The 576,716-nt window shown below is 33.2% G+C and overlaps 3 protein-coding genes across 4 annotated transcripts in view; 2 read left to right on the top strand and 1 right to left on the bottom strand.

The window, feature by feature from the left end:
- Positions 1 to 8,242, top strand: part of LOC146996259 (uncharacterized) — a 14,692-nt gene extending 6,450 nt beyond the window's left edge. Inside the window, exons 3-5 of the mRNA XM_085820570.1 lie at positions 359 to 436; positions 674 to 739; positions 8,068 to 8,242. Coding sequence (XP_085676696.1) covers positions 359 to 436; positions 674 to 739; positions 8,068 to 8,071 — 148 coding nt within the window. The 3' untranslated portion in view covers positions 8,072 to 8,242. The remainder of the gene's footprint in view (positions 1 to 358; positions 437 to 673; positions 740 to 8,067) is intronic.
- A 123,377-nt stretch (positions 8,243 to 131,619) lies between these two features.
- Positions 131,620 to 181,497, top strand: LOC146996258 (ubiquitin-conjugating enzyme E2 W). The gene is made up of 6 exons (XM_085820569.1): positions 131,620 to 131,832; positions 138,829 to 138,920; positions 140,850 to 140,952; positions 167,659 to 167,814; positions 168,307 to 168,382; positions 177,585 to 181,497. The coding sequence occupies exons 1-6, from the start codon at positions 131,818 to 131,820 to the stop codon at positions 177,596 to 177,598; spliced, it is 456 nt and encodes a 151-aa protein (XP_085676695.1). The 5' UTR covers positions 131,620 to 131,817; the 3' UTR covers positions 177,599 to 181,497.
- Positions 181,498 to 205,222: 23,725 nt separating this feature from the next.
- On the bottom strand, positions 205,223 to 575,644 carry LOC118193217 (potassium voltage-gated channel protein Shab-like). Of its 2 annotated transcripts, none has more exons than XM_085820568.1 (7): positions 575,457 to 575,644; positions 405,723 to 406,312; positions 394,147 to 394,483; positions 278,131 to 278,991; positions 275,610 to 275,843; positions 243,326 to 244,084; positions 205,223 to 212,827 (listed from the first exon to the last, which is right to left on the bottom strand). In XM_085820568.1, exons 2-6 carry the CDS (start codon positions 406,106 to 406,108, stop codon positions 243,839 to 243,841), a joined length of 2,064 nt encoding a protein of 687 aa, XP_085676694.1. In that variant the 5' UTR covers positions 406,109 to 406,312; positions 575,457 to 575,644; the 3' UTR covers positions 205,223 to 212,827; positions 243,326 to 243,838. The 2 variants fall into 2 exon arrangements, with proteins under 2 accessions (XP_085676694.1, XP_035220168.1); XM_035364277.2 differs by lacking the exon at positions 205,223 to 212,827 and adding an exon at positions 250,986 to 251,042 and having other exon boundaries at positions 243,946 to 244,084.
- Positions 575,645 to 576,716: the final 1,072 nt, after the last annotated feature.

Here is a 576,716-nt window from a genome sequence, read left to right as displayed (position 1 = left end):
CATTTCTGCATTTGCAATTCCTGCATTTTCTTTATTCCTACATTTTTTAATTGGAAGGAATTTTATTCGCAGAGCCCTCTAATTTATTCTTACAAATCATGTAGTAATGTACCATTTTAGATAGATATAAATAACACATTTTGTAATTTTTCTAAACTGTGGTTATACAGCATGATATAATAGCTACACAGGGTATGGCGAAACAGTATACAGCAATATCTGTCGCACTGTCTGAGATGGGTGGTAGGCATACATAGCTTAATGCTTAAATTTGTTATGTGTTATTTATTTATTCATGTTTTTTTTTTTTTTTTTTTTTTTTAATTATGTTATAGCAGTTTATTTCTTTCATTCTTAGGTCCGGAAGTGAAAAATTTGACTTTTCTACGCCAGAAGTTACAGCTAATGTTCCTAAGACAAACCAGGCTTTCCTGAGGTAAGTTGGTTTATTTTTAAAATAGATATTAGCTGTGCATGATATTACAGTTACTTAATTATGGTTAACTAATTATGTATTAATTTAGAAGTCAAGCAACCAAAATCAGCGTTATATTTTCAAATAGTGAATATTTCAAAATATGATGCTGATTTTTGTTGCTTGACTCTCAAATTAATACTTGGTCGGTGTGTTATTGTATCTTAATTAAACTAATTATGGTTCTTTTCTTCTCAGTTCTGATCTGGACATTTCAGTTATTGACTCTGACGTAGAAGGTAGAAATACAAGCTCTCTTTTGGGGTAAATATGTATTTCTCTATGCCAAAATTAAAATGTCATCATTTATGTTTTTCTTTTATGGTGTTACATTATGTTGTTTACATACTGATAGCTATTAAAACTGTTAAATATAATATTGTAGCTATCAAAAAGAGGGGGATGAATTTGATTTGTACCAAATTTGGACGTTTTGCATGAAAGAACTTGAAAATAAAAGATTTTTTTAAAAATATATTCATTGAAATCAGTGAAATTTTCAGTCGGGACACTGAAGCAAATGAAAATATTTTGGGGTTTGATTCTTTTGATGGGAGCCTCATCAATAAGCCTACTATCTTTTTTAAATATTGCTTCTTTTTCATTGTTTTCATGATGTTTTATGTTCCCTTCATGAAAGAGATTTTTAATAATTTAAATTTTGTTAATAAAATATAACAAAATGAAATCTATGATTATGTGGCTGTTATTTTTTCCATATATATTTATTTGAGGAAAACCACAAATTTTATTATTTTACAGAATTTTTAAGAAAAATATAAGGATAAAATTTTTTAAATAATTCTGATTACTACCTTTGCTTTCCTCTCATAATGTGCCTCAAATTAGAGCAATTAGACAACAAATTTAAGTCGTGATTTTTTTTTCCAAGTTTTTTTTTTTAGGCTTAGGAGTATAAATTGCTTATCCCCACAAGACAGTGCATCTTCTTAGTATGCAATCCTAAGGCTCCGTTCACATGATGGTATAAATGTCATAGACGCATAATCATAAGGCACAAAATGTGGGAGTTCCATTCACACCTGCGAGAGAGGGTCTAAGCCATAGCCAATTAGAGAAGCTAAATTTGTGCATGCATGTATGTGTCTACAGCTTTCTCTCTCAATAGGTTTTATGTATATGCTCTGATTGGCCGACTCTTATATCAAGTCGGCACAAAGTTGAAAACTTCAAGCTTAATGCCCAAACTAGTTTTTGTGACATAGCAAGGTCTGACTACAAAGCGTTGTTAGTTGGGAATTATGACATTTATACAACAGCTTGAATAGAGCCTTAGAAAGCCATTTGGTAACTGAGTTATCCACCATGAAAGAGTTATTCTTGCCCCTCTGAATTCAGTGTTTACTGGAACACGAACATTTTATACTCAGGTGTAGAGGCCCTTCATGTGAAACCTCCGGCACACAAAGTAGTGACTAATATTGCACGAGCAAATGACACTGCGAGCATGGAAGCAGCAGTTGTGAAGATGACTCATCTTCTTGTAGTAATATACTGGTAATCCAGTGTATTATTATTGTTAATTTATTTGCTATCTGTTGCCTAAATTTCCTAAACCTAATTGCGAATGGGCTGCCTGCATGGGCGTTTTCATGGTTTTCCCCGTGTATATGAGCCATTTCCCTTAGTCCTCCATGAAAGCATTCCTCCTCTTAGGAAGATCAAGTGCTTTGCTGTCATCAAATAAGCCAAATTTAAACCTAATTTGTAATATTTATATATATTAATTATATATATGTATATATATTGTATATATATATATTTTAGCTTGGAGTCTGAGCCTCTTCAGGAGAACCTTAATGATGAATTTCTGTGTCCTGATTCACCTTTAATTATCGAAAGGGAAGATCGACGAAAGGCAAATCCATTACCATCTGGCAGAACAATTTGCAATATGTCTTTTGTAATAGTGCAGGCTAGGACATTAGAGCAACATTCCCTAAATTGTAAATTTGGAGGATCATTTATTTTTAACAAAGTGATTCGACGTGGTCTTGTCACTACATATAACTATGTATGTGATAAAATTTTATGTGGGGAAATGGCAACAATTTGTTCTGATATGGAGAAAAGCAGCCTAAATCAGCTTGCAGTATTAGGTGCGTTATCTACTGGCAGTGGATTTTCACAAGAGGAGGAAAAGTTTAGCATCATGGAAATTCCGTATATGAGCAACTCGACCTTTGCTTCTTGTGAGCGAACTACTGGCAAAATAATACAGGGATGTGCACAGGAAACTATGTGTGCTGCTATAGAAGAGGAGAAAAGGCAGGCAGAACTTCGCAATGATAAAGATAATGATGGTTATCACTGTATAACTGTCATTGTTGATGGAGGTTGGTGTAAAAGAAGCTATGGGCATGGTTACAATGCTTCAAGTGGCATATCTGTTATTATAGGCATGGTCACCCAGAAATTTTTGTTTGTTGGAATTCGCAACAAAGTGTGCCTTATATGCAGTGCTATTGAAGATGGCAAGATGCCAAATAAAGTGCACCTTTGTTGGCGAAATTGGAATGGGCCTTCTACAGGTATGGAAAGCAGTGCCATTGTGGAAGGTCTGAATTATCTCCAGTGTGTTCACAAAATACGTTGTACTCGACTTGTTGGAGATGGAGATGCTAACACAATGGCCAAAGTGAAAGAAAGCGTTTCATATGGAGGACGGGTGATCAAAGTAGAATGTGCTAACCATGCTGTTCGAAGATATCGCAGAGCTCTTGAGAAACTTCAGCAAAATACTGCACGCTTCCCAGGGGCTAAAGGAATTGCTGCCCGTAAATTGCTGAAAATTAAAATGCCACTGTTAGTCAGAGGTGCTAGAGTAGCTATAAAAGCTCATGCTTTACCTAGCCATTATCAGCACACACAAGAAGCTATTGATGCATTAGTATCTGACTTGAGAAATGGGCCACATCATATATTTGGCAAGCATGATGCTTGTAGTGCTTTTTGTGCAAAGAAAGGTGCAGAGTTGGACAGCACATACAATGAAATTTTTTCCTCGGGTATGTTGCAAGCTATTGAAGCAGAAGTGGGAAGAGTACTGATATCGTGTATGCCATATGGTTTTATTGAATTTTTTACTGATTTCTGCATTATTAATGAGCAATTTTTTCCAGTTTATTGTTTCTGAGATCACAAACTTGGAATATATATTCAAAAGTAGTGGTTCCTCTCACTGCTGCTGAAGAATGTGACCTTGATTTCTTCAAACACCTTAAAATGCTTGCTCATAACGATTTCCTGCAGAAGCAAAAATGAGCATCCAGAGATGAAAGTTTCCAAACTCTTCAAAGCAAGCGGATAGCATTGAACAGCAACCTGGGGATGATGAAAGTCATAAAATCTGGTGACCCGACAGGCAAGAAAATTTAAATGATGATAGCTGCTATAAGTCGATCGGCGGAAGTTCAGATTCCGGCAATGAGCCAAGAAGAAATAAAACTATTTGTCACCAGCCAGAAAGAGTAAGGAAAGTGTCTGCTAACATGAGAATGAAGGTTTTTGATGCTGCAAAAAAGCTGATGGAAATAGAAATGCCAATACCCAGCCTGACATTCCCCCCCCCCCCCCGGGGGTTGACGTAGAGAACTCTGCGAAGCTACTGGCTAGGATCTGTATCTAGGCAGTCTCGGATTCTGCTACACCAAACAAGTGGCTTGCATTAATCCTATCACAATTCAGGACTCCTGATTCAGCTGGAAGGACATCCATACAATGATATTTGAGAAGAAGACATACAAAATTGAGTATTGTGGAAAGATGATTGCTTATATCTTGAACGTGGATGATCCACTTGTCTACAAAACTCATAACCATTCTAAAAAATAAGGACATCAAATTTCAGTGCATCCTGCTCTCACAAGAGAGAAAGGTGATCATTAGAAGCCTTCCCAGCTCCACATGTTAATGCTGCCTCATGTTGCATAATATAATAATACACACACTGGCCAATCAATAAGAAACCTTTCAGATTTTCATCTGAATGCATGCTAGGGATGAAATATCCAAATTTTTTCTATGATGTGGATTATACTTGGTTAAAATGCCAGTATAAGTAAGGTGTAAGAGTGCTTTTCATGATGAATGAAGTAAAATGGGGAAAAAAGGCGGCAGATCGTTCACCATTTGAAAAAGGGGCTTATTGTTGGTGCACATTTAGTGGGGGCATCGATTTCGAATCCTTCTCTAAAAAATGTAACTGCAGTTCGAGCATAGTTTTCAAAGACAGTGATCGGCGGTATCTCCGATGAATTGTATGGCAGAACACGGATTCAACTATCACAAATCGTCAACCAAGGCTCTTCCCAACAAATTTCAGCTAGAACTATGCGCAGCGAATTGCAGAGGGATAGGAATGCATAGTTTTGGTGCCTGTAAGAAAATCACTCAGTTCTGCCGACATGCAAGACTTCATTTTCAGTGGTGTCGAGAAAAGACACTGGACATCTGAGGATTGGAAATGGGTAATGTGGTGGGATATTACATTATGTATTACATATTAAACATAAGTTATGGGTTACCTCATAACTACAGAAGGTTCCTGTTCGCTGCCAGAAAAGGTTGAAGTAATCTGCAATGTAAATTACCGACAATACATGAGCTTTGTTCATTTATGGGCATGATAAAATTTTATCGATGCTTTTTGAAAAATGCTGCAGAAACTCAAGGAGTCATACACGAAATGTTAAAGGGTGATAAAAAAAGATCATTGTAAAGTTCCATGCACAGATGAAGGTGTTTAGTGTATTTAATTATGGCAAAGCACACTAGGGCTATCTGCCTAAGAGAAGGGATGCCTTCGTGGAGGACTTTCTAAGGGAAACTGGCTCATATACACGTTACACATGGGGAAAACCACGAAAACGCCCATGCAGCCAGTACGTTCGCGGGATTCGAACCTCGGACCGAACTACCAGTGTTCAGCGATTTTACCGCTCTGCCGCTGGTAGGCCTGCACAGATGAAGGAATTCACCAGTTTGAGAAGTGCAAATCTGATTTAGTCAATGGTGCCCTTTTGTGTTTCCCAATGGATTACCCTTTGTGTGCAGATACATCAGACTTTCCTATAGGATCAGTATTGCAGCAATTGGAAGAACAAGAACAAGACTGAAAACCTATTGTGTTCTACTCTAAAACATTAAATAATGCACAGAAGGTTTATAGTACCTATGACACAGAATTCTTAAGAATATATTTTTCTGTCAAGCATTTTAAACATGTATCGGAAGGACGCAAATTCATCATACTTACTGATCACAAGCCACTGTCATATGCATAGAAGCAAAAGAATGGGAAGGCATAACCCAGACAACAACACCAACTTCAGTATATATCGGAATTTTCAACTGATATTCAGCATATTGATGCCAAAGAAAATTTAGCTGCAGTTGAAGTAGTCTCAGTTACTGGCTATGAAGCAGTAGCAGATGCTCAAGAATATAATGAAGAATTGCAACATTTAATGACAGGTAGTGCTTCACTGAAATTTAAATCATCTACATTAGCATTTTGGAAAACATTAAGATGTGACAGCTCAACAACCAGTATCAGGCCTTTTATTTCAAAGCAATTTAGACAACAAATGTTTCATCAAATTCATAATTTTGCTCCTCTGGTATCAGGACAACTGTCAACGAGATGACTGAAAAATTTATCTTTCCAAATATAAAGAAAGAAATTCACGAATAGACTTAAAGTCCTGTTAATTGTCAAAGGAGCAAAGTCAACAGGCATACAAAATCTAAAATAGCCGAGTTCCAAGCACCTCATGCTAGATTAAGTATTGTGCAAGTTGACCTGATTGGGCCATTACCACCATCTGCTGGTAGGACGTATTATCTGACATTTATTGACCATTTTTCCTGTTAGGGAGAAGTAGTTTCTTTACCAGATATCACAAGAGAAATGGTTGTCAAAGCATTTTACAATCATTGGATTAGCAGATTTGTTGTGCCTAGTTCCATAATCTCAGATCAAGGAAGACAGTTTGAGTCGCAGCCTTTCAAGAGCCTTGCAAAAGTATGTGGTGCTAAAGTTTTACGTTCCACTCCATACCACCCACATTGCAGTGGGAAAATTGAGCAGTTTCTCAGAACTTAAAAAAATGCAATAAAGGCTCACAGCAACATCAGATGGACAGAAATCCTTCTAGGATTCAGAGTTGCAATATGTCCTGATACTAATCACTCTGTAGCTCAAATGGTATATTTTATGCAAATAAGGTTACCATGTGAGTTTTTCGACTACCTACCACTAAAACTAAACCTGAACCATTTGTAACAAATTTACTGTCTTTTATGGATCAGCACCAGTTTATCAACTGCTAACAAACATAAAATATTTATGCATAAAGACTTGAGATCATGTTCTCATGTGTTTGTGAGAACTGATCGTGTGAAAAAGGCACTTGAATTTGCTTATTGAGGGACCATTTTTTTGTGGTGAAAAAATATGATAAATATTTCCGAGTCTTAATTAAGGACAGACAAGTTAACATTTCATTGACAGACTGAAACCAGCTTATTTGTTACTTTCGAACAAATTACTAGAAACAGTGACTAAAAATAAAAAACCATTTCACATTTCATGTACCCAAAATTCTGATATTGTACCTAACGTCAAATCTATTATTCTAGATGGTATGAAAATCAGAAAATGTGTTGGATTTAAGGACTAATGTTTTGTATATTTTGCTATACTTCATCATCTTCTAAATATTAGTAAATATATATCTGCATTAGTGATAATCAGCTGTGAGCACATAGTGCACCATCTGCAACTCATTTGGGTATAAACTATGCTAGTGATTATAATGTCCTTGCTTTTTCCCATATGCCATATGTTGCATGAAATTTTGTTATATGAATCTAGCTTCCTGTGAGGAATTTCTGTGATCTTTCTAGTATGTATGGTCAAGAATTAGGCTTGTGATATACTGTCATGATTTTGCCCACATGTTCCCTGAATATACTACCATTTCCTTAGGAAGACTTCCAAGAAGAATACTGTTGTGAGTTCTAAGCCTAACTATGGTTTGGAACTGTTTATAATGAATTATTGGGATTCTGCACATGTAATGTGGATGCAATTCTATTTCCATTTAGAAGATTTTCTGCAAAGGCAATGCTTTAGCTCTGAGATAATTCTGTTTTGGAAATAAAACTGATATTTATTTAGATTTGTGGTATTTATAAGGCAGTTTATCAATAGCAGGTAGCATCTTGCCTCTTTGCTTTGATCAGGGCCTGTGCAACCAGTGGTAGTCAAAATTTTATAATTTAGCAGAGGGCACTGAGCAGCAAAATTTAGAGGCAAAAAAATGTTCAGAACTTACGAAGACATCAGCCAGCAGAATTTAGGATATGCAAAGATTGCACTGAGTGGCAATAGTGCCATATGTTACATTTGCTATCTGCATTATTAATTTGTGAAACAATTTCAGCTGCTTGAAAATGCATTTTTCTGTTAGAAATTTGTATTTCTTGCAATTTCTTTTTTTTTTGGGGGGGGTCGAGAATATGGTGTTAAAAATATTTTATCATTTTCTTTTTTTTTTTCTTTTCAGGTGAAAATTTTGTGCATGATTTGGCTTTCATTGAGACGTCTCTGGGTCAGGAGTTACTAAGGAAGAGAAACTTACATGCAGGTTGAAGGATGCAGTGTCAAATGTATAAGGAATATAAAAGATGCTGTATATTAGTATAAGTTTGAATAACCATAATAAAAAAATTTCTTGAAAATTGTGTTTTTTCTGCGAGTTATTAAAATTGGAAATAATTAATTACAATATTTATGAAAATTTTCGAAAATAAAAATACAAGTAGTATTTAAAAAGTACTGCAAAACTCATTTTTAAGTAGAAAAATTATTCTCAGATGAAATTCTTTATGCAAAAGGATTCGATTATGCAAAAGGACTTTTTTAGTATTTGAAAGGTTCATTTGAACCCAACAACTGAAACTAACGTATCCCCAGTTTATTGATACCAACCATTTTGTTGGTATCAATGAACCCACTACTTTCTAAAAGCATTTCTGTCAATTACTAAGGGCTAATGAACAAGTGTTGAATTCTCAAGATGAATGTTGCCGAAACAGAAAAAAGTGTACTTCAGAACATTCTGCAGTAACTCAAACAAAGTCACGGACCTCATCTATACTGTAGTCAGAGAGAAATTATTCCCCTTCCTTTTCTTTCAAAAGCTGAGTTTCCAAACGCACAACGGGAGGCCGTTGCTAAAAGCTGTGGAACCAGTTTTATAGCTATTTTTAGCAACTTGTGAGCTGTTTTTCAGATAACACAGTAAATCTCGGGGAGGGGGAATTTGAAATCATGATCACTGCCGGTACGGCAGAATTTACGTACAGCAAAATTGTAAAATTCAGCGAAGCATCAAGCAATAAAATTTTAGAATTTTGTGGGAAGGGCACTTGACAACAGAATTTATTGCGTACAAAGTCAGCAAAATGCATAGCGCCGTACCTGATTCATGATACAGCAGTATTCATTACCAATAGCAAACTTGTTTGAGGATAAATTCGAAAAAATGTTTTCTAGTTGTTACCTAAAATCGGTAAACAATAATCTTTGAAAGATTATTCGATTATATCGTTACTAATATGGTAAAAATTTGAAAAGCAATCAGAAGCCGTATCTCTAGGGTCTTCAAGTCACGATTTGTTTTTATTTGTTCGAATATGATATTTATATCTCTCTTCCTACAAGTATGTATCTTCGTACGTATAAAGTATCAAAAATAATAAAAGTAATTAATAAATTTTCTCTAGTTGCCCTGAAAACCACATCTGAATATAAAGATAAGAAAGACATCAGTAAATTGCTGTTGTTATTTGCTGATCATAATGGTAATCAACCGAACATGATCACATATACCGTCTTCAAAACTTTGATTTTTATCAAGCTTCATATAAATACTAGGTTTTTGTTAGTCACGTAATTTGACATCCTAAATTTAAGATGACAGATGAAATAATGACTAGTTCTGAATTAGCTCACTCAGGAAGTAAAATTTTCTCCTTCCCGTCAATATAGCATATTTATAGCTCCCAATGATGGCGATCACTAACTAAATATGTTATGGATTAGAACCCTGTTGCACTCCATAAGTTTTCTTTATTCGCTTTATGTGCATGCATGCATGCTTGGTTGTGGAAGAAATTAAAAAGCCCCCCCCCTTTTTTTTTTTACTTAGGTTATTCGAATGTATACGCCAGACATTTATTTGTTGAACTGTAGTTATAATTTGGAACGTGGTGCTAGAGCCGTTGGAGCCGAACCGAACGTCAGTTTGTTTAGAATTATAGAGTTTGATTACGCCAAAGCAGGTGAATTTGGAAAACACCAAAATCGGTCATGCATCCAACTCGTTATCGAGGCTTGAACTCCGGATGAACTACCAGTGTTCGGCGGCTCGCTTGCTAGAACTGCGTTAGGCTCTTTGAATGTAGCAAAGCCACGAGGGTTACCTTCTTAAGATGGCAGGCCTTCGTGGAGTCATTTTCTGAAGGCTTAGATTAGGTTATTATGGCAAAGCACAATAGGATGCCTTCATGTTGAACTTTCTTAGAGAAATTGACAACCCATACACGTTACACATACAGAAAATTATGAAAACGTCCATGCAGCCGGCCCGTTAGCCTTTATTCGAATCCAGGTCGAAACTACCAGTGTTCAGCGATTTAATTCCTCTACCGCGGGAGGGCCTAATTGCTGAAGGGAACTGGCTTGTATTCATGTTACACACGGTGAAAACAAACAATGCAACCAGCTGATTCGTCTGGCATCGAACCCAAACCAGTTCGAACTTCCAGTATTCAGTAGTTTTAACCACTCGGCCACTGGTGGCGTGTGGTAGGAGCCACAGATAATGTACTGAGTAGCAAAAATCCCTAATAGTGGCCCTGGTTACTAGTAGGATTGTAAGTATATTGGTAATCATCCAATCTACAGCAAGGAAATTTCGGAGCTTAATTGTAAAGTCAAATGCGACACTCCGATAAACGTGGTATATGTAGAGATGGAAAAATTTATTATTTAAAATACTTGTATTTATTAGTAAACATTTTATAAAATTTATTCTTAATTTAGCGTTTAAGAATTCTAAGAGAGTTATCTGAGTATTTTTTCCTCCTTTGGTAATCCAATAAAATTGAGTAAATTTATGTTCTGTAATATCTTTGCGTGTTATATACATAGTTTTTTTTTTTTTTTTTCTTTCAAAGTTAGACAAGTTTACACAAACAATATAGGTCGAAAAGGGAGCTGGTCTGCGCCCGGTGAGCCTGTCGGCAGCGTCGCAAAGCGTAATTTGACTAACGAAAAGATCATGCTTTGGATCTGGTGATCTGGATAGTCACTTGTGTTGAAAAATAAATTTATTTCAACAACATAGGCCAAAAATTTAGTTGATCTGCGCCCGTGAGTCCGTCGGCAGCATCGTAAAGCGTAATTTGACTAACAAAAAGATCATTCTTTTGTATTTGGTGGGATTGCCGTGGTATTAATCACAAATAGTATATGGAAAAAGGTAAAACCCTTGACAGTAAAGGATACAACGAGATGCTAGTGCATGTTGACGCTGCTATCAAGGAAAAGAGTCGAATTGAGTTCCGGCGCAGAAAGGTAACGTTCCATCAAGATAATACCATACGTGTCTGCATTCACCGGCTAGCCTCTGTACGGACTCGAAAGGGATCTTTCACCACATCCACCATATAACCCCGACATCGCACGTTCGGACTTTCAGCTACATCTTGCTGGTCCTATCTTCACTTCTGCACAAGACGTCCGAAATGAGGTTGACCTGTGTTTGGACTCGGGCCACCAAGTTTCCGAGCCGAAGGTTTTGAAAAACTACCAAAAAATTGGCAGAAAAGCATAGATTTTTGGTAGTGATTACTATCCGCACTAAAGGTACTGACTGCTTTTTTTTCATAACTTTATGAAGAACGTTCGTGCTTAAAATTTTCGTTACAACCATTAAATTCTGTAATTTATGAATTCCTTCCCACTTCTCATGTATTTATCAACTGTTCTTTATGAACCTGATATTCCTACAATTATCAGCTGTACTTTATAAATCTGATATGTAGAAACGCAATTTGATTTTATGCATTTCAGTATCAAGTGAAATCTTTAAACTAATCGTTCATTATAACACTTTATGTTGTTTTCATTCAAAGCTGAACTCAGATAATGTGCCGAGGTTGAACTACCAGTAATAGGCGACTTTAGCGCTCGCCCGCTAGAATTTAGAGAGGAACTGAGTGCTAGAATTGGGTTAGGCTCTTTGAATATAGCAAACCCACGAGGTGGCAGATAGCAGATGCTTTCGTGGAGGAAGTTTCTGAAGGCTTAGTTTAGTTTATAGCAAAGCTCCCCATACACGTTACACACGGGGAAGATTATGAAAACGCCCATGTAGCCAGCCCGTTCGCCTTGATTCGAACCCAGGTCGGAACTACCAGTGTTCAGCGATTTAACCGCTCGGCCGCGGGTGAGCCTAATTGCTGAAGGAAACTGGGTCGTATTCATGTTGCACAACAGGAAAACAAACCATGCAGCCAGCTGGTTCGCCTGGGATCGAACCGAAACCAGGTCGAACTTCCAGTAATCAATATTCTTAATCACTCAGCCACTGGCGGCGCGTGGCAGAAGTAAGAGCCACAGATATTGTAGTGAGCAGCAAAAACCTCTAATACTGGCTCTAGTTACTAGTAGAATTATATATTGGTAATAATCCAATCTACAGCAATGAAATTTCGGAGCATAATTGTGAAGTTAAATACGACACTCCGATAAACGTGATAAAGATGAAAAATTTTTTAAAAAAGGAAACTTACTATGCAAATACATGTATTCATTAGTAAACATTTTATAAAATTTATTCTTAATTTAGCGTTTATGAATTCTCAGAGAATTATCTCATCGAATTATTTTTTTCTCCTCTGGTAATCCAATATAATTGATTAAATTTATGTGCTGTTAATATCTTTGCCTGTTATGTACATAGTTTTTTTTTTTTTTTTTCGTTCAAAGTTAGATAAAACTGAACGTACGTTACACTGAAATTACTTTGTCTAGAAAGTAAGCGCTTGAGTAGAAACAGATGTTGGGTTTTATTTTTAGAAGACATGAGATCGCTTTCTGTAAAGTAATGTTATAAAATTTTGAATTTGAAATAATCGTACTTCGTTTTTAGTAGCGCAGAATGATAAAGATTTAATGAGAATATAGCAAAGCATCTTTTTAGAGACGCTGTTATAATTTTGCTATTTTATTTTTTTATGGTAGGTCAAGGAAAAAGGCAGGCTGCTAAATACGGTAACAGCACATTACTCTGTTTCATATATAGCGAATCCGCTCTGAAATGAGGCACGAAGCGGTAAAGTAGCTGAACACCAGTATTTCGTTCCGAGTTTCGAATCCCGCGAAGGGACTGGTTGCGCTTTCGTGGTTTTACCCTGTGTAACGTGTCTAGGAGCCAATTTCTCTTAGAAAGTCTTCCACGAAGGCATCCTTTCCCTTAGGCAGATAGATCGTACCGGTGTTTATTTTATCAACAGTACTGGTTATTTTTAAAAATGATCATCCTAGAAAGGTGATTGCCAAAAAGTATTCACTTCGCATATTTATACGTTATGCATGAATATACTCTTTTTAGTCAATCTAATATATATAAATTACTAATGCTTTAAAAAAATTCAATTTTCAATATTCTGTTTCCTATTTGTTCCTGTTCAATGAAACAGATTCATACACAGCAAATCCAAATGCATCGCTACAGGAAGATGATAAACCAGCACAGTACGTAATTACAGTTACATCCGGAAAAGAGTAGATATACATATAAATACATAATATATATATACGGTATACAATGATATACAATATATATATATATTATCGTTTTTTAGGATGTATCTATAATATGTATCATTTTACTTTATTAAAATATAATATTCAATTTTGTAATTTAGGAATTTCTTCTCCCTTATCATGTATTATCAGCTTGTACTTTATAAACCTGATACCCCTTCAATTATCAGCTGTATTTTATAAACCTGAAACATAGAAACGCAATTTGATTTTATGCATTTCAGTATCAAGTGAAATATTAAAACTGATTGTTCATTATAACACTTTATGTATTCATTCAAAGCGGATCTCAGATAATGTGCCGCAAATTATTTCCACACTAAGTTTTTTGTGCAAATAATACGTCCTGCTAGTGTTTTTGTAATAAAATGCATGTTATTAATTGATTTCGAATTTTCGTTGCATCTTGATATTGCTGCCAAAAGATATTCAATCAACAATAGTATCTTTTACTACGTTTATGTGTGTGGATACATAGACCATTTCTCCGTGTACTAGAAAAATTTGATAATGATTTATCCACTTTTGAAGTAAAAAAATAATAGTTAGGAGTATTATACGATTTTATAATACAAGTAAAAAATATATATAAAGCTCTGGAAAGTGCTAACACATATTTATGGAATATTATGGATGGTAATTTATGAAATATTATGGATGGATGAGTAAATGGAATATTATGTGCGTGCTATATATGTATACACATATCATCAAGTATAAAATCATTTATATATAATTTTTATGTCGCGATGAAATTTGTTTTCTTCCGCAAAATAACGGCAAATTATGAAACATTACGCAACATTGAAAAGCGTGATGAACAAATTTTGCGAAAAGAAATAGCGACTGCTGCACGTATCTCACAGATATCTTTCATTCAACACAAAGGTGAAAAAGTTCTATTCCTGTTCAAAACATACCCTGCAGTCTGAGTCACAGACGGAAGAAATGACAGCAGGTCTTTTGTTCAACTGAGGGGATGTGTTTTATGGCTTACTCACTTTCCCGCCAAACAGGTACAGAGGAAGGAAGCGTCGTTGCCATAGTAACCAGGCTGTAGGTAGTCTTACAGATTTGAGTCTTTATCGCTCAACGTTCGTAGCGCCATCTGTTATTAAAAATCGACATGAGAAAGGGGTATTAAACGCTCTTAAAAACATGAATTTCCTATTCAAAGTTGAAATGATTTTCCAAAAGCATGATACTTTAAAAAAAAAACATGTGTGTTTGTGTAGGTGTGGTGGGACGGTTAGATTTCTTCTCTTACGAGATAGTCATTTCCACGAGATGTGTTTTGGATATCTTCACCTTCTCGTGGTCGCTGAAATCTCGTGATGGCTCAAGTGAAAAGGGGTCGTTTATTTTGACTCACAACCATGTTATATTTTTTTGGATATCTCCTCCAACGACTCGTGGAACTCTTTTCCCTGAAAACAGGTATGTTTAGCAAGCCCTCTGAAGTGAAGCTCGGAATACTTTGACAAATCCCGTCGAGTGGATTCTGAAACCATTTTTAAAGAATCTCAGAGAAACATCCATGAAGACAATAGCAATGTGTCGTTTTTTCGGAAAGGATGAAGCAGGCTCATGCTGAGAGAAGTTGCTGTTTTTTTCTTAGAAATTTGAAAAAAATAGAGAGTAGTAAGACACAGTCTCTTTTTTCGAAACTGAGTAGGAGGGTCATTTTGAGATGAGCTGGAAAATATTTTCTGAGAGATTTGAAAAAAAGTTTTAAAAATAAAAAAATATATATATTATATAATATATATTATAAATACTTTTTGTTCATTTTTATCATGTCTTCAGACATGATAAAAATGAACGACATATTATATCATATATATATTATATAATATATATTATAAATACTTTTTGTTCATTTTTGTCATGTCTCCAGACATGATAAAAATGAACGATATCTCTCTTTTTTTCTTTGAAACCTCTCTCAACCTATCTCGTCCTCTTTCTCAAGTAACATTCCTTTCCTGAAAAGCTAATTTCTTTAGAAACCTAAGACAACTCCTTTCCTGAAAAGCTAATTTCTTTAGACACCTAAGACAACAGGTAGAGACATCCTTCGAACCAAAAAGAGAGTAGAGATCCTTTTGAATAATGTCGAATAGACAAAACATGAGTAGCCATTTCCGTTCTATGCTTTTTCCTAGGGACTATCCACGAAGGGTCCTGTTTTGTTCACGACCCGTGGTTTACCCGTGAAGTAAACACGTAGGCTCGAAACTTTCTAACATTTCAACCTCCACGGTGCAGTTTGAAAGGAAGGTGTCCCACCCATCATCCCAGCTATGAAATGAAACGTCAAAACAGTGCGAGAATAAGAACCTTTGTAGCCATTTGGGGGGCTCTACAGCACAGACTCAACAGAAACAAAACGATAAAAACTTTCATAGATCACAGAGAGTGGATGCTTAAAAATAAGGTGATGTCTCGTCGATCAAATCAGCTGGAAATAAATGTCTAAGAGCTGTGAAGAATGGATGGCCTACCTTCACAAAAGCTCTTTCTAGGAGGGAAAAACATGCATCCAAGCAGAATACACAGCACAGACTGATGTTAAGTCGAAACTCGAGTGATTTCAATACACAAGTATGAATTCGTTCTACTAACCCTTTAGATAGGTCTCATTTGACTCATCGAGTCGAGGGGAAAAGTATTTCTATGACGTGTTGCCTTTTCAACAGCCTACACTGTTCTGAACTGAAACGTAGAATGCTTTTATAGAAAAGAGAATAATTGAAAGTGAAAGTAAAAAAACAAAATCGGATCGGCTGGGAAAATTTCTGAGCGGAGAAAAAATTCTGAGTCAGAAAAAAAAAAAAATAATAATAATAATAATAATAATAATAATAATAACGCTTCCCTTTTTTCTTTTTTAATTTGATGTCTTCACATTTTGACTTTCTACAATGTCAAAAGAGTGACAACATCAAATTAATAAAGAAAAAGGGAAGAGTTTTTTTTTTTTTTTTTTTTTTTTTTTTTTTTTTCCAATCTCATAATTTTTCCTGAGCTCTGAAATTTTTTTCCCAGCTGATCCCATTTCGTTTTTTGACATTTACTTTCAATTTTTCTCTTTTCTATAAAAGTATTCCGTGTTTCTGTTCAAAACTGCGTGGGCTGTTGAAAAGACAACACGTCTCCCTCTCTCTGCCCAAATCTGGAACCCATAATGTTCTTAAGAAGAATTTTTTGAAAATCTCTTACGATTTCTGAACTTTAGACAAATATAATGTTTCTTTTCGTATTTAGAAGCTCAAAATGTTGTTTTTAAACTCTTTTTAGTGAAACAGTGTATCATTTTCTGTTTGTCATAAATTTTTTTTAAAAAATGTCAATGCCCAATTTTTATGACTATGGATCCGACATGATTCCTATGTTTACTTAGTCTTTTAAACATGAATTTCGTATGATTAAGAGTTGAAATGATTTTCCCAGAGGCATGATCCTTTTTAAAACATGCGTGTGTATGTGTTGTAGGGTTAGTTTTGTCTCTTACGAGTTAGTCTGGATGTTCTCTACGGGTTGTATTTTGGATATCTTCTCCACACTCTCGTGGTCGTTGAAATCTCGTGATAGTTCAAGCGAAAAGGGTTCATTTATTCATTTGGATTCAAGTGATTTCCGTTCGGAAAATCTAGATTTCCTCCGTTGAGAGCGACGAGTCCAAATCATTTCAAAGCTGTTTGGAAAACCCATTCACTTCTACAGCTACGAGGAAATTGGACAATGCTGATCTGAAAAGCAGAATGTCTGTATGCGTATCACGTTGAGAGACTCCTTTCTAAAGGATCTCAGAGAAAAATGGGACACATTCTTGAAAAACAAAATTGAAAAAAACGTGTCGTCTTTCACAAAGGATGAAGCAGGCTCATGTTGTGAGATGTTGCTGGAAAATATTGTTTTTTCTTAGAAAGTTGAAAAAATTGAAAATAGTAAGACACAGTATCTTGTTTCGAAATTGAGTAGAAGGGCCATTTTGAGATGAGCTGGAAAATATTTTCTGAGAGATTTGAAAAAAAAATTTTAAAAAAATGTATATATTATATAATATATATTATAAATACTTTTTGTTCATTTTTATCATGTCTTCAGACATGATAAAAATGAACGACATCTCCCTTTTTTCTTTGACACCTCTCTCAACCTATCTTGTCCTGATTCTCAAATATAGAACATTCCTTTCTTGAAAATTTAATTTCTTTAGAAACCTAAGACAACAGGTTGAGACATCCTTCGAACCAAAAGGAGAGTAGAGTTTATTTTTTTATAATGTCTAATAAAAACAAAACACGGGAAGCGATCAACACGGGTTCACCACTTTTTCCTAAAGTCGAACACCGGGTCTCCATTGTGCTGAGTGGCGACCCATTGTTCACCCGTAGACCAACACGGATGCTGTAAACTTTCTCCCATCAATCGTTACAGCTATGAAATGAAACGTCAAAACAGTAGACGCTTTCCAGAGTAAGGACAATTTGTTCAGAATCTACAGTCAACGGACTGAACGGAAACGAAACGGGAAAGACTTTCATAGATCACAGAGAGTTTATTCTTAAAAATAGGGTGAAATCTCGTCGATCGAGTCAGTTGGAAAAAAAAATGTCTAAGAGCTGTGAGAAAAAGGTTGACCTACCTTCACAGAAGCTCTTTCTAGGAGGGAAAAGTATGTATCCAAGTAGAATACACAGTTCAGAACAGACTGATGTCAAGTCGAAACTGGAGTGATTTCAATATACAAGTATGAATTTGTTGTAGTAACTCTTTAAATAGGTCTCATTTGACTCATCGAATCGAAGGGAGAAAAATTCTCAGAGCTCAGGATAAATTTCTATGTTTAAGAGAGAGACGTGTTGCCTTTTCAACAGCACTCACAGTTCTGAACAAAAACGTGGAAAAACTTTTATAGAAAACAGAAGAACTGAAAGTGAAAGTGAAAAAACAAAATCGGATCGGCTGGGAAAATTTCTGAGCCGAGAAAAAGTTCTGAGTCAGAAAAAAAAAAAAAAAATAATAATAATAATAATAATAACCCTTCCTTTTTTCTTTTTTAATTTGATGTCGTCACTCTTTTGACCTTGTAGAAAGCCAAAAAGTGAAGACATCAAATTAATAAAGAAAAAGCAATAGTTTTTTTTTTTTTTTTCAATCTCAGAATTTTTCCTGAGTTCTGAAAAATTTTTTCCCAGCCAATCCCATTTCGTTTTTTGACTTTCACTTTCAACTCTTCTCTTTTCTATAAAAGTATTCCACGTTTTTGTTCAGAACAGTGTGGGCTGTTGAAAAGGTAACATGTCTCCCTCTCTCTCTACCCAAATCTGGAACCCATGATGATCTTAAGAAGAATTCTTTAAGAATCTCTTACGATTTCTGAACTTTAGACAAGTTGGATGTTTCTTTTCGTATTTCGAAGCTATGGATGGATCAAAGAAGGCGATTCCAATGGAATGACTTGCGAATTTGGAACATGTTACCTGTTGAAAACATTTGGGGGGAAAGTATATCCTTTGAGGCTATACTAAACATGAGTTTTCTGTAGAGAATTGAAATACGTTTCCCAAAAGGCAGGATGATTTAAAAAAAAAATGGGCGTGTGTATATATATGTGTGGGATGGTCAGCTTTCTCTCTTACAAGAGAAACTTCTTCTATTCTTTTTCTCCACGTGATGTTTTATGGATATCTTCTCCAACATCTCGTGGTAACTGAAATGATCTCTAGCGAAAGGATTTGATTTTGTCTCAAGGGATTTTTGTACTGCTGATCCAGGTGTCCCCCGCTTCACGCTATCCATCTTCGCCCATTTCTAAAGAATCTCAGAGAAAACTAAAAGCGAGATCGCAAAAAAGAAATAGCCTCCAGTGAACACAATTCCAACGACAGTGGATAGCTTTTTGGGGTCCTTCCAGATATATTACCGGTGACCGACAGGTTGTTCAGGGTCTACAGCACAGACTCAATGTACCCCCTTTTGTCTGAGAATGTAGTCTCACCGTTTCTAAAAATAGACCAGAACACATTCTTTTCTTGGAATTCTATTCTTTAGAAAGGATGAGTCATGGTCTATTTTTAGAAACGGTGAGACAACATTCCTAGACAAAAGGGGATGACATGATAAAAATTAACAAAAAGTATTTATAATATATATTATATAATATATATATTATATATTTTTTCTTTTTTTTTCTGACTCAGAATTTTTTTCACGGCTCTCAGAAATTTTTCCCAGCCGATCCCATTTTGCTTTTTGACTTTCACTTTCAATTCTTCTCTTTTCTATAAAAGTATTCCACGTTTTTGTTCAGAACAGTGTGGGCATTTGAAAAGGTAACATGTCTCCCTCTCTCTTTACCCAAATCTGGAACCCATGATGATCTTAAGAAGAATTCTTTAAGAATCTCTTACGATTCCTGAACCTTAGACAAGCTGAATGTTTCTTTTTCGTATTTCGAAGCTATTGATGGATCAAAGAAGAAGATTTCAATGGAATGACTTCATCGTTCTAGGATAGAATATTTTTCGAAATCTCTTCCTACTTTCGTCTACACAGAAATGCTTTTCACGAAAGTTAGGTCCTCTTTTACATTTCCTTTTTAAATAGTTGTTCAAAGGGATTTTCGTTCTGCTGATTCAGGTTTCCCGCGCTTCACGCTACCCATCCTCACCCATTCCTAAAGAATCTCAGAGAAAATTGAAAGGGAGATCGCGAAAAAGAAATACCCTCCAGTGAACACAGCTCCAACGACAGTGGATAGATTTTTTCGGTCCTTCTAGAGATATCACCGGTGACCGATAGGTTGTTCAGCCACACGGGTGTCACGAAAAGGCACACCATGCCTGTTTCCCTCCCTAAAATGTTTCTTCGGAAAAGGGAAAGTTTTTTTCCCTCCCCTTTGGAGATTCCTTTTCCGAATCGATACCCAAACCCATCGGCCAGAAAAATAAATTTTTTGAAGAACCTTTCTACTCTTGAAACCCAATATAAGATAAGTATTCATTGTAATATTTTTAATAAATTATGCATACATGTATTTTAGGATTTTATTTATTGTCTTACAATGCTTCGTGAATCTTCCGTAAAGTAGCTTGGAAGAACCGTATTATTATTTCTTTCTTCTAACCTCTTACAACTATATTGTTTAAGTCTAAGGAGTTTCTAATACATTATGTATTTAGCTAAAGCCTGTGACAAGATGAGTTTAACTCCCCAAAACAATTTATAGGCAGTTTGAGTTAGCCGGATCCGTGGAAATAATTAGATAATATTTATGTCACGTAAATATTTGCTAACATGTATTTCGTTTCCTTCTTATCATGCTATTTCAAACATTTTGTTTAGCTATGATCCATCTCAAATAAAAAGGATTTGACGAGACACAAATAGTACTTAAGAGATTGATGAAATAACACTAAAATCTCATGATGATGGAATCACTTAAGAAATTTAGAGTTTACAGACTAGTTCATCCAATTTGTTAACAATATTAGAATGAATACGTATGTTTGTAATATATTTCAGAAACGGCAAGTTCTTAAAAAATTATTTTTCTGGCCGATGGGTTTAGGTATCGATTCGAAAAAGGAATCTCCAAAGGGGTGGGAAAAAAAACTTTCCCTTTTCCGAAGAAACATTTTAGCGAGGGAAACAGGCATCGTGTGCCTTTTCGTGACACCCATGTGGCTGAACAACCTATCGGTCACCGGGGATATCTCTGGAAGGACCGAAAAAATCTATCCACTGTCGTTGGAACTGTGTTCACTGGAGGGTATTTCTTTTTCGCGATCTCCCTTTCAATTTTCTCTGAGATCCTTTAGGAATGGGTGAGGATGGGTAGCGTGAAGCGCGGGAAACCTGAATCAGTAGAACGAAAATCCCTTTGAACAACTATTTAAAAAGGAAATGTAAAAGAGGACCTAACTTTCGTTGAAAGCATTTCTGTGTAGACGAAAGTAGGAAGAGATTTCGAAAAATATTCTATCCTAGAACGATGAAGTCATTCCATTGAAATCTTCTTCTTTGATCCATCAATAATGTTACTTTTCAACAGCCCACACTGTTCTGAACAAAAACGTGGAATACTTTTATAGAAAAGAGAAGAATTGAAAGTGAAAGTCAAAAAGCAAAATGGGGTCGGCTGGGAAAAATTTTTCAGAGCTCAGGAAAAATTATGAGATTTTTAAAAAAAAAAAAAAAAAAAAAAAAAAAAAACCCTCTTTCTTTTTCTTTGTTAATTTGATGTCTTCACTCTTTTGACCTTGTAGAAAGTCAAAAAGTGAAGACATCAAATTAAAAAAGAAAAAAGGAAGGGTTTTTTTTTTTTTCAATCTCAGAATTTTTTCCGGCTCAGAAATTTTCCAAGCTGATCCGATTTCGTTTTTTTTACTTTCACTTTCAATTCTTCTCTTATCTATAAAAGCATTCTACGTTTCAGTTCAGAACAGTGTGGGCTGTTGGAAAGGCAACACGTCATAGAAATATTTTTCCCCTCGACTCGATGAGTCAAATGAGACCTATCTAAAGGGTTATTAGAACGAATTCATACTTGTGTATTGAAATCACTCGAGTTTCGACTTAACATCAGTCTGTGCTGTGTATTCTGCTTGGATACATACTTTTCCCTCCTAGAAAGAGCTTTTGTGAAGGTAGGCCATCCATTCTTCACAGCTCTTAGACATTTATTTCCAGCTGATTTGATCGACGAGACATCACCTTATTTTTAAGCATCCACTCTCTGGGATCTATGAAAGTTTTTATGGTTTTATTTCTGTTGAGTCTGTGCTGTAGAGCCCCCAAATGTCTACAAGGGTTCTTATTCTAGAACGTGTGCACTGTTTTGACATTTCATTTCATAGCTGGGGTGATGGGTGGGTCACCTTCCTTTCAAACTGCACCGTGGAGGTAGAGATGTTAGAAAGTTTCGAACCTAGGTGTTTAATTCATGGGTGAACCACGGGTCGTGAACAAAACAGGAACCTTCGTGGATCGTCCCTAGGAAAAAGCACAGAACTGAAATGGCTACTCGTGTTTTGTCTATTCGACATTATTCAAAAGGATCTCTACTCTCTTTTTGGTTCGAAGTATGTCTCTACTTGTTGTCTTAGGTGTCTAAAGAAATTAGCTTTTCAGGAAAGGAGTTGTCTTAGGTGTCTAAAGAAATTAGCTTTTCAGGAAAGGCATGTTACTTCAGAAACAGGACGAGATAGGTTGAGAGAGGTTTCAAAGAAAAAAAGAGAGATGTCGTTCATTTTTATCATGTCTGAAGACATGATAAAAATGAACAAAAAGTATTTATAATATATATTATATAATATATATATTATATAATATATATATTTTTTATTTTTAAAATTTTTTTTCAAATCTCTCAGAAAATATTTTCCAGCTCATCTCAAATTGACCCTCCTACTCAGTTTCGAAAAAAAGAGACTGTGTCTTACTACTCTTCATTTTTTTCAACTTTCTAAGAAAAAAAACTATTTTACCACCTCATCTCTCACCATGAGCCACCTTCATGCTTTCTGAAAAACGACACGTTGGTATCGTCTTCATGGGTGTTTCTCTGAGATCCTTTAAAAATGGTTTCAGAATCCACTCGACAGGATTTGTCAAAGTATTCCGAGCTTCACTTCAGAGGGCGTGCGCTGCTAAACATACCTCATTTCAGGGAAAAGAGTTCCACGAGTCGTTGGAGGAGATATCCAAAAAAATATAACGTGGTTGTGAGTCAAAATAAACGAACCCTTTTCACTTGAGCCATCACGAGATTTCAGTGACCACGAGAGGGTGGAGAAGATATCCAAAACACATCTCGTGGAAATGACTATCTCGTAAGAAAGAAAGCTAACCGTCCCACCACACCTACACAAACACACATGTTTTTTTTAAAAGGATCATGCTTTTGGAAAATCATTTCAACTTTGAATAGGAAAATCATGTTTTTAAGAGAGGGTCTTATCTAAAACGTAGAGTAAAACATATGAATCATGTTGGGTATAGGTAGCCCTAAAATTAGGCATTGAAATTTTTTAATAGATTCATGATCAACAGAAAATAATACAACGTCTTACTTGCAACTATTTAAAAGAATCCTTTGAACCTATACTTGAAAAAGAAATGAAGAAATATCCAGCTAGCTCGTTTAAAGTTCAGAAAGGTTAAGAGATTCTCAAAGAATTCTTCTTTAGAACATCTTGGAATCCCAATTAATGTAGAGAGGGAGACGTGTTGCCTTTTCAACAGCCCACAGTGTTCTGAACAGAAACTCGAAATACTTTTATAGAAAAGAGAAGAGTTGAAAGTGAAAGTCGAAAAACGAAATGAGATCGGCTGGGAAAATATTTTCAGAGCTCAGAAAAAAATTCTGAGATGTAAAAAAAAAAAAAAAAAAAAAAGCAATCTGTTTGTTAATTTTTATCATGTCTTCTAGACATGATAAAAATTAACTCACCCCCCCCCTTTTGTATGGGAATGTTGCCTCCCACTTTCTAAAAATAGACCATGGCTCATCCAATCTTTTCTTGGAATTCTATTCTTTAGAAAGAATGAGTCATTGTCTATTTTTAGAAAGTGGGAGACAACATTCCCAGACAAAAAGAGAAGGGAGTTAATTTTTATCATGTCTAGAAGACATGATAAAAATTAACAAAAAGATTTTTATTTTTTTTTATTTTTTTTTTTTTTTTTTTTTTTTTTTACATCTCAGAATTTTTTTTCTGAGCTCTGAGAAATTTTTCCTAGCCGATCCCATTTCGTTTTTCGACTTTCACTTTCAACTCTTCACTTTTCTATAAAAGCATTCCACGTTTCTGTTCAGAACAGTGCGCGCTGTTGATGAGGCAACATGTCTCTCTCTACCCAAATCTGGAACCCTAGTCACGAGAGAATATGAGACTAGAAAAATAGTTTAGCTTATTGATTTAAAAAATGTCCCATGCTAGAACTCAGAATTATAATCAGAGCGGGGCTTTCCAGTAGCCACTTCCAAGATTTTAGATTTGCCATGGGTGACATGTTCCCAAATTCATAAATTCTTCAATTATAGTCCCCTTCTTTGACAAATGGCTAAGAAATTCTTAAAGAATATCATGAGATTGGGTAAAGAGAGAGACGTGTTGCCTCTTCCACAGCCCACACGGATCTGAAGTGAAACGCGGAATGCTTTTATAGATAACTGGGGAATTGAAACAAAGTCAAAACCCAATCGAAAGTAAAATCCCAACAGAATTCCACAAGAATGAGTCATAGTCTATTTTTAGAAAGAGTGAGACAACATTCCCAGACAAAAAGAGAAGGGAGTTAATTTTTATCATGTCTAGAAGACATGATAAAAATTAACAAAAAGATTTTTTTTTTTTTTTTTACATCTCAGAATTTTTTTCTGAGCTCTGAGAATTTTTTTTCTCAGTCGGCTTGATTCACAAAACCAGATATATTCAAATTATTTCTATAGAGGGTTCTCATCTATTTAAACCACTCGCGTTTCAGCTTTAAATCAGTCTGTGCTGTGCACTGGAGCTGAATACACGCTTCTTCCTCCTGGAAAGAGGTTTTGTGAAGGTGTGTGGAGATATTATTTTCAGCTGTCAGACATTTTTTTCCAACAGCCGACTCGATCTTTCAAATGACACCGTGGAAGTTGGAGAGAGGTCAAGTCGATTCGGAGGACGGTAAAGCATTTGAGGGCTATTTGCCTTAAGAAATGCTTTCGTGGAGGACTTTGGAAGGGAAACTGGCTCGTATTCACGTTACACATGGGGAAAAACCACGAAAAAAAACACCCATGCAGCCAGCTTGAAAGTCAGTCGTTCACGTTTAACAAAATATGAAATGGATTTTATAAAAACATATTGGGATCGTATTCAAAATTGGATCATTCTGTTGTTTTATCAGAATATACCAGTATACGATTGAACAATTCTATTGAATCACATGATCTTGCCTTCTTGAAAGTCATTTGTTAACGTTTCACAAAATATATATCAGTATAAGATGGAACCATCGTGATCCGTTATCCTGACTGATGGAGTCAGCTGTGGATCACAAGACCTTGCCTTTTTTGAAAAGGATTTGTTAAAGTTTCACAAAATATATTAGTATACAATGGAACTATCGTGATCCGTTAATTCTGACGGGTCTAGTCAGCTGTGGATCACGAGATCTTGCCTTCTTGAAAGTCATTTGTTAAAGAAGTTTCACAAAATATATCAGTATACAATGGAACAATCGTGATCCGTTAATTCTGACAAGTCTAGTCAGCTGTGGATCACGAGATCTTGCCTTCTTGAAAATCATTTGTTAAAGAAGTTTCACAAAATATATCAGTATACAATAGAACAATCGTCATCCGTTAATCCTGACTGATTGAGTCAGTTCTGGATCACGAGATGTTGCCTTCTTGAAAGTCATTCGTTAAAATTTCACAAAATATATCAGTATACGAGGGAACAGTCGTGATCCGATTATACTGACTGCTCTAGCCAGCTGTGGATCACGAGATCTTGCCTTCTTGAAAAGGATTTGTTAAAGAAGTTTCACAAAATATATCAGTATACGATTGATAAAATCGTGATCCGTTAATCCTGACTAGTCTAGCCAGCTGTGGATCACGAGATCTTGCCTTGTTAATGTTTCACAAAATATATCAGTATACGATGGAACAATCGTGATCCATTGATCCTGACTGCTCTAGCCAGCTATGGATCACGAGATCTTGCCCTGTTGAAAGGGATTTGTTAAAGTTTCACAAAATATATCAGTATACGATTGATAAAATCGTGATCCGTTTTTCCTGACTAATGGAGTCAGCTGTGGATCACGAGATCTTGGCTTCTTGAAAGGAATTTGTTAAAGTTTCACAAAATATATCAGTATATGATGGAACAATCGTGATCCGATTACACTGACGGGTCTAGCCAGCTGTGGATCACATGATCTTGCTTTGTTGAAAAGGATTTGTTAAAGTTTCACAAAATATATCAGTATACGAAATAATAGCATGTTTTCTATAAAAACAGCTATTGAGTAAAACATTTCTAGCCTTGAAAAGCAAAAACAGTAGCACGGGGAAAAATATTAACCTACCTCAAAGTATTGAAAGGAAATAAGAATACATTTCTAGAAAATGGGTGACTCAATAAATATTTGTAGTCTATGAAATACAAAAGAGTAAGAAAAAAATGTTCACATACCTTCACAGAAGCTCTTCCCAGGAGAGTGAGAAGCGTGTATCCACGTTGAGTGCACAGCACAGACTGATCTGAAACTGAAACGCAAGTGGTTTAAATACATTAACGAGTTGCTTCTAGAAACCGACTGGGAAAAATTCTCAGAGCTCTGGAAAAATTTTAACACATTAAAAAAAAAAAAAAAAAAAAAAAAAAAACCCTTCCTTTTTCTTTTTTAATTTGATGTCTTCACTTTTTTTTTTTCTACAAGGTCAAAAAAATGAAGACATCAAATTAAGAAAGAAAAAGGAAGTTTTTTTTTTTTTTTTTTTTTTAAATCTTTTTTCAGCTTTGAAAATTTTCTTCCCAGTCGTTAATATTTCGTTTTTGGACTTTCAGTTTCAATTCTTGGACCCATGATGTTCTTTTATTGATGTTCTTGTAGTATATTTCTATACAAATTCACTCCTTTTTCCCCAAAAAGATATCTTTTTTTTAATTTTTTTTAACTTCCAATTTGTATAGCTATATACTGAAAACAGGCATCAAAGTCAGTTTTTAGTATATTCTTATACAAATTCACTTAATTTCCCACAAAAAGATATTTTTTTGATTTTTTACCTTCCAATTTGTATAGCTATATGCTGAAAACAGGCTTTAAAGTCCGTTTGTAGTATATTCCTATACAAATTCACTGCCTTCCCCCCCGAAAAAAAAAAGATGTCTTTTTTTTATTTTTTTTACCTTCCAATTTGTATAGCTATATGCTGAAAACAGGCTTTAAAGTTCGTTTGTAGTATATTCCTATACAAATTCACTGCCTTCCCCCCCGAAAAAAAAAAAGATGTCTTTTTTTATTTTTTTTTACCTTCCAATTTGTATAGCTATATACTGAAAACAGGCCTTAAATTCCGTTTGTAGTATATTCCTATACAAATTTACTCCCTTTTCCCCAAAAAGATGTCTTTTTTTTAATTTTACCTTCAAATTTGTATAGCTACATACTGAGAACACGCGTTCAAGTCCGTTTGTAGTATATTGGTATACATGGTCTATTTTTAGAAAGGGTGAGACAACATTCCCAGACAAAAGGGGGGTAGGGTTAATTTTTATCATGTCTAGAAGACATGATAAAAATTAAAATTTTTTTTTTTTTTTTACATTTCAAAATTTTTTTCTGAGCTTTGAAAAATTTTTCCCAGTCGGCAACCAAGTGAAAATTCTCCAGCCAAGACTTTTACTTTCACTTTCAACACTTTTCTATAAAAGTATTCTACGTTTTCTGTTCAGAACTGTGCGGGCTGTCCAAGGTGCAACATGCTTTTTCTCTCTCTACCTCATCTGGACCCAGGACCACTCTTCTAGAAAGAGCTTCTGTGAACACAAGCTTTTTTCCAATTTTTGACGTCTCACAGAATAGAAAACATTCCTCCGTTTAGGGGAAAATGTTTCCCATTTGAAACGCTAGGACCCCTCGTTTGGATTTCATCAGCAGCCGTTTATCAGGGTCTACCGAAACTGGATGATCCATCCATGGATTAGAATTTCCCATCCGTGGTTTTTATGCATCAAGGTTTCAACATAGTTTAAGAAAAATCCTTCAATCCTATTTGAAAGGAGATGACATGATATTGAAAGACATTTTCCCATGACGAAATCTCTCTATCCCGCACCTTCTTCTAAAGTGAAGTTAAAGAGATTTTTCATACCGGGTTTTCAATTTTCATCTCAAATCATACCGGGTTTTCAATTTTCATCTCAAATCATACCGTTGACGACGTGTGACACACAAACCATGACATAAATTTCAGTTTCCATGACAGCTAAGTGTCTTGAGGTTTAAATAAATGTATGAAAGAATTTATTTTTTAACCGTTTCAGAGATTGAGTGGGCTGGAAAAAAAGGCTCTTTCCATGACAGTTAACACGCTTGAGCTTTAAATATGTATGAAAGAAATTATTTTTAATCGATTTCAGCGATTGAGTGGGCTGGGGGAAAAAAAGGCCCTTTCCATGACAGCTAACACGCTTGAGCTTTAAAAATGTATGAAAGAATTTGTTTTTAATCGATTTCAGCGATTGAGTGGGGTGTGAAAAGAAAAAAGCTCTTTCCATGACACCTAACACTCTTGAGCTTTAAAAATGTATGAAAGAATTTATTTTTAATCGATTTCAGTGATTGAGTGGGCTGTGAAAAGAAAAAGCTCTTTCCATGACACCTAACACGCTTGAGCTTTAAAAATGTATGAAAGAATTAATTTTAATCCATTTCAGCGATTGAGGGTGCTGGGAAACATTTTCTTAGAGCTCAGGGGGAAATAAAGGCCCTTTCCATGATACCTAACACGCTTGAGCTTTAAAAATGTATGAAACAATTTATTTTTAATCCATTTCAGCGATTGAGGGGGCTCGGAACATTTTCTTAGAGCTCAGGGAATGTGTCTCCAGGTTGAATGCATGAAAGCCAAAAGAATTCCTCATGAAAGAACATCTTTTTTTTCCTGGTTGTGGGATGGAGTAGAGTTGCTGCATCTTGAACAACCCACACTGATCTGAACAGAAATATGAAATGTTTTTATAGATATAAGAAATGAACTGAAAGTGAAAGTAAAAATGAAATTGTATTGGCTGGAAATATTTCTTGGCTGTTGAATGGGAAAAATATTTCCAGAGCTGAAAAAAAAAATGAAATGTTTTTATAGATATAAGAAATGAACTGAAAGTGAAAGTAAAAATGAAATTGTATTGGCTGGAAATATTTCTTGGCTGTTGAATGGGAAAAATATTTCCAGAGCTGAAAAAAAAAAACTCTTCCTTTTTTTCTATTAAATTGATGTCTTCACTTAGTTTACTTTGGAATGGAGAAACCCAAAGACTATGACTCATCCTTTCTAAAACATATAATTCCTAGAAGGAGTTATGGTCTATTTTTAGAAACAGGGAGACAACATTCTCACACAAAAGGGGGGTAGGGTTAATTTTTATCATGTCTAGAAGACATGATAAAAATTAACAAAAAGTTTTTTTTTTTTTTTTTTTTTTTTTTTTTTTCATCTCAGAATTTTTTTTTTCTGAGCTCTGAAAATTTTTTCCCAGTCGGCAACCAAGTGAAATTTTTCAGCCAAGACGATTTGGCTTTTACTTTCAATTTCATCGCTTTTCTATAAAAGTATTCCACGTTTTCTATTCAGAACCGTGCTGGCTATCCAAGGGGCAGCATGCTTTTTCTCTTTCTCTATCTCATCTGGACCCAGGAACATTCTTCTAGAAAGAGCTTCTGTGAACACAAGTTTCTTTCCACTTTTTAATGTCTCACAGAATAGAAATCATTCTTCTGTTTAGGGGAAAATGTTTCCCTTTTGAAAAGCTAGGACCCCTCGTTTGGATTTCATCAGCGACCGTTTATCAGGTTCTACCGAAATTGGATGATCCATTCATGAATCAGAATTTCCCATCCGTGGTTTGGATGCAACAATATTTCAACATAGTTTAAGAAAAATCCTTCAATCCTATTTGAAAGGAGATGTCATGATATTGAAAGACACCTCAAACCATACCGTTGACGACGTGTGAGACACAAACCATGACATAAATTTCAGTTTCTATGACAGCTAACACGCTTGAGCTTTAAAAATATATGAAGAAATTTGTTTTTAATCGATTTCAGCGATTGAGTGGACTGGGAAAGATTTTCTTAGAGCTCAGGGATAAAAAAGGCTCTTTCCATGAGAACTAACACTCTTGAGGTTTAAAAATGTATGAAAGAATTTGTTTTTAATTCATTTCAGCTATTGAGTGGGCTGGGGAAAAAAAAGGCCCTTTTCATGAGAGCTAACATGCTTCAGCTTTAAAAATATAGGAACGAATTTATTTTTAATCCATTTCAGCGATTGAGTGGGCTGGGAAACATTTTCTCAGAGCTCAGGGAATGTGTGTCTAGGTTGAATGCACAGCACACACGGATGGGAAGTCGAAACTCGAGTGGGTTAAAAAATAAATATACGAAATTTGGTTCATCGAGCTGACTAGGAAAAATTCTCAGAGTTCTGGAAATAATTCTGAGTTCAATCATGGGACATGAAAACACAATCATCACGTATTACAATCATCATGTCATCATTGTTTTCGAAAGCCAAAAAAATTCCTCATGAAAGAACATCTTTTCTTCGTGGTTGTGGGATGGAGTAGACATGTTGCATCTTGAACAACCCACACTGATCTGAACAGAAACATGAAATGTTTTTATAGATATAAGAAATGAATTGAAAGTGAAAGTAAAAATGAAATTGTATTGGCTGGAAATATTTCTTGGCTGTTGAATGGAAAAAATATTTCCAAAGCTGAAAAAAAAAAAAAAAAAAACTCTTCCTTTTTTCTATTAATTTGATGTCTTCACTTGGTTTACTTTGGAATGGAGAAACCCAAAGACTATGACTCATCCTTTCTAAAACATATAATTCCTAGAATGAGTCATGGTCTATTTTTAGAAACAGTGAGACAACATTCCCACACAAAAGGGGGGTAGGGTTAATTTTTATCATGTCTAGAAAACATGATAAAAATTAACAAAAAGTTTTTTTTTTTTTTTCATCTCAGAATTTTTTTCTGAGCTCTGAAAATTTTTCCCAGTCGGCAACCAAGTGAAAAATTTCCAATCGGCTTTTACTTTCACTTTCAACTCTTTTCTATAAAAGCATTCCACGTTTTCTGTTCAGAACCGTGCGGGCTCTCCATGGTGCAACATGCTTTTTCTCTCTCTACCTCATCTGCAGCTCTATGACAGCTAACACGCTTGAGCTTTAAAAATGTATGAAAGAAGTTATTTTTAATCCATTTTAGCGATTGAGTGGGCTGGGGAAAAAAAAGCCCCTTTCCATGACAGCTAACACTCTTGAGGTTTAAAAATGTATGAAAGAATTTATTTTTAATCCATTTCAAATATTGAGTGTGCTGGGAAACATTTTCTTAGAGCTCTGGGGAAAAAAGGCTCTTTCCATGACAGCTAACACTCTTGAGGTTTAAAAATGTATGAAAGAATTTTTTTTAATCCATTTCAGCGATTGAGTGGGCTGGGAAACATTTTCTTAGAGCTCAGGGAATGTGTGTCTAGGTTGAATGCACAGCACACACGGATGGGAAGTCGAAACTCGAGTGGGTTAAAAAATAAATATACGAAATTTGGTTCATCGAGCTGACTAGGAAAAATTCTCGGAGTTCTGGAAATAATTCTGAGTTCAATCATGGGACATGAGAACACAATCATCATGTATTACAATCATCATGTCATCATTGTTTTCGAAAGCCAAAAAAATTCCTCATGAACGAACATCTTTTCTTCGTGGTTGTGGGAGGGAGTAGAGATGTTGCATCTTGAACAACCCACACTGATCTGAACAGAAACATGAAATGTTTTTATAGATATAAGAAATGAATTGAAAGTGAAAGTAAAAATGAAATTGTATTGGCTGGAAATATTTCTTGGCTGTTGAATGGAAAAAATATTTCCAAAGCTGAAAGAAAAAAAAAAAAAAAAAAAAAAAAAAAACTCTTCCTTTTTTCTATTAATTTGATGTCTTCACTTGGTTTCCTTTGGAATGGAGAAACCCAAAGACTATGACTCATCCTTTCTAAAACATATAATTCCTAGAATGAGTCATGGTCTATTTTTAGAAACAGTGAGACAACATTCCCACACAAAAGGGGGGTAGGGTTAATTTTTATCATGTCTAGAAAACATGATAAAAATTAACAAAAAGTTTTTTTTTTTTTTTTCATCTCAGAATTTTTTTCTGAGCTCTGAAAATTTTTCCCAGTCGGCAACCAAGTGAAAAATTTCCAATCGGCTTTTACTTTCACTTTCAACTCTTTTCTATAAAAGCATTCCACGTTTTCTGTTCAGAACCGTGCGGGCTCTCCATGGTGCAACATGCTTTTTCTCTCTCTACCTCATCTGCAGCTCTATGACAGCTAACACGCTTGAGCTTTAAAAATGTATGAAAGAAGTTATTTTTAATCCATTTTAGCGATTGAGTGGGCTGGGGAAAAAAAAGGCCCTTTCCATGACAGCTAACACTCTTGAGGTTTAAAAATGTATGAAAGAATTTATTTTTAATCCATTTCAACGATTGAGTGTGCTGGGAAACATTTTCTTAGAGCTCAGGGGAAAAAAGGCTCTTTCCATGACAGCTAACACTCTTGAGGTTTAAAAATGTATGAAAGAATTTTTTTTAATCCATTTCAGCGATTGAGTGGGCTGGGAAACATTTTCTTAGAGCTCAGGGAATGTGTGTCTAGGTTGAATGCACAGCACACACGGATGGGAAGTCGAAACTCGAGTGGGTTAAAAAATAAATATACGAAATTTGGTTCATCGAGCTGACTAGGAAAAATTCTCAGAGTTCTGGAAATAATTCTGAGTTCAATCATGGGACATGAGAACACAATCATCATGTATTACAATCATCATGTCATCATTGTTTTCGAAAGCCAAAAAATTCCTCATGAACGAACATCTTTTCTTCGTGGTTGTGGGAGGGAGTAGAGATGTTGCATCTTGAACAACCCACACTGATCTGAACAGAAACATGAAATGTTTTTATAGATATAAGAAATGAATTGAAAGTGAAAGTAAAAATGAAATTGTATTGGCTGGAAATATTTCTTGGCTGTTGAATGGAAAAAATATTTCCAAAGCTGAAAGAAAAAAAAAAAAAAAAAAACTCTTCCTTTTTTCTATTAATTTGATGTCTTCACTTGGTTCACTTTGGAATGGAGAAACCCAAAGACTATGACTCATCCTTTCTAAAACATATAATTCCTAGAATGAGTCATGGTCTATTTTTAGAAACAGTGAGACAACATTCCCACACAAAAGGGGGGTAGGGTTAATTTTTATCATGTCTAGAAAACATGATAAAAATTAACAAAAAGTTTTTTTTTTTTTTTTTTTTCATCTCAGAATTTTTTTCTGAGCTCTGAAAATTTTTCCCAGTCGGCAACCAAGTGAAAAATTTCCAATTGGCTTTTACTTTCACTTTCAACTCTTTTCTATAAAAGCATTCCACGTTTTCTGTTCAGAACCGTGCGGGCTCTCCATGGTGCAACATGCTTTTTCTCTCTCTACCTCATCTGCAGCTCTATGACAGCTAACACGCTTGAGCTTTAAAAATGTATGAAAGAAGTTATTTTTAATCCATTTCAGCGATTGAGTGGGCTGGGGAAAAAAAAGGCCCTTTCCATGACAGCTAACACTCTTGAGGTTTAAAAATGTATGAAAGAATTTATTTTTAATCCATTTCAACGATTGAGTGTGCTGGGAAACATTTTCTTAGAGATCAGGGGAAAAAAGGCTCTTTCCATGACAGCTAACACTCTTGAGGTTTAAAAATGTATGAAAGAATTTATTTTTAATCCATTTCAGCGATTGAGTCTGCTGGGAAATATTTTCTCAGAGCTCAGGGAAAAAAAAGGCTCTTTCCATGACAGCTAACACTCTTGAGCTTTAAAAATGTATGAAAGAATTTATTTTTAATCCATTTCAGCGATTGAGTCTGCTGGGAAACATTTTCTTAGAGCTCAGGGGAAAAAAGGCTCTTTCCATGACACCTAACACGCTTGAGCTTTAAAAATGTATGAAAGAATTTATATTTAATCCATTTCAGCGATTGAGTGGGCTGGGAAACATTTTCTTAGAGCTCAGGGAATGTGTCTCCAGGTTGAATGCACAGTACACACGGATGGGAAGTCGAAACTCGAGTGGGTTAAAAAATAAATATACGAAAGTTGGGTCATCGAGGTGACTAGGAAAAATTTTCAGAGTTCTGGAAATAATTCTGAGTTCAAGCATGGGACAAGAGAACAGAAATGTATTACAATCATCATGTCATCATTGTTTTCGAAAGCCAAAAGAACATCTCATGAAAGAACATCTTTTTTTACCTGGTTGTGGGATGGAGTAGAGTTGCTGCATCTTGAACAACCCACACTGATCTGAACAGAAAAATGAAATGTTCTTATAGATATAAGAAATGAATTGAAAGTGAAAGTAAAAATGAAATTGTATTGGCTGGAAATATTTCTTGGCTGTTGAATTGGAAAAACATTTCCAGAGCTAAAAAAAAAAAAAACTCTTTCTTTTTTTTCTATTAATTTGATGTCTTCACTTTGTTTACTTTGGAATGGAGAAACCCAAAGACTTTTTAAAACATATCCTTTTTAAAAACTTATCTTATCTTATAAACTTTAAACTCATCCTTTTTAAAACATATAATTCCTAGAATGAGTCATGGTCTATTTTTAGAAACAGTGAGACAATATTCCCACACAAAAGGGGGGTAGGGTTAATTTTTATCATGTCTAGAAGACATGATAAAAATTAACAAATTTTTTTTTTTTTTTTTTTTTTTTTTTTTTTTTTTTTTTTTTTTTGAGCTCTGAAAATTTTTTCCCAGTCGGTAACCAATTGAAAAATTTCCAATCGGCTTTTACTTTCACTTTCAACTCTTTTCTATAAAAGCATTCCACGTTTTCTGTTCAGAACCGTGCGGGCTCTCCATAGTGCAACATGCTTTTTCTCTCTCTACCTCATCTGCATCTAGGATGTTTTTCCTTCTTCAAGAAGTGGAATTTTTTGGGAATACCTTACAATTTCACGAGCTAGCTGTTTCTTATATTTCGAGGAGATTTCAATGAAATTGGTTATAGATGTCACCTATTGCAGATGGGGAAAAGTCTATACTAGATCGCTGGAGACATCTCATCCAGATAGGTCACGTTATATTTTTTCCCACACCTAAATAAGTTGGACATGAGCCATCCTTTTCTTTTCTCATCCAACAAAGATAGACACTACAGACCGTTTTGGGTTTTCACTCTTCGCGAACCGAGATGAGCCGCAGCGACACTTTGCGTTTTCTCTGAGCGCAATAATGGATCACGTGAGCAGCCATTTTGTTTCCCATCTCACCCAGATAGGTCATGTTGTATTTTGTTTCATGCACCTAGCCAATTTTGGACATGAGCCATCCTTTTGTTTTTTTTTTCTATCGAACCAAGATGGACTCTGGAGACAATTTTGTTTCTCAACGGAAAAGTAAATTTTCTGAATGGGTACCGGTGTTCGAATACTTTTGTGACCGACTGTACATGCCAGGAGGCATAACGCTTGTAAATATGCCAGGTGGCATACGACTTGTAAATAAATTGTAAATAAATGTACAGTAAAATATCTTGGTGCAATAGATCAAGGAACAGGTATCAACAACCTTTTGATCATTTGGATACGTACATTTTTTTTTTTTTTTTTTTTTTTTTTTTTTTTTGGTGACACCGGACTTGATTTGTGGAGATGAAGAATGGACGACGAAAAGTAGTGAGTTCATGACTGAAAAGCCAGGATTTAACGCGAAGAAATTCGAGGTAGGCCCTTTTTCTTTTTTCCAGTTTTGAATAGAATTGTTGAATAAAAGTCTTGGTGATTATTATAGTTGATAGAATCTAATGGTAAAATGGAGGCTATGAATAAGGCAAAGAAGTTGCGTACGGTGACGCGTAGCTAACTACTAAGTTGATGAGTAAAATAGATTCTGCATTGTTAGAAGAGGGTGAAACCGCGGATGAGAAATTAAAAGAATTACTCGAAATGTTACTTGAAAAATCGCAGTTGTTGAAACAATACGATTCTGAGATTGAAAAACTTATAATTACGGAACAGGAGTTAGAAACAGAAGTAATTTCCGCGCGGGAATATAAGGAAAGAATTATAAGTTTTAAATGTAAAATTCAGGAAAAATTAAGAAAAAACGCGTGTAAAGTTGAATCTAGAAATTCTAGCGAGGAAACTGTATCTCCGAAGTTGAAAACTTGTGAAGTTAATATTTTAAAATTGCCAAAATTAACGATTACAAAATATTACGGTGATCCTTGTTCTTGACTTGAATTCTGGAATCAGTTTAGTAATTCCATTCACCAAAATGAAAGTCTCAGTTCGGTTGACAAGTTTTGTTATTTAAAATCGCTTTTGGGAGGTTTAGCTTTAAATGCTATTAGTGGACTAACATTTACTAGTGAAAACTATACGGTGGCTGTTGATATAAAAAACCGTTTCGGCAGAGATTACCTGCTAATTAATGCGCATATGAATAAATTGTTGAGTTTAGAACCTGTAAAATATTCCGGAAATACGGCTTCTTTGAGAAAGCTTTATGATGATATAGAAATACAAATAAGGAATTTAAATTCTTTAAATGTTACTAGTGGTTCTTATGGACATTTATTATCCCCTATTTTGTTAAAGTTAAAACCCGAGAATTTAACTCTAGAATTCACTAGGAAAAGAAGTGATAAACAAAATTTCGATGTTAATGAACTACTAACGTTCTTGAAAACGGAAGTGGAATGTAGGGAAACATCAATGATGTTAGCGCGTTCTAAGAATTTTGATGTAAATGAAACATCAATACGAAACAAAAGTTCCCATCAAGGTTATCAAAATAAACCTTACATGCATTCTAAAAGAAAGGATTACAGTACAGTCGGTCACAAAAGTATTCGAACACCGGCACCCATTCAGAAAATTTACTTTTCCGTTGAGAAGCAAAATTGTCTCCAGAGTTTATCTTGGCTCAATGGAAAAAAAAACAAAAGGATGGCTCAAGTCAAATTTGGCTAGGTGTAGGAAAAACAGTAGAGAACATGATACTTTTCCGTTGAAAAACAAAAGGGTCTCCAGAGTCCATCGTGGTTCGATGGAAAAAGAAAACAAAAGGATGGCTCATGTCCAAATTTGGCTAGGTGTATGAAAAAAAAAATACAACATGACAAGTAAAGCGTCGCTGCGGCTCGTCTCGGTTCGCGAAGAGTGAAAACCCAAAACGGTCTGCAGTGTCTATCTTTGTTGGATGAGAAAACAAAAGGATGGCTCATGTCCAGTTTATTTAGGTGTGGGAAAAAAATATAAAGTGACCTATCTGGGTGAGATGTCTCCAGCTATCAAGTATAGACTTTTTTCCCATCTGCAATAGGTGACATCTATAAACAATTCCATTGAAATCTCCTCGAAATATAAGAAACAGCTAGCTCGTAAAATTGTAAGGTATTCCCAAAGAATTCCACTTCTTAAGAAAGAAATAAACATCCTAGGTCTAGAGGAGGTAGAGAGAGAGAAAAAGCATGCTGCACCTTGGATAGCCCGCAAAGTTCTGAACAGAAAACGTGGAATGCTTTTATAGAAAAGAGTTGAAAGTGAAAGTAAAAACCAAATCGTCTTGGGTGGAAAGTTTTCTCTTGGCTGTCGACTGGGAAAAATTTTTCAAACCTCAGAAAAAAATTCTGAGATGGAAAAAAAAAAAAAAAATCTTTTTGTTCATTTTTATCATGTCTTCTAGACATGATAAAAATTAACCCTACCCCATTTTGTCTGTGAATGTTGTCTCAATGTTTCTAAAAATAGACCATGACTCATTCTTGGAATTATATGTTTTAGAAAGGATGAGTCATGGTCTTTGGGTTTCTCCATTCCAAAGTAAACAAAGTGAAGACATCAATTTAATAGAAAAAAAAGGAGTTTTTTTTTCCAGCTCTGGAAATATTTTCCCCATTCAACAGCCAAGAAATATTTCCAGCCAATACAATTTCCTTTTTACTTTCACTTTCAATTCATTTCTTATATCTATAAAAACATTTCATGTTTCTGTTCAGATCAGTGTGGGTTGTTCAAGATGCAACATCTCTACTCCATCCCACAACCACGAAGAAAAGATGTTCTTTTATGAGGAATTCTTTTGGCTTTCGAAAACAATGATGACATGATGATTGTAATACATTTCTGTTCTCATGTCCCATGCTTGAACTCAGAATTATTTCCAGAACTCTGAGAATTTTTCCTAGTCAGCTCGATGACCCAAATTTCATATATTTATTTTTTAAGCCACTCGAGTTTCGACTTCCCATCCGTGTGTGCTGTGCATTCAACCTGGAGGCACATTCCCTGAGCACTAAGAAAATGTTTCCCAGCCCACTCAATCGCTGAAATGGATTAAAAATAAATTCTTTCATACATTTTTAAAGCTCAAGCGTGTTAGGTGTGATGGAAAGAACCTTTTTTCCCCTGAGCTCTAAGAAAATGTTTCCCAGCCCACTCAATCGCTGAAATGGATTAAAAATAAATTCGTTCCTACATTTTTAAAGCTTAAGCATGTTAGCTCTCATGAAAAGGGCCTTTTTTTTCCCCAGCCCACTCAATAGCTGAAATGAATTAAAAACAAATTCTTTCATACATTTTTAAACCTCAAGAGTGTTAGCTGTCATGGAAAGAGCCTTTTTTCCCCTGAGCTCTAAGAAAATGTTTTCCAGCCCACTCAATCGCTGAAATGGATTAAAAACAAATTCTTTCATACATTTTTAAAGCTCAAGCGTGTTAGCTGTCATGGAAAGGGCCTTTTTTTTTCCCAGCCCACTCAATCGCTGAAATGGATTAAAAACAAATTCTTTCATACATTTTTAAAGCTCAAGCATGTTAGCTGTCATGGAAAGGGCCTTTTTTTCCCAGCCCACTCAATCGCTGAAATGGATTAAAAATAACTTCTTTCATATATTTTTAAAGCTCAAGCGTGTTAGCTGTCATAGAAACTGAAATTTATGTCATGGTTTGTGTCTCACACGTCGTCAACGGTATGGTTTGAGGTGTCTTTCAATATAATGACATTTCCTTTCAAATAGGATTGAAGGATTTTTCTTAAACTATGTTGAAATCTTGTTGCATCCAAACCACGGATGGGAAATTCTGATTCATGGATGGATCATCCAATTTCGATAGAACCTGATAAACGGTTGCTGATGAAATCCAAACGAGGGGCCCTAGCTTTTCAAAAGGGAAACATTTTCCCCTAAACAGAAGAATGATTTCTATTCTGTGAGACATTAAATAGTGGAAAGAAACTTGTGTTCACAGAAGCTCTTTCTAGAAGCGTGGTCCTGGGTCCAGATGAGATAGAGAAAGAGAAAAAGCATGTTGCACCTTGGATAGCCCGCACGGTTCTGAATAGAAAACATGGAATATTTTTATAGAAAAGCGTTGAAAGTGAAAGTAAAAGCCAAATCGTCTTGGCTGGAAAATTTTCACTTGGTTGCCGACTGGGAAAAAATTTTCAGAGCTCAGAAAAAAATTCTGAGATGTAAAAAAAAAAAAAAAAAAAAAAAAAAAAAAAAAAAATTATCATGTCTTCTAGACATGATAAAAATTAACCCTACCCCCTTATGTCTAGGAATGTTGTCTCACTGTTTCTAAAAATAGACCATGACTCATTCTAGGAATTCTATGTTTTAGAAAGGATGAGTCATGGTCTTTAGGTTTCTCCATTCCAAAGTAAACAAAGTGAAGACATCAATTTAATAGAAAAAAAGGAGTTCTTTTTTTTTACAGCTCTGGAAATATTTTTCCCATTCAACAGCCAAGAAATATTTCCAGCCAATACAATTTCATTTCTACTTTCACTTTCAATTCATTTCTTATATCTATAAAAACATTTCATGTTTCTGTTCAGATCAGTGTGGGTTGTTCAAGATGCAACATCTCTACTCCATCCCACAACCACGAAGAAAAGACGTTCTTTCATGAGGAATTCTTTTGGCTTTCGAAAACAACGATGACATGATGATTGTAATATATTTCTGTTCTCATGTCCGATGCTTGAACTCAGAATTATTTCGAGAGCTGTGAGAATTTTTCCTAGTCCACTCGGTGACCCAAATTTCGTATATTTATTTAAGCCACTCGAGTATCGACTTCCAATCCGTGTCTGCTATGCATTCAACCTGGACACACATTCCCTGAGCTCTAAGAAAATTTTCTGAGGCCACTCAATCGCTGAAATGGATTAAAAATAAAATCTTTCGTACATTTTTAAAGCTCAAGCGTGTTAGGTGGTATGGAAAGAGCCTTTTTTCCCCCTGAGCTCTAAGAAAATGTTTCCCAGCCCCCCTCAATCGCTGAAATGGATTAAAAATAAATTCTTTCATACATTTTTAAAGCTCAAGCGTGTTAGGTGTCATGGAAAGAGCCTTTTTTCCCCCTGAGCTCTAAGAAAATGTTTCCCAGCCCACTCAATCGCTGAAATGGATTAAAAATAAATTCGTTCCTACATTTTTAAAGCTCAAGCATGTTAGCTCTCATGAAAAGGGCCTTTTTTTCCCCCAGCCCACTCAATAGCTGAAATGAATTAAAAACAAATTCTTTCATACATTTTTAAACCTCAAGAGTGTTAGCTGTCATGGAAAGAGCCTTTTTTCCCCTGAGCTCTAAGAAAATGTTTCCCAGCCCACTCAATCGCTGAAACGGATTAAAAACAAATTCTTTCATACATTTTTAAAGCTCAAGCGTGTTAGCTGTCATGGAAAGGGCCTCTTCTTCCCAGCCCACTCAATCGCTGAAACGGATCAAAAATAAATTCTTTCATATATTTGTTTAAACCTCAAGACAGTTAGATGTCATGCAAACTGAAATTTATGTCACGGTTTGTATGTCACACGTCGTCAACGGTATGATTTGAGGTGAAAATTGAAAACCCGGTATGAAAAATCTCTTTAACTTCACTTTAGAAGAAGGTGTGGGATAGAGAAATTTCGTCATGCGAAAATGTCTTTCAATGTCCGTCAGGGGAAAATGTCTTTCAATATCATGTCATCTCCTTTCAAATAGGATTGAAGGATTTCTCTTTAAGTATGTTGAAGTCTTGATGCTTAAAAACTACGGATGGGAAATTCTGATCCATGGATGGATCATCCAATTTCGATAGACCCTGATAAACGGTTGCTGATGAAATCCAAACGAGGGGCCCTAGCTTTTCAAATGGGAAACATTTTCCCCTAAACGGAGGAATGATTTCTATTCTGTGAGACGTCAAAAATTGGAAAAAAGCTTGCGTTCACAGAAGCTCTTTCTAGAAGGGTGGTCCTGGGTCCAGATGAGGTAGAGAGACAAAAAGCATGCTGCACCTTGGACAGCCCGCACAGTTCTGAACAGAAAACGTAGAATACTTTTATAGAAAAGAGTTGAAAGTGAAAGTAAAAGGCCAATCGTCTTGGCTGGAGAATTTTCACTTGGTTGCCGACTGGGAAAAAATTTTCAGAGCTCAGAAAAAAATTTTGAGATGTTAAAAAAAAAAGAAAAGATAAAACACATTTTTGTTAATTTTTATCATGTCTTCTAGACATGATAAAAATTAACCCTACTCCCTTTTGTCTCGGAATGTTGTCTCACTGTTTCTAAAAATAGACCATGACTCATTCTAGGAATTATATGTTTTAGAAAGGATGAGTCATGGTCTTTGGGTTTCTCCATTCCAAAGTAAACAAAGTGAAGACATCAAATTAATAGAAAAAAGGAAGAGTTTTTTTTTTTTCAAAATTTTTTTTTTTCAGCTCTGGAAATATTTTTCCCATTCAACAGCCAAAGAAATATTTCCAGCCAATACAATTTCATTTTTACTTTCACTTTCAGTTAATTTCTTATATCTATAAAAACATTCCACATTTCTGTTCAGATCAGTGTGGGTTGTTGACGATGCAACATCTCTACCTCATCCCACAACCAGGAAGAAAAGATGTTGTTTCATGAGGAATTGTTTTGGCTTTCAAAAACCACGATGGCGTGATGATTGTAATATATTTCTGTTCTAATCCGTGGGGTTTGTGGAAAATACATTCTCGGTACGCAATCCCGCACCCAGGAAGAACAGAAAATGTTTTAAAAGGAATACATTGGCCTGACTTTTGAAAAAAAAAAAACAATGATGACAGGGCTGTTGGGATAAGATTGAGAACCCATGATGACGTTGTGCGATGGGGCTAATCTTTTTTACTTAAACGCATCTTCTTCTAAACATCCAAGGTATGATTGTTTCCCTAGATGAAAGAAAACAATACCTTTTTTTCTTTTTTACAAGAAAAGTATCCTCAATAATGTTGCTGAAAAGATTAAAGCGATATTTTCTCATGGAACTATTGGACCGCTCGTCTATGGTGTTATCGGAAGGGATATCTTATTCAATCCTTTTTTACCGACTCACAAATCACAAAAGGAGTTGCCTTACAGCATCCAGTGCACCCAGCTTCCCTTATAGAGTTCCGTGAAGGAAGCTCGTGGGTATTGAATTCTATTTCTGTGTGTTGTTTCTCAAAGACCCACAGGATGAAATCCATCTTCCTCGCTCGCGATTGACTAAAAGAATTCCTCTTCTTGAGAAAGAACATCCTAGGTCCAGAGGAGGTAGAGAGAGAGAAAAAGCATGTTGTACCTTGGACAGACTGCACGGTTCTGAACAGAAAACGTGGAATACTTATATAGAAAAGAATTGAAAGTGAAAGTAAATCGCGTTGGCTGGAAAAATTTCTGTTGGCTGTCGACTGGGAAAAAAATTCTCAGAGCTCAGAAAAAAATTCTGAGTCGTGGAGAAAAAAAAAAAGAAAAAAAAAATATATATTATATAATATATATTATAAATACTTTTTGTTAATTTTTATCATGTCTTCTAGACATGTTAAAAATTAACTCTACCCCCTTTTGTCTAGGAATGTTGTCTCACCCTTTCTAAAAATAGACCATGTATACTAATATACTACAAACGGACTTGAACGCCTGTTTTGAGTATGTAGCTATACAAATTTGAAGTAAAATAAAATAAAAAAAGACATCTTTTTGGAGGGAAAGGGAGTGAATTTGTATAGGAATATACTACAAACGGAATTTAAGGCCTGTTTTCAGTATATAGCTATACAAATTGGAAGGTAAAAAGAATAAAAAAAGACATCTTTTTTTTCGGGGGGGAAGGCAGTGAATTTGTATACGAATATACTACAAACGGACTTTAAAGCCTGTTTTCAGCATATAGCTATACAAATTTGAAGGTAAAAAATCAAAAAAATATCTTTTTGTGGGAAATTAAGTGAATTTGTATAAGAATATACTAAAAACTGACTTTGATGCCTGTTTTCAGTATATAGCTATACAAATTGGAAGTTAAAAAAAATTAAAAAAAAAAGATATCTTTTTGGGGAAAAGGAGTGAATTTGTATAGGAATATACTACAAGAACATCAAGAAAAGAAGATCATGGGTCCAAGAATTGAAACTTGAAACTGAAAGTCCAAAAACAATATGTTAAAGACTGGGAAAAAATGTTCAGAGCTCAGGAAAATTTCTCGAGTTAGAAAAAAAAAAAAAAAAAAAAAAAAAAAAAAAAAAAAAAAAAAAAAAATCTTCTTTTTTTTCTATTAAATTGATGTTTTCATTCTTTTGACCTTGTCGAAAGTAAAAAAGTGAAGACATCAAATTAAGAAAGAAACAAGGAAGCTTTTTTTTTTTTTTTTTTTTTTTTTTTTTTCCGATGTGGAAAATTCTTCCAGAGCTCTGAGAATTTTTCCCAGTCGGTTTCTAGAAGCAACTCGCTCATGTATTTAAACCACTCGCGTTTCAGCTTCAGATCAGTCTGTGCTGTGCACTCAACGTGGATACACGCTTCTCACTCTCCTGGGAAGAGCTTCTGTGAAGGTATGTGAACATTTTTTCCTTACTCTTTTGTATTTCATAGACAAGAAATAATTATTGAGTCATCCATTTCATAGAAATGTAGTCTTATTTCCTTTCAATACTTTGACGTAGGGTAATATTTTTCACCCCTGCTACTGTTTTTGCTTTTCAAGGCTAGAAATGTTTTACTCAATAGCCGTTTTCATAGAAAACATGCTTTTCTTTCGTATACTGATATATTTTGTGAAATTTTAACAAATGACTTTCAACAAGGCAAGATCATGTGACCCACAATTGACTCCATCAGTCAGGATCAACGGGTCACGATTGTTCCATCGTGTACTGATATATTTTGTGAAACTTTAACAAATCCTTTTCAACAAGGCAAGATCATGTGATCCACGGCTGGCTAGACCCGTCAGTATAATTGGATCACGGTTGTTCCATCATATACTGATATATTGTGTGAAACGTTAACAAATTCCTTTCAAGAAGCCAAGATCTTGTGATCCACAGCTGACTCCATTAGTCAGGAAAAACGGATCACGATTTTATAAACCGTATACTAATATATTTTGTAAAACTTTAACAAATCCCTTTCAACAGGGCAAGATCTCGTGATCCATAGCTGGCTAGAGCAGTCAGGATCAACGGATCACGATGGTTCCATCGTATACTGATATAATTTGTGAATCTTTAACAAGGCAAGATCTCGTGATCCACAGCTGACTAGACCCGTCAGGATTAACGGATCACGATAGTTCCATTGTATACTGATATATTTTGCGGAACTTCAACAAATCGTTTTCAACAAGGCAAGATCCCATGATCCATAGCTGACTCCATCAGTCAGGATAACGGATCACGATGGTTCCATCGTACACTGATATATATTTTGTGAAATGTTAACAAATGACTTTCAAGAAGGCAAAATCATGTTATTCAATAGAATTATTCAATCGTATACTGGTATATTCTGATAAAACAACAGAATGATCCAATTTTGAATACGATCCCAATATGTTTTTATAAAATCCATTTCATATTTTGTAAAACGTGAACGAATGACTTTCAAGCTGGCTGCATGGGTGTTTTTTTCGTGGTTTTTCCCCATGTGTAACGTGAATACGAGCCAGTTTCCTTTCCAAAGTCCTCCACGAAGGCATTTCTCAAGGCAAATAGCTCTCAAATCCGAATCGACTTGACCTTTCTCCAACTTCCACGGTGTCATTTGAAATCCATTGAACCAACCCATCAAGACCAGTATGAAACGAAACACACACAAAAATCTGTGGCCACTTTCCCGAATAACGAAACGCGGGGAGTCCACAGCCCAGACTGAACCGAAGCGAAACAAGAAATGCTTCCAAAGAAAGTTCAGTCTGAAAAAAAAAAAAATAAAAGGGTGTCTCATCGATCGAGTCGGCTGTTGGAAAGAAAATGTCTGACAGCTGAAAACAATCTCCACACACCTTCACAAAACCTCTTTCCAGGAGGAAGAAGCGTGTATTCAGCTCCAGTGCACACCACAGACTGATTTAAAGCCGAAACTCGAGTGGTTTAAATAGATGAGAACCCTCTATAAAAATAATTTGAATATATCTGGTTTTCTGAATCAAACCGACTGGGAAAAAATTCTCAGAAATCAGAAAAAAATTCTGAATTGTGAAGAAAAAACAAAAAAACTTTTGGTTAATTTTTATCATGTCTTCTAGACATGATAAAAATTAACTCCCTTTCCTTTTTGTCTGGGAATGTTGTCTCACTCTTTCTAAAATAGACTATGACTCATTCTTGTGGAATTCTGTTAGGCTTTTACTTTCGATTGGGTTTTGACTTTGTTTCAATTCCCCAGTTAACTATAAATGCATTCCGCGTTTCACTTCAGATCCGTGTGGGCTGTGGAAGAGCCAACACGTCTCTCTCTTTACCCAATCCCATGATATTCTTTAAGAATTTCTTACCCATTTGTCAAAGAAGGGCATTATAATTTAAGAATTTATGAATTTGGAACATGTCACCCATGGCAAATCTAAAATCTTGGAAGTGGATACTGGAAAGCCCCGCTCTGAAAGTAATTCTGAGTTCTAGCATGGGACATTTTTTAGATCAATAAGTTAAACTATTTTTCTAGTCTCATATTCTCTTGTGACTAGGGTTGCAGATTTGGGTAGAGAGAGACATGTTGCCTCAACAACAGCCCGCACTGTTCTGAACAGAAACGTGGAATGCTTTTATAGAAAAGTGAAGAGTTGGAAGTGAAAGTCGAAAAACGAAATGGAATCGGCTGGGAAAAATTTCTCAGAGCTCAGAAAAAAATTCTGAGTCGTGGAGAAAAAAAAAAAGAAAAAAAATATAATATATATATTATATAATATATATTATAAATACTTTTTGTTAATTTTTATCATGTCTTTGGGAATGGTGTCTCCCACTTTCTAAAAATAGACCATGACTCACCCTTTCTAAAGAATAGAATTCCAAGAAAAGACTGGGTTCTGGTCTATTTTTAGAAACGGTGAGATAACATTCCCAGATAAAAGGGGGATGAGTTAATTTTTATCATGTCTAGAAGACATGATAAAAATTAACAAAAAAGTTTTTTTTTTTTTTTTTTTTTTTCCACATCTCAGAATTTTTTTCTGAGCTCTGAAAATATTTTCCCAGCCGATCTCATTTCGTTTTTCGACTTTCAACTTTTCTCTTTTCTATAAAAGTATTTCGAGTTTCTGTTCAGAACACTGTGGGCTGTTGAAAAGGCAACACGCCTCCCTCTCTACCCTAATCGGGAATCCAAGGTGTTCTTAAGAAGAATTCTTTGAGAATCTCTTAACCTTTCTGAACTTTAGACGAGCTAGCTGGATGTTTCTTCATTTCTTATTCAAGTATGGGTTCAAAGGATTCTTTTAAATAGTTGCAAGTAAAACGTTGTATCATTTTCTGTTGATCATGAATCTATTAAAAAATTTCAATGCCTAGTTTTAGGGCTACCTATACCCAACATGATTTATATGTTTTACTCTACGTTTCAGATGAGACCCTCTCTTAAAAACATGAATTTCCTATTCAAAGTTGAAATGATTTTCCAAAAGCATGATCCTTTAAAAAAAAAAAAAAACATGTGTGTTTGTGTAGGTGTGGTGGGACGGTTAGATTTCTTCTCTTACGAGATAGTCATCTCCACGAGATGTGTTTTGGATATCTTTTCCACCTTCTCGTGGTCGCTGAAATCTCGTGAAGGCTCAAGTGAAAAGGGGTCGTTTATTTTGACTCACAACCATGTTATATTTTTTTGGATATCTCCTCCAACGACTCGTGGAACTCTTTTCCCTGAAATCAGGTATGTTTAGCAAGCCCTCTGAAGTGAAGCTCGGAATACTTTGACAAATCCCGTCGAGTGGATTCTGAAACCATTTTTAAAGGATCTCAGAGAAACACCCATGAAGACAATAGCAAAGTGTCGTTTTTTCGGAAAGGATGAAGCAGGCTGATGGTGAGAGAAGTTGCTGTAAAATGTTTTTTTCTTAGAAATTTGAAAAAAAAAAATAGAGAGTAGTAAGACACAGCCTCTTTTTTCGAAACTGAGTAGGAGGGTCATTTTGAGATGTGCTGGAAAATATTTTCTGAGAGATTTGAAAAAAATTTTTTAAAATAAAAAAATATATATATTATATAATATATATTATAAATACTTTTTGTTCATTTTTATCATGTCTTCAGACATGATAAAAATGAACGACATCTCTCTTTTTTCTTTGAAACCTCTCTCAACCTATCTCGTCCTGTTTCTCAAGTAACATTCCTTTCCTGAAAAGCTAATTTCTTTAGACACCTAAGACAACAGGTAGAGACATCCTTCGAACCAAAAAGAGAGTAGAGATCCTTTTGAATAATGTCGAATAGACAAAACATGAGTAGCCATTTCCGTTCTATGCTTTTTCCTAGGGACTATCCACGAAGGGTCCTGTTTTGTTCACGACCCGTGGTTTACCCGTGAAGTAAACACGTAGGCTCGAAACTTTCTAACATTTCAACCTCCACGGTGCAGTTTGAAAGGAAGGTGTCCCACCCATCATCCCAGCTATGAAATGAAACGTCAAAACAGTGCACACGTTCGAGAATAAGAACCTTTGTAGCTATTTGGGGGTCTCTACAGCACAGACTCAACAGAAACAAAACGATAAAAACTTTCATAGATCACAGAGAGTGGATGCTTAAAAATAAGGTGATGTCTCATCGATCAAATCAGCTGGAAATAAATGTCTAAGAGCTGTGAAGAATGGATGGCCTACCTTCACAAAAGCCCTTTCTAGGAGGGAAAAACATATATCCAAGCAGAATACACAGCACAGACTGATGTTAAGTCGAAACTCGAGTGATTTCAATACACAAGTATGAATTCGTTCTACTAACCCTTTAGATAGGTCTCATTTGACTCATCGAGTCGAGGGGAAAAATATTTCTATGACGTGTTGGCTTTTCAACAGCCTACACTGTTCTGAACTGAAACGTAGAATGCTTTTATAGAAAAGAGAATAATTGAAAGTGAAAGTAAAAAAACGAAATCGGATCGGCTGGGAAAATTTCTGAGCCGAGAAAAAATTCTGAGTCAGACAAATAATAATAATAATAATAATAACCCTTCCTTTTTTCTTTTTTAATTTGATGTCTTCACTTTTTGAATTTCTACAAAGTTAAAAGAGTGAAGACATCAAATTAATAAAGAAAAAGGAAGAGTTTTTTTTTTTTTTTTTTTTTTCAATCTCATAATTTTTCCTGAGCTCTGAAATTTTTTTCCCAGCTGATCCCATTTCGTTTTTTGACATTTACTTTCAATTTTTCTCTTTTCTATAAAAGTATTCCGTGTTTCTGTTCAAAACTGCGTGGGCTGTTGAAAAGACAACACGTCTCCCTCTCTCTGCCCAAATCTGGAACCCATAATGTTCTTAAGAAGAATTTTTTGAAAATCTCTTACGATTTCTGAACTTTAGACAAATATAATGTTTCTTTTCGTATTTAGAAGCTCAAAGTGTTGTTTTTAAACACTTTTTAGTGAAACAGTGTATCATTTTCTGTTTGTCATAAATTTATTAAAATAATGTCAATGCCCAATTTTTATGGCTATGGATCCGACATGATTCCTATGTTTACTTAGTATACGTTTTAGAGGAGATCCTCTTTTAAACATGAATTTCGTATGATTAAGAGTTGAAATGATTTTCCCAGAGGCATGATCCTTTTTAAAACATGCGTGTGTATGTGTTGTAGGGTTAGTTTTGTCTCTTACGAGTTAGTCTGGCTGTTCTCCACGGGATGTATTTTGGATATCTTCTCCACACTCTCGTGGTCGTTGAAATCTCGTGATCGTTCAAGCGAAAAGGGTTCATTTATTCATTTGGATTCAAGTGATTTCCGTTCGGAAAATCTAGATTTCCTCCGTTGAGAGCGACGAGTCCAAATCATTTCAAAGCTGTTTGGAAAACCCATTCACTTCTACAGCTACGAGGAAATTGGACAATGCTGATCTGAAAAGCAGAATGTCTGTATACGTATCACGTTGAGAGACTCCTTTCTAAAGGATCTCAGAGAAAAATGGGACACATTCTTGAAAAACAAAATTGAAAAAACATGTCGTCTTTCGCAAAGGATGAAGCAGGCTCATGTTGTGAGATGTTGCTGGAAAATATTGTTTTTTCTTAGAAAGTTGAAAAAATTGAAAATAGTGAGACACAGTGTCTTGTCGGACACGAAATCGGATCGGCTGGGAAAATTTCTGAGCCGAGAAAAAGTTCTGAGTCAGAAAATAATAATAATAATAATTATTATTATTATTATAATAACCCTTCCTTTTTTCTTTTTAATTTGATGTCTTCACTTTTTGACTTTCTACAAGGTCAAAAGAGTGACGACATGAAATTTATAAAAAAAAAGAAATAGTTTTTTTTTTTTTTTTTTTTTTTTTTTTTTCAATCTCAGAATTTTTCCTAAGCTCTGAAAAATTTTTTCCCAGCCGATTCCATTTCGCTTTTTGACTTTCACTTTCAACTCTTCTCTTTTCTATAAAAGTATTCCACGTTTTTGTTCAGAACAGTGTGGGCTGTTGAAAAGGTAACATGGGTCCCTCTCTCTCTACTCAAATCTGGAACCCATGATGATCTTAAGTAGAATTCTTTAAAAATCTCTTACGATTTCTGAACTTTAGACAAGTTGGATGTTTCTTTTCGTATTTCGAAGCTATGGATGGATCAAAGAAGGCGATTCCAATGGAATGACTTGCGAATTTGGAACATGTTACTGTTGAAAACATTTGGGGGGAAAGTATATCCTTTGAGGCTGTACTAAACATGAGTTTTCTGTAGAGAATTGAAATACGTTTCCCAAAAGGCAGGATGATTTTAAAAAAAAAAATGGGCGTGTGTATATATATGTGTGGGATGCTCAGCTTTCTCTCTTACAAGAGAAACTTCCTCTATTCCTTTTCTCCACGTGATGTTTTATGGATATCTTCTCCAACATCTCGTGGTTACTGAAATGGGTCTCTAGCGAAAGGGTTTGATTTTGTCTCAAGGAATTTTTGTACTGCTGATCCAGGTGTCCCCCGCTTCACGCTATCCATCTTCGCCCATTTCTAAAGAATCTCAGAGAAAACTAAAAGCGAGATCGCAAAAAAGAAATAGCCTCCAGTGAACACAATTCCAACAACAGTGGATAGCTTTTTGGGGTCCTTCCAGATATATTACCGGTGACCGACAGGTTGTTCAGGGTCTACAGCACAGACTCAATGTACCCCCTTTTGTCTGAGAATGTTGTCTCACCGTTTCTAAAAATAGACCAGAACCCATTCTTTTCTTGGAATTCTATTCTTTAGAAAGGATGAGTCATGGTCTATTTTTAGAAACGGTGAGACAACATTCCTAGACAAAAGGGAATAGTTAATTTTTATCATGTCTAGAAGACATGATAAAAATTAACAAAAAGTATTTATAATATATATTTATATAATATATATTATATAATATATATATTATATATTTTTTCTTTTTTTTTCTGACTCAGAATTTTTTTCTCGGCTCTCAGAAATTTTTCCCAGCCGATCCCATTTTGCTTTTTGACTTTCACTTTCAATTCTTCTCTTTTCTATAAAAGTATTCCACGTTTTTGTTCAGAACAGTGTGGGCTGTTGAAAATGTAACATGTCTCCCTCTCTCTTTACCCAAATCTGGAACCCATGATGATCTTAAGAAGAATTCTTTAAGAATCTCTTACGATTCCTGAACCTTAGACAAGCTGAATGTTTCTTTTTCGTATTTCGAAGCTATTGATGGATCAAAGAAGAAGATTTCAATGGAATGACTTCATCGTTCTAGAATAGAATATTTTTTGAAATCTCTTCCTACTTTCGTCTACACAGAAATGCTTTTCACGAAAGTTAGGTCCTCTTTTACATTTTCTTTTTAAATAGTTGTTCAAAGGGATTTTCGTTCTGCTGATTCAGGTTTCCCGCGCTTCACGCTACCCATCCTCACCATTCCTAAAGGATCTCAGAGAAAATTGAAAGGGAGATCGCGAAAAAGAAATACCCTCCAGTAAACACAGCTCCAACGACAGTGGATAGATTTTTTCGGTCCTTCTAGATATATCACCGGTGACCGATAGGTTGTTCAGCCACATGGGTGTCACGAAAAGGCACACGATGCCTGTTTCCCTCGCTAAAATGTTTCTTCGGAAAAGGGAAAGTTTTTTTCCCACCCCTTTGGAGATTCCTTTTCCGAATCGATACCTAAACCCATCGGCCAGAAAAATAAATTTTTTAAGAACTTGCCGTTTCTGAAATATATTACAAACATACGTATTCATTCTAATATTGTTAACAAATTGGATGAACTAGTCTGTAAACTCTAAATTTCTTAAGTGATTCCATCATCATGAGATTTTAGTGTTATTTCATCAATCTTTTAAGTACTATTTGTGTCTCGTCAAATCCTTTTTATTTGAGATGGATCATAGCTAAACAAAATGTTTGAAATAGCATGATAAGAAGGAAACGAAACACATGTTAGCAAATATTTACGTGACATAAATATTATCTAATTATTTCCACGAATCCAGCTAACTCAAACTGCCTATAAATTGTTTTGGGGAGTTAAACTCATCTTGTCACAGGCTTTAGCTAAATACATAATGTATTAGAAACTCCTTAGACTTAAACAATATAGTTGTAAGAGGTTAGAAGAAAGAAATAATAATACGGTTCTTCCAAGCTACTTTACGGAAGATTCACGAAGCATTGTAAGACAATAAATAAAATCCTAAAATACATGTATGCATAATTTATTAAAAATATTACAATGAATACTTATCTTATATTGGGTTTCAAGAGTAGAAAGGTTCTTCAAAAAATTTATTTTTCTGGCCGATGGGTTTGGGTATCGATTCGGAAAAGGAATCTCCAAAGGGGAGGGAAAAAAACTTTCCCTTTTCCGAAGAAACATTTTAGGGAGGGAAACAGGCATGGTGTGCCTTTTCGTGACACCCGTGTGGCTGAACAACCTATCGGTCACCGGTGATATCTCTAGAAGGACCGAAAAAATCTATCCACTGTCGTTGGAGCTGTGTTCACTGGAGGGTATTTCTTTTTCGCGATCTCCCTTTCAATTTTCTCTGAGATTCTTTAGGAATGGGTGAGGATGGGTAGCGTGAAGCGCGGGAAACCTGAATCAGCAGAACGAAAATCCCTTTGAACAACTATTTAAAAAGGAAATGTAAAAGAGGACCTAACTTTCGTGAAAAGCATTTCTGTGTAGACGAAAGTAGGAAGAGATTTCGAAAAATATTCTATCCTAGAACGATGAAGTCATTCCATTGAAATCTTCTTCTTTGATCCATCAATAGCTTCGAAATACGAAAAAGAAACATTCAGCTTGTCTAAGGTTCAGGAATCGTAAGAGATTCTTAAAGAATTCTTCTTAAGATCATCATGGGTTCCAGATTTGGGTAAAGAGAGAGGGAGACATGTTACCTTTTCAAATGCCCACACTGTTCTGAACAAAAACGTGGAATACTTTTATAGAAAAGAGAAGAATTGAAAGTGAAAGTCAAAAAGCAAAATGGGATCGGCTAGGAAAAATTTCTGAGAGCCGTGAAAAAAATTCTGAGTCAGAAAAAAAAAGAAAAAATATATAATATATATATTATATAATATATATTATAAATACTTTTTGTTAATTTTTATCATGTCATCCCCTTTTGTCTAGGAATGTTGTCTCACCGTTTCTAAAAATAGACCATGACTCATCCTTTCTAAAGAATAGAATTCCAAGAAAAGAATGTGTTCTGGTCTATTTTTAGAAACGGTGAGACTACATTCTCAGACAAAAGGGGGTACATTGAGTCTATGCTGTAGACCCTGAACAACCTGTCGGTCACCGGTAATATATCTGGAAGGACCCCAAAAAGCTATCCACTGTCGTTGGAATTGTGTTCACTGGAGGCTATTTCTTTTTTGCGATCTCGCTTTTAGTTTTCTCTGAGATTCTTTAGAAATGGGCGAAGATGGATAGCGTGAAGCGGGGGACACCTGGATCAGCAGTACAAAAATCCCTTGAGACAAAATCAAATCCTTTCGCTAGAGATCATTTCAGTTACCACGAGATGTTGGAGAAGATATCCATAAAACATCACGTGGAGAAAAAGAATAGAAGAAGTTTCTCTTGTAAGAGAGAAAGCTGACCATCCCACACATATATATACACACGCCCATTTTTTTTTTTTTTTTTAAATCATCCTGCCTTTTGGGAAACGTATTTCAATTCTCTACAGAAAACTCATGTTTAGTATAGCCTCAAAGGATATACTTTCCCCCCAAATGTTTTCAACAGGTAACATGTTCCAAATTCGCAAGTCATTCCATTGGAATCGCCTTCTTTGATCCATCCATAGCTTCGAAATACGAAAAGAAACATCCAACTTGTCTAAAGTTCAGAAATCGTAAGAGATTCTTAAAGAATTCTTCTTAAGATCATCATGGGTTCCAGATTTGGGTAGAGAGAGAGGGAGACATGTTACCTTTTCAACAGCCCACACTGTTCTGAACAAAAACGTGGAATACTTTTATAGAAAAGAGAAGAGTTGAAAGTGAAAGTCAAAAAACGAAATGGGATTGGCTGGGAAAAAATTTTTCAGAACTCAGGAAAAATTCTGAGATTGAAAAAAAAAAAAAAAAAAAAACTATTGCTTTTTCTTTATTAATTTGATGTCTTCACTTTTTGGCTTTCTACAAGGTCAAAAGAGTGACGACATCAAATTAAAAAAGAAAAAAGGAAGGGTTATTATTATTATTATTATTTTTTTTTTTTTTTCTGACTCAGAACTTTTTCTCGGCTCAGAAATTTTCTCAGCCGATCCGATTTCGTTTTTTCACTTTCACTTTCAGTTCTTCTGTTTTCTATAAAAGTTTTTCCACGTTTTTGTTCAGAACTGTGAGTGCTGTTGAAAAGGCAACACGTCTCTCTCTTAAACATAGAAATTTATCCTGAGCTCTGAGAATTTTTCTCCCTTCGATTCGATGAGTCAAATGAGACCTATTTAAAGAGTTACTACAACAAATTCATACTTGTATATTGAAATCACTCCAGTTTCGACTTGACATCAGTCTGTTCTGAACTGTGTATTCTACTTGGATACATACTTTTCCCTCCTAGAAAGAGCTTCTGTGAAGGTAGGTCAACCTTTTTCTCACAGCTCTTAGACATTTTTTTTTTCCAACTGACTCGATCGACGAGATTTCACCCTATTTTTAAGAATAAACTCTCTGTGATCTATGAAAGTCTTTCCCGTTTCGTTTCCGTTCAGTCCGTTGACTGTAGATTCTGAACAAATTGTCCTTACTCTGGAAAGCGTCTACTGTTTTGACGTTTCATTTCATAGCTGTAACGATTGATGGGAGAAAGTTTACAGCATCCGTGTTGGTCTACGGGTGAACAATGGGTCGCCACTCAGCACAATGGAGACCCGGTGTTCGACTTTAGGAAAAAGTGGTGAACCCGTGTTGATCGCTTCCCGTGTTTTGTTTTTATTAGACATTATAAAAAAATAAACTCTACTCTCCTTTTGGTTCGAAGGATGTCTCAACCTGTTGTCTTAGGTTTCTAAAGAAATTAAATTTTCAAGAAAGGAATGTTCTATATTTGAGAATCAGGACAAGATAGGTTGAGAGAGGTGTCAAAGAAAAAAGGGAGATGTCGTTCATTTTTATCATGTCTGAAGACATGATAAAAATGAACAAAAAGTATTTATAATATATATTATATAATATATACATTTTTTTAAAATTTTTTTTTCAAATCTCTCAGAAAATATTTTCCAGCTGATCTCAAAATGGCCCTTCTACTCAATTTCGAAACAAGACACTGTGTCTTACTATTTTCAATTTTTTCAACTTTCTAAGAAAAAACAATATTTTCCAGCAACATCTCACAACATGAGCCTGCTTCATCCTTTGTGAAAGACGACACGTTTTTTTCAATTTTGTTTTTCAAGAATGTGTCCCATTTTTCTCTGAGATCCTTTAGAAAGGAGTCTCTCAACGTGATACGCATACAGACATTCTGCTTTTCAGATCAGCATTGTCCAATTTCCTCGTAGCTGTAGAAGTGAATGGGTTTTCCAAACAGCTTTGAAATGATTTGGACTCGTCGCTCTCAACGGAGGAAATCTAGATTTTCCGAACGGAAATCACTTGAATCCAAATGAATAAATGAACCCTTTTCGCTTGAACTATCACGAGATTTCAACGACCACGAGAGTGTGGAGAAGATATCCAAAATACAACCCGTAGAGAACATCCAGACTAACTCGTAAGAGACAAAACTAACCCTACAACACATACACACGCATGTTTTAAAAAGGATCATGCCTCTGGGAAAATCATTTCAACTCTTAATCATACGAAATTCATGTTTAAAAGACTAAGTAAACATAGGAATCATGTCGGATCCATAGTCATAAAAATTGGGCATTGACATTTTTTAAAAAAAATTTATGACAAACAGAAAATGATACACTGTTTCACTAAAAAGAGTTTAAAAACAACATTTTGAGCTTCTAAATACGAAAAGAAACATTATATTTGTCTAAAGTTCAGAAATCGTAAGAGATTTTCAAAAAATTCTTCTTAAGAACATTATGGGTTCCAGATTTGGGCAGAGAGAGGGAGACGTGTTGTCTTTTCAACAGCCCACGCACTTTTGAACAGAAACACGGAATACTTTTATAGAAAAGAGAAAAATTGAAAGTAAATGTCAAAAAACGAAATGGGATCAGCTGGGAAAAAAATTTCAGAGCTCAGGAAAAATTATGAGATTGGAAAAAAAAAAAAAAAAAAAAAACTCTTCCTTTTTCTTTATTAATTTGATGTCTTCACTCTTTTAACTTTGTAGAAATTCAAAAAGTGAAGACATCAAATTAAAAAAGAAAAAAGGAAGGGTTATTATTATTATTATTATTATTTGTCTGACTCAGAATTTTTTCTCGGCTCAGAAATTTTCCCAGCCGATCCGATTTCGTTTTTTTACTTTCACTTTCAATTATTCTCTTTTCTATAAAAGCATTCTACGTTTCAGTTCAGAACAGTGTAGGCTGTTGAAAAGGCAACACGTCATAGAAATATTTTTCCCCTCGACTCGATGAGTCAAATGAGACCTATCTAAAGGGTTAGTAGAACGAATTCATACTTGTGTATTGAAATCACTCGAGTTTCGACTTAACATCAGTCTGTGCTGTGTATTCTGCTTGGATATATGTTTTTCCCTCCTAGAAAGAGCTTTTGTGAAGGTAGGCCATCCATTCTTCACAGCTCTTAGACATTTATTTCCAGCTGATTTGATCGATGAGACATCACCTTATTTTTAAGCATCCACTCTCTGTGATCTATGAAAGTTTTTATCGTTTTGTTTCTGTTGAGTCTGTGCTGTAGAGACCCCCAAATAGCTACAAAGGTTCTTATTCTCGAACGTGTGCACTGTTTTGACGTTTCATTTCATAGCTGGGATGATGGGTGGGACACCTTCCTTTCAAACTGCACCGTGGAGGTTGAAATGTTAGAAAGTTTCGAGCCTACGTGTTTACTTCACGGGTAAACCACGGGTCGTGAACAAAACAGGACCCTTCGTGGATAGTCCCTAGGAAAAAGCATAGAACGGAAATGGCTACTCATGTTTTGTCTATTCGACATTATTCAAAAGGATCTCTACTCTCTTTTTGGTTCGAAGGATGTCTCTACCTGTTGTCTTAGGTGTCTAAAGAAATTAGCTTTTCAGGAAAGGAGTTGTCTTAGGTTTCTAAAGTAATTAGCTTTTCAGGAAAGGAATGTTACTTGAGAAACAGGACGAGATAGGTTGAGAGAGGTTTCAAAGAAAAAAAGAGAGATGTCGTTCATTTTTATCATGTCTGAAGACATGACAAAAATGAACAAAAAGTATTTATAATATATATTATATAATATATATATTATATAATATGTCGTTCATTTTTATCATGTCTGAAGACATGATAAAAATGAACAAAAAGTATTTATAATATATATTATATAATATATATATTTTTTTATTTTTAAAACTTTTTTTCAAATCTCTCAGAAAATATTTTCCAGCTCATCTCAAAATGACCCTCCTACTCAGTTTCGAAAAAAGAGACTGTGTCTTACTACTCTCTATTTTTTTCAAATTTCTAAGAAAAAAACAGCAACTTCTCTCAGCATGAGCCTGCTTCATCCTTTCCGAAAAAACGACACATTGCTATTGTCTTCATGGATGTTTCTCTGAGATTCTTTAAAAATGGTTTCAGAATCCACTCGACGGGATTTGTCAAAGTATTCCGAGCTTCACTTCAGAGGGCTTGCTAAACATACCTGATTTCAGGGAAAAGAGTTCCACGAGTCGTTGGAGGAGATATCCAAAAAAATATAACATGGTTGTGAGTCAAAATAAACGACCCCTTTTCACTTGAGCCATCACGAGATTTCAGCGACCACGAGAAGGTGAAGATATCCAAAACACATCTCGTGGAAATGACTATCTCGTAAGAGAAGAAATCTAACCGTCCCACCACACCTACACAAACACACGTTTTTTTTTTTTAAAGTATCATGCTTTTGGAAAATCATTTCAACTTTGAATAGGAAATTCATGTTTTTAAGAGAGGGTCTCATCTAAAACGTAGAGTAAAACATATGAATCGTGTTGGGTATAGGTAGCCCTAAAACTAGGCATTGAAATATTTTAATAGATTCATGATCAACGGAAAATGATACAGCGTTTTACTTGCAACTATTTAAAAGAATCCTTTGAACCCATACTTGAATAAGAAATGAAGAAACATCCAGCTAGCTCGTCTGAAGTTCAGAAAGGTTAAGAGATTCTCAAAGAATTCTTCTTAAGAACATCTTGGATTCCCGATTAGGGTAGAGAGGGAGGCGTGTTGCCTTTTCAACAGCCCACAGTGTTCTGAACAGAAACTCGAAATACTTTTATAGAAAAGAGAAAAGTTGAAAGTGAAAGTCGAAAAACGAAATGAGATCGGCTGGGAAAATATTTTCAGAGCTCAGAAAAAAATTCTGAGATGTGAAGAAAAAAAAAAAAAACTTTTTTGTTAATTTGTATCATGTCTTCTAGACATGATAAAAATTAACTCATCCCCCTTTTATCTGGGAATGTTGTCTCACCGTTTCTAAAAATAGACCAGAACCCAGTCTTTTCTTGGAATTCTATTCTTTAGAAAGGATGAGTCATGGTCTATTGTTAGAAAGTGGGAGACATCATTCCCAGACAAAAAGTGGGTTAATTTTTATCATGTCTAGAAGACATGATGTACGTATCCAAATGATCAGAAGGTTGTTGATGCTGGTTCCTTGATCTATTGCACCAAGATATTTTACTGTACATTTATTTACAATTTATTTACAAGCGTTACGCCTCCTGCCATGTACATGATAGACATATTCTGCCACCTGACAGATACGATGCAGTTACCTCAATTAGCGGTAATACGCCCGACATTTTGGCGTGTCCGCTTCCCTTACGTTCTGTAACGCAACTAACTTTTTGTGCGGTGCGCCCTCTGGGCACAAATCACCGCAATCACCGAGGAGGCCAAAACATCTCCCCCCCCCGATGAATTACTTTCATCTTAATACAATCTTCAATATATGCAAACAAGTAAATGAAAAATATAGAATCTGAAAACATACAAAAACCTTCAAAAAGTATAAAATTACATGTTACACTTACCAATCTTATAGCAAAACATCTTATGTCTTACTATATTGAAACGTTAACTATGAGGGTTAAACTAGAACAAACAAATAAAATTATTAGTACAATAGGAAATGAAAATAATAATAAAACATATTCAATATGAAACAAACACTTAAGGGGTCACACGACCCTTGAATGAATCGAAAGATGAATTTTTTTACCTTTTTTCAATTTTGTGCAACTTTTTTAATTCTTATCAAAAATACTCAATATTTTGTTCATTATTAATTTAATGTCTATTCTTTAATTAAATGTACTTGAAATTTGAAAATTATAATAAAAATTGTAAAAACAAATGTTAAATTTTAAGACATTTTTCACATCTAATTAATCTGTACGCACACTGCGTGCACATGTACAAGAAATGTTTTGTACCAAAATGTTTAATTTTTCTTTTTTTATGCAGAAGAATGTTTGAGAATATAACTGAACTAAAAATATTACACAATTCATGCATTTTTAATTTTTTTATGATATATATATTAAATATAATTTTTTTGTTATATTTTGATTTTTACATACCTTATAAAATTGAAACATTTCATTAAAATACCAAAATTTTAGTTTAATTAATTTAGTGTAACATGATAATACTATGGTACAAATTTCAGAAAGATACATTAAAAAGTTTTTGAAATATCATGCGCGACGCATTAAAAAAATACGTTTTGAGATAAAGACCTGTAAAGTTTGCATCGCTATAAAAATGAGTAACATTGTGACTTAATGAGTCTTAACTCGTACTATTTGGTATCTAATTTGTATTTTATGCTTTTTGTTTGTGTTTTGAATACAGTTAATGACAGAATGTATATTTATAATAAGGAAACTGCATCTGAAAAACAATTAACAATGCATTGTTTAAGGAAAGTGATGACACAGTCAACCGTTATCAAGGATACACTATTGCAGATAAAGATATATTTTTCATATACATGAAAGAGAATGCAATGTGCAAACTGTGTTATAAACCTATAAATATTTCTGAGAATAAAAATATATTAATAATCAGTTTCTTGAACAAGATGTTTAAATTTTTGTCGACACACATAACTTATCACAAAATACTGTTACTATTTATAATATTTATATACACAAATTAAAAACCTCCAGGTTCATACATTATTCCTTCTTGATCAATTTTCTGATGTTCTAAACTTGTTTTGGATCTTTTCCTTGCTTTTCGTGCTTCTATAGTGTTTTGCATTGCTCTCTTCTTAGCAGTATTTACACGTTTCATATCACTGCGAAGTTGAGATTTTATTGCATTTATTAGTACAATAGGAAATGAAAATAATAATAAAACATATTCAATATGAAACAAACACTTAAGGGGTCACACGACCCTTGAATGAATCGAATGGATACCCATTTGCCTCATGACAGATAGCCTACCCTTTTTGCCCATGTTAAATAAAATTGCTGCTTCATATACAGCAATTTCTGCAATTCGTTTCCCAGATCCAGAAGTTTTCGGACACATCTGCCATATGAGGGAATTAAAAGATTCATTTGGATTCTGAGTGAAGCTATCAAGGCATCGTTTCAAAAGATCTGGACTTGATAAAGCTTTAAAAACAGGTTTTATAACATCCATGACTGAAGATGGCAAAGTCACTTTATAATGAAATTTACCCACTGAGCCATTTGAAACTGCTTGTTGATATTTACACCATGAGTCTGCACCAGCAGGACAAAATGTATGTAACGGTTCAGCATCAGTTTATCTCGTATGAAAATAAACTGCCCAAATACCCTTACGCATTTCATCAACTGACAAAGCATTTGAGCGAATTGCATTTCCATAATACTGAGTCAGCCTATTTATCATGGTGTCTGTCAGTCGTCCTTTGCCTGATAAAGTTTTACCGTCCTCCAACTTTTTACATCTATAGTCTTGTTTTAGCTTTCTCAGTCGAGTTCCCATTCTTTTTTGTACGTGACCAACACATTCTAGTTTTGAAACAGTTTTATCATCATATGGTTTGCTGTCACGTATAGCAGGGAATGTTCTAGAATCACCATCACCAATATAATTAATATATTTGAGACCTCTTTCAGCTTTATTTTTAAAATTTTTATCATACCATCGACTTCCATTTTTCCTGAAGAACCGATATGATTTTTCTGACAATTTGGCAAATGTTTCATTTGCCACTCTTCGAATGCTTTCCCAGATTTTTTTGCTTTCCATAGATCACATCCTTTACAAGTGGACGAGAGAACTTCAACATCTAAAACCTTCCCTGTTTCAGCACCTATTACAGAACATACTCCAATATTTGAAGTATGTCCTCTCATTTTCCATGTTCCATCACCACTTACGGTGACAGAATTTGATGCAGTTTTGCATACCTCTTCTTCTGCAGCAATTTTCGTACTTTGAATGGCGACAGTTTTTGAAGCTGTATTTATATGTTTGCAGATTTTGTCATAAGCATTCTGTGTCACAGGTTTACCTAGATCCATTACACCACAAAATGTTTCCAGAGGTTCCATACCTTGACCAATGCATCGCATAGCATAAACAATTCGTCTGTTTAATTCAGGAACATTTTTGTGTTCACCAATCAACTTTGAATTATTGAATTCTGTTTTAAAACTACACTTTTCACATTTCACAGAAATTGTTGAAAATAATCCAAAGGGTTTTCTCTCAGAAATATTGACAGAATTACACCACAATTTGCACAGTACATTCTCTTTCAAAAATGTAAACAATATGTCTTTATCCATAATTATATAGCCATGAAAACGATTCACAATGTCAGTATCACTTTCATTAAATAATGCATTGTTAAGCTTTTTCTCGGATGCACTTTTTACATGTTCAATTTGAGTATTATGGTCATCACCTGATGAAACCAAGCTTTTATCAGAAAGTTCCGATCTGATATTCGTGTAGCGGTTGCCGTGGAAGCGACGTTTTTTAGCTCGCTTCCCAGAAGTTCTTTTATTATTTGCCATCACAAATATAATATATAAATATACTTATTATTGCAGCAAAAAGACTAACGCATCAAAAATTCAATATACACCAAATAAATGCTGCAAACGTCAATACAACTTTGCAGAATCAAACAACGTAGTAATAGCTTACGGAAACACGATGTAAACATTCAGAATAAGTATTAAGTTGAGTAGAATCATTGCTACTGATTGCTGACGAAATAAAAATAAGACTTGTAGGCTAGAATGTAGCAACACTCAGTTATATAACGGCTATGACAGCTGTGAGCAAATGACGTGTCCCTTTAAATGTTTATTTACATACGTGATGAAGGTTTCTCGTGTCAGTGACCTTTACGTTTTTAATGATATCTCCTAAACTACACGGAATATTTTAACACGGTTTTTTTTTAAAGTGCGCAGAAATGTTCAAACTAAAACATATATGTTTTTCAAAAAATCGATATTTTTGAAGATTTAAAGGTCGTGAGACCCCTAAGTTAATGTTCTTCAACTGGTAAAAGACACAGTTTTGTAATAGGACGTTTAATGTCCCCGTGCACAGTTTTTAGTCTAACCACTCGGACATTATTGTCTCTTCCAGGAAACACTTCTATTACTCGCCCGAGTTTCCAACGTAATGAAGGCATATTATCTTCTTTAATGATAATTAAGTCATTTAGACGAATATTTCTGCTAGGCTGTCTCCATTTGCTACGCTGCTGTAGTTGGCACAGGTACTCTTTAGACCACCGCTTCCAAAACCCTTGGAACATCTGCTGTGTTAGTTGCCATCTTTGCAATGGAGACACTCGTACTTCGGTTAAATCTTGTTCCGGAACAGCTGTTAAAGAAGTCCCTATAATAAAGTGTCCAGGAGTCAAAGCTGTCAAATCATTGGGATCACTGGAGACCGGTGTTTTTGGCCTCGAATTTAAGCATGCTTCAGTTTGTGCAATTAGAGTTAGAAACTCTTTATAAGTCAAAATTTGAGTTCCAACACATTTCTTTAGATGCAGCTTCATAGATCTAACAGCTGCCTCCCATATACCACCATGATGTAAGCAGCTGGCGGGTTGAATATCCACCTTATGTTTTCATTTGCTAACCACCTTTGAAATTCTGAGGTTGACTGGACAGATGAAACTGCTTCCTTGAGGATTTTATTTGAACCTATAAAATTAGTTCCACAATCACTTCTTATTTCTTGAGGTTTTCCTCTCCTCAAAGCAAATCGTTTTAGAGCAGCTAGGAATGCTTCACTTGATAAGTCGCTAGCAATCTCTAAATGGATAGCCTTTGTAGCTAAACAAACGAAAATACCGATATAACATTTAATTGGTCTTATACCTCTTCCCCTTTTCATTTTCACAGAAAATGGGCCGGCATAATCAACGCCAACCTTTGAAAAGGTTCTACTTGGAATCACTCTACTTGCAGGTAGTTCTTCCATTAATTGAATAGATGTTACTGCTCGTACTCTGCAACATTTTATGCATTTCCAAATGCATTTTTTAGTTTCATTCTTTGCACTTATTATCCAGTATTTCTGTCTTATTGCGGATAACATTAAATGCAACCCTCCGTGTAAATGTTTTTCGTGATAATGCCGTATCATTAATTTTGTGAAGTGATTATTATTTGGCAATATAATGGGATGTTTACTTTCTCTGGTAATTTCTGCGTTTCTTAATCTACCTCCTACTCTTAAAATTTCGTTTTCATCTAGAAATGGATTAAGTGAAATGATTTTGCTTTTAGTTTTAATCGGTTGTTCTGTCTTTAAAGCCTTAACTTCTTCTGAAAATTCATTAAGTTGAACATTTCTTATAATAAATTCTGAAGCCTTCCGTAACTCATAGGCGGTAAGCACACCAGATTGCTTTTCACGAGCGGATTTACAGTTGTTCACGAAGCGCAGAACATAAGCCATTATTCCCAGTACTTTGTTTAAATTTCCGTACAGTTCAAGATTTAGTAACGGTTCTGTAGATTCCACAAGTGTTTTCAAAGTAACACATTTTCGTTCTTCACTAACGTTTTGCAAGTCAGCTTCGGTATTCATTTCGCTCGTAAGTTTATCAGCAGGGTTAGTCTTGCCACTGCAAAAGTACCAGTTGTTTAAAATTGTTTTCTCCTTGATTTCTACCACACGATTTCTAACAAATTGTTTCCACTCGTTGGCAGATCCCTTGATCCAGTGAATGCAAATTTGGGAATCAGTCCAGTAAAATATATTTCCCTTATCCAACTGCGGAAATATCGATTGCAAATACGAACCTAATCTTGCAGAAATTAATGTTCCCAAAAGTTCAAGCCTAGGGAGTGTTACCCTTTTTAATGGAGCCAAACGGGATTTCGACATTATGAAACTTGTTTTACATTTATTTTTCTTCTTAAATCTAAAATATGCTACGGCACCATAACACTTGGGACTGGCATCAGAAAATATGTGAACTTCTATAAACTTCCAACACATATCACTGAAGTACTGTCTGGGAATTTCGAAAAACTTTATTTTTTCAACTTCTTTTAACCATTCCTGAAATATGAATTCTGTATCAAGGGGAACACTTTCGTCCCATTGAATACCCTTTTCCCACATAGTTTGCTTTAAGAGTTTAATTCGAACAGTAAATGGATTCATAATTCCTAAGGGATCAAAGAGCATACCACATGCTGCTAAAATGATGCGTTTAGTTACTTTGAGATTTTGTAACTTCTCAAACTGAGATACATCTATTTTCAAATTACCATTGACATTGTCCCAGATAAGACCTAAAATTTTCAACGGTACCAAAGAGTCTTCAGATGTTTCACGAGAGTCAATTCCATTAAGTTTCTATAGTTCATTCAGCTCAGGTGAGTTTGAAACCCATCTACGTAAATTCATACTGGTCTCGCTAAGAATGAAAATCATGTCCTTGCTTAAATGTAAGGCCTTTGCTACATTAACTGTCCCAGAAATTAAATCATCTACGTAAAGCTCTTTTAACATACTGCATGCCTCTTCGTAGGCATCTTCATACTTTTTTAAATGCAGTCTTATTGTAGCTGTTAATAAATAAGGTGAGCACTTAACCCCGAAAGGAACTCGATTGTGTTGGAGTTGGAGAACTTGTAAGTTGGGATTACTGTGATCGAGATTTGACCCTTCCTCACTTATCCACAAAAAATTAAAAAAAATCCCTGTCTTCTTTAGCTAAGCCTACCTCTAAAAATGCACGCTGAATGTCGGCACAAAACGCAATTGAATGTACCCTGAATTTAATGATAATCTTTAGCAAATCAGGATTTAAATTAGGTCCGCTTTCCAAACAATCATTAAGTGATAAATTTCCCTTACTTTTAGAAGAAGCGTCAAAAACTATTCGAACCTTTGTAGAATCCTTCTGCTCGCGCACTACCGCGTGATGAGGCATGTAATACCCCGTTTTCAAACTACTATTTAAATACGTATCTACCCGTTCCACTATACCATCTCTCAAGTGTTCATTAATTATCTCATTATATTTTAAATATAGCTCGCTATTTTTCTGAAACTTATTATTTAAAAATTGTAAACGCTGTTTCGCGATTTCATAATTGTTATTTAAACCTTCAACACCCTCTTTCCACAATAATCGAGTTTCATACCTTTTATTCTTGTAAGCTGTATTTCGTTCAAATGACTCTAAAATTTCTTTATCTGATAGAGATATTTCTTTATCCGAACTTATTCCAATTGCTTCTAATTCCCATAATTTTTTAACTCTTTCATAATCTAAGTCCTCATTTACAACGGTTATATGATTAACTCTTGCGTCCTTACACTTTGATCCTTCGTCCTTGCCTTGAATCACAAAACCGAAAGTGCTTTCTGTTGCGACTAATTTTTTACAAATCTTCACGTTTCGTTCTCCTAAAATTTCCCAAATATAATCCGAACCTATTAATACTTGAATTTCGTCACTCGTACCAGCATCTGCTAATTCTATTCCCTTCTCAAACGCCATCTTTCGTATCCACCGAGAAGGAACTTTTACTTGCCCTAGTGTTATAGAATCAATGACTATTGCGTTAATTTTTATCTTTTTACTGGGATGGCTTACATTTTGCAATACGATTTCTACGATATCATACAAGCGCTCTTTTGCATCTTTGCATCCAAATGTGAAAATAATAAGAGCTTCTTTATTAATAATTTTCAACCCCAGTGAATCAACCACTTCTCGTAAGATGAATGACTTTGTTGACCCTGAATCTAGCATACAACGTAATACCTTTTCGTTTCCCCCTTTACACCTAACTGTTGCTGAAAACGTCTGTAAAAGAACGGAAGTCGGTGGTTTAATTTTGTTATTATTTTCATTACATAAGAGCGAAAGAGAAGGTTCAGGGATTCGCGTTTGTTTTGTCTGATTGGAAGTATCCGTCTTTAAATCTTTCGATGCGGCGTCACATATTAACGAATTATGTAAACCTTGGACCTTGCATAGTCTGCATTTTTCATCTTTATGAGCACAGAAACGCCTTGGATGCCCTTTCGAAAAGCAAATAAAACATAAACCTCGATCCATTAATGCCTTTCGGCGAGCCTTTAAATCAAGTGCGCAATCATGATTCATATGACAAGCAGATAAACAAAATATGCAGACATTTTGATTCTCTTTCTTAGGCGGGGTAGAGAACTTTCAATTTGGATTAAAATGTGATTTTTGAAAGTGTTTAGAGGGAGTTTCGCTTTGACTAGTTAATACTGAAGCACCTTGCTTATTCGTACTGTAAATATTTCTTTTACAATGCATGTAAGATTTATTTTGATAACCTTGATGGGAACTTTTGTTTCGTATTGATGTTTCATTTACATCAAAATTCTTAGAACTCGCTAACATCATTGATGTTTCCCTACATTTCACTTCCGTTTTCAAGAACGTTAGTAGTTCATTAACATCGAAATTTTGTTTATCACTTCTTTTCCTAGTGAATTCTAGAGTTAAATTCTCGGGTATTAACTTTAACAAAATAGGGGATAATAAATGTCCATAAGAACCACTAGTAACATTTAAAGAATTTAAATTCCTTATTTGTATTTTTATATCGTCATAAAGCTTCCTCAAAGAAGCCGTATTTCCGGAATATTTTACTGGTTCTAAACTCAACAATTTATTCATATGCGCATTAATTAGCAGGTCATCTCTGCCGAAACGGTTTTTTAGTATATCAACAGCCACCGTATAGTTTTCACTAGTAAATGTTAATCCACTAATTAAGTTAGTTAAAGCTAAACCTCCCAAAAGCGATTTTAAATAACAAAACTTGTCAACCGAACTGAGACTTTCGTTTTGGTGAATGGAATTACTAAACTGATTCCAGAATTCAAGCCAAGAACAAGGATCACCGTAATATTTTGTAATCGTTAGTTTTGGCAATTTTAAGGTATTAACTTAACAAGTTTTCAACTTCGGGGATATAGTTTCCTCACTAGAATTTCTAGATTCAACTTTACACGCGTTTTTTCTTAATTTTTCCTGAATTTTACATTTAAAACTTATAATTCTTTCCTGATATTCCTGCGCGGAAATTACTTCTGTTTCCAACTCCTGTTCCGTAATTATAAGTTTTTCAATCTCAGAATCGTATTGTTTCAACAACTGCGATTTTTCAAGTAACATTTCGAGTAATTCTTTTAATTCCTCATCTGCGGTTTCACCCTCTTCTAACAATGCAGAATCTATTTTACTCATCAACTTAGTAGTTAGCTACGCGTCACCGTACGCAACTTCTTTGCCTTATTCATAGCCTCCATTTTACCATTAGATTCTATCAACTATAATAATCACCAAGACTTTTATTCAACAATTCTATTCAAAACTGGAAAAAAGAAAAAGGGCCTACCTCGAATTTCTTCGCGTTAAATCCTGGCTTTTCAGTCATGAACTCACTAATTTTCTTCGTCCATTCTTCATCTCCACAAATCAAGTCCGGTGTCACCAAAAAAAAAAAGAAATGTACGTATCCAAATGATCAGAAGGTTGTTGATGCTTGTTACTTGATCTATTGCACCAAGATATTTTACTGTACATTTATTTACAATTTATTTACAAGTCGTATGCCACCTGGCATGTTTACAAGCGTTATGCCTCCTGGCATGTACATGATAGACATATTCTGCCACCTGGCATGTGAATTGATACATCATACTAGTTTTCTGCCACCTGACAGATACGATGCAATTACCTCAATTAGCGATAATACGCCCGACATTTTGGCGTGCCCGCTTCCCTTACGTTCTGTAACGCAACTAACTTTTTGTGCGGTGCGCCCTCTGGGCACAAATCACCGCAATCACCGAGGAGGCCGAAAGACATGATAAAAATTAACAAAAAGTATTTATAATATATATTATATAATATATATTTATATTATATAATATTATCTAATTTTTTTTCTTTTTTTGTTCTCCACGACTCAGAATTTTTTCTGAGCTCTGTGAAATTTTTCCCAGCCGATTCCATTTCCTTTTTCAACTTTCACTTCCAACTCTTCACTTTTCTATAAAAGCATTCCACATTTCTGTTCAGAATTGTGCGGGCTGTTGTTGAGGCAACATGTCTCTCTCTACCCAAATCTGGAACCCTAGTCACAAGAGAATATGAGACTAGAAAAATAGTTTAGCTTATTGATCTAAAAAATGTCCCATGCTAGAACTCAGAATTACTTTCAGAGCGGGGCTTTCCAGTATCCACTTCCAAGATTTTAGATTTGCCATGGGTGACATGTTCCAAATTCATAAATTCTTCAATTATAATCCCCTTCTTTGACAAATGGCTAAGAAATTCTTAAAGAATATCATGGGATTGGGTAAAGAGAGAGACGTGTTGCCTCTTCCACAGCCCACACGGATCTGAAGTGAAACGCGGAATGCTTTTATAGATAACTGGGAATTGAAACAAAGTCAAAACCCAATCGAAAGTAAAAGCCTAACAGAATTCCACAAGAATGAGTCATAGTCTATTTTAGAAAGAGTGAGACTACATTCCCAGACAAAAAGGGAAGGGAGTTAATTTTTATCATGTCTAGAAGACATGATAAAAATTAACTAAAAGTTTTTTTTTTTCACAATTCAGAATTTTTTTCTGAGCTCTGAGAATTTTTTCCCAGTCGGCTTGATTCACAAAACCAGATATATTCAAATTATTTTTATAGAGGGTTCTCATCTATTTAAACCACTCGAGTTTCGGCTTTAAATCAGTCTGTGGTGTGCACTGCAGCTGAATACACGCTTCTTCCTCCTGGAAAGAGGTTTTGTGAAGGTGTGTGAAGATTGTTTTCAGCTGTCAGACATTTTCTTTCCAACAGCCGACTCGATCGATGAGACACCCTTTTATTTATTTTTTTTTTCAGACTGAACTTTCTTTGGAAGCATTTCTTGTTTCGCTTCGGTTCAGTCTGGGCTGTGGACTCCCCACGTTTCGTTATTCGGGAAAGTGGCCACAGATTTTTGTGTGTGTTTCGTTTCATACTGGTCTTGATGGGTTGGTTCAATGGATTTTAAATGACACCGTGGAAGTTGGAGAAAGGTCAAGTCGATTCGGATTTGAGAGCTATTTGCCTTGAGAAATGCCTTCGCGGAGGACTTTGGAAAGGAAACTGGCTCGTATTCACGTTACACATGGGGAAAAACCACGAAAAAAACACCCATGCAGCCAGCTTGAAAGTCATTCGTTCACGTTTTACAAAATATGAAATGGATTTTATAAAAGCATATTGGGATCGTATTCAAAATTGGATCATTCTGTTGTTTTATCAGAATATACCAGTATACGATTGAACAATTCTATTGAATAACATGATTTTGCCTTCTTGAAAGTCATTTGTTAACATTTCACAAAATATATATCAGTATACGATGGAAACATCGTGATCCGCTATCCTGACTGATGGAGTCAGCTATGGATCATGGGATCTTGCCTTGTTGAAAACGATTTGTTAAAGTTCCACAAAATATATCAGTATACAATGGAACTATCGTGATCCGTTAATCCTGACTGATTGAGTCAGCTCTGGATGAGATCTTGCTTTCTTGAAAGTCATTTGTTAAAATTTCACAAAATATATCAGTATACGAGGAAACAGTCGTGATCCGATTATACTGACGGCTCTAGCCAGCTGTGGATCACGAGATCATGCCTTGTCGAAAAGGATTTGTTAAAGTTTCACAAAATATATCAGTATACGATTGATAAAATCGTGATCCGTTAATCCTGTCTAGTCTAGCCAGCTGTGGATCACGAGATCTTGCCTTGTTAAAGTTTCACAAAATATATCAGTATACGATGGAACCATCGTGATCCGTTGATCCTAACTGCTCTAGCTAGCTATTGATCACGAGATCTTGCCCTGTTGAAAGGGATTTGTTAAAATTTTACAAAATATATTAGTATACGATTGATAAAATCGTGATCCGTTTTTCCTGACTAACGGAGTCAGCTGTGGATCACAAGATCTTGGCTTCTTGAAAGGAATTTGGTAATGTTTCACAAAATATATCAGTATATGATGGAACAATCGTGATCCAATTATACTGACGGGTCTAGCCAGCCGTGGATCACATGATCTTGCCTTGTTGAAAAGGATTTGTTAAAGTTTCACAAAATATATCAGTACACGATGGAACAATCGTGACCCGTTGATCCTGACTGATGGAGTCAATTGTGGGTCACATGATCTTGCCTTGTTGAAAGTCATTTGTTAAAATTTCACAAAATATATCAGTATACGAAATAATAGCATGTTTTCTATGAAAACAGCTATTGAGTAAAACATTTCTAGCCTTGAAAAGCAAAAACAGTAGCAGGGGTGAAATATATTACCCTACGTCAAAGTATTGAAAGGAAATAAGAATACATTTCTATGAAATGGATGACTCAATAATTATTTCTTGTCTATGAAATACAAAAGAGTAAGAAAAAAATGTTCACATACCTTCACAGAAGCTCTTCCCAGGAGAGTGAGAAGCGTGTATCCACGTTGAGTGCACAGCACAGACTGATCTGAAGCTGAAACGCGAGTGGTTTAAATACATGAGCGAGTTGCTTCTAGAAACCGACTGTGAAAAATTCTCAGAGCTCTGGAAGAATTTTCCACATCGGAAAAAAAAAAAAAAAAAGCTTCCTTGTTTCTTTCTTAATTTGATGTCTTCACTTTTTTACTTTCGACAAGGTCAAAAGAATGAAAACATCAATTTAATAGAAAAAAAAGAAGAGTTTTTTTTTTTTTTTTTTTTTTTTTTAACTTAAAAAATTTTCCTGAGCTCTGAACATTTTTTCCCAGTCTTTAACATTTTGTTTTTGGACTTTCAGTTTCAATTCTTGGACCCATGATCTTCTTTTCTTGATGTTCTTGTAGTATATTCCTAGAAAAATCACCCCTTTTCCCCCAAAAAGATATCTTTTTTTTTATTTTTTTAACCTTCCAATTTGTATAGCTATATACTTAAAACAGGCATCAAAGTCAGTTTTTAGTATATTCTTATACAAATTCACTTAATTTCATAGCAAAAAGATGTCTTTTTGATTTTTTACCTTCCAATTTGTATAGCTATATTCTGAAAACAGGCTTTAAAGTCCGTTTGTAGTATATTCGTATACAAATTCACTGCCTTCCCCCCCCGAAAAAAAAGATGTCTTTTTTTATTCTTTTTACCTTCCAATTTGTATAGCTATATACTGAAAACAGGCCTTAAATTCCGTTTGTAGTATATTCCTATACAAATTCACTCCCTTTCCCTCCAAAAAGATGTCTTTTTTATTTTATTTTACTTCAAATTTGTATAGCTACATACTCAAAACAGGCGTTCAAGTCCGTTTGTAGTATATTAGTATACATGGTCTATTTTTAGAAAGGGTGAGACAACATTCCCAGACAAAAGGGGGTAGAGTTAATTCTTATCATGTCTAGAAGACATGATAAAAATGTATTTATAATATATATTTATAATATTTAATATTTATAATATGTTAAAATGTATTTATAATATATATTTATAATATGTAAAAATGTATTTATAATATATAATTTTTTTTTCTTTTTTTTTTTTTTTTCTCCACGACTCAGAATTTTTTTCTGAGCTCTGAGAATTTTTTTCCCAGTCGACAGCCAACAGAAATGTTTCCAGCCAACGCGATTTACTTTCACTTTCAATTCTTTTCTATATAAGTATTCCACGTTTTCTGTTCAGAACCGTGCGGGCTGTCCAAGGTGCAACATGGTTTTTCTCTCTCTCTACCTCCTCTGGACCTAGGATGTTCTTTCTCAAGAAGAGGAATTCTTTTAGTCAATCGCGAGCGAGGAAGATAGATTTCATCCTGTGGGTCTTTGAGAAACAACACACAGAAATAGAATTCAATACCCACGAGCCTCCTTCACGGAACTCTGTAAGGGAAGCTGGGCGCACTGGATGCTGTAAGGCAACTCCTTTTGTGATTTGTGAGTCGGTAAAAAAGGATTGAATAAGATATCCCTTCCGATAACACCATAGACGAGCGGTCCAATAGTTCCATGAGAAAATATCGCTTTAATCTTTTCAGCAACATTATTGAGGATACTTTTCTTGTAAAAAAGAAAAAAAGGTATTGTTTTCTTTCATCTAGGGAAACAATCATACCTTGGATGTTTAGAAGAAGATCCGTTTAAGTAAAAAAGATTAGCCCCATCGCACAACGTCATCAGGGGTTCTCAATCTTATCCCAACAGCCCTGTCATCATTGTTTTTTTTTTTTCAAAAGTCAGGCCAAAGTATTCCTTTTAAAACATTTTCTGTTCTTCCTGGGTGTGGGATTGCGTACCGAGAATGTATTTTCCACAAACCCCACGGATTAGAACAGAAATATATTACAATCATCACGCCATCGTGGTTTTCGAAAGCCAAAACAATTCCTCATGAAACAACATCTTTTCTTCCTGGTTGTGGGATGAGGTAGAGATGTTGCATCGTCAACAACCCACACTGATCTGAACAGAAATGTGGAATGTTTTTATAGATATAAGAAATTAACTGAAAGTGAAAGTAAAAATGAAATCGTATTGGCTGGAAATATTTCTTTGGCTGTTGAATGGGAAAAATATTTCCAGAGCTGAAAAAAAAAATTTTGAAAAAAAAAAATCTCTTCCTTTTTTTCTATTAATTTGATGTCTTCACTTTGTTTACTTTGGAATGGAGAAACCCAAAGACCATGACTCATCCTTTCTAAAACATATAATTCCTAGAATGAGTCATGGTCTATTTTTAGAAACATTGAGACAACATTCCCACACAAAAGAGGGTAGGGTTAATTTTTATCATGTCTAGAAGACATGATAAATATTAACAAAAAGGGTTTTTTTTCACATCTTAAAATTTTTTTCTGAGCTCTGAAAATTTTTTCCCAGTCGGCAACCAAGTGAAAATTCTCCAGCCAAGACGATTGGCCTTTTACTTTCACTTTCAACTCTTTTCTATAAAAGTATTCTACGTTTTCTGTTCAGAACTGTGCGGGCTGTCCAAGGTGCAGCATGCTTTTTCTCTCTCTATCTCATCTGGACCCAGGACCACTCTTCTAGAAATAGCTTCTGTGAACACAAGCTTTTTTCCAATTTTTGACGTCTCACAGAATAGAAATCATTCCTCCGTTTAGGGGAAAATGTTTTCCATTTGAAAAGCTAGGGCCCCTCGTTTGGATTTCATCAGCAACCGTTTATCAGGGTCTTGCGAAATTGGATGATCCATCCATGGATCAGAATTTCCCATCCGTGGTTTTTATGCATCAAGATTTCAACATAGTTTAAGAAAAATCCTTCAATCCTATTTGGAAGGAGATGACATGATATTGAAAGACATTTTCCCATGACGGACATTGAAACACATTTTCCCATGACGAAATCTCTCTATCCCACACCTTCTTCTAAAGTGAAGTTAAAGAGATTTTTCATACCGGGTTTTCAATTTTCACCTCAAATCATACCGTTGACGACGTGTGACATACAAACCGTGACATAAATTTCAGTTTGCATGACAGCTAACAGTCTTGAGGTTTAAACAAATATATGAAAGAATTTATTTTTGATCCGTTTCAGCGATTGAGTGGGCTGGGAAAAAAAGGCTCTTTCCATGACAGCTAACACGTGTGAGCTTTAAACATGTATGAAAGAATTTATTTTTAATCCATTTCAGCGATTGAGTAGGTTGGGGGAAAAAAAGGCCCTTTCCATGACAGCTAACACGCTTGAGCTTTAAAAATGTATGAAAGAATTTGTTTTTAATCGATTTCAGTGATTGAATGGGCTGTGAAAAGAAAAAGCTCTTTCCATGATACCTAACACTCTTGAGCTTTAAAAATGTATGAAAGAATTTATTTTTAATCCATTTCAGCGATTGAGGGGGCTGGGAAACATTTTCTTAGAGCTCAGGTGAAAAAAAGGCTCTTTCCATGACACCTAACACGCTTGAGCTTTAAAAATGTATGAAAGATTTTATTTTTAATCCATTTCAGCGATTGAGTGGGCTGGGAAACATTTCCTTAGAGCTCACGGAATGTGTCTCCAGGTTGAGTGCACAACACACACGGATGGGAAGTCGAAACTCGAGTGGCTTAAAAAATAAATATATGAAATTTGGGTCATCGAGCTGACTAGGAAAAATTCTCAGAGTTCTGGAAATAATTCTGAGTTCAAGCATGGGACATGAAAACAGAAATGTAATACAATGATCATGTCATCATTGTTTTCGAAAGCCAAAAGAATTCCTCATGAAAGAACATCTTTTCTTCGTGGTTGTGGGATGGAGTAGAGATGTTGCATCTTGAACAACCCACACTGATCTGAACAGAAACATGAAATGTTTTTATAGATATTAGAAATGAATTGAAAGTGAAAGTAAAAATGAAATTGTATTGGATGGAAATATTTCTTGGCTGTTGAATGGGAAAAATATTTCCAGAGCTGAAAAAAAAAACTCTTCCTTTTTTTCTATTAAATTGATGTCTTCACTTAGTTTACTTTGGAATGGAGAAACCCAAAGACCATGACTCATCCTTTCTGAAACATATAATTCCAAGAATGAGTCATGGTCTATTTTTAGAAACAGTGAGACAACATTCACAGACAAAAGGGGGTAGGGTTAATTTTTATCATGTCTAGAAGACATGATAAAAATTAACAAAAAGGTTTTTTTTTTCTCCACGACTCAGAATTTTTTTCTGAGCTCTGAGAATTTTTGTCCCAGTCGACAGCCAACAGAAATGTTTCCAGCCAACGCGATTTACTTTCACTTTCAATTCTTTTCTATATAAGCATTCCACGTTTTCTGTTCAGAACTGTGCGGGCTATCCAAGGTGCAGCATGCTATTTCTCTCTCTCTACCTCCTTTAGACCTAGGATGTTTATTTCTTTCTTAAGAACTGGAATTCTTTGGGAATACCTTACAATTTCACGAGCTAGCTGTTTCTTATATTTCGAGGAGATTTCAATGGAATTGTTTATAGATGTCATCTATTGCAGATGGAGAAAACGTCTATACTTGATAGCTGGAGACATCTCACCCAGATAGGTCACGTTATATTTTTTCCCACACCTAAATAAACTGGACATGAGCCATCCTTTTGTTTTCTCATCCAAGAAAGATAGACACTGCAGACCGTTTTGGGTTTTCACTCTTCGCGAACCGAGACGAGCCGCAGCGACACTTTACGTGTCATGTATTTTTTTTTCATACACCTAGCCAAATTTGGACATGAGCCATCCTTTTGTTTTCTTTTTCCATCGAACCACGATGGACTCTGGAGACCCTTTTGTTTTTCAACGGAAAAGTATCATGTTCTCTACTGTTTTTCCTACACCTAGCCAAATTTGACATGAGCCATCCTTTTGTTTTTTTTTTCCATTGAGCCAAGATAGACTCTGGAGACAATTTTGCTTCTCAACGGAAAAGTAAATTTTTTGAATGGGTGCCGGTATTCGAATACTTTTGTGACCGACTGTACGAATAAGCAAGGTGCTTCGGTATTAACTAGTCAAAGCGAAACTCCCTCTAAATACTTTCAAAAATCACATTTTAATCCAAATTGAAAGTTCTCTACCCCGCCTAAGAAAGAGAATCAAAATGTCTGCATATTTTGTTTATCTGCTTGTCATATGAATCATGATTGCGCACTTGATTTAAAGGCTCGCCGAAAGGCATTAATGGATCGAGGTTTATGTTTTATTTGCTTTTCGAAAGGGCATCCAAGGCGTTTCTGTGCTCATAAAGATGAAAAATGCAGACTGGGCAATGTCCAAGGTTTACATAATTCGTTAATATGTGACGCCGCATCGAAAGGTTTAGAGACGCATACTTCCAATCAGACAAAACAAACGCCAGTCCCAGAAGCTTCTCTTTCGCTCTTATGTAATGAAAATAATAATAAAATTATACTACCGACTTCCGTTCTTTTACAGACGTTTTCGGCAACAGTTAGGTGTAAAGGGGGGAACGAAAAGGTATTACGTTGTATGCTAGATTCAGGGTCAACAAAGTCATTCATCTTATGAGAAGTGGTTGATTCACTGGGGTTGAAAATTATTAATAAAGAAGCGCTTATTATTTTCACATTTGTATGCAAAGATGCAAAAGAGCGCTTGTATAAGAGCGATGCAAAAGAGCACTAAAAACTGTGCACGGGGACATTAAACGTCCTATTACCAAACTGTGTCTTTTACCAGTTGAAGAACATTAACTTAAGTGTTTGTTTCATATTGAATATGTTTTATTATTATTTTCATTTCTTATTGTACTAATAATTTTATTTGTTTGTTCTAGTTTAACCCTCATAGTTAACGTTTCAATATAGTAAGATATAAGATGTTTTGCTAGAAGATTGGTAAGTGTAACATGTAATTTTATACTTTTTGAAGGTTTTTGTATGTTTTCAGTTTCTATATTTTTCATTTACTTGTTTGCATATATTGAAGATTGTATTAAGATGAATGTAATTCATCGGGGGGGGGGAGGATGTTTTGGCCTCCTCGGTGATTGCGGTGATTTGTGCCCAGAGGGCGCACCGCACAAAAAGTTATTTGCGTTACAGAACGTAAGGGAAGCGGACACGCCAAAATGTCGGGCGTATTACCGCTAATTGAGGTAATTGCATCGTATCTGTCAGGTGGCAGAAAACTAGTATGATGTATTAATTCACATGCCAGGTGGCAGAATATGTCTATCATGTACATGCCAGGAGGCATAACGCTTGTAAACATGCCAGGTGGCATACGACTTGTAAATAAATTGTAAATAAATGTACAGTAAAATATCTTGGTGCAATAGATCAAGGAACAAGCATCAACAACCTTCTGATCATTTGGATACGTACACTATCAAACTCATCAATGATTTCAGTACGTTATTCGAAGATGTGTTTTTCACAGCATGCAATCGAACGAATCTCGTCATATTATCAATGACGACTAATAGTTCCTTGTTTTTTTAGAACTTGTGATGAAAGGTCCAAGATGATCAATGTGTATTGTTGCAAAAGGTCTGCGGCCTGGGGGTATAGGATGCAAAAGACCTTGTCTTTTTCCACCGGAAACTTTGTTGATGAGGCATTCGAAACACATTGATATAATATGTCGAAGAACATATCTCTTCATAGCAGGAAACCAGTACAATTCTTTGATTTTTGAGACAGTCCTATCAACAGCAAAATGTCCCATAAGGTCATGAAACTTCACAGCTATGCTTTTTCTCATGCTTTTAGGTATGGCGTATAATAACTTCTTCTTTTCTCCATCCTACACAACGCGGAACAATCTATTCCTTTTCAAAATATAATTCTACATATTTTGATTTTCTTCTTTGGTTCTTTCATTGGGTCTTTCTTCAAAATTGTTATTAATTCTCTTAACTTTTCATCTGCATACTGTATCATAAGAATTTGTTCGTCTAAATTTAAGGTCAGACAAACTTCTAAATTATCTTTTATCAAAGAATGCATGGTGTCTGATGACTTAATAACAGGAGCTCTGCTGATTGCATCGATATGAGACATTTTAATTCCTGGTTTGTGGCGTATTTTAAAATTATATTTTTGAATAAGGATACTCCAATGAGCAGTTTGGGGATTGCTAGATTTCTTTGCACTCATGTAAACTAATGCTTGACAGTCGGTAACTACTGTAAATTCAATTCCGAGTAAGAATTGTCGAAGTCTATCTAGAGTTCAGACAATTGCCATTAGCTCAAGTTTACTCGAGTGATAATTCTTTTCAGATTCCGTTGTCTTTTTGCTCACGCAGTAGACAAGATGCCATTTGCCGTCACTTCCGAGTTGAAGTAACATGCCAGCAATACCCTCTGAGCATGCATCAGTATGGACTTCTGTTTGAGCTTTAGGGTTGTACAAAGCTAAAATTGGTTGATTCGTCAGTTCATTTTTCAGCATTGTAAAAGAATTCCGCTGACTTTCTTCCCATCTGAATGTTTTATTTTTCTTAGTTAGTTGAGTCAATGGTCCAGCTTTAATGGCATAATTTGGAATAAACCTTCTAAAAAAACTTGTTAAACCAAGAAATCGTCGAACTTCATGAAGGTTTTTAGGTTTTGGGAATTTTGATATTACTTCAACTCTTCTTGATATCGGCTTTATTCCGTTTTTATTGATGATAAAGCCTAAATATTCTATTTCTTGTTTGGCAAATACACATTTCGGTAACTTCAGGGTTAGCTTAGCTGCACGTAGTGCTTCGAAAACTTTAATTAATTTCTGAATCATTTCTTCCCAAGTCCTTGCTGGAACAAGTATATCAGCACAATACTTCTTTATTACATAATGAGGATAATGCATGATACATCAATCGTTGAAATTCCGCAGGAGCGTTAGTCAAGCCAAAAATCATTCTTTCAAATTGTCCACTTTCATCCGGTGTTACGAAAGCAGTTTTCAATTTTGCACTTTCAGTTAATGGAATATGTAAATATCCGTGTGCTAAATCTAGCGTTGTAAGCAGACTACACTCATGCAATTGTTCTAATAAATCATCTATTTTAGGCAGGGGAAATTTGTCCTTTATAGTTTGACTATTGAGACGTCTGTAATCAACAACTAATCTGTATTCACCGGTCTTTTTCTTTACTAGTATGATAGGACTAGCATATGGGGATCGCGTTTCTGTTACAATTCCATTTTCTTTCCATTCTTGAACTATTTCTTTGATCGCTGCTCTTTCAGAGGCATTTGTTCTATAAGGCTTCATACATACTGGCTTTGAACCTTCGATTTCTTTAATGTCCATTTTTAGGAGATCTGTGCACCCTAGTTCTGAAATATTTAGTGCAAAGCAATCTCTATATTCATTCAGAAGACACAATAACTCTTGTTGGTGATCAACGTCGAGATCCGAGCCAATTTTAACTTGGATTAAACTTATAGGAGCTTTTATGTTGTTAATATTTTCCGTTTTTGCTAAGTTCGAGTTCAATTCAGAAATTTCAGTATTTAAACATAGTGTTGCATAATCGAGAAAATATTGTTAAGAATTTTATTATTACTATTTTTATTATTATTGTCTATTTTTCAAAAGTGTGTTTTTGTTTTATTATTGTGTGAAGTTGTAACTATATGTCTTTTCTTGTGTGGCAACAACGCTTCTGTAATTCTTCAATTTGAACTTTTGGATGTGTGCCAAATTCGATGGCGTAATGCTCTGGTGAGAGCGTCGATTGATTGTGTAGATGAAACATGTTGTTTCAGAACGTTATTTCTTTAAAATATGTAAAATAAATGTTTTGTTTTCTGAACTCGGATTATGCAAACGTTATTTAGTTTCAACATAAAAGTTTGGCGTCCGTTTGACAGGACGTTTGTGTGATTTCGAGTAGTTTTGATTTAGGCGTTTTGTTAAAATGGAGTTGTTAAAAGCAAAACGTAAAAGTGAACGTACTTCGTTTACGTTAACTACGAAGATTGTGGAAGAAGAATTGCCTACTTGTACGGATCCTGAGAGATTGCAAATGTTGTTGGGGCAACTAATTGACAAATTTGAACGCTTGGACAGTACTCAAAGCAGTGTTTTAGAACAAACCAAGGAAGCGGATTTCGAGAATGAATTTAATACGGCTGAAGGATACAGAGATTCCTTTATAGCTTTAAAGGTGAAACTTCAGAATAAAATTGGACAATTGAATTCGATGAATGTTACTACAGATATTGCTTCACTTTCGATTTCGGATCCTAAAGAAAATAAAAACAGGAAGTTCAAACTTCCTAAACTTGAACTGAAAAAATTTTCTGGAGATGCAAGAGAATTTTTAGGCTTTTGGAGCCAATTCTCCAAAATTCATGAAGATGCGGATATTGTGCCGGAAGATAAATTTTTGTACTTAGTGCAAAGTGCAGTACCTGGCTCAAAGGCAGCTCAACTTTTGAACAGTTTTCCTGTTACCGCCGCGAATTATCCTAAAGCTATCGAGCAGCTGAAAGAAAGATTTGGTAGAGAAGACCTTCTGGTGCAAATCTATGTAAGAGATTTGCTTGGGCTTGTTACAAAGAATGCTACAACAGGCAGAACGGCGTCGGACTTAGGAGTAATTTATGATAGTATAGAAAGTAAATTACGAGCGCTGGAAAGCTTAGGACGCACCAAGGAAAAGTTTGCTGATTTCTTAGGACCTTTAGTGGAGTCGTGCCTACCTGAGAATATTCTACGTGCCTGGGAGCGGAGTCGAACTTCTGAACAGGGACAGGAAAAGGGTTCTGAAAGAACGCTTGAAAAACTAATGTGTTTTTTAAGGCATGAAGTAGAATCGGAAGAAATGATTAGATTAGCACAATCAGGATTTACTCATTCTGTTAAGCGTCTTAATAAAAGTGTTATTTCAGGTAATTCAGATTTAGCAACAGCTGCCGCGCTGGTAAGTACAAATGAAACCAGTAAAGGTAAGCAAAATGTTTGTATATTTTGTGGTAAGCCTCATATGAGTGCTAAGTGTTTTAAAGCTGAAAATATGAGCTTGAATGAAAAGAGGCAACTTGTACAAAAGAAAGGTGTTTGTTTTTCATGTTTAAGAATTGGCCATTTAAAAAACCAATGTAAAGCCAATATTAAATGTCCCATTTGCAGTTGTGATCATATAAAATTTATGTGTCCTCAGAATGTTAGTTCTGTAAAACAAAATGACTCTAAGTTGGATGTTTCCCTTTCTAATAATAGTAAGAGCGAGAAAGTTTATTTGCAAACTTTATGTGTTCTAATTAAAGTTAAAGATCGAGAGAGAAAAATTAGGATTCTCTTGGATTCGGGATCCCAACGATCATACGTTGGGGAGAAAATTATGAAGCGAATGAAGGCTGATCCTATTCGACAGGAGAAAGTAATTCGTGGTTTGTTTGGGGGGGAGGGAAACTGCGCCTGTAACCCATTCTGTTTTTGCTATTGACATAAGCAGTTTAGATAACACTTTTAGGTGTTGTTTTGAAGCTTTTTCTGAAAAAAGATATGTGGATTTGTTCCAACAATCAAGAATGCTCAGATTATAGAGGAATTGAAAAGCAGGAAAATTGAGGTCAGTGACACATTTTGCGAGGAAAGTGAAATTGATTTATTGATAGGTGCAGATGTCATTGGTAAACTGTTAACTGACGAATACCTAGAATTACCCTCTGGTTTAACTGCAGTCAAAACAAAACTGGGTTGGACGGTTATGGGTAAAGAAAATGATACTGTCAGGGATAATGCCCTAATAAGTCTTTCCTTACATGTAAATAATGCTTCTTTGAAATCTTTATGGGAGCTTGAAGTTTTGGGTAATTCCGACCCGACGGAAAATAGTAAAACGAAAAATCTTCATTGCGACTATGAGATTGATTTTCAGAATAAATTATCTATTCGGCCCGATGGTAGATATGAATTAGAATTACCCTGGAAATGCGAATCTACCAATTTATCAGATAATAAAAGCATTGCTTTGACACGTCATCAAAAAATGATAAAGAGGGAAAAAGAAAATAATTCTTTGAAGGAATATCAAGAAGTGTTTAGAGAGTGGGAAAATTTAAATATTATAGAAAAGGTTCCGGAAAAGGAATTAAACAATAAATGCCACTTTTTACCACACAGACCGGTTATTAAGATGAATAGTGAAAGCACTAAGGTAAGACCTGTTTTTGATGCTTCATCTTGTGAAAAGGGAAAACCATCTTTGAATCAGTGTTTATTGAAAGGACCTAATTTAATAGAATTAGTCCCTGATATTTTAGACAGAATGAGATATTTTCCTATTGGTCTGAGTGCAGACATAGAGAAAGCATTCTTGCAGTTAGGAATTTCTCCGAAGGATAGAGATTACTTGCGGTTTTTCTATCCAAATGATGAGAGAGAAATAGTGTATAGGCACTGCAGAGTAGTTTTTGGGGTTTCCTGCAGCCCTTATCTACTAGGTGCGTCTATTAATTATCTCTTGAATAATTGTCCATCTGACTTTTTAGATGTGGCTGACAAATTAAAAAATTCGTTCTATGTGGATAATTGTATTACGGGTGTTTACAATATTGAGGAACAAGAGGATTTAATTCAAAAGGCCAAAAGTCTTATGTCGAGAGGCAGATTTAATTTAAGGGGATGGGAGAGCAATGTTGCTTCCAAATATACTACAAAACATTCTGGGGACACACCTCTTTTAGGAATATTGTGGAATTTAGACAATGATACTTTAAGGTGTAATATAAATGTAAATATGATAACTTGTGATACTAAGGTAACTAAGAGACTGATTCTGTCTATTGTACAATCAATTTTTGATCCAATTGGAATACTTGCACCAATAACTTTGCTTCCAAAACTTTTGTTACAAGAAACATGGAAGTTGAAATTTTCTTGGGACGAGGTATTGCCTCATGATTTTGTAAGTAAAATTTTTGTATGGTTATCTGATATACTTTTGTTGAAAAATGTGGCAATACCCCGATTCATTGGAACCTTTGCAACAGTTGAATTGCATGTATTTGTCGATGCCTGCAAATATGCTTATGCAGGATGTATTTTCGCGAGAAGTGTTGATTCATGCAGTGTAAAAATTACTCTCTTAAGAGCAAAATCTAGAGTAGCTCCTATTAAGAATTTGACGATTCCTAGATTGGAATTAATGTCCTGTTGCATTGGATCCCAATTATTATATTCTGTTTGTAAAGCTCTTAATGATTTTGATATAAATGTAACTTTGTGGTGTCATTCCACAGTCGCATTATGGTGGATCAGAAATCCTGGTAACTGGTCAAACTTTGTAAGCAATCGTGTTAAAGAAATTACTAAGTTGACAAAACCTGAATCATGGAGGCATGTGCCTGGTAATATGAACCCAGCAGATGTGTTATCTCGAGGTTGCTCTGCTAAACAAATGATTAACTCGGAGTGGTTTAAGGGACCTCTCTGGCTAAGAGAAAGCCCTGAATTTTGGCCTACCAATATTGTTTGTCAGCCGAGCGAAGCTGACTTGGAAAAGAGGAAGGTAAAACTTATTAATGTTAACTTTTCAGAGGATACCACTCCTTGGTATGCAGAAAGAGTTTCTGATTATGAGAAAATTATTCGTGTAACCGGTTGGGTGTTACGTTTTATTTCTAACTGTAGGAAGAAGTCAAATTTGTGTAAAGAATCTAAACTAACTGTTGCTGAAATCATAAATTCCGAAAAAGTTTTGATTCGGTTGGTTCAAAGCTCAAACTTCCCTGACATTGGAGCTCTTAATCCACTTGATGTATTCATTGATAATGAAAATATTATAAGAGTTAAAACTAGAATATTGGAACGTAAAGACAATTCTGAATTTTTAACACCAATTTTGTTACCGAGTAAATGTATCTTTACTACATTGTTAATTGAGTCAGTTCATAAGAAACATTGTCATGCTGGAACTCAAATGCTTCAATCTATTTTAAGAGAAAGATTCTGGATACTAAAACAACGTAAAACTGTGCGTAATGTGTTAAAAGGGTGTGTAATATGTCAACGATATAAAGCGAAACCGATGTCTTGCGAAGTGACTCCTCTTCCTGAAGATCGCGTAGCAGATTATAGGGCTTTTGAAATTTTGGGAGTAGATTTAGCTGGCCCATTGTTTTTGAAAGACGGTAAGAAGGTTTGGATGGCACTCTTCACATGCGCTGTGTACAGGACAATCCATCTAGAACTGGTGACTTCGTTATCAACAGAATCTTTTCTTTTGGCTTTAAGACGATTCATAGCCAGACGTGGCAGACCACGAACCATTTATTCTGACAATGGGACTAACTTCCGAGGAACGTATAACGAAATGTCTAAACTTAACTGGGACATAATAGAGAATGAGGCAAAAATAAAGAGAATAGTATGGAAATTCAATCCACCAACAGCCTCCTGGTGGGGAGGTTGGTGGGAACGGCTAGTTCGCATCGTTAAAGAACTTTTAAGACGTTCTTTGAGAAAATCGGTTTTATCTTATGAAGAACTGGAAACCTTAATTTGCGACTGTGAGTCGGTAATTAATTCTCGACCTTTAACATGTATTTCGGAGAACTCTGAAGATGCTATCCCTTTAACTCCGTCAATGTTTTTAATTGAAAATTGTACTTCGAATGTAGCAGATATAGATAAAATTGACTCTCAGCATTTTTTGAGAAGAATTAAATACCGCACAAAACTTCTTAAAGATTTAAGGAACCGTTTCCGAAAAGAATATTTGGGGCAATTAATAATGAAACAATCACAAAATAAAGTAACCCGGTTGCCTAAAATTGGGGAGATAGTCTTAATAGGCGATGATTTCAAAAAACGCTTGTATTGGCCTTTGGGTAGAATTATAGAGAAAATTCCTGGTCGGGATGGCAAAGTTCGAACAGTTAAACTAAAAACTCAGAATGGGATTTTCATAAGGCCCGTTCAGCGTATTTATCCACTAGAGATACAACTAGATGAAAATTATTTATTGAGGAGCCTAACGTTAACGACGATAAGAAAAACGATCAGACTGACGTACAGCATATAAAACAGAAATTTACATCGTCAGGACGGCTTGTTAAGAAGCCTAATGTACTAGACCTTTTTAATAGGATAACATATGTTTTTGAGTCGTTTGCCACTGACTCAAAAAGGGGGGAGGATGTTGCATAATCGAGAAAATATTGTTAAGAATTTTATTATTACTATTTTTATTATTATTGTCTATTTTTCAAAAGTGTGTTTTTGTTTTATTATTGTGTGAAGTTGTAACTATATGTCTTTTCTTGTGTGGCAACAACGCTTCTGTAATTCTTCAATTTGAACTTTTGGATGTGTGCCAAGTTCGATGGCGTAATGCTCTGGTGAGAGCGTCGATTGATTGTGTAGATGAAACATGTTGTTTCAGAACGTTATTTCTTTAAAATATCTAAAATATATGTTTTGTTTTCTGAACTCGGATTATGCAAACGTTATTTAGTTTCAACACATAGTTCAACTTCTTCTGCTCTCCCAAAGCATCGATCTTTTTGGAGCTTAACACTTCTATCACCAACGTTAATCACTGGTATACAAGTTTCGCCATTTTTAATTTCTAATAAATAGCTTATACCTTCGGAAGGATTTTCTATCATAATTAATCCATTATCTACAGAATCTGTTTGAGAATTGACAAGACTGATCGTATTTTGCTCTAATTCATTTTCCTCAAGAGCTTTAAGGCAGACTCGATTTATTTTTTCATCAATTTGGAGGTTACTAAATAGTTCATCTTCCCTATACCCGAAGCGAAATCTTTTTCCTATTCTGACATAAGCGATGTGAGGTAGATCAAGCCATATCCGTCCGATGATTAGATCAACTGGCTGTGCATTCTCAGGTACAAGGTATATATTTATGCCTTGGCCTTTTACATTATCAACTTCAATATCGGCTTTAATCATTCCTATAGAGGTCACTGCAGGCACCCTTTGATTTCCAAAACCATACAATTCATTCATTGCAGGTTCGGGTTTCACTTTAAGTTTCTGAGCAACTGAAGTCCTTAAGAGACAATAAGAACTCCCCTTATCAATTAAAGCCTGTACTTCTTCAGAATTATTCAGTTTTGCTTTCTTCAAATATGAATTGCTCTCTTCTGAATTTTCGCGAACTTGCTCAAAAGAATAATTTTTATCATTTGAATGATTATTTTCAGCTTTAGTAACACAATTTTTAGCTTTATGACCTGGGCATGTTACTACTGGTTTGGGCAGCGGACAGTCCCTTGAGATGTGTCCAAAATTATTACAGCTGAAGCATTTTGGTTCACCTTTTTCATTATGTGTGACACCGTAGAGCTTTTTCTTTTCGTTGATTGTAGTAACTGGACCATCTTTAAAGGAGTTTCGTTCGTCGTAAGACCATTCTTTACGCGGTTGTTTATTGTTGAAAGTTGACTTCAAGGTATCATAATCATCTAGTTTTTAAACTAAATCAATTGGTGAAATCAACTCAGATCAGACGTCAATAAAATGATCTTTTACTTCTGGAGACACTTTACGTTTTATCTGATCCAATAAGATCGCTAAGTTTGTCAAAAGTATCTACCTACTGTCAACAAGCTTTGTCTGAAAGAGTTAGCAGCCTGTAATATAAATATTCTGGATGATTGTCAAAATCCTATTGAGATTCTTATTGGGGCTAATATAGCTGGAAAACTCATGACAGGTGGTCGTCGTGAGTTGCCTTGTGGTCTCGTAGCTATTGAGACCAAATTTGGATGGTCAGTTATGGGACGAATGTCGAATACTTCGAAAAGTGAGTTTTCATCATCGTTCTTAGTTACATCCTTGTTATCTACTGTGGAGACCATAACAGATCTATGGACTTTGGACACACTTGGGATCACTGACCCATCAGTCAAGAAAAACCAGACTGAACTACAAGAAGCTGCTCGGTTACATTAGTTCGTATAGTCGATGATCGTTTCGAGGTTGATTTGCCCTGGCTGGAATATCATCCACCACTAACAGACTATTTTGACTTAGCCGAGAGAAGACTGAACAAAACTGTTAAACGTCTTAAAATCGAGTCCAATTAAGGAGCTTATGGAGATGTTTTCAAGGAATGGCTAGAAGAGGGAGTAATTGAAGAGGCTGATAAAAATTATCAAGGGCAAGTTCTTTACCTTCCTCATCGAGAAGTTATCAAAAAGAATAGCACTACAAAACTCCGACCGGTATTTGATGCTTCGGCCAAAGTAAAGGGATTTCCTAGTCTTAATGACTGCTTAGAAAAAGGCCCAAATCTAATAGAACAGCCTCCGAGTATTTTAACACGCTTTCGAAAAGAAGAGATTGGTGTTATTGCTGATACACGAAGAGCCTTTCTTCAAATAAGTGTTTCACCTACTGATAGAGACTTTTTGCGGTTCTTATGGCTTGATAGTGAAGGTCAACTGAAAGTGTACAGGCACTGCCGTGTAGTTTTTGGTGTAGCAAGTAGCCCTTTTCTTCTAAACTCTACTATTCAGCTTCACCTACAAACTGTTTTAGAGAAAATAGAAACCGGTGAATCCTTATATACGAAAGGTGTCATTCAAAAACTTATGCATAGTTTTTATGTTGACAATTGTGTCAGTTGTGTTAAAAATGAAGAAGAACTCAGTCATTTTATTAGTGTATCAACTGAGGTAATGGCTGAGCGAAAATTTGAGCTTAGAGTGTGGGAGTTCAATGATATTAATGCTGATGCTTCTGCTGATACAAATGTGCTCGGTTTAATATGGAATAAAAAATCTGACACTCTAAGAATAAATACTGGTAGTATAAAAGAGTTATGTTTTGAAAAAGTGACTAAGCGCTTAATCTTATCTGCAGCTCATAGATTGATCCTCTTGGTATATATTGTCCTGTTATCCTTATCCCTAAGTTATTACTTCAAGAAACTTGGAAGCAGAAGATAACATGGGATGAAGAAGTTGATACCTGTACGAGAACTACATTTTTAAAATGGTTGAAAGATATTGACTATCTGGAAAAGATCCATTTTCCAAGATATTTTGGTTCAAGGAGTACGAGTGAAAATACTTCAGTACATATTTTCTGTGATGTCAGTAAGCATGCTTATGCCGTGGCTGCTTTCATTCGTATAAAAACTTTTGATTCTACTAAAGTACAACTGATACAAGCCAGGAGTAGAGTTACACCAACTGGAAAAGAAGAAACTACTATCGCGAGATTGGAATTACTTGCAGCTACTATAGCGTCTCGCTTTTCGTCCTCAATTTTGTCTGAGATACAGAGTGAAGAAGTTTACTTCTGGACTGATTCTTCTACTGTTTTAGCATGGATAACGAGAGAAGAAGCCTGGAGTGTATTTGTCCAGAATAGGGTGAAGGAAATAAGAAGACTAACAAACAAAGATTCTTGGAGACATATTCCTGGTTGCATGAATCCAGCTAATCTTCCGAGTAGAGGTTGTTCAGCTCTCTCCTTATTGAAATCTCAGTGGTGGTTAGGTCCACACCCACACACAGATCGTATTTTATTCTCGAATGTCAAAATGTAGAAACATCTTTTTACTCGACTTCTGATAAAGATCGGGAGGGGGAGAAAGAGAAGGGTGAAAGGAGTGTGGGAGGCGGATGAAAGAGAATGAGGTCCGTACTAGCGGCGGCGAAAAAAGGGGGGTGTCAAGTTCAGTGTCGTTATAAGATGAAGCCGCGGGTGGTAAAACCGCAGAGTCAGTTTTGCGTGAATGAGTCAATTAAGGTTGTGAATCTTATGTGGGGAGGATATCACAAGGGTAGCGATGTTTTTCTCTGGGACGCGGGTAGTGTCTGAGAGTGCTAATAAGGCTATTACTGTGGGTTTGTACTGAATAAAAGAAGTTGACCGCTAATCGTTTAATATACTCTTGAATAAGTTCTATTCGAAGGTCTCTGTGGATATAGATGTTGGGAATATACCAAGGAGCATTGATAATTTCTCGTAAAATTTTATTTTGTAGAATTTGTAATTGTTTAATATTGGTTTTAGCTGCATGTCCCCAGATCGGTGCTGCATAAAGAAGAGCTGGGCGCAGTATGGAGCGATATAGAATTAATTTGTTTGTAGTAGATAAGTTGTTTTTTCTACCAAGAAGAGGTCGCATAGTAGCTGTGATTTTAAATTTTTGTACTACGGACCGGAAATGGGTTCTGAAGGTAAGTTTTTGGTCAAGGGTGACTCCAAGGTATTTGGTTTCATTAATCCAGTCTATTTCTTCGTTAAATATTTCAGGGGGTGGAGGATAGTATTTCATGTTTCCTTTACGGAAAATTATTGCCTTAGTTTTATCAGTGTTAATTTTAATCCTCCAAAGGGTAAGCCATTTTTCCAGTTTTATGAGATAGCTTTGGAGTTGGTTTCTTACGGCAATAACAGTGCAGGCTTTAGTAAGTATGGCGGTGTCATCGGCAAAGAGTGCAAGATGAACAGAAGGGTCTTTAGGGATATCTTGTGTATAAATATTAAAAAGGTACGGCGAAAGTGCCGACCTCTGTGGGACACCAACATTGATTACTCTGGTCGTAGAGTAAGCAGTACCGATTTTGATTCTGAATGTTCTGTTGCTGAGAAAAGAGGCTATTAAGCGAATAAAATGATCTGGAAAATTGAGAGTGATTAGTTTGTAAATAAGTCTTCGATGCCATACCCTGTCAAAAGCTTTCGCGATATCGAGAAATATAGCACCGGTCGGAAGCTTGCAATTGTAGCCTTCAGTGATAATGTTGATAACTCTAAGAAGTTGGCGGCTAGTGCTATGATGATTACGAAAACCGAATTGTTCTTCTGGAAGAAAATTCATGGAAGGATGAATTTTTTGGATGTGGAAAAATAGGATTTTCTCAGTAGCATTAGACAGGTGGCTAAGTAAACTGATAAGGCGATAGTTCTGTGGGAGAGTTGGATTTTGTTGCGGTTTAGCAAAAACAATTATTATAGCTTTCTTCCATGAGTTAGGAAAATGAGCGAATTTGATAATGTTGTTGATTATTTTAGTTAGGCAGGTAAGAGCGTTGATCGGAAGATGCTTCAGTGCTTTGGTCGAGATGCGATCGTGCCCTGGGGCTTTCTTTGTTTGTAAGGCGCTGATGGTGTTGGGGTAGTCAGGAAAGTGAAGTTGTACGGAGCAGGGGTGTTTAGGAAGTTATTGACCACCTGGTTGACCCGTTCAATATGGTTATTGTCGTACGGAGTGGGATTAAGAGTGAATGTATCTTCCATATAGTCCGCAAAAGATTTAGCTTTATCTTCTTCTGTATATGAAGTTCCACTAGGTCCATGGATAGGTTAGGTCCAAGTTGGCTTTACTTGCCTGAAGAAGATTGGCCTAAAGGTGACTTAAATTTAGATGAGACTGAGATTGTTAGAGAAAAGAAAAAGAGCATAGATTCTTTTGTAACTAAATGTTTAGTTTCTGCATGCTTGGTTACCAAGAGAGACTGGTATTACAGATATTTTTCTCAATACAAAAGGATAGTTAATCTAATTGCCTGGATCCTAAGATTCACCTCCAATTATCGAACTGAAAAAAAAAAAACAGTGAGAAAGCATGGAAACCTTGATTCTGAGGAAATTTTTGAGGCTGAGATATTATTGATCAAAATGGTTCAAGAAGATTGTTTTGTGAATGAAAAGGATGAGAAATTAAGAACTTTAGGAGTACTCAAGGATCAAAGTGGAATCCTCAGACTAAAAACTAAACTTACCTTTCGTGAGGATACAGAAGACTTTAAAACGCCAGCTTTTCTTCCATCCAATCATGAGGTTGTCAAGAGACTAGTGCGATACTATCATGAGAAAAATGCACATGCTAGTACTCAAATTTTAATAAATATTCTACGAGAGAGATTTTGGATTCTGAATGCTCGTAAAACTGTAAGATCTATAATCAATCAATGCACAGTGTGTAGAAGATTTTCTGCAAAGAACCTAGAAACATGTACTGGGGCTCCTTCAGAAGATAGATTACGAGAAGCAGCTGTATTTGAAATCTGTGGAGTTGATCTTGCGGGACCAGTAATCCTGAAAGGCAACAAGAAATCTTGGATTTGTTTATTCACCTGCGCCATTTATAGGGCAGTCCATTTAGAGTTGGTTGAATCGATGTCTACTGAGAGTTTTCTACTAGCTCTTAGAAGATTTATAGCTGGTAGAGGACGGAGCAGAATCATATACTGTGACAACGGAACCAATTTTGTTGGTGCTTCAAATGTACTTCAAGACTTAAACTGGAAGCAAATCACTGAAGACACATCTATACCACCAATTCAGTGGAAGTTCAACCCACCAACTGCCTCCTGGTGGGGAGGCTGGTGGGAGAGATTGATAGGAATTCTTAAGAAATTGCTGAGACGAGTATTAGGAAGAGCTTCGCTAACTTCTGAAGAAATTAACACGACTCTCTGTGACTGTGAAGCAGTAATTAATTCCCGTCCATTGACATATGTAACTGAAAGTGATGCTACTTTAATGCCTTTAAGTCCATCTCTATTTCTGCAAGGTAATCAAATAAGTGGTGTTCCAGATCTTGATGATATTGGGCATAAAAGTCTTAATAAGCGAGTCAAATATAGAGAAAACTTGAAAAAGGATTTGAGAAACAGGTTTAGGTCTGAATATTTAGGAGCACTTATTCAAAAAGCAGGAAACAAAAAATCTGTGAAAGTGAATATTGGTGATATTGTATTGATAGGAAGTGATAACACCAAGCGAATCAATTCGCCATTAGGTAAAATAATTCAAATTCTTCCAGGAAAAGATGGAATTACAAGACTTGCCAAGCTTAAAACAGCTAATGGACACTTGCTAAGACCAATTCAAAGATTGTATCCACTTGAAGTTTCCAACGATGATCCCATTATTGAGAAATTTTCAACCGCGAAGGTGGGAGGTGAAACCTGTACCAATTCTTCCTTTGATAACGTGTGTGGACTTGAACCTCAGATTCAAAGGTCTAGCTAGAGCAGGTCGTACAATCAAAGTACCTAAGAGACTGGACTTATGAACTACTTATAATTTTCTTTTTGTAACTTATAAAATATTCACAATTTTCTTTTGTAAGTTAAATTTTTGAGGTAAAAATATTAACTTAGGTGGGAGGATGTGAAGTTGAACCTCTACCTGATTATTATCTTTATTTTGATGTAATTTAGTAAATCGCGATTGGCAACAGTTGAGTTTTTACATCTACATTTTCGAGTTTGTTCTATTGTTTACTTTCGTTTTAAGTAATGAGAATAATGACTTTTTGAGATGTTTTTCATGAGTATTTAAAAACTGATGAGTAATATTTTATGCCAATTATGTTCTGAGTATTGCTTTGAAATGTCAAAGCTAAAACTAACACTTAATTAGACTTGTACATAGAATTGTAATATTAAACTGTTTCTGTAGTGACGAGATGTCTTTCATTGGATAATTGATTGTATACTCATTTTCCATCATAATTCTTCTGATATCGAAAGTAAAACTGGATGAGAACAGTAAATATAAATAGTTGTCAATGTTCTGCACAGTTCAAAATTGATGTATAATTTTATACAACCTAAAATTCAATTTTTAGCAACTGACTATTATCCTATTGATAGTATAAACTGCAAATTAACACATTTTGTGTACTATAATATAAATGTCAAAAAGAAAAATAGAGAGATTTGTGCAACTGAGCTCACTGCATGTTGGAAGAAATAACCTCTGTAACGGTAAGAAAATTATTAGACATTCCTCCTTTTTTTACCGACAATAAACTAATTGCTGTCATTTTAGCTCTAGTGTACGAAGCGTTCTTATTTACTTATTTTAAAGTATTTAATTTAAGTAATATTTTAATTCTTTTAAACGTTGGTATGATGGTTTTTAATTCGATATTCAATATACGTAATATTTTAATCCAATTAAACGTTGGCGAAATGTTTTTATAGTGGTATTTTTATTCTATTTCTATGCTATATGAAAGTAATAATTTAAACTTTCTTTAGTATTTTATACTCGTAGTAAATGTATTTATTCTATATAATATATATATATATATATTATATTATATATAACGTATTTTAAAGTATTTAAATTTAATAATATTCTAATTCTTTTAAATGTTGGATGATGTTTTTTATTTCGATATTCAATTTCAGTAATATTTTAATCTAATTAAACGTTGGCACAATATTTTTATAGCGGTGCTTTTATTCTCTTCTTTGCTATATGAGAGTAATAATAACCTTACTTTAGTATTTTATACTCATAGTAAATGTATTTATTTACACTTGCCAGCCATCTTAAAAAACGACATTTTCAACAAAAAAATTAATCCATTATTTCTAACGATATTTATTTTTTTTAAGTTTCGAATACTTTACTATGCGTAAAAACAGCGTTTTTCATGATGGCTGACGTTTGTAGAAATCGCGCCAACAATTGCGCCAACGTAAATCGATAAAAATCCGTGCAACCGTCTACCAAAGTAGCACCAAATCTTTGATTAGGAAAGCCAGGCTGGCGAAAATAATGTCTCAAAGGACAATTTTTTTATTCCGAAACCAAAAATTCTTGGTACTTATCAAAAACAACATTCATCTTTGAAGGAGACATTTTTGAAGGAATTCGAAGATATGAATTAAATTTTAAAATGGCGCGGTAATGCACAAATTTTCAGCAACCTCTCAGAGAGCTGATTACAGCTCATTAATGCACAAATATTCTATAACCAATCGGAGAGCTGATTACATCACGCCTAGAATTAAAATTATTTAAATAATCATACATAATAAAATCATTTTGAAAAAGAAATGCAAAATTAAATTGTATTTTAATATTTAACAGCCATAAATAATGTTTAAAACATTAGATTAAATTTGTAGATATTAAAACCAATTACTTTTAAAGTAAGGTGACGTCACTGATTACATCATCCACAGCATAAAATTTCATAAAATATGATAAAGAATAAAATTTTTATTTCAAATAAAAATTCAAAATTAAATTGATTTTTAATATTTAGAAGCCATAAGTAATATTTAAAACACGGAATTTATGCATAATAACACGCATTATTTTTAAAATAAAATGTCAACAAAGTATCGGTTACCATAAATAACTTATCCAGCAATGGGTTTACCATAAGTCGTATTACTCGCCAAAAGAAAACTTGCCAAAATCCGTGCAACCGTCTACCAAAGTAGCACTTATGTCTTGGAGCAAAAACAATTTTACTTTACACCTGACTGCCACTGGCTCCGACATAGCAATATGAATACTCTACATCTAAAATTTTAAACACCATTCCAGAATTTTAAAATGTTTATTTAATAGAATTCTATTCATATATTTGCAAGTTATACACTATAAACACAATAACAAAATTTGAACTTATCTGCACCAGCGTGAATAAGCCTGGCATAATATTTTGAACTCGACGCAACTTTAGGAGGAAAATTACCGCAAATTCAAACACAAGGTGGTGCTACTTTGGTAGACGGTTGCACGGATTTTTGGCGATTTACTTTGGCGCAATTGTTGGCGCCATTTCTACAAACGTCAGCCATCTTGAAAAACGCTGTTTTTACGCATAGTAAAGTATTCAAAACTTTAAAAAAAATAAATATCGTTAGAAATAATGGATTAATTTTTTTGTTGAAAATGTCGTTTTTTAAGATGGCAGGCAAGTGTAAATAAATATATTTACTATGAGTATAAAATACTAAAGTAAGGTTATTATTACTCTCATATAGCAAAGAAGAGAATAAAAGCACAGCTATAAAAACATTGTGCCAACGTTTAATTAGATTAAAATATTACTGAAATTGAATATCGAAATAAAAAACATCATCCAACATTTAAAAGAATTAGAATATTATTAAATTTAAATACTTTAAAATACGTTATATATAATATAATATATATATATATTATATAGAATAAATACATTTACTACGAGTATAAAATACTAAAGAAAGGTTAAATTATTACTTTCATATAGCATAGAAATAGAATAAAAATACCACTATAAAAACATTTCGCCAACGTTTAATTGGATTAAAATATTACGTATATTGAATATCGAATTAAAAACCATCATACCAACGTTTAAAAGAATTAAAATATTACTTAAATTAAATACTTTAAAATAAGTAAATAAGAACGCTTCGTACACTAGAGCTAAAATGACAGCAATTAGTTTATTGTCGGTAAGAAAGGAGGAATGTCTAATAATTTTCTTACCGTTACAGCGGTTATTTCTTCCAACATGACCACAATATCATATACGGCTGTCTCAGAATCGGCTCTTCTAACGATCTTCATCTGTGATCTACATTTTCGCACTTCATTGAAGAAGCAATTAGCGACATTTCCTCCAAAAATTTAAAATAAATTTCCTCTGACCTTTGTAAGAATTTATAAATAAATCTTTGATTAGGAAAGCCAGGCTGGCGAAAATAAGGTCTCAAAGGACAATTTTTTTATTCCGAAACCAAAAATTCTTGGTGCTTATCAAAAACATTAATCTTTGAAGGAATTCGAAGATATTAATTAAATTTTAAAATGGCGCGGTAATGCACAAATTTTCACTAACCTATCAGGGAGCTGATTACAGCTCATTAATGCACAAATATTCTATAACCAATCAGAGAGCTTATTATATCACGCCTAGAATTAAAATTATTTAAATAATCATACATAATAAAATCATTTTAAAAAAGAAATGCAAAATTAAATTGTATTTTAATATTTAACAGCCATAAATAATGTTTAAAACATTAGCTTAAATTTATAAATATTAAAAGCAATTACTTTTAAAGTAAGGTGACGTCACTGATTACATCATCCACAGCATAAAATTTCATAAAATATGATAAAGAATAAAATTTTTATTTCAAATAAAAATGCAAAATTAAATTGAATTTTAATATTTAGAAGCCATAAATAATATTTAAAACACGGAATTTATGCATAATAACACGCATTATTTTAAAAATAAAATGTCAACAAAGTATCGGTTACCATAAATAACTTATCCAGCAATGGGTTTACCATAAGTCGTATTACTCGCGAAAAGAAAAATTGCCAAAAACTCGCCAAAATCCGTTCAACCGTCTACCAAAGTAGCACATACAAGGTTTTATCCTTTCCAACGCAGCTAATTTTCTAAATATATTTTACTAATATCTGCAGCGGGACAGAGGATTCATTTCATTCACCCAAAACTCAAATGTGGTGACGCAATAGTATCGCAAAGGAAATATCGACTCAAAATCAAAATATTAAAATCTGTAGAATATCATCCGCTGTTGCCATTCCAGCACTGCCAAGTTTTTCTTCCTGCAGCTGTTGCCAGACTTATCCTCGCTGAATGATGAGAGGTACAACATCCTCCCACCCTGATTTTCTCAAAATCAGACATTGCACAAAATTTTCTAACATTACGAATAAAACAAAACAGTATTATGTATTAGTTTAGAAAACACATAAAAGAAACTCGGTTAACATATAATATATATGACAGATCATACTAAAATGAGATCAATAAAGAATAAACTTCTAATTAAAGTCCTTGCTAAAGAAAAGAGGATATAAGTCCAAAACGTCTATATTGTACATTATGTCTAAGAGCATGTCCTTGGTTTTAAGAGTCTACCGTATCTAGATCTGTTTTCAGTTGCCAGAGTTAGCACAGGATCACTGGTAGTGGAAACTTCTAGTGGATAGAGTTTTTTGATTGGTCTTATCAAATATCCACTGCTTGTTTTTACCTGTACCACTCTGGTAGCCCCATCTCTACTACTGAATATTTTTACAATTTTGCCCATTGACCAAATTACACGTTTTTTATTGTCTAGTTCTATGAGGACTACGTCCCCCATCTTTAGGTTTTGACATGAAGCGCTTGCCTTCTGCACTAGTTGAGCCAGATATTCCTTGCGGAAGCGTCTTCTCAGTTCTTGTCTCAACGTATTACAGTAATTTACAAGCACATTCAGTTTCTGGGAATCGATGTAATCCAGATCTGGTACCCCCCTTGTTTTATGTCTTGCAAAAACAGGGAAGGTGTCAGAGGGACGAGGTCTTCCGAATCATCATAGATGTACGTTAAAGGACGGTTGTTTAATGTGGACTCAACATCACACAGGACGGTCAGTAACTCCTCGAAATTCACCGACGATCTCCCTAAAATTCGCACGAGAAGAGTCTTGGTGGAAAGAACTAAGCGCTCCCACCATCCCTCCCCACCACGCAGCCGTAGGGAGGGGTGAATTCCCATTTTATTGGAAAACACTCGTTTTCTGTGATTTTTCTCCAAATCCAGGCATCTCAGAGCATTGTCTGCTCCGGTAAAATTGGTTTCGTTATCTGAATACACTGTCGCAGGACGGCCTCGTCTGGCAATGAACCGTCTCAGAGCCTGTAGAAACGTTTCGGTACTCAGACAGGTGATAGGCTCCAGGTGAATTGCCCGGTATACGGCGCAGCTGAACAAGACGATCCAAGCTTTACTCTTTGGTCTCAGAAGTGAAGGTCCACAAAGATAGACTCCAGTTATTTCAAAGACTGCCGAATCTCTTATTCTGTCAAGGGGTAACTGGATCGGAGGGGTAGATAAAGCCTTAGCGGTAAATCTCCTACATACTACACATCGACTTACGCAAGATCTTATATTACATTTCTACGAAATGATCCAGTCTCGCTCTCTTAACTCAGCAGCTAATATCTGCACTTCCGCATGACAGTTCTTTTCATGATACTCTCTTATGAGGCATTCAGTTAAATAATGCTTGGACGGAAGCAACAGGGGATAAAGGAAGCAGAAGTCATCATCACGTTTAATGATTTTAGTTTTAACTCTGAGGACTCCGTCGTTGTCTCTCACTACCAAAAATCCATGGACGGAATCTCCTTTCTCTTGAAAGTGCTTTCTTTGCTCTAAACGCCACAAAAATGTTTCGGCGTTAGTTTTTTCTTCTACTGTTAAGGTATCCGAAGAATACGAGGGCTTCTTTAGGAGTTTATTAGTAAAGCGTAGAACCCAGCAGAATACTCGAACTATTTTAGAAAAACTCGAAAAACGTTTGTAAGACTCAGAATCTTTTAATTTTATACTCAAATTGACAATTACTCCCTTCTTAATTTCTGCTGTAACAAAATTTTCGTCTGGAGTAAACTCAAAGTCTGGCCATTCTTTCGGAGAGCTTTTCAGAAATTCGGGGCCCTCCCACCAATTGCATTGCCGCAAATGTTCAGGCGTACAGCCACGAGATGCCACATCTGCCGGATTCAATTTCCCAGGGATATGTCTCCAACATTCCTGCTTCGAGAGTTTCCGAATCTCTTTTACTCTATTATTCACAAATACTCCCCAGTTTTCCTTTCGTTGTATCCAGCTAAGAGCCACAGTAGCGTCTGTCCAGTAATAACATCGACTAAGCACAGGGTTTCGACAGTATACCTTGCCAAGCGTGCACCTAGAACACAGGCTAGCAACTCCAAACGCGGAATAGTTATTTTCTTTAAGGGGGATACCCGTGATTTTGCTATGACGAATTTCACGAAAACTTTGTCTTCTTCCTTACTTCGTAAGTAAATGACAGTTGCATAAGCAGCTTGACTGGCATCGCAAAAGACGTGTAGAGTCCATGAATCCTTAATTCCATGACCCATGCGACAAGGTAATTTAAGGCTGGAAAGACTAGACAACCTTTCGTACCATCTCTCAAATCTTGTTTGAAGTTCATCTGGTAATGGCTTATCCCAGGTCGATTTTGTTGCCCAAGCCTCTTGAAGAATTAATTTCGCAGGTAATACGACGGGCAAAAGAAACCTAGCGGGTCAAAAACAGCATGGACTAGCGACAATAGTCTTCTTTTTGATAAGTCTCTTTTAACGATTTCTCTTTGGACGGATATTGTAAGGCTGTAATCTCGTCGGTCCCACTGCAAGCCTAGAACTGCGGAGACTGGATCACTATCTTCAGCTGCTAGCTCTTGATCACCATATTGATTAAAAGTCCACATTCGAAGATCCATTTTGGCTTCTGCCATAATAGTAATCGACTGGCTCATAAAAACCTTTAGCTCTTCGTTATCATCGACTGACGTGACACAATTGTCAACATAAAATGATTTGGCAAGTTTATTCGCAACAGCTTTGAATTCAGGTGAAACGTGGACAAATGAAATGAAATCACAGCTGCCAATAAATAGGGGCTACTAGTTAACCCAAAAACAACCCTCTTGTGACGAAACACTTCAATTCTATTATTATTCAAAAACTTTAAGTAAATTTGATCCTCACGCTCTACCTCAATCTGTAAAAATCTGACCGTAGTGTCAATACGAGTTATAACACGGATAGTAGCATAAGTGCTTCTAATGAAAAACGGTACAAGTTGCCGAAAATTCAAATTAAAAAATTAAAATCTGTAGAATATCATCCGCTGTTGCCATTCCAGCACTGCCAAGTTTTTCTTCCTGCAGCTGTTGCCAGACTTATCCTCGCTGTATGATGAGAGGTACAACAACTAGTTTTAGGAATGAACATTCTGCAGAAGAAATAGTACTGACCACTGAAGCATATCCAATGATTGACAAAAAAAAGCTTGAAACTGAGCTAAAACTATTCTCTTGTAGGTCTGATATCCATGAATACTGCAAATTAATTGAGCTACTGAAATTTATCATAGAAAATAATCTAGATGCTCTTAGTGAAATTACGAAACTGATAAAAATTCTTTTGAGAGTTCCCATGACTACATCAGAGGAAGAACGCTGCTTTTCAACATTGAAAAGAATGAAAACTTTTCTAAGAAGTACTAGGAATTTGGAAAGACTAAATGCGTTTGCATAGCTTTCAATAAAGAAAAATTTCCTCAGTTGTCATCCAGAGATAAAGGAGAAAATTATTGATCTTTTCGCGCAAATTAAAACAAGAAGAATGGATTTCATTTTTAAATGAATAAACAAGCATTTAACTGTAACAATTTTGGTTAAAGTAATTAAGAAATGTTTAATTTTTTCCTTGTAAGATTTCATGAAGTTTCAAAATAAATTTTCTTTTTATAAATGTTTCTTTCCTTTTAGACAATTTTAAAACGAGGGTTAAATTTTTTTGGAACAGCACCCCCACTAATTTTAGCCACGAGCCGCCACTGGAAAACATTTTCAATACTGGTAAGCATCATGCATAAGAAAATAAGTACCGTGCTATCCGGTATTACTTTGAAACAAATATTGTTCACATGTTTTCCCTTGAATAAAAAAAGACTCTTCTTGTTGACATCAAGGAAAGAGAAATTATTTCCAAGAGTATTTTTTTAATTTCACGCAATAACCATAAATGTTTAAATTCGAAAAATCAATTATTTTCAGCGAAATGTTTTCCATCGACTGCATTGTAAACATGCGAATGTTGTTGTTCTTAAACCACGTGACCACATTTTTCCTCTTCATCTCTTGCTGAATGTATCTCTTTAAGAATAACGTTTGGTAATGTAACAATATCCAGAATGTTCGGTTATATTGCAAGAAATGTTTGCATTTCAAACATTTACCCACAGTATCGTAACAAAGATTACGATTTCTATCATAACAGATTCGGAGATAATAAAAGAAAATTTGACACATATAAACAGCCGGAAAACTGGACCGGCCACTTTAGATATCGCCATATTAACCGCATCCTGTTGGCTGACATCAAATCCAAATTACACTTTCTTATAGATACTGAGGTCAATGTTTTAGGGGTCTAGTCTGGACACCGGTCGAGATCGATATCGGAAAACCAGTCGGTATTCTCTTTCCACTCGACAGCAGAAGGGAGAGCGAGTCTGGCCTTTTCAAATTCCGTCGGCGGAAAATGAAGTGGAAATTCCGTGCGGAAGTGACGTTTATTGCATAGCAACCGGTCTATCTCACCTCTACATTGCTCGAGGCTGAGAGGAAGGGGGTAGTTTGTTGTCAAAGGGGCTGTTTCGCACGTGTTTATTACTGAGGATGGCGGTAGGGGGAAAAAAGCAACGAGTTCCAGTAAATGGTGAAATTTTCCAAAAAAATCCGCTGCTGTTAAGCTGCTGGATAGCAGATTTAGTAAAGAGTATGGAAAAAAGAAATGGTGAATGTTAATGGATATTTTAAACGCAGAAAGAAATTGTTTTTCAAAACTTCAGGTATGTGAAGAAACGTAAACATAATTTTACTTATGATATTTTGCAAAATGGAAATTTTCTAAAAGGTTACATGTTTGTAAACTATTTGTTAACAGGAATTTTATGATTGAAATACATTATTTTGTCTGAAAAGGTATGCAACAATGTCATAAGTCAAATCATTGAAATATAGCATCGCGTACGCGTGTTTAATATTCCTAATGAAAATAATAATTTTTAATTTATTCAATAATAATTCAAAAAAATTTTAATTTTTAGCAATCCATGAATATATCAATAATTTTATTTATTCAGGAATTATAGTTATTACGTAGCTATATTATTAGTATGTATCGTACATACTAATAAACAGAAAACTTTGATTGATGCATTAAAAGACGATTTACTAGTGAGAAAAAATATAACAAATTTTTAACAAAAGTAATAGGAAGGAAAATAAAAAAAATTAAATAAGTATAGGTTAAATCATAAAACATATCATCTTGCACATACACAAACATATATATATATATATATATATGTTCATATATATATATATATGTTCATACATTCAATACATTAACATATGCAGTGAAAGGAAATTGTAGTACATATTCCTATTTATGCTCTTTTTAACCCTCCGAAGGTTCTGACCCTCTGGACGTATTGTTTCGTAAAGCGTTAGCAACTTTGTCACCAAAGCTTTTGAAATTGTTAGACCTGTCTTTCACAGAACTCACCAAAAGCGTTAAGCAGTTTTCTCAACCCTCCCCCCCCCTCAGAAACACACACCTGCAGAGAATGATCAGATATACTGATTAGTTTCCGCCGTAAAAAGTATCAATCACTGTCAGAACTTTACCCTTAAGGAGTTTTGAAGTGTTTGGAAAGCGATCCGACTTGTAGCAGTAATTGTTCGCTTTAGTTACGGACTATGTTACCAAATGAAAATTTTGTGGAAACCTGAATTCAAGACATTAAATGAAAAGAATTATAACTGTTTAATTTTCTTTTCCTGTTTATAAACCTGGATTTTTATGTATGTATGTAGATGTGCGTGCGTGTTTATATATATATGTATTTAAATTTTTATGGACAATTTATGTGCATACGCCCGTAATATCAAGATATTCTTGCGTTTCTAATACCCTTCACTTTTAGTTATTTATTAATTTACCGCTTATATACGATTGATTGCCTATGACAGAAGGAATATTTTCTCACTGAAACAAAATTGTTTTCGATATGTTATATGTTTTCCCTTTTTTAAAAGTAAATTATCTTGGACACTTCGAAAATTTCTTATTTTATTTGCAACTTTGGGTGTTTTTTCAGAGTTTATCTGAAATTGTGAATGTAAATAATATTTCTCAATTTACGTGATATAATGACCGAACTAATTAACTGAATATGAAGTATAAAAACTTGTTTATTTCCTAATCATAATCACAAACGTCTATGGTTTTGGTCACTCAGTTTTCCGCTTTTGTGTATAGCGGTAAGTAAGTAAAGCAGCGGGTTTATTAAGTATGCCATAACGATATTGTTTTCTTTAAAATTTAAGAAAATATCAGTATGTTTTACAATTTTACTACTTATTATTTTGGGTGTGGGAGGGGGCTAAGAGCAAATATAAACAGTTGCTCTTAGAAATCTTGGGGTTGAAAAATTATAACAGCGTTAATGAAAAAAAAAAAAATCGAATTTTGATGGATTGATTCTTATGTTTTTATGGCCTAGACTCGCAGTCCCGGTTCTTTAAATTCAATAACTGAAATAATAACAATTAAAAAAAATTACCAAATTTCTCTCATACGTCCTTTCGGTGTAATACCGAAAGTCTCATACGTTCCGCCTGTAAGTAGCAACTAGAGAGTCTCTGATTCGATTCTCAGAGAGCACACGAATTTAATTTCCAAATTTCTTCCCTCTACAAAATTAATATTTCTAAATTGGAAAATACAGAAGCAATAATCTAATGCTTTTAATGCTTATTTTTTATAATTTTATTTAATTTAGTTCAAATCACTCGAGGGCTAGCTGAAGTGAACAGATGCCTTCAAGGAGGACTTTCTAAGCAAAACTGGATCAGACACAAATTATATATGAGAAAACAGCGAAATTGCTCATGCAGCCAACCCTTTCATCGCGTTTCGAACCGTATCGAACTACCAGTGCTCAGTCACTTTACCGCTGAACCGCTGGTGTGCCAGCTCTCTTGATATGCTTTATGGAACATTTGGCTTATGTGGTTATGGCAAAGCCTCGAGAATTATCTGCCTAAGGGAAGGGATGCCTTCGTGGAGGACTTTCTAAGGGGAACTGGCTTATTTACACGTTACACACGGGGAAAACGACGAAAACGCTCATCCAGCCAGCCCCGTTCGTGGGATTCGAACCTCTAAACGAATTACTAATGTTCAGCGACTTTACCGCTCGGTCGCTGATGGGCCTCTTTATGGAATGTGAGTTTTGTGTTTTGAATCGGAAAGTTGAAAATATTTTTCAAATTATTCAAAATATTATATATAAGTAGAGGTAATATATATTTTTGCTGAATATTGTCTTTCAGTTTTACTTTCAGCGTAGTTACCTAAGGCAGAAACGTAAAACCTTTTAAATATTTATACAGATAACTTGGCTTTTAATATTCAATAAAATGCAATATTTTTTAATTAGAAAAATAGAATTTATTTCGACTTATTTCCATATGCATTTATTAGTTTTATACTTCATTGAAGTAAGATTATTTCCCAGAATTCATTACATTCTTAAATTTAATTTTTCAGTACAATAATGTGGAATTATCTTGAAGGGTACGAATGGTGAAAGTTTTAAAATATGAAGAGAAAAAAATTATGTTTGCATTAAAATTTTGCAAATGATAACGAATGTTTTAACAAAATTGGGTATAACAGTTTACGATTAGATCCACCTTCATTCAGTTATGTGTTATTTTTATTTATGTGTCAATATAAATGTGAATATTAGAAATTATATAAAACATCCCTTGAACTAGAAATAAGCTTTTCAACAGAACTTCGAATACCCGAAATAATGGGAACATAATCTATCTGAACATCCTGGGCAACAGGTTTGCTTCCTAATCTTTTTGTTTCTAGAATGTTTTTCTCAATTACGGTTTTACACCTAAGAAAATTAAATATTTTAACTTCCATAAAATAAAATACTAATCAGGCATTCTATGGAAATCTGAAATGTAAAACCACTTTTATTCATCAAAACTCGCAACCTACTTCAACTAAAAGAAGGAAAATTAATTTTTGTTCATATGGCTGGCTGAGTTAGGAATAAAGAAATAATCTCCCTCCCCCTCCCAAGAACTAAAATTTAACAGGCTCCTTTCTTTGCACATAAAAAAAAGCATAATTTATGTCTGTTAAACTAAAAACAGACTATTTGAAGAAGCATAGCACACGAAGGACGCCTTCGTGAAGAGCTTTCGAAGGAAAATTGGCTCATATCCCCTTTGCACAGGGAAGAAAGCTGTCTAAACACCTGTGATACAGCCATCCCGTTCACTTGGGTTCGAACCTTAATCAACCTATCAGTATTTAGTAGTCTTTATCTTTCGGTTACTTGCGGGTTTCAATTATTCGTTAAACAGAGGCAATAATTCTATTGATATATAGTACTCATTTTAAGAACAAAATACAAAGTTTGCTACAATTGTATATTATGTATTTCATTCCTTATATTATTTATATCAAAGAAAAAATGACAAACATATGAATGAGTTAATAAGTTTAATTTTTGATATTAGGCTAGAAAGAAGATCAAACATTTCGGATAATTGCAGTTTTCAATATTTGGCAGTAAGATAATTAGAGTCTTATTATATTTCTTGCTCTCTCCAGTTTGTTAATTGTAGTGCGAAACGCAGATGATTTCGATGCTGGAAATGTAAATGATACTTGAATTTTTCTTTCCCATCATTCTATTTCTTTATAATATTAATATTAAAATGATCTGAATTACGTCTTCTTGGCTCATTAGAACACTTCTGTTAATAATGCATTGTTAACAATACACAAGTAATGAAAACATTGGAAAAGTAAAAGTTCAAAATACGAAACGATCAATTTGGTTACAACTAAAGCGGTCTAATCTCTGCAATTAAAACTGAGGCACTCTAGAAGGTAAAACTATATGCACGTGAGCATTTAAGATCCAGATGCCAAATGAATTTCCGAGCAAATGTATCGGTATAGATGAATGTATTACAGAACTAGCCGCTTGCGCGACCAGACTCCTGAAATGGTAATTGTAAAAAAAGAAAAAAGTATATACGATTTTAATAAATCTAGCTAATGCAATTTCTTGGCTCCAGCTAATGATTAATAATAATTGAAACGAATATGCTTTATTGCTTTTCAATTGCTTAGTCTGCTAATTAAAAACAAGAACAAATTTGGAAAAACAAAATTAAAAACTATCTTACGCTTTGCTGAATGGCAATACACTGCCGTGTGGAAGATAAAAATATTTTAATTCGGACAGTGGCAATACATTTATTTTAGATCGTTGAGTTTGTTGATTACATTCGAAATTTTGGAATTTTGCCGAGTGGCATCCCGCTCCTTTTTTATCGCTGACTTTTCTGAAATTTGAAATATATGCGTTTAAAAAATCTTACGTTTTGTTCACTGACAAAACAAAGATTTTAACTGCTTAATTTTTTATTAAAATCCTTAAATTCACACGAAATAATAAATAAATAAAAATAAAATCGAAATTCAAAATTTCGGCTTCGAGCTGAGGATGTTCGAGCACAGCACTATGTGTGTCTAATAAAATCTGATGATTCTAGGTGCCGCTGTGTTCCCGCAATGCGGTTAAATCTGAAAGATAAATACTATATTGCGATTTTGCAAATTGGCAACAGACTTCTTTTATACCACTGAATTATCTGTTTAAATTTGAATTATCTGAACAAAGTTCCGCTTTCTGAGCAAATTTAAAGCATTAAATTTAAATCACTGAGTTCCTATTCAAAAGCTCCTTAAATTCCAATAAATTATGAATAAATTAAAAAATAAATAAAAAAACAAGTTCGAAATTCAAAAGTCGGATTTCGAGGCGCACATGTTCGGGTGGAGACGTTCAAAATTTAATGGCTCTATCAAGTTCAAAAAGGATTGTAAGTATTTCCGCTTTTCCACGATGCGAAAGAAATATGCATACATATATACTGTAGTATCTGATTGTTAGTCGCTTATGATGCGTTTTAAGTAAGGTTCATCGTATTCTTCATAAAGGTACATACATATTCGTTATATAATAGTAGAGATATAACCGTAGATATTAGTCTGGTATTACAGAGGGTATATACTACATAAAAGTTTTACTCATGTTTCTCTAAATAAAAATACTGCTGTCAGTACTATTATCGTTTCTAATTATCAATACTAAAATCCTTAACCTCCCCCCAAAAAACCTAATAATTGTGGAATTACACAGTCGGATTAACTGAAAAGTAATGTTTCAAATGAATGTATGTAATATGGAACATAATTGCCGAATTTCGGCCGTTTCTCAAAAATCCTTTGATTACTATAAAGTCTTAGATACTGTGTAGGTGCTAGAAAGGCTACTTGTTTTTTTGCCTCACGAATCTAAGGCATAATGAGATCTTATTTTTAAACTAGGGGAAAATTTCAATGTGTTTAATGTAATCTTACGCCAGGATAAGAATATATCGGATCCCTAGTATTCCGCATAGTCTGAGATGTTTTAATCCATAAAAATTTCGATCAAATATAGCAGCAATTATTTTGTAACTTTTATTTATTTATTTAATAATGTTTCTTAAGAGCAACGTTATTAAATAAGAACAACATCAGCAGGGAAGAAAGAATCAGGTTAAGAAGGAATTTAATTTTGATGCCTACATTATAAATTTAAAAAAAAATTCATTTTCAGCGCTCATAATTATTATTACATTTCTTTAGTTGATTTTGCTTTTAGAATATAATATATAATAAATAGAACTGGCCTTAATTGTATCAAACCGTTATTATAAGATTATCGAGTTTTATTTAACGTTCATTTAGTGATTATGATGCAAATTTGCATAACCAACGCCATATTAATTTTTCAGTTTGAATATCTTGTATTAATTTGCCAGTCTTATGCCAAAAAAAATAATTCATTTTTATTTTTACAGTATGACTTTAGTGTGGAGAAATCAAAAAGGAATTTTATAAAGGCGCTTTGTAAAAAATTCATAAAAATATTAACGCCCTAAAAGGAGAAAAGTAGTTTATTAAATAGTTCATAAGGTATTTTCTCCTTCCCTTCGGCATGCCTTCGTAGTATAATTGGGAGCACGCTCGACACGTATGCGGGAGGGCAGGAGTTCGAATCCGCACGAGGGCATTTAGAATTCCTTCAAGCTCCTCGCTTCGAAAAGTTCAAGAACACTCTCAAGAACAAGCGATTTTAGAGTTCTCTATACAAAATTCATCTACAATTATAACTCACGAATAATAAAAGCATGGGACGCCCATGGTAAATTTATAAAGTTCTGATAGTTCTGATTATGCAATTCGATTTCATTGTGTAGGCAGGCACCCACGCTTTTGTTGTTCGCGATATAAAATCGCAGATGAATTTTGTAAGGAAAATTAGTTAATCTGTCTTTCCCGTTAACCATATAATAAAATATATTTTGCTTTTAGTTCATTAATTATTTTATGAGTTTCAAATCAAAGAAAATTTTTTAAGAGCTCTCTCTCTTTTTAAATTTTTATCTTTTTATTCTCAATGACAAGTTTTCAATTAAATTATTCAACTGGAAAACCATTTTTTTTAAATTAATAATTATTCTTTTGTTTCGAAAAATTCCGTTGCTTCAGATGGTAAAAAAATTCAACGATTTTATCAAAAAATTAGAAAATATCTTAAAATCTTATATAAATTTCAATTAAAAGATTTTTCCGCTCTATCCGATTGTACCAACAGTAAAATTATGAGTTTTAATTTTTTTGTTAAACGAAGATATGTGCGAAAAATCATTTACAAATTAAATTAAAAAAATCTGAGTCAAATTTTTAAGAAACCGCTTCATCGTAATGTATTGTCATGTATAAAAAGGATGCAAACAAGATATGAATTTGGATAGCTTATCAGGAAATATCGTTGACAAAGTTTTGACCATCGCAATAAATACCAAGAGTGAGCTAAATAAAAGTTTATGAAAAGAAAAGTATGCAACGGAGGAAAAAAATGGGGAATTCAGACGTTCTGTCTCATAAACATCAACTAGTTTTTATACATTGTAATAATAATTTAGAAAAACTAAGATTTTTCTCAAAAGAAACAAAGTGCTTCCTTCTATACAAATCTGTGCATATTTAACTATAGCATATTTTTTCTTACGAAAATCCACTTTCGAAAAATATTGAGAATTTCATAGATATGGATACTTATTATAGATTCTAAGGTACACTCTAGAATTGAAATTAATTGTATGACCACGGTTTATGAAGCATAATTAACCCTTTGTTTTCTTCAATTTTGTTAACATACTTACTTGGTAGTATACTTGGATATGTAGCCTTTTTTTTTAATATAACCTTCTTTTTTCCCGTTTAATTATTATTCGCAGTCTTCAGCGTTAATTACATCCATCTCAAGAGAACTTAGTATAAAATTATTTTACACTGTAAGAAATACAAAACATTTCTTACACATATATATGTGAACTCGTAACTATTATGAAAGCGTATTCCTATCAGAATTAGGGAAGGTCTTATATGCGAATATATGCAGCCTTGATAATTTCTTAAAAATATTTCAGCTAGCAGATAGATAGCTAGGTGATGAATTAATTAACGATACTGCACTTATTTCGAAACATTTCCGTTTATGAATGTAACTGTATTGGAATTAATTTCCAAAGTTAGGTTTTTACATACTAATTTATTTATGATTTTAATTTAAAGATTTTCCACTCTCCACGGTTAATGAAGCAGTTTTCAAAATTATTCAAGTAATTGATTAAGGAAAGGAAACTTAAAGCAAAATTGCTTTAAATAAAATTTTCAAATTTTCTCACCCTGTAAACAACAAATTTTGGAATGCATATCATTTTCTTAAACGATCTTCTAAATCATACAAAATAATTATTGCAGCTGTTACTTTATCTCTTTTTAGTTAGACTGGAAGAAATAGATTTTCCCAATGAAGATTTTTCGTTTGTTAAATTTTCTTGTGCTTATATTCAACAAAGAAAAATGAATAACATCATTTACTTAGAGGGAAGGAAAGAAAAACCTTTTTTTCTTACTATTATTAAGCAAAAAGACATACATGAAACAAACTTAGGAAGGAATAGTTTGAAAAACAAATGGAAAACTACAAAATGGGCTTCCGTTTCTATACATCCGAAAGGTTTCGCACTAGTTTATTTTAATTTAACTTAATTTTGTTAAATATGTATTGAAAACCCCCTTTAGTGAATATGTCAGAACTATGCCTGCTCGAATACGAAAATGTTTAAAATAATTTTAAAAATCACTAATTAATCTGTGAAACAAACATAAAAATTACACTTGAAAGCAGATTCTAATTGATAATTAAATAGGATCACTGCAGAAGATAATGTAAATTTGCAGCTTTACTTTATGACACTCAGCAACGAAGATAGTTAATACACATAATTTAAAAATTTAGGAGACAGAACTGTAATAAAGTCAACCATTCGAATATTTTTTCTTTGAAGCACAGTATTATTAAGTTTATAAATATGAAATTTATACGCAACAGGAAGCAAACATATATGAGCTGTGAAAAAAATATTTATGCGAAATTCACATATAAATTAAACTTGGAACCAAATAGTAAAAAAAAAATTTAATTTTTAATTTCTGGCACCTTTGTTAGTAAAAATTCGAAATTTCTCTTTTTTTTTTTTCAAAGGTTTAATTCAACAAATAAAAATGACCAGCTCATTTAAGTAAAAGAAATAAATATATAATAAGAAATAAGTATAAAGAAATAAGTATAATGTAAGAACATTTACACATAAAATATAGTTTCATTCAAATAATTTAAAGATAATTCTTTTAAGAAAATAATCAAAATTTAAATCATTACCAAATACCTCAGAAAAAATTGCTATTCAAAATAAAAAGGTTATTATACTGAAATTAATTGCAATATATAATGCTTCGAAAATAAAATCAGCATAAATTATTAAAAGCAATGTTATTCTTATTAATAATAATTATCAGTTCATCTTCAAATAAATAAATATAAAGACACAGTTTTTATAGAAAATATTGTTACGAATTTGGTATTTAAAAAGCTAATGATAGTTCAATTATAAATTAAATGGTTTTATTTCTCGCGCAGTGCAGCGCGTGACGAATATTAAAAGAAAGCTAAGCCGGAAAAATTGAAAATACAAGAGCGCGTGCATTAAATAAATAAATATCTCTTTTTGATTTCGAGAAAGTACTGGAAAATTCTAGCGCGTGATTTTAAAATCTTATAAAAGGAGGAAAACATCTCAGTTTGTAGTAGTTGCTTAGTTTGTTGTTGTTTAGAAAACTACTGTTGTTGATTGTAGCGAATTCGCGGATTAGCGTTCTTTAGCTGTTTTGAATTGCGTTCTATTGGATATTTGAGTAGTTAAAAGATAACTACTGTGAGATATTGTAATACTGCATGATAATTTGAGAAAATTTAAGCATTTTTGTTGTGATAATAATAAATTTTTGTTCCTTTTTCATCGGACTTGTGCATTCATTTCATAGCGAACCCGTACGCACGCAACAATTTTTGGTGTCAGAAGTGGGGTTTGAATGCCAATCACAAGAGCGATGGAAGAGCAATTAAGACAGCTGATATCAGCGTTTGCCTCGTTTAAAGAAGAAATGAAAGCAGAGATGAAATGTAATCAGGAAAATATTGAAGCAGGACAGGAAAAGATTGAAGCAAGACAAGAAGAGATGAAAAGAGAAATTACCAGCGTAATAGAAAACAAATTCGAGGTTATGGAAGGCAGAATTGACGCAGTTGAGAATAAAGTTGGAAACCTTGAAGAAAAAGTTTCTTCGGTAAAAGAAGAAATAGAAGAGAGAGTTTCTGCCGTGGAACAACAAATTAATGATAGAGTTTCTGCGGTCACCAAAGAAGTTGATGATTTAAAGAAATTCGTAGCGACGGCAGGTAGCAATCCGGAAGGTTTCAAATTTTTATCGATGCCTGCTCGTTCCGTTCTGAAACTATCTACATATGATGGGAAGACCTCCTGGCAGGTGTATAGGACAAAATTTTCTATCGTTGCGGATGCGAATGGATGGGATTCCCAAGCTAAGGCCTGTCATCTCGCCGCTTCTCTTAGAGCAGAAGCAGCGGATATCCTGCAGACGCTTCCCGAAAATCAAAGGCTAGATTTCGAAGCTCTATCCGGCGCTTTGGAGCTGCGCTTCGGCGAGAAATGTTTAAAAGACTACAGCAGGCTCCAATTAAAATCTCGTCAACAGAAGCCTACCGAAACACTTCAGGAGCTCGCCGCGGATGTTGAAAGGCTGTCCCATCTCGCCTTTTCGGAATGCCCGACAGAAACGAGGGAAATCCTGTCCCTGCAATATTTCATCGATGGCATCCGGGACCCTGAAATACAGAAAGCACTGCGAATGGCGGATGTTAAAGATCTGAAAAGCGCTTTAGTGTATGCCATGAAATTTGAGGCAGCCCAGCAAGCAACTCTTAGGGATAGCTACCCAGTCAGAGCTGTGCGAGTCCACGACCCAGGGGACCAATTGATGGCTCGTTTAGATGATTTATCCAGACAAGTCGATGCTTTGATACGGAGTAGCAGTGAGAACAAAGTGGCTGTAAGATGTTGGAGATGTGGTTCTGAAGGCCACCTACGACGGCATTGCAGAACACCCCAGGGCACGGATAATAAAACGGATGAGTTGACAAGACCAGTGAATGCTTTAAGACGGAATAGTGGTGAAACAAAACCGACCCTAAAGTGCTGGAATTGCGGTGTTGAAGGCCACCTACGAAGGAACTGCAGAACTCTCCAGAGCACGGAAAATAAGGCATACGATTTAAACAGACAATTAAATGCCACGGCAAGGAAAAGGACTGACAAGAAACCAAAGTGCTGGAACTGTGGAGCTGAAGGCCACGTACGAAAGAATTGCAGAACACCCCAGGGTACGAAAATTGAGACAATTTCTGAGCAACGACGCAGGAAACAAATTAATGACCATATCAAGGAACGGAGGTTGCCAGATAATGAAAAACCCTGTTTTAAAGCGCTTAAGATCTCTATAGTGAGTGGCAACAATAACGGACTGTCCATCAATGGGAATATCGATGGAGTTCCTTGCAATATGATCATTGACACAGGAGCTAATGTTACCATCATTAGGAAAGATTTAGCTGAACAGTTTAAAGATAAACTTATTTGGACGCCATCCTGTGTTACCCTTCAGACTGCGTCTGGTGACAAGATCGACATAACTGGGAAGTTAAACGTAAACATCACGTTTGGAAGTGCCGCCTACCATCACACGGCATATGTGGCGGATATTACAGATCCATGCATACTCGGATTGGACTTTTTAAGGAAATACAATTTTTCCTTAGATTTCAAAAACAATAAGCTGCTTTCAGCATCTGATGGCATGACTATCCATCCTCAAAAGGGATCCTCGCCTGGAAATGTCGACGCCTTGTCCGAAAGATCGAGCTCGGGAAGCTGCCGAAATCATACCAGGGTCGAAAAGAAACGCAAGACTACCAGCTATTCTCCATCCCAGAAGCTCTTCGGGCGAGACCTTCGTCTGCCTTGTGACCGCCTGTTTAGTCGCCCTACGGATGCGCCTTCATCGCCTGAGGAACACATCCAAGATGCCCAGGCCCGGTTTGAGGGGATGCACCGTTCTGCACGAAAGCGAGTCAACTTGGCGACGGAGAAAATGAAGATCAGATGCGACACAAGAACTACTAGACAGAGATCCAACAAAGGAGACAAGGTATGGTTGTGGAACCCAATTCAACGAAAAGGACTGAGTCCTAAATTACAGTCACCTTCGGATGGTCCATATACAGTGCTGAACACGAATGACGTCGTGGTTCGGATCCGTGAGTCTTCGAACTCTTACGACAGGTTAGCTTATTACTATGGCCATAGTACGTAATGTAAATAATTGTAAATAGTATCAGACCATGGTCCTTTTTGTTTATAAATGTGTATTTGATTTGATTTGTATTTAGTATTTGATTTGCATTTAGTATTTGATAGCATTTGATTTGTTTAAGTTAGTTATTGCATTTATTGTTTATATTGTTTGATATTGTAATGTAATGTTTATGCCTCAGTTGCATTTATGCCACAGTTGTAAGTTTAGCTTCCTGTCCAGGGACTGTACTGCCCGGGACGTGCAGTCCTTGGGAAGGGGGCAGTGTTACGAATTTGGTATTTAAAAAGCTAATGTTAGTTCAATTATAAATTAAATGGTTTTATTTCTCGCGCAGTGCAGCGCGTGACGAATATTAAAAGAAAGCTAAGCCGGAGAAATTGAAAATACAAGAGCGCGTGCATTAAATAAATAAATATCTCTTTTTGATTTCGAGAAAGTACTGGAAAATTCTAGCGCGTGATTTTAAAATCTTATAAAAGGAGGAAAACATCTCAGTTTGTAGTAGTTGCTTAGTTTGTTGTTGTTTAGAAAACTACTGTTGTTGATTGTAGCGAATTCGCGGATTAGCGTTCTTTAGCTGTTTTGAATTGCGTTCTATTGGATATTTGAGTAGTTAAAAGATAACTACTGTGAGATATTGTAATACTGCATGATAATTTGAGAAAATTTAAGCATTTTTGTTGTGATAATAATAAATTTTTGTTCCTTTTTCATCGGACTTGTGCATTCATTTCATAGCGAACCCGTACGCACGCAACAATATTAAATCTAGCTTTCATGTACCTAATTAAAATTTAGCATAAAACCGAACAGACTTTTAAAAGTAGGGTATGAGACAAAAGAAATTAATGTTTACTAAAATTCAACGGAATTTGAGAAAAAATAATGGATACAGATATATATACACACATACATATATATATTAAATTTAATGTCCATATGGAAGTTTTACACATGAAATAAACACAAATTTAGAACGTACACTAATTGTATTCCAAAAAAGAATAAAAGCAAGTTGATTTCCGAAATACATAATCAAGACAAAACTAGAGATGTCAGTATTTTCCCATACATAATAATAATTTTAGTATTATATTTATAAATAAAACTTAGAAATAAACAAAGCATGCAATTACTGAAAGTAAGGCAAAGAACAAGAAGATAAACTCTAGAAATTTGACATTTTCAAAATCCATGGGAAAAAATAAAATATAAAGGCAAAATATAGTCAATTTTTGACGGAATGTATCATATTGCCAAATAATAAGAATGTGCTACTTCAATCATTTCACCAAAAGTTTAGAAACATGGTTCGCTTCATTAGAAAGGATGATGAAAGTGTAATTTTTTATAATATAACAAAGACTAAGTATAAAATTCTGTGCAATTTCTCTTATAGACAGAGTCGTAGCTAAGGTTTTCAACGCCCAGGGACAACTGAAGATTTCGCGCCCCCTACTGCTTGCCAAGGATGGAAAACATTTAATTCTAAAATGTCGTAACATCAGTTCGGCGCCCCTTGGATTCTACGCCCGGGGACAGATGCCCCCCTTGCCCCCCTCTAGCTACGCCCCTGCTTATAGAAAAAATGTACGGAATGCGTAAAGCGAATATTTCTGAAGGTCTCGAGCCCCCGAACACTTATTTAGTGCCATTTAACTCCTATCCAGTTCTTACAGTTATAAACTGAAAAATGTTTAAAATTAAAAAATGCTATTTCTATGTTACAGGAGTTATTAAAAGAAATAGCTTTAAGAGCTATTTTCTAAATTACAGGAACTGTATGGTATATTTTAAAGCAAGGTGCTGCACAGAGTCCAACGTCACATTCCTCACACTGCAATCGCGTTTCGCGACGAATCCTTTTACCATTAGGATTTGCTTTTTGGGTACAAATAGCACATTTCCTGGAACGACGAGTGTTTTTGATCATAACACAATCTGAAACATACGAAGGCGTATTACATTCTCAGACGATTTTGTTCTCGTATGATTTGTATTGTCCATAGAAATCCCACTATCTTCGATCAAACGCTCGATCAATTTTAATCTAAATTCAACATGCGTTAAAGATCCTCCTGATTTTTTATAAATCACAAATGCGTTTCACACAGTCTGATTTAGTAAGTGACGAAATTTTTTTGTAGTATTTCCTTTGCTGGTTCCTCGAAATATTATAATACGATAAACACTGATCAGATTTATCAACACCTCTCATATTTATATTATAGTCTACGACAACTTGGGGTTTTTTCGCTACGTTTGTTCTTTTTGTTACAACTTCCATTGTGCCACGTACTCAGCCTACAGATCTCTTTTTTGTCCTTCCATTTTAGCACACAAATTTTTCCTTTTTCGAATGGTTTTAGTTCCCCTTTCTTAATTTTTTCATTTTTAAAAGATGACGGTAAACCTTTCCTGCTGCTTTTCATAGTCCCACATAAATCGGTTTTCTTTTGAATAAGAATTTCTGCTAATTCGGGAGAGGTATAGAATTTGTCTGTTGTAATTGAATACCCTAGTCCTAGCAAATCGTGTGCTAAAGACAAAACACTTTTTGTAGCTAGCACGTACTGTTCAAACTCTTCTCTAAATACCGTATTTTTCCTCGTATATATTATCGAATTCCATATATAACCGCTTGCTGCTTCACAGAGTTGAAAAAGTTTAATTCCAAAACGATTTCGTTTTGAAGGAATGTACTGTTTCCATCCAAGCAATCCCTTATATGCAATAATTGATTCGTCCTCTGTAATGTTCCTTTCGGGAACATAAACACTCTTAAATTTTTCAGTCAATTTTTTATGAATTTCATAAATTTTTTTCAGTTTGGGTTGCGGATGACTGCTGCTATTAAATTCTTCATTGTTTGCAAAATGCAAAAATTTCATTAATAAGCTAAATCTTTGTTCAGTCATCACTTTTCCCACATAGGGGGTGCTTATAACTGGTCTCTGTGACCAAAACCACTTTTCTGTTGGTTTTTGAATTATTCCTTGTAGTAATAAAAGTGCAAAAAAGTTTTCCATTTCATTTCTATTTGTTTCATTCCATTTGAGAGCCCGTGATGAAGGTGTCAGTTCAGCTTCCTCAAAAAATTGAGAGGCATATCTGTTTGTTTCATCTACTACGGAAGAGATAATAGCCTCATCAAAGTATAATTAAAAATAACTCAGAGAATCACATGAATCATCCACCTGGGAGCTGAATCCTGGATGGCCGGTGAAGGGAAAATTTGGGGGTGCAGGGCTCGGTGTAGCAGTATTAACAGCACACCAGTCTCTTGCATCTGCAATAGAATCGTCTGTTTCACTTTCAGATGAAATTGATTCATCATCTGAACTTTCAAAAACACTTTCAGTTTCTGAATCACTTTCCATTTAAGAAATAAGCTGCTGCTCAGTACAATTTCGACCTTTTCAGCGCAGTTTCAGATTGGAATGACCTTAGTATACAAATAAAATCAAATTGTGGCCATGGGCTCGGGATCCGTGGACAGCAGAAAAGAAGTCATTTTCATCAAAGGTACCATATAATGGAATGACCATGCGCATTGCCTTCCATTGTTATCCTTCGTCTTCTAATTTCGGAAGCAATTCCTGTTCTTTTTTCATTTCCCTTTATATTACCGCTTCTTTTCAACGTGCACCCTATTTGAAAATACTTGATTGGTTTTTAGAAATAGAGGCAGAACATTTCTCAGTACTGTCAGAAGAAGACGATCAGTAGAATGTAAGAACGCACATCTGTAAGTTAAATTCTATGGGGAAAATCCTTTTCAACAAAATGAACTCAATTTTATGATACATATATAAGCATAATTTTAAATGTAATCTAAGTATGAATTTTATAATTTTAAATACATGCATCTGAGAATACCATAGCCTTTATCGAAGTCGTTTTTTTTTAACACTAAACCCAAGTTTTGCCTAACTTTGCAACCAAATGGTTTACACTCACATCAATGTGTTATTTTTTTATAAAATGTTTAAGAAAGAATTTAAAATAATTGGAGTATATAAGGTTAAAGACAATTCTTAAGTGTTATAAGAGAAACTAAATTAAGGAGGGAAAAAAAGGTTTCGCCATCTATGTTTTTAAAATAATCTAATTAGCGTTTTATAAACAAGTGCTATTATTTCTCTCTTTTACGACAGTATTAGAAAAATAAGGGAAATAAAGATGTTTAGAAACTGTTTAAAGTCCAATTATATATTTTTATGAAAATAAATTTCATAATTCTTAATGTGTGAGTTTCGCATACTTCAAAAAATGCATGTGCATATTTATGTTCTACAAAATAATTTTTTAAAACTCTACAGGATATTTGAGTGGGTTTCAAATACTCATGTTTCATAAAGTAAGAAGCAAACATTTATATTATATACAGCATGCAACGATAAATGCAAATGATATAAATATTCTGTTTTTCGAGCTTTTGTAAAAGGAGAGTTATATACTCCATTTAATAAGCATAAAACGTTTTTTCCTCTTTTGTCACTTGCAGCTGAATTATGATTAATGTATTATAAGGTTGTGCTGCCATTTCCTAGTCCGAATTACCAGCGTTCAGAGACTTCATTGCTCGTCCGCTGATGGATCAATGCTCTTTATGCATTTTATGGAACATGAGTTTGGTATGTGCAGTCGGAAAATTGAAAATATTTTTTCAAAATATTTAAACAAATTCAAATTTAATTTTTAACAAAGACGTATAAAAGTAAAAAAGCAAATTTAAATCCTAAAAAAAGCTAAAATAATTTAAAAAAAATTTTTTTTTAAATGTGCAAGCATATAAAAGATTTAATTCTCGAACTAATCTACAATATCATTTAAATTCAGAAGCATAAGCAAATCAAGTGCAAAATCAATCCATGAAAATAAATTCACTAATTTAGCAAATTAAAATTAAACTAATTTTTTTAAAAATGCATAAGGGAATGACCGTTGAGTAGGCAGGAGACAGACTTATCAAGGAGAAGTTGCCTCCAAAAATAACTCTCCAATCATTCAATTCGTGTTTCGTCATTCATGCAGGCAAGGGTAAAAGTCAAAACCAAAAGTAATACCAATAAAGTGGTACCCTTAGAAGTTAACATTTAAGAATTAAATTTAAGAATAAAGCTCTAAAAGGAAAATACTAATGAAGTCTTTTGAGAAACTAGCAAGTAAAGTCAAGAATTAATAGTTAAAAAGAGCTAATGCACAGTGTTTCTAAACATTTTCTATCAGTGTTACTTTCACTGTAGTTACCTAATACAGAAACATAAAGTTTTATAAATATTTATATTTATAATTTGGTTTTCGATATAATGAATTAAGATTTCCCAGAATTCAATACATTCTTAAATTTCATTTTTCAGTATAATAATATGCAGTTATTTTTAAAGGGTGTAAATGGTGAAAGTTTTGAAATATGAAAAGAAAAATATTATGTTTGCGCTCAAAAAAATGCAAATGATAACGAATTTTAAAATAAAATTGTGTAGATCTGATCATGATTAGATTCATCTTCTTTCAGTTAGGTTATTCTCAAGAATATTGATGTGTTCAAAAATACACATGATCAAAGTGCAAATATTAGAAATTATATAAAACATTCACTGAAGTAAGCAATAGAAATTCAACTAATTTCAACGAATACTCGGGATAATATGATCACAATCTATCTGAATATTTAAGAAAGTCTTGGCAACAGATTTTCTTTCTATAGGCTCATATTTATTTATTATTACGTACATGTGTGACTGTTATTTTTTATACAGAGAATGTTATTACCTCTAGGGTTTGCAACAAAAAAATTAAAGATTTTAATTTCCGTAAAACAAAATACAAAACAGACATTTTAAGGTAAAACTGAAGTGTAAAACCCTTTTTATTCACCAAAATGCGCAATATATATCTACTTCAACTAAAAGAAGTAAAATTAAGTTATGTTCATATGGCTGACTGGCTCAGTTAGAAATAAATATATAATCTTTTATGCCTTCTTTTCTCTAAGAAAATAAAATTCAACAAGATACTTTTTTTTTACAAAACAAAAACGCGTAATTTATTCATTTTCAATAAAAAATAATTTATACTATTTGGATATTGCAGAACATAGGACAGCTATTTATTGCAAACATACCAGGGCTGCCATCGTGAAGGGCTTTCTAAGGGAAGCTGACTTTGCACGAAACACTTATGATGCAGTCATCCCATTCACCTATGTTCGAACCTAAATCAAACTATCGGCGTTTTATCATTCGGCTATTAGCAAAGTTCAACTAGACGAAACCAACTCAAAACTTTTATTCGCATACAGTACTAAACTCGACATTCGCAATAAGAGAATTCTAGTTTTACTATATTTCTTGTGCTCTGTAGTTAGCTAATTTTAATGCAATTAGCAGGTAATATCGATATTAGAAACTTTTAAAGTAAATTGCACTTTCGAATTTTCTTTCGCATCATTCTAAATTTTACAGTGGGAGCCCAGTTATGCGAACAGAAACAGATAATAGTTATATAGGTTTAGGGGGTACTAACTCGTGGATAGCGGGAAAGAAGTCTTTTTCATCAAAGGTACCATACATAATACGTGGATGACCATGCACATTGCCTTTCATTCTTATCGTCACTCCTCTAATTTTCAGCGCATATCCTGTTCTTTCTTCTAGTCGTTTTACATTACCGCTTCTTTTCAACATGCATCATTTTTGAAAATATTTGATCTGTTTTTAGAAATAGAGCTAAACTTTTCTCAGTATCGTAAGAGAAAGACGTTCAACCGAATGTAAGAACGTATTTCTGTGAGTACAATTTTGTAGGAAAATCTCCTGCAAAATGCTTCAATTTTATAATGAATATGTGCATAATATATGCAAAATTTAAGAATTTTTATAATCATATATATATTTAAAAATTCGTTTTTCAAAATCGTATTTTTTTTTTTTTTTTTTTTTTTTTTTTTTCCAAAGGGGCGCTAGGACAGATGGGCTACTAGTCTCAAAACGGCATTTTATAGCGTTTCACTATAAACGGCGAATCAACTTTTAAATTGTTGCCACCAAATATTATATTTAAAGAATGTATATTTAAATGTATATTTAAAGAAATTAAATCATTAAGAATCTTCATGAATATATATATTGCATTATTAAAAATACCGTACCTAGAGCCATCAAATTAAGAATAACGTAATCCTTCACTCGAATATGCACACTGGAAACTGGAATTTTTAAGTTCGAATTTGTTTTATTATCTCTTTCATATTTTGTAAAACTTTGACGAATTTTTGATTAATAAATCAACAGTTTCAAAACGAGCAGTGGTAACACTAATGAATAAAATATTTTTTATCTCCAGCGTGCGAGACTGTTTATCGGAAATTCTAAAGATATGCTGTTTTTAAATATTTTATGATATTGCTGTTGAATTGGAATTTATGTGCTTTAATTGCAAAGAACTTGGTATTTAATAAATAAAGGTAACACACAAAGCGTGAAAAAAGTCCTTTTGGGCGTAATATAAAATCTGAAAGCTTCTGGATTTTATTTTAATGTTTTTAATTTTATAATTCCTTTTTAAAATCCAAATGAGTGTTAGTACAGAAGGGCTATTAGTTTCAAAACGGCATTTTGCGTCGAATCACTTTAAATGCCCGAATCACTTTTCAAACTGTTGCCACCAAATATTATCGCCCTGTATTTATTTAAAGAAACTAAATAATGAGAATCTACATGAACGTATGTATTTTTTTCGCATTGCGGAAAAACAACGTTATCTAGAGTCATCACATTTTGGATTACATAGTCCTCCACCCGAACAAGGACTCTTAGAAGGCCGAATTTAGAATCTGGAATATGTTTTTATTGTCTATTTCATATTCTGTAAAACTTTACCGGAATTTTTATTAAAAAATCTCAACAGTTTCAAAGCGAGCAATGGCAACACTGTAAGGAATAAAACATTTCTGTCTACAGCCTGCGAGCCTGTGTACCGGAAATTCTAATGATACGCTGTTTCTAAATATTTTTAGCCAAAAGTGGCGTTAACCCAAATGCTCTCGAAAAATGGATGTGTCTGTAAATGAAAAAAAAAAAAAAAAAAAAAAAAAAAAAAAATGGCCCGTTTGGACCTAATATAAAATCTGTTTTCATTTTTTGTTTATTGTTTTGGGTACTGAATCCAGTTTTACATAACTTTTCAACCAAATATTTTGCGCTAGTATTATTTTCTTATTTTTTTATAAAATGTTTTAGAAAAGTATTTAAAATAAATGGATCTTATATCAACAAGTTAAAGAAAGTGCGTAACTGTCATAAGAAAAACTGAAGCAAGGAGGATAAAAAGTTTCGCAGGTCGTATTTTTAAACTAATCTAATTAGCTTATTATAAGGAAAAGACTGTTATTATTTTTTCAATGATAATAATAGAAAAATAATGAGAATAAGGATGCCTGCAGATTTCTTTATGTAGAGTAATATATTTATATTAAAATTTATTTCATAATCGTTAATTTTAATAAAACAGAATTCTATTTGCATGAGGTTTGCATATTTCATAAAAAGCATGTGCATATTTGTATCCTATAAAATAATTTGTTAAAATTCTACAGGGTATTTGAATGGGCTCCAGACTTGCTTGTTTGGGGGCTTGCTTGTTATTTCATAAAATAACAAGGAAATATTTATATCATATACAACAATGCCTTTAATACGTCAATTCACCAAATGCGCATGATATATATATATATTCTCTTTTTCGAGCTTTTATGAAAGGATAGATATATAAACCATTTAGCAGGAATGAAACTTTTACAGCTCTCAGCTGATATTATGATGATGCATTATAATGTTGTGCTGCCGTTATTTACTTTCTTATACAACTGAATGAATTTTTAAATATTTATTCATCTTCTTGAATTTATTTCATAGCTCTAAAATTATTTTCGATTATATTTTGGCGAAATAAATAGTTTGTTTTGAGAAGGAAAAATTATATCTCAAATGGTTTTATCATTTCTATTTTACAGTAATGCCTATTTATCTGGGAACATCTTAAAAAGAGAACAAGAGGTTATGATTTTAATGTAAGAAATTAAATGAATAAAATTAGTCTTTCAGTTATGGACTATTTCGTCTATGAATCCATGAGAGACTTGTGAAATTTAAGTGTCTGCAAAGCGATTGTGCGAAAAAAGTGCCATTGAATGTGTTGTTCCTTACCTTGCTAAAGAAAATTTAGAGAAATAAGATGGTTCCTAGCACTTATAAAAGATGCTGAAATTGATCGAAAACTGCGTTTAAAAACTTAAAAATGCAACTTCTGTGTAGTTAGTGCTTGAAAGTAATATTTGAAATCTCTCCTGCAAAATTTTGATTAAAAATATATATCAGTTAATTTGCGTTAGACGAATATGGATTTCTTATTCTAATAGCACACTGAAAAACATATTATTCATTGACATATTTATTTCTTTTGCAGAACGAAAAGAAATTTGCTTCATACATTTGTAATAAAATGAGTCAAAAAACTGTCGCTGTGCTGAAGCCTATTTTATTTTATTTATTTATTTGAAATTGGAACCATGGTTCTGCTCAGAAAGGTGAAAAAATTGTTTAGTCGTCCAATCTTTTTGAAGCATGTGTACATTACAACTCTCAGGAATCTACTACCAAAATGCACTTTAATTAACGATAATTGCACATTGATTTAGTGAATACTGTATCTTTTTGTTACTCTATAATATCAAGAATACATTTTTAGAACTGGAAAAGAAAATTATATTTAGAATTGAAAGAAAATATGAATTTCACCAATTTTTTGCATTTTACAAAATATTTAAGAATTAATAAAGCAATACTGAAATAAAATAGGAAAAGATATTAAAACACAAAGTAAATGGTAACAAATGACCCAGATATAAAAGAATTTTGCTTTTTTATAATACTTATTTCATCAATTCTTTTTTATTTGTCCCCAAATTGATTTCTTTCTGAATGTATTTTTGCTCCGAAAGTGAATACCAAATCGTACGATTGGTATCATTGACAGTGACAAGAATAATATTACCACATTTGTATTAATTACGGAAATATGAGCCAGTTCTGCTTAAAAAGTCCTCAGTTGAAGCTTTACTGCTCTTAGGCACAGAGCTAAGAGTATTAATTACGAGATTAACATCACTGGAAATGTAAATCACAATAGTAAGCATTGATTGTTATTGATGCCTATTAAAACATATACTGCCAACGACCAAGCAGTAAAATTGCTGAACACGGGTAGTTCGGTTCGAATCCGAGCGAACGGGCTGGCTGCATGGACGTTTTCGTGATTTTTCCTTTGCGTAACATGTATAGAAGCCATTTTCTCTTAGACAGTTCTCCATGAAGGCTTCCCTCCTTTGGCAGATAGCCTTCGAGCGCTTTTCAAGTAAACCAAACCAAAGAGAAATATTTCAAACGAAGCATAGATATTAAATTTTAAATAATTCTATTTTGTTCTTAAGGTGTGGAATTATTTGAGTGTACGTGAAGGAAGGATGCCATAAAAACTGCACATAAAATGTTAAAAAGATGTAAAAAACTGATTTCAAGAAATACATGCATATAATTGGCTGTTTAGTAAAAGAATCATAAGTATTAACTAATGAATTTAAAAATAAGTGTAATCAGTACCTAATTTAACATAGCTCATCAGTCCTTAGTCATAAATAACGTCCACTAGCAGCCGAGCAATAACGTCACTGAACACTAGTAGTTTAATCTGGAATTGAGTTTTCCCACTTGTAACGTGAATACGAGCCAGTTTTCTTTAAAAGTATTCCAAGAAGGCATCCCTTACCATACAGAGACAGCCCTCCTTTGTTTTAATTAACCATAGTCGTAAAAACAAATTGTTTTCCCATCCACCAAAGTCCTCCATGAAAGTTAAAGATGTCTATCTTTACCTGAGCGTCATTTCAAATCTTGATATAGACAAATAATCGGAAATTCTTATTTCCTTTTTCGAAATTTTTTGCATCATCCTGATCACTATCATATTTTTTCCACCTTCGTATAATGTTTGCGACGATTTTATAAAAAGCTATTTACATGTCTTTTCCACTAACAACTATTTTCATAATTATTTACTCTTACCTGCTGAGAATTTTATGTCCCGACCGTTTCGAAATTTGGAAATAAACACATCTTCATAACAGTAAAATATTCATAGTCAAATATCGTCCGGACCCTTTTATTCGACAACACTTTCAGTAAAACGGAAGTAATTTGCTTAGGATAGAAAATGCATCATACAATTTCATGTACTTTCACTACTTTATTTTATCAACGCCAAAAAGCGATCTAATCAAATACGATATTATTTGCGAATGATTTTCATATCATGCCAAGGAAGTTTCTCAGTAGTTCGTTTTAAACGAGAAATCAGAAGAGTCAAACGAATTTTTCTTTAAGGAAATGCACCTTGTCCACATGTTTCAATAATAAAATGTCCATACTTCGCATTCACACAACTAAATGAATTTCGATACAAATATATAAATGACATATTAGTTTGAAACGGAATTACAATATTTGAACTCTTTCAAAAATCTCATTTTTATTTCAGAGCAATTATTCAAAATATATATTGAAGTAACTCTATTTGTGAACTGTTATAATAGTTTTAAAAAATACAATATTTTTAATCAATGCGCACAGCTAAAACAAAAATTATATCAAATTTCTCGGTTTTTAGTCATTGTTAGATACCTGTTTAAGTATTTATTCTATGCTAAAAGAAATTATTTGTAAATTATATGATGCTGAATTCTTTAAAAGTTATTCATGGATTCCGTGCAAATTACATTTACTTTTGCAGAAGAAATTTTGCTTCGCAAATTTTTCACATACATAAAAAGGTTTGCGTTGAAGGCTTTTCAGTATTTTTCAGTTTCGGCACGAAAATCGTCCTCAGGTCGGCAGATGGTACGGCTGGATTTGATGTTTTTATTTATGACCCTCCCATTTTAACATCTTTCTCTAAAGATCGCTGTTTCCCCACTGCCAATTAAGCGCGACAGGAGGTCGGAGGGAACAACAGTACAGAATATTCCGTCCTCAACGATTTCGAGACGGAAAATGTAAGGCAGGAAAAATCGTTTGAAACGCTTTCGGATTCATCAAAAACTGACAAAATAATCCGTGTGGGACGCTTTGCAAAGCCATCTTTCAATATGGAAAAATCCGTTCGTAAAGCTGAGAGGGTTAAGTCGATCCCACTAGTGGCCGAGCGGTAAAATCTCCGAATACTGGTAGTGCGGTCCGAGGCTCAAATCCCGGGAACGGGCTGGACTCATGGGCATCATTACCAATGTATCTGTCATTACCAATATACCATTGGTAACTTCTAGAAGCATAGAAGTTTAAGGCACACAAAATCTGTTTTAAATAAATAAATAAATAAATAAATATAACTGTATTATAAATATATTAACTGATGCAGTGTAAGAAATTGCAGCACATATTCCTATTTATACCCTTTTTAAATCGATCCCACCAGCCGCCGAGCGGTAAAATCGCTGATCACTGGAAGTTCGGTCCAAGGTTGGAATCCTTGGCGAACGAGCTGGCTACATGGACGTTTTGTGGTTTTCTCCGTGTGTTACGTGTATACGAGCTAGTTTGCCTTAGAATGTCCTCCATGAAGGCAACCCTCACTTAAGGCAGATAGCCCTCGAGGCTTTGCCGTAATTACATAAAACCCAAACCAAGCACAGTTTTGATCTGAATAAATATAGAGAAAACTGATGTAATATCTAAAAGTAGACCACATTGAAAAATCTGATAACTGATTTTAAATCATGCATTATATTATTTACAAGAATTTAGTTTAACCGAAAATTATATAGGAATTTAACTTGTTTTATACAGGAGATTCTAAAAAAACTACTTAAATAAATTTTTTTAACTCAAATTTTTTAACTCAAAATTTAATGTAAATGTTGAATTTAGGATGTGCATAGTTTGAATTATATACTGCAGATTCTCTAATTCTAATGTATTAAATTTTTATACACTAAAAATTAAAATAAAAGTAGAGGGTAATACATTATAATTTAAAACATAAAATTTCAAAATTTACAAATTAATTATCAAAACCTGAAATTAAGTACATTGATATATACATTAGTTTACATTGATATATACAATTTTAGTACATTGATATATACAATTTTAAATTAAAAGTATGCACACCTTCTTTATATGTGAAATAGGAAAACATCAAATATATTATTTTCACTAAAATTTAATTAAGGCATTGGTAAAGTAGAATAAATAAATAATGTAGAATCGTCAGCATCAAATGCGTTATTTCTATTGCGAAATACTCGAGTTTTTCACAAATCTTAAGAAATTAATGGGTCTAGTCTGGACACCGATCGAGATCAATATCTGAAAACCAGTCGGGATTCACTTTCCACTCTACAGCAGAAGGGAGAGCGAGACTGGCCCCTTCAAATTCCGTCGGCGGAAAGTGAAGTGGAAATTCCGTGCGGAAGTGACGTTTATTGCATAGCAACCAGTCTATCTCACCTTTACATTGCTCCAGGCTCAGGTAAAGGGGATAGTTTGTTGTCAAAGGGCCTGTTTCGCACGTGCTTATTACTGAGGGTGGCGGTAGAAAAAAAATCGAGTTCGAGTAAATGGTGAAATTTTCGAAAAAATACGCTGCTGGATTTAGTAAAGAGTATGGAAAAAAGAAATGGGGAACGTTAATGGATATTTCAAACGCAGAAAAAAATGGCCTTTAAAAAACTTCAGGTATAGGAAGAAACGGAAACATAATTTTAAGTATGATCTTTTGCAAAATGGAAATTTTCTAACAGGTTACATGTTTGTAAACTATTTGTTAACAGGAATTTTATGATTACAATACATTATTTTGTCTGAAAAGGTTATGCAACAACGTCATAAGTCAAATCATTGAAATACAGCATCGCGTACGTGTTTAATATTCCTAATGAATTTGAAACAAAAAAAATTTTAATTTTAGCAAACCATGATTATATCAATAATTTTATTTATTCAGGAATTATACCTATCACGTAGCTACAAATATACTATGTATCGTAGATACCAATAAGCAGTGAGTAAAAATAAAATATAACACACTTTTAACAAAAGTAATAGGAAGAAAAATAAAAAAAAATTAAATAACTATAGGTTAAATCTTAAAACATATTATCTTGCACACACACACATACACACACACACACATATATATATATATATTAACATATGCAGTGAAAGGAAATTGAAATACATATTCCTATTTATACCCTTTTTAAATCGATCCCGCCAGTGACCGTGTGGTAAAATCGTTGAACACTGGTAGTTCGGTCCGAGGTCCAAATACTGCGAACGGGGTTGTTGCATTACCAACATATCTCTGATAACCAATATATCTGTCATTACCAACATATTTCTCGTAATTTCCAAAAGCATAAAAATTAAAGCATACGAAACCTGTTTTAAATAAATAACCATACGTATATATAAATGTATTATAAATATATTAATATATGCAGTGAAAGGAAATTGCAGTACATATTCCTATTTATGCCCTTTTTAAGTCGATCCCACTAGTGGCCGAGCGGTAAAATCTCCGAACACTGGTAGTGCGGTCCGAGGTTCGAATTCCGCGAACGGGCTGGACGCATGGGCGTCATTACCAATGTATCGGTCCAATTACCAATGTATACCAATGTATGAATATATCATTGGTAATGACAGATGTATCATTGGTAATGACAGACATATCATTGGTAGCTTCCAGAAGCATATAAGTTTAAGGCACAGAAAATCTGTTTTAAATATATATATATATATATATATATATATAACTGTAGAAATATATTAACAGATGCAGTGAAAGAAATTGTAGTACATATATATTTATACCCTTTTTAAATCAATCTCACCAGCGGCTGGTAAAATCGCTGAACACTAGAAGTTCGGTCCAAGGTTGGAATCCCACGAACGGGCTGGTTGCATGGACGTTTTCGTATTTTTCCCCATGTGTTACGTGTATACGAGCTAGTTTTCCTTAGAATGTCCTCCACGAAGGCAATCCTCACTTTAGGCAGATAGCCCTCAAGGCTTTGCCGTAATTACATAAAACCAAAACTAAGCACTTTTCTGATCTGAATAAATATACACAAAACTGATGTAATATCTAAAAGGAGACCACATTAAAAAATCTGATAGCTAATTATAAATCTTGCATTATAATATTGACAAGAATTTAACCTAAAATTATACAGGAATTTAACTTGTTTTATACAGGAGATTCTAGAAACTATTGAAAATTGACATTGATATCGATATAGTTAAAACTACTTAAATGAATTTTTTAACTCAAAGCAATTTAATGTAAATGTTGAATTTAGGATAGTTGAATTATGTACTGCATATTCTTTAATGCATGTCTAATGTATTACATTTTTATACAATACAAATTCAAATAAAAGTAGAGGGAAATACATTATAATTTAAAATATAAAATTTCAAAATTTATAAATTACTCATCAAAATATGAAATTAAGTACATTGATATATACATTAGTTTAAAAATTGCAATTTTAAATTAAAAGTATGCACCCCTTCTTTATATGTGAAATAGAAAAACACCAAATATATTATTTTCACTAAAATTTAATTAAGGCATTGGTAATGTAAAATAAATAAATAATGTAGAATCGTCAGCATCAAATGCGTTATTTCTATAGCGAAATACTCGAGTTTTTCACAAATCTTAAGAAATTAAAATATCTATTACGTACACTTTCAAAAAGAATCCGCGACCTCCGCCGTCCCCAGTTTAGCTCCAAAACGACAGTCAGAAATTTAAACGGCAGCTGTCCAGCTGACGGAAAAATATCGACGCGCAGGGGCGTAGCTAGAGGGGGGCAAGAGGGGGCATCTATTCCCCGGGAGAGAATCCAAGGGGCGCCAAACTGATGTTACGAAATTTTAGAATTAAATGTTTTCCTTCCTTGGCATGCAGTAGGGGGCGCGAAATCTTTAGTTGTCCCTGGGCGCTGAAAACCCTAGCTACGACTCTGCCGACGCGTCGATCTCTGTAATGATGGAGACGATAACACCAGACTCGCTCTCTGTCGAGTAGATCGCAAAAAACGACTCGTTCTTTTATCTCGACGGTGTCCAGACTAGGGCCCCAGGTCCTTCCTAGATGGCACGTCCTTCACTGGATAAAGTCATCCAAACTAGTTTTGTATGCTGCAATTGGTAGCCGAATTTCTATCTCTGGTAATAAGCGCCTCACTTTCGATTTTCAGTTAAGACGCTTTTTCACTTCGGATTTCATAGTGGTTTAGTTGAAGCAACCAAGCGCCGGAACAGACTTTCTAAAGCACTTTAATGTAGTAACTAATACTATTGCTTAGTTGACCGAAAAAAATCCAACGAGCTTTTGTTGTAGAACTTCTGATCATAACCAAATGTCATCTAAATTAACTATTCTTCTTCAGGACTCAAAATTTTCTCAGACAATCAGTATCCGCAGTTGGTCAACCCTTCGCAGCCCAATAGAGACCCTGGACCGTCTGTAGTTTATCATTTTATGGAGACTAAAGAACAACTGGTTTCTGCTAAGCCGCGGCTTTTGTCAGCTGATATGCTCCAAGGGGCTCGATAGGAATTCAAATCCCTTATATCTCAGGGTGTTATTCGGTCATCCAATAGTCCATGGAGCACCCTCTTTATACAGCCAAAAAGACCAATGTTGAGTGGCGGTGCTGTGATGATTACAGTCACCTGAATGCATTCATTGAACCTCACCTAAGGCTCCTATTTCTATTATATTATATTTCATATATATGTTACAAATATATTCTACGTGTAACATATGCATATTCTAATCCATGTTCTATATATGTACTATACGCGGGGAAAACCCCGAACCGCATGGGAAGCATCGACAGCAGTGAGGCCTTACCCTCGCTGCTATTCGATGCTCTACATCCAAGATTGTACGTAGTTTTTTAAGTAGAAAACGCTTTTCCACTCTTACTTCTCCAGCCATCGGTCCACCGGCTTCAAGTACAACAACCAATCTTCCACGTTCATATTGCACATTCGTCTGACTCTAAGCCAGTTTAATTCCCGAGCAACACTACAGCACGAATAGTCACCGGCTCGGGACGGAGGGTTCGGTTCAATCCTCAGTATCTCTATATCTTAGCTCTTTTTGTGCTTATTGGTTGCAGTACTGTAGGGTATCGTTTATCTTATCCCCCACTAGAAGGTAGTGCTTGCCTAAGGTTTGATTTGATTCGCAATCGCAAAAGTACATTCTGAGATTAGAGAACGTTCTACTTGGGCAATGTTATGTAGACAACATGTTATTTAGTTACTGTAGAGACAACAAAATCAAAAATCAGTTAAAAATTTTGTAGTTGTTGGTGAATTATTCTTTGTAATGTTAGCATCTTTTCTTCCGCACACAAGAACCTCACGCAACCGATCCGAATATAAAAAAATGAGGATATTTAATTGACCACTGTTTTTCCAGTATCATCCAGATGTCTTTTTTTTTTGTATCAGGGAGATATATTCTTATACAGCTTATATTCTCAGTTTAAATATCAACAGTTTATTGAAGCGCTGAAGAATTAATATGATAAGAGAAGATACAGTTTGATTAATTATGAGCAAAAAATATAGAACTATTTATTTTCTACAGTATTCGCGTAGTCTTTGAAATGTCTAAAAACTATTAGAAACCTCTAAAAATGTCAAAAATGCTCTAAAACTCTATTTTCGTCTGTCTAAAGTCAGACCAGACTGCCGTTCATTATCCTGCGGATTTCGCTTTGAAATCTCCACCTACAGGTGAATTAATTCGCGTTGAAAGTTCGTTCCGGTTCAGTATTTATACTTTTATTTGCTTTAAGGTTTGGCAACAGTTCTGTCAGAAAACTAAATCTTGTTTTCGTAATTAATGTCGTAGTTTGGTTATTGGTGTATTCCTTTTTAAATAACTGAGATGTTAAAATTTTCAAGTAGCTCGAATGCACTTGACAAATCTAAGTGGTTCAGAGATATCAGATTAGTTATAGTTTAAGACAGTCAGTCATTCAAGAAAGAAGATGGCGTCAATGCATGTAAGGAAAATATTATTTCTTGTATAAAATATCAAATTATAAATTTGCAGCTGTGAAAATAATAACCATAATTTAATACATCGTAATATTTTTCTAAAATGCTAAATAATTAAAGTGTATAAAAAATTAGTGTTTGATTAGAAAAACATGTGACTGACCGTAAATATTTACATATTTGAATGCATAATAGGAATTTGACTGTTTGATATTTATTTAGTATTACGTGTAATACATTTATTCAGTATAAAAATATTCTCACTGTAGAAGTACGCAGTATTTTAGCACGTAAATAAATAAAAAAAGTTCAGTCTGCTCAATACAGTCTCAATTTAAGAGTAGCTTTGGACTTAATGATAATATTTTCGTCGGTAAATATTTGACTACTTTATTTAAGAAAGTAAATTGTTTTTTAAGACTGAGGCTAAAGCTGGTGCAGCAATACTGGACAGCAGATTTTAGGAGATGCAAAATTTTTAGAATTTAAAGAAGCACTGAGCAACAAAATTTAGGGATGACAAACTCTTTAGAATTTAGGGAAGGCACTGAGACTCATAATTTTTGGAATTTAGAGAGGTGTTTGGTAGCAGAGTTTAAAATCCATAGAGCCAACATTATCCATATATAGGCATAAGTATGATAAATAAGTAAACTGATATAATTAAGATTAACTTCATCAGTGTGCAATAGAAGCAGGACAAAATTTAGTGGAACAACATTTCTTAGTCGCCAGTCTCATGATACACTGTCAGTATTGCCTCAAAGGCACCTGCTAAACTTTAGGCTGATAACCATGAATATGAAGATTGTCACATATTGCATACAAAAAGCAAAACTTCCTAATTAATGGAATTATTGAAGAAATACGAAAAAGTCGTAATGAATAAAGGTGCTACTTTGGTAGACGGTTGCACGGATTTTGGCGAGTAATACAACTTATGGTAAACCTATTGCTGGATAAGTTATTTATGGTAACCGATACTTTGTTGTCATTTTATTTAAAAAATAATGTTGGAAATAAAGATATATAACAATTGTTTTTTATTACAGTGACAATGCCCCAATTATTGGTCAGATGGCAAAATTTGTAATAAGATTCTAAATCGGAAAATATCGCTACCGATAGTGAAGAAAGTGACAGAGAAATGAAAGAATGAAAAAATTTTAATTGACAATTTAATAGGAATTCTCAGCATAGCAATTACAGGACTTGGGCAATGAAACATTCTAACTGAACAAGAAATTATATCTTTATATAGAATTAAAGAGAGAGTATTAGCACAAAAAGATGAAACTGTCATACTGAAAAGGCCTGGATTTGAATCCTGGGGAAGGCATGTATGTTTGTTAATATATAGTGCCTGTGTGAAATGGAGGCACTCTAAATGTGTGGCGAATTGAAAGTCATGTGAAGAGGTTAGTGCCAGGATAAGAGGGCTGGGAGACCCTTTGGACCTGTGTCCTCCAGGGTGCGCACTCGCCCAAAATTGGGGGCAGAAATTAGCTGAAGTCGGATTGTCGCCTCTATGGAGCTCAAGGCTCTTGCCAACGACAGGTGCATTTGGCTGGATGCCATGAGGAAGGTCATGGACTTATGCTGGCCATTGTTGGAGAAGTGAGTTTGGTAACAACAAAAGAATTTGGACCGAAAAAATTTTCATTCAAGCAAACAAATAAGTCTTAAGTTTTTTTTTTTATATATATATAAATTCAGATTAAGGTCATAAATGCACCATTATTTCATATTTTTTTTTTAAATTTCTACATGTCATTTTAATAGATTTAAACTGATAGTCTGATATATGTATGTAAAATATAAAAAAATATGATGGCTTTGCTTTTCGCTAACACACAACCTTTAATTAACTTTCTGCAATTCAGGAGCTTCCCCCTAGACCAGTACCTTCTAGAATTTGCTAGCTTATTACGTAACCGCTACTATAAATCATGAATGTGTGCCATTTTGCGTCAGAAGCTCGCCTCTCCTTCTGTGCTATACATCTCGCTGCTGCTTGATTTATCTTTCCTTTGTTAGAAATATTAATGACGCATAAAATTTAACTTTAGTTGTACTTGGTTTACACTACTATTCAATAGTGATTTAGAGAATTTCATATGAAGTAAAGCATGATGTACGGTAAAAATTGAATTAAAGCTATGGAATAAAGATGTACCATTAAAAGCTGAATCAACTTGCCTCTTCAGTTGATCATTGGATTATGGTAACTTGGCTAATTTTTGGCGACCAACTAATGCTAGAAATTTTATGTAACAAAACTGCTTAATCAAGACAGATATTAACTGCAAAATTGGGAAAAAGTGCACAATCGCAAACTCCTTGCGCGTTTTTCAAAATAGCACATACATATAAACCATTTACACGTCAACTTATTTTTACTTAAAAAAATCCCAGAATTGCACAAAAATGGCATTGCACACACTCTTAACTTTATCCATCTACACTGCTATTTTCTCATAAATTACAAAAATTTGCACGAAAATGCAAAAAAATTCTGTGAATCTTTAAACTCGGTAAAAAGCACATATATGAAATTACCTGATCGCGAAAAAGTATATACCCTTTCCAAGGATGAACATTTCCTCGTATAAAATAAATAAAATATCCAAAAACTTTTACCTCTAAATTATCTATTATATTATAAATGTCACCAACGAATTCATACCGCAAACATTACAAATGGTTACAAATACTTAGTGTCAAATATTTAAATTACTTCCATGCACATTTACTTCAACTGAAACGTATACCAAATTCCTACAAACATAAAATTCACAAAATAACTATCATTTAATTAAAATATCACTAAACCATGTACACGTCGACTTATTTTTACTTAAAAAAACATCCCAGAATTGCTTAAAAATGGCATTGCACACACTCTTCACTATATCCATGTACACTGCTTTTTTCTCATAAATTAGAAAAATTTCATGAAAATGCATGAAAATACTCAACACATTCTACTTAAACGTATTCCAAAATACTACAAACATATAACTCACAAAATCACGATAATTAAATTAAAATATAATTAAATTAAAAAACACTACTTAAAATATAAATAAGCCCATACATTAAATTAATAAAAATTAGATTACAATCCTAATTACTTTAAACTAAATCATTGCTAATAACAATTTTCCAATAATATCATATTAATTTATTTACTCCTTACATTTAGAACAATGCATAAAAATAATATCCTCAAATGATTAAAAATACTAACTTACCTAATCTTCAGAATCTTCATTACGTGGCACACACACTTCTACTATTTCACACAACACACAATGAAGCTTAATACAAAATAATATAGTACTACAGTTTTCCAAATTCCCCCCTTTTCCGATTAAAGAACTGTAATTTGTCCATTAATGTCACATGACATATCTCATGATCTCTCATTTCCCTCACACAAAATAATGCGTAATCGGAAGAGTACTTCTCACATTATTACCAAAGTCCTAGGTAGTAACCTTTATCGCCTCCAAAATGTCGCCAAACTACCAGTTACCATATTCCAAAGATCAGCCGCCTCTTCATTTGATTTAGCCTTACCACTCTGCAATAACCATGCCTGAACTTTGATGCCAAAATATGACATATATATATATAAAATCCAGAATCATCAAAGCTGCAATGAATCGATATTTTGGACTTTGTACTGTGCTCATGTTCTCCTCAAAAATCATTTGCATATGATTTTCCTTGTATTATTTTGCTAAGGCAATGTAATGCATTTGTGGTGTGTGCATATAAAATATATTTTTGATTTCAGAAGGTACAAAGGTCAATGTTCCTAAACTTATGCATATACAAAAACACAGAAATTTATTAGCAAAAGCAGGCCTGTGTGGGAATTGATTTAGACAAATTTATAATGCTCATTTCAAACATATGTCAATGTTGTCAAAAGTTGTACAAAAATTGACTAAAGTATTCTTTTTCATTTGAAAAGTACAAATGATGTGTTTTTATATCAAAATGTTTGGGTAGAATAGACTTTAAAGTACCCCTTTTATTATGGCAAAGTTGAGTTAATCTTTGGATTATGGTAACTTGGCGATTTTTTGGCGAAAATTTGGCGACCAACCCTGCTACAGCAACCTGCTAGTTTTTGTTTGGACGCCATTTTGTTTTCACAAAGTAAAGGCGTTTTTTTTTTTTACTCAACATTTTTTTCCAACAATCTGCTAGCCGAATTACACTTATGTTAGAACTTTTATGGAACAAAAGTGCTTAATCATGACAAAGATTAGGTGCGAAATTGGGACAAAGTGCAGAATCACCCATTGCTTGCCTCGCTTTTACGAATTGCACATACACAGTATCATCCATGTACATGTCGACCTATTTTCACTTAAAAAAAATCCCAGAATTGCCCAAAAATGCCATTGCATACACTCTTGACTATATCCATGTACTATATCCATGTTACAAAGTTCTAGCTAGTAACCTTTATCGCATTACCAAAATGTCGCCAAACTGCCTGTTACCATATTCCAAAGATTAGCCCAAACTTGTTTGATTTATCGCCAAGTTGTTGTTTCATTTATAGTAGTAGTTGAAAGTTATGGAAACCCTATTGTGACGTAATCGGGTGCATGATTCTGGGAAATTTTGAATCATGGGATGTTTTGTAAGCATTTTTGTGGTGTGTGTTAAAACCGTTTAGATGGGTTTGAATGGGTTTGTAGGAAGAAAGGTTCAGATGGTCACTATGTGAAGCGTTCGATCAGAAAAAGTACCTGGTTTGAAAAAAGTCATTTGAGTATGATTGATATTTTAATTTTTACATGGCTCTGTGTGTACGAAGCGAAATCGAAAATCATGGTAAGTGAATACAGTCAAAAGTCGTTAATCCGGACTCGTCGGGACTTCGGCGATTCCGGATTATCGATTTTTCCGGATTATAGATCATCAGTTTAAATCTCGTAAGATGGCAAGCAGAAATTCTAAAATTAAAAATATGAAACCGTAATTTATGAAATAAAGAACAATTATGATCTAAAGGGTATCAAAATTTTTTTTTTTTAAAAAAAGCTTAATATTTATTTGTTTAGTTTATTAAACATTTATTTCAATGTAAGTTGTTTAAGTTGCTTCGTTTTATGTGATAATACTTTCTCTTTAATTCTATAAACAGACATAATTTCTTGTTCAGTTACAAAGTTCCGCTGTTCAAGTCCCGTTAATTGCTGTGCCGAGAATACCGACTAACTTGTCAATCGAAATTTTTTCGTTTTCACTAACCTCTCTGTCACATTCTTCATGTCTTTATCCATTTTTTGCAGCAATTCCACTTTTTGTTTGTTGGACATCGAAACATACTTTCGTTTTGTAGATCCTTTGGAAGTTCCAGCATCAGAAATTCTATTTGACATAATCGAAAGTTCAAGTTTACTTTTATAAAATTGCTCTTACAGTCTGCAAAAAATAATAAGCGGGATCCAATTCGAAGATTAAGGAACAATGCAATCTGCAACATTAACTGAATTAGATAATTTTAGCTTAGTTTATACCGTCCGTTATACATTAAATGCGCATACGTAAACGTTTTATGCTCACGCGCACACGCATATTTGCAGCCGTAAAGGTCTTACGTGCACACGTAAACGCCTGTGCGCATGCGTCAAAGAGACGCATGTGCAGAAAGTTTGTAGTTTTGAGGTCCGGATTATGGGTGTCCAAATTAACGACTTTTGACTGTATAATTAAAAGAGTTATTCCCTTTACATTTTATAATAACTCAGTTACAAGTTTTAAATAATATTTTAAAAAATTCTTTTTTTTTTTTATTCCCTTTCAGAAACATTCAGAGAAAGTTAAGTACTATTTAATGTATTTTGCTATTAAAATGAAAGGTGCTCTAATTCAAAATGGACCGAATAGAGCATTAAATATAAATTGACTTAGAAAATTTTCAATTTAAATGATGCCTGAAGCTAAAAAATCATGTCATATTTGAGAAAGTATTTTAGGAAGAAGCTTTATATATAGAAAAGAAATAATATATAATTTTAATGATAATACAGTAAACGTTTTGTAATCCTTAACTGAATAAAATCAAATTACCTTAAAATTTTTTTCTCATGTAATTAACGAAAACTTGTAAAAATATTTCATTCAAATTAAACCGTTCTGAGCAAACTATTCTGTGAAAAGTATAGTATTTAATTCCTTTTAAAATTGAAATGTTGTTTAAACATGTATTATTTTTATATACTTAGGACTCTGAAATATTGTAGAAAAAGAAAATATATGCATTTATATGTATATTTATGACGCAATTACAAAATATTTACAGCCGATCATGTCAAAAATGACCCAGTGTTGGTCACCATGAGGGAACCGCCAGTGCTTCAAAGCAGTGTATGGGGGGAAATCGGTCTGATTGTCAGAATGACTTGTAGAAGTTAAAATGAATTTATTTATCAGATAATATCAGAACTTGAACTTCTGTTTAAGTGTTTTATGTCTTATATGCTTAATTTGATTATCTAGCTAAATATAAAGAGACCTGTAATTATCTAAGTAAATAAAAAAACAATTTGTTCCTTCAAATATCTACTGCAATGATTGGTGTAAATTAAGAGTACTATCTGCAAAATTTCACATTCGCTGGAAAAGGACATAAGTATTCCTTTTCAATAATAAATTTGCATTAATTATTCTATTTTATTGTTTTTTAAATAAAAAAAATCATATTAAAAATAAAGTTAGTGCTTTAAATTCAAATTTGAATATTATTAATGAAATGAGGCTTACAGTAGCTTTGCTGTACGATAAAAGTTATTCTTATGAAACACACCAGTCATTCGCAGTGCTCAGCTAAGTGTATTTGGAATAAGAATTTGAAAAACAGAATATTCCACATGTGCACTTTTTATAGACAGTGTAACTTTTTGTATATTTATATATAAAATACAGATTAACTTATTAGATTTAAAATAAATATTTTTATTTTCTTCTTATAGAAAAGGCTTCAGAAGGAATTGTTAGCTATTCAGAAAGAACCACCACCTGGAGTTAGTGTAAATCCAGAAAATATAGGAGCAAGTTTAACCCAGTATGTTTAAAATCCTGCTCTCATTTTACATATGGAATATTTAAATATTGTCATGTTATTACATGTATATAGAACATGAAAACTGACTGTAATTAAATCAATAATTTGTTTTATATAATTAAAATATTATTAAATCAGTAATTTGCAATATTTTACTGTAATTAAATCAATAAAAGTAGTAAACATCCTTTATTGATTTAAATATTATCTTTTGATTCTTTAATTAATTTGCTGCATACTGCATAATTTTAATAATTAATAACCTTAATTTTCATATGCACACATATTTGAGTTCTGATTTATTTAAATTTAAAATAATAATAATTTAACTTGAAAAAGGTAGATGTCACTTTACCTTTTAGATTTCATCTCAATTTGTTTTTTGAATTCAGTACCAAGTTTAAGTTAAATTTTATAAGTATTTAATTATGATATTCTATCATCTTTAAAAATATAACATGATAAAACTTTTTTATAATTTAAAATATTTTTGTGTGTGTTTATTTTTCATAATTTATGCTCTTTGTTAATCTGCATTAAATTATTTCTTATTTGTTCTAAAAATATGATAAATCAATAATTTGTTTCGACAAGATTGTTTGTCACTGATAATTTTAGTTTGTCACTGAAAATTTGAAATAAAGCCATTGTTTTCTGATATTGTTTGTCAAAATTATTGTACATTTTAGCCTAAAAGAAAAAACTTTTTATATAAGATGATATTACATTTTTGAGAGTGTTTTACAAGAAATGTTGTGTACATGAGATGAGCTTGTATTATACTCATATATATGCCTTGCATATTGATGGTGTTTTATTGGAAAAACAAAGTGATCTAAATTTTATATGTCAATGTAGTGAATATTTTCTTTGGTAAAAGTATATTTACGGGTACCCCTTGGCCATTTTTGACACCTAGTTTGTGCAATTCTTTGACTTGTTATTTTGGCTTTTTGTGCCAAAAATTGCCGCTACGCAAAGCCAAAATAACAAGGCAAAGAATTGCACACACTCGGTGTCCATGCACAGAATGACCTATTTTCACTTCAAAAAATATCAGAGAATTGCACAAACTTGGCATTGTGCACTTCCTTGACTTTGTCCATGTACACATCGAACTATATTTACTTAAAAAGTCAAAGGAGCAGTCAAAAAAAAAAAAAAAAAAAAAAGTAATCTCAATAAACTACACTTTAAATCAAACAATGAAATAGCATAAAAAAGGAAATTTATCTTTGCGCTACACGAAGGAAATATTTACTTACCTTATTTACGAATTAAAACATCTTCAGTCAAGCGAAATTCTTTAACAGCATCCAAAAACTTCCTGAAATTATCTGAACTAGAATCTGTATACTGGCATTGCCACATAAATTCACAAAAATGAGTCAAAATTATCCTCCATAGTGCCGACATAGTTCTACCATACATGTTTCCTTCCTACAAACAGAGCACTTAATAATGGCTACTAAGTAAACCTTCATTTACGCACCAATCAATTAATGCTTTTTTTCCCTTTCGTTCTAAATTATATAGAACTTCAAATTAATCTTACCACATTCAACCATTTTACCATGTAAACCGCAAAATAACAACATACTTATTGAAAATCCAACGTACACTTTCCATATCTTTTCCCATTATTCAAATTGACCGCAATGATACAACAAATTATGTCATAATAGGGTTTCCATAACATTCAACTACTCAGGTTACCATAAATAAACCAACACTTAGCGATAAATGAAACAACAACTTTGAAGAAAGGTGTTGTTTTAAAAAATATATTTTAAGATAATTTTTTTTAAAAATCTTTTAAGTAATATTTTGCGTATATAGAGAGAGGGATAGAAATGTTTAAAATTTTTATTTTTGAAAATTTGAATAAAAAAATTGAAAATACTTAAAATTCTCTTTTTATTCTCACAGATGGATTGTAGATATGGAAGGTGCAGTTGGCACATTATATGAAGGAGAGAAGTTCCAATTGCTCTTCAAATTCACATCCAAATATCCTTTTGATTCACCAGAGGTTAGTATGCTTTATAAGATATTTAATAAACTGGAGGAAAAAAAAGAAAATATGTTAATTTTATTCTTGTGTCTATTAGTTTTATTCATTTCTACATTTTAAGCAAGACCTTGTTCACGTAAGCTAGGGGTCACAACCTTGTGGCTCACGAGCTGCATGCGGCTGAATAGAATCATACTTGTGGTTCTTGAGTAGTTTAATATAATAGTATTGAAGAATTAGCTATAATATTGCAATTGCGAAACAAATTTTAATAATCCCATGCATAGTCAAAATGCACAGCACATCCCATATGTATAAACCTAGCTTTAGTTAACCTTGCTTTCCAATCCCACCAATACTGCACTCAGAACTGATGGCTTTGCTTAAATGAATTTGACATATTGGCGACTGATCACTAGATCTAACCAGTCGTTACTGCAGTAATTGCGAGTTAAGTTTTTGTGTGTGACAATGGCTATAAATGCCAGAAACAGAAGTGACAAATTTGGTGATGTGTTATCGACTGTTTTAAGGTTTTTTAAGTTTAATAAAATACTGAAGAAACATTAAATGATTGGAAAATAATACATTTTAATATGTAATAAAATAATGAAAAATGATTTTGAAAAACACAACTAGCCCTGCGTATAGTACTCTTATACGAATGATTAATAATCCATTTTTTCAGTCACACTTGAGACAGTTATATTTCTTTAAAAAAAAAGTAAAAGCAACTGCACATCAGTGGTTTGAAAATTCAGTGGTAATCCAAGTTTCGAATACAGTCAAAAGTCTTTAATCCGGACTCGTCAGGCAATTCCGGATTATCGGTTTTTCTGGATTATAGATCATCAGCTTAAATCTGGTAAGATGGCATGCAGAAATTATAAAATGAAAAATATGAAACCATAATTTATGAAATAAAGAGCAATTATTATCCATAGGGTATCAAAATTTACAAAAAAAAAAAAGCTTAATATTTATTTGTTTACTTTAGTAAACATTTCTTTCAACGCACGCATGCGTAAAGCATGCATTACGCATAGTCGAAATTAGAAAATTGCAACCAGAAAACTATTTGATGTGTATTTGTGATATTTATAATGATGAGGAATTTGATTTAAATCATATCAAAGACGGAGTACATCGAGATGAAATACTACATTTAGTAAGGAATTATAAGCCGAATAAAATAAAAACATCTGCCCTGAAGATAAGGATAGTGCTGACAGATCAACTTCCAGTTCATTGCGCGCCGCGACGTCCCCTCCCCGCAGAGCAGCGTGAAATTGATAAACAGATTTCGGAATGGTTAGAGAAACAAAGGATATGCCTTTATCCATTTTTTGCAGCAATTCCACTTTTTGTTTGATGGACATCGAAACATGCTTTTGTTTTGTAGATCCTTTAGCAGCTCCAGAATCGGAAATTCTTTTTGACATAATCGAAAGTTCAAGCTTACTTTTATAAAATTGCTCTAACAGTCTGCAAAAAATAATAAGCCGGATCCAATTAGAAGATTAAGGAACAATGTAATCTGCAACATTAACTGAAATAGATAATTAGATAATTTTAGCTTAGCTTATATAATCCGTTATACATTATATGTGCATGCGTAAAAGTATTATGCGCAAATGTATTATGCGTTTACGCATGCGCAGAAAGATTGAAGCTTTGAGGTTTGGATTATAGATCATTCCGGATTATGGACGTCCGGATTAAAGACTTTTGACTGTATATGGTGGTTCAGCAAAACATATCACATCAAATATGAATAAATCAATAATCACCAATCAATAAAATATAAATTGATTTAATGGAGTATAATAATATCACAATCTCAAAATCTCACATCATCACTGTGTAATACCTTCCATCAACTGAACACACTCATTGGCGCTCTCAGTGCCCTCTAGCGTTATGCACTTATTTATTACTCTTCTAACTCGATCTTGACCAGGCGGTATCCAATATAACTGTCTTATTAAGGCTAATGTAGTCTGTCAGAATGCAAGGATTTTCTATGATAACATTCAATAACTAAATTTGTGAAAGGATGAGCTTTTGGCAAGAGTATATGATGTTTCTGAAATTCAGAAAACTTAGAATACTCCAGTCTTCCTCCTACACTCAGTACCTCATTTTTTTCAAGAAATACGTTCAGAGATGATATTTTACTATTTTTTTGGAATAGACTGTCCATTTTTCAAGCACTTTATTTCCTTTTGAAATTCAATTGACTGTACGAGTTTTACTAAAACTTCAGTAGCATGTCTTAATTCAGAAGCACATATGAAGTCTGTTTTTAATTCTGGGTTCACTTTACAGTTATTTATAAATCTCAAACATAAAGCAGTTATCCTAATTAATTTACTGAATGAAGAGTATCTTGTAATCAAATCGTCTTCAGTTTGGCTGTTTTCAACAGTTGCATTTACAATAACTGACTTCTTAAACTCTAACTTATCGACATCTATTTCAGTTTCTTCCATTGGTTCTAAGGAGGATGGCCATGCTGTATTATTCATTGTCAACCAACAGGGTCCGTGCCACCAGAGGTGATTATTCTTGAGCTTGCTTAAGGATAAACCCCTAGAAATCAAATCAGTGGGATTATTCTTTCCTATACAATGATGCCATTCTTCTGGATTGCTGTTATTTTTGTATTTCTTTTATTCTATTCTTCACGAACACCTTATGTCTATTTGTATCACCTTTGATCTAGTAATAAGCTATTGAGTAACTGGAAAACTTAGCGCAGTTACGATTTTATTGCTCAATCTTGAAGACAAAAGTGCACCCATGAGTTCCAATCTGGGAATTGAAAGGGTTTTTAATTCAGCTACCTTGCCCTTTGATGCTACAAACCTAGAAATGATATTTCTACCCTTTAATTCTATGCGTAAGTACGCAACAGTACCATAAGCTTTCTTAGATGTATCTGAAAAACAGTGTAATTGAATTGTGATTTCATGACTGGGCAAAGAATTTTGAAAATAATGTCGGAGAATAACTATTTTCTTTACATCTTGGATCTCATCGCACCATTTATTCCCAGAAATTTCTAACTGTTTGGGCAATTTTTCATCCCAGTCTAATCCTAAACACTAAATTTCTTGCATCAAGTACTTAGCTCTAATAGTATATGGTCGAATAAAACGTAATGGATCGAAAAGTCGACCTACCGCTTGTAGTAAATGTCTTTTTGTTATAGTTCTTTTTAAAAGAAATGTTTCCAGATTTCTGGTATCGAAATAAAATGTGTCAGTTTGTTCATCCGAACCAATCCCAATACTTTTGAAGCTATCAGTTTTGTATCTCAAGACTCTTCACCCTGATCTACATTGAAGTTTAAATTCTTTAATTCTTTACTTAGCTCATGAGAATTAGTTCTCCACTTTCGAAAGTCCATGCGTGCCTCTCTTAGAATGTCTACACTTTCTTCACAAGTCTTTAGAGCCTGTTGAACAGTGACTTGCCCACAAATTAAATCGTCGATATACAATGATTCATTGAGATGTTTAAAAGTTAGAGCAAATATATCTATGTACCTTTTCAAGTGATGTTTGATTGTGGCTGCAAGGAGGAACAGGCTAGATCTCACCCCAATTAACACCCTTGTCATCCGAAAAATTTCCAATTTCCTGTTTTCATCATCAGTTCCTGGATCTTCTTCCCAGAAGAATCTGGTGTAGTTTCGTTCACTTTCATCTATTTCAATCTGGAGAAAGGCCATCTTAATATCTGCAACAAATGCTATCGGATTCGTTCTAAATCTGATCAAAAGAAGAAATAGGTTAGGCATAAAATTATGTCCTGTGTATAAGCAATCATTCAAAGATAATTGACTTTTTGCATGCGCCGAAGCATCAAACACAATGCGTAATTTGCTTGTAGTCTTATCCGTACATATTACAGCTCAATGAGGTAGATAAAATATATTTTGGTGTAAATTTACTTCATCAACTGGGACAGGTTCAATAATATTCTCCGAAAGATAGTTCTTTAGAACAGTGTTATATTCACAAAATAAGGAAGTGTCATTTTTAAAAGATGATTTTAATCTCAAAAATCTTTTCATTGCTATCTGCTTGTTATTTTCTAATAATGTCTTCATATTTGGTTTCCAGGGCAATTTCACTTTGTATGGCTTATTTTGATATGTAATTCCAGATTCAAATTCACTCATTATATCTTTCACAGTGGGTTCTATGTCAGCTACTTCAGCCTCGATACCCAAACTCTGTAAATCCCAAAATTCCTTGAGTTGATCGGAAATATTGGATTCGTTATGGTAAATAACGCTCATTGCAAATGTTTCAATTTAAGTTCGTGTTTCGGCCTTGCAAACACCACAGAAATGTTGTTTCAACTGCAACGAGGGTTTTGCTTAGGCATGTAATTCGACCAGTGACAATATCATAATAGTAATCTGCACCTATTAGTATTGATATTTCTTTATTGTTAAATTGATAACAGTCCGCTAGTTGTACATTTTTTAAACGTCTAAATTGTTTCTCAATATTTTTATCGTGAGTCAGTAAATGTGTGCCTGAAATATGTTCTGTCTCCAGTGCTTCAATTTCTATGCATAAATTTGCATCATCTCTATTCTTTAAGTTTAACTACATTAACTGATTTTGTTTCTGTTTCCTTAGCACCAAATGTGCAAATGGGAAAGGCTTTCCTTTCTAACAACTGGAAAGTTAAACCCTTTGGAAATAGCTGATAAAACAAATTAGTGGTGGGAACCATTGTCCAGGAAAATTCTAACAATTTCCTGCTGTTTTCCACTATCAATTAAGGTTGAACATGTTTGTAACATAGTACAGTCAAAAGTCGTTAATTTGAACACCGATAATCCGGACCTCAAAGCTACAAACTTTCTGCGCATGCGTCGTATTGACGCATAGGCATTTACGCGTGTGCGTAAGACCTTTACGGCTGCGAATATGCGTGTGTATAACAGACGGTATACACACACATATTCACGGTGTTAATGTATAACAGACAGTATAAGCTAAGCTAAAATTATCTAATTCAGTTAATGTTGCAGATTGCATTGTTCCTTAATCTTCGAAATGGATCCGGCTTATTATTTTTTGCAGACTGTTAGAGCAATTTTATAAAAGTAAGCTTGAACTTTCGATTATGTCAAAAAGAATTTCCGATTCTGGAGCTGCTAAAGGATCTACAAAACAAAAGCATGTTTCGATGTCCATCAAACAAAAAGTGGAATTGCTGCAAAAAATGGATAAAGGCATATCCTTTGTTTCTCTAACCATTCCGAAATCTGTTTATCAATTTCACGCTGCTCTGCGGGGAGGGGACGTCGCAGCGCGCAATGAACTGGAAGTTGATCTGTCAGCACTATCCTTATCTTCAGGGCAGATGTTTTTATTTTATTCGGCTTATAATTCCTTACTAAATGTAGTATTTCATCTCGATGTACTCCGTCTTTGATATGATTTAAATCAAATTCCTCATCATTATAAATATCACAAATACACATCAAATAGTTTTCTGGTTGCAATTTTCTAATTTCGACTATGCGTAATGCATGCTTTACGCATGCGTGCATTGAAAGAAATGTTTACTAAAGTAAACAAATAAATATTAAGCTTTTTTTTTTTTTTTTTTGTAAATTTTGATACCTTATGGATAATAATTGCTCTTTATTTCATAAATTACGGTTTCATATTTTTCATTTTATAATTTCTGCATGCCATCTTACCAGATTTAAACTGATGACCTATAATCCAGAAAAACCGATAATTCGGAATCGCCGAAGTCCCGACGAGTCCGGATTAAAGACTTTTGACCTTCCTAATACAGGGTTGCCACTCAAGCAGGAGAATGAAATTCCCTGACCTTTCCAGGTATGTTTCGAGAAAATTCCAGTCTATCCACGTGATATACGTTGGCTGTGCTAAGAGGTAAATTAATTATGGTATTACTTGTACTGTGTAGCAAATTCACTTAATTATTCAATAAATCCCAGAGGACATTTATTCTTAATTATTCTTGATACACTTTGTTTGATAATTTTGTTTACTTTTCCGCTTAAAAAACTTAATAAAATTTAAGATATATACATTGGATAACCAACTGTAAGTTTTATTTAATTATTACTCATGATCATCCCCAGTTCAACACGAGGCTAATCTGGTTCTTATAAATCACAACACAATGCTAAAAGTTAGGTTAGATTTTAGGTAAATTTAATTTGTGTGAGGTGTATTCTTAAAAGGCACCTTAACACTTGAAAACACAAATATAATTATAATAGGAGCAGTTTTCTCCACTGAAGATTGAGATTAGAATCTGCCCAATCTGGAATAAAATAAGGCTTTTTTTGCAGACATTCTGCAGCTAAATGAAAGAAAGAAATCTATTTAATGATATTTTTTACTAAATTGAGGTATTTTATATTTATTTCGCAGTATACATAAGGAAAAAATATGTGCATTAAATTTCGTGATGTCATCATACTGCTAGAATTAATTTCAGGATTATGCCAGAGAAAATTTCCTGAAATTTGGAAATATTATTTACTAATGATAAATAAATTTAGAGGGAAGAAGCAACATTAAATGATATGAATAACATAAAAATAAAGATAGTTACTTAAAAATTTAATTAGAATAATCAACGATATTTTAGCGAATATAGTTATATTACTTGGTTATCCTAGATGATTGATTACTATTTTTTTATTTTACTGCAAAATGACAAGGTATTTATTAAAAAGAAAAAAAAGATTTTGCGGTAAAATCCTAGTATATGATACGGCCTTCGCATGATTTTGAAAATTGTCATCAAGAACAAAATGACCCGTTTACTGCTTGCTCATCATCATGTCGCCAAATCCCACTGTACCATACATGGAGATTATTCTCACCAAAGAACGTCTTTTTAAAAAGCGGAGGGAAAATTTGCCAAGGGGTTTGACGACGGAATGGCCAGAATTTCCCTTTTCGCGATGTGTACAGGAAATTGAGAAACACGTGTTAAGAAGAAACGTTCTTTGACAAAAAAGAAAACTACGAAAATCTGTTTTTAAATTATTGTGAAAAATCCAAGAAGAAACGTTTTATCAAAGAACGTTTTTTCTTGGATTTTTCGCAATCATTTTAAAAACGGATTTTCGTAGATTTCCCCCCTCCTCAAAATAACTAATCCATGAATTAATTTACTTGCGCCAAAAAATATTTTCTTTTCCTTTAAAGACATTTTAAACGATATTCATTTTATGAACTCTTGATAACGTGACTTTCGAACTTCGACACCGGTTTGGAGCTTTGGCGACAGATATATTGCGCATGCACAGCTGTTTCCCGCAATGATGGAACCAAGCCACGTCTGTTGCAGAGAGGTTTTCCTTCTTTATAATACATATTTTTTTAATTCTAACCTTCATGGTACCGTATACTAGGATTAAACCCATTTTGTTTTATACGAGAACAGGTACTTTCTTTAGTTCATGCACTGCACATGCGATTCTCGATGTTACTGGAAACCAAAAGTTGCAGGAAACTTGCTTTGCCTTTCTAAACAGACAATCAAATTGGAGCTGCGAAAATTAACTCTATACCAGCTGCCCGAATGACACTCACGTGATACACAATTCGCCAAAAAAGTGATCTCTTCTGACGTCGGCACAAAACTCTCCTTTTTTGGCGGGATCGTTGTATGAAATTTCCCTGACTTTTCCAGATTTTGACTAAAACATTTAAATTCCCTGACTTTTCCCTGAATTTTTTGGTCAATTTCCGAATTCCCTGACTTTTTCCGGTTTTCCAGGTAGCGTGGCAACCCTGCTAATAACATATATGTTTATTTTTTTTTAATATCTAAATGATAATTTAAAATGCATTATATTTACAAACTCTAGTTGATAATTTTATGAACATGTCGCATTACTGTGATTAATAAAAGATGTTTCTAATGTAGAATCATTTAGTATACAACTGCTGATACTTTATTTTATCCAATTTGTGTTTATAACCATTCATTATCTTAATTCTTTTTCACCATCATTTTATTTTAAACATTTTTTATTTTAAACCTTTGTTACAAAATAAAGACATTACATTTTTGTCTGACGCCAGGAATTCATGTGTGTGTGGGAAGGGAAAAGAATGCTCCCTCTTATGCGGAGGTCTTGAAGAGTTATGTCTAACAGAAGTAGAATACAGTCAAAAGTCGTTAATTCGGACACCCATGAGCCGGAATGATCTATAATCCGGACCTCATAGCAAAAAACTTTCTGCTCATGTGCATAGGCATTTACGCGTGCGCGTAAGACCTTTACGACTGTGCATTTGCTTGTGCGCAAGCGCATAATACGTTTTCGCGTGCGTGTTTAATGTATAACGGAAGGTATAAGCTAAAATTATCTACTTCAGTTAATGTTGATGATTGCGTTGTTCCTTAATCTTCGAATTGGATGCGGCTTATTATTTTTTGCAGACTGTTAGAGCAATTTTATAAAAGTAAGCTTGAACTTTCGATTATGTCAAAAAGAATTTCCGATTCTGGAGCTGCCAAAGGATCTACAAAACGAAAGTATGTTTCAATGTCCATCAAACAAAAAGTGGAATTGCTGCAAAAAATGGATAAAGATATGAAGTAAGTGACAGAGAGGTTAGTGAAAACGAAAAAATTTCGTTTGACAAGTTAGTCAGTATTTTCGGCACAGCAATTACGGGACTTGAACAGCGGAACTTGTAACTGAACAAGAAATTATGTCTGTTTATAGAATTAAAGAGAAAGTATTATCACATAAAACGAAGCAACTTAAACAACTTACATTGAAAGAAATATTTAATAAAGTAAACAAATAAATATTAAACTTTTTTTTTGTAAATTTTGATATCCTTTAGATCATAATTGTTCTTTATTACATAAATTATGGTTTCATATTTTTAATTTTAGAATTTCTTCATGCCATCTTACTAGATTTAAACTGATGATCTATAATCCGGAAGAGCCGAAGTCCCGACGAGTCCGGATTAATGACTTTTGACTGTATTTATTTTTTATTTTCTCTTACGTTTAAAGTAAGTGCACTCGCTGATTCCATAATTTATAATTATTTATTGGAAAGGATCTCTCGCGGCTTTGAATTTCTTTATTAATGAATTGCAAAAGAGTTTTTAAGTCAAATTCTTTGTCGCCTTGAATGCGATTAAATTTTGAAACGAATTCTGAAGTAATTAATTTCATTAAAATTGGTGTCAATAGATTTGAATATGATTCACCTGTAATTCTTAAAGAATCTAAGCTTCTGATCTGCATTTCCGCATTATCATATAAATTTCATAAACTTATAACATCGTTAGGATTTTTAACCAGAGTTAAATTCGGCAAAATACTCAAATGAGTGTTAATCAAAATGTTTTTTTTCCGAACCTTTCTTTCAATAAATCAAGTGCTTTATCATAATTTTCATCACTTAAAGCAAATCCAGTAATACATGCTGCCGCGATACCACTGACATAGGATTTCAAATAATTAAATTTGTCAACTTTGCTTAATTTAGGATTATTATAAACAGAGCTTTCAAATATATTGTAAAAGTGTAACTAACCAGAATAATTATCATAATATTTACTGAAATGTAGTTTAGGCAATTTTATATTTATATTTTCAGTTTCATTATTAATCAACTGAATGTTTTGTGAAACTGTATCAACTTGGATAGAATCAGAATTCATTTTCTTTATTTTAGCATGAAGTTTCGATTTCCAAAAAATTATTTTTTCTTTTGATTTCTTCTGAATCTTCTATATCTTCAGATATTGTCTCGGTGCTCAAAAGATTTTCAATTTCATTATTTAAAGAATTTTAAGTCAGTTTCTTTTCTGACTAATTGTTCCAAAAATGCTTCTAACTGATCAACTGTTTCGTTTTCATTGTTGATAGCAACTTCTATTTTGTTAATTAATTTCGTCAACATCGAACGCACGGAAGTGCGTTTCTTTTTCAACTTTGACAGATTTTCAGCCATGTTTAATTTCTATAAAGGTAATAATTCAGTTTCAATAATTATATAAAGATTCTCTTCCTGGTTTTCTAATGGCCGATGTACACAAAATGCGCATCAGTGGTTTGAAAATTCAGTGGTAATCCAAGTTTCGAATATATGGTGAGTTAGCAGAACGTAATATCACATTAAATATGAATAAATCAAAAATCTATAATCACCAATCAATAAAATATAAATTGATTTAATGGAGTATAATAATATCACAATCTTACATCATCACTGCGTCACACCTTCCATCAACTGAACACACTCAATGACGCTCTCAGCGCCCTCTAGCATTACACGGGTCTTACCAGCAACATAAAATTCAAGATGTACACAGGGAATTTAAAAGTGAATCGATGAAAAGCTATGCATTTATACAAAATACTCTGGATCTTTCAGCATGCCTAATCTGCTATTAATCATTATTATTAAAAATTATCAAATATTGTCAAATATTGAGCATAATTTTTTTTAACAAAACATAAATTTCTTGCTAAAAAATATCCTCTTTGAGAGGAAGGAAAGGAAGGTGAGATTACGTCATAGAATTAAAAATCGACATCATTATTTAGCAGCTGGATGAACTCTTTTACTAATATTACCGCAGCCGGTTTTGCTGGAAAACCCTTCACTGATGAAGAATATGTTAAAAAGTGCATTTTAAATATGGCTGATCACCTTCAAGATTTTAAAAATAAGAATGACAATGAAGAAAAGTAATGGTCACTCCATTGTCAGCAAAGACCACAAGAGAACTGTTCAGGCGGAGAAAAATGTAACAAGTCAACAAACTGAAGACTTGAAAGTATTGTCTGCATTTTCTATTGCATGTGATGAGTCATGATGTAAAAGATGTAGCATAAGTTACACTAGTAGTGTGGTATGTGTCCGAACCAGGTCTTCATGAAGACTTACTAGCACCACCGCCCCTTAAGGATCAAACTCTCGGTGAAGATACAGGTACTGCTATTCTGAAATACTTGAGGACAAATGAAATCAACCTAAATAAATTGGTTTCCATTGCTACAGATGAAGCACCAAGTATGATGAGTAAAATCAGAGGCTTTGTTTCACTCTTCAAAGAAAAGTGCATGTATGACATGCTTTTGTTTTACTGCATGAGTCATCAGGAATCACTTTGTGCACAGACGTTTCCAAAAGATAATGTATTTATGATGGATTTAGTCACAACTCGGATAATGGCAAAAAAACTTTCTCGCACATAGTTTTCTGGGTTATTAGAGGAAGTAAATAACCATCTGATCTTTTGTAAAACAATTTGCGTTGCTGTCCACAGTCTCAATACTGAAACATTTTGCTTCATTCCTTGAACATTTCGAGACATTCCTGCCTTAAAAAGGAATTGAGTATCCTGAGTTAAGTAATGATGAATGGCTATAAAATTTTTATTTTTCCATTATTATGACATTGCATATAAACAACTTGAATAAAAATCTACAAGCGAGAGGTAATATTTCACACACTCTTTTAGAAGCTATACTTTTGTTTGAACAACAATTAACATTATTTATTCGACATGGAGAAGGACACTTACTACATTTTGAATCTTTAACAGATTACAGAAACAATTCAGGTTGTAATATTAACAGTGCATTTTTTGTCACAGCTATTGTAAAAAATACAAGAGTCTTTTAAGACTCGTTTTAAAGATTTTAGATCTGAAAAGCCTACTCTGTCATTTTTAACAAAGCTGCTAGTGACAAAGGTGCGAGATTTGAATTTTACACCATTTCCAACCATTGATAGAGCTGAGTTACAGTTGTTAGATTTGAAAAACAAAGATCTATGGACAGAAAAGTTCATAAATTTGCACTCATAACTAGAAAACTTAACTAGAGAGTAAAGGAAATTGACTGCCAGATACCAGTGAATGGATCTTTCAAAATGTAGAGAGAAGGAAGAAATTACATTTGAAACTTGGAACTGTCTTCGTGATTTTTATGACCAAGTGAAAACATATGCATTTGACATCTTGACAATTTTTGGATCTACATACTTCTGTGAAAAATTATTTTCAGATATGATCATTATTAGAAACAAATTAAGAAATATGCTTAACGACGAAAGTCTCGAAATTTGCACGAAGTTAAAAACTTCTGAATATTTATCAAAGTTGGAATAACTTTGTGCCTCTACTCAATCCCAGCAATCTCGCTGATATTGCATATTTTTGTTTCTATGATTTTTTAAGTAATTTTTATTTTAAGCAAAGCTTTATAATCTATTGAAATTGCATTTATTTTAATTAGTTATAAAAAAAGTTTATCCATTTTTTTTCATTATGTTGGATTGTATGTTTTGTTACTACGTAAAATAAAATGTTTGGTTTCGCAATAAATACATGTTTCACAGCAGAACATTTAATTTATATTTTAAATTATACTAAAAATGTAATTTAAAAATGAGTTACATTTTGAAAGTAGATTCATATTAATAAGTTATGTATGGGTTGATGGTATAAATTTATGCTGCTATATTTCTAGGCTGTATTTTTAAGGGTAGCAATTGTGGTGCATATGGACAATTGTATATCAAAATGTAATTAGCAATTGAGTATTCTGTAATGTTGAATTTTATTTTTATGACAAATGACCCCCCTTAAGTATCGAATGCAAGCAGAAAATGGGTTTCATTTTTCACATTTTGTATATGAAAGATTCTTAGACTGGTAAATTTATAACTCAGTGACACTAGTATTCATGTTCTGTAACACTATATAAATCAGATATAGGTTGCGCTGCTGATTTCATGATAAGTGAGCATAGAGTTATTTTTATATGGAAGTTTATTAATTCTTATTGTCCTTGGACTATGTGGCATTCATTACTGTAGTTTATCTACCTTTCCCACATATTGGAGGCATGTCACATGTGTCATGCCTCCAACATGTGGGAAATCACTGTGTATTTTCTTCTTAATTTTTCTCATTATTTCATTGAATGATCCTTTTATTCTCTTCATTATTTCTTGAAAGTTTTGCAAAGATCCTTATGGACTATATTATTTAATGGTTCTTTATGAAATGTGTTAATCATCTGGAAAGCATAGAGAGTTTTTTAGTAATAGTGTATTATGTGATCTACCACTTTTAGTGATTTGCTTCCACATTATCTAACAGAAGCATGGGGAAGATCCATTAATAAAAGTGATGAGTATTTTTCGGCATGCTGTGCGGCATTTGGAATGCATGTGGCTGAATGACTCATAAAAATGACCGTTTTAAGGGCTCCCTTCTTTATCTTGCTGTTTTCTGAAGTTGGAAAAAATTTTAATTCATGGAATTAAAATCTTAATATGTTAACTATTAAACTGATTAATGGAATCATTTTCATTTGTGTAGTGTTAAGTATTTGTTTTTATATTCAAGAATAATGCTTTAGTGTCCTTTTCTAAGAAAAAAATAACTACATAGAAGAGATAAATCGAACACTACATACATCATTACCAGTTTTTTTTGGTACTGCACCCTTGCAGAAAATTGACCAAAAAGCAAAGCAGTATGTCACCAAAATAGTTAAGTGTAACTATTTTGGTGACATGATGTTACTAAAAGGTACAGTACAAAGTCCGTAATCTGGACTCTTTGGGACTTTGGCGATTCCGGATATCGGGATTCCTTTATACTAATACCAGTATTGCTTTTGCTAGTCCCATGTCAGCCGAAATAGAATCAGATCATAGTAGTCAGATCTTCTTATGAATTACACCAAAGGCTCATTGTCGAAAGAAGGATAATGCCCACAATGCCGAGCGAAAATTAGGTTTGTGTGAATGATGAAAAATAAGTGCAGGTTTCTTGTGTCACCCCCCCCCCCCAAAAAAAAAAGTCGCAGTAGATTTTAAAAAAAAAGTATATTCGTACCATCAATCGAAGGTAGGAAAAAGCAAGGCCCGAACCCACAATACAAGCCTCTAGTAAAAGCTGAATTTTTTTATTTGAGCGTGTTACTTCTGCGCTAAGGTACCTTGTGGGCAAGCATCGTTTTTCACGCTTCACCTTCAGGAAACTGAAGAAGCATCTGAGCTACTCTGAAACTAGCCATAATATTTTCTGTATTTTTTTAAAAATACCAATTCCATTACACCACCACTGGTGATGCTTGAATCCAAAATCTTTAACTCAAGAAGCCAACGTTTTAGCAACTAGGCAACAAGAGCTAACCTAAACTGATGTAGATATATTTTAAGAAAAATTCAGAATCTGGGATTTCAAAATCCATCCCTATTTTTTTGCAACAATCTATTGCTTTACATTATTCTGTAAAAATTATCAACCACGTATCATTTATGGTTGATTATTAAGGTTTATTACTATTAATGAACTTCAGAATTTTCCTTTAAATAATTTATAAAGCTATTTATTCTATTAGTGTATGCATTTTTTTTTATTAATCTGAAATTTTACTAAGATTAGACCATTTGGCTTTTTTTTTATCAAGAAGAATTTTTGAAAGTGCAATCATTTAAAAACCATGGTATGAACTGGACGTTTGAAACAAGATGCGTGAAACTGACATGTCAAGCATAAAAAAGTTGAACGTAAGTCAACTCGCGCAGTCTCTGGCCATCCGACAAATGTCGCCTCTGTCTTCTGATTGGTTAACGCTTTACGCACGAACGCAGCTTTACATACTAACGCAACTACCTTAGTAGAAGTTGCTAAATTTTCAGAATGTGCCAATGTTTGGCAACCATGTGCGTAACTATTTTTCTGGAAATCATGCTCATAACAAACCTTCAGTCAAACAATGCTACCATTTATGTTTGTATTTTTCATTTTATTCCAAATTTAAATGGTATTTTATAAATAAATCGCTCTTTTTTTTTTTTTTTTTTTTTTTTTTTTTTTGCCGTAAACTTAGTTTTAAAATATAAGCTTGTGTAATTTGAGCAATGGAAGAAACTGTAGTGAAATTTCTGCAAGAATACAGAATTTTGCTGGAAATTTTCTAAAGGGAGTAATGGTGAAATACATTTCCTGGATAGCTGCTGTTACCAAACGTTTTAGCACAAAGCTGAGTCTGTGCAATTCTCTGATTTTTTTTAAGCGAAAACAGAACGTCATGTACTTCAGGAGAATAATTACACAAAACAGTTACAGAAATATTTGAAGAAGTGTGTTGTTTTTAAGTGTTTTTGCAAGTACTTTATTTTTTAATCCATCATGCTTTATTTAATTATTCAAATTTGTGTTTTAAATTGCTAAAGTGTGGTTTCTTTTTGTATGCTGATAATGTTTACTGACTTGCGATAAATATCGATGGTTTGGGAATCTTTTTTTAAAAAAGGTGCGAAAACCACCAACTTGCACCCAATAAGTAGCTTTCACCTTTTCATCTGTAAAAAAATCACCAAATTGCACCAAGGTAGTTGCGTTAATACATAAGTACTCCTGGGAGCAGTAGCATTCTCATAATTCAGGTTATTAAAATATTTCATATTTTTAATTGTATAATTTCTGCATGCCATCCTATCAGATTTAAATTGATGATCCATAATCGAGAAAAATCTGGAATCCGGAATCGCCGAAGTCCCGACGAGTCCAGATTACAGACTTTTTACTGTATTGTATAGTTTATTTTTACATTCGTGCGTCATAAACTTGGTGAAATTATAGCTAAGATCTAAAATCACCAAATGTGGTTGGGGTCTGCTATAACAAGGAAGTAGTGTGTTCCGATTTTATGGATATGCAGTGAAGTCCGAATGATGCATAAGGTTTACTTGGGTTATTTTATTCTTCTTGTTTGTTAACACTTTTTTAATAGTCTAAGGCAGGAGCTGAATATGTGGTGCATGTTGGCACTAAGATAGCAGAACACTTCATTTAAGTGTAGTTATGCACACACTTCTTGACAAGAATATTGCATTATTTAAATATACATGTGTTGCACAGTATTTGGAACTTCATCCATAAATATTCCTTTAATAAAACAAAAGACATTTTAAAATTATGTTCATACCTTTGCTTGAAAGCATCATAGACCATTATAAATCACAATTCATTGTTTTCACTTGAATACTTTTCAGATTGCACAAACTGATTTACACTTAACTGAAGCACACAATTTATTCCTCTCGCATTTGTTCATACTTCACCGTGTAACAGTAGGAGCTTTGTAAAATAAATACAAATAAAAAAAATCAGACTTCATATACAGTACAAAGTCCGCAATCCGGACTCATCGGGACTTTCCGGATTATAGATCATCAATTTAAATCTGGTAAGATGGCATGCAGAAATTATACAATTAAAAATATGAAACCATAATTTATGAAATAAAGAGCAATTATAATCTAAAGGGTATCAAAATTTACACACACACACACACAAAAAAAAGAGCTCAATATTTATTTGTTTACTTTATTAAACATTTTTTTCAATGTAAGTTGTTTAAGTTGCTTCATTTTTTTGTGCTAATACTTTCTCTTTAATTCTTTCTTCTATAAAAAGTCTCTCTCTATAAACAGTATCTCTTCTCTTTACGCGCATGAGTAGCGGACCCGCGCATTAAGCGCACATGCATAAACATATTATGCACGTGCGTAAACTTTATGCATTAACATGCGCATAAAGTTTGTAGCTTTAAGGTCCGGATTATGGACATACGGATTAAAGAATACATACTGTGTATATATATATATAATTTAAAGTAAAGTAGAAAGAACAAACGATAAAAGACGGTTAAACAACGATAAAACAACGATCAAACGATAAAAACGATAAAATGTGGTCAAAAATTTTGCGCATTGTGCTGCAAAATTAAAGAAATTAAAAGATAAATTCTAGTACGAATGCTAAAAAGCTGCTTAAATACTGTGGTTCCGTGAACACTTTAACATAAGCAAAATAAGTTGCAATGAAATGTGTTAAAGGAGAAAAATATAACATTTGATTATTTACATGTAAAAATCAACAATAATAGTAAGCTATATGCTAAACTAATTAAGGTATATATTTAAAACATAGTAAAAGTATTAACTAAGTAATCGAGTTAAAAATAAATTAAGAAGCAGTAAATGGTCGATTAGCCCAATTCGAAGTTCACTATGGCACGTCGGGGGAAAATTTTTAATGAATTTCGAACTAAGCTAACTCCATCACATGTTTCGCCAAAATTTTGGATATTAGAACAGCAAACATTCATAATTGTAATGAAAAATTTTAGTAAAAGTTCCTATTTTATTCTTGTGATTTTTAAGATTGTAAGAATTGTACAATTAAACTTGTGACAAAGCTTGAATCTTAATTGCATCTAGATAATGACTAAATGAATCAATTTTCGACTGCTTAAAAACATCTGACCATGTACAATGTACTATTTTCTATCTGCATTATCCGCAGTCACAGCAATTATATATAGTTATATATAAACTTGTCATATTGGGAATTTACATTTCGAGTAAGCAGAGTATGCAAAGGTATGGGTAACATTGCTTTTGTAGTGGTTGGTACTAAGAAAATAATTTCATTTTATCTGATTATTGTGTGGCAGCAACTTATTTTATTGCACAAAAACAGTTTTGCAGTCTTCTTGCATAGCTAGCAACAGTTATGAACAACATGCTATAGCAATATTTATTCATAAACATTTTCACATTAGCAAAACAAATTGTTAGAATATGATAATCTGCATAAATTTACTTTTTTTGAAATAATTATAGATTAATTATTATATTTATTTTTATTATTGTAACCATGATGCCCATGAGTTTGTTAGCTTTTGATCCAAGGCTTTGAAATGCAAAAAAGTGCTAAATTCAATTATGAAATGATATAAATGCTTAAAAGTTTTATCACTTGTATTGAAACTTGTCCTAGTTACAGTACAGTAGATAAATTAATTACAAATGCATTGATAAAAATTTCTAATTTATGCACTTAAATATGCTTTTTAATATAGTATTGATAACAGTGGCTTAACACAGAAGATGCTTAAACTGTATGATAAAAAATTTAAAATGCATTGATAAAAATTTTTAATTCATGCATTTAAATATGCTTTTTAATATACTGTTGATGACAAGCTGTAAGATGCGTATACTGTATTTAATAAATTTCCCCCCCCTTTAAAGCTATATTTACTGAATTGTTTTTCTTTTCATTTCAAAATGTATTCTAAAATATTTTTTCCCTGTAATGCGGGCACTTAGCTGACTTAGGCTAGGCTACTACTAAGGCCAGAAGTGGTAGCCATTTTATTGTGTAGGCACCTAATTCAAAGCCACCGTTACCTTCTATGAAGGGATGGACAGTTTACAACCATGCCTTCTCTAGAATTCGAACCCGGACCCTTTGGTAACGCAGTAGGCTTCCCTAACCACTATACCGTCTGGGCATCCCATATTCTAAAATATATACATATATATATTGACATACATATTTGTTATACTTGTTTTGTTTGGTTTTTAATTTGTCTGCTATGCAGACAGGCTGTGATGTAATTGCTAAAAATGTAGTATTTTGTTTATAATTAGATTCAGTTAAAGTAATAAAACTTACATAGATTTTTGCATAAAATAACTCTTTAGCACACTGCGTACTTTTTTTTTTTATCAAAATAGGTTAAAAAATTGCATATTTTTTTTATTACATATTTCAAATCTACATATATTTTAGAGTTAAAATATACAAAAATTTTTTGTAAAAGAATTTTTTTTAATATAGAATTAGATCATAGAAAAAGGTTGTCAGAATACTAAAATTGAAAAATAATTATATAAAAGGAAAATTTTGAAAATTAATATTGGTTAAATTATGATTTATTTTATAAAATAAAAAGGTAAAACATATATATTATATATATCATATATATCAATTTTTTTCAATCAATCAAAACATATACAGTACAAAGTCCATAATCCGGACTCGTCAGGACTTCGGCAATTTCAGATTAAGGGTTTTTCCGGATTATAGATCATCAATTTAGATCTGGTAAGATAGCGAAACCGTAATTTATGAAATAAAGAGCAATTATGATCTAAAGGGTATCAAAATTTACAAAAAAAAGCTTAATGTTTATTTGTTGACTTTATTAAACATTTCTTTCAATGTAAGTTGTTTAAGTTGCTTGGTTTTTTTTGTTAATATTTTCTCTTTAATTCTATAAACAAACATAATTTCTTGTTCAGTTCCACTGTTCAAGTCCTGCAATTGCTGTGTCGAAAATACCGCTAACTTGCCAATCGAAATTTTTTCGTTTTCAGTAACCTCTCAGTCACTTTCTTCACTATCGGAAGCGGTATATCAAAACATGCTTTCGCTTTGTGATCCTTTGGCAGATCCAGAATTGGAAAGTTTTTTTGACATAATCGAAAGTTCAAGCTTAATTTTTATGAGATTGCTCTAACAGTCTGCAAAAAATAATAAGCCAGATACAATTAGAAGATTAAGGAACAGCACAATCTGCAAAATTAACTGAAATGCCCTAAAATCAGTAAAGATAATTTTCGCCTAGCTTATACCGTACGTTGTACATAAAATGTGCATGCGTAAACGCATTATGCGCATGCATAAAGCATACCAAAAAAAGTTTGTGTCTTTGAGGTCTGTATTATGGATCATTCTGGATAATGGACATCCGGATTATGGACTTTGTACTGTATATGAATTTTGCACCACTGTCGAACGTTTTCAATAGAAATTGAATTTTCAGATTCATCACTATCTGCAGAGGATTCCGAGAAATTCTCATCAGTTTTGCTATAACTATCTTCAATATACAGTAAACTCTCGCTACAACGATACCCGATACAACAATAACTCCCTCTACTACGATAATGTTTTGTGGTCCCAGTGATTTTGCATATAAACTAATGTTAATCTCCCCTCAATATTGCTATATTCTCTAGAACGATAAACCTCTGTAAAACGATTTTTTCAATCTAAATTTCAGTATTATTTTCTCCCTTTATAATAATATTTTGATTTTCAAATACTTTTTTTTTTTTTTTTTGTTTTGTTTTGTTAATTTTTCCGTCTATTAAGACTCATTGTGGATATTCAACTTATCCCTGAATAAATAGCTATTGTTCAGATTTCAAAACAGATGAAGACCACCCTTTTGGGAATTGGAGTGGGTGAGGGGGGTGAAGTGTAAATGTATGCCTAGTCTCATTTCCCAGTAAGCTTTGGAATTCTGATAAGGTTTAAGGACATCTAGACCTGTCTGGTCACCTTGTCACAGAACAAGTGCCCTTTGTTAGAGGAACAGGGGGAGACGGAGGCGGGATGTTGTTAAGTGACGTACTGAAAAGTGAGTTCAAAGGTTGTTTTATAGTCTTTAACGATTTTGAGTTCTACGCGAAACATTTGGTTTAAACTTTTCTTTCTTTCACGCGATATTGTTCCCTAAGATCGCAGGGTGAAAGCAACCATCTTTTCGAGATAAACTGAACGTTATCAATGATATTGATGAGGAAATGAAGCAGATTGATGCGGCTAAGAAACATGGATTATCGCAATCGACAGTTGCAACGTTCCTAAAGAAGAGAAAGCAAATCGAAGATGCTGTAACTTCAAATGAAATTAACCCAGAGCGAAAACGACTGAAAGTTGCGACAAATGAAAACATTGATGCTTCTGTTTTAAAATGGTTTCAAGAGATGAGAGCAACAAATGTCCCAATAAATGAACCTTTATTATGTGCAAAAGCACGGAAATTTGCAGCAATGCTAGGGAACGAAACTTTCAAAGCTAGCAATGGTTGGTTAATGTGTTTTCGAGATCGTCATGGAATAACTTTCCAAGAAGTTCACGGAGAGAAAAAGTCAGCCCCGATAAACGACGCAAATGAATGGCGGCAAAACAAGATGAAAGAAATCTTAGAAAAGTATGCTCCAGAAGACATTTATAATGCAGATGAAGCTGGGCTGTTTTTCCACCTCCTACCCGATCGAACATTGGCATTCAAGGGTGAAAAGTGTTATGGAGGGAAGAAATCAAAGCAGAGACTGACTGTTCTTCTGTGTACAAATAGCACAGGAACGCATAGAATACAACCGCTCGTCATTGGTAAATCATTGAAGCCAAGGTGCTTTAAGAACGTGAAAAGTCTTCCCGTGGAGTATAAAGCAAATAAGAAGGCTTGGATGACATCTAAATTTTTTTCCGAATGGTTACAGAAGTTGACAATGAAATGAAGAAGAGAAAGAAAAAAAATCGTTTTGTTGATAGATAACTGCGGTGCTCACACGTCATTTCCAAAGCTACAAAATATCGAAATCGCTTTTTTCCCTGCCAATTGCACTTCAATTTTACAGCCTCTTGATATGGGCATAATTAAGTGCTTCAAAGGATATTACAGAAAACGGTTGGTGGACTCCATACTTGTAAACTTTGAAAATAAAGTAGAAGACCCTTTCAAAGCTGTAAATGTCAAGGAAGCGTGTGACAATATTGCTGGAAGTTGGTGGGAAGTAACAGAAAAAACCATTCGGAATTGCTGGAAAAAGGCCGGTCTTTGTGTTATGGAAGATAAGAAATCTGATAATGATGAAAATTCCATAGACAATGATCTCTCAGATGATCAAGAATGTGTTTTGCACATCAAAAAATCCGTATCCCAACTTGAGGAAACAAGCGGTAAAAAGTTTGGAATTGTATAGAAGACTATTTAACAGCAGATGGTTTTCGCAGGAGTTACTGATGAAGATATTCTCTCTGAAATTACTGATGAGATAGGAAACAATGATGAAGATGATGATGATATTGATGATGATGATAATACAGGTCCATCGCAGTCCTTATTGTCATCCCAGGAAGCTCTTCAATCTGTGAATTCTCTACGGACATTTTTTTCAAGCCTTCCGTCGACAAATGAAGAACATTTTCGTGCTCTAGACTCAATGCATACAGTATTGATGAACTTAACAGTTAAAAAAATCAATAAACAAACAAAAATATTGGATTATTTTCAATAAAAAGTGTTTTCAGGTATGTGAATATTTCTGTGCTTATTTTCTGAATTTATCTTATTTATTTATTTTTTTAATATTTAAACCACTATTATTAGTATTTTACAAATTAATTTCTTCTAAATATAGACTTAAAAGTAGTATGTTATGCACCTTAAACTAATAATAATAATAAAAAAAAACTCTTATTAAATGCTCAAAATATGTGGGTTGTTCCTCGATATAACAATATGCTTCTCTACAACAATATATTTATTTGGTCTCTAAAATATTGTTGTAACAAGGTTTCACTGTACTTGAAATCAGAGTCAGAACTACTATCAGTGTCGGAAATATTGTCAGGAACATAGGTTATATCACTCGCAAAATGCTTCCTGCCAGACATCTTTGAGCTTTGAAAAGCGCGCACAAAATGCTACATTACATATTCTTATATATTTGGCAGAAATGTGGACAACTAACGACATCTGTTAGCCCACATCTAAATAAACAATTAAACATCGCAGAAAAGCTGAAAGGAAACATTGAACGGGGAAAGAGAGGCTGCACAGTTAAATAGATGGCAAAAATTCATACCAGCGGCAATCCCGTGTTGCGCAAATTTTGCTACTTTTATGTTGTGTTGAAAATATGACCTATTGTAACCGTTTTTCTGCATCATCTCACCTCCTTGAAATAGTTCTAACTTTTACATAAGGTTTAGTTCTTATTCTAAAGGGATATAGCAATTACTTCTACTTTGTTTTTCACTGCCACTGTTTGTATTAAGAACGGACTGTTCCAGCCTCATTAAGATGCAAAAACGAAACTTGATGTTACGTCATCTGGAAAGCCGAGTCGTGCCGATAGCTGATTAGTTGCTGTGAGATGACGTCATGTCTCCTTCAGGTATAAGTATCTCACATCGCTCTTCTGGTTCCTGTTTCATTGCTCTTTGGTGTGCCATTACAGTGCCCATTGGAAGATGATATTGCGATGTGTGCCATCCAGCGATAAGTACCGTGGTTCCAGTCTATGATGATTTTTCCTGGATTCTGCAAAGTGGCTACAATGTGAGCAACTGCCTTGGGCGGCATCCTGTTTCCAAAGTTAAGCAATGTCAAATTCCAAACTGTGATTTCCGTTGAGCAACTGCCATGGGCGGCATCTTCAATACAAGTGTTTTTCCAGGACTAGTGGCGATGTTTTCCAAGCTGTGATTTCTCGTGTGTAACAACAGTGAGCGGCTTTTGCCAGTTCAAGTGCACTCAAGGTTTAGTTTAAGTTTTCAAGTGCCTTTTTGGTCAAAAAGCTTGGACCTATTTATAGTGAAGTGAAATTCATATTACCACGTAGTTTTTGTTCTGTTATGTGTTTTTCGCGTATTGAATGCCAGTATTCAAAGATCAAGTAATATATTTGCTGTATCATTAATAGTGTAATATTCTTTAAAGAAAAAACCCTTGGGGTTAATGAATAGTCAACTAAATGTAATTTTTGATAATGTTACACTCTTTAAGTTTCTGGTGTTTATTAAATTTATTTATTGTATTTTTTATTTCTATATATATTGTTAATAAATTAGTTAAGTTTAAAACTTTTGTCTTCTATATCTGCAAAATATATAATCTTAGGGAGCTTCTATTGCTTGTTGCCCGTGGAAATCACGGGATGCGCAGCAAGAGAGTTAATATCATAATGAGAACTTTTTAAAGAATGTGTATACAGTACTATAATCTGTATTCCATAGATAAATGAAAGTTAGATGCTTTACCAGATTTCATGTTGCAGAGGAACATTTCAGGAGGTGTAAATCAATTCATCCTTTCTTTAAATGTATAGAAAAGGGTAATGTTGTTTACAGAGTTGCCAACTCCCGATTTAGGCAGGAGACTCCCGATTTTTGACCGCTCTCCCGCCAATCTGATTTACAATATCTTTCTCCCGACTTTTTCTTATTCTTAAAATTTCTCATGATTTTTACTGAACTTGTCTTAATACTTCGTTATATGAACAACAAGGAAGTGATTTTGGACGTCTGAAAGCAACTGAATTTTCTCTAGATTATATCTGAAACAAAACCTTGTGAATCAGATGAGAATTTCTGCTTTGTGAGTGAGAGCGTACGTATCCAGAAACATCGTTCTCCAGTTCTCCAATGGGCATCAAGCTCCACTGCGTGTCATCTGGCATATATTAGCCAATGAGCATAAAGCAAGCTCAAGGCTGTTATTTGGAAGTTCTTTAGTTATTTTGTTCATCTTGTCTTGAGTAGTGTGAGTACACATGCCTTCGGGAAAGAGTTTTAGAAATTATCATGTTTTGTTATGTCTGCGAGAAAGGTGATATACTCCTGTACGTTTCAAAAATCGTACACAGTTGACTTACCTTCCATTATTTCCTCAAGGAAATGTAATAAATTTGCGATGTGTACTGTCTGTCGTTGCGATTTTTCAATTTCGCAGGGTAGAAGGGCGGATTTTCTCAAACATGTGCGTACACAAAAACACAAGGACAACATGAGTTGTTTTGAAAAAAACTGAAAAATTAATTTTTCTTCGGAAACCAAGGGCCTAAAAGTTATTATTGCAGAAAGTCTGTTCTCTGCCTTTTTACTGGAGTACAACCTGCCACTGAGTGCATCGGATCACGCCGCAGCTTTATTTAGAAAAATGTTTCCCAATAGTGAAATCGCTAAGAAATACTCAAGTGCAAGGATCAAAACAGGTGCAATTGTTAAAGAAATGGGTTTGAAAAATAAACCTTCAGTTATTGATTACATTAAAACAGCTTCGTTCTACCTCTCTACGGATGGAAGCAATAATACCGATTCAAAACTGTATCCAATTGTTATTTCTTTTTTAATCCATGGTCTTCAGAAATTAAGTGCAGTTTATTTTCTGTCCCTACTTTAGGAGGACATTCGACAGGCTTTAATATAGAACAGCTAATTATTAAAACTTTAAAAGAAAATGCAGTCCCTCTTGATAATTGCTTAGCACTTGGTGCTGATAATGCACCAGTAATGGTAGGCTTGAAGTCTGGTGTTGCACGCCTCTTAAGAAAGGAAAATTCAGATTTGCAAATTTTGAGGTGCACCTGTCAACTCTTAAATTTAGCAGCTGAAAAAGGGACAGCTTCTTTACTAATAAATGTGGATGAACACATTGTTGATAGATATTGTTATCTTGAAAGGAGTTCTAAAAGGAAGAAAAAATTGAAATAGTTCCAACAGCTGCATAATACTGAAATGAGAAAAATTTTGAAACGTGTGTGCACGCTGGCTGTCTTTAAAGAAATGCTTTGGAGAATGCAAAAGTAGTGGAAGAACTTTCAGAAGAGAAAAATAAGTTTTATCTTTATGTTAGAAGTTACTTTTGACGAGTATGTGATTACATGCTACATAAATTTCCAGTCAACGATGAAGTGATTTTGCATGCTAAAGTTGCTGATGTTTCTGCCCTAGCAAATGCATCTTTTTCTCATATAAGGTACTTTTTGGACAGATTTCCTGTGTTACTTCATTTAGTCATGAAAGATGATGATATTGATGTTGTCACTGATAAATATTGCAGTCGCAACTTTGCAGTTTACAATTAGAAAGCTTGGATGAAGTTATAAAATCAGCTAGGATTGACACCGAGTGGAGTTTAATTGGAAAACTGAATGGTGCTGATGGAATTTTAAAATATAGTAAACTGTCTAGAATTATGTTGGCCATCTTGACAGTTCCCCATAGTAATGCAGAGTGTGAGAGGATTTTCAGTGTTGCTGTGGAAACAGGGACTAAATTTAGATTTAATATTAGTGATGACACATTAAAAAAACTTTTATTAGCAAAAGCAGGCCTATGTGGCAATTGCTATGAACAAAATTATGAAGTTTCTTTCTTAATGAAAGCAAAATTTGCTACTGTTCATAACATTTGTATGAAAACTGATTAAAGTGTGTCTTTTTTTTTTCTTTCTTAAACGATGCAAGTAATAAAAATGTTTTTTATGTGTAAGATATTTTTGCATTGCTTGCATTTAAGAATTAGTAACTATTTAAAGTTAATTCATTATTAAAAATTATATTTTTATCATTTAAAAAGTCTTTTCAACATTGTGAGAAATCTCCCGATTTCATAAAAAAATCTTCTGATTTTTGAGTGTCCTAGGTTGGCAAGTATGTGTTTAGAATGATTAGCATGGGATTTTTAAAAAAGAAAACATTTGCATATAATTTCACATTTGATTTTTTTTTAACTGATGCAGGGCTAATTCATAGATTAGGTAATTGGGACTTCTTTATAGTTTGCTTTCAAGCTTCTTCCTGATGGTCGAAGTGACTAGTACTGCATTTTTTTATTATAAATGATAATTTCCAATGCATAATATAAATATGAGTTCTGTTTCCTGTAGTATATCCTGTACAAATGATTTTCATATCTTGGACCAGTAGGATACAATCCAAATTGTATTTAAACACTAACAGGAGAGAACTAATGAACTACTGATAATTTTTCTAGATTTGTACATTAACACTAATAGATGTATTATTAATTTAAATGTTAGCTTTTCTGTTATTTTAGTTTTTAATATCATGATAGAATAATGCATTTTATCTTGGCAAGTCACCATAAATAAATCGTTATTGCTGCCTTGTACCTATGCTTATTTTATGTAAAAGAGGGGGAACTGTTCTTATATAAATTTAATAAAAAGTAACAAGCAGAATTCATGTTTGCATCATTAGAATGCTTTATTTTATTTATAATTTTTTTGCTTTAGGTGACATTCATTGGCCCAAACATTCCTGTGCATCCTCATGTATATAGCAATGGACACATATGCTTATCCATTTTAACAGAAGACTGGTCTCCTGCCCTGTCTGTTCAGTCTGTGTGCCTCAGTATAGTTTCCATGCTTTCTAGCTGTAAAGAAAAAGTAAGTAATTTGAGCTGTTAATTTTTTGTGCATCAGATAATGCTATTTTTTGCACCGTTTCTCTTAATTATCAGCAGCATTTCACTCTAAAAATTAAGGCAGTTAAATTTTATAGTTTATGCTGTTTTTAGGAATAAATTCTTTAGTGGGGTTCACTAAAGAATTGCTACTAAAGTTAGGAACACTTTAGTGGTATTCAGGTTAATTATTAAAAATATTTATAATAAATGTGATACTAGTTTTTGTTGATTATGTTTAGTAATGTTTATTTTTTATTTGTAGATTTTTTATAATAATTTAAGCAGATTTTATTGATATGTCATTTCATTGTGTAATTTCTCATAACTAATATATCAAATTTTGAGGAAATTTTTCTGAAATTTCTAAATTTTAAAATTTATGTCAATATAATCAGTTAATATCTTATTTGCATTGAGATGCATGCAGTTTCATTTTTCAATGTATAATATTCATATTTTTTTATTTTTCCAGAAACGACCTCCAGATAATACATTGTATGTAAAAACGTGTAGTAAAAACCCAAAAAAGACCAGATGGTGGTATCATGGTATGTTAGTTTATATTAGCTTTTTTTCTATTTTTATGCCTCTTGTAGTAATGATCTGTTTTGTTTTTATAATCTGGCTTTTTTAAAGTATACATATCTCTTGGTTAATGTGATTAAATAAACTCAGAATGCTACTGTATTTGCTAAAACCACTTTAATGGTGTTTAGGTTAATTATTTAAAATATTTATAATAAATGTTATACTAGTTCTCGTTGATTATGTTTAGTAATGTTTATTTTTTATTTGTATATTTTTTATAATAATTTGAGCAATTTTTATTGGTATGTCATTAGTCTCATTTCAAACAGTTTCTTTTTAGCTCTACTGATTCACTACTTTGTATGCATTTATATGTAGTTATTTATTTTCAAACGGTTTTAGGTGTTATTGGTATCTAAAAGCTTATGAATACTTTTATCATCACTAAATTTTTTAAACCACAAAAAACACATTTGTTAATAATGGCTTCTATTTTGCTTTCTGCAGTGTGCAAAAGCTACATAAACATATGCTTGCCAAATTACTAACTACTGGGAGCTTTGAGTGGCATGAAATGGTGACTTGCTTGTAGTCTGCCTTTCTCTTGAAATCATATTATTGCGTTTATTGTATTTTGAGCATATGTTTAAAATAAAATGATGGTGGAAAAGAATTAAGATAATGAATGGTTATAAACACGAATTGGATAAAATAAAGTATCAGCAGTTGTATACTAAATGATTCTACATTAGAAACATCTTTTATTAATCACAGTAATGTGACATGTTCATAAAATTATCAACTAGAGTTTGTAAATATAATGCATTTTAAATTATCATTTAGATATTAAAAAAAAATAAACATATATGTTATTAGCAAGGTTGCCACGCTACCTGGAAAACCGTAAAAAGTCAAGGAATTCGGAAATTGACCAAAAAATTCAGGGAAAAGTCAGGGAATTTAAGTGTTTTAGTCAAAATCTGGAAAAGTCAGGGAATTTCATACAACGATCCCGCCAAAAAAGGCGAGTTTTGCGCCGACGTCAGAAGAGATCACTTTTTTGACGAATTGTGTATCACGTGAGTGTCATTCGGGCAGCTGGCATAGAGCCAATTTTCGCAGCTCCGATTTGATTGTCTTTTTAGAAAGGCAAAGCAAGTTTCCTGCAACTTTTGGTTTCCAGTAACCTCGAGAATCACATGTGCAGTGCATGAACTAAAGAAAGTACCTGTTCTCGTATGAAACAAAATGGGTTTAATCCTAGTATACGGTACCATAAAGGTTAGAATTAAAAAAATATGTATTATAAAGAAGGAAAACCTCTCTGCAACAGACGTGGCTTGGTTCCATCATTGCGGGAAACAGCTGTGCATGTGCGATATATCTGTCGCCAAAGCTCGAAACCGGTGTCGAAGTTCGAAAGTCACATTAACAAGAGTTCATAAAATGAATATCATTTAAAATGTCTTTAAACTCTAAAGGAAAAGAAAATATTTTTTGGCGCAAGTAAATTAATTCATGGATTAGTTATTTTGTGTGTGGGGGGGGGGAAATCTACGAAAATCCGTTTTTAAAATGATTGCGAAAAATCCAAGAAAAAACGTTCTTTGATAAAACGTTTCTTCTTGGATTTTTCGCAATAATTTAAAAATGGATTTTCGTAGTTTTCTTTTTTGTCAAAGAACGTTTCTTCTTAACACGTGTTTCTCAATTTCCTGTACACATCGCGGAGAGGGAAATTCTGGCCGTTCCGTGGTCAAATCCCTTGGCAAATTTTCCCTCCGCTTTTTACAAAGACGTTCTTTGGTGAGAATAATCTCCATGTATGGTACAGTGGGATTTGGCGACATCATGATGAGCAAGCAGTAAACGGGTCATTTTGTTCTTGATGACAATTTGCAAAACCATGCGAAGGCTGTATCATATACTAGGATTTTACCGCAAAATCTTTTTTTTTCTTTTCTTTTTAATAAATACCTTGTCATTTTGCAGTAAAATAAAAAAATAGTAATCAATCATCTAGGATAACCATGTAATATAACTATATTCGCTAAAATATCGTTCATTATTCTAATTAAATTTTTAAGTAATTATCTTTATTTTTATGTTGTTCATATCATTTAATGTTGCTTCTTCCCTCTAAATTTATTTATCATTAGTAAATAATATTTCCAAATTTCAGGAAATTTTCTCTGGCATAATCCTGAAATTAATTCTAGCAGTATGATGACATCACGAAATTTAATGCACATATTTTTCCTTATGTATGCTGCGAAATAAATATAAAATACCTCAATTTAGTAAAAAAATATCATTAAATAGATTTCTTTCTTTCCTTTAGCTGCAGAATGTCTGCAAAAAAAGCCTTATTTTATTCCAGATTGGGCAGATTCTAATCTCAATCTTCAGTGGAGAAAACAGCTCCTATTATAATTATATTTGTGTTTTCAACTGTTAAGGTGCCTTTTAAGAATACACCTCACACAAATTAAATTTACCTAAAATCTAACCTAACTTTTAGCATTGTGTTGTGATTTCTAAGAACCGGATTAGCCTCGTGTTGAACTGGGGATGAACATGAGTAATAATTAAATAAAACGTACAGTTGGTTATCCAATGTATATATCTTAAATTTTATTAAGTTTTTAAGCGGAAAAGTAAACAAAATTATCAAACAAAGTGTACCAAGAATAAATAAGAATAAATGTCCTCTGGGAAATTTATCGAATAATTAAGTGAATTTGCTACACAGTACAAGTAATACCATAATTAATTTACCTCTTAGCACAGCCAACGTACGTTACGCGGATAGACTGGAATTTTCTCGAAACATACCTGGAAAACCTGGAAAAGTCAGGGAATTTCATTCTCCTGTTTGAGTGGCAACCCTGTATTAGGAAAGTCAAAAGTCTTTAATCCGGACTCATGGGGACTTCGGCGATTCCGAATTATCGGTTTTTCTGGATTATAGGTCATCAGTTTAAATCTGGTAAGATGGCATGCAGAAATTATAAAATGAAAAATATGAAACCGTAATTTATGAAATAAAGAGCAATTATTATCCATAAGGTATCAAAATTTACAAAAAAAAAAAAAAAAAAAGCTTAACATTTATTTGTTTACTTTAGTAAACATTTCTTTCAACGCACGCATGTGTAAAGCATGCATTATGCATAGTCGAAATTAGAAAATTGCAACCAGAAAACTATTTGATGTGTATTTGTGATATTTATAATGATGAGGAATTTGATTTAAATCATATCAAAGACGGAGTACATCGAGATGAAATACTACATTTAGTAAGGAATTATAAGCCGAATAAAATAAAAACATCTGCCCTGAAGATAAGGATAGTGCTGATAGATCAACATCCAGTTCATTGCGTGCCGCGCTGTCCCCTCCCCGCAGAGCAGCGTGAAATTGATAAACAGATTTCGGAATGGTTAGAGAAACGAAGGATATGCCTTTATCCATTTTTTGCAGCATTTCCACTTTTTGTTTGATGGACATCGAAGCATGCTTTTGTTTTGTAGATCCTTTAGCAGCTCCAGAATCGGAAATTCTTTTTGACATAATCGAAAGTTCAAGCTTCCTTTTATAAAATTGCTCTAACAGTCTGCAAAAAATAATAAGCCGGATCCAATTAGAAGATTAAGGAACAATGCAATCTGCAACATTAACTGAAATAGATAATTGGATAATTTTAGCTTAGCTTATACCGTCCGTTATACATTAAACGTGCATGCGTAAAAGTATTATGCGCAAATGTATTATGCGTTTACGCATGCGCAGAAAGATTGAAGCTTTGAGGTTTGGATTATAGATCATTCCGGATTATGGACGTCCAGATTAAAGACTTTTGACTGTGCTTTTATTTATTTTAAAAAGGGCCAGTTTGTGAAAAAATTGATGAATAACTTGTTCAATATGGCCAGTAATGTTGGCTGATCTCTGTATACCTGCGACTTCAAGCAGATGATGTAAGATCTTGGCAACCCTTAATATGGGCTTGATTTGGTTTAGTTTATATGATTATGACAAAGGACACTAGGGCTATCTTCCTAAGGGCATTAATGATTTAATAGTAATTTTCTGTGGCAAATGAGCTTGTATACTTTACTGACGTGGAGAAATCCACAAAAATGTTGATGCGACTAGCCTGTTCAAATAGAATTAAACTCGAATCAAACACCACTCACCATTTGTTGGCAAAGAGCAAATAAGGAGTGCACTCACTCTCAAGTGTTGATGAGGTTTAGCAAAACTTGTATAAAGGCACTTCATCCTCCATGAATGTTAATTTGTATAGAGCACAGGCCTTTTTATTTCCTTGTGCGAAGTAAAGGAAGTATTGTAATTGCGAAAAATCTCAGGTATCATATTTGAATGAAAATACCCATTTTGACAACTTTCAAATCCTTGAATGTTTTTTTTTTGTTGATAGTTATTCTATTAATTAAGAAAAGATAACACGCCGAACAAATACTTATTCAAAAGTCAAACAACAAAAATCAACGTTTTATTTTCAAATTTTAACAGGACTAGTTTCGATGGTTTTACCAAACCACCAAGGTCAGCTGCAAAAGCACAAATGAACGAGATAGGATATAATGATCAGATAAGATAGGAAAGCCTGGACAGAAAATAAGCTAGTGGCGCCATCTGTTGGTGAAACCAGAACTAAAGCATAATTTCTTTAAAGGCTGAAGGCAAAGAAGGATTGGAATTAGGATTGTTAACTAGAACAGAAAGATTTTTTTGAATGTGAAACGCCTCTAGAAAATCCAGTTATGCAATGGAAGATGTTTTTTGAATAATTTTGGCAGCAGAAAAATTGAAAGTGTGATTTTCAGACCAACAATGTTGGGCAACGGAAGACTTTTGTGTTTCCTTTTTTCTAACATATACCTCATGTTCCGTGAGCTTAGCGAAATTTTAAGGCTCTCTTAGTTTGGCTAATGTAAATTAAACCACACTGGCAAGGAATCCTATAAATACCCCAGGAATTCATAACCGGAATGGGGTCCTTGAGTATGGAACTCAGAATTTTATTGATGGGAGAATAAATGACTCGAAAGTTAAATTTCTGCAAAATATGTGCAACTTTATAGCTGATTGATGGAAAGAAGGAAATGACAACAGAATTTTTATAATCTGTGAAAACAAGAGTGTACCTTTTAGTGTGTTGAGATGAGAATTTTTTAACTGCTTGATTAATAATGTTGGGTGAAAAGCCCCTGTCAACAGCTATTGCTTTTAAATAATTTAATTCTTTATCAAGGAATAGTTTGGAGGAGCAAACTTGAAGAGTACGGAAAACATAGGAATAAAACAAAGCTAACTTTTGTTTAGTCGGATGACATGATTTGAAGGGTTTGCCCAACATTGTTGGTCCGAAAATCACACTTTCAATTTTTCTGCTGCCAAAATTATTCAAAAAACGTCTTCCATTGGATAACTGGATTTTCTAGAGGCGTTTCACATTCAAAAAAATCTTTCTGTTCTAGTTAACGATCCTAATTCCAATCCTTCTTTGCCTTCGGCCTTTAAAGAAATTATGCTTTAGTTCTGGTTTCACCAACAGATGGCGCCACTAGCTTATTTTCTCTCCAAGCTTTCCTATCTTATCTGATCATTATATCCTATCTCGTTCATTTGCGCTTTTGAAGCTGACATTGGTGGTTCGGTAAAACCATCGAAACTAGTCCTGTGAAAATTTGAAAATATAATGCTGATTTTTGTAGTTTGACTTTTGAATTAGTTATTGTATTATTAACAATTAAAAAATGCAAGTGGTGCTAGGCCTAATGAGGCTGTCATTTGCTTGCATTTAATATTCTTTGTAGAATAGTGAATTAAGTCAGTCGATGCACCAATTTCAGTGTCTTTATGCTCAGTAGGACCAAAGTTAACTTTCAGTTTTGTTCACGAACAATTTGCTCTTCCTGCCTGTTGACCAAATTGCTTTTTTTTTTTTTTTTTTTTTTGGCATAGAAACTGTAATTTTAATTGTAAAAAAAAATTTTTTTTAAATTGTTTTTAACTGTATTTGGTGTTTTAGGTTTTCTGTTAACTGTATTTGGTGTTTTAGGTTTTTGGTATTTGGTATTTTACAGTTTTTACTGAAAATGTTTTGAGTTTGTATTTTTATCTTGTTGTGAAGTAAGAATTGAATGAGAAATAGATCTCTAATGAAGTTTGAGGAAATAAGTGTAAAATGAAGTGCAGCAAAAAATGTGTTGGCTGTATAAGGAATTAAATTCATGTTGTATATTTTTTTAAGGAGGGAATGAAACTGTGTCTTGAAAGTGCTGCAGAGTACTTATTTGTAATAGAGCCAGTTTGAAATATACCACTATGGATTTCCTCAAAGAAAATTCGGTCTTTGATAAATGATGCAGTGAATAGGCACTACTGTATCATCATTGGAGGAGGAGTTTCTACAATTATGTGAGAGTTCTGTTTTGCAAGCAGTTGTATGCTTTTGTACATCTATTAAGTAAAAGATGTGGCTCATCAGTCCATAGGATTAACCATTCTGTATTGTTTTCCATCTGTTGCGAAGCCCAATTTGTAGATTCATAATATTTCTTGAAATTAGTTCGTTTCAATTCCTATACATGTTGAGTTTTTGTAAGGATAAATCTTGAGTATGATCTGAGTGGCCATTGCACAGTCCCAAATAAAATGCGAGCTCCGTGGGACTGTTACAGTGCAACCTGTCGGTAAAAAATGTAACTGTTCTGGCAATAAAATTTTTCATTCTTAAAAAAAAAAAAAAAAAAAAAACTCTGTGTATTTCTGAGGAAACCACATTGTCTTACTGTTTATACTTTGCAAATTATGGAACTTTTACTTTCTTTTTGTTTTGTTTCTTAAGGATTGTCCAGTTAATTAATCTTAACTGAATCATATTCTGTCTAATGGGAAGTTCTGTCCCTTTTCAGAATAAAATAAAAATTTTTCTTACTGTCAATAAACTTTATTAAGTATTATACTTTTCTTATTAAGAATGTTCTTACCGTCAATAAACTTTATTAAGTAAGTGCCATTATTATTAATGACGTCTTGCTAGCATGAGGGCAATTTGTATATCCCATTTTTTAAAAATGTATCTTTGGCTGCAAAAAATTGAAACAGTGCTTGTTTGATATCTTCTTTATTTTTGACTTTTTTGCCCTTCAAAAAATTTTGTAAGTACCAAAATAAGTGTTAGTCGGAGGGTGCTAAGTCCGAGGAATATGGTGGATGTGACAGAATTTCCCGCCTAGTTTTGCAGTTTTGGATGAGTCCCCAAAGCAGCATGTGGCCTGGCATTATCATGATACAGTATGATATCCTAGCTATTGAACATTGCCAGCCTCTTGTCTTGGACTGCTGTCTTTAAATTCAGTACTTCTCCAAATTGGTCTTTTCATTTGGTTTTAAAAGTTCATAATGTATTGGTCCTTGAATGCCCGACCATACACACAACATTCTCTTATTCAGAATCAAATTTGGTTTAGAGGTGGAAGGGCTAGGTTTTCCTTGTTATCACAATATGCCCTTTTTATCTTACGATGTTTTTGTAGGTAATCCACTTTTCATTCCCAGTTGTCATCCAGTTCAAGAAGGGCTTGATTTTGTTCCAAGCTATCAGAGATGTGCATATGACAACTCGATCATCCAAATTCCCTGACTTAATCCATGTTGCATCCATCTTGAATATTTCCACACCAATCCTATCTTCCGAAATCGTCGTCGATCAAAGATGATCGCCCAGGATCAGAAAAGTCGAAATCACCTGTTTCAAATTTTTCAAACTATCTTCTGCATATCCTATGTACTGTACCTTCACCAAACACTTTCAGTAAATTTCTACATGCTTCTGTAGCATTTCTTTCTTGTTGAAATTCGTATAAAATACACTGGCATATATAAACTTTATCAGTAGCCATTGGTGCACTATTGCTTCACACGTAAGACTAACGTGAATCAACTTTGTTTTAGTTAATTTGCTACATCAGTATGTATACATTAAGCAATAAAAATAGAGAGCCAAATAAACATGCTTATGTGTTGCAAATTGTTGTCATAGAAATGGACAGAACTTTCCTGTAGACCGAATATTAAATTATCACTTAAATCCCTGCATGAATTTGGATGAGTGTACTTGGTGATTACACCTAGCATTTAGAAGCAGAAATAATTGCTGCTTGACGAAAAGCATTTTGGGAGATAATTAGCTTTGAAATATGTTAAATTTGAATTAGGCTTCAAACATGGATTACATGGAAAGAATTCTTAGAGATTATTTATGCATTCTTTTAAGCTGTTGCGTTTTCTGTATCTAATAAATAACTAATGGATTTACACTAGTACCAAAACCAAGTCTCTTAATATTTCTTCCAAATGAAAGCATTATATACTGACACTTTTTATCATAGTTCTAGATTTTTTTAAAACAAAAATCATTTTTATCCATGTTGAATATATGGGCTTTTCTGCTTCTATTATCATAATTCATTCTTGATCTAGTTTTTAAAATTTTCATAGTTTGAAATTTATACATTGTGGCAATCTTCTGCCAAACATCCTTTCTTTTCAACAATAATTAGATTTTGTTTTCTTATGTACACATGTATGCCTTATGTATTGTAAGATGTTAATGCAATTTTATCACAGTACTCATTTGTTGTACCTGTTGTAATTGATTTTATTGATAATTTAATCCTGTTTTCTCATGTTAAATTTTCTTTCACTCTATTTAAGTCTGTTAAATTACTTAGTCTGAACTGCAAATTCTTCCTGATCTTTGTAGCTTATATTTAATAGTTTATACTTATTTTTAGTTTATAATTTAATTTATACTTATATAATAATACTATTTATCATAGGCACAATGGCAGAGGGTAAGTATATTTAATAATTAAAGAAAACATTACTTGTAACACAAGCAATGCATTAATTTTTGATAGTAACTATATGTGAGCAAATTTTATTATAAACGGATAAGTAGCATAGTGTCTAAATTTTAAATAAATTTATTCATCTTAATGAAAATTGCTTTATTTGAAGGTTAACTATACCTCTGTACATAATTATAATTGTTCTTAAGTGCCAAAAGACTTTAAATTACAATAAATACATAAATAAAATATCTGTTGGATTGATATTTTAAATGAAATGCATAAAATTGTAAAGAAATTTTAAAGCACTCTATAACACTTCCTTCTCTTCTAGATGATTCTGTCTGACAGCTTGCTAATCCTAAAGACAATATTTTGAAATTTGACATGCTTATAAAACTACCGAATATCAAGAGATAAAAAGTTCATCCTATTTATACTCGCACTTATTTTCTGCTATGGAAGAAGGCATGAGAGTGCAAGTCATGTTAAATATGCAGTTTTCACAATATAAAATTTTTACATCTGGGTAAAAAATCTGTGTCCTGAATTATGCAATAGTAAAAAGCTCTTTCTTATTCGTGTTATGTCTTGTTATAATTCTTTTCCTTAAGTTTTTACAAATTATTTTAATTGAGTATTTTTTATCATGCAAATTTTCTGTTTAGCTGTTATTTATAGCTTATAATTTAATCATTTGCTGAATATGTGCTTTTAGCAGTTTTAAATTTGTAACACTGAGTTGTAGATTAATATCATTTGGAATAAAAACGCAGCTACCTCTTATACTTTTAAACAGCATCACCTGAAGTTGAGATTGGCTGAGTGAGCCTCTGCATGTTGTAAACCTTTATATAACATTGTTTAAAGTGTAAATTTTCTCTTGAGAGGAAATTTAAAATTTGCATTGAAGTAGATGAATTCTTATATTTTGAAATGATTTATAGTCATTCTTTAAAGAAAGCACAATTTGTGTTAGTTTTCTGAGGAAAACATGTTTTATTGGTAGTTCTACTAGTGAAAATGATGCAAATTTTAAATAATGGTGGTTTCAAGACCTTTCCTTATATGGAAGGACATGCGTTAGGCATTAATTTTTTAAACGAAATGTATCACAAGAGAGAATCTGCTTATAAGGAATAACACAAATTTTAGTACACTTCTTTTAGTCATAACAAGTTTTAAAAGAATGTTAATATAAATTATTATTGAAAGTTACATACTTTTCCTGAATATTTTTGTTAAAATGCATAAATTCTTTTATGCTATAAATACCTCATTATTTTTGTGGTACTGCAATATATTCACTTAAATTTATGGTTAAACACAGAATTCTTAATACTATGTAGTTTGGTCAGTTGCATGGATATTTTGAAAAGATAAATATTATATAATTCAAAATATATTTTAATGTTGTTTCATGTATTTTAATGTTATAAATTTCATTTTATAGGATTGCTAATCAGTATTATGCATGAAGCGTAGTGGTTTGACTCTGTATTAATTTCCATATTTTGAACATAAAAATCCTTAAAATGAAAATATTTTACTTGTATTCAGTTTTTATAGCATTAATATTTGCATTGCAAATATTTTGTGAAAAACAAATCTTTTATAAGTTGCACTTTTTTTTTAGAACAGGATTGCTCATATTAAGTAATTATTGTTCTAAGTATAATTTGCTTTTATAAACACTAAATGAAAAGGATTTAGAAATGATTTCATTATTTTGTGATGGTGTTACCTATCAGTGTTGCTAATGTATTGTCGTATAAAAGTTTTGCAGACTTTTTTTTTTTTTTTTTAATTTCAGAAATTTCAAAATTGCCTAGTTGCTACTTCTATGTCGTTATAATACTGCTAAATTCTTTTTTTATAGTGTTAAAATAATGAAGTATTACATTGCAGTTAATGACTTTTTATAAGTGCAATGACTTTTTCCCCGATGAAATTTAATGTAGCTGTCATGAAGAGTAAATAATACTTCGCATATACTGACTCTATGTAAATAACTCTTATGAATATTAGTATAAAAATAAATATAATTCTGCAATAGTATAATATTATACTCTCATAATCAAATATTATAAATTTCAGTAAATTTTCAGTGCAAGAATCCATTAAAAAGGAAATTTTTATCATAGAATTTTACTAAAGTTGCATAGATGAAAGTGTATTATAAGATTATTTATTTACATGTAACATATCAAGCCACACTTGAATAAATCCTATTTTCTTAGCATGTGTAATATTAATTCTTTGAAAAGCTAAAAGGACAAAAAATATGGAATGCTTTGTGCAGATATGTATATGTATAAAATAGTGGGTCAGCAATAACAGAATAGCTCAGGATTATTTCTATTATTGTAATTGCTTTTAAAAGTTTATTAATTAATTATTAATAACCAGTGAGTTGTTGCACTTGATTCAATTACAGTAAAGTTTTTGAATACCATTGTGATTGAAACAAAAGTGAAAGTTAAAGCATACAGTAATTTTCATATTTTATTTTGTTTAAACTTCCATAATTCTTTTATATTATTGTATAATATCAGTAATAATTTCCAATTATGTTATTTGGAGCTAAATTTTTAGTAGTCCACTGCAAAATATAAAAGTTGAGTCAATTAGAATTGCAATTTTTAAATAAACAGCTCATCTGTGTTACATCTGTTACGGTAATAAAAGAAACTAATTTTCTTAAAAACTCAATTTTATTTTTTTTTTTTTCAGTTTAAGCCTGTTCTGGTATTTAAATCCCATTAATATGCTTGTCATGACTATGCATAATGTGTATAATAACTGTTCAGGTAGCATTGATTTGACAGTTCATCGTTGCTACTCAGTGTGTAAATACATCAGTTGTACAATTTGTTAGCCCTGTAAATGTAAATTTTGAAAGTGTAGAAATTTTATTATTCATGTACTATGCAATTGAAAAATTAGTTATTGCATTTTGTTTTCAATCTTAATTGGTATGTAAATTATTATAAATTCAGTGTATGTTAAATCTTGCTAAAGAGATGCAGAGAATTATGTTTTAGTTCAAATTTATTTTTGTGCAGTTGAGATACCATTGAGAATTGTAATAAGTGAGATAAATCTGCATGATATATATGTATCTGTATTTTTCATTTTGAATTATTGAGGTACTGGAGAGAAAAGATGCATTGGTTAACTGCAATTTATATTTTAATTACCGAATTCTTATTAGTTATTTTTTCATTACATACATATATTACATGTGAATGAACAGTTTTGTATAGATATTTATTTTCAAATAAAATGTGTGAAAGGATGGTAGATGGAACCCTGATGTATGTAAATTTTTGAAAGTTACAGGTGCAAGAATAAATGTTTGATTTCCTAAATCTGAAATATATATGAAATGTATATTTGTTAAACTAATGGGGAAAAAATGTAGAATACTTGCTGTTAGTTTCAGAAATTAGTCAGTTTGTTAATATATCTCTTGCTAATTCACAGATGAATAAGTGGCAGCATTTTATGCATTTTTATGAGTCATTTATCAAATTATTATGGTTTATTATATTACAATCATGCTGCTATAATATTTCAATCATAATTCATATTAAGGTTGTATATGGTCTGGGTAATATGTTAATCATGTGTTTGTAAAAAATTATATATTGCTGGCAAATTAATGGAAGAATTTAATAATGAACATCAATTTTTAATATGTTTTAATAATCTGGTGCATATCAAATATAAATTTTATTTTGATTTTAACTACAACTGCATTTATATTAAAAGTAATTCTTGTCAAATAATTTTTAATTGCTTTTTTCTAGAAATTATGTTTTCGTATAAATTAGTAAGAGGGGAAAAAATTTGTTTCTATTGCAATTGAAAAATTGCATGCTATGTTTGAAATTTAATATTGTATTAAAGCATTTACAATATTTGCTAAATTGGAATTATAGTTGTTTCATGATGTATGCAGTAATATAGCTGGATGTTTATTTATCTCAGGCTTTCTGAAAGTCTGTAAAATGGTGGCATACATTGGTTGTGCCTCTGCCCCAAAAAAGGCCTTTAATAATACTTTTTATGGTGTTATTATTTTTAGTTTATACACAAAATTTATTAGTCAATACTTTGAAAATTCTTTTCAATAAATTATGTTCCTTTGTATGAAATTATTAGATATAATTGATTTTCACTTATGTACTTAAAAAAACTAATGTGATGAATATAGGAAATACAATAAATTTAGCCATTTTTTATATTGTGCAGTTGTTTCCTAGTCTGTGAAAAACGTTTATGAATAGTAATTGAGTTTTTCTTTTTTAAATCCTGGGCAGCATTATATGAGTTAGAACTTAAAAGTTTTGGCATCATGACTGCTTTGACCTGTAATATAAATTTAATATTGTTGGCGTCAGGATTTTTCTCTTACATCCACTATACATATATTGTTTTGTTTTTACGTTATTTATCAGAACAGAAATTCACATCCAACAGCATCAAAATACTTTATTCTACTTACATTTTAAAAAGTTGCACGAGTAATTAATATCGTCTCTTGTCGTGGTTACATTTTTTAGCTCTCGTTTTTATTATTACAAATGCTTTCAATATCTTTTAATACCATGACACCATTTGACGATAGACTGTGGAAATTGCTAACATTCGGGCATCCTGATTAAACAATTGCCCTCAATTGTCGTTTTTTTAACAAACATTTTTGGCAATACCTTAAAAATCCACATTTTGTGTACAGTATAATCGTAATTTAAAGTTTTGAAGAAGAAGTTAAAAAGTTCTATAACAACAGCTCTAAAAAAATCTTAATGAAGTTTTTCCAGTAAAGTTCTTTGTAGGTTCATAACAAAATAAATAAATAAGTAAATAAATGTACACATTACCTGTTGCTTCAGGAGTAAATATTCGAGTTACCTAGTCCCTCTTCATCCAACTCATCTAGGTTATTAGCATGCCAGCTGACTTTTGTGGGCTGTTGCTGTTATACAATTTACCAGGCTCTTTTCTTTTTCTTATGGTAGTACTTCATCTTATGCTGTTTCCTTTCAATGATACTGCATGTTTCTTGCTGAACTTCTTTTGGATCAGTCCATGCATCTGCACTTTCGTTAGCAACTTTTCGTAGGATTCGATCGTTAAATCTTGGAGAATAACCATGTATTGTTTCAAAAGGTGTTTTACCCGTAGTTTTGTTGATAGTGTTATTCAAATATCTTTCATCCATAGAGTTTAAATGTGCTTTATCAGAAGACCTTTTTTCGTATTCTCCTTTCATATCTGAATCATTTCTGTGCACTCCATACTCCCATACAAACAATATCCTCTTCTTGTTACAAAATTTCCTTCTGGCATGTATGGCAAATCAACTTCAAGCTTGGTCATATTCAAGACCATAACCAGATTCCCAACCAGTGCTGTCTGCTAGACCATTTCGGTTTGGAAATCACTTTCGTTTTATAGTTGGTATTTTTCTATGCAAGCGTTTTAGACAATCAGCTTTGCTTCTAACATTAAAGTGATCACCATATTCCACATCCCAATCATATGTCTTACCCACAATGCAGCAGTGTAAACCTCTGTATTTGTTACATTTGCTTTGAACATAATTTTTATTAGCATAATCAACTTCATACTTTCGCAGGATAGAATACTTGTTTTTCAGTTTTACCTTTTCAAAATTTGCACTGTTATTTGTTATTTTCTTTGTTCACCCACTTGTAATTTAATACATGAATTTTCTTCAATGCAATCTAACCCAGTAAATGGATAATCTTTTGCATAGCTGATATGCAAGGCATCATCGACTTTAGCATATGCAATATTTGGCAAATCTTAAGAATGTCCCTCCAACCAATAAGTCTATTACCCATTACAGATAAAGGCATTTTCCTCCAAACTGCTGTAAAAAAACTTCTGTTTTTGAGACTGATTAAGTATGTTTTCAAAATGTTACATATGGAAGAACTTGTAACTGTAGATATTTTGAAATGTATAATTTCTCCTAATAAACTTAAAATAAAATAACATTACATATAAAATTCTAAAGTGTCATATTTATTTTCAAAATCCGTAGAACTACAAGAAACTACAACGAAAACCAGATGGTTGCCACTCTTACAGTGACAAACTATGAAAAGAAAAATAACAACTGAGGCTGGGTTCTAACAACACTCCCACCTTTTGATTGACGGCATATACTTAACCAATCAAAACAAAATATAAAAAATACTGTTCACACAAATGTTAAGGCTAAATAATAAACAAAAGAAAAAATTAAGTTCTTGAATTTCTACTCTAAAATAACTCAGGTAGTGTTCAGGTTAGAAATCTAGATGGAATTTTGATTTGTCGTCCACTTCTAGTCACGACAGTCTTAATGTCCTTTGATAAATCTGCAGCTGAATTAATCTTTGGTAATTTTGAGACTAAACTGTCTTCACCCTTCGTCTCAGTGTCAATTTCCTCATCTGACTCCAAAGATGAAGGTATTTCGAGAGGGAATGTTCTCTGAATTGGTCGAACTAATTCTCCAGACATGGTTTTGACACAAACTACTCGAATGTTGCCATCTTTTCCGGGATATAGTTCAATCACTTTTGATAGAGGCCACACCACCTTGCGTTTGTCATCACATTTGATAAGAACTATATCCCCGACTTTTATCTGTTGAGAAATCGGCACTGTAGATGGACGTTGCACTAGTAGGCCGAGATATTCATTTCTAAATCTCTTTCTCAGGAGCTCTCGTAAATTCTGTAAATGTCTCAGTCTCTTGTTGAAATCAACTTTATCAAGATGATCCAAGTCAGGAACTCCAAAGACTGGAATTTCACCTAAAAACAAGGACGGTGTCAAAGGGATGAGATCATCTGAGTCCTCTGACACATAAGTGAGTGGTCTGGCATTCACAACATACCTGCCAACTTTTACAAATTTTTTGTAATTTTTACAAAAATGCGTTTGTCTTTACGATTTTACGATCGTAATCCATTTTTTACGATTTTTTCCCTTTTTCAAGTGTTTTTAGTGATTTTTGTCAAAATTTTAGAAATTTTCGCCAATTCAGAGATTTTCGTCAATTGCATCGTGTTTTACCGCCAACTACTGACTACTTCGAATCCAGTAACCTGCGGTTTCTCCCTACTCGCCGCTTAACCAGCCAATCCAATGCGCTGAATTTGTTTTTCCCATTCTTTTCTTTGTGGGTGCCAGATTATTTTTTTCGCATTTGCTTCAGCAGCAAGGGAATTACTCAGTGAGCGTGGATTGTCGCATTCTGGTTTTTTTTTTTTTGTTGTTTGTTTGCACGTGCTACGAATTTTCTTAATACGTCGTTATTACAAAATGAGTTAAAAAAACCATATTCTCAATATTTTCGGCCTACCTACAAAGCCGAATTTCCAATAATTAAAGAATCCTTCAAAGGAAATAACTATGCATTTTGCAATGTGTGCGTGTGTGACTTCATAATAAGTCACGGTGGAAGAAGCGACATTGTGAAGCATGTTAAGTCTAAAAAGCATGAAGTTAATGCTTCGGCTTCGACAACGTCAAAGAAAGTGGATGATTTTTTTTTTAAATTCGGCTACGAATTCGGATGCCAATGTCATTTTGGCAGAGTGTTTGTTTACTGCATTCCTCATCGAACACAACGTGCCGCTAAGCGCTGCCGATCACGCCAATCAACTTTTCAGACGGATGTTTCCCGACTCCAAGATTGCTGAGAAATATGCTTGTGCTCGCACGAAAACATCTTCTATTGTGAACGAAATTGCTTGCGATGCACAAAATAAAATGATAGCTGCACTCCAGAATTCAGCATTTTTGGTGTCAATCGATGGCAGCAATGACAGCGATTGGAAGCTTTACCCCATTGTTGTCACATATTTCTGTGATGTTTCTAATGAAATAAAAACTCATCTTTTGTGTCTTCCATTGTTAAATGGAGATGCTACGGGGGAAAATATTGCCTCCTTGGTAATTAATGAGTTGAAACAACTTAACATCCCAATATCAAACTGCATTTCAATAGGTGCAGATAATGCTCATGTCATGGTGGGTGACAAAAAGGGGTGTAGCCTCTTTCCTCAAAAAAGAACAAAACGAATTAATTGTTATTGGATGCCCATGCCACTTAATTAATTTGGCAGTAGAAAAAGCTGCAGCTGCTTTACCATTAAATATTGACCAGCTTCTGATTGATGTGTTTTTCTATCTGGGAAAAAGTGTAAAAAGGAAAGAAAAACCTAAAGAATTTCTAAGAACTGTGCTCTGGTGAAACGAGAAAAATTCTGAAACATGTATGCACGAGATGGTTATCCTTAGGCAGAGCGCTAGGAAGGTTTATTGAACAGTGGGATGCATTGCTAAAATATTTCCACGAAGAGACCAAAACGAAACCACAGATCCCATCAAATTTGTCGGCATATAAGATTCCGAAAACCAACTTTACTTCTAATCAAAATGCTTTAAAAGGGAAAAGCCAACACACAGAATCAAACCCTTTAAAAAGAAAATGCTTAGAAGACTCCTCAAAGGTCAACTTTGTTAAAGAAGTTGAAGGGAAGAAGAAACAGTCTTCTATTAGCCGGGAGGAAAGGATTTTCTATCTTCTTTCTTCGGATTTGAACAAAGCATATTGTAGTTTTGTGTTAAGTACCATTAAGATTTTTGAAAGTGTAAGTACCCTTCTACAATCAGCTTCGCCAAAATCTTCCCTGCTTATCCAAATTCTTAATGATCTTTTGAAAGAACTTTATACTAAGTTTGTAAAACCGTCCGTTGTGAAAAACAGTGTGTTGATTCGTATTGCCTATAATAGTTTGGCAAATCCAAAGGATGACAATGATCTTATAATTGGAAATCAAACCAGGGAACTTGTAAATTCTTTGAAAGATCATGAGAAAAAATAATTTTTTCAATGTGTTAGAAAGTACTTTTCCTCAGCCTGTGATTACATTGTAAGGAAGTTTCCTTTGCAAAATGAAGTTCTTTTAAATGCTGAAGTGGTAAATTTGAAACAAATTGAAAATTCATCTTTTGAAGAGATTCGTTTTTTTATTGATAAATTTCCATTTTTGTTAACAATTAAAGAAAACGAATGCCATAATGATGCTTTAGATGAACTACAGAACCAATTTTCTGCTGCACAGTTTGAAGACTTTGCCAGTTCTGGAGAAGATAGACTTGATGTCCTCGTTGGTACCTTAAAAAGAATAAAAAGAGCTGATGGAACACCAAAATATGATAGACTAGCAAGAGTTTTATGTGCTATTCTCGTAATTCCACACAGTAATGCTGAGTACTATGTTTCGTTCTTCAATTTCACCAAAAACTCTAGAAAACATTTTAATTGCTAAATGTTACGAGGAAACTAATTGTTATGACAGGAAATTTTCCAAAGAATTTTTGGCTAAAGCCAAAAAATGCACTCTAAATTCATTGCAATAAATTTTTTGTGTAACATTAAGTTCTTGTTTTAGGTTTCCTAATAAATTTTTTAGTTACTACTTAATTGAGATTTACTAATTTAAGTACAATTTTCTTTTTTCTATTTGTATAAATTGTTATTTTTTAATATCAAAGCATGATATTAATTCTTCGTGTTCTTCTGAATTTGGGGGAGAATTCTTTTGAATTTTTATCTTTGGAGGTTGGCAGGTATGCAGTTGCTTCGCAGTCACACAGCACACTCATCTGTTCTTCATAAATCAGACATGACTGGCCTAGGACTTGATACAAAAACTTCTTAATCATTTGAACAAGTCTTTCCCAAAAGCCACCCCACCATGGTGCTGCGGGTGAACTGAACTTCCAATCGATCTTGTTTGTAGTGGCTTCTATCTCAATGGTATTCCAATTAATCGATCTCAAGAGATTATTGTATCCGACAAAATTGCTTCCCTTATTGCTATAAATTATCGATGGCCTCCCTTTACGAGCAATAAATCTTCTAAGACCAAGTAAAAACCCTTGAGTTGAAAGGTGGAATGCCCTGAAAACAGCACATATGAAAAGTAAAATTCAAGCTTTTCTTTTATACTTCAAAATTAATGGGCCAGCTAAATCAATGCCGACAATCTCCAAAACACGAGCATCTCTAACTCTGTTTTCTGGTAGAGTAGCAGGCACAGTCTGTAGTCGTTTACTTCCATGTCTCCTGCACCTGACACATGCATATAAAGCTTTTCGAATCATAGCTGTGCTTTTCAGTATCCAAAACATCTCTCCAAGTGTTGACATCAGTATGTGAATTCCTACATGAGACATAGATAGATGATTATCAATTTCTCCACAATCTTATGTTTCTTCAGAAGTAACATCGGATAAATAAAATTTTCATGGTCTTTTCTTTCAATCAACCAAGAGTTGACATGTAAAATGCCTTCATCATCTTTGAACACTCTTTTTGACTTCAGTTTCTTAATATCATCAGATGAAAAAGAATCATGTTGAATAATCTTCACGATAGATTTCTCAGCCCTTGTCAATTCATAAACTTTTTAATGCTCCTGCTTCTCTTTCTTCTTTCCTCTTTTGAGTATTTCCTATGAATCTGTGTATCCATCCAATCATTCTAAGCATTTTCTTATACTTAGAAAAATAGCCAAAGAATTGTGAAGACATATCGCTAACATTGCTTAACGAAACTATAACTGCTTTATGTTTTTCAGTATTAACCTCTTCTTTATTATCCATTGGGATAGAACAAGGCCATTCTTTTTCCGGCAGTGCCAACTAAGGTGGGCCCTCCCACCGTCTTGATTCTTCACAGAACATCCTCTTGATGGCATATCGGCTGGGTTTTCCGCACCTGATACATGATGTCGATTTTCACGATCCAATAGGATTCTAATTTCTGAAACTCTGTTATTCACAAAAGTGCTCCAAATGTCTATGTTCTTTATCCAGAATAGAGCTGTTGAAGAATCGGTCCAGTAATATTCCTTTGAAATTTCGACCTTAAGGTTCTTGACAAATGATGCTAATCGCACGCCAATAAGATAAGCAAGGAATTCAAGTCGTGGTATACTTATTTTTTTCAAGGGAGCTACTCGTGCTTTGGCTTGCACTAGAGTCACTTTGACTTCTTTATTTTGACTTCTCAAATATATTGCACTTGCATAAGATCCCTGTGAAGCATCGGCAAACATATGCAAACTAAAAGATTGTCCTCTGTCAATGAAAGTAGTCTGGGAATCTTCACAGAGAACAACAAGGGCAATTCTTTGATCCACTTCAAGAATTTTCTTTTAATATCTTCAGGTAGCTCTGCATTCCAGCTGAATTTAATTTCCCACCTTTTTTGCAAGTATAACTTTGGAAGGCGTGTAAAAGGGCAGGTGAAACCTATTGGATCAAAAACTCTTTGTACAACTGTTAGTACATTTCGCCTTGTCACTGAGAGATCAATCAAGTCGATATTAGTGATTTCACAAATCAAAGAATCTTCATATTTATCCCACAGAAGACCAAGTACTTTCAATGGTTCGCTGATTGTAGATTTTCCACTGTTTAGTTCTGTTTGTTCCCGCCCTCTTAAGTCAAAGTTAGCCCTTGCCATTAACTTAGTTGATTTTGCAATAAAGTATTCTGCTTCTTCATTCGAATTCACTGAAGTGACATAGTTGTCAACATAGAAGGAATTTTTCAATTTTGTAGCCACTTCCTTCAAAGAAGGTTCACATTGGTCTAAATGAGAGTTGATCACTGCTCCTAAAAGAAACGGACTGCGTTTTAGTCCGAAGACTACTCTGCAATGGCGAAATTTTCTTATTTCCTTTTGTTCCAAGTTTTTCCACCATAGGAATCTTACGAAATCACGATCAGATATTTGAAGAAAAGCTCTTTTAATATCTGAGATAATCCTTATTTTTCCTTGCCTAAATTCAAGAAGCAATCTAGGTATTAATTCAATTAAATTTTGACCTTTTGCTAAACAGTCATTAAGTGACAGGAAATGCTTTTGCTTGTACAAAGCGTCAAATACAGGCTTTACTCTGTGGGGAAGATATTGATTGTTAACTCGTTCCTCGTTTTCTGTTACTTCTATTACTCCAGATTCGAGCCATTCTTCGAACACTGCATTGTATGTTTCAAATTTATCTTTTAACACGAGTTTCTTTGTCGTGGAAATAATCGCTTTTCAGCAACTTCTCTTTTACTTTGTAAAGCTTCTTTATCGTTGATCCAAGGTAAACTGACTTCATATCGATCATCCACCCTCTTCAGAGTCGTGTGAAAGTGATCCCACACTGCTTCTTCTAACTCTGAGTCAATTTTATTTTCTTTAGCATCTGTAATTCCCAGTGTTTCTAGCTTCCACAAGTTTTTTATGTCACTGCTGTGAGTCAACATCGACGTTATTATTGAAGACATGGACAAGGAGTTTCTTTCTGAAACGTTATCTTTTGTCTTTCCCATGATTGTCCATCCAAGTAGTGATTCCACAGCAGTCAGCCCATTTTCTAATTTCTGAATTCTTCCGGTTAACAGAACACCTGCGACGTCAGCTCCAATAAGAACTTCTATTTTCAAATCCTTTTTTCCTACATCAGATGCATGGATATTTTTCTGCCTTTATTCTTCTATCCATGGTCCAGGCTGTAAACTCACTACTGGTCCACAAATCTTCGACTGTTCCAACAAGATTAGTCGTCTAGAAAAATCACCTCTTAGGCTTCTAACGTTCACTTCATAGCGTTTGTGAATTTCTCTCTTTGTTGTTACTCCTCCAAAAAGTGCATGGATTAAAGATTCAGATCCAATTGCGTGGCTCCCTATGTCTACAGCAGTCTCCTTTAATATGTATGAACGTTGCGATCCTGTATCGATAAGTGCCCTTACTGTCTTCTGCTTTTTGTTTGCGTCTATATTAATTAATAGTGTTTGAAGAAACACTTCATCTAGGGAATTGGTGCTCGCAAGTGATACGTTTTGTGTTTCCTCTTCTTTATTCTTTTCAATATCACTGCTCTTTTGATTGGTGGGCAAATCCGGACACATGACACCCCAATGTCTTTTCGAGCATATCAAACATCGTACATTTGTCTTGCATTGCTTGGCTCCGTGTCCGATTTTGAAGCAGAAGAAGCAACCCTTCTTTTTTTTTTTAAATTTCATCATTCTTTTGACTCGGAGGCATCTCCTGAGCAACAAAGCAATCTCGACTTTCATGATTTTTTTCACAAAATATGCAAGAATTCTTCTCACTATAATTGGTTGCTTTATTATGGCCTAAGAATAAATCATTTGCTGTAGGCACGAAATGTCCACTCTGGTACTTTTTATCTTTTCTACCTTCTCTCTTGGCACCCGAATCAATTAATTTAAATCCAGCTTTTGCCAAAGAAATTCTCTGCTCTCCTTCCACATCATTCGTTAAAAACAAAATAATTGTTTCAATTTCTCAGAGTGAGAATTTTCTGCTGTAATTATTGATGCATAATTTCTAAGCCAAACTCGTAAAATTTCCTCGGGAATGCAAGATTCCACGAGCGGAAACAGCATTGCAGCGTATTTATCGCTTGTCATTCCTATTGACTCCAACGAACGTAAATACGACTCTAACTTGTTATACAATTCTGATATACTGCATTTTCCCTTTTGATCAGTGACATTTTTAATAATCAAACCTAATAATTCCCGAATATAGAATTCTACGACCAATTCTTCCCTGCCGAGCCTCTTTTTTAAGCTTTCTATAACTTTTTCATAATTTTCGGCAGTTGCAGGGAAGTTGTTTACAATATCACGTGGTCTCGTACCGGGTACGGTGGCTTGAACGAGATAATGCATCTTATTCTCGTTTTGAATTTTTTTTATCTTCATGTATTTGCCGAAATCGCCCCCAAAACGGTAACCAATCTTTAATTTCGCCACCGAATTGTTTTAACTGTATTTTAGGTAATTTCAGTTTCCGTTTGTTCGAATTCGGCGGAATACTGCTAGTAGATTGTATCATTTGGCGATTGATGAATAATTCCGTTTTTACTCGTATTAAATCTATTTTTTCTTTGTATTCTTCAACTTTCGTCCATTCATTTTCAAACTGATCATTTGAAGAAAATTCTGAATTTAATATTTGAGTATCAAATGCATTAAGTTCAACAGATAAACGTTCTAAAGTAACAAGTTTCGTTTTTATAAATTCTTCATCAGAAATTTCCTTTTCTAATTCCTGCAAAATTGCATTAATTGTTCTCGTAAAAGGTTTTCGGTTCTCGTAAACAGGTTTTCGTTTCTCAATTAACAATTCCATTTCAATAAAAATAAATTCAATAAAGTCAAATAGAATTAAATTCGATAAAACCAATAAAATTACCTTGACTTGTTTTACCGATCACTTCTGTCGTCACCAAAATTGTTCGAGATTTGCAAGAACTACCCGTTCTCCTTTCTCCTAACTTAAAATAAAATAACTTTACATATAAAATTCCAAAGCGTCATATTTATTTTCAAAATCCTGCAACAAAACTACAACAAAGATCAGATGGTTGCCACTCTTACAATGACAAACTATGAAAAGAAAAATAACAGCTGAGGCTGAGTTCTAACACAAGGCTGTTCGTAATAATGTTACGAATTTTGTACTTATATAATTTTAGTAGAATCATAAGTAAAATTGTTACATTTTTCTGTGTAATGTAGCGTGAGATAAATTCTAAGAGAAAGCTGTGTCGAAAAATTAAGCATACAGGGACACCTTCATTTAACATTGAGTAAATTGGTATCTCGATAATTTTATTAAAATTGAATAAATGTTGCTATTATAGCTGACCACTATGCTAGCTGCAACCGTAACGCCACTCTTGTATTGCTTTTCAATAATTTCAAGAAGCAGAAAGTATTAGAAATATTTCTAGTAATAGAAATACTAGAAAATTCCAGCATTCTGATATATTTCTTTCGATAAAAATAAATTTCATTAACCTATTAACGAACTTGTGCATTGAATCTATTACGAATTCGTACGCGAGCAACAATTTTTGGTTTCAGGAGTGGGGTTGAATGCCAGGGACGAGGGATTAATGAGCAACCAAGACAGTTTATGTCTTGAGGGACAGGGATTAATAAGTAACCAAGTCAGTGCTGTGTTCCAAGAAAAGATGGATGGGGCAGTCAACTCAAGTCAAGTTAAATAAGAGATGTAGACTGGCCAAGTAGAGATGAAAGCGGGCGAAGAATCCGTTAAAGAAGAGATGAAAATGGCCAAGATCCGTTAAAGGAAAACAGCTGTTCAAGAAAAGATTGAAGCAGGCCAAGAAGAAATAAAAAGAAAAATTACCTGCATAATAGAAAACTAGTTTGAGGCTATGGAAGGCAGAATAGACGCTGTTGCAAATAGAGTAGGACACATAGAAGAAAGAGTTTCTTCTGTCAAAGAACAAATAGAAGAGAAAGTTTCTGTCGTGGAACACCGAATCGAAGGAGGTTTCTGCCGTCCAACAACAAATTGATGACAGGGTTTCTGCGGTCGGCAAAAAAGTTGATACCTTGAAGAAATTCGTAGCTACGGCAGAAGGCAATACTAATGCTTTTAAATTTTTACCCATGACTGCTTGTCCCTCTCTGAAGCTATCCACATGCGATCGGAGAAACTTCTTGGCAAGTGTGTAAGACACAATTTTCTATAGTAACGGAGGCATATGGATGGGATTCTCAAGCTAAGGCCTGTCATCTTCCCGCTTCCTTGAGAGCAGACGCAGCGGATCCAAAAATCAAAGGCTAGACTTTGAAGCTCTATCCGGTGCGTTGGAGCTGCGCTTTAGGGTGAAATATATAAAAGATTACACCAGGCTTCAATTAAAATCCTGTCAACAGAAGCCCATGGAAACACTCCAGAAACTTGCCACGGATGTTGACAGGCTGTCTCATGTCGCGTTTTCGGAATGCCCGACAGAAACTTCATCAACGGGATCCGGGATCCTGAAATGCGGAAAGCTCTGCTAAAGGCGGATGTCAAACATTTGCAAAGCACCCTAATGTACCCATGAAATTCGAGGTAGCCCAGCAGGCAACTCGTAGAGACCGCTACCCAGTCAGAGCTGCTCAAGTTCAAGAGCCCGTGATCAAGTGACTACTCGTATAGCAGATTTAACAAGACAGGTCAATGCCTTGAGACGGAACAGGAGTGACAAGAAACTGGTTCTTAAGTGCTGAAACTGCAGTGCTGAAGGCCACATACAAGGAATTGCAGAACACCCCCAGGGCACGAAAAATTAGACAGACGATTTAAACAGTCAGTGGCTGGAGACGGTATAGGAGTGACAAGAAACCATTCCTAAAGCCCTTGAAGTACTCCGTTGATAACCACTTACGAAGGAACTGCAGAACACCCCAGGGCATGGAAAATAAAACCATTGCCCAGCAACGAAGCAGGAAACAAGTTAATGGTCATATCGCGGTGCGGAGTTTGAAGGATAATGTGAAGCCCCATTTTAAAGCTTTTCAGATATCCTCAGCGAGTGGCGGCAATAATGGACTCTTCAATCATGGGACATATTCAGTGGAGTTCCTTGCAACATAGTCTTTGATACAGGAGCAAATGTTATCATTATTAAGATAGATTTAGCTCACAGTTTAAAGATGAACTCATTTGACGCCATCCTGTGTTGCCCTCCAGACTGCGGTTGGTAATCATATCGAAATAGGTAGGAAATTAAACATCACGTTTAGAAATGCCACCTACTATCACACGGCATATATGTCAGATATTACAGATCCTTGTATATTTGGATCGGACGTTCTAAGGAAATATAATTTTCCTTTGGACTTTAAAAATAACAAACTGCATTCAGACTCTGAGAACATAACTATCCATCATAAGAAGGAATATTCACATAGAAACGATGTCACCCTGCCTAGAAGACCCTGCCCAGAAAGCTGCAGATATTGCTCCACTGTCGAAGCGTAATGCTTAATCCGGTCGCGCGACAAATTACAACATCGGCTGATCGAGACCCATGGAGTGACAAAGACCAGCCGGAAGACGGCGACATTAAATCTATAATTGAACTAATTCAGTCTTCAATCAGACAACCTACTTGGCAGGATATTTCTATCTATAGTCCTACGACAAAACAATGTTGGGCTCTCTGGGACCCACTCCATATTCGAGACGTCTTGTATCGGAAATTCGAATCGGGTAATGGAAAGACATTCCGATGACAACTGATACACCCAAGATCCCGGATCCCTCACGTCTTTAAAGAACTACATAGCAGCCGTACAGGAGGCCTTTTCGGGATAATGATAACTTTGCAGAGGATTACTCCATTAGAGTAATGCAAAGGATGACGTGCAAACGTAGTGCCAATCTTGCAATGCTTGTGCGAGACGGAATGGACCGAACAAACGCAGCCGAGAGAAGCTACAACGTTACAATGTAGAAGCGCCTTTTGAACGTATCGCCTTCGACATCTTAGCACCTCTGCCACGAACTGTTGATGACAACAAATACATCCTCGTTTTCATTGATTACTTCACCAAGTGGCCTGAAGCGTATCCTATTCCTGATCGAGAATCTGTCACAGTGGTAGAAGCAATGATACAGCATTGGATTTCCAGGTTCAGAGTGCTTGTTCAGTTACATTCCGATCACGGAAGAAATTTTGCATCGGCTGTAATTAAAACACTGCAAACTACTCGGTATTGACAAAAACCCAAACGAACCTTTACATCCCCAGTCAGGCGGCATGGTAGAGAGGTTTAATCGAACCATCCTTAATAACCTCTCGTCGGTTGTTTCCAGAAACCAACAGGACTGGGACAAGAAGATATGTCTATTTATACTGGTTTATCGCAGTGCTGTCCACGAGACTACAGGCTATTCCTCATCTCAGATGCTCTTCGGTTGTGACCTTCGTCTGCCTTGTGATCACAAGGCCTTCCGGATGGGCCTTCATCGCCTGAGGAGTACATCCAAGATCTCCAGACTCGGATTGAAGTGACGTACAATTTTTCACGAGAGCGAATCAACTTTTCGACGGAAAAGATGAAGATAAGACGGGTGATAAGACGCAAGAGCTACAGGATATCGATTTAACGAAGGAGACAAGGTGTGGTTGTGGAATACGATTGAACGGAAAGGACTCGGTCACCTTGGATGGTCCTTACACAGTCCCATACAGGCTGAACGACGTCGAGTTCGGATCCGTTATTCATCGAATTCGAAGCGTAAAGTTGTTCATTACGACACACTAGCTCCGTACTATGGCCATAGTACTTAGTGTATATAATGTAAATTGTATAAAAGCACGGTCCTTTTTGTTTCGAAATTTGTAAAGTTATGCACTCATTTATTGATTCGTATTATATTGTAATGTTTATTATTGCATTGATGCATTAATTGTAAGTATGGCTTCATGTCCAGATGTAAGTGTGTACTGCCGAGGATGTGCAGTCCTTAGGAAGGGGGCAATGTTACGAGTTTTGTACTCAGATAGATAATTTTAGTAGAATTATAATTTTTATATTTTTCTGTATAATGTAGCGCGAGACAAAATTTAAGAGAAAGGTGTGCCGGAAAAGTTAGAATACAGAGGCACATACATTTAACATGTGTAAATTGGTACCTCAGTAATTTGTATTGAAATTGAATAAATGTAAATGACCACTAATGTTCGCTGAAACCGTAATTCTACCCTCGCATTGTTTTTCAATAATTTCGAGAAGCAGAAAGTACTAGAAATATCTCATGGCTGGTTGAAAACTATTTAAAGTCGAAGAGAGAACATCTGCTTCCACTTACTTATTGATGTTGCGAGTTGTTTAGTTCCGCGTGAACTGAGATATCCGAGTTAGCTTTCTCTTTAAATGCGCTTTGCATTATGTTCTATTTAACGTTTTTAGTAGTATAACTACCGATTATACTGCGTGATATTGTGAACACTTGTGCGAATATTTCTGAGAATTCCAGAGTTCTGATATATTTCTTTTGATAAGAATAAATTTCACTAACATATTATCGGACTTGTGCATTCAATCTATTACGAACCCGTACGCACCCTACAATATCATAACAGTACAGATAAAATCGTAAAAATCTCGCTGTCTTTTGTTAAAAGCATGTGTATGCTATTCGTCATTATTACATCAACATGAGGAATTTACTACCACTTACCGTGAAGGCACCACCATAAGTTTTGCTCGCGCAGCTTCGTGAAAGAGCCAATACTGCGTGCGGGTTAAAAATTTGGATACCCCCTAGACTATCAAATATAAAATTTCTGAAATTAATTTGAATAATATAAAAAATTAGTTCAGATAAGAATTGAACTAGTATTTTGAACTCTTTCGTTAGTTTAATTCCTTTTTAAATCATGCTCATAAATGATATTCTCTTTAATCGCTTTATTGTATCATATAGTAGCACTATCGATGATTTAAATCAGGGTGTATGGTGTCTCTCTTCATTAGTCATAAATTCAAAGATCGTTTCGTTTCAGGAGTCAAGGTTGGGAGAGCATTAGAATTTCAAATCAAAACTTCTCACAGAACATAGAAATAACATTTATTAACGATAAACTTATATTACTTATATTACTTCCGCCTATAGCGGCTATGAAACATAATCACGCATCAACTAAATATGACATGCGTCATTCTTTATGTTCAAGCGTCAAGTGATATATTTTTCATCGGCGCGCATCATCACCTATCTACCAAAAAGACGGAACATACTCCGCCCCGATGAACATTGGTTCATTACAACATTATTATAAAGATCTTCAATTTTAGATTCAAACAAGTTTTCCAAAGTTCAACAGTATATCATATAAAATAAAAATGCATAACGACAAATTTAAATTGAATAACAACATTAAATTTAGCACAAATTTTACAAATAAAACATACTTACAATCTCTAGAAGGAAAACAAAATAATGAAACTGCTAAATTACCATAATCCACAATTGTGGTCCATTCTATGAATCTGAAACATAATTGAATTAATAATAATAATAAAGACACAAATTATGAATATACAATTAATGTTTTTTTTTTTTTAGAGTCTTATTCACTCAATGGTAAGCGGGAAAGTTTATGTATAGGACGCTTCATTTCGCCCAATAAAGTTTTTAGTTTCACAACACGAACTTTTCCATCAGCACCAGGATATAGTTCAATTACTCGTCCAAGTCGCCAATTTAATGGAGGCAAATTTTCGTCCTTTATCAAGACTAAGTCATTGAGGGCTAAATTTGGTTTATCCCTGAACCATTTGGTACGCCCTTGTAATTGTGAAAGATAATCTCTAGACCAACGTTTCCAAAAGCTCTGGAAAATTTGCTGTGTCAATTTCCATCTTTCAGCAGGGGTTAGCTTGTTATTTGTAAGATCAGGTTCAGGAATTGCTGTTAATGCAGTCCCAATTAGGAAATGTCCAGGTGTTAAAGGATTAAAATCTTCAGGGTCAGATGAGATGGAAACTATTGGCCTGGAATTCAAACACGCCTCGATCTGTGTAATTAAGGTGTGAAATTCTTCGTATGTCAGAACCTGGGTCCCAATAGTTCGCTTTAAGTGAATCTTCATTTGTTTCACTCCAGCCTCCCAAAGGCCTCCAAAGTGAGGGGCAGCAGGAGGATTGAAGATCCATTGAATATTTTCACCGCTTAGGTAGTTTTGAAATGCTTCATCAGAGGAAAGTGTAGCTATGTATCTTCTTAATTCTCGATCAGCCCCAACAAAGTTGGTTCCTCTATCTGAAAAGATTTTCTTGGGTTTTCCTCTGCGTGACACAAATCTTTTCAGAGATGCTAGGAATGCTTCAGTTGTTAGATCACTGACCACTTCTAGGTGAATGGCCTTTGTGGTAAAACATATGTAAAGGCAAACATAACATTTATATTTCGTTCCCCCTCTTCCTTTCCTAGCTTTAATTAAAAAGGGGCCTGCAAAATCTAGTCCTGTATTCGAGAATGTTCTATCCGGCAATACGCGAGAAGCAGGTAGGTCGCCCATTATCTGACTGGATGTGCTTGTTCGATTTTTAAAACATTTTATACATTTCCAAATTATTTTTCTTACAATTTCTCGGCCATTAACGATCCAATATTTCTGTCGCAGAGCAGATAATGTTAATGTGGCTCCTCCGTGAAGGTTCACTTCGTGAAAGTGTTTGACTATCAATTCAGTAACTTGGTGACTTTTGGGAAGAATGATTGGATACTTTGAGTTTCCTGAAAGATTCGAGTTACAGAGTCTACCACCGACTCTAAGGATTTCTTCTCTATCAAGAAAAGGATTTAATTTCAGGATTTTACTGCTGAGACTCAATTTCTTCCCTGCTTTCAAAAGTCTAATTTCTTCTCTAAATTCGGAATTTTGCATGATCTTAAAAATCAAATTGCTTGCCATATCCAATTCTTGAACTGTTAAAAAACCCTTGAGTTTTACAGATGTAGGTTTAATATTGTGGCAGAATCTTAAACACCATGCAGTTACGCGTTTCAGTTTTTTCCAGGATGAAAACCTGGATATCAATTCAAATTCAACCTCTTGGCTAATAACAGAATATACAGTAGTTTGACGCTGTTCTACCTGTACCTCTTCTACCATAGGCTCAATCAAAGGATCAAAAGATGATGAAGGTACATTTTTCTCTTTTAACCACACTGGTCCATTGAACCAAAGTTTATTTTCCACTAGATCAGAAGCTCTTAATCCACGTGAAACTATGTCAGCCGGATTGTCATTTCCCTTACAGTATTTCCATTGCGAAGGTGATACAACATCTTGTATTTCCCGTACACGATTAGCAACAAAGGGTTTCCATTTATCAGCGGTACCCCTGATCCAGTGAAGAACAATTTTAGAGTCACTAAAACAAAATACATTATCTTCTTGGATATTAAATAATTCCCTTAAATATTTAACTATTCTTGCGGCAATAATAGCTCCCATAAGTTCTAAACGAGGCAAGGTTAATTTTTTAAGTGGGGATACACGGCTCTTTGAAAGAACAAAAGACGTACAGCAAGAATCAGGATCACGAAAATATGCAACAGCTCCATATCCCTTGAGGCTGGCGTCACAAAAGACAAAAAGCTCTATTTTATCGAAATTTACACATTCATCATTTAATATGTATTTTCTAGGAACAAGTTGAGAATAACTTCAATTTCAAAGTACCAAGTTTTAAATTTTTCACTCAAATAGCTGGGCAAAATTGTGTCCCAATCAATACCCAATTCCCATAACTCTTGTAATAAGAATTTTATTCTGATAACAAAGGGTGCAATGAATCCAACTGGGTCATAAATTTTTGCCACAATCTGTAATACCTTTCGCTTTGTAACGTGTTTCCAGTCAACTGGTTGTAAAAGTTCCTGTACATCTAATTTCAATGTATCCTCATCCAAATCCCAAATTATTCCCAGCACCTTTAACGTTTTCTTATCCAAATTATCTTCCTTATTAATTAAACCAATATCTTGCCAATGATTTTTTAAAGATACGGAATTTGATTCAAATTTTCTTAAGTTCATACCAGCGTCTTGAAGAATTTTAACTGCATCAGTTGATAATGAGAAAACTTCTTCAACGGAGTCTGCTCCATGGATAAGGTCATCAACGTATAGGGACTTATTTAACATGTCAACAGCTTTGCTATATTTCTTTTCATAACCCTTAATATGATGTTTGATAGTGGCGGACAAAATAAACGGACTTGTTGTCATTCCAAACGGCACTCGGCACATTCGGAAAACCTTAAAGCCTAAACTATTGTCACTATCGTCGTAAGAATGATCAAACCACAAGAACCTTAAAAAATTTCTATCTTCACTATCAATTAGAATTTGGTGAAAAGCCTTCTCTATGTCTGCACAAAATGCAACTTTATGTACGCGAAATTTTAAAATTATATCCAACAAGTTAGGATTTAAATTAGGGCCTGATATCAAACATTCATTTAACGATTTAGCTCCTTCAGACTTAGAAGAGGCATCATAAACTGTTCTTATTCTTGTTGTTACTTTTTCTTCACGTATAACGGGCCTATGAGGCATATAATAACAATTAGGTTCATTTTCAACAAACTTACATTGTTCAACAATCCCCCTTTCAACTTGTTCCCTAATTATATTATCATATTCATTATATAGGAAATCATTTCCCTTTAATTTATGCTTAAGTCCTAGAAATCGTTGTTTAGCAACGAAAAAATTATCAGCGAGTTGTGATTTATTGTCCTTCCAAAAAAGTTTTGTTTCGTACCTGCCGTTATTAAATTTTAAACTGTCGTTAAAATGCTTAATAGTATCCAAATCAGTTTCCGATAATGTTTTGTTTTCATTTTCAATTCCTATCGAATCCAATTTCCAAAATGACTGCAAACATAAACAACGCATTAATTCGAGTATTATTATTTTTTACTTTACCCATCACTGTGTATCCAAATATCGTCGGTACTATAAACAAACCATCATTTATCATTGAATTACTTCCTGTTTGTATATACCAGAAATGCTCCGCGCCAAGCAGAATATTTATGTTCTCATTAACGGGACTTGTATCCGAAAGTTCCAAACCTTTTTTAGTCATAAATTCTTTAATGTTTTGACATGTTGATGGCGCCTGGAAGTTTATTGATGATATTAATTCTATCCCTATAGCTTCTACAACAAGGCAGCGGTCATCGTTTTTATTTTTTATTTTTAGACTATATACATCAAATTCTTGCGAGTTACCGCGCTGATTTCCAAACGAATAAATTGTTAGAAATTCTTTTCTAATGACTTGCAATTCTAAATCGCGCGCTAACTTGTGGGTGATGAAGTTTCGTTCACTACCTGAATCAATTAATAATCTTACGATTCTCGATTTATTTTTGCTTTGAGCAATAACAGAACATGTCTGTAAAAGCACACTATTTTCAGGTTTTAGAGTGTTACAGTGGGAAGTAGATACTAAAGTTTTATTTTGCGTATCTGCGGAGTTAACATCTTCCATTTCTTTCGATTTCAAACGGCAGAAAAGTTTATTATGATTTTTGTCGTTACAATTTTCGCATGGTTGTATTTTTGAATGACAAAACGCCGACAAATGTTTTAGAAAGCATCTATAACAGCGACCTTCATGTTTTAATTTCTTTCGTTTTTGTTCGTCGGAAAATTTCAAACATCCGGCAGATGTATGTTCGTTTGATTTGCAGAATATGCAAAACATTTTTACCGATGTGTTAAAAGCAGAAGCTTGTGATTTGACTTTATAATTTTTTAAGCCTTGTTTAGGATTAACCCCTGTGTATTTATTACCTTTTGAGCTATTAATCAAAATACTTGCTTCTCGGCATTCAGTTTCTATTTTAATGAACTCTATTAATTCACTTACTTCTATATTTTGGTTAGATGTTCTTTTTCTATGGAATTCAAGAGCTAAATCTTCAGGTAACAATTTAAGAATTATTGGGTTCAATAACTGTCCGTATGAACCGCTAGTAACATCTAAACTACTTAAATTTCTAACGCAGATTTGTAACTGATCATAGAGCTTTCTTAACCCAAAAACATTTGAAGAACTTTTAACTGGTTCTAACTGTAACAACATCTGCATGAAGTTTGATATAATAACATCTTTACGACCAAACCTCTCTTCTAAACTTTTAATACATAGATCATAATTTTCTTCAGATAAAGCATAACCAGAAACACAATTATATGCTGAACCAGATAATAAACTTTTCAAATATGTAAACTTATCTATTTTAGATAAACTTGGATTAGAATGAATAGCATTATCATACGAATTAAAGAATTCGAGCCATTTACTGGGATCACCAGCAAATTTTTCAATACTTAATTTAGGTAACTTTACTGAAGCACTACTTGTAACAACATTATTACCACTCAGAGTACTACTAATACTATTACTAGTTGTAATTACACTTCTTTCAACAACTTCATTACTGTTAATTTTCTTTACTTTACTAACAATCTTAGCTTTAAACGTTATAATTTTTTCATCGTACTCTTCACATACAAGTAGTTCGTTATCATATTCTTTTTCATCAATTATGAGAGCATCGATCTTTGAGTCCAGAGTTTTAAGTTTCTCATGGTATTCAATTAACAATTCATATGATGAATTTAAATCTTCTAGATGTTCTTTACTTAATTCTTCCGATAATAATTTCTCAAGTTTATTTAGAAGTGTAGTAACTTTACTACGTACAATAGCACGTTTCTTTTTCTCTTTTGCTAAATCATCCATCATGCTTCGTTTTCAAAGATCGATACCAAGAACAAATAAATCAAATTTCTTACCTTTCAAAAGGTAATTCCCCTTTTCGCGGGTTTCAGACCCCAAAAAAATGTATGGTGTCTCCTCTCTTCATGAGTCATAAATTCAAAGATCGTTTCGTTTCAGGAGTCAAGGTTGGGAGAGCATTAGAATTTCAAATCAAAACTTCTCACAGAACATAGAAATAACATTTATTAACGATAAACTTATATTACTTATATTACTTCCGCCTATAGCGGCCATGAAACATAATCACGCATCAACTAAATATGACATGCGTCATTCTTTATGTTCAAGCGTCAAGTGATATATTTTTCATCGGCGCGCATCAAGAGCGCCACCTATCTACCAAAAAGACGGAACACAGGGATCTCCAAACTTTCCTGCCTTAGGCCATACTGATTACTCGAGTAAGTTCCAAGGGCCAAACCCTTTTAATTTTCTCGACATCTGGTGGTCAAAAGCAGAAATAATAAAGTAGTACGTGATCCCGTTTAAAAGATATTTCCGAACCGCCCAACACCCATACATAACATAATTTTGATTTGACTTGTTGTGTTTATGTGTGATTTACTAATATTTTCCATATTAGAAGTAAAAAATAGACAGTGAGTGCAAAACATCTAAAGATCAATGGAACTTTCTATATTTCGTGATTGAATCCAATAAGGCGCTATGTTTGACTTGCAGTGAAACCATAGCCGTTCTCAAAGAATATAACATTAAACATCATTATGAAACGAAACATTTTCAAAATTACTCAAAACATACAGGAAGTTTGCCGAGAGAAAAATATGAAGAAAAATATGCTGAGATATATATAATATATAGAGATATATATTATATATAGAGAAAATATGAAGAAAATGTGAGAGAAAAATATGCTGAGAGAAAAAAGCGCGGATTGCAATCGCCGCAATATTTCAGTATTACGAAATTCTCTTTTCAGTATTACGAAAGTCAATACTGAAAAGAGGCTGCAACTGGTGCCAGCTTTTTGTGGCTTTTGAAATCGCAAAACGTGGAAAACCATTCACGGATGGAGAAATGATCAAAGAATGTCTAATTGCAGTAGCCGAAGATAATTTAATCAAAAAAAGGTAAATTTAATCAAAACTCTTTGTCATCAAACACCGTAGGTTGGAGGGTGGAAGACATCGCAGAAAGTATATCATCTCAACTGTCTGACAAAAATGGACATTTTGATGGTTTCCTCTGGCCTTGGATGAGTCAACGGATGTGTCAGTAAAACTATGAAGTGTATGAAGAATTTCTTGATTTTGACAGTATTCCCGTCACGACTACTGGGGAAGATATTTTTAAGAGAGTTGAAAATGCCATCAATAAAAAGAAGCTTCGATGGAAAAACTTGAAATCTGTTGCAACTGATGAAGGCAGAAATGTGTGGTAAAAATAAAGGAGTAGTTGTTTTTGTGTGTAGAAATGATGGTGGTTCAAAATCATTAGTCTTACATTGTATCATTCATCAACAGTCCTTGTGTGGGAAATGTTTGGATATGTTTGAAGTTCTAAAACCAGTCATATCAGATGTTAATTTCATCAGATACGCAGGGCTGAATCATCAACAATTCCGCGAGTTTATTGAAGAGATTGGAAAAAATGACTTACCATATCAAACTGCCGTATGTTGGCGTAGTTGCAGAAAAGTCCTTCAGCGCTTTTTTTAACTTCGATCAGTGACCGATTTTTTTTGAATGAAAAGCATCGCCGTCTTAAAGAATTACATGTCGATTTCATAAAACATATGAACGAACTGAATTTGAGACTGCAAGAAAAAAACCAACTTCTCTCTGATTTATACACTAATATCAATTCATTCCAGCAGAAAATAATACTGTTTCAATCACAACTACGTAAAAAATGTTTCACACATTTTTAAAACATGAGAAATATTCAGCCAAACTACCGAGACTGAATTTCTCGTCGATTTTGTAATCGAAGCTTTAATTGCTTTGAAGATAAAATTTGATACTGTTTTCTCAGACTTGATGTCATTGCAAATGAAATTAAAATTTTTCAAAATCCTTTTGATACTGACAGTGAAACCCTAGCCCCGGAACGGATGGAAATTAACTGGCGGATTCAAATGAAAATTATTGATTAACTGTACAGTGATATAACTAAGAAGAATCAAAACTCATCTTTGCTAGAATTTTGCAAGTCTTCCACTGGTACAAGTTGAATTTTTGCATAAATTTGCTCGTGGACTGTTTTCTGTTTTTGGTACTAATTACTTGTGTAAGAAAACATTCTCCAAAATGAAATACACAAAGACTGTTTGCAGATCCAAGTTAACCGATGAGCATCTTAAACCTCTTTTAATAATTGGTACAAGTAAAAATTGGTTCACAACTACAAACTATTGTCAGTAAAAAATCACAATTATATATATCTCATTAGTATTTTTTACAAGTGGACGCTTGTCATTAAGCTTTACCTAGCAAGTAAATAAAACCGAGTTATTATTATTCTGTGTTTTTTTTATCCAACTTATCCCAGCAACAATAACAACAATAAGCCATTAGCTGTCGTGGGCTGAATTAATGACATTGGCTGTCCGGATTTGGCCCGCGGGCCGTAGTTTGGAGACTCGTAATGTAAATGAAAAGTAACTATCTTGAAAAAATTACCCCAGAACTTGTGCAGGAGTCTGAGTATGAAAAAAGAAAATATTAATTTTCACCTGGACTGCGACAACTTAATTAGCTTTTGAATTTTATTTTTATACAGAAGTAACAATAAAACATCGAATATTTTAAAAGAAATCTAACTATTAGCTTTCAGGCCAAATAAATAATTTTCGCTTTTCTGTTAAATATAATTTTTTTTTTTTTTTTTTTTTTTTAAATTTTCTTTCACATGAAATCTTACATGAGACCACAGTACTTAATTTCAAAAAATCAAGAGTCCATAGCTGAACGGAATGCAATGTTAAGGCTACGATTTTCAAGGCACAGTATAATTAGCTTTACGATAACAGACATTATATTGATACTTAAAATATTTCAGTGCAAATATTAGCTTCGTATCTTTTCTTTGGTAATTATTCACGAGTAATATTTTCATGCAGTCAATAAAAATTCAGGAAACTGTACTTCGTTTTACAGAAAAAATTTGCGAAAAATACAGTAATTTATTATGATCTAAGTATAGTAGTAATCGTTAAGTCTTAAATATTAGAAGAAGCATTCAGAGCAGCAAAAACTTTTGAAATGAAGATGTAAATTGCAATCACTATAATTAATAATAATAATCTGATAATTCATTATACGCAGCTTCCTATCTTGAAACTTACACTATTTTTATGAGAGAATCAGAGAATTTTCATACTTTTAAATGGTTTATAATAACTATCGAAAGCTATTTTTAAACAATATAAAACTTATAAATCGCATAAAAATGTACAGAAAACAAAAACCCACAATATTTTTCGTGCATTTCGCGAAGACTAACATTGGTACTTTGAATATATGCCAGTTATTTGCAACATTTATCAAGCAGTTTCAGTTGTCATTTACCAAGTTTTTTCATCATTGACAAGTTATGGTTTTCTTACTTACAATGTTTTTTTGCCTTCACTTACGATGCCTCTGTTGACTAAGCCAAAGAATATGTATTGTTAAGAAGGAAAACTCCGCAACAGGAGTGGCTTCGTCCCAACGTAGAGGGAAACAGCTGCGCATGCGCGAAATATCTGTCGCCAAGCTCGAAGCCGGCGTCGGAGTTGGAAGGCCATGTTTATCAAGAGTTCATAAAACGAATATCGTTTTAAATTTCTTTAATCTTTAAAGGAAATATTTTTTCGCGCAAATAAATTAGTTAATGGATTAGTTATTTAGAACAAAATAAAGTACGAAGAATCCGAGTTTAAACTATCACGAAAAGTCAAAGGAGAAACGTTTTGTCAAAGAATGTTTCTTCTTAACACGTGCTCCTCAATTTCCTGTACATATCGCGGAGGAGGAAATTCTCACCACCAGGTTCCATCGCCAAATCCCTTGGCAAAGTTTCCCTCCTCTTTCCAGCGGCGTAATAGTAAACTGGTGTTCCAAGCGACGCAGTCGCAAAGCCAGGTTCCTAGGCTGCAGCCTTACCCTGTGTGTAATACGTGGAAGTTGTACATAACTTTTTCTTCGCTAACATGAATATGGCAGAAAACGAATGCATAAGCATCCGGGTGCTCTGAGAAGAGCAATAATGAACAAATATTCGTAGTTGAAGGTTAGTGAAAGTTCAAACTGGTTTACATTACGTCTATGGAACCTTTCCTTTTTTACATAGACGCTCTTTGACCAAGGGTCATTGTAAACTACTTCTGCAGTGGACGGGAACATCAAGAGTGGATAACGGGTATCAGTAGTGGGTGCAGCCCACTGGCTAATGGGTAAGTGGAAGACAGTTGCCTGGTTGGATGAATCACGATTTCTCATTCATCACGTCGATGGTTGTGTCAGGGTATGCCGTCTTCCAGGCGAACAGTTTTTCTCCTCTCTACAGCAGGTCATATACAGGCTGGTCGGTGGTGGCGGTATTATGCTTTGGGAGACGTTCTCATGGGTGTCTCTGGGAGCCTAAGTTGCAACAGGCCATGAAAGCTGTGGACTACCTGAACATAACTGCGGATCAGCTGCACCCTTACATGTGTGTCTTCCCAACTGAAAAATGAATCTTCTAGCAGGACAACGCCCCATGTCACAAGGCTCGAACTGTGGTCAAGTAGTTCGAAGAGCATAAGGATGAATTTCAATTAATGTCTGGTCACCTAACTTGCCGATAGAACACATTTGGGATCTCATGGAGCGGCAGCTCAGAGCTCAAACACCACCATGTCGGAATATCTCAATTTAACATGACCGCTGCTTACTCCCGCCGCATTTGGTACAACCTGTCTCCAGTCATCTACCAAGAACTTGTGGTATCCATGCCAAGGCGAGCTGCAACTGTTTTACAGAAAGGTCGCGCTACTGAAGTAAGTGGCCATAATGTTTTGGCTCTTCAGTGTGTATTATATATATATATATATTACATTTATATAGATCTTTACAAATGATTTCTGTAACTCAAAGTTGTACTAAAAATAAATAAAATAATATTGTATTTAATTCGATGATATATAACAAAGGAAAAATACTAATTAAAGAAAACAGAAGAATTTTTGACAGAATAATCAATATCCGGACCTCCGGATCACCAGGCAATAAATAAAATAAAATAAGGAGAAAATGTCTCCCTCTTAAACATAAAAATTGAGAATATGATATTGAAAGAAGGTGGGTGTGCCGTAAATTCGATTTTACTCCTACCTGACTGAAGTTCCTGCATGTCACTTTCAAACACCTACTGCCTAGGTAGTCGCACCGTAGTTAATGATTGATGTTGTCACTGATGCAGGCCATCAGCCCTTGAGTGGCTGCAGCGGAGGCAGGGCCGGCACGATGCATTTTGTCGCACGATGTAATTTTTGTGTGTTCTAAATTTTGCTTCCTGGTACCTCTCTAAAAAAATTGCCGACATTAAATTTTGCTGTTCAGTGTCTCTCCTAAACTCTAAAAAATTTTGCCACCCCAGATTTTTGCTACTCAGTACTCCTCTAAATTATAAAATTTTTGTACTCTGGTGGCGCCGGTTGCGTTGAGGCATTTTTGTTTCTAATCTAAATAATAAACGAAGCCTCGATGTCGGCAAGTCATCTTACTAGATTTAAACGTATGATCTAATATTCGGAAATTTCTTGAACCTGGAATCGCCGACGTCCCGAATATTTCTGATTTCGGACTTTGTACAGTTATAGTTCTCGCTGATATTCGGGATCACGTGGCTTAAATTTGCATAAAAAGTTTTAAATATGCAAATGAAGAAATGTATATTAGCTAATAAAGAATAGTAATTTTTCTAAATTAAATATAACAATAAACAGGCAATATAGTTTAGTCAGCTGTCGTATTTAAAATGAAACTATTATGTTAACAACGTTATCTAACTATACACATTGCAAAGAAAATTATACTTTCAAAAATAAAATAATAATAATAATAAAAAGAATCATTTTGGAAAATACTCGAATAATGTCAGAATCGAACGTTTCTCTCTTTATATAGTATATAATTCCGATGATAGAAAAGAATGAAATAAAAAATAATTAATCAAAAAAGATTTATTTGTCTTAATAAAATAAAATAATAATAATAACAAGACAACTAAATAACAACTAAAATGAAACTTGGAATCTACTGCTTAAAATAAACTGAAAAACTAAGAATATTTTTGCTTGAATTTACTTGGCTCAGTTTTGTTTTCATATAAATATGTTTATAAATTTATTTGCAAATCTGATAGATATTAAAGAACCTGACTTTGAACATTTCCTCTCATTGCGTTGTTTACTTCTTTCAAAAAATGCTTATTGTAGTAAAAAGCTGTTTCAAATTGTTCTAAAATAAAATAAGTTATTCGATAAGTGCTGGAACTCGCATAAGTATTAGGACATTTAGATCGGGTAGCTAATAATGAATTAAATTATGCGAACAGAACATTTCATATTTAATTAGGTGTCTTTTATTTAATATTATGCATTTCCTTTAACAAAGAATCAATTACTTTTTTAAGGAATGTTTATCCTATTCTTCTATCAAAATTAATTTCAGTCGAGCTTTTGAAGAAATATAGTATTTCTTTGCTCTCTTTTCTAATTCATTACATTCAAGCTCCGTAAAAATTTAATTCGAGAGAATATAGAAAAGTTTTGATACTTTCATCGCATTCCTACAAGCAGAAAGTGAACTTATCAGCAAGTTTAGGATCAATATACTGAAATCTTACGAACTTAAAGGATTTTAAGTTTTGCGAGTTAGTTTTTAGGTGTTCTATTAAAAAATCTTAATTTTTTATCTTGTAGTATTCATATTTTATGTTATGGTTCAAATACTTAGTGATTTTGTCTTGTAGTGTTCCTTAAAAAATGCTTAACAGAACAAGTTCCTCTTATTCACTTCATTAGAGTGTTAAATCTTTTTTCACCTGTAATTATCACATGACATTGATATGATAAAGCGTTGCTTACCATGGGCATAAACAATGCTTTGGTCTTACTTCGTTTTCTTGAACACGGGGAATTTCTTTCTTAATGTTTGGTCTTTAAATCTATATGAACTCATGACTCATCTGACAGTTTCAGAATTCTCTGAAATCATTCTTTTCTTTCAGCTGTAAATATTCTTAGTTTTTGTTTAATTTTCTGCAAGATAAATTTCCGATTTCTTGGTGCCAATGTGAAATGTGATCACGATTTTGAGGTCTTTTACAATATCTACTCAGTATCCACTATTTTGTAACATCAAGAACAGCTGAACATTTTACATTATTTTTGCGATGCTTCTAATACTTTAACAACTTTAGAAATATTGTATAATTAAATTTCTAGTAGAATTTGTAGTTAACTTGTGGTGTTTTGTCATTATTACTTCCGATCTGAAATTACTAAAATATTTTGCTGAAGAACCAGTGGTCTCAAACTGCAGACACTAAGTCTTGTGATATATTTGATTAAAAAAAGTGACAAAAATCATTGCTTGTAAAGTTCTTAACGAAACTTTCGAGTGTCCAAATTATTATCTGCGTTCGTTTTGGCATTTCTTAAACTAAAAGTTATTTTTTAAATTGAATTTTTTTTTTTTTTTTTTTTTTTTTTTTTTTTAACGGATGAAAAATTGTATAAATAAAAAAATCTGAAGTCGTTTCTTTAATATCTAGTAGATGGTTTTTGCAAATAAATAAAAATGGCGCAAACACTTTCTAATGTTATAAAGAAAAATACGTGTTTATGTTATACTATCAAGACTTTAAAATATAAAATATATCTGATTCTGTTATTTACGGACATTTTTTGGCAGGATTTCATTAAAAAAATACAGTTATTTTTATACAATTTATTTTTGATCTAACATGATGAAAATGAGAACTTTTTAAAATTATATACATAAAAAATATTCAATAAAAATGCTCTTTGTGTCACACTGAAGGTGCCGCTTTTATGCTCAACTTCTTGAAATAGCCGTAACTCCAAAAATATATTACAAATTTACATTTACTGCATTAAAAGTTTCAAAATGTAACTTGCATAAATTATGCTACAAAAAGCATTTTACCACTGAAGAGAAAATATGGTTACCAAAGAATTTCAAGCGATAAAAGTGATTTAATTCCTCTGTTCTTGAATTAATGTTGTGGGGAAATGTGAATGAAATAAGTTTAGTTACCAGCAGCAAACTCTTTTATGTGAGTTATATTATTTTCACTTCTGTGTTCTTGCATTCGCGAGCTATTATTTTTTTGAAAGATAACTTAATTATAAATATAAAAATGATATTTAATAGGAATATAAACATGTAAAGATTTAGTTAAAATTTTTAGATAATTTGAAAACAAATAATTTTTACTGTTTCATTTCTGAGAGCAGTCTTTTATTTTTCTTCATTTAGATTTTTATTTTTATTTATCTTTCTTTTGAAAAGAAAAAAAAAGCGGTTTTTTCCGTGGATTTTTGGAAGCATACTTACTGCGTAAAATTAGAACCGGATGTAAAAAGAAATAATTATTCAAAATAGAAAAATAAGTTCAAATAGCTATAAAAATGATAGCAGTATAATCTGATAAAATACAGACCCAAATTAAGAAATAAATACACTTAATACAATAAAAATGCTCTAAATGAGAAACTGAAATTAAGAAAAACAAACATCATTCTGTCAATGTTCTCATCAGCAGCGTTATAATTACACATTCTGGCATTTACAATGTAATTCGATTTCCTAAACGATCAAGATCTTCATGTTCCTAAATATGTGCGACTTCTTATTCAACAGAAAAGTGTAATGTGAAATTACCATGTAGAAATATATATATATATATATATTTAAAAAAAAAAAAAAACAGAAAGGTTTAAAATTTTAAATTACGTCCAAAAGGGCGTTTTTTTTTTCTTTTTTTTTAAACATTTTGTGTGTTACGTTTATTTATTAAATATCCTGTTCTTTGCACTTAAACCGTAAAATTCAGTTCAATAGCAATGTCGCAAAATAATTTTAAAATGTTAAAATGAGCATATCTTCAGAATTTCCGATACACAGTTCCGCGCGCTGGAGATAAAAAGGTCCCCCGCCCCCCGTACAGTGTTGCCATTGCTCGCTTTGAAATCCTTGAGTTTGTTAATAAAAAATTCGTTAAAGTTTTACAAAATATGAAATCGATAATAAAATAAATTCCAAATTTGGCTCATATTCGTAGGAGGATTACGTCATTCAAAATTCGATGGCTGTATGTACCGGTTTTATCACAATGTGAGAAGTATACATACATTTATGCAGCTTTTTCATTATTTAATTTCTTCAAATATAATGCAGGAGTCTAACACTTAGTGGCAACAGTTTGAAAAGTGAAACGGACATTTATAGTGATTCAACGCAAAATCGCAATCCGAAAACAATAGTCCTTCGGGGACAAAGTCCCTTTGGACTAATAATTGAAGTTATCTGTGCTAAATAATCTAATATACAAAAATTACTTCATTATTTACTATTTAATATGAAAATAATGATTTTAATTTTAAATTGCTGACTAACTTTGGCGTAGGTAATTAATTGTATTAATTTGTTTTAAGCACTCAATTATAAACTATCAACAGAAGCGTAAAATAATTTCATCTTTCTATTTTGAATTAAAATGAAAAAGAATTTAAATGAAAAAAAAGCTACCTCTAGATTTAACTACTGTGTTACAATTAAAAAAGGATTATCAGGAAATACTTTTATTTGCTCATTTCCATTAGAGTTTTTAAATAACACTTTGAGCTAGAATTATAAAATTCTTTTTTAACCTCAATTATTTTTGCAATTTAATCAACGATTTAAGATTTCGGGGATAACATTTCTAAAAAACTAATATTAATTCTGGCCTTCAAAATCTTAGCCTTAACAATTTACACTAGCTTGAATATTCACATATTTGAAAAATACAGAACATTAAATACATAAAAACTAAACGTCCCACGTGTAGTGCAGAACAGCGTTAATGACTCTAATGTAGTAATCGTGGAACGTTTAAGTTTGGCCCCTAAACAAACAACAGATGAGGTACCAAGTTGATGCAGTTATAAGGCTAACAGTCTCATTGAGCTGATAAAGTTCCGTGGCTTGAAAGACTTGGCACTTGTACTCTTGAACAACAAAGGCATGCAATGAATATAGGATGGGTCTTCCAAACACATCGATAAGGTTCTTTTCTGCATTGCTTTTACTGGCAATTTTACCTTATAAAGAAGGGATGCAACAAGAGATTAAAAAATAAATGACAATTCACAGTAAACAAAGCTTATCTAATCTAACGATACAATTATACATTGAAAATAAAATTTTTATTCAAGACCAAAACGTTTTAAGCATAGGCATATTTTGCGTTGTGCAGTTTTCGTTGCAATACAAATAATTCATATCTTTTTATATTCTGTATAAGACATTGCACATTTCATCAGCTTATGTATGCGTTGATTGCTTAAAAGAGGACAGCATTCTGTTGGATCAAAAATTTCTCAGAGATTTATAAGAAATAGGGTTTATGGAATTAGAATTTTGTTGTTAACCTTCTCATGAAAATAATTCTATTAAATGAAACGAATAAAATGTTAAAAATTTCTTTATTAAGCTAACATGAAATCAGCTCATATAACTGTGATAAAATGAAAAGAAAAGCATTCATTTTAAATAACATATACATTCTGTGCGTGCTTAATTTTGACGCTTATAATTTTACTGTAGCGTGCTTTAAGCAATTTTTTTGTTGTTGTTTATAAAATATACCTTAAAAAACTAATTTAAGTAATTTAAAATATAAATTACAACACTTTTATCAAGCTGGTATTTCTAGATAAAAAATAGCGATCGAATCATAATGCGCAAGTTCACGCATAATAATGCCGAAAAGGTATATAATATAAGGACTTTGTAGCAATTACATTAAAATAGTAAAGTTTAGTCAACATTTTAGTCAACTGAAAATTCGGAATTTTTTAATATTTGAACACTCACTCTAGAAAATTGTTATGACTACAAAGTGAATTAAATAAGAAACTACTAATTTTATTAAAATATTAGGATATTTGGTAAGTCTCAATATATTTGGTAGATGTAATTGCATAAACGTGTTTTAGGAAGCAAGAAAACATAAAAGAATATTTATTATAAATTGCAGTAATAGTGAATCAGGAATATAAATAATAAGTAGTATAGAGTACATAGTATTTCCAATTTAATGAAATCACCAGTTGAACTAGAAAAAAGAGGCAACATAATAATTTTTCTTAGTGAAAAAATATTTTTGCCTGCGATTTTATATTTTAAACGTTGTTTTAATTATTAGTAACAGAGAAGTTATTTACTCTAGGTCCTCATTTTTGCCTTCAATTGCTTTTCAAATCAAAAGACGATCATATACATACACACAGAAGTTGTGCAGTCCTGTGCTGTAGAATCAATAATATTATAAATTTCTGTAAATACTTAAATTCTGTCAATGGTGCGTATAACGTTTATAATTTATATTTATAACGCTTATATAACGCGAGGATGATTTTAACGCTAAAAAGTGCCATGTTGTCGAATGTTTGCTTTTCAAACGATAACCTATAACTGCTGTATATAATACATTCGAAAAACATCCGCATTACGATATTTTTACTGGACGATATATTTATTTATATATATATCTCCTTCTCTCTATATATATACATAATCATAATATATATATACAGACACAATATTATATGGAATACCCATTCAATTTATTAACCATTGCCTTAAAAGAGCAGGCGTTAAATACTCACTCTAAAAACTGATAGGAATATGATAATTTGTTCCTAAACCTGAGAAGGCGGTATAAGTTGGATGACTATCAATTGAAGGATTTGTATATACTGTAATTACTCAGTTGTATATATTGTAAAAAGCTAATTGTCTTCAGACTTACGCTGTTACTAAAAAAAATGGGCCTAGTTCATAATCTTTAGTCTGTCTAATAGCTCTTAGACAGTGAAAATTCCTTTTTTCCTTTCTTAAATTCTTAATCATTACAACACGACAATTAGCCAGAAATTAATTAATTTCCATTCACTAGTATTTTCAAAAAAATCTTAACAGACAGTTTCACTCAAATAAGAACTCCACATTATACATCCCTCACGAATTCCGAGTCCCACCCACTACCATAAATTACTTCAACCAAGTCTTACCGACTGATATTATTCAAAGCCCTCTCTGCCGTTAAGAATTTTTCAGACACCCTACACTTCTGAGTCAGACTCGAAAAGAACACTTTACCGACTCCCCACTAGAAAGAATGTAAGTTACTTAATACTTTTTCTGGCCTTTATTTCTTCATGTACATTCACTGTTCTTATTATATTTTTTATATTATTTTTATATTATTTTTGATTTGTTTTTACAAAGTTTACATTATTTATCTTATTTTGTAATCTTCTATGTTTATTTCAACTTTATACTTTGAATTCTATTTCATAATGACAATTTCCAATGTTTAATTTTTACCAATAATATAGAACTCAAATGCATAAACACGAGGGTGTCGGGGACGGTTACTCGAGTTTTTTCGGATTCTCTACAGAAATTGCTTTTCACTCAAAATTGAATTGGCTAAAATGCTTCATAAGAATAAGTTCTTCGAGTATCAGCATTGGTTCATAATTCCTTTTATTCGCGGAAATACACTGGTGTGCAAAAATTAAGGACGAGACGGTTTTTTTCAATATAACTTTGTACAAAAGCTTTCCAAATCAACACATTTAATACCGTAAGATCCCCAATACGTAAGGACATGAGTAATGTAAGCAACACTTACTAAAAGAGAAATCAGAGGGATAAAAAGAAGCTTTATTGAAAAAGTAGCAATGCGACTGAAGGCCGAAACATCCCTGTGATGGGTGTCCAGTAAGAAACATCCGGTCTTTAATAGGGGATATGATCTCCCCTGACTGCTAGGCAGGTTTCACAGCGTCTGCCCATGCTGAGAATGAGGGTGTCAATGAGTTGTTGAGGCATTGCTGCCCATTCGTCTTGCAGCGTCAATCGAAGCTCCGGAATCGTTACTGGTGGTAAGGTACGAGCTGCCAAGCGTCTGCCTAGAAAATCCTATACATGCTCGATGGGATTGAGATCCGGAGATCGTGCCGGCCAATCCATACGTTCAATATTCTCACTCTCTAAGAGCTGTTCGGCAGCTACTGTGCGATTACATGGTGCATTGTCGTCCATGAAAAGGAACTGCGGACCCATAGCGCCTCTAAAAAGACGCACATATGGAAAAAGAATCTCGTTACAATAACGGGTCCCGTTGACTGAACCTGCGTCGAAGATGTGAAGGTCTGTACGACTACCAAGCATGATGCCTCCCCAAACGAGAACACCGCTACCTCCATACCTATCCCTTTCAATGATGTTTGAGGGATGATTGCGGCTTCCCCGCTCTCTCCAGATGAGTATGCGATGACAATCGCTACATCTGCTCTCATCTGTAAAGAGTACTTGTCTCCATTCATCGTCTTTCCAATTCCGGTGTTCCCGGCACCACAGAGAACGCCTTCTCCGATGGGCAGGCGTTAGAGGTACACACCGTACAGGGCGTCGTGCAAACAGACCACCACCGTGCGGTCTTCTGGCCACGGTAAAACGCGATACCGGTCGTCCAGTCGCCTGTGTCATGTGTCTAGCGATTTCTCCCGCTGTCTGTCGCCTGTTTCTTCTGGCCTGTAAGGCAATATACCGGTCATCTGCGGGTGTGGTTCCTCGTGGACGACCACTACTAAACCCCGGATAGCTGTTCCTGTAGTTTGAAATTGTCTCAAAAGTCGTGAAACGATGCTGTGAGCAATTTCGAACTCTGCAGCCACACTTGTCACACTGCGGCCTTCCTGCAACTTCCCAATGATTCGACCTCGGGTAAAAGCATCCAGATGTCGTCTAACGGATTGATTATTCGCCATTTCTCGCTGAGGCAGCAACTCGGTGTGATTTTAACTGCTATACGGCGTGCAATCTCTTTGCCAGAAAGAAATACTGATCTTACACCGACAACATGCTTTATACTACTCAGACACTCCCCCATTACGTCTACCTGCATAACTGCGCATGTGCTACCGTAAATCATCTTACTTAATCTCCTGATTGGTCTTTCTGTCCGCTCTGCCTCTTCGTTCAGCTGATATGCTAATTTTTCGACTTCGTCCTTAATTTTTGCACACCAGTGTATTTGGCCTGACTAGAATTGCCGGTTTGGCTTAACCTTAATACGCGAGTAAAGACGAAACACCTTCGTATTTACGTATTTATTAATTATTAATTATTGTTCATTGAACGGGAGTTGGTTTGTTCTCCTTGAAAAGTTAATTAATTTCCGATCAGTGACAATGATTACATGCTTCTAATTTAATTTTTCCTTTTACAATTGAAATTTTGTTCTTCATAATTATTTAATTCCAGTCCCCGTTAAAATATTATTAACATATTACTTTCAAGTTACTTCAAAACATCTTTCAAAATATAACTTACCAGTATGGATTCACTCTTTTAAAATAATTCTACTTTAATTAAACTTAGGAGATAATATAATCAATTAATCAATATTGTTTAGGAAATAAATTATTATTAACTTACTTTGCAGCAGTTGCGCAAGTAGTAGTAACTTGTTTTCGCACTAAATGAATTTAAGATCATACAACATTTGATATGCTAAATAGCAGCTATTTATCTCTTTCCTAATGTACCCACTTTATATATTATCTCCAACATTTTAATTTTTTTAATTTTTAAGTTTTAAAATTCTTCTACAAAAACGTTACTGTATTGAAGGTTGGCAGCCTCCTTACTTTTAAATCTTGCTCGTTTATCTCAAATTGAAATCATTAAATATCATTCCACTAGATGACAAACTTGAAAATTTAACGCCATGCCTGCTACAGGCAATCCCAAAAAACAATTTCTATGAAAAACATTTAACTGTATTTACATGATTACCTGCGGCACCTGACATACGAAATATATAGGACAGATTAAAAACAATCTCAACTTTCGAATCAATAACCATAGAGCTCAAATTAAAAAATTCAACGCACAAAAAAATAGCATTAAAATAAGTACACCATCACAACTCAATACAGCAGAATTAGAACACTTTAAACACCATGTCTTCAACTCTATTCAACTTCAGATATTAGATATAATACCCAATGACAAAACACGAATTTTTCAGGAATCTCTCTATATACTAAAACAACGTTCACTTTATCCATATGGACTTAACACTTATATACATAGTCATAGAGATACTTCTAAAAAATCTATTTTCAGCCAATTTAAGCTCTACAGCAACAAAACGCAGAGAGGAAAAGAGGAAGCAAAATAAAAATAATGCGAGATTTTTATCCACTTTGGATACACTTACATTGAAAACACAATTGAAATGTTTTTTTGACTCAGACCACTTCCCCAAGAAACTTCTCAACTGGTTACACTCCTGTACTAATACATTCCTTATCAAACTAAAAAAATTCATTCAAGAAAGCTACGACGACATACAAATCATTAAAGACATGATTCTCGATTTTAGTCTTTTCAGACTTTCTAATAGTCTCACTCAACGCAAAATTTATTTTAAAGTCAATTTTCTGCAGCCGCAGTTTGACAATATTCATTTCTCAAGAATCATCAGAGATTGTAAAGATTACTTCCCAGGATTTAAAGATTACTTAAAATGGAAAGCTAAAATTCTTCAACGCATATCCACCGAAATCAGTCACCTCAAGTTTAAAAGTACACTGAATTGGTCGCAACTTACATCAGATATTAAAAAATTAAAACAGCTTTTTACTATTACAAAAATAGATAAAGGAAATAATAACTTTAGCATTATATGAAAACAATTCTACGCAGAAATTATTCATAAAGAACTTCTCAACGCAACTACTTATCAATTAGCCAACCTTACAGAAACATCTATAATAAACAGGATTAACACTTTTCATAAGAAACTCAATATTACTTTCAATACAAACTACAACAGATTTACTAACCTTTATGCAATTCCCAAATTTCATAAAACACCATTAAAGTTCAGATTTATAGCTAATGGAGCTAATAATTACAAGAAAAATGTAGACTATTATTTTTTAATTCAACTTAATAAAATCTGTAAATTTATTTTCAACAATTGTAACACTAATCATAACTATTGCTGGATCATCCATAATAACACTCCTGTCATTAATGCCATTCAAATAATTAACATTCAAAACATTAACTGCTATGACTTTAAAAACTTATATAGTACCTCACTTCCTCTAGAAGAAATCTATAGCAGTCTACTTGAGCTGCCTAAACTCTTCCCTGATATGCTCAAAATTATGACTCTTAACAGATGGAAAACCTACCTAAAATGCACACTTTTTCATAACTACATCAAGTTTCAAAATCAACTTTTTAAATAAGTCAGAGGTTTGCCAATGGGCTTACATTCCAGCACCTCGATATGTAATATCTTTTTATTTATCAAAGAATTTAACTTCCAAAAAAATCTACAACCACAAGAGTTAAATTACTACAAGCACACCTACAGATATACTGATGACCTTATTAAAATTAATAATTTTGGTAAAATTGAACACTCCGAGATTTATCCAAATTGTCTTACACTTAATAAAACTAATAATTCACAAAATAGCATAGACTATCTAGATCTTCGAATCATTAACTACAAAAAAATTTTACTTTTTGACAAAACAAGAAACTTCAATTTCAATACTAACAAATTAATAAATTGGAACTCCAACATATCCAAAAAAGTAATTAACAATACAATAATAAATCAAATACAACGAATTAAAATTATGTGCACAGATACAATAGATTTACAACGCGAAATTTTGCTCCTTATTAAAATTCTCAAAAATAATCTAATACCCATTCAATTTATTAACCATTGCCTTAAAAGAGCAGGCGTTAAATACTCACTCTAAATCATTTAACTGATAGGGATATGATAATTTGTTACTAAACCTGAAAAGGCGGTATAAGTTGGATGGCTATCAGTTGAAGGATTTGTATCTAGTGTAATTACTCAGTTGTATATATTGTAAAAAAGCTAATTGTCTTCAGACTTATGCTGTTACTAAAAAAATGGGCCTAGTTCATAATCTTTAGTCAGTCTAATAGCTCTTAGACAGTGAAAATTCCTTTTTTCCTTTCTTAAATTCTTAATCATTGCGACACGACAATTAGCCAGAAATTGATTAATTTCCATTCGCTAGTATTTTCAAAAAAATCTTAACAGACAGTTACACTCAAATAAGAACTCCACATTATACATCCCTCAAGAATTCCGAGACCCACCCACTACCATAAATTATTTCACGTAAGTCTTACGGACAGATGTTATTCAAAGCCCCCTCTGCCGCTATTAATTTTTCGGACACCCTACACTTCTGAGTCAGACTCGAAGAGAACACTTTGCCGACTCCCCACTAGAAAGAATGTAAGTTACTTGATACTTTTTCTGGCCTTTATTTCTTCATGTACATTCACTGTTCTTATTATATTTTTTATATTATTTTTGATTTGTTTTTACAAAGTTTACATTATTTATCTTATTTTGTAATCTATGTTTATTTCAACTTTATACTTTGAATTCTATTTCATAATGACAATTTCCAATGCTTAATTTTTACAAATAATATAGAACTCAAATGCATAAACACGAGAGTGTCATATATATGTAAGATAAAAAGATAAAATTATATGAATCAGAATAACTAAAAACATTAATTCTTCCTCTTTATTCTAAAATCGTAATAACTTCTCTGCATTGCGTCATTTCTAGATCACTCCATGGCCCGCGCAACTCTGATAACGTAATAATTAAGAACTGAAACTGACCTTGTAAACCAAAACTTTTCTCTTCGCGTGCTTCCATCTTGCATAACTACGCACTTCAAGCTTTTGCCCTCTACTCTGCTAAGATGTAATTTCGCTGGCTTGCTCTCTATCTCAACAATATCAAAAATGTAAATCTTCTGTGGAAAGGCACGACTAGAGTGCCAAGTGATTATGGCCACAAATATCAATTGGAAATAAAAATGGAATTAAAACTGCCTCGACTGCCAAGTTCTTTAAATACTACGCAATCAAAATCCTTCTTCAATATGGATCTAAGCACGCATCTACAGTGTTCTGTCTTTTCCTTGTGCTTTTATCATGACATATATATATATATATATATATATATATATAAGATAAAATTATATGAATCAGAATTATAATATAATTATAAACATTAATTCTTCCTCTCTATTCTAAAATCGTAATAACTTCTCTGCATTGCGTCATTTCTAGATTACTCTATAGCCCGCGCAGCTCTGATGACGTAATAATTGGGAACTGAAACGATCCTTGTAAACCAAAACATTTCTCTTCGCGTGCTTCCATCTTGCATAACTACGCACTTCAGCTTTTGCTCTCTACTGTGCTAAGATGTATTTTCGCTGGCTTGCTTTCTATCTTAACAATATCAAAAATGTAAATCTTTTGTGGAAAGGCACGACTAGAGTGCCAAGTGATTGTGGCCACGGATATCAGTTGCAAATAAAAATGGAATTAAAACTGCCTCGACTGCCAAGTTCTTTAGATATTACCAAGTTAGCATTACTAGCTTACTACGCAATCAAAATCTTCTTCAATATGTGTCGAATCACGCATCTACAGTGTTTCGTCTTTAACTTGTGCTTTTATTTATGACAATTAAGCCGATAGGATAGTTTCCTGCAGCCTGAAACCTCAATCGAAAATTTAGTTCAGCTCTTCAAATCATCGTTTTGTGATAAATCCAAGATAATGTGAAAGAAGTGAATTATCAAATTTGTTATTTCAGTGTTTAAAAAATAACAGATCATTCTTCTGCTGTGGTGTTTTGCAAGTGCTTCAAAAAAATAATCACGCGTAGTGTTTACAGATTGAAAGTAATCTCTTGTTGTGTAGCGAATTTAATATAATTAAGTGATTCATAAAAATCAAAATTTTAATTTGTAATTAGTCAAAATTTGAGCTACACAACAAGTTTGGTTATATTCTTTTATTTGGCTTATTAATTCTAGTGTAATCTATTTCGGCTATTCGAGCTTACGCGAATTGCGTCTTCAATCTTGTACACTCAGACAATGGATATAGGTGAATTTTCATGTAATAAACTCAGTTTTTCAGGTTAAAAATTAATTTGATTTCTTGGTATTTAATATCATTAGTTGCAGAAAAATTAGCTCTTTAATTTGACATAACTTTCGTTTTCCTAACTTTAATTGCATTTTAGTTATGAGCTTTAATTAATGGTTTTTTCCGTTTCCATTGTGATTTCTCCTTTGGGGGGAAGAAGTGGCCTTTTTCCGGTAGAATAGTCGTTTTTTCGAGTTTCAGCGTTCCTTCGTTGGGACTGCTTACAGAGTTGTTGAAATTACAAGTTTTCTCCCTTCACTAGGCGTGGTTATTTGGCGACGGCTTGGCGACTTAGAATTTCCGTTGGGGTTTCAAAGTGGTGGCTTTGGCGAGTTTGCTAACATGAAGGAATGCTGTAGTTGCAACTGGTTTAACTATCGGCGAGGAGTGAGTTGTGCCAAGTTGGCAATCCGGCGCTCTCCCTTTTAACGGATTGTTTTGTAGGACGAGGTCACTTTTTGACTTTTTTTTCGCTTATCACACTTTTGAGCCGCGAATTAAGCTGTTCTCAGGGGATTAGAGGCGCGTGCTCTGCGAGCCTGCTAAAAGGAAGAAATGGCGGAATTTCTCCCGCGTGATCTACGGGGCTTTTGCTTTCGAAAGAAAAATGCTACAGATTAATTTTCATCAGCCCTATTTTCATCTGCATAAAATTTTCCCCTCTGCGTTTACTATCAATAAGTTTCAAATGTTCTATCTGCTGTGAATACCCACATGAAATAGTTTAACAACGGCTTATGTCCAACACTCAGTGATCTTCAGACAAAACCAAAAATCTCGTCAAAACTGATGACCTGTTGCAGAGCCATCTTCAAGGATGCGCTGAAAATTGTCGATAACCTGTTCCTGTTCTAGTCCTTAAGGAGTCAAGAATTCATCCAACTAAAATTTCTTCAACCGACGTCAATGCTGGTGACGCTTCTACTTCAAGAAATTCAATGACAATAGCTTCCATAGAACTTTTTCTAAAAGACTTCTGGGTATTTAGTTGTGACCTGTTAAATTAAGAAATTCTTCTTTTACCACCTCACCAACCAGGCATCCTAGAAGCGAAAGCTAAGTGATTTTAATTTTTTTTTTCCTCAATAGTTAATGGTTGATTTATTTTATTATACACTATTTCTTCTTTACTTAAGAAATTCTTTTTTCTTGTTATAGGTAACTTAATTAGAATGGCTAGGGAAATATATTATTAGTTAAATAATTTAATCAAAGCAGTAAAATTTTTTTTATCGTTAAGATTTTTATATCAGGTGCAATTAATTGGGTTTCTGTTGGAATAAGTTGTCTGTTAAGATGTAAAGCCTGATTTTATTTTTAAATATTTTACCCGGTTTATTCTCTCATCTCAAAACTCAAAAATAAAATGTGCAATAAAAAATTAGTATCATTTTATGTAACTAAGTTTATAAATGCTTATTCTGTGTGGAATGCTCTTGCAAAGTGTAAATTGTTAAATATTATTTTCTTTTTTTTTCCTCCCCGGGAAGGGTATGTTATTCTATCATACAATGTAAATGATTATGCTTACCAGTATGAATTCAATATAATGTTTGATATTGCAGAACGTTTTGAAGGAAAATTGTGAGTTTATTTTGTTAAAGTATACCTTTTTTATTCAATTATTTCTGCCTAACTGGTTAAAATTTTCTAAAATATAAATTGCTCAAGAGTTAAATAAATAATCATATTCTACTGGATCAGTCAATGGTATGTTTATTTGTGCTCATGTCTTTCACCAGTCCACTACTTAGTTTTATTTCAGGGTTAATACACAACGCAAAAATGATTTTTTTTTTTTTTTTTTTTTTTTGATTAGGTTTTAGGTCAAGTTGATAGGAAAATCTTGTGTTATTGTGTCTCTTTAAAAGGCACATAACACTCTCGATAAATTGAGAAGTTCGAATGCCTAGTGAAAAGGAAATCATCAGTGAATTACCGTTTTGGAATTAAGCATTACAGCGGGTTCAAGGTCGATCTGAGTTAGTGTTTGCAAGTAGGTGCGACAGAAAATTATTTGCACTTCCGCTTTTTCAAGAGCTCAAAAATTATTACATTCGTGTGAATCTAGCTCAGGAACTAAATTATTTAATGTGCTGCGGATCCTACAGTTTTCATTTCAACTTTGGTTAAAATTTCTGCAATTTGTTTTGAGAAACTCTGAAATTCTTGTTCATTAATTTTTCTAATTTTTCATAATTATGTGTGAGCAAATTAAGTAACGAATTTTAAGCTATTTAAATTATTCATAGGGAAGGATATTAAGATAAGTTTTTATGTTTTTGAAATTTTGTTGAGAATTTTGAATACGAATTTTATAATTATTCTAAAAATGAAGTAGGTGTAGAAAATAGAAATTATTACAGATATGTAATATGAAATTATGGTAAATGCATGTTACATTTATGGGTGATTGTATGTTAAGTATAGTGTTTGTCGAGGGAGTACTGGGTTCCTAAGCAGAGAGGCCTACAATTACCTCTGTACAGTTGTTCCCTTCACCCTCTTCAAGTAAGATAATGTTGGAGGCTCTCATTTTATGAGTGTGTAATTTTTTTATATTATTATTATATTTTTTATTATGGAATATATTAGTACAGTTCTCAAAGGCCAGTTACCTTAATGCAAGGAACGGAGGTCTTTTCAAGTAAACTGCCTAGGCACCCTGGGCTACCAGTGCATAGAACGCACTGGTTAGCTCAAGAGGACAACCCTATTGATGGATATGGTTTGTTTAGAAGTATTGTGAGGCTTCCAGTTTGGTAAAATCAGGAATTGTAAATGAAAGATGATAACGGTGAAACCATAAATTCTGAAAATCTTAATCCTATTATTTATGATGTTAAATTATAATTTATCAGTATAGAAATAAGTATCATGATTTATTAATGGTAATGTTTTGCTTAAATCATTTTAAAATCAAAGTAAATAATTTAAAAATTTTATCATTTATTTAAAATGTAGTTTTGCATTTCTGAATTGGAAAATAAAAATTATAGAATTTGATAAAAATTAGGTAAAGAATTTGAGGGTTTGACTTAGGGAAGGTTCCTAATGTGAATAAGATTTTTGTACTATTGTTTAAATTTCTTTAAATTTGTATTTTTTAATTTTTACTGTATTAAGAATGAAATTAATGTTTGAAATTTTTGAGTTGTAGGAATTTCTTTAATGTTTTTATGATAAACGTTGAAGGCTCTCACCTTATGAAAAAATACATTTTTTTAATCTAAGTATTTTTATTTTTTCATAAAAAGGAGTGTGTTTTTAATATTCATATGGAATGACAGCAGTTCGAAAAAGGCCAGTTGCCTCTACAGAAGGAACGGAGGCCTTTTCTACAGTAACTGCTTAATTTGGCAAATCTTTTGGCTACTGGTGAAGAATATTAAACACCAGTTTGCTCAACTGATAAACCAATACGATGGAAATGCTAGTATTTAGATAAAGTTGTGGAGTCTTCAAGTTTTGTAAAGAATAAGTAAATCTTAATATTAGTGAAAAATTTGAAATTGTGTTTATGAATGATGTTTTACAAAATTTTTATATTTTAAAATGCCTTCCTTGAAAAACATAATTAAATAACATGAAAATTGGCATCATAATTTGTAATATAATAGAAATATTTTCATCAATAAAAATTTGAAAGAATTTTATTTGAACATTTAGTTTGTGAAAAAATTTGAACTTTTACCGTGTGGAACTATCAAGAACTTTACAAAATTTCATTGGACATTCTTATCTCAGAACACTAAAATGTGCTATTGTTTTAAAAGAATACAGTACTAAAATTAATAATTCTATTCAAAATTTTATGACATTCAATGAAATGTCAAATTGATTCAAAATATCAGTTAAAATTTTATGAGAATAGTTTTTTGTTTAAAAATGATTGTTTTGTATTTTCACAATTATATCTTTCACATTTTGCTGCTCTAATGCTTTTTCTGCCACCCTGCTCACCCAGCCTTTTTGAAGGGGGGATATGTAAGATATAACAAACTATGATAGCTGTTTAAAAAAAAAAAAAAAAAAAAAAGGCGATCTCAAAATTAACATTTTAAATTTGGTGATCTGCCCCTAAATTCATCTCTTCTCACAGGTTTCACCAGACTTTTCTATCTTACATAACGTTTTAATGCAGATACCTCTTGTCCAATCAAATTAATTCTAAACCAAAACTCTGAACTGAAACTTTCCCAGCCTTCTTCCTATGAAAGTACTATAACCTTCCCCTTTTTACCGCATAGCTTTCCTGCTTGCAAGACGCTTTTAAACCATGCTGCTGCTTGCTTACTTACTTAAGACGACGCTCTAATTCAAAACTACAATTTATGTATTCAAATATAATTAGGAAACATCTTGTCTGAAAAAGGATTATTTGATATGCATGGAAAAAATAAAGATTGTGATTTTTCAAGATACGTTGTGATAAATTGCGTTATCATGATTTCCAGTCTGCCACCTTCAAGCCACTGCAGTCTTCTCGGTCATCTAACGCAGTATCTAAGCTGTTGAGAGTTCCACTGCTTTCATCTACGTATTTGAAATCATTACATATATATACAGTGTCTCACAAAAGTGATGAGACACTTGTGCTTTACAAAAGGAAACTGTAATAAAATTAATTAAAAAAACGTAAAAATTTTTGTTGGTTTGTTTCATACTTAAATTTAGTAACAATTATTACATAACATACATTTTCTCAAACTATTAAAATATTAATTTAATAAAAATACAATTGTTTAGAACGGAGCAAAAAATGGCTCACATAAGTAATGGGACACCATTAGATACTACTACATACTACAATAAAAATACTTTTTGGGGTTTTTATTTTTACTCAGAAGCAATTGGCAATAATTTATAAAATCGTCTGCAGTATTTCTCTCCAGTTTGTTTTGGAATATTTGTGTTTTTTAGATCTGTGCAGCCATGAATGCTAAACGAAAAGAAACTTTGCCTGAAATTCGAAAATTAGTTACTAATTTGCATGTTGAACGTGAAAAATCTATTAGAGAAACTGCTGAAACAGTTAACTTGAGTCATTCAACAGTTTTCAATATCATTAAACGATATAAAAAGAATCATATGATTCAAGATAAAAGAAGACCTGGCCGACCATCAAAGCTATCCAATGGAATAAAGCGAATTATCGTTCGAAATATTAAAAAAAAAATCCAAGAATGAGTGCTCCTAAAGTGGCTGCTGATTTGCAAGCATTATATGGAGTAATTGTTAATCCTGAGACTATTAGAAGAGTAATTCAATCTGCTGGATATCATGGTAGAGCAGCCAGCAAAAAATTCTTCGTAAGTGAAAAGAATAGAAACCTCAGACTGGCTTTCGCAAAATCCAACATAAATAAGAATCCTGATTACTGGAATGAAGTTATATTTGCTGATGAGAGTAAATTTAATATATTTGGTTTTGACGGTAGAATCTTGGTGTGGAGAAAACCCAGGGAAGAATTTCGCCAACAGAACTTGGTGCCAACAGTAAAACATGGTGGAGGAGGAGTTATGGTATGGGGGTGTATGTCGTCCGCTGGAGTTGGTAATCTTGTTTTTGTTGACACTATAATGGATCAATCAGCACAAGTATATTGACATTTTAAAACAAAATTTGAAATCTTCAGCACGAAAATTGAACCTTCATAACGATTTTAAATTCTACCAGGACAATGACCCCAAGCACACTGCTTTGAACGTTAGACTCTGACTGCTGTATAACTATTCTGAAATAATAAAAAAAACCACCACAATCTCCAGACTTAAATCCCATAGAGAATATTTGGCAAGATTTGGAATCAAGAATTCGCAAACACACCATTTCTTCAAAACAACAATTAAAATCGGTGCTTCAAGAAGAATGGGTTAAAATCACTCCAGAAATCACAAAAAAGTTAGTCGAATGTATCCCAAGAAGATTAAATCATGTTTAAAAGTAAAAGGAAATCCAACAAAATATTAAAACCTTTTAAAAAGTGAAATTTTTGAATAAATATTTGATGGAAAAGTAAGTGTCCCATCACTTATGTGAACCATTTTTTTCTCCGTTCTAAACAATTGTAATTTTATTAAATTAATATTTCAATATTTTGAGAAAATGTATGTTATGTAATAATTGTTACTAAATTTAAGTATGAAACACATCCACAAAAAATTTTACATGTTTTTTTAATTTATTTTACTACAGTTTCATTTTGTAAAGCACAAGTGTCCCATCACTTTTGTGAGACACTGTATTTATGATATGTAAACTACAGAAACTTTATAATTTTTTATTTATAATTATCACCTAAGAAATGAAGAGTAAATATTATTTTAAATTGAATCTATTTAAATTTGAAATTAATATTCTTAAGAAGATTTAGATAAAACTATCAAAAACATGTAATATATGAGTCGTACTACCGGGTTTTTAAACTCTCTGGTGGGAATTTAAAATTTGAATCTTTTCAGACATTTGTATATTTATTCGGAAGTTTAAGAAAAATTTTATTTACATACAAATTATACATTCTTAAGGAATATTTCGAAATACAACCAGAGTTCTATGTTTTGCTCACTGATGCTAACAATGTGGCTCTAAGGTGAGCATACCTGAACAGTCAGGCTTAAGCATATAGTAAACAGTGTTGTAAATTAATTCAAACATTTGTTTATTTGATTGTAATTCAGTATTTAGGTACTTTTATATCGTTATGTATTTATTTATTGATTTATTTGGTGCATTTTATATGATAAATTTACATTTGTTAATAAACAAGGGCTCTTATTTTACGTTTTTATTTCATATATTATGTTGCAGATTTTTTAACTTTAAATTGATTGACATTACAGTTACAAGGATTGAAACACTTCTACCGGATCTTTGAGAAAATTTCTGCCGTTAAGACGGCAGGAATTGCCGATTTATTGCCAACGTACAGGAATGACATACATGACGTACAAGAAATCTGTCCGAAACGCATCTTCGAAGATCTTATAGCAACTTTATTTAAGGTTTTAGAAAAGAATTCAGGCAACTTATACACTGTCTTAAGAATTACATATCTGTACTTGTGTAAATAATTGTACCATAATATATTCTGCTACAGTAATTCACTACTTTTTGCATAATGAAACTCGGAAGACTAGGGACGTGTCTGCCAAAAGGTATAATTTTCCCAAGATAAGACTAATTTTAAGCCATGCAGCTATTTCAGCTATTCTGCTTAAATGATCCTGTAGCAAGCTTCCGGCCTAAAAGGTAAAACTGGTATTATTTTTTTAAAAGGAGTGAATTAGTTTATGTATGTGTCTTCTGAACATTTGAATTAATAATTCATTTGAAATATTTCTGAAGGTTTTCAACATATTTTGTTCTACATCATGTTCCAAGCTAAATAAAAATATTTTGTGCATTTAGCATTTTAACATTGTTAACAGTGGGATATACATACAGGAATATAACTAGTATGTTTTCCTGAAAGGTAAGCAACTTTCACATCCTTACTTTACTCTCTCTGGTCAGTAATATACCGTAACTTGTGTTTTTCGTTCTTCTTGAATTCGTAATTCCTCTCGTTAGCGGAGTATAAATAGCTGATTAAGTACTCATTAAATAAATTAACTATTACTGAAATACTTGTCATACCCCTTGTTCAGTAGTGATTAAGAGCTGCCGACAGGAGGCGCTGCTAGCGCGTTATACTCTCGACCTACGTAATTTGAATTGAGTATTCTTTTCTTTTGTGTACTTGCTGTAACAGATCTTACAGCTTTGTGATTGAGAATTTAAAATATTTTGGAGCCAGATCGTTCCTCTACAGCAACAAAAAGATTAATAAATATATAATAAAGTAAATATCTTTGTGATGATAATCTTTGTTATTAAATACAAAGTTAACCAGCTCCTGAGTACAGTTCAAGTGGTCCGTCGAGAATCGAAGGTGAGCTCTCCCATTTTAATCTCTATTAAATTTGAAGAGTATAACTGTTATAAATATGGAAGCTCTAAAAACTAGAAAAAGAGTGTTAAAAAGTTCACTTACGAAGCATAAAGATAAAGTTGTTTCGTCATTAGATGTTTCAGATTCAGTTGCGTTGCAGCTATTTGAAACTAAAACTAATGAAATTTCTAACGAACTTAAATCTGTATTTTATTCAATTTTCGAAACATGTAAACCCGAAGAATTGGATAACTTTATTAAGGATAAAGAAGATACAGATGATATTGTTGATGAGTTGCTATTGATGATTAAACGTAAATTAGCAGTAGTAAAAAATAAGATGAATTTTGAACATTCTGTTTCTACTGTGCCGAGTAATAATAATTCAAATGTGTTTTCGGATGTTAAGTTACCGACGCTATCGGTACCGACATTCAATGGTAAAATAGAGAATTGGATAATGTTTAAAGATATGTTTAAAGCTAGTGTAATAGAAAGCAAATCTATTTCGAGTAATGCAATGAGATTGCAATATTTAAAAGCTAGTTGTAAGGACGAAGCTCTGAGAGTAATACAGTCTATTTCTATTTCGGATACAAATTTCGATATAGCTTGGAAACTTTTAGAAGATAGGTATTCGAATAAACGTGAGCTTTTAAATGCTATAATAAAAAAGCTTTTGAATCAGCCGAGTATTAGCGAGACATCTAGTTCTATTCTAAATTTAATTGATGTAACGAACGAGTGTATTCGAACTTTAAATATTTTAAACTACAAAGTAGAAAACTTATCGGAAATAATGATTGTATATTTGATAGTGGATAAGTTTGATAAATCGACTCGATACTGGTGGGAAAAGGAATTAAAAAACTCGGAAGAATTTGGTACGATTGAACAATTACTTTCGTTTTTACAAAGCCAAGCGAGAACGCTTCAAAATAGTAAAATAAAGGAGGTAAAAAAGAGTAATAATTCTCCACATAAACTTACGAGTATGATATCCACTTCTAATACGAAAAACATAAATTTGAAGTGCATAAAGTGCCGTGGTGAAGAATTACATTCATTATATAAGTGTCCGGAATTTATAAATCTTTCTGTCAATGACAGGTGTGAATTCGTGAAAAGAAATAAGCTTTGTCTTAATTGTTTGAAAAACCATTCCGTTCGAACGTGTTCGTCTAATTATCGATGTCAAAAATGTTCACGAAAGCATTCAACGCTATTACATTTCGAAAATGAAAAACAAAATAAATACGAAAGTGCTCATATTTCAAAGCCGGAAGTAGGGGGGGAGAAGACGATAGTCAGTCTCAATCCGAATGCTGAAAAATTTGTTTATGACTCTTCTACCAATAAAGAAAGTAGTTTCGCCGGCACAGCTGTAAACGGAATTCGTCAGACCAAAAATGTTTTGCTTTCTACTGCGAATATTTTAATAAGAGATTGCTACGGTGAATTAAAATCAGTTCGCGCTTTGTGTGATGTAGGTTCGATGACGTCATTCTTAACGGTTGAATGTGCTAATTCGTTAGGCATTAAAAGAGAAAAAATATCTGTTGCGGTTTCTGGATTAAATAACACGAGAATAAATATTAATTCTAAAGTATGTGCTTCTATTTCAAACGGTATTGACTTTGAAATGAGTTTAGAATTTTTGTGCGTACCTAAAATCTCGGACTCCATACCAATCAATAATATAGAAGTTCCGACTGAACATTTTCCTCAAAACATTAAGTTTGCTGATCCAAACTTTTATAAAAGAGGAAAAATTGATGCATTATTAGGCGCAGAGGTGTTTTATCAGATCTTAAAATTCGGTCAGGTTGAAGTGCCCAATTCAGAGCTAAGATTTCAAAATTCTGTTTTTGGCTTTATAGCCACTGGCAGCATTTTAGGTTCAGAGACTGAAAATACGCGAGCAGTTCACTGTGGATTAATTAATAATTATAGTGATATAGAAAATGAAATTAAAAAATTTTGGCAACTTGAATCTATAGGAATTAAAGATCATCCCTTTGAAAATGAGATAGATCAATCTTTAGAAACATTTGAAAAAATTGTTCGTTTTAAAGATAACCGGTATGATGTTCAATTACCGTGGAAAAGAGATTGGGGAGAGCTCAATAATAACTTCATCGTTGCAAAAAAGCGACTTAATTTACTTATGCGTAGACTTCAAAAAGATCCAAATCTTCATTTGCAGTATATTGAAACTTTAAAAGTCTATGAAAATAAGAATATTATAGAGAAAGTTAGATGTCCTAAAGAACCTGTTGATAAACCTGTGTTCTATTTGCCACATCAACCAGTTTTTAGAGAGGAAAGTGCAACTACAAAAATGAGAATAGTATTTGATGCAAGTTCCAGTCATAACTTTAAGCATTTAAGTCTAAATGATTGCCTGTGGTCAGGGCCAAACCTGAATTCGAACATATTCGACATTCTTGTTAATTTCATAAACAAAGTCGGCTTTATTTCAGACATAGAGAAAGCTTTCCTATAAATTTTATTAGCCGAAAAGGACAGAGATGCAGTTCGTTTTCTCTGGGAAGAAAATGGTAAAATTCAAGTTTACAGATTTAATCGTGTTCTTTTTGGTGTTACGAGCAGTCCATTCCTTTTGACTGCTACTTTGAAAACTCACCTGAGAAAGCACTCTAAAGAATTCCCGACTACAACAGAATGCTTAGACCGCTGTTTGTATGTGGATGATTTTATTTCTGGAGCTGATAATGTGTCGGATGCCTTTGAGATCTCCACTCAAGCTACATCAATTATGAGCCAAGCTAGCATGGTGCTACGAAAATGGACTACGAATGACAATACATTGATGCAGTTTTGGACACGTGAAGGTTTCGATACACAGCCACAAGTCAACACTATTAAAGTTTTGGGACTGTCATGGAATCCTACTGAAGATTGTCTAATATTGGGAAAGCAGAGCCTAGTGAACAGTCTGTTTAAAAACGAAAGTACCAAACGATTCCTACTACGTACAATTGGAAGGATTTTTGATCCGCTTGGGTTGCTTTCGCCGTTTACTATTCGTGCAAAGTTCATTCTACAAGTCTTATGGATGAAGAAAATTTCTTGGGATGAAGCAATACCTGTAGATCTACAAAAAATATGGCTTCAGTGGTGCTCCGAAGTTCCTGATCTTTCAGAGTTACGAGTTCCTAGAAATGTGCTCAATTTACAAGAGTCAACCGATATCTTAGAACTACACTGCTTCTGCGACGCTAGCCAAAAGGCTTATGGTGCTGCTATTTATGCAAGAGTTGTGAAGGATAATAACATCGAAGTGAATTTATTGGTTAGCAAGAGTCGAGTGACGCCACTAAGGAAAATCACTCTTCCGAGACTAGAATTACTCGGTGCTTTGCTTGCCGCCCGACTAGCGAGTAAAGTCAAGGAAACAGTGGATTTAAAAAAGCCCTCCTTAGTGTTCTTTTGGACGGATTCAAAAATAACTCTCTATTGGATTAAAGGATCTACGAAACGATGGAAATCATTTGTTGCCAATAGAATTAACGAAATACAGAGTTTAAGTGATACCAGTGCCTGGGCACACTGCCCTGGGAAGCAAAATCCAGTGCTGGCATTTTATTGAACAATGACATTTGGTGGCATGGACCCCAATTTTTGAGAGAAAAGACTGATGTTCCGGTAGACAATAATGACATTCTAATTTCATTAAATGACTTTTCTGATGAACTAAAGAAAACTGATGACTCTAATGATCATTCTCCTATTGCCTTCACTGTTTTAAATCATAGTTCTATAGTTGATGATATTCTTTCCTTGAGTAATAATTATTTAACTATTGTTCATGTTATGTGCTATGTATTTAGATTTATCAATAATGTTAGAAATGAAAAGCTTACAGGTCACCTTACATTTAGCGAGTTGAGAAGAGCGGAAATCTATTTATTTAGGTCAATCCAACAAGGTGAGTTTGTAGATGAAATAAAACATCTTGAGAGAGGTGCCTCACTGCCCAGCAACAGCAAGGTAAAATCTTTAAACTGTTTTTTAGATAAAGACAATGTTCTAAGGGTTGGAGGCAGACTGAAACATTCTGACCTCAGTACATATGAGAAAAATCCAATTGTTCTGCCAGATAAGCATCCATTAACTTTAATAATTGTGAGATATTATCATTTAAAATATTTGCATGTTGGTTCAAATGCATTATTGTATCATGTTCGACGTAAATTTTGGGTCTTAAATGGCAGAAATGTTTGTCGTAAAATTGTTTTTCAATGTATAATTTGTTTTAAAAACAAACCTGTTTTTGAGACTCAGATAATGGGTGATCTGCCCAAAGAACGAGTAACACCTTCTTACCCATTTATAGTAATGTTGGAACTGATTTTTGTGGACCATTTCACATTAAATTTAATCAGCGTAAGGGTAAACTAAACAAAGTTTATGTGTGCATATTTGTATGCTTAAGCACCAAAGCCATCCATTTAGATTTCGTCTCTGATCTTACTTCAGATGCCTTTATAGCTTGTTTGAAAAGATTTTTTAGTCGCAGGGGTAAATGTGCGAAATTATTCAGTGACAATGCAAAGAATTATGTGAGTGCAAGCATTGAGCTAAGAAAATTGCATAAATTGGTTAAACACCCAGATGAAACACTGACTAAATACCTGCTAAGTGAAAACATTGAGTGGAGGTTTATCCCTCCTAAATCACCAAACTTTGGCGGTCTTTGGGAAGCCGGGGTGAAATCTTTTAAGTTTCACTTGAAACGAATTATTGGCAATGCTCATCTGTTTCTTGAAGAATTTCTCACTGTAATTCTAGAAATTGAAAGCGTATTAAATTCCAGACCTTTTACTCCCTTATCATCCGAGTTTGATAATTTTGAAACCTTGTCCCCCGGGCATTTTCTCATAGGGAGGCCTTTAACATCAATAGCTGAACCCCAACTTGTTGAGATACCAGAAAATAGGCTCTCGAAATGGCAAAAAATAACGAAATATAGTCAACAAATTTGGAAGTTATGGAAGAGAGACTATTTAAATAACCTTCAACAACGTAGTAAATGGATGTTTGCTAAAGATAATGTTAAGATGAGTTCACTTGTGTTAGTCAAGGATGAGCATATGCACAGTAGAAAATGGTTAACAGGTAGAATTGCAGAAATAATTTTTGGAAAAGATAAAAAAGTTCGAGTGATTAACATAGTATCACCAGGTGGTAAAATGTTAAAAAGAAATGTGAGAGACATTTGTGTTCTTCCTGTGAATTGTAATTAGATTTATGTATTGTAATGTGTTTCTTTATAGTGTTTATATTGCATTTATGATTTAATGTGTCTTTTAAAATTTAACCATTGTATTGCTATTGCTTACAATTGTTTGTTATTATATTGTGCTTTAAAACAGTGTATACTAATTGTAATATTTTGAAACCCGTAAGGTTTCAAGGTCGGGAGTATGTTCAGTAGTGATTAAGAGCTGCCGACAGGAGGCGCTGCTAGCGCGTTATACTCTCGACCTACGTAATTTGAATTGAGTGTTCTTTTCTTTTGTGTACTTGCTGTAACAGATCTTACAGCTTTGTGATTGAGAATTTAAAATATTTTGGAGCCAGATCGTTCCTCTACAGCAACAAAAAGATTAATAAATATATAATAAAGTAAATATCTTTGTGATGATAATCTTTGTTATTAAATACAAAGTTAACCAGCTCCTGAGTACAGTTCACCCCTTGTTAAATCTCTTTGAAGCCAAATGGCGCTTCCATCGTTACTGTTTACAAAAGAATGTTATTAACCTTTTTTGAATTGCTTCAATGGCGAAGTAGAGTGAGTGTAGTTGCCCGAGTGTCTTACACAAATGAGTTACATAAAGATAATACCAGACATGTTTAATCCTAGTATCCGGTGCACACGGGATTTGGCTACTTTTGGCAACTTTATAATGAGCAGTAAAATCGGGACGTATATGATGAGTAGTAAACGAGTCATTCAAGGAATATATATAGTTATACATAGTATACTATGTATATATACATTAGTACGTTCTTTGGGTCATTTTTGGTGTTGGCGATAATTTTCAAAATCGCGCCAGGGCTGCACCGTAATACTAGGATTTTACCATCAGATATTATAGTACAGTTTATTAATTATAGTTAGTTTAATTAAGAGCTACACTCCATTCTGAATTATCCGGACTATTTGAGTGGTCCTGTAGAGCCGCAGCGATATCGGTTAAGTAAATAATCTAGTGTAAAACCGTGATTTTTGCCATTTTTGTTTCTATGGAATTTTTGCTTGTGGATTATAGCTGAAAGAAAGGGGTAAGTAACCCTTGAAACTCTATTCATTACTAACTGTTGCATTTAGTATATTCTGAATTAAGTTTGTGTGATAATTTGTTGTTATTGATAAGTGTAGTGAAAATGGCTACGAAATTAAAAGATGTTCTCACTAAAAAGAGAACTCAAAAAACTATTTTATCGAAGTTGCAAGAGAAACTTTCAGAGCCAGATTTAAGAGTTAGCGATTTAGAATTATTAAAAACTAAATTTAACAATTTGCAAAATGAATTTGACAATATGTTTGATTCCATTATCAATTTAAGTGGCAAAGAAAATATCGAAAAAAAATCTTCAGTGATCAAAATGAAATCAATAGTAGTATTATTGATATAGAATTTGAAATAAATAATAGGTTGTCGAAAGTTGTTAAAGAGAATAAAGTAGAAAATAAAGTAATTTCTGAAAATTATGCTGTGCGTTTACCTAATTCTAAATTTAATTGATGTTATAAGTGAAGGTGTAAGATCGTTAGAATGTTTAGAACAAAAGTTAGATAGGGTTTTATTCGCTATATTTGCCTTTATTTTTAATCAAAATCTTGAACAGAATACTAAGTTATGGTGGGAAAGGAATTTAAAGAAAGAAAAAATACCGAACATCACAGAGTTATTAGAATTTCTAAAAGATCACGCGAGGACAATAAACACTTCTAGAATTCCAGTAATACTTAAACGAAGTTAACCAAAAGTTTCTTCTCTGGTTTCATGTGTGACTGAGAAACGTATATTTATTTGTAAACTGTGTAATGTGGAACAAAAATTATTTAAATGTACCAAGTTTCAAAAATTCAGCTTAAAAGATAGAGTATCTCAAAAAGTACAACTTATGTTTCTGCTGTTTTGGAAATCATAGAGTAAGAAACTGCCCTTCAAATAACTCTTGTCGGCTATGCAGAAAAAAGCACAATTCGTTACTGTGTTATGAGCGAGAAAAAATTTCGATTCCCCAAAATAAAAACAGTTGCGAAATCGTGTTTCCATCGAATCAAAAGTCAGACGCCAGTCAGTCTACGGAAAGCACGAAACTTAGCGTTCACGCAGAGCCATTCATAATTAAGAATAACGAGTGTTTTATGACAGCTAATGTAAATAAAAATTGTAATGTAGTTAATAAGAGTCCTACTAGCGACAGCGATTGTTTATATTTAGGGAAATGAAGGAGAAATACTTCCAGCCAGAACTTTGCTTGACAGTGGAAGTATGATCCCTCTTTGTTTATCGGAATTAGCTGAAAGGTTTCATTTGCAAAAAGAAAATGTAAACATATCAGTAGAATGTTTATCTGGGAATCAAAAATGATTGCGGTTATTTTAAATAGAGAAAACATGTACAGTCGTAAACTAGAGTTTTTCGTATTTCCGAAAATTACTCATTTGATGCCTTCTAGAGAAATTGTGGTCTGTAATATTGCGATTCCACAAGGAGTTAACATTAGTTGATTCAGACTTTCACAAACCGGGTAAAATTCAGTTACTTCTAGGATCTAAAATATTTTTCGATTTAATAAGATCCGGGCAAATTTATGTACCAAATACAAATTTAGTGTTACAATTCTCAGCATTTGGGTATGAGCGGGAGCATTGAAGATTTACCACATGAGAAACAATTCATGCATTGTGGGTTAATTTATGACAATGCCGAGGCACAGATGAAGAAATTTTTTGATTTAGCATCAATTGGTATTAGAGATGATCCCAATTCTTACGATGAAGATAAAGCAGTAGAGATATTCAAACTCTTAGTTTCAAAGATGGTCGATATGTTGTTAGTCTAACCCAGGAAGAAAAGTTGAGAATATTTAGGCGAAAATTTTGGTGTCGCAGAAAAAAGAATAAAGATACTGATGAGAAAAATGCAGCATGATAATGCATTATACTTAAATAGAGAAACTTTGGAAGAGTACCTAAATCAAGGGATAATAGAAAAAGTATTAGATTCTACGAAACCAGTAAACAAGCCAGTTCTTTATATGCCGTATCAGTCAGTTTATAGAGAAGAAGAAAGCATTACGACAAAAATGCGTATTGTATTTGATGCGAGCTCACATGATATAGGTAGTCTGTCCCTAAATGATTGTTTGTGACCTGGTATTAATTTGAATCAAATTTCACTTGCTGATATATTTTAGACTTAGAGTTGCAATCTTAGGAGATATCGAAAAGGCATTTTTACAGATTGTTTTAGCCGAGAAAGATCGAGATGTAGTTAGATTTTTATTTGTTAAGAATATTGATACACCTCTGAAGAATACCGAGGATCAGCTAGAGGTGTATAGATTTAAGCGCGTGCACTTTGGTGTTAATTCCAATCCCTTTTTGTTGGCGGCAAATATAAAGCTGCATATCCAAAAGTATAGAAACGTGTATCCGGATACCTTTCAAATTCTTGATACATGTATGTATGTTGATGATCTTGTTACAGGAACATATGATCTATCAGAAGCCTTAACAATTTCAAGGGAAGCAAAGGAAATTATGCGTGGAGCTGGGATGAACCTACGCAAATTGGTGACGAATGATAATCATTTAGTTAAAAAATGGGAAGAAAAAAATTTTGACAGTCATCCTCTAAGCTCAAATGAAAATATACTCAAAATATTAGGAATTCAATGGGATATTCAGGAAGATAGTTTGAGTAAAGAGGCTTCTTGTTTGACTGAAATTTCGAGAAGAAAAGAAGTACCAAACGCTTCATTCTTCAAACAGCTGGAAAAATATATGATCCCCTTGGACTCATCACACCATTCATTGTTAGAATAAAACTTTTACTACAAAAGCTATGGTTACGTGAAATACCATGGGATGCTGAGCTTCCTTCGGATTTGAATGACGAGTGGTGTCAATGGTGCAACATTAGTGTCAATGGTACAACATTAGTGTTCCAAGATTTGTTTTGGATTCATGTGATAAAAATATAAAGATCCATGTTTCTTCTGACGCAAGTCAAAAGTCGTATGGTGCAGCCGTTTATGTAAAAGTACAGAATCGAGAAAAAATTTCTCTGAATTTGCTGGCTTCCAAAAGCAAAGTTTCACCTGTCAAAAAAGTTTCCCTGCCTCGACTGGAATTGCTGGGTGCACCGATTGCATTCGGTTCATCTAATATCTTTTTTTGGAGTGATTCTAAAGTCGCAGTGTATTGGATTAAACTTTAATCTGCGCAAAAGGCTCCTAATTGGTTGATGGGTTTGCCAGCAAGAGACACGGATAAGCCTCAATCGCTCTTCTGGCTACATACTATGAGTCGTGCAAATTACAAACTGGTCACAAGGTCAAGTTGTGACGTCACGGTATACATACGAAAACCCATAAGGAAAAAAGGGGCAGATTGTTTTCTGATTTATTATTTTATTTTCTATAAATAATATAATATTAAGTCAATTATAAAAATATTTTAAATTTTTACGTACGCAGTTAGATATGTGTGATTTGCGTATTAAGAATTGTTTTTTCTTCGAGTCCCAATAGACCCCCATTTGACCCCTTGGGTCAGATAGACCCCTGCTGTTGTTAAACAGACCCCTAGGGGTCTATATAGACATTTTGGCGACCCCTGGGCTAGAGGTTTCCCTTTATATAACAAATACTTAAACGGGGGTATGAATTCATGGGTGTAAACGCACATTCCCAGTTTCCTTGTGCCGTTATTTTCTTGCTTAACTGCTGTTGGCTGGTTCTCAATCATTTCTCAATTTCTGGCCCTATTCATTCCTTCTCGTAACAACATGGCTACAAAGTAGAAGCAAAGAAAAACAGAAGATAAAATCCACCGTGCATTTCAAGTTCAATGGACTGATACTTTATAAGAAAAGACGTTATTTTCGTTTATTCGAAACTCAAGCGGCCTTCTGACCTGTCTTATTTGTCAGGAAAAATTCGCTAATAACAAGAAATCAAATGTGGAGACACTTCACAATTAAACACGTGTCATTTAGTGCTAAATATCCTGTTGATGTCAGGAAGAAAGCAGTCGAGAAACTTCAGAAAAGTCAAGGAAAATCAAGTTCTATATTTAATTACTGGATGCAATCTTCCAATAATGTAAATATTGCAGGTTTTGTGATTAGCCAAGAGATTGATAAAAGAGGGAAACCATAATGCATAAAAAGTTGTTTTATAAATGCATCCAAAGAGCTATTTCAATATTTTAAGAATAAAGCGGATATTCTAAAAAAATTAAAGAGTTACCATGTCTTCTAAAACAGTGAAAGATATAACAGTCAAAATGTCTTCGAATATAACCAACCAGCAAGTCGAAGACCTTAAACTGGTTTCAGCTTTATCAATGATAGTTGACGAGTCTTGTGACATAAATGATATAACACAAGTTTAATTTTTTGTACGATTTATTTCATCTACAGGTCTCAAAGAACTTTTAGGATTACTGCCATTCAAAAGTCAAACACGTTGAGAAGATATAACAAATGCTGTAAGTGGATGCATTGAAAAACATCATGCTTCACTCGATAACATTATCTCGGTTGCAACAGACGGGACGAAAAGTATGACCGGCGTATAAAACGGGTTTGTTGCTATTTTGAAAGAAAAAAAAATGTGACGAGTTACCATTGTATAATTTCTCAAGAAGCGTTTTGCGCGCAGACATTTCCAGAAGAAATTTGGAAAGATACGGAATTGGTGACATTATCAACTCCATTATAGGTAAAGTTCTTAATAATCGCCATTTTAAAAAAGTTTTCGTTGAAATAGAGAGTGAGTGTGCAGATCTGCTGCTGCGCAACAAAGTACGTTGGTTCTCAAAAGGAAACGTTTCGCGTCCTTATTAACAGAAATTAAAGCATTTCTCCTTGAAAAGGGTGTTTATTATCCAGAGCTAACGAACGATCATTGGATCCAAAAATTACGTTTCATGGTAGACGTTACATCTCATCTAAATCAGCTTAAACTACAGGGGGAAGGAAACATAATGTTTTCGATGTTAGAAGATGTTATTTCATTTGAAAACAAATTACCTCTTATTGCTCAAGATTTTGAAAGAGAAACTTTGATACACTTTCGAAGCCTCTTGAAACGTCGCCAAGAAAATAATTCTGATATTGACATTTGCTGTTTCAAAATAACAGTTTTAAATGTGAAAGAAGTTTTTCTCAGCGGGTTTCAGGAATTCAGAAATAACAAAGCGACGTTAGCTTTTGTTAATAAAACTCTTAATATTACTGTAAGAGAATTAAAATTTTCTTCCTTTAAGCTGGAGTAAAACAAATATGAGCTTAGTTCATAGCACAAATGGTCTGCTTTGAAAGATCTGGAGAAGATTTTAACACATGGAACAGTATTCCTGCCTCATACAATCAGCCGATAAAACTAGTTTGCTATTTTTTCTCTATTCGGGCTTACATATTCATGCGAACAGTCATTTTCAACCATGAACCTTATGAAGAGTAAATTGAGAAGTCTTCTTATCGATGAGAGCTTGGAATCGTGCTTGAAATTAAAAACAACAACATATAAGCCTGGGTTACACAAACTTTCCAAGGAGATGTAAGGGCATTGTTCGCGTTAGTATTTGTTCGTCATTATCATGATTTAAGTTTTTGGATACGTTACAGTTTTATTTTATCAATAAATAGTATCATTATTAAATGTAATATCAAGTTTTGTAATTTAACTAACTAAAAAACTGAAGTAGTAAGTTAATTTTAGGAAGTGTTGCCGCGTGAAAAAAAATGTAGTGTTGAGAATTGAGAAAGGTATGTTAAGATGGTTTGGATACATAGTGAGTATGAATGAAAGAAGATACACGAAATGAGTATACAAAAAAAAAATGTGGATGGAAGAGTTGGAAGAGAGTCGACCTCAGTGATCGTATGTTGATTAGACTGAAGAAGTTCTTAGTAAAATCCAGCGTAACAGTACCCTAATTAAGTGCATAACAATATACCTACCTATATAATTTAAATTTTAAAAAATGTGGCTCTCAAAAGAGATTTTAATTCTTCAACTGTTGATAAATGGCTCTGTTGTCTAATTAGTTTGCCGACCACTGCCCTAAGCCAAAAGAAAAGATCCTCGCTTGTATTTTCTGTAGCGGATCTCATGTCAGCAGGTATCATGGTTGCCTAGAATCTAAAAAGAATTTGCCGAAACTTCCAAAAAGGATTGAGCAAGATACAGTATATCAAATCCTGAAGACCAAGGAAAACTTTCTGGACTATTGAAAAATTCAGAAGGCACCACTCCCATTCGAAACAGAGAAAATACAGCGAAACAGTAAGAAATTACACAGAAAATTTAGAAAGAGTCGAAGAAAGTTCAGCTGATGTAAACTGGATAAGCATGATGAAAGAAGTATTCTCCATTTTAAAAAAAAACTTAAAGGAAACAAAGTCTCCCGCAGAAATGTTGACCATTATCCTAAAAAAGCAGCGGAACTATTCATGAATTAATTCGCTCAAAACGATATCGAAGACAATCTCCAGCTCGGCAGCACAGATGAAATTTTATCACGGTCGTCTGGAATCAAAGAGTTAACCACATTTTGCGTCACCAGATGGCGGCGCAAATTTCACTTTCCCCCCTCTTTATGGGCGAAAGAGCTTTGCGCTGTTAACGCCTTACACCACGACTTTAGGGCTATAATTCCAAAGCATAGCTAAATAGCAATTTTTTACTAAAACACTTAGAATAAATTCTTTCATTTGGGCTAACGTGATTTCAGTATTGTCATTTTTAAAGTCTCTTTCCTCGGTAGTTCAGTCTATTGGGCAATTTTTTTATTTCTCTAAAATTCTTTAATAGAATATAAAACAATTTACAAATAAGAACTTTTTGGAGCATGTAAAATTAAATTTCATGCATAGTAAAATATATCGAATGAGTCAGTATTGATAAGCTTAACTTATTTGATTTCTTAAATGAAATTATCTACAAGTAATCGTTTAACAGATATTTAATCGTGGAACCCTTATGCAACTACCAATATATATATAACTATACTATATATATGTAACTACAACTACCGTGTTTTCATCAGGGGCAGATCGCATGTACATTGCATATGATGATGATAATGATTCATCCACTTGCAACTGAATCTGGCAGGCAACTAATAGCAGTACTGGTTTCAGCCGCTATCTATAGTTAGCGATTTTATGAAAGTCCGTTAGAGATGAGCAGACAATCATTAAAAAAAGTAATGGATCTGCAAAACTGTAAATATTAATAGCGTAAAAAGGCAAAAATAAAGTTTACTTACCTCGTTTTTCCCTCGGAAGTATATTCAGCACATAAAACCAGTATTAGTACACCAATTTGATAGTTTTTCAGTATTTTGATAGCTTTTCAGTAGAATCTTCAAACATGAGTTTCAGATAGGAATTTACGATACTAGTGGAGGAGCATTTCTTTAATAATAAGGCTTTTCTATCACCTATGGTACAGAAAGATCTTGATGGATACACTGATGACTCACACGCTCATGATTAAAAACAAGTAAAAAAAATCCAGCAGCAAAATATCAATATGGATGCTTATAATATTTTCAATTATTTCATTAAAACTTTTTTCCCCCAAATGTTTATGAATTATCAGTGTAGGAAATTCCTTTGGATAGTGTTTATAAATACTGTTTGTAAGCTTATCTGTCAGTTGTCTTGCTTGAAAATTACGTTTCGACGGCAAACATAGGTAGTGCTGAAATGCGTAAAGAACAAACAATATTCATAATCTGTTTGTGGACCAGAATGAGATCCTAAGTAATATTCTCAGATTAAACGAATAAAGATTTCTTGTAGTTCGTATTATTATATACAGCATTGTATTTTTGATTTTGAAACACAGGAAGCAACCCAGCAGGCACCTGGTTTTCTTTGCCAGACCTTTGTCTGTTCATAAGACGATCTCCAAATATACCTTGGGATTTACTATTCTCTCCGAACAGTGACTCTGGAATATCCAAGATAGCAGTAGAAAGATGGAACTTGGGGATTGTCGGCACCTCATCGTTGATCGTCGTCTGAAATTTATATCATTATTATTTTCAGATACAAACAAAAGCATTAAATCTTTAATAAATTAATAATACAAGTGACAAGGCATTATCTTAAAAAAATTGCAAATTTTTTCATATCAAACTTCTCTAAGTGACCTGCTATAAAACAGTCCTTTTCAAAGATGTAAATTGATTAAACATTTTAGAGAATAATTTTTAATCATATCTTCATATTCTGGGACTCCACGAGAACTTATAAGATCATAATAGGATAAATTTGAATAATTGGCAAGATCCAACCTATAGCGTTGGGTCCAAAACGAGGTGATTTTGCTTCAGAAGTGCAAGTTTGTTCTTACGATATAAAGACATTATTTTGTACTAATCAATTATTTTTATTTTGAAACTTTCCTTTCCCTTCTGATTTCAGTTTCCTGTCAGAATGCAAATTTATATGCAAAATCTCAGTGAGTTCGGAAATAGTATTTAAGTAGCAGAATTGAAGGGTTAGAAGTAGAAAAGTTCGTTACGAGCAGGAGTTTTCTTACCCCGAGAACGAGTTTATACTGCGAAGCGAGATTTATATCGCGTGTTTGCAAGTAGTTCTGTAGCTGAATATTTATACTAGCCACTTACGTTTAGATTATTTCATATTTTAGATTCGGCTTTGCTGTATGCAGACGATAAATCTGATTTAGATTGAAGTAGGAGCCAGGCGTGTAGCTGAACTTTTGATTCATCCTGATTGCACATACTATTTTGTGTTTCACAAGTAGTGGTTAGTTTGTGAGCACCGAGTGTGTGCATGTTCAGTTCAATTTAGTTAAACGAAAAATTTTATTATAACCTTCGTCAGCAGTTATCTGTTTTTTCAAGGACATACTGAATATAATACTGACTGTAATACAAGGACATACTGAATGTTTTTAATTTCAAGCATGCTTCCAAGTTCTCATCGATAAGACGACTTCTCAATTTACTCTTCATAAGGCTCATTCTTGAAAATGACTGTTCGCATGAATATGTAGGCCCAAAAAAAGAAAAAGTAGCAAACTCTAGTTTTATCGGCTGATTGGTATGATGCAGGCATACTGTTCCATGTGTTAAAAATCAACATATCTTCCTTCTCCAGATCTTTCAAAGCAGACCATTTGTGCTGTGAACTAAGCTCACACTGTAGACCCTACTGAAGACGAGACAGCGAGAATTCGCTGTCTCGTCTTCAGTAGGGTCTACATTTTATGCACTCTAAACAATCAAGACTCTATAAAGAACGAGAATTATTCTACCGTATTAAATTTTAGATTGGCTCGTTGTACTGATATTTCATTAACAGATTACTTGCTATCGCTTTATTGGTCTGGAACTAATAGACAAGTTTTTTCTTGTTTCCTTGAACGTTTTGTTTAAAATAATAACATTTTTCTCTAAATACCGTAGGCAAAATTTTCTAACATTTTGTTTTTCAAAATTATTTTCTTCTTATTGAACAAACATTAATTTATTCCTCTATTTAATAGCTGTATTTGTTGCTTACTTGTACTGACGTACCTTTAATTTATCTTTAACATTAAACTCTTAATGGTTAAATTATGCATGAATCACGATAAAAAAAGCAGTAAAAAAATACATTTTAAGAAAGCAGCTAGTATTAACAATTATTTCCATTTGTATTTTTACAATTGAGTGTTATTCTTTAATTTTATACTACAGTTACGTCCTTAATTTATATACTGCAGTCAAGTACTCAGTCAACAACGTTAGACATAGAAATTTCAATACCATGAAATAGGTAACGAAAGGAAATGAAAATTTACAGAATGCCAGCGCATCTTAGGAAGAGAAAAAATGAAACAGTCTTTCATGCATTATTAACACAGAATCATTTATGCTTCCCGAGCATCGATGATTAATGTAATTCGCGATTTCTTACGATGACAGTATAGGAAAGGAAAGCCTTGACAAAGATAATCTGTGAAATTTTTTTTTCCATTTTAAATTTCTACATGATCAAAGTTATTGCTAACCTGAAGTTAGTTTTGAGACTATTAGTACTTTTAGAAATCGTGAGCAGCGTGACATCTTTCATATTTTCTACATAAATAAATATGAGTATTTTTTATTAAGAAAGAAGAATGGAGCCAATGGAATTTGACAGTACCAATGGAAGGTGACACAGATAAACTTAATTGTCTGCGGAAAAGTTTTTCCATTTAGTAGTCTCATATATTCATAGTTAAATGCTAAAGAAAGTTAACATTTCAGAAACATCTTATCAGTGTGTCCTTAATGTGCTGTACAGGGAATAAGTTTGACGATCTTCAGTGTATGTGTGGTTGTCGATAGAATATTCATACCTTGTAAAATCATTTGAAAACTAATCAAATCTATCTGTGTACTATTACACTCTAAAAGAGTTGGATATAATGTTAAGAAATGTCGCAAAATGCCGTTTCAAATTTATTTTATGATCTTTTGGACGTTGCACCTGAGCAAATGCGGAAACGAACAAAATGCTATCTACAGTTATGAAACTGATTGCATTTTGGAGACAATTGCCGTTGCTCATGCTACATGAACAAGTTACATGTTATATCTGTCTTTGTACAAAATATGTGTTGAAAAGTCATACGCTGTTAAAGAATATTTGCTGATTCCCTTAATTGCTCCCCCCACTGAAAAACCATTAAGTGGCAATTTCATAAGCAGAATTAAAGGTGGCGAAATAATTCCTTTCTGTTTATCATGGTTAAAACTGGATACCCATTTAGAAAACAAAGTGGTAAAAACCATTTTGCATAATAAAGATGTATATGCAGTAGATACTATACAGGACAAATTGTGAAAGTAATGAAAAATAAGCGTACAAATACGATTTCGTTCGTGAGAAGGAAAAGATTGATTATTATTTTTTTAAATCTAAGTATAGCATCTTAAGAAAGATATATCAAGTGTCAGACAAAAAGCATTTTGCATTTAAAGCTAAGATTAAGTAAGGAAAGAACTAATTATTATTTTTTTTTTACCTAAATATATCATATCGAGAAAGTATATGAAGTGTTAGCCAAAACGCAATCTGTATACCAAGCAAAGCTTAAGTGAGGGAATATTATTTTTTGTTTAAAACACGTCAAAATAACTGAAATTTTTTTTTAGATTTTTAAACACAAAAATGATAAAACTGTAGGGGCAACCTTTAACTTTCGAAAGTGAGGGGGGGGGGAAGAAAAAAAAAACACGCCGAGTTGCTAAACATTTTTTGAAATCTTTTATTTTTAACAAGAATAAGGTTTTATTAAAAAGAAAGAAGTATTATAATTTCATCAGCTTTTATGCAAAATAAGTTTTTTACAAATCAACAAAGTTTAGAGGCAATAATTTCTAATTTTATAAATTATTTGTTAAACAGAAGATAGTAATCACTTCTCAATAATATTAATAAAAGCACTTAGCCCTGAAGAATAAGAATTAAATTTTTCTCAGTAGCTAAAAAAGAATGCTGAAAGCTTAAAGTTAGTTTCTGCAGAGAGAAGAAAAAAAGTATTATTTCAAAAGTAAAAATTCAAATTTAAGCAGTTGCAAAATTTTCAGTTTTCCATGTGTCCAAGAACAGAGAGATGAAAGGGCGATTGCTTAAAGAAAGTGAAGTTAAAAATAATGGAGGTAATTACTTCTGAACTAACAGGTCGGAACTTTGCAAATTCCAATCGGCTGTAAGAGACATATTTAGAGTTTCGATTATTAAAGTTGCCATACCTTTGAAATAGAGAGAGAACTTTATTTCAAATAATTTTGAAAATTAAGACCTATTCATGAAACGGTTCAATCTATGTGTTTAAAAGATTAAGCATATTTAAATTGTGTGATTACAAAGAAATAATGTTCTAAATGAAGAGGATGTAAATTTATGGATTCATGTTATAAAAACGTATTTTAATTAGTTGGCTAAATTCCGTACAACACATACATACGAAATTAATGTCGTCGAAACTATCATATATTTAGCATATATTTTTAACTAGCATATATTTTTATCAGGTTCTCAGTTAAAAAAGAAGACATTTGTATTTTATCAGAAAATTAGGAATTACCATTTTTCAGTGATTAAGGAAGACATTTTTGAATTCTTGCATCTTATGACTAAGAAAAAAATGTATATATAATGCAATGGTAATGTTATACTGTTTTTCAAAATACAAAATAAGATTAAGAAAAGATAGCCATGGTGAGATTTATCTTAAAAAATCTGATTAGCACACCACATGACTTTCTTGTACGGAATATTAAATTATGCGAACTTTTCCTGCATTTCATTTAAACTTATTTCCTCGAGTTTCATTAGAGATATATTTCTCATTCAATTAATTAAATTCTCACTTCACGACAAGCCAAAACTACATAAAAACTCAAAATATCTATATTAAAATTGAAAGATATAGAAGAACATAACATACCAAATACAATTAAAACAATTGAAGAACAATTTTTACAATTAAAATTACAGTTTCTACTCAACAGCAAGCAATTCGGCCAGCGTGCAGAAAAGGAGATTTTTCGGTGCACAAAACTGAACTCTTACTTTTGGTCTCGCTCGGCAAAAAGACAATGAAGGCGTAGAAACTGACTTTATTTGTTGTGGACGCTGTGTTGAGTCAATATATGGGATAATTTAATAACTTAGATGATAATTCCAGAATAGATTAAGCATGATTTAATTTGCAATAATAAAAGAAGATGTTACTTTGTTGATGCGAAGCTAAGTTTCTCTAGATTGACAACAAATCCAGCATTCTTTTAAGTTTCAAATGTAAACAAATATGGAGGCTATGGTAAAAAATTAGGCTTAGCCGCACTTAAACAATTTTTAAATTGTTGATAATTCTACAATTATTGCATGTAGGTTAATTAAAGGCATAAAAACATTGAGCTCATTGAGACACGTAACAGAATGGATATATATATATATATATATATTTATATTTATATATTTTTGGTGTCGCCGACTGCAACCAAAATACGAGATGCACAACTACATGCTATTGCAGTCCTATATAGTCCAACGTTCTGAGGCTACTCGTTTTTGAGTTATGCGAGATACATACATATATACGTAAAGCCAAGAAAAAATCTTTTCTGAATCCATTTTAAATCAGTTTTATAATTCGTTTGGGGAAAAAGGGTCTTTTATTCTATCCTTACGTACAGATGTCACGCAGAAACATCGTTTAATTGCATTCAATAGCGGTCAAAATGGATATTTTGGTTGAAATCTGGTATCCGGAATTTTTCGTGATTACAATACTTCCTTTACTTCGTACAAGGAAGAAAAAGTAAAGAAGAAGAATTTCATAAAACTCATCTATTTTAATTGAAGTAATTTTTTGTTAAATTAGGCCTGTTTAAAAAACATATTGTTACGAAATGTACAGGCGTGGTAAGATAGCTTCCCAGTAAAGCAGGTTTAGGGTTGCCAAATATGGCAAAGGAGGGCAGGGTTGCCATATTTGGCGAGAAATCGCCCATTTGGTGATATTTGGCGATATGCCATGGATGGCTGAAGAACCTTCTGGAACGAATTCTTACCGGTTTAGCCCAGAATGTTCTCGAACACAAGCCGAATGCTATATAAACCCTGCTGGTCCGCAGTCAATTAGTGTGCCTCGTCGAGAGGGCGAGTGTGTGTGCCTCGTCTAGCGAGCTGATAGTCAATCATTGAGCGAGTGTCTCGAAGTCTAGCGCCGAGTTGGTCATCGAGTGCATCGAAAGAGTCTTTAAGTGCATCGTCGAGTTTTGTCTTAGACTGTGCTGAGTCGAGAGCTATACTCTTATGTATCGTCGAGTGCATCGCGTGGAGAGTCTCGAGAGTAAGTGGAGTTCCGAGAACGACCAAGCAGAGTTGGGAGCTGTACTCAGGTGCTTTGCAGTGAAGCTGTCTCCACCGTTATTGCCTGACAGTGTGAAGGCTGTGTCGCTGAATGTGTCAGCGTGTTTATAACAGTTCGACGACTGTAAAAGTGATTTTGGAGCTATCTGATTAATATTGGTAAATAAAAGTGTGTTTCAATACTTCATCAAGTGTCGTCGTTATTCACTCCAAATCTACAAACCCCGTACGAACGTGAATGAAGAAAATAACGTAACAACTGGTGTCAGAAGGAAGGATATAACGTAACAATATATTAGTTTCACAGATTTTTACCATTGGCAATAATTCTGGAAAGCTGGTCTGAGTCTGTGCATGTGGTTTTGTTATGCGTGTTGCTTCGTAATGATGATTTTTAAATAACAGGTTAAATTTCGAAAAATTAAGTCTGATTATGAAACTGAATTCGGTTTTCAATAATTCCAACAGTTATTGATTAAGGATACAGAATATTTTATTGACAAGCTTAGGCGCTATCTTTGTATAAACTTTTCTCGCGACTATCCCATAGACTGGACAAAGCCTTTGCAAATATCTACTTTGTCTACAATTATCCTGACTGTTAATTATTTGCTTTTTACCTTCTAAGAAATGTCTCGAATTAAGCGCCTTCCATAGTTTCGATTCGCACGAAAGTTTATCTTCTACGTAATTTTGACTCTATTTAAACATCTTGTGCCCCATGTCTCGATTTTAATCAAAGGTTTGTGTTCAAGATTAAGAAATATCTGTGTAGCATATTCTTAGCATGCATTTCTGGAGTTCGGCAGCATTCACACTGAATAGTTATAAGTATTCTCGCACACATTAATGCACTATATCAACACATAATTAGACCATACACTGAAGCAAAGAAAAGCACATATTATCAAATGAGAACAGAAATAAGCATCAACTGCAGCAGGCATGCAGAAAAGGAAACAACAGTAACATGCAACCTAAGCCTATTAAAATGCGAAAAAACAGTGCCAAATAGTAGTATTTAAAACAAGAATTACAGACCTTGCTCCGATTAAAACTGTTACATTCATCTCTTTAGTTTGTTTCCTTCTGGCTTACCTAAAAACAAGTATCATTCTATTTCAAACAGAAGAATGAATTCAGGCCTTTTCAGGAATGCAACACAGTTCATAAAAACAAATGAATCTCTAGTTACATAATTAAAAGAAATTTATCTGTAACAGTCATTACACTCTATAATTCAAAAATGTTGAGTAAGAATGACGAATGAGTAATACATCCCCCCATTTAATATAATATTTATCCTTCTTGGAAATAATCTATTGCCAGTGTAGAGCCATTAGGGTTTTTTGAAGCAGGAGATGCGAAAAACGAGCAACGCCTCCCCGAAACTCGAACCTGGACCTCTCGAATACGTGCCGAATGTGGTAACCGTTACACCACGAAGGCATGCTGGAAGAAGGGAGAACATATATACTCTTCTTTTTAAAGAGCGACATGGGATTACGGCACCCAATCGCCAAATCCTGGTAGTGAAGAATCATCATTCAGCACCTTTTAGTTCGGACGCCACTGTAGACTACTTTTAGAATTTTTCGGAACAAGAGATTCGAAACAAGGAAATCGAAGAAATCCGCAATGCCCTTGTCGGGCTCGAACCCGGGACCTCTCGAATACGCGCCGAGTGTGCTACCGTTACATTATAAAGGCATGCAGAAAGAAGAGAGAAAATACCTTACACCAGTTCAAGTTCTATATTTTATGTAATGCTGAATCTCAAAAGTGTTCTTTTCACCCTCTCATTATTGAAAATAATCCATCTTAAAACTTCCGCTTGCGCGAAGGAATGTTATTAAAGCCTAAACTACTATACAAGATTAAAACTCAAATTCAAATTGCTTAATAAGAAACAAATGAAGTCCAAAGTAATAGTTGACACAAATAAGCAAAAATGCGCTACTCACTTCAGTTTCGTGCTCAGTGATATTTCGTCATAGCTTTGGTGCTATGTTACTGTAACAGCAACACTTTGATAAAGTTGGCATTACATGAAAATCCAGTTACTTTCAGTAACATGTCTGAAGAATTACATTCTTCAAAAATTCTCTAGCCTTCCTAGAACATTAGCCGTAATAAATAAACCGGAGACTTCGCGTTCTCTTTAAATTAATTACGAATTATTGTCTTAGAAGATGCTCATATTCAAGCTTGTAGAATAATGCATCTCTCTGAATAATGTTATGTATAAATAGAAAAAAATAGCTGATTATTCATTCCGCAAAGTAAAGATGATAATTATTCGTCATCCAGCACATTACTCAAGTGATATTTGAAAACTCTGCTCAAACACAGTCAAAATCCGAATACACATTTAACCTTGCATTAATACAATGCGCAAAGATTTCTGCATGGAGAAGGATCAGAATACTGAACCGGATTATGATACTATATGGCAATGCATTATTAGGGCAATCTGCATACCAGGTGGCGTTCTTTTATTTTTTTTAGGATGGTCTCCATGAAGAATGGAAATTATACATGAGAATAAGACAGACCGTGCAATCAGCATGTTCAGTTTTCAAAAGGAGAATCCAGTACAAAACTTGCAGTCTATTAGTTTGCATATAAATGCTTTGATAATTAGGGTATGGATAACTATGATTATTAACTTTTTTTTTTAAATTAAGTGCACTAAATGCCTTCACAAACTCGAATTTTTAAATAGATCTATACACTGACTACCAATAAGTACGAGGATTTGGACACCTGTGATAGGAAAGAAAAACTAACTTTATTCAAAATCAATAGTTGGTAGAGCCTCCACGAGAGGTAATTACAGCGTGGACCCTCCGGGGCATACTTCCCACAAGTCTTTGTATGACAGCTAGTGGTATTTTCTTCCACTCGGCTTGGAGAAGACATAGAAGTTCCTTCACCGATTTTGCACGGGTAGTGCACCGCTGAATTCGGCGATACAACTCGTCCCAGAGGTTCTCGATAGGGTTCAGGTCTGGACTCTGCGTAGGCCAGTCCATTCGATGAACTCCATTGGCACCATACCAAGCCCTGGTTAACGTCGAAACATGACAACTGGCATTGTCATCCTGAAAGTAACAGAGGTCCAACCTGTAAAACTGCCACAACTTAGGAAGCACATTGTCATCCAAAATAGTGCAGTAGGCATCGGAGTTGAGCTTACCATGAATGGGGACCAAGGGTCCCAGCCCATACCAGGAGAAACACCCCCAGATCGTAATTCCACCTCCGCCAGACTTGACTGTTGGCACAATGCATTCTGGCAGGAGACGTTCTCCAAGTAGACGCCAGACTCAGACCCTGCCATCCGAACTGTAAAGAGAGAACCTTGATTCGTCACTCCAAAGAACCCGTTTCCACTGATCTACGGTCCAATTTCGATGTGCTTTGCACCACATTAACCGAGCAGCGCGGTTGGACTCTGTGATCAAAGGCTTATGGGCAGCAGCACGACCATGAAAACCAAGCAGATGTGCTTCCTTACGGATGGTATTCATTGAAACAATACTCCCGGATTCCTGTTGAAACTCCTCGCGGATGAGGGCCATCGGTTGGGTGCGGTTCTTCCGAATTTCTCTGGACAGCACTCGTCGGTCTCTATCTCCCAGTTTCGTTGGTCTGCCGACTCGGGGCACATTCCGACAATCACCGCTCACCTGCCACTTCTTAATCACATAGGCCACTGTGGATTTTGGGTACTTCAGATCGCTAGATATGTCCCTTAAGGATCGGCCACCTTTGTGATACCCGATAATTATACCTTTCTCGAAATCAGAGAGCTCCGAACTGCGAGGCATCTTGCCTGCGACTAAAGCCGATGCTGTTTCCTTCACGATATATACCGGCGGAGTCCGTGACGTACCTTAGGACCGCAGATATCGTCATTTGCATAGATGTCCAAATACTTATTGGTAGTCAGTGTATTTATACCTGATATCTCTATATGCAACGAGGAGGTTATTCTACGATATTTTAAATAAATAGGAGAGATATTGTTTTTTCTAGAGCTAAACTCAGATTTTAGTTTAGAAATTTTTAGATTTTTAATTAGAATATTATACAAATTAAGCTCAGTTATAGAGAAGCACGAACTGAAAAGGGATCAAATACAAGTTATTAATCGATCCTGAAGATGAAATGAAGTTGATTAGGTCATTAGTAGATACTGGTCGAAAGTGTATCATTACATACAATTATTAATCTAAAATTGCTTCAGTAAACAATGAACAACTGGCGTTTCAACATTTGTTGTTCAGATTTGTCATATTTTAATATACAATAAGTAATAATGCCGGTTGACATTGGTTATGTCCGCAAAAGGCTTAAAATTATTGTAGATACCAAATGCATTACGTGATTTTAATGAGAATATTTGCTTTCAATTTTAAAACTTTTAAGGCCACTTAAACTTCTCTTTTTGATTATATTTTGGCGACCTCTTTAAATACTCGTCTAAAAGAGTTGTTTTAATAATATTTAAAAAGTGATTGATTTAGAGGTCCATTTTTGCTGTTTATTAATATTGCATGAATGAAAATGGAAAAAAGACCATAACGTTATCAGATAAGGGACTTCATTTTTTGAACAGCCTATCGATAAACAACATAAAAAAAACGATAACCATACGCATTATTTAGTTTTAACACAATTCCAGTAATTTTTTTTCAGACAAAACAAATACTGTAATGAAGCAGAGAGCTGCAGCTTTCGTATGAGCCCATTTACTCATGAGGATTTATATTCCTGGTCGAATGTAACACAATTATTTCCCTTTAACATTCTGGAAACCCAAATTCTTCTTATATGCGCAGACTAAAATTTAATTAAAATATAGCAAGATAATTTATCATTTATTTATTCCTTAACTTTATGTTAAAGGAAATATATATACTTAGTTTTACTTCAGGTTATTTAGACCACTTTATAGACTCCTAGCTTTATGCAAATAAGCTCATACATATGACAGCGTCTTCCATGCAAGCCGTATTTTTCTCGCAAAACAAATCCTAAATTGCAAGATCATCTTATACGAGAGATCCTCTTACATTCGGGTCCGCTCGATAATTACAGGCTGCGTTAAAAATGCTTACGATAGAAATAAAATCGTTTCGTTACCATTATTTGATTATAATATCTGGAAAAAAGAATTAAATATTTTGGAAGAATCATTAATTTTAAATATTTGTTTTCAAATCAGTACTCTCTCTATATACTACTATATATGTTACTTTTTTTTAACTTATTACAAACAATTAAATTTAAGAATATTTTCATTCCATTGGTATTTAATCTGTTTCTTATTAGAAGTACAAATTTGACAAGATTGTGATCAACTTAACGAGAGAAACCCAGCCATTAATTAACAAGTTAACCAAAATCATAAATATCTAAATGACAAGCAAACGATTTTTTCGGCTAATTTAATCAGGCAACTATGCTCAAAATTATATCAAATATTCACCGAAATTATACAAAATGTATATTTTTATCGCATTTTGATGCATAATAACTAGAGAGTTCTCTAATGATCGAGCCATTAGCGACTACGTTGTCGAAAACTGCTATCATAGATAATTAGAAAGAATTATTATTATTATTCATGTTATTAAAATTAGCTTCAAGTAAGAAATTTTGAGTTCGAACACTTGATAAACAGACACAGAAAAATAAACATTGTTGAAACAGGCCAATGATATGTGAGTACTCTATGTCATTATAAGAGTCATTAAGCATTCTATGGTTAATTGCTAATTGTAAAACAGAAGTTATTACGCAACTATTTAAATTTCTATGCTGTTATTTCGCATGTTATAAATAAGTGTTACGTTCACATACCTCTTCTGGCAACAAGATGTATCTATAAATTTCGAAAAGTCAAATCCCACGAATTCAAAATAAATGCTGTTTAGATAATCACAAACCGTAACTGTGAATATTATACAGATATTTTGAGCATTAAACTTAATAACTCTTACTGATCTTTACTAATGTGAACAATATTTTGACTCTAATACTTTTGTTTACATTTTTTTAATTAACTGCAGCTTCTGAGTAATATTGCACGAGCTTCAAGCAGATGTAATCGTTTTCATTACTCTGCAGTTTTGTTTTTGATTTATTATCTATTCATATTATTAACTATGTTTTGTACAGTTTATGTTTCAGATAATGGTAATATATTATGTTCTTTTTTTTAGAGAGTTAGTGTAACTTTATTTTTTTTCATTTTCAGAGTATGAGTAAACGAATTATTTAATTATTGTAGAGTCATAAATAACTAAAGAGATATAGATAGTTATTTCCAAGTAATAAATAGTTTCTTGAGGTAACAAATTTGGTGAGAATTTTTGAAAATTTGGCGTCCGCGACAGGACTGTTATCTGTAAGTAGAATTCTTTCGTTTATTTATAATGGATGTTTTGAAAGTGCAAACGATCTCAATTTAGGAGATTATTTACAAGAGCTTTAAATGATTTTGAGAAGAATGAAAATGATTTACCTTTAGACGGAAAAATTTCGAAACTTAAATTAGTTGAGGACAAAGCGAAACCTATGATTGAAATAGAACAGACTTATAGAGAAGAATTGATTAAAATTGATAAAGATGAAACTGTGATAAATAATGAGTTTGATGAGTCGAAATGCTATATTGATAAGTGGAGAATGGTAGAAAGCAAATTAGTTTCGCTTCTAGCTGAAAAGGTAAACGGTTCTGTTGTTAATGAAAGCTTAACTAAAAATGCTACTATTCCTAAGCTTAAACTCTCGATTTTTGATGTGAATAATAAAAGCTGGTTAGGATTTTGGGGCCAGCGATACTGATCCCAATTTAGATGATCAGGATAAATTTGCGTATTTATTGCAGTCTATGAAAAAATGATCATCCGCTGAAGAGTTAATCAAAAGCTTTCCGCCCGGTGATGAAAGTTAAAGTAAAGCTTTACAACAACTGCAATCGCGTTTTGGGAAAGAAGATCTTATAGAAGTCTATGTTACAGATCTAATTTCGTTAGTATTATTAAAAAACTCTCAGCAGAAATTTTCATTACGAAAACTCTATGATAATTTTAGAGCGTTAGAAGTTCTGGGTGTTGCTAGAGATAAATATGTTATATCCTCTAGTCAATTCTTCATTGCCGGATGATACATCAAGAGCATGGCAAAGGTTCCGAGTTATTAATCGCAGTCAGAGAGAATCTGAAAGTAGTGAGCAAAAAGAGAAAAATGTGTCAACACATCGCATGGATTTAGATGGTTTGCTTTCATTTTTGCTTGATGAAATTGAAGGTGAAGAGAGAGTATCTATAGCTACTCAGTGCTTTACGAAATATCAGACTCCTAAGCCTGGGAATGCTAAACACTTTGGTTTCAAAAACCGTGCATAATTTTCCAAAACACCTTCTGCTTTTACTCTAATGGCAACATCTGAAGAAAATTCAACTGGATGTATTTTTTGTGCTGGAAATCATGCATCTGGTGATTGCTTTAAAGCAAGAAAGATGACGTCTGAGGAAAGGCAAAAAGCAGTTCTAAATAGTCGCAGTTGCTTTTTATGTTTAGACAGAAAACATGTAATAGCTAAATGTAAAAAAACTAACATCGTGTAAGATTTGTGGGAAGAAACACCACATACTTTTATGTAGAAATATCCAAGCTGAATCAAAATCTCCAGTTCTTGTTAGCATGAATAAGAATGAAAATACGGATGCAGTACCTGAACGAGATGAAACCTTCGCCAATTTGGCGAGAACAACAAATGTGTTTTTGCAAACTTTAACGGTTACGTTGAAAGGGCGAGATAGATAACGCCAGGCCTGTGCTATTATCGATTCAGCTTCACAAAGATCTTATATTCTAAAAAGATGAAATGAAATTTGAGAGTACATCTAAAGAAAGATTGAGCCATTCATTATTTGGCGGGTACTGATGTCTTAAACCACGATGGTTTTACAGTGTTCTTGTCTAAAACGGATGGCTCTTATCATTGTAACTTCAAAGCTCTTAGCCAAGATATTATTTGTGGAAGTATACCACCAGTTGTTGAAGGCGAGTGGATTCGAGAGCTTAAAGAGAACAATATCTCCGTATGCGACGATAGTAATGGACCAATAGAAATACTTATCGGCGCTGACATTGCAGGCAAGTTGATGACTGGACGATTTAAATTGCTTACTTCAGGCCTTGCTATAGAAACTAAACTTGGCTGGACTCTTTTTGGGAAAAATGGTATGCGTGAGATCTCGGACAATTCCGCATTGCTCGTCACATCCATGTTGAATAAGGAAATATTGATATCCGATCTATGGTCTCTAGATTCACTTGGAATTCTAGATCCCTTAAAGAAGAAAAATAAACTGGAACTTCAAGAAGAGGCAAGAGATCATTTCTTGTCTACTGTAAAGGTGAACGAAGAGGGACGTTTTCAAGTCAGTTTGCCATGGCTTGATAACCATCTACCGTTAAAAGATAACTATGACTTAGGTGTAAAGTGATTAGATTCTACAGTAAAACGACTAAAAGCTGAGAAACTTTATGATGCTTATGGAGAAGGTTTTAGTGAGTGGGAACGAGAAGGCGTCATAAAAGAAGTACCAAAAAGCGAAATTGATGTAACATGCCATTATCTACCGCATCGACACGTATTAAAAGAAAACAGTACTACACGAATCGGGCTAGTGTTTGAAGCCTCGGCCAAACAGAAAAGATTACCTAGTCTCAGTGACTGTCTGGAAAAAGGTCAGAACCTTATCGAACTGATTCCTTCAATTCTTCATAGATCCCGAATGAACAGAATAGAAGTTTCTGCAGAAATACGAAACGCATTCTTACAAATAAGTCTCAACCCTAAGGATAAATACTATCTAAGATTCTTATGGTATAGAACTGATGGAAAACTGAAGTATTACAGGCATTGTAAGGTAGTATTTGGAGTTACATGTAGCCCTTTCTTGCTAGTTTCTGTAATTCACCATCTTCTAGAATCCACTTTGAAACAACTAAATAGAAGCTCAAAGTATAAAGTGGATATTATTTAGCAATTGAAGAAGAGCTTTTATGTAGATAATTGTTTAGCGAGTGTGAAAAAGATTTAGAATTGCAACAGTTCATACAAGTTGCTTCAGATACTTTACCTACAAAAAAGCTAGAATTACGTGTTTGGGTAATACAGTGGCCCAACAAATAATTCCTCTAGTATCACAAATGTGTTAGGAATGGTTTGGGAACGATGTGGAGATTACCTTTGCCTTAATATTACTAACATCACCTACAATCTACCAGAAATTTTGTCTAAAAGAGAGATTTTAGCTACTACACACAAAATATTCAACCCTTTAGGAATAGTTTGCCCCGTAAATCTTGTGCCGAAACTTTTACTTCAGCACCTATAGGAAGTTAAGTTATCTTGGAACCAAGAAGTTGATTCAAATTCAAAATCACAATTTTGTAAATGGTTGAATGATTTGCGGTGTCTGGAAAGAATGAGAATACCAAGATGGTTAAACTGTGATCGTGAGATTGAAAATATCTCACTTCATTTCTTCAGTGATGCGAGTAAACTTGAACATTCAGCTGTGGCCTTTGTTCGAGTACAAACAAGAGATTTGGTTCAAGTTCATTTGGTGCAAGCTAAAGCGAGAGTTGCACCCAGAGGAAGGAAAAACACAACAATAACTCGATTGGAACTTCTTAGAGCTACAATATGTACACGTTTAGCATCCAGCATAATGAATTTCAAGCTGATGATTTTTATTTTTGGACAGATTCGTCTACTGTGCTAGCTTGGATATAGAGGAATGAAGTATGGGACGTATTTGTTTACAACAGAATTAAGGAAATAAAGTGACCGACTTCTATTGAATCTTGGAGGCACGTACCAGGATCGCTGAATCCTGTTGATTTGCCCAGTAGAGGAAGCTCTGATTCTTTTTCAATTAAATCTAGATGGTGGGAAGGTCCTGAATGGCTATATTTATCACCAGAAAAATGGCCAAAAGAAGATTTTAGTGCTGATGAAGAAATAGCTCTTGAGAAAAAGAAAAGGATTATTTCGTCCTTAATAAATTTTAATGCTAGTGAAATAGTTGCTACTAGATTTTCAAGTTATCGTAAGACAATCAGACTGGTAGCGTGGATGTGTGGCTTTGTTTACAACTGTAAACATTAAAACAAGAAAAAAATGATGAACTTACTGTATCTGAGTTAAATGAAGCAGAGAATATCTTGATTCGTTTAATAACAAAATGAGTCCTTTAATGTAAAAACGGATAAACGGATTTTAAGTCTTAATCCATTCATTGATTGTGGGATCATCAGATCTAAAAGAGCGATATTTCAAAGAGAAGATACATCTGAGTTCAGAAATCCTGCTATTTTGCCAAGTAATCATCCTCTTATAAGAAGTTTAATAGTGGAAGAACATAAGTTGAAAGGACATGTTGCAGTTTCTCACATCCTAAATTCTTTAAGAGAAAGATTTTGGATATTAGCGGGAAGAAGAGTTGTGTCATTCGTTTTGAAACTTGTATAACCTGTAAGCGTTATTTAAACAAAAATGTTATCCCACCAGCGCCACCACTTCCTAGAGATCGGGTACAGGATACCTCAGTGTTTCAAATAACCGGCATAGATTATGTTGGACCTATATTTCTAAGAGAATACAAGAAGGCATGGATTTGCCTATTCACTTGCGCAGTGTACCGTTGTGTTTATTTGGAACTGGTTACATCCTTAAAGACAGGTACATTTCTACAAGCGTTTCATTGTTTTGCTGCTAGATGTGGGAAGCCATCCATAATTTAACTGATAATGGAACAAATTTTGTTGGAACATGCAATGCACTTGCTTCAATCGATTTAATGAAATTGAAAAAAAAAAGGAGCTAATGAACGTATTATTTGGAAGTTTATTCCCCCAGGCACTCCATGGTGGGGTGGCTGGTGGGAATGCTTCATAGGAATGATGAAAAGAATATTAAGAAAGATTCTTGGGAGAGCCTGCCTTAGTTATGAGGAAATGTATACGTTTTGTGTAACTGTGAAGCTATTTTAAACTGTAAAACATGACTTCAATTCTAACTTTTATAAACGTAGATTGCATTATATCCAAAATGTTAACCAGGTTTTCAAGAAAAGTTTTCGCCAGGAATATCTGGGAACTTTGAAAACAACAAGCAAAAAATTCGCTAGAAGCTGTAAATTAAAAGAAGGAGACATTGTCTTAATTGGAAGCGATGGCAAAAGGAGATTAAATTTGCCTCTTGGTAAAATCATACAATTATTTCCAGGTACCCATGGTGAAAGTCGACGAGTCAGAATTAAAATGCAAAATGGAGAAGTCATAAGAGCTGTACAAAATCTTTATCCTTTGGAATTATCGACTGCCGAGGAACTTCATCAAAATTAAGCGGAAGTCAATGATGCGAAAATATTTCAGTAGAGCAAACTCCAATTGATGATGTACCTGTATAAAAAAATAGAATAATCTATACCCATTTAAAATCGCCCACGATTACCAAATCAGGAAGGACAATTACAGTTCCTCATCGATTGGACTTGTGAGAACAATGTTTAATTTTTTTATTATTTTGCAATACTCAATCCCGAATTTCATATTGCAAGGTGGGAGGATGAACAATATTTTGACTCTAATATTTTTATTTACATTTTTTAATTAACTGCAGCTTCTGAGTAATATTACACGAGCTTCAAGCAGATGTAATCGTTTTCATTACTCTATAGTTTATTTTTGATTCGTTATCTATTCATATTATTATCTATGTTTCGTACAGTTTATGTTTCAGAGAATGGCAATATACTATGTTCTTTTTTTAGAGAGTTAGTGTAACTTTGTTTTCTTTTTTTCATTTTTAGAGTATGAGTAAAAGAATTATTTAATTATTCAAGAGTCATAAATAACTAAAGAGATATGGATATTTATTTTCGAATAATAAATAGTTTCTTGAGGTAACAAATTTGGTGAGAATTTTTGAACCAATGCATTGCATTAATGTATCCGCTTTTAAAACGAAATTTAAATCACGAGGAGGCAATAAATGGTGCAATAAATATCATTTTCAGTTTCAAGTTTTCAAACGTATGATTTTTACAAACGGAATTTAATAAAATTCCACTCATTCAGATTGCATATCCGTTCAAGCCATTTAAAATTAGGCTCGCTATTTATTTATTTATATAATTTTAGTGTTTTCCTTTATTTTAAATAACATAAAATGATGCAGAAATTAATGAATTAATTTAGATGAAGGTATATGATAAATTTTTTAGCTAGCACGAGAAAACGATCTACGAGAACGTGTATGATGTATGAAACATTAAAAGGTTACGTTTGTCGAAATAACTCCAAAGTGAGATTATTTATTTTGATATTTATCAGTCACTAAGCATTCAAAAGACTCACAAGAAATCACCTGATTGAATTAATCTTGATAAATTATCGTATTTTCTTTGACGTATTGAATATTCAGCGGTTGATTTATATTTAAGATATATTTCGAGGATTACACACAGAAAGAAAATGACTTTCTTTTCTGAGAGGAGAATTCAGTACATACATGAAGAAAATAAAAGATAAACTTTTGGAAGGCTTCCATCTATTGTGCAACACATTGTCACTTATCACTTACCTAATTTGCATATTTCATGCGTTAATCTCTGCGCAGAAGTCCAGTTTTGCGTTCAGTTACAGATAGTTAGCATAAATAATAACGTTACTAGGTACTGCTTAAACTGTAATCAGTGAGCATATTTTCTTCTGATTATTTTTTAACAGTAACAGTTAAAAGCAAATTAATGGTTGCTCATCTCAGTCTAATAACTGCACGAAATCCTTGTATAATGAATTAAAACATTATGTATTTTAGCAGAAAATTTAACTTAAAGTTAAAAACTTACGTATACTCGTTTTTAGATGATAAAAAGGCCAATCATTGTTCAGAATATAATTAATGCCTGATTTTTTTAAAATTATATGTTGTTAATAGGAAATCATTCACGCTTATTAAGAAAGAGTAACTGTTAACAGAATATAATACACAAACTATTAAGAGAAAATTTACGATAGAAATAGAGTCATATGTGTAATGTACACTGCTCAAAAAAAAAAAAAAAAAAAAAAAAAAGGGGGGGGGGACAGTGCTATATCTCGCGTTCTACTGGGCCGATTGACAAAATTCAAATTGCGTTCTTCATGTCTCGAATGCGCGACTTAGGATATATATTAGATATATATATATAACATTACTCTAACATAGGTATTTTGACACAAAATCGGACTTTTTCTGAAATAACATACCAATTTTTTTTTTTTCCATATTTCGATTTTAAAACTCAAATTACGCCTAAATATGAAATTTTGTAAAATTTGGAGCGAAATTTACGGAGAAATTCACAAATTTATGTTGGCACTTGTTTTTCAGTTTGCGCCAAGAATAGTTCACTTGGCGAACTTCTTAATATATGGCAACCTAGTTTCCTCTCCCGTAAGAGGAAAAAAATCACCATCGTTCCTTTTTTCCAAATAATATTCTTTATATTATATTTTTAATTATAACTTATTACTTTAAGTAATTTTTTCTTTTTCAAATTTCATTCTAATTGCTTAAGTGTTCCGTTCAGAAAAGGTATATATAAATAAGAAAGATGTATAACCGACATTATAACTTAGGATGACTTGCATACACTGCTTTAAGCAGTTTTATCATTGTGCTCATTGCTTTACACAATTTTATCCTACATTTGGTTTCTTAAAATGTTATTCATATTTTAGTCAAATATTTTATTTTTGAAATCGCAAGAATCAAATATCATAACATTAAAAGGTTTTAAATTAAAAAAATACTAATACTAAATTTTATGCAAAAATTTATTTTTTCTTCTCATTTTCTTCAGGCATTCTACTTTATTCTTGTTCATTTTCTTTAGGCATTCTGCAAAGCATCCAACTTTTCGAAATATGTTGATATTTCTAACAATCATTTTAAATAAAGTTATCGCCTTCCATTTTATAAAGGCCCACAAACGGCCGAGCGGTTATGTCGTTGAACACTGGTAGTTCACTCCGGGGTTCGAATCCCGGTAAACGGGCTGGTTGCATGGGCGTTTTCGTGGATTTTCTCATGTGTACCGTGTGTGACAGCTGGTTTCCCTTAGAGAGTTCTTCACGAAGTATTTCGTCAGAGCCTTTATCAGTCTTTAGAGGCTAAACATTTTGAAGGTATGAGATGAAAGGAAAGACTGATTTCATCAAGAGGTTTTGGTTTATTTAATTATGACAAAGCACACTAGGGCTATATGGCAAAAGGGAGGGATGCCTTCGTGGAGGACTTTCTAAGGGAAACTGGCTCGCATACACGTTACACATGGGGAAAACCACGAAAACGCCCATGCAGCCAGCCCGTTCGCGGGATTCGAACCTCGGACCGAACAACCTGTGTTCAGCGCTCGGCCGCTGTTTCATCAGGAGGGAACAAAAACGCCTTTAGGTGACATCCACATACAATACTGGATAAACTCCTGAATCTTCAAATAATTCGACTGAGAAAATCATGGCATACTCCATTTATGATACGATATGTTTCTATGAAATTCCTATGAAATTCTTTACACGATTACCAAGCATGATAATATTTGATCCAGTAGTTTTCCTTTTATGACCGTTTCAGTGTGGAACTTTAACTATAACCACTCTGTATATTATTAAATTTTAATTTGAAGCTATGCGTTATATGTATACCATGCGTAAATTTTTCTCTTTTATGGAAAATTAAGAAACGAAGCAAATATACTTAGGATAATGGACCAAAACTGAAAAAATTTCCCCTCCCTCCGAAAATAAAATATTGAAACTTCGACCTTGAATTTATTGTGTTATCGAAATATTTAATTTGACTTATCTTCTAAGTTCTAGTTCCGACAAAAATTCCGTCAAAAGTTCCGAATTACTTAAGCTGAAGTAAAAGATTTAGTATATATTCACTGTATGTTAATAAAGTAATCATAAAATGTAAGTGTAATAAAAATAGATTATAGAATTTACGCTGATGCAACATTTGTCTGACTGCACAACATGCAATGGAAGAGAAGGCTTGTAGAGATCTGTTTTTGACATGCCTCTAAAAGTAGATCTCATACTCCTTTGTCTCTTCAATGTCAAAAAACTTTCCTTTGAGAGGCAACTTTAGTTTTTGGGAAAGAAAAACAATCACAAGAAGACAAATTTGAAGAACATGCAGGACGATTGAGTACACATAATTATTTTCGGAACACAAGAGGTTCTCCGACTGGTTATTGAATAATGAAAAGATGCATTGTCATGCAATACAAAACATTTGGAATTCGTTTTCTGACTGAAAACTTAAGATTAAAAGTCATATGCTTAATTCACAGCCATTTTTTTCTAAGTCAACTACTCGGGCAATTGCAGAATCGTTTTGATCCTGAGCTTGTAAGACAAACCTAATATCACTGGGTTTAAAACACTTTTTTAATCTTCCGAGAACGTTCCTTCTTTAGCTCATATTCCAAGAATATTAAGTGAATACGATTATTGCAAAAGAAATTGAATATTCATTTGCACTACGGCTTGGTAGTTTACTAACGAGTTAACAAAACTTAAATTCTGCTTTTTGTGTCTAAGAATACAACAATATTTTAAATGTTTACAAATAAAATATTAAATTAGAGATTTAATTGGAGCCTCACCAGTTGTCTAGCATTTGAAGATTGTTAAATACTAATTGTTTGTTGCGAAATCTAACCCAGGCTGCATGGTTGGTTTTTGTAGTGTTCTAGGTTCTCTTTACAAAGGTTCTCTATGAAAACATCTTAATCAAATAGCTCCCATGTTCTTTCTATGTTCAAATAACCAACTTACCTAGTTTAAGCGCGATTTCCAAGTGAAGTTACTAGCAAAACCCGAATACTCATTAAAAATCATGTAGCTTGCCAATCGGGAGTAAGATGAAAGATACGGCGCCAATAATTGAATTGCTGTTACGGTACGCTCTTTCTAAACTTAGATGGTCATTCCTTAATTAAATAGCCCACCAGCGGCCGAGCGGTAAAGACGCTGAACACTGGTAGTTCAATCCGAGGTTCGAATCCCGCGAACGGGCTGGCCACATGGGTTTTTTCGTGGTTTTCCCCATTCGTAACGTGTATACGAGCCAATTTCCCTTAGAAAGTCCTCCACGAAGGCTTCCTCCCTTTAGGCAGATAGCCCTCGTGTGCTTTGCCATAATTAAATAACCCAATCCAATCCTTAATTAAATATAATTGATTTGTAACTTCTACTAGAACTGACGGTAAGAATTGAAGTGCAAATAAATAATATCGTGTGCAATCTTGATTAATATAAAATTAAAAATATTTGAACAGAAAAGTATTTGCATTCAGACAGAAAGTTTTTTGAAATATTTACAATTACATTATAAGAAGGATTTATTAATAACCGTAATAATTATTTATTATATTACTCATGATTAGGATTCAGTTCTTGACAATTACATTCTAAATTAGAATTTTAAGGATATAATGAAAATACGCTACGCACAAAAATACATTTTAGGATAAAAAAATGAGTTGATTTTTTATGTTTTAAAACTTCTTAAATTCATTTAATAAACATCGTATCCTCGTTATTAATTGAATCCAGAATGTTGGGTGTCGTTTATATAATTATTCTTACTTGTCCACAGAATCTGCTGACTTAACCAGCCATTAAGTAGCTGGAGATCACTTCTGCATAACCATTGAACTTCCATTAATTGAGTCTCTAGAGGGTTGTATGTTTATATCATAATTTGACTTTTATAAAAATGATTATTCTAAATCTTATGTTTTTTATAAAAATATACTGTGCTTTAAAAATATAGATGCTAGTATTAGCCGTTCTTTCAGCCACTTCAAAAGCAACAGTTTGTTTAGAAATAAATTATGCAGTTAATGTCATAAAATTCAAATAAACATCAAACGAAAATTCTCAGTTTTAGACAGTTTGATTTAAACGAAGTAAGGTAGCAGACGATAAAACGCCGAAGGTAAAAATTTACTCTTACAAAAATTTACTCTTATTTAAAAAAAAAAAAAAAAAAAAAAAAAAAAAAAAAAGATAGAGAGAAATTTAAAAAAATAGTTAAAAATTTGAATAATATCATCTATAATTTAAAAAATAGCTTTTCATATATTATTAGTCCAAAGGGATTTGAATCCCGAAGGACTATTAGTTTCGTTTTGGCATTTTGCGTCGGACGGATAAATGTCGGTTCACTTTTCAAACTGTTGCCATAAAATGTTAGAGTCCTGCATTATATTTGAAGAAATTAAATAATGAAAATCTGCGTAAATGTATGTATATTTCTCACATTGTCATAAAATAACGGTACATAGAGTCATCGAATTTTGAATAACGTAATCCTCCAACGAATATGAGCATGTGGAAGACCAAATTTGAAGTTTGAAATTTGTTTTATGATCGATTTCCTATTTTTAAAACTTTGACGAATTTTTGATTAACAAACTCAAGGATTTCAAAGCGAGCAATGGCAACGTTGTGCAGAAAAAACATTTTTATCTCCAGCGCGTGAGTCTCTGTATCGGAAATTCTAAAGATATGCTCGTTTTAAAACTATTTTGCGATATTGCTGTTGCACTGGATCTTATGGTTTAAGTGCGAGGAACATGAAATTTAATAAAGAAAGGTAACACACAAAATGTTAAAAAACGCCCCTTTGGACGTAATTTAAAATCTGAAACATTTCAGATTTTTTTTTTTTAATAAATATTTATTATGCATCATTGAGGGAAAAAATGTCATATAATTAATTCTCCGTAAAATTTTACTTGAAATTTAAGGTTAAAAATAGCTGTGGCAATTCACTGTAACAAAAATCCATAGACCACATTTGGCATTATTATCGCTCAAAAAAAAGATGCCAAATTTCAAAACGCGAAAATATGTAAATTCGTGTATATCTTAGAAAATTCTGAATAAAAAAGTCTAATTTTTTGCAGATATGCTTAAAAATACACCTACTTTAAGATGATGATAAAAATTTTATAGGTTATAATTCAAAATTTTTTTCGAAAAATTTATAAAAATTAAATAAAAATAGAAATTTAAAAAATAAAACACAAAAAATGGGTAAATTTTATTTGGAATGAACCTAAATTTCGAAATGTGAGAGAAAAAAACAAAAAAGTTTAATAAAAAAAGGGATATTAATAAATATTTGCCAAATTCAATTAACATTGAGGAGCTAAAATTTTGAGAGCTTATATTTTAAAAACTACTCGTACGATTTTTACAAAACTTGGTATTCTGGTATAATTTGAGTTGTAAAATCGAAATATGGAAAAAAAATTGGTATGTTATTTCAGAAAAAGTCCGATTTTGTGTCAAAATACCTATGTTAGAGTAGTGCTATACTAAGTCGCGCATTCGAGACATGAAAAACGCAGTTTGAATTTTGTCAATCGGCCCAGTAAAACGGGAGATATAGCACTGTCCCATTTTTTTTTTTGATCAGTGTACATGAACGTATTAAAAGCAAAGCAGCAAAGTGCGTTGCGGATAGCGGATACTTTCAAGTATGAGCTGTTTTAGTAGTACTTAGCTTCTTTCCGAAGCATGAAACAGTAGCTGATAACTTCTGTTAACTTAGAGATGGCATTTTTTTGCGTAAGTTCCTTAGTACTATATTATTGGAGCTTTCTTCATTGATATGCACTTTTATCAGGTTGAGTTTCTATAAGTATTTCCTGAATTTCGCTGGGCCTCGTAGCCATAATAATATTGTTTGCGACCGCAGGGAAGAGCCATTCGTCGACTGTGGCATTGAAATGGATAATGAAGTCTGAATCATATGGCGAAGTGTTTGGAAAAAAAATTATCTGGTGATTTGTGAAAAATCTCCGCTTTTTCTGATTCCGAAAAGGCTGCAGAGTTATTAGCATGAAAAGTCTGGCTACACAGCCCCGTTCGTTTAAGGTTTTTAGTAAATATCTATAGCAAGCAATCTTGATTATTGAGGCTATTGATCATTTTCCCTCGTTACTGAGGCTGCTATGCATGTCTGAATTCTAGGATTCAAGAGACATGAAATCTTCCTTGAACGATATCTTAGAAAACATTAATCTCTGATGCTTTTAAGGAAGTTTTTTGATGGCGATCATATTCTGAGCTAGTAGTGGTTTCTTTGTTTACCTTAAAATGTTGCCAATTAAGCCATTTATGGCTGTACTGATACTGTAATTCTGAGTTAAACACTTAGGACGATGCTTACGAATCACACTGAAAAATAACCGTCAGCATATATTGCTTTCAGTCCAGTCGTTGTGGGCTTGTTGACATTTCACTTTTCTTTGTGAATGCTGAAAGTGTTGAATAAATGGGTCCTTTTTCGAACGGAAGTGTGTCTGTAAATTCTTATTTTTAAGGGCAGCAGTGATTCTTATCTTTTGTTGTTTTTCCGCTTGTTAGCAGGGAACGAATTTTATTTCTCACGAGTTGGGTGACTCACTGGCTCTAGATACTAGTGACGCATCTCTATTTCTATTTGTCGAAGAGAGTGAAGTTTTATCAACAAAATAGAAAGAGAAATACTCGAGTTGGTCAAGTTTAATTTTATGTGTAATGTTTTAGCCTATAGTTTTTAGCGGGTTGAGAAACCGAGTTTTCTTCGGGGATAGTACGGATGTTTAAGTCAGTTATATTTGAGTCTTGGTAAAAAGATGATCTAGAAGAAAAAAAAAAGGGGGGCCAAGGAACAGTTTGAGGCCAGCCAGCTTGCGATGGGTTCGCCTGCGCAAGCGGTCTGGGGCCGCGCGTTACTTTATACACTTTTACAGCGTAAAAGAGCTGAAATTAAACGAGCCCTTTGAAAGCAAAGAATCGTGCTAAAGTGAAGGACCAGAGCTGCACCTCGTATTTGTTACGGATGCGCAACTTAATGCGTGAAGATTTGACAGACTTTTTGATATTACCTGTATCTCTTGTAATATACCTCACCTTACCTCATCTCTCATCTCTTCGATGATCTAACTTCGAATCTTCGGAATTCCCATCTTACTTCATCTCTCATCTCTTCTATACGGATATGAACGCGGCTTTGAAAGCGAGTCATTTCAAATACATGAGGAGTAGTATCCGGCACTAATGCTCGGCGTGGGTTTCGGCGGTGGTTCCTCGGAGGTCAACAGAAAGACGCAAGGCCAACGTCGGACTTTTAAGGCTCCCTTATCTTCAGGCGATGTTGACAATCTCCAGCAACAGAGGTTAGATGAATGGCCTTCCTTAATTTTTCAGCAATACGTGCACAGAATGCACCTCAACGTGCAAGTGATGGTTTACCTTTTTTTAAGGTGTTGGTTCCACGAAATTGGATACTCCCCAAAGATTGTCGTTCCGGGAAAAAAAAAAAAAAAAAAGGCTCCCTCCTGTGAGTGATTATTTAATTTTGTGTTCTTCTCTGTCTTCTCTAATTCCATAGTAGACTAAGTAATAATAATTTATTTTGTACATGTAAAGTAAAAGTGATTAGAAAATTTTAAGTAGTGACCTGTTATTTTAAGGTCTGTAAATGAAGGATTTGTTTCAGCAACCAAATTTGGGAGCTATGGAATGTTAAAAAATTGTGAACATGCGATTAATATTAATAATGAGTGCATGTTATTTTACACCTTAAGGTTAATTTTGTAGGGAACTGATCAGTTAACTCAGCTATCTGAATTTATATTCTAGGAATTTACTAAATGCTTTTGATTTGTATATTTTATGTTTTCTTTTGTTTACTCTGAGTTGTTTTTAATTGTTGGTCCGTCCAGTCACTCCATCTGTTTGAACCGTAAGGTTTTTAAGAAACACGGAGATTTAACTTTTAATTATTTTTATGCGTTTTGGGTACTCACAACGCGCCCTTAATTTAGTGTATTAACCACTTAATATAATCACTTAAATGTGTTTTCGATAAACTGAAAAGATTTTAGATGCCAGGAATGTATTTAAACTCTTGGTTTTTTAAAATTATTTTTGGGGAACTAATTGATTGAAGTATGAATATTTCTTCTCTGGTGTTTGTGAGGTTCTTGAATTAAAAAAATTGAACTTAGTTGCTCTTCAGTTAATTAGAAAATTGATAAATTTGTAATTTTTGTGAATTGAAGAATTTTTTGTTTTGGTGGAAAGCTAGCATTCTATTTTACCCGAGCACCAATGAAGACTTATTCCTCTTTATTTTTCAGATTAAGTTTTAAGTGGGAAATTGCATTTTATTGAGTTAAATGATTCTCAGGAAAGTTTATTATTTTAAAGTGGGTTAGATCAATCACCCAGTTCCTTCTTCTAGAGAGTTCAAATATCAGAGTTTCAGTTAGATCATTAGTAATTAGACACTTTTTTTCTCTTTTTTTTTGTGCTCGGCACCAACCACGTAAACTTCGGTACCAACGAATTTTAGGTACCACCAACTTGTTTTCCCCCATTTAACAATTTTAAATAATTACCTCCTTTTTTAAGTACGGAAATGCATAAGCATTTTTCGTGGCATTAATTTACGACGAAATACTTCTCAAACATTTCTTCTTTGTCAGTTTGAACATCTCGTCTTACGTTCTTATATTCTTTTAACATCTGGAAAACTAAATATTTAAAATAGAATAGGTATTATAACTGCTTGGGTTAAAATTATTTCAGGTGATAAGTTGAAATCTGCATATAAAATCAAATTACAGCTTCCAAATTTAGCATTTTTTAATTCTGTAATTATAAAACGCTTTTTGAAACTTTGCAATAATTTAGAGGTGAAAGAATACAGATTTGAAGTTTTCAGATTCAATAAGTATTTACGTTTGTAAATAGGGAAAAATACGGTGTAAAGGCTTCTTTATGAATTTGATACACGAAAAAGAAAGAAATTAATGAATATACGAGTATATTATATGAAATATATTTCTGCGTTGCGATTCGATAAGTCATAAATTTAGTACAAGGTTTCTGCAAGCTGAAGAGCTGAGAAACGTTGCTTTAGCAATATATAATTGAAATGCGTTAGGAATAGCTAATGCATGTATTACATTAAGCGCAACTGAAAACGTTTTACGGTAAATATAGCAAAAATACATATGAGCTCTCGCCCTGTTTGTGGAAATCAAGATTTCCAGAATCAAAACCTTTAGACAAAGAAATGTGGTACAAGGATTTAAAAGCGTTTATTTTTATCAGAATCTTTGCTTTTAAGACGTATTAAATTTTATTCCTGATGTAATAGGATTTCAAGCTAGTTAATGCAGTTGTCTTTATTAATTCAGTGAATACTTTACGAAAAAGGTTTTATAGAAAAAACGAAGGGAGTAAAGAGATAAATGAAGAAAATCCTTTTACGATGCAAAAGATTTTGCCAGCTATGTCCTGTCAGCCGTACTACCGTTCATATTTGTCTCCCCCTCATCCAGGGAAAAGAGTGGAGGTATACGGAATGGAAAAAGAAGAAGCTTTTAAGTAATTTGGGAATCTGAAATCTATTTGAAGAATAAAAAAAAAAATCTGATTGAATAAAATTATCTTGTAAACATTGTTAAAAATGAAAGTTTTACAAAATTTGTTTCATATCAAGGGATTTTTATTATTTGTCTGCTGATTGGTTAGTTAATTAATTATGGCAAAGCATTCAACTGCTGTTCGCTTATAAAGGATGCTTGCTGAGAGAACTGCTGAACTTGTCGGGATATAATTACCATTTGTTTAAGGTTTCAGACATTGACTATCAATGGGTGATTCATTGTTCGTATTGCTGTCAGTTACTTCAGTCAATTAGTATTTTTTAAAGGTTGCATCTAAACAAAAACTTAATGATATATCTCGCAATTATGGTTTATCAAACATTTTTATTAATAATTTAAAGAAAATTCTTCGTTTTTGCTTAAAAATAAACGGAGGATATTCGGAATATATTTCTTCAAATGAAGTATAAGCGGCAAAATATAAATTTTTTTATGCATGAATTGAGAGTAATAAAGTTAATGTTACAAAATACAATGTCCTAATATTTCTTAGCATCATATGATGAAAGAACTTTTCTAGTTATAAATCACAATTCTGTGATAAAATACAATCCTTTGCCAATGTATATATATCTATATCTATCTATCTATCTTTGTATATATACATATATATAGACACGTTTATATCTAAAAGAAAACCTAAAATATGAAAGACAGTCACTAACAAAATTACTAAGTTATTTGGCAATATGCTACTTAATTTTAATTTAAATACAACCCCTTAAAAAGCTCTGTCCTGCGTCACTTATCTGCTGTCATCTGCAAAGCGAAAGCTCTTGCCCATTGCTGTTCAGGATTCAAATAAAGAATTTGAGTTATAAATACTCCAGCTGCTTTATACGCACACACTCTCTCTATACTTGCCCCTGCTTGAATAACCCACGTCTCATAGCTTAGCTTTATCTTGCATTGTTTAAAATTTAAGCAGTTTACGTAAGACTGTGGACAGTTTATAACACCCCCAGTGCTGCATCAACCAAGGATATGTCCTAGGAAATTAAAGATGTGATTGAAAAGATGTATCAAGATTGTCCAGAAATAAATCATGTGTTGAACTCAGCCCTTTTGTCTCCAACTCCATTATTCCATCTTCGCAGCATATATGTACATTACTCAACATAACATATAATACCCCAAAAAAATGCCTGCGTCTTACCCATGCATTCACATTAACAACGGAAATTGAAAAAATACATTATTGAATCATGTTTAAATTAATTAACACACTGTCTAATTATTTGAACTGTCTTAACACTTTTAGTTTTCAAATGAAATACGTTTATATAAGAGCAAAGTTCTTGAAGTTTAGGAACAGCTTTGGCAGCAGTGTTGACCATTGCATTATTTCCTTTCCCAGCTGAGTTATTTTATCCGGCATTAGACTTTTCTTAGCCGAGTTACTAGCGCAGTTAGCTTAGAGTTGAGCCAGTGCTTGTCAGGCTGTGTTTATGTAAATCTCCACCGTTAAAATTTTTAAAATTAAAAAAAAATTTAACTCATATTATATATTAGTTGAGTAACTTCTGTAAGCACAAGTCATGCATCCATTAGGTTCAAAGTGTTAAATAAGTTTAAATCTTCTTCAGTATCCATTGTTGCTTTACAAGACAAAGTGATAAGTCAACTGACAGTCTCAACAGGGACCAAATTAAATTAATTAAGGAGTGGTATCCTACAAAGTGAAATGTTACTTTTAGCATCACACCCACTATTACTTCTTTGCATTCGTTGCCAAACCACAGTATGAAGTGAATTCTAGCATAGCGGGGACTAGGGGAACTAACGAGAACCATGGGAATTATCATATTTGACAATTAGACAAGTAACGGAATTAGACAAGTGACTTGTCTAATTGTCAAATATGACGACCAAGTGTTGACGTCCCCGTCTTCTGCTAATCGGCTAATCGTAAGCACAAGTATTACTGCAATATATGAGGCATCTCTATCGTAAGATTACGTTTAAAATTTTGTCTTTCCTAGTCGCATTTCAAAATAATATTTTTATTTAGCTATTTAAATACTTATTATATACACTGACAACCTGAAAATATATCTTTTTGGGTCTTGACAATTCATTTTTTATTATTTTATTTTCCCTCCAAGAATCGTTAATCTGGGGATTTGCAAAATATTTTGAAATTACGTGAAATGGCAAAATAACGTTGCAGCGCTCAAAATCTTTATTTTATGCATTTTTAATTGCCTATTTACAGCGATTCCTCAGCTGATTTTTTTACCGCTATATATTTATTGATGAAAGGCATTCCGTTTACTTTTTATAAAATAATAAGCATTTTAAACTGAGAGAATTTCCTTATTATAAGGAATTCCTCCGATGTGTATCTGGGGTGTAGTTATGAGCATATTCAATTAGCAAACAGGTATAGTTGATATTTTTCAGATTCTCATTCACGAGAGAAAAGATTATAGAGTAACATCTGAACTAAAATTTGGTAGGCAACAATTCGTCACTACTTTGCTTTGGCCAATTGGATCTCGTCTAATCCTCTTAGCGTTGCTCTAATGGGGAGAGTTTTATGAAATCGAAGGCATTCCTTTTACATGTTTTTGTGGTGTAGTGGTTAGCACATTAAGTTAGCAACTGAATGATTTGGGGTTCGATTCCCAGCGAGACCACAGTTAATTTTTTAAAATCCCCTTTCGAAAAAAAAAAAAAAAAGGAATCATTTAAAATTATCAAATGTATTGTAAAATTTTGTATGTATTGTTGTTTTCTGTACAAGTAAATATCATAGTGAAAGTATTTCATATAGTCTTAATAATCTTAAAATAATTCCTTCTTTTAAAAGTATTAAGACTATTTGAAATATTTTCATGATAAGTGCCATATGCTGAAAGACTGAATAAAAGATAAAAAAAGAGATGAAATTTAATTATTTAACTCTGCGGCACGAGTTACCCAGTCTACTCACAGATTGAGAATACCTTGTTAATTTGTCACCAAATTCTTTTATATGACATAAGAGAAATTCAATGTATACGTTAAAATATTATCAGAAAAATAATTAAAAAATGAAATATATATTTTATACCTGAGACCTAATAGTTTGTAGATCTTCGGTAGATTGTGGCATATCTAGCATGTTGTTGGCACTGGGATTGACAATTCCCGGAGCTATGTCACCTCCACTAGCCATTTGGAAAGTTTTATTATTCTCGCCATTGTTGGGCACAGGCGCTTTGAATCCATGTTCATGATTGCGATAACAACCAGTGCCTGTCGTTGCATAATGGGCAGAATCTTCCTCCAAGCTGCCAGCATCTACCTGTTGATGAGAAAAATTCTTCGGGATGAAAGTATAATTAAGAAACATATAAGAGATTGCTAGCAGATATGAGCTTTAGCAACCATTCCGAGCAACGAATCGCTCCTATCAGGGGATTTGCTGCCGAATCCCAATCTTGTCGTGGTACATTTTTCAACGTTGTAAGGGTGTGAAATTCACCACCCGCTAATAAGGAAATTCTTTACCTCGTTGATACCTATGCTTAAATTTATCAGGTCTGATCTGAGGTCGGAGTAATACATTTATTATTATTATTATTATGTATGAGGCCAATCCATACTTTTTCCAACTTTGTGCGACTCGAGAATCGAAGTCAATACATGAAATACTCTACATTATTTTATAAATAGTTCTAAAAAATTTCAGCATTCGGTCGCTCAAGTTCACTGCCTTTTTGCACCAACTGTCTTGACATTGAGCGTTTCTCGCAACCTAGGGAACACAAACACTTAGGTCGACGGAGGGTGATCTTTTATGACTTAATAAAGCAAATCTTTTGGAAAGTCTCAGCCGATTTCAGTCAGGCGAAGGTCATACTAGTCTCAATTTGTGTTCATCATACCGCTAGGAAAAATAAAAATATAGGAAACAGTTGTTTTCAAAAATATAAATTTGCTCTATCTGTTGCAATGTTTCCCCTATTCAAAAAGTTTTTATAGGAAGAACCTTCAAAGAATTTTGGGATAACTTTCTTTTATTTTTCTTCAGACATTCAACAGAACTATTTACACTTTAATAAATAATTACACAAGCCGCGCAAAGTGCACTGAAACTGCTACATTTTACACTCATTCACAACTTTGACGATTACAAAATTAAATTATCCTTAGTATTCTTTCTGTTGAAACAACCACATATCGATAGTTTAATAACTTCGGCTTCTAATTGTTGCCAGATTTCTTTCACATCTATTAACGAAGAGAATGCTCTGTTTCTATGCTAAAAAAAACAGAATCACATTAATTAGCTTCGCTCGCTCTTGTCTCATACATGCTTCGCGAAAGAGCGAAACAGTTGATATTTTTGCTTTTACTGTAAAAAATATTTTAACATCTGAAGTGATTCCACTTGGCTACGTGTTTCGACTTCTCTCAAAAACAGAACTTAATTCTAAAAAGATATTCCCTTCGTAAATGGTATAGGATTCATCGTTATGGTTGTCACATATTATATAACAATTAAACATATATGTTTAATTGTCTTAGTTTAATTGACTATGTAGATTTAATTACAGTTCTGTGTAACTGTAGACAAATCTCCTATCAGGTTTTGTGGAATGTAACGCTTAGCAAACAAATATGGTAAGTCGATGGTGTCATACTTGATTTAGAGCAAAGGCATTGTTAAGTTTATTCAGTTACTCAATATAAAACTCCAAATTCCAAAGCCAGAAATTCGTTCAGTCTAAATTTTGAATTAGATTTTTAAGATCGATGAAAAAATAATACATCAGGATAAAAACAAAAATGAAATCCAAAGGACTTTATTCTCTAGAGAATACATGTGTATATAAGCGAGACTGGGGGTTTGCAAGCTGCGTGTTTAGATTTTGCTTCAGCAAATGTTTCTGTGTAATAATTTATAACAAACCAAGTCATTTCCTGCAATACTTAATAATTTACATTATCAACGCTCTCGATGCCTAATGGGATTCCTAGAAGATTTTATCTTTAAAATGACAATTACCTATGATTACCCATGATAATACATTTTATTATAACTAGAGATTCTAGAAAGCGTAATGCAGAAACTATGAATATTATAAATCACATATTATTTAACTATACAGATATTCTACAATAATTTCTGAATTACGGCAAATTTTACATTAAAATGAAATCAAGTCGGTCTATTTTGACAATAAAAATAGTGCTTTGTGAACTCAATTGAAAACTATTTTAAATTCTCAGTTATTTTAAGTATAAACTAGAGCATCAGAACTGACAAAACATAAACTGTAACTCTAAATGTCTTCAAATTTCTAACATATATTCCATAGTGAAAATTAATAACACAGTCAAACTGGCAACTTTGATATGTGAAGTATACTTTTAAGTTGATAGAAATAACATTCTTGTAAAATGAACATGTCATGAAATTGCAGTGTGTTTACTTAAATGAGTTCTGCAAGTAAATAATTTTAGATTTTGAAATACTTTCATAGTAGTTTCTAAAAAATTAGGCAGCATTTCATTTAGAATTATTAATACCACAAGATAAGTAAAATTTATTGTACACAAAGATATTTAAAAGGCAACTAACTCACCTGACTGACATTATGTTGAGTTTCCACAAGAACATCAATGAGATCCATACTCTTGGCGAAAGCATCCCGAAGGTTTACGTGCTTGAAGGTGACAATACTTCCGTCTCGCCGGGCTTTTTCCATCGCTTCACGTCTCTTTAAGGCTTTTTCTCTTCGCATCTGAGTCTTGTAGAATTCGGCAAAATTGTTCACAATGATGGGAATGGGCAGAGCGATGACAAGCACTCCACAGATGCAACACACCGTGCCTACAACTTTCCCTAAAGGGGTGGTGGGACAAATATCACCGTAGCCAACCGTTGTCATAGTGATACTGGCCCACCAAAATGTCTCTGGAATGCTTGTGAAATTGGTGCCCACCTCGTCTTTTTCTGCAAAATAGGCTAGGCTAGAGAATATCATGACGCCGATGGCTAAGAACAGCATTAGAAGTCCCAGTTCTTTGTAGCTGTTGCGTAAAGTGAAACCTAAGCTCTGAAGACCCGTAGAGTGACGGGCCAGCTTCAAGATTCTCAGAATCCGCATTATTCGAAAAATCTGAACTACTCTTCTAACATCCTGGAAGGATTCTGTGCTGTTTTTGGTCTCAATAAGAAACAACGATATGAAATAGGGTAGTATGGCTAATAAGTCAATCACGTTCAATGCTCCCTTGAAAAATTTCCATTTATTGGGAGAAGACAGGAATCTGAGAAGGTACTCAAGCGTGAACCATGTGATGCAGACCGCTTCGACGATGCTCAGTTCGCGGTTGTCTGTTGGATGACCATTTTCGTCGACACCTTGTAGAGTCGGTAACGTGTTTAATGTTAAAGCTACTGTTGACAGTACAATGAATAAGACTGAGATCACACCTACGACCTGGAAGAACAGTTTACATTACTTTGAACAACTGAAAACAGATGCAAAATCAGTGCCGGAAAAAGTGCAGTGTTATGATACGAAAAGGAAAAAGAAAACACATAATTTATAGTTAAATTACGTGTATTTGTACACTTAGTAAGTTTTGTAATTAAAATTTAGGCAATAGTAATGCCAAATGCAAAAGACGCAAGATTTTAGGTTAGAGGTAATTTATGTCATTGAGTTCGAACATAATAGCTTAAATTTTATTCGTTACTTAGAACTGGCAGAGAAACGAACATTCAAATATAAAGTTTTCTAATAAATTCAAATTAATTAAAAAGAAACTCTACTGTAAACTTATATTTTTTTGTCCTTTAAGATTCTATTTCAGAAGTACATTCATTAAATATTTCATTGCTGGCAACGTTTGTTCTTTTACATATATGCACGCACGTAACTTAAATAAGAATGATAAAAGTATTTGAATGTTTACATAATTCATTTTAGGTAAGAAATTCTTGGGAAATATTTCCACAAAAAAAGGAAGTCTCATGTTATTTAATCTCTCTAAGGCATACTCAAAAACATAAAAAACAAGAAAAAATTATAAAAAAAAACTACATCTTTCAGTTATCTTAAAAATTTCATATGAAAGTTGTGTACCTTTTGCTATTAATGCTATATATAATTTCCAGCTCTTAAAAGCTAACTTTGTAGAGTCATTAGGCTATTTTGAAGCAGGAATACATGAAAAAATGAGCAGTACCCTAGCCAGGACTCGAACCTGAACCTCTCAAATACGCGCCGAGCGTGCTATCGTTACACTCCGAAGGCATGCTGGAAGGAGGAAGAAAATATCTTATAATCTGTTGACAGCATATGTTATAATAAGTTTATCTTTTTCTTTCAAGACGTAATTAAATTTAGTTTGAAATTTAAATTATCACTTAAAAACGAAATGCAATTTCAGATGATTACACTTTAAAATATAAAAGTATCCACGATAGAGGAAAGACAGAATTAAAAGTTTTTCCATAAAAGTTTTCACTATCAGACCATTTTTGAAAATTCCAGTCATCTTTCAAGGACAAGGATACTATTACAAAATACAAAAAGAAAATATTTGCAAATTCTGCTTTCTCTTCAATAATTTGCTAGAAAAGCAGTAACTTTTAAAAATGCATATTCTTTAACAAATGTATGAAATATTTAAAATTATTCATCCAGAAAATTTAACGTATTCAAACGCAATCGTAATTCTAAAAGCATCAGCTTTTTAACAAGGCAGTTCAAGCCTAATATTCAGCAAAGGAAATAGTTCTCTACTTTGAGATTTTTTTCCGATACGTAGGTTAAATTGGTAAATATAAAATCCACGATGGAGGAGAAACAGAATTAAAGTTTTTCCATAAAATATTTCACTATCAGACCATTTCTAAAAATACCATTCATCTTTTAAGGACAATATACTATTACAAAATACAAAAAGAAAATATTTCCAAATTCTGCATGTGTTTTCAATAATTTACTAGAAAAGAAGTAATATTTATATATAATAATATAAAATAAAACTGCATATTATAATATAAAATAAAACTGCATATTCTTTAACAAATGCATGAAATATTTGAAATCATTCATTCAGAAAATTTAATTTATTCCAATTCCATCTTAATTCTAAAATCATCAGCTTTTTAACAACGTAGTTCAAGCCTAATATTCGGCAAAGAAAATAATTCTCTAGCTTTAGATTTTTTTTTTTTTCGATACGTAAGTTAAACTGGTGTTTTAAGTATTCATTGACTGATTAAAGGCATGTTTTCTACATTAAACTCAAAATATTAATGCAATTAATTGGATAATTTAAGTGCAACCGTTTACAATATTGAACTTATTTCTAAGTCCTATTTTTTCTTATCATATTAACGCATGGTTTACTACAGGGTTCAGAAATAACTGTTGGTGATTCAGAGACAAGCATTGCCAATATATAAATAAATTACTTTACAAATTCTCCACTAATGATTTGAATACTGAAAGCAAAGTCTAATATATACTTATTAATATACAATGTTTAAATTTACCATCAGATTAAGCATGTCCTTCTAATAAAACGCAGAACATCCTTATTCCATAGAAATACTTTTTTTAGGAGATTTTCGATATGGCTCTTGCTTCTTACATTAATTCGACTTTTCTAATAAAACATTCTTCGTGAATTTTATGGAATTTTTTAGTACCGGTCAGCATTCATCCACAACGCATCCATTGATTTAAGTCTTATAACCTTCTGCATAGCTTCAGCCATTTTTATAGCATCAGTTCGGAAAGACTTTTTTTACTAAGTATTACTCTTATTAATATAAGTGCCACGAAAGAGTTTTAAAGTGAAAAAAATTAATATAACGTTTTACTCTCATATTTACGAGAAGAAATTTTGAAAGTTTAACATTTCTTTTGCAAAGTGCGATTTAACAAAAAAGTACTAAGTGAGCAAAAGTGGCAACATTGAAACTGTTCACTTGACACAAGCCGTGTATACAATTGGCAGAGCAGTTCGAGCTCGGAAGTGAATAGCTGACTTTAGCGTGCTTCTATTAAGTCACGTTGCAGAGTTTACTAAAGATGATCATATTCAACTGGAGGCATTCCGAAGTAAATACAATACTAATTGAATGGCTAACTATAGACATTAAGAATTTACAACAAAAAGATTATCCGAGGATTTTAGCTAGTTAGACATGGCGCTAGCAAAATTAAAATGTATGGATAAAAACAACCAGTGTTTGGGAATGTCGGTAACCATATCCATTTCGATTTAGCTTCAAAACTTGTTGACGAAAAGCGTGTAACCACACAAAGTACTGTAGAGATGCTTATGAAATACCACTAACAACAAAGATGTCAAGACGGCAATTTATAAAATCGCGACTACTCTCAGCCTTCAGCATAAAGAGGGGTAGAAGTTTCCGGAAAACAGCCTTTCTCTTCACAACTATCAGCCTCGATTGCCAGCGCTCCAATTATAGAGCCAAATTAGCCGACACGTATTTTTATTTGAAAAGCGTTGTTTAATTTTTTTTACCTACTTTATTAAAATTTTCGTCCTTTTAAAATTTATATTCGGAAACTATATTCTGATGCATGATGTTGCATTTGTAAAACAATATAATGTTATATATATAAATTTAAAGCATCAAAAGTAAAATAAAATTGAAATCAAAACAAGGCAATTCCCCAACAATATAAATAATTACAACCGTGGATAAAGGGTCACACATTGTATCTATACAAATCAAAATTAATATAAGAATTCATCAGTAGAATAAACTCGAAAAACAAAAATGCGAAGGAAAAAATTATAAGAACTATGAAAATATAAAAATATTAATATCCTTTTACTACTCCAATTCAGAACTCATCAGCGAAAAATGAATGAAAGTTTCGTAAAAGTCGATTAATATGTTTCGAATGCATGCTTTGTTCTTCTGAAACATTTGATCAAGAACCGAAAAAAGAACAATAAAATTCATTTAAAACTTTACAGTTCAATTAAAACCGAAGGATCGAATCTCAAATGTATTCAGAATTTTCCCTAAACGCCTTCAAAACACTTGGAAAAAAGAGAGAACAATGAATAAAATATTACACTATGAAAAACTGATTACTCAAAAAAAATTGTCAAATATACATTAAATGTAAATCTGACATTCAAAAGCAATTACAAATAAATGAGCAAAAGAAAAGAATACGCCTTTAAATTAAATTGTCATTTAAACAATATTAAAAGAAATGGGCGGTCCCCTATTATGCGAATCTAAACGTTTTATACCAAGGAAACGAAAACCTTTCAGAAGAAATTTCTATAAATAATATAAAATTATTATTCGAGCGTTAATCAGCTAAAAACTGAAAACCTCTTAGAAACAATTGAACATATCGTAAACTTACACACAAAGTCACATAATGCAATAAGAAGTCGTAGCAGATTTAAATATTTATTAGTTTATTTGGCATTTGCGACCACAAATAACTTACGCAAATCGTGCCTGTTCCAGAACATAACATATACATTTTTTATATTATTTCAGTAAAAAGAGCATCGAAGTGGCAAGAGAAGCTGCAAGCAAATGCGATGTGTTTGGGAAAAAATCTAAATGCAGAAAGAAATAGTTTTGATTGGATTTCGATATAATTTTATTTGCTAATTAAAAATTTTAGAAATTATTGGTTAGTTGTTCACTTCGCAAAACTTTTATGTTACCAGCGTTACGTTGAGTCATATCATAGCGGCTATTAATTTTGAAATGAGGTAGTTCAGAGAAGTTTGTTATAAGCGATTACTATTTTTAGAACAGAAAGAGAAAATACACAAATTAAAATGAAGGAGTTATCACACAGTTAGGATAAATTTTGATTTATATACTTTATCTTATCTTATATATATAAAGAATGTTATTAATATTCCCACGAGGTTTTATTTCTTTAGAGTCATAATCTGATAATCATGTAAAAATTAATTAAAAAAACAAATATTTTTTATTTTCAACTAATGCAGATAATATTACGAGTTGGCTCCACGCCAATAGTGAAGCTCGCGAATGATTTCTTGGACATACATTCTACAATATAATGTTATATGAATTTTTACGAACTTATTTCTCTGAATTTTAAACACACCAAAACAAGAATGTCTTTTAAAACATATTTGTAAGCGGAATTGTATGCGTAGGACCAAGTGTGGCCAGGCAAGGACTTGACTTTTGTGAATGTGTTACACACACACACACACACACACATATATATATATATATATATATAATATAAAATTAAATACTGTAACTTCTTTTGACGGTAAACTTAAGAAATTTAGAAAGTCAACTTACGAAAGGGTTTATGGAACCCAGTACTTACGTAACTTGGAGGGGGGGTTACTGTATTCTGAAACACAGCCTGTAACATTTCTTTCATTGAATTTCAAGCACAATAATTTGTTAATGTTTTTTACTATAGCTCAATTCTTTACGTATCAGTTTTAGGCACAAAAGAAAATATTATAAATATAAAACTTTTAATACGTTATAACTATTCTAGAATAGAGATATAATAAAATAATTTAAAGTTATTATTAGTATTGAATTATTTTCATCCTTTTAAATTTAATGTATTATGAAGTATCGGGTACCAGTTAAGATATGCTGTGAAGAATTGGAAGCATTTCGTCCATGCATCTTTGCAGTGTTGTGATCAGGATCAGCAGCTAAAAATTTGCAAGGTTTCGGTTTTTATGTCTAACAAGGGCACGGTGTATTTTTCAAGATATCTTCTTATAAAATCTTAGAAACTCTAAAAATGAGAATAAGCGGTATTTCATTTTTATTTAAAATGAAGCAAACCTACGGTTTATTTGTTAAGGATAAATGTGTTGCAAATAATGCCAATAATGAAACATTGAATTTCTTTGCATTTCTGTTCGGAAAGCTCAAAACCCTATCGTTCCATGGCTTTTTTATATACATTTGGAATAAAAATAAAAATAGAGACGATATTTCGCATTTCAGTTAATGAGCTGTTGCCAGAAATGTTTATTTCCAAAACATTTACTTTTTAAAAAATTCTTAATCGAATGTGTAAACACCCTCTGCAATTACGATTTTTCAAGGAGTTTTATACAACATTGGGTGCTTGTATGTGCAAGACTTTAATTCCTATTTCAAACAGAAAAATGAGTCAGTAAGATATACAAATATATATGGATACAAATATACTTGTTTTCAAATAAAAGTTTGGAAAGAATGGTAGAAGGAGATGGCTAGCTATAAGGAATAAAAATATTCAGTGGTGGAAAACACAGAACGGAGTACTTTAAGATTATGTTAAAGATAGCAAAGCACAATTCAGCCTAACATTTATAAAGTTTGCACAGGGTGCTAGACCTGGAATAGAAGGTATTGGTGGTCGAGCATTTACATGTTAGTAACCGATTAACAGAGCATTAGTCTTGAAAGATGCTGTCTGAAGTTTTCAGGACCAAGATTTTATGGGAATCACTGGGAGAAAACTTTAAGCCATTGTTGAAGAATTAATATTAAATTCAATATAATTTCAACGTTCCTTAAATTCATAACAAAAACAAAGAATTTTATTTTCGCATAAATGGGAACATTTCTTTTTTCTTTTTCTACACACCAACGTTTACTTGTGAGAAAGAGTGGATTTTGTGTAGGATTATGAAGTACCGAAATTCAATGCAAATTAAAAGAAGCAACCAATACAGATTTTATGCTTCACCAAAAGTACTATCTGCTTCGTTTAAATACGTAAAATTTACGATGACATTAAAGCTCTTTATGATTACAGGTTTATGTTTTAGAATAAAGATGAAATTGTTTTCAGAAACAGTAATTAGAAAGAAATTTCCAGAACACTGGGAAAATGTCATCACTAATAACTAACTAATAAAATGCTGATTTCAATAAAACTAAGATTCCGGTAAAATAATTTACACTGCAGTAATTTTAAATAAGGAACGATTTGTAGCTAATTTATTTTTGTGAATTATTCAACATATCAAACTGTCGGTCAGTCTGTCGGTTTATAAATTACCATGATGTTACGCAAGTTTGTGTTTGATTTTGTTCTAATCAAAAACGATGGAAAAATAAAGTGAAATTTTAAAAATGCTTACAGCAAAAGTTATGCATTAAGCGAAACAAATAATTATTTTATCTAGTCTTCAGCATGTTTGATCACCTGAATGAAAAGGAAAACAGTAACTCTTTTTCTGTTGCGTATGGGAAAGTTTTAATGAAAGCCTCAATAGGGATCAGTTGCATATGTGCTTCTCATAACTTATATATTGGAGCCATTCAAGTTTACAGACCATTATTCTAGAACTAAACGCTTTTCGCAAATCAGCTATATCTAGCATTTCAAATTTAGTATAAAAGTACTGCTCATCTTTTTCCATTCTCACTCTTAACAAAATCATTATAAGTTATTAACATGAATTCCTCCAATTTTATAGCTGAATCATTTCCTTTACTTAGCCATAGGTAAAAAACAACATTTACTCGAAGTGATACAAAACTGAAAACATAAATTATATGAATTAAAATCGAATTTATTTTAAAATGAAATGACAATTATATACTTCAGCTTTCCAGAAAATACAAGTGTGTGCGCTTTTTGATACAGAGAATATCACCACTTTTCCGATTTGAATGCTTAGCTTCATCGGTTATATTAATATTTTAATTTGATTTCACACTCTACGACTGAATGTTAAAAATAATGTGAAAGAAAGATAAAGATCTCAAACAGAAAATTAAAATATGGCGTATAAAATGATACACGTATTCTCAGAAATAAAAAAACCGAAAATAAATGTTTTAGCACTCAATAACTAGGCAAATATTCCGTGCAATGTTAAAATAATTATGTTAATTGAAATGCTTCGTTTAATTTAAAATTTCATTGATGCACATGAAATAATCTGTACATTAAATGAATAGTTAAAAAAGTAAAAAGTATTATAAATTTTAGAATTTATTAATAAACGAGTGAAATAAAAATGACTTAATTAAAAATGTAAGTTCAGCAGTTACCTCGCCATGATTTTTTAAGAAAATGAGTGTTAACAGGTAAGCAGTTCCGACTAGAGTAAAGAAAAATGTTAATCTTTCAGAGTAACAGGTTCAAGTATTAAACTAGCAATATATTTATTATTCTATTAAATATTAATAAAAACTTCTGACTCAAATGACATAAATATAACCTCTTTCTCATACATGATACTGAATGACAATATTTAAAATTTTGATGCTGCAAAAACGTTTCATTTATTATGTAAAAATATTCAAATCTTTACAAAATTTATTCGCATATTTATATTTTTTATTTTATTTGAATATTTAAAAAAAATTACATTATACCATTAGTGCGTGTTTGCTTTATACAAATAACTGTATGTAATAAAAATAAATATAACACGCGGACACTGAACTTGAAATACAGTTTACACAAGCTATACTTTTATTATTTAATTTGCTTGAGAGAGAGTATTGGTAACGACAGCTTCACTGATTAGCTGGGAAAGATGTTCATAAGGAAAGTGCGCGAGATAATGAGAAAAGCAAAGGGATGAAAATGTTCTTGATCTGTGCAATCTAGAGATGTGCAGTTATTATATAAGGGTGCTGAGAGAAAGTAAATAGTAAATGTGATGCATGCAGAGTTGCCGTCGTCAATCCACTCATTCCCAACTGTGTTAATTGCAGATCGTGTTAAAAGCAGGCAGCTCAGAAAAGAAGTAAAAGGTTTAGTAAGTGGAAGCAGTTCACACAACTGCAACAGAAAAGCAGAATAGTTAGTAACAAGTGCAAAAGACATTCGCTTAAAGGTAGGCTGGAATATAAAATTATATAAATTGGTGCACTTCCGTGGGGTCACATTCATGATAGAAAGCAAGTGAATACGAAACAAATATTTATATTTTATGACTGGCTGTTCAAAAGTTTTACATACTTGAATTTGTGAAAAATCTAATACATGGAACACAAATCAGTTGCGTTTGTCTAGTGCTTTCCATAAATACGCAGTTTAATTCTTAAATTAATATATGTTCAATACAGCAGGATTTGATCCAACTATTTACAAAAGCTCATATGAGTGTTATCTGTTAAATACTGCATATATTACTATTATACACTGAATATATATCTAAGCAGAAGAAAAGTAACTAGCGCATGATTACTCACTACTATACAAGATTTTCGAGAAAAATTCGAATGAAAAAAAATTATTATGCAATATCCAGGGGAAAAAAAAAAAAAAACTTTACTCATAAATCTGATTAAATAAAATTAAGTCTTTAATTTACCTGTAACCTGTTTGAAAAAACGTATTAATGTTAGTATTATACCATTTCACTATCGGAATACCTTTTACGACACGAAGCTTTGCTATTAGCTCCAGAGGTTACGAAAAATCCCTTAAACGAGGACAAGTAACCGATAAAGAAACAAATCCGGAATTCAGAAACAAGTCTAACACTTCACTAATTTTGGAAAAGTCGAAATTAGAGAAGATCCCAAGGTCCAGTTTATAAAGAGACAACTAAAGAAAACCAGCAGAAGTTACAGATACCGCAGGTATGAAGAACTTAATTTCCAACATAAATAACGTGAGAAAAATCATTGAAGACTTATAAGTCTCCACTTAATAAACTGAAGATCACCATACAAGTTACAGAATTAATGGAGAACTTTGATAACAATAACTAATTTTGTTAAACATTTACTTGCTTTTTTACAGATGAAGATAGTTCTGGAATTCTTATCTAGTGAACGGTGCTACAAACATCCTTTAATACGTGATATGCACACATGAAAGGCCAATCGAAAAACTTCAGATGCATTCAAGTGTGTAATACTGATCAGTTACTACCTTATGTGATGAAGGTATAGCAGCATTTCTCTTTGTTTTTAGTGGAGACCACTTTCATAAATTATAATATTCTGCGGACGTCTTATCTCATTAGAAAGCAATGTTTTTAGCATATGTATATGCACAAGTTTGCCTGCCAGTGTACTTATATTTTTAAAATGCAGTGAACTAAAATTCATTTAATTTTATTTTGGTATTAATCAGTTACGTTAATAGAAGAAAAGTTATATTAATTTCTAATAATTCAAGGTTATCAGAGTTTGGATAATCTGAATTATATTAACTAAAATAAATGTTGGCACTCACGTTAATGAGATAGATAAGCCTACCGATTCTTGCACAGCTTGTATGTTTGAATGCATACTGGTAAGCTTAAGTCTGAGGTCGGCATATAGTACATCGAAGTCAATTTCAGTCCTTTATTTTTATTTGAGTTAATAGTGAAAACTTCCTAACACTGATATGTAGGAGCAAACAAAATTATAATTTTAAAGCACCATTCCATATTTAACTATAATCCGCTTTCACTGGTAAAGAATAGAAATTACCATAGGTTTTCTTTGGAATTTCGTCATAAGTCCGAAATCATTAGGCAGTTCAATTAACTGTTTATTTTCATTCAATGACAGTTTGTTGTTTTCAAAATCTCAGTGAAAAGGATTAAGAACTCATGAAAAATTATTATATGTGCGACTCGGAAAATAAGTTTTAAATTGTGATTTCAAGCAAAAATGGTGTGATTGTGATTTCAAGCAAAAACGTATTGTCTCTTGACCAATTATCAAACAAAAATAGAGTTTCGAGATGCGAACATATGGCATTCATAATTCTTTCTCAATAATGATATAATTTTCTACTAAAATGATTTTAAGTTGGTAAATAATGAACAATTTTTTGTTTAGGCAATTAACTCACAAACCAAGTTTCCTTTCAAGCCCTTTTTATTTATCATGGCCATTGAAAATAGTCGAAGAATTATCTGTTAGACAGAAAATTAATTCATTAAGCTTTGAGAATACGTTGAGATTTGAGTTGATTGAGTTTCGAGGAAGATATGCCAGTGCACTTACGCACACGTCATCAACACGAAGTAATATAAAATTTTGTTAATTTCATTTACAAATAACAGGATGTTTGCAAATCTAGGAGAACCACAAAGGACGGCTTAGAAGACTACAGTTTGAGAAACGCTAGGATATAGGATATTATATGACATACTTGATATAACTATGGCAAGCAGGTAATATGGATGCAGTAAACGTTCCCATCGTATATACTGTATTAAGAATTAATATTTTTCACTCTCATGAAAGGTGCATTCTTTGATTGAAAATGATGTTTATTTTAACAACTCAATGGTAATAAAGTGACATGTTGTGCAATACGTGCCTTTATTTCAATAAAGTAGATGTAAATAATATGACAAGAAGAGAGAAAATTTAAATAAAACGGAAAGAATGGATAGAGTTTTTATTGCTCAAGAACTATGGTAACTGATGAAAGCCCGTATCTCATTGAAGCTCACTTAAAGGTCTACGTAGGAATTTGTGAAAAGAGAAAAAAGAGAGTGGACATTTAGTACAGTTTTCTCCACTTTTGAGGTACCATGAATTACACTGTAGAGAACAACCTTTGAGCACAGGTAGCGTATTTCTCGGGTATTAAAGAGTGGCCCTCAACTATAACAGCGGTAAATGAAATGAAAAATAGAGAAAGCAAACTAAAAATGAGGAAGAATCTTTTTCGCCACGTCATACTGCCGAATTTCGTTCGAAATTTTTAAGACGCTTTGGATATGCTCTCCTGTTTTATAATTGATGAAAAAAATTAAGACTTCGATTGGTGAATTCATTCCTTTTCGGAAATTTCTATGTTAATATTTCACAAGTTCTGAAAATATCTAAAAATTTTAAAAACGGTTATATATATAATATGAGTACACATTACAGGAATAGAGAGGTTATTTATATGTCCAAACTGCTCAAAATAAAGCTATGAAGTCAAAAACAGGATATTAAACTTTTTAGATAAACAAATCTCTTGCCCATAAGGAATGCTTATTGAAGATATCTCTTCAAATAAGTTTGATTTTCTGATCATTCGACCGAGAAGCGAAAGTGAATCATGAAGGCATACAAAAATTGGACAGTCAAAAAAATAGCTGAACACGTTACAAAGTTCTGCGGTGTAAGAAAGAAAGGACGAAGAATGTATATTAATATCTTACCGTCATTTCGTATCATAAGATCATTGTGTGTACAATTTCTGAGCCTAGACCCAATGTTGAATGTTTAATGCAATGCTCAACCTTCTGTTCATCTCATCCTGATTAATTTCCCACATTTTAGCTGGCTTCATTTAAAATATTTTGATGTTTACGACTTACCTCTTGACCAATTATTGAGAAAGAGGCCATTTCTAATTTATTTAAATATCTAAAACAGATTGGTTATTATTATTTTATTTGATTTAATGTGGGTTATCATGTTTTAATGTTCCTTTATTAAATACCATGCTTTTGTGATTTTACCCGGTTTTATAGTTGTATTCATTTGCTGAGTTTCAATCGCGTATTCATCTTAGCATCGTTTTGCAATCATCAGTTCATTGGTTTTAACTAATTAGAATAATACTTGTATAACTTGTATTTGGAGCAGTATAATCATTTTTGGGTTTTGCATCAGCAATTATACTAACCAACCATTCACAAAAGCAAGGGGAGCTATTCATTATACAAAGTTTATATGGTATTTAGTGAAACAGTATATATTTAGAAATCATTTATTTCTAGACAAGTATTTTATTACTTTCGAACCACAACTCTGTGGCCTTTATTTTTCGAGACCATCAATAGTACTTTCCATCTTACTGGAACTTGTTACAATTATATTATTTAAATTCTGCTTCGGATAAAAAGCATGTTTTAAGAAAACTTATGTTTTAGTAAAGTATTTTAATAAAGTTAACTTTAAAATGCATTACATTTATTTATATCCCAGAAAGAGAATGCATTTTTCGTTCCTTAATGAGAACTAAGCCTCGGAGACCGACAAACGGCCAGAAGTTTGGAAAAGTCTTTCTTACGGTTGTGTGTTGAAGGTCTGGAAGGAGAAAATTAAAAATGATTTCCGTTGCAGGAGGTTATGGAGCGGCAGATACAAAGAAAAAACTTGAGGACTGACGATGTTTAGTGTTCCTTGAACTATGATGCAAAGAGAGTACGCTATACATTGTTTCGTGAGAGAAGTTTTGTCGGGTGTGTTGTATTTCGGAAAATTTCTCACAGCGAACAAAAGAAGAAATACTTATATCGTCTTTCTTGAGGTTGTAAAAAGTGTGAAGCTCTTGTATTGAATTATTTTGTTGACATAGTTGATTCTAGAAAGGTTGGCAGACTGGTAATTGATCAACTAACGTGCAAATGAAGAGTGATGGATGAATCTTAATTTTTTTCTTTCCGGCTTGCTGCCCTTGCTAGGAGTGATTTCAGTTTATAGATGAAGTGTCCAGTTCTTAGTTTTACAAAATGATTCTTGTAAGTTTAACAAAGAGGGTCGTCACTGGCTGAAAGGTGTGCATGGAGTATGAAGGAGGACGAACGAGTTTTAGCGAAGATATCTTCGAAAGAGGAAACAAGTGTTCATTTTTCCCCCGCCTGTTGCTCTTTCTAGGAAAGATTTCAGTTTTTAGACGCAGGTAAAGTGTTCCAGTTTCCAGATTTTAAGAAATGATTCCTACAAGTTATAAATAGCGAAAGATCACTGACTGAAAGATGTTTTCGTGGTGTGATGGAGAAAAAACGTATTTTTGCGAAGATCTTTTGAAAAGACCAAGCGGTAAAAATTCTTGCTGTGCTTTGATGTAAAGGTTTCTGTTTGGGTTTGTGATGATTAGGTGATGCGGGTACAGATCTTCAAGGGAAGACCAAGAGAAAAGAGATCCTGTCCTACTATGAAGAAATGACTGCAGGCACTGAAAACAGTTCCTCTTATGAACTATGTCGAACTGTGGGGAAGTTAGTATTCGTACGAAATATAGCTAACAGTGTGGAAGATAGTGTTTCTATGAACTGTATCGAACCGTGTGAAAGTCTGGGTACATAAAAATTTGAACTATAGGAAATTACTTTGAAGCCGAAAAGTTGTAAGTACTTTTCACCTCTTTCATGCATGAGTGAATGATTATGTAAATTATAAGTAAATCTGAAATACATAGTCAGGAGTTTATTTTAATTTTAGGGATCTTCTTTATGTGTATGTTAATGAAATACTTAATGGCTAGTATAAAACAATGAAATTGTGTAGCTAAGAATAATTTCCGTCCACTACAGTAAAGTAAGGAAATTAAAAAATATCGTTATATAAACCCAACTCGGGTATGGGTAATTGCGGGTGCATTTGTACATTAATGTCAAATTTTCATTAAGGAAAAGATTAAAAACTTAGTATTTTATTATCAAAATATGTGACGTAATTGTTAAGGACTTCAAGGTTTCTTATTTTGCATTTTATACATATATTTTATCCTACACAGCAGTTTATGTACGTTGCATAAAGAGTTGTACTTGGCCCAAAATCAGAGCATGCGTTCAGATTTTTAGTACGAGTAAGAAACATCGGATGCATCATATTTTATCCGCAAATATCAGGATTAAATAATTAAATAATAATAATAAATAAAAAATAAATAAATTCTAGCTTCAATATTTATTTCCGCCGGTTTAAAGCGCTATGTTTGGGTTAGAAAATAATGCTACGAAAATTTTCTCATGAAACAACAAAACATATGAATGAAAAGATTATAAGAAAATATAGATTTCATACTTCGAAGAAAAACTTCTTATTATTAATTTCAAATGAACTATATTCAACTTAAAAAATAATGAAAGGGTTGCTACTCTAAATTTATAAGTCAAATAAAAAGTTGAGATTTCCTGTAATTACAAAATACTTAAAGTTCTTTTATTTACTGACATCATATTAGGCAAAATTTAATGCATTTGTTTACATCAGATATTCAAATCAAATTCAGATTTTGATAAAAATACATTGCCATTTGAGCGAAAAAGGAAACAATGCATAGCGAGAAAGAGGAAAACAATTCTTTAAGATTATAACGAGGCATTCATTAATAGAATGTTTCGGCTGCTTATTAAAAATGTTGATATGCTTTTTGCCAAAATAATCTCTTAGTGATTAAAAGGGAACTTAAATCGTTTTTAAACACTAATGATAGAACCAATGATTTAATTCCAATATTACAATAAAAAAAAGACGATTGTATTCCTTTTAATATATTTGCATTACATGGAGGCATACAAAATATTCTTTAATGACTGAATTATTTTGCAACACTGTTTCGAAAATTAGAAAATTTAGTTTTCAGTGAAATAAAAGGCATAACTACTACAAGCTTATATTACATAGCAAATAAATAATGAGAAAATTCCACGATGCTTTTAAATACTTGCAAGTCTAGATAAAAATTATATCATTAAAAACCAAAGTAAAATATAAAATCACATACAGTATAAAATTAGCAATTACAATTAAAATTTGCGAATACAAATACCTAAACGTTCTTAATTATAGATACTAAGTATTGGAACTACAGGCTTTATTACTTAAAAATATTAATCTTAGATTCGTAAATAAAAAAGTTTCTCAAAGTAAGCGAATGTTATGAAAACAGTTTCAGCATTTTTGGAAGAAGGGTTATTTAGTAAATCAAACCTATGTTTTCGAATAGTTTCCTAAAAGTACAAGCACCATTTAAAATACTCATAATACGTTAATGATATTAAAAATAAAACTTACCAGAAATTTAAGAAAACGAAATTTGCAGAGGATGTACTGACTTAAGTTATTTTTCATGCTTCTCGCAGTTTAAATTCAAGACATTTGGAATAAATTTAAGGAGAAGCTATGTAAGGTTTTTTTTAAACAATTGGCAGTTTCTTCTCGAGTAACACACGATACTGTCTTAGCTTTGTAGATAATAAGTATTTATTTAGTATTCTTCACGAATTTTATACGCACAGGTAACAGAACTATTTCACATGTTAAAACTTATTAAATATCTTACTGAAATTATTGCTGGGCCATGCAAAAAGTTTTATTTTTAAGGAATCATTCTACTCATACTTTTGAAACGGTTCTCATAAAAACTTATCGTATTTCAAGAATCTATAGTTGAGAAGACTAAATATTATCTCCACTGTTCTGCATACATGCAGATAATAAATAAGCAGACACAACACAAACTTACGGTTTTGAACAGTATACAATTATATGAAGTAACTGATGCATACAGTTGTTTCTAAATCATTGCTCTGATAAATCTTTATACACAGTATAATATCTATGATCTTGTCCCAATAAAGCATAATAATCTTTGTTAGAAATGTTGATTACTGGAATTTGTTAAACTAATGTACTTTTCAGAAGAAGTTAAAAATATTGTTAACCATTTTAAATATTCATGACTAAGCTATTAAAATGCAAATTATAACTACAAATATGCAATATGTAGCTGTAAATTTACATATTGCTTTAGAATTTATTCACTAGCCTTAGAAGTTTTCCCTAACAAAAGCAGTAATGTATAGATAGGAGTACTCTAAGTTATTGGGCTGTTCAGAAAGTAATTTAATTCGTTCCCAACAGAGGGCTTAATTGTACTTTTTCACAGTCAACTTCACATTTAAGACGCATAATCATGATATATTTTGACAGCTGATATAGCAAAGCTTGTTTATGAAAAAGTCCGATTGATTCTAGAAAGTAGTTTTTGGTTGGTGCCCTTTAAAATATGGAAAGTGAAAAGCAGCATTTTCGGCATATTTTACTTTTTTACAATCGAAAAGTAAAAATGCTATTCAAGTAAGAAAAAAATGATCCGATATGTATGGAGAAGATTTACTTACAGAACGCTAGTGCCAAAACTGGTTTGCAAAATTTTCGATAGGGCAAATTTGATCTTGAAGATGCACCACGTTCTGGAAAGTCAGTTGAAGCTGATGAAGACACAATAAAGGTATTAGTTGATGCAAACCGGCGAATAACAACTCATGAGATCGCTGAGAGATAAATTTATCGAATTCGACCATTCATGGTCTTTTGAAATGCCTAGGTTTAATCTCTAAGTTCGATATATGAGTTCCTCGTGTTCTTAAGCTCTCCATCTTCAAGATAAAAATTGCCGGATCGAAATTTCGCAAACCAGTTTTTGCACCGGCGTTCTGTCAATATATCTTCTCCATACACATCGGAAAACATGATAATTGTTTTCTTGCTTGAGCAGCATTTTTACCTTTTCGATAGTAAAAAAGTAAAATATGCCGAAAATGCTGCTTTTTTACTTTCCATATTTGAAAGGGCACCAGTCAAAAATTAGTGCGTTGAACCAATCGAACCTTTTTACGAACAAACCTTACTAAATCAGCAGTCAATATATATAATGACTACGCGGCTTAAGTGTGAAGTTGGCTGTGAAAAATGCAATTAAGCCCTCTGTTGGGAAAAAAACGAAATTACTTCTCCAACAACCCAGTTTATAGTCGAGGTAGATAATATATGACATTAAGAGATTTTTCATTAATTAATATATTAACCAATTATATAAATGGTTTAAATCTTAATAAAAATTGTTGCCATCAAAAAGTTATGAAACGAACGACCAATTTAGATTTTAATGATGTCCTTGTGTTAAGGATACGAATTGAAAAGGTCGCTTCAGAAATGCCAACCGAATCGAACTTGGGTTTGATAATGATTGCTTCTTATTTGTGGTATAACCTCAGGGCGTGCTGAAGGCAAACGATTCTTTGTAACATACTTGATATCAACTGTTGTACTGATAATGCCAAAGGAGCTGGGAGCTGTTTTTAAAAGAAAGGTTTTTTAAAACATTTTTCTTCCTAGTTTTCTAGCGCAGTCTGCAGCAGTTTCTTCGTGATTGGTTTTGGATCGAAAAGATCATTTCTTTGTTTCGAGACACTTATAATCTTCGCCTAAATTTTAAAACAATGATAAGGGATCACAGTTGCTCAATACCCTGAAAGATTTTTCTTGGTCTTTAAAAAAAAGATTCGTTCAAATAACTTACAAAACTAAAAAAATTAGGTTATTGAAAAGTTCACTAGAAGCGATAGTTTACACGTCTTCTAAATAATATTAATAATTACCCCCTCCCAAAAAAACCCTAAGGGTAAAAATAACGCAAATTATTTTGCTTACAAATTACTTTAGTTCGTCAGCACCTAATTCACCAAATTTTTTCTCCCCGTTTTTAAAAGTAAACAAACGTCTTATTTCATTCACGTTTTTAAAGGCGGAAAGAAAGCCTTCCACATATTTTATTTCATAAGTAATTGCAATTTAACCGAGAGGGTAAAATGTAAGTGATACTGATCATATGAGCTAAGACATGAGGATTTTTAAAGCCCTGGTTTTTATATAGACCATTCAGTTTTAAAGAAAAACCGCTTATAGACATAGCACGAAAACAATGCAAGATTTGTAGAGATAAGCAGTTAACTTTTAAGCAGTTGAACTGAACACCTTATACATCTGACATACACATAAAAAGAGAGAAATTGAACCTATCTTATAGTTTATAAACACAACAAAGATTTGGTCTCGGAATAAAGTTAAGGCTCACTTTCTTTGTAATCATACATGCCAATTCATCTGATGGCGAATAAAAGTTTTCTAAGGAAGCTATGTTATGTTGAAGTGTAAATTAACAGAAACGCTTTTATTTTTATTCGCAAACATTTGTTTTCGGCTTTTATTTTCCACTTGCAGTTTCCATGTAATTGAAACTATAAACCATGCTATAATTCTTAATAAAAAAGTTCCATTAGCAGCATTTATCTTATGGCATAACCCCGAAGTCTGAATCATCGCAGTTTTAAAATTTCCTTCAAACGCAACACGATGTGCATTACAATAATATCCTCTACTTTTGTGATAGCTTGGGCCACTCTAAAATGCTGAAAAATATGTTTGCAAAGTTCATTTGTTGCATTTTGTACCGATTGATCCAGGAATTAAAATAAATAAAGGGTAACCAGATCCGAGTCGACAACCCAAAAGGGCATGGAGGATTCTGCTTTCCTCAGGGATCATTTAGAAGAACTTAAGCTTCAGCTTTTGAATACAGGGGAACTGTGTATTTTAAAAGTATGGCGAAAATGTAGACTGATTTTTTAGCAATTCATTCAACCGTAGACTCAATTTAAAAATTGCATTTCCATAATTCCGAAGTTAAAAAAGAACCTGCATAATCAGCACATAATCTGGCAATTTGCTCAGGGATCTGCACATGGAACTTACACAACTCTAGACTGAAATAAAATGAAATATTATGATCTGTTCATAGGTATTTGCCAAAAGTATATGATTAAAATATGTCTTGAAACTGAAATAGAAAGCCGAAAAAGGTTTTACTTCTTTGGAAACATTTATGCGAATGCACATATTTTCACAAATGAATTACATAAATTTATTACTGTATTCTAAAAAGTAAAAATGAGGAATAAGCATATTGAGCAGCATATCTTTCTAGTAACATAGAAAATAATATGTGACACAGAGTAATCAATAAAAATTAATTAGAGGAGTTAATATCCCCATAGTTGAATATAATATTTCTGTATGCATTTTGATTCATATCAGAGTAATATGCACATGGAACACATACGCATATATCTTTGTTACCTTTGTTTACGTTATTTTTAAATAAAGTACAATTATATTGGTTTGATTTCTCCTCATACGAAAAAACATAAAAAAAGATCCGCTACAAATTACTGAGTAAAGATCTGTCCATAATAGGTAGTCAGCAAAGTAGAGCTCAAGGGAGTAGTTTAGAGTCGTGATTCACCAACTCATGTTATGACCAACTATGGGGCAAAAAGGCTAATATGTAAAATATTAATAAAACAAAATTATTTATAACATCCTCTTAAGATTATAATATAATTAGAAAAAAATTACAGTTTTTGTTACCTTGTAGAGAGATTAGGTATTTTTGGAATCAGGCAAGGTGAAAAATGAGCAACGCCTTCGCCGGGAATCGAACCGCGGACCTCTGGAATACGCGCCCAGATTGCAGACCACCACACCACGAAGGCATGCTAGGAAGGCGGGGGGGGAATACCTTATAACCTAAATCATACAAAATTATTTAACGAGTCTAACAGACCTTTTAATACATTTTATTTTGATTTATTTTAAATGTTAAATCAATGATAAAGTGCTTTAGCAGCCAGATAATAAAAGATGGTCAAAGACTGCTTTATTTCAATGAAGTAATTATTATCTCATATGTTTATTCACGAAGAGTACACAAACTGTTAACATACGAATATGCCAACTCAGTATTTGAAAACACTGGAAAATATCCAGATGTTTAATTTAATTATGTGTTTTGAAGCTAACGATTTGAAACGCATTTTAAAACTTTTATTTTGGAAATAAGGTAAGATGTTATTTTTATAGATTTAAAATAGCGAATTTAAGATTCCAACAATCCAATCAATAGGATATTATAAGACTTATTATTATGTTCTAATTTTAGGATTTCCATTCGGTGAACTGTTTCGATGTTAGTTTTAAGATATTATGAGACGAAAGATTTCTAAGGCATCTCCCGGTAGAATGGTGCTATCACCGGAGTGCCTTGGTTTGTAGATTTGCCTCCACAGAAAAATTGTTACTTTCAATTATATCAATTCGAACTGGGCTGGAGATCCGAAACGTGTACACAAAGTCCGAAGGTTACACAAATAAGTTTATACTTCGGGAAATTAATTGCGAACTGGTGACATGAGAGTAAATAACATGATATTCAAAGGCACTTACGAAAATACGGAGCAATATAACATAATTTACAATACACAGATACAGAATATTACGAGAAACAGACTAAACGAGGTGCTACCAGAGTATCACCAATATTAGAAATTAGGTGCAGATCGGAAATAAAAAAACATACAACGAAAAGATAGAAAAAAATACATTAGTTTTCATTTAAACATGATATATTGCCTCTAAAATGTCTTCCTTCAGAATGTATAAAAAAAAAAAAAAAAAAAAAAAAAAACACGAACATTTTTTGCTTATAGAAGGCCGAACGTCATCCATGTGTCCTGTGATGATTTTAATTATGTCGAATATAGAATAATCTCTAAAATTCATATTTACTTCATGAATAATGCTCAAAATTCAATAAAAGTTGCAGACTTGCTGTTCGAGGCATTTTTCTTCCGAGTTCTGTTCTGCTGGATATTTCTGTTCTTAGATTTGTTAGCTCTATTGGAATTCGTCCGAGCATGCAGTTTTTCCCTGGGCAAGTTATTTCGAATTAAGCTTAACATTCACAAAACAACTATATCAGCACCATTTTTAACTAGAAGAGAAATGCAATCCACTTTAGGATTTTCTAGGAGAAGCTTTCGTATGCTTGCTTATTAATTACGAAGCTTTTCAAAGTTCAGCGAGTTCTTTGAAAAAACAACCACATTAACGAAATCGTTGTAATCGAATTTTCTTTTGTCCAACACATCTTTCAGAATTTTATTCCTATCCAAAGAATTCATGTCTAATTCGCTACACGAATCTTCTTCTCTTTCATAAACTAAATCACAAAGTCGTTGCTAGCCATAATTTAGCACATTGAATTTAATTTTAAAATTGTTGACTGTTGTTCTATCAATTTTAATTTTGTTCAAATCTCAAAATTTCAATATTTTATGAAATATAAGCCACGGTATCATAAATTTTATATCAAAATGTGTCTTATATCCCAGTATTCACTTATATCCCAGTATTCACTTAGGCATATACTGGGATATAAATTCTATTCTTACTGATTCAATTTATACGCAGTTTATTATCTTTCCCAGTTTCCCTTAGAACGTTCTGCACGAAGATATAAGCAGATAGTCCCCTTAAGCAGATAGTCTTCTACTGATTTGCCATAATTAAATAAACCAATCATTTCGCATTTTTCCATTATAAATGGGCACATGCAATTTTATTAGCTACTTTTCTATATAAAATGCACAGATTAAATTTATTGAGCTATACGATCAGATACGAAGTTAAATCATTTTAATTGCTGAATACCCCTAAGAATAATTTTCTCAGCAATGCAGTGTGGAAAATATTTGAAAAATGTTGCGCAGTAGTTTGTTTTATGCATGTTGCTGTAGATGTTAACATCGTTTTAAACAAACATTAATATCGTATATTATTATCTACTCTTGAAGAGTCATTTAAAAGTAATGAGCTTTTAGGTGTGTACTGAAACGTCCTGTCTATTGTTTACTTCTCTGTTGTCAGCAACAGTATATATTCCTAGACAAAACATGGACTGTTTCTTCAATAATTCCGTGTATAGACATTATTAGTCACGAAAAACATCGAAATAAATATAAGTGTCGCATGCAATGAGCTTTTTATCCATTAATTAATGAATAAAAACCTTTCAACATGCTTATATTAGCATGCGAAAATAATAGTTTTCTCTGAATACCTAGTGTTAAGAGATACAGAAAGCGTTTGTTATGAAAACATTATATTCTTGTTGCTTGAAAATTTCTTCTTCTTGTTCAGTAAATGGGCAGCTTAAATATTCTAATTTTTGTAATCCAAGTTTAACTATGGCCACGTGCATTATTGTTATACAAAACTTAGCAATCTATATATATAAAAAGAAGAGTCTGTTTGCGTGTCTTTTGTTCGTGCTACGCATAAGCTAATAGACCCAGGTCTACGAAATTTGGTACATAGGTGCAGCTAAACAAGAGCCAGTGCACCTCGAAGCGAGTTTTTCAAAATTCAAATGAGTTTTTTTTTATTTACGTTTTTTTGATGAAATCGCATCAAATCGATAATTCTCTCTCATTATATCAGAAACAATGAGAAGCAGCTGATTTGTTGCTTTAGTTATCCGTAAAGAAATATACATGGAAAGCATATAATGTTACTAATTTAATTTCAATAACACACATGACATAATATCTTTCTATTTCACTTTAAAATAATATACTGAATAAGTATCAGATTGAATTACATCTGACATTTTTGTGCAGAGAAATTAAGTACACTACAGCATCTGATATATGGAAGCAGCTAAAAGTAGATAGTTCGTTGATTAAGGCACGCAAGAGCTACTGCCCCAGGTAAGAAGGTCTTCGTGGAGGACTGGCTAAGGAAAAGGTTTTCGTTCTTATGGGTACATTTGGTGGAGAAAACGCCCAGACAGCGAGCCCGTTTCCCTGGATTTGAATTCAGATTGAATTATCAGTGTTCATCTTAACCACTCGACCACTCATGGCCTAGCACGTAACACCTACCCATCTACAAAACTAAAAGCATAAATAATCAATATAGATAAGTGGTCAATGTCTTTTGATTGCTTAGTAATCGTGCCTTCACTGATGTTTGAAAAATGAAATTTGCTGTTTTCTGTCTTGAAACCACTCTTTAGAATACAATTTATATACTGGTGTGCCAAAATTTAAGAATGAGATGGGATTTCTAAAGTGATGTCGTGAAGAAACGTTCTGCATCAAACCAAATCGCAGAATAAGATCTCTAAGATGTGAAAATATGGGACAAGTGACAAAAACCATCCAAACAAGAAACAGAAAAGATAGTTCCGAGCACAGCTGGAGAGAAGACAGAAACGTGCATGTGATAAATACATGGCAAGAAAATCCATTCTTTAGAAGCGTACAGAATCACCTCTGACTGAGATACAGAAATAACGTCTACACATGCTGAGGATAAAGTTGCCAAAGAGCTGTTGAAGCATAGTGATCCATTCTTATTGCAGCGCGAATTTAACCTGCGAATCGTTGCTGGTGGCCGGTCACGTGCTTCCAAGCACCTCGCGAGAAGGTCTCACACCCGTTCTATAGGAGTTAAGTCTAAGGAACTTGTAGGTCATTCCAAGCATTGAATATCTTTACTCTTCAACAGATTTATGACAACTATTATACGATGAGGTGTAGGGATATCGCTATGAAGAAGTCATGATCCACAGTACCTCTAACAGATGTACCTGAGGCAAGAGAACCTGAAGCAAGGTGCAATAGCGGACATCTGTGACTGAACGTCTTTGGCAGAAGTCAAGTACGACTATCAAGCATGATGCCTGCCCAAATGAGCACACTGACACATCTAAAAGGTCACTTTCGATGATGTTCGAGGGGTGATTGCGTCTTCCCTTCTCTCTCCAGATGTGTATACGTCCAAAGTAGCTCGTCGGACTAAATTGACTCTCAAACGAAAGAAGCATTCGACCCTACTTCTGTCGTGCCCAGATCTTTGTTCTCGGAACCGTGGAAATCGTAACAACACTGGTAACAACGTAAGGTGGTAACAGCACTCACCGTTAAATGTGCCTCACGATGTTGTCCGTATTATCAATCAGTAGACAAGGCAGAATGAGATGCAGCCAATAAATCATCGGATGGTGAATTAATTGTTTATGCCACATATCCTGCTAAATCTTTGAGAGTTTTAAAAACTTTCGCTGAAATAACAGCAACGTTTTCAAAACGATCCAGTGATTTACAGTTACCAGAGGCTTTTATTATCACATTACTGCTCAATTGGCTTATACTGAATATTATGAAATTCCTTTATGTGACACATCAATTAATAACGAGCGTAAAAGAGTAGGTCAACCAAGAGAAAAGACTAACATAGAAATAGTACAAAAATAAATAACTCATTTTTAAATTAAATACACTTACATTTTCAGCTTTTGAAAGAGTTTGAAACGCATCTTTGCAAATGAAAAAATTCTGATCGTATTCCATAGTAATAATCTATGAAATCTATAACAATCTATGAAAAATGACCTACAAATCAAAATGAAAATTCGAACTATTGCTTCACAACCAAACATGCATATAACAGTTCCATTTGAAAACTGTTCGTAGAAAATTTTACATAAAATTTATAATTGGACTTAAAATTTTAATTAATTGTAACGTTTATAAATTAACAAATTATGTCATAGCTTCTCATTCTAATTTATGCAAGCTCTTCTTTAGTTGTTTAGTTATTAGATTTCCCCTTTTTTTAGATTTTACATAATAAGTTGCTTCAATTGCTGCTTGAGATTAAAAATAATAGAAATATTTTAAATAAATCCTTCTAGTTACTTCTGATTTCTTTTAGATTTCTTGAAGAAGAAATAAATGGAATCAAAAGTAGTAGTTTGCACTATATGATGGTCTCTAGATATTGTTAGAAATGTGCAGCATATTATTCTAAATTTTACGTTATCGTTTTTATTTTATTGCAAAACGATTTTCCTATTTAGTACTATTTTTCCTTTGTAACGTATCTTCCGTATTATCTCCTGTATGTTTTTCTGTATTTTTCTTCTGCAATGTTTTAGTAACATTTACTCTTTATTATGTCTATTTATTTTTCATCTTATTTTAATAAACTTTTGCACTTATTTATTGAACATGTTGCATAATTTTTGATTTTCAGTAATATCTGCAATTTTATGTGCTTGATTAATTTTTAGTAATTGTTATTTTGTGTAAATTATGTAAACAGCACTAACAGACCTTGATAGCCAATCGATATTTACCACTGCTACAGCGATAGTGTTTGTAAGTAACTTAGTAATATTATGAAAGGTTTTAGTAACAGCACTTTTGAAATCCAAGATCCCGTTTATTTCAGTATATACTAATAGTTCTTTTCCTTTTCGTTCCTGTTTTCCCCATGTGTAACGTGTATACGAGCCAGTTTTTCTTAGAAAGTCCTCCACGAAGGCATTCCTTTCCTTAGGCATATAGCCCTCGAGGCTTTGCCATAATCACACACACACACACCTTTTCGTTCCTCTTCGAAAGCAGTAGTAGATTCAAAGCGGGCTTGGCTTTTTTGCTGCATGAAGCAATCAAAATGAAAATTCGAACTTTTCCTTTTCTTTTCTAAATTTTCCTTTTCTAAATTATATTGCTTAATCTTTTCCTTTCCTAAATTATATTGCTTAATGACTACAAAATGAACTGCACTGGATATTGGCAAGGACTCGTATAAATACAGTCAGCATGAGAGCTTTGCTTTTAATTTAATGAGCTTAGTATGTTTGAAACAGGGGTTCATTTAAGCTGAATTATTCAGGGATTTATCCTGTGATCATTTTGCAAATCAGGGATTCTGTTGCGGTTTTTACTCAATGGAATGTTTATGGTAGCGATTCTCAAATTTTGGGACTGAATCTATGGTATTCATTCATATGTTGAAAGCTTTCAGTTCGATTGAAGTTATCCCTGGATATATTAGTTGTCTATCAAAACTGTTACTAATTGAAAATGCAATTAAAGTGTTTTCTATTTATCTAGCCTACTTACTCAGATCTATATGAGTTATTAATATGCAACAATGCAAAAGAACTTATTGAAAGAATATAGGTAATCCAAATGGGGAGCCGGAATTCAGTGCAGGCATACAGATTTATAAACATAGTTTTCTATTGTGCAGAACTATTTCAATAAATTAGTTATTCATCAGTTATTTTCATACAGCATAATGTGACTGAGTATTAAATCTGTCATAACATATTTTTGTCGTCCCTTTGATAAGATAATAGGGAAGTGGGTTGCCATAGCCTTGTGTATGGGGCCAAATCCTGGAGAAAGCATGCATGTTCGTAAATGTAATGTGCCTTTGGCGCATGAGGGCATTTAAAATACCATCAAGCTAAAAATTCAATCGAAAGGTTGTGGAAGAAGAAGAAGGAGGTGGGAGATCATTGGATTCTTCCAAGAAACTTTCCTTCAAAATTGGAGATGGATAAATTTGTACTGTCATCTTTAAGATACCCAAAGCCTAAGCCAACGATAGCTGCAACCTTACGCTCTTCGCTATTTTAAAATTCGTGGACGTAATCTGATGTTACTGTCAGGTAAATGGAATAAGCCACAATCATAAGTGTTTTTATATCTTAATGATGAAAGTTTGAACCGTATCAAACGTTTTCACACCTAAAGTTATTGTTGCTTATTCTGCAAAATCAGTATACAATGCGTGTTAAGCAATTGTAAATTCCACGCTAAGCAACACTTTTAATTAGCACTTCAAATAAAGTACGGTACTCTTAATTCGTTTCTCAAAAGAATTCTTTAATAGATTCCTTTCCTTTTCGACTACCAAATCTGAAAGTGTGTCTGCTATGTGTCTAACGACTTAAATAAACCTACTTTGCCAGTAATCACATAAATTTTGTTCTTTATGATTCGAATAAATTCTTTTCTTTATTGTTTGTCAAGCTGCAATGTCAAGAGAAGATAAAGGAAACTTTAGGTATACGAAGAGATATTTAAGGAAGTAAAATAAATTCTTCAAAAGGAAAACGCATTCAACTAAAAAGTGATAGGAAGATCAATCAGAGTTAGAAAAAGGGTATGGAGAGCGAAGCTCTCCCAATCTACTAAATTGAGCAAGCAGATAAGTAAAAAGATCGAATACGTAATACTGAAGATGGATTGTTTTCATACTATACATAAATGATAGCCTAACCTGATTATCCTGAAGATGAATGTGGTCAATATTTGAAGCCGCAGTGAAATAAAGCAAATAAGGTTTTCAAATCGTTTATAATCATAGAATGCTTGAATAAGTAATCTATAAACGCTCTATTTTGAATATTTTAGGGATACTTTGTGAAATTTAGTAATAAATTAAATAAATCTTGCTATCAATGAAACTTATGTGTGCGATATAGACAATGTACTATCAGTCTCAAGCAATAGTGGTATCAATCTCGCAAACGTAAAAAATTCTCTTTGCTATCTATTATAATTTGCTCTTCACAGAACATGCATTTAGTACGGCATCTTTTATCATTTAAATGCATATTATTAGCAAAATAACAGGAATTGCAATATTGACGTACTTATATTGTTACTTTAAGTGAAGTGTAGCTCAAACTAATATTTTATGTTCATCTGCAATTTCCTTAAGTATTTTAAGTAAAAGGTGTAGTGTTGAATTTAAAAATCAAAGAAGCTTTTTCTGTAATTGAAAAAAGTAATATTTAAAATTTTCATAATGAGTATAAATAATAAGCAATTTATTCTTATGACAAAATTTCAATGCATAAAAAATCAAACGAAAACTCTTTTAAACCTTCTACAATGCGTACTTATTGCACGGTGAAAATTTCTGAATAATGCGGCTCAGCGGTGAAAAGATCGATTAAGATTTGAAAATTTTATAATTTTTAATCAGTGAACATCGTCATGTTGCTCTGGCACTTTATGAAACTTGAAATGATAACTCAAAAACGCAATATTTGGTTTAGTAGAATAACATGCCTCTGAAGAAAGGGGAAACCCAGTGTATCATAACAACCATTTTTCTATTGCTGTCGTACACTAGCTCGGCAAATCGGTTTCTAATAATACTTTGTTCGCCTTATTTGCAAATGTTTCGATTTTGTTTAATTTAATATCTTTTTAACACCACTCTTTTAATTTATAACACCACTCTTTTACACCACTCTTTTAATTTATAGCTGGGGGCTTTCGCTTATCTGCTTTCGTTTTTCACCTAATTCTCCCAAGTTTCGGATTTCGCATTTAAGTAAGTTATAAATAAATTCAATTAACAGTACACGATCACTTTTCTGTGAGCACAAATTACTTCTGTGGCACTACAAAATGTCCTTAAAAAGTTAAAAGGGATGGTCTTAAGAACTATGAGTAATAAATTCAATATATATCATGAAAAGATGCGTAACTAATAATATTAAAAGAAAGCCTACCTCGAATAACAAACGTAGCATAGATTAAGAAATCGGTATATTTATAATAAAGAGTGATTAGTAGTTAATCCATGTAGATTAATAATTTAAGACACACTGCAACTTAGTAAGAAGAAGCTAGAAATATAAGGCTTTATAAAAAATACTTAATATGAAGTATTATGGGTCTGTTTCATTCCATTAAATGCGTGCACAGAGCAGAGAAAGGGAATAAAATTACTTCGGCGAAATTTAAACGCAAATGCATGCAAAAGTTTTCAGAGAATCATAAACCAAGCATTTTTAATGTTTGACGAAAAACATCTTTTTTCCTGTCCATAATTAAAAGAATGAAGGAATCGAATTATTTTGCCAACGATTAATTTTAGATACACTTTAGCATTGCTTTTTTACAGTCAGGAAACCTGATAAGTTTTACTCTATGGCAAATTAATTCAAATAAAACTTGAAGATAGATTATAATTTTTTAATAAGATGCGTATGTTACAATGCAGCGGTTTTCAACCTTTCGACTAATGCTTACCATCTAAATAAAAACTGAAAAACTTAAGTACCACCGCTACATTTTACAATGATTATTTTTCAATTTCTCAATGTAAATATTAAAAATAAATATATTTTGCCATTTGCACAACCTATTTTCTATTTGTATTAAATATACATACATAAAAATATTTTAGATTAATATTATCAAAATTTAAGTTATGTTTTCGTTCTAAAATTTAGTGCGAAATTTGGGCCTGTTTAAGAGAGACAAATTCCTTTGTGGCTGGTCTTATTTCACTTAGTTTTAATAGGAAATTAGGAGCCACTTTTAATTTTGTTCTGCATTTAATTTTTAAACATAACATGGAAGAAAATCCTTGTTCACACAAATAGGTTATGCAAAAAGGCAATAAAAATTAATAGCTTTATCTGAAATGCATTTAAAGGGATTTTTCGGTTCAGACAAAAGTTAACAAGTGTATTATTTTTGAAATCTTCAGTTAGAGTACGAGCACAGGAAATTTCTATCAACCTTTTTTTTTTCTTCACAAAATTTTTGAATTTAATAGTTAAAAATAATTTTTCTTTGCGTATCACCAATTTTTCTCTTGCGTACGACCAGTTGGGTACCCCTGTTATAATGGATAAGATGGACGTAAAGAAATATCTCCTTTTTCCTAAAGTTTTAATGTTCAGATGATTGTCATATCATATCTCCGTTTTGGGAAAGGGCATCTTTTTGAGCTGAGATTTGGGCAAGATTAAAATATATTAACACCTTGAAGTTATTAATTTATTTGTTTCTAGATCGAAAACGAGAATCTAGACAAATATTTACATTGCCACAAAGTTCATATAAGGAGAGTAGTACCAAATATTTTATGCGTACAAAAAGGGTGAGCTTATTTACTTGCATTTAACAAATATTTCAATCTTAACACAAGTAGCATTTAAAAGTTTAATATTTTGAGCAACAGTAATGGAATTAAATGACGGTGTTGAGATGGGAGAGTCTCTGGAAGAACTCCATAAAGTCTAAGAGAAACGAACCTCACTCTCCTTTTAAAAGCACTTCATAGCGTGCTTTTTAACAAGGTTTTAGAAGGCATCTTTCTTGGTTGTTTCGAATGCTTTTTATTCATTCCCTTTTCTGAAGTTGTTGCTATTTTCGCGTAGTTTTTCTAACTTGATGAAAGTGCGCAATATTATCTTTATAATGTCTATTATCATTTACACTATTCCCTTTCGTAAGCCCCAATGCCTTTTTTTATGACTTCAGAAAAACATCTGAAATATCTTAAATTTCATTACGCAGTTTACTCATTGCATCTGCAAGCAATTTCATCATCTGTATCAGTTTCTGAATGTTTTCCAACATAGCCAAATTTGTCAAATATTGTTTTTAAATTTCATTATTAACTAAAAAAATAGAACTCATTGGAAGATCTCATTGGAATAACATGCCCATTAACAAATGATCATAAATATATGCACACAATTGATATTTATCTGATAATGGAATGAAAAAAATTATCTAACGAATTGAATAATTACCATTAATGTGAACCTATATAAAATTATAAAATAAATCATTGGTCTGAAATTACGTTTTCTCAGTACTATAAAATACATACCGCAATACAAATTTCATTCATACATGTAATCAGATTTTATTAAGGAAACTGAAAAAATAAATTCATAATGACAGCGATATAGTTTAATTAATAACTTCAAGAAACTATTCAAGAAAGTTCTTAATATGATTTAAAGGCAAATTTTACTTCCGTATTATGAAACGAAAATTGCAGTTTACATCTACGTGTGCAAAAGAAAACTTAATAAATAAAAAAACGCATAATTTCTGAAAAACTAATACCTATTCAGTACTCAAAAGCAAGACAGTTATACTCACTGAATAATATTCATACACACATCTTTAATACAAATACGCAAAAGAATTGGATTGGAAGATTAGTTCTGTATTTAAAATCTCTCACTTTCAATAAATATAAACTCTTCTGAAAAACAATTCTTCCCTTCTCTACGATCGTTTCTGAATTTGATGAAGTAATTAAGAGAATACTGATTGCATAATATCAACAACATTTAATACATTCCACGAACTTACGACTACTCTAGTCTTTTTGCAGAAGAATAATACGGCCTGAAGTTTTCTAAATGTTTCGTTAATGAAAACGTGGCTCTTTAAATGTTTTATTAATGAGCGCGAACTCAAAAGCTCCTTTTTGTGCTCGCTTCTTTACGAGGTAGTATTTAATTGCCCTTCCAACTTTCGCTAACAACTTCAGTCGCTTACGATCTTATTCATTATTTCCCAATATACGATTATAATTCTTCTACTCATTACGCAGTTTTTACTCTTTCTTTCACTAAGAAAAGTGGGAATAACACAGAACTCATACAAATTACTTGTAGATTCATTATGCATTAAAAGTACGTAACTCATAGATAGCTAATCCTAATAATTCTATTTATAATCTGTAATTTTGTAATTTTATGCCAGTTTTTATATTTATTCTAACATTTTCTCAATAAGTGAGATGCTGAACTGCAACAGCGTATGTAAATTATTTGAACATTCATGCATTAAAACATATAGTAATAATTATCCGACAGTAATACTAATTATGTAAGAAACATACCTTGGTTTATCATCATTCTGAACGTTAGATCTTATTATGTTATCCTGAGTCTGAAATAAATAAGACTGGTCTCATATCTAGATTTACAAGAACAGTTTTATTTCAGCTATGTATAACAGAATATATTTTTCGAGCAGTGTTTAGATGATCCATTAACGTTCGTGAAATTAATTTATTTAAAATTTTGATAGAAGCTATAGATACCATTTTTTCTCTTGCTTGTTAACCATACAGAATTGTTCTTAATATGAATGTTAATACTTTTGACTACATTCTAAGAATCATACCTTCCGAAGTAAATAAATTCACATATTGAGATTTATAGTATATTCTGTTGTAATTCGATTTTTTTTTGTGGAGCTGAAGATGACGTCATAGAGGTTAATGCTTATAAAGCGAAAGCATTATGCTGCGCTGAAATGCGAGATACAGCAAGGAGATATTCCTTTGTCATATCTTCGATGCTTGCGATGCCTGCATATTTGACGCATTTTGTTGCTTGTGAGGTCTTGCACTATTTGTGAAGTATAGCTCTTACAGACAGCAATTTGCGTAGTTACTACGCAATCTCTGATGTCTTTGTACTGCCCAGTTAGAGTTAGTGGATGATTTTGGTGCTGAAGACTAAGTGGTTGATATACAAACATTTAGATAAACGCAGTCGGATCCACACTGCCATAATTATTGCCGGAGTGTCTATATGGAAGACCATTAGGAAATTAGGCAATAAAGATGACAATATTCAACAGTCAACGATTGTATGTGATGCTAAAAGTTAGAAAGAATCATAATATTGTGTGAAAATGCTGAGGGCGTTTTCTTTAATCATGTTATGGACTTTCTAAAATAAAAGAATGACATTAATTTCACGTATCTTACAATGCAAACCACGCTCTGGTATATAGTCATCTTTAGTTTCACTTATCTAATTTTTATGACCATATAAAAAGGCTTTTGAAATATAAGGATGACTAAGGCAAAAATTTAATACCAATTAACAGAATACATTGAATTATTAAAAAGTACTGCATCTCAATTCGTTACGAATCTTATTTCCATTTTTGTACACTGTATATGTAATATACACAGTTTCTAAAAATTAATACTCAAAAGTATATATTTGTGAAATTTCCTATTTTTTATGGTAATATTAAGATTGGGTTAAAAATTAGATAGCCTCTAACCATCATATTCCTCAAGTTTTATGTTACTTGTATTAGTGTTAGGAGAAGTAAGTAATGTGAAATAAAACGTTGCTCCTATACTTTTATAATTGTAATTATCTCAAACTATTTTCTTCTTGATGAGAGACAAAGAAGACAATTAAGAGTGTCAAAATAATTTCTTTAATGAATTTAAGATAATCGTTAAAGGCAAGTTAAAGACAAAAATAAAGCACCACTCTTCAAATTTCAGCCAACAGTTAGCACTAATTGGTAGCAGGGAGGGAGAAAAAAAATGAAACAGACATGTACTAAAGGTAAACATTTTATGCATGTCCATAATCCAATTTTGTCCTCTCATCTTCAATTAATTTTCGCCGGTTTTATTCTTCTTAGCATTGTGCGATGTTTGTGAAATATAATAAACTCTCATCTTTAGTACGCAGTTTTAAATACACTCATGTCCATAAATTAAGGATAATTCGGAGTCACGCGGGAATCGAACACTAAAATAAATATATCACCTGTAAAATCACTACACACATCTTCAAGAATCATATGCAAATTTCAGGAAGTAACCAGATGACACCGATGGTACGTCACAATGACGAGAGTGTAAGAGAGTGATATATAAGAAATACAGGCAAAGAAGTAAAATTGTTCGCAGGCGCTTTATAAGCATTTCAGTGCAATAACCAAATAGTTACGACACAAAGGAAGCATTTGGATATATTTTACGTGGTAGAATTATCGGCCGTCTGGAATATGGGCGTACCCAACTGGATGTATCAGACGAACTTGGAATTGCCCAGAGTGTCATCTCCAGGCTTTGGCAACGATTCCAAGATGATGGTAATGTGAGTAGACGTTATCAGGTTCAATGTTCCGTCTTACTTTCTTTGGGAATATGCAAGGACCTGACTCGGAACAGAGAGCTTACTAAAGCTATGTTCAATAACTGTGGTAAGTAGACAGGATACACAAGAAGGGTATACAAAACCCTTTATTTTGCTCTATTTACAATAATTTCCGTACTTCGGAATACAAAGACCCATACTTGTGGTCTAAACGTAAGAATATAAAAATATAACTAAACTCTAACTTGACTTTGAAATAATAAACGTGGAAGATTGGCCTTATATTAACAGGAAGCCGTATGTAGTACAGAGAACTGTTAACACTACAATACGTTTAAAATTATCAAGAGGATTAAACCTCTGGCCTGGAAGGCAACCAGCAACTGAGTAAAACTTCTAAGGCAAGCGGCCTGCTTCGTCTAACTCCTTCCTCTCTCTCGCTTGGTCGCTTGGCAAAAAGCCACAACTTAAGTACTTGGCGTTCGCCAGACAAATTTTGCATAAATAAGTTAACGCTTTTAATTCTGGCCGGAAGTAGAAAATAAGAAGTGATAGTAAAGATTTAAAATAAAATAAACGTTAGTAAAACTTAAGATCCTTACATACTTCCCGCCAGAGTTAATTAGTTTGAAACTGAGGTCTAAAACGACCTTGTTGAAAACTTTTAGCTCTAGAATCTAACGCGAGGCCAATCTTTTACAAACATTTCTGACTAGGAACTAGAAATTAAAAAAAAAGAAATTTGTTTTTACAATAGCACCTCCCACGACACGCAATTTTTCATCTGTACTGCATCTAAACAGAAGCTTTTATTCAAATCTGGTTCCTTCCAGAGATCTGGAAGGAAAACTAGTTTAATGAAATGTTACACGATGAAATGGCAAGTAACATGCATATTTATATTTCTCTTAACATTCTTATTTCATTCATGACTATTTTAATTATCTCTCCCCGTGCTCTCTGACATGTGTTGTAAAAGAACACCAAACACGAATGTGTTTCTGTCTACGTGTTCAACACTTCCTCCTACAATCAAAACACTAACGTGTTAAAATTCAACATACCAAGACCTCGTAACGCACCCTAATTTCAACTCTAAACCCTGAGGTACTATTCTGAAAGTGGCTAACTCTGAAGTGTAGCGTCAGAGAGCCTAACTACATTCATTCAACCTTTAACACATATTCACCATGATTTAGTCTTTTTACAGTCACACGAATAAAAAAAAAATTTAACATTACTTTCACTTTTACCATATCACGGTATTTCTTAACATTTAAAATAACAGTTCACATTGTATATAAGAACATATTAACATGCCGTTAATTTTACACATTTGAAAACATACATTAGTAGTACATTGTTAACTTCTATTCTTTTCAAAGCAAGTGCCAATTCTTTCTACATTGAAATACTACATTTCAAAAAGTCTTTCAGACTAAAACTTTTCTTGCCAGAATGTTTTAAATAAAATTTATACAATAACTTTTACAATATTTAAGTATTTACACATCGCTATTATACATCAATTTTGTTTTACGCGCGAGTAATTGAAAAACATAATACCAAAATCGGTAACAACTCATTTCTCGCCCTTTTGGCGATAAAGGTAGACCTCGCATGAGGTAAAACTTCTTGAAATCTGCTACTTGCAGTAAGAATGAAAGATTAACTTAAGTTTGCAAAGTAACATAAAATTTTTACTTATCTTTGTGATATTCGGACATTCTTTTCTGAGCCCAGTCTTGGAAGGTAGCGCAGATTTTCGTTTGATTTATCCTCCTTCTTGTGCGGGCTCGCCCTTCAGTGCCTTCTTCTAGAAGCTTTCTTTTTTTTCCAGTTCGGTCACCCTTGAATACCTTCTTTTTCGCCTCTGCCTGTGGTCTTGGCCGTTTGATGGCAGCTGGTCTTGTCGGAACCGGGAGACTTCTTTCGCGTTCCTGCTTCGACCTCGTTGCTGGCCGTTCAAATTTTCCTTGTAACTTTTCCTCCGCCGCTGGTGGCCCTTCCGCAGTTCGGCGACATTTGCTGCGGAGGGTCCTGTCGGATGAGTAGATCTTCCGTTTTAGAGCCGGGTTATAGTTGCCGTCATTTCTCCTGGTTCTCTTTGCATACGTCGTCCTTCTCCCTTCTTCATTCTGGGGGTGTTCGTGAGCTCCCTTTTCTGGACGGTGGAACGGCTTCTTTTCTTGTTACCTTCAATTTTTCCGCGGGGAAACTTTCTTTTCACTTGCTCCTGCCTCTTAATGGCTTGCCCTTGTACTTGTCGTTGTTCCACCTCTGGAGCTTGTGCCTGCCGTGTCTGCCGTGCCGGATCCTGCAAAAGATCTTTGAAAATTTGCATTTTATTACGATCATAGTAGGGTTTGATTTGATCAATGTTTGCGGAGCAGGTTTCCCCATTCCTGGCTTTTAACACTACTACAGCGTGAGTTATTTTTTCTATGACATATGGTCCTTCAAATCGTGGAAAAAATTTGGCAGTTTTATCTTCTGGTGCTGAAGAAAGTGAATGCTTAATTTTTAATACTTCATCCCCTACTTTATAAGTTACTCCCCGTCGTTTCAAGTCATAATATAGCTTTTGTTTTCTCTGTGCTACTTCAGTATTCTTTTTTGCTTCTTTAATTAGTTTTTCTATATCACCCATTTTAAATTCTGGGGCTCTTTGTTGCACATAAAATAATTTATCTAACGGCGTTATAATCTTTCTGCCTAAAAATAACTCAGCAGGAGTTTTGCCCGTTGTATCATGTTTTGCGGTCCTAAGGGCGAAAGCAAATTCATTGACATAGTTATCCCAGCTTTTATGAAAATTTTTAACATAACTACGGATAATTTTCACTATATTTCTATTGACCCGTTCCGCTATATTTGATTGCGGCCGATACGGGACCATTTTTAAATGACGTATGCCCAGTTTTTGGCACATGTCTTCAAATACATTACTTACAAATTGAGGACCATTATCCGATATAACTTTTAGGGCCGCCCCGTATTTTAAAATATATTTATTTAAAATAGAATCAGTAACTAATTTCGCGGAGGTTCGTTTTAAGGGAACAATTTCGGTCCACTTACTAAAATGATCAACCATAACAAGGAGATAACGACTTTTATTTAACTGACTTTTTGGGAAAGGGCCCAATAAATCGATGCCAATTATTTCATTTGGAAATTCGGATTTAATACTATTTAGGAACCCGGCCGGGCGGAAATTAATATAATTAACTGCTTGACATGTTGGGCAGGACTGGACATACGCCCTTGTTAACTTTTGCAGTTCAGGAAAATAGACTGCCTCGCGTACGCGTTGGATAGTTTTTCGAATACCAGCATGAGAAGCTAAAGGGCTGTCATGGAGCTCCTGCAGGATATTTAATCTAAGACTAGCTGGGATAACAGGTCGAAATTCGTTGTTGGAATTCGTAGTTTTTGTATAAAATAATAGACCATCTATTAGTTCGTAATGGGCCGCCCTATTTCTTTATCGCCACAATATCTTGGTGGCTAAAATTTTCAGGATCCTTTAAATACTCATAAATGCTTCCAAACTCAGGATCCTTACCCAGTTCGGTTATTACAGTTTCTCGGGAATTTATTGTACATGCTGTGAGCATTGCCACCTTTACAGTATTACCTTCTTCATCTATTTTAATTCTGGATAGGGCATCTGCTACGATATTTTCCTTTCCGGGGGTATGCTTGATTACCAGTTTATATTCTAGTAGCTTGAGTGCCCATCTTTTTAACCTTGGGGATAAGTTTTTCCCTGAGTACAATCTAGTTACCGCCGCATGATCAGAGTACACTGTTTTTGGCGCCTTTCCAAAATAGACTCGGAACTTTTGCACTGCTAACAGAACTGCAAGTGCCTCTCTCTCGGTCGCGGAATAGTTTCTTTGTGTTTGATTTAAAGTTCGGCTAAAAAATGCCACGGGCTGCTGATTTTGCAAAAGTACCGCTCCTACCGCATAATCGGAAGCATCCGCTGAAATTTCTAAATTCTCATCCTTTTCAGGAAATTTCAACACAGGGTCTTGCGTTAATGCTTGTTTTAATTTTTCGAAAGCACTATTGGCTTCGGCCGTCCACGAGAATCTTGCCTTTTTCCTTTTTAATTTTAACAATGGTTCAGCAATAGCTGCAAAATCTTTTATAAAGGACCTATAATATGAACAAAGTCCTAGAAAAGAAGAGAGCTTCTTCGCCGTGTTTGGAGTCGGATACTTTTGTACAGCAATTATTTTTGATTCGTCTGTCTCTATTCCTTTCTGAGATATTTTTTAACCTAAATATTTTAATTCAGGGGCTGCAAATTTGCACTTTTCGACATTAACTTTTAGACCGGCCTCATTTAATAAAGAAAACACCTGTCTTAAATCCTGTACATGTTAGTCGAGATTATCACTAGTAATAATGATATCGTCTAAATAGATAAATGTGGACTTTCCAAGAACAGGCCTTAACACAATGTCCATACATCGCTGAAATGTTGCCGGTGCCCCTGAAAGGCCAAACGGCATACGCAAAAATGCATAAGTGCCAGACTTGGTTATAAAAGCAGTCTTAGGCACGTCCTCAGGCCTAACCCTTATTTGAAAATAACCAGTCGTTAAGTCTAAAGTCGTCATATATTTGGTGGATGTTATGTTCCTTAGAATTTCTTCAATAATAGGTAACGGATATACCGGATATTTAGTTATGGAGTTTAATTTACGGTAGTCAATTACGAATCTCCACCTTTTTGGATGTGTCAAAGGATAGTCATTATTTTTCTTACATAAAACCACCGGTCTAGCATAACTACTTGACATGGGCGTTATGATCCTTTTACGGAGCATATCGGTGATATGCCATTCTATAATTTTTTCCTTATTCATATCATACCGGTATGCTTTGTGGCGAACTGGCATTGAATCTCCGGTGTCAATACTATGGTTAGTAACCTGAGTAAATCCTGGAATATCACTAAATAACGAAGCAAATTCACTTACCACTTGTCGGATTCTTCGTTGCTCTTCATTAGGCAGGTGGTCAAGGTTTAACATCGGCGGTTCAGCCTTTTCTTCACGAACTGGTTTCATTGTCAGCTTAAGGGACGCTTCATTAAAATCTAGCGTTGCTTGTGCCTCTGAAAGAAAATCTATTCCTAAAATAATATATGCTTGCAGATTCTTTACTATGAAAAACATAACCTTTACTTGTTCGTCCTTGATACGGACGTACAGCGGTAATTTACCTATACACTTACATCTTTCTCCTTGCGCAGCTAACACTGTCGTATTATCCGAATTATATATACGATATTTACGAAAATACTTCCTAAAAAAATCTTCTGCCACACAGGAACACTGCGCGCCTGTATCCAGGAGTGCGGTGGCTGGGATATTATTCACCAACACTTCAATCTTCGGAAGAGTCAAATTTTTCACCATTACTGTATTTAACTTGAAGGAAGAGGGGTTTTCGTGGCCTTCGGATTTCCGCACCCTCCCGTCAGCAGAAATCCGTTTTAGTTTAAATTATTTTTCATTTCCGTGCTTTCCTTCTTCTTCCACTGGCCTTGAGACTTTTTTCCTGGATTGCTATTGAACTGTCGACGTTCGCCGGCTGTTTTTGAACGCTCGGGTTTCCTTGCCCACTGATTCGCTTTGCTTCCGTAGCCGTGTGCTTGAGTTTGCTGTAGTCTTGGCGCACCAAATTGGTTTCGCTGTTGATATTGGCGTCTTCTTTCAATGTCCGCCGTTCTTCTACTTTCAAACTGGATTGCTAGCTCAAATAACATTTCCAGTGTAGTCGGATTTCTTAATTCAATTCTTGCACTTGGGGCAGTAACCTCGGCAAAATCACTTGAATTATCTCAGGATCCGGACGGTTTCCATACAAGAGTTTGAAGACGTGAATTTTTCTTAAAATAAAGCTCGAGAGATTTTCGATTCTTTGCTGATATATACTGAAAAGTTCCCTTTCTAATTTCGCACGATCCCTTACAACAGGGAAGGCTTTTAGTAGGGCAGTCTTGAAATTTTCGTAAGTATAGATGGGACTTCCTGCTTGACCCAAGAGACTTCTGCCTATACATTTGAACCAATTAAGCGCTTGGCCCCTCAAAGCGCTGGTAGCTAAGGTAACTTTTTGAAATTCGTGCACGGGGTACAGCATGAAGTGGTCATCCAATTTTTCCAAAAAACTGGTTACCGGTGAGTTTCCATTAAATGTTGCTTCTGGTTTCATCGAAGCGCGCATGGTCTGGACGATGTAACCAAATCCTTCCAGGGCGGCAGCTGGCATTTCTGGATTCTGAGCCACTTCTGCAGGCAGCACAGGTTCTTCTTGAAACTCGGCCATGGTTATTCTTCTTCGTTGGGCGCCACTATCAGTTTCAATGTTCCGTCTTACTTTCTTTGGGAACATGCAAGGATCTGACTCGGAACAGAGAGCTTACTAAAGCTATGTTCAATAACTGTGGTAAGTAGACAGGATACACAAGAAGGGTATACAAAACCCTTTATTTTTCTCTATTTACAATAATTTCCGTACTTCGGAATACAAAGACCCACTACATGTGGTCTAAACGTAAGAATATAAAAATATAACAAAACTCTAACTTGACTTTGAAATAATAAACGTGGAAGATTGGCCTTATATTAACAGGAAGCCGTATGTAGTACAGAGAACTGTTAACACTACAATACGTTTAAAATTATCAAGAGGATTAAACCTCTGGCCTGGAAGGCAACCAGCAACTGAGTAAAACTTCTAAGGCAAGCGGCTTGCTTCGTCTAACTCCTTCCTCTCTCTCGCTTGGCAAAAAGCCACAACTTAAGTACTTGGCGTTCGCCAGACAAATTTTGCATAAATAAGTTAACGCTTTTAATTCTGGCCGGAAGTAGAAAATAAGAAGTGATAGTAAAGATTTAAAATAAAATAAACGTTAGTAAAACTTAAGATCCTTACAACGTTACAGCACAGGTCGCCCCAGAGTTACAACGCCGAATGAGGACCGGTATTTGGCAGTTACTGCCAAAAGAAACAGGCGGAGCACAGCCTCAGACCTGTCTCGTCAGCTCTCTTCAGCCACTGGTACGACAATTTCAAGGCAGACCGTGTACAGACGCTTAGGGCAGATTGGTCTATATGCTCATCGACCTGTAAGATGCGTTCCACTTGCTGCAACTCACTGTCGCCTGCGGTTAGCCTCGAGTAGAGTGCATGCATTGTGGACACCGCAACAGTGGGTTTGTGTGATGTTTTCCGACGAGTCCAGGTTTAGCTTGCAGTCTGATTCTCGCCGGACGTTCATATGGAGAGCTCCAGGTACCCGTTACAACCAAGAAAACATCATTGAACGACACCGTTACGGTGATGCAGGAGTGCTCGTTTGGTGTGGAATTATTCTGGGTTCCAGAACTGACCTGCATGTTCAAATTGGAACCATGACAAGCCAAATCTATCGGGATGTCATTCTGGAACAACATGTACGTTTGTTTCGGGGCGCCATGGGCGCACAATTTGTGTTTATGGATGACAACGCCCGCCCTCACCGTGCAAACATCGTAAGCGAATGCCTTCAATGCAAGGATATCACCCGTATGGACTGGCCAGCATTCTCACCGGACTTGAATCCAGTAGAGCACGTGTGGGACATGCTTGGTCTACCGGAACTTCGGAGAGCATTGCTTTTTGAGTGGTGTAATAGCCCCCTAGATCAGATCGATAATTTGATCCTCAGCATGCCTAGGCGTTGTACGGACTGTATTGCATCGTCTGGGACACATACAATGTATTAACAATCATACCAACCGTGTTTTTTGTAATTTGCTCCAGGAAGAAGAAATCGCTAATTTTTTTAATAATATCAAATATATAGCATCTTTTTTTGCTCTTTACCTTTTGCTTAATAAATAAACTTTACAAATAAGTCAAATTTGTTTTGCTTCTTACTCTTCCTTTGCCTGATTTTGCATTATACTTAATTTATGGACATGAGTGTAGCTTAAAATATAAACCTGGTTGATGGGCATTCGCTATAAATTTCTGAAATACACTGGTTTCCAAAAATTAAGCAATAAATTAAAAAATTGCGATACATCAGCTAAACGTAGTTAGAAATTCTTGAAATTTGGATATATTAGGAATAAAAGTAAAATACGTTGTGTAGCATTATGAAAAAGAGTGGGGCTACCGTCCCTTTATGTAACTATTATGTAGCTTTACACCAGCTGTTTGGAGGAAATCGCTTTTCAATGAACGGCGACATTTTAAACAGTTTCAACATAAGCAAAATGTAGAAATGAATTCGAGGCGGCATTTGCAGGTAGAATTGCGTTATAGAACCACAGGTTGATTAGAAGAAAGATGAATGACGACTGTTCCATGGTAACCCGTTTGTGGGACTTCTGATTCAACCTCTCGAAGACCTACCAAAGGTAAGCCAAGGGTTACAACCTCCGCAGATGACCATATTTTCGACTTAGTGCATGTCGCAACTCCATGTCAGCTTAGATTCTAGCTTATTTTTGCTACAGGAAGGACAATATCAGCCACCATAGTAGACAGGCTATATGAAAGAAGTCTGTATACTACGCGACTGGCACTGTGCGTCGCGCTTACCTCACGCCATACGAGAGAGTGGCTTACAGAGGTGCTTTGCTTTACAGAGTGATTCTCGACATATTTACATCTGGAGAGAAACATACACTTGATATCTTCCGTCTAACTCATCGGAGAGAGACGCAAGAGGTAGTGTTCTTGTACGGACAGGGTATCTTTAGGTTGGCATACAGACCTATATGTGTTGCTGTATGGAACTCTGAATGCTCACAGGTACAAAGACTGGATTCTATTACTTGTCCGTGAAGTGTAGCTATTGATGATACCTTCATTTTAAATGCAAATAATACCCTCTCTGACACAGCTCTTTTCGTGCTCCACTTTCTCAAAGAAGAAACTATAGTCCAAATGGAAACAACAGCTTGCTTTCTTGACCTTAATCCTATTGAAAATGTATAGGACGCTCTTGAGACGCGTGTTTCTAATCTTCAGTCCCCTCCCCAACCCTAAATGGAGTTAGAACTTTTTTATATGATCAGTGGGCATTGCTACCCACGCAGTTAATTTGTGTACTGCTGGCCACTGAAACTGCAACACCATGAAGGAAAGCAAATACAAAAAAGATATATACTGTACGTAAAAAGTATGGCATGAAGATAAAATGATTAAAGTTGTAAGCAGTTTGGGGGTGCAAAATTAGTAGAAACAGCTGCAACCCCTTGCAGCTAAAACGGCCCTTACTCAGTTAGGCATGGAGTCAAACTGGGCTCGGATGACAGAAACTGGCAACTCATTCCATGCTGCTTGAAGTCTATGCCACACTTCATCGACCGTATTAGCTGGAGAGGGGTGGCGATACAATCTCTCAGCAACCCATCACTAAATGTTTTCAATGGGTGACAGATCTGGAGACCGTGCAGGCCAGGCAGCAGTCGAATACCCTGTGCATCAAGGAAGGTCAGAACACAACTTGCAACATGTGGTCTTGCATTATCTTGTTGGAAGATAGCATTCGCATGCGTTTCACATAGGGCACAACCACTGGTCGTAATGTGCCAAAATGTACCAATCTCCGTTCAAATTACCATCGATCCGAACTAGAGATGTCGTGTACCCAATGGCTGCCCAAACCATCACACCAGGCCACTAGGCATTTTCTTTCGGACCAGGGGACGTGAAAAATGTTCGGTGCCCTCGACGGGATTCGAAAACCCTATCTCCCCATTGCTAGACGGATGTTCTTCCTATTTCACCGCTTAGGCATGCAATAAAGAGAGAAAAAACATCTTACATTCTCCTCCACTCAAAAAGTGACTTAGGAAGCGAAGGTTCAATCGGTAAGTGCTGGTGCTGACGAATTATCGTTTACCACGTTTTAGTTCGGGCGTCATTTTGCAAAGTCATAAGATTTGCCGAAGCAGCAGACGTGAAAAATGTATAATGCCCCCATAGGGATTCGAACTCCGGACTTTTCGACTGCCAGCCGAACGTGCTTCTAATTACACATTGAAAGTACCCGGTAAGGAAAGAGAAAATACTTTACCACAATATATAGCTTTTTAAAATAACAGGAGAAAATGAGATAACATTAAGAAGTGGGGCAACACTGTGAGTCAATGGAATCGTTAGCATTGGTACGATTGTTATCGCTATAATTATCATAGAAATTAATAATATGTATTCAGAAAACGTGTATTCTTATAGAATTACTTTTTAGAAAAATAAATTTCAAAAGTATTTAAAAAAGTTCTATAGCATAAGCAAAACTTCTGGATTGATCATCTACGCTACAAGACGCTTTTGAAAGGTGGGTGTACCTCCATCAAACTCACAATCCAGAAATCTTGGCACATGTTCAGCGAAATCGAGATATTAATCGTCGATGCAAATGTGGGTCAATTCTAGCGACCTCCAAATTCACTGTGACTATAAAAGAAATGATTTACGCGGCAGTGCGTGAGAAAAATTTATGGTCTTTTCGGTTATTTTTATGCAACCATGATAAAAGACAGGAGCTCTTCTATTACCGGATGGATTTCATCTGGGGTAAACTAGGGTTTGGCATTTTTTGAATGTCTGTCTCCTTGTCCGAGAAAAATGTTTGATACATGAATGCAGAGATTTAGCACTGTCTCTTATGGTATGGAACTTAGTGTAATGGTTCAGTGATGTACGACATAAAAATAAGAATTCGTAACGACAATGTATTTTTTTATCGGCTAAGCCAATTTTTGGCAAAAGTTACTTAAAGTTCTATGTAGCACATGCAATTAATTATATTGATTTGCAGTTTCCGTCTTTATTACACTTATCGCATAAAAGGTTACAATAAATAAATAGCTAGAAAACTTTATTTTGTGATAGATTTTCATAAAGATATATTGGATATATGAAGAAACACTGTTTCAGGAAGTTTCGAGAAATTAGTAATCATTCATATTTACATCAGAAGAAAGACAAACAAAATTAAAAATTACTGATTTCATTAGCATTCCTTAACTCGAGAAATATGTATAAAATAAGAAAATGAAAGTTAATGAAATTGACTTATTTTCATTAAAATTTAAAGTAAACAAATGTAACTTCTAATTATTAATTTATCTATTAATTGTCATATAATTTAATTATTTTTATTAAAATTTAAATTAAACAGATATAAATTTTAATTCTCAGTCTACCTAATAATTATCATTTAACATACTTTAATACACCCATTTTCGCTATGTGAAGGAATTTGAAACAATTTCTGTAGCTGAAGCTTTTTTGCTATAATATCTTTATTGAAGTACATCTTCCCACAGTATTTGGTCGGGGAAAAAAAAAAAAAAAAACCACCAGCTTTCCCTAACGGCAAGTTGTAACGTCGAAACAGAAGCAAAGCCCCCAGAACTGACCAATCTTCGAGATGCTGTCCGCCTTTATGTCAATGCTCGTCATCACATGAGATGTTTCGTGTCACCCCTCACATTCACTAGACACATATTAATCCTATCAAAATAATACGGGGATCTCGGATTTTCATCTCTTTAGGTCACTTCAAAATTCTCTGAATGTTCACTTCTTTGGAGACTGTCAAACAGCACGCCAGTAACTTCTTTATGAATAAATCTAATAACTGTTTTTTAAAAGAATTTTCCAGGTGCCTGAGAGACGGCAAAATATCAAAGGAAAAAAATGGTACTTTTGTGATTCAAGGACATGTCTCTAATGCTTTGGTACAGCTTCATTTATATTTATCATAAAAAACTCCAGAACTTTTGGATGAGCCAATAGTAATGTCGGTAATAACGGAACAAGGTAATAAATGACTAATGGATAATGATTTATAATGAAATTAAACGATTTTCTGGGTTCAAGAATAAGTCCATGATACCAAACCATTGTAAATTTAGCAAAAGTTTATGAATAGGGAAAAACGTACTATTATGCCCCAACTTGAAGCGACTATATGCCCTAACATGAAAAATGTAGAATTAAGGACCTCCTTTCACTACTTAGAAAAGCTTTTCTTACAAACTCAGACTTAATATACTATCATAAAACAGCGCAGTACGTCACTCGACATTTCTCCGTTACTGCGTTTTACATGATATTTCTATAATGTTTCCTAAGCAAATGTTATGGATGATTTCATGGTCTCATTGAAGCAAAACTAATCCCCAAGCGGGTTTCAGGAAGCACATTCTTGGCATCATAACAAACGAACACTTATGCAGAAATGAGCATATTCTTGCCCAGATCATGAAATATGAGGAAACTGTTTGCTCTACGAAATTAATTAATTTCAGAAAGTAGTAAGTATCACTAACAACATCTTAGTATACAAGGAATAGATTTTTTCAAGAGGTAAATTTTTTGACATATTTCATAACTTTGTAGGGTCATTAAGTTTTCTGAAGCAGATGATGTGAGAAGTGCGCAATGCTCTCGCCGAGTCTTGTCGATCTCTTGAATACGCGCCGAGTTTGCTACCACTTTTGAGATAAAAAGACTACAAAATCATTGCAATATTCAAAGCTTTAGATTTAACTTCTTTAGAAGAATCTGTTAAATTCAGTAGGTAAAAATCTAAACTAAAAGTAATAAAATTAGACACAGATAATTAAATTAGACAGAATTAAAATTAAATTAATTATAATTAATTAGACAGAATAGGATCAACGCTCCATAATATTAAAAACCATCCCATAAGATTTCCTCCATAAGATTAAAAACTTCTAAAAGAAAAAGCAGATTAATAATAAAATTAGACAGAATAGGATCAACGCTCTTGAAACAGATGTACATAACAAAATCACACTTTAAGCATAATTCATTACATGGATTATGCTTATAAGTCATTACATGAATTTACTTATTTTAGAAAATGACGAAATTCTTTGCAGGACTAAAAAGTTTTATAGCATCGCAGATTACACAAAATAATATAATTTCTGCTAATATATTTAATTAGAATTAAAATTACAGAAAATAACGTTTAAAAACAGTAGGATTGCTTAATTCTTCTTCTTAGGACAATTCGCGTCAGATCTGTCACTCAGAAGACCATTTCAAAAGCATTTAGTGACGTATTTGATGATTCTTTATTAGATTCATAGCATACAAATAGGCAAGAGTTGCCACGTGTCTGCTATCCTGATTAATGAAGTAAATCTTGAATCTAAAATTACAGTCACGTATATACTTCCTGTAGCGTGTTAAATACACTGATGTTTAATATTCATCAGAGTAATATCCATGTAAATTTGTTTAAAATAGTTGATTGCGCACAGTTTGCATGTTTTAGTTCCATTTATATTTTCTCCATAAGATTAGAAACTTCTAAAAGAGAAAGCAGAATTTTGTCTTGAAAACAGACAAAGCAAAATCAAATAACTTAAACTTAAAACTCTTTACTTTCAGATTAACGCACGAATTCCGAAATTCCTTTTTTATATACAATTTACATTAAATTTTAAAATACGGGATTTTTATTATCACAAGTAAAACCTAAAAACTACATTATAGGTCAACATTACAAAAATTGATATCACTTAGCCTGAAATAATTTAAAAATTTATTTCATACGATAAAGTATCGGAGACAATCTGAATTAGTTTATTTGATTAATCGATAAGGGCAAAACATGCGAAGGCTGTCTGCCTTCCTATTTGTTTATTGTAGGCTAACAAGCGTCAAACAATTTCCTATATAGTTTTATACATATATGCCAACTGGCTACCATTAAATTAAATATGCTTTTCTTATTTTAATTACAATGCTCTTGTTTCCAAAATAAGTATGCAGAATCTATTAGGCGTTTTGAAGTAAGAAAACACAAAAAAATTAACCATGCCTTCCCCGAGATTCTTCCTACTCCAGCCTGAAATGCTATTGTTTACATTGCGAACCTTCATTTGGGAAAGAGAAAATTCCTTATAACTGTTGTCCATGAAAAGTTTTTTAAATGTGTCATTATATTTCGCTCTTCGTTTGCTAAAATAAATAACATTTGCTTATGTTTTGAAAACTTTTACAGCAGTCGAAATCAGCTGATAACGGAAGTACATGTTTTTCCGCTGGAAGTATCAAGTTAGTACATACATTTTTTAGAGAAAACGTTTTGGCACTTATTGTCTGGAACTAAAAACGATCTGGACTTTTTTTGACTTATAAATTCACATTACAAAAATATGAGAAATCTCCAAGTCCCTAAGCAACCAGCTGCTCGCTAGGACAATCTATATTGGAAAATTTGTTTTGCGTAAAAACGTTTCTGGAAGAGGATTTCTGTATTTATACATTGAAACCAGATGAAGCAGGTTTTTGAAGTAGCGCGGAATTATCTAGTCAACTAGACTATCGTATCTGCAAAGGAAGATGAAATAATGGTTAATAATTTGTGTACTGGGCTACTCAGAAGGCCTTTGTTTATTTAGAAAGAAAAAGGGTGCTAGGTATTCAACTAATGCGACGATCTCGCATCAGAAGTGAAAAAAAAAAACACGTTAAGATTTATTCCCAAAATGATTAAAAACGTCATTAGAATGAATTGAAATTAATTCAAAGTTTCATTCATTAGAATGAAACTTTTTTGCGCTTGTTTGATACCACCAAGTATTCATCATCAGTCGTCAGATAAGGTCACTTCACATTGCGAGTATTAAAATGTAAAATTTAAAGCAAATATTTTAAACACTCAAAAGAAGTGTCCATATATTTATCACAAAACCACACTTTTAATATACATTATCACCATTTTAGTTTAATAACCATCTTTCTTCGGGGAAAAATGTCTAATCCTCGGTTTTAAATTTAATATAAAATGTATTTTTCAAACTTATTTTTCTTTAGATGCAATGCACCTTTTTCAATAGTTTAGAAATGTGTACAGGAGGAAAACGTGGAACATTAATTGGCATAGTTCCATAAGCCAACAACCCATTATACGGATGGATTATTTAGATTACGTCAAAGCACTTGAGGGTTACTCACCTGGAAAAGGTGGCCTTTGTGAATGTCGTTTTAAGAGAAACTGGTTCGTATTCGAATAATTATTCATATAATGTGAATACGAACAATGAAAATCTCGAAATTTCCCAACCAACTAGCCTGTTCATCTGGTTCTGAAGCTAGTACTCGGCGATTTTGGTGCTAAAGTTGCTGGTGGGCCATTATACTTTTGAAAATCTCTTAACACAATAACAACTAAAGCACGAAGAAACACATAAAAGGTACCAAAAAGAGGCAGGTATATTTCTTATGTACTATAACTCAAGTTGATTAGTATATTCGGCATTATGGTATATACTTGTAAAACTCATATCAGGCTTATTGTGGGCTATATGAAGAAGCCTGTACTGATATAAATATGAGCGATATTTATTTTTGCTGCAAAATACCGTGTTAAGTATACCCATGTTACAAAAGCAATCTAATATTTAAAAATATATTCAGATAATTTATTATTTTGTAAGGTTATTTACTTAAAATAAACAGTTATTATGATTTCGGCCTTTACTATAATTTCTCCTTTCCGTATTCCTCATTGGAATGCAAACGAGTAGGCAAATCCGATAGTAATAATTATTCGGCTTTGCATTCCACCGTAGCCGACACTTTGGTTTTGCTTCTCCTATTACACTTTTGTTTTAAATGCCCCACACATTTTTGCTTTAATGCTTCTCCTATGACAGCATCTTCGAACTGAGGAATCTAGCGAATCGCTAATAATCCTTCCAATCCGTAACGCCCTTTGACCAATAGCTATTCGTTTGGAGTTGAGTGCCCTTAGGCAGGACCCGCAGTTGCAAAAGTTTCAGAAATGAAGCTTCACGTAAAAAGGAAGTTTTTATTAGTAGATTAGAGAAAAATTAAAATACTAAAATGTTCTTATTGAGTTTCTCTAGGAAGGAAACTGCATGTAATCTAGTTATTATCTTCTCGAAAAGAGTGGTCGAACCTCAGACTTCTTTAAAATTTTGCGAGCATCTTCTGAAGCAAGGACTTCAAAGTGTCTTTTAATTCATCTATTTCAGAAGTCTTGATTCCTTTAGTCACATTGTTGTAGAGTGAGTTGCCTTTCCATTGGGAAGAGGATCTTCACGGGGCATGCTTTCGCTGGGGTTTAAAATACCGAGAGTATGCTAAAAAATTTGGCTAACTGTTTCCATGGATTTTTTTTACTCATGTGTTAGGGAATTTAGGGCAACCCTTATATGATACTGGGTGAGAATCGCCACATCTATTAAATACGGCTTGTTTCATATTCTCTCTATATCTTAAGAGATGACTCTCAAGACGTCTGACATAACGGGGCTTGTTTTAGCAGCCAAATATCCAAACGTTGGGTAACACTATCTCGAAGTGGCTTTTGGTCGATAAGATTCCATTAAAATCTTGATGTTGAAGATATGCGTAATATTATAAACTGCCTTGCCTTTATCTCATCTTTGTAGGTCAACTAAATAGATTGGGATCTTCCTGGCATTACTGTCTCTATTTTTGGAAAATTGTTTCATTTTTTCAGCAGGAGGTTTCATTCCAATCAATTCTTCAAGTAAGTTATTTTCGAATGAATTGTTGTTAGAAAGGCGTTTGATAACTGTTTTAATAATTTTCTCGTTCCATCTGGAAAATGGAATTCAGTTTCACCCGTTCCACGGCCTTGCTATCATTCTGCAGGCATCACGGTGTTTCAGAAATATATTCTGAGCATTAAGTTGTTTAATGCAAAAGTTCACCAAAATGTTTCTTAAGTTCTTCCACTCACTGCCTTTGGGAGTATGATGGGAGGCATCCATTTCTTCTTTTCGGGTAAATTTTTCTGCTGAGCAGTTGAATTGGCCATCAGTTCCTCATCACTACTGAGAGAGTAACATTTATTCGATTTTTTTAAATTTCTGCTGATTCGCTATTGGCAATTTTACACTTAAAAGTCTTTTTTGGATTCAGCCATTTTTGCATACTTTTATCTATGATGCAGGGAGTTTTCTTCGGTATCACTTCATGACTGATACTGGCATCCTTTAGTGAGAATAGCATCTTTGCACGATTAATTGCTTTTCTTTTCGGAATGTCGTTAACTTATTTAAAATTTTACGAATATATGCACTAGTTGATTTAAATTCTAAAGTTTTAAGCATTATTTTTCATTATTAATTTTCTTTTAATGCATTTACAGCTTAAGATTTAATATAACATTCTTAAAACTAGAAAGTACAATATATCTTATATCGTTTTGCAGAGACGGAACAAGGGTGAGGCAAGTGAATCACTAGAAGAGGCGCCAAATTTGCTATACGAATTCGAAAATTACTTTAATTATGTTTTTTAATTTGTCAGTTATTATTAGGAGAATAAGCTTTGGCAAATTTAAATTAATAAAACAATAGCAAGAACACTGCAAGAAAACCTGGAAATCAATGCAATGAACATTTTCATGTTATTTCTTATTTATCATAATTTTTTTTTTTACATTTTCATTTGAAAGTTACAAATAATTGGCTATATTATTTTTCTGAATTTATAAAGTTACGATTAAAATACTTTAAGAATTATGGTATAATTATGCTATATGAATTATGATATTTTGATTTAATACAATTTTGTTTAATACAAATATAGTTATTTTGATATATACATATATATATATATATATATATTGATATATATATATATATGTATTATTTTGATTGATATATATATATATATATATAAGATAATAACAAAATATGATAGCTGTTTCAAAAAATAATTGGCGACCTCAAAATTAACATTCTAAATTTGGTGATCTGCCCCTAAATTCATCTCTTCTTACAGGTTCCAGATTTTCTATTTTGCGTAACGTTCAAGGATCAAGGAAGTTCGTGTTACGGAGTTCTTAGGCATAAACGCCTTTACCTCCACATCATCTGAAGAGTAAAATGTCATCATCAAAGAAGGAGATTTTCTAATACGGTAAAAATTTTGATAAGCCGAAAAAAGCTTTTAAGAACGTAACGTTGTAATGCAGATGCCTCTTGTCCAATCAAATTAATTGTAAACCAAAACTCTGAACTGAAACTTTTCCGACTCCCAACCTTCTTCCTCTGAGGTTCTATGATAACTTTCCCCTTTTTCGCATAAGCTCTGCTGCTGGCAGAACACTTTTCATCCATGCTGCTGCTGCTTACTTGCTGAAGATCAAATGCTTCAAAATGCAGCTTACTGGATTCAAATACAATTAGGAAACATCTTGTCTGAAAAAGGATGATTTGATATTCATAAATAAAGATTGTGATTTTTCAAGATATTGCTAAATTGCGTCGTCATGCTTTCCACTCTGCCATCTTCAAGTCACTACAGTCTTCTCGGACATCTACGAAGTATCAAAGCTGTTAAAAGTTCCACTGCATTTTGAAATCATTACATTTTTTCCCTAAGGTGAAAAAATATCTTGGCACGGCTCTATCTTTTTGGGACTCAACAAAAAATACTGAAGCGATAAAACTAAGATCAAGATTCAGGTTTCAGTCATAAGATTATACCGAAAGATGTTAAGTTTCTAAAATTCAGCGTGAATAAGAACATCTATTATTTTCGTCTCAAAATTAACAATTAATCAAAATAAAATCAAGGAACAATTAGTGATTGATTTCTATAGTACCAAGGTCTTGATTTCACAAATAATAGTTTCTAATCTTAAAACTGTGGACTGAATTGATCTTCATAACTTATGTAGCTTATTTTAACACTGAAATATTATATTATGCTATTTTAAACTTACTCTGAAAAATAATTTCCTTTTTTGATTCTAGTAGAAAAGAATTCTTCATTTTTCTAATAACTTATTTTTACACAGTGTTACTAAATAGTTTATCGTATTTTTAAATATTTCGATAAAATTTTAAATATATATATATAAAATAATCTAATGTGGCTAGCATGTTATATTATGAAAATACCTTGTTTTGAATAACAAGATTTAAGGAAAACAAGTATCACTTCCGGTTGACCGTTTGAAAACAAAATCTAATTTGTTGTTTTAATAAATAGAAAGTCTGTAATGCGAAAGTTTGGATTTTACTTTATTATGTATAACTGGATATGTAAAAACTACTTTTTCTAAATTTATACCAAAATAATCAATTGTCTCTTTTTATTAATTTTTATTAAAAATTATATTTGTTGGGCGGTTGAATTACATATTATTTAATTGGTTTTTAATTAAAGAAATTTATTAAGATAATTACTTTGAAACGGATACCATAATTTCATATCCTTCTATTTTTATATTAAGAAATCTAAATTCATGTTGATCTGCACTTATATTCTCACGATATTTAGGGAGCAGTAAACAATAAAAAAGATATCTGCTAATATTTTTTTCCCTTTTATATAATTATTAAATATATGTTCATTATACTCTAATATATCCTTTCTTCTATTTTTAAAATTTTCCGGCAGACTAAGAAATTTTAACATGCATATTATTCAACTAGCAGAAGGTAGGTAAAGAAATTTAACTCAACATATAATAAATACAATAATGTCATATAAATGTATCAAAATAAATAAATTTTAACCATTTTATAAAATATTTAGAGTACAAATTTTATATTATTTATATTTTATTTTTCCTCGTTGCTTAAAGTGTATTAAGCAACTTTAAAGCTTATAACACGGTGATACCTGTAAAAATAGATAAATTCATAGTTGTAAAACATTAAATAGGCCCAAAAATGTCTGTTGTTTACAAATGATAAGAACACGTTCAATAATTTATCGTGTAAAGAGTAGACCGATATAAACAAATGACGCAGTCATATTCGTAGCGAAAGAAAAATGAAAACAATTTTCTTTCGCTACGAATATGACTGTCATTTGAATTTGACTGTGTCATTATCTATTCACAATTCTTGCGCCATTGCGTGATCATTAAAAAACTTAAAACTGCACAGACTTGAAGTGGGTGATCGTACCAGCCATTACAATAACTATTAAAAGCCTTCCTTTCATTTATATACTTCCTGTACCTGTGAAGCAATAAAAAAAGTATAGATTAAACTGGGCACAGACTCGCAGTTAATTTTTTAGAGCAAAGTTAAATTTCACAGCTAAAATAGCAACAAATAGCATATTCTTATAACACGCCGATTGAATTTAGATTTTGGAAAAGCAGAAAGTAAACATGATCCACAAAATTTCATATGCTATAAAAAGCAATACATTTTAGTTTGGGTAATAATGTCAACTATAAGACGAAAATTGGACGTCACTCGTCTCTTTGTGTGCCAGGTTCGTTGTCATGGTGATAAATAACCAATTACTACCTGCTGCGTGAAACTTCCCTTTGTAAATAATTATATTATTGCTGAAGCTGAAGGAAGTAATCAGTGAAAAGCCTGTTGAGTACTCAAAAAACGAAAATCGGTACGAAAAAGAGACACAGACAGCACTGAGAAAGAATATCTTTCATTTAAGCAAGAAGTTAACATACGGTGAACTCCTTAAAAATTGAGATTGAGGCCTAATTTATTAGATTATCTTTGACTTTGCAAGGAATAAAAATATGAGTATTCCATAGGGAAACTAATGCAATCTTCTGAAAGGTGATTCTTCAGTTATTTTAAGCATCAGTTATTTAACCAAATGAAGCTAAAAGATACTGAAGTGAAATAATATTTTATTTTGTTTAAAAGATGCTAGCCTTAAGAACCAAAACTACTGTTTCTTATATATTTTCAACATCTTTTCATTGCATTTTACGCAATATATACTGATCATAATATTTCATACTGCGCATTTCTTACGAGAATATATACACGCTTATATCATATTATTTAATAAGGATATATCTTCTCGTATAATTAGCTACTTTTAGTAATGTAAAAATTATAATTCTCTGAAAAACTGTCAGCTCAACTTCAGGTAAAATAAAAGTATTAAAATAAATATTGAAACTTGAGTACACAAAATTTTGACTGGACGGAAGTATATTTCAGTAAACACGAGACTCATAAGGAAAAGATTTCGAAATACTAACGAGCACGCGAATTTTATTTATAAGCCCGTTTAATGTAAACACCTCAACATATGAAGCTTGACTCTAAATGGACAAAACTTTCATTTATTAATTTACTTTGCGCTCAGAAAATTAGGTTTCAAATATTAAATTATGCAACAGAAAAATCAATTTGAATTCATTTCAGACTGTATTCACATTTACACGTACGTTCAAAAGATTATAACATAATAATAATTAAAATCAAAAGAATAATTCTTAAAAACCAAGCTAAACTTGTAGAGTCATTAAGAAGGAGATGTGAAAAGTGAGCAACGCCCTTGCCGGGACTCAAACCTCTGACCTTTCGATGCGCGCCGAGTGTGCTGACCGTTCCACCACGAAGGCATGCTAATAAGGAGGTAGAAATACCTTATATACTCCCCCTTTCAAAGGGCAACTGGGGATTAGGGGACCCAATCGCCAAATTCTGGTGGTGAAAAATCATCATCCACCATCTGTTTTTAGTTCGGGAGCCACTGTAGAGTCGTTAAGATTTTTTGAAGCAGGAGATGTGAAAAATGAGCAATGCCCTCACAGAGACTCGAACCTCAACCATCTCGATACGCGTCGAGTGTGCCGACCATTACATCACGAAGGCATACTAAGAAGGAGGGAGAAATACCTTATAAACTTTTGTTAAAAGATTAAAATAACAGTTGAAGATTGAACATACGAGGGAGATGTTTCGGGTTTCTGAGTTATGAGTATGCTTGAGCTAGTTTGACCTTATGATTTCTGCACATAATCACCTCCTATATTAACGCACTTACGTATTTTATGCTGCAAGTTGTTTACAGTCATCTTATAGAATGATTTTCCTGAGTCTCACAACAACGCCGCTTCAGTCACATCATCGCTGAAGTTCAACTAACGGCAGTTGATCTCATGGGAAACATTTGACTGTACAATTAATAGTATGGAAATATGTTATAAAGCACACACTTCTTTTAAAGGTCATTTAGGAGGAGAAGCGTTTGAATTTTGGTCTTAGTTTGGCATTACTGTCACTATTTTAGCATTATTTAATTTGTATAATAAGTAAAGTATGTTTATGTGTTTACGTAGGAAGGAGGAAAGGTGTAGAGCTTCACGAGAAAGAAATGGTGGTAAGTAGTTAATATTTTGTAGTACGTTACATTGGAGCTTTATGACAGACTGTGCAAAATTTCATGAAATTGACGTTTTCTTTTCTGCCTTTATCAGTTGAATGAAATGTCAAAGAGAGTCGCTTAAAGCGCCTTGATTCGGTACCTCCGGTAGAACGTTTTCACTGTAACAGAAATTCACTTGATGATACATTGTTATATACTAAGTTAGGAAAGGAATCCTAAATATTTTTTAAACAGTAGATCGCCAACTTCAGACGTGGACGCGAAAGCGTTTGATGACAACGAGAAAGATGTCCAGTAATGGTAACAACACAATAAAACATCAACCCTTTGCTAGATACGATGATAGATGACCGTCGTCATTCAACGGTCATTTATCATCGTATAGAATGACGGCAAAACAATGTCTGAAGATCTTTAGATCTCCACATAAGATATGCGACTCATCAAGTAAAAAGTTCATGATCAAAGTGTGGTTTGATTAGTTCCCAGAAACATCAAAGAACAAAAAGGAGGGGGTCTTTTGAAAGCAAAGGGGAAAAGAAGGGCTGAATTTTGTGGCAGAAGGTCTACTATCAAAGAGTATAGCATGCTGATCTACAAGTAACAAGTAAACTTAAAAATGGCATCGAGGAGAAACGGTAAAATAATTTATTCTGCATCTATGCGCTTCCTTGCAGTGACGCACTTTATTCATCCAACCTGTTCCACTCATAGTTTCATCCGTTATCTCCAACGAACAATTTCCTTCAAGGAAATTGAGTTCAACTTCGACGTTAGTTGAACTTCAGCGATGATGTGACTGAAGCGGCGTTGTTGTGAGACTCAGGAAAATCATTCTATAAGATGACTGTAAACAACTTGCAGCATAAAATACGTAAGTGCGTTAATATAGGAGGTGATTATGTGCAGAAATCATAAGGTCAAACTGTAGCTCAAGCATACTCATAACTCAGAAATCCGAAACATCTCCCTCGTATGTTCAATCTTCAACTGTTATTTTAATCTCTTAACAAAAGTTTATAAGGTATTTCTCCCTCCTTCTTAGTATGCCTTCGTGATGTAATGGTCGGCACACTCGGTGCGTATCGAGATGGCTGAGGTTCGAGTCTCGGCGAGGGCATTGCTCATTTTTCACATCTCCTGCTTCAAAAAATCTTAACGACTCTACAGTGGCTCCCGAACTAAAAACAGATGGTGGATGATGATTTTTCACCACCAGAATTTGGCGATTGAGTCCCCTAATCCCCAGTCGCCCTTTGAAAGGGGGAGTATATAAGGTATTTCTACCGCCTTATTAGCATGCCTTCGTGGTGGAACGGTCAGCCCACTCGGCGCGCATCGAAAGGTCAGAGGTTTGAGTCCCGGCAAGAGCGTTGCTCACTTTTCACATTTCCTTCTTAATGACTCTACAAGTTTAGCTTGGTGCGAAGATGTGAAGATTTCAATAAGTAAGCTTGCATGTCGCAAATTAACGATCGTAGATATACCAAGTGCATTCTACGGAATTAATTTTATTAGAGTAATGTAGTTGATCCATTCCGTATCCTCAGTTTAAAACTATTCAGCCCATGTGGAAGCTCCTGGAGAAACGCGTTGTTATCCATTAACAACCAATTTTTTTATGAGCACATGATACCCTCAAACAGCTTTAGCAGAAAATGCAGAATTTCGACTGTTTATCTCCGCTTAGTTACAAAAACCTCTGGCATAGACAAGAAGCTCAGTGCGGCTACATGGTTCTCCTTTTTACCATCGCCATCATGGAAATGTTTAGCTCATTAGAGATGTTCAACTGCGTTTGAATTCCGTCGAGTCTACCGAAGTCTCAACACTTCTAGACCTATTTAAATGAATCTTACCAGATATCATTAAAAACATCTGACCATTTTCAAATTCAGAACTTTACAGACGAGATAAGTGCACGGCGTAGCATACATTTTTTATTACGATTTTCTTACATTCGTCTGACAGGCATATTCTGGGCGTAAACATATACGCAGCAGAAAGCTTTAGTGTTCAGTAACATATAAAACTGCACCCAGGAAAATTTTAATAATTCTTTGTACAAATGAGCGTTATTTTTACGATTACCCTTTAATTGTAAACACCAGAATAAATGTTACTATGCGTAAATGTCAAGTTCTTCAAAGCATGACATTAATGATTGCATGATATAGATGCAATGTTTTGCAAGCAGAGACGAAATGGAACTTGAAAAATAATAGTAATTAATTTTAAACATGAAGAAAGCGTAACCTCGTTGGCCTTATTAAAATTAAAAAGGATCAATGGATTTCGCGAAACTATCTAATGTAAGTCTAGTTCAAAATCAATGTCAGATTAAAGATTTTTTTGTTTATCTTCAAAGTTTATAAGGTATTTCTCACGCCTTCTTGGCATGCCTTTGTGGTGTGGTGATCTGCACGCTGGGCCGGTATTCCAGAGATCGTTGGTTCGATTCCCGGCGAAAGCGGTTGCTAATTTTTATCTTTTCCGTTTCCAGAAAATTACCTAATGTCTTTACAGTGGCGCCCGAACTAAAAAAGTGTTAGATGATGATTCTCCTCACCCAGGATTTGGTGATTTGGTACCCTAAAAACACCAATCACCCTTTAAAAGGGGGAGTATATAACTATTCCTACCGCCTTCTTGGCATGCTTTCGTGGTGTGGTGGCCTGCATGCTGGGCTGGTATTCCAGAGGCCCGTGGTTCGATTCTCGGCGAAGGCGGTTGCTAATTTTTCATCTTGTTTGCTTCCAAAAAATTACCTAACGTCTCTACAAGTTGAGATTGGGGTTTTTTTTTTACAATTTCCGAATCTAGCTGCTAATTTACATAAAAATCGATTTTTTGAAATAAACCAAATTAATCTAAAGCGAAAATAAGTTAAAGCGCGTGTTCAGCATTAAAACGATTTCCATTTATTAAAAGTTGATTAATTATATTTACACTATTGAAGCAAAGAGCAGAATTTCTGAACTTTTAATTCATAATTACTTTTTGATCAGTCATGTGAGGCTGAGTTAAGTCAAATTATGTTATTATGAAAACTATGACATAGGTACTTATTTAAGTAAAAATATTTTCATAGAGTTTGTAAGGAAAAAACGCTTTTATATATGTTACACAAGTAACAAACCACCAAGTATGTTTCTCCTCTACTCTTGACTTTAATAATTTACCTCATGAGTATTATTCAATCTATATTCATTCGGCTGTTAACAATGTTATTTAAGGTTCACTATTAGAGTTATAGTGCTTACAGTTATAGCCCATGTCGTCAAAACTAGTTTTAAGCTTGATTTTGAATAGTTGCTGGTTGATAATTCACCAGGCAACAGAAATTCATCATTTATCTAATGATTTATCCTAAACCAAAACGATTATAATTCAGCCAAAAGTATTTATGACTCAAGGATGAATGAAAATGGTCATATGAGTGCCGAAAGACTTAGGTGAAAGTGTTCACAAGAAATCGGGCACCTGGGCGAAAGCTCCATCCTATGTAGAACAAACTTGGTGGAATTGGTCATAACTTTTCTTTGGCTAACGCAGAAAAAGAAGTTGTAACTGAGAGAAGGCAGGCCTAATCTCATTAATACTTGAAGTTAGTCTCCGGGTTACTTGCGTGCTAATTCACGTAGGTGTATAAGCATCAGGAACTATTGTTTAGCTGCAAATGGAAGATGGTGATGTGAAACGATAGGCGATCCGTGGCAATAAGTGGTTGTTAGAGGCATTACTCATTTGAATGTCGTGGAGCTGCATCAGAGTAGGCAATTTGTGCGAAGGTAAAGCCCCGAGCGGTGAATAACATGATAGAGGCATAATGTGAAAATGGAGAAGGCATTTTTGGGAGAATTTACAGTTTTACGTCAAGTGAACATTCCATACAGCGTGGTGCGAAGAAACAGTCCTCTAAAGAGTGGAGTCACCTCTGGCATTTACAACACTGCGGAATCTGATTCTTCGAGATGTATTTTGCTAGATCATGCAGTTCGTATATCTTGTCTTCATTTTTTATAACTTGAACTATTGAAGCAGCGTGGCTGTTTTAAGTTTAAGACACATATGCCGTGTGATGGTAGGCGGCACTTCCAAATGTGATTTTCACGTTTAACTTCCCAGCTATGTTGATCTTTTCACCAGACGCAGTCTGAAGGGTAACACAGGATGGCGTCCAAATAAGTTTATCTTTAAACTGTTCAGCTAAATCTTTCCTAATGATGGTAACATTAGCTCCTGTGTCAATGATCATATTGCAAGGAACTCCATCGATATTCCCATTGATGGACAGCCCGTTATTGTTGCCACTCACTATAGAGATCTTAAGCGCTTTAAAACAGGTTTTTTCATTATCTGGCAACCTCCGTTCCTTGATATGGTCATTAATTTGTTTCCTGCGTCGTTGCTCAGAAATTTTCTCAATTTTCGTACCCTGGGGTGTTCTGCAATTCTTTCGTACGTGGCCTTCAGCTCCACAGTTCCAGCACTTTGGTTTCTTGTCAGTCCTTTTCCTTCCCGTGGCATTTAATTGTCTGTTTAAATCGTATGCCCTATTTTCCGTGCTCTGGGGAGTTCTGCAGTTCCTTCGTAGGTGGCCTTCAGAAACACATCTCCAACATCTTACAGCCACTTTGTTCTCACTGCTACTCCGTATCAAAGCATCGACTTGTCTGGATAAATCATCTAAACGAGCCATCAATTGGTCCCCTGGGTCGTGGACTCGCACAGCTCTGACTGGGTAGCGATCCCTAAGAGTTGCTTGCTGGGCTGCCTCCAATTTCACGGCGTACAACAGAGCGCTTTTTACATCCTTTACATCTGCCATTCGCAGTGCTTTCTGTATTTCAGTATCTCGGATGCCGTCGATGAAATATTGCAGCGACAGGATTTCTCTTGTTTCTGTCGGACACTCCGAAAAGGCGTGATGTGACAGCCTTTCAACATCCGTGGCGAGCTCCTGAAGTGTTTCGGTGGGCTTCTGCTGACGGGATTTTAATTGGAGCCTGCTGTAGTTTTTTAAACATTTCTCGCCGAAGCGCAGCTCCAAAGCGCGGGATAGAGCTTCGAAATCTAGCCTTTGATTTTCGGGAAGCGTCTGCAGGATATCCGCTGCGTCTGCTCTCAGAGAAGCGGCGAGATGACAGGCCTTAGCTTGGGAATCCCATCCATTCGCATCCGCAACGATAGAAAATTGTGTCCTATGCACCTGCCAGGAGGTCTTCCCATCATATGTAGATAGTTTCAGAACGGAACGAGCAGGCATCGATAAAAATTTGAAACCTTCAGAATTGTTTCCTACCGTCGCTATGCACTTCTTTAGGCTGTCAACTTCTTTGGCGACGGCAGCAGAAACCCTATCATCAATTTGTTGTTCGACGGCAGAAACTCTCTCTTCTATATGTTCTTTTACAGAAGAAATTCTTTCTTCTACTTGTTCTTTTACCGAAGAAACTCTTTCTTCTATTTGTCCAACTTTAGTTTCAACCGCGTCTATTCTGCCTTCCATAGCCTGAAATTTATTTTCTATTACGCAGGTAATTTCTCTTTTCATTTCGTCCTGACCTGCTTTCATTTCATTTTTAAGAGATTTCATCTCTTCCTTAACGGATTCCTGGCCCAATTTCATTTCTCCTTTAACGGATTCCTGGCCCAACTTCATTTGTTCCTGTGCCGTTTTCATTTCTTCCTTGAGGGATTCCTGGCCCAATTTCATTTCTTCTTTAACGGACCTTTGGCCAGCTTCCATCTTTTCTTGGAAAGCAGCAAAAGCAGTAATGAGCTGTCTCAATTGTTCTTCCATCCCTCTTGTTATTGGCATTCAAACCCCACTTCTGACACCAAAAATTGTTGCGTGCGTACGGGTTCGTTATGAAATGAATGCACAAGTCCGATGAAAAATAAACAAAAATTTATTATTATCACAACAGAAATGCTTAAATTTTCTCAAATTATCATGCAGTATCACAATATCTCACAGTATTTATCTTTTAACTACTGAAATGTACAATAGAACGTAATTCAAAACAGCTAAAGAACGCTAATCCGCGAATTCGCTATAATCAACAACGGCAGTTTTCTAAACAACAACAAACTAAGCAACTACTACAAACTGAGATGTTTTCCTCCTTTTATAAGATTTTAAAATCACGCGCTAGAATTTTCCAGCACTTTCTCGAAATCAAAAAGAGGTATTTATTTATTTAACGCACGCGCTCTTGTATTTTTAATTTTTCCGGCTGAGCTTTCTTTTAATATTCGTCACGCGCTGCACTGCGCGAGAAATAAAACCATTTAATTTATAATTGAACTAACATTAGCTTTTTAAATACCAAATTCGTAACAATACATTAGATTTTGTTTATTTGTAATATCATAATTTTTCTTTTACTTAGATTCGTTAGGGCCTGATGGATTACATTGCCTGAAAAACAAGGAAGGTTGCACTTATCCGTCGTTTGCTTCCTTCCGTAGATACTGGATCACCTTGACATTTGAGGAGGTCAATATCTGAAACTGGCCACTTTCGCTGGTGCACATTTATAGCAGCTTTCATATTCTCAATTTGTGGTTTCAATTCTTGAATGCGTTCCCGCATAAAATTTTGGGAAGCTGAGGTAAAGGTGTTATCTGGAAAAGCGGCCACTCCAACGTAGCTTTCATCATCAGAAAGAATCTCGACACTGCCACCAGCACCAACTTCTCACTAGACAAACATAAGATTATTTCTCGAAACACATTAAGCATTTTTAATTTCTACAAAGCCGGAAAGGTTGCATTTTGTTTTTTAAAACCAATGAAAAATGATTGAACTGTGGTCAAATGAAAAGTTACACGTTGAATGTTATACCTGCATTCAAGCAAAGTTTTAGCTTAAAAAATTGAAATAATAATCACAACAGTAAACTATTTTAGAATAAAACACGGTTACATACTATTAATTAATTATACTAATTCTACTTCAAATCTTTTTCTACTCTTATAATTGAACTTTTAATGCCTCACACCTGCTCATATTGAACAGATATTCTAAATTATATATTAACTTTGAAACTTATATATTTTGAAATTTAAAACAATGCTATGAAATAAGTGGTGCAGACCCCTCAGTTAGTGCGAGTTTAAAGCGCTTATGCAAATTTCTAAAAAGAATTTTTACCCGTATCGAAATAATTTCTAACGACCATTAAGCGATTGAAAAGTAATATGGATTTTTGTCACGTGGCTACCTTTAGAAAATTCTTCCTAAAGGTTATTACATTTTTACTTTGTTTGTTCAAGACTCATACTTCATCTTCCACCAGAAATTTTACACCCACTTGGGTGGAGTACTTTTCAGCAAATATGGATCAGTTCTTTTCCTTTCTCAAGTAACAGGCAGTTATGTAGTTATGTTGCTATAAATAAGAAAGAAATTGAGCTGATATCAGAAACCTTCAAAAACTGCAAAATAAATTATCTCTCCTAGTATCTAAATTAAAATAGGAGTATATTTTTAATCATAAGCCAATAATATGCGGTATATATTACTCAAGGAAGCCAATACTATGCGGTATATATTACTAAGTACTAGAAAGAAAGGAAATTATTAGTTAGTCAAAATTGTTAAGGAATGAGATGTACTGAGCGGCAAGATTTAATGAGCTACATACATAAACCTAATACATGAAATATGGAAAACTTAAAAGAAATATCCAAGTGAAAGAAAATAAGAACCCATGTTAAGAATATAAATAAGTTTTCAGAGTTACTTTTGTTAAGAGTTTTATGCTTTCAGCAAAATAATTACAACATATACCGGCGAAAGAAAAAAAAAAAAAAAAAAGGAGAGTATTCAGATACGTATAAAACTATTTTGTAAGGTCTTTCATTAGATTATTTCATGTTCAGTGATTGATTTTCTGTGGTCGTATTTTCAAATTGTTATCATGTAGGACTAAGCTTCGAACTGGACACGTGTTTCCAATTTTAAAAAATGCAGGAAAGGAAGCAGGCCTTAAGATTACGATAATTTTGATTGTGATATCTTTTAATAAAGTTAAATAAAACATGAAACTTTGAGAATGCTTACTTCACACAATCTCGAGGAAAAGGGAAAGCCTGTCGACTAAAAATATTGAGCAAATATTTCTTTGGTGAAATACTATAGATGAATATATTTTATCGAATATCGTTATACAAATGAGATAACTTACTGACCTGAATACAAGATAAACTTTTTTACTTTAAAATGCTTCTCAGTAAATAACAAAGATGAAGCTTAATATTTAAAATATATTAAGATAACTTATAACTTACTTTTTAATTTGATGTTGTGTTTAGTACAGTATTTAGATCTTTTCTCTTTCTTATAGAGAACAAGAACTTCAACCTATCAAGTTCCCATACACAAGCACGTAAATGGCGCTAAAAAATGAAGTCTCATCTTATATGTGAGCTGAATATTATGGAAAATGCTATACAGTACAAAGTCTCTACTCCGGACGTCCATTATCCGGAATAATCTATAATCCAGACCTCAAAGCCACAAACTTACGCATGCGCGTTTGATGCGCTCGTCCGCTACGCGTGCGCGTAAAGCCAGTAAAGCGTTTACCCATGCGCGCTTCCGATAGTGAAGAAAGTAACAGAGAACGTTATTGAAAACGGAAAAATTTCGATTGACAAGTTAGTCGGTATTCTCGACACAGCAATTACAGGATTTGAACAATGGAGCTTTGTAACTGAATAAGAAATTATGTCTGTTTATAGAATTAAAGAGAAAGTACGAGTATTAGCACAAAAAACGAAGCAATTTAAATAACTTACAGTGATAGAAATGTTTACTAAAGTAAACAAATAAATATTAAGCTTTTTTTTTTTTTTTTTTTTTTTTTTTTTTTTTTGTAAATGTTGATACCCTTTAGATCATAATTGCTCTTTATTTCATAAATTACGGTTTCATAGTTTCAATTGCATAATTTATACATGCCATCTTACCAGATTTAAATTGATGATCTACGAGTATAATCCGGAAAAACCCCTAATCCGGAATCGCCGAAGTCCCGACGAGTACGGATTACGGACCAGAATGTAAATACTTAGCAGATATTGAATGGATGCAATAGCGGTGTTTCATGGAATGCAATAGTGTGAATAGATTTTATAGTGGTGTTTCTTTTATAGTGGTAGATGGCTTAAAAAAATAATAATAATAATAAAAAAAAAAAAAAAAAAACATGAAATCGATGACGCATAAAAATGTGGATGAATAAGTACGGTATGTTTGAGCAACGTAGATTTAAGTACTAGAAAGAAAGGAAATTATTAGTCAGTCAAAATTGTTAAGGAATGGGATGTACCGAGCGGCAAGATTTAATGAGCTACATGAGTTTAAAAGATGATATATTGCTCAAATAGACCAGAAGCTTAGATAGATAGCATTTAATACAGGTAAACCCACAACGACAGATCATATATTTTTGTAAACAGTTACTTAAGTGATTTATTCATCAGCTACTTCAAGAAGCATTCATCCTGAAGGTATTATTATACTCAATTATTATGTAATTAATTGAAGATTTTAATTACATACATAATAATAATCATGAAGATATTATTATTATGTAATTATTCATCACATAAAGTCATGGAAAAATTAGGGTGCTTGTGAAATATTATGCAATACAGAAACATAACTTCTAATATATTTTTATATGAAACTTCTCTGTTAAATATTTAATACTGGAAGGGAACAGTTAACGTAACAAATATATCGTATTGTGCTCTGTGTTACTAATCATGCATTTCTATAAATAAGCCATTACATTCATGCAATAATACTTACATATAATCACTTTTTGTATATTCCATCGACTTAAGGCAATGAGCTAGACTTTATATCTTTTTGATAATGTAATTTTGATTAAACACTATTAAACACCATTTTGATAATGTAATTATTAATTCTCAAAGTTGTCACTATTGCATTAAAACTAATTTATGGGTTTTACAGTGGTATATCTGTTTAATAAATTAAAAAGAAGCCCTTACTTTAAAAGGAGATAAATTGTACTGTTGAATTTTTTTACTGGCCAAAATGCATAAAGAGTGTATTAAATTCATAATGCCATTAATACGCCCTAAAAATATTTTTACGATGCTGTTGCAGAAAGGAAACTTTTCCTCCGATTATGGTGATATTTAACGAGTTTCGATTTCTTTATATTTGCTGTAATACATCTAACACAATGGTGTTGGCTATAATTGCCCTGAAAACCACAGGAAAAATGTAAAAACAGCTTTTACAGGTGCAATTTGCAATTTATCAAATAGCTATTAGGCGTTTTCGTCCACAGAAAAAAAGAAATTTGTAAGTTATCCACTTAATAAATGTTTTTTTATGCTGGCTAACGATATAGCCACTCATAATACCATTTGCTAATTCCTAATATCCTAAATATGTACCTATGTCATAACTCATAAGAAAAGATGAAAGTTTGCGGAAATTTTGTGTCCAAGATTGGCAGCTGGAATTTACTGTAATACATGTATGTATACTCTTTGATTATTTAAAAAGAATTTACTACAATTACAGACGGTGCTTACAAAGGAACGATTTAGGGTACTTTTAATTAATTTTTAAAATGTAAAGAGTATTTTGTAAACGTTCGATCTGATAACCTTTTCTATGGACTAGGTGTCTACATCGTGATTCCCATGATAGAAGGGTTTCTGTCAAATTTGCAGGGGGATTGATTGCTATTCCTCTTCAACTACTTTCCAGAGTCCAACAGGCGTTGGGGGGTTGCTCTTAGAAACAGCTCTTTTCAAGAACCCAAAGCCATAATAATCCATAGGTGAAACGTCAGGGAGATTCGTAGGAATACGATGTAAGGGTATATGTGAAATACTTGTATTATCTTCAATTTTTCAAGGAATACAATGGCACTTTTCGAAGTATGATTTGTTGCTTTGTTTTATGAAGTTTAATTTTTTGAAAGCAACTTTGATAAAGAAATGGAATTTCTTTAAATATCGTACGTAAAAGGTTCTCTTTATACAAATTTGAGTTAATTGTAACATTTTCTTCCCCGTTTCTTATTTTTAGTTTCCCACTGTAAGAGAATCCTGCGATAATCATAAACCCTTGCTGACACTTTATTTGCATTGATGGAACAAGGGTTGTAAATTTTTTTCTCTTTGTTTTCGACAATAAATAGACTAAATTTTGCTGCAATCATTTAGTAAACCCATACTTCATCAAGGGCTGCAATTTAATTTCATTTATCTCCTGCTAAATAGTTTTGATGCAGGGGGTCTTCAAATTGTACAGAATAGACTCACATGCCTCGGCAAAAGCTGGTAAACATTATTTGTAGCTTTTTTAAGTTGCATATCTTAAATTATTAATTTTATTGTTGTTAAAAATGTATTTGAAGACTTTGAAATTGATTTCTGTATTGGAGAACTTTTCTCTGGTTACTACTTTAGAAACATAGTTCTTTTACTTCAGTAAGTTTCATTTTCGGGTATTTGTTTGGAGTCTTCTTTTCATGTAGAAATAGAGATCGACGGTTTTTCCTTTTCCGATTAAAAATGTTTATTTTTCCCTTATAAATTTAAATATTTTTGCATTTCATAACGTTTTTGAATTATGGAATAGTAATATTTCTCTTCAGAAAGCTCAAAAACATAAACTTCAGACCACAGTTTTCTTATATGTGACATTTTGAAAGAAGAATAAAGAAGATATTTTTTATTTCAGATAATAAGCTATTGACAGAATTTTGTTTTTCCAAAACATTTGCTCTTTTTAGAATTCTTCATTGAAATCGTTCTAAATATGCATAAACACCCTCTGTGATAAATAATCTTTACTTAATATGTTTCACAAACAATGATCACTTAACACATGGACTGTATTCCTTCACTTTTATTTCATTACACTAATTATAAATAAGATGTCAGCGATGCGAAATAATTGATACAAAATAAGCGAGCCATTCTACATGACTGTCACAAACACAATTCTATCAATCAATTATTTTGTAGCCACACATAAAGTTCAAAATTAAAGGAAGAAAAACAAAAGAAATTTACGCTATTTGCAACAATAAAATGAAGCAAACGATACTCACATAAACACTCTGTATTATCATTTTATTTCTAAATTTAATCATTTAAACACTCTTTTTTATATGAATTACCGTAACGTGTTGTTCATAATTTAAAATACACTTATTTTTTAATATATCATGATAATAAAAAGGGATGAACGTATTTCCAGTGACCTGTTTTAAGTAGGTCAATACAGAGTCATTTGATTCCAAATATTAAATTCCCGTAACAGCTTCGGTTTCGCTAATTAGTATTTCTAAATTTAAGAATTAGCTCTATATAACTACTAGCTCAAAATTATTTTAAATAGTGCAGTATCGCTTACCAATAAAACGTAATATTCCTTGATATTACCGCGTAAATTAGGGAAGCATTTGAGCTTAGCATAAAATGCTCAAATTATTTAGTTAACAAGCCGCCAGTCATAGTAGAATGAAATCCTTAATAACACTGCTATCCTATCAGAACTTACTTAACTAATGCTATTTTTAATTAGCTGATTACAATTTGTTGAGATAAATTTTCATAAATGGTAAAGTTGGAAAACGGCATTATGCAAATTTCAACCTTTGCGATACAAAATTGTTGTAAACAAAAATAATTGTTCTACACGAAAATTTAAATTGATTATTGAATTATTTATACGACAGAAGTATTGCGCAATGTTTCCTGAACTAAATATTACATGTAAATTATTTTGTAGTTTTATATATTTAGAAAATGTATTATTTAGAGATTGAAATTGTGTTGCAGCCAGTAACTCGTTAATATTACATATATCTAGTGATAATTTCAATATACTTAAAACTTCACACAGTCTTTACACAGTTATATTTTAATAGAAGTTTCGAATTTTACAAAACATAAGCATAAAAAATTAAGCATGAATATGTTAAGCGTCAAACCTGCTTTTCCTCTTTTTCATTTAGCCCGAAATATTCAATTTCATCGATATGCTAGTGGCCAGAGATCTGAATAGAATTTTAATAGAAGATTGTAATTTTTTAAATTGCATATTGTCAGTCAATAGTGACTGATGCGGCCTGAACGAAAAACATATTGTCAATCATTTCACCGAGGCGGTACAAACGAAAAAGTATAGTGTCATTCACCGGCAATTGATAGACATATAACATGTAAATATTTTACAATTTACATTTCATGAAAGTTTTATGATCAATAACACAGATGCAGAGCTACTAAATCCATAAAAAAGCAAAATAAAAATTTGCCGTTAGGCGGTACAGAGAACTATTGAAAGCAGATTTGCCAAACAATATGAGAAAACAAATTCGTATGACATTATTCGACAAAAATAAATGCCACATGTTGACTTTAGCAGTTATTAAAACAGAAAAAATTTGAATATCAATTTGTAGTTTTTTTTTTCCACTGGATTGTTTGCGTACGAAGATTACATATATTTCCCGTAAGTAAAATGGCAACAGTTTCTGTTTAGCCAGAACATGATATTTGTGAAATTAAAATAATAACATATTCTTTGAAGTATTAAAAAAGATTAAGTGGAAAAAACTAATATGTTATAGTATTGTGTGGCCCCAACTAGTCAGCAAACGTGGTAGTGACTGCTATGAACTAAATTTACACAAACACGTAAGAAGGGTTTAAAAACCCTTTTTATTCCACTTTAAAAATAACAGCTGCGTTTACTTGACGCTCACAAACTACCCCGACCCGGCGGTTTAACAAAAACAGAAATGTGAAACTAAAAATTAATGACAGGATGAATAAACAACTAGATCACTACCTACGAGGCTCTGAAATCGTAACTAACCTAACCTGCGTTCTAAAATACAGCTGAGATTCAGCGAGCTTACTGGTTAAGCAGTTGAAAGATTCAGCGAACTGCCGAGATAGGCACACAGGCCGAAACGCGCGGTTCTTAAATTTCTACCTAGCAACCTTCACGTTCACGATTCAAGAAGCACACTTACAAACTCGTTTCCCTTCTATTTAAACTCAACTTACTTCTGCTAAAATTTGAATATACAGCGCGTTCTACTACAATTTGCATACTCTAGCATTGGCAATTCTACGGGAAAGTAAAGGCTTGACAGGAAAGATAGCTTGAACTTAAAATAAATGTTAATTAAAATAAATATAAACCCTACAATGTCATTAATTTTTCGAATCTGCTGATTTAATGTTAGTTTTCAACATTGTTTTCATTAAGTGAAGTTCGATTACGTAATGTTGGTTGTATGTTGACGCTTATAAATTACCTTGCATTTAAACCGAATTCAATTCATATTAGAAGAAATTTATTAAAGTCTTGCTTAGCATGGCAAATGGAAATAAAAATTATCGAAATGGACATTATGGAGTTGGCGGCCTAACAGTATGACACGCTTAAGAAAGGGACTAGAGCAATGGTTCAACTACTCCAGCATAATAGTGCACAGAACGTATCAGTAGAACGGTATTATAAAAAAATCTTAACTCCCTTCTTGAAAGTGAACAAAAAGGCAAAAAGTTATACCTCGAACATAAAAACTGAAATATTCACTAAAAGCCCTGATTAAATATAGAGTAATATCCTTACATTTTCGAATATTGTGTTCCCAGATGAGTTACATGAAACTGCGGTTAATGGCGAAAACTCTACTTAAATAAAAATATTCTTGTGTCGTATATACATACATATATATGTATGTAAGATAAAAATGTATGAATCAGAATTATAATATAACTATAAACATTAATTCGTCCTCTCTATTCTAAAATCGTAATAACTTCTCTGCATTGCGTCATTTCTAGATCACTGTATGGCCCGCGCAACTCTGATGACATAATAATTAAGAACTGAAACTGACCTTGTAAACCAAAACTTTTCTCTTCACGTACTTCCATCTTTCATAACTACGTACTTCAGCTTTTGCTCGCTACTGTGCTAAGATGTGATTTTGCTGGCTTCTTCTATTGACGGATACAATTCTTGATTTTGAATTAAGGAATCATAAAGTAATTAATTTTCCATACATTAAATATGATGGAGGGAATTTTGTTACAGAATGAGGGGTATTATTATACTCTTCAGTTACTTGGGGTAATAATTTTGTCCATGCTATATTACCCTGATAAGAATTTAGTTTACATTTTAATGTAGTTATAATAGTTTGATTAACACGTTCAATTTTACCATTAGTTTGGGGTCTATTTGCAGTAGTTAGCAATTGTTTTACATTATGATTCCTTAAAAAGTGCTTAAATTTTGAAGATGTAAAAGCAGCGTTTCTATCACTTAAAATCTTTTTAGGGACCTGAATTTGGAAAATTTGTTTTAAGCAATTTATATAAGTATCTGTAGTTACACTTTTGGAAGCAAAAGTCCAGATATATCTAGTTGCATGATCAATAATTATGTGAATATACTTTTTAGTAGAATTATAATAATTTAAACCACCTACAGTATCAATAGATAATATTTCAAAAGGTTCACTAACTGATGGTAAATTTTGCATTAAGCCAAATTTCTTTTGTTTACTTTTCTTATTAAACTGACATACTTCACAATGTTTACAATAATTTCTAACATCTTGAACAATTCCTGGCCAATAATATTGTGGAGATAACAAATTTAGCATAGATGATACACCAATATGACCAAATTGTATATGGGCCTTTTCAAGTAATTTCGTACGTAGAGACATGGGTATCACAATTTTGTACAATCCCTGTTTTTTAATAGTTAAGACATCATTCATTTTCCTATACTTAGTATTACAAACATTATCTAAATTTTGATATTCTTTTATTTCTTCTAATGATAATAAATTAACTTGCAATCTTAAATGTTGACACATAGGATTTCTAGAGAGCATGTCAGCTTCAACATTAGTAGATCCTTTTTTATATTTTATATCAAAATCATACATAGATAATTTTAAAGACCACCTAAATAGACGACCAGTAGGGTGTTTTATATTTTTAAGCCAAACTAAAGCAGCATGATCAGTATGTACAGTAAAATGGTTACCATGTAAATAATAATAAAATTTATCAATTGCATCAATAATAGATAAACATTCCAGCTCAGTAATGGCATAATTTTGTTCATAAGATCTTAATTTTCTAGAATGAAAAGCAATTGGATGTAAACTACCATCAGGATGTTCTTGTTTTAAAACAGCACCAACAGCTTCTTTGGACGCATCAACAAATACATGACAGGGATATTTAGGATTAAACAAAGTTAAAATAGGTCTAGAAATCAATGCATCTTTCAATTTTTGAAAAGCTTTTTGACATTCATCAGTCCAATTATAAGGAGTATCTTTCTTAAGTAAATTTGTTAATGGGGCTCTAATTTTAGCATAATTTTGAATAAATTTATGATAAACATTAATACTTCCTAAAAATCTTTGTAATTCTTTGATATTTTTAGGGGGTTGCAATTTCTTAATAACCTCTATATTTGCATTACTGGGCTGGTATTTACCTGCTTGAATTTCATATCCTAGAAAATTTATTTTTTCTTTAGCAAAATAACATTTAGATTGTTTTAATTTTATATTCTCTTTCTCACATATATCAAATATTATTTTAAGATGATTTAAATGTTCATCAAAATTTGGAGAGAATACTATAATATCATCAAAATAATTTAAAGCAAATTGAATCTGATATTTGTTTAAAATTTGTCTAAGAGCTCGTTGGAAAACAGCTGGGGAATTTTTCCAACCAAAAGGTAATCTAGTAAACTCATACAGTCCAAAATTTGTAGTGAATGCCAATTTTTCAGTATCCTTTTCATTTAATTTTATATGCCAATAGCCTGATGCCAAATCCAATGTAGAAAAGATTTTTGCATTTGTTAATTGATCTAATACAGCATCAATTCTAGGAATAGGTTCAGAATCAGTTTTAGTAATTTGGTTAAGCTTCCTGAAATCAATACACAATCTGCTTCTGGACTGCTCGTTTCGCTTATAAGCTAAAGTTACAGGAGCAGCATAAGGACTATAAGAAGGTTTAATAATTCCAGCTTTTAACAATTCATCTATTTGTTTTTTAATTTCACTATTATCTTTAGGAGATGCTCTATATGGTCTATAGGCTATTGGTAATTCAGAAGTTAATATAACTCTGGGAGGTTCAACCCTTATACAACCAACATCATATTTACTTTTTGCAAATATATGGTTATAATCATTCAACAATTTCTGTAATTTACTATCAGAATTTTTACTATTTTCAAAATAATTACCACAATTTTTAGAATAGAGTTTTTTCCAAATTCGATAGATAAATTCAGAGGCGCGATAGCAGGAATCAAGAGGATGAAAAGTTACCATAGCACGAGGAGTAGCAAACCACGTTTAGTGAGAGAAAATCGCAAAAATAGTTATGAAGGATATGACGTCAAACGGAACAAAAGCGTTCGATAATAAGAAAAACATTTTATTTGACATAAAGCAAGATTACAGTGCATCACAGTTGAACATCAGAAAGGAGATGATGAATCAATTTTATAGTAACTGTTCGAAGTTGCAGCCGCGAAGGCTATTGCGCAGCCGACACTGACGAACGAAGACACATTCAAACATATCTGGTGTGCTGGCGATGTCTACTGAAGCGACAACGATCCGAACTCTCAGATTCTCCATTATATCCACAGGCAACCGTTAATAAACAGCCGACCACTGATAAACAACCGATTTTTAAGTAGCCCCAGAAGAAAAAATCCAAGGGATTGAGGTCTGCGGAGCGTGAAGATCAAACAACAGATCCACAGAGTCTAATCCGCCTATCGGGATATGTAGCACGAAGGTGGTTACGCATCGTAATCGCAAAATGTGCTGGTGTACCATCACCACATGTTTTGGTGCACACAGTGGCCGGTATTCCCTGCATCAAATCTAACAGGATGTGTTGTAGGAAAACAAGGTAATTTGCGCCATTGAGGCGTTCGAGAAAAAGGTATAGTCCGAACAGATAATCTCCGAGAATCCTTGTCCAGATGTTAATACCGAACTTGTGTTACACTTTCGACCAGACAGTGCTGTAGGGATTTTCAGACGACTACATATGCGCATTGTGCATGTTGACCACGCCTTCTCTCAGCAGGCTTCATATAAGAATAAAATAGTGGCGGGAAACTGTGATTCACTCTGTGTGGCATCAGGCATCCAGCGTACGAATGCTATCCAAAATAAATAGTCGACATCGCATAAGGAGTTGAAATTGCTGCACTTGGAAGAGATGCATGTTTTCTGAATGCAGAATTTTCCACACTACTTTATGACGAATACCCAGTTCAACTGGAACCGACCGTATGCTGGTCGACGGAGAAACTGCAAGCAGTTGCAATACTCGGTTTTCTGTTTCAGGTGCGAGCACACGGCGTTCTTGCCCTGCATTACGCCTCGCTATTTGGAAAGATCCCGTCTCCCGCAGCCGTCGATCAATGTTCGTGAAGATGGTATGGTGTGGACAATAGCTTCTCGGATATTGCTCTTGATACATCCTCTAGTAGGCGTCCATTACCACCTGCTCGACCGTAAATCATATGCATATCTGCAAATTCCTAGTTTGTGTAATCTGACATGTTGTTTCCGAATGAAGTTGTTTTGAAATTCCCGCTAATGAATATCTGCTGGCTACTTTTATTTTCTCCATACACATTGGAAATCTGCATACGAAAATGTTTCTTCTCGACTGGTGTGCTTCTAATCTTGGTATTTGTTTGGCTACTCTCACCACCGTCTGAAACACTTTTTTATTTTTTTTTTAAACTAAGTCTCGACGTCTATTTTTGCGATTTTCACCCACTAAATGTGGTTTGCGATCCGACGTTCTATGGTAATTTTTTATCCTCTTGATTCCTTTCATTCCTCCGAAATTGTCGGCCGAATTCAGAAACACTCTTTATGTGTGTAGTACTTTGGATAATAATGACTACTCCTGTAGCCACAGAAACACTTGACGGAGGAAAATTTATTACTTCATGTTATTATTTCTTCATAAAATGATTTTCTGCCCCAAAATTGTAATTGTTTGCATATCTCCTTAAATAATAGATACACACCGAGTCTTAGAAATAAGGATGTTTATGCGTGCATATATGTGTTTGTAACAAGATGTATTATTTAAGAGAAATAGCCATTGTCTAAATTGCTTTAATTGAAGATAAAAGAAGATTTATGTCTTAAATTTCTGGTCGGGTTTGATAATAATTAGAGCATAAAAGATTAAAAATTGTTAAAAATTATTGTAATTTAACATATTCAGTAGAACGCTGGTGATACCAGAACCGTGGAAACCAAGTTGATCGAAGAAATGATACGTAGAAATTTATAAGAACTTAAAATGCAAAAAAAACTGAAATCTACCCCAAAATAAAGAAAATATACAAGGAATTTTCAGAAACATTAAAGTGTAGCTTTTGAAATTTGACAAAGAATAACATACTCAGCATAATTATTGCTTTATTTTGATTTAACTGCAAGAAAACTCAGCTTATAATTAATTTAGCAATTAACGTACGCTAAGTAAAATTATGTTAAATGAATAGAACAAATAAGAGAAAAAATATGCTTTAATTTAGCATTTAGTATACTAGGTGCTCGAGCGATCAGCGCCTAGAACAATTGTTTTAAAAACAGGAAAAATTTCTAGTGATTTTAATTATTTCAGTTAATGCAATTTCATGGCGGTCCAGATAGCTGTTTCTTTAATACGAGTCAACTACTTCTAACTACGGTTGCGAAAGGACTTAGAATGAAAAATGCGTTACGTTAAATACGGAACATGAAACGTGAATCAGTTTATTTCTTTTCTTCAGATCTCGAATGTATTTATATTATTTTTGATATATTATTGCATTTTCAAGTATGTATTGGCAATAATAATATTAACTGCCGTATCAACTATTTCATTTTACTTTGCTTTTGCTTTCATTGAAGAATTCGACGACAGAAAGCTAAATGATCGTTTTGTAGCAATCATCATATACCTATTTCTCTACTAAAAATTTATTTTTTCTTTCTGCCGATGCAACAAACCCAAGTGCATCTTTCTGAAATAACCTCAAAACAGATCAAGAAAGGAAAAAATTGATATGATCTCAAGATATTGGATAGACTGGATGGCTTAAGCATGATGAATACTGAAGATTTTCCATACGAATTCAACACGAATCTGGCTAGAAAAAGACATTAAAATGCATTTTTATTTAAATCAAATTGAAAAGTAAAGGGAAAAAATATGTCTCATACCTAAGAGCTGCGTTTAGTTTTTTAAAGTTGTTTGGTTTCTTCATTAGTAACAGATAAATTAAATTTGGAAGTTAAATATCTTATACTTTGCCAAAATGCAACACAATGGCGCGCGAAAAACAACCTTTTTTTATTTCGAACACACTGCTTTTAAATTGCCGAGTCTGTCAATCAAAAATTCACTAAATTCACAAAAAATCTGAAATAATTAAAACAAATTCGAAATTCAAAATTCAGGCTTCGAACTGTACATGTTCGGGTGGAGGACTACGTATATCCAGAATTTGGTGGCTGTAGGTTCGACCATTTACCTACAATGTAAGGAATAATTCTGTATATACACACATGCATAAGATTAATCTTTGAGAAACGAATTAGTCAACTAGGAAGAAGCATGTATGTTTGTACTAAAAGGAAGAATTTAGCGTAAAGTGCTGTTAGTGAGAGTTTTACAAAACTTGGCACTTTGTGCATAATTTTAGTCGTAGAAAGGAAATATGGAAAAAATTGGTATGTTATTTCAGAAAAAGTCCGATTTTGTGTCAAAATACTTATGTTCGAACAATGCTATATATACATCTAATACATATTCTACAGTGGATGGACAAAAATATGGAAACACCTTGTGAAATGAATGTTTCAAAAGAAAGATTGATTTTAATGAAATATGTAGGTGGCGCTGGCGTTTTTGACTACTGACGCCACCTATACAACTTCGTAAATGTGCTAAACAGTTCAGTTGTTGTCGGAGTACTGTTATGTGAGGTTGTCATTGCATTATATCAGAGTTAACAGACTCAACTAACGTGGCCAAATTGTTAGAGCACGTATGGTAGGTGCTTCCGTAAGCAAGGTAGCCGAGGTGTTTAGTGTTTCAAGAGGTACTGTATCGAAGATTTATTCCGCATATTTGAAAAGCGGAAAAACATCATCTGCTAAATCACAGCGCGGACGAAAGTGTGTCCTGAGTGATCGTGACAGACGATCATTATAGGCAATTGTGACGAAAAATAAGAAGACCACAGCTGCAAAAGTTACTGCTGAAATGAATGTTGTGTTACCGAACCCTGTGAGTACCAAAACAATTAGAAGGGAGCTTCATAAACAGGGAATTGCTGGCCGTGCTGCAATTGAGAAGCCACTCATCAGTGATGCTAATGCCCGTAACAGGAAAAGGTGGTGTTTAAGTCATAAAGCCTGGGCTATAGAGCAGTGGAAGCGAGTAATATGGTCTGACGAGTCTTCTTTCACATTGTTTCCCACTTCTGGCCGAGTTTACGTCTGGAGAACGCCATCTCAAGCCTATAATACAGATTGCTTGTTGCCAAGAGTGAAACATGGCGGGGGTTCTGTTATGGTTTGGACAGCCATCGTGGTTCTCTGCTAGCCCCATGATAACTGTGTCAGGGCACATGACTGCCAAGACTTATGTGAACATTTTGGCCGATTAAGTTCATCCCATGGTACAAACTTTGTTCCCCGATGGTGATGGTGTCTTCCAAGACGACAAAGCCTCTGTTCACACAGCTCACATTGTCCTGGACTGGTTTTCTGAGCACGAGGATGAGTTGTCCCATCTCCCCTGGTCACCACAGTCACCAGACCTGAATATTATCGAACCTTCGTGGTCTACATTGGAACGGAAAGTGAGTTCTCGTTATCCACCGCCAACATCGTTATCTGAACTTGCCACCGTTTTGCAGGAAGAATGGTATAATATTCCCTTGGCAAACATACAGGAACTGTATTTATCCATTCCGAGAAGACTGCAAGCTGTTTTGGATGCCAACGGGTTTCCTACACCATATTAAGCAAAGAAACATGTTTTTTTAAAGGTGTTTCCATATTTTTGTCCAACCCCTGTAAGTCGTGCTTTCCGGACATGAAAAACTCAATTTGAATTTCGTCAATCGGCCTAAACGGGAGATACAAGATATCCCATTTTCCCCCTCAGTACATACATACATACTTAGCTTCTTTATTAGTTAATAATAGGGTATTCAGTACTTGAAAACATTGGAAAAACCAAGATGCTTTATTATTCTTTATTTTGAAGCTAAGGATCGCAACAATTTGTAAAGCAATTTAAAATGGAATCTTAAGAATTAATACTTTTATTCTGAAAAAAGGTAAGATATTATTTTAATACACATTCGTGTTCAAGAAATAAAAAACAAACGAAAAAAGAAAAGGTACAGGTTGGGCCAAATAAGAGCTACCAATGTTAAACATAAATAACTTTATTTTTTGATACGATTTTTTTTTCTTTCTGTAGGTTATAATTGAATTCTTGGAAATTTATTATTGAACCAAACAGTACAAAACAACGCGTTAAAATTATCGAGTTTTTCTATTCTTGTCAACGATCAATTGTTATGACGCAGTGTAAATATCGACAATATTTTAATTCAAATGTACTGTTTGGTGCGGTGTTATGGCCAATAGAGTTATCGGCTCATATTTCTTCGAGAATGAGGATGGAAAGCCGGAAACTATTTCCGAAGCTTCTTACAGAACAATGATTGAAAACGTTTTGCGGCCATTGGCGGAGCAGAATCCTTTTCTTATTGGGATATTTAAAAGACAAAGTGTATGTTAATAAGAGACTATTATACAGCTGCAGCAGAATATTCGAGACAAAATACTGAACCTTCAACCAGAAACATTACATGATATAATGGGAAACGCGTTAAAAAGAGCGAATCTCTATATCAAGAAAATGGTGGACATTTGTCTCATGTCATACTTCATACATAATTTCCATAAAATATATTTAATGTATAAAAAATTAATCAAAATAAATGACTATTACAAGAGTTGTTCGTATTTAGCATTAGTAAGTCTTATTTGGGCCACCTTGTACGAATGCAAAAAAGGGAATGGAACATACAATTTACATATGAGCTAGAGGCTGCATCGCCAAACGCAGTAAGCAACCAAAATTAACACAAAGCAAAACATAATCTCGCTCTCACACCACAACGCCTAAAACGGAGAATGCCAGACATATGCGTCAGTTTGCAAGCAGCGATAGTTCCGTGTAATCCGTGATAACTAAAGTGGAAAGCATGAGCCCAAGACACCGTTTGCAGGATAAAATGTGTTGGAAGGCTGTCTTGATGTTGCGAGCTGGTACAAGACAATCCGCTGTTGCAAGAGAATTGAATGTGCATCGTAGTGTCATCAACAGGCTGTGAAATCATTACCAAAGGGATCAAAACCCCGGGCGTCCAGACCTTCCCCGGAGTCAAAAAAGGCGTTTAGACCCACGTGTTCTAAGACATGGGTTGGAGGGGTCTGGAAGTCGGATAATTACCACAACGCCAGATGATTGCTTCCCGTTGCTATGTGAAAAACACCGTAGATCACTAATAGCACGACAGCTGGCGTCGCATCTCTCTGCTGCCGGACAGTCCATATCTCACCAAACTGTTTCGTATCGACTGCATGAAGGTGGAGCGTACGCCCAACGACCTGTGGTTTGCTTTCGTTTGTCCCTATCGCATATCTGAAAAACGGTTGAATGGAGCCCGTGACCATCGCATCTCAACACCACAGCAGTGGGGCCACGTACTCTATGGATCGGGTCTCGATTTAACATCCAGGATGATTCCAGAAAGGTAATGATATGGCAAGAGGCAGGAACTCGCTATCCGGCCCCAAACAAAATCGGAAGAAATCATTACAGAGGAGAAGGCTTACTTGTATTTGCTGGGATAGCAGCGAACGGCCGCACTTACCTCTGCGTAATTTCGTCACATGCGTCCCATATCGAGACGAAATTCTAGACCGTCCTGTATGTCCTTTTATCGCTGCAGCGGGTACTGACGCTATATAGACTATAGACGCTCGCCCGTATAGAGCTCGAGTGGTGAGAAGTTATTAAGAAAGTGAAAACTATTCCACATATGTCCTGGCCTGCTGGATTACCGGAGCTGAATCCCAAAGAGCATGTGTGGGATATGTTAGGACGACATATAGCAGGTCGCAGTGTGTGTGCCCCCCAGGCAACCCTTCACGAGCTCCGACATATATTACTACAGGAATGGGCTCTACTTCCACAACAAGCTATCAACGACACTGCCTCGCCGTTGTTAAGTATGCTTTTCAGCTAGAGGGTATCATACCAGCGTAAAGCGTGATGATTCCATTGCACATTCTTCCGATCCACTTGGTCTTCCGCAATGCGATAGTCGTAACACATGTTTTTGTATGTCTTTGCTTTATTGTTTGATGTGTGGTCTAGTAATACGACACCTATAACTTGGATCAGTTTCACAAATATCCATTAAATAGTTTTATTCTGTATTTCGCTTTTTTAGTGGAATTTTTTTGAGAAGGTGTGTATTTAAAAGTGTTATGTAAATTTTAGGATTCTATTAATAAGTTCAACAGGATATTATAAACCCTATTATAATTTTATGATTTGCATATTTTGATGTTAGTTTTAGGATATGAGCTGAACGAGCTTTAAGATAGGAGTTGCCTACTTTCAGACATGCAATAGGGATAGTTATAATTAATTTATTGTTACTTTAGATATTATATACGTAAAATTGAGTTTATTTCCTAATAACCTCGAGGAAAAAACTATTAATTTCAAATATTTAATATGCATATTCTGAATATTATAAGTTTTTCTCAAAATTTCTGTAGAATATTAAAAATTAGTAATTTTCGAACTATTAATTCAAATGGTGAATTCAAATTTGATGATTCTGCGAAATGTGATCTTAAATATGAAGCTACGGAAATATGAAACAAACTGAAGCAAACAGTTGGAGTTCATAAAAAAGCGTTAAATTGAGACACAAAAATAGACTTGAAAGCAAGTATCAAATTCTCTCTTTCCCAAAGAATGTCTGCATGACTTATTCCGTTTCCACTCATTTCTGCAGATGACATTAAAAATAAATCAGTTGTTTGAGTCTTATTAAACTATGAAGTTTTAGAAACAGTTATATTTAACGAGAAAACTAAACGCTTAACCTTTTAATATTTTAATATTTAATAATAAATGGGTTTATGTATGTTCAAGTATACGAAACTTTCCATCTTCACCATATGTAGCTAGTTTTAATTGCACTACAGTGCTAATTTTTTAACATTAATCACTTCATCGCTCGTTACTTCAAATTCCAAAAGCGTATTAATTCAGCACCTTGTTAGTTTTAATTGCAGTTCCCTGAGTTTTCAATCCTATTAGCGATTTCCTTATTTGGCATTCCACTTTTTAAAAGCGCATTTACACAAGAAAAATTCAAGCTCTCCCCACCTTACGAATGAGTTACATTCCGAATGACAATTAGTACCAGCAGTTAGTTTATAAAAAGTTTCTAGATTCGTTACCCACATCTCTTGGTTCGTGAGATAAGAATTATAAATACTATCAAATAAAATATTATATGAAAATATTAAAACAAGTAAATAATAAGTTTTAAATTCTAAATATAGTATGGTATAGATAAAAAATTAAAAAATAAAAAAAAATTAAAGTACGTAACTTGGACTGTCCTATTCAGCTAGTAGATCTTCACATTAGTAAAGGTGCGTCAACGTCCGATTCCCCATCTGAAAACTCATCAACAAATAAAGGGGATATTTGTGATGAGGCCGTACGAATGGGTAAACGATTTGTATATGTTATAGATGGACCAGCAACATCGATTTCTGATGTCTTTCGTATAAAATTTAATGTAAGAACAGTTTTTCATTTTCTTTCATTGTAAATAAGTATGGCATCGGACACAAAAAGGCGTTCAATTTGCTTATGTTTTTTAATACTCCGAACAAATTTCTCTGTTTGAGAACAAGTTTATTCGCTTATGCGAAAGTTCGTAAAATGGAAATATATTTTAAAAAATTGACTGCATATTTTGCATTTGCATTATTAATTAGGTTTTAGATCAGTAGTTTATTTATTTTTTGAACTGAGTGTTTCAAACGAATTTAACCAATAAAATATGCTTTCTTGATGAACACATGCAAACAGCACACTCTTTTACTTAAACATACTGCATATAAATATGACGCTTGTTTTAACTGCTTCTTACGTAAGCAATTTGCTTTACTTCATATTAAATCGTAGATACTGAAAATACCTTTTCGTTTAAAAAATAAATAAAGCACGATGCTTACGTACAAAACTTAAAAATCAAAATTTCGGTTTGCAATATAAATGTAATAAATTTACATTATGTAACAGATTAGTAAACTGAATGCTACTGAATTAAAAATACTTATTGCTGAGAATAGCTAGAAGAAATAGAAGTTCTTAATGATAAATACATCATAATCTTTAAACGAAGATAAAAAACAAGGTTTCAAGACAAGGTTCTTCCAGATATTTTACACACTTGGCTTGAAGACAAACTACATTTACGTATGTGGATAGTTAAAATTACGCAGAAAAACGTGGGTAAAACTTTAAGAATGACTTTTGAGATAATTAAAAGTTATTTTTAAAGTTTCATTAAATAACGTTCTTTATATTCCTAGAATGATGAAAAATTTTATTTTAAGTGTTTAAATTTAGGTAATCTTCACAGCTCTTTTAAATCCAAACGAAAAATATCATTCAATATCTTCTAAAGAATAATAAAAAAGTGTTTAAGGTTTCCTACGCAGAAAAAAAAAGAAAACTTAAAAATTTTTTTATAATTTAAAATTTTTAAATTAAAATTTTTTGATCAAAATTTTTTTAATTTCGGATTTATTAATGCCTCTAAAGGAATTTTAGTACAAAAGTATATCAAGATATCGAAATTCATCGCAGACTTCCATATTTGGAACCTGAAATAGCTCTTGACAGGTTCTCTGCTGAAAGATGGACCTCATATGGACTACCGATATCGTAATTCTGAAACTTCTTTCACTAGCATTTCTCTTGTAGGAGTACATGAACCACAGAATCTACGAAACTAAAATGGACAACCTAGATCACTATTTCTGAAATACATTTAGAAGATCTAAAACCTCGCATCTCTGCGGCTGTGTTCTGAAAGGAATTAGGCGAAATGATAACGATCGGTTATATCTCGATAAATACATGAAAAGAAAACATTGCTATACAAAACATCGCCGAGGGAAGGTTGAAACCTGACTTTTCAAATATTGAAGTAAAAATAAAGAGGCGGAAAGAAAAGTGACTAATATAGAAACACTCTGGTAAAAACAAAGCAACTGTAAAGGCATATTTTTATGAATTTCTAATTTCTTAGATATCTTAATACTCCACTGAGATATTTCATAACTTTTTTGTTTTTAATACAATTTTTTTATGATAATATTTAAAAATTGTAAATTCCACCTTGTTTTAGTTTACTTCTACGGCGAGGTTTTATAGCTTATGTTCTCCTCAATATTTTACTTCACATTGTTTCATCGATAAACATGCTTCATCTCTCCCTGGATGTTTTAAGGAGACTCATACACCTTATAACCCACAAGATCTTCGAATATGTGACTGTTGCAAGAATTGGGATAACTTATTTATTTTAAAAGCAATTACTTCCAAATTTTTACAGCTGACTACATAATATAGCTGCTTTCTGAAATAGTAATCTGAAAGTTTGTGTCGCCACAAATATTTTTATAATTTAATCCGCTATGTGACAAAAGTTTTCGTCAAGTTTCCACCTTGCGCGCACAGTTTAAAACATTCTGTTGCATAATTTAATTTCATATTTACTATATAGCTTTTATAGCATTTGGAAACTACTGTGAACCTAAAATTCTAAGAATTTCATGTTAATTTTTTATTTTAGAGTCGAGTTTATAAAATGTATTTTATTAAAAAAAATCTGTAATGTTTTCGTGCATAAATTTTTTTAATACTGCAATATTCATCAAATTTTTGGTTCAGTTAGCAAATAGTGTCCATATAAAGACTTCCATTGAATTTTAAGTATGTACGATTAGCCATTTTTAAAATATCATGCACGCAAGGTGGAAACACGACGAAAACTTTTGTCACAAAGCGGATTAAATTAAAAAAATATTTGTGGCAACACAAACTTTCTGGTTACTAGTTTCTAAAGCAGCTATATTATGTAATCAGCTGTAAAAAGTTGGAAGTAATTGCTTTTAAAATAAATGAATTATCCCAATTCTTCCAACAGTCACATATTAGAAGATCATAAGGGGTTTAAGGTGTATGAGCTCCCTTAAAGAACCAGAAAAAGACTATAAACATAATATTATGCTTTCTACTGAAGACTCATACGTCAAAATATACTACTGATTTTATCTGAAAACAGAAACTTGGCTTGCTTTCGTTACAAAATTTTGATACTGTATCGAATAATGATGATAGTTCAAAATACGTCAGAAAGTCCAATCTAGACTACTTGAACTCTTCTCAAAAAACTTTTTCTTATTTTCAAACTGGAGTAACAGATGACAGCTGTAAATCGTGGGTTTGAAAGTTTCAACGTTATCGTCTTCAATTAGCTGCACAGTAAGAAAAGTATATTTAAAAGGAAACACAACGTCCTATTCATTTTCGCAATTATTCACTTCACGTAGCTTTTATAAGCAATTATTATTTTATTATTTACATAAAGCACTAGACAAGTATTTTGAACTCCAAACATGTTCTAATCAAGTAATTATTTATTTATAGAATCATTTTTTTTCTATATTTGTGCCAGGTTGCAGTTAAAATATTTATAAGATGAATGAAAAGGAATACCTTATTCTTTAATTTTTATATAAATATTAGATTAGGGTGTTATTTGAGCAGCAGATAATAGCAGAATACTTATTTCAGTGATTGTATCAGTAAGTAACTTGTATTTGTTTCAGTGCACATAAAAGTTTTAAGAATTAAAATTTAATTTTAATGCATGCAGAATTCAAAGAAGTACTAGGAATGAGTATTCCAGTTTTAAATTCAAGTATAAATCTGTCGTAACAGACCAACTAAAACAAGGTTTTTCAATAAAGTTGATATCGAAATGTGTTTTAAATTTTGAAAATTTTTTATTACTTAAAATAATTGTATATTAAAAATCATAAGAAATTATATTACTAAATTTCTATGAATATTATAGTAAGATTTCGGGCATATTATTACATTTTATCGAATCTATATTTGTTAATATTCTAGTGTAGTTCATTCCGGTTAAGACTCGCCAGTCACACAATAACACAAAACGCAGAGAACACTGGTAGTTCGCCCCGGGTTTTTCTCATGGCAGAGTGAAGGGAATTACTGCATGGAGTTTCCCGATATTCTTTTATATGTTACGTAAATATGAAGTAATTTTCTTTAAAAAGTCTTCCACAAAGGCATTTATACCATGGACAGATAGTACTCTCATTTTGCCAAAATTTAAACATTTGGATACGCAGTTTACTTAACTTTATTAAAACGAAACTTTTCGAAAGGTGGTGTGGATGCAGTTTGTTTAGTTTCAGTTTAAGATGAAAGCTGAAAATTAAATATTTGCGTATTAGAATATTTCATGTAAGCTAACATTCAGTACAGGTCTTAAATATTTTGAGAGTTTATACAGATAAGGGCAGAAACAACAGTACTTAATTTTGTTTTTGTTTTCAAAACTTTTGAACAACTTAATTAACTGAATGGCTAAAGCAAGGTCATAACATAAAAATGAAGAGTCAAACTATAGCCTAACTTCAGATTTAATCAATGTTAACAAATCGCTAATTGTCAGCCATTATGATTCATTCTAACAGCAATATCTCGGCTAAGAAATAAAAAAATCTCCACAAAGGGTATGTCGATGTTATTGGATCAATAACAAGAACACCTCAAGGGGATTCTAGTGGGCACGTTACAGTAATTATGGAAAAGCAATAGCAAATGAATCTGGAGCAGAAGGGAAAGCGTGTGGAATAAGAAAGTAAAAAAAAAAAGTTAGTCTCAGGGCGATTAGAAAATGAATCCTTGGGGACAGTACCTCGATATTTGGCTAATGGTTCTATAACGATCATGAGCTTATTTCGAGACAGGAATAGCAGAGAACGTTTTGAAAGTCATCCGAACCCTCTTTATGGTAAGATTCAGAGATAGCCTTTGTAAAGTGGTAAAAGTTTTCGCATTCCAATTTGGCCAAAGTATAAGAATTGCTTTTAATTTCCCGGAGTGTTCATTTAAAACTAAAGACATTAAATGGTTGTTGGTTGTAATTGCTACCATCTGATAAGAGGTCAAAAAAGTCAGAGATATAATTTAGGGGAATAGAGACAGGAATAAAATTTTGCTAATTTCTACAGTTCTATCGATGCTAAAACTTGAGATATATTAATTGCGAATAACAAAACGATGTAAATCATGGAAGTGTGGAACACTGGAATTTTAGGTATAAGAGTTAAATTTATAATTTAAATTCCAGAAATGGCTGTATGATATACATCATTTTCAGTACAAAAACACGTGCAGTGCAGTCAAAAATTCTAGATATATGGCTTAAAGTTATCGCATTGATGTGCTGATACATGTAGTTTAATTGTTGTTTTCTGGCGTTTTGCAGCATTAAGCATTCAGGCAGCCTTAAAAAACTGCTCATTCTGATAGACGAATCCAATTTTGCTGCAAAAAGATTTTTTTCGTCAAAATGTTAACAAAACTCTTAACACTCAGAATTATTGCCAACTTTATAACAGAAATTTCAATTTATAACCGTGAATTGCATATCGCTGTAACAAAGTGAACGATTTATAATCAATAATTTTTAATAATAATTTTTGCCAATGCTTGATTTTTTTACACTACAGTAATGTTTTAAAAGAATTTCTCGATTTTGGTTGAACATCAAACTCTTTATTTTTCAAACTTACAAAACCTAAGACATCTACAACACAAGGATCTTCAATGCATTTTTACGCGATCTTTTAAGAGCGATGACTTTTACATTTCTCACTAGATATTTATTTGGTTGGTAGCGTATCAACGCAATGACGTTACAGCATTCACTACATAACTTATCAATACATTTAACACAATTTAAAAAAATGTTTATGCTGTTAGTGCAATTAAAAAAAATGTTTCTAACGTTTCTATGTCTTGAGAATAGAGCAGAGGTGGGCAGAATTTTCTAGGGCATGAGCTACTTATAATTTTCTCGAAATGTAGTAGACCATCAGATATATTGTATATTACAACTTAATAATAAATACAGAACAAATTCTTACCTACATAACTAAAACAAAAAGCAAAAAAAAAAAAAAAAAAAAACTCTTCTTTTTTTAAAGGCATCCGGTAAGCAAACAGTATCTATAGGAACTTGTTAATTTGACGCAAATTGCTAACAATCAGGTTTAATTTGTTTTTCAAAATATTAACATATCCAATAAATTCATTTAATTTTTTTTTTCCCCGAATTGTAAGTTCATTTCTAAAAATGGTTTGTTATGTCAACAACAAATGTTGTTTAACGTACGTTTCATCTTTTAATTCCAAAAAAATTGTACTTCTTGTAGTAGGTTTCTGAGTTTTTGTAAAACTTTGCCTCGACATAACAAGCATTTGAATGATATAACAACTCTCAGTTCTCGGAAGCGTTTTCTTCTAATTGAGTTCGAAACATTTGCGGCGCTACTGACGTGCTAGTGGGGCGATTCCACCGTAGTGATTTTTTTTGCATTTACGTTAGGTTGCGTGTAAACTGCACATTAAATTAAAAACTTATTTATTATACATCTGTGAGAAGTTCTGCTAACAATAACGACAACTGACAATTAATATTGAATGCATGGAAGTAAATTACATGGAAAATAAGTTATAAATCCTCATTATATGAGGATCTTACTAACGACAAGAAAATTAGAAAATATGATATATATATATATTTGGGGCGGCCTATTGCAAACAAAACGGGAGGTGCACAACTACATGTTAGTCCAACAACAGTCCCACATACAAAATTTCAACGTTCGGAGGCTAATCGTTTTGAAGTTATACTTTCGTGATGTCGGTACGTACGTCATGAAAAATCTCTTTTGAGTCCAATCCATTTTTAATCCGTTTTGCGAAAAATAGACCTTTATTCTGTCCGTACGTGGATTCGAGAGCTGTCAAAATGGATATTTTCTTTGAAATGTGATATCCGAAACTTCTTCGCGATTACAATACTTTGTACAAGAAGTAAAAAAAGAGTGTTGCAGAGTTAGTATTTGTTTATTTTTCTGTTTCTGTTTATTTTTCTGTCTTATCAGTGCTGTCATATTATCATGTTCTTATCTCAGCAGACAGAAACGAACAACAAAATTCACATCAATAAAGAAGTTTCTATTAAAAACGAGACCGTTTAAAATTAACTGTTAAAAATTTTAGTTAAACTGCTCAAAATATTATCGTAATAAAACTATGAACATAATGAATTGTTTTCGTAAAAATATCGATATGTTTACCCCCCGAAAAAAAACCTTTACTGCATAGCTGAAATGAAATCTACACTCGACGTCTATATGTAATACCTGTATTCGGAAAATAAGACAAATTTCTCTTCTAGAAAAATGTATATACATATCTGAGTAACAACTTTGATGTATGCATTAAAAAAAGCCTTCGATATTAGGCATAAAGAAGCTGAAAACACTCTTATCAATTTAAATAACTTGAATTCAAGCATCTTTCATTCAGTTGCTTTAAGTTGAACAAATTCATCCCCTTTCCTCCAACAAGATACATCTACAACATCATTCAGTGTTTAGTCTTTCATTTTCCTGAAAGTTAAATCTGGTTTGTGTGGCTTCCAAACTTGTTATAGCACTTTTTTTCAGCCAAAGGCCTTTTCTTGTGGTTACTTAATAATTAATTACCCTTAAAATACATAATGAAATACCGAAAAAAGAAAAGTTCAATTTAACCAGTCTTTTACCATTTAATCAGTGCTAATTTTTAGAGTTTCCAACGTGGAGAAAATATACGACAATACAATTATCTATACGGATTTTTCATGCTAACATATGTTGCTGAAATATCTCAAATTAGCGGAAAATAAAATTTGAAAGAGTTAAAATGCTTAAAAATGTCATTATTCTAAATGTTTTCTCTGAATAAGAGACAAATTGTTACGCGTCATCTGATTAATAATCTATACGAATCCGAATCAAATCCTGCACTGAGAACCGAATAAAAGTTATTTATTTCACATCAATCGTACACATATAAGATTGCGTATAACTGAATTACTATAAGCTTAGCTATGTGAATAGTTCCTATTATAGAAATAAATGCGTTTTACCTTTTTCGCGTAATAAAGTCATCGAAGTCATCACATTGGATTATTTTCTCCATTTCTTCATTAATCTACCTGCATGTCATCCTCTTCTCACTAATATTGATACTCTGAAAGCATTCTGTTTCACTGGAGGAAGGATCAAGGATTAAGTAACAGAGAGAAAAGCAAGAATCGTGAAAATGAGATTATAGCCACCAGATATGTGAGGAGGTTGAAGCAATTTGATGTTAATATATTTGTAATGAATGTGGCAAAAAGGGCAGTCACATTCATACCATTTACTTCTCATATGCTATGAACACCGAGGGAAAGATGAAAGACTATAAATTAATTGTTTAAAATATATCGGGTTGTAATTTATCACAGTTGCGGTAAACGTTACTTCAATTTCATTAAATGATTACAGGAAATTTAACGTTTGCAGATAATTACTGATTTAATATGCAATTTTCATATTAATATGCGAATAATTGAAGCAAAAGGAATTACACTAATAATTATTAATATATTTCTTTTTGTGGATACATACAGTGACAGCATAATTATACAGCAAAATTTAGGATATAAATTTTAGCAGCTGAGTAGATAGATAGTTAGTTAATTGATTCCAACAAAACAACTTGTCGGCTATCTGCATACTAGAAGAAATGTCTTTGTGGAGGACGTTTTAAGAGAAACTGGCTGGTATCCGTGTTATACATGGGCAAAACCTCGAAAGATCTCATGCAGATAGCTTGTTCGCTGGGAGTCTAACATTGATCGAACTACCAATATTCAGCGACTTTAGTTATCGGCCACTATTGGGCAAGTTTTACCAGCAGTAAATTCCTAGAGTTCAGGCGAATGTATTTAGTAAATTCTCTGAATACGCAGTAGAATAACTGAAAAAGTGTCAATAAATACTGATGACTAGCAGTACAAGAAACTGGTCATGATTATATAAACGAGAATTTAATTATAATTCATATACTAAAGAAGAGAGAGATTTAAATTTTAGAAAGAGTTTATTTTGGATTGTGCGTTCTTAGACTTATCATAATATTTTTTGCTCAAACAGGGATAATTATGAGTAATCCTCAGAACAAAAAATAAAAGTTACTAGGATAAGTGCCGATGATTGAAAAATCTAAGTACAGAAGTTGTTAACAAAAAACAACATATTTAGTTTTTAATAATTCAATTGAACATATCCTATTATTAAGATGTTATTAGCATTTGTCACTAGTATTATTGAAAACACTCTTTCAACTGGTGCCGATGCTTCTGGCATGTTGAAAATGCATGCTATCATTTGAGCAAGATTGGGTATGAAATGGGTTTTGCTTTTAAATGAGTAAAACGTTTTATCGTTTTTTGCATCACAACTTTTACTTTTCCAAATTTCATAATCAGACTACCAAAAAGAACTTTCATAGTCACTTCTTCATCAAAACTTCGATCCATGTTTATTGTAATATTTGCATCGGTTTCATTAATTGTTTCAAACTTCAATTAAAGACCATGTTAATCTAAATAAAAAATGCACAAAAAAATCTTTTATTTGTGTAAACAACATGTTAATTCACTATTGTTTACAAAAATAAAAGATTTTACTCCACCAAAACGGTTTCTCATTGCTTTATGTAAGAAACACGTGCGTCATCATTTTAGGGCAAAATATTTGGGATAATAATAGACGTAAAAATTATGTTAGTGGTCCATAAAATTTTAAAATGGGAATTTAGTGGTTCAAAATATCTGAAAGGTTGCCGACTGCTGACCCGTGCTTCTCAACCCGATTTACTCGTACGACGAGTAAAATATTTCAGTATTTCATCGCGAACCGGTAAGGTTAGTAATTTGGACTACTAGTAGAACCTTTACTACACAAAATTGTGGAACTTAAACAACTCAAAGGATCAACGAATAGTGTTTACGGATCGGCGGCTAAGGAACACTGATCTACACAACATTAAATGAACTTAGATTTAGCTAAAAAAATATTGAGACTGGCAAATAATGAATACAACAGATAGATGCAATAGTGAATGCATGTTAATTGTCAAATAACCGTTACTTCTTGCATATTCCGCAGTTTTAAAAATTTTACCAAACAACTGGGATCAAATGACTAATTGACCGGGGACGCAGGGACCACTTCATCAAACCGGTATAGTTTTGGTCAAAGCGAGATATCTAGTAAGCCTATACAAAGTACACTGTAGAATATAATTTAATAAGGATTAATATTAAAGTTTGGAAATTCTTATAAAGTATTTCTAATTAGATGTTACGACCAGAAATTCAGATGTTATGGTCAGGAAGTCTTGAACAGGGAAAAAAAAGTAGTTAATAATTTTTAAGATCTTCAAAATATCATTTGTAAAATCAGTTGTAGAAAATACATTGTCTTAAGATTCATGCGAACATGCTTTATTTTTTCGCAACATTTTCCAACAGAGCTTTCCATATTAATTGTCTCATCTTATTATTAATGTCGTTATTCTGTTTAAAAATTAACTCACATAAACGTTAATCATGAAATCTAATTTAAAATAATATAAATACTTTAAAGCTATTTTAATAATTTTATATCATGGTTTTGGTTTACTAAAAATAAATAAAACTCGTAATAAAACTTTTTTAAACTGCAATAATTTTTTTTAAACTGCAATAAAATTTTTTTAAACTGCAAGATAAATTTCTGCTAGCCCCATAAATAGTACTGAAAGTGATTATGATTAATAGAATATTTCTGCGTGACCTTCGGTCCAGAGCTTCACAATCAAAAAAGTGTAATAATAAAGTGTATATAAGTAATATATGATTCGCATTCGCTTAATTCTTAGCAGTTCTTATGAAAACATTCAAACTCATATTCTTCTTTTAAAAGATTTCAAACATCAAATTAATTATAGGAATTGTCCAATAGCAAATGAAGGTTAGCTGAATGACCGTGGCATTTTCCTTTCTTGCTAAAATCCTTTCTTGCTTTGCTTTGCTTTCTTGCTTTTCTTTCCTTTCTTGCTTTCTGCCTTTTCTTGCTTTTTGCTTGCTTTCTTTTTAAAGCTAAAAGAGAAATTCAAGGCATGAAACACTGGCAATTTGCTTTTCTGCTGTTAACCCTTTCCGGCACGCTACCTATTAAAGTCGGAGTTTTGATTTAAAAAAAAAAAAAAAAAAAAAAAAAAAAAAGGTAGGCAGTCTAATTAGGCCTAGAGGACTACACAAGTAAAATTTTGTGAAGATAGCGCTTATCGTTTAATTCTGTGTCTGTGGGTGTGCCCAAAGTGACTGATTGGAATACAGCTTCGAAAAGAGTGCTGAAACGAGCATTGTTGTCAATGAATTGACCAATGAGATGCGGAGAAACAAAGAATACAGACTCTCAGTTGTCCTAGATTATCGATGAGCCCGGTCTGGGCACACCTAGGGTTCGCCCTTTGATTTTAGGCAAGATTTCATATTAAAAATTAAAAACTAATATAGAATAAGGAGATTAGAATACAGCCAAAAAATAACATAGAAATTTCTTTTCAAACAATTCCTTTTATACCCTAAAAAATCTGGAAGATTTCTTTGAAAAATGAGCGTCTTAAGAAGCTAAACATGGCTAAAATATATGAACTGGTTTGTGGTGAGCTGCCACCTACTATAAATAAAGAAGGTTCAGAGTAACCTATAAATCCTTTTTCATTAAATTTTTCTGTGCGTGCAGAAGGAAATTTTTAGGTGTGTCCAGATCGAACACACTGTGCCGCAAAGGGTTAAACGTATAAGGTATTTCTCTCGCCTTCTTAGCGTGCCTTCGTGCTGTAGTGGTCTGCACGCTCGACGCGTATTCGACAGGCCCGTTGTTCGAGTCCAGGCGAAGGCATTGCTCATTTTTCATATCACCCGCTTTGAAATTACCTAATGTCTCTACAAACGGACTGCTTGCTTAGAGGACTTTGTAAATTTTGTCATAAAACGCAAACATAAAACATTTTCTTCTAGAAAAATTCACAAGAAATTCTTTCCGTCTTTAAGTAGATACCTCAGAGAACTCTACCATAATTAATTAGCCAGTCAACCAAAAGATAATAAATGAAGCAATTTCGTATCAGTACGGTCAAAATACATCTCTTTAAGCAACAGAGCTGATATAATTGAATAACACTGTTACTTTTTATAGTAATTTCATACTTTATCGGCAGTTCTTCCTGATGACGTTTTACTTATTCATTTGATTAGATAGTAGATTTTCTTAATTTCCGTAATCTCTTTCCCAAACATTAGAGAATTTTTTGAGATTTCGTACGTGTTCCAAAACTTCCGACATTTCCTATATTTAGAAATTCTTAATATATATAAATTATGCAATAATTATTATTATAATCTAGCATATAGATGATTTTTTACATAAAAATAAATTTAATGAGATTTTTCGTAATTTGAAAAATTTGTACTTAACAACAAACATATAAGAAAATATGTACAAGTTCAATATCATGTATCAAAGCGTTTTTTTTAAAGAAAATATGATGCAATAGCACTATGGACATTTAATTGATTCGGTAAATATAAATACCAATTTTAAAACATATTATAATATCCAATGTTTAGTCTAAAGGAAACTCAATTGCAGCAAACACTAATATATGTATATGAGAGATAATAATATCTATACATGAGAGAAAATCTATGTAATATAAGACATAAAATACAAAAATGTGTGACACATATTAAATGTACAGTATGTTTTAAAATTCAACACTCGGTGAAATTCTGATTAAGTTATGTGCTGGTTATTTAATTACTCTTTCTGGAAATGTTAATGTTGTTGGTATGAAGTTTTCGTAAAACAGCTTATTTCGTAGACCTATCTATAGTTAGCCTATCAGCGACTGAGTGTATAAAATTGTTGAACATTGCCAGTTCGATCCGAGTTCAAATATCGGCGAATAGGAAGGGCACTAGTATTAGCCACTAGTAAAGCGAATACGAGTCAGTTTCCCTTAAAATATTTTCCTTAATATTCTCTGCCATCATCTAATGCACCAAAATATAAATCAAAATAGTTAGCTCAAGGTCTTGGCTGCTATACTGCCTTATTTACCCAGCGAACAATATGTGAATTTTCCATCCTCCCACAGATAAAATGCTTACTGTAACATGGTAATACCGTAATTCCTCACATACTCCTGCGTTTTTTTTTTTAATGCTATTTTTAAGTTTTTCAAAATCAAAAAGGAAATGTCATTTATAAAGCGTAGGATTAAAGAAAAATACTTAGCACTTATATAATGGTGTATTACTTATAAAATGGCACTTATAAAATGGTGTATTTTACTGTGCTCTGTATTTTGAAGAAGGCAGTTACCATCATTATTTTCAATGTTATTCATTCTACTCACATATTGAACTGTTATCAGCATGTTGCTGCCGTATCATAAAAAGTTTCAAAATCACACGATGGAAAGCCAGGGGGAGAAATAGTTGAGTTAGTACAGTGATAATTTTTTCTTTATGTTATAAAAGGAATGTGTGCAATGTTTTATCACTTCAAAACATTTCATTAATTTAAAACTCTCACTGTAAAGCACTGTAGAGACATTACGTTATTTCGGAAGCAGGAGAGATGAAAAATGAGCAACACCTTCACCAGGAATCGAACCACGGACCTCTGGAATACGCGCCCAGCGTGCTGACCACTACACCACGAAGGCATGCTAAGAAGGCGGGAAAAATACCTTATAGCATGTTCTAAAATTATCTGTCCGTTTTCAGACCATTATTCTAAAGCCATTATAAAGTTTAGAAAGTCCTAGATTGTCTTTTTCAAAAACAGGGATTCCAATCCAGGATTGCTCCTCACCGCCGGTTTAATTGAAAAAAAAAGATATACTTTTTTCAAAAATTCATAAACACCTCGAACCAAAATGATAACGCATGAGAAAAAGAATAATTTATTGAACTCAAATTAAATATCCATGTTTACGAAGATTTAGAGAAAATCATAATAGAAATTTTCAGAATAAACATTTGAACTTATCAGTATAACCTCACCAATGGCTAAATAGCCAAGACCGCTGAATACTGATAGTTCGACTCGAGTTCGAAGTATAATAAACAGGCTGGCTGTATGATTGTTTTTTTATGGTTTTCCTTACCTGTAACATGAATACGAGTCGGTTTTCCTTAAGTCCTCCACAAAAGCATCCCTCTCCTTAAGCAGATAGTAATCGTGTGTTTTGCTATATTCAAATAATCTATTATCAACTTGGTATTAGAAGTTTAAGGCTTTTTTGGTGGGGTAATTCTTCACCTAATATCAAATCTAATAATTTTTGTTCTATTTGTCAAACACCATTTGCACTTTATGCAAATAACGAACAATTATGATGCAAAGCAAGTTTGATATGATTTATGGCAATGCAAACGAGCAGTAACTGCAAGTATTCAGGGAAATACCTTCGTGAAGGGCTTCTTAGGGTAAACCGGATGGCATTCACGTTACACATGCGATGAACCACGAACACTGTCACAGCCAGTCCATTCGCTGGGACTCGAACTCAGGTCGCACGCACTATGAATGTGCAGAGTTTTTACATGCGGTCATTGGCTGGATGATTTAAAACAAGTATGATATCTGAAGCAAGAACTGATGTCGATATTTTACAACGTAGATTGGCAGCGTTTGGAGTTTCGATCAAATGCTGTATTAATAATTGCACATATATCAAATAATTTTAATGTTGTTATTGTAGGAACATAAAATTAAAAAGATGCATATTTTTAATAATATTTGTAATTCTGCGTGTGTTATGATAAATTGTATTGAAAGGTTAAACTGTACAAAATAATTTTCAGGCGAATTGTATTTCCTACATGTACATATCTGTAAAAATGTAAAATGTAGCATATTTAACTATTTGAAAATATCTACACTTATTCACAGTAATTTGAAGCACCTTCCATATGACGAAATCTGTGACCTTTTGCAGGTTTAGTCAATGATTGACGGTACGTAAGGGTGCTTAAAATGCAACCAGAGAACATCTGGTTAACTGTGACCTCGAAGAGTATAAAGATAGCTAGCTGTGCGTGATACCAGAGCGGAAGAAATAAAAGCCAATACGAGTCGCCAATCTACCCATTCTTTTCATCGCATTTTGGGAGAGAGTTATTGAACAAAAAGAACTAGCGATACTCATCTCTGCAAGATGTCCAGCAGACATTTTTATTAGAAACCAATTTAGTTTTCTGTTTTCAAAATTAGTCTTAATTGTGAAAGTCTTTAAATACGATTCAGAACTAAAAGAAACTATTTTTAATTTAAAATTCATCCAATGCCTTACTTATTGATTTTTCAAAGGAAAATGTAAAAATATGTTTAATATATCAAAATTAAATTTGTACATTAAATTTAATTGGATAAAAAGTAGAGAGTTTTGCCCTTTATATCAGAAGGGACTTCATATGTTACCAGATTAATATTTAACTAATGCAAATGAAACCAAACAAAGTACTTGGTTTCCCTTAAAATATCGGAGAAATATAAGGGAAAAAATATAATAGTAGTTTTGAAATAAAGATTGTATATATTTTCAGCGATATTTCTTTAAGCTGACTTCTAACGAAAATATTTAGTTTAAAAAAAAAAGGATATACAACTAGTAACAGAGCTTACGAAATTTAATGCATTCACGTTTGCCGCAAAACAAGGTTTCCAATTCAGTTCAGTGCTTTTAAAAGCATGAGAGATACGATAATTAGGAAGAAAAATATATCAAGAATGTTAAACGATTTTGACGATTATTTATAGTAGTAACGATGAAGACTACTACGAATATTAAAGGCATTCATAAAAAATAATGTTTTCTGGGGAAGGGGGGAATTCAGTAACCTATTCTGCAAATGAGTGTCAGATATTACGCCACTGGACGTAATTTATTTTTTTTTTCATTTATTCAAACATAATCTTCCGTTCCTTAAGGATGCACAAAAGAGCAAAATTGGGGGAAAATGAGTGATGTTAATCTTTTTTATAAGCTACAAAGATTTATACACCAGTCCTCTTTTTCCAGGATTCGTTACATTGGACTTTATAAAGTACACAGTGCTTTCAAGTTTCATATTTTACAAGGTACTAAAAGCAGTATTTCGTACTGAACGGATTTCAAGTATGCATGATACACGTTATTTTGCTCGAAAGATTATAGTTTTATAATTGTATTAAACTGATTAAGGTAGAGAATATAAAGGTCTAACTATCTGAGAGGGGGTATGCTTTCGCGGACGCTTTGCTAGAGCATCTGGCTTTGATTTATGTAAGATATCGAGAAAATCAAGAAACAGCTTCATGATGTCAGCATTTCAGCCACAGGGTATTCTATTCTGGTAACCTCTGACTTTAAGGACTTGGCCACTTGATGGCCGAAGTGTGAAGAAGTAAGCTCAAGTATTTGGGAATAGCTTTACATTTATTGACCATCCGTATAAAACAATTCAATTTTACATTACGTTGTAGGAAAATTAAGAAATCTATGAAGCAAATAAATTAAAATTAATTCACAGTTTTGTTTTCTATCGAAATAGATACGAAATAACGCCTCCTCGAAAATCCATCTGTTTTATATAGGGGTTCAAAAACATTGCACAACTAAATACTGTTCAATCATTGATAGTTGTCCCGCTACTGTAATTTAAGTTAAATAAAGTGTGCTTCTAGAGACAATATTGATTATAAAAATATATGAAATAAAACGTTTTATAGGGCTCACAGAAAGAAAAAACGCCAATGAGAATAACTTTTTTCAGAGTCGCATTAATCAAATAAAAGGTTAAATGTATGCGCATGACCAGAAGAAACAAGATAACATTGCTCAGTGTAAACTGTCCTGTTCCTTTTCTAACATGCATATAGGGGATTATTCCTTAAAGGTAAAATGATTACGAATTTCATACGGATGATTAATGCAGCAATACATATTCATGTCATAATAATGCCGATTTCCATTTTGAAAACATCATTATTATTCATGTTTATTATTTACTGGAAGTACCTCATTAAATTAAACATCAAAATGTCTATAACGATAAAAACGAACATTAAAAACAATTGTCATTTTAATGAGAAATTACTGTTTGTTTTCTGCTTTAGGAAGAAGTGATTTACACAGTTGCTACAAGGCACAATAATAAGCAATTTATTGGACAATATGAACAGTGTTCATTTCAGTTGTTTTGAACGAAGTCTTAATTGACCAGCAACAGCCATAAAAAACACACGAGTTCTATAAAACCAATGAAAATATTCCCTTTATTTGTGAGAACGGGGCAGTCGGTACCTGCACGCAACAGTAGCTGCTTGTCACGTGATCGGGCAGATTAACATGCAGTCCGTGAAAACATAGACATTGGCTAAAGGTCAGCATGGACCTTCTTGTAGAGCTACATTTTATAAGCATTAAAAACTTCTACTACGCATTAAAAACAAATCGACTGGAAAAGAACTACGCGCAGAAAATATAAATTAAGTGAATGTTTGTCAGTGGTGTGGAGGAGGACATGAAAGAAGTTATTGATTATCAAAGGGGTTCTTATGCCACACCCAAGTGAAGAAAGATATTTACGAAATGAATGAGGATTTTTGGGTCAATCATGAACGTGATTAGAAAGAAATTTAAAAGTGGTCAAGGGTGCCCTTTGATATGATGTTTAGCAATAATTTCTGACTAAGGTTCAGTGAAATAACACTTCTTCATTATATATCATGATCATCTGTATGCGTCATTGCGTCAGTTATTCGGATAGGGCTCTGTAAACAATAAAATGAAAGTCCCAGTTTTAAATTTATAACTAAACAAAAGGGTTATCGCCTTTAAAGTGTATATCAGCAGAAAAAAAGAAGGTTCATTTCAATTCAGCATTCTCAACACCTATGGCGAAACCTTGAGCTATATTTATGACATTTAAGAGCATTTGTTTCTAAAAATTTGCATTTTTGCTTGCCCCCGAATGAACACTGTAGTTAAAGATAAAATATTAAATTAGTATATGAAAAATATTGCACTATACTTGGTACAGATGGATTCTAAGGACATAAAATTATAAATTTTGCGAACTCTATGAATGTATACAGGGTTTCCGAAATAGATATAATAGTATTACATTAACAGAAATGAGTTCTTGTAATGAAAAAAATTTCAAAATAAATATCATATTCGTTAGGTACGGCAATTCTTTACCAAGTAGATAAGAGTGGACTTTTGAAGATTCTTCAAAAGGTCTTATGCTACTGTCCCTATAAACTGTCGCTAGTGCAGCCTTAGCTTACCAGCTGATCTAGATATTCGAGAAACTTTTGCGTTGCGGTTTCTTGTGCGAGGAGAGCTCCCGGTTGAATAGCCATGGAACATTTTGTGGACCGACGAGGTGCACTTTCATATGGAAGGTGAGGTTAACACACAACACAATCGCCGTATTTGGGCTGCTACAAACCCACATCAATTCCTAGAAATTCCATTACACTCTTCGCATGTAACGGCTTGGTGCGGCTTTACTGCAACCTTCACTATGGGCGCCGCAGGGCCTATGACATGCACCATCACCGGTCAACGATACGCTTCATTATTAGAGTAATCTGTTATTTCGGCTCTTCAGGTAAGGCAATGTGATACAACCACAGTGTTTATGCAGGATGGTGCTCCTCCACACATCGCCTGTTGTGTGAAACAAGTGTTCCGCCGCCATTTCGGTGATGACAGAATCATCAGTCAGCAGTTTCCTACAGCTTGGCCTAATAGATCTCCTGACTTGAGTCCTTGCAACATTTGCTGTGGGGATACCTCAGGGCTATGGTCTACCGTGATTCCATCACCTCTGTATCCGACCTTAAAGAAAGCATAGAACGCAGATGCTTAACGTTTCCGGTTCATGCTGTTTTCAACAGTCAAACGTGCGATTTTACGCTTCCAGATGGTAGCAGACAATGGTGGACGTTATATCGAGCAAGATTTGTGAACTTTTGTAGATTATTTATACGCCACTTAGGGGTGGTTTTCGAAATTCATTGTCTTTTTCCCTTGATAAAATTCCCATCATTTCATTCTGTCATTATCCAATTTTCATACAATTCCGCTGTATAGTTTTTGCTACAGACTGCTCGCAAATTTCAAGTTTAATTATGGGCACCCTATAATTAAGGTCCATCTTCCTGTGGAAATGGATACCTTTAAAAGCTTATCAGCGACACAGAAGTAAAAGTGCTGAAGTCTGGTTTTCTGCGAATTGAGCAAAAAGGCTGACTTACCGGGAGATTTCGTGTTTTTTCCACGTCCAACATAAATATGAGTCAGCTTTTGTTAATAAGATTTCTAGGAAGACGTCTCTTCCCGCAGGGAAGGGAGACATTTGGGTGCTTTGCTACAAACCATACCCAGTCGTCTTAAATATTCTCTATGAAAGCATTATTGTTCTTAAACAGATAATTCTCCAGTGTTTTACTACAATCTAAATAACTTAAAGGCCTTCATGAAGAGTGCACGTAAATATGCGCTTGTGTAACACATGTTAGCTATTTTCCTGTCTGTAAGAGAAAAAGGTCAATACTTACGTACATTATATATGAAAAGCATAAAATATACAGCCCACTAGCTCAAAAACCGAGAATGTCATATAGACGAAACTTTAGTTATTCGCGACTTTAGCGACTGGTTTCTTTTTTTCAGATCAATGAAAATAGTTATTAGGTAAAACGTAATACCAAGATATCTATCATCCAAACCTTATCAATTTAACTATCATGGAAAAAATTTGATATAAACATTGAAACATTTGATATAAACTTTGAAAGCCTCATACAGGTATTATGCTTTTACAAAAATTATTTGAGTTAATCTACATCGCTTTTAAGTTTATTAAATCAATAACTATTTCAAATTGGATGCAATAAAGTAATTAAGGAACTTCTTATTAGACGTGAGTATTTCATTTGACCTATGTAAGGCGTATTAATGACGTCTTATACAGGTCAAATATAGTATTTAATGTGGGTATAGCATTCAATTAAAAACTGAGTTTTATTCCTTTCAAAGCGCTACGAAATCAGATTATAATGAACCATTTGCTGATGAAGTATTCAATTCTATGTGTAAATGTGTGTGTGTGAGGGGAGATGAAAAAATTGTTAATTTTTTTTCCATTTACTTAACCCTCTTGAATTAAGAAACGAAATGATTATATTAGAGCTAATTATATATTATAAATTAGCATCATTTCCGAGGTAACAGATTACAGTAATAAATTAATCTCATTAGAATTACCTGCCAGTAGTAAATTAGTCTAGTTTTGAGCTGGTTGGAATTCAAATGCACTGCCAGATAATGACTGAATTCAAAGTTAACCGAAATGGTTTTTAATGAGCGTTCATATAAAACAGGTGTTAAATACACGAGTTCTGAATTGTTAAATTACATTCCTTACCAAGGACACAATGCAAAAATAATTCTCAGCAGTTAAATAAATGAAACATCTCCATTATATGTACAATGATGTTCGAAGTGACGAAGTTAAAGTCTACAGAGCACGGAAGAATGATGAGTTAACGGGGGCCGACATTCTTGAAAACATTCCAGACAAAGAAGTGGAGAACAAAAGATAGAGTAAAACCATCTGAGCAACGACTTGACGAAAATTCGAAACTTCGGTTATTAACAACAAAGAGGATTTGGCAGAATTAAACATATTCGTATCAACTCTCCTTCTAGGACAATTATAATAGGATATGTTACCTACATTATGTCCATTTATAAGATAAGTTTAAACCAGTTAAAACTTCACAGGATAGATGTGTACTCCTTCATTTTTCCTATAGGACTGCAAAGTAATATGCAGCTTGGTGTTAAGTGATTATGTATTTCAATGCTAAACCACTTTTATTTTCATGAGTATAATATGTTTCAAAATATTTTTAAATTATTTCAAAATGCTTAGAGAATTTGGTTAGCTATTTAGCACTATTTATGACAGAAATATCTGACTGTTATTCGATTAGGTTATTCATTTTCGTTCGAAATGAAACTGAAACTCAAACGTACTCAAGGGGAATAACGAACATGTTACACATGATATGTTTCAGAAGTATTGAAAGTTACTTTACTCAACTTTCAAAGTAAATCAAAGAAATTAATGAATAAAATATGCTTTTATGCTTCTTCGAACTAATTAGAATTCTGCTCTGCTTAGCAATGGTTAAAAAAGTAGGTTAAAGGGGTTAAGCAAAGCCTATTATAGTTATTATGCTAATAAATAGCGTGCACAGAAAAAGTCCAATGTTGCCACTAAATATTTGTTTCATTAACAAATCTCTTTTGTAAACTCAAGCTCAATAGAGTTTATAATACAACAAACAGTTTGCAACTAAAACAAAATATCAACATACTGCTCTAGTATTAAAGATGTATGTACAACCATTTCAGTAGCTGATGGCCACTCTCTCAGTAAAACTGTTTTATTTTGCATTGATTTGAGGCAAGTAACCATTTTACAGGATATTTATGGGATTTAGGAACGAATTAGGTCCGATATTAACTATGAAAATAATCAAGAAGTCTATTTTACTACCTATATTTAAATCTAAGATATTTAATTCTAGCATAATGTATAGCTGTGTGTTTGAAATCTTTAAGCATAAAATGATTTTAAATACATAGATACTATTCTAGATTATTGGCACTGTACAATCAAACGACATTTGAACGATAATTAAAGTCTGGTTCAGTTGTTAAGTAATTGTTCAGCCAGTGTTGGTTAATTAATTGATTACGGCAAAATATGAGGTGGTTGTGTATCTTAAAAGGATTGCCTACGAGGAGATTTACTATGAAAATTGGCTCACATTCCCTTACATGTGCACGAGGGAAGGGATGAAAGTCTCACACAGGCAGTCCATCTAACGGGATTAGCTATTATTATTCAGCGGCCTATCCAATAGGTCACTAACAAAAATTAAAGAAAAAATAAGACTGTTTTTAATACCTTAAACGATACACTGATAAAATACCTTAAATGATACATGCTCTACGTCCTAGATTCTGTGTGGTTTTGAAAACATAAAGGAATTGTGCAATAAATATCACTCTTTATGTGGAATGCAAAACATTTAACATCATTCTTAATAATGACTGACATATAACAAAATAAACACTAAGTTACTAAACTGTTTTCATATATGCAGTAGATCTTCAGCAGTCGTAATTTTGTGACAAGTTGCTGGTCAGAAAGCCCGTAAGCTCTCAAATAAAAATCCGCTGTATATTTATTTAGAAGATTATAGTTATTTTACAAGAAAAATAACTATAAAAAGTATACTGAATTTTTCACTTATAAATAAAATATTTATGTACAAATATTAGTACTGCATATGATTGGGTTTTACAATGGATTTAATTTATAAATTAATGATTTCAACAAGCCCATGATTAAAATTTTATGGTTTTATGGCATATCAACATATTAAAGTCTTTCTCCACTGCAAGAGTAAAATTATTACCCTTATTTCTGAGTCACTACTTTTATGGCTATAATGGGCTTATTGTCTGTTAGGTGAGGCGGGCTGCGCTCGCATTATTACTATTATCCTAAATTTATTTCTACCACTTTTTTTTCTTACCAAGATACCTATTCTACTCTAGATCCTATGTTTGATGATTAATTGCTTTCAGTCTCACACTGAGAGTTTATTTTAAGAGTTAAATAAAAGTAATTATTACGAATAAAATTTATTTGGACTGTAGAATAATTTTGCCCCAAAATCGAAAAAAAAGATTACCATTAAGTGACTGGTACCTATTGCATTGAATATGATGAGAACCATTAAGCGCTCATTTGCAAGCAATTATGAAGTAAAAATGCACAGCAATAAAAGAAACAACGTTCTTTGAAATGACTGTTGCATAGAAACGATATAAAAACACCGAAAATTCTAAACAAAAATATTGATTTTTATTGCAGAAGCAAACAATGTGTGCTCTTCACAAGTTTAAAAAAGCATAACATGCATCGTTGGAATTGGATTGTTCATCAGTAACGTTTTCTATCAAAATGTGCGCACACGTAATATACATTATGAAAGCAAAACACAAATTTAATAAACTTCATACTTTTGCATTTTTTGTAAAATACGCTTTAAAAGAACACGATTAATTAAACAAAGCATCAGGTAAAACATTAATATTTAAATGCTAAATATAGTTTCAAGCTCAAAAATGAAACGCATATAAAATAAAGTTGTAATTTAATTAATAGTAAATATGCAGACCACAGAAAAGTATCTATTCATTTCCTGGCTGTTAGAAAAAAATCAAAACACAATTCAATATTATACAATAGCCCTAAGCTCTTTAAATGTTTTGAAATAACTTTAAAATGTAATGCACAGCCAATCATGCGCATTATACCTGACTATAGACACTGGTTACGAAGCATTTTATACGTGTGATTCTTGTCTTAAATTTTATTACCTAGAACGTTATGGAAATGATTTGAAATATTACATTAATGAATACCTTATTTTTCTTTAGAATTACAAAAAAGCATAAAAGTGAAACAATTCATCTATTTTTTGTAATTCATATGAAATATAAAATAGTAATATTATAATATGAAAAGTATGTTTAATTTTTTACCCCGCATGGAAGACAAGTAATCATCGAAGGATCATGAAAAACTCACTTCACGAACAAATATCGGAAAAAAAGGGCTTCGGATGATGAGCCATGTTTCAGTTATGAACTCTGTCGGCAATGTAATGCCTACAAAAATGTTAGCAACAAATGAATTTCAAAGATGTTTTGAGGCGGTCTTATCCATAATTAATTTTCAAGAACTTCAGGAAACATCATTTCAGTATTTCCCATTGCTTTACTCTCCTTAGCAGGTGACTTACAGGACCATGAATGCGGCCTGGAGAAAATATGACCAGATACAGACTTTAAAGGCTTTGACAGGAATTTTTTTTGGTCATCTGTGATATTGTGCCTCTTCGCAAAACCAGGGCCTAAGACGTTCACAATAAAGACATAGAGAAATTAAAAGATGACTATAAAAATGCACTTAACAAGTAAACTACAACTTTATAAGCAACTTAAAAGGCAAGTATGGTAAAACTCACTTTAGAAAAAGAGAATACTTGTTCTCTGATGTATGAAATTTGCGCAAAATCGGGTAAAAGGCAAAATTTTCCCATAATGATATCACCCTGATAAAGCAGTGGCAAGCTAGAGCATAAAGCCTTTTTGGTGGCAATGCCATGTTTAAATTAAGTTTGTAAACCAAGATTTTACTGTACTTGCTCCACAAGAAGTTTTCTTTCAGTTCAAAACATATGGTTACAGGTATGAGTATTTATCTTTATGTATGCAAATGTATGCTTTTTCCAAAGCTTCTGTAAAATGACTATTAGCACTACATTTTGATAAAGATTACATTGTTACCATAAGCATAAAAAAATCCACGTATTGAATTTTTACTAAAAAAGCTCAGTATTTCCTGCTTAATAGAATGAGTTGGTTTCCTCAAGCAACGCCATTCCTAAAGCATCTGAGAACTTCATTTATATTCTTTCTCTGTTTTTTTGAATTTAAAGGTCCATTAGCCAGTTTACGCACACGTTTACTAGAGCAACGTTTAGTTTATTGCTATAATAACATAACGCGGTAATAAAACTTTCTCCAATGCATAAATCACTTTGTTAATAAGTCTTAAATTAGGTAGATAGCTCTGAAAACGCTTTTAGCTTGAAAACAAGCAACCGAGTTTTACTAAATTTTCAGAGTTTGTATGTATGACAAAATACTTTACTTCGCAGAAGATATTTTTTAAAGTGAAGACAGACACTGAGATGCACTTGTTACCTTGTTAACTTAGGTCAACAATTTGCTTCGGCGCCAACTTTGGTACATTATGGGACAGTTTTGGCTCAAGATTCTAACAAGGGGTTTTAGCTTGCCAAACAATAATCAATTTATGAGAACTTTTTATTTTGCTCATTGTTTTTTTTTTCTCTTTCTAAAGCGAAACAAATATTTGTTTCGGCAAAGTATGAAATAATTGGCATTTGGCTAACGTAAAGTAGACTTCGTAAAAATAAATTTTCTATATAAAATAAATAATGTTTAATCTTCACCTAGAAGCTTTATAATTACAGAGTTAAAATGGATGCTAGTACAGAGGCTGTTTACGTACTGAGTTGAGCTTTCTGCATTATGATTAATATTGCAAATAGAAACACATCTTAAATGTTCTGTTCGACAGCTCTTTCATTAGACCTGTTGTTTTCAGTGATTGGCACTATATTGCAAATACTCCAGCTAATGCTCATGTAAATGGCGTATGTATTGTTAAAATACAGTAATAGTAATGAAATAAATCTTACATATAGTAGCATATTATATTAAATTTTGCATTCATAAATTACATACATCTATAACCACAAAAAGTTTCAAATAATTTAAGTACATTTTATGTAATTATAAAGATTTCACAGTGTAATATCAGGCCTTCCACAAATTTATCAGCGTGGGGGCGCTATCATTAGCAGCACCAGATCTGCACAAAATAGAATTGTCTCAGTCATTAAACATTGTACCACTGTCTAATCAGCCATGTCAAACCAACGAATATTTATCATGCAATTCTTAGAAATAATCAATAGCGTTGCTCCAAACTGGGCGACATGTTATATGATAGCATTATTATTTTTTTTTGTATGTGTGTGTGTGTGCCTGCAAGACGTTTATTGCTTGGAAGTAAGCAAACCACTGGTTGCTGCTCTAGATTTCTGAACTGATATTTTGCATCATCCTTCTTCTACAGCGTTTCACAATTCATTCATTCAAACCGTGTTGTTTACATTTTCTCCATAGTCCATGCATTTAGAATGTGCTCTCTTTATGATTTCAACGATAAATTTGTCTATTGGTGGCACATTAGAAGACTTAAGAGGATCTTTAGAGACTTTAGAGGATCCATATAACCCTCAAAGAAGTATCTTTGAGGGTTATATGGATAATGAAATAGGAACTGCTTCAGATGCTTCAATTAAAATATTATTATACAAATATAAAACATTGATCTTTGACTTTTTTTATTTCAAACTTCTTTTAACTTTAGTTTATTCTTGCAGGAGAAGCTTGAGGCAATTACTGATTCTTTCATGAAACATTTTGGTTTGAAACCAAGTTAAGCAATTTTTTGGTCTTCTTATTCAATGAAAAAATCGAACTTTTCGTATTAATAGAACTCTCTTATAGCCATTGAGATATATTTCTTTATATTTCTTTTGCATTAAAATTCACAAGGCATTAAAAATTAAATGGTTTTAATGAAAAGAGTCCTACAGCATGTTGTGAGTTCAACAGCAGTCCTAGGTAGGCAGCAATAAATATTATGAAATCTTTGTTTATCATTTTGTTTATAACTAATGAAGCATATTTTAAGACATTCCGATTTTTCTTTACAATAGTTAATTTTCTTTTGAGACCAAAGAATTTATATTTGAAACATTAAAAGTCTAGCATGCTTTCTTCGGATATTCGTTAGTTATTTCTCCATGTGATATCAATGCTTTGTAGTTTTTATTTTTAGAGTGAATAATATTATTTCGTATTTAGAAAGTATTCTTAATTTCTACTATAAGAATACTTGTCTTTCAAAAGAACAAAAATGAAGCCTTCGATCCGAAACTTGCTTACAATAGCCATTTCTAAAAACAAACGGTAATTAAATACATTACGTATGATAAATTTTAGAATTATGAATGTCCAAACACTGCTCAAAACACAGTAGATTTTTTTCTTATCACGACTGTTTTTAAAATGTGTAAACGTTCTCTGTATAACATTATCCTAATTATCTGTATAAAATATCATGAATGAAAGATTATGCCAAAACACATTTATGATGATTCACTTACTTTTACATACATAATATGTAAATAATTAAGCAAAGTGTATCATTTAGAAGTAATTACTAAAGCAAAGAAAGCAAAGCTTAATAGAAATTTAATTTGGACTGTATTTACAAATTAAGGATGAGTGTGGTAATTATTCATAATTCATTTTTCTTGAAAAACAAAAACACTGGCTGAATAAGTGAAAATTCCGTTTACCTCTTTCGAAAATAATACATTTTTATTCCATAAAAACTACGCATTTTTACTGAAATTTAATTTGAAAGTGTAATTTTCATAATAATTCAACTAAAAATACGTCAAGTGTTGGCTAATTCTAAATTTCTAAAATTTTATCCGTATATCCAAAAGTACAGCTTGAATATAAAATGTCAGTTATATTCAGCAAGTTTACTTTTCAAATTTTAATTATACTGCCAGTCATACGTAATAAAAAGCCTAGCTAAATTTGCATGTATTTTACTGTATTATAATATGGCATAATTTTATCAAGGTTATAATTGATTATGATGCCTTCATTCTTATTAGTGTACGAAAGAGGCAGCAGAATCTCTTTCAAACGATGGCGATGCAGTCCAACTAATATTCGTTTTTATGATAACACAGTAAATCTATTAGCATGGTTGAAAACAAATATATTTGCAAGATTCAAAAGAAATATATGAGCTGTACTACTTTTAAGCAGTTATATTATTTAAAGTAAGCCACAGCTGCCACATTTGAAATATGAAAAATACGAGCTATAATATTTTTCCGCAGTTAAATTATTTAAAGTAACCCACAGCTGCCACCTTTGAAATATGAAAAACTGGGAGGTTTTCGGGCTACACGTCGTTACGATATCCAGAGGATTTCGATTGGACAAATTAGATTTAAAATCAGGTTCACAATTAGTGATAACTTTAAATAGTAATAACATTCTTTTAAAGCAAAATAAATTAAACTTAGAAAAGTTTAACCCAAATTTGGGAACAATTTTCTTTATACTAAAATTTTAAAACTTTATACCCATCAAAGTCCAATAGGAAAGAAAATTTTAATTTATCAAAAGGCTTTTAAAAGTCCGATGAAAATAAATTTAATATATAACATGCACATAATCGTAGGGACAAAAATAGTGATATATCATTTATACATTTTAAGCAAAATTAAATATAATAATTTAATAAATAAGCCTAGATTCTTTAGAAAAAACGCTTACCTCTGTGATCTTAAAACATATCAGATCAAATAAAAATTAATCAGAAAAATAACTGAAAGTAACTTAAAAATGATATTTGAATAATTCAAGTTTTACTAAAAGATGACAATGTTGTTGCCTTAATTTGTTTTTTAAATTGCCATTATAATTATCTTTAATGACATTTTTTGGTTTTGACATTAATTTATCAATCTGTCCTCTCAATATGCATTCGAAAGATATGATCAAAATTAAAATTAATTGAAATACGGGAGGTTAGAAGATTTATACAGAGATAGTGAGGTGTCATGAAAAATCGGGAGTCTACTTGTTTTACCGGACGAGTTGATAGCTCGGGTAAACGCAAAATGTACAATCGTCTTGCGAATGCATCCTAGCAATACTTGGTTGATAGTGTGTGATCTGAACCAGTAAATTCTTCTCAAAAACATAGATTCTCAGTTCCCAACATAATACAGTTATAAAATATGTACTTATCTCTATAGAATAAAACAATGAAAATACTGTAAAACAATTTTAAAAGTTAAAAATGGGTGGAGTTTTTCTCAGTCAGTAATTCAATTTTCTTTTCCATTTTACAGTTTGGTTAAATAAGACATTAATTAATCAGGGTTTCACTGGAGTCGATACCTTTTAAGATATAAAGACTTCAAAAGTTCCTTATATACTACAAGTGATGGTGTAATCATTGTATTTAAAACAATATTTCTGCCTTTTCAGTGATGTCTGTCACGTTTCTGCGTTATTTGCTTTGTTTCGAGACTATTGGCAGTTCTCCTAAAGTTCTGATCTCAAGAAGAGAGGTTAGGAGCTTACGGTTATCCATGAGATATCCTCCACGAATGTTTTTTTATTTACTGCTTGTAGATAAAAAAAGGTCCCACCAAATCCTTTTCAGAATGCAGTCCTCCGAAATACTTTCAAAACGCTTTCTCCAGCCGGTAAAATCCTATTTTTATGTTTCCAAGAGATTGCGCATGCTAAGAGCTTTGTTGTGAACGTGAAATCCACCAAAGTCGTCGTCAGCAGGAAAGGCAATGAATGGAGTCACTCGGACGAGACAAGTTGGTGACGGATTCAGATTTTTTGCAGCTGTTTAAAGTAATTCTGAAGGCATTTGAGAATTGAAAAGAGGTATGCCGGTACACACAATGAGAGCTTTTTGTTGTGTTTTGTAAGGTATTTTTATTCACTATCTCCAAGTCCCTCGTTAAGGATTCCATTAAAACTTGTAAATGGCAAGAACTTTGCCTTGGTATATAAAAAGAAGTTTTAAAATTTAAGATTAATTTAAAAAGCTCTAAAAACTAAAAACATAATTTCTAGATTTGATAACGGCAACTCATTTTTAACACCAATAGCTATTCTACAAAACTGTCTGCTGGTAACTATGTCAAATACTCATAGCCAAAATCATTGCAAAAGATTGCGATGAATTTTGCGTACTCCGTCTATTTCAATGAAGCATTTATAAAGGAGCAACTTTTGTTACTTTCCTTGATGTACAGACTTTGCTTTAATATCAAATAACACTTGTCCATACTTCCTTTCGATTTTTATTGCTCACAAAATATTAAAATTATACAATGCCAATTCAAGAATTTTATTATTGTTGTCTCTAATTAGGCTACTGATCTTATTAGACATGCAGTTTTAATTATTACATTTTCTAATTGAATTTTAGGTGCCACAGAGGATTACATAATTCAGTTTGTTTAAAAAATTGTGAAAATTTAGTGCAGTTAAATCATTTCTATCCTCGGAGACGTAAAAATTATTCAAACGCGTCATGTATAGTAGAGTCAAATTTGACTCTACTATACATGATGTGTGACAAAAGGAATGAGGTTTATATTTTTAATCTCTCTGCTTTTATGAAGAAATCTCTGAAAAAATAAAGCAGCTTCTAAAATATTAATATTATCACTGATAACGTTTTTTCACGTACATAATTAAGAATTTTACAGTTAACTATAGAAAAGCGGTAGAGATTCAAAATCGTGGAGTTTGAATTTAAGTAATCAGTTACTTTCACGAAAGGTAATAACACGAACATACATAATATCAAACTCTTATGCCCTCTTCGTATTTTCTGATTTCTTAGGTAATTCAGCGTGATTCATTAAGGCAGGGAATTTAGTAGTTCATAAACAATGGAACTGACATTCTTTACTCAAAATAGTTTTTGGTAAATCTGCTTTGATACAAAAATGCATGTGCTATATGCCTAAACGTATTACACGCTAAAGTATTAATTTCTTACAGTTTCGACACAAATTATCCCGATGGCGGTGGTTTCGTAGCCACAAATGTGAATATTTGCAAATTTTATTAATTTTAATAAATAAGAAATAATAAGAATTTCTTCATATTTCTTTTAATAAATACATACTCATAAAACATTAAGAATAAAAATTGTATTGAATTAAAAACTCTTGGGCAGCTTTTGTAAAGTATTATACCAATGTTTTCTTAAACATAGCTTTCGTAACAACATAGCCATGACTGCTAATACTAAAGCAGACAACATTTATTTTCATGTGGGAATAAATTTATATTTGGAAATAATTAGTAATGAAACATGAGCCCAAAACCTATACGTATATAATATATATTAGAAAAATGTTTGAGATTAAAGAAATTTTTCACTTTCTAAATTTTAATATAAATAATTGATGCAAAATGATATGTGCATAAAAACTGCTATAAACAAACTTACATGTAGATTCTGATTAACTCATTTTCGGAATTATGATTCCGGAATGCACTAAAAATTCCGAAATCGTAACCATTTCATAAACATGTGCATATATTGCCAAAAATTGTAATGAAAAGATTTCAGTGAACAAGTAGTTTTATTTTAAAAAGGGAGCGCATCAAAGTGAACTCAGACATATTATTCGAGACTTGTGTACGTCTGACTGAAACCGATTTCCAGATAGCATATGCTATAAATAATCAAAAGGGATAAAATGCAAATAGTATAACTGAGAACTAATTAATTTCCCCTTTTATATTACTTTTAAGGAAACATATGCAGCATAATTGCGGTAAACATATACATTCATCTATATAAAAGTTTGTTAAAGCTTTGCAGAAGAATGGAATAAAAATAAACGAATATATCGTTTCTATTTACTTGATCCAAAGCTGTTGTTATACCAGAAACAAACTTCTTTTCATAACTTTTTTTCTTATTGTGTATGCATGTTTCTCTATTTCTATGAATTTTCAGTTTCTGTTAATGCATTTAAATGTTATAAATTCTTTTTTTTTTTTTTTCTTTTTCATTAACAGTCTTTCATTTAAATTTTTAATTTTTCCTGTCAATTCTAATGCCAGCGCAATGTTAAGTTTTTTTAAAAAAACATTTCTTTTAATAAGACTTATTTATTTTCACATTAAAGTGATAAAAACAAGCAAAATAAGGAGGACATAATAGCAAGGATGACGACGGTGTCTGTAGCAGTGAAAATGAGATTACATAATACAATGCCTTGTAATAAATACTTATACTTGTAATAATACTAAATGTACTTTAATAATACAATGCCTTCATGCACTGAAAAATAAAATAACGCATCAAAAATAATATTAATTAATTATCGCAAATATATCTATTAAAAAGCTTCTTTTTGAAAATTATATAACAAACATTTTTTAAAACTACCTTTTTTTTAGTATTTCAGACTTTTATTCTAAGCCAGTGTATCACAAACTCTGGTCCTCCTAGATTTAAAACACGTCGTGTTACTTTTTGATGAAATAACGAAGATTTTACATCATTTCTTGCTGATGACACGTGGCTGAGTACATTGGTATACCTTCCGGACACATTCTCAAAACTAAATGAACTAAATCTCTGTCTACAAAGTAATTCTTTGATTGTTCTCAATGCGTATGAGAACTTACAAAGGGATTTGAGAGGGAACTTGGTTTGTGGGTTAGTTGTATAAACAAGAGAAATTTTTCACCATTTATAACCTTAGAATCTTTTTTTAGTACAAAATTGCATTGTTATTGAAAACGAATTATGCAGTGACATATGTTCGCATCTCCAAGTTCTGAGATCATAGTTTGAAACTTATTTTTCGAGCGATAAATATGACGAATTTTCACGGGTTCGTGATCCATTCCGTTGTGATACTGAAAATAACAAATTATCATTCTATGAAAGAAAACAGTTAATTGAGCTCTCGAATGACATTGGACTTAAAATAAAATTTCAAGCACAAGATATGATTAATTTCTGGACCTAATTACCAGTAAAAACGGAATGTAGTGAAGTGTACAATGGCACTTAAAAATTATGATTCAGTTTGCTTTTACGTATCTGTGTCAGAAAGGGTTTTCATCATCATTTTAAATAAAACTTAAGTACTGACATGACCTTGATGCATATGCCGATTTAAGATTATCAGCATACACCCAAATATAAAATAGCTGCACAAGAATCAGCAGTCTCATCCATCACATTCATATGTCAACATTTATTTAATTTTTAGTTACTATGATTAAGAATATTCAAACTCTAATAACCTTGAATTATTAAAAATTGCTTTTTTTCTATTAAATTAACTGAATAATACGAAAATAAAATTAAATGAATTTTAATTCATTTCATTTTAAAAATATAAGTATAGTGGTAATTACAGTTGCTAAAAACTGCTTTTGAAGTAGACAAGCGTCAGGTGGTCCGGAGAACATTCTAATTTCTAAAAGTCATTTCCACTTGAACAAAGACTGAGAAACGCTGTCCTATAACAATATTCAAATTTTTATCTGTTACCCTGGAGGTCATAAAAGACGTGTGCTTCATTATAGAAATACATGCGGAAACAACATGTGCATTGATTTTATGAATCTCTTCAAATATGAAATTCTTTAAATTCCTCCAATATATAAAATAAATACTTATATTTGAAATTCAGAACTCGGACTTAGTGGTGCATGTACACCAAGTGCAGGACTGTGTGATCAGAATTTGGGAGCTCTACGTGCCACTGTCTTTAGATAGCGCGGTGAATTCAAATGCTTACAGGTTATTCATTTTTTATTAACAGAGGATAAAGATAGTGCCATTCTCAACAGTAAAAATTATTTAAATTAAAATTAGTCCTAACTTTATAATATGAGGTGTGTTAGCGGTAATAGCTAGATTCGAACTTCATAATGTTTATATAGCTTCAATACCGTCAAAATACAATCCATACGTATTTTGTAACAAGATCATGGAATTAAAAAAAGAATCAGAAGATGAAAATTGATTAATTAATGCAGTGAATTTGAAAACAGTACAAACCATGCTTATTTATACTTATTTGGAATTAATTATGTCATTTCAATAAAAGCTCTATTAACCATAGTTTACTGGGATGCATCTAAGTAACAGCTCTCTTAGGTAAGCGAACTTGATTTATAACATCCTTTTAGCATTATTAATAAAATCCTAAAATATTAAATTAACATTCTGTTAAGAATAATCAATAAATTATTCAGACTATTAAAAATTTAAACAATGAAACAATCAAAGTACGCCAGTGTAAGGAATGTAAAAAGAAAATGTAGCCATCGGACAACTGCCATAAAACAAGTTTTCGACAGTAATCGCTTGAAAGATGAAGCTGAACATCTTTTAACATTTTCCTAATATTTCAGTTACCAAATGGTGAGATTTGGAAATTAGTATGAAAGCCATATACAAAATACAATTCATATAACTGCAATATTTACAAGCCAAGAGAAATTTCAAGCACAGAAGCAGAAAGGAAACAAGACCAAATGAGTATTCTGAAGAAATGACATGCATAAAAATTAAAATTACGTTTTACTGTAAAACGTAATATTGAAATTCAACCATACCCGAGCAGCTAGTGAAGAATTCGGCTTTTCTAGCAAATCCCATAGGAATCTTTGGTATTGTGAACACCTTCGATGTCCAAAATCGTCTTCTTCCCTCTGTTTTAGGGATTCCGCCTCTTTCCGCATTTCTTCATGCACATGTTCCTTCTTTTGGTGGTACTTGTGCTGGCAACAAGATTCAAGGTACAGTTCATCGATACCCCAGTATTCTAGATCATCGCTGAAAGCCAGGACACACATTTCTTCAACAAGATGGAGTTTGCCGGTACGGTAAAAATTGAGGACAGCGCTGAAAGATCTTGGGTGCCGATCAAAGAAGTATTCATTATCAACCAAACTATAAAAAAATACATTTGTTGACTATAACAAAACAATGTTATCACAATCAACAATCAATAACACAAATCAATCAAACAAACAATCAACAATCAAAAACAATCAATCAATTAAACAATAAAACAATCAATTAAAACAATCAAGTATATAGTAATAAGCCAGAGACTGTGGAAAAGATGTAGAATAGAGATGCGATTACGCACTTTTAAAGATTTACACTTTGCAAAATATACGAAAATATTGCAAATTATTTTTTTTTCTTTGAAAAGCTTAAACATTTATAATATCTGAAGAGAATATTTGAATTAAATGCTATATAAAATTTATTATTTGAAAATTCTTAAAGTCGAAGTAAAGCTAAAGTTTTTCTATACATTTTCATTTTTTTTTTTAAATTCATCCATAGAAAATGTTTTACTGCTTAAGCTTTAATTGGTGTTTTCTCTTCTTTAATTGTCTAGTATTTCAGAAAACTTTAAAATTATATCTCAGGTAGAATATTTTGTCCAAAGATGAATTGAAAATTATAAAATTACACTAATATTATGTATTGATTTCTGATCGTTGCTAAGCTCAATATTTTTATAGGATGTACAAAATTTTAAAATTAAAATTACTCTTCATTCTTAGATTCGTGCTTACAACTATGCTTTAAAACCGTTTATAGATTAAATACAAATTTACAGATTAAACACCATTTATAGATAGGTTTGCAGATTAAATATAAGAAAAACACAGGCTGATCCTACCTTCCCCCCCCCAAAGTCCTGCTATGCTGCCTCAACGTGGCGGGGGGTGTCACTGGGCGGAACGGGCGAAGTACGTCGAGAGTATAGCTCCTGGTAGGGCCACCCTAGGCGTGAAGGCCGTTCCAACATGCCCAGCTAAAGCATAGCAGGTGAAAAACCCTCAGGGGATTGCCGTCTTGGTGATCGGGTTCACACTCCCGGGGCCCCCAGTGACCTTTCCTCTTCTTTCTTTCCTCTCCTCTTGTCTAGCTTTCTCTCTCCTATTTTTCTCCCTTGTGGTTTCCTCTACTGGAGATTGGGGCTCACTGTGAGATGCAGCTACTACTCTTAGTTTCTGTTTCACCATGGTGAGAATACCGCCTATGCGTTTACCTTGCATGGTGACCCGTAGGGTGGGAAAGGAGGATCCTGGCAGTTGAGGGGTGAGGTACTGTCCCCAACACACTACTTTGGCCTCTGCTTCTACTTAAAACGAGAGGCACTTAGCTGTCCCCGCTAGTGTCAATCGGCTGGTCACTAGTCCTATTGGTCAATGGCTAGGGGATAAGCTCTCGGAAGTCTCCGCTTTTGGGAAAGCCGACTGTGGGGCTTCAGTTTGCGTATAGGCCCGGCTAGCCCTAACACAGGGATCTATGTTCCCTTGTTGGGCTCCATGGTGGGTGGGGCGGTCGGGCCCGAAACTTTCTCTCTTTTCAATATGAAAACTTTAACTTCTTCTCCTAACCATATGGATACGAAAAATTCTGGAGCTGCTAAAAGAATTTGCACTTCGACCTTAATTAGCACAAACAAATGTCCAAAGTTCTTAGTTATTACTGGTCAGCTAGAAAATCTATCACCATTCTTCATCCATAAGCATATTGTGGCCTCAGCAGGCGAGCCAAAACACATAAAAAAGCTCCGTTCAGGATCTCTGCTCATCGAGACTAGATCTGATGCATAATCTTCCTCTCTCCTAAAAATGACCAAAATGGGGGAACATTCTATTACTGTATCCCCACATAAGTCTTTGAACACGTCAAGAGGTGTCATTTCGGAAATAGACTTGATATCAGTCTCTGAGGATGAACTTTCAAAAGAACTCGCTGAGCAAAATGTATGTGGGGTCCGCCGAATAAAAGTCCGTAGAGACGGGCAACTCGTCAACACAAAACATCTTATTCTGACTTTTTCATCTCCAGAGCTACCGAAAGCCATTAAGGCAGGTAACCTGAATTGTCCCATCAGACCTTACGTGCCGAACCCACTGCGCTGCTTCAAGTGTTAACGGTTTGGCCATGCGAAGGCCGCATGCCGGGGAAACCTGGCATGTGCTCGCTGTTCTGCAGGTGGTCACGAAAGTCAGGATTGTGTAGCTGATCCAAAATGTGCAAACTGTCATGCCAATCATCCAGCATACTCACGAAACTGCCCTAAGTGGAAAGAAGAGAAAGAAATACAGCATATTAAGACTACAAGAAAAATCTCCTATCCTGAAGCTAAGAAACATTTTAGCACGGGTCAATCAAAAGCAAATGTCTCCTATGCACAAGCCACTAAATCACATCGGTCAATAAGTACACAAATATCGCATAGTACACAGAAGAAGATACCTGAACCAAAAACAAATGACAAAGAAAAAGATTTTCTTCTACCTCCTCCCAAACAGACAATAGAAAGTCGAGAAATAAAAACACAAGAAACAGAGAGTTCAAAAAAGAAACTCAAAAGCTCAGAAAAGAGAAGCTCAAGCCGAAGCTCTATTGAAGGGACCTTTTCAGACTTTATCGAATCTGAGATGGAAACAGATGGAAGCAGAGATCTCTCGAAAAATGTTCTACCTTACAAAACAAAGAAACAGCATCGAAGCAATAAACAATTCTAATGGCTACTCTCATTTCGTGGAACTGCCGGGGCTTCTATCAGGGTATTGATGGCATTAAGCAACTTATTAATAAATATCGACCTATTTGTATAGCGATACAAGAGACATTCCTCAAACCTGGTAACTTTGCAAAGCTACGTAGAGACTCGATGATAAGAAATGATAAGACATTCAGTGAATGCGCAAGTGGTGGTGTCTGTCTACTTACCTCAATTAATTGTCCTTCGAGTGCTCTCCCTTTGGATACTCCTCTCCAAGCAGTTGCAGTTCAGTTGAGCATTCAAACACTGACTACTGTTTGCAGTATTTACAGCCCGCCTAATGAGAACATTAATTTAAGAGATTTAGAGGATCTAATTGCCCAACTACCAGCTCCGTTTATTCTAGTCGGTGATTTCAACAGACATAATCCCTTGTGGGGTAGTAATGACACAAACCCACGAGGGAAGCAAATTGAACAGCTACTCCCCGACCACTGTCTCTGTGTCCTTAACAACGCAGAAAGCACTTATTTTCATCAGCCAACAAGGATCTTCCATTCCATTGACCTTGCTATTGTTTCTCCACAGCTTTTGCCATTTTGTTTCCTTAATGTCGAGAATTATCTATATAATAGCGATCACTTTTCTATTATCATAAGCATTACAGGAAATAGGAGTGTGTTTATACCTAGAACACCACGCTTTTTGTTGGACAAAGCCGACTGGGACTCTTTCTTACATTATGCTCTTTTTACTGAAGAAATAGTAAAGAATGTGCACATTGATCAGGCTGTGAAGATCATTACAGGTAAAATTATTCAAGCAGCTGATATATGTATACCAAAAACGTCGGTAAAACAGCCAAAATACCCAAAGCCCTGGTGGAATCCTGAATGCCAGGATGCCATCAGAAAACAAAGGAAAGCTTGGAGCATTTTTCGGCGATATCCTTCAGAATCAAATCTCATAATATTCAAAAGGGCTAAAGCAAAAGCTCGGCAGGTGCGAAGGAAAAGTCAGAAGAATTCTTGGATCTCGTATGTGTTTTCGATTAGCTCTTCAACTTCGAGTAAGAAGGTCTGGGAGAGAGTCCGGAAAGCGTCCGGTATCTACAAAGAGCACACACTATCTATTTTAAAGACAAGTGGTGAAACAGTTACTAGTAGGGAAGAAATTGCCAACGCTATTGGACAGAGTTTCTCAGCCGTCTCACACAGTAGTAACTACCCTCTTGAATTTCTTTCCGCAAAAAAATGCATTGAAAAAAACTAATTAATTTCAACTCTTCCAATACTGAACCATATAATCAGGATTTTACTGTGCTTGAACTGAAAAGAGCTCTGTTGCAGACAAAAAATTCATGTCCTGGTCCAGATGATATTGCCTATCCTATGCTGAAACATCTTCCTTCCAAGTCATTGGCAGCCATCCTCTTTCTCTTCAATAGAGTATGGAAGGAACAAGTCTTTCCAAATGCCTGGAAAAGAGCTTTTGTCATCCCCATTGTTAAACCGGGAAAAGATCCTACTAATCCATCAAATTACCGTCCCATCGCTCTAACTAGCTGCCTCGCCTCTGCAAACTCTTTGAAAAAATAGTCAACACTCGTCTGGTCTATTATTTAGAGACAAATAATTGTATCTCCCCTTATCAGAACGGTTTTAGAAAAAGAAGAGCAACTGTCGATAATATCCTACTCTTAGAAACAGGTATCCGTAGAGCGTTCGTTAGAAGAAATCATTATGTTTCCATTTTCTTCGATATAGAGAAAGCCTATGATACCACCTGGAGATACGGTATCCTTCGTGACCTATATAACAATGGTTTACGAGGAAACATGCCGATATATTCATCAAACATTTCCTACTGGATCGGAAGTTTCATGTGAAGTAGGCGATACACTTTCTGACATGTTCCATCAAGAAGAGGGCGTTCGCAAGGAAGTGTATTAAGTGTTACATTATTTAGTATAAAAATTAACTCTATTTTAAAACAACTGCCTCCAGCAGTCCAGGGTATGCTCTACGTCGATGACCTGCAAGTCAGTTGCCAGGGAGAAGACCTGAAAGACATTGAGTGTAAACTGCAGACATCTCTCAATAGAATTGTTAAATGGTCACAGGAAAATGGTTTTAGATACTCTACTCAAAAAACTGTGTGTGTACATTTCTGTCGAAAGAAAATTCCTCACCCTGACCTCGAACTTTATCTGCCAGATGTGCTGATTCCTGTAGAAAAGGAAATAAAATTCCTAGGAATGATATTTGACCATAAGCTTACGTTCCTTCCCCATATTACTGTCTAAATGAGAAATGTTTAAAAACTATGAATATTCTGAAAGTACTGTCAAATACTTCTTGGGGTGCTGATCGAGGCTCAATACTTCTTATATAGAGAGCTCTCATTCGTTCAAAACTAGATTATGGATCAATCATTTATGGGTCGGCAAGGCCTTCAGTATTAGCCAAACTTGATCCGATACATCACCAAGCACTTCGGATATGCACTGGTGCCTTTAGAACTTCTCCAGTGGAAAGCTTATATGTGGAAAGTAACGAGACCTCCCTGCGGTTAAGATGTGAAAATCTTTGTTTTAAGCATTATCTCAAAGTCTTATCACAAACCGAAAATTCTACGCGGTCAAAATTGCTTAATGACCAATACTCCCGTTTATATCAGGCACGACCATCATGTGTCCCATTTTTCGGCTTTGCGGATGAGTGCTTTGGTGGAGGAGTATAATTTGTCTAATATAGATATATAGGTGGAGGATTTTTTTGGAATTCCTCCCTGGGAGGATTGGAGAATCCATTCTCTGGATACTTTTCGACACTGGAGTAAATCACAAACTAATGAAATCATCTACAAGCAGATATTTTTTAACATAGAAACAAATATAGGAAATATATCCCTCTATATTCAGACGGATCAAAATCCCAGGATCATGTTGGCGCCGCTTTCGTCACAGAGAAAACAATAGTAGGGGTTCGATTACATACAGTTTGCTCTGTGCTTACTTCTGAGCTTACTGCAATCCATCTGGCTTTGACTTACCTTTCAAAACAAAAATACATAAAATTTATTATCTACACAGATTCCATGAGTGCCTTAATGTCACTGGAAAATCATGCTCAATGTACTCATCCAGTTGCAACCAGAATCCTGAAGTTGAATCATTCTTTAAAAATTCGGGGATACCAGATTCTTTATTCGTAGATCCCTGGACACGTTGCCATTAAGGGGAATGAATTGGCGGATATTGCAGCTAAAACTGCAACCACAATGTACAATCTTCAGATTCCACTAGCAGACATCAAAGGGTTTGTCAAAAGCAAAATTCTCAGCAAATGGCAGAGGCAATGGGATGACAAAGTATATAACAAGCTGAGAAATGTAAAACCCACCATTGGATACTGGCCATGTATGGCTAATAGAAAGGAAGATGTCCTCTTGACTCGACTGAGAATTAGCCATTGTCGCCTGACCCATGAGTATCTTCTGAAGGGAGAAGAGAATCCCAGCTGCCCAAACTGCAATGCAGATATGACAGTCCATCATATCTTGGTGGAATGCCAGAGTTTTAATTATTTTCGCCAAAAACATTTTAATTGTTCAGAACTGGACTTAGGAAATTTAATTGGAAAAACACATCATCGTAATTTGTTTCTGTTTTTAAAAGATATTGGCTTTTATAATAGACTTTAACCTGTTTTTTAAAAGATATCAGCTTTTATCATAGATTGTAATCTGTCTCTTTTTACCTAAGCTGGAAGTTTCTACAAATGACTAATTGCATTGTTACCATTTGTCTGGCGCAGATAACCTTGAAAGGTTTTGTGCCAAATTACAATAATCCAATCCAATCCTACCTTTCCTTCTATTTTTTATCCATCGGTAAATGCTTTTGAAATTTACTGATATTTATAGACTTTTTTAAGTAAATTTTGATATAAGGTGAATCTGCAGAGTGTCAACAATATAGAACTGGAATCCAAATAACCTACATAATACTTTTAATCAATTATTTCCTTTCAATTGACAATTCTTGAATTTTAATGAATATTTTCATAAAAATGGACTAATTAATTTTACATAACAATTTTATTAAAATTCTTTACTTTTATCAATTTTCACAATTTTTTTACCTAGGACGTAATTCAAAAACTACTTAATAAATACACCCATGCATCTATCTATCTTTATATATAGAGAGAGAGACAGAGAGTCATTGAAGCCGACTGAATATATTTCTTAACGAGCATGAATGATCAAACAAATTTCATGTTTTGAGGAGCACTTTCTTAATAGAAACTACGAAGCGTAATTGCTGCAGTCTGTGCGCCTGCTCTTGATGACATTTGTGCCATTTTATATTTCAAAACAATTCATTTAGATGGAGAAATAAGTAGAAAATAGCAAGCGAATTGCTAGGAAAGACGCGAAAGGCAGAATGCAATATATCCAAGGTGAAAGTTCGGTTCGGAATGATATAGTTTTAGTTCAGTTATTGGTTAAGTTTCGGTTTTCAAATTTGAAACTATGTTTGGTTGAAACGTATGTGCCTGAGTGAAGCGTTATGTAAGAATCATAAGACAGCCATTAATTTTTGAATGGCGTAATTTAGAGCGATTTATTTATTATAAGCAGTTTTTTTTTTCAGAACAAAAATGAGAAATAACAGGAGATCACAAGCGCTTATGACTTTCCCTCCGCTTGTAGTTTAACTTACCGCTAAAATACATTGCAGATGCTTTGCGGTAAAGCATTCCATGTTGCGCTCGGCTGCGTACACAGTGGTGTTGTTAATTAGCTTTTGATATAAATATAATTTTAATTAAAATATTCTAATTTTTAATGTAATAGAAAAATTAAAAGAATTTTGCGAATTTCGAGGTGTTAAATACAGAAAGACGCACAGTCACACAATCCGGTAAAATTTATAAATCTACTATCTAATTTTGAAAGACAACAAATTTTTCTTTCTTTCACAGTGGGGAATTTCTCGCCCCCCAAAATTGGAAATGCGTTTAATTGCAACATGATTAGCTTAGATTACATTCATTGAATTGTATTATTTGTTGACGGCGGCCTTCAAATATTTCCAGGAATTGTGTCATTAGTTTGGAGGAGTTGAAATTTCGGCTATTTAAATAGCTTTGAAGTACAAGGAACTGAATGTAGAATCAGAAGCTAGATGGGACAAAAAATTGTTCCCCTAAGAATTGCAGACAAAATCTTTATTTTTAAATGAAGTTAGTCACCGGACCTGAATACCCTACAGCATGTCTGGGACATGTTGGGACAATGGATAGCAGGCATCCTTCACGAGCGCCGACATGCGTTAGTACAGCAATGGCTGCTATTGCCACAAGCGATCAAGGACATTATTGCCACTTTGCCTCACCGCTGTCAAGCATACATTTCAGCATACATATTATTAGAGTGATGTTTCCATTGTATATTCTTCCGACCCATTTAGTCTTTCGCAATGTGAAGGTCGTAATACATGTGTTTTTGTATATCTTTGTTTTATCGTTTGCTGTGTGATCTAGAAAAGTCACACCAGCTTCTTGAATTAACTTCATGCTTGTCTATTAAATAGTTTTTGTTTTATTCCACGTTTCACCTTTGTTCCATTTTTAGGAGTGTACGTAAATAAAGAAGATTCCGAAAAATTACTTTAATTTTTATGAGAAGTAATAATGAGAATCTTATCTGAATTTTCATAATAAATCCATTTTTTAATTAGAAATATTAATAAAATTCTCCGAGATAGCGGTCTTTCTAAATTAATATCAAACAGGGATTTTGAATTTAAGCGGCCAGAGCTATTGAGCTTTACTTGCAGAATCAGGTCTTGTCGAAAGAAGCAGGTTTTATTTTTATTTTATTTATTTATTTATTTATTTTGGTAACTTTTTCATGAGGCTTCAGTGACAAAAATAATTTTGTAAGAATTAAAAATAATACCAAGTGAAGCAAACAATCAGGTTAAAGAAGATTCTGCAAAATTATTTTAATTTTCATGAGAAGTGATACTGAGAAACTTATCTGAATTTTAATAAGAAATCGATTGTTTTTATTAGAAATTCTAGTAAAAGTCTGAAAGATAGAGGTCCTTCTAAATTAATATCAAACAGGGATTTTGAAGTTTAACGGCCATAGATATTGAATTTTAATAGCAGAATTAGCTCTTGTAGAAAAGAGCAGTTTTTTTGCAAACATTTGATGGGGCAAACCTTTTGATGAGGCTTCAGGGACGAAAATAATCTTGTTAGACTTAAAAATAATGCTAAGAGAAGCAAAAAAAGTCAGATTAAAAAATACACCGTAAAGCCACATTGGATAATGTTAATGTAATGAATAGCATTAGTATTGAAAATGTCTGAAACAGAATGTAAAAGAGTGACAAAGTGAATATATAATACATGTTCTATGAAAATCTGAGGAATTTTTTTAATGGCTTGCACTTGCCTGTAACGGCATTAGCCAGCACTAAGGCCAGAAATGGTGGCCATTTTATTGTGAGGCACCTAATAGGCAGCCACCGCTACCATCCTATGAAGGTACAGACAATTTTACACTCCCGGGATTCGTACCCAGGCCCTTTGGTATTACAGTCAGACTTATTTAACCACTATACCGTCTGGGCGGCAATCTGAGGATGCTGGCAGTAGTTTGCTACTATCAACAGCGACAGCTGAAAAACTTGTTACGCAAGGAAAATTCTTTTAAGCGAAAACAAAATTAATACTCCCTTTATTGCCTTAGTTGATTGAAATATTATGAGCTTCCATTAAAACGATAGAATATGCACCGAACAGCCATTACATTATGACCACCCTCCACCTATAACAATGGACTCGCCCAGGAACAAAACCACGGCGCGTACGCGGCTGATGTTTAGAGTATATAAAGCGTTCAAGCATTGTATTTCCAAACACTCCACTTTAGCTATGCTGCACCGCACAGCTCAAGCATTTCTACACTTCCAGCGTTCGTAGCAGCATCTCATGGCTGCCGAAACACAACATGCACACTTGCATGCTAATCGCGGCATAAAGAGGAACTTGCAACTCTTTCCAAACATAGAGGGATTAGCGACATAATGGGAAAAGCAGCTGATTTATCAGACTTCGATACAGGTCAAATCGTTATGGCTCGGCAACTGAGAACATCAATATCAAAAACGGTGCGTTTATTGGGTTGTTCACGTGCAGTTGTTGTTAGCACATATCGAAAGTAGTGTATGGATGGTGAAACGACAAGAATTCTGGAAAACCAAATTCATGCTGCCACGTTACCCAGTCGCAATGTGCGGGAATTGCAGTCTCAGTTGGTGCAAGATACCTCAAACTACCTATCAGCACCTTGTGGGGTCAATACCACTCCGGGTGCTGGCAGTTTTGAAAGCTAAAGATAGCCCTACATATTATTAACAGGTTGGTCATAATGCAATGACTCATCGGTGTATGATCATTCAAAAATGCGAAAAGTAAAACTGAAGCGAATATGTATTTATTTGAGGATAAACATTTCATTTTATAACTTTTAATATATTTTAACTGACTTATTTTATTTTACTCGGTTTTATTTTATTTGACATGTCGTTGCTTAGCCGAGACAAAAAGGATTTATTGAAGAGTATTTTGTAACCATTTGCTTTCTTCTTAATGTTTACATGTTCCAATTCGAATTTAAGTTATTAAAAAGATATTTTGCTTCTCTTCTAAGATTTTTTTCAACAGTATATTTTCGTTTTTATACTTACGTTACTCGCTTCTATTTAAATTAGGTAAATGAGAATTAAGTTTTGGAAAGAAATCAGAGCAGGTTGATTAGAAATAAAGCATTCATAAGTATCTGTAAGAAGCAGTAGAAACATAGATTAGCAGCAAGGAACATGCGGAAAGAACTATACAAAAAGATCACTGGGTTAAAAGAAAATAAAGAGAAATCGTTACCTGCTGCGTAAAAGAGGAAAGCCCGAAAGAAGTATGTTCCTTTTTAATCCAAATAGTATTTAAAGCTTTCCATAATTTTCCTGTTCTTTAATACTTTGGCAAATCTTTTATCAGCGCTCATTAAGAAAGTACTAATCCTTAACTCTTGGGAATCAGATTAACTGTCAATCCGATTCTTTACACCATAAGCTTGCTGCAGACTTATTTCTCATCATCTTAATTTTCGATGTGACATTTTTTAGAAAAATAGGTCATACTTATTTCGTCAGCTAGAAAATCAATTAATAGCTTTTATTTGCAAAAGTATAAATTGATATTCTAAGATATTGGCAATTTTTGATTGGTTTTAGGAATAAAACAAATATTTATTTATCAAGCATTGGACAGTTAATGTTAGACATGTGGCTGTAATAGAATACACAGATGAGTTTAAATAAATTTGTAAAAGGAGTTCTGTATTCTCTAAAGTATTTAACCCAATTTGTGCCGCTAAGTAAGAGTCTTAGCGTGTCATTCTGTGGTGCACTGAGGAAAATGGTTTAATATCGAATAATAAATGTCAAAATGATGCATTCATTCAACCAATTCTAAATATCTCCAACTTTTCTTTAAAAAAATAAAAAAAAGGGGGGCGCAGCAGATAAAGAGTAACATGGAGATTTGACCAACCAACAAAACATACCTATAATCATCACATAACTCCATGATGGCTTCATGAGTGTTACAGTCTTTCAGCCGTCCTAGTCTTGTGTGAGGTAAGCTATCCAGTGTGCGCCACAGAACTTCATGTTTTACTCCTCCCACATTTATAGTAACCCTCTTGTTGAGGGCTCGACTCTTCATAATCATGAAGGGTTCGGGTGGCAGCGAAGATGTGGACCTCGACTGGCTGCGTCTCAGAGCTTGCTGAGGCATGCTGCCAGGTTGTGGAATAGTGCCTTGAATCATTGGTCCGTAAGGGAAAGGTGGAGGAGGAGGAGCAGCTTGGGACTGAGGTCCAGATGAACCAACTAGAGCCATTGGAGGTCCAGCATCTGTTCTGTTCTCCGTCTTTTCCAATCTGGTCATTTCAGGGGTAGCATATTGGCTATACCGATCCGGTTCCGCAGCAGGATCCAGTTCCTCCGCCACTTTGGAATTACGTGTTTCTTAGTATGTATTTCACAACAAAAGTAAATTTGGAGCTCGATTTAAAAGATGTCGATCCAGTGTGATACAGATTTGACATGCCATCTTATATCTCAGTGCGTAACACAAAAATGGAGAAAATATCTGAAAGAAAAACGTTCAGCTAAATAAAATTTTATAGTTCAAAATTCTCTTTAAGACACACAACTGTAAAACTTCACATTCATTATGCTTATTAAAATAGAATAATAGAAATTTTTAACTTTTAAAATTCATGCGATCTTATTACAATGGAAATATACTATTGATTTTTTTAAAAATAATAATAATATACTGAAATTTCCTTAGGCCATATTTTACATGCTTTTATATTACACATGTAGTCAATACAAAATTGAATACGGTATTTAATTAAAAGTCATTCCCGAATAAAGTATTTTTGATGATAAAACGCCTTTGAATTCGGTTCTGAAAAACAAATTTTCATTATATCATGCACGAACTATTCATAAAGCTCATGATCATCGTTGCGTTGTTTTTTTCATAAGACTTTAAAGCCTTCTACGAATTACACCTAAGTGAATTTCTATTCGTAGTATGGCTTCTACAAACATAGTTACATAGTACGGCTTCTAAAACATAGGAAAAGTATGATAACATTTTAAAAATACTTTGAGCAGGAATGCAGAAGAAAACATCCAGCTGAAATAATACATAAATATGGAAAAGCACTTTTAAATTTCAAATGATAAAAGTTTACCTTTTAAGATAAAGCGCGTGAATGCTGGGCAAGATCTTATGATTTTAAAAGAATTAAAATAATAGTTCCAGAGATCATTACAAAGCAAGTATAATATTTAAAATATCTGATGTAGACACCACGAACATCTTCTTTAAAAAATTGTAAAACGCAGGAAAAACCTAAGACACCAAATGCAGTTCAGTTAAAAACAGTATTAAAAAAATTAAAATTAAAGTTTCAACACAAAAACAAGCAATTCGGCCAACGGGCAGGAAATCCACATTTTCGGTGCGAAAAACTATAAAAGTTAATTTTCGGTCCTACTTGGTAAAAGAACACTGAATTTGGTGCACTAAGTTACTTAATTCACTATTCTACTAAGAGTTTCAAATGCAAATAAAGGGCAGCCTCGTTAAGCTTAGCACCGTTTAAAGGATTAAATTGTTGATAATTCTACAACTATTGCATGCAAATTAACTAAAGGCATAAAAACCGTAACCAGAACATTAGTACAACATAATTCAACCCTTTTTAAACCTAAAAATGCAAAATTCACCAACATATAAGAATAAAAATACTGAGCTCATCGAGCCGGGTAACAGGGTAGTAGTATATATATATTATATGTATATATTTGATGCTGCCGATTGCAGTGGAAAAGTGCACAACTAGATGCTACAGCGGAGCCATATACAAAATTTCAACTTTCTACGGCTATTTGTTTCTGAGTTATGCGAGATACATACGTATGTCACGAAAAAAAAAAAATCGTTCAAATGGATTCAAGAAAGTCAAAATGGATATTTCCGCTGAAAGTTGACAACCGAAATTTTTTTCAATTACAGTATCTCCTTTACCTACTTTACTTCTTTACAAGGAAGTAAAAATTATAGGTTTAGTTAAGATTATTTTCTAGAGAGCGCAAAGATTTGCTTCGACCAAGAGTCGAAATCGCAGCCTACAACATCCCTTCGAAGTCGTTGAACACTTCCTGTATTTTGCTTGAATTTCACGCAGAGATCTTTTTTGTACGTCAAAGACATTTATTTTTCAGTTTCCTTTTCAGTCGTCCCTTTCAATGCGATATCTATTATTAGTGGAAATGTAATAATATAAAAATGAGAAGTTATTTTAATTAGACAAACCGCAATATAATATCAAATGAATTTATCAAAAATTATCTGACAAATTTTTTATTTTCAGTTCATGTATCCATGCACCCGTGTCTGTATCCGTATACCCGCGTTTGCATCCAAGTCCTTATACCCGCCTTTGGATATTATGTAGATATATGGGCTTTTAATAAGAAAATAAAATTTTAAAAGCTAAAATGCAGTCTTTAAAGTATACAACTGCTGTTTATTAGAATGTTTTAGAACCTTTTAAAACAAGTTTAACTACTTTTAGATATCCCGCACAGATGGAAATTAATGCCCTACATGTGGAAATTAATCCACAGAAGCCAGGAGTTACTAAATAAAAAGCTATTGTCTTTCGATGCCCCCCCCTCAAAAAAATGAAATAAAATTGTCTTTAGACACCACAGTTTTTATAAATAAAGATAAAAAAGATTTAGGTAGTAGATTTAGATTTAGACTTTTTCTAGAATTCGAAGAATTTTCTGTGGTATATTTAACAAGTGATAGTTTAAAAACTAGTATAAAGCTTAATATACAATTAATGTGTTCTGTACCAGTTTTATATTTTAAAAATAATAAATGATAAAATAACATGCACGAGTATTTACTTTGGAATAATACACTAGAAGAAACTAGCGAAGCGGCGTTACTATAATTTATTTAGAAAGTCCCCTATGAAGGCACGATCCCTCCACCAACTACCGTATTTGACGGCATATAAGACGCACTGTTTTTCCTAAATTTGGTCTCAAAAAAGTTACCTGCGTCTTATACGTGTAATTGCATTCAATAATTGTTTATTTGGCTTTTACGAAACGTGATAACTAAAAGAAACCACGCTATTGAAACTTTTTTTCCTTGTGTGTGGCCGTCTAAATAAGGGTGCGTCTTATATGCCGTCAAATACGGTAATTAATTTTCACGTGCTTTGCCTTGACACGTTCGCTGACGAGCAACATTTTCATATACGGTTCCACCACTCCAACAGATTTTTTAATTAATTGTAAAATAAAAACATACATTTGCGGGAAAGGTATTGAATTTGATAATTTTGTATTGCTTTATTAATTATAGCAGCTATATTGTAGTCGGTTTTTGCAAAAACATGTTTTATGACAGCGCCAATTCCGAGTATATTCGTAGTTGGTGGTTGCTTAAAACAAAGATTGATTATTTACTTCATAATTATTAATAATATACTTATATTAATTATAATGAATCTCTTGAATTACGCCAAACTTTTCTGGGTTCTTTTAAATCCCCAAACCCAAATACCTTCAAAGAACATGAAAATACTACGAGTTTTGATCGTGTGTAGGCGTAGGTAAAACAGAAATATTCTACGAAGTAACTCGTAGCCGGCGTCTAAACAAAAACTTCGACCAACGAGATAACGCGTGGTTGGCAGCGAACGTGTTAATTGACCAATCAATAAACTAGTAAAAATACTTTACTGCCTTCAACTTAGATACAGTAAAAGTCAAGTACTTGATAAATATCAAATGAACATAAAAGGCATCTTTTTCAGAAACCAGTAATTTAGTTTCATAAATTTTGGAAAATCTAAAACGTTATTTAAAATTTTCTGCAGTGGTGCTTAATTCAGAAACAGGAGAAAGTTTTAGTAGAATAAAGAATACATATCTTTATATTCGCAGAGAAACTGTGCTTGAAAATGAGGAAATACTTTACTGTATCCTGAAATGCACTTAGTTTTTCTTCGTTATTAGCATAAAAGATGAATTTTTTACAATTTTTTTAACAGTCAGGTTAGTGTGTTTCTCTAAAATCTACTATTACATATATTTATAACTGCGATTTAGATGAAAAATCAAATAATAATAATAATAATAATAATAATAATAATGTCTTATTTCATGCATAGGCTTTCAAACAGAGATTTAATTAACTGACATAAATATTCATAAATTAAAATAAAGCAACATTTGAAAACAAATTTTGAGTTATTGCGACTACATAAAACTGTCCTGAAAAGTAAATAGTTCTAAAATGCTCCTTAGTTTATTGCAGTTTAATTTCTAAACAGCTCAAATTTTACGCCAGATTTACTTAAAAGTAGAAGAACGTTTCAAATATTTCCATCTCCTGTAGTAAATATTTTTAACGTCAATAGGAAACGCTTTATCTTAGAAAATCCTCCAGAAATGGATCTCCCGACCTAGGTAGTTAGCTTATTTTACCAAAATCTAATAAAACAAAATTCACAGCAAAATTATTGACGCGTTATCTTCAAAGGAAGAAAATTAAACGTCCTTCCATTCAGCAATAATGAAATAGGAAGCAAAGATACTAGCATTCAATTTCCACAGAAGCCAAGCAAATCTGAACACAATAGCTATAGGAAACGACTTCTAATTCCTTTTCTGAAACTATTGCAATAATTCCAAACTACATTTCTGCTTACCAGCAATTAAATATTCTGAGCGTTCGTTATTATTTCCTGGTCACAAAGCCTTACTGTATCTCGAAACCTCGAAACTTTTATTACAGGAAGTCATAAAAATTCCAAAAATTAATTTTCGAGTGAGTCAAGACATGTTCACATTCAAATAATTTCGCTGCTTGTATACATTTGAATTTCTTAACTAGAAACATAGCTCGATTTATGACAGTTTGGAATATTGTATGGATGTTGCCAAAATCTACATATGAATAGTTCCGAATCAACAAAATAATTTCCTACAAGGTCAACAATTTTCTTATGAATTGCGCGTCTAAAATATAACGCCAGTAACATCTGCAATCCAAAATTAAAAAAAAGCCTTAATTAAAGAAATATTGAAATTTTCCTATAGGCAAAAGTTTAATTTTCGGAAAGGAAATAAAAAATTTGGATTTTGTTAACATTAAAAAACACTTTTTAAAAGTGCACATACCTAAGTTAAATGTATAATAAATAAGTTAATGCATGTACAAAATGCACAAGTGATTTTCATTTATATATTCATGCATACATACGAGCGTATGTCATTTACTTACCATTTGTACTGAATTTCATACTTTTCATTTAGATTTTAGCTTTTCATTACACAACATGGCGATGTAAATGCATAAAAATATCATAAAATTGCACTAACTATAAAAAGAAGCTCCGTTATTTAATAGTAATGCACAGAATTTTTTATGCTCAGTAAATATTTCATTGGGCTACACTGTCAACCTAATAATTCAATACATTTTCAATACAACAATTTTATTTATTTCCATTCATTCGCTTTATAATAAAGGAAAACGGCACTTAAATTCAGATTTATGTTTTCCGTTCAGAAAAGTTTCTTACATCTTTTCTAACATAATAATTTTTTTAAAAAATTTTATGGACTTTAAAGAACATCAGTATTCTTTGCTTCTACGCATCCACACATCATTTCATAACAGCACATTTTTTTAATCTCCGAGTATTCACTAGTTCTAAAACGTCTTTGATCTTTGGTCACAGAGCATCGTTTTAACACTACTAAAACAATCTGCTTTAAGACCTTTCCAGACAAGTTGTCAAGGAGACGACAACCACGGTATTGATTGATATATTTCGAAGGCCATGACTTGAACTGGGGAGAAAAAGAAACTCAAGAATCCAAAACTGCGGGAAATATAATGTTCTCGGATGTTGTTCTTGTTATCAATCCTTTTGAGGAAAAGCATTAAAAGAAATTTGACATTTTAGCAACAAGTCGTTCCGTTCGAAATTTCAGAAAAGAACTGAAAACTATTCTGAACTGCAGCGTGCTGAATTATATATTTTGCAATTCCTCTGGGAACCCAGTTGGAACACATTCAAAAACGATCTAGATATATATATATTTTCGGGAATAGCCAAACTAGCGTGCAGTTAACTTTAAATTAAACAGAAAGTTTACGATTTCAGCCACGCAACCGTAGGACTTTTCTCATGTGCAAAAATAGGGAAATAAACTCTTATGTTCTGCGTTAAATATGCAAATTAGAGAAACTGAACACTGTACCTTTCTCTCTATTTAAAGCCATGAATGCATACGAAAGTCTTCGAGTGTTTAAATAAGCTAGGAAATATTAAAATTTCAAGCTAATAAATACTAGCGTAAACTTATTGAATAGATTTAAGGGAAAACAACTCATAAAAAGTGAAGTCTAAAAGTTGTAGAGTCATTAGAATATTTTAGAAGTCGGGCAACTGAAGAAATTCGCAGTGCCCTCGCCGTAATTCAACTCCAGAGTTACCGATTCGAGCATACTTCCATTTACAAAATGAAGGTACTCGGAAAAGACGGAGAAAATGCCTTATAAAATTCTTGAGCAAGAATTCTTTACCCAAAATTTATTTAATGATAATTTTAAAATGGCTATGTTTAACTTCAGCAAATTTAATTTTTTCCGGTTTAATCCTACTATTCCGAAAAAATAAATAGATGCTTAAGTTTTTTATACCACAACCATAATTGAGTTTTCCAGCATCTCATTTAAAACGCTACCTTCCATGGTGCATTTTCGTAAATTGCTTCGCCTACCCCCAAATGTTGTTTTGATTTTGAGCACTTTGAGACTTTGGCAATAATTGTTTAGATTGTTACGAAATATAAGTGAAGGCCAGAAAACTTGTAGAGATGAACTCATGCAATATGCATGGTAATTCTGCTTATGTTGTATTTTGCACTTATTGGAGCCATCAGTGCATATATAAAATGACAGACATTTTTGGAAGCTTCTCTACAGATCTTCTACAGATGTTTCAATTCTCAGAATGGCAAACATTTTCATTTGCGAGGTCTAATACTTGAAGCTCATGAATTATGTTCAGCATTTCAGAAGTAGAGGCGAAATGTGAATTTTCCCATTACACCGCTTACCAGTATTAAGTTTAAAAAATAATTTTATGCAATAGAGATATAATACGGGCTTAAAAAACATCGGAATTCAGTGACAGAGCCTTAGTAAACATTAGCATAAAAGGTTGTTAAATGTTACCTCTCTTACGTGGACTGCAGAAGCGGATACCACCCAACAAGAGTCTTCTTGATGAGTTCTTGGCACAGCTCACCTAGACTTAGCGCACTCTAAAATACTTGATTACTGTAAACGTGTACCCGAGTGCTCCGTTCTGACCAGTCGCACTGCCAGTTGATTACAGCAAATAGAAGGATTTGTACGTGGTGAAAACCTCAAGACTGCATGCATCTTGCATATCAAAAGAAGACTGCAGAGTTTGTAGTGGCTCCCTTATGGTATGGAGTTAATCTAATTTGCGTTTAACGAGCCGTCACAAATCCTATAAACGTTTCTGACAAGAAAACCTCTATAACACATCCTTCAGATTAGTTACACTCTTTCATGCCCAGCATTCATTACGATGGATTTGGCCTTTTCGAACAGAGCCAGATGCAAATATATATGTTTAGAGACACCAGATTATGTATTAAAGGTACAATAATTATCAACAAGAATCAGAATAACGTGTGCTGCTAAACTATAGTTTTCAAAGTATTCTTTTTTCAGCTACTAGACTCTGAAGAAGGACGTTCTATTGAATCTCGCAAATTTAAACGTGTTACACCTGATTCTCAAGCTATGATGATTAGAATCTCTAATATACGTTATTAGATATTATTTTATCGAATTATGATATGAGAAACACTGATAACAGCCACATCAGACAACTTGAACAAATGTAAAACACATCTAATATGCCGTGGGATTAATTGTGAACTCAGAAATTCTTCCTCTCAGAATACCAGAAAATTATGTTATTGTATTAAATTGTAAACTGTATTAGATTTTGCAGTATTAGCTGCTTACAGAGTTTAGTTGTATTTTGTGTAGAGTTTTAAGGAAATTCTAAGGAACGGAAGCTAGCAGTGCAAACGATAAAATTACAATGATATGGGTAGACAGAATAAAATATATATAGATATTGAAAATCATGAATTGGTAGAGAAATTAAGACAATAACTAGAAGAAATACATTATTTCTAGAAATCTACCTCACTCATTTGCCAATGGATATTATATTTCTGTAATTCTAAATTTACTCAACAACTGTATTTCTGAGTATTTTGGTGTGTTTCTTCTTTGCAAAGGAACGTAACAATTTTTGGAAAAACAAATCAAATATTTATAGTTTACTTGTAAAATCTGTATGACGGTATAAATTTTTAAAATCATAGCGATATTGAAAAATGTAGCAAACGAGAAAGTTTTTGTGTTTCATTGAGATGATACAATGAATAGTAATAGAGAAACAATATTTAACTATGTTTTTCACTTTATTCATTATTATATTATTGTTTTAATATGACGTCATATGATTTCGCATTTATTCGTGATTGGTGCTTTTCCGACATTAACACTGGGCTGACATTACTCCTTTAATTAAAAACGCATTTAACTTGTGTATGGATTTCAAATTGTACCAGAATCAGCTATGGATACCTATCTTCTCCCGCCTCTCATATATAGTTCAACTAATTGAATGTACGAATGGAATTCATTACAGTTTGCAATTCATTTGCAATTCTGATACAAGGAATGGAACTTTAGGATCATCTAACGAATTTTTAATCGTAATTTATTAATGTATCTAGAAAATCTTAGAAACTTATACATCCATTTCTGTTGTCAGGAACTAGATCAATACCTGATGGCTCAATGCATGTTATAGTCTGTCCAAAAGATTCCTCGATGTATGAAAAAACGGTGGCGATATTACAGAACATTTTTCAGAGTGAGAACCGATCAGAATCAGCTGTGCCCTAACCAGGATTAGAACACCGGAAATTATAACTGCTAGAGAAAAATACTATCAATTACACGATCTTTAGCAAGCAGTGGAGAAAGCAAAAATTTCTCATATTCCTATCCACTTAAGGTGTGACTGAGGAGATGAGATCCAGTTGGCCAAAATCAGATTGTGAAGAACTATCGTAATACACTTTTATTCGAAGGCTACTGCAGAGTTATTATAGTTTTAGAGTTATTATAGCTATGCTTTCGCCAGGATTTGGCAGACGATTTTCTGAGTGTAATGTGTTATCAGTTACATCATGAGGGCACGCAATAAGTAAGGTTAAAACCTCCTTATAATATTGAATCACCACACATTTATAGGTGATCTCCTAAGCCTCATTTTGCATCTTAGTCAGATATAAATTATTTGATTCGTGATCTTAGTTTACTTTAATCTAAAGAAGAATTACTCGCTGAAAGACTTAAAAGATGAAATTTGCTCTAGAATTTGTTTTGGCATACAATGTCGAAGAATCTAATTTTCTAAGTTTTAAATCATATACAATGCTTATTTAAGTACGTTACATTTATTTACAGTACTCTGTCTTCAGTGGAAATATTCGGATATGAAGTATTCACGAAATTCATAGTGCAGTATTAGGCAACAAATATTTTGCGAAGCTTGGCGATTTTTTTTTTTGTGTGTGCGTGTGTGTCAGCAAATTACCATAGAGATTAATCCTTCTGAACAAGTACAGATTCATTTTAAGATTCCTTCTTTTTACAGGTTCCATAGAGGTTATTTTGAAATAAGACATAACAAGTAATAGATATGTCATGAAGGCAAAAAATCTCCATATGGGTTTTGTAAGAAAAACCATCTTCAGTATATATGCTGATGAATAACGGATGACACCTTCCGACGGTATTAATGACAAGATGAGTGGTGAATCTTATAATTATCATGGAACCTTAAAAATAAGTTCACAACATCTTTATCGATGAAAGCTATTTTTTTGGATCTTTATGAATCACGGCGATTCTGAAAATATATGTAGCAATCGAGAGAATTCTCTTGACCTTATTCTGTAGAATTTGTAGTTGATTCCTACCACTTTTGGTGAAAGTTACCCATACGGAAGCAGAGTAAAAAATTAAGTTGCTTAATAATATCTCTTAGAATCGATTCTGAAATTCGACCTTCTCCTTATAAGGGAATAAACATTTATAATCCTTATATCCAATGTAGATAACAGATATGTCTTCCAAATGTGAGTTTTTCGATCAGAATAAGCCCTAAATATCTTACATGAACGTATGAGAAAAGTAATGGAACACGAAGATATAAGGTTATGAAAATATCTTCGATATCTGGTTTCCTTGCCTTATGCCTATGAAAAAACTGCTAGATTAGAGTTTTGCAATATTTAATGACACAGTTAACTTTTTGATCAAGTTAGTAATAAAAGAAATGGTATTTTAAGTATTGCAACTATTCTGCTTAGCTTTACCTATTTTCACTAGAATGGTTGTATCATCAGCGTTTAGAAAGTCACTTATGGGGAAACTCCACATTTTGTTATCTAGATAGAGGAATTACCAACGTAAATTTCTGGCTCAAATTTTCTTTCTTGGGAAAAGCTATACTGAGTTCTTATGATAGCTGGAGGCCAGTTCTAGCCAAATAATTTATGATACGTTTTTAATAGATGAACTAATACTTAAAATATCACTATCAACTCTAGGAGTTTTCGTAGATACAGACTTTCGATGAGTATAACTTTCCTTAGAGGGTGCATAATTAAATCGAAATAGGCTAATTTTTGACGTAATTAGAAACAGCTTCATTTGTTCGTCAATTCTTTGCTCTTGCTGTTCATATCGAGTTTTCCTGAAATAGGTTTTAGGAGCTGATATAATAAATTCTGTAATTTTGTTCGAATCACGGATGTTCTAGGTTTAGAAATCAAGTCAGTCGAGCTATTTAATTTGATTGGTTAATGATTATCGCAAAGTAGGCAAGGACCATCTGTCGTAGGGAGAATATCTTTATGAAGCTCGTCCTGTCTTGTTTTCACAGTATACATGGGGAAAAGCACGAAAACTTTTGGTATTTGTGCAACAGCTCTCTGACGAAAATGTTTCATCTGTTTGTTTCGGTAATCCTCATGCACTGCTTTCACTGCGTTGTTTTTCTATTATACTATTTCTTGCCTGCACGATCTTGTTTTATCTTTAGGATTCCTTGTCAGACTTCGCGGAGGCTTTTGAATTTTTAAAATAATTCTATATTTAAGGAGAATAAAATCTGGGTTGCTAGAGTATGCTGCATCTGAGATATTGTTTTCGATACCTGAGAATTATTTACTGTTCTATGTAGGTATATAGCAATATAGCAGTTGTAACAGATGTGCAAGAAACCACAATGAAATTATTCTGATTCGCACTTACAGGAAAACTTTGATAATGGACAATGTATAACGTAAATTAAGAGCAAGAAACACACCTCTCTATTTTTTATTTATCGTGTCTGTGTCCTGTTATTTATCGTGTCATATTGGATCTAGAACCCTAAACGCGAAATCACTTTGTGAGGTGCATACTATTTTTACTAATAGTTATTTTAATGTGTTAGCCTTTTCCGCCATTTCTTGTTTCTCTCGCGTTTTTTTACCGGGCTGTAAATGAGTTAGAGCAAACAAGAATGTATTTAAACTGAAGTAGCGAAAAGGTTAGTCAGAACGTGTTTCGTTATTAAGTGAGCACGTTGTTGTTTCTACCACCTGTTTGAATTCTGAATCTTAACTTCGCATTCTTGCCGAAGAAGTTAAATATCACGCCAGTGTAGATTTCTGAGACATCCTGTTGGTTAAATTAATTTGTGAAATCTTGAACTACTAATTTATCTTTAAGTTTAGTTTAGTTTACTAATATCTTAATTTAATCGCCCCAAGCAGATGATGGATTTGTAAGCACAAAGGCTGTGCCACCTATAAATAACTGAGTTCAATAAAAGGGTCTTTAACACCCTTCTCCTGTTGTACTCATCTTCTCAGCGATAAGTCGCTAACAAATTTTCAAGTAGGTCTAGTAGCAGTTTAAAATTAAGATCTAGTTTTCTTGGCTAACATAATTTTATGTTTTTAATGAAGAGAATTAGACTGCTGTTATTTCAGTTATAATAAGAGTTTACAAAAATCTTATGATAATCAGAATAGAAAATAATATTCAAAGATTAAATCATCGGTAAGTGATTATCACAAATTTATGAAAGTATTTTAAGAACTGTATCATACTCGCAGTACTTTGAAACTATTTAAGAAGATATGTTAACAACACTAAGTATTTAGCGCATTTTAGAACTTCATTATCCTTATATGGTATTTCTCCCGCCTTCGTAGCGTGCCTTCGTGGTGTAGTGTTTCTGCACGCTGCACCGGTATTCTAGAGCTCCGAGGTTCGATTCCCGGCGAAGACGATTGATCATTTTTCATCTCTCCGGCCTCCAAAATAAAAAAATCCTAATGTCTCTACATCCTTTTTATTGCCAGAAAAAGAATCAGATAAGTATTTATGAAGAGGCAAAAATGCAGTTTCTTTTCCTAGCATAAGACTTGGACAAATTATGACTAAATTAGTTGAATACTATGTCATGAAAGAGCAAAAGCACATTATTTCGGAATTCTTTGAGGGCTTGTGTATTAATAACTGGCATTAGATATAAAAGCTGAGCAAATGTATTCTTGAAACGACCGCTTACTATAAAACAACTTTAATAAAAATAAGCTATTTATTTGGTTAGAAATGAGGCGCAAATTTTCATAGGAAACAAAAAACTATCAAAGCTGGAAAAAATTATATTGACACAGAAAGCTTCTTGCTGCAATAAGGAACATGATAATGGAAAGTGGGAGCTTTTGTGTGAGCATTAAATCTCTTACCCGGTAACAAATATTAAAAATCATTCAAAAATAAATGGGAAATCTAACAATAAATGCGCTCACTTTGTTCTGGGTTTCAAAGACTTCTAGTTTGATATTAAAAGTGATAGCACACAACTTTATTCTAAGGTAATATTTGAAAGCACAAATTATCTGATTTTTTGTGTTTGTACTTCTATCGATTGATCAAAAAGTATTGGCTAAAATTCGATTTTAGCCATGTGAAGAAGACAACGCACTTATTTATCCATCACGGGAAACAATGATCTAGGAAAAACTTCGCCGGATACATTTTTACGACTATACTAAATGCGCAAAAACCGCATTTCTAAGGTTTTTCAGGTTTACAGTAACCTATAACTGAGAATATTCAAAACATAGAATATTCGATATATAGAATTCATTTCGATAAAATTTGCAGTTACTGGTCTCAGGAAGGGTGGCTTTCGTGACGAAATTTCGTGGGAAACTGTCTAAAAATGATGTTATGCAGAGAGTACGGAAATTTTAAAAATAAGCTATAAAGCTTATTTATAAAATTATTATTTTTATTTCATTCTATAGCTGGTTTTCAGAATGAAGTGGAGGCAGGAAACTACTAATATTAAACACTTTTATCCGTTTATTTATAGAATAATCAGGAACATACCTGGAGTATGCATTTCATAAGAAAATATTTTCATCATAACTGGTACTTCAAACGTGGAAAGGTTTTTATCAAATTTTGGCAAAGAGACAAGTCTCTCAAGAAAGATTTTGAATTATATCAATAATATTTGATCAGCTGTGGAAATTCTACTTTAGTATGTGCTGTGTTTGTTCCTATCACCGGGACAGCCTAATTAAGCCATAGGCCACTTGTGGTCAGGTGGGTGGGCTGCTCCCCATTATTTATGCAACTTCAGTTCTGACTACTAACTTTACGCTAAGATATAAAAATTGATACATCCAGAAAACATAATGCATTTGTATTGAAGCTTTGTATGTGTGTTCAATTGAGAGGTAACGATAAATAATTAAAACTGAGTACTTAAAGAATGAAAATTGGAACTCAAACGCATCGAAACTCAGCATCCTGAAAGTGGATTAATTAGCAAATTCTAATTTCAAGGCAACACAATCATTAGATTACAATAGCGGCTGCCAATCTTAAGTGACTCTGTCATAAGTTCACACTCATTATGAACATATATCTCATATTGAAAGAGGTTGGACGTATAAATCGAAGAAAAGCTCGACATTTAGGCACGAGGAGATGCAGCAATTAGATCATATTTGCAGTAACGGGAGAACAGTAGCAGATTTCAGCGTAAAGAGTATAGCATTCTAATTGAAGGCGAGAACAGTGCGAGATAACGAAAACTCTGTCACAACGGCTCTCAAGTACTCGATTTCTCTGCATTAGCAACCTGACGTGTGACTCGAACAGATACATTTACACATCCTTGCTTAAACAGGTGTAACAGCAAAAGCATTTTCCTAAGCCATAAAGTAACTTAGTTGAGGAAGCTTGACGAGAAAAATTGTGGAAGTTCGTTAAATTCTGCGGATCAAACAACAAAGGGGAGGGGAAAAAAGTACAAAACCTGCAAAACGGTTGCTGAAAACATCTTCATTATAAAAATTAATGCCCGGAAGGAAAACAGTTTAACGACTTGACAAATAAGAAACATCTTTCTCTTTGTGGTCACACACCCAAATGCCGATTTCTTCCAAAGTTTTTTAATTTTAAAAGAAAAGAAAAAGTTAATTTAAATTAAGACTCGATTAGAAACGAAGAAAAGAAAACAAATTAAAATGAAAAGCCTCCTTCCTGAGGAACTTGCACAGAAATAACAGCTAAGACCATTTTTTAGGTGACTCAAGATGTAAAAATTACCCTTGCGCCACCTATTAACGCTGTTTATTCCTGACCTGTGGTCATCGCTAAGAGGGAAACCCGTAGTACTGTGCTCGACTGACCTGGAATTGCGTTCATTGGAGACGAACTGCCTTCAATGAAAAGTCCCATTTCAAACCGAAGAGAAAGATCTTCTAACATTGAATGTTTTTACAAAATATCGTACATGAATCTACACATCTAGAAGATTATGTATAACAATAAAAAATATATGCTAATATTTTATAGAAAACGGTAAAAAAATACACAGATCTGTTAATATAGCAAGCACTATTTGGCGATACTAAATTTTCAAAGTTAATTTTTTTACTATGAAAAAGTCTACAAGCTGATTCATTCGCACAACAAAAATATAAAATAACCAGTGAAGAGATAAAAAGCGTAACATACTTAAATTCTGACTATGAATACACAGTAACTTAAAATGAAAGCTTATTTATGAGAAACGATAAAAATTCAATCTTTGAAAAATTAGCTCATGCTGAAGAAGTGTAGAAGTCTTCATCTGAAAGAAGTTTCTCATACTGCAATCATTTGAGAGCGATACTAAAAGCACACTCATTTGGCAACAAATATGCTATTGTGAATTGAATGTGTGACACCTAAGAGGTACAGTAAACTAAACATTATCAAAAGACCGCTGCAATAACTGTTAAGCGTCTGTGGCACAACCTGCTTGACCTAGGGTTTCAATATGCAGATGCATCACTTAGTGATCCATTTTATACTGACTTCATGCTTTCTACAAATATAGGCATGCCCCAATTTCAAAATTAAAATGTTTAAATTAAAATTTCATGTGTCCTGGTTAATGAACATGCTAATTAACGAAAGAAGCACTATTAACGAAGGAAGGATTTAAGTAATTATGAAAGCACTTACATATGAAATTAACACTCGTTCCTTTAAAATCTAATATTTTTAAAACTATTTAAAGCAACGCTAATTTTTTTTCAGCTCAAAAACCTGATATTGGAATTGAAATGCCTAATGTCTAAAATACAATAGGAATCATTTTCACTCAACTGAATACTCTGTTTAACTTGCTTACTTAATAAGTATTTATTAATAGTAGCATATATTATTCAAACCCGAATGACGTGAGGTCTCATTTCAACATCGTTTGGTCTTTTCAGATCATTCCGTGAAAGACTGCTGACAGCTACATGAAAATACCCGCCCAAGAATGATATTGTTTTCCTTTTCTGAACCACTTCGCGTTAACCTTATATTTACTACTTTCCAGCAATCTATATCCAAAGGAAAAAAGTTAAAAATTTACCATTTAAAATTTTTCTCACTGTAAAGGTTTCTCTGGCATACTAGAATTTATTTCTTTACACTTTCGAAAAGTTCGAGAGTTTTCATTTTTTAAGTTTAGACCCATTTTATTTCTGAAGCTATATTAAGATTAAAGAATATTTTATAATAAAATATTCTTATATTACCATTAATAATATATATTATAATTATGTATTACCATTAAAGAATATTTTATAATAAAATATTCTTTAATGGACTTAAAAATTAAGTTCAACTATTTACGAATGTTGTTTCTTGAAATTCTATTACTTCATTTCTAGCATGTTTAAGTTTTTCTTATAAAAATATCAATTACTATCAGTTTAAGAATTACAACAGCTACCACATCGAATTTTTCTGTTTTAATTTATTTAATAAGAAGCAAAAAATTTATTTCGGCCTAGATTGCTTAAAAGCTGTATTTAATTAGTAGGAATAATAATATAATCGCTGGTTTTTATAATGATATCTTGCATTCTACCCGCCAAATGAGGAGAGGGAGAGAAGTCGTTATAACGAGTCGTCACTATTGCGAAATTATTTTAGTATTGTTTCATCAGTTATTGTAATTATTTATTTGTCCATTAATTATTATTATTTTGGTACCAGTCGCTGTAATGGAACCAGTTGCTATAAAAAGTCATTATAACTAGCGTCGACTGCATAATAATAACTTTATTTCCTACTCTTTAATGTAACTTAGTTAAGTACTATCAGATTAGTACATTTTTATACCTTTCAAGAAGTTCCATATGATTGTAAAAGCTATATAACTGTAAAGGCTAAATAATATTTAAGACTTTATTTCTTTTTCTTAATAACAATTACATTTTAGAACGAACAATGCATAGATATTCGTACATGACAATAAATAAGCCTGCATTAAGGGCCATACAGTTAAAATAAGAATATAGATTTAGAACTATTTGAATAATTAAAGAGTCAAACATTCAGTGACTAAAATTTGCTTAAAATAATTTTATATATACAATAAACTTTAACACAAAAACTGTTTTAATATTTGTTAGAACTTATAGAAAAATGCATTTTCTGTTTTTGGTGGAACTGAAAATGACATCATGAAGTTTAATGATTTAAACCCAAGTGCAAGCCGCAGGAGTGGTAGAAGAACGAGACGTATTGAGAAGGCTTTCCAACTTATCACACATTCAAAGTCTCTGCGCTATTGTCATGGTCACCGTGATTTCCTAAGTGGAATATTTACTCGAAAATAACAACTTCTTACATTTTAGGATAAATTTTAAGAAATGTAGTTGAATAAAAATATCCGGTAGTTGAAATAAAAATGTAGTTGAATATTTGATGTCAGCTTGGTTCTGACTAGAATTCTTAAGACAAGCTACCTAACTGAATACAGCATTTTACGAGTATTATGGTATAGAAAGAAAAATTAATGATATATTATTACCTATTCCTTCCTAGGTTTAAGAAGAACCAGTATAGTAGATGCAGATCTAAAGTGAAATCACTCAACTCGTCTTATTATAATAGTTAGTCGTTAGTTATGCAGTTTATATATAAAGTAATTATTTGTTTGATTTATTTAATATTTTAAAACGAAATATTAACATACTTATTGTATATACAATGATAGACTCCTTGTTGTCATTTTTCAATTTCATCTGTTAAAATACCCGAATACAAGACCCTACCAAATTTTAGAACAAAATATGTATGGCAATAAAAGGGGCCTTATTTTCGAATAAATACAGCTTATAAACTATTTGAAAAGCATAAAAATTAATCCTGTAGATAGAATATAAAGCAAATTATATTTCCTCTCCGCCAATTCTTATCAAATTTGTCTAACATTTTATTCAGATTTTTACAGCTTTAATGCTTTAATGTAGTTTTATATTTCTAATGGTCTATATTTTTATTTTGTCAGTTACTAACACATAAAACGTTTAATAAAATATACATAGTTAAGCTTTTGTAAGTAAAAAAAGCGAAATTAACTTTAATACGCCATACAAATTCTTATATACATACAAATGTAAAATTAATTTACTTCCAAAGCTTTTTTATGACTGTTTTTGTTGAGTATGTATATGTACTTTTCTCGTGTTACATACGAATGCCAAACACAATTTTGAGTTTAAAAATTTAAAACTTCATGCAGTAAAAAGTTTAATTTGTCAAAAAAGCTGTTTTAGATCAAACTAGATTATGCAACAAGAGGCTGTGACTAATTTCAGACTGAATAAAGGGCACGACTGTTTAGCCGAACATATCTGCAGATTAGGCATATTGACTAATAGCCAATGTCTTATGTATAAAATAGGCATTATAAATAAGCAGCACTTTCTCATCTGGACCTTAATCCTAAGTTAGAACATAGCGGTGAAGTTCTAATGCCGTATTGGATGGCCAGGGATCTATGTCCTCAGCATATGGTTGCTTCACCTCTAATCACTGAAGATTTTTAAGATTTTAATTGTGAAATTTTGTATTTTAATTTTTTAGTATTGTAAAGACTTGAATTTTAGTACTGTAATGTTTTAATATTTTGATGATGTAATTTTGAATTTACTGTTTTGTTTTTGGCGAGTAGCCTGATGTAAATGGATTAATTTCTGAATAAAACCATAAGACGAATATGAAACACACAGCTATTTATTTTTGCAGTACATAACACTTTATAGAGATATAAGTATTTTTGGAAGCAGACAAGATGAAAAATTTGCAACGCCACGGACCTCTCAATTACGCACTGAGCGTGCAGACCACTACACCACGAAGACTCGCTAAGAAGGCGGGAGAAAAACCTTATAACTTTCTTTATTATCAACAGAAAGTTCTTTATTTTTGCATTGAAAAACACTTGAATTGCTATTTGAATTTCTAACTCTTTTTGCCTTTTTCAAAAGTTTAAATTATTTCCATTAGAAATGTAAAAGTGCTTCAAATTGTTTATCTTTTACAAACTGTTTCACTTCATTTTTAATTACTGGACCAAAAACACTTCCAAACGCTAAAAAAAATTTAAAAAGATTTTTTGGCATGGTATCCAACGATTCATAATCCCCAAAACCTCAACTACCTTATATATATATATATATAAAATTACCATCCCGAAAATGAACGTAAATTGGCAATATTTCAAATTTTAGATACCACAGATAGTTTACATATCAGCCATATGTAAATTGAGAATTCCGGAAAACTCATAAACCTAGACTTGGCTTCATGGTTTGAAAATCATTGAAACAATAGTTTGAGAAAATACAGGTTAATGATATGTACAACTACACTTTCTACAATATGATTATTAAAAATATGCTAGAAATGACTATTTCTTTCATAAAAAATTATAACATTTATGCAGGTAACAGTGATACCGTGCATAGATGAAGTCGCTACGAATGCGTGAATCAACACAAAATGTGATCTCTGGACTTGAACACATATATCATAACGAGTTTTCAACCTGGAAATGGAGCTATTTACTTATAGTTTGGAAATGAAGATTTTTCCCTTCAGCAATGCGGTCTTCAGGGTATTTTCATCTCTAGAAGGAGGATGTTTCAGCTGAACTCATTTTTTCGGGGTAGTCATAAGTTTTCTATCGGTTTAGATCAGGAGATTTTACTGGTGACGGTATTCACTCAATGCTTTTCCTTTTAAGGAATTCGTCTAAGATATTTGCTCGGTGTGGACGAGCATCATCGTATGTAAATAAAAACGTCAGAAATAGATTGCGAAAGTCTTACATAACGTTCTAAGATTTCATCTTTTGCTTAAAATATGTAGGGGCACAATTCAATCGATCATTAATCTTCTCCATACCATTCCACCTACATTACCAAATCGATCCAGTTCCATAATGTTCGAAAGAAGATTTTTCCTGATTCTCTCTAAATGTGAACATATTTAGAATCAGGTGTTAAATTAAACTTCGACTCATGAGTAAAGAGAACATGTAACCATTGGTGCTCACTCCAGTTTTGATGTTTTTTACACCAATTAAAGCGATCTCAATTTCGTTGCGAAGACAGTGAAATGCAGGGTGTCCATAATTAAACTTGAAATTTGCGAGCAGTCTGTAGCAAAAACTATGCAGCAGAATTGCATGAAAATTGGGTAATGGCAGAATGAAATGATGGGAATTTTATCGATGGAAAAAACAATGAGTTTCAAAAATCACCACTAGATGGCATTGCGCATTGTAAACTATTGGCATATGAAAATGTCGTAACCATAGTAATCCTGTGTGCGCACAGCAACCCTATAAAGAAGAGAGAGGCAAACCGCAGTCATACTCGTTTCCAAGTCAAGGAAGATGAGTTGACTCTCCAACACAAAGTTGGATCAACATTTTGTGTTGGAGTTTGTGTTCCTTTGCTTGTGAAATTATTTTACCAAAATGGAGACTGCTACCAAACCTTTGCAGAAATTTCGGTCTTTGAAGCGCGTACGAAAAGGTCCAAGCACTAGTCAAGGGTCAACAAACATGATTAGGAAATTTGAAGCAATGGGAACATTGGGGATTCAGCCAGGAAGGGGACGAAAGTGAGTTGAAGCAAAGTTAGTGGATGATGTAGCGACGCAAGTGGAGGATGACAGATTGCAAAACATTGGAAGTACTAGTGTTCATCGTACTGCAGTATCTGCTGACCGACCTCGTTCCACAAGGTTCTTCAAAAGATCTTACGCTACTATCACTATAAACTGTCGCTAGTGCAGCATTCCCTTACCAGCTGATCTGGATAGTTGACAAACATTTGCGTTTCGGTTTCTTGCGCGAGTTAAGCTACAGGATGAATGGCCATGGAACGTTTTGTGGACCGATGAGGCCCACTTTCATATGGAAGTTGCGTTTAACACGCACAATAGCCGTACTTGGGCTGCTACAAACCCATATAAATTCTTACAAATTCCATTACACTGTTTGCATGTAACGGTTTGGTGCGGCTTTACTGCAACCTTCATTGTGGGTCCGTTTGTTTTTGAAGAGCACAGCGCCGCAGGGCCTGTAACATTCTCCGTCACCTGTCAATGACACGCTTCATTATTCGAACAATTCGTTATTCCGGCTCTTCAGGCAGGCAAGACGATGTGATACAACCACAGTGTTTATGCAGGATCTGCTCCTCTCCACTTCGCACGTTGTGTGAAACAAGTACTCCGCTGCCATTTCGATACAGAATCATCATATGGCAATTTCCTATAGCTTGGCCTCCTAGATCCCCCGACTTGAAGCCTTGCGAATTTTGGCTGTGGGATACCTCAAGACCATGTCTACCGTGATCCCATCACATCTCTATCCGACCTTAAAGAAAGCATATAACGCCATATGCGTAACATTCCCCAGTTCATGCTGCTTTTAACAGTCGAGCATGAGATTTTACCCTAACAGATAGTAGCAGATAATGGTGGACATAATATCGAGCAAGTTTTGTAAGCTTTTGTAGATTATTTATATGTTCTCAGTAAAGCTATTATACGCCACCTAGGGGTTGCTTTTGAAACTCATTGTTTATTTTTTCCTTGATAAAATTTCCATCATTTCATTCTGCCATTATCAAATTTTCATGCAATTCCGCTGCATAGATTTTGCTACAGACTGCTCGCAAATTTCAATTTTAATTACGGACACACTGTATATATATATCCCAAGGCTTCCTGGTATAAAAGCATTTTCCATTAAGCTTTCTGTATACAGTTTACGGTGATACAACATTTCTAGTGGCAGTTGTAGCTTGAGAAGCAGTTGAGCATCTTGAGAAGCAGTTGTTATCCGTTAACAACCTTGTCCAGGCTTCCTTACAACAGTTCGAAATTGTCTCCATAGAACAGAGATTGTCCGTCTTGAAATATTCTTACATCTCACTCTTTCCATGGTTCCATGATTGTCTGCCCTGCTTTTAACCGACCGATGATTCGCCATATCAAAGACTCTTCCAAATAATACTCCAAAACCATAACAAACCGTTTTGAATCCTTATACACTGAAATCAAACGCTGTGTTAAACAAACTCACTCAGATTTTCATTCTATGCAAAGTGCTTAATTCACTGTCAAATAACGTTACGCCTTGATTTGCACATCAGAAACAGTTTGATGATGTTTGATTGAATAATGCTAATTAGAGTTGTCCTGCAAAAATGGATTACATCGATTGAAATTTCATCGAATATCATTATTTTTGGTTATGTAAAGATAAATTTGGGTATGGGTGTATTTGCATCCAATGTTCCAAAATCTTGATCAACTAATTCCTTGACTGAATTTCAAATAGTGAAACGGATTAGTTATATAAATAAATGCTTTAAAATTCTAAAATGACAAATGACGTTCTTTATTTAAAGTTACTGGAATGCCTATATTATTTTAAATGCAAGTACTCAATTCATAACGTTCTATTAGCTGAGCATGAAGCAATCGATACTTCACCTAGGAAAATTTGCATAAAATGGAAAGAAATAACCAAATTTCACATGAGGAGATTAAAAATATTCCTTCGTTTTATCAGACTTAGAGGGAAAATATATAGTAACAAACCTTGCTGCGCTAGGTTTCTAACATTTATTTGAAATCTGAGATTTTAAAATACTTGGAGATGTTATATTTAACATTTGCAGTATTCTAAAGAATTGTTTAATGACATTAAATATTTAATTTGGACGATTTGAAATTCTTTAGTTATTTACGTTTAATGCAAAATTTCCAACTGTAAAATCTTTTGCTGATTAATATCTGTTTTCAGGAAACAAAAACAATCAGAAACATCCATAAAATTATTATTAAATTATAAAATATACTCTTTCAATCACAATGCTAATGCAAGTCATTAAGAGAAACGTATAATTTAAATATAAATGGGACTGGTAGATATCTAAGTGATTTAAAGAACTGGAATGGTTCTTTCTGATTTTATAAATGGTAAATAGCTTACTATGATAAGCAATACTGTTATGGATCTGCTGAGAAAAATTAACCAACCAGGATAACTTTGATGATGAAACTTTCTCGCTTATTTATGACTAATGTTCAATTTTGAATCAGACATAGGATAATCTGGGTAACAGAAATTTATATTGTGCTCTAAATCGTAAGCAATGTATTGAGATGCCCTAAAGTTTTCAGATATTTTTAGTGACACAAAAATTTGCACAAAATTGAAGAAACTTCAAATAATTTAGATTAGGCAAAAGTTATCAAGGATTTGAAACCCATTTCATCCATATTCGATTGCAAATTAAGTTCAATAGGCTTTGTAACTGCTTAAAAAGTTTCTTTAATCTTAATAAATAAAATTTCAATGACTAATGCGAGAAATAGAAATCTTGCTTAATGTGCTACACTTTTCCAACTATACTGTTGCGTAAATTTTAGTACAGACCAAAAACTGGCGAATAAAATTCTCAGTTACTGATTTATACTTGAAATCATATTGCACCAACGAGGAACAGCAGACAAAGAAAGTGAGTTTCAGATAAAATGGAAATTATCTCAGTAACATACATTAAAACGTCTGAATCCTGAATAATGAAAATTCTAAGGTAAGTAACAATAGCTAAACCTACAAAATAGCAATAAAACGAGATATATTTAAAGCTCAAATCCCGTAGAATATCTTCGCAACCTTTTCTTCAAATGCTTAGATACAAATTATACAAACTTTAAAAGGTAAAAATAGATAAAAATGTCCATTAACAGATATCAATGTAAAAATGTTAAAAAAGGAAATCAAAATCTTTCAGATATTAATACTCAGAAATAATTACATAAAATAATAGTGAAACTATAAATTGAGTATAGATTATTCTTTTTCTCTTCCTACCGAAAGGAAGCTGCAGAATTTACCAGTGCATTAAACTAGCTTGAACACATCTGACGGATTTTGCTTTTGATCGAATTTTAGAGAGAGAATTTCTTCTACTATCCACGACAATGCTAGGTTCTTTGTCTATTTTGAGATATGAAATTAGCAAGAACTGTTTTTTATAGCGACATAACCAAGAGTTTCCATGTATTGAAAGAGTCATTTCATAACTAAACGTTGCCAGCATGCATATTGTTTAAGAAAGCTTTCTTTGTAAATGTTGATGCCAATTTTAAAGACAATATGCATTGCAGGCGCATTAAAGATCCATATTCATTTTTTTACATACGCCTGCCTGTGGATATGTTCTGTCAGTGGAGCCTACAGTAGAAGAATATGTATTGTATCCCTATTTTGGTACCAATGGCAACAATAAATGTTTGAAAAATATAATGTGCTATTGCTATCCAATTTTATTGGAATTCGATAAGCTGAATTATTATTATTGTAACAAAGATTGCCAATTAACATAATTAGTGAATTTGCGATAAAAGTTCTTGAATTTAACGGGAAAATTAAAACTTCATGAAGCTGTTCTATAGGTAGTCGATTGTTGTAAAAAATATTAAATAACTGTATTAAAGAAAGTGGATATAATGAACGAACACCTTTGTGTGGACGGACGATGTTAAGGATTGCTTTTTTTGTAAATGGCAACACAAGCTAGCGAGACAACAGAGCAGGCCTCGGCACCCTATGACCTGAGGGTCACCGATTGACGCATTTCATAACTTCAACTTGAGTTCCGAAAATAAAATATAATATATTAAAATCGAAAGATGTTTCAATGATCGTCCGAAAGGGCTTGCTAAGATTTTTTACACTCTTGCTGAGCCTGCCTATCAGCCTGCCATTTTGCACTCACTCCTGCTTTGTATTTTAGCTTTAATATTAAGCACAATTTTCTTCGCACTCACGCCATGTAAAATTCAGCAGCATAAAATATAAGAATTTTGAAAGCAGCAGAGCAACATATGTTTAGAATTCCCGATGCAGTGTTAAGTGTCGGCATAACCTCTCTCTAATTTTTTTCAATCTTTTCACAGTTCATAATATCAATGTTGAGTTTTTTCTTAGTAAGATGGCTTGCAAAACATTTTTTTTGTCTTTTAATAGTTAACGTTTTGCGTGTTAGCTTTATTCATTAAATATCGCGCTCTTTGCACTTAAACCACATAAAGTTCAATTCAGCGGCAAAATATTTTAAAACACATATCTTAAGAATTTTCGACGGACAGTTTCGCACCTGGAGATAAAGGTATTTTTGCCGTACACTGTTGACAATGCTCGATTTCAAAAGTTTGATTGTGTTGAGCAAAAGTTCAGTACAGGTTTACAAAATATGAGTAAATACAGCATTCAAAATTCGTGTTTCCAGGGGCCCATATTCGGGTGGGGGTCTAGGTTGTTCATAATTTGATAGCTCTAGGTACTCTCGTTTTTCCACAATGCGAGAAACATGCATACATTCATGCAGATTCTTCATTAAATAATTTTTAAAAAAATAATGCAGGGCGATAATGTTTGGTGCCAACAAATTTAAAAGTGATACGCCATTTATAGTGACTCAAGGCAAAATGCCATTTAGAGATTAATATTCCATTTGGGCTAAAAATAAATTATGAAACAAACACTTGAATACATAAAAAATAAGCCATAAATCCATAACATTTTTTTTGTTTACAGAGTCGCAAAAGGCATATGCATTTTTATTTTTAAAAATTAAAAAACTAACATAAATTTAAAATATCAATAAGACTAACAAACAAAACACCACAAATCAATAAGACTAGTAACTCCGACACGTAATTCAAAAGTCCAAAAAAACTGGCTTTGGTAGTTTATTTGCATTCGGTTCAACTTATAAATTCGAGCAAGTATTTTCACACATAAAATTTATTTTAAGTAAGAACAGGAGACACTTAACTGAAGAAAATTCAGATGCTTGTATTCATCTTAAAACATTTAACTATAAGCCAAACTTCAATCACAAGCTAGACATCAGAGGAGGCATTGAAAGCAGAAAAAAAATATACTCAGTTATGTTTGCATTTATAGCAGTTGGAATTATAATTTTAATGTTTCAAATTCTAGGTGTACTATAACTCTCAAAAAATTATTATTCACCAAAAAAAAAAACTGTTTTAAAATGAAAATAACACTGACCAGAAACGTCGTCTTAATACACACACTCTACTTGATTTTGACTAGCAGCCGAAAAAGGTTGCCGACGTCTGTGATAGAGGGCATTAAAAACAGTTTATATTCACCTTGTTGCTTACATGTATTGCTCTGATTGCTTGTTAGCGTCATGTGATATAAGATCTATAACTTTAAGTCATCCTTGGCTTTAGTTGGGATAATAAGTGTTTGAGAAGGATTATGTGCCTTTGCTATCAGATTTGTTTTCTAAGTCTAGTCAGTCAATTTAGAATTTTAATAACGCAAACTCTTGTAAGACAAAGTAACATACTTTTATGAATCATAGTGATTTAGAGTAAGGCAAGGGAAATACATTAAATGTTCAATATTTATTATACACGTATTCAAACACAATTTATTTTTAAATAGACATGCGAAAAACGTTCTCTCTGTATTTAGAGTAAGGCAAGGGAAATACATTAAATGTTCAATATTTATTATACACGTATTCAAACACAATTTATTTTTAAATAGACATGCGAATAACGTTCTCTCTGTATTTAGAGTAAGGCAAGGGAAATACATTAAATGTTCAATATTTATTATACACGTATTCAAACACAATTTATTTTTAAATAGGCATGCGAAAAACGTTCTCTCTGTATTTAGAGTAAGGCAAGGGAAATACATTAAATGTTCAATATTTATTATACACGTATTCAAACACAATTTATTTTTAAATAGACATGCGAAAAACGTTCTCTCTGTATTTAGAGTAAGGCAAGGGAAATACATTAAATGTTCAATATTTATTATACACGTATTCAAACACAATTTATTTTTAAATAGACATGCGAAAAACGTTCTCTCTGTATTTAGAGTAAGGCAAGGGAAATACATTAAATGTTCAATATTTATTATACACGTATTCAAACACAATTTATTTTTAAATAGACATGCGAATAACGTTCTCTCTGTATTTAGAGTAAGGCAAGGGAAATACATTAAATGTTCAATATTTATTATACACGTATTCAAACACAATTTATTTTTAAATAGGCATGCGAAAAACGTTCTCTCTGTATTTAGAGTAAGGCAAGGGAAATACATTAAATGTTCAATATTTATTATACACGTATTCAAACACAATTTATTTTTAAATAGACATGCGAAAAACGTTCTCTCTGTATTTAGAGTAAGGCAAGGGAAATACATTAAATGTTCAATATTTATTATACACGTATTCAAACACAATTTATTTTTAAATAGACATGCGAAAAACGTTCTCTCTGTATTTAGAGTAAGGCAAGGGAAATACATTAAATGTTCAATATTTATTATACACGTATTCAAACACAATTTATTTTTAAATAGACATGCAAAAAACGTTCTCTCTGTATTTAGAGTAAGGCAAGGGAAATACATTAAATGTTCAATATTTATTATACACGTATTCAAACACAATTTATTTTTAAATAGACATGCGAAAAACGTTCTCTCTGTATTTAGAGTAAGGCAAGGGAAATACATTAAATGTTCAATATTTATTATACACGTATTCAAACACAATTTATTTTTAAATAGACATGCGAAAAACGTTCTCTCTGTATTTAGAGTAAGGCAAGGGAAATACATTAAATGTTCAATATTTATTATACACGTATTCAAACACAATTTATTTTTAAATAGACATGCGAAAAACGTTCTCTCTGTATTTAGAGTAAGGCAAGGGAAATACATTAAATGTTCAATATTTATTATACACGTATTCAAACACAATTTATTTTTAAATAGACATGCGAAAAACGTTCTCTCTGTATTTAGAGTAAGGCAAGGGAAATACATTAAATGTTCAATATTTATTATACACGTATTCAAACACAATTTATTTTTAAATAGACATGCGAAAAACGTTCTCTCTGTATTTAGAGTAAGGCAAGGGAAATACATTAAATGTTCAATATTTATTATACACGTATTCAAACACAATTTATTTTTAAATAGACATGCGAAAAACGTTCTCTCTGTATTTAGAGTAAGGCAAGGGAAATACATTAAATGTTCAATATTTATTATACACGTATTCAAACACAATTTATTTTTAAATAGACATGCGAATAACGTTCTCTCTGTATTTAGAGTAAGGCAAGGGAAATACATTAAATGTTCAATATTTATTATACACGTATTCAAACACAATTTATTTTTAAATAGACATGCGAAAAACGTTCTCTCTGTATTTAGAGTAAGGCAAGGGAAATACATTAAATGTTCAATATTTATTATACACGTATTCAAACACAATTTATTTTTAAATAGACATGCGAAAAACGTTCTCTCTGTATTTAGAGTAAGGCAAGGGAAATACATTAAATGTTCAATATTTATTATACACGTATTCAAACACAATTTATTTTTAAATAGACATGCGAAAAACGTTCTCTCTGTATTTAGAGTAAGGCAAGGGAAATACATTAAATGTTCAATATTTATTATACACGTATTCAAACACAATTTATTTTTAAATAGACATGCGAAAAACGTTCTCTCTGTATTTAGAGTAAGGCAAGGGAAATACATTAAATGTTCAATATTTATTATACACGTATTCAAACACAATTTATTTTTAAATAGACATGCGAATAACGTTCTCTCTGTATTTAGAGTAAGGCAAGGGAAATACATTAAATGTTCAATATTTATTATACACGTATTCAAACACAATTTATTTTTAAATAGACATGCGAAAAACGTTCTCTCTGTATTTAGAGTAAGGCAAGGGAAATACATTAAATGTTCAATATTTATTATACACGTATTCAAACACAATTTATTTTTAAATAGACATGCGAAAAACGTTCTCTCTGTATTTAGAGTAAGGCAAGGGAAATACATTAAATGTTCAATATTTATTATACACGTATTCAAACACAATTTATTTTTAAATAGACATGCGAAAAACGTTCTCTCTGTATTTAGAGTAAGGCAAGGGAAATACATTAAATGTTCAATATTTATTATACACGTATTCAAACACAATTTATTTTTAAATAGACATGCGAAAAACGTTCTCTCTGTATTTAGAGTAAGGCAAGGGAAATACATTAAATGTTCAATATTTATTATACACGTATTCAAACACAATTTATTTTTAAATAGACATGCGAAAAACGTTCTCTCTGTATTTAGAGTAAGGCAAGGGAAATACATTAAATGTTCAATATTTATTATACACGTATTCAAACACAATTTATTTTTAAATAGACATGCGAAAAACGTTCTCTCTGTATTTAGAGTAAGGCAAGGGAAATACATTAAATGTTCAATATTTATTATACACGTATTCAAACACAATTTATTTTTAAATAGACATGCGAAAAACGTTCTCTCTGTATTTAGAGTAAGGCAAGGGAAATACATTAAATGTTCAATATTTATTATACACGTATTCAAACACAATTTATTTTTAAATAGACATGCGAAAAACGTTCTCTCTGTATTTAGAGTAAGGCAAGGGAAATACATTAAATGTTCAATATTTATTATACACGTATTCAAACACAATTTATTTTTAAATAGACATGCGAAAAACGTTCTCTCTGTATTTAGAGTAAGGCAAGGGAAATACATTAAATGTTCAATATTTATTATACACGTATTCAAACACAATTTATTTTTAAATAGACATGCGAATAACATTCTCTCTGTATTTACCATTTTATTATGCGATAAAATCTTAGATTTTTTTCTGTTCCTAAAATAAGTGTAAACTCGCTTTCGTGCATTGATCAGATATGGTGTATCCATAAATGTTTCCTCGGATAAATAAAAAAATATTTTTTTCTTTCTTCTTTCCTTGCCTTTTTTCATTTCTGAAACGAAAGGAAAATTTATGCAATCTGTAGACTTAAATAGTTCATGCAGGTTATTCTGCTTGTTAATAAACGTCTATATAGGCGTTTTGCATATCTCTCCCACTTTCATATGTATACAGACCAATTCATTCCATTCGTAGCATCGTGCTTGCTGTGCTTGACGCCTCAGCTTCCTGAAACTTACATTTCAGCTTCATCAAAGTTATAACTTTCTTACTTTCGCGTCTTTATTGCCCAGCGCGATAGACTGCATAAAGCAGGAAAATGAAATTCGCAGTTGGAGGTTCTGGTGAAAGGTTACAATCCAAACTTATTAAAATAACTGCCTCATGAAATTGTTTCCGCCCTGATGAAAACATCAGATTCCCGTTTTAGGGTAATTACCGTATTTATCCAATATTGTTCCCATGCAGAAATTTATTGACAAAAATAGCAAAGCTCACAAAAAGGTCAGTATATATAATGTCATTTTTTCCTGAAACATACTTTTTCCTTAAAGATATCTCCTAAACAGCTTATTGCAATTTGTACGGGATATTGTGACCTAAGTAGATTTAAAACTTTGTAATAATAATAAAAACATAGCTAGTGATAAGATAAAAAAATTTTAAAATGAGAAGCAGTAAATATATTGGAAAAAATATCGTCGACAGAAAGAGACATTTGGAGGCATGTGAATATATGTAATTAAATGTAACATGCACAACAAACATACAAATGTAACATATACAATAACCGCAAGAGCGGAGAAGAAGCGATATTGAATATGCCTAAAATATTTTGATTAGAATTCTAAACTTCTGTGCACATCATTTGTAATAGTCTGTAATTGTTATTAATGATAGACTACATCTAACTCATTCTCCTTCAAATTGAAAAAAAAATCATGAAGTTTACCGACACATCGAATTTATTTCAAAATTCCCACTGACGTGTATGGTAAAATGTATATGCGAGTTGAGATATATTACTTTATGTAATAAAATATTATTTTTATTTCTGATATGCACAAGATAATACGATTATCGTATTTCAAATTTTCATTACATTTTTATTCATTTTATTTAGTGACTATAGACTGATATTTAAAAAATTTCGCTGATACACGTAGAAGTTCGGGGCTGGATATTTTTCAGTTTACAACGGCACTTATCAGTCTTCCCGACCCACATCTCTCTAATTAGCTATTCAATTAATAATTAAATTTTAATTGATAAATTTACTGTTATGTAAGCAAATGACAATAAATTTTAAAATTAGATTATTTAATTCTAACATTATCTGAAAATTAGAATATGCATTTTTCTTGAAAAAAAAGGGCTCATTTTTCTATAATTAAAATTTGTACTATTTGAAACATTTATTATTACTTTTATTAATACAATCGTAAGGAAAACATGTTGATGATAAAATTCATAATCTGAATTCAATGCACATTTAAGCAAAGTAGTTGAATAGTAAAAAAACGGCAAAATTCATCAACATTATCCTTGGAAAAAAATTACACGCTTTAAATTACGATGGTAAGAAAAACACACTTCCAAAAAAGAGGTGGACAAAGTACAGTCTAAAAACAGACTTTGCGTGTGCCGTTATCATTAGTGAAAAGTACTAAATTGAACACGCAAAGAAGGTTTGGACTGAGTCAAACAAAAAATGTTAGCTTTTCATTCTCCAGAAAGGCCGTCGTGTAGTCAAACATTGTCTCTCACTATAATGTCAGTCCCTCAGTAGATGAATCTCTAAGTTTCACGTGACAGAGGAAATATGATTATTGACGGATGATAATTTAAAGCTGATACGGCGAATTTCGCACGGATCCAACTACTCTTCCTTATATATTAATAGCATTTAATAATATAAAAATATATATTAATAAGCATTTAATAATGATAATTAAATCAGTGTGGCAATTAAATAAATAATGAAGTTTTATTTTTGGATAAAAGTAGAAAATTCGCAGAATCTACAAGGATATCTATTACTCAAATTGTGGCACTTTAACACATAGACTGCCAACGTAAGAGTAAATTACATAAGCGAGTTACAGTAATTATATTGGTCTAAAGCAGGGGTCCTCAACCTTTTTGTTTCTAAGAACACATTCTAGAATATATGTTGTACAGCGGACACCATTTACTTTTCAGGTGAATTTATAGTTGGATAGAGTTAATAATACATGCACATAAAAAAAGAGGTCGGTCACATTTCGCTTTGTGGTGGTATCCGTGTTGGACGTAATTTCTATTTCATTCAAATTAGGAAAATTTCACGTAGAATTTTATTGAAAACTAAAACATTTTTACTACGATCGCATAGGTGTGGGCACACGTTAAACGATCAGCGGGCGCCATGGTGCCCGAAGGCATAGGGTTGGGAACCCCTGGTCTAAAACATTCCAAAAAATTCAAAAATATTCCAAAAAGTCGTTACCTTACATTTAATGTATAACAAATGTTATTGCACTCCGTATTTTAATAGTGAACATGTGTTCACGTGTTTTAATCGGGTAGAAAAAGTGAACAATATTACATCATCAGAAAATACGTAACTATTATTTTCAAAACTGGAATATTTATTATTTGTTATATATATATAATAATGTATTAGCATATGCTAAACATTCATGTGCAGGCTATCATCTTCATATATAACTTGGGTTCTGGTCAACGTACATACATCACATTTCTCGAAATAGGTATACAAAATATTCTCGAAATATATAACCACTAATAATAAAAGGAAGTAGTATACTGATTTATTCTGACAATGAGGCTTTTAAATTATGAAAAGCGATAAATGTTATAAAGAAAAATTTAATATACTTAAAATTAATTTTGTCAACAAAGAAAGAAATCCCGGTTAGTTTAATCACAAGTGGTTCCATTTAAAGGAATCAAATCATTTCATATTATTAGAAGAAAAACAATTTAACTAATGAATAAAAACTTTTTGCATTATTGTTTTGAAACATTTAGAGCAGTTTCTTAAATTAAACATACCCCTTAAAGTGTTTAGAATTTAAAGGAAGGTAAGCATTGGAATGGCTTTAAAGTCTGATAAAGCTGAAAGACAAAAACAATGAAATTGAAAGAGAGCAAATTAGAAGCCAGCGGTTCTGAAACATTCTATTAAAATTAATAGTGTTCATTGCAAGATGTGAAGCTTCGAAAATTACTTTTTCACGGCATATTAAAATTTTGAAATACAATTCATTCTGTTTTCACACAAATTTGATTTAACACGAATTCAAAATAAATATTTCATTCTGTTTTTACCCGTGTCATTTTCATTTAACACGAGCGGACCAAAATATTTTCTAAGAAATTTTTTGTCCTTAATTCTAAATGAACTAGTGAAAAAGATTCGATGATCTGTCATTTTAAGATATTGATGAACTGTTAGTAGAATGAAGAAAATGATCTGCGTATAAATTAAGATTAATAATTAGATTTAATAATTTTATTAAATCTATTTCTTATGAAATCTAATTAATTTAATAATTAATTTAAAGCTTTTTGGTTTAAATTTGGCCAGAAAATTATGTGGTCATTTTGTCAAAAATGACGCGAATGAGGAACGCCCTGCGAAGTTTCAAAGTGTACCGAAGTTGTTGACAGAGATTCTAACCAAACAAAAAAGTCTAACCAAAACAAAAACACAATGATTAACAACTGAATTGATTCGAAAACCCTGTAAAACATCAGGACCAGAAATGATTATATGAAGCTTTTATCCCTCCTTACAGGGTAGCTCATAAAGTTTCGTGGTGTAACTGAAATGCACATCCAGCTAGCAGTCGGAAGGTCTGGAGTCCGGGTCCCAGGAAGGACACTTCAAGTTTTTCAGGTCTCCTCCAAGAATGCCTAATGATCTCTAAAACTCGTACTCATTTTGCTCAAGAGATCACAGAAAGAATTTCATGAAAATAGGAGGAAAACCTTTTCCACCACATTTTTAGTCAGTGTAGTGGTTACCCAGTCGTACGCGTGTGCCGTTTACTGTCAGAAAGTAAAATGAACAAAATCTTATTGCGCGTAAAAAGATCTTTTTCTTTTTTACAGAAAGACATTTTCATTTTAAATGCAAATGTACTTTAATATATCTCATTACGATTACATGTGTATTTGTTGAATAAAATACTAAGCTTAAAACTATTGTTTTCAGATTAAAAAAATATTTTTGCTGACTTCCGAACCAAATTTCTTTTCTTTCATATATATGTATCTTTTTATAGGAATTTCTTTTTACACATATTTTTCAAGAATATAGTATCTATAGTGTAGAAATAGAATCAGGTGTACACGAAAAATCTTAAATGTAACAGTAAGATGTGCTACAGCAATGTGCAATATAAGAAGATATGCTACAGCAATCGTTAAGTTTCAAAACGTTCTATTTCCCATTCTGAAAATATTTGCGGAATAAAGACACACAAGTCTTCTTAATGAATTCTATCAACTAGGAAAGTTTTTATCAACGGAATACTGATAGCCAAATATATAAGTTTTAGCATCCTTCCAATCTAAATTCACTCTTCTACCTTCTTACCAAGAAAACATTATGTTTAGATTGCATAAAAGATGTCTGAAAAGGACAACGCGAAAAGGAAAATAATACAAAATAACATGATTTTAAAAAATTAAAAATAGCTGAAATATAAAAATGGAATTAAACACTATATTAAAACAACACACATTTCGTTCATTTTTAAGCATTAAACAACAACTAGTCTCCTCTCTCTTCTACGTTTTATCCACCAAATTCCCATTTATTAACTACTATTTAGTTTAGATATACTTTCATATGCTACAAGAATATAGATCTTACAAGCATTCCGTCAGCTTTAAAGCAAACTTCTCCGCACATCTCATAACCAAATAGTTTCCGATCTAATATTATTTAATCAAAAAAAAAAGATACCTTTTTTAAATTCATTTGTCAGATCCTTACCATACATGCAACGCAAAATCTAATTCACTCTTATTTCACTCATAGAACTAAAATTGTTTTATCAGCCCTCTTATTATTTCTGTGTTTCCTCTCTTTTTACATGACAACGCCATTGATTTTTCAGATTATACTTTCTTTCAATTTTCCGTTGACATAAAAATTCTTAGCAATAAATCCATTTCTTCATACACACAAAGTCATTTTTATTCTTAAAATAATGTAATGATTAAACATATATGAAAAATAAACAAAATATGTAATTCCATGATGTCATTACTATTCTACACTTCCCTGAATTTCGGATATTAACAAAGAATATTCAAAATTCACGGAAAAATATCATTTTAAAGTTTACGTCATATTTAATCATATTAACGGGCAAATATCATTTCATTTAATTCTGAAATTTATCCTGATTTAAGACATATTATTACATAACTGTAATTTTATTATTTACGCTTATATCACATATGAAATTCTAAATCAACAAATAAATTATATTCAAGATTTGTTTGATCTTAATCTGGAACGCTACGGATAAAATAACCATCGCTTCGACTCTTTTTAAAGCTTCTGCTTAAATGAGTGCATACAATGGTAAAATTAACGACGTGCATGAAAGCACAATTAGTTGCAAGATATTATTTTCTCTTAGAAATCCGCTTTTGTTTACAGCATTATGATGGCTGTATCAGTATGTAGAGGCATGAGGGGAATGAAAGTTGGAAGATTGCAAACTTCATCGCGATACCGGTCCAATACCTAGATTCATGGTATTTGCTTACGCATAACATTATTGTTAATATTGCGTACACAGACCACTGACCTCTAGTCTGCATCCCATAACTTCGCGGCAACCTCGCTTTTCAACAGGGTGATGCCGCGTGTTGCAGCTGTCCTGTGTTTTTTCAATACACAGGCTTTCGACTACTGTCTTCGCCAGTACGGTCGCCAGATCTGTCATCAGTTGAATACATCTGGTCTATAGCTGCAGAAAAACTGGCATAAAAGCACCATACAATATGACACATGAAGTAGGGCCCATAGCCTACCATTGGCTACAACACCCGAACTGCCCTGCAAAATTTTCATTTCAGGAGTATAGCTTCTACCGCTTGGGGAGAGACCAAATGGTAGATTATCGATTTCTGTTTATTCTACGTTTGCAAATTCACTGATGCTACACTTTCAATATAATGCATTCGTAAAATAAATATGATACTCTCGCCTACTTCCTTCTTGGTGAAAGAATTTGAATAATCAATATTTATTTGTCAAATGCCAGTTACATCGGCCATTAGGCCATTAAACTCCTTGCTTGCCAATAGCGCTGAAATCTACAAGAAAAATTTGTCAGTGCTTCACACTCGTCCAAATGTTCCGTCGTCACTGGCCGTCCACTATTACATAAAACACACAATGGCGAATCAGCTAGTCCAATGCGAAATAAATGATTCTGTAGACAGTCATGTCCCTTGAATAGTCTAAAAGATGCAACCGCAACTGTTCGTGAGTGGTCAGAAACAAAAACTGGGTTTGTTGAGAGAACACTCCAAGGCTTGCCCTCACAAGCCCGAGTGGCAAAATCTCTAAAAGTCTTTTGATATGTTAGCGATGTCAGAAGCTTAATAGAATGGAGGCTTGCACTCGTTTTTGGCTTTTATAGAACCGTATCCCCCTTACTCGCAAGCATATCAGCCATCTCATTCCCATAAATACCGCAATGTGAAGGCACCCATTGAAAAGATATCTTGTGGAAAAGTTCTTTTATGACTTCCTGACACTTTGAATAGTCAATCTTATAAACGAGAGTTTTTCAGTCATTATCTAACCTCGCGATGTAGACGCATTCTCACTCCCCGTCGTTATTTTACTTGTGTCCATATCTTTTTCAAACAGGAGGATATAAAAAGTAGCTTAAATTATAAATTTTAGCACAAAAAACAGTAATGTGTTTATAAATAACGTTTTACTGAAAACTAAAAACAAATTTAAAGAAAAATTTGATAACTTTTCAAGTTTAGAATATATGAAAAGAAATAGTGTTGCCAGTTTAAATTTGTGCATGAAAGGAAGTAACCATAACCCGAACATTGTAATCCTCCACAATACAGACATGCGTTTTAAATTCTTATATTTAGTAAGCTCTTGCTTTCTTCATCTATTATTTCCCTGGTTGGAGGGCGCTTTTATTATCTTTCATCGTGACAAAAGATGATGAACGGTTTGTGTTATAAATCTTACTCACGAAATTTGAAGCACAATAGCATTCGACCGGGATTCTCGTGAAGCGATTTCCGCCGCAACGTTTGACCTTTACAAAAATGAAATATATTAAAAACGATTTGAATTCAGTTTTTATTCTCAACGTTGTACAAACTTAAACTTCTCCGGTTTGCAATTTATTCTCTGGATTTTCCAATAGCTAACTATTAAAAAAACCGGAATAGATTAATACTTCTGACGGATAAGTTTCTTAAAGAATAAGGTACTAAATGAAGCAATGCTATAAGGATTATTTATAAATGCATGTTAAACAAAGATAAAGAAACTTGTGATTAGTAAAAAACAAGATTTATTTTAACTAACTTATTTTATTTTTCATTTCAATTTTGAACGGTTAAGAATATGTTAGATTAAGAATATGTCGCATTTTCGCTGACAAAAATCCTCAATCAAGAATTAAATTTGACAGACGATTTTACCAATAAATAATTCCAAAGTTAACGATATGAATTCTTTCCGAACCGTAAAATTAACACAATAATAAAATAGTCTTTTCAAGAAAGGAGACTAAAATTACTTCACAATATTAGCCGCCAAATTAATCACGTAAATTCATCACTTAAAATCTGACATGATTCGAAAACATGAGTTAATGAACAAATTTCCTTTACGATAAAAAAACAAACTTCAATGAAAATTTATTCATTGCCTTCATTTACTATTAATCTTAAACCATTTCTAACAACAAATGATTTGATAAATCATTCGTGAATCATTATATAAATCTCCCTTCATGAGGGATTTTGAAAGAGTAACAGGTTTGTACTCGAGGAGATGCACGAGGAAATTTATCGCAATGCCCATTTCCTTTCACTTGAATTAAAAGCCGACGCCAAACTACTACCATTCCGGACTTTTATCCACTCCGCACTGATGATCTTTTAGCATTTAAAGCTTTTCTTCTAAAATAAATGTATTACGGACTAGCGTATGAAATAAATATATGTAAGATTGTTAATACTTTTCTTTATATATATATATATATATAATTAATTAAAAAAGAAAAGTCGTAACTAAAATGAAAAATAGAAATATCCCTGAGATACTGAACCCAACAATTACTATTTTCTTCTTTTCTTTTTCTTTTCTTTTTTTTTTATAGAACTTATGACTAACACAATGAATATTTCTTAAGTTTTATCAAATAATCAATGCTGTTAGACAGCATGTGACCTCATGACCTTAACAAACTTACATCACACGCGTTTACAATATTCAGTATTCTCGTTTAAATTCCACATGAACTTTATGTACTTCGAGAACACAATGAATGGTAGATGTAAATAATAAAAACTAACAAATTATGTAAATATGTGCAAGAAAATTAATGATTTTGTTCAGTAACATAGATTATTTCAGTTTTTGTACTTTGCATAAAATATATTTTTATATAGAATAAACTAATACTTTGCAGCTAGTAAATTTACTCATGTTTGAGATGTTTTTAAATACTACAAGGGGAAACCTTAAAATCAATAAATGAAGTGTAGAATGAAAGGTAGCTGTATAAGTAGAATAAAAAAGATATTGTTTTAACGTAAAAACGTCATAAGAAAATTTTTTATAGCTGAACGGTTTGTTACTTTAAAGCCAAATCATACGAAAAAAATATTCTGTGGCTCAAAATACTACACAGTACAAAATCTGAGAAAAAGACAGCAACATATTTAGTTGTATATTTCATAAATACAGTTAAAATTCAAAATCAGTATAAAACTAAATAATTTAGAATCAATTTAATAAAAAATTCCCTATTTCATTGAAAATAGTATTTGTTTTCCCTGTGAATCAAGAATTTTATATCATTGACTACTTCATGCTTTAATGCACAAAGAAAGTTATTATTATTTGTTTTTTTTTTAAATTAAGAGAATTACTAAGAAAATTACGTACAGTTTACCTCTCCCAAACTCTTTTTATACACATTATCCGGCTTTTTAATTCGGCAATGTGACTATTAACTACAAAGCATTTTTGTTTTACAGTTTCAACACAAATTAAAATGTGTTCTTTTTTACAGATTAATTTTCCGCAATATACAGCGTTAACTATCATTTGAATTGATCAACGATCAAAATGGAGTTGCAGCGCAGTTACATCCCTTCTCAGAGTATAGGCAAATAATTCAAAGATCTCTTCTTGTAAGATATACGTCTGACAAGCTATAACTTCAACGGCATCAAGGTTAAGAAATAACCAAATATCCGAAATAACAAGATGAAATCTTCACCAGGCTAAACGCCTTGGATATTTGTTTTATTTTCCATATCTGTAGACTATAAAAATATATTTGATTAATCTAATTATTTTACTTGAAAAACAAAATATAGGACAACAATTGCAGATAATATTAAAATAATCTACTGGTATTATCTCTTTTTATGTCTTTCCGTTGACACTGCGTTCTTGCTTTAATATTTTTTCCTACATCAAGCTAGGTTGAAAAGTAGCTGAGCGGAAAACACTAGTAATTTGACCTTGGTTCAAGTTCTGGCAAATGGGATGGTTACATGGGAATTTTAGTGATTTTCCCCATGTGTAACGTGAATATGATCTAGTTCTCTTTAAACACTTTTCAAGTATACCTTCCCTTCCTTAGGCAGACAACTCTTGTGAGCATAACCATAATAAACCAGATTTGCATCAAAACGATAAATCGATGCCCCTCTGTCAAGCATGTTATTCACTGCTTATGTCTATGTAACGTTCTAGTAAATGTCTCAATATTTAAGACACTTTGATTGTTATTACATAGAAATAAGTTACACAAACGTCGTATATTGACTTCTTATAGTTATGTTATTAATACTGCATTTATTACTGAGCCTTCAAAAGATAATTAAATTTTGTAAATAAATTTAAAACTTCTCATATTATGAATTTCTCTTATTTCAGAATGTTACGCTACTGTTGTGAATTTCATACACTTAACTATTGCAATTCGCAACATTTCATACAGTTTCGTTAATATTATTGTTGATAGCAAATGGTAGTTGTGGACTGTATATTAATTCACAAAAGTCAAGTTGAAAAATTAACATTTATTTTCTTTCAAACACAATAATGCCGCATAAACGGGCAAAGAGTGAGTAAGGATTACAATTAACAATTGACTGCCGCTTTGATCGGGCAGAGGAACGGAGACTCGGTGTGCACCGAGAGCATGCCTATCGCTTACTGATTAGTACTGGGCTCTGGACGAGTGTAATAACAGCTTTGAGAGAGAGAGTGGCCAAAAAGGCAGACGCGCGTAAATCAGAAACTCTGATTTTCTCTGACTCAGTAAGTAACTTCGTGGTTTAAATACCGCTCCTCCTCATTAAATATTCATTAAGATTCCAAAACTACGTTCTGGCCGGAAGTAGTAAGTTGAAGTTAAGAGTTTGACAGGAAAGGAGCTTTAACTTAAAATTTAACTGTTAATAAAATTAACATAACCCTTACAATCTGAAGAGGAGGATTGAAAGCAGCTATACGTCTTTCTAAAGCATCTCAAACATGCTCAGATCCAGTGATCGAGCAGGCCACTTGATGCGCTGAATTGTTTGCTGCTGAAGATAATCATCCACGATACAAGCCCTGTGCAGTCTAGCGTTGTCATCCTGTAGCAGGAAATTATCACCTATTGCCTCGGCATAAGGGCGCATATAAGCATCAAGGATATCATCTCTATAGGTCTGAGTATTCATGATTCTAGATGGAAACACATGGAGGTCTGTACGTCCACCAAAGTGTACCTCCCCTCCCCAACCACAGACATTGCCTCCTCCGATCACGTTGCTTTTTGAGTGCAATTCTTTTCAAATCCGAAGCCCATTTCTTTAGTTTAAACTTTTAAAAACAATACAACAAAAGGAGTAGATTATTTGTATGTTCAACTTCATGAACCAGAGGGTAAACCATTTTTAAGTGAATACAAATCACTCGCTGATGTTCATGATACCACAACTCACCTTTTCTGGGACTAAATTATGAAACAAACTAAGCATGAAACCAGTTTGTAATATTATAATATCTCTTCAATGCCGTTTGTGCGTTATCCGTTCAGGCGGCAATCCCAAGCTGAAGAAAAACAACATTTAAGTCCGCTTGGAAGTATCCGTTTGGAGTTATATACATATATAAGCATCTCAGATATTTATGACGTTTATTTCTAAAATCAAAACTGATATAGACAAATTTATCCATTTTTGAAATCAGCGCCAAAATTGTACACAAAATTAAGTTTAATTTCTTAAACAACAGAAAACAATTTTCTTGCTATTGTAATCAGTGTAATACAATTGTTATTCCTTAAAAATATTTTATCTTTCTTTTCATAGCTGCTTTGATAAATTTTCGAACAGCATGGCGAATGAAACCTAAAGCTAAGAAATCATTAACTTCGAGCTTGTTTCATTAACCAATAACAGTGTAACAGCTTGTCTATTCTAGCACCTCACGACGGCTAATCCAAATTCTTTCACCTTTTTTGTGCTGTTTTTCTGCTGGCTATTCCGAAATCAAAATACCCACAGCATCTTGGTTATATGACGTTCATAGTTGTGATACTTTTAGCTAAATGTTCATCCATGTTTTTACCTTCATTTTAAAACGTTTAACATCAGCAATGTTTCATTAACAAATCCTGATTTTCTGAGATATTAAATCTTCATTCACAAACTCAGACAAATTTATTTATCAGTAATTACGGATAAGTATATTAAATAAAAAATAACACTAACCGATTAACTTCCTTCCGAGCCTTAGCAACTGGACTCAGTGTATCAATAGTTTTTTTCCAAAGTTTCCGAAGTTTTTAGAAGATTACTCTAAATCGTCTCGTGCGAAGCGCTAAGAATTAGCAAAACAGATAAACCTTACATCGATAATCAAGAATCCGATATGTATTTATTTTAAATTACATTAAAGCCAATATTTAGGTTGATAAAATTGCTCTTTAAAACTCATTTATTGTTCTTATGAAACTGAAAATTTGCTATTCGGAAAAAAATTAGCACTGAGCATTAAATCAAATGCCCTTTTTCAAAGGGTTCATTTTTCAAATATCATTATCGATTTAAGGTGGAGACTGTGAGTGATAGACTAATAATAGATTGATTTATTGTTGCACTCAGAAAATTTTATCCCACGAAAGGAACATCTCTGGAAGATAAGGATTTTTTTAATAAAAGAGCCAAGATTTTGAATTAAAACAAAAATCCTACACACAATCCAAAAAAGAAGTATTTTCAAAATCAATTATTTGAGTATTTTTCCCAGTATCCTGTAGATCTAATAATATATTTTTTAATGCATGAAAAAATAACTCAAGGCAAAGCTAACCTGAGAATATTAAAAAAGGTAGAATGGCCAGTCAACACCTAATGTATTATGTATTAACTACTTCACGCTGATCATTGTTCTAGATCGTTCATTACAGTGATGGGCTTCGAATAAATATTTCCAGCCGATCATTGTTCTAGATTGTTCAACGTAGTGATGGTCTTCGAATAAATGCTTCACGCTGATCATTGTTCTAGACGGTTCATTCCAGTGATGAACTTCCAATAAGTATTTCACATTGATTATTGGTCTAGATCATTCACTGCAGGGATGAACTTCAAGAAATACTTAACGCTGATCATTATTCTAGAACGTGCATTGTAGTTCGTCTGGAATGAAACACTATTCAAGTGTTCATTGAACTTATTCACGGGGCTAATGGTTGGCGCCTCAATTTAGAAATTCCTTACTCTAATTCTGAAAAGCACTTTTGGGTTATATGCTTATATGCCTAAACGGTAGCTTTGCGAAAGATTTTTTAAGGAAAACTGGCTTGCATTCACGTTCGGGAAAAATCACGAAAACCAACTATGTAGCCAACCCGTTTTCAAATTCAGGTGGATTGGTTTGGTTTATTGAGATTACGGCAAACACACTAGGGCTATCTGCCTAAGGGAAGGGATGCCTTAGTGGAGGACTTTCTAAGGGGAAATGGCTTGTATACACGTTACACATGGGGAAAACCATGAAAACGCTCATGCAGCCAGCCCGTTCGCGTGATTCGAACCTCGGACCGAACTACCAGTGTTCAGCGACTTTACCGATCGGCCGCTGGTGGGCCCAAATTCAGGTGGAACTACCAGTACTCAGCGGTCTTAATCGATCAGCACTGGTGGGGTCCACAAAAACCCGTCAGATCTACCATATTTGATTCGGATTAGCATTGTTAATAGTTTTCAGATTATTCTTTCTCTTTTTATAATTATTTTATTTAATTCACTTGTGGTATTTGTAGTTATGGTCGAAAGTTTGTCATCGGATTTTAAATTTCTTTATGATAAGCTATTGAATTCAAATTTTGTACATGCAGTATTTCTGGATGATAATATACAATGTGACCAAGAGATTTTTTTAAAACTGGATTTAGATTTATTTTTTAAATATAAAATTGAAGAAATTTTCGCACATATCTCCGTTTAACGAACAAACAAGTTCCACAAATTTCCTATTTGTTCCACGGGATAGAACGGGAAAAAATATTTTAAATGAAATTTGCATGAAATTGTTGACTTAAATTTTAATAATTTCGTGAATTTTCAAAAATCGCTCAATTTTTGACAATTTGACATCTAATATATTTCAAAACTTTAACACCTAAAAATATATCGGTTACAAAGTATTCAAATTTCCACAGATCATAAAACAAATTCTTTGCACGCTTTTTAAAACAAGAATGACAAAAACATATTCGTATATAGATAAAAATACGTTCTTTCTTTAATTTTGAGATTACACATTACATTACACTATTTGTCTTGCTTCTATATCTCAGAAACAAGAAGACAGATTACTGTTGAAAATTATTTGTAATGAAAGTTCCATGTCATTTTAATTTTTTTCCGTTTTATAAGTTTATAAACAGTTTTCTCAGTATTTCACTTCGAAAGTTAATTTTACCATGGCACGTAATATTATATTCTTTTACGGGACAATAAAATTCTAACATCGGAAAATGAATCGGCTATAATATATGAAATTTTCAGATGCAAAGAACAAATTTTGCACACACACTCATTGTAGTTGACAATGCAATGTAGTAAAGCGATTTTGTTTTCAGACTTCGATATAGAGCTTTTTAAAATTCAATAGTGAAACAATTTTTCGCGCATGTTTTCATTTAAGGAATGAACTAAAAGTCTCAATGAAGTCTGTGCGAGATTTTAATGTCATTTCTGCTGTTATGGAAAAATTACTGGATTTTTCGACGGTTTGTCTTAACAGAATAACAAGTAAAAGAGTATTTAGTCATTGTTGAAAAACGATTTTGCAATAAAATAGTTTTATTGATAAAGTGCCATTTAGACTAAAAAGATGAAAACAAAAAATAACAGGTTTTTATAAAATAAATTTTATTTAAAACTCATAAAATCATTAATGAACTAGGAGGAGAAAAATAATTTATCATATTAATTAATGGAAATAAGTGATTAAAATAAATCAATATTTAAAATTTATCGACAACTTATTATATTACGAATAATAAAAGCGTAGGCGCCTGCATAACGGAATCGAATAACAGAGTTGCATTCTCAAAAGTATAAACCATTCATAAATTCACTAAGGGTGCCCCACGCATTTACTATTCGCGGTTTAAAACTGAAGATTAATTTTGTGAAGACAATTACATAATCAGTTGTCATAAAAGGTATAATAGATTATTTTTCTCCTTTTAGTTCATTTATAATTTTATAAGTTTTAAATAAAAGCTTATTTTATAAAAAAAAAAAGAAAAAAAAACTTTTCTACCTCTTTTGTTCTTTTTTTGAGATGGATAATGTTTTACTGTTTTGACAAAAAACTTGCGACATTTCTTTGTACAGCCAGAAAGTATCATCTGTAGTTTTAAATGCTATTTACAATCAGTAATAATTACGATTTCTATTTCGATAGGATTAAAAATAAAATTTGGCAAACGGTAATTAATAGCAGACTATATCAATAAAATATTCCAAGTATGAGAACTGAGATTCTTACTAAAAACTCTTTTATAAAATTATGATAATAAGTTACGAATAAGGTAACTGATATAAATGTATGTTACTGGAGGATTCTATTCTGGCGTTAAATTATGAGTTCACAAACAAATTATAAAAATTTAAATAAGTATGCGATTTAATGAGCAATTTATACTTTGGTTTCATTTAATAAGTCCTCCTTAAAAGCTTTTTTTATTAATAGAAGATTTTCTCCTAAAATACTCTAATGGAATATTTGAAGTTGAACTTGTTTTTGGACTTTAATTTTCTCACAGTGTAGAAAAAAATGAGCTGTTACATGAGTAAAGTAATTTTAACAGCGAACATTTAAACAGTTTAGAAGCTTATTCTAAACGTCACTTAATGAAAAAAAAGTCAAAGAAATGAATCATTTGATAACAGTTAAAGTTTCATACTGGAGAGAAAAGCATATATGAATAAGCAGATGCTTAGAAGCGGCCTAAAAGTGTCAGAAGAAGAATAAAACGCAAAAACACACTCACAGCTGATTCGCGACCCGAATACCATTTGGAAGTAATCCCTTGAGACAGCTTCATTAAAAGTGCATGACTGCAGTCGCTGTGTCTGCCGTACGGGTAGAAATTTGTAGACACAACTAGGACATGAAGGTACCACCAGAATTATGCCAATAACAATGCCATTAACAACAACATTAATAACATTATTATTAAGCGTAATTCTGGTGAAAGGGTGAATTACGGGAAGCTTAACTCCTATGAATGCATTTACACTAAATAAGCTGGAAATTACAGATCCCATCTTCGTCAAACATTCAGAGATAAGTTTATATTTAAAACACATACATGATAACTCAATTGGTACTTAAATAGTTTTATTTAAAACTAACCCAAACTGCACTTTTTTATGTCCGGACACGACATACATGAAAGAATTTAAAAGAAGCATCAGAAAACATGGCATATTTACTGCCATGCTTTAAGGATTATTTCCTTTTGATGTTGAAAGAAAACTAAACAGTTTGCCTTTTTTTCCTTAAAGATAAAATGTAACTATGAAATTTTGAGGAAGTTAGCGACAGATGGCGTTAAGAGTTTCTGAGAACATGTCAAATATCGAAAACAGTTGTGATGTCAAGACATTGCGTGCAGACACATGTTCATCCGATATCGGATAGCCATGCCGTGTTATTTCTTTCTTCAAGATTTTATTAATAAAGCAAAACAAAGGGGAAGTGTCCCATTCAGCTTGAACAACACATCTGAAACGTTCGACTACACACTAGTAAAAGCAAGTCTTTATCCTTCATTTATTTTCTCAACCGTTAATAGAAGACATATATACCTCCAAATACAAAAGTGTTTTAAATGAAAAAAGTCGTGTTTTGCGATTTTTTAATTTTAGGACGTCAATTTTTGTAAAAATTACGAAATCTTAACTTTTCATGCGTAAAAAACATTAACAACAGTAAAACATTATCCATCTCAAAAAAAGAACAAAAGAGGTAGAAAAGTTTTTTTTCTTTTTTTTTATAAAATAAGCTTTTATTTAAAACTTATAAAATTATAAATGAACTAAAAGGAGAAAAATAATCTATTATACCTTTTATGACAACTGATTATGTAATTGTCTTCACAAAATTCATCTTCAGTTTTAAACCGCGAATAGTAAATGCGTGGGGCACCCTTAGTTCCTCCTGTTCCTATACTTTGGAAAATTTTGCACTCGTTATAAAAAAACAAAATACAAAATATCTGACACCCGATCGACAAAAATTGATCGAAATATTTGGTATTATAGTCGAACACCATATTTAGAGGTCGTACATAAATTGCAAAACGAAATGCTCCATCTGTACATAGCTAAAAATAAAATACCAATTAGAAAAAGGTTTATGCAGTTAAGAGATTACGTGACGAACATTTCAATGCAGAATACTGTGAAAAATGTTAATATAAATTGTTTTCAAAATTGAGAATTATTCACAAAATCTTACAGAACTCGTGTTTTAGAAAAAAGTATCACGTGACCAACTTATAATAATATTTGTAGTATTTAAAAATGAAAAATATTTGTAGTTCAATGAATTTTATCATGACTATCAGATTGTGATTCTAATAAAGTAAGTAATAAACTTCCTAAAAATATTAACAACGTGTCTTTAGACCCAGAAAACTTTCGTGAAAAATTCTTTCAGTACACCAAATGTAACAAAACTATACATTAAAGATTCACCCAAAAGTAAGTAAATAAAATTAAAAAAAACCTATCACTAAATGATATTTAAAGAAAAAACAAATCAATCTCAAAATATTCTAATTTATATAAACTGACCTCTCAATGCAAACTGAAAATGACAAATTTTGGAATTAAATATCTCGGCCAATTTTGATCGTACGGATACCAAACATTTTGCATTTTATATTTTATAAGAAATATAACATTTTTCTAAACATAAATATAGGTACCGGAGCAGCGTATAAAAATAGATTTCCTAATTTTCACAAAACCGATTGCTTTAAATTTAAAAATGCCGAAATATGCACCATTTAAAACATTTCGTAATTGAAAGTATACGACCAACAGTTGCGAAAATAAGGGCCGGGTAAATTTTTTGTAGACACAGTGTATATATAGGTCCTCGTCTTACGATATGGCGGACCTTCAACCTTTCATGGCATAGAGCCACATCACTAAATTCGTAAGATCCGTGGGTCACACGTGTTAAGTCCCTCTGAAGCCAGATGGCGCTGCTATCGTTACTGTTTACAAAAAGAATGTTAATTACTTGGGAGTTGGCTTCAATGGCGAAGCAGAGAGTGATTGTGGGAGCCTGAGCGTCTTCCAAAAATTATTATAATAGAGATAAAGATATGTTACAGAGTAGTTTGTTAATTAGTTTAATTGAGAGTTACAGTCCATTTAGAAATCGCCGGACCATTTGAGTGGTCCGTCGAGCCGGAGAGATATCAGCTAAATAAATAGTCTAGTGTAAAACAGTGAGTTTGCCATTTTGTTTCAATGGAATTTGTGTTTGTGGATTATAGCCAGTTGCTGAAAGAAAGGGGTAAGTAAAAACCCTTGAAACTCTATTCATTATTAACTGTTGCATTTAGTAAATTCTGAATTAAGTTCGTGTGATAATTTGTTATTGATAAGTGTAGCGAAAATGGCTACGAAACTGAAAGATGTTCTCACTAAAAAGAGAAAACAAAAAACTATCTTATCGAAGTTGCAAAAGAAACTTTGTGAGCCAGATTTAAGTGTTAGTGATTTAGAATTGTTAAAAACTAAATTTAACAATCTGCAAAATGAATTCGATAATGTTTTTGATTCTATTATCAATTTAAGTAGTGAAGAAAATATCGAAAAAATCTTCAGTGAGCAAGATGAAATCAATAGTAGTATTATTGATATAGAATTTGAAATAAATAATAGATTGTCGAACGTTGTTAAAGAAAATAAAGTAGAAAATGCAGTAATTTCTGAAAATACTGTTGTGCGTTTACCCAAGATTTCATTACCAATATTTTCAGGAGAAATGCATTCTTGGCTTTCCTTTAAGGACATTTTTAAAGCGAGTATTGATCAAAACCCAAATTTATCAGATGCTGTAAAATTGCAATATTTGAAATCAGCACTGAAAGGTGATGCTTTTAGAATTATCCAAACGATAGCTATAACGGATAATAATTATAAGTTAGCGTGGTCTCTTCTTGAAGAAAGATACTCGAATCCTAGAGAACAAGTGTATGCTCATCTTAAAAGATTTATGAGTATTCCCGTTATTCAAAACGAGTCAGCTTCTGCGATTCTAAATTTAATTGATGTTACAAGTGAAGTTGTAAGATCGTTAGAATGTTTAGAACAAAAGTTAGATGGGGTTTCATCCGCTATATTTGCATTTATTCTTAGCCAGAAACTTGATCAGAATACTAAGTTATGGTGGGAAAGGAATTTAAAGAAAGAAAAAATACCGAACATTACAGAGTTATTAGAATTTCTAAAGGATCACGCGAGGACATTAAACGCTTCTAGAATTCCAGTAATGTGTAAATCAAAAGCTTCAGTAAGTCAATCAAAGGTTTCTTCAATGGTTTCATGTGTGACTGAAAAACGTGCTTTAATTTGTAAACTGTGTAATGTGGAACATAAAAATTCAGCTTAAAGGATAGAGTCGAGTATGTTAAAAAGCACAACTTATGTTTCTGCTGTTTTGGAAATCATGGAGTGAGAAATTTCCCTTCAAATTACTCTTGTAGGCTATGCAGAAAAAAGCACAATTCGTTACTGTGTTATGAGCGAGAAAAAGTTTCGATTTCCCAAAATAGAGAGAGTTGCGAAATCGCCTCTCTGTCGGATCAAAAGTCAGACGCCAGTTCGTCTACGGAAGTAGCGAAGCCATTTATAAATAAGGATAACGAGTGTTTTATGAGAGCTAATGTAAATAAAAATTGTAATGTAGTTAATAGAGTCCTACTATCGACAGCAATTGTTCATATTAAGGGAAATGGAGGAGAAATATTTCCAGCCAGAACTTTGCTTGACAGTGGAAGTATGATTCATCTTTGTTCATCGGAATTAGCTGAGAAGCTTCATTTGCAGAGAGAAAATGTAAACCTATCAGTAGGATGTTTATCTGGGATTTCAACAACGATGAAGTCAAAAATAAGTGCGGTTATTTTAAATAAAGGAAACACATACAGTCGTAAACTAGATTTTTTCGTAATTCCGAAAATTACTCATTTGATGCCTTCTAGACAAATTGATGTCTGTAATATTGAGATTCCACAAGGAGTTACGTTAGCTGATCCAAACTTTCACAAACCGGGTAAAATTCAGTTGCTTTTAGGATCTGAAATATTTTTCGATTTAATAAGATCCGGGCAAATTTATGTACCAAATACAAATTTAGTGTTACAATTCTCAGCATTTGGGTATGAGCGGGAGCATTGAAGATTTACCACATGAGAAACAATTAATGCATTGTGGGTTAATTTATGACAATATCGAAGCACAGCTGAAGAAGTTTTTTGATTTGGAATCAATTGGTATCAGAGATGATCCCAATTCTTACGATGAAGATAAAGCATTAGAGATATTCAACAAAACTGTTAGTTTCAAAGATGGTCGTTATATTGTTAGTCTGCCTTGGAAGAAACGTTGGGAACATTTAGGCGACAATTTTGGTGTCGCAGAAAAAAGAATAAAAATCCTGATGAGAAAAATGCAGCATGATAATACATTATACCTGAAATATAGAGAAACTTTAGAAGAGTACCTAAATCAAGGGATGATAGAAAGAGTATTAGATTCTACGAAACCAGTAAACAAGCCAGTTTTTTATATGCCGCATCAGGCAGTTTATAGAGAAGAAAGCATTACAACAAAAATGCTTATTGTATTTGATGCGAGCTCACATGAAATAGGTAGTCTGTCCCTGAATGATTGTTTGTGGCCAGGTATTAATCTGAATCAAAATATATTTCACTTGCTGATATATTTTAGACTTAATAGAGTTGCAATCTTAAGAGATATCGAAAAGGCATTTTTACAGATCGTGTTAGCTGAGAAAGATCGAGATGCAGTTAGATTTTTATTTGTTAAGAATATTGATACACCTTTGCAGAATACCGACGATCAGCTAGAAGTGTATAGATTTAAGCGTGTGCTCTTTGATGTTAATTCCAGTCCTTTTTTGTTAGCGGCAACTATAAAGCTGCATATCCAAAAGTACAGAAATGTGTATCCCGATACCTTTCAAATTCTTGATACATGTATGTATGTTGATGGTTTTGTTACAGGAGCAGATGATGTATCAGAAGCCTTAAAAACTTCAAGGGAAGCAAAGGAAATTATGCGTGGAGCTGGGATGAATCTACGCAAATGGGTGACGAATGATTATCATTTAGCTAAAAAATGGGAAGAAGAAAATTTTGATATTCATCCCCTAAGCTCAAATGAAAAGATATTGAAGGTATTAGGAATTCAATGGAACATTCAGGAAGATAGTTTGAGTATAGAGACTTCTTGTTTGACGAAAATTTCGAGGAGAAAGAAAAGTACCAAACGCTTCATCCTCCAAACAGCTGGAAAAATATATGATCCTGTTGGACTCATCACACCATTCACTGTTAGAATAAAACTTTTACTACAAAAGCTATGGTTACGTAAATTACCATGGGATGAAGAGCTTCCTTCTGATTTGAACGACGAGTCTCAGTGGTGTAGCGAGGTTTCAGAACTTAGTAACATTAGTGTTAAAAAATTTTATCAACTTTGTACTATTAAAATTTTTTGATCATTAAATAGATAAGTTCACTTACCTTCTAAATAGGGCTGCCCTGAACTGCCTGCTTTTCCTTCTTGTAGGTATCCGTCTCTATGATGAACTTCGATTCACTTCGAAACACAGCTATAAACTTTTTAAGAAATTTTAATTCGTATGAAAGATATCTACAAAATATTTACAAGTTATAATGATTACAAGCATAATTTATACGGAGACGGTCTATCGCTATACATCTGTTAGACGCGTCAGCCGTTCAACTGACTGTTTTTAGTCTCTTTCGCCAGAGGGCGTTCGTGGAAGTAAAGTTCTAGTAAACAAACGCGACAATTAGTGTTCCAAGATTTGCTTTGGATTCATGTGATGAAAATATAGAGATCCATGTTTTTTCTGACGCAAGTCAAAAGTTGTATGGTGCAGCCGTTTACGTAAAGGTACAGAATCAAGAAAAAATTTCTGTGAATTTGCTGGCTTCCAAGAGCAGAGTTTCACCTGTCAAAAAATTTCCTTGCCTCGACTTGAATTGCTGGGTGCACTGATTGGTGCAAGATTGGGAACGGAAGTTAAAAAAGTTTTAGATCGTAAAGGTTCATCTAATATCTTTTTTTGGAGTGATTCTAAAGTTACACTGTATTGGATCAAAGGATGAAGCAGGAGATGGAAGTCTTTCGTTCAAAATCGCGTCGAGAAGATTCAGAAGTTGACTAATCCAGATTCATGGTTTTATTGTTCAACCAAAGACAATCCAGCCGATCTTCTAACGCGTGGAATTAGTGCCTCTTCTCTAGTGAACAATTCTAAGTGGTGGACTTGTGCAGAATTTTTTACAGAGCCGCATCTTCCCTACAACTGCTTACAACCAATAGTTCCAGAGGTTGAGAACCTAACACCAAATGAAAGGGAGTCCTTTGTGCAAGAAAGCAAACGTTCTAGTGACATTAATGACATTTCTGAGAGAACTATGTTGATTGACATGACCTCTAACGTTTTAGACGAACTCTTGAATATTAGTAACAATTATTATAGAATAATTAATGTTCTTTCTTATATTTTTAGGTTTATTTGTAATTGCAGGAAAGGTGAATCAAGAAAGGTAGGCCCTCTTCAACTAGAGGAGGTAAGAATAGCTGAGGAAATGCTTATTAAGCATGAGCATGAGGTTCTATTTTGTAAAAAGGACATAAAAGGTAACTTAAAAAATTTACATCCCTTTGTTGATCGTAAAGGAATAATTCGCGTTGGTGGCCGTCTTGAAAAAGCTTCTTTACCATTTTCTCAGAAATATCCTGCAATCCTACCAAAAAATTCTAAGCTAAGTAAGATTTATTTTTCTAGTGTGCACAGAAGATTATTGCATCTTGGTCCCCAAGGATTATTGAATGCAGTACGTTTAAAATTTTGGCCATTAAGTGGTAGAGATTTGGCGCGAAAAACAGTACATCTTTGTGTGACGTGCTTTAAATGCAAACCGATTTTGTCTTCACAGATTATGGGCAATTTGTCATACGAGAGAGTTAATAGATCACCCCCATTTAGTGTTTCAGGTTTGGATCTATGCGGTCTCTTTTATGTGACTTACAAGCATCAGAGAAAGGGCGTGCTAAATAAAATTTACATTTGTGTATGTATATGTTTTGTGACACGAGCTATTCATCTTGAGCCTTTGTCAGATTTAACTTCTAGTGCTTTAATTGCCACTCTTAAGTGTTTCATGGCCAAAAGTGGCAAATGTGCGAAAATATTCACTGATAATGCCCCTAATTTTGTAGGATCAAATTCTCTGTTGAAGAAATTTTACAATGTAATTAATTTTCCTGATAAAACTTTGGCCTCATATTTAACGTCCGAAAGAATAGACTGAAACTTTATACCTCCCAAGTCCCCTCATTTCGGAGGGCTATGGGAAGCCGGTGTAAAGTCCGTAAAGTATCATTTAAAGAGAACGATAGGAGATTTGCGTTTTACATATGAGGAGTTTGAAACTATAATTGTGCAGGTAGAGGGAATACTAAATTCGAGACCTCTTACACCTATTTCAAATGATTTTGATTGTTATGACGTTTTGACCCCAGGTCATTTTTTAATAGGGAGATCAATACAGACGATTCCGGAGCCAATGATAATAGACGTAAATGAAAATCGGTTAAGCGGTGGCAGAGAACAACGAAAGTAGTTCAAATTATTTGGAAGAAATGGTCAAATGACTATTTAGGAACTCTGCAGCAGAGAAACAAGTGGATGATAGAGAAGGACAATAAACAAAATCAGGAGAATTAAAAAGAGCGATAACAAAGATCGCCGTTCTTCCGATAGAAAACTGAAATGATATTTTTGCATATGTATTGTATTGTTATAGTATTGTAATAGCTGTAGTTATAGTAATAGTATATTATGTTGTTTATAAGTATATTAACTTTGTTAAAAATGTTTGTATAATTTCTTGAAATTTTGTAATTTCAATCCGGGGAAGTGTTAAGTCCCTCTGAAGCCAGATGGCGCTGCCATCGTTACTGTTTACAAAAAGAATGTTAATTACTTGGGAGTTGGCTTCAATGGCGAAGCAGAGAGTGATTGTGGGAGCCTGAGCGTCTTCCAAAAATTATTATAATAAAGATAAAGATATGTTACAGAGTAGTTTGTTAATTAGTTTAATTGAGAGTTACAGTCCATTTAGAAATCGCCGGACCAACACGTTTGTGAAACAAGTAGCGTAGGCAGAAAATTTATAAAGCAGATGGAAATTTACAAGACTAAAATTAGTTTTAAGGGGAGAGATGGGGTTACCAATATTCGTAATATCCAATAATTTGCGTTTTTTGTTCAAAAGAATAGAGTTTAATGGAAGTCGAATCAATAAATTACTTTTTGAAACTATGAAACAGAACGATGACTTAATATATAGTGCATAACGACGTTACAAAATCCATTGACAATGCTCAGTTTACTGGAAGGACGGAAGACAATTCAATCCCTTTGCTTTATTAAAGCTTCGAAACCCGGTAGAATCTTTGTTGTTAGAATTTGTAAATTATCCTCCATATGATCTGTCAAACGTGTTCTTGTTTTATATTTTTTTTTCTTCATTTGACCAAACAACTGTTTATGTATATATAATTACTGCCAAAGTTAGAAGACATGAACAATGTATGTTTACGTATTGCTGGATATTTGTCTTCAGATACGTACTTCGAATAGAAATCAATTAATGTAGGATTTTTAAGAAACCTACATTTCACTGCAGAGTCACGCTGCAGATCTACAAATTCTAATTGAAGTTCAGGTAGAACACTTTCGACGTTTACCGAAAAATGGAGAGGAGATGATTCTCATGACAATTTCACTCTCACGGAAGTCGGAAAATCTAATTTTGAACTCCACTCTCAGATTTGATGTGCTCTATACATTATAATTATGTTGTAGTTCCATGTTGTAGTTTTTCTCACAAACTCCATCATCAATTTTAGAAAGTGAATACAATTCTTATTTAACAACTTATTTTCTCTAAAGGATTAATTTTATCTCTAAAGCTTTCACAGAGTCATAACGATTATGAACAGAGTCGACCTTTCCACAGCAAGATGTAGTTGAGATCTTCAAGAGGACCCGTAATATTGACAAGAGATGCAAAGTCTTTTGACTTCTCTTCATAAAGCTCGCAAACGGATTTCCCTTTAAATTCCACGAATTGTTGAACTTCATCCTTCAAGAAAAACAGGCATTGGGACAGCTTTTCCAACCTACTTCCGGGTAATGCACAATGTCACTAACATCTTCCAAATAACTGAAAATTGCCTGTGATTACGTCCTTTGGACCTTATGAAATTAACCATTTTTACAACAACACTCATCACACGTTTAAGGTTTGAAAAGAATTTGTTGAATAAAATGTTTTGATGGATGGTACAATGAAAAACCTGCATAGTACTATTTCTACATGCCAGATTTGAGTAACATCATTATTCCTGTTTTCTGTCCGGTCATAGAAGAAAGACCATCTGCTGTTATGATAAATATATTGTTCCAAGTCTAACTCGCATTTAGCTAAGGTTTTTATCAGACTCGAATGCAAATTTAATCCCCGTGTTATACCTTTGCTATTGTCGCTGGCTAATTCCTGCACAATCACGAAGTTTCTATCAGTGCCACGAACAAAAGGACTGCTTGTGTAGTATCTGTTGCATTCGTTGATTCATCCATCGCTAAAAAATAAAACACAAAATCCTTACATTTTGGATTTTAACTTACTGAATACATCTGCTGCCAGGTCCTCCACGTGTCACGCTACTATCACATCAGACAAACTAATTCTCAAAACAGTTTGAGCCTGCGATTGACAAAGCACATCAACGGCACACTAAACACATCCTTTTGCAAATTCTCCACCAAAGAAAGGTTTTTCATGTTTAGCAATTTTTCTGCTGCTATGTAGCTCACACGAACACTTTTTCGTTCTCATTATTTGCTCTGAAAAAAAAAATGACTGCTGACAATTTAGCTCCGATTTTAGTTCGCTAACTTTATCGCTTAGAAAATGTCCTCCCAATGTAGAATATTTCCCGCTGTGCTTAGTATCATAATGCCTCTCGATGTTATATTCTCTCATTACAGTCGCACTCTTGTTGAAAATAAGAACTGCCTTACTCTTGAGTTCAACAAAAATGTAAAGACATGACCACTTGAAACAATCACCCTTTAAAAAATCAACTTTACTTTTTTTAACACAACCTATCATTGCGCACTCATTCGAAGACAAAAGTGCTTCTAAATTTCAGAATCTGAAACGATTATGAGTAACCTAGCTTAACTGTACAAACGGTACTTATAGCCAACCAATCAGGATGTTTAAATTCAGATATTAATTTGAAAACTGATTGCAAAACCCGGGAGAAACAGAATTCCATTAATTTTCCCCCCTCCCCTTCTACACTTTTGAAAAAGATGCACGGGAAAGTATAAGAAAATTTGCCAAGGTTTCTTTACCCTTTATTTTAGCCATGAAAGTCAACAAGGTGGTATGTATAAAATATACTAACCTTAAAAAAAGAAAAAAAAAACGAGTGAAAAATACCATGCAAACTTCTTTTTGGAGAATATTGAAGAAATGCAAAGAATTTGAGACAGTTGTATCGAAAGTTTCCTTTTTAACTAATCGAAAACGATCGGCAGGCCACGTGTTGAAGATTCCTAACTTACGACGAGTGCCATGGATTGGTCACGTCTAAGTCGAATCTGACGTAAAACGGTTATTTTATTTTTGATATCTTAGATAATCTTATACACTAAGCTCTTCTTTAATGTAAAATAGTCTTAAAATACATAAATTTAACGTTTATATATAAAAATTATTGTTTTTCCCCTAGCGGTTTCATAGTGCAGCTGACAGCAATCGGAAGAGACGTAGTTAAAATCCGAATAACAGTGTTTCTGATGTTTCTTGCTCCAAAGCTCTACAGCCGCATTAGATTAAAATATGAATAATGACACTACTACATCGTCATTTTTCCAACTGGATTTCATTCTTCTTAGCAGTCCTTTAAATAGAGATAACGTATTCTCGTAGTGTAAATGTAGCACGGCCTGTTAGCAATCTGATTCGAATCCAGGCAAGAGATAGGAAACTGATATCTCACGTTTCCTACTCCGAATAAACTTAATAGCTTTACTTGTAAACTATTTATTTGTATACTTATAAGTATGTACTACGTACATGCATATTTTATAAAATTTACTCGAATTCTTTCTTCAAATTTTTACATTATCACACATTCTGCCTTTTAATTCCCCATTTATACGTTTGTGGTTTTAGTTTGTTAACATAAATAAAAATACAAAAATATATAAACGGTGACTTTAATTAAATACAACAGAGGAGTAATTGCTGCTCATCTGGATGTTTCACTGCGTATACAAAAGCACTGCCTGTATGTAGATGCTTGAGGTAAACTTAAATTAGAAGACTTTTAATCTTTGATCTTGGCCATTGTAAAAGTGACTCGTCGTAATTTGAAATTTACCTGTATAATATTTGACATTTTACAGCCTGTATAAGTGGGAAGTAGCAAATTATTACTTATTGTTTGAATAATTGGACACTATGTGCATATATATTAAATGCGCCATGAAGTTTCCCCATAGTTCGAAAATAAAATCAAGTTTTTTATCTTTCATAGTTTTCTCGTGAATTCAATATGAAATTGTATAACTTCTGACGTAGACAGTTCCTTAAAAATGTAAAAAATTGAAACAAATTAAAAAACAAAATACATGTTTCTGAAAATTAAATGTTTAACTACACAATTAATTAAAAACACTTATAAATATGAATATTAATGCTCTGCAAGATGATGTTAATCACATAAACGATAAAAAAAAAGATTCGTTAATTTAAATTCCTTACCATTTTTGTAAATATTTAGTGCTCACGTGATTGGGTTTTTCTCTCTCTTCGGTAAGGAAGAAAAAAAATCATCCGTAACAAACAGTTGGGCAAAAGAAAACTTTTTTAATTCGCTTTCACTGTTTTTTTATCAAACATACAGGAATTAAATGTCAAAGATACTAATAATTAGCAATAAAATCAAAGTAACGTATGTAAATTCTTAAGAGTGTAGTTTTGAATGTTAAATAGAACTTCATTTTTTTAGCTGTAGGATAAAAGAATTTTTTTCTGATAATATATTTTCCCCGGTAAAACAAGAACTCTGATGCATTAATAATTAATTTGCATGTTAATCGTCTTACTGTAGCAGAAGCTGTGGCAAACATTTTCCGATTGTTATGGAATATTTCGAATTTTCGAAAAAAAAGCTTTAAGAACAAAATATAATCACGCAATTCCACTAATTATATTTTAGGTTTTGAATACGAAGCTGCGGGAATTTTGATCTATTAATGGCGATTTTTTTCACTTCATTATTATTAATACAAAGTGAAATAGTAACAAAATAATTATTTAAGACTTAAGCTTTAAATCTAATATTCGCATTTTTTTTACACATACGAATTCAAATCAAATAATCTTTTTCGTTAACCCTTTCCGGCACGCTACTCTTTAAAGTTGGAATTTTACCAAAAAAATTTGTAGGCAGTCTATTTAGGCCTCGAAGAGTATGCAGGTATAAGACTTGCCTTGAGACTTAGGTATAAACTTCTTTTAAATTTTCAGTTTTTAATCATCAGATCAATGAAGTATCTACTGCCTTTAATAAAGCAAATACCATCAGCGCATCCGATCTCCGGAAAATATCGTTGTCAAAGCTATGACACTGGAAATGAATTATTAATGCACACGATTGCCGTCATATAGTATAACAGACGCCATCCCTGTAATATGTTTCTTTGCTGTGCTAATTCTGTTCAACTGATAGCAACACTAATTTAGCAAAGTGGAAGAAAGAATATTTTCCCATTTTTATTTTTGCTTTGTAATGAAGATATGAGCTTGCTGTTTACGCCATAACACAGCATTTTTAAATGCATTTTATACGTCACAGAAAGGTTTTTAAGAAAACAGAGGCTTAATATTGATTATTATAGTTATGCATGCAAAATATTCTGCTTAATATATTTAAATCTTATACTTTTATATTTTAAAATTATTCAGAAATTATATTATTTGTGTAATAATACAGGAAATTTCATAGCGTAGATGTAGAAATACTGCATTTGTTGATCTGTACTGTATAGCAAACTCGGCAGCCGAAGCAGATTAAATATTAATTTTTATTTCAATTGATATTTGTTGCCACAATTCACTTGGCACTCTAATCGTGCCAGTTCCAGAACATTTACATTTTTGATACTATTGCGGTAGGAAGAAAGCAGCGTGATAACCGTCTTAGCGGTAGCAGAAGTAAAAGGCAAAGTGCGTGTTTATCCACTACGGAAGCTTATTAAGAGAAAGGCTTTGATTCTTGAGTTCTGCATTACCTACATCAACAACGTTATGTAAGAGTCATGTATGATATGCATTAATCTAGAAATGGTGTAGTCCTGAAAACATTATTCATATTTTAGAGGGTAAATACCAAAATTAAAATGAAGAATTAAGGGAACTACTGCTAATTTATGTTTGATTTACATATTTTTTAATCTTGCATATAAGTTAAGATAACGTGCATACTATTATTCTACTAATTTGCTACAATACTATTGTATATGAAAACATAAAACTAGTGCCATGAGTGAAAATAATTTTTTAAATATTTTTTGTAAATAAAATGACAATAAAATTGTCAGTATGGCTTCAAATACCCTTCGTCATAAACCTTTCCATAATTTGAAACGTTACACTAATGAAGAAAATAAAATACATCAATAAAGCAAACCCTTTGTATACATGTAAAAAAGAAATAAGAGTGGAACAAAGAAATATGATGAAAATATTAATCAATATCATGACTCAGTTAGGAGGAAAAATGGCATTCCATCGTCGGTTTCTTATTGCATCGATTTGGAAAACTACGGAGGGTACGGTAATTACAGAGACAACAAGAAAGAAAGCTTACGCACTTAGAATGTCATAGATGAATTACTACTTCTGTTTTAATGACAAATCAGCAAAATGGCAAAAAGAGTACTTGAAGGCGTTCAATCAATGAAAATGTTGACAGCTGTATGATTGTTCAGATCGGGGGATCGGCAACCGACTAAGAAGGCATATTTCAGGAATGCGAGAATTCGCAGGGCACCGTGAGATGGGTTGCTATAATAATAAATATTAAATAAAAATAAATATAAAATAGCTATCAAAACAGATTTAAATAAAAAAATACTATTATCAAACACATTATTTTGTATTTAAATCTCTACCACCATTATTATAAATAAAATGAATATTATCAAACATTATTATATCAAAACAGAGTTAAGTTGCATGGATTATAAATGTTGTGTTTTGTTATTATGAAAATGTTTACGAAAAATACATATAAAAATATGTATGCAAACACATAAAAAAGTAAGAAAACATGAAATCGTTTTGTTGCTGTGTAAATGAAATTAGTTGTTGATACACAACAATCATCTGAAATAAAATTATTCCGTAAATATCAACGATTTCTAAAGCAATGTTGTCAGTATCCTTTCGTTATCTCTTAATATGAAAAGAATGCGTACCCTACTTAACGAAATACAAATTTATGAGAAGTCAACTTTAGATCGTTCCAAATGTTTAGTAAAAATGCTTTGTTGTTTGAGAATACATGATTTTAAAGAAAATATCTTTTTTTCTTGTTATTTCAGAACGCACAGTATAGTCGGCATCAAAGTTTGAAACAATGTTTTTGAAAAGTCTTTTCGATGTTACTTTTCTTAGGCGATGGCCACATTATTATTGCACAGCAGGTTACATTTGCCTTTGAAATAATAATATTTATAAATTGCTCTTCCTAGTCATCGTGAAAAAATGTCTTTTCTTTTACAATTGTTAATTAATGGATTATAACTAAGACTCGTTTAATTTGTACAATACTTATTTGGTAGTCAGAAACACGACTTCTCGCAGAAGTTCACTAATACTCAAAATACATGAATTTCGTCTGCAATACATAACATACTACGAAATACGAGACTAATGAGAATCTTCCTATATGTTAATTGGCAAGTGCGTCGGTGTGTGACCTTGATTGCCGTTTGCTAAATGTGCATTTACGCGGCTATATTGTCTTATATACGGCTGATATGGTATGTGTGTAATGCCGTTAGGGCGCATAAAAATCTCATTGAGGACGCCGCGTTGCCCATTGATTGTTTCACAAGAAAAACAAATGTCATATGAAGAACACCTCGACAAAAGTGTAATATTGGACTACAAGGTTATATGTTTTGAAATGCTTCTTACAATCATACATTCTTTGCAATAATCTATAAAGCTGAGTTCTGTAATGTCAAGTATGTAAAGATTATTTAATTTTCACCCCTTTAATTATTTAATTTTTTTATTTATACCCATTAAATACGACTTAAATGTTACATATTCCTTTTATAGTCATATTTGCTAATTATTTAGCTATACAGTGATTATAGAATAGTACTAGAATACCTTGGCATCTCATACATGGGTCGATTAATTACTTATTATTCAATTAAAAATAAGTTTTTAGCATGTTCCTATAGCGATATTTTTTGAACTCATTTGAAAATTAAATTAAATTTCATTGTGTTTTTCTCACAGCAGGTTTATGTTCGTTAAGTCGGGCATAAACCTGATGTGAGAAAAATCATTAGTTAGCTTAAGAGTACGAAGCTCGCCATTGTACACTGCGGTTACACGATAAAAATTGAAATACTTGGCGAATACAGTACTCAGAATTTCAAGTTAGCGCATTCATTTCCGGTTCGTAACCTCGATGTAGTTTTCAGTAAAAGAATGAACATTTAGTTACAAACTAGTCATTTCTATTATGCGTGTTTGCTTCACATCTCGCAATTTGTTGTTCTTTAAAATGTTAGATTAACGACTCAGCTGCGAAACTGTTACTATATATTTAAGAAAGCAAAATTTGGCTATACAGCCTACAATCTTTACGCATATTTTTTCTTTCACCCCTCCATAGAAAGTTATTGCCGTATCTACCAGTCACCGAATAGAAGCAAATACAGAAAAAGAATTCATACTGCCTTTTTAAGTATTAAATGAAACACAGAATAATGTATAAATAATTATACAGCTAAGCTAGTAAAGCACCACATAACAGTTTCGAAGGGCTAAATTGCTATTTCAACTTATCCGAATGCAATTTACATTTTCCCTTCCTAATGTTTCGAAGAGATAGAATATGCTCTGAACTGCAGGGATAAAATCTGTCAAAATATCGACGAGACACACATGTCTACAGCGAAGACGAGACAGAACATGTACCAGACATCGTAAATGGCCTGTTGCGTTAAGCTTTTAGAGTATCACTGATCAATGTTCTCATTCAGTAACTGCATGATCGGCGCCAGGATGATACACTGTTTGTATTTAATTCATCTATACTCAGCACTAAAGATATTTTGGGTGAAGCCCAATTTTTAAATACTATAGAGCAGCTTAGAAAGAGTTCGAAATGCTTAAAGGCAAATTTGGCTTTTAGAATAAGCTAACGAAATTTTCATTTCCCGTGGGTATGCATACTTTTCGGACTAGAAAAACAATATCTGTAAATTTGGATATAGTGTGATGTGTTTTAATTCAAAATTTCAGTTCTTTTTCTATTTCAAATTTTAAACAATAACATTCTTCGTATTTTTAAAGCGCTAAATATTCTATCATTTTAACTGCTAACTGAAAAGAAATTTATTCAGTTTCAAATAATTTTGAGAGCCAGTGTGGCTGAAGTTATTTACCCCACTTAAGGAAAGCTTTCTTGATTAGAAGTGGAAAACTTACATGCTAAATGACATAATTAATATTTAGCTAAGTTTTTAATTAAAGGCAAGGCAAAAACCAAAAATTGAATTGTATTTAAAGATTGTTTCTGCAGAATGATGCTGTACATTTAATTCTTTCCTGAACACGAATTTGCGTATTTTAGCTTCTTTTTTAAGAAAAATACACGTTGCTCCAAGAATCATCTTTCATTATCTGTATTCTTAAAACATTATTTTATGCTTTTCAGTCCTTCTCTTCAACCTATTTTACTTTATTTTTCCTCTATTAGAAATGAAATTATAAATCTTAATTTCTAAAAATGTTAAAATTAGGACCTTATGGTTTCTCGGTAATTACTGTTCGCTCTGTTTATACGAAATACTTAAAAGTCGTAATTAATACATTTTTTTTTTGCACCAAGGTAGAGGAATTTATTCCTCATATTTAATTTCAGCTTTTATATATGAAAGAATTTATCTAAATTAAAAAAATAAATAAATAAAAGTTGTATTTAGAGCTCACAAATAATCAAAGAGCAGCTTTCCACAGAATAGTTCAAAATGCAACACTACAAAGTTTCAAGCTGATGAGCCAACGTATTTAAAAAGTAATGCTTAGTTAAAAACCATGAAAACAAAGATATTCCCGTCATGTAGTATCGCGATATTATTAAGTTTAACACATGTTTTATTAAGTTGCATTGCATAGAACTTACATTTCTTAAACTGGTAACAGCTAAATGTAATGCTGAATGAAGATTCAGATCTGAGAGAAATTTATGTTTTGTCTTTATGCTTGTATTTCTACGGTAGTGGACACGAAGTTCATGCGTAGCGAAAGAAATATCACCCGCTTTTTGGATGTTCAAAATAAGGTATAAAATGAAACATGCAAGGGAAATCAATGATTTTTGCAAATACAGACGACAGTTTTAATACAGCTCTCGGATTGCTATAGTACAGCATTTGTTAGTGCAAGAGATAAAGGCAGCAGGCCTTTTACACTGATATGATAGTGATATCGTGATACACTGATATGATAGTGATACTATATTTTATACTGATGCGACACTGATAATTAATTGTAAAGATAGTGTCGATTGTTAATAATTAAGGCATTAAGATTAAGAAACTAACATCTTATAATTATTAAGAGACTAAGATTCATCATTTGAATGGCGGCTTCCACGCAACGCTTCCATCCTTATTTGTAAGAGAAATGCAGTTAGTTATACTTTCCCTATGGCATCGCCTAAAAATCAAATTTGGCGTAGTTTGGTTTATTTGATTATGGCAAAACACTCGAGCGCTAACTGCCTAAGGGGAGGGGTGCTTTTGTGGAGGACGTTCCAAGGGAAACTCCCTAGTATACACCTTACACACGGGGAAAAACACGAAAGCGCCCACCCAACCAGCTCATTCCATCCCCGGGCCGAAATACCTGTGTCTAGCGACTGCTAGTGGGCCCTTAAAAATTAATAGTGTTTAAAATCATAGTTTAGTGATTAAGAACACTGGTAGACAGATAAGAGTGAAAGTCTGCCTATATACACATGTATGGAAGTCGAATGAGTCTCACGTTCATATACCTAGAAACGCGAAGAATTTTTCCACGCAAAATAATTGCCATATTAAGATGAATTTATCTATAAAGGATATTTGAATGTTAAAATGACTAGTAAACCTAATACATAAAGCTACGATTTCCCAGATTGCGAAACTGGGACCTTTAAGCGAAAACTGCTTCATATGCTTAATATTGACTTTTGGGAAATTACAGAAAAATCATGGATAATCAGAGCTGGTATCAATGGTATCAGCGCAAAACTTCAACAATACAAATAATGCATAATATGTATTGTTTAAACAATGATCTATCTTCTCACTTTTGATAGGAATTACATAAAGACAGCTTCTTCAAAAGGCACCCATCCAAAATGAAGCTTGGATGGTAACAGTTGAATTTTAGTATGGCAAAAATATCTCCGAATATTGATTATACTTGATGATAACATCGCTGTAAAATCTTATCTACTGTATGACCCGTCGCAACTGGTTAGTGGACTGTAAGGCTGATTTGCAATTATACTTTAAGTAGAACGCAAGAAACCTCAGATTCATAATCTTGACCGAATCTATTTTCGAAATCTGGAAGAAATCGCTCCGAAGTCTGGGTTTTCAGACATCACATTGGCTGAGGAACGACGACTCAAGAATACAGCAGCCTTCTTGCTTTAAACGTGCATCTCAAAAGAGCCTCTGCATCGTTGGAACTCCAGTAACCCTTGAAGCTCCAAGCCGCATGCTTAAAACCTTAAGGGGACGGTGGACTTTAAAAATTAGTTTTTTAAGCTTTTGTGTTTTCAACAGGAAATTTTATACATATACGTATTATAACATCAGTTTATAAAATATATGTTCAAAATTTCAATTTACTTTAAAATAAATCTTTTTAAAACAAATAATTAATTATTTTAATTAAAGATTTAAAATGCTCCTTGCGCGCTAATTTTCAATATTTTTTCCTAATTTTTCCTTTAAGTTAGCTATAAAGACTTGATAAAAGTTTTTGTGCATCCGTTATTGAATATGATGGATCAGGAACTTTAAAAAGGATTTTTGTGAACTTAAACCCAGTTTTTGGAAAAATATCACCTTTTGTTAAACATTATCACAAGTTTAAACTTCTTAATAAACTCATATCTAAAAATGCATACACAGATCTATTGTAACATGTAACAAGATAGATTCTTCCAAATATCATTCATTTTTAACTAAAAATGAGACGCAAAAAAAGTATTTTTAAGACATACGAAGTGTGTGTGTGTGTGTGTGATTATGGCAAAGCCTCGAGGGCTATCTGCCTAAGGGAAGGGATGCCATCGTGGAGGACTTTCTAGGGGAAACTGGCTCGTATGCACGTTACACATGGGGAAAACCACGAAAACGCCCATGCAGCCAGCCCGTTCGCGGGATTCGAACCTCGGACCGAACTACCAGTGTTCAGCGACTTTACCGCTCGGCCGCTGGTAGGCCCATACGAAATGCGAAAAAAATTGTTTTGAGAAAACCGAGTTTAAAGTTTTTCTTCAATTTTACCTTGAAGGTAACACATGGTCATGAGAAACAGCAAATTAACTTTAAATATGAATATGTAGACACTAGATAACACTTTCGTATCATTTAACTATTTTTAATCTCCTAATATTAAACATGAGAAAAATAAACATATCGCAAATTGGTATATCATTCGAAGTTAGAGGTAGGAATAATTTATGCACTATATCCAATGAAACTTTTAAAATTCACTCGCATCATATGTTTTATCTTTATTTGTTAAGTTTACATTATCTTTTAATGCTTTAGAATATTTTTACTCTTTCTGTTTTTTCCAAGCAGGTAAACTTTTCTTTTTGCTTTCGTTCAAGCGACGGTGATCACGCATTTTTTGCAACGAGTAGGGAAAACGAGTTTGTTTCCTCCTCCTCTACGTGTATAACATTCACATAACTGCCCACCAGCGGCCGAGCGGTAAAGTCGCTGAACACTGGTAGTTCGGTCCGAGGTTCGAATCCCGCGAACGGGCTGGCTGCATGGGTGTTTTCGTGGTTTTCCCCATGTGTAACGTGTATACGAGCCAGTTTTCCTTAGAAAGTCCTCCACGAAAGGCATCCCTCCTCTTACGCAGATAGCCCTAGTGTGCTTTGCCATAATTAAATACACACCATACACATTCACATAACTAAAGTTAAATTCATTAATAGTTGTCAATACTGATATTTTAGCCTTTGCTTAGAAATAAACACTTCTTTTGGGCAAATATATAATTATTACATTAGTAAATAACTGTTGAAATACATTTTTTACATCTACTCCAAAATTTAAAGGGCAAAGTTTATGTTGTTTACACATTTTAAATACTTGTAACTTCTTTAAAAATTAGAATATTTGAACTCGGTTTTTTGCATACGATGTAAGTTTCGCATATGGAATATTATGAGATTAAAAAAACAAATTCAATATTTTGGCTGATTTTTAGCTATTTTAAAGTCTACCGTCCGCATTAACTAATTCGCGTTTGCGCCACTCCTGAATGACTAGAAATGCATTTGCATAACAACAAACACTGAATAAGTCTACCTTGTATACCGACTAAAACATTGATTTTCGAAAAATTTGCCGTGTATCAGGAAAATAATACATCATTTGATGCCATAGTTCTTATAACGCAGAGATTTGAACAAAACGAAAGCGAGCATGAATATCATCCATGTTCTGTAAAGTCCTTTGCTATCAACAACACTAAGACTTTCTAGGTCAAAGTTGGTAAGCATTTTCTTCCTTCACTATCCTGAAGTGACAGAGCCACTATATTGAGTAAGTGTGCTTAATAATTCAGCGAATGTATTAGCCTCTTCACACCCGAAGTTAAAATATTTAATTTAAAAATAATTCGTGAAGTTTATATGCTTGTTTTCTGTCTATAGATGGGAAAAAATAGAATTTTTTTAGTACATGTATATTTGGGGACCAAAAAATTTAGGTACACATATGTGTACCTTGGTTTTCAAATAAGTAAATAATCTCATATTTTGGCACTTATAAATTTTAATATTTAAAGCCGCCATTAGTTTAAAACATAAAATAAAACATGAACACAATATAATTTTACAATAACATCCTAATGTATGATTGTTTTAATAATTTTAAGTAACTTTAACTAATATTTTATCTTTATCATCACATTAATTTGCATGAAACTTTTCAAAATAATTGTTTTTAATACACATAAATACATTTTGCATTTGATACAAAATATTCTTGTTCTTTATTATGTGCACTCTGTTCTACGTTTAGATGCATTTTTGTTATCCATGAGTCTTGGTAAGTGATTTACACCATCCGAACTCATGTTCTTTACTGGTTGAGAAATTACTTTCCTCTGCATTCTTAGGGTATTCTTCCTCACCTGAACTTGAAGGGAGTTTTAACTCTCTCTATTAGTTATTATATTTCCTTCATATCTGCGCAATGCTGATACATCTAGCATGCAATTTTCCATGAGGAATTTAGTACTCGTAAGATTGTTTCGCTTGTAATAGCGGACATGCATCGCCCAACACTTTGCTACCACCAAATCCACAAAATGGGAGAAGATTCGAACTGGCCATACTTTTTTGTCATTTCAGTACACCGATAGTACGTGAAAGGAATCATATACTCTTCCAAAGAAATGTTTTGCGGTCAAGGCTAAATAAGGCATTTTTTCTTGATGAGATTTAAAAAGGTTCGTACTTTCGAAAGTTTATGATCATTTTCATGGAATGCTAAATTAGCTGCAAAATGAAAATTTTGGGGCAGAGTGAATGCTCTGTCTCTTGCCATTGTTTCATGAAAACATCTTATTGATAGGTTTCTTGACTAATATAATTCTGCTTGAGGGAATTTTAGCATACCCATCCAAGTATTGAGATCAACAAGTCGCATTATTTCATTTGCGTTCGTGTTTACAGATTTATATTTCTGATTAACAGACTACAAATTAGTTTGGGCAGCTCCTTCTTCAAAACAGTCCACGCTCACGTATTCAAAACACGAAACCAAGGGTGAAAAATGCTCTGGAGCATTCTCAAATCATCCTGTGTGTGTGTGTATGTGTGATTATGGCAAAGCCTCGAGGGCTATCTGCCTAAGGGGAGGGATGCCTTCGTGGAGGACTTTCTAAGGGAAACTGGCTCGTATACACGTTACACATGGGGAAATCCACGAAAACGCCCATGCAGTCAGCCCGTTTGCGGGATTCGAACCTCGGACCGAACTACCAGTGTTCAGCGACTTTACCGCTCGGCCGCTGGTGGGCCTCAAATCATCCTGCAAACATGTTAACTTGAGTTACTATCAGTTACAACTAATAACATGAAATAACAAAGAAATTACAAACAATAAATTACATTAAAATATAAAATCAGGCCAGTAATAGCTATGCATTGTCTTTATTTTAATGGGTCAAAGAATATGAAGAGTAGAAGTCCAATATTATGAATATTATATTTTAATTCAAAAATAAAGCGAGAAAAGGGTAAAAGAACCCTGTAAAATACAAATAATTTAAGATTACAGTTACATACTAGATGTATATAATCAGTTATGCCATCAGTGAGCTGTTTCTAAAACAAACTTCAGAAACAGTAACTGAAATTACGTAATATTAAAAAAACGTATGACAGTAACCAACTGAGCCTAATTTCCTTAACGGGACTGACGTCCACATATGTGGACCTATACACATTTCAATGCATTGCCACAAAAAATAACTTTGTCGAACAAACAACAACGTTAAACAAAAGCTCTAACCTAAATAGCTCTAAATATTCACTTTAAACATTAATTAAATTATTAATTAATTAATTATTACTTACGTTTTCGAAGACTTTTCGACGGCGCCATTTTTGCAAAACAATCCGCTTGTAGCTCTGATTTCTTCAAAAGTATGCATCTGCGCTGCCATCCATTGGTAACAATGGAAAGATGAAACATCCCCGTAAGCGGTAATCGAGTTGCAATTGAGTAAAAGTGTACTGGAATATTTCTAGCATTGCAAAATTGAAGGTCCACATATGTGGACCTGTGGAGTAAAGAGGATAAGTAGTGTTTCAAGAGGCGTAGCTAAAGGTATCTTTAGTGAGTCAACAAAACTTGTACCAATCATTTCCAAGAAGAATATTGGCCTCTAAAAGAAAACCCACACCCTATTTACTTCTAGATACAGGTGTTTCAATTTCGCAGTCCAATTCTTATACTTCCATTACAAACTGAAAATTAAAGTTCGGAATTTCTCAAGGAGCAACTACAAGTAAACGTCCTCTAAAAATTGCAGAAAGACAGTAACTGTTTATTCCAAAACACTATCATACGACATCACTTACCCTACACAATGTGGCATCTTCGTTTTGAAGTGTAGAGTCATTTAATTTACAATAGGTGCCTTTCGATCATTTATTGAAAAATAATAACGAACATGATTTCAAATATTAAACACACACGCAGGCACAGTGCCGGATCAATCTATACATCTTACCATATCATCGTTCCGTTTTGTTTTCTAACTGTATTTTCAATTCGTCGCGGGAAAAGCCAACATCAGTTTATCCCTTTAGGGAATTTTAGTTGGAACACCCTACACAGATTGTAAACTGTAAATATCTGTTTTACTAGTTATGTTTATCTCGTTACGACTGTCTTGCATTTCTAAAATTGGAAAATACAAAAATTGTATCTATGGGGAGAGCTTAGAGTGTCTAATAAACGTATTATTAAAACAACATATTATCTGTTAATTCTAAGTTAAGTAAAATTTCTCATGAAAAATTAACACTATATTATATTTAAGACACAATAATACGCCGAATAAATACTAATTCAGAAGTCAAACAACAAAAATCAGCGTTATATTTACAAAATTTTCACAGTGAAAATTTTGTAAATGTAACGCTGATTTTTGTTGTTTGACTTATGAATTAGTACTATATTATATATTACTTTGTTTACCATAAACAGGAAATACCTTTTCTTAAATTCCTCAAAATACTGTCAGGAAGTACTCATTTGTGCCTTCCTTGCACTGAAACCAGCTCTCTTTTGACGAATCCCTGGTTCGGAAAGGTCAATAGTTTGGTTTATTTAACGGCAAGGCATAAAAATGAAGGGATATCTTTGGGGAGGACTTTCTAAAGGAAACTGTACGTACTGTATTCGTATATACGATACGCATAAGGAAAATCACGAAAACGCCAATGTAGTCAGCCCGTTCGCGGTGATTCGAACCCCAGACCGAATTAGCATTGTAAAATTGGCCTTTGAATTTGGAGGTTTACGATTTTGAAGAAATAAAGCGCTATGATAAACTTAATCATTTTCTGCTTAATTTATTTGATATTTTCATGCACTTTGAATTTTAGAGATCTGCATATTTATTCCATATACCTAAAATTGACTTCACAGAAATTTCCTGAATCCTGATGAATGAGGGCTGGGTATTCTGTTTTGATACCTGAAAATTTCATTTGTTTACATATTTTAAGAATATGCGATAATTATTCAGTCTGAAATACTTCGAAAGATCAAAACTCGGTTTAAGGAAATAAAACAAATGAATAGTAAGAACAGAATTCTTTTTAATTACCGACGTTCAAAGTTAAAAGAAATACTACATGTCGGGGTAGTGATGTTGAGGAGTGATTAATCATGACAGACAGCAATAAAATTTGAAACATTTAAGTTTCTTAGTCAACGTAGCAGGCATGGAACTTAAAACAAATTACAATGATTAAAAAAGGTGAATAATTCAGCTATTTTGTTATTATATGAATGACCAAAGCAAGACGTTTGATATTATGAAGTAGCAAGGGGATGGCAATTGATTTGCCAGAGCACTTTTATGAAATACACAGATTTTCAAGGCGAGTGCTTCTTATGGCACTATCAAAATCAGAGACTTAGAAGACGAAATTGACCTTTTTACTTCCTTGTACGAAATAAAAAGGAAGTATTGTAATCGCAAAAAGTTTCAGGCAGCCTATTTCAACGAAAATATCCATTTTGACCGCTATCGAATGCAATTTAACGATGTTTTTGCGTGATATCTGTACGCAAGGACAGAATAAAATACTCTTTTCCTTCAAAAAAATTATAAAACTTCTTTAAAATTCATTCTGAAGAGAATTTTTCGTGCCGTCTGAACGAACGTATGTACGTACGTATCTCGCATAACTCAAAAACGAGTAGCCTCAGAACGTTGAAATTTTGTATATAGGACTGCTATAACATGTAGATGTGCACCTCGTATTTTGGTTGCAATCGGCCGCACCAAACATATATAAATATATTTATATATATATCCACTCTGTTACCCGGCTCAGCGATCTCGGTTTCTTTACTCTTATATGTTGGTAAATTGTACATTTTTTGCTTTAAAAATGATTGAATTATGTTGTTTTTATCTTCCGGTTAAGGAATTTATGCCTTTAGTAAATCTGTGTGCAATATTTTTAGAATTATCAGCAATTTTAAAGTTGTTTAATTGCCACTAAGCCTTTTTTAATGGCGGCCATTGATGTTTACACTTGAAACAGGAGACTAGTGGATTTGTTGCCAATCTAGAGAAACTTAGCTTCGCATTAACAAAGATAACGCCTTCATTTATTATTTAAATCATGCTTAATCCTTTCTGGAATTTTTTCGAGGAAATAAGTGCTTAAGATTTACTTCGTAATTTTTAATATAGATATTTTGAGTTTTTATGTATTTTTGCCTTCTCGCGAAGTGAGAACTGAATTAATTAAATGAGAAATACTCAATCGTCTGTGAAAAACTGTTTCGTTTTTGTTTTGTTTGCTTAATTTCTTTTATACATCATTCTAGCTTTATTATAGTATTTGAATAGAACATGTGGCAACGATTAGATAATCCTATTCTTTAAATGATATAAATTTTGTGCATTATGAGTTAAAATATGAACGAAATATATAAGTTAACTGTTATATAATTATTGGAATATATAACAGTTAACTTAGTTTCCGTTATAAAATTATTATACAAGTTATCTGTTATATAATTATTAATACTGTTAAGTGAATCTAGCGCCAGAGTGTCGCTATGGTAATCAAATACTAGAGTGAATTTTAAAGAATGCATTTATTCTATTGTGGTTTATGCGCTGTCGGCGAAGTAGATTTAATTAAATCCAATAAGTTTAAATGAAATGCAAGAAAAAATGCGTATAATTTAATATTCCAATACAAGGAAGTCATGTGGTGTACACATCAGATTTTTCCTTTTTAGACACCACAGTCTGGATAACGCATTCCGCTTATCGGATATGCTGAATGCCTGTATGGTTTTGCTTTATTTGATTATGGCGAAATATTCGAGGGTTCCCACCGTAAGAGGAGGGATACCCTCGTGGAGGACATTCTAAGGGATCTGGTTCGTACACTTGTTACACATAGGGAAAAAAAAAAAAAAAAAAAAAAAAAACAGCCTTATATTTTCCCGAAGCCTTTCTTCGCACTTCCCTTTAGTGCATATAAATATATCTTATGATAAGAATTCCAAATAATTTACTTAAGTTCATAAATCACTTGCATTATATTCGTTGAGTATACTAATATATTTTCATCCTTTCAACGTTTATTTTAATTACATTCTAAAATTTAGCTTAACTATCAGCGAATGGCAATAATATCGGGGGAAAGGGAAGAAGAAAAATCTATTTTATTACTTCCTGGTTCAATAATCTCCAAACATAGATTCACAAAGACTTAACTCCTTGTACGAGTCTTTTCAAGACATTCCCGCTTTAACAGATTTATTCTAAAGCATTTGAACAATTAAGCTCGTGAAATCGATTAAACGTGTCAAACCCATGTTCACAAAAGGTCATTCCACAGGAAATTCTCATTAGAAAGTTAAACTTCTAACCTGAATTTTTGAAAACTCACGATTTCTATCTCCTCTTAAAGGTGCTTTCGAATTTCGACCATAAAGGCCTGCAATGAAATTCGCATGAAAGCTAAGTAATAATAAAAATCTACACTAAAATGTAGTTCAGCTGAAATAAGCATGGCGCAATAATTTCCAGTAACATTTATTTTGGATAAGCTATTGTGAATAATTTATAGAATTAAAAGCGGAATTGAACGAACTGTTATAATACTCAGTATTTGAAAACACTGGAAAATATAAAAATGTTTAATTCAACTGTTCTTTGAAGCTGAGGTTGGCAATGATTTTGAATGCAGTTTAAAATGGAATCTTCGGTTTGAAGATTTTTACTTTGAAAATGGGTAAAATATTATTTTTATATATTTAAAACTGTGAATTTTAAGATTCCAACAATACAGTCGATAGTATGTTATAAGCCTTATTTATTATGATCTGTATTCTATGAAGTGTTTTAATATTAGTTTTAAGGTGTTATGAGATGAATGAGCTTTCAGACATGAGCTGCTTACTTCAGTTATTATTTTATTGTTACTTTGTTACTTCAGTTATTATTTCCAGTGTCAACAGTGACATCAGCATCTTGGCACGTGTTCGTTTATTCGTTGGAGAATCGGGAGCCTAGTAAAATCTAATACGCTTTAAATTAGATAAACGTCAATCGACTCAACGATATTTCGAAAATTCACAGAACTATAATGATAGCAAACAAAAGCTATAATCTATATTGTTAGTAAACGAAGATATACTACATATTCCCTTAATATGCGTATAAAAATTGTTTTCTCTTTCTGGATGCCTATAATAAACAAATGTATTTATAACCAAAAGCAAAGACACTTATCTCGCACTCAGATGTAAGCGACTGGAAAAGGATATTTGCCAAAATAATAAATGTATTTTAATTTAAAGTCTACAGTATTCTGATGAAGTACAGCAAAAATGTTTCAAGCTATTATATCAATCAGGAAGAGAAATTTATTACACGTACTTTGTAGCCTTGTAAAAGCATAGTTTATTTTGTCTCCATCAAATATATTAAATACCCAGCCGTGTACTTCTCCTCCATTAGCTTAATTTGCTGGCCTCATGATCCAATAAAACAAGTGACCACTGGGTTTCCTCCTAGCTATTCATTTACATTAGCGTCTCCTTGTGTTTTTGTGCAGTAGTGTAAAGCTTGTTTATATTTGCAGAGACCTAAATAATTCGTTATCTACATACTTCAGTACATATTTTTTAGATAATACTGATGCTAATTCGTTGCAATGTTTTCTGCTGCGGGGACCAAAGATACTAATTCCCTTTGGAAATTCCTTTTTTTCTCTAAAATACGTGCTATTTTTATGCACACAAAATTGGTCAATATCTACGCTGTCCACCTGAAAAGTTTTAAGAGTTTGTTTTTGGATATGATCTCCTTGTACGTCGATGGACTTTTTTTATCATTTATTGAGCAACTCTTTGCCCCAAATTCGAAGGTTTATATTCCATAACAGCTATTTTCCCGGTCTAACCCTCATTAAATATCATACTTCGAAGGCGAGAAAACAGAAAATTCGGAAAACAGAAAATCATCCTTTTAAACTAAACTTGGCTAGAAGAGGAGGTGGTGGCTAAGCTCTCTACGCCCACATTTCTTTACTGCTACTTTTAAATACAGAGCATTATCACACAAGATGAACTCAGTGGTTCAGTATTTTACTCTATCTCGCTTTAATTTTATTGCAAAATTTATGCAAAATTCTTTCATAATATTCCCTATTAATGATTGTGTTTTTATTTAAATAAAATTCTATCAGAAAGGTACTTTGCCGACCCCAAGAATAGTCGCTGCTGTCTCTTTTGTTGATTGCTCACATTTCCTTTTCTTCACGGCTCTTCAGTCGGTTTCTCCATTACATTGATACCACCTTTGACACAGAACCAGAGTAAAGAATCATTTTTCATCACCATTTACGATCAAAGATTTCTATGATTTGCATTTTAAAGCTGTAACAACTGCTCAGCAACATTTTTTAAATCCTGAAAAAGTATCCATCTTACAGAGACCTTTATTTATATTAAGATATTCATGTATAATAAGCAAAACTGATATTTTATATAGATCCTGTCATCCTGCAGTGCCCTCTATTTTAAGTTTCCTGTCACTCAATATTTCTTCCTGGACAAGAGCAAACGAACAATATTTTTGATTACTTCTAATAGCCGATCTTGATAAAAAATATCACCTACAGATTTTTGGCTCGTGTGAAATTATTTTACACATTGTCACTAGGAAAGAAAACAAAGTACTATGTTTGTTTGTATTGTCACTGGAAGTAGAAAGGAAACAAATCAGAATACACATCATTCAAGTGTTGCTTACGTCTCCGAGATTAAGACTTTCAGTCAAAAATTTAACCCTTAGCGCTCAGCACGTTTTTGTACCACCGCATACCAGCAACTCCGGCACATTTTCGCAGCGGAATTCAGCATTCAGAATATCTGCATAAATCTCTTTCTTGTAAATATTTTACAAAAGAAAGGCATGTGACTATTCTCCTTAACTGACCAATAATCCTGCATATTCGCCAGAGGTATCGTACCCATATTGATAATAACTCCAATAAAAGCCCAAAACTCATCCTCTTTCACCGCACGTCACGTTTTCCAAATATAATTACTAGATATTTCTTTATTCTTTAGAACATTTTCTGCATAGTTGTTGGTTTCTTTTATAATTTCATTTACTAGTTCGTTTGGGAAAAATAATTAGAAATATTGTGTCGGCTGTAATTTTGTGGTTATTTATTATCAGAGAGGACTCTGATCAAGCACATGAAATCACCATGGTCAAGAGGAACCTACCTTTAGCCAAACCCCTGGGCATCTCACAGACGATAATTCGACTTTGCCAGCTCTATCCTAATCTATACAACCAAATTTGCAAACCTACTTTCGGCCGACGATATTTGAAGTTATCCACATCGCAAAGACACTAACTTCAAACTGAGTTAATCGCACTTGCCATCATATAATATCTACCAATATCTCCCATATCTAATATGCCATTCCTGTATAATATGGCCTTTCAACTCATATTTTTTCCAGGAATTTATTTTTCACGCTTCTACATTTTCGCAGTAAATCTTCCTTATAATCGGTAATCTTTCTTATAGTGTTCCGGTTTGAATAGAAGGCTATAAAAAAAGAACTATAGTTCATTTCCATGTAAAGTCTAAATGAATTTTTCGAACCAGCACACATGCAACGAAATATTTGAGTATGTACTTGCATTTAATGCTTGATAAAAATGCATTGAGATTATTTACATTTAGTACCCAAAAGTTAAAATTTTAAATGTTATTGAAAACTGCTCAATATTGCACTCTGTTACACAAATTTGAAGTCTATGGCACATGTTACTTAATATCTTTAATCAACTGAATGTAGCACTGGAAATTATGTAGAATAATGGTACAGTCAAGTACTTAATTCAGAGATTTTCCTGATTAGCCATCTTTGAATCGGAATAACACAATACTTTTGCGTTGATCTCTTTAGTAAGTAGGTTCGAAATCAAGTTTAAATTAATAACTTTCCTCTTTTCAACAACACTTAGCTGAGGTTTAAGTATAACTAAAGTATTATGTGTTATTTATATGCATTATAAAGTTCGTTTTCCGAAAATTTATTTTGTATTGATGAAATTCAATAAAAGTAAAATTTTAAACATATGGAACAATTAAGAACATAGAAATAGTTATGCATTCTACTCTGAAGATTGTTTTTCCTTTCTGTCTTAAGATAAATTATATTTTAAAGCAGCTGTTAATGTAGTTGCACTTTAAAAATTAAAATACAACTACATTTAATTTATTAAAGTCATTTAATGGATAATTAAGGAAGCAAAGTTTTGTAATAATAAATGCACACGAAAACGAATGCTACATTTAAAATCGTTTATTAGATCAAGAGCGAATTCAAGCGAAGAATTTATTCGCAAATAATAAATATTCTTGCACTTTAGTTGAAAAGGAAATAAATACCTTTCTCGTTCACAAATTGTTGACACGGCAACCGTAGATGTGTAATTTTAGTAGCCCAAATGACGTCATTTCCGCAAAAGTCTTGTTTTACAAATTTAGGTGTGGTGTGTTGGTGTATTTAATTATGGCAAAGCACACTAGGGCTATCTGCCTAAGGGGAGGGATGCCTTTCGTGGAGGACTTTCTAAGGGAAACTGGCTCGTATACACGTTACACATGGGGAAAACCACGAAAACGCCCATGCAGCCAGCCCGTTCGCGGGATTCGAACCTCGGACCGAACTACCAGTGTTCAGCGTCTTTACCGCTCGGCCGCTGGTGGGCTTACAAATTTAGAGACTACATTTTTAAACTCACGGAAATTTGGCAAAGATTCAAAATTAAGATTAACTTGCACAATTTTTATATACTAAGTCATGAATGTGTTTTGGCAGATCGGTTTGGAAACAAAAAAACTTTTCAACCGTTTAATACTTATTTAAATGTTCCCTTTAAGGAAGGTTTCATTACAAGCTTTGTAAACAGATGCTAAGCATGTATTTAAAAGTACAAAGTTTCTAAAAATAAAGTACAAAAATTTTTGGAGTTTCAGAACTGGTAGCTTAGTTTTTAATATAAGTATAGTACTTAAGTTTTAGATAGTCCACATAGACCGATATTTCCACTGAGTAAAATATCCAATACACTTTAAAAAAGCAAATAAAACTTTACACGTCTACTTACTTATGACCAAAATTTTCAGAAATTTTCAAGAATAAATTCAGAAGTATTTTCAACTAAAATGCAGTATTTTTCGACTAAATTTGAGGAATAATCATCAAAGTTTCTAGTTTTCGCGATTGTTATTAAATAACATTTGTTATTAGTTTGTAATTCACTTCATTAAATATCAAGGAAGAATATTTCTGTCGATGTTCTCGCCGAAAGTAAAAAATTGTGTGCATTGAATTTATTAAAACTTTCATAAATATTCTATTAATTGAAATTATTGCTCTTTGAACACAGTATAAAAATGAGTTTTCGTATTTATAGAACATTCCAATATGCAATGTTGAAACAGTTTTCACAAAACATTCTATCTCGTTTTTGAAGTATGGCTCGTTTGTATGCCTAGAATATTGAGGAAAAAATTATACAATTTTTCAAAATCGTTTTTGAATATATTGTACTGTTTCTATTATATTATTGGATACAGGTTTATTCACATTCAAATATCTCATATAGACTATTTTTAAAAGATTTTAAGCTATTTAAATTCCTAATACATTTCAAATGTGTTGGAATTTATTCCCGTAATAATAAACCGTAATAAGCGGGTGCAGTTGGTTGTTAACTCATTAATTTTCCTACCTAGCAAACGCCATTTATGTTATTAGAATGATGAATATTTTAACAACCAGAAAAGACTAGTTACATTTTTTAGACTATGTTATAATAATTAAACATGGAGATACATAAACTATTACATCGTGTATGTAACATATTCACATTTTAACTATATATATTTCATCAGTATTGCTTAGAGAAGAAAGACGTCTAAACTGAAAATTTGAAAATAAAACAATTTTAAATTAGACAAGAAGCTTATTTCAGAAAGGACTGTCAATATAAGCTTTATCATTATGATTTAATAAGACTAATCATTAAAAACCCTTTTATTGTTGGAATGGTGAATCTAAGTTGGTTGGTTAAATGATTACAGTCAGTACGTCAGGGCTATCTGTCTGAGATGGTATGCCTTGGTGCGAAAAGAAAAGTTAATTGTACAAAATGTAACAAACATTAGAAAAACCTAATGTAACCAGCCTGATTGATAAGAATGATTTCTTGGAAGATTGAGACTACTGTTCAAGTGTCTTATCTACTCGATATCATGCTTATGTAATAAGAAATGAGACTAGAAAACTCAAAAACGCATCCAAAATGCATTTATTCATATTACTTTGCATTTTTTAACACATAACTTCATTGTTCAACACCACCAGTACATTCTAATGGTCTAAGCAGCATTTATGATAAATAATAGTTGTTAAGTTAGAATACAGCGCCACCTATTGGATAAGTAGAGAAACTCTCACTTGGCCATCTGGATTCGGCTAAGCAACATGCCAGAGCATGTATTGGATCTGAATAGTTAATTACTGTAAATAAATTAGTTAGTTCTTTTGCTATACAGTCCACTTATTAGTTTAGAATCACAGTACATGGTCAGCAGAGCCGGAGAAGTGAACAAAATGCTGGCAGATAGAAACAAAACTTCGTTAAAAGCGAAACTAACTAGGTTAGAAAATGTAGTGAAGGAATATGATGATAGTTCGAATAAGAATGAAATTCAAATAAAGTATAGATTGCTGCAAAGCATTCAAATGGATATTAGAAACTTGAGGATTAGATATTTTGAAAGCGTTGATGAAAAAGATGTCACAGACATCGATGAAGAAATCGCCGAAATGGAAGAAAGAACGGAAGTTCTAGAGGTAAGAATTATGGAAATTCTATCATCTATAGCACATTCTGAAAATGAAAATTATTGTAGTAAATTTGATCCTAAAGTACAAATACGTTTGCCAGAATTACCAGTTCCTAAGTTTTCTGGTAAATATACCGAATGGAATAATTTTAAGATTCAATTCGAAAGCATCATAGCGAATAACACGCAATTAACAGAAGTTCAGAAACTCTACTATTTAAAGGCTGCATTAACTGATGAAGCAAAAAATCTTGAAACTGTTGATGATACTTTTAGTTCTCTATTTAAAGCTCTTCAAGATAGGTATGAAAATAAAAGAATATTAATTGAGACGCATATAAAGTCAATAATGGATTTACGTACTTTAACATTCGAATCGTCTAAAGGAATAAGATATGTAATAGATAATGTTACTAAAAACGTTAGGGCTTTGAATGTTTTAAAATATGAGAAAAATAATTTATCGGATATTCTGTTATTAAATATCGTACTTCAGAAACTAGATTTCGAAACGCGCAAACAATTTGAACTAAGCATTAATGCTACGGAAGTTCCTACGTTTGATGAATTAATTTCGTTTTTAGAGAAAAGATGTCAGTTATTGGATAACATTAACCGTAGTATTAATAAAATGAAATATCCGTTAGAAAAAAGTTCGAAATCAAAGGCTCTGATGGTTAAAACCGATAGTGTTTCGATTTGTGTTATATGCAAAAATAATAATCATCCACTGCATAAATGTGATTCATTTTTGAAATTAAATCCAAATCAAAGATATGAAATAGTTAAAACCCATAAATTGTGTCTAAACTGTCTCAGTAACGAGCATTTAATCGCAAAATGCAATTCTAAGTTCAGATGTTCGGAATGCCATAAAAAACACCATTCATTAATACATCGCCTGCTCAGAAATGGCGCCATTCAACATAAGTTAGACAAAACAAAAACGGAAGCAACGAGTGACGAAATTATAAACAAGAACGCAGATGTCTCTAATAAAAATCAATCAAGTTGTCTTTTGACACGCAGAAAAAACGTGTTATTGGCGACTGCAATAATATATATTTGCAATTCCGAAGGAAAAAGAATCCCAGTTCGCGCAATACTTGATAACGGCAGCATGAGTTGTTTCTTGTGTGAAGGAGTTAATTTGTTAAATATAAAGAAAGAAAGAATTTATGCATCTGTATCCGGAATTAATGAGAACGTTATAAATATTAATTATCAACTAGATGTACAGATTTCGAATAAGGATTTAACATATGTAAGATCCGTTAATTGCTTAGTTATTTCTAAAATAACCAATGTAACTCCATCAAGGTGTTTAGATGTGAAGTCATTAAATATTCCCATTGATATTGAATTAGCGGATCCGCAATTTGGAACACCTAACAAAATAGATATGTTACTAGGGGCCGAATTGTTCTTTGAGATTTTAAAAGAAGGAAAATTTCAATTAGAAAATCAACCGTTGATATTTCAAGAAACAGTTTTTGGATATATCGCGTCTGGTGCATGCAAGAGTGACTCAGAAGTAAATTATTGTGGTTTAGTTCTAAATAGTGAAGAAAGAGTTGAAGAAATTTTGCAAAGATTTTGGGAAATTGAATCCATTGAAAATATCGAGGATGCTTTGAGTGAAGAAGAAAAATACTGTGAAGAACATTTCAAGCGTACTCACTATAGACAAAATGATGGAAGATACGTAGTTCAGTTACCCATAAGGGAAGGTATAGAATTAGGAGAATCGAAAACGCTGGCTGAGAAAAGATTGCATCAAGTGTGGAATCGACTAGAAAGCGATTCGAAGATGAAAACATTATATAAGAATTTTATTAAAGAATATAAGGATCTAAATCACATGGAAGAAGTTCAAGAAAGTGAAACATCGACTTGCAGTTATCTTAGTCATCATGGAGTTTATCGGCCAGAGAAAGCCTCTACCAAGCTTCGCGTTGTGTTTAATGCATCCGCGGCTACTAGCAATGGAAAGTCACTGAACTCAATATTAATGAAAGGGCGAATACCTCAAGAAGATTTATTTTCTATTATTATTCGATTTCGAAAGTACAACTATGCATTAGGAGCTGATGTTCAGAAGATGTACAGACAAATACTTATTGAACCATCTCAACGAAACCTGCAGTTGATCTTGTGGAAGGAATCAGTTAGTAGTCCTGTGCAGACTTACCGTCTAAGGACTGTAACATACGGAACAGCAAGTGCACCATTCCTTGCAACAAGGGTCCTGAAGCAGTTAGCAATGGATGAAGTGACAGACTTTCCTCATGCCTCAAGAGCCATACTGAAGGACTGTTACGTGGACGACATTATTACTGGAGCTAATACCATGCAAGAAGCCAAGGAGTTGCAGACACAGTTAACCTGTCTTCTAGAACGTGGTGTAATGCAGTTACACAAATGGTGTTCAAACAATCCAGAACTATTGAAGAACAAAGAAAGTGCTACTCAGGATTACTCCTTTCAAGTTACGGATAAGCCTCAGATTACAAAAGCCTTAGGAATGTCATGGAATACGTCTACAGACTGTTTTTCTTACGATCTAAAGGTACCTGACTTTGAAGAAACAGGCACGAAAAGAGATGTCTTATCAACGATAGGTCGCCTGTTTGATCCGTTAGGTTTAATTGGACCTGTTACGACAAAAGCTAAAATATTTCTACAAAAACTTTGGCTTCTAAAATTAAATTGGAATACACCTCTTCCTAAAAATTACTCTGAAGAATGGAAGGCATTTCTGCATAGTCTCAAAATAGTCAACGATTATGGCATCCCTAGATTTGTTCTAACCAATGGATTACAACAAATAGAAATTATAGGATTCTGTGATGCTAGTCAGAAAGCCTATGGTGCTGCAATTTATGTGAAATGTATGTCATCTTCAAATGAATGTTCATCAAGACTTCTGTGCAGCAAGTCTCGTGTGTCACCTCTGAAGTCAATTACCATTCCTCGTTTGGAACTTTGTGGTGCAGTTCTGTTGGTAAAACTAATGAAAAGAATACTAGAGGCCATTCAGCTGCCTATAGTGAAGGTGTATTACTTCACTGATTCGTCAATAGTATTAGCATGGATTAAGAAGGAACCTTATCAACTAAAGACATTTGTTGCTAATAGAGTATCTGTTATTCGAAGCATGACTGCGGTTCATGAGTGGTACCATGTTAGCACTCACAATAATCCAGCTGATTTAATATCACGTGGAGCTGAACCTAAAGATCTTCTTCATAATGATTTATGGTGGTATGGACCAACTTTCTTGACTAAGGAAAGGTTTTTGAGTAATCCTTGTGAATTAATTTCATCTGATATGGATGATGTGGAATACGTCAAAGAACTCAAACTTAAGGATAGTGACTTAGTTAATCTAAATGTGAACTCTAATTCCCTTGTTTTAGATCATATTCTTAACATTAGTAATAACTATATTCGTATTATTCGTGTATTAAGTTTTGTTTGTAGATTTATATCCAATTGTAAGGGAAAACATTTAATAGGTTCTCTAACTGTTAAAGAATTGGATGACGCTGAGAAAATCATTATCAGGTATATACAGTTACAGCATTTTAGCAAGGATATTCTGTCTTTAAAAAATAAGAATAGTGTTTCTTCCAAAAGTAAGTTAAAATTTTTATGTCCATTTCTAGATAATGATTCTCTTCTGAGAGTAGGAGGCAGACTTGCCAATAGTAATCTTAATTACAACCAAAAGTTTCCTTATGTAATGCCAAAAGATCATGTATTTACTAGATTAATTTTTCAGTATTACCATGTTAAATATTTACATCTTGGTGCTCAAGCACTATTGCATCAGGTTCGTAGTAAATTTTGGATTATTAATGGTCGAGATGTAGCTCGAAAGGTTGTACATGAATGTGTAACATGTTTTAAGATTAAACCAATTGTATGTGAACAACTTATGGGAAATTTACCTAGTGAGAGAGTTAATCCAGGGTTTGTATTTAATACGTGTGGACTTGACTTTTCTGGTCCATTCCTCATCAAGTATAAAAATCAGAGAAAGGGTAATTATGCAAAGGTGTACGTTGCTATATTCATTTGTTTAGCTACTAAAGCAATACATTTAGAGGTAGTAACTGATTTAACCACAGATTCATTACTTGCTACTATTAAAAGATTTATTGCTAGACGTGGAAAATGTAATACCATAATGTCAGATAACGGTACTAATATGGTTGGTGCAAAATCAGAACTGAAAAAATTGCATAGTTTAGTCCTTAAATCTAAGTCTGATATAGTAGATTTCTTAACATCTGAAGGTATAAATTGGAAACTAATTCCACCTAGAGCACCAAATTTTGGTGGTTTATGGGAAGCAGGTATTAAGTCATTTAAATACCATCTTCAGCGTACAATCAGCAGTTATAAATTAACTTTAGAAGAATTTTGGACTGTTGTCACACAGATTGAAGGTATTCTCAATTCTCGTCCAATTTTACCCTTATCAACAGATGCAAATGACTTTGAAGCCTTAACGCCGGGTCATTTCTTAATTGGACGTTCCATTACTTCATATCCTGAACCAGATTTGTCTCATCTTACAGGTAATAGACTGTCTAAATGGCAAGTTATTACCAAGTTTATTCAAGTTATTTGGAAACGTTGGCAAACTGATTATTTAAATCGTCTACAACAACGCACCAAATAAATATAAATAATTATATAATAATTAAATATAATAATTATAATATATTAATAAAGAAAATTTAAAGGCAGGTATGTTAGTTGTGTTAAAGGAAGATAATCTTCCGCCATTTAAATGGTCTTTAGCAAGAATTCTAGAAGTTTTACCTGGTAAAGATAACAAGGCCAGAGTTGTTAAAGTGAAAACATCAAATGGTGTGTATATTCGATGTATTAGTAAAATTTGTTTATTACCTATCCAGGATAATGATGCTTAGTTCACATTATTATGTTCTTATTGAAAATTGTGCTTTACATAAAAATGGAACTGTTTTAAAGAATAAGTTCGATTGTAGCCTAGTGAATGTTAATGTTCTTAAATGCTTATAATATTTTATATTATATTCATGATGAAAGATTATCTATTAGTTTTCATATTGTATTGGAGAATTAGTTTTTCTTGAATTGTTAAATTGTATGTTTGTTTGTAATTTACATGTTGAAATTTGTAATTTCAACGGGCGGCGGCATGTTAAGTTAGAATACAGCGCCACCTATTGGATAAGTAGAGAAACTCTCACTTGGCCATCTGGATTCGGCTAAGCAACATGCCAGAGCATGTATTGGATCTGAATAGTTAATTACTGTAAATAAATTAGTTAGTTCTTTTGCTATACAGTCCACTTATTAGTTTAGAATTACAGTACAATAGTTTTTTATTTTAACAATAATGCCTTTAAAATGCGGAACATTAAATTGAAGCAAACAATTAATTGCTTATAAAAGGAATTTGTTTGGCTCATCACCTCTTTAATTTACGGAAAAACAATAGCACATATCATATGGCATTATTACTGTGCAGAATTTGTGTTTATTCCTATTTGCTGCACATCCAAAATTGATGCTATGAAAATATAAGCGCACGTAATGTATAGATGTAGGAGATCGTCTACTTTCTACGCTGAAGAGCGTTTTGTGGGCTTGCTTCATTTCCATCAACGCCGTTCAGTGTTTATGAAGTTTTCCTGACAACACCACAACATTTTATGCTCTATGGAAGTACAGGAGGTTTCCGCAACAAGTTGCCCAAAATTGGTGAAAGGTTACGGTTTCTTCGCGAAAAACGTTTCTGTCTGAACTAGTGAAGATTCCAAAAAGAATTCCGTTGTCGACGGATAGGCGAATGTTCAACCCAGCGACTAAGACTTGACACCAGAAATTGTGGACACCACTGTGCCTATGGTTCATCTTCTTTCCGAACATAGATTGTGTTTAATTGAAATTGTATAAATACTTTCCCTTTTTATAGTTTATAAGTTCCCGATGATAGTTTTGCATGATGGTAATTTTCACGAAAATATTTTCTCTTTGTGGCGCAGAATATGAAATTAAAATCAAACCCACATTATAAAGCCACGCATTATGACAAAAGTGGAGGATTCTTCCAAGAAATAAAATCCAGATATTTAAATAGAATGAATAATTTATAAATATATCAAAAGAATGAAAAACTTTGTAGGTCATGAAGATTATAATCAATGAAATAAATTGAAGAAATTGTATACTACTCGGAAGGCCGAAATCAATATTAAAAATCGTGAAAACATTACATACTTCCTACTCACTTTTAAACTTCGAAAACCTTTTATGCATTTCTGCCAAGAAATTATGTAATTAAAAAACTGTATCATATAATTGAGCAAAATACGAGGGCTATCCAGAAAGTAGATTACGTTTTGGAATAAAAAAATAAACAAAGTATAGGAAACAAATTTTATTATATACAGATGAAAGCCACACTCAAATACTACTTTTCTACATAGTCACCATACAAATTAAGGCATTTATCGTAGCGATGTACGAGCTTGGAAATTCCTTCGTCGAAAAATTCGGCCGCCTGCGCCTTCAACCACTTCGTTACCTCTTCTTGCCTTCCATCTTGCACAAAACTTGTGGTAACCAAGCTTTTCGCTGATGATTTCGTGCAACAAACTTCGCGAAATTTGTGGAAAACTCAAAGAAAGTTCCGTTATTGTGAAATTTCGATTTTCACGGACTTTAGCATCGACTTTTTCGAGAAGTTCGGCGGTCACTATGCTGGGTCTCCCACTTCGATCTTCGTCGTGAACATTGGTTCGGCCATTTTGAAATCTTATGACCCACTGACGCACTCCACCTTCAGTGATAATGTTGTCCCCATACACTTCACGAAGCTGCCGATAGATTTCTATCGGTTTACAGTTTTTTGCAGTCAGAAACCTTATTACTGAGCGCACCTCGCAGCTCGCGGGATTTTCAATTAACGCAGACATTTCAAACCGTCACAGTATCTGAACGGAGCACAGCACGAACCTCTCACTAGCACGGCTAGATGCAGACTGAGCTGCGCAACGCTCTGACCCCAAGATGGCCGCGCTAGCCCCGCCCCTAGTGGACACAGACGGAAACGTAATCTACTTCCTGGATGGCCCTCGTAGATTATACGCCAGAATTAAATACGCCAAATAGGAGGCTTTCATTGTTAGATTATGATTATAATAATCAACTTTATTAACCGGTGCAAATGCCAAGTCTGTGCAATTCTCCGATTTTTTAAGCGACAACAGATTGTTGCATTTCTGAGGAAAAATAGCAGTAACATATATAATATACTACAAATTATGTTTAATGCATCCTATAATTCTTATTTAACTATTCAAATTTGTCCTTTAAATTGTATTTTAATTACTTTCGTTTGATATAATGATAATGTTTGCCGACTCACGAAAGTTATCGACAACTACACAACCTTTTTGAAAAATCGCCAACTCACCCCTTATGAGTAACTTTTACAAAATAGTTTTATTGTTTAATTTTGTCAGAAAAGATGTATTTTGTATCATGTAATAAAAATGAATAAAAATAAAAAGTGTTATGATCTTTGATGAAACGAAAATTGATTTTTTTTCATTTGCTTTACAGTACATACGTATCTAGCTAAGAATAAAAAGGCAACCTAAACATTTGAATTTTTTTCACATTCGTACAAATTTGAGCATAGCTACGAATTGTTCAAGTATGAATTCCAGAATTATTCTTAAAAAATTGCGAGAACTAGATAAATTAGTGTTACAATAATTATATTATCATTATTCGATTACAGACATAAAATTTTGTTCTTTGCTTTAAAACTCATAAAATTAACTTTACGGCTATCCACTTTAAACTCGTAAATTTGCTTTACGCTTTCTCCATGCGTCGTTTCCCACGTGTCTTAACCGCAGCGAAGACGGGTGAGTCGCAAGCGGCAAATAGGTTGTCATGGCGACGGAAGTATCTCCGACTTTGCAAAACGAACTTTCCCCTTTTTATAAATAGACGCGGCGTAATGTAAGAGAGTTGGGTTTTCGTCTCTAAATATTTCAATAGGCTTTCCTAGTTCCGCTTTCTTCGTTTCGGTTTAAAAAAAAAGAAAAGAAAATGCAGAAATTTATGTTTACAAGCAGATTAAAAATTAAATTATGCAGAAATTTATGTTTACAAGTTACACTTATTTAATTGTGTTATTAAAAAATGATTATGTACATACAACATCTACGCTTTCAAAATCGTCTAACACAGTTTCAATTTCAGCGGGTTTTTTTCTTTTAATTATGTGACTATTCAGATCTTTTTGGTAAACGTGCGTAAGTCAGTAATAATATAACAGTAACTACATAACTAATAAATATAGGAATTATTTGGAAAAACTCTAATAACAGATTCAACCGGAAAATATAGCTTTCAAATTAAATAATTTAATAAAGAACATCCAATAGTTTCAGAAGTTAAAACAAAATTCAGCCTTAGATTGACGCTAGTTTTCAATAAAAGCTTTCTGAGCTTCCAGAGAATTAGTTGTAAATCATTCGTTATTCAAGGAATAGTGTTCTGAATTTTTAACAAAGTAAGAAGTAAATATACCTGCATAATTTACCTCCAGATATATAGCCGAGTTTCCAACTTGGCTGTTTTTAAGCTGATGCCAGAAATCCGGATTTTGCTCAGTATATTTAATATGACTTTGGTGCACTAATTACATGAAAATCACATGAAGTTCTTTATACCACCTCTAGAAAAGTTAGCTTATGTATTTTGTTTTCAAATGAAACCTGCACAGTCTTTGCGATTCATCATCAGAAACCGACTACGAAATAGATGTTGCAGAATAGTGGTTTTATCCCTTTAATCATCCAAATTACTGATGCCATTATCTTTAGTATGTTCTGTCCTGCACTCTCGGTTAACTCAAGAACAAACAACAAATACCGAATCTCAACGTATATATTATAACTGAGGAGAAGTACTGCTGTCAAACAAATACTAATAGAATTTGTCCATTTATTCAGCAATTAGCAGAAAATTCACATCTGATATGATTAATTGTTTCAAATTCCGTTACATTTAGTGAGGGTGACATTAATTATGATCATTAGTTTTTGACTGGATGATAAAATACACATTTGTTTGGCTGTTCTTCCTCTTTATTTTTTTGGTTTTAAAGTAAAATTTTAATTTATAAAAATGACGCCAATAGAAAGTTTACTTTTGACCAGTAAGATGCTGTTTCATTCTTTTTTTTCAATTTAAATTATTTTTTCCTTTTGAATATGGCAAATCACATGAGTTTTATCTGCTAGGCCTAACTTTGTGGGGGACCGAAGAGACAGTGGCTCGCACTTGTGTTAACATGGGAAAAAACACAAACACACCGAAGACATCTAGGCTGAGAAGAGGACAGTTTTCACCAGTTTCAGCTTTTGTTTCGCCTTTTCTCGATCAATGCTTACATTAAACGCATTTTAAATGCCTGCATTGCCAGAGTGTGTTATAGTTCTTGCTGATAGGAAGCATCTGTAAAATTAAGCCAATAAAGCTACCTTAGATTAGCGCTACAAAAATATTTTACTTCTGAATTTTTTTCAAAAATAGTAAAACAGTTTAATAGAAAATTTGAAATAAAAATATTTTTCAGTATCTGAATCTGCAGTTTTTTTTTTAAATCAATGCCCACTTCAGTTCTCGCCCATCCAAGTTTTACATTTTATGTCATTATATTTTTCAATTGAGCATCAACATAGTTGGTTTATTATATACTTTAATAAATAATACAAAGTGAGTGAGGTGAGAGAGCCTGAATAATAAAAGCGAGTGGCGCAAGACGCCAACCACCTCGCTTGCTAGTGATTCTATATTGCGCGACGGTAATCTGCCAAAACCCTAGCGTGCTAGGAAGGACTATCTACCTAAGAACAGAGGCACCTTCATAGAAGAAGTTTTAGAGAAAATGACCCAAGTTCCCGTTACGAATGGAAACAATCACTAAACCTCCATGCTATCAGCTCTTTCGGTAAAATCTAAATCTAAGACAAAGCATTAGTATTCAGCAGTATATCTGGTACTGTATCTGGTAGCGCAAGGTTGGGTAATAAAGTCTTAAGATTAAGAGTAGATGTCATCACATACGATGTCACCTACTTGAACACTGACTTTGAGAAGACAGTACCATGGGTAAAAACATATCTCGCACCGTATAACTACAAGGCCTTTATGAGTGGTATAGGAGAAGGTACTGAAATATATAATCGAAGAGTCAAAAATTGGACATGATACAGTCTGCCTTCTGCACGAAGATGGGGAATAACTATATTTTTCAATGGTTAAGTACACTTAGAAAAGTAATTCAGTTTTTCAGGAAGAATTATTTGCAATTCTCAAAGCAGAAATGTGGGCTCTCGTTAAAAACATTTTAGAACAATAAAACACACAGACAGCATGTCTAGTATTGAAGCTATAGCTGGTGACGGCTCTAAAAGTGAAAGGTTATGTGCTATTAGGTCTCATCACTCTGCAGTGGATCAAAGCCCAAGCAGGGCACGAGAAAACTGAAAAGACGGTCGTGTTAACAAAGGTCGTGTAACATTCACGTTCCCGGATAGGAAACATATTCCTAACCCGGAGTCAACACTGGAAGAAAAAAAGTAAATGCGGACTACAAGCTGGCAAAGGCAATGGGATACAGAGACAACGGTGCGCACCACCCACGGCTATTTTTCCACTAGTCTCTTCAACCCTAAAATCACAGTTCCATCCTAACTCAACAGTACACTAACCACTACCCTACATCACGCTATCTACGTAAATTTCGCATTAGAGACTCGGACCAATGCTCCTGTGGTAAAGTAGGCAGTTTGAAGCATTAATTATATGAATGCAGCCTAACGCAGAACATGCATCTTTCAAAACCCTCTCAAAATAGTCTTTCCCCTTGTCTAAACCGCTATTTTGTAAATACAATGTAAATATTTCAGTGAATTATTATTTTGATACTTGCTTATATTCTACAATTGTTCCTATAGTATCTGGACACAGTATATGATTCTACGAAACTTATGTTAATAACACTAATTTATAAAGTGCAAATTTCGAGCTTATGATATACTTACTGTCCAGTTGTAGACACACAGGATTCCTATTATGCCCATGCAATGCCCTCATGGGCCTTGCCGTCGTACACTGATAGTTTTTTTTCCTTCTTTCCCAAGCGGACACGCAATAACAGCTTAAGCAAAATAACAGGCCTGTTGTCCACACGGGGGTTGTAGAATAAAGAAAGTATTCAGGGATCTTACCAATCGTTAAGCGAAGTATTTACATAGGTCTCTGAAACACCTGGCACAAATAAATTTTAATTCTACTTCACGTAAAATTTGCATGTATGTATTTAAGATTTGAAAAATATCCATTTGAAAAATTCACAGTATTGAGGAATTGACGAATAAACGTCTCAAATTATTTTCAACTCATTACATGCATATTATTATAGAATTACTATAAAACCTACATATTACTCTCAGTGTATCGATGAAATTTATAAGACATTCAAAAATGCAGTCTTCATTACAAACATACACTTCTCATAGCATGATATTAAAATACCTCATTAATTGAAATACGAAAGTCCAAGGGATGAACTTCTGCCATTCAATGCCAAACTCCCTTTGTCATATCTTTAAATATTATAAAACATATTTAATCTAGAGCAAAATAAGATGTAGCATTCGCTCATCGCTCACAGAATATATTTAATCTTCATTAATTGATGAGACATGCGGGAACTATTATTTAACATTTAATTGAGAAAGTATTTTCTTTTTACCTATGGTATATCAGCAAACTGTCATTTTGTAACACAAGTTGAGAACTGCTTCTTCCTCTTATCTACGCAAAAGCGTATAATCCCACTTGCCTTCGTTTCAACTTATTTTTAACAATGTCTCCTCATTGTAGAACATTTCTTGGCTTTAAATCGTAAAACATGGCCTTAAATCCAAGAACTTAATCATAAGTATGCATTTATTTGTATGCATTCAGAAAGCTGCTCAGTTTAATTTGGCAGAAAACTACGAAAAAAGTATTTTTAACCCAAAGAAACTACTTTTCAGCGACTCTTAAGGATTTCGAGAAATGGATATATTGCTAATCATTTATTAAACATTCTATTAAAATTTTCAGGTTTAATTATTAAGTTATATACAAAATAAATGCGTATAATATAACACAATGTTACATTTCTGAGGTCTTGTACGCGTTTCATATTATAAATATAAAACGGATGTAAATTATATTTCTAAATCATTCAATCGTTCTTTCATTTTGTCGCCAAATTTTCGCCCACTTTTCCTAGGACATGAAAAAGTTCAATTTTTAAATCGATAAAAATACCCCTAATATATTTTTTGCTACTGTATAATTTCCTGAACATTAGATCTACTAGCAAAAAAAGCGCACTTATTTTTAATAAGGCTAAAGCAGTCATTTTGACTGGTAAGGAGTTATAATGTTAAAGAATCCAAAACGCTGACTAGAAATATTATATACCCAGGCTATGTTCATGCCAAAATCATTAAATTACCAACGACATTTAACTTCGCTCTTCCACAAATTCATAATATCTTAGAAACCATAGATTTCTAAATAGTCCTTTTTTACGTATTAAATATAGATCAAGTTGTGAAGTTCTGATCGACAAAGTACTTTGAACTACTTCGACTCGTGTTATTTGTCCATTAAAATAAAATTACGCAAGTGACTGCCAGCTTTTAATTACACAGAAACGCTTCACGCTATCACGGCGCTAACATAATACGTTAACAACTTACAATTTTGTCGCGATTAATGGAATTAACGAAGCGAATAAATATTTACCAGACCAGAAACTAAGTCAAAATTGATTTAGATAAAGTGGGAAGGAATACTTTACCACGTGCGCATCATTCCGCAGCAGTATGAGGTAATATCATAACCGCTTTTCATAAAGATGTCCTTTTTAGAATGCCATGTTACTACTACCTTTAAAAATTCTCGGTGATAAGATAAATGCTCCAGATGATGAGATAATGTTAGTATAATAAATGTGTAAAATTAACTCTTTCCAATCATAAAATAAAATTAACTATTTTATATTTCGTAAACTTTGGAGATAACACTTCCTAAAATAAAACTCATTCCAAAGCAAGAATTTTCCATAAGCGTTTACAGCACAAGTTAGAGATTAGTTTATACATTTATTTAAACTTTGACTGACCTATTTTTAGAATTAAAATAAATATTAATTCCCACAGTTTCTAACAATGAAGGAACTTTAATATCATATCAATGCCTCATGTCATACCCACCTTTCACTGAATGAATAAGACCTCTAAATTTTATTTTCTCAGTAGCCGTCAAGTTTGTTATTGGTATTTACTATATATGTAGGGTAATCCGAAAGTCATTCGCATCAAATTTTCAAACATTGTGAAAGTCCCAGAATACAAATGATTAGGAAACTGTTTCAATGGATATATCTTTACAAATAATGTGTCACTTCAAATTTCAGCTCAGGTTTATGCTAACAGCTTTAAAATCGTTTGTTTGGTGCAATACCGAAATGAGGTTTTCGCAAGCAGATCGAACTTTTATGACTAGGCATTGTTTCGCAAAGCGTAAATTTGATGGCGACTCCGCTTTTATTACTGTCTTTGCTGGGGATCGCAACATTATCTATTCCTGAAATTTGTCAGGCTTAAAGAAAATATAATTATAAAGAATGTTTAACAAAACTTACATGGATGTATTTTTGCGAAGTACTATATAAAACAGAGTAGATGCATGTATTTCTTAACGAAGCTTCTTAGGGAATGACTAATAAAGGAATTTCTGTGGTCGGGAAAAATTAAAACTTTAACCAACATTAAATTATAGACCTCAGAGCCGAAGAAATTTATTCTTTGTTCTTCCTTTCTCTGTCTCTAATGGGCAGACCCAGTTTAGTCTTTGTCTAGAAACTGTAATTTATTTTTAAGTATTTTAAAGGCATCTAGACGTTTCCTCAAATCAAAACAATTTAAGTCGCATAAAGAACAATTTCCTACATATTTTGCTCCTTAATATATATAGAATTAATACCTTGTTTTAATATATAGGGTAACGATGAAAACCCTTCTCACGTATGAACTCCTAGCGGCCAATCCACTCAACCAATCAAAATGAAATTTCAGATTTCGGTTATTTGAAGGTATGCGCGCTCGAGACTGTGATGCTTTTGAACAATGCAATGGAGGCTAGCTCGTATTTGGTCATATCCTTTAGGAAGTTGCTCCACGAGAACATCCCTTCTCATAAGTATATCCGTCTATTGCTCATAAGTAGCACCTCGTGCACTTGAACCCATCATCGGAAACAATATCGGAGAGCTTAAATACTAGTAAGTTCGACCTGAGTTGAAATCTCGGTAAAGTCTTGACTGCATAGGGTTTCGTATAGTTTTTTCAATTTTTAATGTGAATACGAGACATTTAGTGTCTTAGAAAGTCTTCCAGCAAGGCATCCCTTCCCCTTAGACAGATAGTCCAAATGTGCTTCGCCATAATAAGTCTAAACTCCTTGTGTGCTTTGTCATAATCGATTACACAAACTAACTACCTTCTTAACAGTTGGAAATAGAACCCGATGCAAACTACTAATGTTTTGCGACTGTACCCACTCGGCCAAGAGTGGTCAAACTTCACGCAAAAAACGTAACTGCTACATGTGTGTATTTATAAATACATCATAGATATATTTCTAAACTTTAAGTACTTTAAATTAGATCTGGGTTAAGATTTTCAGCTGAAAAACAAACAAAAAAAATCAGAATTTCAGTTTTATTATGATTCAAGAGCAGAACAAAGTTTCAAACACAACCTGACAAACAAAAAACGTTTCAAACATAGAAATACATGGATAATTTTCGTAGAATTTTTATTAACTGAGCACATACTTAAGTAAAAAATAGAAAGGCAGAAAATATCTTTCTGCTTAAAAAGAGGATCGAATAATCGAAATTAAGAAAATACGTTTCTTTACTTCCATAGTTCGAAGCGTTTAATCATTTATCCTCAAATATTAAACAGTCAGTCTGTCAGTATATAACTATTACTTGCTCTACATCTCGCTCAGTTAAAGAGAAACAGCCATTAGGCTACCTTCTTTTTGAAACTTTATCCGCTAAAATTCAGATAACCCAATCATGTTTCGAGCAAATCTCTCAGGAAATAAGCTGAGTTCTAAATATTACATTGGCTAGAAGCCAATGCAGTTAGTTAATACTGGCTGGCCCTTTCAGTGGCAGACTCAATAAAAGGGAAGTCTTTAAAAGTTAACAGAAAAGTGCCCGACAATGAACAGTTCCTTACATCGCAGCTTTTAAAAGGAAATCTAGTTCAAAATTGAAGATTTTTAAGCCCTTGTGTGCTCCAAGAGTTTAAGCTTTGGATCATCAAGTAACAAAAATATTTAGTATTTTAACACTAGCTTTTCATTCGAAACTTTTTAAATTTTTTTAAACTTCCTGTGCATTTCCTGTAATAAAAAGAAAATGAATCGCCAATTAGAAGCGAAAATAAAATGTTTCAGTGGCAGAAATAATCTCAGTGCTTTCGATTTGTTTTTTGAAAATACATTTTTAGAGGCCACCGACATAAAAAAGAGACATCGAAATGGAATTAAAAGATAAAAATAAACTCCTTAGAGCTATGACAAATTTTCGATGAAGAATGTTTTGCGAAATGCAGTGATCTACTTTTCTGGCATTATTATAGGGCAAAATTTGCGTATTTTATAATAAATCGTTTTTGAGTTATAAAATACAATGTGCTTCTCAAAAATTACAGAAAGCTCGAAGTCTATTATAAAAAAATTGCGTTTAGTTTTATTTTCAATTACCATTCGAAGAGGGAATGTACAGTCCTCCTTTTAACAACACATTAAAATATATCCAACTTTTGTCGCTCATCCAGAATAGTGGTTAACGTCACTTACTGCCGTGATGAACAGCCAGGAGAAGGCATGGATGTCCGTAAATGGATAGTGTCGGTGCGGCATTTCGGCACTCTAAATATGCGACGAGCCGAAAGACCTCTCGTGTGGATTAGTGGGAGAGAAGTACTCTTACTCGGATCTATTCCCCCCCCCGGGTGGCTCTCCATCAAAATTGGGGGCGGAACTGAGCTAAATCGCACTCTCATGTATAAGATGTTGCCAACAACAGGCCTATGTTGTGCTCCTTGCCACGAGGTATTCCTTGGGCTTGTTCTGATGTTACTGTCAGACAAGTGAGATAAATCACAGATCAGACTTTCGCTGTAACAAGGATAGAGAACCGAGATTATTCAGTACAGTGTCAGATTCTGACGAAGTGGTCTCGTTCAGGCATAGGTTAAAACCGAAGCGCTGTCACAGTGCATGCCTCTAAATTTACAATTGCGAAAAAAGAATTTTTTTTAGCTATTCATATAATAAAATCTTTACTAACTGCATTTAATCTGCAGTTTTACACTGAAACTTAGATTTTAATACCAGAAATTCAAAGCCAAAACGAGTTCCGCGCTGCAACTTTCTCTTTCTTTCTGCCCATGAATTAAATAAACCCAGAAAACGTAATGACTTAACAAATATTAGGAAAATGAAAAGGCGTCTGCATTTCAAGCATGAAAGACTTCGTTTTGACCTAGAGTTATATGCAGTACTTATCGCTTATTAATCGCTTCCGTTTTAAGCATATTTTAATTCATTATGCAGTTGAATTTAATAAATGACGATTTCAATATTGCAAATTACGGTATCAACTTTGAACTAATTTACTAAACTAACGGTAAATCTAATAATTAATATCTAAATTACTAATTAAAAAATCAATGCTAGAATTAAACTATTCGCAAAGCTTGGAAATTTATTTTCATTTTTTTTTTTTTTTTATAAAAAATTTGTAATTGAATACCTGATGAAATTTTAAACTTTTACAAAGAACTGCTGCTTCTGTATTTTTTAAAATATTATTCGTCAACAGACCTTTTCATTGTATTTTCATGTTCGTAAAACTATTCGTAGCTTTGCTGATCTTTCATTTCAAGAGTTCTTGGAGTCTGCAGTACTTCTCTCGCTTCTGCTGAGGTTGGCATGCTATTACTTCCTTCCGTATCACTTTCATTTTCAGTTTCAATTCCTGCTGCTCTTAACATTTTCTATAATATAAAAGTGAATGTTTTCAAATGCTGTCTAAACATTATCATCCATTGCAACATATTGTAAAAATGAATATTCGTAATTTTCCTCAGTCCAAAATATTAGAAATAATTCGCAGTTCTTCTGTGGCTTCTTCTAAATAAAAACCACATTTTCTAAAGCAGTTTCTAACTGCGTTTTGGGAGACTGCTTTTACTATTCGATTGAACACTTTTACTACTAGCAGTCTGCTATTACACTTACTTCTGCTAACCGATTTCGTTTTGTCTTTATAGCTTTAAGCATACGTTTCTTCGCCGGTTACAATTCATTAGCATAATCAGAAAAATTTTAAAAGCAGAATAACAGCATATAGCAGTGTTAAGTGTTGGCATAATATTTTCTATTTTTGCCTTCAGTCCTTTCTCAGTTCATCATATCAATGTTCAGTTTTCTTAGTAAGATGGCTTATAAAACTTTTTTTTATATTTTTAAGTATTTGTGTGTTAACTTAATTTATTAAATATCACGTTTTTGGCACTTTCGCCACATAAAATTTAGTTCAGTAGCAAAATCATTACATATTTAAAAACAGCATATCTTTACAATTTCTGATTGAGAGTTCAAGGTTGTCATGCATATTTTTATATTCTCTATATTATTTCTCTAAAAACTAGTCACTTGGCGGCCAGCCATCTAAGCATTTTATCATAAAAAAGAAAAAGTATATAATGACGTCAATGAGTCCAACTGGAGTAATTTCATGAAAATATTAAGTATTTCTATTTAGACATCTGATGATTTTAATACATCTTTATTGAAATCAATCGCATTAAAAATAGAAAAAATATTCTTAAAAACTGTGTTTATTTAGGTAACTTAATTTATTACTCAATAACCTTCGAGATTAAATTTGAAAGTATCTTAGGCTTTATTGAATGGCATCCCAGTGGTGCATGAAAGATAAAAGTATTTCATTTCCGGTCGCGGTAACACACTGTTTTTATACAGCCTCATTTGTTAATTAAAACTGAAAGATAAATATCTTATTTTTCCAAATGGCAGCAATCGCGCGCGTTGAAGATTGTCTTATTTCGAACAGTGTCGCTGGCTTTCAAATCGTTGAGTCTGCTAATCAAAAATTCATTACAAATTCATTACATTAAACTTTACGAAATAAATAAAACAAATTCAGTATTCAAAATGTGGACTTACAGTTGTATATGTTCGGGAGAAACTTATCAAATTTAATTGAAAATTTTATACTCTAGGTAGCGTTGTTTTTTCACAATGCGGGGAGCATTCATACATAAATGCAGATTTTTCATTATTTAGTTTCTTTAAGAAAAATACAGGGTGATAATCAGCCATCTAAAGTGTGAACTGACACTTATAGTGATACAGCGCAAAATCCTCTGTCGTGACTAAAAACCTTACTTGGGCTTAAACATTTTTTCTGAGTAAAAGAATAGGTACTTTTCCGTTTCGCCGGCGCAAATCTCGCCAAGCAGACTTTGTTGGCGACAACATACAGTATACACATAAAAAATGTTAATTCTAAGAATTTTTTTTTATTGTGAAGGCATAAACATTTTAATATGGTTTAAAATTTTGTAAAAAGCCAATAAATTTGTAAAAAGACATTAATTTAAGAATTTACTATGATTTCATGGTTCAAAATCCTGATTCGCCGGTTCGTATCACGTGACCCCAAGTGATCTCATCTCACGTAAACTACGCAACTAAAATTTAATTCGCTCAGTAATAATCTACATTAATTTTAAGTTAAATCTTAATTTGGAATACAAGTTTAAATGCAAGAATTATTTCAATTCGTACGAATAGCTTACTCAGAAATTATGTAAAACCGCAGTGCTTTACTTCGCTAGTGCATTCTCATTAGAATTGATGAATTTAACACTTGATTTCGCCTTCGGATGAGCGGTGTAATTGCATTCTAATTGACTTAATTACCGTGAATTGTCTTAGGGGATAAAATTTAAATATCGTGTAAAAATTCTATATTATTGTATGCCAGTATTGAAAGAAACTATCTGATAAGAAATGGCTTCAACTTGTTTTGAAACTGAGGCGTGAAAGGTTACCAGCGAAGATATTCCGTCTGGCATCAGTTAAACCATTATTGGCGACTTTATCGTTTGCGCCGGCAAAACGGAAAAGTACCAAAGAATAGAATTGATTTTCGGCAAAATAAACGAAATAAGAAAACTAAACGTAAGGCTTCTGATTTTGCAAAAGCTAAGTTAAAATTGCTCCAAACCACTCAAGTTGAATGATTCTGTGATTTCGATCATTGGTGGTGCATGGGAAAAAAACCGTGTAACGAATTCAGGAAGCATAATAAATTGTAGTCTTGACAACACAAACATGAAATCCGTGTTGAGAATAAGATTTTTGTGTTTTCATCAACGAAATGAAATCATGTTCGAAGGAGAAGAGAAATGTTACTTAGAGAAACACTGTTTTAGGCAAGAAATGAATCGCTTACTAGTTTTTTAAAAAGAAATAAATCATATTTAATTGAAAAGTTCTTCTAGAAAGAAAAGAAACAGTATTTTATTAGGGAAAAGTAGAACCTTAGGGACGAAAATCAATTATATACACAGATGAAGTCGAAAGATACCTTTTTTCCGATCTAAGTAAAAACACCGGAGTTTAACAATGTGAAAGGAAACAGGTGATGAAACAGTTTTCTGTCATGCGAAGGAACACAACAATAGTCTCAAGATGCGGAAAACAAAATTAGATTTTGAAATGAAGATATTGCCCTATGAGACTATATTCGTATAAAGAAATAAAGACGGAAAATATTTTTTTTTAATTTAATGTAACAAAGTATACTTTGCGAAAATAAAAATTAGTCTTCTTTAGGTCTATAAGACAAAATGTATCAGCCAATTTTCAGAAAACACAATTTCACTACACAAACTACACAAAAAGTGTTCACGAACTGCGCATATTAACTATTATTACCATAATTTTTACCAACAGCTTTTAGTTCATCTTCACTCATACTGATTGTGTTACTGATCTGGCTATGTTATTTATTAGTTGACTTGCGTTTCCCACTCTCATAAAAGACTTAGACCTCTAACGGTACCATGTAGCGCATTAAACTTATGTTACATTACTTTTGCCCTTTCGTCTACATCTTCGCATTAATGGAGAAAATTACTTACCAGAGATTTTAATTTGCTTATCTGAAATATTATAATTAGTTTACCTTGGTAAATAACCATCCTGATTGGCTATTTACTGCATATGAATGATCTTCGGATAAGGTTTTTGTCACACACTACAAAAATTTAGAACAATCAATATTTTGGAGCAAATTTCAACTTTCGTCACAGCGCATCAAACAATTGAGCACTGGGAGTTGCTTTAAGGTTGCCTAGCAGTAAAAAACTGATTTTTTAACTGTTAGATTACTTATGTCTAGACAATGATTATGATGAATTATTGAATACTTACAACTGATTGGTTACGTTATATAGAAGTGAAAAGGCCGTCTATGATTTACCCTAAGTTAAGTACTAGGTATTGGCGTCACTGACTCATAGACTGACTAGAAAACCAACAACCTTCCAGCGTCCATCAGTAGTAATGGAATCAAGACTCCAGCCAACACTGCAAGTTCGGCCACCGCCGGCGGCATCAACGGTATTCCTACCTTTCAACGTTAAATTAGCTCAAGTAAAATGCATTAGATTACATGATATACATAGTTGTACAGGTGCATGTTTCATGACGTTATCTTTAGTGGGTACAGGCATCATGTTTCAGGACATTATATATTTCAGTAGATAAAGGCGTAATATTCCCACGTTACAAATGATATTTGCAAGCATGATATGTTTACATTAGTGTTTATTATCAAAATTAAGTTATAACTATAAAAAGTTTTTACAAAGCTTACTTCATTATGCATATTTATACTTACTGCGTACATTTAAGTATTGGTGTATAGTTGTGCTGGTACATTAGCAACTCGATTTTGACGACTCATTATGTGCTGTTTATGTTTTTGAGATAATTAACTTATAGAAATTATATTGTATCTAGTAGTACTCGCATGTAAAGATACATCGTGAGATTATATATTTCAATGGTTAGAAACAACTTGTTTCTAGTTTATAGATCATGATTACAATCAAGACTTGTTTACATCAAAATTTACAATCAGCAGACAAAAGTAAAAAAGACCATAAAACAATAAAAAGGACATATACAAATAAGTTTGAATAAAGAAATAATTAGATTCATCTGCATTACTTATGTGTGTTATGTTCTTTTAGATATTTCTGTATACTTTTACAGAAACATTGTAAACTTATTTTTGTCAGTTCATTATATACAATTTCGTCTGTTTTTACAAAAATTAGTTTACTATAATTACATTTCATGATACATTACATTATTTGTTTTCACTATATAGTTAATTGTTCAACGGATTGGTTGAAAAATTTGAAACTCTTCTCGAATGGAAAACTAAGGGCAAGTAACGTTTCTTAAAAAAAAATCTGAAACGTTTCATGTTCTTTGCACTTAAACCATAAAATTCAGTTCAATAGTAATGTCTCAAAATAATTTTAAAATGAGCATATCTTTAGAATTTCCGATACACAGTTCCACGCGCTCGAGATAAAAATTTTTCCTCCCCCCACCACCACGTAGTGTTGCCATTGCTCGGTTTTAAATCGTTGAGTTTGTTACTCAAAATTCCTTAAAATTTTACAAAATATGAAATCGATAATAAAAGAAATTCCAAATTTGGTCTTCCACATGCCCATATTTGTAGGAGGATTACGTCATTCAAAATTCGATGGCTCTATGTACCGCAGTTTTATCACAATGAAAGAAATATACATACATTTATGCAGATTTTTCTTTATTTAATTTCTTCAAATATAATGCAGGAATATAATACAGGACTAACATTTGGCGGCAACAATTTGAAAAGTGATTCCCTGTTTATATCGATTCAACACAAATTCGCAAAACGAAAACAATAATCCTTCAGGGACAAAACCACTTTTGACTTAAAAGAAAAAAAAAAAAAAAAAAAAAACCACTGGCGTAAAAGTTGCTCTAAACCAGGTTGTTCTGGTACGCAAGAGGAAAATAGGTGGTACGCAAACAAAATTTGTCATAAATTATGTTTTCAAAAGGAGTAATAGAAATGGATGTTTGGTTTAACAGGAAATAAATTTCTATAAAAAGATAATAGTATCTCATTAATTCTTTTACAGTTGATTAATTTATTAGCATGTCTACATTTTATGTTGCCACTATTTTTGGGTTCATATTGCTCTATTTTCAGTTAGAATAACTGTTTTATGTCAATCTTCTGTCTCATAACAGCAGGTATTTGTCTTATTGTTGCATTCCTTTCCTCACTTTTCTACGCGATTTGAGAATATCGTTGTTTGTTTTTGAAGAACTCGGAATATATTTTAAATTTAAATATTTGTGACAAAATAATAAAGCAAACCTCGTTTTTCAAAATATAAAAATAGCTAGGATTGACTAAACGGGAATGTGATTATTCACGGGTGTTGAATTCAGCACAATCTACTAGCATGAAGAATGTTGAAAAGAAAAGAAAAATTGTTTATAGAAAAGAAAATGAAAGTTATTTATCATTTGGGTTTTCTTGGAATGGAGAGGAAATAGGCCCCCAACTTTAATGTGTTGTTTGGGGTGAACTATTATCCAATCAAAGTATGAAACCATTGTTTCTTAAAAGACATCTTGTCAATTTAAAGGATAAATCTGAAAAATACTATTATTGGAGTTGTAAAATAGTAAACAAGTAATGAAAGTTTTTTTTTATTCAAGTGAAAAGCTTTGGAAGCTATAAGAATTGCGAAGACTGGGTAGGTTCACACTATTGAGATAAAACCTTATATTGCCAGCAGTTAAAGATACCCTTTTATCATTATTCAATGAAAAAGTGGCTAATGAACTAAATAATATTCCATTATCCGATACAGTAAATCGATGAATTCATGAAATTTAAAATTCCACAAAAGAGTCACTTATTAAAAAAATAAAACACAGTGAGAATTTCGCATTACAATTGGATGAAAGTACTGATATAACGAATATGTTCAATTATTAGTTTACATATGTTTCGAAGAAGATAAAAGAATTGCCGAAGATTATTTATTTTGTGAATCTCTTCATCATAGGGCAACTTCAAATGAAATTTTCAAAGTAATTAACAATTTTATGACTGAGAATGATATTCCTTAGAATAGGTGCACTGCCGTATGCAGTACGGAGCTCGGGCTTTAACAGGAAAACATTACGGTGTTATTTCTCAAATAAAGCAAGTCCAACTTGAAACTAATTCTCCATTCATCATGACGCTTTAGTAGCCAAAACAATCCCCGAAAAACCTGAAAATCGTTTTGAATCAAGCTGTGAAAATTCTTAATTTTATTTAAAACCGAGCTTTAAATTCAAGAATAGTTATAATTTCATGCCAAAAGATGGGCAGTGAACACGAAACGCTTTTGTTACATTCCGAAATAAGATAGTTATCCAGAGGCTACGTTTTAAATTGTCTTTCTGAACTTCAATCAGAAATTCAAATTTTACCCTGCGATTCAAACTTTAAATTGCAAAGATATTGATTTAGTGAATTACGGTTAACACGAGCTAATAATCAAAGAATTTGATAATAATATTTGAAGATTTGTACCACTTTTAGAAAGTTTTCTAACCGAAAATATTTGAAAATAGCAGAATTAGCATAGTGCATTAAAAACCTTTGTTTTTAATTGATAAATAATTTCAAAGTGTATTTTTTCGAGGATTATGGATTCGAAATCCATTTTGTTCAGATGTACCTGAAATTTTACATCGTGAAAATAAAAAATAATTGATAGAAATTTCCTGTGATCGAACTTTAACTGAAGATTTCAAAAATAAAACTTGTTAACTTTTGACTGAACCGAAAAAAAAAAAATTAAAAGACATTTAAAATAAAGCTATTAACTTTTTATTGCCTTTTTGAGCAACCTGTTTGTGTGAACAAGGATTTTCTTCCATGTTACATTTGAAAAATAAATGCAGAACAAAATTAAAAGTGGATCCTAATTTGCGGTTAAAACCAAGTGAAATACGACCAGACATAAAGAAACTGATCTTTCTTAAACAGACCCAAATTTCCCACTAAATTTTAGAATTAATGTATTATAACTTAAATTTTGATAAGTAAAATTGTAACCGATTTTTAGTCTAATATACTTTTATTTGTGCATATTCAATACAAATAAGCAATAGGTTGTGCAAATGACAAAATACGTATTTTTTAAATATTTCTACTGAGAAATCGTAAAATGTAGTGATGGTACTAAAGTTCTCCATTTCTGTTTAGATGGTACGCGTTAGTCGAAAGGTTGAGAACCGCTGCTCTAAAGAATTATTTATTCCAAATAGTTAAATAAGTGATAAGCCTAAGATGATTCCTAATTTTCAAGCAGTCCTCCTTAAGCGCCTCTTGCAGGCCAAAACACAGTGCTTTATTAAGAAACATCATTCTGAGTAAAGCGTTAATTGCACAGAAGAATGTAAGTGAAAAAAAAAAGATTTAAAAACTGAGAAATATTACAACAGATAGGAATTCTGTATCATGCAGTACGGAAAGCGATCTTTTCTGAGACAGCTTCTTTCACTATTTCTTATTTTGTAAAGACAACCGACTGAAATTCAAAAAGTTGCAATCAACAAGTTCGTTTCTCTGGGCAATTAAAATAGCTTTTTAATAGAACTAGGCAAACTGAATTATAATAAATGATAGACATTATGAGTCGCTACCGAGGATACAAACTTCTGGGAGGGGTACGTTACAGATGATGAATAAAAAACGGATAGTGTTAGGTCAGAAACGTCATCGTTTTGTACAAGTGTGCAGGGAAACATCAGGAATGAAAGAGCAGTACATAAGTGAAAAACACTATTTTATTCATGAAAATGTAACAGTTGCGATATTAAGAGTGGTCACAAAAGGTTTTCGAAGTTTTGGCCACCAACTATAAAATAAACTTGGCATTGGTGCCACATGGAATTTGTCCCGTTTTGACATATTCTAAACGTTTCTCAAATGGGCGTAGTAGCTACACAGATCCGTACTATAAAATCTTTCTTCCTGTCCATAGGCGTATCATGCATCAGAAATTTTATGCGACTCAAGCAAAAAAAAAAAACTTGAGAGAATAGGTCTGGCGATCGTGCAGGCCAATGTTTGGGACCACTATGCCCGCACCACTGTTGTCAAAGTAACAGAAAATCACGGCTGATATCGGCAGGTGTCCCATACTACATATAATAGCTCAGGAACGCAAATTCTAGATCTATTCGTTATTCAGTACGAGCGACACTTGGGCAAAAACAAATTCTTAAAGAACGAGCAGTCAACAGATATGAGTCTATTAAGTGATCTCTCACAATGTGGAACCACACCGACAGCAAATCGGTGTTGAAGTGCACATAATAGTATAGCATGAAAGTTCTCATCACCCATACATGTTAAGTCCTCCACATTTCTTCTGCCGATATCACTGACTCCCTCAAAAAAGCACATTTATGTGGGTAAACATTAGGTAGTAGCTGTACACGCTGCTCATGGTATAGATGCAAACGTTTCGAGTTCAAGATCCTCATAATAGTGGTTTTGGAAAGACTAAAGCGAGTAGCGATTCCTCGCGTACTGGCAAGTGGAGTGTCTTCATAGCGACAAAGCATCTTTGCGGCTTCATGAGCCCGTGCCATTCGTCCCCGATTCATTTTAATGCAGCTTTGCAAACGTCTGGTAGTTTGGAATACGGCTCATTGGATTATACTCTCGGTACGAGCGTACAGCGAATCACCCATTACGATCAGCAGCTCCTTTATGCTAAATGCACATCTGCTAACCCCATATTTGTGAAGCTTTCCATCCTACAACCTCGGTTGTCGAACAAATGTTTCTCAGCAAGGAAGTTTAATCAATTCCCCAACAACTCACTTTATCCCTTTACGATTGCGGTTCTGACTTTGTATTACTAGCCGGTACCGATTTGTCTTGAGTAATGTTCCCCGACTATAAGTTTGTACACGAAGTGACGAATCATTCTGCGTGGGCATTAAAATACAAATAAAAGTGTTGCAAATAAAGTAAAGTATTAGTGAAGAATCCATAAGAAATTTCAGAAGTACTAACTATTAAATTAGAAAAATGGTTAATCCAATTATTCCCCACTGCTACAAAACAAGCTGCACATTAAGAAAACACTTCAGTGAAATTATTCCGAAAACTGGTACATAAATGAAAAGATACAAAACGTAATAGCGGAAATCTGTCCCATTCATTTACTTTTTCATGAGAAAATAAAACAATCCAGACACCTATCATTCACTATTCTTGCTTCTATTCCTGAAACAGGCAATCGCAGTAATACATGAAGACCAGCATAAATTTCAAAGCTGAGGTTCCGATGAATTTTTATTAATTTCATGGTGACGCATAATTTTTGTACCGTCAAGATCTGTCCCATATCTCATTTAGGTTATTGACATAGCGTACGAAAACCTCTCTTCTGCAATATTTTTGCATTTCCATAAATCCTCTGTTCCCGTGTTGAGAATGTCTATACAGCTTTAGACTGCCACAATTTTACGCCAGACTCTTGGTTTTATCACGCTGCACAATTCAGCATAGCGAAGGAAGATAGAATGCCTTTGATGTCACTTAAATCAGGTTTTAAATTATCATGTAGGACCATACTTTCAAGAAGCACTTATTTCGTTTCAGCGTAAACACATCAATGCCACAACTATTAAAGTTCCAAAACTTCTAAAATAGCCTTTTATAACTTCTTCAACAGTAGGCTATTGCAAATCTTAATACAGTTGGTTAGGTTATTCTGAAAATGGCAAAGCAAAAGATGACTATCGATCTAAGTGCAGAAACGCCTTCATAGAAAACCACGAAAACCATGCAACCAGCCCATTCCGCCTGTGATTGAACTTGAGTCGAACTCATAGTTCAGCAGTATATTTGGCCACTTGTGGAATCCTTAATACCACTGCGGTAGGTTAGCGTATGTGACGCATTTCCAAATTATGAAATTTTTAGCTTACAATGAGGTCATCGGAATGTAAAGCTTATCAAATTTCAAAACATCCATTATTTTTCAATTAAGTAGTACTAATTCTTCACGCAAAGAAAGGTCACTTCTGCTTTGAATAAAATGAACATGCTGTAAAGACCTTATTTTATTTAAAAAAATTATTTTTAGTTCGAATTTCCTTCCCTTCCTGATTTAAGTTTCCTGCTGGATTGTAAATTTTAAATAGTATGCAAAATCTAAGTGTGCTCAGAAGCAGTATTTAAGCTACGTTTCAAGAGTTCGTGAGAAATAGTATCGGAGTTAGTTTCGAGTTTATGCTGCGTGTTTAAAATTGGCTTTCTAGTTGGTGTTAGACACACCCTTCAATTATGTTGATATTCTGGGCTCGGCTTTGCTGTATGCAGCCGATTTAACGGTTTAGATAACTAAAGAGTCAGTTGTTTAGCCATCCTAATTTATTGTGATTTTTACATTTTAATTTATGTTCAATTAAGTTTAGCCACAAGTGTTGGTGAATTGTGAGCGCCGAGTGAGTGCATCTTGTTAAATTTAGTTCAAATAAAAAGTTGCTTAAACATTCTTCCGTGTATATCTGTTCTTCAAAGACATAGCGAGAATTCGCTACTTCATCTTCTACACAGGGTCTACAATTTATGCTTCCAAAATGCTCTCCACGCTATAAATGACGCCGGAAACAGTTTAGGACCGTAGAACACAGTTGACCTAGCCCCAACCACTTCCACAGCACCTGTTACTGAAACCAAGCCTTTGCCTAGGAAGGATTTGGCAATATTTTCGACACCATGAGAGCTTCGATGAGGTTCCAATGCCTATTTGATTAAAAAGGCTCGGTAGCAGCATTTATGGACCAGCCAGACTACCGCTTCATTTTGTACCCAGTAGGAGAAATCCAAAAAGTGGCAATTTCAACTTCAGTTCTCCGAGGACAAGCCTTGAGTTTGTATCAACACATCAGAAAATTCTTACTTGGAGAACCAGGCACGCCAACATACACGTAACAAAACTTCAAAACTGCCCTCCTCAAAGCCTTTTCAGTCATAAAGAATCGTGCGCAGTTTAGACGCTGAACTGTAAAGCCGGTACCAAATGAACGGGGAAGATCTGACAAAGGTTATTCTGCGGAACATGCAAGTGGTTAAATTATTGTATGGAAGAAAACCCGACGATGAAATAATTCAAATCATCTTGCCGAGATTACTGCCACCGGTGCAAGATTTTATAAAAATAAAAAACCTATCGACCTTGGACCTCTATTTGAGCTAGCCGTATTTCCAATAATGCACGCACAAATAATTCCCAAGAGCACAAATAATTTCCCCACGCCTAAAGCCAGATGAACGAGGGCAGCCAAAACTCAATTCTAAGAAAGATTTTTCGCCGAAGATAAACGATCACCAGAACGGAGATAAACAGCGGAAGGAAGAAACAAAGCAAAAGTAGTTAAACTTCTGAGGGACGCTGGAAAGAAGGGTGATCAGCGGCCCCCGGAAGAGAAAACTTCCTCCCAAATACATCTGAAGACGGTAGTGGTAAGAAGTGTAGAATTGCTAGAAATACAAGGCCTTTTAAACAACGTTTCGGCAATCGCATTGATTGACACGAGATCATAGAGTAGTTTTTTCGGAGAAAAATGTTTTAGACAATATTTCAGACACTATAGGTTATACAACACAGAAGGCACAGCAGTGATTGCAGCGCAAGGAATACCGTGTACTTGTATTCGTAAAGTGCCGCTATACGTGCAGGTAAACGGCGAGCAACTAAAAGTTACTTTTTTATAGTTAAAAATTTGCAAGTTAATGTTATTTTAGGTATAGACTTCCTCCAGTCAGAGGAAGCAAGAATAAATTTTCAAAAGGCTACCATTACGCTAGACATGGAGAAGAAAAATTCTCCGTAAGTAAAGCCTTCAGCACTGGGGTTGAATGACCTGAAAAAGGTCGAAAACTGAAATAATTGGTAAGTAAATTTGCAGATCTTTTTAGAGACCAACTGGGTCTTACACACGTGGTAAACCACGCGGTCTCTAGAGGAGTTAATTTACTCTGTACAGCTAAGCCCTACAGGTACACCAAAGTCAAAGAGGCAATGATTAGAAGAGCACGTAGCGGAAATGCTAAAAAATAAAATTATTGTGCCTTCTAAGTAGTCCGTTCGCAATCCCAATCGTGTATGTCGAAAAAAGAATAATCTCCTCCTACGGAAAGTAAAGCATAGCGGTTCACTTTAAACTATCGAAAACTAAATAATATTACAAAGTATCCAGTTTATCCGCTACCGAGATAATTAGACAAATATATTCCACGAAATATATGACAACGCTAGACCTTACCTCTGGCTATTTTCAAATCAGTATCAAATCAAAGGATGCTAATAAGACAGCGTTTATCATAAAATCTGGCGTTTACGCATTTTTACGTATGCCATTTGGTTTATGTGGTGCCTCCGCTAATTTCAACGAGCCATGGACATTATTGGACTTTCATGTATTTATATGACATTATAGTTACCAGTAATATGATAGAGAGCATATAAAACATATGACGAAAGTCTTTACACTTTTACAAGAGGCTGTTTTAAAAGTGAATTCTAACAAGTGTAAATTCGCGACAAAGGAATTGAAATATTTAGGGTATAAAATTTTCACTAACGGTATAGACACCAAAGACTCAAAGATTATCGCTATTAAAAACTACCTTCCGCCAAATACTGGGAAAAAACTTGCTTCATTTCTCGGAATGTGCACATATTACAGGTCCTTTATTAAAAACTTCTAAGATACAGCTGAGCCTCTTTTAACACTAAAAAGAGAAAAAGAAAAATTCTGTTGGTCGGCGGAAGCCAATACGGCGTTTGAACAGTTAAAAGCAGCTTTAATTTCAGCACCAGTGCTAAAGGTTCCTGACTCAGAAGGTCAGCTTGAAATATCTTCCAGATTCATCAGATTTTGTCGTAGGAGCCGTCTTATTTCAAGCTGGCAGCCAGGAGCCTTCTAAAGTAAGACGTTGAACCCTACCCAGAGGAATTATACGGCTATGGAACGGACACTAGCTATCTTACTGGCTGTACAAAAATTCTGAGTATACTTGGGGAAGCTACCCGTTACAGTTTACACTGACCATGCTCTTATTCTTAGGCTTTACTCAGGTCAAAACTTGTCACTTCGATCGATAAGGTGGGTACTGAAGCTGCAGGAATATAATTTAGTATAGAAACAGTTATCTGGTAAAGAAAATGTTGTCGCGGATGCTCTTTCTCGCATTAAATTAGATGAACAAGAGAATCAAGTTAAATGCACAATGTTGACTCGAAAATTTTAGATTCTCGAGGAAAAAATTTTAGACTCTCGAGGTATTATTTTCGCTGAAAAAAAACGGATCCGGAATTTAAAAACATTAATGTGCATCTACAGTATCCATATAACTTTTAGCATCCAGATTTAACAGCCATTAGAAATAGAGCCGCCCATTATGAAATCATCGACAATCTCTTATTTTTCTCAAAAAGCTACTAACAACAATAATGAGCTAAAGGCTTGCATTACGAAGCGTCCTGCTGTTGTGAATTTTATATATGTAGATAAAATTATCATTGTAAATTTATAAAATCAAAACGTATTCCGTAAAAATAAATAATGATGAGAAGAAAGACTAAGTATTCTTTTAAAAATTTATGTTATTCTGTAGAAGCTGATTTTCCTCTTCACACCAAACTTCCATTTTTACGTATACATTGTGCTTTGCTCCTCTGCCGCGATTTTTTGGTGCACTTTTTCCCGAAGACAATCTTGCGCATAAAAACGGAATCAAGTCTATTTCGCTTATGTTCCTATTTCCACAAGTTAAAGCTATTGTGTTCTCCACGCAATATCTAACCTTGTAAGCTAGAATAAAAACATTGAAACTTCAAACTTCAGCTTAAGTTAATTTATAAGCCGGACTTTACTTTCATTCTATTAATATGCAAGTCACGGAAGTTTTAAGATCTCGTCGCGTTTCTTTCAGACCACAGGAAGCCAGGTAAATAATTAATATAACACTTTGGCAAGAATATAAATGCAGTCGCCTAGAGATGTAAATATTTAATATATTTAGATCGAAAGAAGCTTACTTTTAATTGCAATGAAATTTCAAATTAGGTCAAATTATATAAGTGTGATCATTCTCGTAAACTTTCGTGACATAATTAGTATATACTTTTCGTTGATGAAAGAAACTTATAAAACATTCTTTATTTAGAGTTTCTTTATGATAAAGCACTTAAGATTTAAATTTAGAGTCATTTCAAATAAAAATATTTATATTCGACAATATTCTTAGGAGTAATTAAATTATTATTACTTTTAATTTTCAGGAAGTAAACGTAAGTTTTCTTTCTCATCACAAAAATTACCCTAGTTGGTCTTAATGACACAAAGGCAATTTACTGCTATAGTATATTACTTTGGAATTAGCACTTCAATGCCATTTTTCCTCCCCAATCCAAAAAATGATAATCTCATAATCATGGTAACGACTGCTTCAGAAAAAATGTTCGGATTCTCTCTACGACTTTGAAGCAAATCTACCTTAAAGCAAAAGAATGTAATGCAAGAACACATGATGAAATTGCCATCACTAAAGCCTGTATTATTAGAAGACACTAAAGTGCTTCAAAAGCCTAGCTTGTCTCTACCAGGTCAACTATCAAAGATATTTGAAGTAACTTGCATTTTACTTCAGTTTGACAAACTTTTGAGCCTACTGTGGCGTAAGGGTAATGGAAAGGCATTTCAAAAGAAAGGGGCAGATTTTAAGTGTATAATTCTTCTTCTTCTTTTTTTTTTTTTTTTTTTTTTTTTTTTTTTTTTTTTTTTTTTTTTTTTGTTATTTTCTATTTAATTTTCTGCGGAAAGTTATTAAGGGCACAATGCAAATACAAAGAAAAGGAATGGCTCAGAAATTTCAAGACAGATAAATTTTTATTTTTGCTTTATCCTAAATCCTGTTTTCCATGTTGATTTATTTACATTTAATACCTATTAAATGTAAATAAATGATTAAGTTTATCTAATTGCGCCAAAGTACGTGAAAACTCTCTGCTTCTGATGATTTTATGGAGAATTTTCTAGGGTAAACTGGCTGGTTTTCACTTTATATCTATGGAAAATCTCGAAACTTGCCATACAGACAGCAGACATACCAGCGGCTTAGCTGTAAAATCGCTGAACACTGGCAGTTCCAACTTGAGTTCGATTCTAGACGAACGAGCTGGCTGCATGGGCATTTCTGTGCTTATCCCTATGTTTTTCTGCGTTTTCCCTATATCCTCCACGAAGGCAGGCTTCCATTGCCTTAGGCAGATAGCCTTAGTGCGCTTTGCCATAATCTACTAAACCAAGTCAAACCCATGCAGACATCCCTTTCACCTTTGAGCTTTGGTCAAAATACCATTATTCAGTGATCTTATACAATCCGTCACAGGTAGGCTTTATTAACAGGAAGCTATCTTTCAAAAAGCAGGCAAACTCCAAAATACGGTAATCAGATAATAATTCAAATAATAATGAGTTCAAAGCGCTGTTAAATTGAGTTTAAAATATTTTATAATCGAGCAAAAGTTTCAAATGTTTGAAAAAATTACCTGTATAGGGCTTCATAGCTTGAAGTTTATATTTTATAGTAATTCAAAACTGGCTATACAACACTAAGTTTCAGCTATGTAACTACATGACACAAAATTTCGAATAAGGGTTTAGAACCTTACTACTTAAAATGGAAGAAAAATACAGTTCTATAATTAGAAACTTAGTGAGTTTTGAAGAGTTTCGAATCACAGAACTGTATTTTTTCTCCCATTTTAAGAGCAAGGTTTTAAATTTTTTACTTCACGGTAAGAGCACTTAAGCATTTCTTTGCTACTTTAGGCACAGACCATACGGAGAATTCACTACCTTTGATTTCAGAATCACGTAGGAATGAAAATATTTTGTCACAGGAAAAAATTGTTATCACGTCGCACTATTTTTTATGCATGTCAATTCAGAGACTGAAAGTAGTGAAAACCTTCAGCTGCTTTAACATTCTGAAGTCTGAAATACCAAAATCGAGTTCTTTGGTATATTTTTATTATAGTTTCAGCATTAAATTATATCCAATAAACTTTTATTTATTACGATAAGATTAATTTTAAAACTAAAAAACGTGACCTAGCGTTAGAGCTAACAAAATATAAATGAGTAAATTATATTTAGAAAAACTTTTTTACTCGGTCGTGCAGGAATTTTTTTCTTTACATTAATCCCTACTCTGAACGCAAATTTAGTTTTCATTTCTAGATCTATCATTAAATTCTCAGTCTCTTTAAATAAATATATAAATGTATAAATTAACGAGAAAGTGAACTAGATGGAGAAATTGAAGAAAACGAGATATAATATAAGGCACACTACAGAAATAAACTTAAATGGAAATTAAAAAATGACGTAAAATGATGTAAATATATTCCTCAATATTTACGTCACTTTATGTCTAGATATATTGGCGGCATTAACACAATCAACAGTAACTTAGAAACTATGAAAAAAATATATTATTATAAATTTCAAATTCAAAATTGTCAACAATATACTTCAGATGTTTATATTAAAAAAAAGACTTTATTCTTAATATCAACAGATGCATTTACTCGTACATTCCAGCATATTTAATACAAGAACTGCTAATACTTTCATTGAGTGAATCACTTTCATTATCATAATGAATACATATAGAATGAATGAATTTCCAGCGATATTATTAATGGATGAATTATCTTTACACACAAAGAACATTTTTTGATACATAGACAGATTGACTACTTCATTTACTTAATTACATTTCTTAATATACTACAACAGAGCTGCTCCAGGGCTTTGCTTTTACAGTTTTACTGTAATCTTGTAACTCTTTTTCGGTCACATTGCAGACCTACAGCTGTTTACGAATATTCACAGCTATACATTCCTCCGAAATCTTTCATCTAAAATTTTCATTCACATTTGTGCATTTTGCTATACTTTTCACATATCTAATAGCGTAGAGGCTTTTTAACCTCTATGAGATTAGATATGTGAAAAACCAGATTTATTGAAAGTATGATTAGATATGTGCTTCCGTCCACTCTTCAAGTCTTAATTTTAGTTCTTTAAGTGATAATTTTCCTTTCTACTTGACTTTTTAAAATTACATTAGATTCAATCTATACACTTAGAAAATGTGAAAAAAATATAATATTATAAATTTCAAATTCAAAATTGTCAACAATATACTTCAGATATTTATATTAAAAAAAAAAAAAAGACTTCAATCACTTCAGTCTTAATATCAACAGATGCATTTACATTGTGAAAGGTGAAAGGTGATTTGTAATAGTTGAGTGTATGTCACCCAGCCCTTATCCGATCAAACGGCACATGAAAGACAATTCTATTATATCAATGGGTTCTTCAGTTATGTTTTACTGATTTTTGCCATTTTCCCTTTTCTGCACTTCACTAGATTTCATTTGCTCCAAATTATGATGGTTATTTTAACGTCAAGCTACATCTTTATCTTTTCAGCGGCACTATTTCATGTAGTAAGAAATACTTTCTCTGTTTACATTCTTTCACGTCATTTTTACGCTTTTGTTAGATATTGCACAATGCTCAGCTGAGCCGTCACTCGGTCCAGTGTCAAAGATCGGTAACTATGAAGTCCAAGCAGGTGTTTTCCACTATAAGAAGGAATCTTCAAGAAGGAAGAAGAAATGGAGATAATTTATTCATGCGAAACTCCGATGGAGATATTCCCAGGGATCTCAAAACAGCCCTGAATAAGTCATTTGTTTAACTAGATTAAAACCTGCCTAATATATATAAGTTCTAAGGAATTTTTCAAGATATTCCTGTGAAAGAACATTAATAACAGAAACGACAAAGGAATTACGTCTTCTTTTCTATATTTAGAATAAAACGTCATAAATCAATTCACACTAAAAATTAACAGATGGATCATGCGTAATTCCGAGATCAAAATTTCTCAATTATACTACACGTTGCAGCTTTCTTTTGCTTCAAATCTCTAATGTAGTGTGAAATGTAAGTTAACGTCGTATTGAAAATAATTTTCTTCGGTACTCTACCTATGCTAAAAAAGTAATATATTCTCAAGAACATAATTTACCTCTTTCTGAGAATTAGTTAGGAAAAATGTTACACCAAAGACTTCGTTTAACTTATTGCTTTTTAAGTCCACAAATATGCAATCAAATATCATTGCTACTTAAGTCCAGCAATTTGCAGTCAAATATCAGTAGCTTGAATGTTGATAGGGAAAAGTATAGTGATGTGCTATACATTCGTGAACTGACTCAAAAAACGATTTACTTTATTGAACCAGCGAACGCCTGATCCGCGAAAAAACAGCGGAAGCTGTTTTAAGAATTGCGGAACAAGAGCTCTTGCTGAAATGTTCCGGAAAATTTCTATTATAATTTAAGGGAGAAAAGAATGTTTATACTTCTACGTTAAAACTGAATTTAATTTTTATCATTTCCCGCCTTTTGAAATTTATTTTATTCTAGGATTGTATTGTTCGTTCTATATGGAAAGAAGTTTTAGTGAACCTCTAAACCACAGCTGAATGAACTCATTCCTGAAAATTAGTGCTTGATTGAGTCGAATATTCGATCCAAGTGCTCCTTCGAGTGTTTTCGCTCTATCCTCACTATCCGTTCCCGCTGCCACTGCTCATTCGATTCTTTCGCTCTTCGTTCTCATCCTCGTTAACCGCTGTTGATTTGCTCCTAGTTTCTGATCTTTTAAATCAAGGCTGTTGCTAATAAGGAGTACGTTTTGGAAAAGAAACGATTAATTTCTTTATTATCACTGCGAACATTCCTGATCTGATGCCATAAGAGAACAGTTTTACTTTTCTATAATCAGACACAGCGCTCACATAAATAAGGAAGCAACTCAACAAACATCAATTTAAACTTGTAAAATTATTTTAATTATATTAACTGTATTTTAAATATTTTCATACATTCTCAGGCAATTTGTTATATTTACATTTCTGTTTAGAAAATTGATAATTATATATAAATTTTTGACATTTTTTCACATATACTTATCCTATATTACAGAAAATCCATTTTTTATAATCTTATTATCGCTTTATTTTAATCAATTAGTTGACTACGTCAGAACATACGATGGCTATCTGCCAAGAAAGAAAAACGCTTTCGTGGAGGATTTCTTAAGAGAAACTGGCTCACGCTACACGGAGAAAAATGCATAAATTTCACGTACCCAACCCTTCTCCAGGTTTTGAACATGGATAGAAAATACCAGTTCTCCATCAAGAAAAGGAAAACCTATACACTACCCTGGGTACCAGAGCATAATATTATAAATCAGCACAGTTTGAGCTGACAATTTTTAATCACATTATCAATGCCATTTAGTAACTCGTACTATTGCCAGAATGAGCCCAACGACGAACTTCACTAGCGAAGGTTTGCGGTAATACAGTCCGTATCTATTCTGAGCTAGAATGTGTAATTCGAAAAACTGATTTATTACTATATGTCGGAGTTTGCACATTATAGTACGATGACACGTGATGTAATATCACAAAATTAATAACTTGCTATGTCAGTTATTCTATGACAAACATCTCAGGTCAAGTGATAAAGTATTTCAATAGCGCTTGTTTTAGAGTCAACTGCACTGTTAATTTGGTTAAATAAATGAATGAAAAATGCAAGAAAGGGAATTTGTACATTTATTTTAAGAAAACATTGTAAATTAAAAATTCAGATGATTTAGCATGTCTGGAAAGAAATAAGAACTGTCTTTACAGGACCGTAACAAATCAATTAATTTAAAGAGAAATGATTTTGCCTACCGACAAATATTTAAAAATTTTAATTTAAACGCTATTTTCTGTATGGTTAGGAAGTGCGACCTAAATCAGTTTCAGCAAGAGACTGTAGGCTCAGTGAAAGGGCATTGTGTGTTAATGTTCTTGTAACACTAGGTACGACAAGAAATTACATACATAGATTTGATTGTAAGGGTAGAAGGGTAGATTTTGAATGTACGTAGAAGCCCTTCATTTGTAAATAGGGAATAAAGGGTACGATTTGTAAAGCCATATGTTAAAAAAAAACTTTTGCAATTTGGAAAACTATAATATTTAGTGAGTTTAACTTATTTATATCTGACGACAAAAAATTGGTTTCAAGGAAACGCAAAAAAAAGCTTTGATTCTTCAGAATGTGGTGCCAGCATAAAAAAAAACGGAGTAGAAAATATTAAAGTTTTGGGGAAATATATCTTGAAATACACCTGGTTCACTGGCAGCATTCTGAATGTACGTAAATAAGCGGACATTTTGAAAAATAACTTATTTGATAGTGAAAACAAACGAGGTCTACAAGATGATTTCTGGTTCCAGCAAGACAATGATCACACATAGCACATATCCAAAGAACTGTTACTGTCTAAAACTCAGCATAGATTAGGAACACACTTCTAGTCTTCTGATCTGGACCCAACTGAGAATTCATGGCTCTCTTTAGCCCAGAAAGTGAGACAGTATAATTTTTCAGGTAAGAATGAATTTAAAATAATTATTTTCAAGAAATGGGAAATTCCTTCATCCGATCTAATAGAGAGAATTGTTAAATCTATGCCAAGAAGATTACTAAATGTGACCTTCTCATTGAGTATGAACATTTTAATTTTTCGGCATAAGTTTATAGATATTAGTTATGTTCAAATACTCTTTTCCCCTTCTAAATTTGGAATTCTTTAAATTGTAGATTGCTGTTACATTTTTAACAAATATTTTTGAGTTATAATGTTTATCATTTTGAAATATTCATTTTATGCAAATAAATTTCAACTTTGATTTATCAACAGTACCATTTTTATTCTGATTGAATATCGTTCAGATAATTTTTTCCGCCACTTCTATATGACATGTACCTTTAAAGTAATAAAATACCGACAGTCTAGTAGAATGTGTTTCTCCTTTTCAAAACAGCCTGTGCTCTAAACTACTTTTTAGTAAACTCCTTTTTCCTCATAAAAACTCTGCTGAGTTGCTACCAACAGATCTACTTTATTATAGCAACTGTCATAGATACTAAACGACATCATTGTTACAATTGCCACTTACACAGCTCATTTTCGGGCAGTCATCAGTCTCAATGATATGTTATCGTAGTTCTCAGCTACATAACTGATCGATAATCAGCTGTACTATTACTAACTAAACAGCTGATAACTGTCACAGACACATATTTTTTACCTCACTATTAATTAGTCATGTTAGAATTACTCTTCAGCGTCATGGCATTAATATTAAAATAACATTTTATATCAATGTCGTGACATTTTGAAGGTATTGATGTCACTTCCTGAAGTTCCATATTAAGGAATCAAAAGAGAAAATCAATTTAAAAGTAAAAAATTCTTGCTAATTGTTTTATGTACTCAATTACGCAATCTTACAATTTAATAAAATATTAAAGTTTTCATTCATTAACATTAAATTATAAAAGCTGACTATATGCATTCAAGGAAAAAATTATGAAGCTAGAGTCGTGGAGTTTTCAATTTCTATTTGAAAACACTTTGAAGATTGAAAAGACAAACGAGGTTTCGTTATTTTGCATTCTCCTTACTTTATTTAGCCCCGGAAATCGTGCAAACAACGTTTCCATAGAAACATGACAAAGATCTATAGAAACGGGAAGACTATGGGCGTTGACCTTTTTCGATGAAATTGCTGAAAGCAGGATTTTGCTGTGTGTTGACTGAGGGTTCACTGCAAATACTGGTTGTCACGTGGTGCCTTCCCTTATTTAGCAGAAAGAGATGGACATAATACTCAGAATGTCAGCGTCCTTAAGAAAGAGGGAATTTTTCATCGAGTTGTTTATTAAATAAGCCTATTTACCAAATTCAATTCTATTTTTAAAATAAATTCATGAATTTTATCTTTAAATTATAGTACGTAAAACAATTTTATTTAAAAAAAATATTCTTCTTTATTTTAAATTTAAAAAAAAATATTCTTCTTTATTTTAAATTAAAAAAAATATTTTTCTCTTTCAAATTTCGCAGGATAACTTGCCAAAGTATCTTTTTCATATGTAGAACTTCTTTTAAGACTCATATTGAAGAAAAGGTTTAACTTTGTTACTCAAAATTGGAGCTTTTATTGACTCTGAAAGAAATGAAATCAACACTCAAAACTTAAATTTGATTTGATTTAAAAACTTACATTATATCACAGCCGCAAAACCTCCGGATTTTACGGAGAAACTCCTGATTTTTTATCACATCTTCCAGCAGATCACCTAAATTCCCGCCTTTTATTTTTTAGTTAAGGAAAATATTTTCAGGGCATAATTGAAATTCATTGCATTAAAGAAATTTACACTATACAGATTCCACTCCCCAAACCATACAGAATTTCAGAATACTTTTCCTTATTGAATTTTATTACATTATTATTGTTTAATTAATACATTATTAACTTTACCCACACAGTACTGCGCACATAAACTATTAATTTTATTTTTATGGTTATTTAATAATACTTTGATAAAAGCTTTCTTTCCCTACTCAAGATTTTCTGGATACAAGTGTGTAAGAAAATTAAAAAATTAAATTAGTAATATAACATAAAATTTAGAATATCCAATAAAATAATAATATATTTTACACTAGACTCATATTATAAAAATGTTCAATAAACTGAATCAAAATAAAATGAATTTAAACCAGTTTGGAATTCTTTTGAAATAAAATGATGTTCCCGCCCAGCGCAAAATTCAGTCTTCCATACTTTAGTTTTGGTAGTTATGCTATATTATTTACTCTAAAGATAAAATTACGCCCTCTTCCTTTCCAAACACAGTTGTGTGCAAAATTAAGAGAATTTGTACATCATGTGGAATTTCTGAAAAACTAATAGACAGATTTAAATGAAATTTGGTATGAAAATAAATTTGTAACACAGAAGGAGGTGTACCATTCAAAAGTCATTTTATGTACGCATGATTATCAGAAAGGCTCACAGGGCAGGATATTCAAAATCTCCGTTGTGATATCGCACTGAGTGAAAGCGAGTCTAATATAGGGTGTGGTCCCCACCCCATAGCCCAGAAAAGTAGCGCAGCATAAGGGCGTATTGAACAGGAAGCAGTTGAGTAGTAACTGAGGCAGTCGATCCCACTCCTGCAGCAAGGCAGTTTTCATATGTCACTTTCCAGGTACACGACCAGCTGAGCCCTATATATTCCAGCGTTGTCGACTATAAAGATGAACCTGCCTGCGCCCTGAAAATTTGAACATAGGGCTTTAAGGTTTACTTCCTGTACCTCATAGCAGTCAAAGAGCTTTTGTCAAACACATGCTGGGGTGGGCGGCAGTCCAACGCAATTACTGCTAAAACTATTACACCTTCATCACCGTAATAAGCGTTTTGCCTGATGAAGGAAATATTCTATCTTGTTCCAGGATCTCTCCAAATAGAGGTACGCCAAAAATCATTGTTCAGACTAAATGTCGACTTTTCTGCAAACGCATCGTGCTTCATTGAAGTCTCATCCAAGGCGCATGTTGTCTACACCATGGTAAACGCTTTCTCTTGTGGTCTGCAATGAACGGAACGTAAATAGCTTGGACTTCTGGCTTACAGGTCTATCACATGAAGCGTTTGGGCAGCTGTAACGGTGAATACAGCTCACGTTGGAGCTGTAAAGCTGAAGCAGTTCTGTGTATCCGCACTAAAAATGCCAAATTACAATCCTCGTCATTGTGAATCATGGTCGATCTTGTCCAGGTCTTCTCGATATGGATCTTATGTCGGGAAACTATTTCCACAAATTGTAAACGAGATGTGATTGGCCTGCCTTCAGTGTACCGACAATTCTCCATCTCATTCCGCTATCCATACGTTCATGGCTACTAATTTTTTTTATAGAATTTACCTAACTCTTTTAAGAAATAGGCGAATGTCGTGGAGGATTACGAATCAAAAATCGCCTAAAACACCTTGTGCGCTTAACTCCCCCTTCACAATCGCAGCTCCGCAGGTACACACATATAAGCTTACATATTCTACTCTGAATATTTGCATAATTTTTCAGCGGAATAATTAGTACCTTTAGTTCAATACATTTCGTAAAAATCGGTATAATTTGCAAATTCTTTTAATTTTCATACGAGTGTATGTAGGTCAAATGATTTAAAAAACGAAATAAAAATAAATATATATTAAAAAAGTTTTGTATTCGGTTAACTGCAAAGTTTAATGTGATATATAGGCGTTAGATAGCTTTGTTAAAGACAGGAGATCGCTGAAATACGAACTAATTTTTTTTCAGTTTATAAATGCATTTTAACCTCGAAAAAACATACCTAATGTAGTATGTATCACTATTTTAAATGTATGCCACAATCAAATATAAAAATTTCTCCCAGTAATTTTATTAAATTATTCAGATTTGCTTCTCAATGATTTTATTAAACCAGATTTATTAACTTTCATTCCTTCACAATTTTATAAGCTATTTATACAGGCACAGCAAAATGAAATCTTCCTCTAAATTAACAAAACACAACGAAACGGCATTCAGACCGAATTATGTGTCAAATATCAGACAGGCCCAAATAAAAAGGTCATATCTTATTTTATTCTTCAAACTGGTTTTCTGAAAATGATACTCGGTTGGCAAAGGCATTCAAAAGAACTACATCACTTATTATATTTTTTCATTTCAAGAACTTTTTAATATGATGACCAACAACTCCAGTTTAAATTTGGATCAAAATGTTTTTGAAAACTCAAAAGTTTCGTTTTAAAAGTTCGGCAGTCCAGCGTCTGATAGTTCAGTACGCCCGAAAAATCATGTGTATCGGTATTTCTACCGTAAGATGGAAGGTACTACTAACATTTAGCTATAGAATGTTTTTAAAAGTCAATAAAGTTACTTATAAATGAATAGAATGGAATCATGCGATTTTAGTGATTCACTAAGACATAACTCAAAAGCATTGAATCCGCAAGTAGAAAAAGAAACGGAAAATTAAGAAGATTCAAAAAAGATCAATCATTCTTGAAATGATATTAATTAAGAGTGAAATTCATTACGAAAATCGCCAAAAATCTGGAAAATATGACATTGAAAAGATAATAAATATTCATATTTTACACAATTTTTTAAGAGCGGAATCGATGAAGCACTCCAGCTTTGTTAAAACTTTATATACTGGCAACGATTTCAAAACGAATAAATTTACTTATTAATAAGTTTCAATAATTAAATATGTTTATAAAATTTTCATTCGTCATTGTATCCAATACGTGAATAGAATCGCTTTGCGGCTTAATACAATTTCAGTCCGGTAACCCGGCATATCTGATAATCCATCATTTTTAAAATTTCTTTAAAGGCCAAAGGCAAAGTAATTATCTTTGCCTTTGGCTTTTAAAGAAATTATGTTTTAGTTCTGGTTTCACAAACAGATGGCGCCACTTGCTTATTCTTGTCCAGGCTTTCTTATCTAATCATTATTTCCTATCTTGTTCATTTGTGGTTTTGCAGCTGAGGATGGTGGTTCGGTAAAACCATCGAAACTAGTCCTGTGAAAATTTTGAAAATTAACGCTGAATTTTGTTGTTTAACTTGTGAATTAGTACTTATTCGGCGTGTGTTTATGTCTTAGGTATTTCTTTATTAAAAACACTGTAAAAGGTGCAAGGCCACCTTGCACATTCGTGCAAATGCAGTTCATGAGTTCTAATTATAAATAAAAATAGTTTATATGCATTACTAATTATAAGTACAAACAGTTCCTGAAAAACAGTAATATCTAAATACCTTTGGATTAACAGTTTCAGAATTTAAGCTTGAAATGCTTTGACAAGAGTTATCATTTTTAAGCAAATTAATAATAAAGTTACATTCCATTACATTATAACATTCCTTTTTAAAATGTAGGCGTCCTATCCTCGGGTTACTTTTAAAGATAAAAGTCTTTTTCAAAAATTGAATTACACATATCTTACACAATAATAATAAATATATTTATTCCTTTCCTTAAGTGACCACAAAAGCTAAAAGAATCTAGAGTTTAAACCCAGTTTTGAAACACTGCAAAGTGACTCGAAGTGACACTAGAGCTCCACACCTGGAAAGCAAGAAAAATCTAAATAGCAATGGCAATTTGCAATGGCTACTTCATCTACAACAATTTGGGCATTCCCCGTTCCGCAACACATATAAGGTCGCACTACAGGTCCCCCCCCCCACTCCTTAGAACCAGAGTCGAAGGTTCAACCTCCTTCCTGGCCCCTTAGAGAGAGAGGCGCACCGCCCGGGCAGTCACCCTGACGGCACTGGTCGTTATTTGCTTCCCACCGTTATTAATTAACCCCCAAATTATAGGAAGCTATACGCCTTGGACAGAAATTATGGGCATTAAGTCGTTTGCCCAACATACAGTTGCCCGACAACTTGATTTCCCGAGCAGTATAAGTTTGCCCGACAATTCAGGTACCCAACGTCACTTGCCCAACAGATGCTTTTTGCCCAGAATAACCCAGAGATGTGGTTTCAGCCCTTCAGATTAATGGCATTTAGTACTAATTGTGCCAAAAGGGAGCCTTTGTTTCCCATGTTCTGCATACAGAACTCTAAGAAAGAACATAGAAAATACCGCTTCGCCTTATTAGCTCAAATAATAAAGAGATATGTAAGACATTAGACCGTACTTCCTAGTCTCTTACTCTCTCTTCTGTTTCATTCTTTGCCACGGATTAAGTGGATGTTTTAAAGGTTATATTATGTTTGAAAAATATCTCAAGTGTGCAAGTTGTACCTTTAAAAAGGGGTCATGTTAATTGTTTACGGTTATTTGATATGCGAAGATAAAAACAGAAGTAATTTGTTTTAATGACAGCGCAAAACTCTGAACTGTGGAAGGTATGCAAATACAGCACTTCTAGACGAACAGCATGACTTTCGGAACCAAAGAGAACATAATCATGGTCCTGATGCTAAAAAAAGGGATGTTACTATAACACTAGATAATATTAAACAAAATGACCACCAAACGTGTAATACACCAGCGCAAATTATTCAAAAAGAATTCAATGCTATCCTAGAGCAAAATCATCTTGCAATGCCTAGTTGCCATGTCGTGAAGTTGTAAAAAGAGCTCGTAAAGAAGTTTTGCCCCCGCAGCTAAATATCTTTAAAAATATTAATATTTAACTAGAATTCACGTATTGGCGATAAAAATATTTCTAATAAATGATTAATTCTTTAATAATGAACACAACATCTTGTTCACAAGCCTCCTCCGCAAAAACTGTTGCAGTGTTGGAGAAGCCCTTTACTGGATCATAGAGCATTTAAAACTCTTCCAAGACATTTTCTTTCATGTATACACCATCCATTCTTCTTTTGGAACTAGTAAAAATGCAGAATGCTTCCTCTTGTTTAATCAGAAGAGTATACTTACTTATTTCAATATCTGAATGACTCTGGCGATGAACATGACCTCGAATTAAATGCTCAGTTCATTATCAGTGACTTTGGAAAAAGAGAAGTTAATTCATCTCATCACAAATTCTCAGATGTCGTTAGTAAAGAGAGGTTTTTTTTTCATTTAGAACAAATTTGTGGTGCCATATTCAGGCATCAGCTTGCTAAAAGGCATGGTTAAGCTGCTGAAAGTTTTAATTTAAAACTTGGACAGATTCCAGCTTTTGCTTTTCTTCCATCTGGTGATATTCTATAATCATATATATATATATGATCGTATAAAGTCTCTTGTTCCAGATAAAATGCAGTAGCACAGTGGATTCGAGGATAATTAAGTAGATGGTAAAATCAGGCGGAATAATAGAAATGGAAGACGAACCCGAAGTTCTCCATATTTATGGTCCGACTTCATCAAATAAATCCTAATATTCCAAGATAATAAAATCGAGTCGAAGCATGACACAGACGTTTTGAAACATCTGTTGCAAAATCTCTGGTTGGTGTTTACACAATAATTGATGAGCTTAGAAAGGAACAGTTATAAATGGAACATAAGACAGAGGTTGCCGTTTGCGGAAAAGCTGTTCTGCCAGCTCAGAAAGAATACGAGAAAAAAAAGTATCAATATTTTCATTAACAACAGAGTAAACTGAACAACTATAAATTTCTTATGAGGTATTAACATAATATTGCATTTTAGACAGTAAGGTTATTATAGTCAATTAACCAATTATTATAGATTTCAGTCTTTATTATTACTTCTTCTTTTCGTATTCCTAACCAGGAACCAAATTATTTCTGTTATTTAAGCTGAAGTTTTTTATGTTGAAAGAGAATATTTCTGGCATTTCACACTAAGTGGTTCCTCCCAGCTCTAGCAGTTGTAATTATTTGGCTTTGCGGTCTCTCGCTGCCGATACCTTAAATCTGACGCGCCAAATAAATCTATTAAGAAAGCTTAGTATTTAATTATACAGTTTTTGACTACTGTTCAAAGTTTAATTTAAATTAACTATCCTATTTATTTGCTTCACCATGAGCTGTGGTTATTGTAGCAAAAGTTCGTGTTTCTATGTTCAAATGAATGTTCTTCTGTTTAAATAAAAAAAGTTGCTTTTACAACCTTCCAAAACTTCGTTATTTATCTCAAACATAGCGATAACTCGCTTCACGTCTATTAAGATTATAGAAATAAGTCGCATTAGCAAACCAATTATAACCCTATGAGTGGCGGAGCTGAAGCCACAGGCTGAATTATTTCTTGGTGGAAAGTGAATTATGCCCCTCGATAAACTTATTTAAAAAAGGTCTGCAGGATTTGAAATGCCAGACATTCTGAAAGTAGTGGATGAGGCAACTAGAAATTCGGATATGGCCCAGGCGAAACAAAGGTTTTATTATTATAAAGAAAGATGAAAAGTTGATTTTTAAGTGGGAAATAAAATCTTGAAAATTAAACATTCTCTTTCGTGTTCACTAGAAAGAAATGTTAAGAAGATGTGTAATAAATTCGGAAGCCTATTTTTAATAGAGTGAATAAGAGAAACAATAGTATTTCTGAAAGATAAAAATAGCGAAACTAAAAAACAAATGTAGACTAGGTCAAGCGCTTTTATTAGCGCGCTGATATGCAACTGTTAAGAGATCTCTTGAGGGAATAAACTAATGTGAACAATGAAAGGTCATCTAGGAATGCGGTATCTACAGCCTCGAAGACTAGGGTACAAAATCCACAAAGAAAAAAGAAAGAGTGCCAGAAATAATGAAAAAAAAAGAAAAAGAAAAAGGCCAAAGCCCGACGAATCTTCAAAAAGCAAACCTACAAAGAACGAAGGCCAAGAAGAATGAAAAGAACAAGGAATTTATGAAAAGTCCAAAGACATGTACATAGATGGAGACCAACCGAGTGTTTAGTAATGACTGTTGGAAAGTCAACAAATGAGAAGCCGTAGGTAGAGGCTAACAACGACGGTGACGCTCAACACTCCCCTTAAAGATAACACTGCTAAAATATCAAAAAAACATATTTTTTAGATCTAGAGTAATATCATTCATTAATGCTGCATAAATAACTATTACAGTACTAAAAAGCTTCTTTAACTTTTATAAAATAATAATAATAATGCAAACTGATTAACACAGTTTCAAAAAGGCGTTGTTCATCTCTGTTTCGCTTGAGAAGAATCAAAACAAAATTATAAGGAACTACATCGCACACGCGTTAGATACATATTACTCGCAGGTTAAGGGAGTGTTAAAAAAGAGAAAGACTTAATCCACAATTCCACGCTAAGGCTATCATTTTTGTAAGAGAAGAAGTGGAGATTAAAGTAATGAGATTAGACGATTCCCAGCTCCTAATCTATTTTACTTCTGTTCCTTGGTAGATTAAAATATGCTACGTTGTTCAGACAAGTTCATGTTCTTGCATTGTTACAACTTCTTTGAACACAAAACACATTTTGTATTAAAGAAGTTTTTAGTCATCTACTGTTTAAAGTCGCAGGCAAATTCGGCATTATTGTATGCTCAGGTTTTGGCAGTTCCCCTTCTGAAAAGATAAGTGGCGAGTATATATAACTTCAACTATTTCTATTTAGTTCCAGTTTAAAATTGAATTGATTCATATTATATTGATTTCAGGTAGTTACTTACTTAGATTTATGTACATTTAGCTAATATAAATCCTTTATATACCGCAGCATGTGTGATCGATTATCAAAATTACAGAATTATAATACTTGGTACACAGCCCCTGTAAGTCGTAGAAACAATGATTTTTGGATCTAAATATCTGAGATGTAGTTGAATGTTTTGCAATTGTGCTTCAAGAGCATTGTGATAAAACTGTCATAATAAGAAATGGCATTTTTTCGTTGCAATAATCAAAATTTTTAATGTAATTTATTACAGCTTAAATAAGAACACTTTAGGTAGCAAAGTAGCGCGAAAGGTTTAGGAAGAAACCACTTTTATTTGTAGTCACTCGGACAAATTTTTGCAACTTGCAAATCTTAACGAATGACAAAATGAAATATTTTGCAAATATTTTCTATTATTTTATTCATTGCAGACTACAATTTTAAAAAACTAATGAAACATACTCAAAAATTTATTTTTTCATTAGTTTAAGATCTGAAAAGTTCTTTACAAATATAGAGAATTTGTTATTAAAACTAAAAAAAATCAAAGATTAGGCGGAGGACATTATTTCTGGTTGAGTACATAATATAATTGTGTCTCCCGTTTATAGATACTCACGGGACCAAGGCTATTGTCCGCTTTTAGAAAGTTCTCTAAATGGAAAAGCGTTCTTTTTCCTATTTCACGGATAAAAGGATTCAAGAACCAAAGAACTTACCTGTCCATTACCAGGTGTGTCCTCTAAATAGGAGCGTCCGTCAACGGAGATTTAACTGCATATGTTTTTATAATTTCTATTAATTACTTTGATGGTGCAAAAGTTTATAAAGTTATAATTCATATAATTTATAACGTCAAATTCTATGAAACTGATATGTTATTAAAAATAAAAAAGGTAAACAAATTCGCTGCTAAGCCACGAAGAAATAGTCTTTCTTTACAAAGGCACGTTATACAAGTCTTCGACTTTAAGAAGTTTAAAGTTTCTTCGAAACTATTTACAAGTCGGAATGAAGTAAAGCGAACAAGTAATAACCATTAATTTTTATTGAAAAAAGCTTCTAGCATTACTAGGTTTTCAGAAAAATTTACAAAACCCATAAATCATTTTTTAAAATACAAAAATAACAGTAAAAGAAGTTATGATAAATATACAGACGAGCAAAGGTGTCTGTATATTTTAAATATAACTAATATACCTGCTGTAAAGTTTCATTCTCCAAATTGAAAAAAGAACAAGCACGGTGATGACGGTACAATGATGGATTTTTGAACCAGAGAAGATTAGTTAGTAGAGCATATAAAAGGACCTATGGAGCAGGAGAAAGCGGACGAAGATCATATCAGCATTTGCATTCACAAAACCAACTGTACACAATTTCTATGCTTGCATGATCCACTGTCACAAGTCAAACATCTTGCAAAAACTGCCCTGATCTCCTACATTATATCTCAATTTATCCTACCATTTTTGAAATTATTGCATAAAAGAAAAATTCAGCCATACTTTTGATTTCCAATTTGTTTGTAAAAGGAAATGATTTACCGAATTCGTTCAACAATCGAAAATGCTTTAGGTCTTTTGTAAAAGCCTAAGTTCCTAAAGTGGAGGATCCCTTTAGAAAATCAACTGCAGGCTTACCGGTTTCATGCAACTTGCGAGATTTTACTCATAGTCAGAAATAAAATTAACAAAATTTATAATTATTGACCATATACTTCAGGATGAATGTTCATTTTCATATGTGTAAAGACAAATGGAGTTTTCTGACAGCGTATAGCTGATATATCACTTTAGAGAACGTGCTGCCTGCCGTAAATACCCAGCGTAGTCTCCCTAACAAGCAATGTATTTTAATTTTGATTAATTTAGTTACATTAAAACTTAGAGTACAGTTGGTTTTATGAATGCAAATGCTGATATGATCTTCGTCCGCTTTCTCCTGCTCCATAGGTCCTTTTATCTGCTCTACTAACTAATCTTCTCTGGTTCAAAAATCCATCATTGTACCGTCATCACCGTGCTTGTTCTTTTGTTTATTATTCTTATTATCTTGCACTATTTTAATATTCAAGAATTTAAATATTTTACAAATATAAATATTTGTATTTCTAGAGAGTCAAATTATAGAATGTTTTGATGCTGACTTATCTGAAAAGCCGCTTAAAATAACCAATATTTATTATTCCCGAATATATTTGAAAATGTTCGCTATATAAAATATACTTGACGGCTTCTGAAATTAGCACACATGTTAAATTAGCTTTCGTGTGTGAGAACCTGGCACTACTATTTTAAATTACATCAGTTAGAATACTAAAGAACAAAATTAAATTATTAAAAAATCCAAATAATTTTAAAATGTATTTATTACTTTCAAATTGTTCCATGTCTTAAGTAATATATGAAAGTTAAATTAAATTAAAAGACTTAAACGCATTGTAGAATGGGAACACCTTGACAAAAATATACGAGGTCGCATGCTTAAGTTTCTTAACTGCGTAATGTAATATAAGGTGAAGTGATGAGAGAATAAAAAAATTAGATTACACATTCTACCAACATTAAAATGATTAAGAGGTACATATATCTTTTAGTTTCTCAGTTTTTATATTGCCATCCCATTGGAAACAAGGGGCATTCGAAATGCACAGCTAGCATCATACATCTATTATAATGTATTTCTTTAATTTGGAAATTTAAATTATCTGAAAAGTTGGCAACAGTTAGCTGCCCACCCGTGTGGTTTGTTAATGACATATAGTGCAATATAAGTGACAAAGACATTGTGAGAGTAGATTATGGACGATTCTAATATGAAAACTATAAAAAGAAAAGCAAGCAAATGACTTAGTAAACAACATCTTCAAATATAATATTCTAGAGAATATTCCAGTTTCAAGTATTCAAACAGTGGCCTTGAAATTATGCAGCCAAACTTTCATAATTTCAGTACAATGATCTATTTTAATATTTTCCTCGCAAAATGCTAGTAGCACAAGAAATTGTTAAATGAATAGTAGTTGTGATTCAAAAGCAGTAACATACTGATTCGTTAAAACTAAATTTTATTAACAGAATATTTTTTTCCATTTTTATCATTTTAAACAATTTTATAGCACTGTTTTGCTATTTTATCATAAATTTTAAAAAAATATTAAAACACTGGGTGTTATAAATAATAAATAATAAATACAACATCGGAGAGCTTAAGGTATTCGCTTATATTACATCAGTATAAATGCTTCTACATGGTAAACATTGCTGACATCATGCAAAATCGTTAAGTAAAATACTTACGACAATTTCCCATGATTTTGGAAGAGGGGGAGAAGAAAATCAGGTAGAACCGGAAGTTGATAAGCCATCATCACAGCCAACGTACATTGGTGTGCAAAAATTAAGGACGAAGTCGAAAAATTAGCATATCACCTGAACGAAAAGGCAGAGCGGACAGAAAGACCAATCAGGAGATTAAGTAAGGTGATGTACGGTAGCACATGCGCAGATATGCAGGTAGACGTAATGGGGGAGTGTCTGAGCAGTATAAAGCATGTTGTCGGTGTAAGATCAGCATTTCTGGCAAAGAGATTGCACGCCGTATAGCAGTTAAAATCACATCGAGTTGCTGCCTCAGCGAGAAATGGCGAATAATCAATTTGTTAGACGACATCTGGATGCTTTTACCCGAGGTCGAATCATTGGGAAGTTGGAGGAAGGCCGCAGTGAGACAAGTGTGGCTGCAGAGTTCCGAATTGCTCACAGCATCGTTTCACGATTTTGGAGACAATTTCAAACTACAGGAACAGCCATCCGGGGTTTAGTGGTGGTCGTCCACGAGGAACCACACCCTCAGATGACCGGTATATTGCCTTACAGGCCAGAAGAAACAGGCGGGAGACACGACACAGGCGAATGGACGACCACTAGACACACGACACAGGCGACTGGACGACCGATATCGCGTTTTATCGTGGCCAGAAGACTGCACGGTAGTCTGTTTGCACGACGCCCTGTACGGTGTGTACCTTCTAACGCCTGCCCATCGGAGAAGGCGTTCTCTGTGGTGCCGGGAAAACCGGAATTGGAGAGACAATGAATGGGGACGAGTACTCTTTACAGATGAAAGCAGATTCAGTCTGAGTAGCGATTCTCATCGCATACTCATCTGGAGAGAGCGGGGAAGCCGCAATCATCCCTCGAACATTATTGAAAGGGACAGGTATGGAGGTGGCGGTGTTCTCGTTTGGGGAGGCATCATGCTTGCTAGTCGTACAGACCTTCACATCTTCGACGCAGGTTAAGTCAACGGGACCCGTTATTGTAACGAGATTCTTCTTCCATATCTGCGTCTTTTTAGAGGCGCTATGGGTCCGCAGTTCCTTTTTATGGTCGACAATGCACCATGTCATCGCACAGTAGCTGCCAAACAGTTCTTAGAGAGTGAGGATATTCAACGTATGAATTGGCCGGCACGATCTCCGGATCTCAATCCCATCGAGCATGTATGGGATTTTCTAGATAGACGCTTGGCAGCTCGTACCTTACCACCAGTAACGATTCCGGAGCTTCGATTGGCGCTGCAAGACGAATGGGCAGAAATGCCTCAACAACTCATTGACACCCTCATTCTCAGCATGGGCAGACGCTGGGAAACCTGCCTAGCAGTCAGGGGAGATCATATTCCCTATTAAAGACCGGATGTTTCTTGCTGGACACCCGTCACATGGATGTTTCGGCCTTCAGTCGCATTGCGCTCCATGCTACTGTTTCAATAAAGCTTCTTTTTATCCCTCTGATTTCTCTTTTAGTAAGTGTTGCTTACATTACTCATGTCCTTACGTATTGGGGATCTTACGGTATTAAATATGTTGATTTGGAAAGCTTTTGTACAAAGTTATATTGAAAAAACCGTCTCGTCCTTAATTTTTGCACACCAGTGTAGTTTTTATGATAAATAAAATTATGGGCATGACAGTCTTTTTAGACAACTATTTTTTAATTCATAATAATCAAAAACAGCGGATCTTACGTTATGCTTATTGCAGAGACGTGAAACATCAGAATATCAATAAATTAAAGCACCTGCTCTATATCATTGGAGTAATGGTTTAACACAGGCTGGACTTTACATCGATGAATTTCGAGAAGCTAAGAACTAAGGTTCCGCTTCCAGAAAATATTTAAACGAAATATTTAAACGAATGTGGAAAATGCATTACCTGGATTCACACCCCTTTTTATTACCTTTACGCATATAAAGAAATATTGTTTGAAATTTCTAAAAAGATATTGATCAGACTTTGTAAGCAGTAAATCACAATGATAAGCTCAACTTATAAATCTAATAACACTGACAGACAAATTAGAAATGGTGATTTAATTTAAAATAACACCTAGAATAAAATCCTCAAAATCAAAATATTATTTTAGTCATAATAAAAAATCAATTAGGTTTTAATTATTTAAAACAGATATGATAGTTAGAGATAGAGCTTCCAACATTATTTACCTAATAATGTTAAATTTACATAATAATTCTTAAAACTCAGTACAACATTTAAACAATAAGAGGATATTTTTTTCAGTCGGGGCGTTCATTACAAAGTAATATTAAAAATAAAATTACTGACAATTTGATTCTTTAATTCTTTGAGGAAAAATACCGACACTTTGATTTTAAGGTGTTATTATAGAAGTGTATAAAAATGAATTCAATAACGAAATGTTATGGTAAAGTGCTCCTTTTAAAAATACTTTAACTGAAATTGTTTCGCAAATTTATTTTATCTGTTAAAATGGAATTATAATTTTGAACATACTTTATTTTTATGAAATGGAAATTTTTTATCATTCAGACATAAATAATCAACGTTTCTAAATACATACTTTTCTCATTTTTTTCTGAGATTCTCGGAATTCGGGAAATTTGCGGGAAGTCCAAAGATGAAAAATGCATATTTTAGAAACACCCATTCGGAATATTAGGAGCTTCAAATCTGTCGATCCGTCAGTTCTCTTATAAATATGCCGCTGATTAGGAAAGAGACATACGAGGAAGTGCTCGTATTCCAATCTCGTGGTTGCTTGCTCTCAATCAAAAATGGATGGAATTTAAACAGACAGCCCTCTTGTGCTTTCATACAACGGAATAATTAAATCCAGTCAATAAACCCTACCCCATATCTTAAATAAATACAAGCCAATTTCTTAAATATTCTTTCGAAGAAAAAGTTTCATAAATACAAAAAATCATATTTTCTCATAATAATAAGTTTTCCGCTTATTAACCACATTGCGTAAATCGAATACTTTTTTCCCTAAAAAAATCTTCATAAACTTCAGCTTTCAGTCAACGTCATAAATGTTAAGCTTAGCTCCAAATTCTCTTTTTAAAAAAATTTCTCGAAGAAATGAAAACGAATTATGCAAAAGAAAATACTTCTTTGCATTCTAACCGTAGAAGATATATTCAGCACATCTCTAGTTTTTTTTATTCTTCCTAGTAGAATAATAAAATTGTAAATATTTAAAATTATAGGATCCCTGAAATCTTATCTGTAGGATTACATCTTATCTGTAGGATCTGTAGGATGTACCTGAAGGATTATCTGTCCGATCCCTGAAAAGAAATCGATCAAACCAGGTGCGCAAACATTTCTTTCCAAATGTAATTTACCAACCACCATGCAAGAAAATAGGCATTGATTTTTCCTTTCACCAAATATTACGAATAAAATCTAAATTTAGACGAAATACATAGACAATGAGGTGATGGCCAGCCAGAAGAGGCGAGCTTAATTCTTTTCTGAAGGTAACCAAGCACAGACAGCACCTGTCATGATGTTGTCTTCTCGAAATGAATGATGTAGTTTAACCGTAATGTACCGCCCCTCCTTTCAATGTTAGTGCTCGTAAAATAACTCAGTTTTTAAAATTTATATACGCAGTAGAACTTCAAATATTCGAGCTAATTAAAACTACAGTTCACTAGAAAATTTGAAACATTTTAGATCTAAAATTTTATTTTTGGGGTTATGAGTCTTTCGGCAAATATTATATAGTTAAAAAACTCCGACGTTGGACACCACATGACTTCTTGTACGGCTTACTAAATTTTACATGTTTTTTGCTGCATATCATTTAAACTTATTTTCTGAAATTATTGTAGCTTAATTAACCGACGTCTCGAGGCAAGTTGAAAATGACAAAAAACTGCAAATTTTGAAATTAAATATTCAGGTCAATTTTTTGGTGTACGGGAGTCAAACTGCTAATAATTTTATGTTTTCATGACGAGTATAAAACTTTCCCAGATACAAGTATAGGAAGCAGGAAACCGCATTAAAGGTTAAATTTCGTGATTTGTCAAAAACTATTATTTATTTTGACATTGCCGAAACATATATTTTCGTCGTTTGAAACACTTCTATAACTAGAAGTATTTTCCTAAGACGACTGATTGCGAAACTAAAGGCCGATATGGACTTCAAAGGCGGGTTAAAGCGGTGGGTAATTATATATTCCTCAATTGCACCCACTGGTACTGCCAGTTGCACCCGATTATCCGAAATGGAGATTTGATTGGTATTGCCGATTGCAATATGAAAGGAAGGTTCACAACTAGATGCTATATCAGTCCTACATACAAAATTTCAACGTTCAACGACTAATCGTTTTTGAATTATACGAGATACATGCTCAAATATAACGCAAGTACAGACATCACGAAAAAAAAAAAATCTCTTTTGAACCTACACTGCTGGCCATTAAAATTGCAGCTCCAGAAAGGAATTATCTGACGAACGTCAAAATCACATGAAAGGAAGAAATAGGGATATGCAAATAATTAGTATTTCAGTGCATCTAGATGACGCAGGAGAGTGAAACGGCATCTGAAGTACTGCATAAAAGAAAAGTTGGGTAGTGTATTTCTCAATTGAAAAGTGCTTTGTAAGGTTGGAGTTTGCTCAGAATATTGCTTTATACCTCGAATAAGAAGGGGAAATGCTTACTAGCAAGTTTCGAAATTCGATAAAGACAGGATCGTTGCCTATCGAAAGTGTAAATTGTCGTTCCGTGATATCGTCGGCCGCACTGGTCGACATATAACCACTCTCATGTGAATATGGAATCAATGGATTGCTGAGAGTCATACTGAACGATATGCAGGATCTCGGTACGCAGGCCCTACTATGACTAACGCTAGAGAAGGCAACATATTGTGAGGTCAGCCCTGCGAAATCGTACTACCACATCATGGACCATAAGTCAGGAAATGGACATGTTTGCAGCATGCCCAGTATCAGTTCGTAAGGTGCGTCGATTTTGCAGCGGGGGGACCATTACTTCAGCTTCTTTTGAAAATACAGCACAGAGAGAGAGATGGCGAATCTGGTGTGCCAAACGACAAAGCTGGGTACAGTAGTGGCACAATGTCGTCTTTTCAAACGAGTTCCGGTTCTATGTGAAGTATTATGATGGCCGTATACGTGTCTGGAGTGTCCGAGGAAATTGCATGTCGCCTGCTTGCATTCGATATCAGCATAGCGGCTTTGCACCTGGTGTCATGGTTTGGGCAGCCACTGGGTAAACGACACGCACATCTCTAGTTCGGATCAACGGTAATTTGAATGCAGATGGGTACATTTCTAACATCTTACGTCCAGTGGTTGTGCCCTACCTTCGAGGCTCCCAAACGCCATGTTCTACACACAGAGTTACACAGAGTATTCATTTGCTGCCCTGGTCTGCACGGTTTCCAGATATGTCACACACTGGAAAAATCTGGTCATGGGTTACCGAGAGACTGGCCCGTCAGCACTCTCCAGCTAATACGGTTGATGAAGTGTGGCATAGACTTGAAGCAGCATGCAACGAGTTGCTCATTTCTGTCATCCAAGCCCAGTTTGAATCCGTGCCAATGGGGTAAGGACCTTTTTGTCTGCCAGGTGTGGCAGCTGTTTCTACTAATTTCGCACCCCTGTAAACCTCCAAAATGCTTACAAATGTAATCATTTTCTCTTCATGCCATACTGTTTAAATGCAATAAGTATCTTTTTTGTATTTGCTTTCCTTCATGGTGTTGCAATTTTAATGGCCAGCAATGTATTTTAGATCCATTTCACGTATCCTTTTCGAAAAGGAGTCCCTTATTCTGTCCGTATTTGCGTGTTGTACCTATAGATGTCATGTAAAAAAATTGTCCAAATGGATTCGAGAACGGTCAAAATGGATATTTTCGTTGAAATATATTATTTTTTATCCCTGATTATTTTAACAGTGATCACTGCTATATGAGAACTAGCACTATAGATGTAGTTAATTAAATAATGCTTAATCAAGTTCAGTTGCTTACTGTCATTTTCAATGGGGTGTCTCGCTATAATATGTTTTAAAATTCAGAAACAAATATTTTTAAGAAAACATTCTTTTCCTTGAAACCCATTGCTGCTTCCAGCCGTATTATTTTTTGTTGACGCCGTCTGACACTGCTCCTCTTTCACAGTGAGAGCTTAATGCTTCTGCAGACATATGGATATGAAGTTTAACATAGTTCAACTTCCCATCCTTATGTCTGAGTCGCTTGAAGTTGAACATGATTTAATTTCATGAGGTCAGTCTTCTGTCACCGCATTACAGTTGTCAATGAAAGTCAATTCGTTCGCGGATTGGAGAATCAGATATGCATCGAAACTAACGAGTTCGGGCAGCAACTAATAGAAACGGCACTTTATGGTCGAGAGAATAAGGCAGCTACCCTACACGAGAGATGCTGTCAGCCTCCAGGTACTCGATAACACTATTGGCTCGATAGGAATGGACACTATCATATATAAGGAGGAAACCAGGAACTACTGCTGCAGAGCAGAGTATTACAATGGGCATCTTTATGCAGATACCGAACAGCCGTCATCAAACTGTATTTAAAATGTGCAGTTGGGTGCGATACCCCATTGAAACTCCAGCCCACACCATGATGCTTCCATCTCTGAATGCATCATCTTCCTAGATGTTCTGCGCCCCATTCTCTCCAGATGGTTACACGTTTATCATGTGACAACAGAGCAAATATGTAATCGTCCCTAAACAGGACTTAGACCAATCCGCGACAGTCCAATTGAGATGTCGACGAACCACTTTACACTTGCCCGTCTGGATTGAGCGGTTAGAGGAACACAAACATTTTATACTCAAGTATACAGTCTCTGGGGCACAGTATTGGTAGATGTTCTCTTACCACGTGACACCGCAATCATATCTGCGACAATTCTCGAGGTCACTCCTCGACTCCACTTGGCTACTACAGCAATATGCCGATCTTCAGAAGGTGGTAGTAACACTTGATCAATGGGGCACGGTTTGGGTTTAAGTAATTATACCAAGCCATACTAGGGTTATGTACATAAGAGAAAAGGTATCTTCTTGGAGTACTTTCTAAGGGAAATTGGTCCGTATCTACCTACCGGTCACATGTATTCGGACAACTGTTTGACTTGTTTGGAATTGTTTCCTTTTCCCAGAAATTACCGAAAGAATAACAGAATACATATATATATACAGTGTATGTATGTCATGATTTGTATATTATTTTTCGTATGTATATGCTGTTCCAACATTTCTTTTATTTAATAGTATGTACATGTTTAAACAATAGTTGGATCTGTGTGTATGGCTTATATATTTCTTGGTGTGTACATGTCGAGGCATATAAATGATTTTTTAATAGGCATCTGATTGTTTTCAATATTTTTCGTTTAATACTATGTATACGTTTAATAACAGGATATATGTAAATAATATGTACGCGCTATGATATGTATATGTTATGGTATGTATTACGTTTATGTCTGGCCAATTTTAGTGTACGCGGTGGAACATAAAACCACCACTCTCTTTTCACCCAAAAGTATATGTAGGCACTTGTTGCAAGAACCTAAATATATGTTGGAAGCCCCTGTATGACCATGCATGTATAGTGTAACTGTCAATAAATTCCCGACGCGGCCCTTACTGAACACCGGGAAGGTGTGGCTCAACTAGATAGTTGCGGGTATCGAACGATATCACTGTGTAAAAGGCTGTAGCATTTGTCTTCAGACAACGCAGCTACTTTAATGAATTAGATTTACCAGACCTGGGTAGTAGGTTTATCTGGGTATAGATTTAAATTTGCCCAGCCCAATGTGATGTGTCTCTGATAGGATTTACTTACATTGTAGCCAAGTAAATTATACATCCCATCATTACATATTCTCTGCAAGTCCAGGAGATTTATGTTTAGTATTATTTAGCCGAAAAGGGGCTATTAGTCCCGAAATGGGATTTTGTATGTGTTCACTGTAAATGGCGCATCACTTTTCCAAAATTGTTGCCGTCAAACTTATCTCTGTAAAGAAATTAAATAAAATTTATTTAAAGAAATTAAATATTTGAAACTTAAAGAAATTAAATAATGCATACTACTCTGTATGTATGTATACAGGGTTCAACAAATCGGTTTCAAACTTTCAGGAGAGATAGAGTACACCTAGACGATGGAAAGTCACATAATACTGCATGGTCGGAAACGTTTTTCTGGAGCGGTAGTGACGACACAAAATAGAAGAAAGTAAAGACACGGACAGGTTGAGAAAACATGCTTCTTATAGTTTCAACATGATATGGCCCCCTCTCATTACAGCCTTCATGTGCGTATCCATCTGTATCCTCAACATTGGATCAGCAGGGGTGATCCGACGCATTGGCCAGCAACGTCGCTAGACTTCACTTGCATTGACTATTTCTCCTGTGGGTACGTCAAGACACTGGTGCACGAAATACCCTTAAAAGTGGTGAGTAATTTGTTGTATACATCGTGGCAGCTTCTGGGGAAGCCCGGGACACGGCCGGTATTTTCCAGAACACCAGTTCTCCCATGCGTCGGAGATATGAGGTCTGCATCATAGTCCGGGATATAATGCCAAACAACCTCTTTGATGACGACAGTTGTCTTTTTTTCCTGGGTTTCTGTTTTAAATAAACATGTTTTCTCACCCTGTTCGTTTCTTCCATTTTTGTACTTTGCGTCGTCACTAACGCGCCAGAAAAGAGCGACCGTGCGCTGCTATGCGATTTTCCATCGTTTAGAAGTACTTTATCTCTCCTAAAAGTTTGTAATTGATTTCCTGAAAGAGTTTGCATATGTTCCTCGCATTGTGAAAAAATGACGGTAGAGCCATCCAATATTGAATAACGTGGCCTCCAACAGCACCTAAAAGACCGGATTTTTAATTTCGAAATTGTTTTATTATTTATTTCAAATTTTTTAAAACTTCAATGAATTTCTGATTAATTAACTCAAAAGTTTGAAAGCAAGCAGTAGCAACAATGTACGGTTTAAAAAATGTGTACTTCCAGTGCGCCAAACAAACTATCGGGAATTCTAAAGATACGCTGTTTTTAAATATTTTGTGGTTTTGTTGTTGAACTGCATTTTATGTGCCTTAAGAACAAAGAATGTCATATTTAATAAATAAAGTTAACACACAAAACGTTAATAATAAAAAAGGAAAAAAAAGTTTTGTAAGACATCTTATTAAGAACACTGAATATTGATATGATAAACTGAAAAAAGACCGAAAAACATAGAAAAATGTATGCCAACACTTAACACTGCACCTGGAATTCTAAACATACTCTATAAAAAGTTTGTGATTTTGCTGTTGGACTGTATGTGGCGTAAGTGCGAGGAAAACGATGTTTAATAATAAAGCTAAAAGGATCCTCAAATAATGGGTTAGCAGGAGAGTGAGTTTAGGCCTGGTAGACTGCAAGCTAAGCGAAAGCATATAAAACCTTAACAAACCTTTTGGACGACCGCTAAAGTCTGAAAGCTTTCAGAACTTTTTTTAAAATTTTCTCTCACGAGTCGAAGTACAATAAAATTAAATTCAGTTCTACTTGCTTCATTATTTGCATTTCCATAAATAGGTTAAACTACAGATGGTAACTTGCATCATTGCTTTAAAGCACTGATATTCAAATTGTGTTCCGCGGAATCCAGAATTCCTTGAGTCAAACCTTCCGGTTTCACAAATCAAAGTAAAAAATTCGACATATGACAAAGAGAGTGATGTGCAGTGCTTTGAAAACTAAACAGTTTTCTTTCGGAAAATGAATTACATTTAGATAGCAGGGTTAAAGACTTGATATAACGGAGCACCTTTTTCAGTGGAAGAAAACTATAACAGAATATTTCCCAGAAGAGAAAGTATAACTGGACAAGAGATCCGTTCGAGTAATACAATAAACCAGAAGGGTTTCCAGTGAAGGAAAGAGAACAATTTATGGGCATATTAACAGATTCGATATTAAAGTCTATTGCAACAGCAGCTCCTAAAGTTTTGGTTGCAAATTTATGCAGAACACCCAGAACTATCGCACACAGCTATGAACATTTTAGTGCCATTTGAAACAATGTATTTAAATAAAATATCTTTCTCAACGTACATGTCAACGAAAACTAAATACTGTACCAATTAAATTCAGAATATGAATTGCGATTATATACTATATTGATGTTTTCCCTCTCTGTGAATTTTCTGCGAACTTCCCAAGAAGAGCAGCATCGCTTTAATCGGGAGAACAACTGTACGAATTTATAAAACTGACTGATACTTTTTTTTTACTCGTATTTTAGATACTTATCTAGAAACCAAAAACGTAGAGCATTATATTCTTTTCCTACAACTAAAATATATTAATTTGTGAAAAAGTTATCAAAATAGCATGCTGAAATATAAAATTTCATTACATATATGAACAATTCTTTAAAGATGAAAGAACGTTTTTTATTACTGTTTGTTTTATATAACTGATTTTCGTAGTTTTGTTTACAATAGAATCCATCTTAAGTCAAATGCATTTATAAGAACTCTTAGTTTCTTTATTCTTCTTTCTGAAATATATTAATAATTAAGACTAGGATTTTATCAAATGTTTTTAGCTTAACCGAGCTGGCGTCATTATTATCAATGAACACACATGCAAGGATACGGTTATTTTTATCTACATAGTACTTTCGATTCAAGTGTGGACTTGAACCCTTAGTTGGCAGCTATATGAAATCCTTTTTTTTTTTTTTTTTTTTTGTGCTTCATAATAAAAAAGTACTTTCGTTACGGTATAGGAACGAATGAGTGTTTTTCTCGTCATTCGCACACTTACAAATTTCGTTTACTTATTTTCCTTTTCTAAGAATTCTTACATTTCTATCACATTAAAAATTGAATTTAAAGTAATTTAGCTTTTCCCGGAGATATTTGAATTCCCAGGAATGTTAATCGTGAGAATACGTGTTCATGAGTTTCCTAAAAAAAACCTAAAAATGCTTGACCGCAGTTACTAAAAAAAATTAAACGATAATTCCTTTATTTCAGAAAGCAGAGGCAAAATTAGAATATTTCCAGTAAAACTAAATAAAATGGGACATTCATATGGAGGATATATCGATCTGAAAATGAGTATTAGTATTGTACAAAGTGAATGCGTTAACTCTATTCAATCTCGCATTTTTCTTCCTTGCAACCAGAGTTCCTGTTCTTTCTATCAGTTTTGAGCCAGTAAATATACATTAAAATCGAACGCAAGCGAGCGAGAGCAACCGAAATGCGCAGTGAGAGAAACTTTCAGAATCATCGGCGCATCAGACAACCTGTTGATGCAGATGGAGCGAATTAATAAGGTACAGCAAGCGAGCTGCCTTTTGTAAATGCTTCGATGGAAGAGAGCAGTAAAAAAATTATTTTTATTCTCCGAGCTCAAAAAGGGCTCATTTTAAGAAGCTTTTAAACAGCATGTCAATTTAGTGTTATTTAACAAAAACAGGGGAACAACTCATAGCGGGAAAACATTTCCCTTGCTTGTTAACAGAAAGTATGAACAATAAAAAAGAAATTAAAGCAGATCTAATAAAAGCTGTATCATCATCCGTGACACATTAAAAAAGCAAAAAAGATCCTGTAAATTCTTGATGCAAGTGTGAAATGCGGAACTCTACTCCTGTGTGAGCATTTAAATCCAGCTCTGAATGCATGTCTTGTTTTGTTTATTTCAGAGGATTATGGCAAAGAAGACGGGGGCTATTTGCCTGTGGTGAGCGGCTTGAAGGATTTTCTGAAGGAAACTAGAGCTACAGAGCGGATAGGCATGGATTCGTTTGCTAGGATTCGAATCTGAATCGAACTAGAAGGATTTACTGGCTTTACTAACTCGGGTAATAGTAAACCTTACGCAGCTTTCAACTATTAGGAAGTATTTAAATAACGAAATTTATTCAACTATTAGGAAATATTTAATTAAACAATATTTAAATAATAATTTAAATATTGTCATTTTCTCTTTATATTTAAAATTAAAAAATATATTTAAAGACGCTTCATCTCGTTAAGAAACCGAACATTGTATTACAGAAAGCACAAACCTAATTCAGCGAAAATAATTTTTAAAAAAAAAGCTCCTTTTCCATGCAGGTTAACATATGAAAACATATTTCATGTAACATGGAACTTGATGTTTTCATTACATGATTTTTTCAACTGCAGTGTTTAAAATAATATAAAACATTTATCCAGCAAAAAGAAGAGGAAAGACTATCCTGTTCTAGAAATTCAATTTTAGTTTAAAGATAATTTTTCGTTTTTGAATGTGGAAAGACAAGAAAAAATGTAATTAATTTTTTTCTCGAAATTTATATAAGAAACGCAAATTCTATGAAAAATAGAAAAATACCCAGAAGGGTGCCCTTGTGTGAAATATATATCCGCTAAAATGCCAAGATTTTAAAAGAAATTGTTCAGCCTTATTATCCAGGTCTTCGCGAAAGTCCTTATATTTCTATCATAAGCCGTGATAACTGAAACCTATGCAATGAATTCATCTATCTAGTTGTCCAATACGGGACTCCCTGGTGCTGGCCAATTTATGTGCTATCAAGTCCTTTATGACTTCTTTCCAGAATTTCAGAATACAGAACAGAAGCCTTACAATACCACACATTCCAGATGACCGTTGGCTGCGGGCGTGGCTATAAACGCAACGCTATATGAAGATCAGGGAAGTGGGTTTGAAGATACTAAGGAAACACATCCAATTACAAGTCGAGGAAATTCTGAGAGTTTCTCTCAAAATATCACCTAGAGAAAATAACGCATAGGCAATTATAACAGGCGCTGCATTGTCTTGTGAAATAATTTAATTCGCATTTATTAATTTGAAAAGATAATATCGTTCATAGGCTTCAATGGTGGCACAACGCAAAATGAAGTTTTCTTTGTCTTTGAAATTCAAGAATTTCATGTTTAATTGATGTATAAAGGAATAAGCATTACTAGAAGGCCTCGCAAAAATTCCATAAATAATAATAATTATAAAATATTATAAAATTAACATTATTTAATCAAATTTTATCAGAGTGTGGTGTTGTGTTGAACTAAACTTTAAGTTGATGGAATAAAAACGTTTTAATGAACAATTTAAGTTTTGTTAATAATCTTACCACATTATGATATGTACAACAAATTACAAAACAGTATTCATGATGTTTCAGTGCTACATCATTAATGACAATACAAACAAAAAGTGGACAGTTTCCTAAGAATAGTCTTTATTTCAGAAGTTTCAAAACATTTTTATGATTCAAATTCTATACTGCGGTGAATGCTGAATAGCATAGCAATATTGTACTTAAAATTAAACTTTCTGGATCATCAAATTTCTTCTAGACACTGCAATAGATCTGCTGTAAGCCTTTTTCACTTCTACGTACTGAGAGGACTGCTAACTTTCACGTTGACCGTTTTAAAATTTGTTTCTTTGCAAGAAGTCTTATAAAAGAAGTAATGCAGTGATTGCTTTTCTACTTTCGTATAGAAATATCGTTGAAGTGTACAGTGTACTTCCAGTGAAATTATATCTAATCTGTGAGATCCTTTACATCAGCAAAGTCGTCTGGCACAAATTAAGTGTCAGTACTGCAACGGCACATGAGAAATCAGAGAGAGCAACAGAGACTCTACTGGCATCTGTTAGTGCAATATTGAAATAACGTCCTAGTGCTACAACCACAAAAAAAGAGGATGTTACAATGTTGGGAACGGTCATAACGCGTATTTCTTATTTTTTTTTTTCCTACTTGAGGTGATATTTTTTCGTTTAGTTATTGCTTGCTCTAAAACTGCTGTTAGTGATGTGTAATTAAGTATCAGGAGAATATAAAGGAAAATTTAAGGTGGGAGTTTTCAAACAAGCGTAAAATTTTGGGAACAGATATTTGTTCTGCCAGCATTGCAGCCCATGAATGAAAATCTGTGAATTCTTTAACGCACTACACTTTAACAGAATATTTTCAGTCCCTCATTTAATGCATTTGTTACTTCAAATACACCCAATTAGATCTAATTCAGCAGATAAAGAAACCTCTGAATATCCCAAGTGATATTTTATTACCTCCTGAAGCGAGGCTCATTATGAAAATCTCCATAACCCCAGAAAAATGAGCAGCATATATTTTACACGTATCAAAAGCCATTCATGCAACGATCCTATTTACTAGGTAATCAAACTTGGATTAAAAATACTAATGTTAGAGCTTCAGCCGCACTACAAACAGCGATAGAAAATCCTACGTTTCTTAATTTAGTACAGCATTATGTTTATAAAACTAAAGCAATGAGTTTTGCTAATTGTCAGACCAGGAATTTATTTTTTAAATCGATATTCAATGCATCTGTAATCTACAGCTATATTTTGCTTCATGATAACAAAACCGGTTTAGGACTATCTACTTAAGAGGAGAAACATTTTCAAATGATTTGTACTCAATTTATGTATGAAGAAAATCACAAAATCCTACGCAGGCATATACAAGCAGTCCATGTGCCAAGAACAGGATCTGAGATGACTATCAGGATTCACTTATTTTATCCAACGAATAGTGGTAGATTTCAGTCTAAACGTGTGCGATTATATTACATAAACATTCATTTAAGAAACAATAATAATACTTTACAAAGATGTATAAAATTCATCGTTATAAAAATCATTAAATTATGCAACATTTGAGATAAAAAATTTTATTAGTCATAAAGGTCAACATAAGAAAATAAAAATTTTATGTTAACTGATTTCATGAATATTCTATATATTATCTTTTGCTCTTTATTAATATGAAGAGAAAGGGAAACGGCAAAAACAGACTAAAGCAAAGGATTAAAAAAAAAAAAAAGAAAAGAAAAGAAAAGCAAACCAGTAGTGTTAGCAATTAATTAGTTCCTTTATTAAAAACACATTCCGTCAAAACATTAATTGTTAAATACTTGCTTTATTCAGAAACATTACCGTCAACATTACTGCTCAAAAACTTACAGTTCAAAATATTATCGTTCTGAAAAAAACTGTTGGGCACAGCTTTAATATAGCCCACCCGGAACTTTAAACAAAAAAAATATTGCCAAGAGCGGCGATAAATGATATGATCTGGTAACCCATACTATTCGCCAAACGCAATGTAAATAAGAGGATGGAATTACGGTTACAGCTAATTTAGTAGTCACATTTATTCAATTTCAATACAAATTACCGACATATCCGTTTACTCAAAGTTTAATGCACGTGCCCTGTATTCTTACTTTTCCGTTATAGATTTCTCTTAAAATTTGTCTCACGCTGCGTTGCAGGAGGAAATACAACATTTTAAATTAGAATTCTACTAAAATTAATATCTAAATTGACAATTCGTAACACTGTTATTGGCGATTGTTTAACGCTCAGATACCGTGAATACTATTTTGAATATATATATATATATATATATATATATTTTCCTACTTGAGGTGATATTTTTTCGTTTAGTTATTGCTTGCTCTAAAACTGCTGTTAGTGATGTGTAATTAAGTATCAGGAGATTATAAAGGAAAATTTAAGGTGGGAGTTTTCAAACAAGCGTAAAATTTTGGGAACAGATATTTTATGTATGAATTAAGAATAGAGTATGAACTTTTTAGAGGATTTTTGATGGATTGTCGATTAATGAAGGATAACATTTTCTGTGAAAAATTAAGATAACATGCTGGTTAGTTAGTCAGAAAAAGTCATCGAAAGGTAGTATTTGGAAGAAATGTACGGCTGAGAAATCAATTAGGCTAGGATCTTGATTCGCCTGTAGTAAGCTCAATTTTTCTAGAAACATTTTTTTTTTTTTTTTTTTTTTTTTTTTTTTTTTTTTACAACGCGAATTAATGGAGTTGCTTATGCGAGAATTTCTGCAATTCTCCGATTTCTTTTAAGTGAAAGCAGATTTCTTAGTATATGAGCAATGCAGAGTTTATTCAATTTCTGATTTTTAAGTGAAAAGAGATCGCTAGATACAAGGACAAAGCCAATGCAGTGCGCAATGCAGAGGTTGTGCGCGGTGCCTAGTTTGTGCAATTCCAGGATGTTTTTTTAAGTGAAAATAGATCGATGTGTACATGGGCAGAGCCAATGTAGTGCGCAATGCCGAGGTTGTGCGCGGTGCCTAGTTTGTGCAATTCTACGATGTTTTTAAGTGGAAATAGATCGATGTGTACATGGGCAGAGCCAATGTAGTGCGCAATGCCGAGGTTGTGCGCGGTGCCTAGTTTGTGCAATTCTAGGATGTTTTTTTAAGTAAAAATAGATCGATGTGTACATGGGCAAAGCCAATGTAGTGCGCAATGCCGAGGTTTTGCGCGGTGCCAGGTTTGTGCAATTCTAGGATGTTTTTTAAGTGGAAATAGATTGATGTGTACATGGGCAGAGCCAATGTAGTGCGCAATACCGAGGTTGTGCGCGGTGCATAGTTTGTGCAATTCTAGGATTTTTTTAAGTGAAAATAGATCGATGTGTACATGGGCAAAGCCAATGTAGTGCGCAATGCCGAGGTTGTGCGCGGTGCCTAGTTTGTGCAATTATAGGATGTTTTTTTAAGTGAAAATAGATCGATGTGTACATGGGCAAAGCCAATGTAGTGCACAATGCCGAGGTTGTGCGCGGTGCCTAGTTTGCGTTATTCTAGGATGTTTTTTTAAGTGAAAATAGATCGATGTGTACATGGGCAAAGCCAATGTAGTGCGCAAAGCCGAGGTTCTGCGCGGTGCCTAGTTTGTGCAATTCCAGGATTTTTTTAAGTGAAAATAGATCGATGTGTACATGGGCAGAGCCATGGTAGTGCGCAATGCCGAGGTTGTGCAATTCTCTGATATTTTTAAGGTGGAAAAAGATGGATGTGTACATGGACACCGAGCTTTGATGTTTTTCGAGCGAATACGGATCGTTGTGTATAAAGGAAAACGAAATAATGTATGATGACGAGCTGTAATGTAACGTATTTTATATGCAATGTTTAACATATCGTTTGCGTATTTTAAATCTGTATTGTTGTTTTAATTGTGAATTATATTTAAGACATCATTTTTCATTTAAATTGTATTTTTAATTTTTTGGTTTTGATATGTTTATAATGCTTTCCGACTTACGATATATATCGATAGCCCGACGATCTATTCAACAGTAGCAAAACTGTAAACTTTGACCCTATAAGTAACTTTTACCTCATTATTATAATACGGTAGTGTTTGCAATCGTAATCGCACTTGATAATATGAGTTCTTTGATAATACAGTGTCCCACAAAAGCGATGGGCACTTGTGCTTTACAAAAGGAAACTGTAATAAAATAAATTAAAAAAACATGTAAAAATTTTTTGTGGGTGTGTTTCATACTTCAATTTAGTAACAATTATTACATAACATACATTTTCTCAAAATATTAATTTAATAAAAATACAATTGTTTAGAACGGAGCAAAAAATGGTTCACATAAGTGATAGGACACCATTAGATACTACTACGTACTATGCAACAAAAATCGTCTGAAGTAAGCAATAAAAATATTTTTTGGGGTTTTTATTTTTACTCAAAAGCAATTGGCAATAATTTATAAAATCGCCTGCAGTATTTCTCTCCAGTTTGTTTTCGAATTTTTGTGTTTTTTATCTCTGTGAAGCCATGAATGCTAAACGAAAAGAAACTTTGCCTGAAATTCGAAAATTAGTTATTAATTTGCATATTGAACGTGGAAATTCTATTAGAGAAACTGCTGAAACAGTTAACCTGAGTCATTCAACAGTTTTCAGTATCATTAAACGATATAAAATGAATCATATGATTCAGGATAAAAGAAGACCTGGCCGACTATCAAAGCTATCCAATGGAATAAAGCGAATTATCGTTCGAAATATTAAAAAAAAATCCAAGAATGAGTGCTCCTAAAGTTGCTGCTGATTTACAAGCATTATATGGAGTAATTATTAATCCTGAGACTATTGGAAGAGTAATTTGATTTGCTGGATATCACGGTAGAGCAGCCAGGAAAAAATTCTTCGTGAGTGAAAAGAATAGAAACCTCAGACTGGCTTTCGCAAAATCCAACATAAATAAGAATTATGATTACTGGAATTAAGTTATATTTGCTGATGAGAGTAAATTTAATATATTTGATTCTGACGGTAGAATCTTGGTGTGGATAAAACCCAAGGAAGAATTTCGCAAACACACCATTTCTTCAAAACAACAATTAAAATCGGTGCTTCAAGAAGAATGGGGTAAAATTACTCCAGAAATCGTAAAAAAATTAGTCGAATCCCATCCCAAGAAGATTAAATCATGTTTTAAAAGTAAAAGGAAATCCAACAAAATATTAAAACCTTTTATAAAGTAAAATTTTTGGATAAATATTCGATGGAAAAGTAAGTGTCCCATTACTTATGTGAGCCATTTTTTGCTCCGTTCTAAACAATTGTATTTTTATTAAATTGATATTTTAATATTTTGAGAAAATGTATGTTATGTAATAATTGTTGCTAAATTTAAGTATGAAACACACCCACAAAAAAGATTTACATGTTTTTTTTAATTAATTTTACTACAGTTTCCTTTTGTAAAGCACAAGTGTTCCATCACTTTTGTGAGACATTGTATGTGTGTGTGTATGTGAAGCATTGCTTAGTGTTCCTAATTTGTAGTATTTATTTTCTTATAATATTTTCTTTCATTGCGAGAAATTAAATTTTTTATTTATTTATGTGTAGAATTCTAGTATGCCTGCTTACAGAGAATATAATGTGATTTGGGAATTTAAGAACCTGTTTTTCATTAATGTACTAGAAAATAATGAAAATTGTCTACTTACTGGTATATAAGGGATTATGTTGTTACGTAGCAAAACGTTAATTTGTAAATATGATAAAAATTGATATGTTCCAGAGTATTAATTAAAAAAAACTTTTTTTATTTGTATAAATGCTAAACCTTAAAAATATTTGAAAATACTGAAGCTGTATGAAATACAAGTATGAGAGACTGCGACGTTCTTTATCGTTTTAATAACTGGTAGAATTCGCTTATTATCATGATAATTTTAAATATAAACAATTTATTATACTTATTTTCAGTTACGCCTAAGCTCAGAAATGTAAATTTAAAGAATTTGATGTTAATTTACAATAATAAACAATTCATTATTTTTTTAAAGAGAAAATAGAAATTACGCGTAGCATGGAGAATACATTGTGACGTCACACCAAATTATTTATTAAAGGTGAAATAGCTAAAGGTTTCCGGTATTGTTTTTAAAATTACATCCTTTTAACCTTAATCATTTTTATTAATCATTTCTTAATATTTCTTTCTCTTAAAATCGTGTATAATAGTCGTAAACTTATTTCTATTATCCACGATTTCTGGTGAAATCAAGATGGCCGCCATTTTTTGAAACATGGAGTTTCGTCGAAAATCTGGATGGCAACCATTTTTCAAAACAACGTATTTCATGTGCTTTGGCGCCAAACCAAATTCGCCAGACTTTGAAGGTGGGCTATACTAAAGCTGTTCCAACTGTTGTTGCCAATCGGGAAAATACATTTTAAATAAAATTAATACGTTGCGTTTACATTCGGGCATTCTGACTTAGTTATGACCTCGGAACATTAAGAACGAAAGTCTTTAGCTGTCATATAGATTCACCGTCGTTTTCTATTCTTTTTCCGTGTCCTAGTTTTAGTAATATGCGGCGTGTTGTTATCGTTATCCCCAGTAACACTAATGTCATCACCATCATCATCGTCTTCTTCTGATTCAGCTTGACACTGCCATGACTTTAATTGGCTCACATGAGCTGTCGTACTAAAGAAATGTCCTTTCACCTTCTCTTCTAATTGAGTCACTCTATAGGTATCACTTGGTAAAACTTCTGTAACTACCAAAGGTCCTCGATACTTTTGTTGTGTTTTGGTTGATTCTCCAGTTGATTTAGGTACTCTTCTCATAACTACTATTTCTCCTCGTTCGAATGTTAAAGAATTGCTTTTCTTCTTGTCATAACTTGCTTTCATTTTCATCTGCATATCTTCAATTCTCTTCTTTAACTTCTTCCTTTTTAGATGCTCTCTTTTACCAGTAATTACTTTCTTAGGAGATTTGTCTATTCCCTCATTTATCTTAGATTGCTTTGCAGATGGATTTACATCTTCCCGAGGTTTATTTCCTTTTGCAATATCTTTCTCCGGTTGTCTTTTGTTTTGTTTCTCAAAAAACTTATTTCCCTTTAATTTTGTTTCTTCACCAGCAAAATTATCTATTACAGTTTCTTTTTGTAAACTTTTTTCTTTCCCTGTATTAAACTCTTTCTCAAGTGCTGTAATTTTACACTAATTAAAACATAACCGTTATTTATTTCATCAGTTTTAACTTTCACGAAATTAACCGTATTACTTTCGATTTGAGTTTCTTGGGAAGCCTTCAGTTTAATTCGCGGAGTGTTGCTATCATTTTGCAACTGTGAAAATGGGCAGTCATTAGCATAGCGTATGTGCAAGGTATTTCCTATCTTGGCGTATGCAATATGCGGTAAATCAATCCATGTTCGACCAACTAATAAGTCGCATGGTTGCGTTTCATCTCCTACAATTAGAACTGTAATGTCCTTTCCTTCATCATTATCAATCTCTAAGTTAAGAGTCACTTTTCCCAATGTTCTAACGTCTGGTTTATTCTGGTTCCCAAAGCCAAACAATTCGTCCACATCAGGTTTTACAATAAGATTCAGTCTCTTAGCCGCAGACTGTTTCAATAAACACGAACTAGAACCCGTATCTATGATTGCAGTAATTTCTTCTCCATTATTGATGCGAGCATACTTTAAATATACAGCTGGTGAAACACCTGAATTCTGGTCCACGGATAAATTTTTTTTTTATATTTGTCAAGTCTGGATTCTTAGACGTACACCTTTTAAAAGTATGACCCTTTTCATTACATTTCCTGCAAATAATTTCTTTTTTAGGCTGTGGACAATCCGTCGCTATATGTCCATAATCATCACAATTGAAGCATTTCGGATCACCCTTTTCATTGCGGATGCCAGAATTATATTCCCTTTTCCTTTCGTCTGTTTTATAAAACTTATCTCTCAGATTGTATTTATTATCAAAACTGTTTTTAAAACCCACTTTGAAATTACCATCTGTCTGCATGGAATCGTTAACATTTCTTTGTCTTGAATACTGATTATACGATCCTTCATAAAATTTAGAACCAGATTTGGGCTTAGAATTATGTCTAAAAGTTTTATTTTCTACTTGAAGTACTTTTATCCCTGCCCGAATATTTTCATATTCATCTAGTTTTTCAGCCAACTCTTCAGGATTAATGAATTTAGACCAATCATCAATGAAATGGTCTCGGATAGCAGCGGGGACCCTCTTCTTTAATTGATCAGTAATAATAAGTTGTTTTAAAGAGTCAAAATCTGTTACATTTAATCCAGCAAGCCACTCTTCAAAATAATTTTTTAATTCAAACGTGAAGTCCTTCCACGTATTAAGCAAAGTTTTAATATGATCAACGAACTTTTGCCGAAACTGTTCAGGGCTTAACTTAAATTTAAGTAGCAGTTGCTTAACGTGCTTATAGTCGTTAGCTTTCTCTTCTGATTCACGGGCAATTAATTTAGTTATTTCATAAGGCAATAGACCCAACAGCTGAGAAACCCAGTTTTGTTCTTCTAACCCAATACGTCGTGCCTGTCTCTCAAATAAAACTAGATAAAAACGTATATCACCTTCATTCAAATCATACTTATGCATTAATTTACTCATATCACAAATATTACTTCTACTAACATTAGAAGGAACAGAATCATTTACATTACTACTTCTGATTTCCGCTTCTATTTTCAATTTTTCAAGTTCAAATGTTCTTTGGTTATCTTTTTCTTCCATTTCAAATGCTATTTGCTTATCTTTTTCTATAATTTCCATTTCAAATGCTCTTTGCTTATCTTTTTCTATAATTTCCATTTCAAATGCTCTTTGCTTATCTTTTTCTTTTTCTAAAATTTCTAACTTTTCCCTGTCTAAACGATCATTTATAATTCTATCTAGCATTTGTTTAGTAAAGTCTTCGTTATAATTCTTACTATTCAAAATCATATCTCTTAAGCCTACAATTTTAATATCAGAAGGGACATCTACATCAAGTTCCAAAGCAAGTTCTTTTAAATCACATTTTTTGCCTCTTGCCAAATAAGCCATCTTAGACTTAAATTTTCAAATAATAATACAATAATTATACTTAAGTTCTTTCCGTTTAATACTTAGACATAACATAAACAGTTTATAAATTCACGTACCTTTCTACTTTCAGTTTTGGCGAGCTTCCGCATTCAGTTTAGGCTTAGCGTACGTTAAGGCAATACGTTGTTAAATCTAGATAATAATTCTAGTTTATCCCACTTCTGAAATGTTAGCAATTAATTAGTTCCTTTATTAAAAACACATTCCGTCAAAACATTAATTGTTAAATACTTGCTTTATTCAGAAACATTACCGTCAACCTTACTGCTCAAAAACTTACAGATCAAAATATTATCGTTCTGAAAAAAACTGTTGTTGCCAATCGGGAAAATACATTTTAAATAAAATTAATACGTTGCGTTTACAGTAGTATGCTCGGTTGCATACTATATTTTAAGAAGCAAAATTATTTTTAAAAATTTTCAAATATAAATGTTAATAAAATTACTCTGAATGTAGACGAAAATCATGTTTTAGGCAAACATTATCATGTCTTAAGCAAACATGTTTTTTTATCATGTTTTAATCAAACATGTTTTTTTATCATGTTTTAATCAAACATGTTTTTTATCATGTTTTAGGCAAACATGTAATTTTTTTAACTGTACAGTTGCCGACATCATCAAGAAAGAAAAATTATTCGCCCAACAAGAAAAGCTAACACGAAAAACAAGAAATTCGCCAACAAGAAAATGGTTATAAGATTTTCAAATGGAAGAAGATTCATTACAACAAATCGGTTATTTTGTCCACTGAAGAAATTTGAAAATACCACTGACGTAATGCATATATAACACAGAAGTTTCTCTTGCGAAACATCCTAAAATTTTAAAAGTACTTCTGTATTTAAACTAGATAGAAGATTACTTCTATCTAGTTTAAATACAGGAGTACTTTTAAAACTAGATAGAAGTATTTAAACTAGATAGAAGCAAACTGTATTTAAACTAGATAGAAGATTACCAATATCTATGTAATATAGCAGTTATATTACATAGATATTGGTACATAGATATTGGATGCTGAAAAATCCCTCTATCCAGAAAAAAACCTTTAGGTATATCAAGAGAAATACATTTTATACATTCACGAATTTAATAAAGTTTCGGAATATTTATTATGTGAAAAGTAATCCACAGATAATATTTATTCGTTTTTCTGATCACGGTACATTATGTTGAGAAAAGATCACTTAATTTTTCCATCTATTCCCTTAAACCTTAATTTCTTAAATCGAGCATTTTAATGTCTCGGAAACTTGAAAATTTCCACTGAGAGGTTGTGCGTTACTTTTTTGTTACAGAATATATAATAGCTTAAATAATTTTTGCACTACCTTTCATTATTTTCTGAAGCATGAAAATCACCGACTTGAGCAGATTTACGACCGAGGACTTGCATCTGTTTTAAATATGTATACGAACACTGCATAAAAATTATTAATCTCCCAGTATAAAGAAACGTCTTTTTTTAATCTGTGCTTTATCATTATTTTAATATAAAATGAATGAACAGAAATGTGATTGGCTACATTACCATTGATGCTGCTAATACCATGTTCAGGCTAATAGTAATCACACGTGGGTCAATTCGCGCGACTGACATTAATCACAGACTTTTAAAAACGTCAAGAATTAATTGGTTTAGTTTATTCATATTATGACCAAGCACTTGAGAACTATGTGCCTAAGCAAATGAATACTTTGATAGTTTTGTGGATGCGGCAAACAGCAGGGGATGTTCTATTCTTGCTTTTTCCAGATCCCTAAGTGGGTCTTGTCTGGGTTCTGACGTTTGTAAGTGGTCCGAAAGTAGTGCTTCTCTAGATGAAGTAGATCTGAAGAGTAGGCCTTCGTGAAAAACGTTTTAAGGAAAACTGGCCCGTGCCTGTATTGCGTATGGTAAAAAGCATGAAAACTCCCATGCAGACAACAATGTTAAGTGTTTTTATACTTTGGAAGTTGACGGACCAATAATTGACTGGTCGTTTTGCTTTAGTTATCAGAATATTGCAAAACATGCTAGGGCTATCTACCTAGGGTAGGTATGATTTCGTGGAAAACGTTTTTAAGGAATTTGGCTCATGTTCACACTACACATGAGAATAACAAGCAAACCAACCATGCACTCATTCCATTCGTAAACTACCAGTAATCAGCGGTCTTAAAACACCAATTTTGACGGCCGGACATTACGCAGCTGTATCCGAACATCGTTTATATTCTAGCAGTAGAAGTACGAGAGGCTTCTGTGCCTTTCTCACTATATTATCGACTTCTCCAGAAGATTGCTGAGACACAGAGAAACACGTTTTGAGGGACTTCATTCTGCAGAAAAATTATAGACACGAATGTTCAGTGTCTGATCCAATATACGAATACCAATCTATTCGGTGGTCACTGCCCCGATGGCTCAAACGCTGGTTTATATGGCCGTTAGATATTATGATATACACCAAAACCGCTCAGATAAAAAAAAAATCTTTCCAGCAAATGCAACAGTCGGAGTGATTGAATTAATTCGAAATTCCTCGATTTGAAAATACAATTTCTGATTAGTACTTCTTACGTAAAGGTATGTGCTTTCTGTAGAGACCGTGATGATTGTGGGTACTTTTCATCCGTTATCTGGCTAATCAAATAAACTTGTATTTTTTAAATGTTTTTATTCACAGTAATACAATACAAGAACTGTATCTTTCATATATCTAACAAAACTGCTCTTAAAATTTTACCGCGATCCGTTTTGAAATACAACACAATAAGTGTGATCCGTTTTGCTGTTTTTCTCTGTTTTCTGGCTTCCTCGCTCTATATATAGAGGGTGCCAGTGCCTCAAACTTTCAGTTCACACTTGGTATGGTTTGTTTTGGTTTGGTTTAACTGATTATGGCGAAGCACACTACAGCTAGCTGCCTAAGGGGAGGAATTTCGAAAGGAAACTGGCTCATATACATTACACATCGGGAAAACCACAAAAACGCCCATGAAGCCATTCCGTTCGTCTGGAATGGAACCCAGTTTGGAACAACCAGTGTTCAGCAATTTTAGCCCTCGGCCACTGGTGGGTACTCAGCCTTGATTTCTATAGACAGGCATGATTAGAGATATAAATTTTCTTCTGACGCAATATATACATATGATGAGCCTGCTGAAGATACGAGACTTAAAAATAATTAAACTTTAATTGCTAACAAACTTATCATAGCTTATTACTATAAATAATATATCGCAACACGTATCTTTATATACAAGTATTCGCAGAAAAAAATTACTTACCTTGGAATTTTTAACTTTGTGTAAACTACTAGTCATTTGAAGTTTTAGGAAATGCAATTTCCCGAATTTTGATGACTATAATAGTACTTTGCTAACGACTAAACTTTTGTATATCAGTTAACATACTTTTATCTCCCCAATATACTTGTGATAGTTACATTTTTCTCCAATTTACCTTTTGGTATAATAGTGTTAGATTTTCTTGCGTTATAACTGCTATTTTCTATATTATTATGTACTTACTTTTACATTATTTTTCTTCAGATTATGTAGACTTGGTTTGGTTTTTTTATTATAATTATGACAAAGCACACGTGGGTTATTTTCCTAAGAAGGAATGACATGGTGAGTCCGTTAGCGCATTTGACAAGATTCTATCTGCGTTTTTATGCGTTATTTTTTTATTATTTAAATACAAATCTGACAGATTACCTTTAAAGGTAAGTGTTATGAGTATGTAATTCTGCCAGTATAGCTTCCCATTAGTGTTGCATAATGTAATCGAAACACGAATCCATGTACATTTTATTAACCTAATTTGTAAAGTATTTTGTTTCATGATTTTTAACGTATAAATATTTGTAATGATTTCATTTTCACAGCTGCACCTGTATTTATATCCTGCTCTTATTATATTTGTATGCCTAATATATGGCATAACAGTGAAAAGCATCTAAAATATGGGTTGAATTAGCATAACTACGTAACATATTGCAAATCCGCAAAGCTCTTAGGAATGTATAGGATCTGCAGGATTTTTTTAAATTTAATTGTATAACTATTAGTTCGCATTACAACTGTGAGTACATTGTACCCGACAATGTCATATACTTCCTTGCGAGTAACAGCAATTTTCCAGTACTCAAGATAAGCGGCCATCGTCATTTTTCACTTAGTCTCAAATAACAGTAACCCTATCATGCACTTTCTCTCCATGTTCTGGTCCTTCTTTCAGTATTCCTCACTTTACGCAGTGAAATCCCAGAGGACATAGCACTGCTTTAGATTTTTTTTAATTCCATTGACGGGATCCAGCAAACTGATGAGCAAATAACCCAGTGTCCCAGCTGTTCTGTCGATAGAGAAAAGAAAATACTATTTTTGCAGCCTTTGCCAACTACGAGACAACTCGGAACAAGACATACACCACCAGTTTAGTGCATTCATGCAAAACCTCAGGGCGTGCGAAACATTATTTTCTGCTAGTTTTACAGAAGTCACTGAACAAGAATTTGAGTTAGTTGTTTAATAGATTTTCCTAATCAATAACGACCCACCTATCATTAAATGAGTTGGGTTTTAGACATTTAGTTATTGTGTTTACGCTTCGAGAAATAAATGATTTAAGTTCGCCAAATGTATTGTTTAGTAACTTTCTATACACCAAACACCCACTACATTTACTACGTCAATTTTTGTACTCGGTGATTTAGGTAAGGAGATGAATAACAACTTATTAAGTAGCTGGTAGGCAAGCTAATTTTGCTAACGACGAATAGTCTTGTAGAGCGCATTCAACGTATCTAATTCTTGGATATCTCCTAAAACTAAATTCAAGTACGGTAAACTGTGAAAAAAAATTATTTCTTCGTTTCAGACATTTCCATTTGTTAATATTTAAAAAGAACAATATTTTTTCACATATTCAGTTTTAAATGGCTAATTTATTTCAATTTAGCAATGATGAAACAAAAGACAGAGATGAAGTATCATCAAATCGCGATTAACTGCGTTGAGAATATTCAGGCGTTGTCTGAAAGGAATATTGTTTTCAGAAAAATGTTTGTTTCTCTCGAAAATTGGAAAAGTTTTCTGGAACTGAAAAAAGTTTCCTTACTAAGGAACGATAGAAGTGCCATTACAAACAATTAGAATAAAGGGAAATTTCTATGGGAAATACAAAAAGGAAGAAAATGCGTGAGATAACAACAGTGTCTACAGATGATATCACAATATTTAGAAATTTTTTCCCTCCACAATGATACTTAATTTAATTGAACATAATTTAAACGCATAAATAATGTTAAATAGCCCATTTAAAATGAATTCTTAAGTACCCAAAAAATTAAGTTTATGGTTATTAACACCTTCTGTTTTCCACAGACTCCTACTGAAACACAAGAGTAATATAACAAAAAAACACTGGTTTTCGGTTTGGAAGTACGTTATATTTTTTTCCATGCTGATTTCTCTATATTGATTCTATTAATTATCATGTAGATTATTATTCTTTCTTGTACTTTTTTAAACTGTTTCGGAACAGCCGTGATTTGGGTTAATCGCAGACGCCGTTCCCTGTACTATGTCCGTCATACCGGGTGTGTGCATTAAACTGAAAAACTGTTCTGCACAATCCAGGATATGTAATCACTACCATCGGAAACTCCTCTGCTTACTTAGGGTAAATATTAGGTGACCCCCTTCACTTCTACATAACATCGGAAACTCCTAGAAGACTCTTAAAAATTTATGTTTGGTTTTAAAAAGTGATTTATTTTATTGTGTATAATAATTCTTGAGCTTTTAGAACAACTCTTTTTCAGTCAAAATAAACACTTCTGTCTTCAACCCTATAAATAGTGGCAGTGGAAAAACGATATATCGTCTGCAAAATGCTAGTGAAAGGGGGGAATTAAATGGAATAACACTGTAGTAAAATTTCACAGCACAGCAACCCCAGTATGTTTTATTTGGTCCATTTACCCGCCGTGAAATAAATAATGTATGACAATAAGATTTATTTATTTTTTAATTTTATATATTTAAGATTTGCGAAGACCAGAATGAGTAAAACATATTAGCATAATAACGATAAAACTAGCCTGCTAAAATTTCTTTAAATTTTGCATTTTTCTATACAGAAGGATTTTAAAATATACCAATATTTATACTTATTTTTAGAAAGCTTTTCTCGCTGTTTGCAAACCACCAGAACCAGCAGAAGCACACTTAGTTCCAGAACTTTGCTTGGGTCGCCTCTTAAAAGTACCTGTAAAGAAAAAGTTGTCGCCCAACGAAATAGCAGCTCTGACTACCGTACCGAAGAGCCCAGGTTCCAATCCTGGAAAAGGTTAGGTTATTTAATTACGGCAAAGCATCGAGGGCTATCTGCCTAAGGGGAGGGATGCCTTCGTGGAGGACTTACTAAGGGTAACTGACTCGTATACATGTTACACATGGGGAAAACCGCGAAAACACCCATACAGCCAGCCCGTTCGCGGGATTGGAACCTCGGACCGAACTACAGTGTTCAGCGATTTTACCGCTCGGCCGCTGGTGGGCCCAATCCTGGAAAAAGTATGGATGCTGTAAATGTGTATGTAGTACCCTTGCGTCATGGTGGTACTCTAATATATAGTGAACCGTATAATAAATATATAGTCCTCTCGTGTGGTTTGGTGGTAGGGGAAGAGGAGTGGGAGACTCTAGGACCAGCCCCCGGGCACTCTCCCTCAAAATTTGGAGGGGAGGAACTGGACCTAAAAAATGGCGTTTCTAAAGCCATACTATCACGTGTATGGTATCTCAGGCTCTTGCAAACGATAGACGCTATATTGTACTCTTTGCCCCAATAAAATTCGTGGGCTTCTCAGATGAACGAGATTAGGCAAAAAAACACACAACACAAGAAGTGAACGATACATCTGTTGCAGAACGCTGCGTATTGAAATTTATGTTACTTAAATTATATCATTATAAAAATATGTAAATTAGTTATGAAATTAAAAAGTACACGTTATTGAAAAAATAAAGAAAGGTAAGCAACAAAAAGGATATTTGATTTCTTCGCGCTTGCTAGCAATATTCACATTCTAAACATAAACTGCCAATAGCTAACATCGGGCAAATGTCCCTTCTTATGCTAACAAGAGTATTTGTTTCAGGATCATTAAAATCACAAGCACGATATATTGAATCATTAAGAAACTCGATCACGGAACATTATTGCTGATCAACTGACGATTATTTTATAGCATAGCTCGCGATCTGGATGTTGCCTTACACCTGAATTTAAAGCTCGCGATATATAGGTACTATCTGTGATAATTTCTTCTATCTTATCAGATATCTTTGGTTTTAGATAATTCTATATCGATCTAACTAAATACTCACACTAATTTAAAATAATAAGAACAACATTAACACTTCGAAAAATACAAAAATTGCTTATTCCTTGAAAATTATTTAATTCGCTAATTTCGAATAACATACTCATGCGATACATTAGATACAAAGAAAGAATGTTTTGAGTTGGGAAATTCGGCTCCTGGAAACACATATTTTTTCAGTGTCATGTGAAAGCCCTTTTATAAAAATCTGTCATAAACTATAGATGTTATTGCTTGCACAAAACATGATTTTTCTTTTTTTGAAAAAAAAAAAAAATGTTTCTAGGATCCAAAAAGAAAAAAAAAACGTTATAAAAGCGGAGTTTGCGTTTTCGTTTACAAAAAAGGGGAAATTTCTGGAAATTTGTTCATTTTGTAGAAAGCTTAGGTAATGGGATGCATTTTCTCCACAGAAAGTTTTTCGTTGTTGTACTGTTGATCAGATATAGTATATAAAATTTACGGTACAGACATATATATAAAGTTTCAGTTTTGTAGAATGCTGAAACCGAGCAAAAACAAAAGCATGACATGGCTACTTTTCTATGAGATTGGCTTCATAGAAAAACTTTCTGTACTGCAAATAACGCAAGAACTGCCTGCTTCAAAAAGGATGCCTTCGTGGAAGATTTTTAAGAAAGAAACTGATTCGTATTCATGTTACTATAAAGTTAAAAACCACAAAATTTCATATAACCAGCTCGTTCACAGGGATTCAAAGCCGGAATCAAAGGTATTACTAGCGTTCTTATATATTATTCACTCTTCCACTGGTAAACTCATTTTCTGGCTGTTCGCTATTTAATTCAGACAATGTTCCCAAAGTGTGACCGACAAAAAGGTTTGATACAACCGCCCTGTTCACTGCAATTTGTAGAAATAAAATAAATTGCATTTGACCTTAACTATAATTTCTATGCGATAATGCCTGAAAAAGATACATACGAGGAAAACTGCGAAAACACCCATGCATGCAGGCTAATCGACCACCGAAAATGCGGTACTTTATAAGAGATTAATAGCTTTACCCACTCGGGTTACTGGTAGTTTTCGTAAAGATGCTACGAAGCAAACACTAAAATATAAACAACTGGTCTGTAATATTATTTAAGGGTCATGCACTGAAGTTAATTTGATTCAGAAGTAGAAAGAACTGCATCCCGCCTTTCATGTTTTAAGCCAAAGCCAAATTAAGAATAGATTTTTCCCAATAACTGTGTATCTATATACTGTTTCCTCAATTTTCATCAGTATTAGCAGCTAGTTTGCAGTAATCTGTGATCTGAGCCTGTTAAGACCATATGTACAGCTAAAATCGCGATAAACTTCCACAAGATAGGATGCCATGATTGAGGTGCTTCTAAGGGAAAGTTTTGGTTAAATGATAAACAAAATCACGAGAGCTAGCTGTCTAGCTAGCTAAGTGTCTTTTTTAGTAGTAGTAGTATCAATAGTAGTAGTAGTAGTAGTAGTAGTGGTGGTGGTGGTGGTTGGTTTTCTGGCGCAAAACCTCAGAGATTATTTAGTGACTCTAACTGCCGTACCGAAGGGCCAGGTTCGAAGCCCGGAGAAGGCATGGATGTAATTTGATCTTCCCTTCATAGGAGGCAACGGAGGCTCATATATTAAGTGTTTTCATAATAAAGATACGATTGATCTTTACAATATGGTAACTGATAGTTTGGCGACATTTTGGAGGCGATAAAGGTTACTACCTGGGACTTTGGTAATAATGTGAGCAGTACTCAGTTCCGATTACGCATTATTTTGTGTGGGGGAAATGAGAGATCATGGGATATGTCATGTGATATTAATGGACGAATTACTGTTCTTTAATCGGGAAAAAATCTGGCAATTTTGTATTTGGCTTCATTCTGTGTTGTGTGAAATAGTGTTTGTGAATTTTTGGATCCCATGGCCGTAACTAAAGTGAATTCGAAATGGGTATTTAGTGGTATTGAAAAGGATAGAAGGAAGAAAAGTGTATCCGCCACGTAATCAAGACTCTGAAGAAGATTAGGTAAGTTAGTATTTTTAATTATTTGAGGATATTATTTTTATGCATTGTTTTAAATGTAAGGTGGAAAGGAATTTGGTATTATTGGGAAAATTGTTATTAGCAATGATTTAGTTTAAAGTAATTAGGATTGTAAGGTAATTTTTATTAATTTAATGTATGTGCTCATTTATATTTTAAGTCGTGTTTTTGAATTTAATTATATCTTAATGAAATGATAGTTATTTTGTGAATTTTATGTTTGTAGGAATTTGGTATACGTTTAAGTTGAAATAAACGTGCATGGAAATAATTTAAATATTTGATATTAAGTATTTGTAATGCTTGCGGTATGAATTCGTTGGTGACGTGTATAATGTAATAGATGATTTAGAGGTAAAAGTTTTTGGATATTCTATTTATTTTATATGTGGAAATGTTGATATTTGTAAAGGGTAAATACTTTTTCGCGATCATGTAATTTCATATATGTTCTTTTTACCGGGTTTAAAGATTGAGAAAATTGTCATGTATTTTCGTGAAATTTTTTTAATTTATGAGAAAAAAGCAGTGTACATGGATATAGTGAAGAGTGTGCGCAATGCCATTTTTGTGCAATTCTGGGATGTTTTTTTAAGTAAAAATAAGTCGACGTGTACATGGTTTAGTGATATTGTAATGAAATGATAGTTATTTTGTGAATTTTATGCTTGTAGGAATTTGGTATACGTTTAAGTTGAAATAAACGTGCATGGAAATAATTTAAATATTTGATATTAAGTATTTGTAATGCTTGCGGTATGAATTCGTTGGTGACGTGTATAATGTAATAGATGATTTAGAGGTAAAAGTTTTTGGATATTCTATTTATTTTATATGTGGAAATGTTGATATTTGTAAAGGGTAAATACTTTTTCGCGATCATGTAATTTCATATATGTTCTTTTTACCGGGTTTAAAGATTGAGAAAATTGTCATGTATTTTCGTGAAATTTTTTTAATTTATGAGAAAAAAGCAGTGTACATGGATATAGTGAAGAGTGTGCGCAATGCCATTTTTGTGCAATTCTGGGATGTTTTTTTAAGTAAAAATAAGTCGGGGTGTACATGGTTTATGTGTATGTGTTATTTTGAAAAATGCGTAAGGAGGATGGTATTGTGCAGTTTTTCCTAATTTTGCAGTGAATATTTGTCATGATTAAGCAGTTTTATTTGATAAAATTTCTAGCATAAGTGTAATTCGGCTAGTAGATTGTTGGAAGAAGTGTTCAGGAGATAAAAAGAAAAGAAACATGTCTTTACTTCGTAAAGACAAAATGGCGGCGGGGAAAAAAAAATAGAGGGTTGCTGTAGGAGAGTTGGTCGCCAAAGTTTCGCCAAAAAATAGTCAAGTTACCATAATGTAAAGATCAACCAAAGAGACTACCGCTTCTGGCCTTAGTAGTGGCCAACGCCTATCAACGGCTAGAGCCCACCATTGGAGGGGGGAGATGAACCTTAAAGATAATATGCGCCGCGTCATTCTAAGAACTAGCTTGCACTCTTGCTTCAATGGGAAAAACCGCTCATGCAAATAGCTTCTTTATCAAGATTGAAACCCAGGTCAGACTGCCAGTGTTCAGAGATCTCATCCACTCGACCAACCGTAAGCTCTACCCTGATTGGTGTGGGGGCTAGCTATATTGGTGTTCCTGAGCCTTCCTTTATGCGTAACGTAATAAATTGCTAGCTATCCAGAATGCAATACAATGAAAAAACAAAAACACTCAAAAAGAGGCTTGAAAATTTCATCATATAGGACATGCAGCTAATCATTGTAATCATGTTAATCATTAGCTGCATGTCTCTATAGGACATGCAGCTAATGATTAACACTGCAGCGCATATGCAAATCTTATATGCCAGTCACATCACCTAGACGCACTATGAAAGGAAAAATAACCTACTTAAAGTATTGGAACTGGGCGTTTTCGAGCTGTTGCTTTGCGTAGAATGTTTCAATATTCCCAAAAAACAATTATCAGTCATTCCAGCAATTTTGGGTATTTGACAATGGAAGACTTGCAGTTTATAGAGACTAAGGATTAACTTTTAGGAAGTACAAACATAGTAATACCAATAACTAATCGGTGGGTGCAGGAAGGACGGACGAACAGACTGATGGGAATGATTGCACCAGCCTCGCCACACCACCGAAAGAACATGCATATTTTGAGCAGGACAATAATGAACTGTACAGCAACATCAAGAGTAGTAACGTGCGAATTAGGATCCACTGCATAATAACATGTATCAGTACGTGCCATTCGATACGTTATTCTGCAGAGGAGGAGAATATTAACTTCACACACTCGAATAATGAGGCTGCCAAACAGTAGACAGTGGATGCCAAACGTGAGCAAATTAAAGAAATGACGTTGTCTTGAGGCAAAGTAAGAGCTATTTCTCTTAGACACGAGGGATTCCTTTATAGAGGATTTTCTAAGAGAAATTTGCTCGCATTCATTTTAGACATGGGGTAAACCACGAAATTCCCGATTGAACGATATGTCAGTAGAAATGCAATGTTATGCTCTTCCCAACGGTGGACTTTAGTGCATCACTTGATTTACAAAAGTAGGAAAACTCAGGAAAATTCTTTGTAATCGGCCTGGAAATGTAATTTGTAATCAGTCTGGGAATTGAACGAAGAGCGAACGAACTATCGGTTTTCAATGGTCTTCTCCATTCGCCCATTCGAGAGTATGATTATCTTAATAATTTAATTATTTTGGAGATGGGAAGTATGTAATTAATCTTTAAAATGAACTTAGAACAACGAAGAATTTTAATTCATTGGGCTAGCCCTTTTAAATTTCTCTTCCATATTTTTTTCCTCAGTTTATACGCATATATATTTACGTTATTCCATAGTTTTTACATATATGTATTTTATAAATGAAAACACTAAAGTTTTTCCATTCCCTTCTAAAGAGGCTAAATACCACAATTAATTTCTTTTCTTCTTTAAAAAGGGCCCACCAGCGGCCGAGCGGTAATCTCGCTGAACACTGGTAGTTCGGTCTGAGGTTCGAATCCCGCGAACGGGCTGGCTGCATGGGCGTTTTCGTGGTTTTCCTCATGTGTAACGTGTATACGAGTCAGTTTCCCTTAGAAAGTCCTCCACGAAGGCACCCCTCCCCTTAGGCAGATAGCCCTCGAGGCTTTGCTATAATCACACACACACACACACTCTTCTTTAAAAAGTGATTTCTGGTTAAATTAGCACTACTTTTGATTAAAGCTGATGTTAATAGATAAGTATTGCTTCGTACTTATAATTCTCTCTTAATTGTAGTGTTTTAAAATTTCAGTTGTGGTTGTGTTTAAGAGTTTCAACTTAACTTCTAGGAAGAGAATATATTCCACGTTAACCTTAGAAAACAAACATCCGTAAATTATTTACTGGTTTATTGCGAAACTCTTGGGAGATCAACTTTACACTTTATAAGGCAAGCATTTTTTCTTTCCTGTTGTAGTATTTGTGTGCAGTTATACTGTGATATCGTTTTCATCACTATCTCAATTTTCATTTATCATTCAGACTCTAAAGGGGGAAAACAGGTTTTTTTTCTACTATAGGAAAAACAAGGGCCAAAAATTTTCTTTACGGAGATACATCGTCAATTTGATCTTTCCAACTCAAAATCATACTTTTTCCATCAACTCATTTCGACTCTGATAACATTATTCTTAAAATAAGAAATATAGTTTTAAGTTGGTTTATTTAATTATGGCAAAGCACTCGAAGGCTTAAGGGGAGGGATGCCTTCGTGGAGGAAGCAATAGAGTAAAATCTTTGGAATACATCAAAGGGAATATAATGCATATAAAAATGGCAATATTGCTTTACTGAAGAACTGTTATAAGAATGGTTGCCTGAAAAAACAATTATGTGCATGATTGTCAGAGTTGCACACATTTTGAAATTTTGGCGACTTCTGATAAGGTGGTTGCTATAAAACGGTACTAATAAAAGTAGTAAAGGAAAAAAGTGATATCAATTCTTTTACATTTAGTACATGGTTTTTATAAATGAATTTCAAAAACACAAGTTTCCGGAAAACAAAATATGAGCTATTGTATTTCATCTTTAATACGTTCAGTGCTCAAAAATAAATTTATCTCTAGATATAAAATCTAGTTATTTTAAACAATAGTAGTTAGAACAGTTCAAGAGATAGATTTAGTTTCTTTTAAAAAATTTAACTTAGTTTGAAAATAAGATGAAAAACTTCCTAAACTAAATGCGTTTGCCGCTAGGTTATCATTTATTGTTATTTCAGTCAGTCTGAAAAAATTATTAATAAAAATATATAAAAAAGTTGTGACATCAAACCTTTCTGCCTTACTTCTTGTATCCAGTTATTAACTAAAATCTTATAGAACTATTTCTTTCTAATTGCTTTGTTTAATTATTCTCAAATATTAAACCTATCACCAGAACTTTTAAACAGTTTGCTGAAATGGTTACATCGATTATGTAAACAAATACTATACTAACAAAATAGTAGAAAAAAAAAGAATAAGATTTTAAGAAATCTAATTATTTAATTAAATTCGAAAACAAAGTTTTAAAAATATATATAGCAATCATTCTTAAACGTTAACCAAAGTATTCGGTAAAATATATAACTGTGCGTAATACATAAACTAATTTACTAATTATAATGAATTTTAATTAGATATGTTATTAAACAAAACGAAGTCCAAAATTTTGAAAAACGTGTTTGCTGCTTTTAAATCGCTTAAATCATTGGTTCTCAACCTTTTGACTATCTCGTACCATCTAAACAACAACTGAAAATGTTTAGTAGCACCACTACATTTTACAATGATTATTTTTCAATTTCTCAATAGAATTATTAAAAAATATATTTTGCAATTTGCACAGTTTATTGGATATATTAAATGTGCACACATAAAAATATTAAATTAAAAATTGCTTACTATTTTAATTATCAAAATTTAAGTTATAATACCTTAATTCTAAAAATTAGCGTGAAATTTGGGTCTGTTTAAGAGAGATCTATTTCTTTATGTCTGGGCTTATTTCACTTAACTTTAGTCGTAAATTAGAATCCCCTTTTAATTTTGTTCTGTAATTCTTTTTCAAGTAAAACGTGGAAGAAAATAATTGTTCACACAAATAGGTTCTGCAGAAAGGCAAGAAAAATTCAATAGCTTTACGCGAAACGCCTTTAAATTATTTTTTGGGTTCAGCCAAAAGTTAACAAATGTGTTACTTTTGAAATCTTCAGTTAGATTTCGATGACAGGAAATTTCTATCACTTTTTCTTTTTCTTCACGAGATTTTTTAATTTAATAGTTAAAAATTCTTTGCTTCTTTGAGTACCACCGGTTAAGAATCACTGGCTTAGATGATTAAGCAATTGCTGATCAATTAAATTCAAAATAAAATCTGTTTTGCCGAACAACTGTAACCTGATATGTGATTATGTGCGAAGTGAGTGAAAGAAAAATTAAAGACTTTATGTTTCACGTACTGGCAATAGTTACTGAAGCGTGGTAATGATAGAAGCGTAAAATAACAGTCCAAAAGCTTTGGAAAGATGCTTACAAGGCGATTTTAACGTCAAAATATTGCGAAAGAGCATTACATTTTGCCAAAACTTTAAAGAAATACCTGACAGTGTTTAGACAGCACCAAATGACCTCTTTTCTAGTAATCCAGTGTTGTTGTTGAAGAGAGATCTCTCGAAATACATTTAAAGACTTATTTGCATGTTTACCAAATTTACCCTTGTTTTAAGAGCAGCAGCATTTGAAATAGTTCTAGTAAAAACAAGTTTCCAAAAATGAGCGCAAATTTCCGCTTTTAGGAAGAAAAGTTTAGTTTCATATTTAATTTGGAACTTACGTTCGGTAGGCTTTTACGTGCATTCTAAAGAACAAGTATATTTCCCCAAAATATTCATTCACAAATACAATATAGCTTAACGGGCCTTAAAATTTTCTTTCATAATGAATGATTACCTTTGTTTACATAGTTTCTCTAGTGAAAAGAAAATAAACCGTGTTAAATGCTTAATGAACTAGCAAATATGGAATTTAAAACTTACAAGTAGTGCATATTCGTGTAATAAGAGCTATCCGCTTTTGTTAGATTTGTTTTCCTTGTAATCTCTTGAAGGATAAACGTAGTATATATGGTTGGCGCTATGCCAAAGTAAGGAATCTTCAAAACTGATGTTACCAGAAACCGTGTCTACAGTCTGATACTTCGGAAAAAATGAAATTATGATCATTTTCATACGCTTTTCGGAAAACATGCGATCCTCTTTCTGTGCAGTATAAAATAACTCAAAAACCCTTAAATGCAATCAGATGAAAATAAACAAAAATTGCAAATTCATTTATTTAGCTTAGTACTAACGACATAAAGTTATGAATTTGTTTACGGCGACACAAGCATCAGATAATTTTTCATTATTGGTTTTCCTATTTTTTTACAAAGCGTTTTGGAGGGTAATAACAATAATTATCCTTTAACCTGTTCCTCCAATTTATAAAGGCACTGCAGGTTGGTTTGTGACAACATAATAATTTGGTTTAAATTTATAAAATGAGTTATGATATCAATTCACGAAATTTATTATAAGATTAGTAGCTTATTAACACTACGGAAGTTTCAACTGCTGCAGTAGCTAAAGATCGCCAATGATTATAACTATACTAAGAAAACGCATTTGCGAAGTGTAGCAATATAAAACACACAACCCAAAATTCCGAAAACGAAGCTATCTTTGGCATAGTTCTGAATTCTACCAATGCGGGCTGTACTACTACTAGTTATGTAAATGCAATAAACAAACTGTGTGGAAAAAGTTACTCCAGAATTATATATATGGCTATATTTTGAAATTTTCTAAAACTAGTTAGTCTGTATCATAAAAAGTGAAAGGATCGCTAGAATATGGTTGGCTTATACGATGTACTAAAGTTCTAGAAATATTGTTATACAGGAACATTTCAAACACGAAACTTTTAAAGTGAAATAAACGTAGCTTGATGTCAAGGAAATGCCAGAAATCAAAACAAATGGTTAGAGCTACAAGAAATTTAGAAAAGTCACTCACCACCCACTGTGTAACGTGATTCCACGATTTTTCTTAAGACTTTTCTGTTGGTAGCATTATATCCGAAACAGCTAATTCAGCCAGAACACTTTTATTAGTGACGGCTCAAAATATCCGATGCGGGGGTAAAGCAGAGTGGATTGAAGGAGAAAAAAATTGTCAAACGTAAGCTTCTTTGCTGAACCCAACGAGCATCTGCTCTGTTGTGGATAGAATCATCGCGCCTTGGCGCTCGAAATCGTTTCGAGATGACGTCATCCACGTGACGTATCGAAGTTTGTGGATTCCTGCTGCCACCTTGCTGAAATTTTGAGCTCTTCTCTGCCGAACATGCGTGCAACATGTGAGAGAGTAAATCTGTAGTTTAAAAAAAAAAAATAAATAAATAAAAACTTTTTTTTATATTTTTACGATGTTTAAAGGGTAAGAATATTCCATCACTGTAAAAATTAAATAACAAAATAAAATTAAAAAATACAGCTAAATTTAAAAGGAGGAAAAAGGCAATTATTTAATATCATTAATAGAAGCAAAATAAGTATAAATAAAACAGCAAAGAATCTCGAAAGTAATTGCGTTTAAGAGAGACTCATAAACTATTTCCTTTTTAAAATTCATATAGTTTCTTCTAACAATCATAAAAATATACGCAAGACTGATGATTCTCTTTAGAGCAGTTTATTATTCTTAATCCAAATACAAAAACGCAATTTTCTGCTGTAATTATTGCATCTAAAAATCATTTAAAAGATTATAAGCTTTCTATTAAGTCAATTAAGTTGTATTTTTAATCTGCTTTTATTTGTATTATTTTACTTATTCCTAAATATAGTAAAGTAATATCATGTAACATGAAGATAGAAGACAGAAATAGATAGATATTGAAATACTTTCTAAAATTGCAAAAGATAATATGTACTTTAAGTATTTATCAAATATATGAATTGTCACGTGCATATCTGTCAATGAAAATATTAACTATATGCTAAATTTTAATTTAGTTGTTCTTGCTTATTTAAATCAAAGTTACAAAATTCGATTTATTTGATTACAGCAAAGTATGGTAGGACTATTCGCATAAGAGGAGGGATGCCTTCGTGGAGGACTTTCTAAGGGAACTGTCTCCTATATACGCTACATACAGGAAAACGACGAAAATGCCCATGCAGTCAGCCCGTTCTCCGAGATTTGAAGCCCGAACTTAACTACCCGCGTCACAGCCACTTTACCGTTAGGCCACTGGTGGGCTTTAAAACAAGG

This window comes from Stegodyphus dumicola, chromosome 7, assembly GCF_044657685.1.
Source record: "Stegodyphus dumicola isolate Sdum_Otavi_A_Nest chromosome 7, ASM4465768v1".
Taxonomy (NCBI): Eukaryota; Metazoa; Arthropoda; class Arachnida; order Araneae; family Eresidae; genus Stegodyphus; species Stegodyphus dumicola.
The sequence above is the reverse complement of the archived record's forward strand: the minus strand, read 5'-3'. Positions and strand labels throughout refer to the sequence as shown.

Excerpts from the sequence above, each read along its gene's own strand:
- LOC146996258 (XM_085820569.1), top strand. Across the intron at positions 140,953-167,658 it reads ATCCTTTTGATTCACCAGAG|GTGACATTCATTGGCCCAAA; the intron begins GTTAGTATGCTT and ends TTTTTGCTTTAG. Across the intron at positions 167,815-168,306 it reads TTTCTAGCTGTAAAGAAAAA|AAACGACCTCCAGATAATAC; the intron begins GTAAGTAATTTG and ends TTATTTTTCCAG.
- LOC118193217 (XM_085820568.1), bottom strand. The coding sequence starts at position 406,108 with ATGACCAGATTGGAAAAGACGGAGAACAGAACAGATGCTGGACCTCCA. Across the intron at positions 275,844-278,130 it reads CTCAACATAATGTCAGTCAG|GTAGATGCTGGCAGCTTGGA; the intron begins GTGAGTTAGTTG and ends TCTCATCAACAG. Across the intron at positions 244,085-275,609 it reads TACAAACTATTAGGTCTCAG|ACGACGATCAACGATGAGGT; the intron begins GTATAAAATATA and ends TATAAATTTCAG.